Source organism: Rhinatrema bivittatum, chromosome 9, assembly GCF_901001135.1.
Source record: "Rhinatrema bivittatum chromosome 9, aRhiBiv1.1, whole genome shotgun sequence".
Taxonomy (NCBI): Eukaryota; Metazoa; Chordata; class Amphibia; order Gymnophiona; family Rhinatrematidae; genus Rhinatrema; species Rhinatrema bivittatum.
The window spans coordinates 56505348-57082063 of record NC_042623.1 but is presented as its reverse complement, the minus strand read 5'-3'; the positions used below and the strand labels follow the sequence as shown (position 1 = coordinate 57082063).

Sequence of the window (576716 nt, the reverse complement as noted above, 5' to 3'; positions counted from 1 at the left end):
ACTCCCTAAAACAAGCTGTTGTCAAGCCTATCCTAAAAAAAACCTCCCTTGATCCCTCCAACCTATCCAACCTCGTCCCATTTCCAACCTCCCTTTCCTTTCCAAAGTCCTTGAGAAACTAGTAAACTCCCGCCTTTCTGACCACCTTGAACAATTCAACATCCTCCCACCAACACAATATGGTTTCCGAAAACATCTCAGTACGGAAACCCTACTCCTCTCCCTAACAAATACCCTTATCAAAGGAATGGACGCTGGCAACTCCTATCTCATTGCTATGCTGGATATTTCTGCCGCATTTGACACCGTCAATCATAACATCCTTTTCAACACTCTCATCAGCATTGGAATCTCCGGCACTGCCCTATTATGGATTAAGTCATACCTCCAAAACCGTAGTTACACAGTCCTCACTGACAACATTCAATCCTCACCTGTAAAGCTCGACTGTGGTGTCCTCCAAGGATCCTCCCTTTCCTCCACCCTATTTAACATTTATATGCTCCCTCTCACCAACCTTCTTTCCAACCTTGGTGTGACACACTTCATCTATGCAGATGATGTGCAAATCCTCATCCCTTTCACAAATTCCATTCTCACCGCACTCCAAAACTGGGACACCATTCTTGCTTCCATTAACCAGCTCCTCACTGACATGCACTTATCCCTCAACCCCCAAAAAACTGAACGCCTTCTCATCTCTTCCAAACATTCATCAACACCCATACCCTCTACCCTCTCCTCTACCACTTTCCCATTCAATACACGAAACCTGGGTGTTATACTTGATAACCAACTCAACTTCAAACCTTACATCAAATCTATCCTCAGTAGCTGCTATTACAAACTACAAACCCTTAAAAAAACTCAAACCCCTTCTATATTTCTCTGATTTCCGTACTGTACTCCAATCTATTATTTTTTCGAAAATTGATTACTGCAACTCTATCCTCCTTGGCCTTCCTGCCACCTACATCAAACCTTTACAACTCCTTCAGAATGCCACCGCACTCATCCTCACAAATGCCAATAAGAAAGACCACATCACTCCCACTCTCATTGATCTCCACTGGCTTCCCTCTTCCTCTGTGTAGACTCCCTGAAACCCCAGCTGGGAGCACCATAGTGTCTTACCTGCTCCCAGCCACTTCCAGCATGGACCTGACAGCAACACTGGAAGTGTGTGTTAAGAAAGTTGCCAACAGAGAGAGACTGGAAGAGGCCAATATATTACTGTGCTCCCTACAGGGTTTCAGGCACTGTGGTGGGAGGGAGGCTCTGGGGAGGGTAGAGAAGAGAGGTTGTGGGTCAGGAGGGTCTTGGGGACTTTGTCAGTAATGTCCTGGAAGGAAGTAGGGAGGTCAGCCTTGGGGCACCTTGGCTGCTTATTTTTTTAAATTTGGTAGGTTGGGTGGGTAATGGGAGGCATCGGGTGCTAGCTATCACTTATTTCAAATGTTTTTTGTGGGGTGGAAGCTGCAAGATTGAAAGCCCACAAACTTTGAAAAAAAATGTCCTTGTCACCATTTAATCAGCTATATCATTTGAATATAGCCAGTTATGGTAAAGTTATTTGGGAATATCCAAATATAAAGAAGGAGCAGAGAATGCAGTCCAATAAATACACAGATAAATCCACAAGGAGTGCTCAAGAATTATCGGTCCAAATGTAATTTCATCAAATGCAGTTATTAAAGCTTTAATGTGGCAACTCCTTATTTCCAAAACAGTGAGAGTAAATAATTCTTTCAGGGTCCCCCGACACGGACCCCGTGTTTCGCCCGAAGGCTGCGTCGGGAGGGACAAGATTATTTTACAACAACTTGAAAATAGCTGAGGAGTTCATACAGCTAATGCGGCAAGGAGAACTCCTCAGCTATTTTCAAGTTGTTGTAAAATAATCTTGTCCCTCCCGACGCAGCCTTCGGGCGAAACACGGGGTCCGTGTCGGGGGACCCTGAAAGAATTATTTACTCTCACTGTTTTGGAAATAAGGAGTTGCCACATTAAAGCTTTAATAACTGCATTTGATGAAATTACATTTGGACCGATAATTCTTGAGCACTCCTTGTGGATTGAACAAAGTTATTTGGGAACACATCTAGACACATCTAAGACATGTCTAGACTTAGCCGAATAATTTATTTGGCCAACTGTGCCGCTTAGGTTATTTGGCTAAGTCCACTCCACCCCAGAACACCTCCAAGTTATTAGGATACGTTTTATCTACATAAGTGGTCAAACATCAGCATTTATCCAATTAACCCAAACATTATCCAGATAAATCCATTTGAATGTCATCTTCCTTGTGTTTTCCATTACTGGGCAGATGATAGGACCTGGTATGTAGCCCTAGTGAGGTTTTCCACCAGTAAAGAAAAAAGATTTTGATAATACAGCTTGAAAGTGAGGACTCTTCCACACTTGCTTTGTGGATTAGCAAGGATTAGATGAAGAGAACTGTTGAATACACAGTCTGCCTCTTTTGTTCTCTCTCAGCCGCCTATTGTGGGACCAGAATTATTCAAACATAATCAATGTGACTAATCTTCACCTCTTAAAGAACCCCTGATTGTACTATCTGTCTGTTACTAAGAGGTCTAAGTTTTACTAATTTGGAGATACAGTACTGAAAAACTGTCAGTCTTATATTTCATCAGAATTATAATGAAGCAGATTGGATGATTTGGGGAATTGCCTTATACAGTTTAAGATTTTTCTCTGCAGCAGGCCCAGTTGCATTGTTAGTAGGATGAAAAATGAAACACTGGGAGGGCAACTTCCAAAAGCTGAACATTGCCCACCCTCACGGCGAGGAAAAGTCGGGACGCATTAGGAGGAGGTGTTCTCGGGGGCGAGGTTAGGTCAAGGGAGGAAAGTAAGTGCATAGATGGGATTTTCAGATCTGTGCATTTACTTTGACGTGCAAACTTCATCTGCACAGAGAGCAGGTTTGTGGTACTTTGTACCTGTAGCAGTCTTCAAAAGGAAAGTAAGCGCGTTATTGGCCCTTTTAACAAATAGCGGAAAGTCAGCGGGCTAAAAATCCCTGCAATCTCTGCATTGATGCAAGCAGTTTAAAAACTACCCCCTTGTGGAGGGGTTAATTTTCAAAAGGATTTATGTGCCTAAACCTCGGTTTGTGTAGGTAAATCGACTTTTATGAAAATTATGCAAATATCTCGATTAGGTGCGTATTTTGCCCTGCACTGGCATTAGGTGATTTGGGGGTTGGTAAGGGTGGGGTTGGGACATGGCAAATATTTACGTGCATACTTTTGATGTTTGAAAGGATGCCCATAAATATATAAGCAGAAAGTACACCTGCCCAGGAGGGGAAATCCACAATTTTTCAAAGCGGGCTTGGGCCATATTCAGGCTGCTGAAAGTTAACGTCCGGATGTTTGTTTGTTTTTTTTTAATTAACCACGTTAACTGGAGCCTGCATTCTGTATTACGTTTACAGAAGTCTGAAGCTGGCTTGGATTCAGACATGTCTGCATAGCATCTCTGATCCAGATACTGCTCTTTTGAAAATTTGGTCCCTCTAAAGACATAGAAGAGCTTTCACAAACAGATAATGCAGTGTTTTTTAGATATCAAGAGTGTCCAGTGTCAAGTCTTCAATAACTTCTATTTAGGGACGCTAATTGCAGGCAGACAAAAGTCCATTTTATTATTCCATGTTTATTGTTTGCAGTCTCAGCCCTGGGAGGCCTTTTAAAATGTTATGCAGTTCACGTTTTCTTCTCATTTTTTGTTAGCTTGATGGATTTCTTGTCCTACTTGAGCTTGATGATGAACGGAGCTCTACCAGCTCTCTGGGCAGAAGGTGGTTGCGTAACTCTCTGCTTTGGCTCTTGCAGGCTGCATTCTCCTGGGGCAGGTTGTGGATCACATAGATTCAGTCATGGAGGAGTGGTTTCCAGGCTTGCTTGAAATGGATGTGTGCGGAGAGGGCGAAACTCTGCTGAAGAAGTGGGCTCTCTATAGCTTTGAGGATGGTCAAGAGCACAAAAAAATATTACTTGATGATTTACTTAGAAAAGCTGACGAAGGTATATGGTTTTTCTTTTTTTTTTTTTTTCTGTTTTAATTGCTTGCCTCATCGGTATTCAAATTTGGGGACCAGGAGTTTTGCGTATAGAGGACAAGACAAACATTTTAATGCAGCCAATGTAGTGGATGCCTTCATGCACCAGGCCAGCAGCACTTTTAACAGGTACACAAACACCAGGCCAGTCTTTAGTAATACCAAACACCAACACAACCTCTGTTTCCTTCCACTGTCAACATCAACATTCAGCCATCAAGGAAACTCCCCGATTTGTGGTAATGTGCGGTTGCTATCTATGAGGAAACCACTCTGTGATCCCCTCTTTTAATAGCTACCGGCTTTATTCTTCAAACTCTTATTTTTATTTTATTTTCCTCATTTTTTATTATTTTTTATATTTTCATCCTTATACTTCTTGTAGATAGCAACCGCACATTACCAGTCTTCAATAGTAGCAAGATTTTATTAGCTGGTTCTCTGCTCAGAAGGAACTTCTTAATAATTGACATCAACTGTGTTTTACAGAAAAACACAGCAAGTAATCGTATAGTGGATTTAAAAAAAAAAATAAATTTAAAGTAAAGCACACAAATCGGAAATGAAGTGCATTATATTCCCCCAGGTAATCAAGCCACAGAAATGCAGCCATGCAACCTTCTAAAATCCAGCTGCATCCTGAGCTTCCCTGAGTTACCTCCCCATCCAGTCAGAATTAAATGCAAGCAGACTTTTGGAGAAATTAATTGGCACATTTTACCTGCTCAAAAGTCAGAAGAAACTTAATGACCTCTGACCCAGGCAGCTTGAAGAGCGGAGAGAGAAAGAGGAGGGAAGGATATCCTCCCAACAAATTACTTGTGCTCAAAATTGATTTAAATCATCAAAGTTACAAGATGCTTCCAGTATTATAACTTCCAAATTATCAAGCAGACCTTGTACAAAAGGAGTAAGGCCATTCCCTAAGTCAACTTGATTAATAGCAGTTAATGGCCTTCTCCTTCAAGAACTTATCCAAACCTTTTTTAAACCCAGCTACACTAACTGCCGTAACCACATCCTCTGGCAACAAATTCCAGAGCTTTATTGTGTGCTGAGTGAAAAAGAACTTTCTCCGATTAGTCTTAAATGTGCTACTTGCTAACTTCACGAACTGCCCCCTAGTCCTTCTATTATCTGAAAGTGTAAATAACCGATTCACATATACTTGTTCAAGACCTCTCATGATTTTAAAGACCTCTATCATATCCCACCTCAGCCATCTCTTTTCCAAGCTGAAAAGCCCTAACCTCTTCATCCTTTCCTCATAGGGTAGCTGTTCCATCCCCTTTATCATTTTGTTTGCCCTTCTCTGTACCTTCTCCATTGCAAATATATCTTTTTTGAGATGCGGTGACCAGAAATATACATAGTATTCAAGGTTCGGTCTCACCATGAAGTGATACATAGGCATTATGACATTTTCCATTTTGTTAACCATTCCCTTCCTAATAATTCATAACATTCTGTTTGCTTTTTTGACTGCTGCAGCACACTGAGCCTACAATTTCAAAGTATCATCCACTGTGATGCCTAGATCTTTTTCCTGGTGGTAGCTCCTAATATGGATCTTAACATCGTTTAATTACTGCAAAGGTTATTTTTCCCTATATGCAACACCTTGCATTGTCCACAATAAATTTCATCTGCCATTTGGATGCCCAATCTTCCAGTCTCGCAAGATCCTCCTGCAATGTATCCCAATCCGCTTGTGATTTAACTACTCTGAATAATTTTGTATCATCTGCAAATTTGATAACTTCACTCGTCATATTCCTTTCCAGATTATTTATAAATGTATTGAAAAGCACCGGTCCAAGTACAGATTCCTGAGGCACTCCACTGTTTACCCTTTTCCACTGAGAAAATTGACTATTTAATCCTACTCTGTTTCCTGGATTTTAACCAGTTTGTAATCCACGAAAGGACATCGCCTTCTGGCTAAAAGACAGGAAACAGGAAACAGAGAGTAGGATTAAATGGGCAATTTTCTCAGTGGAAGGGAGTGGGCAGTGGAGTGCCTCAGGGATCTGTATTGGGACCCGTACTTTTCAATACATTTATAAATGATCTGGAAAGAAATTCGACAAGTGAGGTAATGAAATTTGCAGATGATACAAAAATTGTTCAGAGTAGTTAAAATCACAAGCAGATTGTGATAAATTGCAGGAAGACCTTGTGAGACTGGAAAATTGGGCATCGAAATGGCAGATGAAATTTAATGTGGATAAGTGCAAGGTGATACATATAGGGAAAAATAACCCATGCAATAGTTACAAAATGTTAGGTTCCATTTTAGGAGCTACCACCCAAGAAAGAGATCTAGGCGTTATAATGGATAACACATTGAAATCCTCGGTTCAGTGTGCTGCCGCAGTCAAAAAAGCAAACAGTATGTTGGGAATTATTAGAAAGGGGAATGGCGAATAAAACGGAAAATGTCATAATGCCTATGTATCGCTCTTTGGTGAGACCACACCTTGAACTGTGTACAATTCTGGTCGCTGCATCTCAAAAAAGATATAGTTGCAATGGAGAAGGTACAGAGAAGGACGCCCAAAATGATAAAGGGAATGGAACAGCTCCCCTATGAGGAAAAGACTAAAGAGGTTAGGACTTTTCAGCTTGGAGAAGAGACGGCTGAGGGGGATATGATAGAGGTGTTAAAAATCATGAGAGGTGTAGAACGGGTTAATGTGAATCAGTTATTTACTCTTTCGGATAATAGAAAGACTAGGGGGCACTCCATGAAGTTAGCATGTGGCACATTTAATACTAATCAGAGAAAGTTCTTTTTCACTCAACGCACAATTAAACTCTGGAATTTGTTGCCAGAGGATGTGGTTAATGCAGTTAGTGTATCAGTGTTTAAAAAAGGTTTGGATAAGTTCTTGGAGGAGAAGTCCATTACCTGCTATTAATTACGTTGTCTTAGAAAATAGCCACTGCTATTGCTCAGAACAGTAGCATGGAATAGACTTGGTTGTTGGGTACTTGCCAGGTACTTATGGCCTGGATTGGCCACTGTTGGAAACAGGATGCTGGGCTTGATGGACTATCTGTCTGACCCAGCATGGCATGTTCTTATGACTTTTTAGTTTTCTTAGAAGCCTCTCATGAGGGACTTTGTCAAACACCTTCTGAAAATCCAAATACACTACATCTACCGGTTCAACTTTATCCACATGTTTATTAACCCCCTTCAAAGAAATGAAGCAGATTTGTGAGGCAAGACTTCCCTTGGGTAAATTCATGTTGACTGTGTTCCATTAAACCATGTCTTTCTAATATGCTCTGTGATTGATCTTTAGAATAGTTTCCAATATTTTTCCTGGCACTGAAGTCAGGCTCACTGGTCTATAGTTTCTCGGATCACCCCTGTAAAAGAGATTTTTTTGCTATGGTTTGTGAAAATATAGAGCATTCTTTGCTTTCATTTTGGCTTTTATATAGGGTCCATAGCGTACCTTCAAATTCATCTGTGGTAGAAATAGAGTTGAGAGGTTGAGTGAGAGAGATGGTAGGGAGCTGGTGTTGGTTTAACCATGGGAATGTATATGGTTACCTGCCCAAAGTGATAGAGAACCAGAGAGGAGGAATCTCAAGTGAGCAGATTGGATGAGCAAAACTACTCTTTATCTTCATTTGTGATGTTATTTTGTGCAACAGTCCTGCAGTTATCCTAACAACATATCTGAATAAAAACTCTAATCCCCCCCTCTACTGCTCATGGTTGGATAATGTAATACACTTCCAGGTTAGAGACTTAGATTTAGGGTTTGAATTTATTTATTTTATATACTGACATTTGATCTGAGATATCACATCTGTTTACATTCAGGTACTGTAGGTATTTCCCTATCCCCACAGGGCTTGCAATCTAAGTTTTGTACCTGAGGCAATGGAGGGTAAAGTGACTTGCCCAAGGTCACAAGGAGTGACAGTGGGACTTGAACCTTGGTCTCCTGGCTCATAAGCCCACTGATCTAACCACTAGGCTATTCCTCCTCCCCTAATTTAATTAACTGTTCACCTTTCCAAACCTGTGCTCAAGGCACGTTACGATTCAGGTACCTTAAGTAGGTCCCAGCCCCAGAAGGGGCTTTATGATCTAAATCAGGGGTGCTCAAACTGGTTCTATGGGCCCCCCCCCCCCGCCAGCTACTTATGAGGACATCCCTCATAAATATGCATGAGAAACATTTGTATGCACAGGAGGTACTGCATGCAAATAAATGATGGCAGGTAAAGACCAAGGTCCATCTAGTCTGCCTAGCAGTGATTTTATGTGCTTCTACTCAAAAATAGATCAAATTTCCACATTGAACCCAACTCCCAGTTCCATTGTGTCCCCTACAGGGTTGCACCTGCCACTCTGTGCAGGTTACACTTTGCCTTCCAAGAAGCACAATGCAGTCATGTCACTGCGGCCGTGGGCTGCAACCGTCGTGCAGTAAAGGTTGCCCAATGCTTCATTACCTTTCTCTTGCCAGTCGGGATCCTCTGTGTTTAACCCATAGTTTTTGAAGTCTGCCACAGCCCTGGTCATCTCATCCTTGAGGGCATTCCAGGCATACACTATCCTCTGTGGAAAAAATCGTCCTGCATTGTTCCTGAGTACTCCATTGGATCGTCATGTTGTGACCCCCTAGATATACAGCTTCCTTTCCATTGAAAAAGCTGTGTAACTAGGGTCACAAGTTGGCTTCCAGTGCATCAATACTTTCTGGTATTTAAATATCTATATCATATCCTCCCTGGCTTGCCTCTTTTCTAGGGTATACATATTAAGCTCCTTTATTCTCATCTCAGGCTTTTCGTACAAACCTTGCACCATTTTGGTTGCCTTTTTTGGGCCATCTCTGTCCTCTCTCTATCCTTTCTGAGATATGGCCTCTGGATCTGAATGCAGTATTCCAGGTGAGGCCTTAACCAATAACCTGTAAAGAGGCATTATTACCTCTCCTTTTTTCTACTGGTTATGTCTTTCTCAGTGTATCCAAGCATCCTCCCAGCTCTGACCACTACATTATCACACTATTATCACCATTTTGAGGTTAATCTGACAATATTAGACCAAGGTCCCTCTCCTGGTTGGTCACATCAGCTCTTCACCATTCACTATATACCATTCTCATTGATTTCTACACTCCAAGGGTCAGATTTTCAAAGGGTTACGCGCGTAACATATGTGCATAACCCCCGAAAAGCTGCCCCAAGCTGCCCCTGCGCGTGCCGAGCCCCGGGATGCATGTATGTCCCGGGGCTTCGAAAAAGGGAAGGGAAGGTTGCGGGTCCGGGGGCATGACTGAGGCCTCCTTCGTTGCGGCCGTGCCGGGGAATTGCGCGCCGGCAGCCGGCCGGCACGTGCAAGTTACACCTGCCCAGAGGCAGGCGTAACTTCTGCAACAAAGGTCAGGATGGGGGTTTAGCTAGGGCTGGGGGGCGGGTAAGGGAGAGGAAAGTGGGGGTGGCAGAAGGAAAGTTCCCTCCGAGGCCGATCCAATTTCGGAGTGGCCTCGAAGGGAACTGGGAAAGCCATCGGGGCTCCCTTAGGGCTCAGCGCGCGTAAGGTGCACAAGTGTGCACCCCCTTGCATGCGCCGACCCTGGATTTTATAACATGTGCGCGGCAGCGCACACATGTTATAAAATCAGGCGTAGATTTATTTGCGCCTGGTTGCGCAAACAAATCTATGCCAGCGTGTATCTTTTAAGATCTGGCCCCAAGTGCACGACTTCCTTTTTTTGGCATTGAGTCTTAACTTGCAACTATTAGACCACTTCTTGTACTTTTAGTTCACTTTTCATTCTGTCCACATTGTGGATCTTAGTATCATCTGCAAAAAGTCAGACCTTTCCCTTTAACTTGTCTGATATCACTGACAAAGATATTGAACAGAACCGGCCCTAGGACCGATTCCTGAGGCACTCTCTCCTGAAAGTAAATTCTGTTTCTCACAGGAGAAGCAGGATGGTAGTCCTCACATATGGATGACATCAGGATGGAGCTCAGTCACGGAAAACTTCTGTCAAAGTTTCCAGAACTTTGACTGGCCCCTACTGGGCATGCCCAGCATGGCATTAACCCTGCAGCCAGCAGGGGTCCCCCTTCAGTCTTCTTTTTTCCGCACAGCAGTAGGCTCGCAGTAAAGGAGCTCTTCAGAGATTCCTGACAGGAATTTTCCTCACGGAATTACTAAAAGTTAAATTGGCCCACAGGGGTCCCCCCTCTAACTTTTTTCAGACCGCAGTACTCCAGTAAGTTTTTACCCATTTTTCGGTCGATTACCATCGAGTTTGGCCCTCGCGGTCTACTGGCCGTCGACCGTACCGCGGCTCGATTTTTTCCATGGCGATGGCATCGGGGTTCCATCGGTGCCCGAACTGTACTCACACCATGTCTATCACAGACCCTCATAAAGTCTGTGTTATGTGTCTAGGACGTGAGCACGATGTCCTAACCTGCACCAAATGTGCCCTAATGACACCAAAAGGTCGCAAGGCCAAAATGGAGAAGATGGAACTTCTCTTCCGTGCTCAAACCCCGACTCCGTCCGTTGCATTGACGTCGTCAGAGCCGGCACCGCCAACTTTGCGCCAGCATCGGCCACCGGCCGGTGACCGCCCAGCATCGATGACTTCTCGGCCATCGACACCCTCTCCTCCCCCTCAGGACTGAGGGGATCATAGGGACAAACATCGCCTTCAACACCGTAAGTCTTCGACCATCAAGGGACCAAAATCATCGACCTCTCCATCGTCCAAGCCATTGTCGAAGAAACCCCATCCAGAAAAGGTACCGACCGTTTCTGCGACTGGGTCACCGAGGCAACCCTCACCCCACAGGGGATCGGGAGCTGCGACTCCACCTTTAATGGTGGTCCCTCCGGCTATGCCTCTGCCTCCTTCTTCTGTTCCGGAGCCGGGGGCTGCTTGCTCCAGGTCTCCGAGAAGAACTGGACTGGATGGTTCAAGAGGCCATCGACAAGGCGATGCAATGACTCCAGGTCCCTTTGGCACCGACACTGGTACCAATTGTGGAACCAATCACCGAACCGATTCCGGCAGCACTGGCACAGCTGCTATCCAGGATGGAAGCGCTAATGGCCGCTTTTCCATCGATGGATCCCGGGTCTCCGATGGCTCCGGTGCCCTCCCCACTTACATTGTCATCGGGAGGAGAAACATCATTCCGCATTCCTTCATCGGGAGTTCTGCCTCAGCCATCGACGCCGATACGTCCCTCGCCACCGATCCAACCATCGTTGCCGATTCATCCATTGGCACCACCGAGCCATCCATTGATGCCCTCGATGCCTGCGCCGGTGCCTTAGATGCCTTCATCTGGGCCTCCGATAATTCCTCCGATTCCTTCGGAGCCTAGACCGGGTCCTTCAGTTATCCCAGCATCACATCCCCCTTTAGTTCCTAGAGGGATAGGTGCTGACCCTTATGATACCTGGACTGATGATTCCTCTCCAGACACCGATGATTTACCTTCACCATCTTCACCCACTGAAAGTAGGAAGCGTTCTCCTCCAGAGGACCTTTCCTTTATAAATTTTGTGTAGGAAATGTCTGAATTGGTTCCCTTCCAATTGCAGACTGAACAGGATGTCAGGCACCAGATGATGGAGTTGCTCCAATTCCTGGATGCCCCTAAAGTAATCACCTCTATTCCCATTCACCAAGTTCTTTTGGATCTCCTGAAAAAGAACTGGGAACATCCTGGTTCCATTGCTCCAGTCCACAGGAAAGCAGACACTACCTATTTGGTGCAGTCAGCTCCAGGCTTTCAGAAATCACAGCTAGATCACCACTCTGTAGTGGTGGAATCTGCACAGAAGAGAGCAAAATGGTCAAGGCCTCACTCTTCTGTTCCACCTGGCAAGGATCAGAAGTTCCTAGATACCACTGGTCGCCGAGTCTTCCAAGGGTCCATGCTCACCCTTGCCGCCTATCAGCTTTATATGATCCAATATAATAGGGTCATTTTCAAGCAAATACAGGACTTCTTGGACTCCCTGCCTCAGCAATTTCAAGAACTGTTGCAAACCCTAGTAAATAAGGGTTTTGAGGCAGGCAAACATGAGATCAGAACATCTTATGACATCTTTGATACCTCTTCTAGAGTATCTGCAGCTGCTATTTTGGCGAGAAGGTGGGCCTGGCTCAAATCTTCTGACCTTCGCCCGGAAGTACAAGACAGGTTATCCGACCTGCCTTGTGTCGGAGATAATCTGGTGAACAGATTCAGCGGACGGTGGCGGAACTAAAGGACCATCATGAGACCCTAAGACAGCTCTCTCTGATGCCGTCCGACTTCTCTTCAAAACAGCCCTTCAGGAAGGACTCTAAGAAGTCCTTCTACCGCCCAAAGAAGTCCTACCCGCCACCAACTAGATCCCGTGTCACGAGACCTTATCAAAAACTGCAGGGCCTGCTTCAGGTTTTTGACTTCCACCTAGAGAGCAGCAGCCATATTCCACTGCCTCACATACCAGTGGGAGGTCGATTGTGCCACTTCCACAGCATATGGCACTTAATCACCTCAGACCAATGGGTATTGGCAATAATTGCTCAGGGTTACTATCTGAACTTTCTCTCCAAGCCTCTGGACTCCCCTCCTCTACCAATATAGAGAACATCCGATCAATCCATTCTTCTGGACCAAGAGGTCTCCCTCCTTCTCCAGTCCAAAACAATAGAACCTGTACCATACTCTCAGCACGGCCTAGGTTTATATTCCTGGTACTTTCTAATCCCCAAAAAATCGGGAGGCGTTCGTCCTATTCTGGACCTACGTGCCCTCAAGTACCTCCTGCGAGAAAAGTTCAAGATGGTCACCTTGGGCTCCCTTCTTCCTCTTTTACAAAGAGGAGACTGGCTCTGCTCTCTGGACCTCCAGGACGCATACACTCACATTGCGATAACTCCATCTCATTGCAAATATCTGAGGTTTCTAGTAGACCCCAAGCACTATCAATACCGAGTGCTACCATTCGGCCTAGCTTCTTCACCACGAGTCTTCACAAAATGCCTCGTAGTAGTCACAGCCTACCTCAGAACCCAAGGTGGTTAATCAGGGCTGCCACTCAGCAAGCTACTCTGTCGTCCCTCAATCTAGCTTTGCATACTCTAATTTCATTAGGATTTCTCGTCAATTACGACAAATCCTGCTTAGTCTCATCTCAAACTTTGTCATTCATTGGGGCAGAATTGGACACCTTGCAAGCAAAGGCTTTCCTGCCTCGACAACGAGCACTCACTTTCGTGTTTCTTGCTCACCAGCTGCAGTCTCAGCACTCTGCGATTGCACACCAATTTCTCGTCCTCCTGGGACACATGGAGTCCTCAGTCCATGTCACACCAATGGCCCGCCTGGCCATGAGACTCATGCACTGGACTCTAAGGTCTCAATGGACTCAATCCATTCAGCCCCTGTCAATAGTAGTCCATGTCACCGACTCACTCTGTCTGTCTCTCGCCTGGTAGAAAAATCAGATCAATCTCCTCCAAGGCTCCTCAAATCACGCCCACCACCGAAGCTTCCAACCTCGGCTGGGGAGCCCATGTGGCCAACCTGCAAACACAAGGATCTTGGTCTCCAGAGGAAACCAAACACCAAATACATTTCCTGGAGCTTCAAGCAATCAGATATGCTCTCAGGGCTTTTCATGATCGCCTCTCAAATCAAGTCATCCTGATTCAGATGGACAACCAGGTGGCCATGTGGTACATCAACAAGCAGGGATGCACAGGCTCCTTCCTTCTGTGTCAGGAGGCTGCGCAGATTTGGGCGGAAGCTTTCTCCCATTCGATGTACCTCAGGGCCACCTACCTGCTGGGAGTGGACAATGTGTTGGCAGACCAGCTGAGTCGCGTCTTTCAACCGCACGAGTGGTCTCTCAACCCCTCGGTAGCGAACTCCATCTTCCAACAGTGGGGATATCCCCAGATAGACCTCTTTGCATCCCCACAAAATCGCAAAGTGGAGAACTACTGCTCTCTCATTCGCAGCAAACACTTTCAACCCCGACTTCAGTAGCACACCTACGATTGGTGCCGCTTCCTGACATTTTCAGGGCTGCAACCTGGAGTTCTCTCCACACCTTTGCAACCCACTATTGCTTGGACAAAGCCGGAAGACAAGATTCCATCTTCGGCCAATCTGTCCTTCGTAACCTATTTACAACGTGACGTACCAACACCCTTCTGCCTGCCCGGTAGGGTTCAGGATGCCCTCTACCAAATTCCACCCCAGTTGTTGTGCCTGTTGCATGCCTTTCGGTACATTTGATGCATGTTCAGACATCCTCAGCTCGGTACTCACCCATATGTGAGGACTACCATCCTGCTTGTCCTGTGAGAAAGCAAATGTTGCTTACCTGTAACAGCTGTTCTCACAGGACAGCAGGATGTTAGTCCTCATGAAACCCGCCCACCGCCCCGCGGTGTTGGGTTCGTAACATTTTATTATTTTATTTTTCGGCACTGCCTGTAGCTTGTAAATAAGACTGAAGGGGGACCCCTGCTGGCTGCAGAGTTAGTGCCATGCTGGGCATGCCCAGTAGGGGCCAGTCAAAGTTCTGGAAACTTTGACAGAAGTTTTCCGTGATTGGGCTCCATCCTGATGATGTCACCCATATGTGAGGACTAACATCCTGCTGTCCTGTGAGAACACCTGTTACAGGTAAGCAACATTTGCTTTACCATTACTCTCTTGGCTATCACTCAACCAGTTTCTAATCCAGGCTACTTCCTTGGCATCCACCCCCAGGCTGCTCAGTTTATTTATGAGCCTTCTATGCAGTACAGTATCATAAGTTTTGCTGACATCTAAGTAAATCATATTCAGTTCATGTCCTTGATCTAATTCTCTTGTCAACAAATCAAAGAAAGCATTGAGATTCATTTGACATGATCTGCTAGGATAAAACCATGCTGTTTCAGATTCTGCAATTCATTGGATTGTCGATAGTCCACTATTAGTCTCCATCAATTTTTCTGCTAAAAAGCTAACAGGCCTGCAGTTTCCAACTTCCTCTCTGTAAACCACTTTTATGAAGCTGGACCTCATTCGTCTGTGGGACCATGCTCATCTCCAAAGATCTATTGAAGGAGGTCCTTCAGTGATTAGGACATCTCTGAATTTCCTTAAAGAAGCAAATTTTCAAACGGAAAGAGAAGATATTAAGACACTAAAGGGTGGGAGGAAGCGAGGGACGTGGAAGAACAGTGGGCTAAACTAAAAAGGAGCTCGAACACCTTGCCACCTGCAATCAGACTAGAGCAATGTGCAGTTAAATTCAAATCAAAATTAAAAACATGGCTCTTTAAACAGGCATACCCCTAACCCCCCTTTCGATATCCACTCAATCGGATACTTCCTCCTGGCCCTCCCACTTTTCCCATAGAACCCTGCTGCCGCCTCCCCCCCTCCCTTCTTCCTACCTGTCAGGTTCGCCTATGTGTACTTATTTGTCTGTACCCACTGTGCTGCCTCCCAACATTCATGTGCAAGTAATCCTGCAATGCTGTTAACCTGTCCACACTTTGTGTGAGATATTGAATATTTACACTCCCATATAACCTAATATCATTGAAGACTCAGATCTTTTATATAAGTTTTCTACTCAGTTTATGTACTTAAGTTAGCTACTTAGTTTTCATGCCTTTAGCTTTCGCTCCTTCGTGCACCTATCTTAGCACCTCCCAGTTCCCGTATAACCTGTTCTTTGTAACTGCTCTCTTCCTGCTTTGTTTTTTAACCCTGTTATATGTAAACCGGCATGATATATTATGCTTAATATGAACTGTTGTGGCGCTCACTTTTCTCAGTAGCCTGATTCCTATGTACTTCCTAATCTACGCTCTCACAGTTCCTATCTCTCCATCCCCACCACCCTGTTTTATGTAATTTCCAATCTTTATGTTTTTGATGGAAACCGATATGATATCCCTACTAATATCTGTATAGAAATTCAAATAAATAAATAAATGATGGCTGGTCAAGAAAAACCTCAAATAAATAAATATTCCTCATTGTGTGTTCCTTCGTGCCTCAGGCTTCCCATCGAGGGGCCCTTTCTGAGCTCATTCCTAGCAGTTTTTTTTGTTTTAATTTTTTGTATTCTGTTTTTTGATTGTCTCTGGATATTTGTCTTTTTTTGTTATATATTGTGGATTATGCAATGTTGTGTTTTTGTTCTTGTACACCGCCCTGAGCTCACTAGAAGGGTGATATAAAGCATGAGAGGTACATAAGTGTATGCATTGTTTTCCTTCACATGCCCTGCTGGTCAATGTTCCCCAAGTTAGCTCCATCTTTCTCCAAGTCATCCAAGAACTTCATAACCTTATCCAGGCTTGAAAAAGCAGGCCAAATGCCCTTAACCTGTACCTTAAGTTTTGCAGGGTAAGTTACCTGAAATCATCTTTTCCAAACAGCAGGAACATCAGACTTCTTTCTATTTCCTTGTCTCGCAGCTATAATCTGTATATGGAAACATTCTCTGCCCTTGATAACATAGCTTGCCCCAGTTCTCTCTTTCTTCGTAGTGTCCACTCCTTTCCCTGTAACCTATGAAACTTGAGCAAAAGAGCTGGCAGCTGCTGCTCACCCCCCCCCCTCCCCCCAGGCTTCTGTGCACTCTGCCCAGACTCAAATTTGGAGAACTTTTGCCTGCTTGAAAGATCTCTGTACACAAATCTATATCAAGATCAGATCTCTCTGACCCCATTAAATCCACTTTATCTGAAAATGAGGCCACTCCTTTTATAGAGCTCAGGTACAGTATTTGCCATATCAATCTCCCAGTCCTTCAGATCGCTAGCTGTCTACTTCACTTTTGTTATCCACAAATCCATCTGATTGAGCTTCTCATTTAGGCTCCCTATGGAGTCTTTAACAGCACGGAGATCCTCGGAAAACTGAAAATGGATGGCTTTATTTTCATTCTATCTTTCATTCTTTATTTTCTTCCTATCAGTCTCCATAGCAGATGGCCCAGGGATTGGAGAAACAGTGACCAGAGCCTCAGTCTCTACTACATCTCCTGATTCTATAATAATGATTTTCCCCATCTATTCTGAGAGATTCTGAGGCCTTCATATGGTCATGGTCTTCAAGGATATTGTCAACCATGAAATTAAAGCTTTGTGCTAGTTATTGGAGCATTTGAAGGAGAAAAAAGATGATTAATTGAGCTTCTGGTCGGAACTTCATTAATGTACTTCTGACACAAGCACAAGAGTTTGCATGATTTTTTTTTCTAACAAGTTATTTAAAAATGAAATCCTTGGGCAAAAGCTGCTGTATTTCAAAACTGTACAACCAAGTTGACTTGTAGGGCTTATTTTTGTACAATTTTTGGTTTTTAGTCTTTGACCTTTAGTCTTTGCCTCTATCACCTTCCAGAATTTAGAAATGTATGCTATAGGAACATATACTTGGTCTGTTAAAGTGCATGTGGGGTTCATTAGGATACATATCAAGTAATACTACTGAGTAATGTGCTTCTTCTCTATCCTCATAGGAGACCTCTTGGTGAATCCTGATCAACCAAAATTAACAATTCCAGTATCTCAGATTGCACCTGATCTAGTATTGGCTGATTTGCCTAGAAATATTATGCTAAATATCGACGCATTAGAATTTGATGACTCGCCTGAATTTCTGTTGGGTAAGAATATTTTTTCTCGATTGATGTGGTTTCCAAACTGTAAGTGGTGGTGAACTCACTGGCAATGTAAAAGACTTATTATTTTTTTTTTATACAATATTGTTTGCTCTTTGAGTTTCCATAGGGCAGTTCATCACTTTGCTTTATATTAAAGAGATGTAATTTGAAAAAGAACACTTTTCCAATAGTGCATATGAGAATTATACTAATTCTTTTGGTATGGTATTAAGATGCATTAAAGGAAATTACTCAGGGTGTCATGATGATATCACTTTTTTTGTGGGATATCAGACTAAGCAATTTCAAATATTCACCTCAATTTAGTAAAAAGTAAATATATAAAAAATGATCATGTATATGTAGCTATTTAGATTGAAAGAAAGTCAGAGGGCCGTTGAATATCCCACTTTGCAATTGATTAATAAGGATCCCATCATTAGTAACGTGGAGAAAAGTGAACAATAACTCGGCTCTGCAGCAGCAAAAATAAATTCCTTTCCAATCCCAAATCGGCTTAAGTCCCTGAATCGCTTCTAAAACAGGGATGAGTCATTCTGGTTCTCAAGGGCCACCAACCAGTTAGGTCTTCAGTATATCCCTATGGAATATGCATGAGAGAGAGATTTGCATGCCTCAATTGCCTCAAATACATGCAAGTCTTTCTTGCATATTCGTTAGGGATAGCCTGAAAACCCAACTGGTTGGCTGTCTATTCCTGGTTTAATGACGCTGTTGGACTCACCAAGCCCTTTGTCCTTCAGAAACATGTCCTATTTTCTTTGTAGTCTGTTGACCACTCTGAGGTCAATATTCAAAACTCATTGGTGGTATTTAGCTGTATAAGTATAACTTATGTTGTTAAGTAGCAGCCACTGAATATGCGTCTAAGTTCAACAGCCACAGCATAAGTTGTGCGGCTAAGTTAGACCTGCTGTTTGAATTTCTATCCCTCTGAGTTCTTAGGGTCCATTTCCACTTGGCCTTAATGGAATTTCATGCCTCATGGCTTTTTATTATTGACTTCAGTATTCATTTAAATATCTGCCGTAGTCCTCCACTAAGCTAATGCTGTAAGCAAAATCCTTAGCAAAATCCTTTTTTTTTGTCTTGAGTTTTATTTCATTTCTGAGGAGATGCTAAGTTGAAAGTGTTCAAAAACTCCTCCTACCAAGCCACTGCCACAGATACGAATCAAAGCAAACTGGAGTGCTGCTGTGCTGATTCTCATACAAACTCATTCATGCAATCTGCTTTACATAGAGAGGGTCATTTTCAAAGGGACCTCTCTGGGTTAAAGAGTGTTTTTATGCAGAATTGGCATTTTACAAAATTGCCTGCCTGATAAGCAAGTAAACTTAGGCATATACCCAGACTTAACAAAGGTGTTCCTGGGGGAGGAGTTTGCCCATAGATGCATACGTTAGAAAATTCAAACGTGTGCACATAAATTTTCCCTAAAAATGTATACGCACATCCTAGCAGGTGTAAATTATGTGTGGGCTAATTTCCAAAGTGAACTTACGTGCCTAAGTTCACTCTGAAAATTGGTGTAACTTGCACGCGTCTTTGTAGCGTAAATTTAGGTGTGATGCTGCAAAATGACTCCATAGCTTTGATACAAATAGCTGTAGAATAGAAGCAGGAAAGAAGACCTTATTTAAATGGGACATGGCCATAATAAACGAGTCATCCCTTGATTAGAAAAATGTAAGAAATTTAAATAAGTTGAGACAAAAAAGAAAGGAGACCTTGGAATAAGACCACAAATGGAAGCATTCTTGACAAGAAGGGAGGCAGCTGATATTTTGCAGGCTGTAACTGTAATAGTGGTTTTACAGGATTTAGTTTCATATCTCAATAGGTGATGGAGGATTTGGGTCGGTGTATCGGGCATCTTATCAAGGATATGACGTGGCTGTTAAGATTTTTAACAGACACACTTCTCCCAGGCTTTTGAGACAGGTAAGACATTTTCTTTAATGGGTTTCAGGTCGTGTTGCCACCTGGTCAACTGTGGGCTAAGCCAGTTTCTGGTTTTTGGCCCGTCACATGCATGGGTTTTGTAGTTCTGATCTATCCATCGGATATTCCCTCAGAACATCACAAGCCAAGATCTGCAACAGGGCAAAACCAGGACTGGATCAAGCTGTTGAGTTAACCCAAGAATCTAAATAAATAAAATGTGGCAACCCCAGTATGATGTTTTGCAACTTAATGTTTTTTTGCAAGTTGGTAATGCTGGTAACTTCATTGCCATGGTCACTCAGTACAGCAAGAAGAAACAGCTTTTATTCTATGGAATAAGAACTACAGCCACATCAGGTGCTGTTAGCTGAGTAGACCCTGAGGCCCATTTCAAGCCCTAAGAGCTGTTGCTTATTTCTCACACCAAAGATTGGATTTTCCTTCACTACTTTCTCTTTTTCTACCACCAGAGTTTGAATCGGGCCATGTGTACTAAGAAATATTAGAAAGTTTAGAATGGCTGGGGTCCCTTCACCTATAAGCTCTAGTGGATAGCAGCTTTCAGTAAAGTCTAAGGCTATTTTTAAATGATGTAAACAGCAACAACTGGGGGTCAGCTGTGACCCATCCAGGCTCGTCCCTTCCTCCCTGCCCACATCCATCCCACACGTGACTTGATCCACAGTCAATACACAGACAGGGCTTGATCAAGTGGAAAATATATGGCTGTAGCTTAATTAATGACCAGGTGTAGCCACAGGAAAAAGGGGCAATTGCAGAGGGTGGAGGGGAGGGAGAGTTCAGGGCAGCTACAGTACATACGTGCATACTTTCCCTCACATATCCTGCCTGCAGTTAACTCAGCCAAAAAGCCCACCGGAGCCTAGGTACTGGCAGACCTTGCAAAAGCAAATTTTCAAAAGGAAAGAGAAGATATTAAGACACTAAAGAACGTGGGAGGTGGGAGGAAGTGAGGGAAGTGGAAGAACAGTGGGCTAAACTAAAAAGGAGCTCGAGGAAGGGCGAGATATCAGTATGTCGGGAAAGTTAGAAATCAGAAACGAAAACTGGTATGGTTTTCTGAAGAGATGGCTGAAAACGTAAGGTCCAAAAGATTGGCACTGAAAAAGTACAAAGGATCAGAAAAAGAACACAGGAAAGAAAATCTAGTTAAGCTGCACGAAGTACGAAAAGAAGTCAGATCCCCCCCATATTTTAGATGAAATCCTTAGTGTCCGGAGGAGCCTAGCGTGCCCTCTGGGATCCGGGCTGGTCGACGCCATTTGGGACTCTGGGCCCCACTAGATACTAGGGAGGGTGACTCCGGGGGGACGGGCCTCTAGACACCAGGGACTTGTGATAAAGTATGAGGGAGGGTCTGCAGGGATCCTGGGGGGAGAGGGGGGCTAGGAAGCCCTTGGAGGGGTGAGCCTAGATCTGGGGAAGGGGAGATAGTTTTCAAAAGGAGAAGGGTTTGGGGGGAAAGGGCGGGGCATTACTGTCAGCCTTGTTTTTTTGTTTGTTTTGCTGGAGGGCTTCCTTGAAAAGTGATGGGGATGGGAGGTTGGGCAGGGGTCTGCACAGAAACCCCAGGGGGGTGGATTTTGGCACTTTAGGGAGTAGGTTAGGGCCGATACTGGCCTGTATAGAAGATGGCAGCCCCCATTGCCATCACACGTTATTGCCGTTTCACAGTAATATTTTTCTCGTAGAATTTTTCCATGAGAAAAAATGTTGCAGACAACCCGCTGTGATCTTTTCTCATGAGAGTGGCAAAACAAGGGATCTGTCTCCCCCATGCAATATTTTGCACCTCCAGTGATAAAATTCCAAGGCATCGTGAATTAGGCCCTTGGTCACAGGTGGAGTTAAGTTCCTGCAGCCAAGTGTTAGTTTGTGGGGCTGAATCTTGAAGTCATGGTGCAGGGTTCCTGTTCTCCGGATTTATGTTCAGAAAACCTGATTTGTGCATAAATCCTGCTTTCTGCACACAAAATCTGTTTTATACACACAAAACTGGATCTGTGTGCAGCAAATATGCTCTGTTCACAAATCGTTTTTTCTGCCCATAAATCATGTTATATGCACAGAAAAGGGTTTTGTGTGCAGAGGTCGTTTTCTGGCCAGAAAACCTGGTTTATGAGCATAAATATTTTTGTGTGTGGTAACCCTTTGTGTGCACATTTTTATGTGAACATTAGCCAATTAGTGCACTTTTCTAAATTCCTGATGCATTAGCATACCATTAGCTTACTGCATCAGGACTTGCTATTTTATTTTTAACTCATGTCTTATTTAATCGGCCCAATAGTTTCTTGAAAAGTTTTTTTTTTGTTTTTTTAATAGTGGAGGGAAGGAAATTGTTCCATTATGTTGAGATGTTCCACACACCCACGCGAAGGCTCACAAATTAAAATGCAAGAGAAGCTCTGAGCATGGTGCCCTGTCAGAGCTGAAAGCAGTGGTGAGACCGCAGTAAAAGGGACTCAGGAATTTGATTCAGTCTTTCATAATAGATAGAGAAGGAGGTTTAAAATGCTAATTGCAGCTGCTAAAGGCATTTACCACGAATATGGAAAGCCTTGCCAGAGTGTTCCATTAATACTGCACCTTATTCAGCTAATACCTTGAAATTCACAGGAACTTACAATGCTCAGTCACCTTCACCACCCAAGCTTGGTGTCTTTGTTGGCTGCTGGTGTTCGTCCAAGGATGTTAGTAATGGAACTTGCCCCCAAAGGGTCTTTGGACAGCATGCTTCAACAAAAGAGTACCAGCTTAACTAGAACTCTTCAACATCGGATAGCTCTGCATGTTGCAGATGGCTTGAGGTAACTGGCTTTTGTGAACAGGGCCATTAAATCTTACCCATGCTCTGTGTGGACAATTTCCAAAGGCATCTAGTCCACTAAAAAAAAAAGAAAAAAAACTGTATACCTGCTGAAAGCGTACATAGATGTTTTGCATACAGTTAGCCAGAGGTGCAAGAAGGTGCTTCCTGGGGCATGTGTACCTCAGGGGAGGGAAACAACCCGCATAGGTCTGATTTTTACAGCTAGGTGCATTATTTTACACCTGTTTTGAAACCCACAGAAAGAACAGATGCAACATCTGCAGGTATAGACTTTTTAAGCGGAAATTACCCTGTCTACTCAAAAATTTCCCCATAATGTATACTGCTTTTCCACAATTCTTGTTCTCATTTTGTAGGAGGGTTTGAAGGGATACAGAAAATTCAGGGTCAGAATTCAGTCTTTGATATCCCCATTTTCCGTGTTCAGTTGGCTAGCAAAGTTAGCCACATAAACTTATCTGGCTAGCTTAGCTGGGATATTCAGCAGCAAGCTTATACCACCAGCTAACTTTAAGACTATACTTGGAAGGCCTAAAGTTAGCCAGGTAATGCCGAAAATTGGCCGGATACTGCTTTCCACCCCGGAATGTTCCATCCCACGCCCGAGTTAGCCGGATAACCTTTAGCTAGATAAACAGTTATCTGAGTATCTTGGGGCCAGTCAGCACAGCAAGATTTTCAAATCCCACCATGCAGCTAAGCCTGAACTTCGACAGACAAATGGCACTAAATATGGATCTCAGTAGTTATAAAACCTAGTGCTAGAGCAGGAGTCAGCAGCATGTTCAGGGTCTGTCTGGCATTAAAAACTGACATGTAAAGAGAGAGAAATTTACACCATTGTGCACAAATAAAGGATAGCTTCACCTGGATTTAAATATGTAAGTTGCCGTGATACATATAATAAATCTGGTAGTGCACTGTGATCTGCTTCTTGAAGTCCTCCTCTATAGTCATGGCAGTAAAGCTATTATTGAGGCAGGGAATTTATTTTCTGTTGCAGAAACTTCATGTGGTGCTTTTTTATTTTACAGCCTTTTTTCAGGTTCAGGTCTACAGAATAGTTGTGCTTTTTAAAAGTCCCCCCCCCCCAAAAAAAAATCACAGTTTGTGTAAAATGTAGAAAGATGCTCGATTATGCCATTTTATTTTGCAGGTTGGTATATTTTGTGATGCTTTCCCAGGTTGAGTGTCCTTTTACTGTAATGAACATGGATTTTCTCTCCAGGTATCTCCACTCGGCCATGATCATTTACCGACACTTAAAGCCTCATAATGTCCTGCTCTTCACCCTCTATCCCAATGCAGCAGTCATTGCCAAGATTGCAGACTATGGGATTGCTCAGTATTGTTGTAGGATGGGGATTAAAACTTCCGAAGGCACACCAGGTAGGAATGCAGAACGCTCTGAAAGAAAAAAAAAGTTCCTGAAGTATCTTGATAGCAGGCTTGCAGATGGTTGCCGTAAAATGTTTTGCCTCAGCAACTATGTTAGACTAACCAAAACATTTTGAGCCAGAGTTTGCATGGCCCAAATCTTTGTATCTTTGGGTGTATTATTTGTGATGCAAGTTGCTAATATTTTCCTTGATACATTTTGCCACTATGCAAGGCCCTTGCTAGGCCACGTGTGAGAGAATGGTTTATTATTTTTGGGTTCACCATTAAACAATTAATTACTAGAGATGAGCTTCGTTTTTTAGTACCGTATCGATTTTTGAGTCGGATGCTTTGGGGTAAAGTTCGTTTTTCCTCGGTTAGTTTTTTGGAAAAACGAACAAAAAACTAAACAGGGAAAATGAAACGGTCCCAAAAAACGACATGGGAAAACGAAGCTCAAAAACACCCTCCTAAGCATTAAAATTTACTATAATACATTAAATACAACCTCCCCCCACCATCCTGATCCCTCCCCAAGACATACTAACATCCCTGGTGATTCAGCGGAGTCCCATGAGTGATTTCTCCCTCCGTGCCGTCGGGCTGTTGGGCCTGCCTCGCATCAAAATGGCGCCGATAGCCTTTGACTACTATGTCACAGGGGCTACCGGTGCCATTGGTCAGCCCCTGTCACATGGTAGGAGCAATGGATGGCTGGCGCCATCTTGTGCCATTTTGAATACTGGCAGCCGACGGTGCCAGCCATCCATTGCTCCTACTATGTGACATGGGCTGACCAATGGCACCGGTAGCCCCTGTGACATAGTAGGTCAAAGGCTATCGGCACCATTTTGATGCGAGGCAGGCCCGACGGCACAGAGGGGAGAAATCGCTCACGGGACCCCGCTGGACCACCAGGGATGTTAGTAAGTCTTGAGGAGGGATCGGGATGGTGGGGGTGGGGTTGTATTATAGTAATTTTTAATGCTTGGGGTGGTTTTTTATTTAAAAAAATAAAATGTGCCCCTCCCCCTGTACAAACCCGAAAAACACATTTTCCCCGAAGTTCGGAGAAAATCTGTTTCGGGTTTGGGGCCCCCAACCCAAGACGAATTAGGCAATTTTGTTGAAATTGCCTAATTCGTGATAAACGAATGCACATATCTATTAATTACTCAGCCATGAATGGTAAGAAAGGATTGAACCGTTTGCGGTAAACTCTTCTTTTATCCAATGAAAAAGTTCATTACATGTTACTGCACTCAACTCTCTTTAAATACTCAGGATCTCGTGCATTGCCATGAATTTCCATAAGCACGTAGGATAAGCTGATAGACTTGTGAAACCAGATCTGAGCAATCTTTGGGCCTGATTCATCAAGCTCTTTTCCCATAGACATAGAATGGGAGAAAAAGCTTTAGTGAATCAAGCCCTTTGTTATTTGCAGTAGATTCTCCACACACTATAATCGTAGCACAGACAGTGCTCTCCTATCGTCCGTCATGTATGTCTATCCCGTCTGGTCATATCAGGCTGAGCTGGGTTTGTTTGTTATTGCTTCTTATTACTTGATGGTATATATCTTTTTATTTCTTTTCTCCTATTTTATATTTCCCAGTAGACTTCTGTCCACTGTCTGTCATTTTACAAATTCCGACCCCCCCCCCCCCCATTTTCTGCTATATTTCCTCTCTTAAATAAGACAAGTACTATAAATAATCTCATAGAAGTCCATATTCAAACACAGTCCAGATAGCAAAGTTACCCCTAGATTCATCAAAATGCTATAATATCACATGCATAACACCTGGGGCGTATGTAGGGTAATTTTTAGAATTATAGCGCTTTGCATAGTGTGAGAGGGAGAGAGACTGAGACTATTTATAAGGCCCTCATAGTAGTCAATTATTTATATCTCTTTCTCTGTACGTACGAGGATCAGTCCAGACAGTGGGTTATGTCCCCCTTCCAGCAGATGGAGTCAGAGAAAACTTCGAAGGGTGCTTCCTTATAAGGCAGTGCACCCTCTGTTAATCCTCAGTATTCTCTTGACTCCAGCAGATGACAGTGGCTGAACTTTGTTCCCCACTGAGATTTCTGGAAAGCTAATTTAGGGATCTTTCTCTATTTTTCTTTGGCTTTCTCCTGTTTGGATGGATCAAGTTTGATTACTTACAAAAAGAAAAAAAAAAGAAGGACTTACATTTCATTGTTTGTAGAGAGCTATACTGTAGCCTCAGCTCTTGGTTTAGTGGGAGCATTCTATAGCTTGCAGGCAGAACTATTTGCAGCTCTCCCCTTTCCCTGACTGTTTGCGGGAGTAAGTTGTGTTTATTTCCTTCTTTACAGGCTATTTTCTCGCTCCCTCTCTCCGGGGTGCAAGATGGTGGTCCAACCTCTCCCCCTTTAGCTGCTATTCGACCTGCTGCCCTGAGACGCCGTTTTCCTCAGGGCAGCCTGCACAGAGAGGCATTATTCCTCTGTGCCTTTGCATCAACAGCTCGCTGAGGGTTAGAGAGAGCAGGACTGAAGCGGAGGCCCCTACCCGCTTCTCACAGCCACGAGCCTAGTGAGAGTGAGGGAGAGCAGGCCTGAAGCGGAGGCTCTTCCTGTTTCTCGCAGCCTGTTTCTCGCGCAGAGAAATCAGCTGATTCCCTCGTGGCTCCTTCAGGGATTCCCATGCCGCGATCGTCCAGCTGCTGTGCATGCGGGGAGCCCGGTTTGCGGCTCTCCCGCGAGGGGATTTGCACAGGTTGCCTCCCTGGTGGGGAGGATCCATCACAGCCGGCGGGACGCTCTTGTTCCCATTTTCAGGCGCGCCTCGAGGAACAGGGACCAGCCCGATCCTGCTGAGTGCGGGAACGGCGATCATTTTGAGTTCAGACTCTGCTGCCTCCGCACTGCCTGGAGAGAATCAGGATGCGATTTTTTCATCTTTGCCGCCGATTCTGATGCCCGTTCATCGTCTGGAACCTTTTCCTCTGACAGGGGATCCCCCCCATGTTGCCTCCCTCAGGGCCACCTCCGTTTTCCACGGACTTTGTTCTCCTGCTTCACAACGCTTACCTGGCCAGGATGGGTCAGCACCAGGATTTACTGGCAGGGCCTCCCCCTCCCAAGGTACCAAGGACGGCCAAACCCCCAGGTGCCCTGGGGAGTGCCGAAGGGTTAGGGGCCCCGGGAACAGGGTCCCACTGGCCACCCCAGGTTCTTCTAGGGTCCGATTGGTGCACCCTACTGCGGGGAGCGGGAGTGTCAGATCCTCCTCAGGACCCAGACCCAGATGAGTCTTCGTCTATGGCTCAAATGGAAGGGGATGATCCTAGAGTTCTGTGGATCTTCCAGAGGGATGAGTTGGACCCCCTCTTCCCACATATACTGCAGGAATTGGACATTGAGGCCCCACAGGATCCTCCTGAGCCTACTCCACCAGTGAAGAAGTGAAGAAAGGGGACCCTCTCCTGGCTGGTCAATGTCCTCCATGTAAGTCTTTCCCTTCCCATCCTACTTTCCCCCAACTGTTATCCAGGGAATGGGATTCCCTGGAGGCCTCCCTCAAGGTTAGCAGAGCTATGGAAAAGCTATACCCTCTCCCGGGTGACTTTCTGGAGCTTCTTAAGGTTCCTAAAGTAGACTCGGCGGACTCTGCGGTGACGAAGAGAACTACCATTCCAGTGACGGGAGAAACAGCACAGGATAGAAAGCTGGAAGTGTATCTCAAGAGTATCTTTGAGGTGTCCGCTCTGGGGGTCAGGGCGGACATTTGTAGCTCCCTTGCTCAGCGGGCAGGCCTCCACTGGTTCCAACAGCTGCTCAGCTCCCCTACAGGCAGACCACCCGGAGGCCGTCATAGCGTATGGAGCAGATGCTTTGTATGACCTTCTCCTAGTCTTGGCCAGATCTATGGTCTCTGCAGTCTTGGCTAGATGCCTCCTCTGGCTCCGCAATTGGTCGGCAGATTCTTCTTCCAAGGTGCAGTTGGGATCCATACCCTTCAAGGGGAAGCTACTCTTTGGGGAAGATCTGGATCAGATTATCAAATCCCTCGGAGAGAATAAGGTGCATAAACTGCCAGAGGATCATCCTAGATCGTCTAGGTCATTCAGTTCCACCAGAAGCTGATTCAGGAGCCAACGACGTTTCCGCCACGCAAGGCCTGCAGCCGATCGTCAGCCATCTTCACATTCCCAATCTTGGGCTCATTCCTTTCGAGGCTGAAGACAGACCCGGAATGGGGCCCAAGGGGCACCTTCCAAGTCTTTACAATGAAGCTATGCCGGCCCACTCCCCGATTCCCAGGATAAGGGGACGTCTCTCTCTCTTCTACGAGGAGTGGGTCAACATTACATCGGATCAGTGGGTCCTGGATATTCTAAAGCACGGCCATGCATTAGAATTTGCTCAACCTCTAAGAGACAGGTTCCTCTTCTCCCCATGCGGCCCGGTACAGAAGCAACTCGTACGGCAGACACTCGACAGGCTTCTGGCTCTCAGAGCGATTCATCCGGTTCCTCCAATGGAAATAGGAAGGGGCCATTATTCGGTCTACTTTGTAGTCCCCAAGAAGGAAGATTCCTTCCACCCGATCTTGGATCTCAAGATGGTCAACAGGATCCTCAAGATTCCCCATTTCCGGATGGAAACCTTGCACTCAGTGATAGCGACAGTGCACACTGGAGAATTTTTGGCCTCCTTGGATCTGACAGAGGCTTATCTGCACATTCCCATCCTCCAGGTGCATCAGCGTTTTCTTCGGTTCAAGATCCTGGGACAGCATTTCCAATTCCAGGCCCTGCCCTTTGGACTAGGACCTTTACGAAAGTGATGGTCGTGTTAGCCGCAGCCCTCAGGAGGGGGGAAATTTTGGTCCACCTATACGTGGATGACTAGCTCAGAGCCATATTGGATGCCAAGGCGGCAGGATACTCCTCGGTACACCTCGGTGAAGATTTGAAGTCATTTGGAGTGAGGAAAGTCTCACAAAGATGAGATTTCTATTATGTTATCTCAGCCTAGCTTGATGGTACTCTAGCCCCAAACCCTAAATTGGAGGTTTTATATTTGTTTCCAAAAGGTCCCTCAGCTAAGGCAGGAGGAGGACACAAGCATACCATCCTGCCGCCTTGGCATCCAATATGGTTCTGGCATGACATTGTCCTGTGTCCTCCTCCTGACACGGCTTGTGGACTTTCAGCATGGGGAGGCACATAGGGTTTTTTTTTTTTTATGGTGGGAGGGTGGATGGCCACCAGACAAGTTTGTTTTTTTTTAATCACAGTGTGGATGGGAAGTTCAGAAGGGACAGCTGCTGGACATTTTGTTTTCTTTAATGCAGGAAAAAATGTTGGGGGGATTGTTGACTTCGTGTTGTTTTTTTTCCTATGTAACTAGTTAGCACTTATTTTTAATGCTAATCAGCTAAGCTTGCTGAATCTAGCTGGTCAGATATTAACCGACTAGATTTCCAGCAGAACAACTAGCCGGCTACCTTTGCTGCTCAGCAGCTGTTTGAAAGTGTTATAATGCAAAACTTCCTTTCAGGATTTTGTGCACCGGAGGTTGTCAGAGGGAACGTTATCTACAACCAGCAAGCTGATGTGTATTCGTTCGGGCTGCTTCTATATGACATCTTAACTGCAGGAGCTAGACTTGTAGAAAGCATTAAATTCCCAAATGAATTTGATGAAATGGTTGTTCATGGCAAATTACCTGGTAAGCCATATTTTAGAAGATTTATGTGACAGGTAGGAAAAGCAATATAAAATAATGTCTATCTTATTTTTTTTTTAATTTAGTTTGGAGGAATGCAGACATAAGAAAGTAGATGCCAGATCTTTCATGTCTGAGGCCTTCCCCCAAATCTTTTGATAAATCCTTATTCATAATGTAGCATAAGCCCAATAATTCTTCCTAGTTGATTTAATCAACTGCTTACTCACATTTGGCAAAGTCCCAGACCCCCTTAAACTTGCGATCGTCAAGCCCCTCCTTAAAAAACCCACCTTAGACACCAAAGACCCCTCCAACTACCGGCCCATATCCAATCTTCCATTTGTATCCAAAATCCTTGAAAAGGTAGTCAATACACAACTCTCTGACTACCTTGAAGACCGCAACATTCTACACCCATCTCAATTTGGTTTCCGCAAAGGTCGGAACACAGAAAACCTCCTTCTAGCAATCACCAACACCATTCTTATTGGCATGGACCAAGGAAACTCCTACCTACTCGCTATCCTAGACATCTCTGCTGCTTTCGATACAGTCAACCACCAAATCCTTCTATCCCGGCTATCAGAGATAGGCATCTCCGGCACAGTACTTTCATGGTTCACCTCCTATCTCTCCAACAGAGAATACCTGGTCAAAATTGACAACTCAGAATCCCACGCATCCCCCTCGGGCAAGGCGTCCCCCAAGGATCCTCCCTATCCTCAACCCTCTTTAACATCTATCTCCTCCCTCTCTGCTATCTTCTTTCTGACCTAGGTCTTAATTTCTTCCTGTATGCGGATGATGTCCAGATCCTCATCCCCATTCAAAAAACCCTCAGACACCCTGCATTTCTGGGAATCCTGCTTAGCTTCCATCAACGTCCTTTTAGCCAGCCTCCAACTTGCACTTAACACAACCAAAACGGAAATCCTCCTCATATCCAACAATCCTGAAATCACTTCACAGATCACATCCAACACCCCACCTTCTGTAAGAGACCTAGGTGTTGTCTTAGAACAACGCCTCAATTTTCAACCCCATATCAAATCTCTACTAAAAGGAGGTTTCTATAAACTCCATATCCTCAAAAAACTTAAACCCCTCCTCCATGCTCAGTACTTCCATCTAGTTTTGCAGTCTACCATTCTATCTAAATTAGATTACTGCAACTCCCTTCTCCTAGGCCTCCCTTACTCTACAATTAAAGCTCTACAAATCCTGCAGAACTCCATGGCTAGAATCATCACTGACACACGCAAAAGAGAACACATCTCCCCAGCATTAAAAAGATCTGCACTGGCTCCCCATCCCTTTCCAGATAAAATACAAAACCCTCACCGTTCTTCATAATGCGCTCTACAAAAACAATCCTGCATGGCTCAAAGAAATGCCGCGTTTCCATGCCTCTAATCGTCCATCCAGAGCCACCCTCGCAGGAACCCTACACATTCCACCCCTCAAAATTGCACACCTCTCCCTTACCAGAGAAAGAGCATTTACCATAGCTGGCCCTACACTATGGAATTCACTCCCCATGTCTCTCCACCTTGAACCCTCCTTACCCCACTTCAAAAAAGGCATCAAAACCTGGCTTTTCTTACAGTCCTACCCTGATGCCAATCAAACCTAAACCCCTTCATTGCTTCCAGCCCTGCTACCCTCTAATAATGATGCATCTTAAGGAAATGTTGTCTATATAATCTTTAAACACAATCCACTAAGGAGTGCAAGAAGACTCTAGGTCCAATAATTTCATCTTCAACAATGTTTATTTATAATTTTAAACGTTCAAAGGAGCCACTCCTATTTTAAATTCATGCACAAATAAATGACTGCTTCAGGGTCCCTGAAGCAGTCATTTATTTGTGCATGAATTTAAAATAGGAGTGGCTCCTTTGAACGTTTAAAATTATAAATAAACATTGTTGAAGATGAAATTATTGGACCTAGAGTCTTCTTGCACTCTTTAGTGGATTGTGTTTACGAATTGTGGAGTGCAGTATTGCTCCTTCTTTATATTTGTCTATATAATCTTTGAAATGTTATTGCCTTAATGTTTTTGAATATAGTTCCTATCTACATTCCTTCTCTCCCTTACGCTCTGCAACCTATGTATTTCACGCTACTTGCGCGCTTGCTTTCACCCACCCCCACCTTCTCTCCCTTTCTATTCCTGCTCCCCCTTCCCCTGTCCCTGTTATTTTGTAATTTCTCTTTCCTCGCTACAAGAGTTGATTGTGAACCGGCATGATATGTCCTATGAATGTCGGTATATCAAAAGTTAATAAATAAATAAATAAATACAAAATTTTTCTGAGTGCTCTTCCATATCTTTTGGGATTGCTTGGTAAGTCTTTGGACACAGAATGATGATTTTTACTCCATGAAAAAATCTAAAATTTCAGGTCAGTTTTGTGGAAATGGCCATCCAGGTGAAATGAGCTGGGAGAGAGGAAAATGATACCTGCAACAAAACTGCTAAGTCTGTGAACTCAAGTTTCCCAGCAATGTATACAGTATATATATATTTTTTTTTTTTTCGAGTTTCGTGCAGATTTCATGCTCGTTAAATTTTCTCACCTGCAGTTATCTTTGCTTGGCAAGATTATTTGATCAAGCCTTCTGTCCCTTTGAAGACAACTAGATTTTTGAGGAAATTGAGATGATCAGGAGCTGTGGGCAGGCATAGCAGAACTTAGGAAGGAAGGATTTTGAACATGGTGGGGGAAAAATTAAAAGAAGTCACGTTTTGAGGACAGAGGGAAGAAAAGAGGATAATATTTGAAAGTTATGAAGCCCTGAGGAGGCAAATTAAAAAAAAACTGCTGGGCAGGTAAGATAATCAGATCATTTTATTTGGTTATCTTTAGCTGGATATTCGGCCAAAACTAACAACCTCGTTTTTGGGCTGACTATCCAACTAAATTGTCTGGTGCAATTTATGCCTGCCATCTGAGCATCAGGCTTTGATCCACTAGAAACCTGTGAAAAGACTAGGAGGCAGTTTTCTTACAAGTCCTTTCACCTTTGAGGCCTTCAGGTTGCAGAAATGCTCATGGGAATGGTGAAGACAGTTTTATTTGTTCTGAACTGTCTAGTGGGAGCCGTAGAATCCTATATGTAGGTGCATAGCAGAGGAATCATTGTAGCAAACTGCAAGCATGAAATCTGATTGAACCTAGAAGCCACTGGAGTGGATTGGTGGATTCAGCCCTGTTCCCAATGAAAATGTTACTTTGTTAACAAAATTAGTTAGATTTTTCTAACTATCGAGGCCAAACCAGTCCAGCTGAGTGGGTTATACCCCTTGCCAGCAGATGGAGACCCAGAAAAAAAAAGTTTAGAGCTGATTTTACTGACTGGTACTTCCTTTTTGGGGTCTATTGCAACCTAGAAGATTGAGGTACATTGGAGAAGCAAATAGTGCCTGTACTGTGCCCTGCTGAACTTGTTCTGTGGTTACATGAAGGACCTTGGTTTCCAGAGCCCTCAATCCAGCACTTCTCACAAGTGCTAAACTCACTCGAAAAACGAAAAAGCTGGCATTGTGTCAGCAGTTACACTAATCTGAGTAGTAGCTTCATTGTTTCAAGCCATGGCATAGTGACTTGTGGTCTGTTTGATGTTATCGATTCTTTGTTTTCTTTACTGAACACGAGTCCCAGAAGTTTCACTACTCAGAGTCAATTTACCTAACTATTTTGTGCATGAAAACCTCAACCCTAATTGTAACAATGTTTTGCAGTAGAAGTCTATACAGTGTTTGTTTGCTATTTCTTGCAGACACCAATTGGACCTGCAAATGTGTTCAACCTTGCAAAATCTGAAAGGATGGTAGTGAGATGTGCAAGGGAATTAGTAATGACCGGGACCCATTTTTAATGTTCATGCTATATCCATAGCCTCAGAAAGAGAGTTGTTAGGCACTATGGCTCAGATTTATCAGATTTTAACTATTATTTTATGAGCTGTGACCTTGTAACAAGCATCACTAGCTTTGGGTCTATATTTAAGAAGGAAACTCTTGGTCACTGTTTCTTCAAGTTAAAACTAAAGTTTGTCTATTCTTGACACGTGATATTATATCTGTTGACAATCTAGAGTGGGTTTCTGAATGCCAACCTCTGTAGTTACTGGCAGCATCCAGGGTCCTTTTCTGTTTGTATTAGCTATTTTCATCTTCAACTACCCATCAGGACAGGATGCTAAGCGCGTGGACAGGATGCTCTTCTGGTGACATAATAGCTAACTGGTATATTGATTTTGTGGGCTGCAGTTTTGGCCGTCTTTGATCTTGTTTAATGTCATATGGTTATTTCATTAAGAGATTGGCAGACTTGGCACTGCAGGATGGGCACCAAACAATCTTACTTTAATTAAGATCAGGCTAGGAGTCTTGGTGCCTTGTTGAGAGAGGGCTGTTCTCCATTCTGTGCCTAGGGAAAAAACATTGAATAAGGTTCATCAAACAGTCTCAGTATGAGGAGGAAGGCTGAAGCTGGGCAGTCTTGTAAAGGAGAATAACAGGAAGGGAAATGTTTAACCATTACAGCATTAATCCTCTCTCCGGCAAGCTAAATAGATTTTAGGCGCTGTTGAAGAATATGCTTTTTGATTGATAGGTTCTCTGATACATCTGATTACATTTTTTATTTTTTACCTTATATAACTTTTTCTTCTGTGCGTTAGCCATTGCAGAATGTTCTACAATGGCTAACGCACATTTTCACTTCATTTATCGCCACAAACTTAAACACTTTAAAGCATCATTAGCTTTCCTTTCATAATGGCATTTGGAAGTATCTGCTGACAGTGTGCAGTAATCAAGGTGTACAGAGGGTCTCCCGGAAGTGGCATACAGAAGGGCCTGGTTGATAGGGCTTGGGACGATTGGAGAAGCTGTGCTCTGAGCTCCCAGGTGGAAGGGATGAGACTGGCACAGCTTTGTGGCAGCATCCACTGGCCAAGAAGATGCCCTCGAACACCCATTCTCCCAACTTGAGCAGCACTTCTGCTGGAGCTCTAAAAGTAGCAGCAGCTGCCGCTGCATTTGAGTAAAAGTTTGTTAGTCATAGTAAAGATCTTTCTTTGTACCAGAGGACTGTTCTGAAATGCTAAGTTGTGATAGATAAAGAGGAAAACAGATTATAAAAAGGAGAAAACCCAGAGATGGGGAATGATGACTCTGTGGTGCATAAGAAAATTAGTTCTTACCTGATAATTTTCGTTCCTGTAGTACCACGGATCAGTCCAGACCATGGGCTATGACTCCCTTCCAGCAGGTATAGATGGAGAAAAACTTGAAAGCACCCATAGTTAAGCTGGTGTACCTCCTGCATCCCTTCAGTATATATTTACTCTTTATTATTTTTGAATTTTAAGTATTTTGAAAACCATTGTGATGGAATATTTCTTAATGATGGTATATAAAACTTGATAAATAAAAAAATATAGAGTATCAAAGCAGAATAAAACTAGCAATGAATCAAGCAAGAACTTTAAGAACATATAAACATGTAACTGTAGCTTTCTTTCTTAGTATGTTGCAATAACATAACCTGAATATGCACGCATGGACTTTACAGATCCCCCTATTACCCACTCCTAATCTTTGGGCGTCTGGACTGATCCGTGGTACTACAGGAATGAAAATTATCAGGTAAGAACCAGTGTTCTTTTCCCTGTATGTACCCAGATCAGTCCAGACCATGGGATGTACCAAAGCTTCCCTAAACCATGTGGGACCTTGCGAGTCCCGTGTGCAGTATGCCACTGCCAACATCTCCAGGTGCCTGAACATTCAAGCGGTAGTGGCGAGCAAAGTGTGGAGCATCTTCCAAGTAGCAGCTCTGCAAATCTCCTGAGGCGATACCAACTGGCATTCGGCCCACGAAGCTGCTTGAGAGTGAATAGAATGGGCCTTCAATCCCTCAGGAACAGGTCTTCCTTTACAAATGTATGCAGACAAAATGGCTTCTCTCAACCATCGTGAAATTGTCATCTTAGACGCCTTGTGACCCTTCCTGGGACCGCTCCATAGGACAAACAAATGATCTGAGAGTTTGAAAGAATTTGTGACTTCCAGGTAACGCAACAAGGAACGCTGAACATCAAGCCGATGCAGCTCTCATGTGTGTTGTACATCATTTGACAAATTAGGAAAGGCCGGAAGCTCAACTTACTGGTTTAAATGAAAAGATGAGACCACTTTGGACAAACAGGACAGAACTGTTCGAAGAGAAACCCCCGAGTCAGAGATCCTCAAAGGTTCCCTACAGGAGAGCGCCTGCAACTCAGATATCCGGCAAGCTGAGTATATAGCCAACAAAAACACTGTTTTCAAGGTGAGATCCTTCAATATTACCACTTTAAGCGGTTCAAACAGCAGATCACACAACACTCGAAGAACCAAATTAAGACTCCATGATGGACATACTGGACAGACAGGGGGCTTCAAATGCCTCACTCCTCTGAGGAAACGCACCACATCTGGATGTGACGCCACTGAGTTACCAACCAGAGTGCCTAGGGCCGCCACCTGTACTCGGAGGGAGTTAAAGGACAAGCCCTTGGCTAATCCATTTTGCAAAAAGCTTAACATCTGAGCAATCATAGAGTATCTGGGAAGAATATCTCTCTCACGACACCACATCTCAAAAACTCTCCATACCCTAATGTATGAGAGGGAAGCAGGCATTTTCCTGGCTTGTAGCAATGTAGTGATGACCTCCTCAGAATAGCCCTTCTTCCTCAATCTCCTCCTTTCAAAAGCCAAGCCACTAGTCAGAAGCGAGCTGCCTGGTTGAAATATATAAGCCCTTGAAGGAGAAGTTGTGGAAGATGCCTGAGTCGTAGTGGGCCATCCACGGTCAGATTGATGAGATCCGCAAACCACGGACATGGGGGCCACTCGGGAGCCACTAGGATTACCCTCCCTGGGTGGACCTCTATCCTGCAAAGCACCTAGCCCACCAGAGGCCAAGAAGGAAACATGTACAGGAGAACTGAAGTTGGCCAGGGAAGTACTAGCACATCGACCCCCTACTGCACCATGATCCCTCCTGCGACTGAAGAAGTGAGGGGCTTTGGCATTGTTCCACGTTGCCATCAAGTCCATGTGGGGAGTCCCCCATTTGCGAGAAATGAGATCCATTGCTCCATCCAAGAGTTCCCACTCTCCGGGATCTATGCGCCTTCGACTGAGGAAGTCCGCTTGTATGTTGTCCTTCCTGGCGATTTGAGACCCCCTAACATCACTAGATTCCTCTCCGCCGAAGCCACAAGCAGCTCCGCTTCATCGGCTATTGCTTGACTTCTGGTTCCTCCTTGACAGTTGATATAGGCCACCGTTGTTGCATTGTTGGAGAGGACATGAACCGCCTGATGGCGTAAGTGGGGAAGAAAGTTCTGCAATGCCAAGCGAACCACTCTGGTCTCCAGGTGATTGATTGACCATCCGGACTCCTCTGGGGACCAACTGCCCTGTACTGAAAGATGCTGGCAGACCACTTCCCAGCCAGAGAGGCTGGCATCCGTGGTCACCACTGTCCAGTGCAGGACTTCCAGATCCACTTCTTGAGACAGGTTGAGCGGGTAAAGCCACCAACCAAGACTGGACCTGGCGTGTTCGGTAAGTGGCAGAGGGAATTGGAAATTCTCCGACTTGGGATCCACCAGGAAAGTAATGCTCGTTGTAATGGTCTCATATGAGCAAATGCCCAAGGAACCACCTCCAGCATTGATGCCATTGAACGAGAACTTGAAGGTAGTCCCAGGCCTTGGGCAGTGGAGAACCAACAAGCAACGAACTTGTCCCATCAGCTTGTTCCTTCGATCCGTCGGAAGAAATACTTTCCCGACCGAAGTGTACTCCCAGAAATTCCAATGTCTGAGAGGGAACCAGGTTGCTCTTGGTATGACTGATTTCCCAGCCAAGGGATTTCAACAGAGCGCAGAATTGGAATGCATTCCCAGGACCATAAAGCAAAGGAACTTCTGATGATCCTCGCAAATGGGAATGTGCAAGTATACCTCCATCAGATCCAGAGAGGCCAGGAATTCTCCCTTATGTACTGCCGCGATGACTGAACGCAGAGTCTCCATGCGAAAATGTGGCACCTTGAGAGCCTTGTTTACCTTTTTTAGGTCCAAAATTGGCCGGATAGACCCTATTTGCTTTGGAACTACAAAGTAAATGGGGAGTACCTTCCTGTCCTTCTGTGTTCTAGAGGGACCGGCTTTACCGCTCCCAAAGCCAAAAGACGTTCAAGAGTTTGATGAACAATCTGCCGTTTGACCTGTGGACGCATGGAGATATTAAGTAAAAGTCTCTGAGAGGCCAAGCAAATTCAAAAGCGTAGCTTCATTCTATTATGCTTAGCACCCACTGATCAGAAGTAATTCTGGCCCATGCCTCATAAAATTGGGAGAGGCAACCCCCTGATCGAGGGACGAGCCCGCCCCATCTTATTGTGTAGTCTTGGAGGCAAAAGAGGATGAAGAACCACCCTCTCAGGTGTTTCTGCATCCCCAAAAGGACGAGGACCATATTTGATACCTGGCCACCGATAGGCACTGCATAGTTGCTTGTTGCCTGTTCTGCCGAAAACTCCACTGTCCCTGAAAAAGAGAGTGGGATGATGGGAACTCTCTGGAGGGTCTCGGTCTGGTAACTTGTGAACTTTGTTCTCCCCCAGGGACTTTATCAACTGCTCCAAATCCTCTCCAAATAAAAAAACACCTTTAAATGGAATAGCACCAAGCTGAGCCTTGGATGAAACATCCACTGACCAGTTGCGAAGCCACAAAAGCTGTCTTGTGGACACTGCCGATGACATGGTATGAGAGGAATAACGGAGCAGGTCATACAGCGCATCTGCCCCATATGCCACCGCAGCTTCCAAATGCTGTGCCTGCTCCAATTCATCCGGAGGAAGATCTTCTCTGGACATCAGTAATTGCTGTACCCAGTGCAGGCTCGCACGCAGCATATAGCTGCTACACACCGCTGCCCGGATACCCAGGGCCGACACCTCAAAAATGTGTTTAAGCAGTACTTCCAGCTTGCGGTCCTGAAGGTCCTTGAGAGCCAACGAGCCTGCGACTGGAATAGTAGTCCACTTGACAACAGCCGAAACTGAAGCGTCTACCTTAGGGGGACCGTAGGAGTTCCAGTAATTCATCCACTGGCGGGTAAAGCTTATCCATAGCTTGACCAACCTGCAAACCAGCATCCGGAGCATCCCACTCCCTGGTCATCAGCTGCTGAAGCATGTGATGGACGGGAAAAGCCTGGGTCGGCGTTCGGAATCCTGCCAGGACTGGATCCACCGAGTCCTGCGGCGGAGCATTTGGGGAAAGCTCCACTCCGAGCTCAGAAAGAACTGCTGGAATGAGAGGTTCTAATTCCTATCTCTGGAACAGATGTACCACCTGAGGGTCATTGTCATCCAAGGGGGTCTGTTTCTCTGGCTCATCATCCACCCCCCCTCAGGGGGGGGGGAGGAGAGGCCCCTGGAACTGCAGCCGCACTGCCCAGCATCACTGGAGCGGCTGAGCCTCCTGAAGCCACAGCGCCTTTTAACTTTGTGACCCGTAGAGACGCGGGCACATCCGTGCACTTGGCTACCTTTGGGGGCAGACCCTGCACAAGTCTCACAGGCAAAACACCACCTTGCAGAGACCTGGAAGCCAAAAATGCTTTATGCATAAGGAGGACAAAATCTGAAGAAAAAGAATCAGAATCCACATCCTGTCCCACTGGGAAAAAAGGATCCTCCTGCAAAAAATCCTGGTCCTGATCTAAAGTATCATCAGGATTAGCAGGGACCAGAGACAGTGCTGGGGGAAGCTCCCCCTCCCCCAAAGCATTTGCCTGAGCTGCAGAAAATGTGCTTAAGATGGCTGCAGTCCCTGCACTGAGGGAGAAATGATCAGCCTGAAGCTCCCTTGGAGCAGATCGATTTGAAGCCCCTCGAGGCTTGGTTGCTGCTGCAAACCCTGTAAAATAACTGCCTTCCCCTCCAGGGAGGCAGCAGGAGCAAACACCAGCCCTGGAAAACTGCACAGCTGGTTCTCCACATGCCACACATACAGATGGCCATGGCATCGTTGGGGAGGGGGGGGGGGAATGGCCCGAAAAACGCGGCAAAATTTGTCAAAAACATGGTGATTCCGATGGGGAGGGGTCCTGGATTGCAGCAGACCAAAAAAGAAAATTTGGGGTTTTTTTTTTTTTTTTTTTTTTTTTTTTACATACAATGCTCAGGAACAGCACGAGGTAAGAGAGGGACTGGACCACCAGTAATCTCTTCCCCTACTCCTTATCTGTCTGGAGCCCCGTGGGGTTACCATCCCCAGTTCCAATAACCTGCCACCCAAGAGGATGACCCCACAGGATCTAACAACCCCCTGAGAGGATAGGGAACTCTGCAGAAGAACTTTTTTCTGTCGTCGTCTTTTTTTTTTTTTTAAACTTGCTTGATTCACAACTTATAGCTAGTTCACTCTTAGTTACTTTTAAGGGATAGCCTACACCCCAGAAACATGGCAAGACTGCAGGGTTTGCATGACCTCCATCTGCTGGAGACAGAGAAATATTGAAGGGATGCAGGATGTACACCAGCTTAACTATGGGTGCCTTTCAGGCTTTTCTCCGTCTCCACCTGCTGGAAAGAAGGCATAACCCATGGTCTGGAATGATCCGGGTACGTACAGGGAATGGGTCTTCTTGTCTTAAAGGGAAATCTAAAGCTAGCACAGTGGTGGAGAGAATTAAAAAAAAAAAAATAAAAATACATGAAAATGCAGATCTTTCAGTGGAGCTACCCGTAGTCAGGGTAGGCAGAAATCTCATTGAGCAAAACAAGAAGAAGGGGAGACATATCTCAACTATATGTATGGGGTAAGGAGGAAGATGTTAACAGGAAACCAGTTATGAAAAAATGACATTGGTGTTAGGTGCTATTCTAAGCGGTTCAGTGTCACATCCCAGTTTCAAAAAGACATTTCTAGCATGATTTTCTCTGAAAGTATTCAAAAAAACCAAACAAAACCCCCCTAAACCATGTGGCTCAAACTGCAGAAGTTAATTATCTGAAGGGGCCGGAGCCGACATGCTCAAGTCCAGGGCAGGATGGAAGGTGATCACTGCTACCATTGCTGCCCCTGCCATATTCCCTGAATATGAATCAGGGAGGAGGAATAGCCTTGTGGGCCACAAACCAGGAGACCAGGGTTTGAGTCCCACTGTCACTCCTTGTGACCTTGGGCAAATCACTTGGGCAAATCACTTTACCCTCCATTGCCTCAGGTACAAACTTAGGGGGTCATTTTTCAAAATGCGATAAGGTGTTTTCGCATGCGATTGCGCCATATCGTATGCTGCGATGCAAATTCCGAAAATAGGAGGAGTTAGGGGCAGAGAGGGCTGGGTTAGACTACCTGCAAAGAGCTATCGCACAGCTGTAATGCCGATTTAACTACACCTCTTTCAAATGCATTAGGCTATGCAATAGCTGCCGTGACAAGTGAGCCTGGCCATAATATCATGGCCCATAGGCAGGTATTTGTATCCCTATGGTAGGTCCACCTAGTAACTCGAGGTGGGGTTTAGGTAAGAGTGTACGGGGTTAGGGACCACTTTGACATTCTACGTGACACCTACGAACAGAACAGTGGTCTCTTGTGAAGATTTGATGGCCTTCGGAGTGAGGAAACTCACTCCAAGATGAGATTTGGGCAAGGTTCTCTCAACCTAGCTTGATGGATTCTCTACCTGGGTAACATCCAGTTAAGTTAATCAGAAGTTAGACCTGCTATAGAGCACGTCACCGATTGACAGCAGCTCAAGGCTTTTCAAGGCTCTTCAGCTATAGTTGTACTATTTAGAATGTTGTTGTAAATGGCTAGACAGGGTTGATCTTCTGTTGTACACCACCCTGGGTGATCTTTTGAAGGTTTGATGGGTGGTCGAGAAATTTAAATAAAAACTGGTAGGAAAAGATTTATAAAAAAAAAAAGAGAACCCTCCTCAACCTGTGAAAGTTAAAGTAATAAAAAGATTGAAAATCCCTGAAAAAATGCAAACATAAGACTAGTCTAATGGCTCTGTTGCTGGCTGTCATATGGGAAATCTGGGTTTGCTTTTTGAGCATGCTCCTGCTTCTTGGCCAACAGGGTTGGGGATGCTACAGAGGTGGTGTTCAAAGCCCTCAGAAGAGAGCCCACCTCATGAGTGACACCTACTGGCTGGCTTTAGATGTGCTTTATTCCGGAGGGAGCCAAAGTCCGTGCCTATTAGTCAGAGAATGATCACCACAAGGACTGGACTAAATGGGAAGAGGGATTAAACATGGTGAAAAATCCTCTGCTAGCAATGATGGAAAGCATATGGCACCAGTTGGGACAAGTTCTGATTGCCTGGAATCTCAAAAGAGTTAAAGAGACTGCTGTAAAAAAAAAAAAAAATTAAAAAAAAATAATATATATATATATATATATTGCAGATTTTTAGAAATTTAAATATTTTACAAATCCTAGTATGACGTGCCTATTTAAATAATAGGTGAATTTTCAAAGGACTTCTATAAATAAATGTAGCAATTTTCAAAAGCCATTTACGCACGTAACGTGCACTTACACGGGTAAATCCTATGGACAATTCAATGACATGTATTGTAGCAATTTTCAAAAGCACACTTAGACGAGTAAAGTGCATTTACACAGGTAAAACCAGTTTTACAAAATAAATGTTTTTGAAAATCAGTCCCTAAATGTGGACAGCCAAAAGAATCAAAGATTTATATCAAAGAAATATTCTGTATATAGCCCACTGCCCTTAATAAAATGCATTGAATTGAGAAGGCAAGGACATAATGTGCCAAAAGAGTGACCCTCTGGTTCAAGGGTCAGCAATCTATGGCATATGTGCCATCGGTGGCAGTGCTGCCACAGATTGATTGATTGATTGATTGATTGATTGATTTATTTATTTATTTAAATGCTTTTAAATATACCGGCATTCATAGGACATATCATGCCGGTTTACAATCAACTTTGTAGAAGTGAAGGAGAAATTACAAATAACAGGGAGGGGGAAGGGGAGCAGGATTGGAAAAAGGAGAGGATGGGGGCCAGGTGAAAGCAAGCGCACAAGTAGCTGGAAGAACAAAGGTAGTCAAATGTAATGGGAGAGAGAAAATATAGGAACTGTGTTAACAAATAATATATAATAACAATTTACAAATTTACATAATCAACATTTCCATAAGATGCATCAAAAGATTATTCTACAGCGGCCAAAGAGAGAGAGAGAAGGAGAACCCCATCCCACTGGCAGCTGAAGGAAGAGGCCCAACCCCTGAGAGTATATGTGTGAGCCTGTGTGGATGTTGTGAGCCAGTGTGGGTGGGTAGATATCTGCCTGGGAGCCTATGTGTATGAGATTGCATGTCAAAGAGAAAGCGTGTGTGTGTGATTGCATGTGGGACAGAGAACATGTGTGAGTTTGCATGTGTGAGAGAGAGCATGTTGTGTGCATGTGGGGGATAGAAAAAGCATATTTGTGCTTGCATGTGGAAAGAATGTGTGTGACTGCATGCGCGAGAGAGTGCATGTGTACAATGCATGCAGGAGAGAGATAATAGAAGGACTAGGGGGCATTCCATGAAGTTAGCAAGTAACAAATTTAAGACTAATCGGAGAAAATTCTTTTTCACTCAACGCACAATAAAGCTCTGGAATTTGTTGCTAGAGGATGTGGTTAGTGCAGTTAGTGTAGCTGGGTTCAAAAAAGGTTTGGATAAATTCTTGGAGGAGAAGTCCATTAATGGCTATTAATCAAGTTTACTTAGGGAATAGCCACTGCTATTAATTGCATCAGTAGCATGGGATCTTCTTAGTTTTTGGGTAATTGCCAGGTTCTTGTGGCCTGGTTTTGGCCTCTGTTGGAAACAGTATGCTGGGTTTGATGGACCCTTGGTCTGACCCAGCATGGCAATTTCTTATATTTTTATGTTCTTATGTACTCTGTTATCATCGGAAGGGCAGCACCCTCCCCGGAAGGGAAGTACTTTTGAATTAATTCATTCATTCTAAAAATGGCATGCAAATTTTATTTCAATGAAAAATGAGAAAAACTGGTAAAAAACAAAAAATGAACAAAAAGTGACTTGAATACAAGTGAATTCATGACCTATGATTAAAGATGATCCCAATAGCGGCTTAACAAAGAACAGAGATGCCCAAAGAGACCCCAGGATGTTATGACGGTCAATAAATCACTTGTATAAATACTATATAGTGGGATTCTGTACCGACTATTTATTCTTTGAAATAATTTAAGAGAAGTCGATGTACAATTACAAATCTTCTTTGAAGTGTCAGAACAGACGAAATATAAATAAAAATAAGTGCGTCTTACACATCTTCATCATACAACGAATAAAGCTTGTCTTCCTTTTGCTGATTTTGTTTGTTTTCTAGCTTGTTGTAGACAGTAGGATCCTGTGTCTTGCACTTGTGTCGCTTCCGGAAGAAAGGGAAAACTGGGTTTTGGCAGGCACCCAGTCAGGTCTTCTGCTGGCTGTGAATGCCGAAGATATGAAATCTACACATCATCTTCAGAAGATGTCAGATTCTGTCACCTGTTTGTACTGCGGCTCTCATTCCAGGAAGAGGTTAGAGGGTTGACGGTCTTCTGCATGTGCGTTCCTTTGAAGAGCGACATTCCGAGGTCCATATTCAGTCCCTGTCTGGATAGCAAAGTTAGCTGGATTAGCTAACCCGACTAATTTTGGAGGTATATTCAATAGTGCAGCCATATTATTGAATATAGCACTTTATCTTGCTAACTTTAGGCCAGCTCTTTGGCCCAACCAGACTTAGCCGGAGTTAACCAGATAACTTATCCAGCTAACTCAACTACCATCAGTTATGCCCCCAGAACGGCTCTAACTTAATCCAGCTAAATTCTAACTGGCTAACTTATTATCCAGCTAAATGCTTTTGAATATGGACCTCACTGTGTCATTTCTTTTAGCCAGATGAGGCAATGACTTACTGTTTAAGGGCTTGGCAGTCTTTCCTTGGAGTGCTGTGGACAGAAGGGTGTTTGGAAAAAGTAAAAGACTGAAAAAGCAGGATCCATGCACATAGTATTTTGATGCCCCATACAGAGCAGTTTGAGATCCATGGTGTCACAGGGGCCAGGGCTGGTGTTTTCATTAGGCAGACTAGGCGGTCGCCTAGAGTGTCAAAATTTTTGGAATGCAAAATCCCGCCAGAATGAGCCCCAGAGGGGGAAAGCCAATACTGCCAAAAGGAACACTGTACTGGCGCTGTTGTTAATAGGTAAGTTAGGGGTCATGGGTGTTTGACCAAAGTTTTGCTTAGAGTGCCAAATATTCTTGCAGTGGCCCTGGTAGTAACAAAGTTTTACTTTTATACCTTGTTAAAATTTCTATGTGCACATTCCCAGTTAATAAAATGTAGTTTATTACATAAAGAGAATGACATTTGTAGAAATTTTTGTATTTGAAAAGCATGTCCTTTGGTGATTTATTTCAGCAAAGAGAAGAATTTTGTTCTGGTGGGGACAGCAGATGGGAATCTAGCTGTTTTTGAAGCTGCATCAGTAAAGGTAAGAAAAGTGTATGGATCCTACAGTCAAGCTGTATGTTCCCATTTTGTGGTTTTGCAATTTTCTTTTGGTGAGGGACTGGATGACTGAGCAGATAGACAGTTTTTACAGTACCCTTTACTTATTTATTTGTTTATGCATGTTTATATTCCAAAAATAAATCTGTTCCATGGAAATTGCAAGCATAAAATTCCTAAAATCATGTTAATTCAAAATACAACCTAAACACTGAAGCATAAAAACACACAAATCAACATACTCATTTAAACATACTCATCTCTATCCCCGACACTCTTTAACATCTACCTTCTACCACTTTGCCAACTCCTCACCAACCTCAACCTAAAACACTTTCTCTACACAGACGATATCCAGATCCTGATCCCCATCAAAGGCTCATACTCGAAAACCCTCGACTACTGGGAATCCTGCCACCAAGAAATTAAACGTCTCCTCAATAGCCTAAATCTAGTACTAAACTCCTCCAAGACCGAAATACTACTCATATCTCCAGAGAACAGCAGTCTCACCGCTTCTCATCCAACCAACCCACCAACCACACAAGTGAGAGATTTAGGAGTGATAATTGACAACAGGCTGAACTTCAAAGCCTCCATCAACAGAACGACAAAAGACTGCTTCCACAACTCCAAGTTTTAAAAAGGATAAGACCTCTCTTCCACGCCCAAGATTTCAGAACGATCCTCCAAGCAATTATTTTCTCAAAGTTAGATTACTGTAACGCTATCCTACTTGGTCTCCCTTCCTACTACACCAAACCGCTCCAAATGGTACAAAACACAGCAGCCCGTTTACTAACAAATACCAGGAAAAGAGACCATATTTCCCCAATTCTAAAAGACCTTCATTGGTTACCAATTCACTTCAGAATCATCTACAAATCCATATCCTTGATATACAAAATCATCCAACACACCACAATTGACCTACAATGTCCTCTCCGCTTACACAATTCCACAAGACCTACCAGAGACACATACAGAGGATCCCTCCATGTACCCCCTACTAAAACCACTAGTCACATTACCTTAAGAGATCGAGCCCTCTCCACAGCTGGCCCACTGTTATGGAACTCCATCCCTCCCGATCTCAGACAGGAGCCTTGCCTCCTAACCTTTATAAAAAGACTCAAGACTTGGCTGTTTATGCAAGCTTTCCCAGACTTAAATTAATGCACCTCGCCATCAACATATCCAACACAGCAGCTGTACCTCTTCTCCTTGTATATAATTTAGTCTCTGCTAAACTATCTTTATTTCCTCTGATCCCAGTTCAATAGTCCTTGTTAATTGTAACTGCTTTCTTCGACACGTTATTTCTGTTTTTTGATGTATTTATTGCACCCCTGTTTATTTGTAAACCAGCATGATGTGATCATTTCATGAATGCCGGTATATAAAAACCTTAAATAAATAAATAAAAACATATAAGAGAACCATTCTACATCATGGTTTTAAATCTGGCTCATGTTGGTAATGACCCAAAGTCATTACCATTACTGTGGTCTCATTCCAGTTTTTAGCGGACAGTTGTCCATGTCGCTAGTAAAACAAACGATGTAATTTTGTACTAAATTCCATTCCTTGCACTAATTCCTTGTACTAAATACCATTCTTTGCAATCTGAATAATGAGGTTAAAAATTGCAGAGGCATGAGGACGGAGTTGTCCTCTCATTCTTAAACATGGTCTTTACTGACGAGAGACACATTGACAGAGCAGTGTATGGAAACTTTCACTGTCAATGCCCATGTTATACCTATTCTGTGGATACACACAGAGGACTTTTTTCGCTAGAAAAAAATATATTTATTTTAAATTATTGCTTCTCCTAGGACAAGCAGGATGTTAGTCCTCACAGATGGTTGACCTCATCAGATAGAGCCCGGCACGGAAAACTTTTTTCAGTTTCTAGAAGCTTTGACTGGCACACTGAGCATGCCCAGCATGTCACTATCCGCACGTTCATGCAAAGTCCTCCTTCAGTCTCTCTTTTTCTGTGGTGCAGTTGCCTCACAGTTTGTGGAGCTCTGTTTCATTCTCTTTTTTATGCTTCAATTCGGGAATTTTTCCCTGTTCCATTGATGGGCCTCCCTTATCGGTCAGTGCCTCTCCTAAGCGTAGTAGGTAAGAACATTTTTCCTCCTTTTTTGCGAGCAATTCCAGGAGTCACACTTCTCTGTGGCTCCCAGTTATCGACCGCGCGTCAGTTGTTTTTTATGGTATCGTCTGGCTTTCGTTGGTGCCCCCAGTGCCCACGGACCGTGTCCTTCATAGATCTGCATGAGGTTTGCATCCTCTGCCTGGGGGCCTCGCACGACGTCAGAGTGTGTCAGCCCTGTGATCAGATGACCCCCAAGGGCCGTTGTGCATGTCTCGATAAAATGGAGAAACGTTTTGGTCCTAAAAAGTCCAATCCATCAACACCCGCGTCAGAGTCCCCGACACCCAGGGATCGGAGGGAGCTGCTCAGTATGCTCCCCCTTGCCATTCCCTTGACGACGTCTTCTAAAGACCGAGGGAATGGTGATCAGTCCTTTATGGTCTCACCAGTTTCCTGGACATCGGGATCCTCCGCTTCCTTGGCACAAGGAAAAGACTAGGCCGAGCACCGTAGTAGATCTCACAAGCATCAACACCAGTTTCCATTGACACTTGGCTCCAGTTCTGGTGCAGTGCCGGCGACTGCCACATCACCACCGAAGTGATCCCATGGTACGGAAGCCCCATTCTCCGATAAACCCGGGAGTTCCAGGTGTTCCCCACCGACACCAGTGATGCCTCATTCCCCTTCCTGAGCCTGGCCTCACCAGATTTTCAGGAGGATGTGGACCACAGGGTGCAGAGAGCGGTGCTTTGAGCTCTGCAGAGCACTGAGCCGCTCCTGCCACCAGTCCCTATGCCGGTGCTGGAGCCTCCACTATATATCTTAGCACCCCTGCTCGAGTCTAGAGTCTAGATATCTAGATGTCCTCCTCGGCTCCCTCCCAACATAACTGGCCACCAATGCCTCCATCAGGAGTGATCCCCATCATTGGGTCTTCTGAGGAGAAAGATGCGGCTGGTGCCGCGGCTCCGAAGCCTCGGTTCCCCGAGCCTTTACCTGGGCCCTCTGGCCTTCTGCAGCCCTCTATTCTCACGGTGCCCTTGGTGCCTTTGAGACCCTCGGAGCCTAAGGCCAGGTATTTCCTCAGGCATTACTCACACAGAGATGGCCTCAGTGAGGAAGAAGGCCCTTATGACTTGTGGGGAGACAACTCTTCAGAGTCTTTGTCCAAAATCTCAAATGACCTCCTTTCAGAGCCTTCCCCACTGCAGGAAAGGCACTGGTCCCCCTCGGAGGACATCTCCTTTGCGGGGTTCATTAGGGCCATGGCTGAAGCTATCCCCTTCCAGCTTCTCATGGAGGAGGATGTGTGACATAACATATTGGAGGTACTCCAATTTGTCGATGCTCCTAAGGACATAGTGGCTGTTCCCATTCATGACATCTTTAAGGAGCTTTTCCTTCGAATGTGGGAATACCCGATCTCCATCTCTCCAGTGAATAGGAAGCCGATGCCACCTATCCGGTGCAGCAAGCATTGGGGTTTGAGAGGAGGCATCTCCCTCACCAGTCTGTGATTGTGGAGTCTGCTCTCAAAAAGGCCAAGCTCTCTCACACCCATGCCTCTGCCCCCCACCCCGGAGCGGGAGCACAGGGAATTGGATGCTTTGGGTAGGAAGGTTTTTCAGGGTGCTATGCTTATCGCCCGTATCGCCTCCTACCAAGTGTACATGACCCAGTACAACCGAAACCTGTGGAAACAGGTCCAGGAACTCACAGAAAGCCTGCCCCAGCAGCAACAGGAGTTGTTTTCTGCCATTGTCCAGCTGGGTCTGGAGGCCGAGAAACACGACGTTAGGTCCACCTATGATGTTTTTGAGACAGCAGCCCGGGTAGCTGCCATGGGCATTGGCGCCCATAGAATGGCCTGGCTTCGGGCATCCAACCTCAGTCGAGAGGTACAGGAGAAGCTGGCTGACCTCCCATATATGGGTGATAACCTTTTTGGGGATAAGGTCAGAGATGCGGTAGCTTAGTTAAAGGATCACCACAAAACCCTCCAACAATTCTCTGTTAATGCTTCAGACCCACCCTCCTCTGCCAGGAAATCTTCCAGGCCAGGTTCCAGGAAGTCCTTTTACCAGCAGCGGAAATATTACCCCCCTGACTCACACAACCTGTTGGGTCTGGATGCCGAGACACAGGGGCCATTCCTGTCAACAGCATGCACCTAAGCCCCAGCTGGCTCCCCAACAAGCCCAGACTACTGGCTTTTGACTGGTGGTGAAGGAGCATGGTCAGCAAGATGTACCTCCAGTGTGGATCCCCCAGTGGGAAGCCGGCTTCTTTACTTTGCCCACCACTGGGGAACCATCACTTTGGACCAATGGATCCTTACCATAGTTCAACAATGGATCCTTACCATAGTTCATCCTTACCATAGTTCACCATAGTTCATATGTTCTTACCTAATGCTTGCTGCACCGGATAGGTGGCATCGGCTTCCTATTCACTGTCTCAATTTCAGAAGGATTCCAGGGAATGTTCCCCCATGTCCATCGTGGGGTTTATCCGCCCAGCAGGTCATACTTTGGACAGAACTATTTGCCTTTCTCACGGCAGGAGCAGTAGAGCCTGTTCCTCACCCTTAGCAGGGCCAGGGGTTCTATTCAAGATATTTCCTCATACCAAAGAGGTCTGGGGGTTTATGCCCCATTCTTGACCTCAGGGCATTGAACACATTTCTCGCAAGAGAAAAGTTCAAGATGGTTTCTCTGGGCACTCTGATTCCCCTCCTCAAAAGATCTCAAGGACACCTACGCCCACATTGCCATCTTTCCAGGGCACAGAAAGTATTTGCACTTTGTAGAGGGGAAGGCTCACTACCAGTAAAGCGTACTGCCTTTTAGTTTGGCCTCAGCCCCTCATGTCTTCACCAAGTGCCTAGCAGTTGTGGCCGCTGATCTCAGGCGCTGTGTGGTGCAAGTCTTCCCGTACCTGGATGACTGGTTGGGCAAAAGTGACTCATGCATGGGGCAGTGGATGCTTTAACCCTGACGATGCAGATGCTGCAGTCCTTGGGTTTTGTAATCAACTACCCAAAATCTCACCTTTGCCCTTCTCCCTGGCTGTACTTCATAGAAGCTAGGCTGCACACTGGACAGGCAAAAGTGTTCTTGCCATATGATAGGGCCCTTGCCCTTGCTTCATTGGCAACTTTCGTGTGCAGCAGTCAGAATGTAAGTGCCTGGCTTTTGCTTCGCTTGTTGAGCCACATGGTGGCCTCAATCCATGTTACTCCGCTTGCCTGCCTTTGCATGTGCAGGGTGCATGGATGTTGTGGTCCCAATGGCAGGACCTCGAGGCCCGTGTCTCCATCACACTGCCTCTGAAAATCTCTCTATCCTGGTAGAAGAGTCTCTCCAATTTGTAGCAGGGGAGCCCCTTCCAAGGCACCCTGCTCTAAGTAGTCCTTACTACTAATACCTCTCCTCAGGGCTAGGGAGCCCATATGGATGGCCTCCACACACAAGTTTATTGGACTGCTCAGGAAGCTCTCTGCCAGATAAACTTCTTAGAACTTCGGGCGATTCATTACAGCCACTGGGCATTCCAGGACCGGATGTCACACAAGGAAGTCTTGATTTGGATGGACAACCAAGTCATAATGTGGTATATCAAGAAACAAGGAGGGTCGTTCCTCCTTTGTCAGGAGGTAGTACAGCTCTGGTCCCTGGCCCTGTCGCAGGGGATGTTGCTGCAGGTGACGTACCTATTCGGGACTATGAATGTGCTGGTGGACCATCTAAGCCGCTCTTTTCAGCCACACGAGTGGTCCCTGAATCCGATGGTGACGGCCCGGATTTTCCACCGGTGGGGAACCCCGGATGTAGACCTTTTTGCCTCCCCATACAACTGCAAGGTGAGCAATTTTTGCTCCCTGTTCACACAGGACGATCATCTGGCCTCCGTCGCCTTCTCCCTTTACTGGGGAAAGGGCCTCCTCCTGTATGAGCATCCTCCTCTCCCGCTCCACTTGACTTTTTGAAACTTCAATAGGACTGGGGGACCATGATACTTGTGGTGCCCTTCTGGCCCCGGCAGGTCTGGTTCACTCTTCTTTTGGATCTGTCAATCAGGGATCCCATCAGGTTGAGGACCACGCTTGATTTGATCACTCAGAACCAGGGTGCTTTGAACCATCCGAACCTCTGGGCGTTGGCCTTGAAGGCGTGGATGTTGAATGCCTAGTCCTTCAACTCCTGCACCTCTTGGAAGACGTCTACCAGGTGCTGGTGGCTTCTAGAAAGCCTTCCACCAGGAAGTCTTACAGATTAAAATGGAAGAGGTTCTCCACCTGGTGTGAGGGGCATGGCTTAGATCCATTCTCATGCCCTCTCCCCAAGTTCTTGGACTATTTGTTGCACCTTTCCGAATCTGGGCTTCAGACCACCTCAATCAGGGTTCATCTCAGTGCCATTAGTGCGTACCATTGGGGTGTCACTGGCACTCCCATCTCGGTATGGGTTGCTTTATGAGGGGTCTGATTCAACCGAAGCCCCTTCTTCAGCGTCCTGTTTTGTCCTGGGATCTCTACATTGTCCTAGCACAGCTCCTGCCTCCTCCCTTCGAGCCTCTGAGCTCCTGCAACCCGAAGTTCCTCACCTGGAAGGTTATATTCCTAGTGGTGATCACTTCGGCTCGTATAGTCAGTGAGCTTCAGGCCTTGGTCATGGACCTGCCATACACAAAGATTTTTCATGATCGTGTGGTCCTGTGTACGCACCCTAGTTCCTATCTAAGGTACTGAGTGACTGACTTTCACATCAATCAGTCCATTGTTTTGCCCACCTTTTTTCTGAGGCCTCATTCCTATCTGGGGAACGGGCTCTTCATAATTTGGATTGCAACAGGGCTTTGGTTTTCTATTTGGAATGCACAACAGCTTACAGCCAATCCACTCAGCTCTTTGTATCCTTCTACAACAACAGGCTGGGAGTTGCGGTGGGTAAACACTCTATCTGATTGGCTGGTGGACTGCATTGCCTTCTGCAATGCATAAGCTTGGAAGCCGAATCAAAGCTCACTCTGTGAGGGCCATGGCGGTGTTGGTAGCCCACCTGCGGGCAGTCTCTGTTGCCAACATTTGCCGAGCAGTGATGTAGAGTTCTCTGTACATGTTCGCTGCTCAATACTATTTGCACAACGATGGATGACAAGACAGTGCCTTCAGACAATCTATCCTCCGCAATCTCTTCCAGGTTTAGACCCAACTCTTCCTACTTAATCAGGCTGTCCCCCAGTTGACCAACAGCACTACCGTTGTTGTGTCCGTTGGCACCTTGATCGGTAACTTTGGTCTTAGTTGTTGCCAGGAGCAGCCTGGAGCTTGGTATTCTCCCATTTGTGAGGACTACCATCCTACTTGTACTAGGAGAAAGCACAGTTGCTTACCTGTAACAGGTGTTCTCCTAGGACAGCAGGATGTTAGTCCTCAGGAAACCCACCTGCCACCCCATGGAGTTGGGTCATCATGTGTTTTGCTATTTTATTTTTTCGCTCATATTTTTTCTATGTTACGAGAGTGAAGGGGGACCTCGCGGATAGTGGCATGCTGGGCATGTTCAGTGTGCCAGTCAAAGCTTCTGGAAACTTTGACAAAAGTTTTCCATGCCGGACTCCATCTGATGATGTCATCCATCTGTGAGGACTAACATCCTGCTGTCCTAGGAGAACACCTGTTACAGGTAAGCAACTGAGCTTTAATCTCTTTCCAGATAAAAATTTTCCAAAACAATTTACAACAAAATAAAACAATCATATAAAATACATCGATCATAAAATAATAATACAATCACTGCCTACTGAGTCACTGCCCACCACTGTCATGATCCAAGTTCTTAGTTTCTTAAGGAACTTCAGAATTTCCATTTCTTCCTTTGAATTTCAAGAAAGAAGATTCCATACTAACTTCATATAATCACTGATCACTAAAGGCCAGTCATGAGCCAGGTTTTTAAGTTCTTATGGAACTTCAAAATTTCCTTTTCTTCCTTCAGATTCAAAGGGAGGGAGTTCCAAAGAGTAGGAATCCCTACTGTAAATGACCTGTCTTGTAATGACATCAGGCGAGAAGCCTTGATACTTAGGAGCTCGAGGAAGTTAATTTTGTTGAGCACAGATTCATACCTGCCTCATACCATTTTAATTTTTCTTTTAAATGTGAAGGACATGGGTCAAGCAAGGACTTAAATGCAAGCAATAAAATTTTAAATTTACAATACATCTTCACTGAGAGCCAATGTAGGCTCAATGACAGCCTTGCTGAAGATCTTTCATTTTCATTTCATTTCATTTAATAAAATTTATTAATCACCTGTCACTAAAAGGCCTAGCCTATATACAAAATATACATACATAATAAAAACAAAAACAAACAAAACACACTCACATGTGTTTAGGTTTCATAGAAACCATGTCAAATCGTCAATATCTTAACATTAGATGGTTATCCCAATAGGAAGATTCACAGAATAACATTCCTTGTAGTAGACCTGACAAGGGAGATTAAAAAATAACACTCCATAAGTTCACTTAAACTGACATATTAAAGGTCATTCACATTGCATTATACTGGATGGCGCCGGCCATCCAGTGCTCCTACCATGTGACAGGGGCCGGCCAATGGCACGGATACCCTCTCACATGGTAAGGGCAAAGGGCCATCGGCGCCATTTTTATTAGTGGCAGCTGACGGCCCAAGAGTGGGAGATCGCTCACGGCGCCCCCACTGGACCACCAGGTAATTTAAAAACATTTTGGGGGGGGGGGGGTCGGGAGGGTGGGGGAGGCTAAGGAGTCAGTTTTAAAGGGTTGGGGTGGGGTTTTGTTTTTTTATCTGGCCATCGGCGCCATTTTTATTAGTGGCAGCCGACGGCCCGAGAGCGAGCGATCAGTCCCGGGGCTTCCCCTGGACCACCAGGTGATTTTAAAACATTTTGGGGGGGTTTGGGAGGGTGGGGGAAGGTAAGGGATTAGTTTTAAAGGGTCGGAGTGGGTTTAGGGGTTGTTTTGGTGTGCCGGTTTTCCCGCCCCCCCCCCCCAATAACTCCCGTTAGTGGACACAAACCCGATTAACAATTTTTCATGATAAATCAGGGGAATTTCTATTCTATCGCACTCTTTAATGATTTTTGACGATTTAAAAAATATCGGACGATATTTTAAATCGTCAAAAAACGATTCACATCCCTACTTATTTTTTCATTATCAGGGTCACCATCATTCAATTTCAATCCTTTTTGAACGTCTTCTGTTCCTAACCAGTTTTGCTAATATTCATGATCAAATTATCATGCTTCAACCACTGAGCTAATTGATTCAGAGATTTATGCGCAAAATATCTTCTTCCACATCTTTGCTTAGTGTGCCAATATCTGCACATCATCAGCATAGATAAATGTACTAAACCTAGCATCTCGAACTAATTGCCCCAACTGTACCAAAAATATGTTAAACATTAAGAAGTAGATTTTAAAAGTCTTGCGCGCACAAAACCAGCCACATACGTGTGTAAGTAGGCTGCATGGGAGCTACGTGAATTTTAAATAGCCAGGAAGGGCGCGCATACATCGATGTATGCGCACCCAGAAAAAGGCGGAAAAGGGGCAGGGAATGGGTGTTCCATAGGCGGGGCCAGCACTGATGCGCGTAACTCCTAATTTTCCTCAGCCGGTGAGCATATGTTATGTGCGCCACTTTGCTATAGCTCCTCAGTAGGCATAAGAGTCAGGATCGAAAGAGAGGGAAATTCTTTATAAGGCTCAGTCTGATACTCTATACATGGACCATTGTAAGGGGGCACTTTGATTCAGGGTGAGTTTTTGGGAGGTGGGTTGGGGTAAGGGGGGTGGTGTTATGGACACATTCAGAGGTATCCATTGAAAAATTGATATCATTAAATAATTTTAGACCTTATAAGTAATGAAAAGGGGTTGATTTGTACAATGCAGCTAGCAGAAACTGCAGAGTATAAATCAATTCCTCTTATTAGAATTTTCATTGCTTATAAGGATGACCTGTGGGGAGATGATACCTCTGAGTCTTCCTCAGATGACTCGGGGGATCTTCCTTCAGGCCCATCCCTTCCAGTGGAATGGAGCTGGTCTCCGCCTGAGGATCTGATGTTTGCAGGCTTTGTCCGTTCCATAGCAAAGGCCATTCCATTTCGGCTTCTGATGGAAGAGGATGCTAAGCACAAGATGCTGGAGGTGCTCCAATTTGTTAATGCTCCCAAGGAGGTGGTGGCTGTTCCAGTCCATGACATCTTTAACAAATTGCTCCTTAGCATTTGAGAACACTCTATATCCGTACCTCAGGTTAACCGGATGGCTGATGTGGTCTAGTGAGTTCAACACGCCTTTGGATTCGAGAGGCGCCAACTCCCACATCAGTCAGTAGTGGTTCAATTGGCCCTTAAAAAGGCCAAGCATTCCCGCACCCATGCCTCAGCCCCTCCGGGTCAAGAGCACAGAGCATTGGATGAATTGGATAGGAAGGTATTCCAGGGCACCATTTTAATTGCCCATATTGCTTCCTACCAACTGTACATGATACAGTATTCTCGGAACCTCTGGAAGCAGGTCCAGGAGTTATCTGAGCATTTGCCTCAACAGCAACAGGATGCCTTCTTGGCACTTGTCCAGCAAGGCTTATAATCTGGCAAACACGAAATACGCTCCAGCTACAACGTGTTCAAAACATTGGCTAGGGTGGCGGCAGTGGGCATTTGTGCTCGCAGGATGCTTGGCTTCAAGCCTCCGATCTCCGGCCGGAGGTCCAGGAGAAGCTTGCAGACCTGCCATGTACTGGCGAGAACCTTTTTGGTGATAAAGTGCGGGATGCTGTGGCTCAGTTGAAAGATCACCATAAGACCCTTCAACATCTTTTGGCCAGTACTTCAGACCCATCATCTTCTGCCAGAAAATCCTCACAGCAGGGTTCACGAAGGTCCTTTTATCACCAGAGGAAATATTATCCTCCTGCCTCTCCTGGCCGTTCTCAACATTAGAACTCTAGGGGCCACCCTAGAAAGCAGCGGACCCCAGGGCCCCGCCAGCGCCCCAACCAAGCCCCACTATGGGGTTCTGACTGGCTGTGAGGGAACATAGGCCAATCGCCTGTATACTCGAAGTTGGACACTCCAGTCGGGGGCTGGCTGTGGCTCTTCGTGGACCGCTGGCCCAATATCACCTCCGACCAGTGGGTCCTGAACATAATTCGAAAAGGATATCAGCTTAAATTTCTGAGCGTTCCCAGGGACTCTCCCCGTGCCCCTCTTAGGGTTGGTCCTTGCATCAGGAAATACTTTTGACGGAGATCTCTGCCCTCATAATGGCCAGGTCTGTCGAACCCATTTCGCTATATGGGCAAGGATTCTATTCTTGCTATTTCCTGATTCTAAAGAGAACAGGGGGACTCCGACCTATCTTAGACCTGAGAGTCTTGAACAGATTTCTAAAAAGAGAAAAGTTCAAGCTGATCTCTCTGGGCACCCTGATTCCCCTCCTGCAAAGAGGGGACTGGATTTGCTCCTTTGATCTCAAGGATGCCTACACCCACATCGAGATCCATCAGAAGAAAAAAGGGTAAAGCATAAGCATTGACAAGTTAAATATAAGACAATAATAAGACAGGCTAAGAGAGAATATGAAAAGAAGTTAGCCATAGAGGCAAAAACTCACAATAAAAACTTTTTAAAATATATCCGAAGCAGAAATCCTGCGAGGGAGTCGGTTGGACCGTTAGATGATCGAGTGGTTAAAGGGGCACTTAGGGGAAGATAAGGCCATCATGGAAAGATTAAATGGTTTCTTTGCTTCGGTGTTTACTAAAGAGGATGTTGGAGAGATACCCATTTCGGAGATGGTTTTCAAGGGTGATGATTCAGATGAACTGAACTAGATCACGGTGAACCTGGAAGAAGTGATAGGCAAGATTGACAAAATGAAGAGTAATAAATCACCTGGACCAAATGGTGTACACCCCAGGGTTTTAAAAGAACTAAAAAATGAAATTTCAGACCTCTTTCAATTAATTTATAACCTATCATTAAAATCATCCATTGTACCTGCAGATTGGAAGATGGCCAATGTAACTCTGATATTTAAAAAGGGCTCTGGGGTGATCCAGGAAACTATAGAACAGTGAGCCTGACTTCAGTGTCAGGAAAAATCGTGGAAACTGTTATAAAGAATAAAATCACAGAGGATGTGGTTAGTGCAGTTAGTATAGCTGTGTTTAAAAAAGGATTGGATAAGTTTTTGGAGGAGATGTCCATTGCCTGCTATTAATTAAGTTGACTTAGAAAATAGCCACTGCTATTACTAGCAACGGTAACATGGAATAGACTTAGTTTTTGGGTACTTGCCAGGTTCTTATGGCCTGGATTGGCCACTGTTGGAAACAGGATGTTGGGCTTGATGGACCCTTGGTCTGACCCAGTATGGCATGTTCTTATGTTCTTATGAGTAGAGTGTGCCTTAAGACCAGACGGAATCGGACAGCCCTGAAACAGCTATGCCGAAACAATCATCTCCTTTAACCAGTGAGCGTTTGTAGCTCTGGAAGCCTTCTGACCCTTCCTGGGTCCACTCCTCAGAACGAAGGGATGGTCCGAGAGACAAACTGTTCGTAACTTCCAGGTAACGTAACAGCACCCTCTTTACGTCCAACTTGCGTAACTCCCTAGACTCTGGAGTAGCTGAATCTAGACCCACAAAGGAAGGGAGTTCCACGGACTGGTTCAAGTGAAACGAGGACACAACTTTCGGGAGAAAAGAGGGAACCGTTCTCAAGGAAACTCCTGCCTCCGAAATCCATAAGAAACGCTCCATTCAAGATAAGGCCTGAAGCTCGGAAACCCATCTCGCGGAAGAAATTGCTACAAGGAAAACTACCTTTAAGGTCAGATCCTTCAGGGTCACTTGTTTCAGTGGCTCGAAGGGAGCACTACAAAGGGTGCGGAGGACCAAATTCAACTTCCACAAGGGGCAAGGACTCCGGACTGGGGGACGCAGATGCTTAGCTCCTGTCAGAAAACGAGCCATGTCCAGATGAGAGGCTAGCTCAACTCTCTGCACCTTTCCGTGGAAACAGCCAAGAGCCGCTTCCTGAATCCGCAGGGAATTGAACGCCAACCCCTTGGCTAAGCCTGCCTGTAAAAATTCCAGAGCATCTGGGTTTGAAGCCCTATCCGGCTGAAACACTCCCCAGACTCAAACGTATGCCCTGGAAGTAGAAGTTTTACGGGGATGTAAGAGCGTGGTCACCACCGCATGCGAGTAACCCTTACTCCTCAACCTACGCCGTTCAAAAGCCATGCCGCTAGACAAAAGCGCTCTGCCTCTCCGAAACAAATGGGACCCTGACGCAGAAGAGTCACAGACACACAAAACAGCAGCAGACCGTCCATTGCAGATTCAGGAGGTCCGCAAACCACGGGCACCTCGGCCACCCTGGTGCCATGAGAATTACTCTGCCTGAGTGTAGAATTTTGCCGATTAGTGGCCATGGTGGAAAGACATACAACAGAATGTCCTTGGGCTAGGGCAGGACCAGGGCTTCTACCTCTTCTGCCCCTGGCTCCCTCCGACGGCTGTAGAACCGGAGAGCCTTGGCATTGCGAAACGTCGCCATTAGGTCTATGGCAGGCCTGGACCAGCGGATGCACAGGAGCTGAAAGGCATCGTCAGAGAGCTCCCACTCCTCCAGATCCAACTGGTGGTGACTGAGGAAATCTGCTTGAACATTGTGCACCCCAGCAATGTGAGAGGCCGCTATCAGGTACAGGTGCCTCTCCGCCCAGGTGATTAAGAGCCAAGCTTCTGTTGCCACCGGGCAGCTCCAGGTTCCTCCCTGGTGATTGATGCAAGCTACCGTTGTCGCATTATCGGAGAGTATTCTCACAGACCTGCCCTGTACCACCGGGAGGAGAGCTTGGAACACTAACCGAACCGCTCTGGTTTCCAAGTGATTGATAGACCAGGAGGCCTCCGTGCTGGTCCATTGTTCTTGGACTGCCATCCCTCGACAAACAGCTCCCTAGCCAGTGAGACTGGCATCGTGGTCACCACTATCCAACAGGGAATCTCCAAATCTACCCCCCCCCTGCACAAATTGTGCGGCGAAAGCCACCAAGGAAGACTGGAGCGCGCCTCGTCCGTCAGGGGCAGAAGAAGATGAAATTTCTGTGAGAGGGGATTCCATCGGGAGAGCAAGGCTGATTGAAGAGGATGTATATGTGCAAAGGCCCACGGTACCAGATCAAGCGTTGAAGCCATTGAACCCAGGACTTGTAGGTAATCCCAGACCTTGGGACGAGATAGAGAACGCAATGACCACCTGCAACGTGAGCTTCGAAATTCTCTCTTCTGCCAGAAAAACCTTTCCCAAGGCCGGGTTGAAACGAGCCCCCAGAAACTCCAAATTCTGAGAGGGAACCAGATGACTCTTCTTGGGGTTGACTACCCACCCCAACGAGTCCAACATCAAGAGCACTCTTGCGACCGCGTCTCTGCAAAGGCTTTCTGATTTTGCTCGAATCAGCCAATCATCCAAATAGGGATGTACCAATATCCCCTCCCATCACAGGGCAGCTGCTACCACCACCATCACCTTGGTGAAGACTCTGGGCACTGTCGCAAGACCGAATGGGAGGGCGCAGAATTGAAAATGGCGCCCGAAGATCGCAAACCACAGATATTTCTGACGATCCGAATGTATCGGTATGTGCAGGTATGCTTCCGTCAGGTCCAGAGATGCCAAGAACTCGCCTTGTGCACTGATGCTATCATGGAGCGAAGTATTTCCATTCAAAACCGGAGCACCTTCAGGGCGCGATTCACCCTCTTTAAATCGAGGATGGGACGGAAGGTCCCTCCTTCTTTGGTACCATGAAGAAGATGGAGTAGCGCCCTCGCCTTAGCTGTCCTTCAGGCACTGGAACTATGGCTCTCAGATCCCGTAAATGCTGTAGAGTGTCTCGCACCACCCGGCGCTTTTGGTGGTATGCGCAAGTGGACACAATATAATTCTCCTTGATCAGATGAGCAAAATCTAAAGCATAGCCATGTTCTATTATGCTTAGGACTCACTGGTTGGAGGTCAATTTGGTCCACTCCTCCTGGAAAAGGGATAACATTCACCCAATCCTTGGGACGGAAGGGGGGACCGGCCTCGCTTCATTGCGCGGCCTTGGAGCCACCATGGGACTGCGGAGCTCCATCTGTGGCAGGTTGGCGGCCCCAAAAGGACTGTTTCCAAGAAGATTGGCGGCCGGTACCCTGGCAAAATGCGAACCGGCGGACCGTGAGGAGCAGAAACGACGATTTCCCCGAAATCTCGCCCGCTGTGGAAAGGACCCTCTTGACCTGGGCCTAACCTCCAGCAACCTGTGGACCTTGTTCTCTTCCAAAACCTTTATCATGTACTCCAGCTGTTGCCCAAAAAGCAGCTTGCCTTTGAACGGTAAAGACCTCAGTTGCACCTTAGATGAAACATCTGCTGACCAGTTTCTGAGCCAGAGGAGCCTGCGAGCTGAGACCGCCGAGACCATTGTCCTGCCCGAAGTCCTTAAAAGATCATACAGGGCATCCACAGTACACTCCACCGCCGCCTCCAGACAGCTAGTTTTCACCGCTGCTGCATCAGAGAGGGAAGCTTCTGCCTGCCAATCCTGCACCCAACGGAGAGAAGCCCATTGTGCGAAACTGCTGCATATAGCAGCCCGGACCCCTAGAACCAAAACCCCAAAAATCTTCTTGAGTTGTAGCTCCAACTTGCGGTCCTACAAATCCTTCAGTGCAGTGGCCCCTGTGACTGGAATGGTTGTCTTTTTTTTGTGACCGAGACCGAGGCATCCACCTTAGAGACCTTGAGCAGATCCAAAGCCGCCTCCGGAAGTGGGTACAATTTGTCCATAGCTCTACCCACTTTCAAACCAAGGTCTGGAGTGTCCCACTCCTTAAACAAGAGATCCGTGACCGACATATGAAATGGAAAAGACCGAGCTGGACCCTGGAGGCCCACCATGACCGGATCCATAACTCCGAACCAGGAATCCTCTGGGGGAACTTCAATACTAAGCTCATCCAAAATGGCTGATATCATTGGGCCCAGTTCATCCTTCCAGAACAGCCGTACTACCTTGGGATCATCGCCCTCCACCATAGGTAAGCCCTCCAGCTTGACTGGCTGAAGTTGAGGATCTGGATCCACATCCAGCCCCTCTCCCGGAGCTTGCGGAGGAGACTGATACTCATCGGACGTGTCCGTATCCCAAGTATCCGCCGGACGGGAACGAGACCGGAGAGGGTGCTTTGCCTTGGGATCCTCTCTGCCCTCGGCCGATTTGGAGCATTTGCGCGGAGGAGCCCCTCCCAGCTCCCGAGGTCACAGAGAGCGGACATGGCATCTTATTATGCATGCCCTTCGCCGCCTTGTGGGCCTTGAAGACCATGTGCAGCATCATTACAAATTCGGAGGAGAACGAGGAAGACCATCGGAGTCTTTATCCTGCCTCTCCTATGAGAAACCAACATGATCCTCCAGAGCCTCGGCCCCCCCCCCCCCCCAGGGGCAGCTGGCCTTGGTGAAAGAGGTGGTGGGGAGCACCCCTCTCCCAGTGATGTTTGTTCCTGATCCCGAAGGGACTTCAGCAAGGCCTCAGTCCCTGCGCTAAAAAGAAAGGGATCCGAGGACTGTCGCAGCCGATCGGGCCTCTCAGGCTCCTGGCGCAGCCTGGAGCTGTCCCTGTCAGCCTTGTGTTGAATCACTGCCCGAAACTGGCCTTCCCCTCCTGACAGGCAGCCTGTGCAAATCCCAGCGCAGGAAAGCCACACGTGCGCACTGCCACATGCCGAGCAGGCTGCACCACGAGGCATGATCCCCGGCTTGAAAATGTATCCAAAAAAGGAACCGCGGCGAAAACCGGACCCCGGGCTCTAAATTAGTCGGCGAAAATGGCGTCTGAAAGGAGCGATCGCTAGGCCGGTGAGAGATGAGAAATAAATACCTCAGCTGTTTGATTTTTTTTTTTTTACCTTGCCGTGTGTGGTCCCGCTGAGGGCGAGTGAACCGGGACCCCAGGTATCACCCCCAGCCACGGGCAGTTTCAGGGTTCCCACCCTCTGCTCTCAAGCCTTGAGTACCAGGGGGGATGGTCCTACCAGGACCTGCCAACACCCTGGGAGGCTAAAAACAGCTATTCCTCTTTTTTTTTTTTTTATAAAGGAATCCTGACCTAAAACTCCTTTTCTTTCTTGCCTTGAAACTAACTTATGAACACCAAACCAAACTTCAGAAAAACAGCACTAAACTCAAACACTGACACCAGACACTAGGTTCTGCACCTCCACCATCTGCTGGAGACAGAGAAATACTGGCAGACTCTAGGTGGCACCTCAGGGGTATAGGACAGAGTCCGCAAAATTTTCTCTGTCTCCATCTGCTGGAGGGGAGGCAAAACCCAGCTGTCCTGGACTGATCCGGGTACCTACAGGGAATGGGCTTTTGAAAATTTCTACACCTATATCAGGATGTCAGTGCTGAGTTGGTTTTCAGCAAGTTAGCTTTCCAAAACAATCACTGTGCATGTTTGGCTTAGATATATCAATAACTTGCTTGTGAATCTGATACTGGGGATTTCAGAAGGGACAGAGTTGATGAAATTTAGTTATACTATTAATGCCATTTAGCATGCACCAACAACAGAATTAATCACATCATTCCGGGTACTGAGCCCTAGACTGTAGGCCCCTTGGGGCAGAGAAATCCCTTTCATTTATTTGACCTGTATGACTCACAGTAGCTATTTACCACACTGTAGACTGACTCAGTGATTGACTTTTAGGGGGGTAGCTGTTTCTCTATCCACATTAGAACAAACACCACGCATGCTTTCACTTTGAAACTCGCCACATTTACACTGCCTTTTGCAGTGGGTTGATTTTTGCTGGAAAAGTGTGCACAAAGATCTGAAAATGCAACCGATGCCCATACTTTTCCTCCTGACTGAAACACCCCCCAGGATTGCCTCCTCTCCGTGTGCATTGAGGGAGGGCAGACTTCAGACAGCCAATTAACGTGGACGAAATGCTTTTTACCTGCCTACTTCACTCTGAAAATTGTCCTGCATGATGTTGTTGGTAATAAATTAACAAAATGGCAGGTTATCCATGGCTTTAGCTGTGAAAACGTATTAAATGATTATTGTGGAAGTTTGCAGTGTATAGAGAGCATTACCTTGGTGTCCAGAAATGTATGTTACCTTTATAAAGAAAAAATAAACATATTTTTCTAATTTTTTTTAAGAAGGATGCTTGAAAATTATTCCAACATGTCTTATGAAATTATATGAAAGATTTTTTTGAATACTGAGTTTTTTAAAAGAAATATTCATTTTATATAATATTGTATTTAATATGGGGGAATGCCGTTAAGACAATATTTACAACCCCTTGGGGGGGGGGGGAGGGGAAGGGAGCTATGATCATCATACAATGGTGACATCCTGCCAAGGACTGCTGCTTTCATGTCTGGATTAAAGTAAGCTGGGAGAAGATATAAAATGTTGTGGAGGGAATCCCAGGTAGTTGCAAATGAAGACTGATATCACCAGATCTCAGTCCTGGTTAAAACCAAGCTGGAAGCCCAACGTAAAAGGAGGAAAACTGCCAGGTGAAAAATTAACAAAAAGAAAAACAAACCCCAAAATAAAAAGTCAGGGTAGACAGAAGCTGAGAGAATAAATTTCTGTCACTGACCTCCTTTGTACCATGGCCTCTTTTGTATTTGCCTATTCCTCAGCTCCATATGACTGGAAGCAGTAGGAATCTGAATGACTAGTTTATTATACTGGCTTGACTTGTTCTTGATCAGATGTAGAATGCATTTGCTGATGTAATAGAGATGGAAGGAACCAAACTGTAGTGTGATTGACCTTCCCAGTGATCAGAGCAATTCATGAACTGAATGGCACAAACTTATCTGTTGAGTGTGTTTCAATCTGCATATATTCCCCTGTTGTGAAGAATCCTATTAGTCCTCTTGATCCTGGATAAAACAGGATTTTTTTTTTCAGAGTAACAGCTGTTATTAGCCCAACAAAAGAATCATCTCAAGGTGTTGAGTGAGAATTAAGGCAAGGATCAGTGCAGAATTCTGTTCTCTTGATATACGTACTCCATACTCCATACTTGATATACGTACTCCATACTCAGATGAAACGTATCTCGAAAGAGCAGCCATTGGTCATGTTAGTTGCTGACAAAATTGTGCTAAGTTTAGAAGCAAAGAGGAAATGGAGACAGATCTAGAAAGATAGGTACGATAATCGGAAGCAGGTTAGCAGAATATATGGTGGCAAAATTTAGTGAAAAGAGGGAATATGTGAGAACTGAAGAGAAGAAATTGCAGAGAGCTCAGGAATACATATACTTAAGAATAACAATAAATGCAAATGAATGCCTTGAAGGAAATATTGGAGTGAGGGCCATGGTCAGATAGGTAAAGCAGCGAGAGATGATTAGTATTAACTTTTAATATGGCTTAGTAAAAAGGAATGCTGGTCTAGTGAAAAGGATGTACAAGGCAGTAGTAAGACCAGTATTAGTATTTGCAGCAGATTGGTAGAAAGGACAACATGACAGAGATGAGGATGCTATGGTGGGGTGACACAGATGGTTAAGCTCAGAAATGAAGAAGTTAAGAAAGGTTGAAGGTGGTGAAGACTGCAGAGCCGATGAGGGGAAGGTTGGTATGGTTTGTGCATGTGCAAAGAAGAGATGATAGTTACATTGGTACACAGGTACTGGAAAATGCAGATAGAGGGGAAAAGGCACAGAGGAACATAAGAACATAAGAAAATGCCATACTGGGTCAGACCAAGGGTCCATCAAGCCCAGCATCCTGTTTCCAACAGTGGCCAATCCAGGCCATAAGAACCTGGCAAGTACCCAAAAACTAAGTCTATTCCATGTAACCATTGCTAATGGCAGTGGCTATTCTCTAAGTGAACTTAATAACAGGTAATGGATTTCTCCTCCAAGAACTTATCCAATCCTTTTTTAAACACAGCTATACTAACTGCACGAACCACATTCTCTGGCAACAAATTCCAGAGTTTAATTGTGCGTTGAGTAAAAAAGAACTTTCTCCAATTAGTTTTAAATGTGCCCCATGCTAACTTCATGGAGTGCCCCCTAGTCTTTCTACTATCCGAAAGAGTAAATAACCGATTCACATCTACCCGTTCTAGACCTCTCATGATTTTAAACACCTCTATCATATCCCCCCTCAGTCGTCTCTTCTCCAAGCTGAAAAGTCCTAACCTTTTTAGTCTTTCCTCATAGGGGAGCTGTTCCATTCCCTTTATCATTTTGGTAGAGCGTGGTGATGACGGTGTCTGCCCTTCTGGTTATAAGAATGTCCAGAAATGCCACTTGATGTTGATCATAATTCATTGTGAATTTTAGACATGAATTCAAATTATTTAACCACGAATGAAACTCTAGAAGGGATTCAACAGAGCCTTGCCAAATTATGAACACATCGTCTATATATCGTTTCCAGTGTTTAATCTGAGCAACCCACTGGTTATGGTATATGTGGTGTAACTCGAATGCAGTGACAAATAAATTAGCCACATCCGGTGCCATGGCTGCGCCCATGGCGGTACCACAGATTTGTAAGTAGAATTTATCCTGAAACATGAAGTAATTCTTACTTAATGCTAAATGTAACAGTTCAATCACAAATGATGTGGGGATGCGTTGTGGAGGCGTGCGATTGTTTAAAACTGTAGAGATTACTGTCTACTGTCAACAACTCTTCTTGTGGTATAACTGTATAAAGAGATTCTATGTCCATGGTGACAAGGATGCTATCATTAGTCAATGTGACTGTGAAGAGAAATTTCAACATTTCAGACGTATCCTTAATGTATGAGTCGGCTTGAGAAACATAAGGCTGTAACAATTTATCTAAAAAAATTGAAATTGGTTCCAACACTGATTGTTTGGCAGAGACAATAGGTCTACCAGGGGGTTTTTCTGCATTTTTATGAATTTTAGGAACGATGTATATCACCGGAATAGTGGGTTGTTTATTGATGAGAAAGTCTCGCTCACTGTTGGTCAAAAATCTCGAGTCATATCCCCTGTTCACCACTTGGGTAACTTCCGCAAGTATTTCATCAGTTGGATCTGATTGCAACTCCTGATAGAATAATGTATTTGAAAGTTGCCTCTGTATTTCCTCAATGTATGAAGTATGACTCATGATAACCACTGCGCCCCCCTTATCTGCTGGTTTAATGACAATGTCCTGTTGGTCACGGAGATGTTGAAGTGCCTGATGTTCTTCTTTAGTCAAATTATAATAACTATGATTTCTTGTTTTTTCAATTTGTTCCACTTCGTGCATCACAAGTTGTTGGAACGTGGTGATTGCTGCGTCCCCAGGAGGTGGTGGACTCCACTTAGATTTCTGTGTCTATGTGGAAAAATATTTAGTAAATGAAGCCCTAAGTTTGAAACTAAAATAGAACATCATTTCATTGGCGCCCATTTAAAATAGGTCTAGGTGAGGTTGTGTGTGCCATCAGTTTTACAAGGAATCAAATGAAAATAAATAAGGTCTTAATGGGCACATTAATGTGGTCTAGAAAGCCGTTAGCATAAGCATGCTAAAATTAGCATGTCTGCATAGGAAAATATAGGAATGTCATATGCATGATAGGGTTTAGTATGTGCACAATGAATAATGTGGTAACTCTCTATGTCAGGGGCGGCTGACTCTGGTACTCGAGAGCCACAACCAGGCCAGGTTTTCAGGATATCCACAATGAATATGCATGAGATTTGTATACAATGGAAGCAATGCATGCAAATCTATCTCATGCATATTCATTGTGGATATCTTGAAATCCTGACCTTTTTATGGCTCTTGAGGATTGGAGTTGGCCACTCCTGCGCTATGCTACTTGTAGAGCACTCAGTAGTGGAAAACTATTTTATACTTGTCTAGGAACAGGTGATAGCTTAGTTTGGTTCACGCTTTGCAAGGGTCCGCTACTACAGCCAGATGGCCTGAAAAATGAAGGCCATGTATAAGAGGTGACACTGTAAAACTATATCCGTAGACCCTTAAGGATGATAAATTTAACCACTTCTTTATATGCCAAAACCAACCACAGCCCCCACACACTTTTTGAGGGAATTCTTGCGCCTCATGTCCACACCACAGCTATGTCTTCTTAAACAAAACAGTTTCACCTCACAGAGGCTTTTCAAGCATTGCACCATGCCTTACAATATACAAGGACCTGATGTTTCATAGTGGTCTGCAAATGGACACTGAAAGATTTGCATGGTTGTCTGATTATTGTCCTTGCGGTGGTTAATCTGACCAATGGGCTCGGCAGACATTCAGAGGCTTTACCGTGAAAAGCAGTGTGGTGGCCCAGCCTCACTTTTGCTAGCCAAAAAACCAAAGGATCTCCTTTTAGGGGGACAAGGTGACAAGCCAGAGGGGCCACTGTTTATAAAAAAAAAAAAAAAAATTCCAGCAGGATGGAAGAGGAAGGGAATGACAGAGAAACAAAAGGACGTGGCAGGGAAGACACCCTGACATATATTTAAGCTCTTCAGTAATAAATCTGGCAAATGTATTTCTAACTAATAGGTAATCAGAGAACAAAAGTCTTTATCGTCATTTACTTTGTTAGGTGACAAAGGACCACTGTAGGCATTCAGATGCTTGAGGCTGAACAGCAGTTTGAGCGTCAAAGGTGGGTAGGAGCTGATCAGTTCTTTAGATTTAAGTGCAGGGCTCGTGACATTGAGCTTTGGGACACTAAGAGACTCTTATTACTCCAAGGGCCATTTCCACCATGCAGAATTCAACACTTCGCACTCAGATTTGGGTGGGAGGAAGAGATGACAGTCTTACGCTTGCCAACGCAACCAGAACAGGAAAAGGTTGACTGTATCTGTCCCCAGGGGCGGATTGGCCTATCGGGGGATTGGGCTTCCCCTGGTGGGCTGGTCTAGCTGGTCATGTGGTCTCGACCGTGTGGCTAATGGTCTCTTGTAGCCTGCAGTTTCTTCCTCAGCCCTGCTGCCTGACCTCCATCAAGGTAGGTGGCGATTGCATCCTCGCAGGCCCAGATTGAAGCAATATTATCCCCCCCCCCCCGGAAGCAGGGCCGACTGACACAGGTGGTAGCTGCAGGAGGACCTGTCACCTAGGCCAACGATTCTCAACCGGTATGTATTGTCGCGTCACGCGTGCTACTCGTGGCCGAAGAAATGAAGATTGTGTGGCTGCCAGCCACCCCTGGAGACCAAGCCGGCGGGGGCCAAAGAAATGAAGATCGAGGCCGGCAAGGCTGAAGAAAAGATGGGTTCTGTGCAGCCAGCCCCTGCTGGAGACCAAGCTGGCGGGGGCCGAAAAAATGAAAATTGAGGCTGGCGGAAAAGAAGATGGGTGCCGTGCAGCCAGCCCCCGCCGGAGACCAAGCCAGCAGGGGCTGAAGAAATTAAAATCAAGGCCAGCGGGGGCTGAAGAAGTGAACACTGGTGCTGCTAACCGCCGCCGGAGACCAGCTGTTCAGCTGGGGCCTTTGTGTGATATATTTGAGATCAGAAGGGTGCTTCTGTGTGTGTGTGTGTATGTGAGAAAGGAATGGTGCTTCTGTGTGTGTGTGTGAGAAAGGAATGGTGCTTCTGTGTGTGAGGCAGGGAGGGTGCTTAGTATGTGTGTGGTGTATATGTGAGTCAGGGAGGGTGCTTGTATGAGTCAATGTGTGTGTGCGAGAGAGAGATGGAGCATGTTTTTGGCTGGCTTGTGGCTGTGAGAGAGGGCATGTGTGTGATTGAGCCTGTTTGTAAGAGAGATAGAACATGTGTGTGATTGAGAGCTTGTGTGTAAGTGAAATAGAGCATGTGTGTGATTGAAATCCTGTGTGTAAGTAAGAGGGAGTGAGAGCATTATGTGATTGAGAGAGACTGGCCAGAGAGGTGACGTGTGTATGTGTGAGACTGATCAGGGAGATGACTGGTATGTGTGTGCTTGTGTGTGAGAGAAAGTGACTGGTTGGGGAGATGATTGGTGTGTGAGAGACAGAAACTGGTCTTGATGGTGTGACTGGTGTGTGTGTGAGAGAGAGAGAGAGAGAAGAGACTGGTTGTGGTCCCTAAGGAAGAGGACCATGAAGACAGCTTCAAGGGAAAGGAGTAGGAGAACTGCTGGAGAGGGTAAATAAAGGTGGCTTTTTAAGTTCATTTTTCTTGATTGACTACCATTTAATTATTCGGTAGTATGTGATGTGTCTGCTGTTTGAAATATTTTATTGGTGTTTGGTAAAGGTTTCAAAATTTGCTTGAGTCTTTAATTATTGGATATTGTATTCATCAGCTGTTTTGAAATTATTTTATTAGTATGATTTTATAATTATGATTCATGATTTTTATATCTTGATTTTATTGATTGTTTCATGAGGAATGGTGATATTTTTGTTTCCCTGTATGTACCCGGATCAGTCCAGACACCTGGGTTGTGACTCCGCACCAGCAGATGGAGACAGAGCAAGACCTGTCGGGCTCCCTACATATAGTAAGGTGCCACCCACAGCCCCTCAGTCTTACTCTGTCTCCAGCAGATGGGGCAGGTCCACCCACAGTCTCTGGGATCCCTGGGTAAAGATAGTTAGTCAGGGATATGGTAGAGTTGTAAAAAAATAAAGAAAAGGGAAAAGAAGAGGTAAAAGTACTGAAGAAGAAGAAAGAAGAGCTCCCTCGGTGTGGAAGCCTCCCAGGGGGGTTGCAAGGTCCTGAGGGGACCATCCCCCCCTGGTTGAGGCCGCTGCTGAGGGTCGAGGACCTGGCCTGGTTCTGGCAGCAGCGTCGGGGGTGACACCGGGGAGCCCGGTTCACTCACCCCTGCTGGGAGCGGAAGATTCAGGACCCTGGCCAGCGGTGTTAAGTAAAAAAAAAAGGTTTTATTTCGGTCTTTGTTTCTAGCCGCGCCGACTCTCTCATCCGTCTGTGCTATGCAGGAAGGGGTCGGGTGGCTGCGGTGAGTGGTCCCTGAGTTTTTTCTGCTGTATCTCTCGCTTCTCTCTTCGGGCGGCGCCGAGGACCACGCAGGCTGAGGGGGACGGTTTTGCCGTGCGCGCGGCTCGGCGCGTGCACGGGTCTCCCGCGAAGGTTTTTTTTTTGTTTTTTTTCGGCAACTTGCGTTTCGGGCGGTGAAGGATCGTCGGAGGTCCGTCGGGGGGCCGCTCTTGAACGGAATGATCGCCGCCGCGCGCCGGACATTGTGAGGGCAGCAGGGCTGAGCCGTTCCCGCTCAGGGCAGGAACGGCGGCCATTTTGGAAAGCATCAGGGAGGCCTCACGGAAGGCATCCGGTAATGGCGGCCATCCTCCCGAGCCTTCCCCTCACCGAGCCCCTGGGGAGGAAGCTCCGGGGGGGGGGGGGTCCGGTTCGCCAGAGGAACGGCGTATGGAGGAGACACAGAGGCTTCATTTTCATCGGACTTCACTCTGTTTAAAAAAAAAAAAAAAATGATGAAATACAAAAGTTAAAATAAATAAATAAATAAATAAATAAATAACTAAAAGACTCGGAAGGACATCGAGGGCTGTGGAGGGTTGCTCACAGCCCCGGAAGCGGACGGCTACGGATAGGTCCCGCCAAGACACGCCTAGCGAGAAGCCGCCGCAGCGGGGGACCCAGCAAGACTCGACGGAGTCTACCTCCTCGGAGGAGGGGCAGCCGGACGCAGGGGTCCCAGGAGGGACCGACGTCCCCGGCGAAGAAGGCCCAGTTCAGCCGGGAGCCGGCAAAGGGGCGCAGGCGGCGGATGGTGAGGATCCGAAGGTCGTCTGCCTGGTCCGGAGGGACGAACTGGCGCCCCTCATTCCGGCCATTCTCAGGGAGCTCGGGGTGGACGCTACACCGGTTGAGTCCCGGCCGGGGGCCAAATGGACCCGGTGTTGTTGAGCCTGACTGGCCCGATAGCAGCGTTGCCGCTCCACTTTTCAGCGTCAGACATCCTATTCAGGGAATGGGATTCCCCGGAGCTGGGCCTACCAGAGGCGATGCTGGAACTCCTTCGTCTTCCGAGGGTGAAGCGGCGGTATCGCCGGTATCGACGAGATCCACGATATCCGTCACAGGAGCCACGGCCCTACAGGATATTCCGGATGGAAAGCTGGAGGTGCAGCTTAAAAAGATTGTCGAGGTCTCCGCCCTGGGAGTCCGGCCGGCTATTTGTAGTAATTTGCCCTACGGGCCGGGCTGCGCGGGGCTCAGATGCTCCAGGCGAATGAAGGTCTCTCGGAGGAGGAATCGACGCAGACAGATCACCTGGAGGCGGTGATCGCTTACAGCGCAAATGCTCTGTATCATGGGCGGCGGACGTCGGCTAGGACCATGGTGTCGGTGGTATCCGCGCGTCGTCTCCACTGGCTTCGGACTGGGGCGGCTGATGGGTCCTCCAAGGCCCACCTTCGATCGTTGCCATTTAAAGGGAAATTATCCTTTGGCAAACAGCTAGACGACTGGATGCAGTCACTCGGAGTGAACAAGGCTTTCAAGTTACCGGAGGACAGGCCCAGGACGCGGACTTCCTTCACTTCTAGGAACCGTTTTCGGGGGACTACCCATCAGCGTCCGCTGGGCCTCCTACCGCCGCTCCGGTTCATCTAGGCCAGCCTCGTGGTCTCAGTCCTTTTGAGGGTAGAGTTTCGGGAGGCAAGGTGGCCCCTCCTCTGTATCGGGGCCTAACTCTACCCAATGAATCAAGAAGGGTCCATGCCTCGCGGCAGCCTCCGGATGTCGTGCCAAACATGGGAGCCAGGTTATCACTGTTCTTCGGGGAAAGGACCAAGATAACATCGGACCAGTGGGTCCTCAGCGTGATAAGTCAAGGTTTTTAATTTTTGCTCGAGCTCCGGCCGACAAGTTTCTCGTGTCCCCTTGCAAGGGGTTGGTAAAGTGCTCAGCGGTAAGAACCACACTCCGATGGCTGGAAGACCTAGGCGCAATTGCTCCCGTGCCACTGAGCCAGCAAAGACGGGGGCGGTACTCCATCTACTTCGTGGTACCGCAGAAGGAGGGCACGTTCAGACCAATCTTTGGAAGGGGTCAGCCGGTGCCTTCGCGTTCCACGCTTCAAGTTGGACACTATTCGGTCGGTGATGGCTTCAGATCGACCAGGCGAGTTTTCTAGCGTCACTAGACCTAAAGGAGACATACCTGCATATCGGAATCCAGCCGTCTCGTCACAGATTCCTCAGGTTCTGTATCCTGGGCAAACAGTTTCAGGGCAAAGCTCTCCCATTCGGTCTCGCTACGGCCCGTGCACCTTCACCAAGGTCATGGTGGTGGTTGCGGCTCGGCTCCGGAGGGCGGTTTTTCTGGTACACCCGTACTTGGACGAGTGGTTCATCTGGACCAATTCCGGACTCGCGTGTCGAAAGGCGGTTGATTAATCTAGCCAAGAGCCGTCTGGATCCCACCCAGAGGTTGGAGTAACTGGGGGCGCTGTTCGACACAATGAGGGGCAGGGTCTCCCTGTTCCAGGAGGGCGTGAGCAAGCTCAGAGTCAAGTGAGGCGCCTGTTGTCTCTGCGTTGTCCGCAGGTGTGCAATTGCCGGATGGTCTTGGGCTCCATGGCATCATCTAGCCTTGATTCCCGGGGTCTTTTTGCTCATCTGCGACCGTTGCAATCAGCTTCACTCTTCCGTTGTAAATCGGCGTCAGAAGAATTTCATCTCCCGCTTCCGCTCATGGACCAGGCCAGGTCCAGCCCAGAGTGGTGGCCTCTCTTCGATTATCTCACCAGCGGAGGGTCACTGCTCATGCCAATTGAACAATGGGCAGGACAGGCGTCAGTGTCTCTGGCTGGGGAGCAGTCTGTCTGGGATGCTTGGTGCAGGGACAGCGGTCCAGGAGGCAGTCCCAATGGTCCATCTATCGCTTGGAGATCAGGGCAGTGACACTAGCGCTACAAGCCTTCAGCCCGTTGATTCGGGGGAAGGCGGTCCGGGCCCTATTGGACAATGCCACCACTGTGGTCTTCATCAAGCGTCAAGGCGGAACACGAAGTCAGCGAGTGGCGGAGGAGGCCCGCCGCTTGTTGGGCTGGGCGGAACAAAATCTCAGCAACATTGCGGCGTCTCACATCGCCGGAAGCGACATTGTCCTAGCGGACTTCCCCAGCCGCCATCGTCTGGACCCAGGAGAGTGGGAGTTTTTTGCCGGACGTGACCTGTCGTCTCTTTGCAAGCCACACATGGATCTGGTGGCCAACACTCAGAACGCAAAGGCTCCGCGTTCTTCCGCCGGCGGAGAGAGCGAGGGGCAGAAGGTGTCGATGCGCTGATGCTTCCCTGGCCTAGGGACGTGTTGCTGTATGTGTTCTCTCCTTGGCCCCTGATAGGCAGGGTGCTTCGGCGAATAGTGTTCCACTCGGCAGAGGTGATTCTGGTAGCCCCAGAGTGGCGTCGATGGCCTTGATTCGCAGATCTTTCCAGCTAGAAGCGGAACCTCCTCTTCGGTTCACGGTGACGCCACACGCCTCCATCAAGGGCCCGTCTAGTTGGTGGATGCGGTTCCCTTTTGTCTTGCGGCTTGATTTGAGAGGAAACATCTAAGGGACACGGGACATTCGGATGTGGTGGTCACCACTTTGTTGAGAGCTAGGAAACAGTCTACGTCCTTAGCCTACGTTCGGGTTTGGGCGGTATTTGAGGTCTGGTGCGTTTCTCGCAAGGTGAGCCCTATCGTGTCCTCCGTGCCTGAGGTCCTTGCCTTTCTTCAGGATGGTTTATCGAACGGGCTGTCCTGTAGTACCCTTAGAGTCCGGGTAGCGGCGCTCGGTTGCCTCAGAGGTGAGGTGCAAGGAATGTCCTTGGCACTCCTACCGGCTGTGGCGCGTTTCCTTCGGGGAGCTAACCTTCTACGCCCGCCGGTGCGACTCCCTTGCCGGCTTGGAATCCAACTTCTGCGCCCGTCGGTGCGACATCCTGGTACGTATTGGAACCTAAATTGGATTCCTTCCGCTCTGTGCGTGGCGCCGTTTGAACTTTGAAACGGGCACTCCTAAAGGAGTCTTACTTTAGAGACGGTTTTCCTCATTGCTATCAGGTTGGCGAGACGAGTTTCCGAGCTACAGGCTCTGTCTTACAAGGTGCGGTTCTTAAGGATCTCGGTTTCAGGGGTTCCTTGAGGACGGTTCCTTCCTTTCTCCCGAAGGGGGTGGCGGCGTTTTCGTTTGAACCAGCCTATCGAGCTTCTGGCCTTTTCCGGGCATTTGCTCATCTATGGAAGGAGACAAATGACTTGAGAACACTTGGTGTCCGCAGAATTCTTCTCCGTTACCTGGAGGTTACGACTCGGGAGTTTACGAATCTTTTTCGGGTCTCATATCTCCTGTTTGTCTGGGCGGAAGCCTCTCAGGTATCCCCGCTGGAAATTTGCAGGGCGGCGACTTGAAAGTCGTTACATATACATTACCGTCTTGATGTCCGGGCTACTAATTCAGGGGTTTTTGGAGAGAGTGAGTACTCCGAGCGGGCCTCTCTGGTCCCACCCTCGGTAATTAGCTCTGGTACATCCCAGGTGTCTGGACTGATCCGGGTACGTACAGGGAAAGGAAAATTAGTTTCTTACCTGATAATTTTCGTTCCTGTAGTACCACGGATCAGTCCAGGCTCCCGCCCGGGTATGCACTGAAGTAACGGAGAGTCCGCTCAGTTGGATTCATGTTTTATCTTGTGGAGGTTGGTCTTGTACTGTTCGCCCTTGAGTCTGGTGGTTCTGTTCCAGCTGGGGGTAGTTGGAATTGGTTTCTAAAGAACCGTGTAGTTAGTTAGTCTGACAGTTCAATTTGCTTTGACAATACGTAAGACTGAGGGGCTGTGGGTGGCACCTTACTATATGTAGGGAGCCCGACAGGTCTTGCTCTGTCTCCATCTGCTGGTGCGGAGTCACAACCCAGGTGTCTGGACTAATCCGTGGTACTACAGGAACGAAAATTATCAGGTAAGAAACTAATTTTCCTTTTTCCATTGTTGCACTGTATAGAGTCTGGCGTGATACGTTTTACAGTTTAGTTTTTGTCTGCTCATTTCTATTTATACTTTATATGGCTTTATTCTGTATTTGGTGAGAGTTTGTGTTTTGCATGCAAAGACTGAGATGAAGCATTCTTTTAGCATGTGGTTCCTCTGTAGGGATCTGTAGTAGCTTGGCCTGTTCTGTTTTCCTGATAGGAGGTGTATTGATATTTTAGATTCTGCTGTAATATTTGTGGTATTCATTTTCATAGGTGGGGTTGTTATTCTTTGAGTGTTGGCAAATAGTACTGTGTTGATATGGGAGGACCATACCGAAATATAGGGGTGAGTACATATATATGTAAATTATATTGTATATGTAGTTGGGTACCCATGGGCCAGTATGGAGAAAAATCCACAATCAGCCCCTGTCGGTCTCGCAGGGGCTGACAAGGAAGAAGGAAGCCGTCTTCGGTGTACAGCTGTGTTTTGTTTTTTTTAAATCTGCTGCGACAGAGTACGAACGACTCTTCTTCCTTTCCCCCTTTCGGCAGCAAACAAGTGACTTGGCTGGCGGCAGCCTTCTTGTTCGCTACCACTTCTCCTGATGTTGCACCCACTTTTCCGGCGCTCTTCTCTCCCCCCCCCTCCCCCTTCCAATTCCTGGAGCCCGGCGTTTACAAGCTGCCTTGATGCCGGCAGCAGTTCAGAGCTGTGCCTGCTCACAAGTTGGAGGATTTTTTTTTTTTTTTTAAAGTATTTTGGAACCTGAGGCTAGCAGGTAGAAGAGTGCGGGAGAGCTGCAGGATGGGGGGGGGGGGGGGGGGGGGGGGGAAGGATTGAAACAAGAAAGACGAGAAAGGCAGCTGAAAGGAAGGGATTAAACCTAGGGCTGAGGGTTTCACCTGGGGGTGGTTGGCTAATTTTTGGCAGGGAGAAAAAGTGGGGGGAAAGAAAAAGAGCTGGTAGATTTAGTCTTATGTCATTTTACAGTACTTATGGAAGAATTCTGCATACAAGTTTTAAAATTCTGTATTTTTGAGTAATTGTTTTTGTATTGCACTGAACATTATTAGTCAAAGTGTTATCGCCGCGGTCGCCGCGTCAGCGACCGGGCTCCTACCTCCTCAGCTGGGTCCGGGGGTCTGCCGCAAGCCGCGGGAGCCAGGGCCGGCCTGGCCGCATGGCGGTGATCCTTCCTCGTGGAGGACGCTGCCGAGCTCGGGAGATGGCTCCGCCCCCGAAGGGGAACGCGCGCGCGCGAGGGGCCGGCTTTTGACGGTCCAGCACCCGGATGTGCTGAACCGCCCCCTCTCTGACGTCAGCACCGGCGGGGAATTTAAGTCGCCTTCACTCCTTCCTACTTTGCCTTGCAACGAGTTCACTTCGGTGGATTAGTTGCTGCTCCAGGTGCCTCTGTTTCTGCTTGTCAGTCTCAGCATTCCAGTTTCCAGTTTCCTGCTACCTGCCTTGATTCCGGATTGTCTTCTCGCTTCTGATTCCTGCTGCCTGCCTTGACTACGGATTGTCTCCTCGCTTCTGATTCCTGCTGCCTGCCTTGACTACGGATTGTCTCCTCGCTTCTGATTCCTGCTGCCTGCCTTGACTACGGATTGTCTTCTCGCTCCAGACTCCAGCTGCCTGCCTTGTTCACGGTGCGTCTCTCTCTCCTGCCTTCACGCCTGTTCCAGTTCCGGTCCGGGTCTTCCACGCCAGTCCTCGCCTAAGTCCCAGCGGTCCGGGTCCCTACGGGCTCCTCCTGGGGGGACCTCGGACTTCCAGGGTGAAGCCACCTAAGTCCTAGCGACCCGGGCGTTCACAGCTCCTCTGGGGGCGTCACGGGTTTCCAGGCGAAGGTTCATCTACGGCTGTGCGTGTCTGCCTCCCGACCACTTCCCAACAGGGGTCGGCCCAAGGATCCACTTCCGGATTTCAACAGTTTGCAAGGCCATGGATCCGGCAGACCTCGCCGGCTTACAGGCCATCCCGGGTCTGGCTCAGCGTCTGGTCCAGCAACAGCAAGTGTTAGACTCCCTGGCCGCCACCGTGGAACGTTTGGCTATGCGCCTGGACGCCGAACCTCAGGCTCCGGTTCGGTACCTGTACCCGCACCAGTTCCAGTGGTAACACTCCATTCGCCCACGCAGCTTCCGGCTCCGTCCCGATATTCCGGAGATGCCAAGGCTTGCCGCGGTTTTTTAAACCAATGTTTCGTGCGTTTTGCCCTCCTGCCCAATCAGTTCCCATCGGATGGCGTCAAAGTGGCCTATATTTTTTCGCTCCTGGATGGGCGGGCATTGAATTGGGCATCTCCCATGTGGGAGAAGAATGATCCAGCATTAAGTAATTTAAATCGATTTGTGGAGGATTTCAAGGCAGCCTTCGATGAACCTGCACGCCTGACCTCTGCGACCTCTGAACTGCTCCAGCTCCGGCAGGGCTCGCGGCCTCTTGCAGATTATGCTTTGGGACTAATTATTATATTGTGTTTATTTTGGTAAATAACATGCAGAATTTAAAATTCTGAATGCAATTTTTTAAAAAATGTTTTGCAGAGAATCCCAACACCACCGAAGTTATGCTTGCACTCTCAATAATCAACATCCATACACGTGCAAGAAGTATAAATTCCTGTTCACTTTTAGAAGTAATTTTCTCTTTATTACGGCAACTCCTATTTATGATACAAGCTTTAAATGCAAGTCCCCCAACACGGTTCCGTGTTTCGCCACCCGGCTGCCTCGGGGGGAATAATTTTAACATGAATCTGTATCAGTCTGACATGAGTTTTAGTCGGAGCACTCCGACTAAAACTCATGTCAGACTGATACAGATTCATGTTAAAATTATTCCCCCCGAGGCAGCCGGGTGGCGAAACACGGGACTGTGTTGGGGGACTTGCATTTAAAGCTTGTATCATAAATAAGGAGTTGCTGTAATAAAAGAGAAAATTACTTCTAAAAAGTGAACCAGGAATTTATACCTTCTTGCACTTGTATGGATGTTGCAGAGAATCCCCCCAGGAGTAGACTTAACATGCGATCGGACGCGCATTTGGACGCGCATCCATAACCCCTGATGCAAAACAGGGGTTAGCGCGTCCAGTAGAGTGCGTAGCTAATAGCGCTCATCACATCTAATTTCATGTTGATGAGGCTGCAGGCGTTAAGTTTTGAGGAGCCCAAAATGTTGACAGAAAAGCTTTTATAGTGGTGATATTAAGTTGGGGGAACAGAAAAAGGAGGAGAACATTAAAAAAAATTTTTTTAAGTATGTTGGCGATCAAGTTAGGAAAAGGGACGCTCAATTAACGAGTGTCCATTTTCCTAACCTGTGGCTGTGCACAGGTTAGGAAAACGGATGTCTGAAAATTGATCATCCGTTTTCTTAAACCGCTGACAGCCACCATTCCAGGGCGCCTGCTGCCGAGGAGGCACTAGGGGTGCTTAATTTCCCCTAGCGCCTCCTTTTCACCATGGCAGTCCATTTACATATTGCATTGCGCGCCCTGGAGAAGTCGATATGTCGATATTGCATCGGCCTGTATGTGGTGCATCCAATGCGGTGCCTGCACAAAGGAAGGGTTGTCATTGGGGCGAGGACAAGGGGAGAAGAGGAGAGAAATAGTCAGATGTTGGTACCCAGCTGAGTAAAGGCAGCCAGATTTCTTTCCTGGGTTATTCACTTCCATGCTCCTTTCTGTTCCCCATCACATCCCCTCACAATACTCTGAAGAATCTTCCTGACAGAGAAGACAGATGGTACTAATCTTTCATTCATTAGTTTTCTGCTGATTGGAATTGTCAGGTTGGAGGTCTCACTCGGTAGTACCATCTCAACAATGGTTTATTTACATACCATCTTTAACATATACACTGCCACACTACAGGCATCTAGGACTATAAAACTCAGATTTCAGTTAAAAAACACACCCAGATTGAGGCAAGGTCTAGGTATATAGTAATCTTTCTTCATAGCAATCACTTGGGCAATTTTTCAGTACGATTTCAGATATGACCTGAGTACTCAACTCATTTGGTAAGGGTTCATATTATTAAACATCTGGAACACAGGCTGTTAGGTCTTCACTTGGACTGCACAGCTTTGGTCTCTGAGTCATCAGAAAGGGAAGTACAGTGTTTTAAATGAATGAACAAAACAATACAAATGAGGCCATTTTTGTTTGTATAAATGGAACAAACCGAAAATTAGCCTCAGATGAAAACCCCAAAAAGTTTCAAATATTTTCATATTCATGCTTTAAAACAAACAGGCCTCTGGTGGCATCTTGTCCTGCCCTGAGGCCCAAGTCTGGGCCTAGGCTTAGGCCTTGGTCCTGTCAGGGGCCCGGTTAAGGCTGGCTCCTGTTGCTGAAGTCCAGGTCTGGGCCTTGACCCAGGCCCGACAACAGGGCTTGGACTGAGGCTGGGTCCTGTCAGCAAGGCCCAAGCCTGTTGTTAGTGCTCAGCTGAGGCCATGTCCTATTGCCGAGGCCAGATTCCATCACCTAGGCATAGGCCCGATGCCCGGACCTGGAGGCCTAGGACCAGATTTGCAGGCCGTCCTCTTCTTTAAATGCAAAATAAATGTGTCTGGGTCTTTGGCGCCATATTGGTGTATGGCACCATGCAGTCAAGAGGAAGGCAACCCAGAGACATTGAGGAACATCCTTCCTCAGATGGTCTCATTATGCATTGACCTGCAGAAGACTTAGTCCTAGGCCCCAGGCCTGGGCCTAGGACTAGATCTAGGTCATGGTGATGGACTCAGCCTTGGCAGGCCTGGGCCTTGGTGATAGTACCCAACTTCAGGCCCAAGCTTGGGCCTCAGCGATGGAACTGTGCCTCTGGCCAGGCCCTAGCATCAGACCTGGGCCTAGAGTTTTGGCCTAGGCCAGTTTCTGGTGTCAGGCTTAAACCAGGCCTGGACCTCGGCAATGGGACCTGTCCTTAGACCTAGGCCCTGGTCCAAATTTTCTTTCAGATTGAAGTCACTGGGGCCTTCCCCCATTGACTTCAATGTAAAACAAACAAAAAAAAAAAGAAACTTTTTTTTTTTTTCATTTCAAATGAACCTAGTGAATGACTGTGACCTATGAAACAAATGGATGAACTCAAACATATTTTGACACTGCAAATCCTTACTATCAAATTGTTGGGACCACTGAGAATTTTCCAGAATTCATTCTTAAAGCCCTGAGGACCAGGGGTTGACCAATGGTATAACACAAGACTTTATGCAAGGCTGTCTGAGCCTATCTATATCTGAACATTCCATGGCTCAGCATACTATACACCAGCCTCAGACTGAGCAGGCCCATTTCAAGACTGATTAGAGTACTTTTTGTCCTAACAGAACTTTTATTTCCTTTTACCTCCTCTTCTGGAGTGTAGTAGCTCCACATTTTCCTTCAACATTGACAAACAACCATCATGTGCCAGACGTACTTGGAAACAAGCAAGAGTAATCGAGAAGAAAAAAGAGAATTTAGCATGATCACGCTATTTAGCTTCTCTTTGGTAAATAACATGCTCATTAACCAATATGCTTTTGGGTTTCCATGCATGTAATAGCATAGCCATGATCATGATAATTCTTTTTGCTTAACTTAAGTGGCCTTTTTAATGTTCACGTTAAAACGTTTTGCATGGATACACTAAATATTTAACATTGTATTGCATATTCCCCTATATGTAACTTCAATTCCATCTACTTCTAGGAAGCTACCTCTGGTCTGAATTGTGTGCATTTAGTAAAATGAGATTTAAGTTATGGTCATTATTCAAAATTTTAAAATAATTGCATTTTTGCTGCTGCAAAAAAAAAATATATATGCTCCCATATAAGATGCTTTATTGCACCTTGCAACAAAGAGAGTAGGGACTTATTTTTCAAGAAAGATTTGTGATGACAGTTCAACTGGATTTCTGAGATGTTTGGTGCTCTTTTTTTTATTTAATATTGTTTGATTTCTGGTCTTAATAATCTGGTAGTTAAGTGTTCATTGAGTAAAAAGCTGGATAATTAATAGATCATTAGTTGTGGGAATGAGAGCTCATTACGTCATCAACCATGAAGAAAAAATATGTCCAAAGGTGTAGATATGGCCCTGTATAAATGTGCTGCCGTAATAAGTGAATACTGTTGAAAGATCTGTAAATATAGTGCATCATCCTGGTCAAAAATGAAATTCATGTAAATATGTGTAATAGATGAGTAGTATTAGAAGAGCAACAGCCTTGAAAGACTTGAAATTTTAAGTACTGATCCAGGGAGAGATGGTAAAAGTTATAGCTTCTGCTATTATATTTGATTTGAGAAGGAGATATTTTTACAGACTTTTTTTCATAAATGTTTACTATCATTGTAAAAGAAATGTTATTTTTTATAGTTATTTTATGATATAATTTTATTAGGTTAAGGTGTTTTTTAAATATAATTCTAATGGTTGTAATATGATATAATTTTGATGGTAAATATGATGTGGTTTGCTTTGAGCATGCATTTTGAGAGAGTGAATACGTTTAAAGAAATACATGAAATGTCTGATCGCGCATTAGTGACAAAACAGAATTGAATCTCATGCAGGACCTCTGCTTTCATACAGAGTTGTCTACATAATGACTTAAGAAATTGCCATGCTGGCTCATTCAAGCCCAGCTCCCTGTTTCCAACAGAGGCCAAACCAGGCCACAAGAACCTGGCAATTACCCAAACACCATGTACTCATAGGACAATATTCTAAAGTTTTTATGCAGTTAAACCTGTGTTTGAACATGTAAAAATGCCTTTCAGAAATTGCCCTGCCCCCCCACCCTGTGTCGGTAAAATTTGGGGAAGGTGGGTTAGAGGCAAAATACACAGAGGGAATTTCATCTTAAAATCCCCCATGTATGCTTTACCACACATTTATTTTATAGCTTCTTGAAAGCAGATACAAAAGTACCTGCAGTCCTCACCAGTCCTGAATTCTTTCAAAGAAATCTTATAGAGAGTTTCCCTTTTAAAAATGAGTTTGGAAGGCCGCAGGTACTTCGCAGGCTACCCGCGGTTTTTAAAATTTCCCTCACCATAATGGGCCTGTTAATTTGTGCCACATTACACAGGGATTAATTCCACTGGCATTACATTTATTTATTTATTTATTTATTTATAACTTTTATATACCGGCATTCGTAAAAAAAAAAACATCATGTCGGTTTACAGACAACTGAGAAAGGAAATTACAATGATAGATGGAGGAAGGATAGAAAGTTAAAAGGTGACAACTTTACTGTAGAGCCAACGGGCGCCACAGTTATTAAATGAGATTACATATGGTTAACCAAGTTGGACATAATTAATTATATACAAGAGACGACAAAGGGGGGGTAGCACGGGGGTGGGGGATGAAGCGCATAGGGGAGGCGTTACATGTTTTAATTATGGGGTTTCTGATATCAATTAAGGTCCCAGGTATGATGATTTTTTTTTTTTTTTTTTGTCTCCAACATAGTCTTCGGTAAACATTTGTCCAAACCACAAAGCTGCAATACAGTTTGAAACTTTCCAGTCTGACACAGAGCTGTGATTGGAATGCCAGTGCTCCCTGAGTCAGAAATTTTAGGTGCTTTTGAGACACTGCTATAATGTTCTGCCTATACAAGGGGCCAGAAGTGTTTCATTCTTCACATAGACAGAAAGCGGGATAAAGCCCTTGGTGTGTCTGTCCCCATCTGTATTTTAGTCTTGCTTCAGTAGTCTCACTTCCATGAGCAGAACAACATAAATCGACAATAATTGTTACAGATTCTCAGAGAGATTAATTCTCAAAAATATCACACCATAAATCAAGATTAATATTGAAATTTACATTTCTGGAGCATTTTCTTTCCGTTCAGTGTGGGCTAGACAGAAGAGGAATGCTAAGCATACAGCAGCATCTAAAGCAGTTTAAGGGCCTGAGTCACTCAACTTTTCTCCCCATAGAGAAAGAATGGGAGAAAAGTCTTAGTGTATCTAGTCGGTTTAATCATCCAGTCTGCCCAGGGATAGTTGCAGGACTCGCTGGCTAGCAATGAAATTTCACTAGCTGGCTGTTATCGCCGCGGTCGCCGCGTCAGCGACCGGGCTCCTACCTCCTCAGCTGGGTCCGGGGGTCTGCCGCAAGCCGCGGGAGCCAGGGCCGGCCTGGCCGCATGGCGGTGATCCTTCCTCGTGGAGGACGCTGCCGAGCTCGGGAGATGGCTCCGCCCCCGAAGGGGAACGCGCGCGCGCGAGGGGCCGGCTTTTGACGGTCCAGCACCCGGATGTGCTGAACCGCCCCCTCTCTGACGTCAGCACCGGCGGGGAATTTAAGTCGCCTTCACTCCTTCCTACTTTGCCTTGCAACGAGTTCACTTCGGTGGATTAGTTGCTGCTCCAGGTGCCTCTGTTTCTGCTTGTCAGTCTCAGCATTCCAGTTTCCAGTTTCCTGCTGCCTGCCTTGATCCCGGATTGTCTTCTCGCTTCTGATTCCTGCTGCCTGCCTTGACTACGGATTGTCTCCTCGCTTCTGATTCCTGCTGCCTGCCTTGACACGGATTGTCTCCTTGCTTCTGATTCCTGCTGCCTGCCTTGACCACGGATTGTTTCTCGCTCCAGACTCCAGCTGCCTGCCTTGTTCACGGTGCGTCTCTCTCTCCTGCCTTCACGCCTGTTCCAGTTCCGGTCCGGGTCTTCCACGCCAGTCCTCGCCTAAGTCCCAGCGGTCCGGGTCCCTACGGGCTCCTCCTGGGGGGACCTCGGACTTCCAGGGTGAAGCCACCTAAGTCCTAGCGACCCGGGCGTTCACAGCTCCTCTGGGGGCGTCACGGGTTTCCAGGCGAAGGTTCATCTACGGCTGTGCGTGTCTGCCTCCCGACCACTTCCCACAGGGGTCGGCCCAAGGATCCACTTCCGGATTTCAACAGTTTGCAAGGCCATGGATCCGGCAGACCTCGCCGGCTTACAGGCCATCCCGGGTCTGGCTCAGCGTCTGGTCCAGCAACAGCAAGTGTTAGACTCCCTGGCCGCCACCGTGGAACGTTTGGCTATGCGCCTGGACGCCGAACCTCAGGCTCCGGTTCGGTACCTGTACCCGCACCAGTTCCAGTGGTAACACTCCATTCGCCCACGCAGCTTCCGGCTCCGTCCGATTCCGGAGATGCCAAGGCTTGCCGCGGTTTTTTAAACCAATGTTTCGTGCGTTTTGCTCTCCTGCCCAATCAGTTCCCATCGGATGGCGTCAAAGTGGCCTATATTTTTTCGCTCCTGGATGGGCGGGCATTGAATTGGGCATCTCCCATGTGGGAGAAGAATGATCCAGCATTAAGTAATTTAAATCGATTTGTGGAGGATTTCAAGGCAGCCTTCGATGAACCTGCACGCCTGACCTCTGCGACCTCTGAACTGCTCCAGCTCCGGCAGGGCTCGCGGCCTCTTGCAGATTATGCTTTGGAGTTTCGCACGCTCGCCCTAGAAGTAGGCTGGCAAGATGATGCTCTCCGAGGCGTGTTCCTGGAGGGTCTGGCAGCCCGGATCAAGGACGAGTTAGCGGCCCGCGACCTTCCGGAGGACCTTAAAGGCCTCATCGACTTGGCAGGACGCATTGACCGTCGGCTTCAACAAAGAGCTAAGGAGGGGCGTCCTTCCCGACGTTTGCCCTCATTCTCTTCTGTGCCCTCCAGGTCAGCGAACTCGGGGTCTCGGGGTTCCAACGCTCCGACTGACACTTCCACGGAGGAGCCCATGCAACTTGGGAGGTCTTCTTTGTCGCCCGAGGAGAGGCAGCGTCGTCGCGACCTGAGGCTGTGCCTGTACTGTGGCGGTAAAGGTCATTTCCTTGCACAATGCAAGGAACGGGCGGAAAACTCCCGCGCCTAGGGGTTCGAGAGGAGTGCTCCCTAGGCTGTCTCCATGCAGCTCCTCCATGTACTGTACCAGTGACCTTGAGATATCCCGGTGGTTCTTTTCAGACCCAGGCCCTCATCGACTCCGGGGCTGGAGGGAACTTTATTACAAAGGATTTGGTACAACAGCTTCAACTCGCCACACAGCTTCGAGAACCCCCCTTAAGGGTTACTTCGATTCAGGGCACACCCCTGTCTGGCGTATTTCCACGGTTACCACACCACTTATTCTTCAGACTGGCTTGTTTCATACCGAGAAGATTTCATTCTTGATTCTGGAAAGATCGGTACACCCGGTGGTTCTTGGATTACCCTGGCTTCAGCAACATTCGCCTGAGATCCGCTGGAAGGATTTTCAGATCACCCGATGGAGTTCCAAATGTTTCCACTCTTGCATTCAACCTACGAAGGGACAACAGATTCTGCTGGCAAATACCGGACTCTTATTACCGTCTCCATATGCAGACTTCGCAGATGTGTTTTCCAAAGAGAAAGCGGAACTGTTACCACAGCATCGACCTTTCGATTGCGCTATCGACCTGCTTCCCGGCTCCACTCCTCCTCGTGGAAGAGTATATCCCTTGTCTCAGCCTGAGACTCGGGCTATGTCAGATTATATTGCCGAAAATCTTGCGAAGGGGTTCATCCGGCCTTCAAAGTCTCCCGCAGGGGCGGGTTTTCTTTTTTGTTGCCAAGAAGGATGGTACCTTGAGGCCGTGTATAGATTACCGCGGACTCAATTGCCAATTACTAGGAAGAATCGCTACCCACTTCCTTTAATTCCTGAGTTATTAGACAGACTTCAAGGAGGCCCGAGTTTTCACGAAGCTGGATCTCCAAGGGGCGTACAATTTGGTCCGTATCCGTCCCGGGGATGAATGGAAGACGGCGTTCAATACCCGGGACGGGCATTATGAATACCTTGTGATGCCATTCGGCTTGTGTAATGCTCCCGCCGTGTTTCAACCACTTAATGAATGAGGTTCTTCGGGATTTACTGCACTCATGCGTAATGTGTATTTTAGACGACGTCCTCATTCACTCTCCTGATCTGATCTCCCACCTGGCAACACGTTAGGCAAGTCCTCCAGATCTTGCGGGATCATCAGTTATACGCAAAGTTTGAGAAATGTCTCTTGAACAAGAGGCCTTGCCCTTTTAGGGTATATTGTCTCTGCGACTGTGATTCCGTATGGATCCCAGCAAAGTGTCCGCCATCAGGGAAATGGCCCCGGCCGGTGGGTCTAAAGGCTCTACAACGTTTCCTAGGATTTGCAAACTTCTACCGACACTTCATTCCTCAGTATTCCCGATTGGTGGCGCCCCTAACCGCTCTAACCAGAAAGGGCGCGGACCTTCGAGTATGGCCTCAAGAGGCTTGTAGAGCCTTTGAAGATTTAAAAGAGGCATTTCTCCAGGACACCTGTTTACGACATCCAGACCCGACTCGGCCTTTCTTCGTTGAGGTGGACGCCTCTAGTATGGCCGTAGGGGCAGTCCTGTCTCAGAACCTCTAGTGCCGGTCATCTGCTACCCTGCTCCACTTTTCCAGAAGTTCTCTCCAGCTGAGGGCAACTACGGGATAGGGGACAAGGAATTACTAGCAATTAAATTGGCGCTGGAGGAATGGAGACAATGGCTGGAAGGGTCTCTTCATCCGGTGACCATTTACACGGATCACAAAAATTTAGAGTTCCTGAATCAAGCCCAACGCCTAAATCCCAGGCAAGCGCGTTGGTCGCTTTTCTTTAATCGCTTTGATTTCGTTTTGAAATATCGTCCAGCCTCAAAGAACGTTCGGGCGGATGCCTTGTCCCGTTGCGAAGTAAAGGAAGAAAAAGAAGAGGTTCCACAGCATATCATCGATCCTGCCAGGATCCAGGTAGCCAGTATCACTGTATCTGCTCTTGGGCGAGTAGTGGTTGCCCGCAGAGATCGCAAAAAAGTTCTCGCCTGGGCTCACGACTCCCTCTCCGGAGGTCACGCCGGAAGAGAGAGACTCTCGATCTACTAAATCGCTACTATTGGTGGCCCAAGATACGACAAGATGTACGGTTATATGTAGATTCCTGCCCGGTCTGTGCAAGACAGAAACCTCTCAATGGCCGACCCTGGGGTCTCTGCAACCACTGTCCATACCCACGGAAGCCGTGGTCCCATATCGCCACGGATTTCTGTTGTGGATTTGCCGGTATCTGAGGGTAACTCGGTAATATGGGTTACCGTGGACCGCTTCTCAAAAATGATTCACCTCGTTCCTCTGCCTAAATTACCTTCAGCACCAGAGCTAGCGCTACTATTCACACAGCACATCTTTCGGCCCCATGGTCTCCCGCAGAGTATTGTATCGGACAGAGGGCCACAGTTTACTGCTCGTTTCTGGCGTGCTCTTTGCAAAAAGTTTGGGGTGCAACTGAATTTGTCCACAGCATTCCATCCGCAGAGTAATGGACAAACTGAACGCATGAACCGGTCGCTAAAGACTTTCCTTCGAAGTTTCATCTCCGAGAGAGGGACTAACTGGGTTTCCCTGCTACCTTGGGCCGAGTTCGCCTACAACAATCATACTCATGCAGCTACTGGACAAACCCCCTTTCAGATAGTATTTGGTCACCATCCGAGACCTCCTGTACCTGTTCCTATCTCCGTTCCTTCGCCAGCCGCTCAGATTGTTGCCCGTCAGTTCCATCAGCAATGGAGAATAATTCAACAGAGACTTGTCACAGCCTCGGAGAAATCCCAACGGAGTGCCAATCGCCACCGACGGCCAGCCCCAGTGTTTCTACCTGGCACCAAGGTATGGTTTGAGTACCAGAAACCTCCAGTTGCCTAACCGAACTCGTAAGTTGGCACCTAGGTACTGCGGTCCCTTTCAAATAGCAGACGTATTTGGGCTAGTTTTCTTACCGGCTTCGCCTTCCCTCTTCTCTCCGCATACATAACGTGTTCCACGTTTCCCTGCTGAAGCCTGTGATTACTCTCACGGTTCCATCGTCCAACTACGGATTGCACTATCTTCTTTCCTCTGAGGATCCTACTTACCGAGTACGGGAAGTCTTGGATACCCGCTTCCACGGCCGTCGTTGGGAATACCTCTTGGCTTGGGAGGGTTGTGGTCCCGAGGAGAATTCTTGGGAGCCGGCTCGGAACATCTTGGACAAGTCCCTGCTACACCAATTTCATATGGACAATCCCGGAAAGCCAGGGCCTCTGCGGAGGGGGCGTAAGAAGGGGCGGTACTGTTATCGCCGCGGTCGCCGCGTCAGCGACCGGGCTCCTACCTCCTCAGCTGGGTCCGGGGGTCTGCCGCAAGCCGCGGGAGCCAGGGCCGGCCTGGCCGCATGGCGGTGATCCTTCCTCGTGGAGGACGCTGCCGAGCTCGGGAGATGGCTCCGCCCCCGAAGGGGAACGCGCCTGCGCGCGAGGGGCCGGCTTTTGACGGTCCCAGCACCCGGATGTGCTGAACCGCCCCCTCTCTGACGTCAGCACCGGCGGGGAATTTAAGTCGCCTTCACTCCTTCCTACTTTGCCTTGCCAACGAGTTCACTTCGGTGGATTAGTTGCTGCTCCAGGTGCCTCTGTTTCTGCTTGTCAGTCTCAGCATTCCAGTTTCCAGTTTCCTGCTGCCTGCCCTTGATCCCGGATTGTCTTCTCGCTTCTGATTCCTGCTGCCTGCCTTGACTACGGATTGTCTCCTCGCTTCTGATTCCTGCTGCCTGCCTTGACTACGGATTGTCTCCTCGCTTCTGATTCCTGCTGCCTGCCTTGACCACGGATTGTCTTCTTCCGCTCCAGGACTCCAGCTGCCTGCCTTGTTCCACGGTGCGTCTCTCTCTCCTGCCTTCACGCCTGTTCCAGTTCCGGTCCGGGTCTTCCACGCCAGTCCTCGCCTAAGTCCCAGCGGTCCGGGTCCCTACGGGCTCCTCCTGGGGGGACCTCGGACTTCCAGGGTGAAGCCACCTAAGTCCTAGCGACCCGGGCGTTCACAGCTCCTCTGGGGGCGTCACGGGTTTCCAGGCGAAGGTTCATCTACGGCTGTGCGTGTCTGCCTCCCGACCACTTCCCAACAGGGGTCGGCCCAAGGATCCACTTCCGGATTTCAACACTGGCTACATTCTCCTCTGACCCCGAGGAATGCCTTTAGAACTGCCCACTGTTACTCAGCAGCTAGATTTAGCTGCTCTGCGGGATAAGATTTTCATCCCTGAAAATCATCCTTCCTGTTTCTAAGGCCCAGACACAAAATTGTATATGTAATATTTATCTGCTCTAAATTATTCAAATAAATAAATATTGTGATCATTTTATTCTTGAATGTGGAAATTTCGTTCTCAGGCTTGGAGTTTGCAAAGCTCTGTTGCTTGTTAACAGGGCTGGATTTAGGCATAAGCAACACAGGCTCGGGTCTAGGGCACCAGATTCTGAAGGCATGCAAAAACGGAGACTCCCCTGCTGCTCCCTGATTTCCAGAGACAAAACCTCTCACCCCCAATGCTCATACATGGGATCTCTCTGGATTCCCCCACCTGGACACTCAGTAAATGTACATCAATTGCTGGGTCTCAGGGAAAACACTAAAAAGCTCAGGGCCTGTATATATTACCTGACTTTGGGTAATATATACAGGCCTTTCTGTTTTACTGCTCCAGCCACTCCGCCTCCAGGAAGCCTGCAGTTAGGGGAGGGGTAAGCCTGAGTGCTGGGGTCAGGGACAGAGGAAGAGAAAGAATGCTGAGGGTCATCCCTGGAAAGGAGAATAAATGGTGGTAGTGGCAGAGAGCGATAGTGTGGATTAGCAGGGTGGGGTGGGGGAAACAGAGAAAGTTAATGGAATGAGAGTGAAAGGGAATAGAATCAGGAGTAATCTAAGGAAATATTTATTTACAGAATGAGTGGTGGATGCATGGAAAGGCTTCCCAGTGAAGGTGGTAGAGATAAGGACAGTGTCTGAATTCAAGAAAGCATGGGATAAATGCAGGGGATCTCTGTGGGATTGGACGGGATTGAGCAGATGGTGTGGATGGGCAGACTAGATAGGTTATTACGTTTGATGATATGCATTATTCTTCCTTTTGCCTTCCCAAGCAGGGTGACCACAACTCAAAAGTTCCCAGATATGCCAGTCCTCTGCCTATGGCTGCTATAATCTTAAATCCGGCCCTGCTCCTTAAGTGGGTCTCCTCTCCTTTACTGTTCACTCTGTGCAGCACTATAAGTTGTAGCTCACAATGCAGCTAGAGACCCTGAGATACAAAAGACCAAGAAAGTAAAAAATAAACATGAGGACAGAAAGAATAAATCAGTCAAGAGAAACACAAAGGTTGAAAAAGGTTTCTTTAATTTTGGCCAGGGACATTTTATTTTTGTCCCCTTTCTGGTTTGCTCCTACTTTTTAAAAACTGTCTCCTTAAATGGTGAGCTCTGGCATCCCAAGTTCCTACACTAGATGAAGCCTGGAGGGGAAGTTTTCTTACAGGTCTCATCTAGCTTTCCTCCTCTCAGAGCCGATCTTATGCCAGTACTGTAGATATTTTCACAGTATGGGCAACTGGCTTTCTTTCCTCATTGGAGTCCCAAGGCTTCACCTCTAAGCACATCAGAACCCATTAGACTGGAAACTCAAATTCATGTTTTCTGTAGTGTTACGGTTTGAGCCCCTGCTGATATTTTTCAGTGCCGCTTAAAAATAATTAATTTACTCTGGGGGATATCAATTAATCCTTATTTGTTTACATTACATTGGCTTCCAATAACTTATCGGATTCAGTTTAAGATGTATACTATGACATATAAATCAATTACACAGTAATCATATGGGTTGGCTGGCAAACTTAATAAATATGAACCTATTCATACATTAAAATCATCCTCCCAAGAATTGCTAAGCACGCTTTCTGCACAGGATTACTGGCTAGCCAGAACCAGATTGAGGATTTATTCAATTATGGCCCTTATTATGTGCACTAGGTTGCCACCATAGCTGCATCAAGAACAGGATTACTTTCGCTTTAGAGGACTGAAGAGGATTGAAATCTGAGGAGAAGCGATGGATTGTGCAAGATATGTTTTTATTGTGTGAATGTTGTAGTTTTATAATTTGGTTTTTAGCTATGTTTGCTGATGTTATGAATGTTATTTTGTAATCTGCGGAGAACAAAATGGATCATGCAGAATAAGATGTAATAAGTAGATCTGGATCCTGATCATTGAGAAAGTTATCTGGCTCCCCTCACCTCCACTTTTCTACTGGGTGGGCATCACAACTCTCTGGCCCTAATTTTGAACTTGGGATGGATTTTTTTTTCTTTTTTTGTGTTTCGTGTTCAGCCTAGCTGTCCTCTCTGCAAGCCTTTTGCACTTAGATTTGGCAGAATTGAGCCCTTTAAACTTTTCCTTTCCTTGTGCCCATGAGAAAAAGTCCTTTGGTAAACAGGAGGTGAGAGGATTATCCTACACGCTATATAACAAAAAGCTAAAAGCCTCCAAGAATCTTTACCGTGAACTTTTTTTTTTTCCAAGCATCGAAGAATGTGCGGAAACAAAACTGCAAGCAAAACATAGACATTTGTTCCTGAGCCTACCATGTCTGTTTGTATTCAAAAGGTTGGCATTCATTTCTTCCCCAAACAGTGTTACATGTGTTTCTCCCACAAAACCTATACCCCAGCCCAAAAAGTTGCAAAATCCTGGGCGGCTGGATTTTTTCATTTAATAATGGTATGTACCAGAAGCTCTTCAAATAATATTTACTTTCCAGGGTGGAGTGTGGATACTCTGCTCATGGAGGGTTTAATAAACTTTTAATTGCTTGTTTCTTATTAATGCATTTACATCTGGCTCGAGGTCAACTTTCTACTACTTTACTTTTCAATGACTTACTTTTGTTAATTAAATAGTCATACAGAAGACAGGAATAAGTTAAAACATCTCAAGGCAGTAGCGATATTCTAAAAAAAAAGTACTAAGTTGAGTAGGGTTCAAGGGAAAGATGATGTGGGAGGTGGGGTGATGACTGGGCCATGAGGGAGAAGGGTGGGTGCATTTAATTTCTCTCCACCATCATCCATTTGACTGGTGCGAGACTGACTCAAACCACCCTCCCGACTTGTCTCTCTCTTAGCAAACAGCAGCTCTTCTCCTCCTGCAAGGCCCGGAAGCTGATATCCTCTTTGGCTTACATCATCCACTGCCTCGTCCAAGTCTTCAGCCTGTGCAGACCTCTGATGCCAATACTTCCTTCTTTGGCCTCTGTGGATCACTGATGCCCCCTCCTTCTCTTCAGCCCTCACAGGCCACCCACGACAGAATGTTCCACATCAGTAACATGGCATGATCCAACTCAAATTTACTACTGTCTCTAGGTTTACTTAAAAATGCAAAAATACTTAACATTCTGGTTATATCAAATCAGGTACAAAAGATACTCCAATTATCTATAAAGCAGGGGCACCATTATATAGTTTTGACATCATTAACTTTTATGGATTAGATTAGTTTAAACGAGCATCCATTGTTCTGAAGAAGATAATCCACTCACTTTCTACCTATAACTGGAATTTCATTTGAGCAGGCTCAATGTGCTAGATCCTTAGCAATTTGTTTTTCTCTAGGAGAATGTGTTAGCTAAGTATTCTAAAAAAAAATTCCTATATATATAGTATTTCAAGCCTTTACAAAATAATATTACAGCTTTTCTAGTTCAGACAGCCATCAGAATGGCATAAAAGAGACACGTTTTGTTTTTCTACCTATGAGTTAAGAAGTAGGAATGTATTATGTATAGTCTTTGTAGGAAGGCAGCTTGGGACCGCTGTATGTTTTATCATACATTAAGAAAAGATAACATGAATGTGATGCATATCTACTGCCGACAGGGCTGGTGCTTCCATTAGGAAAACTAGGCAGTTGCCTAGAATGCTAGAATTTTGGGGGCAGCAAAATCCTATCAGAGTTAGGCCCAGAGGTGTGCTATGCCAGAGCCAATAAAACCGGTACAGGAAGTACTATGTTAGAGCTGCCACCAATATATAATTTAGAGGAGGGGGTTGCATGATTGAAGATTTGCCTAGGGCACCAAATACTCTTGCATTGGCCCTGGCTGCCAAGTTGATTCAGTTAGGCCTAGGGAAGGAAAACAACTGTTGCTACTGAGGCAACCCCCACCAGCCAAAGAATGGCACTGAGGAAGAGTTTCCAAGAGTTGTCTGAGCCTGCCAGTTTGGGGAGAATGGACAGTGAGATAAAAATAAAAAATAAAGAGCAATATGTTGAGTTATGAGGGAGAGGTCTAAAATGGATAGTTTGCCCACAAGCTATTTTCATCTCTGTGTACCATCCACTTGATGCCTATGTAGTGCTCCTATACAAAGAAAACTCCCTGGCAAGAAAAAGAAATATTTTACACACAGACCAAAACACCGACTTGTCCGAAAAATGGAGGCAGAGGACTACACAACATATGTTTGGAAAAGGTACTTGCAAAGAGAGGTTAAAGGTCAAATGTAAAGATTGGGCAAGAAAAGTGCAAAAGGCATTTAAGTGGGTTTGCTTGCACAACTGTGCATACCTTTTAGTTTCAAGAATTGAGTTCTTGCAACTTCCAGAAGGGGAAGGTTTCCACCCAAACAAATACTGTCCAAAAACAAAATATCCACACAATTAGCACAGGTAGACTTTTCCTTAATTCTTAAATTTAGCCCTTTCAGGCTACCATCATTTTGTGAGCTTCTGGGTAGCCAGCATATTACTGTTACATCTTCATTCACTTATAAAGAGACTGGGAATTTCATTAGAGGGCTATTACATTAAGAACATAATTTGCCACACTAGATCAACTCAAGAGTCCATCAAGTCCAGTATCCTGTTTCCAACAGTAGCCAAACCAGGTTACTGGTACCTGACTGGATCCCATGCCATGCTGCCTACACCCAGGCATAAGCAGTGGCTGTCCCCGTCTACCTGGTTAATAATGGCTTACGGACTTTCCTCCAGAAATTTGTCTTCATTCTAGCTGAAGATGCGAGGGTGCTTAAGGGCGCAGGTGACTTGGCATGGGGAAAACTGATGAAAAGGTTCAGATATAGTGATAAAACTGAAAAGCTCAGATTGAGGCTGTTCATGCCTATGTTTGGTAATTTCTAGAATTTGACAACATCAGGCTTGTAGGGCTTAAAGGGCTGTCAGACAGGGATCTCTGTAACTATGCAAGTTATGGATGTATTTCCATTGTGTTGCTTATTGTACATTTCTACAAAGTCAATCATTTCTCAAAGCACATTCAGTAACAGAGAACTAAAATATACATCTTCTGAATTTGTTTACTTAAATTATGTGTGTTAGTTTCTTAAGTGCCACCTAGACCCTTGAATTCGCGGCATATAGATTCCTAAATAAATGAATGCTATGGCCAACATGCAGATAGTGCTTAAAGAAATAAAATACAATGGCTGAATAGCATTTCACTATTGCAGATTCTCATTCTGAGAGAACGCAAGTTAAAGGGATAAGATGTTAATACTTGACCGAAATTACCGAATTTAAAATTTAAAATGTTTTAGGTGGTGGGGTCATTTGAGATCTAAAATTTGTTTTCCTTGATGGCCAATTTATTTCAAATGGTTAGTTTCATAAGATTCTGTATCGTTTATTCCGTGTGACACCCAATTCCATGGCATGGCCATCTACCTACTGTTTTAAGGTTTAAGGTTTATTTGTGCTTATATACCGTTGTCTCGGCATAGCCTTCACAGCGGTTAACATAGCAAAAATACAGTAAAAGAAAATTACAAACAATAATAATAATAGAAGATAAAATTTAACAAGTAGGAATAAAAGATATCTTAATAAAATATACTGTAGTTATTTATTTATTTCAAAGCATTTCTTGACTGTTTACCTAAGCCTACATAGGTCTCCCAAAAGTGGTAATGTTGTGCAAAACTAACTTTACAAAGAAAAATAGCGCAACATTTAAGACAAAATCGTGAAAAGACTAATAAACACACAGCCCCCTCCCTCCCCCATTCCCCCCTGCTAGCTTATATTAAGGTTTCCATCGAAAACAACCATGTCTTAAGTTTCTTTCAGAACAAAAGATATTCTGCTCTGCTTTAATGTGAATGGAGAGGTTATTCCATAGCAGAGAAACATAAGAACATAAGAAAATGCCATACTGGGTCAGACCAAGGGTCCATCAAGCCCAGCATCCTGTTTCCAACAGTGGCCAATCCAGGCCATAAGAACCTGGCAAGTACCCAAAACTAAGTCTATTCCATGTAACCATTGCTAATGGCAGTGGCTATTCTCTAAGTGAACTTAATAGCAGGTAATGGACTTCTCCTCCAAGAACTTATCCAATCCTTTTTTAAACACAGCTATACTACCTGCACGAACCACATTCTCTGGCAACAAATTCCAGAGTTTAATTGTGCGTTGAGTAAAAAAGAACTTTCTCCGATTAGTTTTAAATGTGCCCCATGCTAACTTCATGGAGTGTCCCCTAGTCCTTCTACTATCCGAAAGAGTAAATAACCGATTCACATCTACCCGTTCTAGACCTCTCATGAGGGGCTACAATAGAAAAAGCTCTGGCACACAGTCCAGATTTCATCTGTACCTTGCATGACAACTTTGCATGATGTAAGCACTGATTTTGGTTTACAAAATTCTGCATTAGTATTTTTTCTCTTTCTGTGTTCTAAGGCTCTGTCTTTGTACTATGTGTTATAAGCCCCTTTATCCTGTGTTGTAAACCCGTTATCATATAATTATTCTCTCAGAAATTCCTGTGCCAATATTGCTTCTGTGTGACAAGGGCCATTTTTCTGCAGATGATATTGTCCTGCATCAATATGCTGCACAAGGGACCAAATGTACTTAGAATTGTTCCCTTAGATGCAAAGGATCTGATTTTCAAAAGCATTTACACACTTAAAAATGGGTTTTGCACATGTAAATGCACTTTACCCATGTAAGTGGGCTTTTGAAAATTGCTACAATATATGCCATTGAATTGTCCATAGGATTTTCCCATGTAAGTACACTTTATTGAGTAAATAGCTTTTGAAAATCGCTACAGTAGTATTTGTATTTACATGTGTAACTTATTTTAAAACGCACCTAAAAATGAGAAAAATCTTTTGGTTCATCTGGTCCATGTTCTTGTATCAGTACTCTGAATAAGACATAAGGTTATGCAGATATATTCTGTGGCCTGCAGATGACATATCGCCCTGTATCTGAGCTCTTTCTATGATCAAGCTCTGAGTCTGTGGGATGAATTTTGGGGTGAATTTTAAAAGCCCAGGGCGCTCCCAAGCCGGCAGATATGCACAGAGGTTGGGCCTGTGCAAGCTGCGAGGATTTAAAAAAGCGCCTACGTATGCGTGTATTTCCTGGGCCGCACACAACATTTTTTCCCAAGAAAGGGGAGGGGTGTGGGCATTCTCTGGGTGGGGCATTGGTGTTCTAGGATTTATGAATGAAACCAGTGTGTAAATGCGCACACAAGTGCGTAACTTTACTTCTGCTATGGCTGGCTAATCATCGGGGTTTTAAGGGTAGGGGGCTAACAGGGTAAAAGGAAGGCTCATTAACTAGGGGGGGGGGTTAGGAAATGCTATTCTTTACCTGGGTGTACTGGGAATGAACTGGAAAAACTGGTAACTGCGTCGGTGCGCATGTCTACTAAAATCCCCCCATTTATACGGTAGAGATGGAATTTGTGTGCACATGTACGCATCCATATAAAATTGTGCATACATGTACACAGGCACAGCCAATGTTATTTCATGTGTGCATATATCTGCGTAGGTTATAATATGGCTGTTTCCATTGGTGTGAGCCAGTATACGTGCGTACGTGTGCCCATGCGGCTGTTTCAAAGTTACTGTCTTACTAGATCACAAGGACCTGTTTCTCTATACTTTCTACAGGATGCCTTATGGATCTAAATTTTCATATATATATATATATATATATTTTAAATCTCTTTCAGTATTTTATTCTCCAATGCAGACCTCTGCTATTGCATTCTTTCACAGAGATCCAAATGGGCTAAGATGTGCTAATCTTTTTTACCTATAGACACAAAATAGGAAAAAGACTTTACTACATTGGGGTGTTTGTATAAATGAGAAAACTGGTTAGCACATTTGGCCAAAAGGCATTAAAGGCAGCCTGGTAGGCTGGGGAGGAGGTGTCCCTCTTTAACTTTAGCCCTTTCGGCTAGGTTAGACAGATAGCTCAACCCCTCCCCGGAATGCCCCTGAAATGCCCTTTTTTTTTTATCCAGCTAAATTATGGCCGGCTAACTGTGTACCCAGCTATAATTCGGCTGGATAAGTGGCTGAATAAGCTACATTTTCCTAAATGGCGATTGAATAATTCACTCTTTATATACATCCAGAATGGAATCCGAATAGCTCCACAAGGGCTGCACCAGAGAGGGATCTGCTCGAGTAGCCACGGAGGCCAGCAGAGCAAAGGAGCATACCCATTTGACAGTTTCCCTCTGAAGGGGGCTTACTGGCCTCTAACTCATTTTCAGTCTCTCTGACTCTGTCCCCCTCTTCCTGTGTCCTTCAAGCAGCCTAAATATGTCTATGGAGTAGTGGTGCTTGATCTGATGCCTCAAAGACCTTGCAACTGACTCCCATAGTTCGTGTTCCTCTCCCGCCATCCCAGTGGACTCAGATGCTGCAGGACCTTTCAGCGGCAAGGCCCGTGAACCATCTGAAGTGGGGGATGAGGAACGAGAAGAGCTGCGAGGGCAGGAGCACTGCCTGTGGCTCCTGCGCTTGCACCTGCTGTTCTGATCACTCTTCGCCACTATCGCCAGGGAGGAATTTTAATGGCCATAGACTCCCCATGTACCACAGAAGGGGGCGCTGCTCACTACTGCTGCCATTGCCATCGAGGCTAAAATTGGAACCGGAGGCAGTTCTGCAATGGGATCACTGGCACAGGCATCTAGGGGAGGATCAGTAGAGAACAAGGAAAACTGTAGAGCAGACTGAGTCGAGGTGGGGAAATGCACATCGGGCAGGCTGTGCATGGTAGAAGGAGGGGGACCCACGCCTTGTCTGAGAATGACAGGAATAATATGATGTGTATCTCCTGGGGCATGGACACGTTAGAGATGGGAATATGAGCTCCTGTAGGGGAGGGGGGGGGGTGACAATATTCACTCTCCAGAGGTCTAAATGATTTTTTGGGAGAATCTAATTCTCTAGTCCTAGTGTTACTAAAATATTTTTCATGGACAGAATGGGGAAGGGTTAATGAGAGCGTGTGATAACAGGGATGTCCTAGGAGTGAATAGCCATGTATGTTACCCAGTTCTTCTATACAGCAACTCAGCCCACAGGACTTCAATACGCCCCACAAAGACAGTTACATCAGTTTGTAGAAAAGAAAGACTTGGCTCTCGCGATTCATTCCTTAGTTACAAATCAAATAGATTAGCCTCCCACTAAAATGTTCTAGCTTCAGCAAAACACAGTTGTGAGGCTGTTATTGAGGGTTTAAGAGTAATGGCCATGACACCCTTATTCTGAAGGAGCTACATTGGCTGTCTGTGGAGCTTTGGTTACAATTCAAGGTCATTTTAATGATGTATAATTTTTTCCATATAGCGACCACCAACATACCTGATGAATCTGTTGTCATATTATATCCCAGAGAGCAGCCTCCGATCCTCTCAACTGGCTCTTTTGGCTACTCCCTCCTTAGTGATGGCGAAATTGACAGCATTTGTTCACTTGTTATGCTGCAGTACTGTGGATGTGTTCCCTGGGAATTGTGATAGGAAACAAGTTATTCACCATTTAGAAAAAGAAATTAAAGGTATGCCTGAACGAAAAAGCACTTGGCCAGTAGTCCTGGGATATTCTGGCAATGTGCAGATACAGAAGCTTCTTTTATTATTGTTTGCACAGTGGTCTGTGTGATATTGTACATTTGGCATACATGTTTAAGGATTTTTATTTGTGTATATCTGTGTTTTTAAATTGTACCTTGCTTTGATGCATTGCGAGAGGCGAGACACCAAATTATTATTATAATTAAATAAAATAAATTGATTGAGACGGTAGTCCATTACCATATACTGGCACCAAAATGAAAGATTAACATTTTTTCATTTGGAAGTTGTATGCTCCCACTAGATCTAATAACTTTTTATATTTTTTAGATAAATCTGAAGTATTTTTTTATGGCAAAGTAGAATGGCTATATAGATTCTTAAGTTATTGTCTAGAACAGTGCACCCAATTAGTGTTTATTGCTTAGATTTATAACTCGCCTTTCCACTTATTTGCATTCAAGGTAAGAAACACACAAGTTTGCAATACCTATAACTCACAACAATCAGATAATAAAGACATTCTTTTTTAAAGACATTCTTTTTTTATTAATTGTATGAGTAAATCAATCCCCTTCCCATATTAGATTCCAAGTTTTCACTTGAATGAGAAAAAAAAATACAGCATGGCAAAACATTAAATAGATCAATAACAATGGATTTACCCCGAATCCCTCCCCATCCTACCCCAACATGTTCAACTACCAACTACTTCAACAGCTTAAAGATAAGAGACATCCATTCACAGATCAACACAAATACAGGAGCACCCTGTTCTTCATTACTCTTGTTTTATTGCCATCTAAGGTGTATGGTGTGTTTTTCTTATTACAGAAATGAGTTCCTTTGCCTATAATCATCCATACTGATATAAAATACATACCATATAGGGTATCACAATAAATAACATATTTACATTGTGCAATAATAATAAAACTACTCTCCATAGAGTTCAACCCTCTAAATGGCCCATGATTACAGGAAATAGCTAAAAGCAATTACATTAAGTACAACACTGAAAAAAGATTCTTTTATAAAGATCAAAAGCAGTTCTTTTCCTTTATTTTGCACATGTATTTGTTCGGTCTGCATGAAACCCTCCCCCTGATATTCTTCATATATTTGTAGAGTACGGTCTGCGCAGTCGGGGATCAGTGCAACACTGTCAAAGAAGATTTCTGTCTGTTTTCATTTTACCATTTCTATTGTTTGTGTCTAGTCCTTGCTAATCTTTGGATCCTGTAAAATGGTAAAACACAGGCAAAGAGTGTGTGTCCATGTACTAGTCAGGTAATAAGGATTGATTCTGAAAGTACAAAGGAATAGAAATAGGAGAGAAACAGGCTATTTTATTAAACTTGAAATGCTAATGGGATACGTTAACTCTCCTTGGCTTAAGGAAAAGAAAGACACAGATGGGTTACAGGTTGTCACAGAATTTTAAATTGGTAAAGCATCCTTGTTTTTCCTATCCTCTTTTTACATATTTCTAAGTGTTGAGAGTTGGGTGATCACAGCCCCACTCTGTGCCTGCCACCAGGGCAATCACATGGGCTGGGCAAACAGGGTGACCACCTGGCACACCAAGCTCCCCTTTTGAGTCACCTTGTGGGCCCATGAGCCCCAAAGGGAACGGAGGGGAGTGCGCCTAAAATCAGTCCTTGCCCTGGGCACTGGTATGTCCAGTGACTGCCCTGCTGACACCTTTGTTTGTCAGAATATTGTAGAGGTTTGCTGTTGCTTTCTGTAATCTAAAGTGCCTGCTCTTCCCTGCTGGTTCCCTATTTATTTATTTATTTATTTAATATATATTTCTATACTGGACTTCAGGTGCAAACCATGCTTGACCTAGCTTAGCTTTTGCAATTTAACAAGTTCAGGTTTTCCCATTTACTATTTTACTATGTTAACTAATAAAATAAAGCAAACTAATTTTCAAGTTTAAAAGAGAAAACATCAAAATATTTGCATTAACTCCCTAGCTCTGCAACCTAGATTGTTCTTCATTGTTCAAAATATGGGCCTTATTGCCATTTCTGCCATTCAGATTCCATGCAAAAACCTTATTAAAAAAGGGCCTGGAGTTTTTGTAGGTTGTGATTCTTTTTAAAGAACCAACCAAAAAAATGTTAGAAGTAACCGAGCTTTAGAAACCTCGCAGACCTCTTCTTCAAAAAAGGACCTGGTGAGTGCGTGCGTGCGATCTACAGTCAAGCAAGGTTATTAATATATTTTGTAATAGAAGAATGATGTGTGGATTTAATACCAAAATATTTCCAAGAGACAATTTATGTCTCTTATAGTTTAACAAAAAGAGAAGGAAAAAGGAGGAAAAGAAACCAGGGTACTTTGAAAAGTGTTTTAATTACAAGCTAGACATGAACAGAAGTGCGATCAGACTTTTAATGCAATGTTAAGAAAGATCATTTTTGAGTTTTCTTATTATTTCTCACTTTGCAGGACGGTAGACGTGACTTGCTTTTGATTTCAGAGGAAGCCTAGTAATTAGACTGTTAACAGCCTTGATGAGGATTACATACTTGGCAAAATATGCTATTTGCTTACCTCTCTGCATAACTGATTTCATCACGGCAATGTACATGAATATGACGAAACTCCAGGTATAAATTCTGAAGTTGACATTATTCTTTGACTTTTCAAGACAGAAAGTCCATTCTACGTCTCTTCTCGCTCAAGCCTTTACCATGTCGTTGACTACATTATTGCTTTTAATGCTCCTATGGGGTAAGTTCTATTTTATTTAAGGATAAATAGTATTCAGTGGCTCCATAGGTCATCATATTTCTGCATTTGTTTTTAAAAACAGCCACATATTTAAACTAATTGATCTTTATCCTTAGGGTTTAATGTCGAGACTTAAGTTTGGTTTCCATCTCCAAAGAAGAACCTTAGTGAAGTATGGGATATGTACAGAAATGTTTCCATGATTGTTGCTAATTCCTATTTAGCCAAAAGACAAAAAGCAGTGGAAACAAAGACTACCAAATAAAAGTTAGAATCTAAATTTATGTAAAGAAATGCAATGCAAGGATACAAATCTAAAACTTCTCATTAAAAATCATGTAATAACCACAAGTAAAACAATCAATAAGCCCTACTCATCATCATATATACAAATGTTCAAAGCAAATATATTTGTACTTAAAAAACTGCTCATAATTAAAACTGACGTCCAGACATAACTGCATTTTGCATTAAACATCTCCAATTCTTTTTAAATACAAATACAGTATTTTATGTTAGTTGGTATATATGATTTTGATTATGATTTATTGATTGTTTTAAATGATTTTTAATAAAAGCTTTTTTAGATATGTATCTTTGTGGTACATTGGTTTATATATCCTAACTGTATTTATTGTTTTTTTTCTTTGTTTTCCCCAGTTTTTGCCTTTTGTTTCTCTTGTTTATGGTTGTATAGCTCTCCTGTTTTGGATAATTCCCATTTCAAATCCAGCTTAGCCTAGTTAATGGTGCCTATTTTAGAGGAAAATTATTGCTAGAGCATTTTCCTTTTTGCATTCTTAAGCCATTTTGTAGCCTCCTGATCTAAATGACAGTAGTGATGATGAAGCATTATGGAAACAATTTGGACAGAGCCAGAAAGTGATACAATTCAATTTATTGCGTCCTATTAAAGTATATTAGCAATCACATGCCTGCTATGAAATGAACCGAAATCATAGCCATTTTTCAGCAGTATCCAGGGATGATACATTTTCTTCCATTTTACAACTAAATTGCTTTTTGGTTGCTCAAAATTTATTTAGCATTTTTTATATACCGAGGTATAGCAGAGTTGCCTTCACTCCGGTTTACATACAAGAAAACAACATGATACATTGAACGATGTTTGAAATTTAAAAAATTTCAAAAGTTAACAGTAATGAGCAAAAAAACATAACAAGAGAATGAATATTACAGGATAACACAGGGTAGAAACCCTGGGTAGGTGGACAGAGATATCTGGGAACATCAAAGACAGAGGACATCTGCATCATGAAACAGGGAATTTGAATGAGGGTGATATTGAAAGATGGTGGTGATGTGCTCTATCCAAATTCATGACTTTCCATTTTCAGATGATTTTTGGGGAATGGTTAACTGTACAACAGAGATGAGAGAAAAATGATTTCATCTGATGTACTTTTCTTTCCAATTTTATTTCTTTCCAAGTATTTATATTCCCTTAAGTCACAAAATGTTATGGCTGTAGCACAACTGAAAAATAAAATACAATATAGAAAAAGAAATAATATCAAATAAAAGTAGAAGACAAACAAAACATAATGTAACCAAAACAAGCAAAAAACAAAACAAAACACAAATACAGCATTGTTCTGGTATAATCCAGGTACCCTGGCATCATTCAGCAAACACAATAACCAACAAGTCCAGGCTAAGAACATCAACCAAAATTACAAGCCAAAAGCTAGAAAGAAAAATTAATTACTTAATTTTTTCCTAAATAAAAAATAATCGGTCTCTTGCCTTAGTACCATGTGCAATGTTTCAATTAATCTGCATTGCATCACTATATAATGTTTGCATAATGACTTGGATCTAGGCTCCAATAAGTTTATCTGTATAAGAATGTGACCTGTTTCAGGCTTCTAAGTAATGCACAACTGTGATCTTTTCTTAGATGGATTCCACAGTGACAATGTTGTGTTTAAATTTTAGTCTCCCAAGTAATAACAGGGGGCGCTCTCCCCTGTGAAGAAGTAGCAGGGGCTGAGAGTTCTCGGCTACCTTGACTGCCTCCCCATCTCCCTTCTTAGGCAGAATTTATGCCACTGACAGTAGAGTATCACTGTAAATACTCCATATGCTCACATCTGTGTCATAGACCCAGTCGGGAGGGGATGGAAAACAGGGGGAGAAATCCCTGGGCAGTTGCAAATGAAGGGTTACGAATGAGTCAGAAGGTGAAAGGGGCAGGAGAAAACTGCCACATCCTCTCTCCCCCCCCCCCCTCCCTCCCCAAAAATGAAGCAAATATTTCAAATATTTTTTACATTTTTTTATTGAAGTATTTCAAGTATAAATGCAACACTACAAAAGCAACAGTATTTTCTGCAAGAATCAGGTATCCCTCCACCCTAGTCCTCCAAACCTGCTTGACGTCAGTTGCTCAAGTAGCCTGAGCTATGTTCTTTGTCCCAAGCTTTTTCCAAAATTTAAATTTTCATTACAATTTATTGTTGAACTTGTAAGAGCAGCTCTTGTAGCCATATTGATGCTGGAGAAAGCCAGAATTGTTCTAGGCTGCGATACCTCTTAATGATAGAAATATCCAAGAAATGCAGGTGAATGTGAAGATATCAATTGATCAATTCATACATAGAAAACTTCACAAATGCATTAAATTCAATTGGTGTAAGAAATTTATAAACAATGTTAGTATAGGAATGAATAGACCTCAGAGCCTCAATATCTGTTCTAACTAGAACATGATGGTATTTTGTGAGGCTGTGATACCTCTTAATGAACCAAACCAAGAAAAATGGCACTGTAATACATAAGCTGAGTTCTCACAGGTCCTCTCTTTAGAAGATCATGGACTTATTACATTACCTTCTTTTCTTGGCGCATTAAAATGGTGTCACAACTTACTAACACTCCATTCTTGAATTTGGAAGCACGCAACTGATTATTCCTCCTGTAACAAATTAGCATGTTGAAAACGTTGTACAGTGCCACTTTTCTTTCAATTTAAACAAACATATAGGCTGACACCTTTTTATTGGACTAACTTAATACATTTCATGACTAGCTTTTGATGGCTAAAACTCGTTTCCTCAGATCGGAAAAGAATGAACAAAAGGCAAAATTACCAGAAAATATTAAGTGAATCCTCAACAGCATTCCAATTGGTAGCGTGAAGGGGGCAAACAGGAGGGGAGGGGATCTGGGACAGACTGGTTGAAATGTATGGCTCATAATGAGCTTTAAGAATCCTAGATCATTGTTGAATAATTTCTTGTCAGTTTCCAAGTATCTGATGATTATAAACTTTGAAAGTTAAAATGATCTTCACGTCATCACTGCAATGCTTTCTACGATTTACTTATTCTGGCAAATGTCATCTTTTGCTCTGTTCTCATCCATGGCAGGGAGTGCTAGCTCCCGAAAACTACATTAAGTTAGACCAATAAAAAGGTATCACCCTATATGTTTGTTTTTATCTGTTAACCTTTACGTCTGTGCATTCGTGCGGACAGATACAGCAACCACACTGCTTTGTTCAAAAATTGTAGCAAAATGGAAGAAATACAGTTTAGCTGGAGAAAAACATCTGGGGCACATTGTGGTACTCTGATACCTGAAACAGACCCACTAACGAACAATGGCTTGTTTCATTTAATTATCACAAAATGGTGAAGGAAAATTAATCTGAAACTTGAATGTCATCAAATCTCTATCGATAATAAGAAGGCCATCTGTTACCTAATTTTTTTTTTTTTTTTACAAAATCTAAATTCATCTCATTTAATTCAGATTGAGTTAATTTTTTTTAATCTTTACTTCTGCATAAACTTCTTGACTAATTTGTCAAGACGTGAGAAGAAAATATGAAACCAAGGAACCCATGAACCTCTGAAGATTAATATACAATGACATTTATGTCTAAAATAAATTATAATAATTTGAATTTAAGTACCACCACTTGTTGAAACAATATTTTAAAATGTGCTTTCCAGTACTGTAATACCATGGATGTTGCCACCTCTGGGAGGGATGGCTGGGCAGCACATTTCTTGTGCTTGGACTGCAAGAAGGCTTCCAAAGGGAGAGGAGCAAAGTTAAAAACCAAAACAAACAAACAAAATACTTTTTAGATAGCGCAGCATAATACCACCTTCAAGGAGAACAATTTTTAGAAAGACCTCTGTGTCAGTCTCATTCACTATGTTCTCCACTTAGAGTTATCTGTTCTTTCAAGTTGGAAACAGGATGCTAGGCTTGATGGACCCTTGGTCTGACCCAGCTTGGCAAGTTCTTATGTTCTAAAATTATCCTTTACAGTTCATCTAAACCTAAAGGAAGTGATCAAGAACAGCATTTTTATCTGAAAGTCACAGTCCCTGTTAGCGGAACATTTTTCAGCTCATACAGGGCCAATGTAATAAGCCACATTACTGCATAGCACATGGTTCAGCACATATTTGGTGCACTCTTGATAAGCTAAAGTAATTATTAATATAATACTGATTTTAGTGCACTAACCCGATGACAGAATCTGCTAGGGGTGTGCATTCGGATTGACCGCATTAGTAAAACGCAACTCATATTTTTTTTTTACTTAAAAAATTGATTCGACATAAACGATCGGATTTCCCACATATCGAACATAGATATGTTCGATATGTGGGAAATCGCGATTGTTGAGCCAAAATAAAAATATAAACCCCCTCACCCTCCTTAATCCCCCCCCCCGACTTACCACAACTCCCTGGTGATGGAGCGAGGAGTGAGGACGCCATTTCTGCAATCCTTGGCGAGAAGCATGTGACATCGGCGGCACGTCGAGTGACGCCGGCGTCACGTGATTCCCGGCTCGTTCGCGCCGGACGGCTCGTTCGGCCCAAAAAGAACTTTTGGCCAGCTTGAGGGGGTCAGGAGGCCCCCCCAAGCTGGCCAAAAGTTCTTTTTGGGCCGAACGAGCCGTCCGGCGCGAACTTGCCGGGAATCACGTGACGCCGCGTCACTCGACGTGCCACCGACGTCACATGCTTCTTGCCAAGGATTGCAGAAATGACGTCCTCACTCCTCGCTCGATCACCAGGGAGTTGTGGTAAGTCTGGGGGGGGGATGAAGGAGGGTGAGGGGGTTTAAATTTTTTTTTTGCACATATGTACATATACCCAACTCATTGGATTTTTTTTATGTCCATATTGGCCGCAAGTGGGACCCCCTTTCGGACATAAAAAATATGAACATAAAATTTTGCTCTGCACATCCCTAGAATCTGCATTAAAATAGTGCACTTCTATGCAAATACACTTTTGCAGAAATTAGCTATTAATTCCAATGCAGGGAAATGAGATTAAAATTCAGTGCTAAATATTTGTCCATTTTAATGCTAAATCTGTATTTCATGGTCTGATCTAAAGTAAAATTTTAACTTCCATTTACTTAGCTATTGTAAGTAAATGGAAATTAAAAAATCGGCCGCCCGCCTACCTGGGATCCCCGGGCGGGGGGTGTCCGGATCTGGGATCCCCAAATATGTGACTCTCAGATCTAGGATCCCCAGGCTCTGGATTTCTGAGCAAGATCCCTCAGCCTGAGCGTGCCAAGTCAGATACTTTTGGGCCCCGAGCCCTGAGTAAGGTAGCCCCAGACTTGGGAGCGTTGGATCTTTAGAACCAATGCCCCCAGCCCTGGGAACCCTGGGATCAGGACACCCATGTATTCTGGTTCTAGGGTTCCGAGGTCTGGGGCGTTTGTTCTAGAGCTCCTGGGCTTTTAGAACTCAGGAGCTAACTGCCCAAGTTTAGGAGGTTCCAGGGATCCCAGTTTCACTGAACTTTGAAACTAACACCCTCTGTCCCAGAACCCTGGAGCCAGAGAACCTCTGACCTGAGACGCCCGTTACACCCACTAAACTCCCTACTCCCACTATAGGCTTCCAACCCCTAACTCTCGGGGGTCTTAGAACACAATATCTCTGGCCTCAGGTTCATGGGTCATTGCTTCTCTTTCTACAGGATCTTGAATCAGAAGGTCTCTGGCTCAAGGCTGCCAGGTCAGAGTCTTTCTGGTTTAGGGGACCTGAGTCAGCAATTCTCTGGTCCAAGTGATTGAGGCTGGAAAATCTCATAATTAAAGATCTGGTCCCAGATCTTTAATTATGAACCAGAAAGCTTCAGATTTTTTATTTTTTTTACTTCAGTGGTTAGAAGTATGAGTTAAACTTAGCTTTCAACTCTAACTAAAATGGTACTAAAATTAAAAATTAACTACCAATTTTAGTGCAGATTTATTAATTGCAATGCATTATTAACTATTACATCAAAAGTAAAGATACATTTTAGCATGTAAGCAAATATGGACTAAAAAATAGTGCAGGTTTTTACATGGAATTTATTACATCAGCTCCACAGAGTGCACCATTGTTGTGATACTACTGCCATAGAGTAATATGATGTCTGTGTTATACTGAGCATTAGAGATGTGAATCGTGTCCTCGATCGTCTTAACGATCGATTTCGGCTGGGAGGGGGAGGGAATCGTATTGTTGCCGTTTGGGTGTTTAAAGTATCGTGAAAATCGTGAAAATCGTGAGCCGGCACACTAAAACCCCCTAAAACCCACCCCCGACCCTTTAAATTAAATCCCCCACCCTCCCGAACCCCCCCAAATGCCTTAAATTACCTGGGGGTCCAGCGGCGGTCCGGAACAGCAGCGGTCCGGAACGGCCTCCTGCAATTGAATCGTGTTGTCTTCAGCCAGCGCCATTTTTCAAAATGGTGGCGCAAAATGGCGGCGGCCATAGACCAACACGATTCGACTGCAGGAGGTCATTCCGGACCCCCGCTGGACTTTTGGCAAGTCTTGTGGGGGTCAGGAGGCCCCCCCAAGCTGGCCAAAAGTCCCTGGGGGTCCAGCGGGGGTCCGGAAAATGATCTCCTGCCGCGAATCGTTTTCCGTACGGAAAATGGCGCCGGCAGGAGATCGACTGCAGGAGGTCGTTCAGCGTCGGCTGAAGACAACACGATTCAATTGCAGGAGGCCGTTCCGGACCGCTGCCGTTCCGGACCGCCGCTGGACCCCCAGGTAATTTAAGGCATTTGGGGGGGGGGGGTTCGGGAGGGTGGGGGATTTAATTTAAAGGGTCGGGGGTGGGTTTTAGGGGGTTTTAGTGTGCCGGTTTTCCTGCCCTCCCCCTTCCCCCGATTTACGATTTTTTGACGATAAATCGGGGGAATTGGTATTGTATCGTGGCCCTAACGATTTTTGACGATTTAAAATATATCGGACGATATTTTAAATCGTCAAAAAACGATTCACATCCCTACTGAGCATATCTTAAATATAACAGGTTGTAAAGCTATCTAAAACCTGAATTTTAGATTGTTCCTCTGCACTCCATTGCACTGACATTGTGATCTTTCAGAATCCTATAAGAACATAAGAATATAACATAAGAACATAAAGTGCTATACTGTGTCAGACCAAGGGTCCATTAAGCCCAATATCCTGTTTCCAACAGTGTCCAGTTCAAGTCACAAGTACCTGGCAAATACCCCAACATTAAATAGATCCCATGCTACTAGTGCCAGCAACAAGCAATGGCTTTTCCCTATTGATTAATCGCAGTTTATGGACTTCTTCTCCAGGAACTTATCCAAATCTTTCCCAGCTACATTAACTGCCTTAACCAAATCCTCTGGCAATAAAGTCCAGAGCTTAATTGTGTGCTGAGTGAAAAATAATTTTCTCTGATTTGTTTTAAATGTGCTACTTGCTAACTTCACGGAGTGCCCCCCAATCCTTGTTGAGCTGGCCTTTGTTGATGATGATGATGATGATGATGATGTCAGATACTTCATAGTGTTGGCAACCCCAGAGCAGAAGCAGAGCTTTACTTTATTAGTTACTGGTGCTGGCAGTCAGGAATAGCTTAAGGCAATCTGCCGCCTGAGGTGAGGGACGAAATGGGATGGAATGAGATGCTGCCCCTCTCCCCCACCCCTGCTAAAGTATCCAACAGACAGGCTCTCACCATCTTATCATACAAAAAAATTCAAATTCTGTTGTCACCTCAGTAACAGCCACACAAACACCTTCCACTGCCAGAAATGTTTTGAAGTAACACAAACCCTTCAATAAAGACACTTAGAACCTATAAAGAAAACCTTGTGAAACCATAACAAACTCCCAGAACTCAAACAGCAGCAGCTGTACCTGGGAAAAGGCAGCAATGGAAATATTAATGCAGGCCCTAGAACATAAATATACCTTCTACTGGAAAAACAGAAAAGCCAGATATACATTACATGCCAGCAGGATCCCTCACTTCAGTCACACACACACACACACACACACACACACACAGAGCACAAACTGACCCATAATTAATACAAAATAAGGGACTATAAATTAAGAATAGAACAATATAGACAAAAAATGAAATGGAAACCATGAGAAGCACAACTCTGCATACAATGCAACTCCAGAGAAAAAGAAACTAATTCATTTCCTCCTGAACTGAGGAAAATGCAAAGATATAAGAAATGTACCTTCCCAAAGCTGACATATACCACTCTCTAAAAACTGAAAGTAAAATATTTTCTCCCTTTGTTGTCTGGGTATTTTATTTTTATGATTGAGTTGGTCCCAATCTCTTGCTTCTCCATTATACTTTCGATTTCTTCTCTCCTCTGTCTTCTTCTCTTCCTTCCCTACATCTGTCTCAGACATTAAGCTTTTCCCTTCATCTTTTTCTCTATTTCTCTCTTCTTCGCCTTTATATCCACACATAAGTAAATTTCATTCCTCTTCTTCTCTCTCTCCCCTCCAGTTCTCAGTCTCCCTCTTTTAACCTCTCACCTATCTACCAGTTTTCCATCTCTTATCCCAACCCCCTCTAGCCCTCCCATTCCCAGTCTCTCACTCTTTTTCCAGCATCCTATCCCACTTTGTCTTTCAGCCATTCCCTAGTCCCCCATTCCCGTCACCGTATCCTCATCCACTTCCTGCGCTCTCATCCCCTCACCAGCCCCTGCTGCTTCCCTGACACTCAGTCCCTCCTTAGCCTTCAGCCCATTCGTATGTCTCTTACCCCCTACCAGCTTCCTGTTTCCCCCTCTTTCACCACCTCCCCCGCTCCATTCCCACCCTCTGTCACCCCCTGCATAGACCCATCCCTTTCCTCACACCCCTCCACTGTCTTTCACCCTCTCTGCAGTCTTCCAGGCCAGTCATCCGTTTCAGTCTTTCCTAACCCTTCAGCTTCTTTCTCTTAGCCCATCTCACTCTCTCACTCATACTCTCCCCCCCAGCCAATCTAACACCTCCCACTACTAATCACCCATTTGCCAAGTTCCCACTATCCTCCCCTCCAAATCCCAGCTCAAGTCCCTGCTCTCCATCATTCGCAACAGTATTAAGGCGTACGCCTTGTAGCAGGAAATGTTCTTCAAAGTGTGCCCAATATGTCACATGGAGAAATCCTCAAATCACCTAGATACAGGCCACATCTTGGCAAATGCCTGCTCCAGGGTGACACATTTGGTTTCTCTCATCAAAGGGGGTTTAGTTCGTAAATTTTCCCATAAAAAGGTGCACTCAGTGCCCTATGACACAAGAAGCTGTCACCATTTACTTTCTAAAGCAGCAGTTTCTTGCTTTGTAGCAAAATAATTGTGAAGAAGTTACTACGTTTCTTGTAATCGAGAATGCTTAATGTTTCAGTTAAGGATGGACAAGCTGACCAGTGCCAATGGATGCACTCCAAATTGGATAAATCCCCACTTCTAGTTTTTGTCACAAAGGATCTTGTGCACTAAATGGGAATTATGCCTAGCACTAAGCATACACATCTCAGGGGGTGGGGTTATGCATATGATTTATCAAGACCTAACTGCTTGTCAAAATCATCTTTATGTAAGATATATGAGAGTGTACTAAAAGTTAACACACCTGTGTGTACTAATAATTTAAATAGTATGGTAATGAATTCACTTACAGTTACTATGCAACTTACTAAGAGCTCCAGCCCTTGAGTTAAATTGAGCACACTCTTTTAATATGCTAAATTTAGCTCTTAGTCCAGGGATGAAGTTAAATGATAATGCATGACCCTACATGGTAGGGCATCTAGCAGCAGGGGTAGACATTATATTGGGCCTTCCTCCAATCTCTGATCCATCCTCAGCAGGCACCCCATCCCCCACAGAAGAGGCATCCTTGCACCAGTTGACAAGAAGTGTGTGTCTTGTGTCCTACTTGCTCACCCCTCCCGCAACAGTCTGATATTACCCAGTACTGCCTGCCATGCACTTTGACCGCACAAGCGGATGGGGGAATTCAGGGGTTGTTTGGGGTCCGGCCAGCAGGATTAGAGGGAAGAGACTCCAGGGGGGATTGAAGGTGTATATGGAGGGGTTATATTAGAAGGGGAAGGACTTGCATGGAGGGGACTTGTAGGAAGAGGGGACAGGTAGGGGAGGGCAGATGTCCAGGCTAACTTTCCCTTTCATTTTGGGCTGGATAATTCAGGAAAACCAGGCAGATGCCTATGCAGAGCTTCCATACACTGTAAGGACCATGACTATTTTACCATTCTCCTATGTGCATATGAGTGTTCTACGTATCCTTATCTACCTTATAAATGGGCTCTGACCGACGGCCCGCAAATGGGCAGTAGAGAGCTGCTCTACCGCGCATGCGCGGGTGAGCACGTCGGTCAGAGCCGAGCGTGCACGAAAAAAAAATGGCGCTGGGGCCGCAGGAGCGGCGGTGGCGAGGAGCAGGAGCGGCGGCGGCGAGAAGCAGGAGTAGGAGGAGCAGTAGCGGCGGCAGCGATGAAAAAAATGGCGCTGGGGCCGCAGGAGCGGCGGCGGCGAAGAGCAGGAGCGGCGGTGGCGAGAAGCAGGAGTGGGAGGAGCAGTAGCGGCGCTGCGCGCACGGGAGGGACCCCCCCCCCCGGAGATGTTCCGTCTGCCGGTTGTGGATGATCTGAAAGGGGAGGGGATTGAAAGAGGGGGAGTGACTGAGGAGAGGGAGGAGAGAGTGAGGGGAGGAGAGAGTGAGGGGAAGGGGAGGGGGAGGAGAGAGTGAGGGGGAGGGGAGGGGGAGGAGAGAGTGAGGGGAGGGGGAGGAGAGAGTGAGGGGAAGGGGGAGGGGGAGGAGAGAGTGAGGGGGAGGGGAGGGGGAGGAGAGAGTGAGGGGAGGGGGAGGAGAGAGTGAGGGGAAGGGGGAAGGGGGAGGAGAGAGTGAGGGGGGAGGGGAGGAGAGAGTGAGGGGGAGGAAGGGGAGGAGAGAGTGAGGGGGGAGGAAGGGGAAGGGAGAGGGAGGGGGGAGAGGGAGGAAGGGGAGAGGGGGAGGGGAGGAAGGGGAGAGGGGGAAGGAAGAGGGGAGGGAAGAAGAGGAAGAGGGGAGGGAGTGGGAAGGAAATGGACAGAAATTTTTTTTTTTTAATGTAGCCCGTTGTTACGGGCTTAACGGCTAGTCGTTGTATATCAGGTGTTAAAGCAGGTTAAGCAATTCCGGTCCTCAAGGGCCGCAAACCAGTTGGGTCTTGAAGGTGAATATGCATAAAATAGATTTGCATACAACTGAGGCAATGTGCATGCAAATCTCTCTCATGCATATTCATTTGGGATATCCTGAAAAACCAACCAGTTTGTGACCCTTGAAGACTGGTGTTTCCCACCCCTGTGCTAAAGCCTGGCTACAAAGCATGTTAAAATTGGCACTCTTGACTTTACCATGCTTTTTATTTGTACTTTTTATTTATAATCTTTCTATAATGTATATTTTAGAACACTCTTGAAAAAGGAAACATTGCATGCAACAATAATGCAAAATACATTAAAGGAAATGTATGTGCACTATTGAAATGCAGCTGCACTATTGAATATAGCTGGCTATCTTAAAGTTAGCTGGCTAACTATAGCTGACTAACTTTAGGACAGCTATTTAGCCCGAGCAGACTTAGCCAGCTAAGTCATCTGGCTAACTCTGAATATTGGAGTTAGGAGGTTAACTTAGCCGGTTAACTCAACTCCTTCCAGTTATGGCCCCATAATGCACCCAACTTACCTGACTAAATTCTGGCTCCCTAACTTATTCGCCTGCTAGAAGTTAGCTGGATATGTGCCCAAATATTCATTTAGTTGGCTAACCTCTCTGTTAACCGGCAAATGCTTTTCAATATGGACCTCCTTAGGTCTAATTGAAAATGCTTTTAGATTCAGAGATGGCAAAGAGGGTTTAGCTTCCTAGGAATGAGAAGATCAGCTTCCAGTACACATTCTACATTGTTTATCAGAAATCTGCTGAGAGTGACTTTGAGTGGAGCAATATTTGTGGAAAGAGCTGGCTTTTTAATTCCTAGGCAAGATCCCTTTACATATAGACACGTCTGCATTGGTAAAAAAAGGGGTTGAAAAAAAGGGAATATGAATGATAATATGAGATTAGTTCAAGGCTGTTTTTGCATTATGAGATCCATTTGGAGTATTCAATACGAGGAGAAATCTCAAATGGCCTACATAGTAGTAAAGTCTGCGGGCACATGTAGACTTTATTGAGTATTTTCAAAGAAACATATACCCAGCCAAGGATACACACATATTTACTTGTGTAAAAAGTTATACCTCCTCGATGGAGAGCTTACGAGCACACGCTTCCATGCATGCAAATAAAAAAACATGCATGTAAGTGTCATCTCTGCCTTAACTCTGTGCGCCCCTGCCTCTGTTCAGTTTGCGTCCCACTCAACCCTGGGTTATTTTAGTATAGTCGATAACATGCATAAAATTGAGTTTTATGCATGTGAATGGGTTTGACATTTACCCCTATATGGAATTATTAAAAGGTCAGACAGAAAAAGTGTAAGCTTAGGGGCAGATTTTCAAAGGGGTACGTGCGTAAGATACGTGTGTACCCCCCGAAAACCTGCCCCAACCTCCCCCTGCACGCGCCGACCCTATGTAGAATAGGCTATGTAGAATAGGCAAGCCCCGGAACGCGTGTCGGGGGGCAGCGCAATGTTCGGGGGTGCTCCGGGGGTGTGGCTATGGCCTCTGGACCAGCCCCCGGACAGGAACATGACGCACCGGCAGCCGGCCCGGCGTGCACAAGTTGTGCCTGCCTCAGGCAGGCGAAACTATTGCAACAAAGGTAGGGGGGGTTTAGATAGGGCTGGGGGGGTGGGTTAGGTAGAGGAAGGTGCTGGGGGGGGGGGGTGGAAGGAAAGTTCCCTCCGAAGCCTCTCCGATTTCAGAGCGGCCTTGGAGGGAACGGAGGCAGGCTGTGTAGCTCGGCGCGCACAGGCTGCCGATTTTGCACAGCCTTGCGCGCGACAACCCCGGATTTTAAAGGATAAGTGCGGCTATGCGCCTATCTATTAAAATCCGGCGTACTCTTGTTCGTGCCTAGTGCGCAAACAAAATTACGCATGGGTGTACTTTATTAAAATCTACCCCAATATGTGTTGTAAATTGGTTGTTTAAAAAAGCAAACCTAGGGATTTAGCAGAATTAGGCAAAGAATGTTCATTTTAGAAGACAGAAGTATGAACGTAGCTGTCTGGACTTAAATATTGAGCATATCAGAGGAAGGGATATATCTGGAAGTGTGTAGGTTTGTCTGCTTTATTGACTGACCCTACTGACTGTGTAGAGTTAATGCCCCCACCCCACGAGGTTTCTTTTTCTGTATGACTTTTCATATTGTACTAACCCTGCAAGCATTTTATACTTAATGTATTAATCCCGAAATGACCACGGCCATTCTAGACCAAGAATACTTGAAGAACATATATTAAGTCCTGGGGTTAATAATCTGTGGTTAGCTTGCAGTCCTGCACGTAGAGCTGCAGGCTTGCTTTCTAAGGAAAACCCACATGGAGTTTCCTTTTGAAAAGGTGGTCAGTCGTGGGACTGGGTCCCTGCTTTGAAGCAGGTGGAATCGCACCTGCAGAGAGTACTCGCAGGATTTTCAAAATTCAAACCCTGTGTGTACTCATCCTCCCTCGATCTAACTCCACCTCCTTTTATACCATGGATGAAAGCAGTACCCATGCTGTGACCGGTGCAGTAAATTTCACCCACAGTAAGGTGGAGGGGGCAATATCCAATCTCTTTATTTCTACAGGTAAAATGCTCCTTTACTCATGGAAATGGCTTTGAATTTTGCCCTCTGTATGAGAGAGAATATATATCCCTGGAAACAGTACTATATGTCTACTGAAGATGGTCAACCATCTCCATGATGAAAACCATATAACAAAATATATCTTGATAAACTTTGTTGAGGCAATTTTCAGAACAAAGATGGAAGGCGCAAAGTCCATGGATGGTCACCTGTGGACATTGCATCAGTTCTCAAAGGGAAAATATGTGCATAATTTCCTTTTGAGAATTGCCCAAGGAAAAAAGTATCCACAAAGATTTGCACCTGCTTTTCTGTGTGCGTATTTTTTTTCCCCAGCAAAAATAAATTAGGTGGCTTTGAAAATGCCAAACTATATACGTTGTTGTCTCCCCCCCCCCCCCCGACTTAACCCCAATTCAAAAACACCTGTTTGTTATGCTTTGGGGTAGATTTTATAAATCTACGCTCGCGCGTACTTTTGTTTGTGCACCAGGCGCGAACAAACTTACGCCGGATTTTATAAGATACGCGCGTAGCCGCGCGTATCTTATAAAATCCGGGGTCGGTGCACGCAAGGGGGGCGCACATTTGTGCACCTTGCGTGTGCCGAGCCCTGCGCGCACTGCCTGTTCCCTCCACCCCCCGCACCTTCCCCTCCCTTCCCCTACCTAACACACCCCCCCGGCCCTATCTAAACCCCCCTTTACCGTTGTTTTAAAAGTTACGTCTGCCTCTGGCAGGCATAGCTCGCATGCGCCAGTGGGCTGCTGGCGCGTGATTCCCCGGCCCGTGAGCCGATTTGGAGGCCCCCGAAACGCCCCGGGCTGCCACTATGCCCCCCGACACGCCCCCCGGAACACTCCAAATGTCGCGTCGGCCTGGGCATGCCCCCGACATGCCCCCCCCCCCCCGGAAAGCCCCGGGACTTACGCACGTCCCAAGGCTTGCGCCAAGCCAAGCCTATGCAAAATAGGCTCGGCGTGCGCAGGTGGGGGTTTGGGGCAGGTTTTCGGGGGGTATGCGCGTAACCCTTTGAAAATCTACCCCTTAGTGTACAACGCATATAATTTTACCCAAGGGAAGGATGGACAATTCTCAAAACACCTTTTACTCAGGGAAATAGCTATAAAGTGAGGTTTCTGGCCGTTTAATTATTTATATTTAACCAAGAAATAAACCAAATGGTTTGGAACCAAATTAGTAACTTTTATCCAAAATGTTAAAAATTTTAAAATCTTTAAAGAAAAAAAACTTCCATTATCTTGACAAAATAATATTACATATTTCAAATATAATTTTCTTGGATCTTATTAATTTTTATGCAGCAGATATGAAACCCTATATATATAGCTCATTTATACAGGTATTATTTTCAACATTAATAAAAATCTTTGATGTCTTAAATGATTTTAATGGGGCACATTCTTTTTAAGTTCCTTGTTTTAAAAAAAAAAAAAAATCTTGTTCATTTAGCTAAGTTGTGCACTTTTTAACAACCATTAGCAAATGCTTTCTGCTAAGTGCAACTTGTTCTGAAATTGAAGCAAGCAAAAATAAGTGTGCAAAGCCAAACCCAAGTGCATGAGAACTGGTGAACTTTTGGAGGAATTCTCATGCATAGGAAAAGGCATTGTGCACTTATCGAAATACACAAGTCTCACTTAGAGAAATTACGAGAGGCAGAGAAAGTAGAGAACGGAGCAAAAGAATATGGTGCTGTCCTATCAGAAAATTGTGGTAGTTGGTGGATTTTCATGGTAAGCTGTAAGCTTCACCATTGACGTCAAGGACAAATGTTGTGAATATCCCCAGTTTGCTTGGCAAGCCTGTGGACAGCCAATGGTTTTAAAGAGCTGCTGCTATAATCTTGTTCCAGCTTTGCCCATACACAAAAAAGTGAATATAAGATTAAAACAGAAATTGATAGCACTTAAGATACCATAAATAAGATAAATTCCTTCCCCCTCCTCCCCTTCAAAAGTATTTTAATTACAAGTAAGCATGAATTATATAAAAACAAAACACTTTGGGCCTGATTCACTATGGCTGTTTCTCCCATTCCGTGGCTATGGGTAAATGTTTAGTGAATCAGATCCAAAATATAATTATGGGACCTAACTGCCAAAAATAATAAAAGTCTCAATTTAAGCAAATCTTTCTCTAAAATAAGATACATTAGCTTTGTGTTACAGCTGAATTCTTTTAAACAAAGAAAAGACAATACAGTAATAAAAAAAAAGTACAGTTTTTCTGAATTGTGATGTCAAGATTATGGAAGTCAGTTAATACCATCATCAAAATTAAAACTCTTCAAATATTGTTAACATTCATGGCAAAATGTCTGCATGCAATTCACGTTGATATTCCACCATTTTAATCTAGTTTAGTTTTAAATCAGAGGTGCATGAGATAAAATTTGCATGAAATGGAGGCAGTGCATGCAAATTTATCTCATGCATATTCATTGTGGACATCCTGAAAACCTGACTGGCTGAGGGTCCTCCAGCTCAGGTTTGGGAACCACTGGTTTACATTAAGAAGCTGAGTCTGCAAGGTCTTTTCCCATAGACACAGAATGGGAGAAAAGCCGTAGCGAATGAGGTCCTAATTGCAGCAGTTACTCCTACTGAAACACAAGCGGTTTTGTTTGTGGAATGGCATTATAGCAATTATCTGCCCCCTTTCCTTATTTTGAAGTCGATTGCTCTCACTTGATATTTTACAAGTATTATAGCAGTAGCGTATTATAGTTGCTGAAAACCGATGCATTTAAAAGGCTAGGAGAATAAGAAAGTAAGTCTGTTATTTAGAAATGGAACAAAGAAGCATGCATTTGGGAGAGCTAGATTTGATTCCCTAGTTTTGACTTCTACTTGGGCTGGCTGATTCTGAGGATGCTTCAGAGGTGATGTTCCTAACCTCTGGGAATTGCGGCCATTCTGTGATAGCTGACACCTAGAGAGCAATTTTACTTTGGCTAGGAACTTCCCAGCTGGGCTTGTAGCTCAATGGAAGCAGACCTCCACTGTGCCATGAGCTTTTATTCACAACCACATGGGAACTTTTCCATTTTTTTTAACTCACTTATCCGAGCAGTTGCAATAATGGTCCTCAGCCATGAGCCCTAAGTATGACCACTAGATGTTGCTGTTGCACAATGACTTATGACTCTCTCCATTAGGGGCTGTGAATGCCATCTTTAAAGCATCTCTATCCTGGCAGGCCCAGAGAACAGAAGCCTGCCAGGAAATCCAATTTTTTATTGTACTTAAAAAAAAAAGTTATATCATCTTCAAAGACATTTTTGTATGAGTTATCCCTTATGCTGATTTGTATCAGTGAAAAAAAACAGAGCGGGCTGAGAGATGAATCCAAAGTGTGTGTGTGTGTGTGTGTGTGTGTAGGGAAGGCATGATCATAACCATTTTGTGAGGCAGGGAAGATAATGCAGAAGAAGAGAAGAAAAGATGTCAATCATACAGGAGCTGCAGAGAGATGAACTTGTCTTTTTATAACTTGGTTCATGTGATAGTCAATGGCGGTCAATATGGGACAGTTAGTGTCAGGACACGAAGGATTCAGAAGAAGGGAATCATCAGTTTGGAAGCCACGGGAGCATAGGCATGAACAAACAGAAAGGATAATGGAATAAATAAGAAAATAAATGAAAATGAACATTTGGTGGAAGGAAAGCAGAAGGCTTGAATAAACCAAGGGTTTCTTTCTATATATAACCATTAGTCAGTTTGGAAAGTGGGTTATGATGGCTGAGTGCTCACTGTAGGACACATTCTACCCCTTTAAACCAAATTTCCTTCCCTCACAAGTGGATCTTTCCAATTACAATTTAGGCAAACTCTGCCATCTACTGGTTCCTTTATGACCACAACTATTTATGATTTGAAAATAGAATCTTGGCACTGGTTAATCAATAGGCAGATTTAACATTAGCTAAGAACTAAAGCCTACAGAGTCTTGCTGCTAACATGGTGGCTAAAATAATATCATAAAATGCTGTCTCATCTGGGGCTGGTGCATTTAACTATAAGGACAGGCAAATGTCTCACAATACTGCCTACTGCTGCAGGCTTGGATGTTTAATAAAAAAATGTTTTACTGTTTAGAAAAATGTTTATTTTCCTATTATCTACACATGGGAATGTTTTAAAGTGTCCTAACAAAGATTGTGTTTTATATCAACAGGTCACGATATAAATGGCACAGCAGGTATAGTATCTACAATTATGGCTTTATTTACCTCTACAGACAGCAAAGAAGGTTGCAACATTCCTTCCACAGGAATAGAGAACCAAAATAAAATAACATTTATGACATAAAATCTTTTTATAAGCCTTGATAAACCAGACATTCTAGCCTAATCTTTACCTTTTTTGTTAAGGTCAAGATGAAACCATATTTCTCACTGGGGCTTCAGTTAGCCTCCATTTGGAAGTGTTCAGCTTCATCAGAATATGTAGAACTGGCCACAAACAAGAGAATGCCAGCGACTGGCTTCCAAAATACATACCAAATCTTGATATTCAGAAGAAAAACCAGACTCAAGGGAGCAGTTTATTACTAATAAGTACAAATATTTAAAGCCTAGATTGCTAACATTTTTTTCCCATAGACACATAATGAGGGGAAAGCCTTAATGAATCAGACCCTTAGGGGCGGATTTTAAAAGCCCTGCTCACGTAAATCCGGCCAGATTTATGCGCGCAGGGCCCTCGCGCGCCAGCGCGCCTATTTTGCATAGGCCGCCGGTGCGTGCAGAGCCCCGGGACGTGCGTAAGTCCCGGGGCTTTCTAAAAGGGGCGTGCTGGGGCGTGTCGGGGGCGTGTCTAAAATGACGCGGTGTTTCGGGGGCGTGATGCGGCGTTGCGGGGGCGGGCCCGGGGGCATGGCGCCAGCCCGGGGTCGTGGTTGAGGCCTCCAGACCAGCCCCCGGGTCGGGTGATGGCGCGCCAGCAGCCCGCTGGCGCGCGTACATTTACGTCTGCTTTTAGCAGGCGTAAATCATGAAACAAAGGTAAGGGGGATTTAGATAGGGCCGGGGGGGGTGGGTTAAGTAGGAGAAGGGAGGGGAAGGTGGGGGGAGGTGGGGGGAGGGCGAAGGAAAGTTCCCTCCGAGGCCGCTCCGATTTCGGAGCGGCCTCGGAGGGAACAGGCAGCGCGCGCTGGGCTCGGCACGCGCAGGTTGCACAAATGTGCACCCTCTTGCGCGCGCCGACCCCGGATTTTATAAGATACGCGCGGCTACGCACATATCTTATAAAATCCAGAGTACTTTTGTTCGCGCCTGGTGCGCGAACAAAAGTACGCGATCGCGCAAATTTTTAAAATCTACCCCTGTATGAGTTACAGTGAAAACAGATATGGGCAATAGTGATGTGCCTTCATTTAAAACAAATGCTTTTTTTTTTTTTTTTTAAAGCTGATTTTTAGTTTATTATGAATGAGTTGGACTAGAAATTAACTTACTAAAAAATATCAGAAAATATTTGAATATTTTCAATTCATTACCAAAACAGTCCCCCCCAAAAAAGGCAGGCACTCCCCAGGCTTTGCCACTGCTTGTAGTCACTGTGGCCTAACTGGGGCATCTCTAGGCCCCTCCTTTCACCCCATGCAAATAAGCTTGGACCTCTCTGTGACCCTTAACCCCTCTGCTTCCTGCAAATATGCCGAGCCAGGGCCTTCACTTAGCCCTTCTGTGGGGTCTTCAGTACAGAAAGGAGCAGGAAGTGATCCCCACTTGCTCCTACCCTGTTGACTCCCCTTTAAAAATGGCACCAGCCTTAGAACCAGCCGGTGCCATATTGTTTTACTACCAAAAAGCAATACAGTAGTAAAACAAACTTTATGGCTGTTTTGGTTTGATTTTTCTTTTTAATTTAATGTTTTTTTCACTTTGCCAAATGATCCAAAATAAACATTAAATGAACTGAAATCCTAACACTCCACCTTGGAACAAAAAAAACCCAAACAAACCAAAAATAAAAATTTCCCTTTCCATATCCCTAATGATCCTGATGTACTGAAGAGTTTTCCCCATCTTGTGCCAATGAGAAAAATGCTTAGTACATGAAGTCTCATATAGTGCCATAAGTAGTTAACAAATTAAAATGAAAACCTTGACTACTGGAAAAGAAGACACAGGAATATAAGATGGCAAAAAAAGCTCACTGATGTACAAAGAGGTTATGAAACACAGACTCTCTTGCTCCAGGTTGATCTAATTCTTCATAGGCTGAGATAACCTGCATGGAACGGTGATTACAGCCTTAAACAGTAGTGGTATGATGGCATCTGGCTTCCAAGAAAGCATTGGGGTAATCTGAATGGAGTGTTGGGTTACAGCCCTAAGCAGCAGGGGTGGGATTGCATCGGGCCTCCAAGAAGGCATTGGGGTGACCTGCATGTGGTGGTTATGACCCTAAACAGCAGGGGTATGATTGCCATAGGACCTCCAAGGAAGCACTGGGGTAATCTGCATGTAGGGACCATGGTTAAAACTCAAACTTGTGAGAGGGAAGCCTGGATTTTTTTTACAACAGCTTCACTAGCCTTGGGGGCTGTCAAGAATAATACAAAACCTTGTAATAAGACATAGATAGGGGCCTGAGTGTTGCATAAGAAGCAAAGTTGAGGTTGTCAGGCCATTCTCAGAGTCTGTTGATGAGATAGTTTCTTCTTATTACCTGTTCTCCGCTGCTTTGGACATGATTGCTCTTCCCCCTCTCTTTCCCTTTCCTATAAAGGGTATTAAATCTCAGCCTTGGCTCACACCCAGAATCTGCTTTCTAGGTTTCTATGCCAGCTCTGCAGAACATCTCTGCCTAAACTCCTCATGCTGACCTCTTTCCAGTCTGCTATCGTTCTTACCAAGCAAGACTACTATGACCATACCCTATGACCCTTGCTATCTCCTTACCACATTCAATTCCATTTTTACAAAATGCCTCTGCAGCCCTCTTTCACTCTATTCTCAGGCTATGGAAAAATGACAAGGTTCATAAGATTAATCTTGAATTCTCCCCCAGTCAACTTTCTCTTCCCTCCCCCATTTAATTCCCCACCCCTTCCTTTGACCCCTCCCACCTTCTCTTCCTTTTCTGAAATGACAGAGGAGGAAACTGCCTATTTTCTGTCCTCTTCCAAATTCACTATTTGTTCCTCTGATCCCTTTCCCACCCTGGCTCTTTAGCTCTTGTTTCCTCTGCCATGATCCCCTCCATCTCTCACATCTTCAATCTATGACATTCCACCACCTTCAAATATGATGTAATGACTCCAATCCTTAAAAAGTTCTCACTGGACCCTACACTGCCTACTAATTATTGTCGCATCTCTCTCCTTCCTTTCAAGTCTGCTTGGACATGCTTAAAGATCTTTATTTTCAGTTTCTATTTCATTTTTCTCTCTAATTTATCAGTTTATTGTAATGAACAAAAAATGGGAAAACATACCCCCAAAACAATGCCAATCTGGGTGATGTATTAGTACCCCTGAGTAATTTGCTAAAGAAAAGAATAAAAGTTAGAGTTTGGTGGCAATCTTTGATAAATGTACCCTGCAATATTGCCTCTTTAAATGTGACCACAAATACATCTATATATAAATAAAAATGTAAATGTTCGTTTGTTCAAAATCTTAAATCTCCGAAAGTTCTTCACCGATTGCTTTGAAATTTTGACACAAAGTTGCATTCAAATACGCGCGTGTTTTTATATACCTATATTATATAGATGTCACACCTGTGACAGGTAAAAACATGTTTTTTGGGAAAAACAGTGCCATCTGTTGGACGTAAAAGCAACACATGCTATCTATCTAGATAAATGAAGCTTGACCAATGTGCCGCAAATGTGCAGTAGGGAGCAGCTCCACTGCGCATGCATGGGCGGGAGCGCACGTCAGTCAGAGAGGAGCCAAGATGGCACTGGGAGAAGCAGCAGCAGCAGAGCGGCGGCAATAATGGGCGTAGCAGCGGCGGTATGGGAGTGTCAGGCGGCCGAGCTACAATAGCTGGGAGGAGCGGCAGCAGCAATATCCAGCAGCTGAGGTGCGCGCCAGGGAGGGATCCCTGGAGACCTCCCGTCTCCGTGAGCGGGCCGCACTGAAGAGCACAAGAGGGAGAGGGAAGGGGGTGTGGATGAGCTGGGAGGGGATTGAGAGAGGGAGGGGATGAGAGTGAGGGAATGGGATTGAGAGAGGGTGGGCAGTGACTGAGGGAAGGGGATGTAGAATGAGGGGGGAGGTGGGAGTGAGGGAAGGGGAGTGGGAGGGAGAATGAGGGGGAGGTGAGAGTGAGGGGAGGGAGAATGAGGGGGGAGGTGAGAGTGAGGGAAGGGGAGGGAGAAAGTGGGGGGAGGTGAGAGTGAGGGAAGGGGGAGGGAGAATGAGGGGGAGGTGAGAGTGAGGGAAGGTGAGGAAGTGGGAGGGAGAATGAGGGGAGAGGTGAGTGTGAGGGAAGGGACAATGTGGGGGGAGGTGAGAGTAAGGGAAGGGGAGGGAGAATGAGGGAGGAGGTGAGAGTGAGGGGAGGGAGAATGAGTGGGGAGGGGAGTGTGAGGGGAGGGAGAATGGGGGAGAGGTGAGTGTGAGGGAAGGAAGTTTGAGTGGGGACAGGGGAGGGAAGGGGGGTGAGTGACATATGGGGAGGAGGATGAGTGACTGAGGTAAATGAGCAAAGGGAAGGGGGAGTGAGGGAAAAGAACAAGACTGAGCCACTGCAATGCGTGGCCGGGTACAGCTAATTTCTTATAATTTTCCAATGTGTTCTCATGTCTCTTCTGCATCATGGAGTGTCAGAATGTATTATTTTATTATTTATTTTATTTACGATTTTTATATACCGATGTTCATTTCAAAAAGAGATATCACATCGGTTTACAATAAGGTACAATAGGTAATTCACTATCCCCTAAAAGGGCTTACAATCTAAAATGTTTGTACCTAAGGCGAAGAGATTACTAAAATAAAATCATCAAAATCAAAGTTCTTAACAATTAAGCAAAAGGTATAACATGGAGCATATTAAACAAATTACACAAAGGGTGCACAAAGGGGAGTGCCCCTTTGTTGCACCCCTTCGGCGTGCGGCGCCTGCTGGCTTGGCGCCTTTCAAACTGCCCGGATCCGTTTGGCTTAAACAACTATAAATGAGGAGAGAGCTAAAAAAAAGAAGAGATGCTTTAGACACTAGGGGGATGAACCGAGAAAAATAACAATGAAAACCAATGAAATGAAAGAAATAGAAAAAAGCTTTTCCTGGGGGAAAGGCGAAACTTCATGGATAGGATTCAGGACAGAACTGTTGCTTTAATCATCTCCTTCCACTGCTGATCCTATGTCTTGTTAGGTAACGTTTATTACAGCCAACATCTGAAGTCGGTTGGATTACAATATCAGTGGGCCTGGTTTACAAGGCCTTTATCCTATTCTGTGTCTATGGAACAAATGCTTAGTAAATGAGGACCAAAATAGATTTCATGAAATTATTCTCAGTGGGGCGGTGGGAGTGAGTGGGGTTGGGTGGAATTTGATGATCTTGGGCTGGATGAGCTTGAGACCTCTTCCACTTATTAGATTGCAAGGGTTTGTTTTAATGGCATTGGAAGAACTCACTGTTATAATCCAGTCAGCGATTTACAAGTTATCCCTTGAAGGCTTGACGTATAATCAGTTTTTGCCCTTTTGTGCTGTACTAATTGTGTCTGTGTTTTGTTTCCTTTATTTGCAGGTGACGAGAAATCAGGTACTTTCTCAGACTTAAGCCGCTTTCTCTCTTGAAATGTTACACTAGGGCTGGGCTGTAATTTGCAGTAGTTGTCACACTTTTACCAGATTTTCCTTACTTTTCTTTACTGCATCTTATTTAAGGAAGCCCCTTTACCTCTGTGCTAATTTCCAGGTTACAGTATGGTCAGGAATCATTTCCTGCAAGGTCTTAGGGTCCTTTATTAGTTTATATCTGTCATCAATTGGGTGTTGCACTCATAGTAAGGGTGACCAGTCCTCTCTGTGGCAGTGCACCTTTCACTGTGGCCAAGACCTGGAATAATTGCAGAGTCATTGTTTCTGTGGATTTTTCTCTAAATTTTGTTCATTATAAACTCTAAAGGCCTGATTTACTAAGGCTTTCCTCCCATTCTGTGTCTATGGGAAAAATGCTTAGTAAATGAGGCCCTAATACATTCCAGAGCAATTTAAAATAAAAACTGAAAATGAAGGTTCTTAAATATGCTGTTTGCCTCTACTGTTTTGACTTTCTCCTCAAGCATTTCCCATCTGTTTTAGTCCTCTAGATTCCATAGAAAAAGCCCTTGCCAAAATCTCCAGTGACTGATTCATTGCCAAACGTTTCTTGATCCTAATCCTCCTTGATCTGTCTGCTGCTTTTTACTCTGTTAATCACCACACTTTCATAATCTGTTCTAAGCTAGATTTCAGGACCCCATTCTGTCTTGGCCATCATTTTACCTCTCCCATTGCACTTGCATTGTGTCCTCTGCAGATCCTCCTCTACCACTATTTTACTAGCAACTGGTATACCTCAGCGCTCTGTCCTGGACCCTGTTCTCTTTCTATACTCTTTCTCTTGGTGCTGTCATCTCCTCCCATCGCTTTCATTACTATCTGTATGCTGATGGCTCCCAGATCTACCTCTCTACACCTCAACTTGCTTGTTGGCCATTGCTGCCTGGATGTCCCACAGCCACCTTACACTCAGCATGGTCAAGACCGAATTTCTCATCTTCCCCTTCCAAACCTACTTCCCTTTTTCCCTCTTTCTCTATTTCTTAGACAATACTGCCATCCTCCCAGTACCCACCTCAGCCCTGCAACCTTGGGGCTATCTTTTTCTTTTCTCTCTCTCCCTCTATACACACATCTAACACACTGCTGTTAGATCTCATTTCTTTCTCTATCACCAAAATCCATCCCTTCCTTTTTGAACACATTACCAAAACACCCACTCGATCATCATCCCCTGTTATACCACTCACTGCAAGCTGCTTCTCACAGATCTGCCGGAGAGCCATCTCTCTCCATTGCAATCTATTCAGAATTCAGCTGCATGACTTGTATCATCGGTGTCATTACAGCTTGTAACTTTTCTTCTCAAGTCACTACACTGGCTCCCTATCCGCTTCTGCATGCAGATAAAGCTTCTCTTACTCCCCTATGAGTGCACTCATTCTACAACTCCTCTCTTCTCTTAGCTGTCCATACATCCCCACTTACGAACTTTGCTCATTAAGCAAGTCACTCTTATTTATGCCATTCTCCTCCACCTCCTCCCCCTCAGCTCCATTCTTTACACCTCTCTGTCCTTATTCAACTCCAGTCTACAAACCCCTCTTTTTAATGCTGCTTTTAAATCTTATCCCCTAGTTCTCCTAATACAAGCTTTGTTGATTTTAATCATTTTCTTAAAATATGAAACCTCTCAAAGTATTTTTTGTCCTGTCTGTTTATCTTGACTGGATTTGCAAACTCTAATTTGCAGGGACTGTTTCTTGTGTGTATTTGTACAGTGCTGTGTACATTTGTAATGCTTTAAAAATGATAGGTAGTAGTAGGAGTAGAGGTAGTGGAGGCCATCACTGTAACACTCCAGAGTTTCAATGCGTGGATGAGACGATGGTGCAGGGAAGAGGGATTCAGCTTTGTAAGGAACTGGGGAAACTTTTGGGGAAAGGGGAGGCTTTTCCGAAAGGATGAGCTCCACCTTAACCAGGGTGGAACCAAGCTGCTGGCACTAACTTTCAAAAAGGAGATAGAACAACTTTTAAACTAGAACAAGGGTGAAAGCCGACAGTCAGTCAGCAGTGCATGGTTCGGAGAAATGTATCCTTGAAGGATACTAATGAAACAGGAGAGTTAGGGCATCTCAACAGAGAGGTTCCATTAAAAGCAAACATAGTCCATATGCCTATATGTAAAAAATCACCAAAACTAATGATTCGAATTATCCCAAGCAACTGAAAAGCAGGTTGTTAAAACAAACAAAAAACACATTTTGAAATGTCTATATGCCAATGCCAGAAGTCTAAGAAGTAAGATGGGAGAGTTAGAGTGTATAGCAGCAAATGATGAGATTGACATAATTGGCATCACAGAAACTTGGGAGAAGGAGGATAACCAATGGGACAGTGCTATATCAGGGTACAAATTATATCGCAATGATAGGGAGGATCAACTTGGCGGGGGTGTGGCACTTTATGTCCGGGAGGGTATAGAGTCCAACAGGCTAAAGATAATACAAGAGACTAAATGCTCAGTAGAATCTATATGGGTAGAAATCCCATATGTATTGGGTAAGAGTATAGTGATAGGAGTATACTACCGTCCACCTGGACAAAATGGTCAGACAGATGATGAAATGCTAATAGAAATCAGGGAAGCAAACCAATTTGGCAGTGCAATAATAATGGGAGATTTCAATTACCCCAATATTGACTGGGTAGATGTAACATAAGGACTTGCTAGAGATATAAGTTCCTGGATGTAATAAATGATTGTTTCATGGAGCAATTGGTTCAGGAACCAAGAAGAGAGGGAGCTATTTTAGATTTAATTCTTAGTGGAACACAGGATTTGGTGAGAGAGGTAACGGTGGTGGGGCCACTTGGCAACAGTGATCATAACATGATCAAATTTAAACTAATAACTGGAAGGGGGAAAATAAGTAAATCTGCAGCTCTAACACTAAACTTTCAAAAGGGAAACTTTGATAAAATGAGGAAAATAGTCAGAAAAAAACTGAAAGGTGCAGCTACAAAGGTTAAAAGTGTTCAACAGGCTTGGACATTGTTTAAAAATACAATCCTAGAGGCATAGTCCATATGTATTCCACGCATTAAGAAAGGTGGAAGGAAGGCAAAACGATTACCGTCATGGTTAAAAGCTGAGGTGAAAGAGGCTATTTTAGCCAAAAAAATCATCCTTCAAAAATTGGAAGAAGGATCCATCTGAAGAAAATAGGATAAAACATAAACATTGTCAAGTTAAGTGTAAAACATTGATAAAACAGGCGAAGAGAGAATTTGAAATGAAGTTGGCCATAGAGGCAAAAAGTCATAATAAAACCTTTTTAAAATATATCCAAAGCAAGAAACCTGTGAGGGACTCGGTTGGACCATTAGATGACCGAGGGGTTAAAGGGGCTCTTAGGGAAGATACGGCCATTGCAGAAAGACTAAATGAATTCTTTGCTTCCGTGTTTACTAATGAGGATGTTGGGGAGATACCAGTTCCGGAGATGGTTTACAGGGGTGATAAGTCAGACGAACTGAATGAAATCATTGTCAACCTGGAAGATGTAGTAGGCCAGATTGACAAACTAAAGAGTAGCAAGTCACCTGGACCAGATGGTATGCATCCTAGGGTACTAAAGGAACTAAAAAATGAAATTTCTCACCTATTAGTTAAAATTTGTAACCTTTCATTAAAATCATCCATTGTACCTGAAGACTGGAGGGTGGCCAATGTAACCCCAATATTTAAAAAAGGCTCCAGGGGCGATCCGGGTAACTATAGACCAGTGAGCCTAACTTCAGTGCCAGGAAAAATAGTGGAAATAAACTATCCTCAAGATCAAAATTGTAGAGCATATAGAAAGACATGATTTAATGGATAAAGCTTCTCTTACTCCCCTATGAGTGCACTCATTCTACAACTCCTCTCTTCTCTTAGCTGTCCATACATTCCCACTTACGAACTTTGTTCATTAAGCAAGTCACTCTTATCTATGCCCTTCTCCTCCACCTCCTCCCCCTCAGCTCCATTCTTTACACCTCTCTGTCGTTATTCAACTCCAGTCTACAAACCCCTCTTTTTAATGCTGCTTTTAAATCTTATTCCCTAGTTCTCCTAATAATAGACTTGTTGATTTTAATCATTTTCTTAAAATATGAAACATCTCAAAGTATTTTTTGTCCTGTATGTTTATCTTGACTGGATTTGCAAACTCTAAGATGCAGGGACTGTTTCTTGTGTGTATTTGTACAGTGCTGTGTACATTTGTAATGCTTTAAAAATGATAGGTAGTAGTAGGAGTAGAGGTAGTGGAGGCCATCATTGTAACACTTGCCGTATTCTACGGGTCATATTTAATCATTGATCCATAAGTAGTCATTCATCCATCAATATCACATTTTTAAGGCAGTTTTATATTGCAAATAAAAATGGCAGTTTAGAAAAATTACTTCCCTCATATGTATCAAGTCACGAAGATGAAACTTCAGAGAAGAGAGTCTGGCATAGTATTATGTTTTGATTTCACTCTGCATCAGGGAATCCTACTGCCCACATACTTTGTTAGCGTCAATTAATTCAAAATGCAAAAGCCAAACAACTCTATAGTCCTTCAAGAGCATCTTGAAGGCTTATTTTTTGGTCAATCTGTTGCTATGCTACAATGCCGAGAGCACAGTTAGGAGTATAGATAATAATCAAAACACCAAATAGTAACAGATACTGTAATTGTATTTCATGGCCAAATCTTCATTTTCATTGCCAAATTTAAATGAATACTTAAAATGATTCATGAGAATAATGAAGCTACGTAATGGGGCGGATTTTCAAAGGCGCGCGAATAGCCTACTTTTGTTTGCGCTCCAGGCGCAAACAAAAGTACGCTGGATTTTAGTAGATACGCGCGGAGCCGCGCGTATCCACTAAAATCCTGGATCGGCTGCGCGCAAGGCTATGAATTTTGTATAGCCGGCGCGCGCCGAGCCGCGCAGCCTACCCCGTTCCCTCCAAGGCCGCTCCGAAATCGGAGCGGCCTCGGAGGGAACTTTCCTTTGCCCTCCCCTCACCTTCCCCTCCCTTCCCCTACCTAACCCACCCGCCCGGCCCTGTCTAAACCCCCCCCTTACCTTTGTCGGGGGATTTACGCCTCCCAGAGGGAGGCGTAAATCCCCGCGCGCCAGCGGGCCTCCTGCGCGCCGGGCCGCGACCTGGGGGCGGGTACGGAGGGTGTGGCCACGCCCCCGGGCCGTAGCCACGCCCCCGTACACGCCCCCGACACGCCCCCGACACGCCCCCCTCCGAGAACCCCGGGACTTACGCGAGTCCCGGGGCTCTGCGCGCGCCGGGAGGCCTATGTAAAATAGGCTTCCCGGCGCGCAGGGCCCTGCTCGCGTAAATCCGCCCGGTTTTGGGCGGATTTATGCGAGCAGGGCTCTGAAAATCCGCCCCAATGAATTTTCTTAACAAATCCCAATAATGTTTCTGTTTGTATCAACAGGTGAAGATAGCTCTGCAGGATCAGAATATGAAAGTAAGGTTTTATTCCTTTCCATACATCAAAGACTGCAACATTTCTTGTACAGAAAATGCTGATTTTTAGAATAAGATCATAAAATTATGGGTGTCATTGATTCTAAAAATATTAAATATTAGATATATTTTATATTATATCTATATATAGAATGAAATATGAAAGCAGATATAACCATTGTTTCTTATTCAGCTTATTATATTATCTATTCAGATTAGCATAGTTAGGCTGTTGCCTTGGAAATAGGAAATATTCATATTTCTGATGATAGAATTACATTTTTTTTCATCTCATTCTTGTCTCTCACCAGCAGTCTTTCCCCTTGAAAATGATATTTTTTTCAATATGAATTCTGGGAATGAGAATTCAGGGAAACTTTAGCATTTGTCTATTCCCCATCCCTTATCCCTTGAATAGTTTATACTGTCTAAGCTACATTTTTGGTGTGAGTAGCATACCAGGAGCCTCAAGCATGAAGTGGAAGAACATTCTGCAAATAGCACTTTATGCTCTGAATCCCAACATAGTGTTCGATATTTGTGATGAACAGACTATGCTGACATTTGGTGTGTGAAGTGCTATTTATACAATTTTGCACATTCTTAAGGACTAACATTTGACAGGTAGTCTGCAAGTTGTGAAATTTTATTCAAAATCAAAATTAATGTGTTGCTGCGATGCACTATAATGCAATGCACCTCCTTAATTAGAAATTTAGCAGAATCATTCATGTGAAAAATGCTTTGTGAACCTTCTTACACCTCAATGAGGCTCTATGCATATACAAATACACTTAAGGAAACATGAGAACAAAAACAACAGCTATAATCTACATGGGAGGCTGATGGGTAGAGGGTTGTACTGGATCCAGTATGGTAGAACAAACTGCTATTACCTTAGCATGGTACAGCAAGGACTTTGCCATGGGCTGGCAGGAGGCACACCAGAAGAAGTACATGCTTTACGCTCAGGGCTACCCCTATCCAAAATGTGGGGCCTAGGATACCCAAATTTGTCCTACTTTAGGGATAGCCTTGGCAAGCAAACATATTTTTACCATTTTAAACTGCAGGTGGGTAGTCCCAGATAAGGACCCAGGGGGCCATCTCATTTCAGATGATGAGAACTGCTCAGTTCTCAAAAAAGAGTGAAAAACACTCGGAGTGTTCAGAATTCCCTGAGTGGGGGGGAGATTAACTTCTAGACCTGTGTGTTACTTACCTGTTATCCACCATTGAAGTTCATTGTAAACAGCACTGATAATATCATAAAAGTGGACAGTAGCAAAAATTACGCTGAAAGCAAGTATGGTTTCCAACTCAATTTCACTGAAGTTTGATGGAAATAAATGGAAAGTTCTGTACAGATCTTTCACTCCATGTGATGCTGAGAAGTCAGGATTAGCCATAGAACTGCTTCCACACTGGAATTGTCAAATTCTTTATAAGCTTCTTTATTGTTAAGCAATAATAAACAAAACAGATAGCTGGTTTGAGCAGTTCAACAAAACAATCGTGACTTTCAGTTCATATTCTTGAGGCTTCTGTCTTTCACCCTGGACCTCCCTCATCCTTCTGGCCCTGGTCTCTTGTCCCCACTTGCGTTAAAGAAGATGATACAGATAGCAGTAGCTTGTCCTTTAAGATGTTCTGAGGGAGTTCCTTATATGCTCCCAAACATACCCTCCCCCTCAGCTCGGCCTTGTGAGGCTGGGCATTCAGCCATGCCCGGACTAATTCCTGGCTCTTCATCACCAGTGGGGTACCTTGGGTGGGCAACCCTGATTCCCTGTGAGCTGGGCACATAGGCTCATAAACTGGGGACAATCGCGACCCAGAATTATTGGGTATGGGAGCTCAGGAATGACTCCCATTTCCATAATGGCTTGACCTGCTGTGGTCGTTAGCAGAATCTGACTGGTTGGGTTTTCCTGTTTCTCCCCATGTACGCTGTAAGTGTCTCTATTTTCTTGTGATTGATCCACTCTTTTTGGAGGAGGTTCTCACAAATGAGAGCCTTGACAGAGCCTGAATCCCCCAATGCTTGGGTGGGAACTTTGTCCAGTTCCACCTGGATCACAAACTCCTTGTGACTCAAATGAGGGATATCCACTAAACTACAATTTTTTGGCTTTGCAATTGTGTTCGCTCACTCTTCTCATTTTTCATTTTCATTCTGGGGTTCTGTTATTGCCCCCCCTTCTCTTTCTTGGGCTGTTCTTCCAGTTGGTGTTCACATTCCTTGTCATCTATCCATGGACATTCTTTGACATTATTGTCCAGCGCTTTAGAAGAAGAGCATGCCCACTATATGGGTTCATTTTGCCTTTAGTCATTCTCCTTGAGAGCGTTTTATGTTCGTATTTTCTAAATGGGCAGCAGTCCACCTGATGACCATTCCCTGCACAAAAGACACAGAAGGAAAAATAGTCCCAGTTTCGTTCCTGGGAGAATACATTTCTTCTTCTGAAGTGAGGATTTTTCCTGCTTTGAAGTTTTTCCTTTATCCCCAAAGATTTTATAGTCTAGTGTTGGCTGGGTCACTAAGCTGATATCCATAACTTCAGGCCCCTCAAAATGACAGTCTCTTGCTAAATGACGTCTCTTACCACAGTTAAAGCACGTGGATCAGACTGTGGCCTGGGTTCTTGGTACAGAAGATGAGCTCTCTGCTTCTAAAGGTCACTGCTTGGAAGCTTCACTTTTTATGCTTCGCCAGGACATTTGTGCAGGTTGTCTTTGTTGCCTCCTTACCACATTGACATTAACTGCGCCTGGTGGAAGGTGTCCGCCACTTATAGAGCTCTTTACAACATGAGCCTTGTGTGTTGGCAGACCCAATTTTGCAGAGACTGGTTAAATCCAAGTAAGAATTGTTCCAGAACAACCGGTTGGGCTACTTCGAGATCTGTCTTTGCCTCCAGCTGTAGCCACTAGGGATGTGAATCATTTATTTGACGATTGAAAATATCGTTCGATATTTTCAATATCGTCAGATATCAGGGGGGTCCCCGATAGCGATAGGAAACCCCACAATTAATTTAGTGGGTTTTCTTATCGTTATGGGAGGGGCGGGCGGGAAGAAAGGACACAACCTAAAAACACAACCTGACCCTTTAAAATGAGTTTGTTAGTATCCCCCCATTCTCAGGACCCCCCCATTCTTCAGACCCCCCCAAAAAAAGTTTTAAATACCTGGTGGTCCAGCGGGGTTCCCGGGAGCATTCTCCCGCACTCAGGCTGTCAGCTGCCACTAATCAAAATGGCGCCGATGGCCCTTTGCTCTTACCATGCGACAGTGGCTATCGGTGCCATTGGTCAGCCCCTGTCACATGGTAGGTGCACTGAATGGCCCACGCCATTTTAAAGATGGCGCCAGCTGTCCATTGCTCCTACCATGTGATAGGGACCAACCAATGGCACGGATACCCTGTCACATGCTAAGGGCAAAGGGCCATCGGCGCCATTTTGTTTACTGGCAGCCGACGGCCCGAGCACGGGAGAATGCTCCCGGGACCCCGGCTGGACCACCAGGTATTTAAAACTTTTTTGGGGGGTTCTGGAGGGTGGGGGATACTAAAAAACTCATTTTAAAGAGTCAGCTGTAGTTTTTTGTTATCGGCTCGGGCGCAGCTGATAAAAAAAACCCGTCGGACTGCAAGATAAAAATTTCACGATGTGAATCGGAATCGATACCGGTTCTGATTCAAATCTCTAGTAGCCACTTCTACCTGGCATCCTTCAGGGAGATGAAACAGACTTCTGGGGCTCTCCCCAGGCTTCAGGTATTCCTACTGGAACTGCTGCGGGTATGTTTTTGAGGTATAGTCAGCTATCCAGGATGCTGGCCTTGACTTCTGCATAGGTAGCCGTCCCATCTGGGTGGGCTGCTTGGAAAGCAGCTTAACATCTGCCTGTGAGTAAGTTAGCCAAGTACATATTCCAATTGGCTTCTGGCCAAGCTGAAAGCTGGGCAGTCCTCTCAAAGTTTCTCAGGAAGACCTTTGGATCTCACCTGCCTTCATTTTAAACATGGTCTGAGGTAACGGATTTGCCTTGGTTAAACTGGACATAGTGGTTTGCACAGCCTGTGCCACCTGAGTTAACACTGTGTTTTGCTGCACAGGTTGCCCTGCTGCTGGGCGAGTTGAGTTTGTATGGTGTTTTGCAATTGCTGCTGCCCTGAAGGATCTGGATCACTTGCTCCATCTTCTCTGCTTTCCGAGCCATTTCCATACTGGGTGTCTCTCCAGACAGGAGAGTGAGAACACCTCCCCCCCCCCCCCAAAAAAAAAAAAAAAAGAACCTGCTGGTCTGTTCAGCCCTGAATCACTGCTTGAGCCCTGACTGCACAGGCAGTTCTATCCCCCTTAGCCTGTTGATAAAATAGAATGGTTGAATGCCTCTCTACACCTTTGTACCCCCCAATGAAATTTGAGATCTGCGAATAAAGGCCTTTTAACTATTCCCTCAGTACGACATGCCCATTTAAGTAAGGTGAGGAAGAGAGCTATATCAGTCACTGGACTCAAATTATGGAACTCTCTGCCTTCTGAACTAAGGCTGCAAAGAGACTTTTTTGGGTTTTAAGAAAAACTTGAAACCTGGCTCTTCAAAGAGGCGTATGAGAGCTCTGATTTAAGTTAAATTAGGCATCACATTGGAATCAGGTTAATATTAAGGACTAGGGATGTGAAATCGGGCTTCGGACGATTGAAAATATCGTCAATATTTTCAAAATCGTCAGAAATCGGGGGCTCCACCAAAACGATAGGAAAACCCCACGATATTGATCGTGGGGGTTCCTGTATCATTTGGGGGGAGGGCAGAAAAAACGGCACACAATAATAACCCCTAAATCCACCCCGACCCTTTAAAAGTAACCCCTTAGCTTCCCCCACCCTCTCAACCCCCCAAAACCTTTTTACAGGTACCTGGTCGTCCACTGGGGGTCCCGATAGCGATCTCCCGCGATCTACCGCTCCGGGCCATCCTCCAGCTACCAGGCCTTCGGCCAATAATCAAAATGGAACCGAGGGCCCTTTGCCCTTACCATGTGACAGGGTATCCGTGCCATTGGCCGGATCCTGTCACATGGTAGGAGCACTGGATGGCCAGCGCCATCTTGTGCTCCTACCATGTGACAGGGGCTGACCAATGGCACCGGTATTCCCTGTGACATAGTAAGGGCAAAGGCTATCGGTGCCATTTTGATTACTGGCAGCCGATGACCCGAGTGCAGGAGATTGCTCCCGGACCCCCGTTGGACCATCAGTCTTGGAGGACCCTCCTGACCCCCACAAGACTTGCCAAAAATCCAGCGGGGGTCCGGGAGCGACCTCCTGCACTCGGACCGTCGGCTTCCAGTATTCAAAATGGCACCGAAAGCCTTTGCCCTTACTATGTCACAGGGGCTACCAGTGCCATTGATCAGCCCCTGTCACATGGTAGGAGCACAAGATGGCACCGGCCATCCAGTGCTCCTACCATGTGACAGGATCCGGCCAATGGCACGGATACATAAGAACATAAGAAAATGCCATACTGGGTCAGACCAAAGGTCCATCAAGCCCAGCATCCTGTTTCCAACAGTGGACAATTCAGGCCATAAGAACCTGGCAAGTACCCAAAAACTAAGTCTATCTTACCATTGCTAATGGCAGTGGCTATTCTCTAAGTGAACTTAATAGCAGGTAATGGACTTCTCCTCCAAGAACTTATCCAATCCTTTTTTAAACACAGCTACACTAACTGCACTAACCACATCCTCTGGCAACAAATTCCAGAGTTTAATTGTGCGTTGAGTAAAAAAGAACTTTCTCCGATTAGTTTTAAATGTGCCTATTGCTAACTTCATGGAATGCCCCCTAGTCCTTCAACTATCCGATAGAGTACATAACCGATTCACATCTACCCGTTCTAGACCTCTCATGATTTTAAACATCTCTATCATATCCCCCCTCAGTCGCCTCTTCTCCAAGCTGAAAAGTCCTAACCTCTTTAGTCTTTCCTCATAGGGGAGTTGTTCCATTCCCCTTATCATTTTTGTAGCCCTTCTCTATACCTTCTCCATCGCAATTATATCTTTTTTGAAATGCGGAGACCAGAATTGTACACAGTATTCAAGGTACGGTCTCTCCATGGAGCGATAAAGAGGCATTATGACATTTTCATTTTATTCACCATTCCCTTTCTAATAATTCCCAACATTCTGTTTGCTTTTTTGACTGCCGCATCACACTGAACCGATGATTTCAATGTGTTATCCACTATGATACCTAGATCTCTTTCTTGGGTTGTAGCACCTAATATGGAACCCAACATTGTGTAATTATAGCATGGGTTATTTTTCCCTATATGCATCACTTTGCACTTATCCACATTAAATTTCATCTGCCATTTGGATGCCCAATTCTTTTCCAGTCTCACAAGGTCTTACTGCAATTTGTCACATGGTAAGGGCAAAGGGCCATCGGCGCCATTTTGATTAGTGGCAGCTGACGGCCCGGTAGCCGGAGGACGTCCCAGAGCGGGAGATTGCGGGAGATCGCTCCCGGGACCCCCACTGGACCACCAGGTACCTGTAAAAAGTTTTTGGGGGGGTCGTGAAGGTGGGGGAAGCTAAGGGGTTACTTTTAAAGCAGGGGTCGGGAACCCATGGCTCGCGAGCCAGATATGGCTCTTTTGAGGGCTGCATCTGGCTCGCAGACAAGTGTCGCCATACTTCGCGGTTCCCCGCTGACCCAGCGGGGAACCGTGTATAGGTGTGTCATTGAGAGCACGCCGGTGCTCTCTTCTTCCCGCGGCCCGGAAGAGGAAGTGGAGAGCATCGGGTGCCTGCGCGAGAAGACCCGCGCAGGCACGCTAGTGTCCGACGGGAAGAAAACTGCAGCGCGGCTCGGGAGGAAAATGAAAATCTTCAACCGCGGCCGATGGGACTCCGCCTTCGCCTCCGCGAGGGCTGAAAATGAAGGAGGTTAGCGTTGGGAGGTGGCTGCTGCTGCCGCGAGTTCCCGGGGGGAGAGAGAGAGTGAATGAATGAGCGAGCAAGCATGTGTGTTTGAGATCCTGTGTGTGTGTGAGAGAGATTGCATGTATGTGAATGATTGAGAGCCTGTATATGTGAAAGAGAGTATGTCTGTGATTGAGATCCTGCCTGTGAGAGAGAGAGAGAGCATGAATGTAAGTTTACCATTGGGAACCTGTATGTGTAAGTTTGTAATTGAAAACCTGTTTGTTTGAAAGAGTATGTGTGTATGATTGAGATCCTTTGTGTGTGAGAGAGATCATGTGTATGTATGATTAAGAGCCTGTGTGTATAAGTAAGAGAGAGATCATGTGTGTCTGTGTCTGATTGACAGCTGGTTTAGGTGATGGAGCATGTGAGTATGTGATTGAGAGCCTGTGTTTAAATGAGAGAGAGAGACCATGTGTGTCTGTGTGATTGAGAGCTGATTTAGGTGAGGGAGCATGTGAGTATGTGATTGAGAGCCTGTGTGTAAATGAGAGAAAGAGAGGACATGTTTGTAAGCATGTGAATGAGAGTCTGTGTGTGAGAGAAAAAGACAGCATGTATTTATGTGATTGAAAGCCTGTGTGTGTGTAAGCGTGAAAAGATAGACAGCATATGTGTAATTAAGAGCCTATATAAGTGAGAGAGAAAAAAACATTTGTATATGTGAGTGACTGAGAGCATGTGTGTATAGGTGTGTCATTGAGAGCCAGTGTGAGAGAGAGCGCTGGTATGTGACTGAGAGAGGAGAAAGTTCCAAGCAAACCACCCCACCTCCTGCTAATTCAGAACAATCTCAGGACACCTGGATATCAAACGTTCCCAGGTATGCAGAGCAAAAAAATTTTTGTATCCTTATTATTTTTCATTACTGGATCTTTGTGTCTGCTATTTTGAAATATTTTGTTGGTATCTGGAAATGTTTTATATGAGTTTTTTAATTATTGGATATTCCACTCATCAGCTGTTTCGAAATATGTTCTTTTTGTTAGTACAGTTTTACTGCTGATGATTTTATATTTCTTGATTTGTTTTATAAGGATGTGTGATGTTTCTTTTTTCCTTTGTTACACTGCATACAGAGACTCTGGCTTGTTGCAGTTTCCAATTCAGTTTTTGTCTGCATGCTTCTTGTTATGCGTTTTGGTCTCTTTATTCTATGTTAGGTGAGGGACAGCACGTGATTCAGGTGAGGTTTTCTGCTGGCGTGTAGTTTCTGTGTAGGACTCTATAGCAGCCTGACTTGGTCCGTTTTCCTAATAGGAGATGTATTGGTGTCTTAAGGCCTGGTGTAATATTTTCAGAGACTTATTGTACTTTAAAAGTGTGATCTTACATAAAATGCACACATTTACTTGTATTTAGTTTTAAACATATTGTATGGCTCTCATGGAATTACATTTTAAAATATGTGGCGTTTATGGCTCTCTCAGCCAAAAAGGTTCCTGACCCCTGTTTTTAAAGGGGCGGGTGGGTTTTTTGTTTATCGGCTGGGGCACAGCCGATAAACAAAACGCGATGGGGCCCGATGGAAAAAACCCACATGTGAATCGGAACCGGAATCCGAACCGATTCTGGTTCCGATTCACATCTCTATTAAGAACTAAGGGGGTCATTTATCAAAATGCGGTACGGCGTTTTCGCATGCGTTAAGGGCTTAACGCATGCGAAAAGCCCCGTTTTCGCATGCGATACGCCTGTAAAGCATGCGAAAACGTGTTTACCGCATGCGATGGCACCATATCGTGTGGTGCGATGCAAATTTAAAAAATGGGAGGGGTAGGGGCGGAGAGGGGATGCAAATCCAACACCTGGGCGGAGAGTGGGCGGGGTTAGGCTGCCTGCGAAGAGGTATCGCAGAGCCATAACGCCAATTTTAACAACACCTCTTTCAGATGCGTTAGGCTCTGCGATACCTCCCGGGACCTTGCGGTGAGTACCTTCGGCATTTGCGATGTGGTCCCTTTGCATACCCCACGCCCCTTTTCCTATCGCATGCGGTAATTACCGCATTGTGATAAATCCAGCCCTAAGATGGAACTGGAATTATGAAGGATTGAGGCCTCTATCTCTTTCTTTTTGTATGTTATCTTCATCCCTATTTTTTATCTCTTTTATTTATAAATTCTACTATTGCTTTTATTGTACTTACTATGTTTAACTCTTATTTCTGCTTCTTATTTTTAATGTAATTTTATGATTTATTTTAATGTAATGTTAGAATTTTATTGATTTTACTTATTTTTATCATATTATTTTTTGTAAACCATTATGATTGGTTCCAGAATGAAGGTAGATAAATGTAATAAATAAACTGGGAGGTCCCAGGAGAAAGAGACGAAAAGGAAAAAAAAACCCTTATGTTTTGTTTTTTTCCTGCTGCAGTTGTTGGCTTTGCCTGAGCTTCCTGCTTAGGCAAGCAATCCCACTGCTGCCACTGTTTGTGATGCCTAGCAGTCAGGATTAGCCAGAGAGCAGACTTTATAAGTTTCTTTATTGTTAAGCAATAATAAACAAAATAGTTAGCTGGTCTGAGCACTTGAACAAAACAATCGTAACTTACAGTTCATATTCTCAAGTCTCTCTCCCTGGGCCTCCTTCATCCCTTTGGCCCTGGTTTCTTATCCCTGCTTGATGTGCTCCACCCTATCCCAGAATCCCTTGCTGGGATGGACATTAAGGAGAACCGGTACAGAAAGATAGCTATAGCCTGTGTTTTAAGGTGTTCTGAGGGAGTTCCTTACATGCTCCGTCACACTCCACTGATGGTATACTTGAGATCTCCAATAGATTTGTATCCTTAGGCTTCCAGCAGCATTGTAAGATGTTGCAGCTGATTTCCTTAATAACTGATCTCCCTCCCAATAAAATAAGGTTCCCTCATCCTTCCCCTTTGTGAAAGGGATAGAAATAAGGCGGTCTATATTCAAAAGACATTTAGACAGAAAATGTAATAATTTTCCGTCTATGGGGCAGATTTTCAAGGCCCGGTGGCACGCCTAAAGCCCTGGGACGCATGTAAGTCCCGGGGCTTGAAAAAAAGGGGCGAGGAATGAGCGGGGCGTGGGCTGCGGCCATTTGGTGCTGTGCCCAGGATCGTGGGCTGGCCGTTGGCCGGCGCGCGCAACCTATGCCTGCCTGGAGGCAGGCACAACTTGTAAAATAAAGGTTGGGGGAGTTTAGGTAGGGCTGGGGGGCGGGTTAGGTAGGGGAAGGGAGGGGAATGGGGGGAGGGTGGAGGGAACGGGGAAAGCCAGCAGGGCTCCCCAAGGGCTTGGCGCGTGCGTGCAAGGTGCACTATTATGCACCTCTTGCGTGTGCCGACCCCGGATTTTATAACATGCATGCGGCTGCACGCGCTTGTTATAAAATCGGGCGTACATTTGTGCGAGCCGGGTTGCATTCACAAATGTATGCCTGCACGTAGGTATTAAAATCCAGCCCTATATTTGGCCAGATAAAAAAGGGTCATTTCAGGGGTGTTCCTGGGAGGGGCTGATATATTCTGCTGCCTTAGACCTGCTTCAGCGCTGGAAGTGCTGTGAGCGAGGCAGAGGGTACCTCACTCCCGATGATGAAGAAAAAGGTATTGGTGGAGATGAGGAGGAGCAGGAAGATGGGAATGAGTTCTAGGAGCCATGGTTTTTCCTAGTAGGTGGGTGGGAGGGGGAGGGAGGCTGAGCTCCTTTTAAAGGTAACATCAGGACGAGGGCCCGGCTTCGAAAACGGGGCAAAACTCTACAATTTAAAAGCTTTAAGGTGTGTGTGTGTGTTTGTTTGTGGGGGGGGGGGGGGGGGTGTTAGGATACAATTTATGAATTGACTTATGCTTTGGAAAGAAGGAGGAAGGGGATGGGGCAACTTAGTTTTTCTTTAGTTGATGACAGTGCTACTTAGCCAGATATCTTTACAAGGTATCTGATTAATTAGCTAAGTACCGACTTATGTGACCATACAAGGCCGCATAACTAAAAAAATCTACCTGGCGAATTTCAAGCATAATCTGGCACTCAACAACGAGAGTAACTGCCTGATCCCCCAACTTAAACACCAAACATAACTCTGGGAATCATTACATCATACCACATCATATTTCCATCAATATTGCCATATATTTCTGCACTACATTTAATACATTTAATACATAAGCTCAAAACAAGAACTTTTGTGTTTTAACAATAAATCCACAAAATGTTTTATTATATTGCACTGACCCCACATACTACATACACATTGTATACTTTTTACATATCATACAACAGTATAACATATATCATATACCATAAACATATCAATAATTATACAGAGTTAATTAAATCTTTTCAATATCTTCAAATGTTTTATCCCCCGACATGTCACCCCCAACACCCCTATAACAACTATAAATTGATCACATTCACACATTCACACCACATACATACCCCATAAAAAACACATAAAAAGAACAAATGCTCATTATGCTCTTAGATTTTTGAATATATAATCCTACTTCTATTTACTTCAACTCACACCTTGAAAATTGCTTATTCACTGTTGAGAAAACCGTTGATCCCCTTTGTTTTAAACTGCAACTCACAAATTGAAAATTGCTTGTTCACTTGAAAAACTGTAAGTCCCGACAAGATTCCTTGTTTCACCCGACTAGGGTTTCCTCAGGGGGAAATTGTACCACCTTCTTGGCATATCACAAAATTCTCTCAAATCTGAGCATTTGCTCCAATAACCTCACCAACATGTCCGGAGACTCCCCTTGCACCTCAATTCATACTGCTTATGAGTCTCAGCTCTCCTCGAATCCCACACAGCTTCTGATCCCAGACTTTACTACTTCAAACACTGCTCCAAATCCCAGATGGCCCAGGTATCACTCACGTACTCAAACCACAGTCGTTAAACCGGAAAACTTAGCGCCTCTCATATTAAGAGTAAACCACCACGGGATGGCCACCCAGTAATCCACTGCCTGCCCTTTTCCACAGCAATGCTGTGTGTATGTGGGGTCAGTGCAATATAATAAAAACAATTTGTGGATTTATTGTTAAAACACAAAAGTTCTTGTTTTGAGCTTATGTATTAAATGTATTAAATGTAGTGCAGAAATATATGGCAATATTGATGGAAATATGATGTGGTATGATGTAATGATTCCCAGAGTTATGTTTGGTAATTTCAAGCATTGCCAGTTCAGTTTTTTGATATCTGGTTATATGTAGCCAGATTACTTTAGGCTAGGAGCTCAGTGGGATATTTCTCCCAATGATATGTGGGACAAGTTATTCCGCTTACTTTAGCTGGTTAACTTGCCCACTAACCAGCCTACTGAATATGGATCTCATAGTCCCTTCACCCAGATGACTATCAAGACCCAATTTCTCATACCTCTATTTTATTCCCTTTGTAGATTCTGACTCTTCTCATTTGCAGATTTCTTTTGAGATGATAGTAAATGCACCTAGATGGTGCCTCTAGTTTCATCTCTTCCCCCAGTGCTCCTTCTCCCGGATAATGATTGTGAATCCATTCCAGCCTGAGGACCTGAATGGTCCCGAGGTTCTTTCTAGGTGAAAGAAATCATTTCCTCCAGATGGCAAAGAATCTTAGTCCTTGGGCCCTAGGGCACTCAGCAACACAAACCGGCCAGTGCCACATTGTTTTACTACCAAAAAGCAATACAGTAGTAAAACAAACTTTATGGCTGTTTTGGTTTGATTTTTTTTTTATTTAATGTTTTTTTCACTTTGCCAAATGATCCAAAATAAACATTAAATGAACTGAAATCCTAACACTCCCCACCTCGGAACAAAAAAACCAAACAAACAAAAAAGAAAAATTTCCCTTTCCATATCCCTAATGAGCCTGATGTACTGAAGAGTTTTCCCCATCTTGTGCCAATGAGAAAAATGCTTAGTACATGAAGTCTCATATAGTGCCATAAGTAGTTAACAAATTAAAATGAAAACCTTGACTACTGGAAAAGAAGACACAGGAATATAAGATGGCAAAAAATGCTCACTGATGTACAAAGAGGTTATGAAACACAGACTCTCTTGCTCCAGGTTGATCTAATTCTTCATAGTCTGGGATAACCTGCATGGAACGGTGATTACAGCCTTAAACAGTAGTGGTATGATGGCATCTGGCTTCCAAGAAAGCATTGGGGTAATCTGAATGGAGTGTTGGGTTACAGCCCTAAGCAGCAGGGGTGGGACTGCATCGGGCCTCCAAGAAGGCATTGGGGTGACCTGCATGTGGTGGTTATGACCTTAAACAGCAGGGGTATGATTGCCATAGGACCTCCAAGGAAGCACTGGGGTAATCTGCATGAGGGGCCATGGTTAAAACTCAAACTTGTGAGAGGGGAGCCTGGATTTTTTTTACAACAGCTTCACTAGCCTTGGGGGCTGTCAAGAATAATACAAAACCTTGTAATAAGACATAGATGGGGGCCTGAGTGTTGCATAAGAAGCAAAGTTGAGGTTGTCAGGCCATTGTCAGAGTCTGTTGATGAGACAGTTTCTTCTTATTACCTGTTCTCCGCTGCTTTGGACATGATTGCTCTTCCCCCTCTCTTTCCCTTTCCTATAAGGGTATTAAATCTCAGCCTTGGCTCACACCCAGAATCTGCTTTCTAGGTTTCTATGCAGAACATCTCTGCCTAAACTCCTCATGCTGACCTCTTTCCAGTCTGCTATCGTTCTTACCAAGCAAGACTACTATGACCGCACCCTATGTCCCTTGCTATCTCCTTACCACATTCAATTCCCTTTTTACAAAATGCCTCTGGAGCCCTCTTTCACTCTATTCTCAGGCTATGGAAAAATGACAAGGTTCACAAGATTAATCTTGAGTTCTCCCCCAGTCAACTTTCTCTTCCCTCCCCCATTTAATTCCCCACCCCTTCCTTTGACCCCTCCCACCTTCTCTTCCTTTTCTGAAATGACAGAGGAGGAAACTGCCTATTTTCTGTCCTCTTCCAAATTCACTATTTGTTCCTCTGATCCCTTTCCCACCCTGGCTCTTTAGCTCTTGTTTCCTCTGCCATGATCCCCTCCATCTCTCACATCTTCAATCTATGACATTCCACCGCCTTCAAATATGCTGTAATGACTCCATTCCTTAAAAAGCTCTCACTGACCCTACACTGCCTACTAATTATTGTCGCATCTCTCTCCTTCCTTTCAAGTCTGCTTGGACATGCTTAAAGATCTTTATTTTCAGTTTCTATTTCATTTTTCTCTCTAATTTATCAGTTTATTGTAATGAACAAAAAATGGGAAAAAAAAAACCCCCAAAACAATGCCAATTTGGGTGATGTATTAGTACCCCTGAGTAATTTGCTAAAGAAAGAATAAAAGTTAGAGTTTGGTGGCAATCTTTGATAAATGTACCCTGCAATATTGCCTCTTTAAATGTGACCACAAATACATCTATATAAATAAAAATGTAAATGTTCGTTTGTTCAAAATCTTAAATCTCCGAAAGTTCTTCACCGATTGCTTTGAAATTTTGACACAAAGTTGCATTCAAATACGCGCGTGTTTATATATACCTATATTATATAGATGTCACACCTGTGACAGGTAAAAACATGTTTTTTGGGAAAAACAGCGCCATCTGTTGGACGTAAAAGCAACACATGCTATCTATCTAGATAAATGAAGCTTGACCAATGTGTCGCAAATGTGCAGTAGGGTAAATGAGGCCCAAAATAGATTTCATGAAATTATTCTCAGTGGGGCGGTGGGAGTGAGTGGGGTTGGGTGGAATTTGATGATCTTGGGCTGGATGAGTTTGAGATCTCTTCCATTTATTAGATTGCAAGGGTTTGTTTTAATGGCATTGGAAGAACTCACTGTTATAATCCAGTCAGCGATTTACAAGTTATCCCTTGAAGGCTTGATGTATAATCAGTTATTGCCCTTTTGTGCTGTACTAATAGTGTCTGTGTTTTGTTTCCTTTATTTGCAGGTGACGAGACATCAGGTACTTTCTCAGACTTAAGCCGCTTTCTCTCTTGAAATGTTACACCAGGGCTGGGCTGTAATTTGCAGTAGTTGTCACACTTTTACCAGATTTTCCTTACTGTTCTTTACTGCATCTTCTTTAAGGAAGCCCCTTTACCTCTGTGCTAATTTCCAGGTTACAGTATGGTCAGGAATCATTTCCTGCAAGGTCTTAGGGTCCTTTTGTTAGTTTATATCTGTCATCAATTGGGTGTTGCACTCATAGTAAGGGTGAGCAGTCCTCTCTGTGGCAGTGCACCTTTCACTGTGGCCAAGACGTGGAATAATTGCAGAGTCATTGTTTCTGCGGATTTTTCTCTAAATTTTGTTCATTACAAACACTAAAGGCCTGATTTACTAAGGCTTTCCTCCCATTCTGTGTCTATGGGAAAAATGCTTAGTAAATGAGGCCCTAATACATTCCAGAGCAATTTAAAATAAAAACTGAAAATGAAGGTTCTTAAACATGCTGTTTGCCTCTACCGTTTTGACTTTCTCCTCAAGCATTTCCCATCTGTTTTAGTCCTCTGGATTCCATTGAAAAAGCCCTTGCCAAAATCTCCAGTGACTGATTCATTGCCAAACGTTTCTTGATCCTCATCCTCCTTGATCTATCTGCTGCTTTTTACTCTGTTAATCACCACACTTTCATAATCTGTTCTAAGCTGGATTTCAGGACCCCATTCTGTCTTGGCCATCATTTTACCTCTCCCATTGCACTTGCACTGGGTCCTCTGCAGATCCTCCTCCACCACTATTTTACTAGCAACTGGTATACCTCAGCGCTCTGTCCTGGACCCTGTTCTCTTTCTATACTCTTTCTCTTGGTGCTGTCATCTCCTCCCATGGCTTTTAGTACTAGGGATGTGAATCATTTTTTGACGATTTAAAATATCGTCCGATATATTTTAAATCGTCAAAAATCGTTAGGGCCACGATACAATACCAATTCCCCCGATTTATCGTCAAAAAATCGTAAATCGGGGGAAGGGGGAGGGCAGGAAAACCGGCACACTAAAACCCCCTAAAACCCACCCCCGACCCTTTAAATTAAATCCCCCACCCTCCTGAATGCCATAAATTACCCTGGGATCCAGCGGCGGTCCATAGCTAAATCGGGGGAAGGGGGAGGGCAGGAAAACCGGCACACTAAATCCCCCTAAAACCCCCCCCTCCCGAACCCCCCCCAAATGCCTTAAAGTACCCTGGTGTCCAGCGGCGGTCCGAAACGGGCTCCTGCTGTTGAAGCGTGTTGTCTTCAGCCGGCGCCATTTCGCAAAATGGCCGCCGCACAATGGCGGCGGCCATAGACAAACACGATTTGACCACAGGAGGTCGCTTCCGGACCCCCGCTGGACTTTTGGCAAGTCTTGTGGGGGTCAGGAGGCCCCCCAAGCTGGCCAAAAGTCTCTGGGGGTCAAGCGGGCATCCGGGAGCTATCTCCTGCCTCGAATCGTTTTCCGTACGGATAATGGCGCTGGCAGGAGATCGACTGCAGGAGGTCATTCAGCGAGGGTTCCAGACCTCCGCTGAACGACCTCCTGCAGTCGATCTCCTGCCGGCGCCATTATCCGTATGGAAAACGATTCGCGGCAGGAGATCGCTCCCGGACGCCCGCTGGACCCCCAGAGACTTTTGGCCAGCTTGGGGAGGCCTCCTGACCCCCACAAGACTTGCCAAAAGTCCAGCGGGGGTCCGGAAGCGACCTCCTGCGGTCGAATCGTGTTGGTCTATGGCCGCCGCCATTTTGCGGCGGCCATTTTGCGAAATGGCGCCGGCTGAAGACAACACGCTTCAACAGCAGGAGCCCGTTTCGGACCGCCGCTGGACACCAGGGTACTTTAAGGCATTTGGGGGGGGGGGTTCGGGAGGGGGGGGATTTAATTTAAAGGGTCGGGGGTGGGTTTTAGGGGGATTTAGTGTGCCGGTTTTCCTGCCCTCCCCCTTCCCCCGATTTAGCTATGGACCGCCGCTGGATCCCAGGGTAATTTAAGGCATTTGGGGGTGGGGGATTTAATTTAAAGGGTCGGGGGTGGGTTTTAGGGGGTTTTAGTGTGCTGGTTCACGATTTTAACGATTTTCACGATATTCTAAACACCCAAACGGCAACGATACGATTCCCTCCCCCTCCCAGCCGAAATCGATCGTTAAGACGATCGAGGACACGATTCACATCTCTATTTAGTACTATCTGTATGCTGATGGCTCCCAGATCTACCTCTCTACACCTCAACCTGCTTGTTGGCCATTGCTGCCTGGATGTCCCACAGCCACCTTACACTCAGCATGGTCAAGACCAAATTTCTCATCTTCCCCTGCCAAACCTACTTCCCTTTTTCCCTCTTTCTCTATTTCTTAGACAATACTGCCATCCTCCCAGTACCCACCTCAGCCCTGCAACCTTGGGGCTATCTTTTTCTTTTCTCTCTCTCCCTCTATACACACATCTAACACACTGCTGTTAGATCTCATTTCTTTCTCTATCACCAAAATCCATCCCTTCCTTTTTGAACACATTACCAAAACACCCACTCGATCATCATCCCCTGTTATACCACTCACTGCAAGCTGCTTCTCACAGATCTGCCGGAGAGCCATCTCTCTCCATTGCAATCTATTCAGAATTCAGCTGCATGACTTGTATCATCGGTGTCATTACAGCTTGTAACTTTTCTTCTCAAGTCACTACACTGGCTCCATATCCGCTTCTGCATGCAGATAAAGCTTCTCTTACTCCCCTATGAGTGCACTCATTCTACAACTCCTCTCTTCTCTTAGCTGTCCATACATCCCCACTTACGAACTTTGCTCATTAAGCAAGTCACTCTTATTTATGCCATTCTCCTCCACCTCCTCCCCCTCAGCTCCATTCTTTACACCTCTCTGTCCTTATTCAACTCCAGTCTACAAACCCCTCTTATTAATGCTGCTTTTAAATCTTATCCCCTAGTTCTCCTAATACAAGCTTTGTTGATTTTAATCATTTTCTTAAAATATGAAACCTCTCAAAGTATTTTTTGTCCTGTCTGTTTATCTTGACTGGATTTGCAAACTCTAAGTTGCAGGGACTGTTTCTTGTGTGTATTTGTACAGTGCTGTGTACATTTGTAATGCTTTAAAAATGATAGGTAGTAGTAGGAGTAGAGGTAGTGGAGGCCATCACTGTAACACTCCAGAGTTTCAATGCGTGGATGAGACGATGGTGCAGGGAAGAGGGATTCAGCTTTGTAAGGAACTGGGGAAACTTTTGGGGAAAGGGGAGACTTTTCTTAAAGGATGAGCTCCACCTTAACCAGGGTGGAACCAAGCTGCTGGCACTAACTTTCAAAAAGGAGATAGAGCAACTTTTAAACTAGAACAAGGGTGAAAGCCGACAGTCACTCAGCAGTGCATGGTTCGGAGAAATGTATCCTTGAAGGATACTAATGAAACAGGAGAGTTAGGGCATCTCAACAGAGAGGTTCCATTAAAAGCAAACATAGTCCATATGCCTATATGTAAAAAATCACCAAAACTAATGATTCAAATTATCCCAAACAACTGAAAAGCAGGTTGTTAAAACAAACAAAAAACATACTTTGAAATGTCTATATGTCAATGCCAGAAGTCTAAGAAGTAAGATGGGAGAGTTAGAGTGTATAGCAGCAAATGATGAGATTGACATAATTGGCACCACAGAAACTTTGGAGAAGGAGGATAACCAATGGGACAGTGCTATATCAGGGTACAAATTATATCTCAATGATAGGGAGGATCAACTTGGTGGGGGTGTGGCACTTTATGTCCGGGAGGGTATAGAGTCCAACAGGCTAAAGATAATACAAGAGACTAAATGCTCAGTAGAATCTATATGGGTAGAAATCCCATATGTATTGGGTAAGAGTATAGTGATAGGAGTATACTAACGTCCACCTGGACAAAATGGTCAGACAGATGATGAAATGCTAAGAGAAATCAGGGAAGCAAACCAATTTGGCAGTGCAATAATAATGGGAGATTTCAATTACCCCAATATTGACTGGGTAGATGTAACATAAGGACTTGCTAGAGATATAAAGTTCCTGGATGTAATAAATGATTGTTTCATGGAGCAATTGGTTCAGGAACCAAGAAGAGAGGGAGCTATTTTAGATTTAATTCTTAGTGGAACACAGGATTTGGTGAGAGAGGTAACGGTGGTGGGGCCACTTGGCAACAGTGATCATAACATGATCAAATTTAAACTAATAACTGGAAGGGGGAAAATAAGTAAATCTGCAGCTCTAACACTAAACTTTCAAAAGGGAAACTTTGATAAAATGAGGAAAATAGTCAGAAAAAAACTGAAAGGTGCAGCTACAAAGGTTAAAAGTGTTCAACAGGCTTGGACATTGTTTAAAAATACAATCCTAGAGGCATAGTCCATATGTATTCCACGCATTAAGAAAGGTGGAAGGAAGGCAAAACGATTACCGTCATGGTTAAAAGCTGAGGTGAAAGAGGCTATTTTAGCCAAAAAAATCATCCTTCAAAAATTGGAAGAAGGATCCATCTGAAGAAAATAGGATAAAACATAAACATTGTCAAGTTAAGTGTAAAACATTGATAAAACAGGCGAAGAGAGAATTTGAAATGAAGTTGGCCATAGAGGCAAAAAGTCATAATAAAACCTTTTTAAAATATATCCAAAGCAAGAAACCTGTGAGGGACTCGGTTGGACCATTAGATGACCGAGGGGTTAAAGGGGCTCTTAGGGAAGATACGGCCATTGCAGAAAGACTAAATGAATTCTTTGCTTCCGTGTTTACTAATGAGGATGTTGGGGAGATACCAGTTCCGGAGATGGTTTACAGGGGTGATAAGTCAGACGAACTGAATGAAATCATTGTCAACCTGGAAGATGTAGTAGGCCAGATTGACAAACTAAAGAGTAGCAAGTCACCTGGACCAGATGGTATGCATCCTAGGGTACTAAAGGAACTAAAAAATGAAATTTCTCACCTATTAGTTAAAATTTGTAACCTTTCATTAAAATCATCCATTGTACCTGAAGACTGGAGGGTGGCCAATGTAACCCCAATATTTAAAAAAGGCTCCAGGGGCGATCCGGGTAACTATAGACCAGTGAGCCTAACTTCAGTGCCAGGAAAAATAGTGGAAATAAACTATCCTCAAGATCAAAATTGTAGAGCATATAGAAAGACATGATTTAATGGATAAAGCTTCTCTTACTCCCCTATGAGTGCACTCATTCTACAACTCCTCTCTTCTCTTAGCTGTCCATACATTCCCACTTACGAACTTTGTTCATTAAGCAAGTCACTCTTATCTATGCCCTTCTCCTCCACCTCCTCCCCCTCAGCTCCATTCTTTACACCTCTCTGTCGTTATTCAACTCCAGTCTACAAACCCCTCTTTTTAATGCTGCTTTTAAATCTTATTCCCTAGTTCTCCTAATAATAGACTTGTTGATTTTAATCATTTTCTTAAAATATGAAACATCTCAAAGTATTTTTTGTCCTGTATGTTTATCTTGACTGGATTTGCAAACTCTAAGATGCAGGGACTGTTTCTTGTGTGTATTTGTACAGTGCTGTGTACATTTGTAATGCTTTAAAAATGATAGGTAGTAGTAGGAGTAGAGGTAGTGGAGGCCATCATTGTAACACTTGCCGTATTCTACGGGTCATATTTAATCATTGATCCATAAGTAGTCATTCATCCATCAATATCACATTTTTAAGGCAGTTTTATATTGCAAATAAAAATGGCAGTTTAGAAAAATTACTTCCCTCATATGTATCAAGTCACGAAGATGAAACTTCAGAGAAGAGAGTCTGGCATAGTATTATGTTTTGATTTCACTCTGCATCAGGGAATCCTACTGCCCACATACTTTGTTAGCGTCAATTAATTCAAAATGCAAAAGCCAAACAACTCTATAGTCCTTCAAGAGCATCTTGAAGGCTTATTTTTTGGTCAATCTGTTGCTATGCTACAATGCCGAGAGCACAGTTAGGAGTATAGATAATAATCAAAACACCAAATAGTAACAGATACTGTAATTGTATTTCATGGCCAAATCTTCATTTTCATTGCCAAATTTAAATGAATACTTAAAATGATTCATGAGAATAATGAAGCTACGTAATGGGGCGGATTTTCAAAGGCGCGCGAATAGCCTACTTTTGTTTGCGCTCCAGGCGCAAACAAAAGTACGCTGGATTTTAGTAGATACGCGCGGAGCCGCGCGTATCCACTAAAATCCTGGATCGGCGCGCGCAAGGCTATGAATTTTGTATAGCCGGCGCGCGCCGAGCCGCGCAGCCTACCCCGTTCCCTCCAAGGCCGCTCCGAAATCGGAGCGGCCTCGGAGGGAACTTTCCTTTGCCCTCCCCTCACCTTCCCCTCCCTTCCCCTACCTAACCCACCCGCCCGGCCCTGTCTAAACCCCCCCCTTACCTTTGTCGGGGGATTTACGCCTCCCAGAGGGAGGCGTAAATCCCCGCGCGCCAGCGGGCCTCCTGCGCGCCGGGCCGCGACCTGGGGGCGGGTACGGAGGGTGTGGCCATGCCCCCGGGCCGTAGCCACGCCCCCGTACACGCCCCCGACACGCCCCCCTCCGAGAACCCCGGGACTTACGCGAGTCCCGGGGCTCTGCGCGCGCCGGGAGGCCTATGTAAAATAGGCTTCCCGGCGCGCAGGGCCCTGCTCGCGTAAATCCGCCCGGTTTTGGGCGGATTTATGCGAGCAGGGCTCTGAAAATCCGCCCCAATGAATTTTCTTAACAAATCCCAATAATGTTTCTGTTTGTATCAACAGGTAAAGATAGCTCTGCAGGATCAGAATATGAAAGTAAGGTTTTATTCCTTTCCATACATCAAAGACTGCAACATTTCTTGTACAGAAAATGCTGATTTTTAGAATAAGATCATAAAATTATGGGTGTCATTGATTCTAAAAATATTAAATATTAGATATATTTTATATTATATCTATATATAGAATGAAATATGAAAGCAGATATAACCATTGTTTCTTATTCAGCTTATTATATTATCTATTCAGATTAGCATAGTTAGGCTGTTGCCTTGGAAATAGGAAATATTCATATTTCTGATGATAGAATTACATTTTTTTCATCTCATTCTTGTCTCTCACCAGCAGTCTTTCCCCTTGAAAATGATATTTTTTTCAATATGAATTCTGGGAATGAGAATTCAGGGAAACTTTAGCATTTGTCTATTCCCCATCCCTTATCCCTTGAATAGTTTATACTGTCTAAGCTACATTTTTGGTGTGAGTAGCATACCAGGAGCCTCAAGCATGAAGTGGAAGAACATTCTGCAAATAGCACTTTATGCTCTGAATCCCAACATAGTGTTCGATATTTGTGATGAACAGACTATGCTGACATTTGGTGTGTGAAGTGCTATTTATACAATTTTGCACATTCTTAAGGACTAACATTTGACAGGTAGTCTGCAAGTTGTGAAATTTTATTCAAAATCAAAATTAATGTGTTGCTGCGATGCACTATAATGCAATGCACCTCCTTAATTAGAAATTTAGCAGAATCATTCATGTGAAAAATGCTTTGTGAACCTTCTTACACCTCAATGAGGCTCTATGCATATACAAATACACTTAAGGAAACATGAGAACAAAAACAACAGCTATAATCTACATGGGAGGCTGATGGGTAGAGGGTTGTACTGGATCCAGTATGGTAGAACAAACTGCTATTACCTTAGCATGGTACAGCAAGGACTTTTCCATGGGCTGGCAGGAGGCACACCAGAAGAAGCACATGCTTTACGCTCAGGGCTACCCCTATCCAAAATGTGGGGCCTAGGATACCCAAATTTGTCCTACTTTAGGGATAGCCTTGGCAAGCAAACATATTTTTACCATTTTAAACTGCAGGTGGGTAGTCCCAGATAAGGACCCAGGGGGCCATCTCATTTCAGATGATGAGAACTGCTCAGTTCTCAAAAAAGAGTGAAAAACACTCGGAGTGTTCAGAATTCCCTGAGTGGGGGGGAGATTAACTTCTAGACCTGTGTGTTACTTACCTGTTATCCACCATTGAAGTTCATTGTAAACAGCACTGATAATATCATAAAAGTGGACAGTAGCAAAAATTACGCTGAAAGCAAGTATGGTTTCCAACTCAATTTCACTGAAGTTTGATGGAAATAAATGGAAAGTTCTGTACAGATCTTTCACTCCATGTGATGCTGAGAAGTCAGGATTAGCCATAGAACTGCTTCCACACTGGAATTGTCAAATTCTTTATAAGCTTCTTTATTGTTAAGCAATAATAAACAAAACAGATAGCTGGTTTGAGCAGTTCAACAAAACAATCGTGACTTTCAGTTCATATTCTTGAGGCTTCTGTCTTTCACCCTGGACCTCCCTCATCCTTCTGGCCCTGGTCTCTTGTCCCCACTTGCGTTAAAGAAGATGATACAGATAGCAGTAGCTTGTCCTTTAAGATGTTCTGAGGGAGTTCCTTATATGCTCCCAAACATACCCTCCCCCTCAGCTCGGCCTTGTGAGGCTGGGCATTCAGCCGTGCCCGGACTAATTCCTGGCTCTTCATCACCAGTGGGGTACCTTGGGTGGGCAACCCTGATTCCCTGTGAGCTGGGCACATAGGCTCATAAACTGGGGACAATCGCGACCCAGAATTATTGGGTATGGGAGCTCAGGAATGACTCCCATTTCCATAATGGCTTGACCTGCTGTGGTCGTTAGCAGAATCTGACTGGTTGGGTTTTCCTGTTTCTCCCCATGTACGCTGTAAGTGTCTCTATTTTCTTGTGATTGATCCACTCTTTTTGGAGGAGGTTCTCACAAATGAGAGCCTTGACAGAGCCTGAATTCCCCAATGCTTGGGTGGGAACTTTGTCCAGTTCCACCTGGATCACAAACTCCTTGTGACTCAAATGAGGGATATCCACTAAACTACAATTTTTTGGCTTTGCAATTGTGTTCGCTCACTCTTCTCATTTTTCATTTTCATTCTGGGGTTCTGTTATTGCCCCCCTTCTCTTTCTTGGGCTGTTCTTCCAGTTGGTGTTCACATTCCTTGTCATCTATCCATGGACATTCTTTGACATTATTGTCCAGCGCTTTAGAAGAAGAGCATGCCCACTATATGGGTTCATTTTTGCCTTTAGTCATTCTCCTTGAGAGCGTTTTATGTTCGTATTTTCTAAATGGGCAGCAGTCCACCTGATGACCATTCCCTGCACAAAAGACACAGAAGGAAAAATAGTCCCCAGTTTCGTTCCTGGGAGAATACATTTCTTCTTCTGAAGTGAGGATTTTTCCTGCTTTGAAGTTTTTCCTTTATCCCCAAAGATTTTATAGTCTAGTGTTGGCTGGGTCACTAAGCTGATATCCATAACTTCAGGCCCCTCAAAATGACAGTCTCTTGCTAAATGACGTCTCTTACCACAGTTAAAGCACGTGGATCAGACTGTGGCCTGGGTTCTTGGTACAGAAGATGAGCTCTCTGCTTCTAAAGGTCACTGCTTGGAAGCTTCACTTTTTATGCTTCGCCAGGACATTTGTGCAGGTTGTCTTTGTTGCCTCCTTACCACATTGACATTAACTGCGCCTGGTGGAAGGTGTCCGCCACTTATAGAGCTCTTTACAACATGAGCCTTGTGTGTTGGCAGACCCAATTTTGCAGAGACTGGTTAAATCCAAGTAAGAATTGTTCCAGAACAACCGGTTGGGCTACTTCGAGATCTGTCTTTGCCTCCAGCTGTAGCCACTAGGGATGTGAATCATTTATTTGACGATTGAAAATATCGTTCGATATTTCAATATCGTCAGATATCAGGGGGGTCCCCGATAGCGATAGGAAACCCCACAATTAATTTAGTGGGTTTTCTTATCGTTATGGGAGGGGCGGGCGGGAAGAAAGGACACAACCTAAAAACACAACCTGACCCTTTAAAATGAGTTTGTTAGTATCCCCCATTCTCAGGACCCCCCCATTCTTCAGACCCCCCCCAAAAAAAGTTTTAAATACCTGGTGGTCCAGCGGGGTTCCCGGGAGCATTCTCCCGCACTCAGGCTGTCAGCTGCCACTAATCAAAATGGCGCCGATGGCCCTTTGCTCTTACCATGCGACAGTGGCTATCGGTGCCATTGGTCAGCCCCTGTCACATGGTAGGTGCACTGAATGGCCCACGCCATTTTAAAGATGGCGCCAGCTGTCCATTGCTCCTACCATGTGATAGGGACCAACCAATGGCACGGATACCCTGTCACATGCTAAGGGCAAAGGGCCATCGGCGCCATTTTGTTTACTGGCAGCCGACGGCCCGAGCACGGGAGAATGCTCCCGGGACCCCGGCTGGACCACCAGGTATTTAAAACTTTTTTGGGGGGTTCTGGAGGGTGGGGGATACTAAAAAACTCATTTTAAAGAGTCAGCTGTAGTTTTTTGTTATCGGCTCGGGCGCAGCTGATAAAAAAAAACCCGTCGGACTGCAAGATAAAAATTTCACGATGTGAATCGGAATCGATACCGGTTCTGATTCAAATCTCTAGTAGCCACTTCTACCTGGCATCCTTCAGGGAGATGAAACAGACTTCTGGGGCTCTCCCCAGGCTTCAGGTATTCCTACTGGAACTGCTGCGGGTATGTTTTTGAGGTATAGTCAGCTATCCAGGATGCTGGCCTTGACTTCTGCATAGGTAGCCGTCCCATCTGGGTGGGCTGCTTGGAAAGCAGCTTAACATCTGCCTGTGAGTAAGTTAGCCAAGTACATATTCCAATTGGCTTCTGGCCAAGCTGAAAGCTGGGCAGTCCTCTCAAAGTTTCTCAGGAAGACCTTTGGATCTCACCTGCCTTCATTTTAAACATGGTCTGAGGTAACGGATTTGCCTTGGTTAAACTGGACATAGTGGTTTGCACAGCCTGTGCCACCTGAGTTAACACTGTGTTTTGCTGCACAGGTTGCCCTGCTGCTGGGCGAGTTGAGTTTGTATGGTGTTTTGCAATTGCTGCTGCCCTGAAGGATCTGGATCACTTGCTCCATCTTCTCTGCTTTCCGAGCCATTTCCATACTGGGTGTCTCTCCAGACAGGAGAGTGAGAACACCTCCCCCCCACCCCCAAAAAAAAAAAAAAAGAACCTGCTGGTCTGTTCAGCCCTGAATCACTGCTTGAGCCCTGACTGCACAGGCAGTTCTATCCCCCTTAGCCTGTTGATAAAATAGAATGGTTGAATGCCTCTCTACACCTTTGTACCCCCCAATGAAATTTGAGATCTGCGAATAAAGGCCTTTTAACTATTCCCTCAGTACGACATGCCCATTTAAGTAAGGTGAGGAAGAGAGCTATATCAGTCACTGGACTCAAATTATGGAACTCTCTGCCTTCTGAACTAAGGCTGCAAAGAGACTTTTTGGGTTTTAAGAAAAACTTGAAAACCTGGCTCTTCAAAGAGGCGTATGAGAGCTCTGATTTAAGTTAAATTAGGCATCACATTGGAATCAGGTTAATATTAAGGACTAGGGATGTGAATCGGGCTTCGGACGATTGAAAATATCGTCAATATTTTCAAAATCGTCAGAAATCGGGGGCTCCACCAAAACGATAGGAAAACCCCACGATATTGATCGTGGGGGTTCCTGTATCATTTGGGGGGAGGGCAGAAAAAACGGCACACAATAATAACCCCTAAATCCACCCCGACCCTTTAAAAGTAACCCCTTAGCTTCCCCCACCCTCTCAACCCCCCAAAACCTTTTTACAGGTACCTGGTCGTCCACTGGGGGTCCCGATAGCGATCTCCCGCGATCTACCGCTCCGGGCCATCCTCCAGCTACCAGGCCTTCGGCCAATAATCAAAATGGAACCGAGGGCCCTTTGCCCTTACCATGTGACAGGGTATCCGTGCCATTGGCCGGATCCTGTCACATGGTAGGAGCACTGGATGGCCAGCGCCATCTTGTGCTCCTACCATGTGACAGGGGCTGACCAATGGCACCGGTATTCCCTGTGACATAGTAAGGGCAAAGGCTATCGGTGCCATTTTGATTACTGGCAGCCGATGACCCGAGTGCAGGAGATTGCTCCCGGACCCCCGTTGGACCATCAGTCTTGGAGGACCCTCCTGACCCCCACAAGACTTGCCAAAAATCCAGCGGGGGTCCGGGAGCGACCTCCTGCACTCGGACCGTCGGCTTCCAGTATTCAAAATGGCACCGAAAGCCTTTGCCCTTACTATGTCACAGGGGCTACCAGTGCCATTGGTCAGCCCCTGTCACATGGTAGGAGCACAAGATGGCACCGGCCATCCAGTGCTCCTACCATGTGACAGGATCCGGCCAATGGCACGGATACATAAGAACATAAGAAAATGCCATACTGGGTCAGACCAAAGGTCCATCAAGCCCAGCATCCTGTTTCCAACAGTGGACAATTCAGGCCATAAGAACCTGGCAAGTACCCAAAAACTAAGTCTATCTTACCATTGCTAATGGCAGTGGCTATTCTCTAAGTGAACTTAATAGCAGGTAATGGACTTCTCCTCCAAGAACTTATCCAATCCTTTTTTAAACACAGCTACACTAACTGCACTAACCACATCCTCTGGCAACAAATTCCAGAGTTTAATTGTGCGTTGAGTAAAAAAGAACTTTCTCCGATTAGTTTTAAATGTGCCTATTGCTAACTTCATGGAATGCCCCCTAGTCCTTCAACTATCCGAAAGAGTACATAACCGATTCACATCTACCCGTTCTAGACCTCTCATGATTTTAAACATCTCTATCATATCCCCCCTCAGTCGCCTCTTCTCCAAGCTGAAAAGTCCTAACCTCTTTAGTCTTTCCTCATAGGGGAGTTGTTCCATTCCCCTTATCATTTTTGTAGCCCTTCTCTATACCTTCTCCATCGCAATTATATCTTTTTTGAAATGCGGAGACCAGAATTGTACACAGTATTCAAGGTACGGTCTCTCCATGGAGCGATAAAGAGGCATTATGACATTTTCATTTTATTCACCATTCCCTTTCTAATAATTCCCAACATTCTGTTTGCTTTTTTGACTGCCGCATCACACTGAACCGATGATTTCAATGTGTTATCCACTATGATACCTAGATCTCTTTCTTGGGTTGTAGCACCTAATATGGAACCCAACATTGTGTAATTATAGCATGGGTTATTTTTCCCTATATGCATCACTTTGCACTTATCCACATTAAATTTCATCTGCCATTTGGATGCCCAATTCTTTTCCAGTCTCACAAGGTCTTACTGCAATTTGTCACATGGTAAGGGCAAAGGGCCATCGGCGCCATTTTGATTAGTGGCAGCTGACGGCCCGGTAGCCGGAGGACGTCCCAGAGCGGGAGATTGCGGGAGATCGCTCCCGGGACCCCCACTGGACCACCAGGTACCTGTAAAAAGTTTTTGGGGGGGTCGTGAAGGTGGGGGAAGCTAAGGGGTTACTTTTAAAGCAGGGGTCGGGAACCCATGGCTCGCGAGCCAGATATGGCTCTTTTGAGGGCTGCATCTGGCTCGCAGACAAGTGTCGCCATACTTCGCGGTTCCCCGCTGACCCAGCGGGGAACCGTGTATAGGTGTGTCATTGAGAGCACGCCGGTGCTCTCTTCTTCCCGCGGCCCGGAAGAGGAAGTGGAGAGCATCGGGTGCCTGCGCGAGAAGACCCGCGCAGGCACGCTAGTGTCCGACGGGAAGAAAACTGCAGCGCGGCTCGGAGGAAAATGAAAATCTTCAACCGCGGCCGATGGGACTCCGCCTTCGCCTCCGCGAGGGCTGAAAATGAAGGAGGTTAGCGTTGGGAGGTGGCTGCTGCTGCCGCGAGTTCCCGGGGGGAGAGAGAGAGTGAATGAATGAGCGAGCAAGCATGTGTGTTTGAGATCCTGTGTGTGTGTGAGAGAGATTGCATGTATGTGAATGATTGAGAGCCTGTATATGTGAAAGAGAGTATGTCTGTGATTGAGATCCTGCCTGTGAGAGAGAGAGAGAGCATGAATGTAAGTTTACCATTGGGAACCTGTATGTGTAAGTTTGTAATTGAAAACCTGTTTGTTTGAAAGAGTATGTGTGTATGATTGAGATCCTTTGTGTGTGAGAGAGATCATGTGTATGTATGATTAAGAGCCTGTGTGTATAAGTAAGAGAGAGATCATGTGTGTCTGTGTCTGATTGACAGCTGGTTTAGGTGATGGAGCATGTGAGTATGTGATTGAGAGCCTGTGTTTAAATGAGAGAGAGAGACCATGTGTGTCTGTGTGATTGAGAGCTGATTTAGGTGAGGGAGCATGTGAGTATGTGATTGAGAGCCTGTGTGTAAATGAGAGAAAGAGAGGACATGTTTGTAAGCATGTGAATGAGAGTCTGTGTGTGAGAGAAAAAGACAGCATGTATTTATGTGATTGAAAGCCTGTGTGTGTGTAAGCGTGAAAAGATAGACAGCATATGTGTAATTAAGAGCCTATATAAGTGAGAGAGAAAAAACATTTGTATATGTGAGTGACTGAGAGCATGTGTGTATAGGTGTGTCATTGAGAGCCAGTGTGAGAGAGAGCGCTGGTATGTGACTGAGAGAGGAGAAAGTTCCAAGCAAACCACCCCACCTCCTGCTAATTCAGAACAATCTCAGGACACCTGGATATCAAACGTTCCCAGGTATGCAGAGCAAAAAAATTTTTGTATCCTTATTATTTTTCATTACTGGATCTTTGTGTCTGCTATTTTGAAATATTTTGTTGGTATCTGGAAATGTTTTATATGAGTTTTTAATTATTGGATATTCCACTCATCAGCTGTTTCGAAATATGTTCTTTTTGTTAGTACAGTTTTACTGCTGATGATTTTATATTTCTTGATTTGTTTTATAAGGATGTGTGATGTTTCTTTTTTCCTTTGTTACACTGCATACAGAGACTCTGGCTTGTTGCAGTTTCCAATTCAGTTTTTGTCTGCATGCTTCTTGTTATGCGTTTTGGTCTCTTTATTCTATGTTAGGTGAGGGACAGCACGTGATTCAGGTGAGGTTTTCTGCTGGCGTGTAGTTTCTGTGTAGGACTCTATAGCAGCCTGACTTGGTCCGTTTTCCTAATAGGAGATGTATTGGTGTCTTAAGGCCTGGTGTAATATTTTCAGAGACTTATTGTACTTTAAAAGTGTGATCTTACATAAAATGCACACATTTACTTGTATTTAGTTTTAAACATATTGTATGGCTCTCATGGAATTACATTTTAAAATATGTGGCGTTTATGGCTCTCTCAGCCAAAAAGGTTCCTGACCCCTGTTTTAAAGGGTCGGGTGGGTTTTTTGTTTATCGGCTGGGGCACAGCCGATAAACAAAACGCGATGGGGCCCGATGGAAAAAACCCACATGTGAATCGGAACCGGAATCCGAACCGATTCTGGTTCCGATTCACATCTCTATTAAGAACTAAGGGGGTCATTTATCAAAATGCGGTACGGCGTTTTCGCATGCGTTAAGGGCTTAACGCATGCGAAAAGCCCCGTTTTCGCATGCGATACGCCTGTAAAGCATGCGAAAACGTGTTTACCGCATGCGATGGCACCATATCGTGTGGTGCGATGCAAATTTAAAAAATGGGAGGGGTAGGGGCGGAGAGGGGATGCAAATCCAACACCTGGGCGGAGAGTGGGCGGGGTTAGGCTGCCTGCGAAGAGGTATCGCAGAGCCATAACGCCAATTTTAACAACACCTCTTTCAGATGCGTTAGGCTCTGCGATACCTCCCGGGACCTTGCGGTGAGTACCTTCGGCATTTGCGATGTGGTCCCTTTGCATACCCCACGCCCCTTTTCCTATCGCATGCGGTAATTACCGCATTGTGATAAATCCAGCCCTAAGATGGAACTGGAATTATGAAGGATTGAGGCCTCTATCTCTTTCTTTTTGTATGTTATCTTCATCCCTATTTTTTATCTCTTTTATTTATAAATTCTACTATTGCTTTTATTGTACTTACTATGTTTAACTCTTATTTCTGCTTCTTATTTTTAATGTAATTTTATGATTTATTTTAATGTAATGTTAGAATTTTATTGATTTTACTTATTTTTATCATATTATTTTTTGTAAACCATTATGATTGGTTCCAGAATGAAGGTAGATAAATGTAATAAATAAACTGGGAGGTCCCAGGAGAAAGAGACGAAAAGGAAAAAAAAAACCCTTTATGTTTTGTTTTTTTCCTGCTGCAGTTGTTGGCTTTGCCTGAGCTTCCTGCTTAGGCAAGCAATCCCACTGCTGCCACTGTTTGTGATGCCTAGCAGTCAGGATTAGCCAGAGAGCAGACTTTATAAGTTTCTTTATTGTTAAGCAATAATAAACAAAATAGTTAGCTGGTCTGAGCACTTGAACAAAACAATCGTAACTTACAGTTCATATTCTCAAGTCTCTCTCCCTGGGCCTCCTTCATCCCTTTGGCCCTGGTTTCTTATCCCTGCTTGATGTGCTCCACCCTATCCCAGAATCCCTTGCTGGGATGGACATTAAGGAGAACCGGTACAGAAAGATAGCTATAGCCTGTGTTTTAAGGTGTTCTGAGGGAGTTCCTTACATGCTCCGTCACACTCCACTGATGGTATACTTGAGATCTCCAATAGATTTGTATCCTTAGGCTTCCAGCAGCATTGTAAGATGTTGCAGCTGATTTCCTTAATAACTGATCTCCCTCCCAATAAAATAAGGTTCCCTCATCCTTCCCCTTTGTGAAAGGGATAGAAATAAGGCGGTCTATATTCAAAAGACATTTAGACAGAAAATGTAATAATTTTCCGTCTATGGGGCAGATTTTCAAGGCCCGGTGGCACGCCTAAAGCCCTGGGACGCATGTAAGTCCCGGGGCTTGAAAAAAGGGGCGGGGAATGAGCGGGGCGTGGGCTGCGGCCATTTGGTGCTGTGCCCAGGATCGTGGGCTGGCCGTTGGCCGGCGCGCGCAACCTATGCCTGCCTGGAGGCAGGCACAACTTGTAAAATAAAGGTTGGGGGAGTTTAGGTAGGGCTGGGGGGCGGGTTAGGTAGGGGAAGGGAGGGGAAGGGGGGGGGGGTGGAGGGAACGGGGAAAGCCAGCAGGGCTCCCCAAGGGCTTGGCGCGTGCGTGCAAGGTGCACTATTATGCACCTCTTGCGTGTGCCGACCCCGGATTTTATAACATGCATGCGGCTGCACGCGCTTGTTATAAAATCGGGCGTACATTTGTGCGAGCCGGGTTGCATTCACAAATGTATGCCTGCACGTAGGTATTAAATCCAGCCCTATATTTGGCCAGATAAAAAAGGGTCATTTCAGGGGTGTTCCTGGGAGGGGCTGATATATTCTGCTGCCTTAGACCTGCTTCAGCGCTGGAAGTGCTGTGAGCGAGGCAGAGGGTACCTCACTCCCGATGATGAAGAAAAAGGTATTGGTGGAGATGAGGAGGAGCAGGAAGATGGGAATGAGTTCTAGGAGCCATGGTTTTTCCTAGTAGGTGGGTGGGAGGGGGAGGGAGGCTGAGCTCCTTTTAAAGGTAACATCAGGACGAGGGCCCGGCTTCCAAAACGGGGCAAAACTCTACAATTTAAAAAGCTTTAAGGTGTGTGTGTGTGTGTTTGTGGGGGGGGGGGGGGGGGGGTGTTAGGATACAATTTATGAATTGACTTATGCTTTGGAAAGAAGGAGGAAGGGGATGGGGCAACTTAGTTTTTCTTTAGTTGATGACAGTGCTACTTAGCCAGATATCTTTACAAGGTATCTGATTAATTAGCTAAGTACCGACTTATGTGACCATACAAGGCCGCATAACTAAAAAAATCTACCTGGCGAATTTCAAGCATAATCTGGCACTCAACAACGAGAGTAACTGCCTGATCCCCCAACTTAAACACCAAACATAACTCTGGGAATCATTACATCATACCACATCATATTTCCATCAATATTGCCATATATTTCTGCACTACATTTAATACATTTAATACATAAGCTCAAAACAAGAACTTTTGTGTTTTAACAATAAATCCACAAAATGTTTTATTATATTGCACTGACCCCACATACTACATACACATTGTATACTTTTTACATATCATACAACAGTATAACATATATCATATACCATAAACATATCAATAATTATACAGAGTTAATTAAATCTTTTCAATATCTTCAAATGTTTTATCCCCCGGACATGTCACCCCCAACACCCCTATAACAACTATAAATATGATCACATTCACACATTCACACCACATACATACCCCATAAAAACACATAAAAAGAACAAATGCTCATTATGCTCTTAGATTTTTGAATATATAATCCTACTTCTATTTACTTCAACTCACACCTTGAAAATTGCTTATTCACTGTTGAGAAAACCGTTGATCCCCTTTGTTTTAAACTGCAACTCACGAATTGAAAATTGCTTGTTCACTTGAAAAACTGTAAGTCCCGACAAGATTCCTTGTTTCACCCGACTAGGGTTTCCTCAGGGGGAAATTGTACCACCTTCTTGGCATATCACAAAATTCTCTCAAATCTGAGCATTTGCTCCAATAACCTCACCAACATGTCCGGAGACTCCCCTTGCACCTCAATTCATACTGCTTATGAGTCTCAGCTCTCCTCGAATCCCACACAGCTTCTGATCCCAGACTTTACTACTTCAAACACTGCTCCAAATCCCAGATGGCCCAGGTATCACTCACGTACTCAAACCACAGTCGTTAAACCGGAAAACTTAGCGCCTCTCATATTAAGAGTAAACCACCACGGGATGGCCACCCAGTAATCCACTGCCTGCCCTTTTCCACAGCAATGCTGTGTGTATGTGGGGTCAGTGCAATATAATAAAAACAATTTGTGGATTTATTGTTAAAACACAAAAGTTCTTGTTTTGAGCTTATGTATTAAATGTATTAAATGTAGTGCAGAAATATATGGCAATATTGATGGAAATATGATGTGGTATGATGTAATGATTCCCAGAGTTATGTTTGGTAATTTCAAGCATTGCCAGTTCAGTTTTTTGATATCTGGTTATATGTAGCCAGATTACTTTAGGCTAGGAGCTCAGTGGGATATTTCTCCCAATGAATATGTGGGACAAGTTATTCCGCTTACTTTAGCTGGTTAACTTGCCCACTAACCAGCCTACTGAATATGGATCTCATAGTCCCTTCACCCAGATGACTATCAAGACCCAATTTCTCATACCTCTATTTTATTCCCTTTGTAGATTCTGACTCTTCTCATTTGCAGATTTCTTTTGAGATGATAGTAAATGCACCTAGATGGTGCCTCTAGTTTCATCTCTTCCCCCAGTGCTCCTTCTCCCGGATAATGATTGTGAATCCATTCCAGCCTGAGGACCTGAATGGTCCCGAGGTTCTTTCTAGGTGAAAGAAATCATTTCCTCCAGATGGCAAAGAATCTTAGTCCTTGGGCCCTAGGGCACTCAGCAACACAAACCGGCCAGTGCCACATTGTTTTACTACCAAAAAGCAATACAGTAGTAAAACAAACTTTATGGCTGTTTTGGTTTGATTTTTTTTTTATTTAATGTTTTTTTCACTTTGCCAAATGATCCAAAATAAACATTAAATGAACTGAAATCCTAACACTCCCCACCTCGGAACAAAAAAACCAAACAAACAAAAAAGAAAAATTTCCCTTTCCATATCCCTAATGAGCCTGATGTACTGAAGAGTTTTCCCCATCTTGTGCCAATGAGAAAAATGCTTAGTACATGAAGTCTCATATAGTGCCATAAGTAGTTAACAAATTAAAATGAAAACCTTGACTACTGGAAAAGAAGACACAGGAATATAAGATGGCAAAAAATGCTCACTGATGTACAAAGAGGTTATGAAACACAGACTCTCTTGCTCCAGGTTGATCTAATTCTTCATAGTCTGGGATAACCTGCATGGAACGGTGATTACAGCCTTAAACAGTAGTGGTATGATGGCATCTGGCTTCCAAGAAAGCATTGGGGTAATCTGAATGGAGTGTTGGGTTACAGCCCTAAGCAGCAGGGGTGGGACTGCATCGGGCCTCCAAGAAGGCATTGGGGTGACCTGCATGTGGTGGTTATGACCTTAAACAGCAGGGGTATGATTGCCATAGGACCTCCAAGGAAGCACTGGGGTAATCTGCATGAGGGGCCATGGTTAAAACTCAAACTTGTGAGAGGGGAGCCTGGATTTTTTTTACAACAGCTTCACTAGCCTTGGGGGCTGTCAAGAATAATACAAAACCTTGTAATAAGACATAGATGGGGGCCTGAGTGTTGCATAAGAAGCAAAGTTGAGGTTGTCAGGCCATTGTCAGAGTCTGTTGATGAGACAGTTTCTTCTTATTACCTGTTCTCCGCTGCTTTGGACATGATTGCTCTTCCCCCTCTCTTTCCCTTTCCTATAAAGGGTATTAAATCTCAGCCTTGGCTCACACCCAGAATCTGCTTTCTAGGTTTCTATGCAGAACATCTCTGCCTAAACTCCTCATGCTGACCTCTTTCCAGTCTGCTATCGTTCTTACCAAGCAAGACTACTATGACCGCACCCTATGTCCCTTGCTATCTCCTTACCACATTCAATTCCCTTTTTACAAAATGCCTCTGGAGCCCTCTTTCACTCTATTCTCAGGCTATGGAAAAATGACAAGGTTCACAAGATTAATCTTGAGTTCTCCCCCAGTCAACTTTCTCTTCCCTCCCCCATTTAATTCCCCACCCCTTCCTTTGACCCCTCCCACCTTCTCTTCCTTTCTGAAATGACAGAGGAGGAAACTGCCTATTTTCTGTCCTCTTCCAAATTCACTATTTGTTCCTCTGATCCCTTTCCCACCCTGGCTCTTTAGCTCTTGTTTCCTCTGCCATGATCCCCTCCATCTCTCACATCTTCAATCTATGACATTCCACCGCCTTCAAATATGCTGTAATGACTCCATTCCTTAAAAAGCTCTCACTGACCCTACACTGCCTACTAATTATTGTCGCATCTCTCTCCTTCCTTTCAAGTCTGCTTGGACATGCTTAAAGATCTTTATTTTCAGTTTCTATTTCATTTTTCTCTCTAATTTATCAGTTTATTGTAATGAACAAAAAATGGGAAAAAAAAAACCCCCAAAACAATGCCAATTTGGGTGATGTATTAGTACCCCTGAGTAATTTGCTAAAGAAAAGAATAAAAGTTAGAGTTTGGTGGCAATCTTTGATAAATGTACCCTGCAATATTGCCTCTTTAAATGTGACCACAAATACATCTATATAAATAAAAATGTAAATGTTCGTTTGTTCAAAATCTTAAATCTCCGAAAGTTCTTCACCGATTGCTTTGAAATTTTGACACAAAGTTGCATTCAAATACGCGCGTGTTTATATATACCTATATTATATAGATGTCACACCTGTGACAGGTAAAAACATGTTTTTTGGGAAAAACAGCGCCATCTGTTGGACGTAAAAGCAACACATGCTATCTATCTAGATAAATGAAGCTTGACCAATGTGTCGCAAATGTGCAGTAGGGTAAATGAGGCCCAAAATAGATTTCATGAAATTATTCTCAGTGGGGCGGTGGGAGTGAGTGGGGTTGGGTGGAATTTGATGATCTTGGGCTGGATGAGTTTGAGATCTCTTCCATTTATTAGATTGCAAGGGTTTGTTTTAATGGCATTGGAAGAACTCACTGTTATAATCCAGTCAGCGATTTACAAGTTATCCCTTGAAGGCTTGATGTATAATCAGTTATTGCCCTTTTGTGCTGTACTAATAGTGTCTGTGTTTTGTTTCCTTTATTTGCAGGTGACGAGACATCAGGTACTTTCTCAGACTTAAGCCGCTTTCTCTCTTGAAATGTTACACCAGGGCTGGGCTGTAATTTGCAGTAGTTGTCACACTTTTACCAGATTTTCCTTACTGTTCTTTACTGCATCTTCTTTAAGGAAGCCCCTTTACCTCTGTGCTAATTTCCAGGTTACAGTATGGTCAGGAATCATTTCCTGCAAGGTCTTAGGGTCCTTTTGTTAGTTTATATCTGTCATCAATTGGGTGTTGCACTCATAGTAAGGGTGAGCAGTCCTCTCTGTGGCAGTGCACCTTTCACTGTGGCCAAGACGTGGAATAATTGCAGAGTCATTGTTTCTGCGGATTTTTCTCTAAATTTTGTTCATTACAAACACTAAAGGCCTGATTTACTAAGGCTTTCCTCCCATTCTGTGTCTATGGGAAAAATGCTTAGTAAATGAGGCCCTAATACATTCCAGAGCAATTTAAAATAAAACTGAAAATGAAGGTTCTTAAACATGCTGTTTGCCTCTACCGTTTTGACTTTCTCCTCAAGCATTTCCCATCTGTTTTAGTCCTCTGGATTCCATTGAAAAAGCCCTTGCCAAAATCTCCAGTGACTGATTCATTGCCAACGTTTCTTGATCCTCATCCTCCTTGATCTATCTGCTGCTTTTTACTCTGTTAATCACCACACTTTCATAATCTGTTCTAAGCTGGATTTCAGGACCCCATTCTGTCTTGGCCATCATTTTACCTCTCCCATTGCACTTGCACTGGGTCCTCTGCAGATCCTCCTCCACCACTATTTTACTAGCAACTGGTATACCTCAGCGCTCTGTCCTGGACCCTGTTCTCTTTCTATACTCTTTCTCTTGGTGCTGTCATCTCCTCCCATGGCTTTTAGTACTAGGGATGTGAATCATTTTTGACGATTTAAAATATCGTCCGATATATTTTAAATCGTCAAAAATCGTTAGGGCCACGATACAATACCAATTCCCCCGATTTATCGTCAAAAATCGTAAATCGGGGGAAGGGGGAGGGCAGGAAAACCGGCACACTAAAACCCCCTAACACCCACCCCCGACCCTTTAAATTAAATCCCCCACCCTCCTGAATGCCATAAATTACCCTGGGATCCAGCGGCGGTCCATAGCTAAATCGGGGGAAGGGGGAGGGCAGGAAAACCGGCACACTAAATCCCCCTAAAACCCCCCCCTCCCGAACCCCCCCCAAATGCCTTAAAGTACCCTGGTGTCCAGCGGCGGTCCGAAACGGGCTCCTGCTGTTGAAGCGTGTTGTCTTCAGCCGGCGCCATTTCGCAAAATGGCCGCCGCACAATGGCGGCGGCCATAGACAAACACGATTTGACCACAGGAGGTCGCTTCCGGACCCCCCGCTGGACTTTTGGCAAGTCTTGTGGGGGTCAGGAGGCCCCCCAAGCTGGCCAAAAGTCTCTGGGGGTCAAGCGGGCATCCGGGAGCTATCTCCTGCCGCGAATCGTTTTCCGTACGGATAATGGCGCTGGCAGGAGATCGACTGCAGGAGGTCATTCAGCGAGGGTTCCAGACCTCCGCTGAACGACCTCCTGCAGTCGATCTCCTGCCGGCGCCATTATCCGTATGGAAAACGATTCGCGGCAGGAGATCGCTCCCGGACGCCCGCTGGACCCCCAGAGACTTTTGGCCAGCTTGGGGAGGCCTCCTGACCCCCACAAGACTTGCCAAAAGTCCAGCGGGGGTCCGGAAGCGACCTCCTGCGGTCGAATCGTGTTGGTCTATGGCCGCCGCCATTTTGCGGCGGCCATTTTGCGAAATGGCGCCGGCTGAAGACAACACGCTTCAACAGCAGGAGCCCGTTTCGGACCGCCGCTGGACACCAGGGTACTTTAAGGCATTTGGGGGGGGGGGGTTCGGGAGGGGGGGGATTTAATTTAAAGGGTCGGGGGTGGGTTTTAGGGGGATTTAGTGTGCCGGTTTTCCTGCCCTCCCCCTTCCCCCGATTTAGCTATGGACCGCCGCTGGATCCCAGGGTAATTTAAGGCATTTGGGGGTGGGGGATTTAATTTAAAGGGTCGGGGGTGGGTTTTAGGGGGTTTTAGTGTGCTGGTTCACGATTTTAACGATTTTCACGATATTCTAAACACCCAAACGGCAACGATACGATTCCCTCCCCCTCCCAGCCGAAATCGATCGTTAAGACGATCGAGGACACGATTCACATCTCTATTTAGTACTATCTGTATGCTGATGGCTCCCAGATCTACCTCTCTACACCTCAACCTGCTTGTTGGCCATTGCTGCCTGGATGTCCCACAGCCACCTTACACTCAGCATGGTCAAGACCAAATTTCTCATCTTCCCCTGCCAAACCTACTTCCCTTTTTCCCTCTTTCTCTATTTCTTAGACAATACTGCCATCCTCCCAGTACCCACCTCAGCCCTGCAACCTTGGGGCTATCTTTTTCTTTTCTCTCTCTCCCTCTATACACACATCTAACACACTGCTGTTAGATCTCATTTCTTTCTCTATCACCAAAATCCATCCCTTCCTTTTTGAACACATTACCAAAACACCCACTCGATCATCATCCCCTGTTATACCACTCACTGCAAGCTGCTTCTCACAGATCTGCCGGAGAGCCATCTCTCTCCATTGCAATCTATTCAGAATTCAGCTGCATGACTTGTATCATCGGTTGTCATTACAGCTTGTAACTTTTCTTCTCAAGTCACTACACTGGCTCCATATCCGCTTCTGCATGCAGATAAAGCTTCTCTTACTCCCCTATGAGTGCACTCATTCTACAACTCCTCTCTTCTCTTAGCTGTCCATACATCCCCACTTACGAACTTTGCTCATTAAGCAAGTCACTCTTATTTATGCCATTCTCCTCCACCTCCTCCCCCTCAGCTCCATTCTTTACACCTCTCTGTCCTTATTCAACTCCAGTCTACAAACCCCTCTTATTAATGCTGCTTTTAAATCTTATCCCCTAGTTCTCCTAATACAAGCTTTGTTGATTTTAATCATTTTCTTAAAATATGAAACCTCTCAAAGTATTTTTTGTCCTGTCTGTTTATCTTGACTGGATTTGCAAACTCTAAGTTGCAGGGACTGTTTCTTGTGTGTATTTGTACAGTGCTGTGTACATTTGTAATGCTTTAAAAATGATAGGTAGTAGTAGGAGTAGAGGTAGTGGAGGCCATCACTGTAACACTCCAGAGTTTCAATGCGTGGATGAGACGATGGTGCAGGGAAGAGGGATTCAGCTTTGTAAGGAACTGGGGAAACTTTTGGGGAAAGGGGAGACTTTTCTTAAAGGATGAGCTCCACCTTAACCAGGGTGGAACCAAGCTGCTGGCACTAACTTTCAAAAAGGAGATAGAGCAACTTTTAAACTAGAACAAGGGTGAAAGCCGACAGTCACTCAGCAGTGCATGGTTCGGAGAAATGTATCCTTGAAGGATACTAATGAAACAGGAGAGTTAGGGCATCTCAACAGAGAGGTTCCATTAAAAGCAAACATAGTCCATATGCCTATATGTAAAAAATCACCAAAACTAATGATTCAAATTATCCCAAACAACTGAAAAGCAGGTTGTTAAAACAAACAAAAAACATACTTTGAAATGTCTATATGTCAATGCCAGAAGTCTAAGAAGTAAGATGGGAGAGTTAGAGTGTATAGCAGCAAATGATGAGATTGACATAATTGGCACCACAGAAACTTTGGAGAAGGAGGATAACCAATGGGACAGTGCTATATCAGGGTACAAATTATATCGCAATGATAGGGAGGATCAACTTGGCGGGGGTGTGGCACTTTATGTCCGGGAGGGTATAGAGTCCAACAGGCTAAAGATCATACAAGAGACTAAATGCTCAGTAGAATCTATATGGGTAGAAATCCCATATGTATTGGGTAAGAGTATAGTGATAGGAGTATACTAACGTCCACCTGGACAAAATGGTCAGACAGATGATGAAATGCTAAGAGAAATCAGGGAAGCAAACCAATTTGGCAGTGCAATAATAATGGGAGATTTCAATTACCCCAATATTGACTGGGTAGATGTAACATAAGGACTTGCTAGAGATATAAAGTTCCTGGATGTAATAAATGATTGTTTCATGGAGCAATTGGTTCAGGAACCAACAAGAGAGGGAGCTATTTTAGATTTAATTCTTAGTGGAACACAGGATTTGGTGAGAGAGGTAACGGTGGTGGGGCCACTTGGCAACAGTGATCATAACATGATCATATTTAAACTAATAACTGGAAGGGGGAAAATAAGTATATCTGCAGCTCTAACACTAAACTTTCAAAAGGGAAACTTTGATAAAATGAGGAAAATAGTCAGAAAAAAACTGAAAGGTGCAGTTGCAAAGGTTAAAAGTGTTCAACAGGCTTGGACATTGTTTAAAAATACAATCCTAGAGGCACAGTCCATATGTATTCCACGCATTAAGAAAGGTGGAAGGAAGGCAAAATGATTACCGTCATGGTTAAAAGGTGAGGTGAAAGAGGGTATTTTAGCCAAAAAATCATCCTTCAAAAATTGGAAGAAGGAACCAACTGAAGAAAATACGATAAAACATAAGCATTGTCAAGTTAAGTGTAAAACATTGATAAAACAGGCGAAGAGAGAATTTGAAATGAAGTTGGCCATAGAGGCAAAAACTCATAATAAAAACGTTTTAAAATATATCCAAAGCAAGAAACCTGTGAGGGACTCGGTTGGACCATTAGATGACCGAGGAGTTAAAGGGGCTCTTAGGGAAGATACGGCCATTGCAGAAAGACTAAATGAATTCTTTGCTTCCGTGTTTACTAATGAGGATGTTGGGGAGATACCAGTTCCGGAGATGGTTTACAGGGGTGATGAGTCAGACAAACTGAACAAAATCATTGTCAACCTGGAAGATGTAGTAGGCCAGATAGACAAACTAAAGAGTAGCAAGTCACCTGGACCAGATGGTATGCATCCTAGGGTACTAAAGGAACTCAAAAATGAAATTTCTCACCTATTAGTTAAAATTTGTAACCTTTCATTAAAATCATCCATTGTACCTGAAGACTGGAGGGTGGCCAATGTAACCCCAATATTTAAAAAAGTCTCCATGGGTGATCCAGGTAACTATAGACCAGTGAGCCTAACTTCAGTGCCAGGAAAAATAGTGGAAACTATCCTCAAGATCAAAATTGTAGAGCATGTAGAAAGACATGATTTAATGGAACACAGTCAACACGGATTTACCCAAGGGAAGTCTTGCCTAACAAACCTGCTTCATTTTTTTGATGGGGGTTAATTAACATGTGGATAAAGGTGAACCGGTAGATGTAGTGTATTTGGATTTTCAGAAGGCATTTGACAAAGTCCCTCATGAGAGGCTTCTACGAAAACTAAAAAGTCATGGGATAGGAGGCGATGTCCTTTCGTGGATTACAAACTGGTTAAAAGACAGGAAACAGAGAGTAGGACTAAATGGTCAATTTTCTCAGTGGAAAAGGGTAAACAGTGGAGTGCCTCAGGGATGGGTACTTGGACAGGTGCTTTTCAATATATATATAAATGATCTGGAAAGGAATACGACGAGTGACATTATCAAATTTGCGGATGATACAAAATTTTCAGAGTAGTTAAATCACAAGCAGACTGTGATACATTACAGGAGGACCTTGCAAGACTGGAAGATTGGGCATCCAAATGGCAGATGAAATTTAATGTGGACAAGTGCAAGGTGTTTCATATAGGGAAAAATAACCCTTGCTGTAGTTACATGATGTTAGGTTCCATATTAGGAGCTACCACCTAAGAAAGAGATCTAGGCGTCATAGTAAATAATACATTGAAATCGTCGGCTCAGTGTGCTGCAGCAGTCAAAAAAGCAAATAGAATGTTAGGAATTATTAGAAAGGGAAAGGTTAATAAAACGGAAAATGTCATAATGCCTCTATATCGCTCTATGGTGAGACCACACCTTGAATACTGTGTACAATTCTGGTCACCGTATCTCAAAAAAGATATAGTTGCAATGGAGAAGGTACAGAGAAGGGCAACCAAAATGATAAAGGGGATGGAACAGCTTCCCTATGAGGAAAGGCTGAAGAGGTTAGGGCTTTTCAGCTTGGAGAAGAGACGGCTGAGGGGGGATATAAAAGAGGTCTTTAAGAGATCAATTAGCTTCAATTAAAAGTAATACACCCACATTGCATTACTCAGAAAATAATTCCCCAATATCACAGAAAAGCCAGGAGTCAAGAAAAGGAGATTCAGTAGGCTCGGGTAGGCCCCACAGTCACCCATTCTTGACAGATGGGCAGCCAAGAGGTATACCCCCCCACTCAAACAGGTCATTAAGAAATTCTTTACAATCCAGGATTACAGTGGGCTCTGGTAGAATTAGACCTGTGATGAGGAGACACACAATGTACCAAATGCAAAAAGAACAACAAGCCTTCTCTATATTAAAAACTGAAGAAGTTCTTGAGAAAAACATTGAAGTGTTACCAGCAAAGAGGGAAAAAACACAATGCATGCAGTATTTCAGGATCCATAACCAAAAGAAAAATCTAATTGAGATGAATAACTCTGTCAACAGTGGCACAACTACAAAAAGAAAGAGTGAAGTGAATAACAAATCTCAACTAATATCTTATAAGGAGTCCAGGAAAAGCAATAATCTTAAAGAGAGTACCTGGAAGGCTATGACCACAAATGCTCATAGTTTGGGAAATAAAATCCCAGATCTGCAGGCCCTAATGACTGAGGCAGAATTGGACATTGTTGCTATCACAGAAACATGGTTCACAGAATCTCATGAATGGGATACAACAATACCAGGCTACAACTTGTTAAGGAAGGACAGAGAGGATAGAAAAGGGGGAGGTGTGGCTCTTTATGTTAGAAACAACATCCAAGCATCTGAGCTACAAGGAAGTTGGGGTAAGGAAGAAGCTCTATGGCTCGACCTAAAAAAAGATGACGGAGCGTCCATTTATATTGGAGTGGTTTACAGGCCTCCAAACCAAAAGGAAGAGCTGGACAGAGATCTGGTTGAAGACATCCATAAGATAGGTAAGAAGGGAGAAGTGGTGATCGTGGGTGACTTTAATATGCCAGATGTAGACTGGAAAATCCCATCTGCAGAAACTAAAAATAGTAGAGCGATAGTGGATGCCATGCAAGTATCTTTGTTCAAACAAATGGTGTTGGAACCCACAAGAGAAGGAGCTATACTCGACTTAGTGCTCACTAATGCAGATAATGTCTCAGATGTCCAGGTGGGCGCCCACCTCAGCAGTAGTGATCATCAAACAGTATGGTTTAATATCACTAAAAGAATAGGGAAAAGAACCACAAAGACCCGAGTTTTACAGTTCAAAAACACAGACTTCGAGGAAATGGGGAAGTACCTGGAGGAAGAACTTAAAGGATGGGAGAACGAGAGAGATGTGGATCAACAGTGGACCAATCTAAAAGGAGCAATCACCAAGGCAACTGCTCTATATGTTAGAAATGTAAAGAAAAGCAAAAGAAAATTGAAACCTATCTGGTTCTCAAAGGAGGTGGCTGACAAAATTAAAGCTAAAAGAATAGCATTCAAGAAATATAAAAGATCCCAAAGGAAGGACCACAAAGAAGAATATTTGTATCAACTGAGGGAGACAAAGAAATTAATCAAGTTGGCAAAAAGTCAAGCAGAAGAGAGGATTGCCAAGGAGATAAAAAATGGTGACAAAACATTTTTCAGATACATCAGCGAAAAGAGAAAGGTCCAAAGTGGTATAGTGAAATTGAAAGGTGGTAATGATCAATGTGTGGAGAGAGACGAAGAAATGGCAGAAATATTAAACGAATACTTCAGCTCTGTGTTTACTAAAGAAGACCCTGGAGAAGGACCATCTCTACACAACAAGAAACTGGAGGGAAGTGGAATGGATGAAAATCCTTTTACAGTAGAAAATGTGTGGGAAGAGCTAAAGAACCTGAAAGTGGACAAAGCCATGGGGCCTGATGGGATTCATCCAAGGATATTGAGGGAGCTCAGAGATGTTCTGGCAGCTCCGCTGTGTGACCTGTTCAATAGATCCCTAGAAACGGGAGTGGTGCCGAGTGATTGGAGAAGAGCGGTGGTGGTCCCGCTTCATAAGAGTGGGAACAGGGAGGAGGCTGGCAACTACAGACCGGTTAGCCTCACTTCGGTGGTGGGAAAAGTAATGGAGTCACTGCTGAAAGAGAGAATAGTGAACTATCTACAGTCCGGAGAATTGATGGACCAGAGGCAACATGGATTCACCAGGGGGAGATCCTGTCAGACAAATCTGATTAACTTTTTTGATTGGGTAACCAAGGAATTGGATCGAGGAAGAGCGCTTGATATCATATACTTGGATTTCAGCAAAGCTTTTGATACGGTTCCGCACAGGAGACTGGTGAATAAAACGAGAAGCTTAGGAGTGAGGGCCGAGGTGGTGACCTGGATTGCAAATTGGCTGACGGACAGAAGACAATGTGTGATGGTAAATGGAACCTTCTCTGAAGAGAGAGCGGTTTTAAGTGGTGTACCGCAAGGATTGGTGTTGGGACCGGTCCTGTTCAATATCTTTGTGAGCGACATTGCGGACGGGATAGAAGGTAAGGTTTGTCTTTTTGCGGATGACACTAAGATCTGCAACAGAGTGGACACGCCAGAAGGAGTGGAGAGAATGAGACGGGATCTAAGGAAACTGGAAGAGTGGTCGAAGATATGGCAGCTCAGATTCAATGCCAAGAAGTGCAGAGTCATGCATATGGGGAGTGGAAATCCGAATGAACTGTATTCGATGGGGGGGGAAAAGCTGATGTGCACGGAGCAGGAGAGGGACCTTGGGGTGATAGTGTCTAATGATATGAAGTCTGCGAAACAATGCGACAAGGCGATAGCAAAAGCCAGAAGAATGCTGGGCTGCATAGAGAGAGGAATATCGAGTAAGAAAAGGGAAGTGATTATTCCCTTGTACAGGTCCTTGGTGAGGCCTCACCTGGAGTACTGTGTTCAGTTCTGGAGACCGTATCTACAAAAAGACAAAGACAAGATGGAAGCGGTACAGAGAAGGGCGACCAAGAAGGTGGAGGATCTTCATCGCATGACGTACGAGGAGAGATTGAAGAATCTAAATATGTACACCCTGGAGGAAAGGAGGAGCAGAGGTGATATGATACAGACTTTCAGATACTTGAAAGGTTTTAATGATCCAAAGACAACGACAAACCTGTTCCATAGGAAAAAAATCAGCAGAACCAGGGGTCACGATTTGAAGCTCCAGGGAGGAAGATTCAGAACCAATGTCAGGAAGTATTTCTTCACGGAGAGGGTGGTGGACGCCTGGAATGCCCTTCCGGAGGATGTGGTGAAGACCAGAACTGTGAAGGACTTCAAAGGGGCGTGGGATAAACACTGTGGATCCATAAAGTCAAGAGGCTGCCAATGAAGAGTGGGTGACTCGCCAGAATGACGGCTACTGCCTGGAGACAATACCCTTATTCAATAAACGTACACATGCTTACTGTGATTCCAACATCGCTCTAAGCTTCAACAGCAAGAGGAAATGTGGAAAAATGTGGAAAAATGTGGAAAAATGTGGAAAAATGTATTTACACTCACAAAGAGGGGAGTAGCTGGCTTGTTACGGCGGTTACTACCCCAAACCAAATAAGCCTGATGCTTCACCTTCAATGCATATACAGCATAGTTCTCTGCTTCCACGGCAGGGGAGAAGAAAAAAAGGGTTCGCACTCACAAAGTGGGGAGTAGCTGGCTTGTTACGGCGGTTACTACCCCAAACCAATTGTGTCCGATACTTCACTTTCGATGCATATCCAGCATGGCTCTCTGCTTCAACGGCATGGGAGAAGACTGATACATCACGCATTTCCAGCATAGCTCCCTGCTTCAACAGCAGGGGAGAAGAAAAACAACCAATAAGGACTGTATAACATAGTCTGGGTAAAACAAATAAGCATGGGTGTAGCTTGCTTATTGCGGCGGTTACTACCCCTACTACCCCTAACTAATCAAGCTAGATATTTCAATGGTGGGGGTGGAAGGGAAATAGAACCAAGAGCTAAGAGAAACAGATAAGTATGAGAGAAAAAAACGTGTGAAGCTTGCTGGGCAGACTGGATGGGCCGTTTGGTCTTCTTCTGCCGTCATTTCTATGTTTCTATGTTTCTAAGATCATGAGAGGTCTTGAACGAGTAGATGTGACTCGGTTATTTAGTGTAGCTGGGTTCAAAAAAGGTTTGGATAAGTTCTTGGAAGAGAAGTCCATTAACTGCTATTAATCAAGTTTACTTAGGGAATAGCCACTGCTATTAATTGCATCAGTAGCATGGGATCTTCTTGGTGTTTGGGTAATTGCCAGGTTCTTGTGGCCTGGTTTGGCCTCTGTTGGAAACAGGATGCTGGGCTTGATGGACCCTTGGTCTGACCCAGCATGACAATTTCTTATGTTCTTATGGATCATGTTTAATCATTGATCCATAAGTAGTCAATCATCCATCAATATCACATTTTTAAGGCAGTTTTATATTGCAAATAAAAATGGCAGTTTAGGAAAAATTACTTCCCTCATATGTATCAAGTCACGAAGATGACACTTCAGAGAAGAGAGTCTGGCATAGTATTATGTTTTGATTTCACTCTGCATCAGGGTATCCTACTGCACACATACTTTGTTAGCGTCAATTAATTCAAAATGCAAAAGCCAAACAACTCCATAGTCCTTCAAGAGCATCTTGAAGGCTTATTTTTTAGTCAATCTGTTGCTATGTTACATTGCCGTGAGCACAGTTAGGAGTATAGATAATAATTAAAAAAACACCAAATAGTAACAGATACTGTAATTGTATTTCATGGCCAAATCTTCATTTTCATTGCCAAATTTAAATGAATACTTAAAATGATTCATGAGAATATTGAAGCTACGTAATGAATTTTCTTAACAAATCCCAATAATGTTTCTGTGTTGTATCAACAGGTAAAGCAAGATCAAGATATTCAAGTAAGGTTTTATTCCTTTTCATACATCAAAGACTGCAACATTTCTTGTACAGAAAATGCTGATTTTTAGAAGAAGGGTCATAAAATTATGGGTGTCATTGATTCTAAAAATATTAAACACATTACCAAAACACCCACTCGATCATTATCCCCTGTTATACCATTCACTGCAAGCTGCTTTTTACAGATCTGCCGGAGAGCCATCTCTCTCCATTGCAATCTATTCAGAATTCAGCTGCATGACTTGTATCATTGGTGTCATTACAGCTTGTAACTTTTCTTCTCAAGTCACTACACTGGCTCCCTATCTGCTTCTGCATGGAGATAAAGCTTCTCTTACTCCCCTATGAGTGCACTCATTCAACAACTCCTCTCTTCTCTTAGCTGTCCATACATCCCCACTTACAAACTTTGCTCATTAAGCAAGTCACTCTTATCTATGCCCTTCTCCTCCACCTCCTCCCCCTCAGCTCCATTCTTTACACCTCTCTGTCGTTATTCAACTCCAGTCTACAAACCCCTCTTTTTAATGCTGCTTTTAAATCTTATCCCCTAGTTCTCCTAATAATAGACTTGTTGATTTTAATCATTTTCTTAAAATATGAAACATCTCAAAGTATTTTTTGTCCTGTATGTTTATCTTGACTGGATTTGCAAAGTCTAAGATGCAGGGACTGTTTCTTGTGTATACTTGAACAGTGCGGTGTACATTTGTTGTAATGCTTTAAAAATGATAGGTAGTAGTAGGGGTAGAGGTAGTGGAGGCCATCACTGTAACACTTGCCGTATTCTACGGGTCATATTTAATCATTGATCCATAAGTAGTAATTCACCCAACAATATCACATTTTTAAGGCAGTTTTATATTGCAAATAAAAATGGCAGTTTAGGAAAAATTACTTCCCTCATATGTATCAAGTCACGAAGATGAAACTTCAGAGAAGAGAGTCTGGCATAGTATTATGTTTTGATTTCACTCTGCATCAGGGTATCCTACTGCACACATACTTTGTTAGCGTCAATTAATTCAAAATGCAAAAGCCAAACAACTCCATAGTCCTTCAAGAGCATCTTGAAGGCTTATTTTTTAGTCAATCTGTTGCTATGTTACATTGCCGTGAGCACAGTTAGGAGTATAGATAATTATAAAAAAAACACCAAATAGTAACAGATACTGTAATTGTATTTCATGGCCAAATCTTCATTTTCATTGCCAAATTTAAATGAATACTTAAAATGATTCATGAGAATAATGAAGCTACGTAATGAATTTTCTTAACACATCCCAATAATGTTTCTGTGTTGTATCAACAGATCAAGATAAGTCTCCAAGATCAATAGATTCAAGTAAGGTTTTATTCCTTTCCATACATCAAAGACTGCAACATTTCTTGTACAGAAAATGCTGATTTTTAGAATAAGGGTCATAAAATTATGGGTGTCATTGATTCTAAAAATATTAAATATTAGATATATTTTATATTATATCTATATATAGAATGAAACATGAAAGCAGATATAACGATTTTTTCTTATTCAGCTTATTATATTATCAGTTCAGATTAGCATAGTTAGGCTGTTGCCTTGGAAATAGGAAATATTCATATTTCTGATGATAGAATTACATTTTTTTCATCTCATTCTTGTCTCTCACCAGCAGTCTTTCCCCTTGAAAATGATATTTTTTTCAATATGAATTCTGGGAATGCGAATTCAGGGAAACTTTAGCATTTGTCTATTCCCCATCCCTTATCCCTTGAATAGTTTATACTGTCTAAGCTACATTTTTGGTGTGAGTAGCACACCAGGAGCCTCAAGCATGAAGTTGAAGAACATTCTGCAAATGGCACTTTATGCTCTGAATCCCAACATAGTGTTCGATACTTGTGATGAACAGACTATGCTGACATTTGGTGTGTGAAGTGCTATTTATACGATTTTGCACATTCTTAAGGACTAACATTTGACAGGTAGTCTGCAAGTTGTGAAATTTTATTCAAAATCAAAATTAATGTGTTGCTGCGATGCACTATAATGCAATGCACCTCCTTAATTAGAAATTTAGCAGAATCATGCATGTGAAAAATGCTTTGCGAACCTTCTTACACCTCAATGAGGCTCTATGCATATACAAATACACTTAAGGAAACATGAGAACAACTACACCAGCTATAATCTACATGGGAGGCTGATGGGTAGAGGGTTGTACTGGATCCAGTATGGTAGAACAAACTGCTATTACCTTAGCATGGTACAGCAAGGACTTTTCCATGGGCTGGCAGGAGGCACACCAGAAGAAGCACATGCTTTACGCTCAGGGCTACCCCTATCCAAAATGTGGGGCCTAGGATACCCAAATGTGTCCTACTTTAGGGATAGCTTTGGCAAGCAAACATATTTTTACCATTTTAACCTCCAGGTGGGTAGTCCCAGATAAGGACCCAGGGGGCCATCTCATTTCAGATGATGAGAACTGCTCAGTTCTCAAAAAAGAGTGAAAAACACTCGGAGTGTTCAGAATTCCCTGAGTGGGGGGAAGATTAACTTCTAGACCTGTGTGTTACTTACCTGTTATCCACCATTGAAGTTCAATGTAAACAGCACTGATAATATCATAAAAGTGGACAGTAGCAAAAATTACGCTGAAAGCAAGTATAGTTTCCAACTCAATTTCACTGAAGTTTGATGGAAATAAATGGAAAGTTCTGTACAGATCTTTCACTCCATGAGATGCTGAGAAGTCAGGATTAGCCATAGAACTGCTTCCACACTGGAATTGTCAAATTCTTTATAAGCTTTTTATTGTTAAGCAATAATAAACAAAACAGATAGCTGGTTTGAGCAGTTCAACAAAACAATTGTGACTTTCAGTTCATATTCTTGAGGCTTCTGTCTTTCACCCTGGGCCTCCCTCATCCTTCTGGCCCTGGTCTCTTGTCCCCACTTGCATTAAGGAAGATGATACAGATAGCAGTAGCTAGTCCTTTAAGATGTTCTGAGGGAGTTCCTTATATGCTCCCAAACATACCCTCCCCCTCAGCTCGGCCTTGTGAGGCTGGGCATTCAGCCGTGCCCGGACTAATTCCTGGCTCTTCATCACCAGTGGGGTACCTTGGGTGGGCTACCCTGATTCCCTGTGAGCTGGGCCCATAGGCTCATAAACTGGGGACAATCGCGACCCAGAATTATTGGGTATGGGAGCTCAGGAATGACTCCCATTTCCATAATGGCTTGACCTGCTGTGGTCGTTAGCAGAATCTGACTGGTTGGGTTTTCCTGTTTCTCCCCATGTACGCTGTAAGTGTCTCTCTTTTCTTGTGATTGATCCACTCTTTTTGGAGGAGGTTCTCATAAATGAGAGCCTTGACAGAGCCTGAATCCCCCAATGCTTGGGTGGGAACTTTGTCCAGTTCCACCTGGATCACAAACTCCTTGTGACTCAAATGAGGGATATCCACTAAACTACAATTTTTTAGCTTTGCAATTGTGTTCGCTCACTCTTCTCATTTTTCATTTTCATTCTGGGGTTCTGTTATTGCCCCCCCCTTCTCTTTCTTGGGCTGTTCTTCCAGTTGGTGTTCACATTCCGTGTCATCTATCCATGGACATTCTTTGACATTATTGTCCAGCGCTTTAGAAGAAGAGCATGCCCACTGTATGGGTTCATTTTTGCCTTTAGTCATTCTCCTTGAGAGCGTTTTATGTTCGTATTTTCTAAATGGGCAGCAGTCCACCTGATGACCATTCCCTGCACAAAAGACACAGAAGGAAAAATAGTCCCCAGTTTCATTCCTGGGAGAATACATTTCTTCTTCTGAAGTGAGGATTTTTCCTGCTTTGAAGTTTTTCCTTTATCCCCAAAGATTTTATAGTCTAGTGTTGGCTGGGTCACTAAGCTGATATCCATAACTTCAGGCCCCTCAAAATGACAGTCTCTTGCTAAATGACGTCTCTTACCAAAGTTAAAGCACGTGGATCAGACTGTGGCCTGGGTTCTTGGTACAGAAGATGAGCTCTCTGCTTCTAAAGGTCACTGCTTGGAAGCTTCACTTTTTATGCTTCGCCAGGACATTTGTGCAGGTTGTCTTTGTTGCCTCCTTACCACATTGACATTAACTGCGCCTGGTGGAAGGTGTCTGCCACTTATAGAGCTCTTTACAACATGAGCCTTGTGTGTTGGCAGACCCAATTTTGCAGAGGCTGGTTAAATCCAAGTAAGAATTGTTCCAGAACAACCGGTTGGGCTACTTTGAGATCTGTCTTTGCCTCCAGCTGTAGCCACTAGGGATGTGAATCATTTATCAGATATCAGGGAGGTCCCCGATAGCGATAGGAAACCCCACAATTAATTTAGTGGGTTTTCTTATCGTTATGGGAGGGGCGGGCGGGAAGAAAGGACACAACCTAAAAACACAACCTGACCCTTTAAAATGAGTTTGTTAGTATCCCCCCATTCTCCGGACCCCCCCATTCTTCAGACCCCCCAAAAAAGTTTTAAATACCTGGTGGTCCAGCCGGGGTCCCGGGAGCATTCTCCCGCACTCAGGCTGTCAGCTGCCACTAATCAAAATGGCGCCGATGGCCCTTTGCTCTTACCATGCGACAGTGGCTATTGGTGCCATTGGTCGGCCCCTGTCACATGGTAGGTGCACTGAATGGCCCACGCCATTTTAAAGATGGCGCCAGCCGTCCATTGCTCCTACCATGTGATAGGGACCAACCAATGGCACGGATACCCTGTCACATGCTAAGGGCAAAGGGCCATCGGTGCCATTTTGTTTACTGGCAGCCGACGGCCCGAGCACGGGAGAATGCTCCCGGGACCCCGGCTGGATCACCAGGTATTTAAAACTTTTTTGGGAGGTTCTGGAGGGTGGGGGGATACTAACAAACTCATTTTAAAGAGTCAGCTGTAGTTTTTTGTTATCGGCTCGGGCGCATCCGATAAAAAAAACCCGTCGGACTGCAAGATAAAAATTTCACGATGTGAATCGGAATCGATACCGGTTCTGATTCAAATCTCTAGTAGCCACTTCTACCTGGCATCCTTCAGAGAGATGAAACAGACTTCTGGGGCTCTCCCCAGGCTTCAGGTATTCCTACTGGAACTGCTGCTGGTATGTTTTTGAGGTATAGTCAGCTATCCAGGATGCTAGCCTTGACTTCTGCATAGGTAGCCGTCCCATCTGGGTGGGCTGCTTGGAAAGCAGCTTAACATCTGCCTGTGAGTAAGTTAGCCAAGTACATATTCCAATTGGCTTCTGGCCAAGCTGAAAGCTGGGCAGTCCTCTCAAAGTTTCTCAGGAAGACCTTTGGATCTCACCTGCCTTCATTTTAAACATGGTCTGAGGTAACGGATTTGCCTTGGTTAAACTGGACATAGTGGTTTGCACAGCCTGTGCCACCTGAGTTAACACTGTGTTTTGCTGCACAGGTTGCCCTGCTGCTGGGCGAGTTGAGTTTGTAGGGTGTTTTGCAATTGCTGCTGCCCTGAAGGATCTGGATCACTTGCTCCATCTTTTCTGCTTTCTGAGCCATTTCCATACTGGGTGTCTCTCCAGACAGGAGAGTGAGAACGCCACCCCCCCCCCCCCCCAAAAAAAAAAGAACCTGCTGGTCTGTTCAGCCCTGAATCACTGCTTGAGCCCTGACTGCACAGGCAGTTCTATCCCCCTTAGCCTGTTGATAAAATAGAATGGTTGAATGCCTCTCTACACCTTTGTACCCCCCAATGAAATTTGAGATCTGCGAATAAAGGCCTTTTAACTATTCCCTCAGTACGACATGCCCATTTAAGTAAGGTGAGGAAGAGAGCTATATCAGTCACTGGACTCAAATTATGGAACTCTCTGCCTTCTGAACTAAGGCTGCAAAGAGACTTTTTGGGTTTTAAGAAAAACTTGAAAACCTGGCTCTTCAAAGAGGCGTATGAGAGCTCTGATTTAAGTTAAATTAGGCATCACATTGGAATCAGGTTAATATTAAGGACTAGGGATGTGAATCGGGCTTCGGACGATTGAAAATATCGTCAATATTTTCAAAATCGTCAGAAATCGGGGGCTCCCCCAAAACGATAGGAAAACCCCACGATATTGATCGTGGGGGTTCCCATATCATTTGGGGGGAGGGCGGGAAAAACGGCACACAATAATAACCCCTAAATCCACCCCGACCCTTTAAAAGTAACCCCTTAACTTCCCCCACCCTCTCAACCCCCCAAAACCTTTTTACAGGTACCTGGTGGTCCACTGGGGGTCCCGAGAGCGATCTCCCGCGATCTCCCGCTCCGGGCCATCCTCCAGCTACCAGGCCTTCGGCTGCCAATAATCAAAATGGCACCGATGGCCCTTTGCCCTTACCATGTGACAGGGTATCCGTGCACTTGGCCGGATCCTGTCACAGGGTAGGAGCACTGGATGGCCGGCGCCATCTTGTGCTCCTACCATGTGACTGGGGCTGACCAATGGCACCGGTAGTCCCTGTGACATAGTAAGGGCAAAGGCTATCGGCGCCATTTTGATTACTGGCAGCCGATGACCCGAGTGCAGGAGATTGCTCCCGGACCCCTGTTGGACCATCAGTCTTGGAGGACCCTCCTGACCCCCACAAGACTTGCCAAAAGTCCAGCGGGGGTTCAGGAGTGACCTCCTGCACTCGGACCCTCGGCTGCCAGTATTCAAAATGGCACCGATAGCCTTTGCCCTTACTATGTCACAGGGACTACCAGTGCCATTGGTCAGTCCCTGTCACATGGTAGGAGCACAAGATGGCACCGGCCATCCAGTGCTCCTACCATGTGACAGGATCCGGCCAATGGCACGGATACATAAGAACATAAGAAAATGCCATACTGGGTCAGACCAAAGGTTCATCAAGCCCAGCATCCTGTTTCCAACAGTGGACAATTCAGGCCATAAGAACCTGGCAAGTACCCAAAAACTAAGTCTATGTTACCATTGCTAATGGCAGTGGCTATTCTCTAGGTGAACTTAATAGCAAGTAATGGACTTCTCCTCCAAGAACTTATCCAATCCTTTTTTAAACACAGCTATACTAACTGCACTAACCACATCCTCTGGCAACAAATTCCAGAGTTTAATTGTGCGTTGAGTAAAAAAGAACTTTCTCCGATTAGTTTTAAATGTGCCCGTTGCTAACTTCATGGAATGCCCCCTAGTCCTTCAACTATCCGAAAGAGTACATAACCGATTCACATCTACCCGTTCTAGACCTCTCATGATTTTAAACATCTCTATCATATCCCCCCTCAGTCGCCTCTTCTCCAAGCTGAAAAGTCCTAACCTCTTTAGTCTTTCCTCATAGGGGAGTTGTTCCATTCCCCTTATCATTTTTGTAGCCCTTCTCTATACCTTCTCCATCGCAATTATATCTTTTTTGAGATGCGGAGACCAGAATTGTACACAGTATTCAAGGTACGGTCTCACCATGGAGCGATAAAGAGGCATTATGACATTTTCCATTTTATTCACCATTCCCTTTCTAATAATTCCTAACATTCTGTTTGCTTTTTTGACTGCCGCATCACACTGAACCGACGATTTCAATGTGTTATCCACTATGATACCTAGATCTCTTTCTTGGATTGTAGCACCTAATATGGAACCCAACATTGTGTAATTATAGCATGGGTTATTTTTCCCTATATGCATCACTTTGCACTTATCCACATTAAATTTCATCTGCCATTTGGATGCCCAATTCTTTTCCAGTCTCACAAGGTCTAACTGCAATTTGTCACATGGTAAGGGCAAAGGGCCATCGGCGCCATTTTGATTAGTGGCAGCTGACCGCCCGGTAGCCGGAGGACGTCCCAGAGCGGGAGATCGTGGGAGATCGCTCCCGGGACCCCACTGGACCACCAGCTACCTGTAGAAAGTTTTTTGGGGGGTCGGGAAGGTTTTAAATCTTATCCCTAGTTCTCCTAATAATAGCTTTGTTGATTTTAATCATTTTCTTAAAATATGAAACCTCTCAAAGTATTTTTGTCCTGTCTGTTTATCTTGACTGGATTTGTAAACTCTAAGTTGCAGGGACTGGTTCTTGTGTGTATTTGTACAGTGCTGTGTACATTTGTAATGCTTTAAAAATGATAGGTAGTAGTAGGAGTAGAGGTAGTGGAGGCCATCACTGTAACACTCCAGAGTTTCAATGCATGGATGAGACGATGGTGCAGGGAAGAGGGATTCAGCTTTGTAAGGAACTGGGGAAACTTTTGGGGAAAGGGGAGACTTTTCCGAAAGGATGAGCTCCACCTTAACCAGGGTGGAACCAAGCTGCTGGCACTAACTTTCAAAAAGGAGATAGAGCAACTTTTAAACTAGAACAAGGGTGAAAGCTGACAGTCACTCAGCAGTGCATGGTTCGGAGAAATGTATCCTTGAAGGATACTAATGAAACAGGAGAGTTAGGGCATCTCAACAGAGAGGTTCCATTAAAAGCAAACATAGTCCATATGCCTATATGTAAAAAATCACCAAAACTAATGATTCAAATTATCCCAAACAACTGAAAAGCAGGTTGTTAAAACAAACAAAAAACACACTTTGAAATATCTGTATGCCAATGCCAGAAGTCTAAGAAGTAAGATGGGAGAGTTAGAGTGTATAGCAGCAAATGATAAGATTGACATAATTGGTGGAAGGAGGATAACCAATGGGACAGTGCTATATCAAGGTACAAATTATATCGCAATGATAGGGAGGATCAACTTGGCGGGGGTGTGGCACTTTATGTCCGGGAGGGTATAGAGTCCAACAGGCTAAAGATCATACAAGAGACTAAATGCTCAGTAGAATCTGTATGGGTAGAAATCCCATATGTGTTGGGTAACTTTATAGTGATAGGAGTATACTACCGTCCACCTGGACAAAATGGTCAGACAGATGATGAAATGCTAAGAGAAATCAGGGAAGCAAACCAATTTGGCAGTGCAATAATAATGGGAGATTTCAATTACCCCACTCACACAAGGGAGTCAGCGGTTAACCACAACATATAATCAGACCACCAAAAATGTGGAACCCAAATAACAATTTAAATAATGGCCTAAGAAGGTGTCAGCAAGCCTTGACGTTATGTGTCACTCTCAACCAGACACTAACCGGTCTTATCTATCATTCACCTTCATCATTATTTTAATGCAGCAAAAATATATTTTTTCTTTTCTTTTTCAAAAATTAATTAAAAATGTCCTCCATTATTATGAAACAGTATGACTCTTTCATGTACAGTTGGTAGGGGAGCCCTACACTGGCCGGTGTTTCGCTGAGTAAGCTTCCTCAGGGGCGTATAGAAGCACTTCAATGCAGAGCCACATATCTAAAACAAGGATAAATAAAGAAAAGGTTGCACATTTATAATAAAGGTGAAACCAATACTTATCTTAAGACACCATGGCTACCATATTAGACAGGACCAGACGTCTCAACCATCTTGGAAGGAAACAAATGGAGGAACCCGAACCGAGGCTAGCTCCCCTAGTGCAATATAATAAAAACAATTTGTGGATTTATTGTTAAAACACAAAAGTTCTTGTTTTGAGCTTATGTATTAAATGTATTAAATGTAGTGCAGAAATATATGGCAATATTTTTGGAAATATGATGTGGTATGATGTAATGATTCCCAGAGTTATGTTTGGTAATTTCAAGCATAGCCAGTTCAGTTTTTTGATATCTGGTTATATGTAGCCAGATTACTTTAGGCTAGGAGCTCAGTGGGATATTTCTCCCACTGAATATGTGGGACAAGTTATTCAGCTTACTTTAGCTGGTTAACTTGCCCACTAACCAGCCTACTGAATATGGATCTCATAGTCCCTTCACCCAGATGAATATCAAGATCCAATTTCTCATACCTCTATTTTATTCCCTTTGTAGATTCTGACTCTTCTCATTTGCAGATTTCTTTTGAGATGATAGTAAATGCACCTAGATGGTGCCTCTGGTTTCATCTCTTCCCCCAGTGCTCCTTCTCCCGGATAATGATTGTGAATCCATTGCAGTCTGAGGACCTGAATGGTCCCGAGGTTCGTTCTAGGTGAAAGAAATAATTTCCTCCAGATGGCAAAGAATCTTAGTCCTTGGGCCCTAGGGCACTCAGCAACGCAAACAAAAGGAAAAATTCTTTAACCAAAAAGGGAAACCAAATGAGACAGGAAGGGTGGAAAACCCCATCCTCAAATAACAAAAAGGTTTCCAAAAACTATGGACAAAATAATGGACAAGGTACTCTAACTCCATCTCTTTATCCAGGTATCAGTCCAGAGACGCCAGGGGTCTCACCCAAGGAAATATAACCAAATGAAAGACAGCAAAGGATATGCTGCCCCAAAAGGGGTCAATTAAGGAATCCACACCTTAAGATGGTGGCAGGAGTTTATAAACTGCAAGAGCACACCATCTGAGTCTCCCACTTGGGGGAACCAAAACCCCAAACTACTGTTAACTGTTCATTCTGTTCCCCTCCCAAAATCTTTCTGGTAGAGAATTCTTTAGCTTGTCTACACCTCATTTGGGAATCTGAGTGTAGTGTGCATGTAGCCGTGATATGATCATGGGAGCTCATCACTGTGCGATGACTGCAGATGTTTGTAAGATGAGGATCCTAATTTTGGCTGGGGCATATCTTTTGTTTCAAGGATTTCATTTTTTGAAGTTTCTGGAAGGGAAAAGAATCCCACAGTAAAAAAATCTTGCAAACAAAACACTTTTGAGGAACTTTTTCCTAGTTCTTAAATTTAGCCCTTCCATGCAAAAGTCCCTTTAGAGCATCCTGCAGAACCTTTTCTTGTGCAATTTTGCTGTGAATGAATGATCTTCCATAACTTCCATAACTGTGGCATTGTCACCCTTGACGTGTACAGAGATACACAACAATAAAAATGGACAAATTATTTTGAATACCAATGGTTGCAGCTTTTAATTAGACTTGAGTACCTAATGTGGGTGTTCAAGTCTACCTATGTCCTATACCATGCCATCCCATGAGAGGCGCTGTCAGGTCACTAAGCCACCATCTTGTCAGTCTTTAAGGGCCTGCCTCTGGTCAGCGGTGCCCTCTTGAAGCTGAGATGTCATGGATGATGGGAAAACTGGGCAGACCACCACACACATCAGTATCCACTGGTGTCATCCTGGCCCAATCCCTGGGCCCATCAGCTGTTGTACCCCTGGACCTTCCACCTCTTGGACCAAGGTGGCAATCCTAGTCATACCTTCTTGCATGAGCCCTCAGGCCCTTCCCCTAATATGCTGCCCCCCCCCCCAAACTAAATTTGATCACCCTGGTGTGCAGGGGTAACAAAATTAAAAGAACATGTAAATATTGTATAAACATATAAAAAATGCTACTTACTAATAGCTGTTTAACAAAATAGGGGCAGAATGGGAAGGAATTTGTCCAGCCCCAGGTTGCATAGGAAGAGGGGAAGATGCTGGGACCGGCCAATTTTAAATCTCTCGTCTGCCCCACCTCATCCTGGTGATGTTATAACACTGCTGTAGGCCAATTAGAGGAGCATGGATGTTAGCGGTGCTGTCCAATAATGTGAGCTTGCTCTATGATAACCAAATACAGTGTGTGTCGGTGCCAACTTCATTGGAAGGCACTGCTGATGCTAGATCCTTGTGCTTGCTGTCAAACATTATGGCTGGTGTCATTAAGAGCAGCCTGCTGGGCCTGGTGTGGCCCTCTTCCCATCACCCTCCCCCCCTGGCCTGTAGATGAGTCCTAAGTTCTGGGCAGCCCACCCATTGGACTGTGATGCAAAAAAAGCATGCAGACCAGCTCATTAAACAAGTTTGCAGTGCTAATATATGTGCAAAAAGTTCTAAGCAGGCTATTTTTTTTTTTCAAAAATACACTTCAGTGATAGTTACCTAGTAATGATGGCAGAAACATACCAAGTGATCCATCCAGGCTAGCCAGCAATTTTCTTATGATAGTAACTGCCGTTCTGTGCAGGTTACCCCCATGTTTTCTGTTAAGGGTAGTAACTGCCTCTCCATGCCAGTAACCTCCAAGCCTTCTGTTTAGTAATATCTACAATCAAAACCAAGCAGTTGTCAAAGCCATCACAAAATTACTGCTAGCAACATTATTACTGGGTGAGCAGCCTTCATGATAATTCTGACCATGCTGCTTGAATGTACTTTGCTTTTCGACTTGGCCGTAGTAGCTGTCCTGTTCTTTTTCCATAATGTCTGCTCATCAGTCCCCTGCACCGTAAAAGTTGAGGCCCAGCATTGGCTGTCAACTGAATCCAATTCCCGTTCTCCCCGCCTCCCCCCCCCCCCCCACCACCATCAAAGTAGAGAGCAATGTTGCAAAAAATATTAAGGCTAATTAGTTAAGGATAGTAGTCTCCATACCTTCTGATAGTCTCCATACCTTCTGATAGTAACTGCTGTTCTGTGCGGATCACCCCCATGCACTCTTTTCTTCATTTTCAACCTCTAGCCTTTAGGGATCCACAGTGTTTATTCCATGCCCTTTTGAATTAATTTACTGCTTTTGTCCTCGCCTTCTCTTCCTGGGTGATGATTCCCCTCATGCACACTCTGAAACTGGGAGGTGGCAGAGCAGATATCTCTTGGATCAGTGGCATTAATCATTGCCGAATGTAAAGTAGATTCACACAAAGTTGTTTTCCTTGTAGAAACTGTACAATATGGCATACTTCTAAATTACTTTGAAGACTTCCCTAGTTAACACTCATACTATGAGGAAGATCAGATGTTTGGTGTAGTGCCATCAGTGAAAGAAGTATGTGCCCATGTCTTCGAGACTGTTTTTAAATCCAGAAACCCTGAATCTTCCTCATCTTGGCCCTCTCAGGTTAAGGGATTACTAGAAATTGATTTGTTTTGTCTGGGGGTGTCTCAGCTGGATAGTAAACACAGTGTACACCTAGCAACACTATAGTAAATGTTAAGTAGTAGTTCATAGTAGCAATAGTAATAAACTAGATATTCACAAAGTTGTCTTCATTGTATAAGCTTGAAAAACTGACATCTGAAAATTATTTCAGCTGATTCTCTCTTCTACTTTAATAAGTCATTGGACATTTTCTGCCATAGGTCTTCCATTACAAAAAAAAAAAATAATAATAAAGAAGTTTAAAATACACATATCAAAAGCTGGATTAGCTTTATTCCAATTTTATTGTATTGCCATTATGGACAAGGGACTCTGAAAGCCGTCTCTTTTGTTTTTCACCGAGGGCACTCTGCCTAATGGTAAGAACCTTCTCCATGTCTTTTTTTAACGGGATTAAATAGGCTTTAAAGACAGGTTTACTGTGAAACATTATTTGAGTTTCTTGTTCATGAACTTTCCTGTTCGGATAATCTTTAACTGTGAGCAAATCGGATGTCTCATGGAACTTAGGCAACAGTGACTGGCGAGTGCACGCTTGAATCTCACAAAATTGCCTTCATTGTAGAAAACCTGAAAAACTGAATTGATTCAAAATTCTTTCAGCCAGTAATCTCTTCTACATCAACGGGTTCATTCTAAATTTATGTAGGTTCAATAGGATCTCACTGAACGAGAGATGCAATCTACACAATAATGTAATCATATCAAAGCCATGATTTTATGACCTCCAATATTATTGCATTGAATCTCTCAGAGATGGGATTTCCCACAGTTGTCTCTTCCACTTTGCTGGAGGGCACTCTGCATACAAGCTGCTCTCCTTTAGTCCATTTGTAACTGATAAGCAAAACTGATTTGTAATGGCTGAATTTAACTTTGACTTAATTAACAAACAAGCTCGCTATTAAAATGGAAAAGAAGAAGCAAGGCTAAGTGGCTTATACAAAGAAGTTTCATAATTAAGATTTTACATAGAGACAAACAAAAATATGAGAAATTTATGTTAGTGAGACATGATCCATACTACATCACTTGTAGCAAATTCACTTGAGATGTTGTAAAGATCATTGCTAACTTAAAAAAAAAGCTTGGATTTTTAATATGGTGATATAATATTGATTTCACACAACTTCAAAGTCTACAGCTACATCCTTGCCCGGTTTATTACAGAAGTTTGATTGGCAAGGACTGAAACACTTGTAGTATTTTAGTAGTGAGAGGAAATTTATAATCAGGAAACTTTAATTAATAAATGGATTCAATTTCTTATTGGTCATTAAATGTGAATGAATAAGAATTTTAGTATTTTCCAGTTTTATGGGAAATATTGTTTGCATTCTAACTGAATTGTATTTTATTGCTGTGAAACAGGCGAACGTAACAACACAATAAAGTGGCCTCCTGGTAAGAATATTCTCCAAATTGTTTATATTGTTAAACTGGCTATGGAGATGGGATCTTAGAAAACAATTTTTATTGAACTTCTTCCCTCCCAAACACTCCCCTCAGTGAGGGATTTGGGCTAATGCTATTCTTAGGTACCCCCCCTTTTTTTCCCATGAGCCTCAGGGCCTTTCTCTCCCGCCACCACTCCAGCCCAGCCTCGACCCCTGATCCAGCAACATGACTTATCCTTTGATTACAGTGAGTGCAGGACCAAAGCTTGTCTCGCAGGCCCCACCACAGTACAGAAGCCCAGAGTGAGAGCGGCCTGTCAGTGCAGGTTTAGTCCAGGCACTCCCTCCAATCTAAAGATAGCTTTGCATCATTGCAGGACAGCACGTGAAATCTTCAGAATGTGTGAGGGTGATGGTGGTGGTGGGGGGGTGATTTTGGAGGTTGAAGACAGGATTGGTGGCCTGAGGAATGGTGGGGAGGGGGAGGAGTCAGGAAAGCAGGGCATGGCAGGAGATTTACTATCCTAGGCCTGCTCATGGACACTGTTAAACTGGGAGGAAGATCAGATGTTACTTGGAATGACAGTATCAGTTCAATCTGTGTGTAAATTAGATTTTCACAATGTTGGCTTTATTGTATACACTTTAAAACCAACAGATTTGAACATTTTTTCAGCTGCTTATCTCTTCCACATTAACAACTCATGCCAAATATTCTGCCATATATTCCAAATGTTTACAAACATTAGAAGAAGTATAATAATATAAATAGATCACAGAGTTAACTGGTCTTACTCCAGCTTAAGTAAATTCCTTTTGTCAATCACTATGGATACAGGGTGTCCAGTTTACGCAGATCTATCTCATGCATGTTCATTGTGGCTCTCCTAAAAACCTATATGGATAGGTGTGCTTCCAGGGGAGGGTTGGGAATCATTGGTATGACATATGTCACATGGCCTAAATGAAAATACGATAAAATATTTTAATTTGTACAGTAGATCTGATTTTTGTTTGTAATGAAGTCATTTGGCGTGCAGAAAAGGCAGTTATTAATTTAAAGACATATTTGTTGCATTTCTTGAAATAGCCCATGTAACTGATTTTACAGCGCTATTTAAAACTCAGCCCTTGCACTGCTTATTGCAGACATTTAACATATAAGGACTGAGACATTTGTTTTGTAGTGTTGAGACAAAAAAATTAAAATTAGACAAATTTAAAGGATGCTATGCTTTACAATTTATTAACTTATTGTTTATTAATTTGAATGTGACTCAAGTGAGCAAGAGGCATAAGTGTGTTATTGTTGAGATGAGTCCAAGTCTAAAAAGCACTATTATTTAAAAAAATCTTTTTTTTTTAAGTTCAATGTTTTGATTAAAAGAAATAAGGAAAAACAAAATGTACAAAATTCGTAACAAGCAAACCTCAGTCAGTAACACAAAAGCCATTTAAGACATGTAGTAACTAGTATCATGGTTTTGCCTGGTGTTCAGCCTCATTGTGCCTTGATCCTGTTTGCTATGACTCCTCCCTATCAGCAGAGGCCTCCAGTGAGGTCTGTTCTGAGCTTCCCGAGCCATCTCCTCACTGGCCACCTGATTCAGCATGTGGTGCAGCCTTCTCTTCATGTGGGATCCTCTGCAAGCTTCACCTCCAGTCTTGCCAATCTCCACGCCGCTGCTCACACCACATCCAAACTCTAGCCCCATTTGACCCTGCCTTGCCAGCACCTAGATGCCATTTCATGGAGTCACACTTGGTTCTCTGATTTGACCAGTTTTACCTTGCTCCATGCCTATATGGCCTCTGGGTCTTCTTGTAACTTGCTTTTGTCTGGCAGCCTATCTAGGCCTTACCTTGCTTGCGGCCTATGTTGCTCTGTGGCTTACTCAGGCTTAACTTACCTTGTAGCCTCTGGGACCTTTGTCTCCTTGTACCATGATCTGTGGCCTACTCAGGTCTTACCTTGCCTTGTGGCCTCTGGGCCTACTCTTACCTTAGGCCTTGCTCTGTGACTTACTCAGGCCTCTCCTTGCTTAGTGGCCTACGGGCCTTCTGTGTTGCTGCCTTTAGGCTTTAATGTTCTCTGTTCTGTGTTGTCCTTGTCTGCTCCTACCCCTGTCTGCCTTGTTTACTTATGTCCTTGTCTGGTCTTTTTGTGCCCTGCCCAGTCCAATCCCTAGCATACATTCCCTGCTTATCTTGCCCAGGCCTGGTGTGTATCCAGTTCCCATCCTTATATGATATCCTGCCCAACCTACCTTTCTATCCATTCCCTGTCCTTGTTCAGTATCCTGCTATACTCCTGTACCAGTATCCAGTCCTCAGCTCCTTGCCTGTTCCAGTTTCCAATCCTCAGCTCTTTGCCTGTGCTAGTATCCAGTCCTTAGCCTGTTTCAGTATCCAGTCCTCAGCCTCTTCCTTGTTCTAATATCCAGATCTCTGCTTCCAGTCTGTCTCTGCCCACTACGTCCAGCCTTTGCCTGAACTCAATTTATAGCTTGTGTCTGCCTTGCCTTGTCCAGTTTGTCCAGCCTAACCAGCCTGTTCTGCTGTGTCCAGCTTCTTTCAGTTAAGCCCTACCAACCCCCAGAATGGAAGAGCTCAAACTACAGGGAAGAGGGCTGGCTAGGCAGAAGACCAGCCCATCTTTCAGCTGTAAGCAGCCATGATGTTCAGTCATAGTAACCAAGTCCCGCTGGCCCCTTGAATCCAGGACTCAACCTCTGGGGGCAGGGCTCCTTCCCTGTAGTCCTGCCCTGCTCCTGAGGGGATGTTTCCAGAACCCAGCACTCTACATGACATCTAGTAAGCAAGAGGAGCATCATAACAATGAAAGCAGGAGGTAGATTAGGTATGGTAAAGAAAACGGTTTATCAGACCTCACATGAGTAATGATTGAGTAATCTGGTGGTACCTAACTGCTGCTTATTTCTCATATTTATAATAGAGGCACACATAGTTCCACCAGAAGTGCTTATTCAGCAATGCAGTATTCTTCTAATTTATGAAGAACTTGCTTCATTGCAATGGTTGACAAGAAATCCAAAAGTCTACTAAGAGATGGACAGAGGGTAACATTCAAACCCACAGATTTAAGAACAACAATTCAATAAGAAATAGGTGAAAATTCTTGCATCCGCTTTCATACATTATGCCAGCAAAATTTAAAAGAGGAGCATTCAAAGAGCATATGAGAAAGGGTAACTTTATCATACAAACCAGAGCAACAGCGTTGATAATCCAGCAAACATGCTTTAAAGAGTTTATAAGGTGCTGCACAGTACATAGATTGAGTGATCAATAATGGTAAAGACACACTTTCTGTTGAAAGCCAAAATTTTCCCCATCGAACATCTGGAGTCTGGTCAATCAGATCCGATTCCCAACTTTTTGCTAAACCAGGACATCTAAGAAAGTTACCTTGTTTTACAAGTTTATAAATAGCAGATGCTAAGTGACCTTTCTGAAGCATATCAATATAAAAAGTGAAGACTCCCAAAACCAGAAGGGGTTCTGATGTTAAAAATTCAGAAGAATGGAGTGAGTTATATAATTGAAGCCATCAAAAGCCTTGGGTTTGTGGGAGAGAATATGAGATTAAATCAGCAAAGGGGATCATTTTTGCACTGTCTACTACCTGACATAAAAATAATATTCCACACTGTTTCCAAGAAGCACCGTGAATTCCTATAGGAATCTCAGGATTATACCATAGCCGGGTAAGGAAATCAGTGGGTTGCAAACTGGCAAATTCTGCCAAGGTTGTAGAGGTAAAAGATAATTGGGGAACAAGTTAAACACCAAAGCTGCTTCATCCCAGGGAATGCCGCTAAGTGTAAAGGATACACCAAACCTTGTACCAAGTCTAACCAGCGAGGTTGCTCAGACACAGGTAAATAATCAGCAAACCAGTATTGAATTTGTTCTAATATATATGCCTAATGATAACTAAGAAAATCTGGCAAATTGAAGCTTTAAGCTTGTTTAAAGCGATTTTGGGAGTTTAGACTTTCATAAAAAGGCAGATAATTTATCCACATGCTTGTAAAATCCTGCAGGAAATAGACACGGTAACATACTAAGGGCTTGATTCATGAAGGTATTTTCTCATAGACACAGAGCTGTAGATTTTATAAATGTACACGCAGGCATACTTTTGTTCGTGCACCAGGCGTGAACAAAAGTACGCTGGATTTTATAAGATACGCGCATATCTTATAAAATCCGGGGTCAGCGCACGCAAAGGGGTGCACATTTGTGCATCCTGCGCGCGCCGAGCCCAGCGCGCGCTGCCTGTTCCCTCCAAGGCCGCTCTGAAATCGGAGCGGCCTCGGAGGGAACTTTCCTTCCACCTCCCCTCACCTTCCCCTCCCTTCCCCTACCTAACCCACCCCCCCGGCCCTATCTAAACCCCCCTTACCTTTGTTGGCAGATTTACGCCTGCGGAAAGCAGGCGTTAATCTGCGCGCGCCAGCTGGCTGCTGGTGAGCCATCACCCGACCCAGGGGCTGGTCCGGAGGCCTCAACCACGCCCCTGGGCCTCAACCACACCCCCAGGCCAGTGTCACGCCCCCGGGCCCGCCCCCGAAACGCCACGTCACTCGCGGCACGCCCTCCGACATGCCCCTCCATGCAAGCCTAGTCCTTCTATTATTCGAAAGTGAAAATAACCGAGTCACATCTACTCGTTCAAGACCTCTCATTATCTTAAAGACCTCTATCATATCCCCCCTCAGCCGTCTCTTCTCCAAGCTGAACAGCCCTAATCTCTTCAGCCTTTCCTCATAGGGAAACTGTTCCATCCCCTTTATCATTTTGGTTGCCCTTCTCTGTACCTTCTCCATCGCAACTATATCTTTTTTGAGATGCGGCGACCAGAATTGTACACAGTATTCAAGGTGTGGTCTCACCATGGAGCGATATAGAGGCATTATGACATTTTCCGTTCTATTAACCATTCCCTTCCTTATAATTCCTAACATTCTATTTGCTTTTTTGACTGCTGCAGCACACTGAGCTGACGATTTTAAAGTATTATCCACTATGATGCCTAGATCTTTTTCCTGGGTGATAGCTCCTAATATGGAACCTAACATCGTGTAACTACAGCAAGGGTTATTTTTCCCTATATGCAACACCTTGCACTTGTCCACATTAAATTTCATCTGCCATTTGGATGCCCAATCTTCAAGTCTTGCAAGGTCCTCCTGCAATGTATAACAGTCTGCTTGTGATTTAACTACTCTGAATAATTTTGTATCATCTGCAAATTTGATAACCTCACTCGTCGTATTCCTTTCCAGATCATTTATATATATATTGAAAAGCACCGGTCCCAATACAGATCCCTGAGGTACTCCACTGTTTACCCTTTTCCACTGAGAATATTGACCATTTAATCCTACTCTCTGTTTCCTGTCTTTTAACCAGTTTGTAATCCACGAAAGGACATCGCCTCCTAACCCATGATTTTTTAGTTTTCGTAGAAGCCTATCATGAGGGACTTTGTCAAACGCCTTCTGAAAATCCAAATACACTACATCAACCAGTTCACCTTTATCCACATGTTTATTAACCCCTTCAAAAAAATGAAGCAGATTTGTTAGGCAAGACTTCCCTTGGGTAAATCCATGTTGACTGTGTCCCATTAAATCATGTCTTTCTATATGCTCTACAATTTTGATCTTGAGAATAGTTTCCACTATTTTTCCCTGCACTGAAGTCAGGCTCAATGGTCTATAATTACCCGGATCACCTCTGGAGCCTTTTTTAAATATTGGGGTTACATTGGCCACCCTCCAGTCTTCAGGTACAATGGATGATTTTAATGATAGGGTACAAATTTTAACTAATAGATCAGAAATTTCATTTTTTAGTTCCTTCAGAACCCTAGGATGCATACCATCCGGTCCAGGTGATTTGCTACTCTTTAGTTTGTCAATTTGGCCTACTACATCTTCCAGGTTCACAGTGATTTCGTTCAGTTCGTCTGAGTCATCACCCCTGAAAACCATCTCTGGAACTGGTATCTCCCCAACATCCTCATTAGTAAACACGGAGGCAAATAATTCATTTAGTCTTTCTGCAATGGCCTTATCTTCCCTAAGAGCCCCTTTAACCCCTCTGTCATCGAATGGTCCAACCGACTCACTCACAGGTTTCTTGCTTTGGATATATTTAAAAAAGATTTTATTATGAGTTTTTGCCTCTATGGCCAACTTCATTTCAAATTCTCTCTTCGCCTGTCTTATCAGTGTTTTACACTTACCTTGACAATGCTTATGTTTTATCCTATTTTCTTCAGATGGATCCTTCTTCCAATTTTTGAAGGATGTTTTTTTTGGCTAAAATAGCCTCTTTCACCTCACCTTTTAACCATGATGGTAATGTTCTGTGAACAAATAGATCTGTCAATAGCTTTTTTGTATAGATCTGAGCAGTCTGCTGGAATATTTGATCACATGACAGCGCTTTTTCCTGTATTCTGGTACACATACTTTTGTTTGATCTGTCCCTAAATACGCCCTATCTTAGTTACCTTTCAGAGTAACTTGTCCCTCCCGACGCAGCCCCACAGCAAAACACGGTCCATGTTACCAGACTTCATTCTGTATACTGCTGTTGTGGGACTTTGAAGCCGCTGATATTAAAGATTTTTTTGACAATAATAGTGCTTTTTGGACCTGGACTGATCTTAAGAATTATATAATTGTGCCTCTCGCTCGCTTGATTTGCATGCAGCATGTGAGCTTTGTTTTGCCTGCTTCTCATTTCTGCTATTAATTTGAATTAACAAAGTATACTGGGTTCTTCTTGCTTCATAGGAACCTGCTTACAATCTAACTGAAATATATCTTTTTGTATGAAACAGATACAGATAATGGCACTACTACGACATCTACTCCTGGTAAAAAAAAACTAAAAAAACTTCTCTACAGTTCTTACGTTGTTAGATAACTTTTAGATGCAGGGTCCTATAAATTATATTTTGAGCTTCTGTTTCCTGACAATTCCTCTGATGGATAACATTAAACTTTGAGGAAGATCTGATGTGTCTTGAAACCGAGGTGCTAGTCATTGGTGAGTGCAAACTTTATCAATAGTGTATGCAAAATGGTGCACTTGAATATGTGACCCTCAAAGTTGTGTGTAAATGAAATTTTCTCAAAGAGGACTTTATTATTTAAGCTTCAGAAACTGAGAGCCTGATATATTCAGCCACAGGGAATTCAGGGAAATGAGGTAGATGAACGTATCCAGCTAATTTATACCAGCTATTCAACAGCACATCCCTGAATATACCCAACCATCGTAAAGTTAGCTTGATAACTTTAGGACTGCCCCATAGCATGACTAAACTGATGTGGATAATTTAGCCAGAGAACTCTGAACATTAGTACCATCTGGCTACCTTCTCTGGTTAAGTTTGGCCCACCCCAAAACACCTCCAGCCAGATAACTTGGGGCATTAAGACTGATGGGAATTTTAAATCCAATGGTTTTGCTCAGCTAAGCCCCTAGCTTAGCTTGAAAAACTATTTCAATACAGATCCCTGAGGCACTCCACTGTTTACCCTTTTCCACTGAGAAAATTGCCCATTTAATCCTACTCTCTGTTTCCTGTCTCTTTTTGACTGCTGCAGCACACTGAGCTGACGATTTTAAAGTATTATCCACCATGATGCCTAGATCTTTTTCCTGGGTGGTAGCTCCTCCCACCCCGCAGACTCTATACCCACCAAAGCACTCTTATCTATACCAGATTGCATCGCACAACCACTATCTGAACTCATTAACACATCCCTGACCTCCAGCAATGTCCCCAACCAACTTAAACTAGCCATTGTAAAACCCATCTTAAAAAAGCCCAAACTGGATCCTACTGACCTCACCAACTTTCGCCCCATTTCCAATCTACCGTTTCTTGGAAAAGTCCTTGAAAAAACTGTTAACACTCAATTATCCAATTATTTAGACCAGCATCAAATCCTTCTACCTTCACAGCACGGCTTCCGCAAACAGTTTAGTACCGAAACCCTCCTGACGTCACTATCGGACTACATCATCAGAGGACTAGACATGGGGCACACATACATCTTAGCCCTTCTCGACATTTCAGCAGCCTTCGACATCATAAGTCACTCCATTCTACTCGACAGGCTGGCTGAAATTGGAATCTCTGGAATCCCCCTCCTCTGGTTCACATCCTTCATTAATAACAGACACTTCAAAGTCAAAATCGGAAAGCATGAATCCAAACCCATCAATATCACGTGCGGAGTACCCCAAGGCTCCTCCTTATCTTCAACCCTATTTAACATATACCTCCTACCCCTCTGCCACCTCCTTCAGAAACTTGGTCTCCCACATTTTGTCTATGCCGACGTTGTGCAAGTCCTCATCCCCATCACAGACTCAATACCCAATGCCCTCCTAAAATGGGAAAGTGCCTTCTACGCCATCAACAGCCTTCTCACTCAACTAAACCTAGCACTAAACACTAATAAGGGGAGAAAGAATTCAGTGCTTACCAGCAAAAAGGAGGCGAAAGAACTGCTTTGCTGTCCGGGGGTAAGGTGTTTGCTTAACCTAGCCCTGACGGTGTTTACAAAGACCCGCTCTCCCGAGTGATGTCAGCCTGGTAGGAACCTTAAAGCCAGAGCTGTTTTTTCTATTTTGGGAGAAAGAATTCAGTGCTTACCAGCAAAAAGGAGGCGAAAGAACTGCTTTGCTGTCCGGGGGTAAGGTGTTTGCTTAACCTAGCCCCGACGGTGTTTACAAAGACCCGCCCTCCCGAGTGATGTCAGCCTGGTAGGAACCTTAAAGCCAGAGCTGTTTTTTCTATTTTGGGAGAAAGAATTCAGTGCTTACCAGCAAAAAGGAGGCGAAAGAACTGCTTTGCTGTCCGGGGGTAAGGTGTTTGCTTAACCTAGCCCCGACGGTGTTTACAAAGACCCGCCCTCCCGAGTGATGTCAGCCTGGTAGGAACCTTAAAGCCAGAGCTGTTTTTTCTATTTTGGGAGAAAGAATTCAGTGCTTACCAGCAAAAAGGAGGCGAAAGAACTGCTTTGCTGTCCGGGGGTAAGGTGTTTGCTTAACCTAGCCCCGACGGTGTTTACAAAGACCCGCCCTCCCGAGTGATGTCAGCCTGGTAGGAACCTTAAAGCCAGAGCTGTTTTTTCTATTTTGGGAGAAAGAATTCAGTGCTTACCAGCAAAAAGGAGGCGAAAGAACTGCTTTGCTGTCCGGGGGTAAGGTGTTTGCTTAACCTAGCCCCGACGGTGTTTACAAAGACACGCCCCCACTGAGTGACGTTCACTAAGACTGTATAAAACTTGATAGGACTGCGGCGCATCGCGTCCGCCGGCGCGTCGCCTAAGCCGCGCGCGCCCAAGGGGCGCGCGCGGCTTAGTTAGCAACTTTGTTTGGACTTTGAGTTGGACTTTGTCACAGTTTTGATGTAAAAGTCGATTTCTTCCGTAATATTGTTTGTTATATGGTATATTATCTGAGGTGCTTTCTTCTCAATTACGAGGAGTCTGTGGATTAAAGATAGGAGAAGGTGGGAAGGCAATAATCTATATTATATTATATTGAACTGCCCCATACTAAGCGGAAGGGGAGAGTGAGGCTGGATTCCTCTACTCCAGTCTCTAATATCCCAGTCCAAGCGAAGATACAAGGCTTTTTCACCCTGGAGCAGCCTCAACACCGGGAGAAATATCCGCTGAAGGGTTAGGTAAGGAACAGAACCAATCCCTTCTGGATAGTCAAATATCTCTGTCCCCGGGAGCACCGAGCATTCCACCACCTCCTTTTCTCGCAGATCCTCAGAGACTCTCCCAGGCCCTGGGGGAAGATACCAAGGGGAACCTGGAAGTAGAGGCAGCCTCAGGGGAAAATACGAGAAAGCTTGCGGAGGAGGTGGGAAACTCGACAGCGGAAATCCAATCGATTTCCCAAGTCTGTCGAGTACGGTCATCAGTACCTAGCATAAATATTCCCAAAATAGACAAACCAAACGTTATTACACTAGATTCTATCTGGCAGGCGATAATATGATGGAGAAATCAATATCATTGTTAGTTACATCTGTGAATAATTGTCAAGATACTTTGGTTTTAATAGAACCCAGGATAAAGAGACAAGCAGAACAAATTGAAGAGGTTACAAATAAAATTATATCGATTCAAAAAGTACAAACAACTATGATTAAATCAGAGTGTATTTTAAAGAGAAGATTAGAAAACACAGAGAATAAATTACGATATTTAAACTTAAGAGTAATAAACTTTCCTAGCGTAAAATTAATTTCTCCTAAGGAGCAATTTAAAAAATATCTTAAAGAAATATTATTATTGCCTCCTGATAAAATACCAGCAATCTCAAAAAAATTTTTCTCTTCTATGGGTAAGAGTGGCAGTGATCTTAAGCATGAAGCTGCTAATGTTAACTTAGATCAAGATTTAACAGCTTACTTGGAAACACCATCAGAAGAACAAATTGAACAACGAGGTATATTGCTAGTCTCATTTAATTTTCCATCTGATAGAGACTTGGTTTTAAGAACTTTTATGAAAAATCGCAATAAAATGTATCTCGGCCAAAAGTTACAAATATATCCAGATATTGTTAAAGACACGCAGATCCGGAGGAAAGCCTTCGTAGAATTAAGTCAGGAAGCCAGAAAGTTAGGTGCACAGGTAAATATCAGATACCCATGCAAGTGTTTAATGTTATATAAAGGGAAGAGGTTTGTCTATTTTGAACCTGAGTTAATGAAGAATTTTTTGGAGAGCCTAAAGAAAGAACTAGTAACTCATGACCAGTCTGGTGATTAAATATTATGGCTGTACTGTTTCTCTTGATTATGTATAATGATCGATTAATATGTTATGTTCCATATTTATTCAATTCAGATTCTTTGTATTCCTTATAACTGTTAGGTGTAAGATTAGAGTTTGCAACTATGGATGTAAACTTTATTTTGCATTATAAATTTGGAAAATTGATAAATAAATAAAAAAAAACAACAAAACACTAATAAAACGGAACTCATGATCATAGCCCCCCAACAACTCAATCCCTCACCCACCAACGCCAGCTCCCTGCACCCCCTCCCAGACTTCGCCCAACATGTAAGAGACCTTGGTGTAATCCTTGACACCCAATTCAACTTGCAAAAATTCATCAACACCACCCTTAAGGAATGCTATTTCAAGCAACACACACTCAAAAAACTAAAACCGCTCTTACATCCCAACGACTTCAGAACTGTGCTTCAGGCACTCATCCTATCCAAAATAGACTATGCAAACGCTATCCTACTAGGCCTTCCCAAAAATGCTACAACCCCCTTGCAGCTCCTTCAAAATGCAGCTGCGCGCATACTAACAGGCACACGCAGAAACGATCACATCACACCCATCCTTAAACAACTACACTGGCTCCCCATATCCTCAAGAATCATCTTTAAGACTCTAACTCTCATACACAAAGCCATCCACAACCCAAATATGCATTGGTTCTCTGACACACTACACCTTCGTACGACATCAAGACCAACCAGATCTCCCTACCTCGCAACAATACCCACTCCTACACCCAAACTATCCCACCTCGCCTCCACCAAACAACGCTCCATTTCCTTAGCTGGTCCCAAGCTATGGAACTCAATGCCCAACAGTCTACGCCTTGAGATCTGTCCAAAGAAATTTAGACAGAAACGTAAAACTTGGCTGTTCACGCACGCATACTCTTAATCCAACAGCCCAGTTCACTTCCCTCCTCCCTCAGCCCCCCTCCATTCCACCCAACTTCACACCCAGACTCCTTCCTCCCCCCCACCCCCTCCACCCAGCAACCCCCTCCCCTCCCATCAATTCCTTGCTTAGCCCCTCCTACCTCTCCCTCGCTTTGTATATTGAATGTATATAATAGAATGCACATAGAATGTACTTAACTCCTGTCTCTTTGTAAATATTCACCCTATTCCCCGCCACTTATCCCAGCTTACTCATATAGCTCCAAATTACCGCCCTACCCTTTCCCTTCCCTTCCCTCCCCCCCAGTTATACTATCAGTTACAATGTAAAGCCCTGTTGGCTGAATTTGCTGTTATCTGGAAACCGATGTGATGTCTCGTGCGAATGTCGGTATAGAAAAATGTTAAATAAATAAATAAATAAATAAATAAATAATATGGAACCTAACATCGTGTAACTACAGCAACTGTTATTTTTCCCTATATGCAACACCTTGCACTTGTCCACATTAAATTTCATCTGCCATTTGGATGCCCAATCTTCAAGTCTTGCAAGGTCCTCCTGCAATGTATCACAGTCTGCTTGTGATTTAACTATTCTTAAACAGTTTTGTATCATCTGCAAATTTGATAACCTCACTCGTCGTATTCCTTTCCAGATCATTTATATATATATTGAAAAGCACCGGTCCAAGTACAGATCCCTGAGGCACTCCACTGTTTACCCTTTTCCACTGAGAAAATTGCCCATTTAATTCTACTCTCTGTTTCCTGTCTTTTAACCAGCTTGTAATCCACGAAAGGACATCGCCTCCTATCCCATGACTTTTTAGTTTTCGTAGAAGCCTCTCATGAGGGACTTTGTCAAATGCCTTCTGAAAATCCAAATACACTACATCTACTGTTTCGCCTTTATCCACATGTTTATTAACCCCTTCAAAAAAATGAAGCAGATTTGTTAGGCAAGACTTCCCTAGGGCAAATCCATGTTGACTATGTTCCATTAAATCATGTCTTTCTATATGCTTTACAATTTTGTTCTTGAGAATAGTTTACACTATTTTTCCCGGCACTGAAGTCAGGCTCACTGGTCTATAGTTACCTAGATCACCCCTGGAGCCTTTTTTAAATATTGGGGTTACATTGGCCACCCTCCAGTCTTCAGGTACAATGGATGATTTTAATGATAGGTTACAAATTTTAACTAATAGATCAAAAATGTCATTTTTTAGTTCCTTCAGAACCCTAGGATGCATACCATCTGGTCCAGGTGATTTGCTACTCTCTAGGTTGTCAATCTGGCCTACTACATCTTCCAGGTTCACAGTGATTTTGTTCAGTTGGTCTGACTCATCACCCCTGAAAACCATCTCTGGAACTGCTATCTCCCCAACATCCTCGTTTGTAAACACAGAGGCAAAGAATTCATTTAGTCTTTCTGCAATGGCCTTATCTTCCCTAAGAACCCCTTTAACCCCTCTGTCATCTAATGGTCCAACCGACTCCCTCACAGGTTTCTTGCTTTGGATATATTTTAAAAAGTTTTTATTATGAGTTTTTGCCTCTATGGCCAATTTCATTTCAAATTCTCTCTTCACCTGTCTTATCAATGTTTTACACTTAGCTTGACAATGCTTATGTTTTATCCTATTTTTTTCAGATGGATCCTTCTTCCAGTTTTTGAAGGATTTTTTTGGCTAAAATAGTAGGGATGTGAATCGTTTTTTGACGATTTAAAATATCGTCCGATATATTTTAAATCGTCAAAAATCGTTAGGGCCACGATACAATACCAATTCCCCCAATTTATCGTCAAAAAATCGTAAATCGGGGGAAGGGGGAGGGCAGGAAAACCGGCGAGGGTCCGGAACCCTCGCTGAACGACCTCCTGCAGTCGATCTCCTGGCGGCGCCATTTTCCGTACGGAAACGATTTGCGGCAGGAGATCGCTCCAGGGGCCCCCTCTGGAGCCCCAGGAACTTTTGGCCAGCTTGGGGGTCCTACTGACCCCCACAAGACTTGCCAAAAGTCCAGCGGGGGTCCGGAACGACCTCCTGCGTCGAATCGTATTGGTCTATGGCCGCCGCCATTTTGCGGTGGCCATTTTGCAAAATGGCGCCGGCTGAAGACACCACGATTTAGTGTGCCGGATTTCCTGCTCTCCCCCTTTCCCCGATTTAGCTACGGACCCGGGGGTAATTTAAGCTACGGACCGCCGCTACGGACCCCCAGGTAATTTAAGGCATTTGGGGTGGGGGATTTAATTTAAAGGGTCGGGGTGGGTTTTAGGGGGTTTTAGTGTGCCGGGGGTGGGTTTTAGGGTGTTTTAGTGTGCCGCTGGACCCCCAGGTAATTTAAGGCATTTGGGGGGGGGGTTCGGGAGGGTGGGGGATTTAATTTAAAGGGTCGGGGGTGGGTTTTAGGGGGTTTTAGTGTGTGTTCACGATTTTAACGATTTTTCACGACAATCTAAACACCCAAATGGCGACAATACGATTCCCTCCCCCTCCCAGCCGAAATCAATCGTTAAGATGATCGAGGACACGATTCACATCTCTATAAAATAGCCTCTTTCACATCACCTTTTAACCATCGTTTTTCCTTCCGTCCACCTTTCTTAATGCGCGGAATACATATGGACTGTGCCTCTAGGATTGTATTTTTAAACAATGTCCATGCCTGTTGAACACTTTTAACCTTTGCAGCAGCACCTTTCAGTTTTTTTCTAACTATTTTTCTCATTTTATCAAAGTTTCCCTTTTTTAAAATTTAGTGTTAGAGCTGCAGATTTACTTATTGTCCCCCTTCCAGTTATTAGTTTAAATTTGATCATGTTATGATCACTGTTGCCAAGTGGCCCCACCACCATTACTTCTCTCACCAAATCTTGCGTTCCACTAAGATTTAAATCTAAAATAGCTCCCTCTCTTGTTGGTTCCTGAACCAATTGCTCCATGAAGCAATCATTTATTACATCCAGGAACTTTATGTCTCTAGCAAGTCCTGATATTACATTTACCCAGTCAATATTGGGGTAATTGAAATCTCCCATTATTATTGCACTGCCAAATTGGTTTGCTTCCCTGATTTCTCTTAGCATTTCATCAACTATCTGACCATTTTGTCCAGGTGGACGGTAGTATACTCCTATCACTATACTCTTACCCAACACACATGGGATTTCTACCCATATAGATTCTACTGAGCATTTAGTCTCTTGTATGATCTTTATCCTGTTGGACTCTATACCCTCCCGGACCTAAAGTGCCACATCCCCACCAAGTTGATCCTCCCTATCATTGCGATATAATTTGTACCCTGATATAGCACTGTCCCATTGGTTATCCTCCTTCCACCAAGTCTCTGTGATGCCAATTATGTCAATCTCATCATTTGCTGCTATACACTCTAACACTCCCATCTTACTACTTAGACTTCTGGCATTGGCATACAGACATTTCAATGTGTGTTTTTTGCTTGTTTTAACCTGCTTTTCAGTTGTTTGGGATAATTCGGAAATCATTAGCTTTGGTGATTTTTTACATATAGGTATATGAACTAGGTTTGCATTTAATGGAACCTCTCTGTTGGGATGCCCTAACTCTCCTGTTTCATTAGTATCCTTCAAGGATACATTTCTCCGAACCATGCACTGCTGAGTGACTGTTGGCTTTCCCCCTTGTTCTAGTTTAAAAGCTGCTCTATCTCCTTTTTGAAAGTTAGTGCCAGCAGCTTGGTTCCACTCTGGTTAAGGTGGAGCCCATCCTTTTGGAAAAGTCTCCCCTTTCCCCAAGTTTCCCCAGTTCCTTACAAAAGTGAATCACTCTTCCCTGCACCATCGTCTCATCCACTCATTGAAATTCTGGAGCTCTGCCTGCCTCTGGGGACCTGCACGTGGAACAGGAAGCATTTCAGAGAATGCTACCCTGGAGATTCTGGATTTCAGCTTCCTACCTAAAATCCTAAATTTGGCTTCCAGAACCTCTCTCCCACATTTTCCTATGTCGTTGGTGCCCACATGTACCACGACAACTGGCTCCTCCCCAGCACTGTCTATAATCCTATCTAAGTGACGCGTGAGGTCTGCCACCTTCGCACCAGGCAGGCAAGTTACCAGGCGGTCTTCACGTCCACCAGCCACCCTGCTATCTACATTTCTAATAATTGAATCACCAACTATGATGGCCGGCCTTACCCTTCCCTCCTGGGCAGTAGCCCTGGGAGATTTGTCCTCAGTGCGAGAGGACAATACATCACCTGGAGAGCAGGTCCTTGCTACAGGATCACTTCCTGCTACACCAGGGTGATGTTCTCCTATTGGGAGACCTTTCTGATCCAAGGCAGCACTGGGGCTGCCAGAATGGATTTGGGACTTAGCTACTATGTCCCTGAAGGTCTCGTCAATGTACCTTTCGGTCTCCCTCAGCTCCTCCAAGTCTGCTACTCTAGCCTCCAGAGATCGGACTCGTTCCCTGAGAGCCAGGAGCTTTTTGCACCGAGTGCACACATACAATCTCTCACCGGCGGGAAAAAATCATACATGTGACACTCAATGCAAAAGACTGGAAAGCCCCCCTCTTGCTGCTGGACTGCTGCCTTCATCTTAGTTTTATTGAGTTCCTAGTTAAGTTTAGGATACTAAGGGAGTTGGAATGGGAGTACTTTAAATTTACAGGTGAATTTAGTAATTAATCAGCTAGTGTCCTACAAGGGGATGATTAAACTTTCAATAAGGGCTGGTACAGTATTATGTTTTAGATAAGATCCTGGCTGATTTTTAATGAGAAAGTGTCTTGTGCCTAAAATCAAGGGTTGAGTGGGTGGGAAAGACAGACACTAGAATTAACTATCTCTGGCTTGCTGTTTACCTCAGACACACACAAACTCTAAAGAATATATCCCTTAATTTCACCTTTCACCAAACTTTTATAAGCCCAAAAATTTCTGAAAACTATACTTACCAATCCTCTTAAACCACGGTTAAATTAATCTTCTCTCAGTTCTGTTTGGAAATTATGATGGAAACTTCGAAAAAGCATGCGGGTGCACGTGAACCTGTGAATCACGGTTCAATAGAAAGAACACGGCCATATCATGACCTTGGGGTCATGTTGTATAAAATAAACCGTACGCTCAGACATTTGCACACAATTTTCTATGGACATGTGCATTTACCCAGAAATGCCACCTCTAATGCATAAGTGAGGGGAACTAAGTAGACACTGGTGCCCTCGAAATTTCCATTTCCCCCAATTTGTTTCCATTTAGCCCATGAAATGATAGGACTTCCTAACCCCACTAGTTAATTAGCATCACTTTGAGGGGCAGATTTTAAATGCCCTGCACGCGTAAATCCGGCCAGATTTACGCGCCCAGGGCCCTCGCGCGCCGGCGCTCCTATTTTGCATAGGCCGCCGGCACGCGCAGAGCCCCGGGACGCGTGTAAGTCCCGGGGCTTTGTAAAAGGGGCGTGTTGGGGGTGTGTCCGGGGGGTGTGCCCGGAGTGACGCGGCGTTATGGGGGCGTGATGCGGCGTTACGGGGGCGGGCCCAGGGGCATGGCGCTGGCCCGGGGGCATGGTCTTGGCCTCCAGACCAGCCCCTGGGTCGGGTGATGGCGTGCCAGCAGCCCGCTGGCACACGCAGATTTACGTCTGCTTTTAGCAGGCGTAAATCATGAAACAAAGGTAAGGGGGGGGGGTTAGATAGGGCCGGGGGGTGGGTTAGGTAGGGGAAGGGAGGGGAAGTTGGGGGGAGGGCGAAGGAAAGTTCCCTCTGAGGCCACTCCGAAATCAGAGCGGCCTCGGAGGGAACAGGCAGCACGCGCTGGGCTCGGTGCACGCAGGTTGCACAAATGTGCACCCCCTTGCGCGTGCCGACCCCGGATTTTATAAGATACGCGTGGCTACATGCGTATCTTATAAAATCCAGCAGACTTTTGTTCGTGCCTGGTGCGCGAACAAAAGTACGCGATCGCGCACATTTAGAAAATCTACCCCTGAATTTGTGAGCCCCAATCCTGAAAATCTTACTGACTAGCCTATTTTTATTTTTATCCTGGAATTATATGCTATCCACAGCAGAAGTAAGGTTACGAGGTAGGGGAACATGGTGCATGCTTGTGGACAATTTTCTCAGTGGAAGGGAGTGGTCAGTAGTAGGGATGTGAATTGTTTTTTGATGATTTAAAAAAATCGTCAGATATTTTTTAAATCGTCAAAAATCGTTAGTCGTGATACAATAGAAATTCCCCTGATTTATCGTGAAAAATCGTAAATCAGGGGAGCGCGGGAAAACCGGCACACCAAAACAACCCCTAAACCCACCCCGACCCTTTAAAATGAATCACCCACCCTCCCGAACCCCCCCCAATGTTTTAAATTACCTGGTGGTCCAGTGGGGGGGGGGGGCAGGCGTGATTTCCCGCTCTTGGGCCATCGGCACCATTTTGGCTGCCACTAAAAAAATAGCGCCAATGGCCCGATAAAAAAAAAAAACCCACCCAACCCTTTAAATTGACTCCCTTAGCCTCCCCCACCCTCCCGACCCCCCCAAAACCTTTTAAAATTACCTGGTGGTCCAGTGGGGGCGCGGGGAGCGATCTCCCACTCTAGGGCCATCGGCTGCCACTAATAAAAATTGCACCGATGACCCTTTGCCCTTACCATGTGACAGGGTATCCGTGCCATTGGCCGGCCCCTGTCACATGGTAGGAGCACTGGATCGTCGGCGCCATCTTTAAAGATGGCTCCAGCCATTTACTGGATGGCTGGCATCATCTTTAAAGATGGCTCCGGCCATCCAGTGCTCCTACCACGTGACAGGGGACGGCCAAAAGCACAGATTCCCTGTCACATGGTAAGGGCAAAGGGCCATCGGCACCATTTTTATTAACGCAGCCGATGGCATGAGAGCGGGAGATCACGCCGGGACCCCCCCCCATTGGACCACCAGGTAATTTTAAAGTGGTTTTTGGGGGTTCGGGAGGGTGGGGGAGGTTTTTTTTATCAGATCGGGCGGAGCCAATAACAAAAAAAAAATCGAGCTGGATGATCAAAATTTTAAGATTTTGAATTGGAACCGGAACCGATCAGATTCCAGTTCCGATTCACATCTCTAATCAGTAGAGTGCCTCAGGGATCTGTACTGGGACCCTTACTTTTTAATATATTTATAAATGATCTGGAAAGAAATACGATGAGTGAGGCTTCTAGGAAAAGTAAAAAGTCATGGGATAGGTGGCGATGTCCTTTCGTGGATTGCAAACTGGCTAAAAGACAGGAAACAGAGAGTAGGATTAAATGGGCAATTTTCTCAGTGGAAGGGAGTGGACAGTGGAGTGCTTCAGGGATCTGTATTGGGACCCTTACTTTTCAATATATTTATAAATGATCTGGAAAGAAATACGATGAGTGAGATAATCAAATTTGAAGATGACACAAAATTGTTCAGAGTAGTTAAATCACAAGCAGATTGTGATAAATTGCAGGAAGACCTTGTGAGACTGGAAAATTGGGCATCCAAATGGCAGATGAAATATAATGTGGATAAGTGCAAGGTGATGCATATAGGGAAAAATAACCCATGCTATAATTACACAATGTTGGGTTCCATATTAGGTGCTACAACCCAAGTAAGAGATCTAGGTGTCCTAGTGGATAACACATTGAAATCATCGGTTCAGTGTGCTGCGGCAGTCAAAAAAGCAAACAGAATGTTGGGAATTATTAGAAAGGGAATGGTGAACAAAGCGGAAAATGTCATAATGCCTCTGTATTGCTCCATGGTGAGACCGCAACTTGAATACTGTGTACAATTCTGGTCGCCACATCTCAAAAAAGATATAATTGTGATGGAGAAGGTACAGAGAAGGGCTACCAAAATGATAAGGGGAATGGAACAGCTCCCCTATGAGGAAAGACTAAAGAGGTTAGGACTTTTCAGCTTAGAGAAGAGACGACTGAGGGGGGACATGATAGAGGTGTTTAAAATCATGAGAGGTCTACAACAGGTAGATGTGAATAGGTTATTTACTCTTTCGGATAATAGAAAGACTAGGGGGCACTCCATGAAGTTAGCATGTGGCACATTTAAAACGAATCAGAGAAAGTTCTTTTTTACTCAACGCACAATTAAACTCTGGAATTTGTTGCCAGAGGATGTGGTTAGTAGAGATGTGAATCGTGTGCCAGATCGTCTTAACGATCAGGTTCGGCTGGGAAGGGGGGGGAATCTGATCGTTAAGATATGTGAATTGGGATCGTTTCCGATTCCAATTCACATCTCCAGGGGGGCCTCGGGGGATGATTTCCCGTTCCCAGGCATCAGCTGCGCTAAAATAAAATGGCGTCGATGCCCCTTTGCCCTTACCATGTGACAGGGTATCCGTGCCATTGGCTGGCCCCTGTCACATGGTAGGAGCATTGAATGGCCGGCGCCATCTTTACTCATCTTTATTTATTTATTTATTTATTTATTTATTTAACAGTTTTTTATACCGACCTTCATAGTAGATAACCATATCGGATCGGTTTACATTTTAACATTTTAACAAGGGAAAAACTAAGGTTAATAATAGATAACAAAGGAAAAAGGAATAAGTCAAAGTTACAATCAACAAGGAATGGAAAAAACTTGGAGGCTTAAAGACAAGCTGGAAGGAAGATAAAGGCAGGTAGAATAAATCTTTATGCCGGCCATCTTTACGCCGGCCATCTTTACTCATCATCAGAGTGCCCCTATAGGGGCTGATGAGTAAAGATGGCCGGCGCCATCTTTAAAGATGGCGCCGGCCATCCAGTGCTCCTACCATGTGACAGGGGCCGGCCAATGGCACGGATACCCTGTCACATGGTAAGGGCAAAGGGGTATCAGCGCCATTTTTTCTTAGCGCAGATGATGCCTGGGAACGGGAAATCGTCCCCCGAGGCCCCCCTGGACCACCAGGTAATGTTAAAAGGTTTTGGGGGGTCGATTTAAAGGGTCAGGTGGGTTTTTTTTTTATCGGGCCGTCGGCAACATTTTAATTAGTGGCAGCCAAAATGGCGCCGATGGCCCGAGAGCGGGAGATCACGCCGGGACCCCCCCCCATTGGACCACCAGGTAATTTAACATTTTGGGGGGGTTCGGGAAGGTGGGGGAGGGTAAGGAATTGGTTTTAACGGGTCGGGGTGGGTTTAGGGGTTGTTTTGGTGTGCCGGTTTTCCCGCCCTCCCCCAAATAATTCCTGTGCCCTATTTAACGATTTAGGATGATTTATGACGATAAATCGGGGGTATTTGTATTGTATCGTGCACTCTGATGATTTAGGACGATTTTAAAATTATCTGACGATAATTTTAATCGTTCAAAAACGATTCACATACCTAGTGGTTAGTGCAGTTAGTATAGCTGTGTTTAAAAAAGGATTGGATAAGTTCTTGGAGGAGAAGTCCATTACCTGCTATTAAGTTTGCCTAGAGAATACCCACTACCATTATCAACGGTAACATGGAATAGACTTAGTTTTGGGGTACTTGCCAGGTTCTTATGGCCTGGATTGGCCACTGTTGGAAACAGGATCCTGGGCTTGATGGACCCTTGGTCTGACCCAGTATGGCATATTCTTATGTTCTTATGTTCTTATTTCTGTGCAAATACTGAGAAAATGAAGGAATGCCCATGCCATACTGAGACCATGCCCATACCTGTCACCATTGTTTTGGCTCATACCTAGAGATACACGTGAGCTCGCATGATTTTTAAAATCTGTTCAGCACATGCGGTCTTGAACTCTGTACGTATCTCCTGGTTTTGGCATTTGTAGGCTGTTTAAAAAGAAATCCTAATATTTTCAAACTTTGTACATTCTATTATTTCTTATCAATTCTAACCTAAACATTGTGTTATTTTCATAGGATCAAGTACAATATCAGGACCATCAACAACAGGTAATTCTTATCTCTCTGCAATTGTTATAACTTGTTCTGCTTCCATGTAGTTGAGATGCTTATGCTTCTCTTATTAAGTTACGTATTTGCATTCCAATTAAATATTCAAAATACAAATTTCCTTTTTTTCAATAAACTACTGTCATGGGAGTCATTTACCAAGGTGCCATAGCCAATTAATCGCATGCGTTAGGACATTATCACACATGATACATGTACCTGAAGACTGAAGACTGGAGGATAGCAAATGTAACCCAATATTTAAAAAGGGCTCCAGGGGCGATCCGGGAAACTACAGACCGGTTAGCCTGACTTCAGTGCCAGGAAAAATAGTGGAAAGTGTTTTAAACATCAAAATCACAGAACATATAGAAAGACATGGTTTAATGGAACAAAGTCAGCATGGCTTTACCCAGGGCAAGTCTTGCCTCACAAATCTGCTTCACTTTTTTGAAGGAGTTAATAAAAATGTGGATAAAGGTGAACCGGTAGATATAGTATACTTGGATTTTCAGAAGGCGTTTGACAAAGTTCCTCATGAGAGGCTTCTAGGAAAAGTAAAAAGTCATGGGATAGGTGGTGATGTCCTTTCGTGGATTGCAAACTGGCTAAAAGACAGGAAACAGAGAGTAGGATAAAATGGGCAATTTTCTCAGTGGAAGGGAGTGCTCAGTGGAGTGCCTCAGGGATCTGTATTGGGACCCTTACTGTTCAATATATTTATAAATGATCTGGAAAGAAATACGACGAGTGAGATAATCAAATTTGCAGATGACACAAAATTGTTCAGAGTAGTTAAATCACAAGCAGATTGTGATAAATTGCAGGAAGACCTTGTGAGACTGGAAAATTGGGCATCCAAATGGCAGATGAAATTTAATGTGGATAAGTGCAAGGTGATGCATATAGGGAAAAATAACCCATGCTATAATTACACAATGTTGGGTTCCATATTAGGTGCTACAACCCAAGAAAGAGATCTAGGTGTCATAGTGGATAACACATTGAAATCGTCGGTGCAGTGTGCTGCGGCAGTCAAAAAAGCAAACAGAATGTTGGGAATTATTAGAAAAGGAATGATGAATAAAACGGAAAATGTCATAATGCCTCTGTATCGCTCCATGGTGAGACCGCACCTTGAATACTGTGTACAATTCTGGTCGCCGCATCTCAAAAAAGATATAATTGCAATGGAGAAGGTACAGAAAAGGGCTACCAAAATGATAAGGGGAATGGAACAACTCCCCTATGAGGAAAGACTAAAGAGGTTAGGACTTTTCAGCTTGGAGAAGAGACTACTGAGGGGGGATATGATAGAGGTGTTTAAAATCATGAGAGGTCTAGAACGGGTAGATGTGAATCGGTTATTTACTCTTTCGGATAGTAGAAAGACTAGGGGGCACTCCATGAAGTTAGCATGTGGCACATTTAAAACTAATCGGAGAAAGTTCTTTTTTACTCAATGCACAATTAAACTCTGGAATTTGTTGCCAGAGAATGTGGTTCGTGCAGTTAGTATAGCTGTGTTTAAAAAAGGATTGGATAAGTTCTTGGAGGAGAAGTCCATTACCTGCTATTAAGTTTGCCTAGAGAATACCCACTACCATTATCAACGGTAACATGGAATAGACTTAGTTTTGGGGTACTTGCCAGGTTCTTATGGCCTGGATTGGCCACTGTTGGAAACAGGATCCTGGGCTTGATGGACCCTTGGTCTGACCCAGTACGGCATATTCTTATGTTCTTATGTTCTTATTTCTGTGCAAATACTGAGAAAATGAAGGAATGCCCATGCCATACTGAGACCATGCCCATACCTGTCACCATTGTTTTGGCTCATACCTAGAGATACACGTGAGCTCGCATGATTTTTAAAATCTGTTCAGCACATGCGGTCTTGAACTCTGTACGTATCTCCTAGTTTTGGCATTTGTAGGCTGTTTAAAAAGAATCCTAATATTTTCAAACTTTGTACATTCTATTATTTCTTATCAATTCTAACCTAAACATTGTGTTATTTTCATAGGATCAAGTACAATATCAGGACCATCAACAACAGGTAATTCTTATCTCTCTTGCAATTGTTTTAACTTGTTCTGCTTCCATGTAGTTGAGATGCTTATGCTTCTCTTATTAAGTTACGTATTTGCAGTCCAATTAAATATTCAAAATACAAATTTCCTTTTTTCAATAAACTACTGTCATGGGAGTCATTTACCAAGGTGCCATAGCCAATTATCGCATGCGTTAGGACATTATCACACATGATACATGTACCTGAAGACTGAAGACTGGAGGATAGCAAATGTAACCCAATATTTAAAAAGGGCTCCAGGGGCGATCCGGGAAACTACAGACCGGTTAGCCTGACTTCAGTGCCAGGAAAAATAGTGGAAAGTGTTTTAAACATCAAAATCACAGAACATATAGAAAGACATGGTTTAATGGAACAAAGTCAGCATGGCTTTACCCAGGGCAAGTCTTGCCTCACAAATCTGCTTCACTTTTTTGAAGGAGTTAATAAAAATGTGGATAAAGGTGAACCGGTAGATATAGTATACTTGGATTTTCAGAAGGCGTTTGACAAAGTTCCTCATGAGAGGCTTCTAGGAAAAGTAAAAAGTCATGGGATAGGTGGTGATGTCCTTTCGTGGATTGCAAACTGGCTAAAAGACAGGAAACAGAGAGTAGGATAAAATGGGCAATTTTCTCAGTGGAAGGGAGTGCTCAGTGGAGTGCCTCAGGGATCTGTATTGGGGACCCTTACTGTTCAATATATTTATAAATGATCTGGAAAGAAATACGACGAGTGAGATAATCAAATTGCAGATGACACAAAATTGTTCAGAGTAGTTAAATCACAAGCAGATTGTGATAAATTGCAGGAAGACCTTGTGAGACTGGAAAATTGGGCATCCAAATGGCAGATGAAATTTAATGTGGATAAGTGCAAGGTGATGCATATAGGGAAAAATAACCCATGCTATAATTACACAATGTTGGGTTCCATATTAGGTGCTACAACCCAAGAAAGAGATCTAGGTGTCATAGTGGATAACACATTGAAATCGTCGGTGCAGTGTGCTGCGGCAGTCAAAAAAGCAAACAGAATGTTGGGAATTATTAGAAAGGAATGATGAATAAAACGGAAAATGTCATAATGCCTCTGTATCGCTCCATGGTGAGACCGCACCTTGAATACTGTGTACAATTCTGGTCGCCGCATCTCAAAAAAGATATAATTGCGATGGAGAAGGTACAGAAAAGGGCTACCAAAATGATAAGGGGAATGGAACAACTCCCCTATGAGGAAAGACTAAAGAGGTTAGGACTTTTCAGCTTGGAGAAGAGACTACTGAGGGGGGATATGATAGAGGTGTTTAAAATCATGAGAGGTCTAGAACGGGTAGATGTGAATCGGTTATTTACTCTTTCGGATAGTAGAAAGACTAGGGGGGGCACTCCATGAAGTTAGCATGTGGCACATTTAAAACTAATCGGAGAAAGTTCTTTTTTACTCAATGCACAATTAAACTCTGGAATTTGTTCCAGAGAATGTGGTTCGTGCAGTTAGTATAGCTGTGTTTAAAAAAGGATTGGATAAGTTCTTGGAGGAGAAGTCCATTACCTGCTATTAAGTTTGCCTAGAGAATACCCACTACCATTATCAACGGTAACATGGAATAGACTTAGTTTTGGGGTACTTGCCAGGTTCTTATGGCCTGGATTGGCCACTGTTGGAAACAGGATCCTGGGCTTGATGGACCCTTGGTCTGACCCAGTATGGCATATTCTTATGTTCTTATGTTCTTATTTCTGTGCAAATACTGAGAAAATGAAGGAATGCCCATGCCATACTGAGACCATGCCCATACCTGTCACCATTGTTTTGGCTCATACCTAGAGATACACGTGAGCTCGCATGATTTTTAAAATCTGTTCAGCACATGCGGTCTTGAACTCTGTACGTATCTCCTGGTTTTGGCATTTGTAGGCTGTTTAAAAAGAAATCCTAATATTTTCAAACTTTGTACATTCTATTATTTCTTATCAATTCTAACCTAAACATTGTGTTATTTTCATAGGATCAAGTACAATATCAGGACCATCAACAACAGGTAATTCTTATCTCTCTGCAATTGTTATAACTTGTTCTGCTTCCATGTAGTTGAGATGCTTATGCTTCTCTTATTAAGTTACGTATTTGCATTCCAATTAAATATTCAAAATACAAATTTCCTTTTTTCAATAAACTACTGTCATGGGAGTCATTTACCAAGGTGCCATAGCCAATTATCGCATGCGTTAGGACATTATCACACATGATACATGTACCTGAAGACTGAAGACTGGAGGATAGCAAATGTAACCCAATATTTAAAAAGGGCTCCAGGGGCGATCCGGGAAACTACAGACCGGTTAGCCTGACTTCAGTGCCAGGAAAAATAGTGGAAAGTGTTTTAAAACATCAAAATCACAGAACATATAGAAAGACATGGTTTAATGGAACAAAGTCAGCATGGCTTTACCCAGGGCAAGTCTTGCCTCACAAATCTGCTTCACTTTTTTGAAGGAGTTAATAAAAATGTGGATAAAGGTGAACCGGTAGATATAGTATACTTGGATTTTCAGAAGGCGTTTGACAAAGTTCCTCATGAGAGGCTTCTAGGAAAAGTAAAAGTCATGGGATAGGTGGTGATGTCCTTTCGTGGATTGCAAACTGGCTAAAAGACAGGAAACAGAGAGTAGGATAAAATGGGCAATTTTCTCAGTGGAAGGGAGTGCTCAGTGGAGTGCCTCAGGGATCTGTATTGGGACCCTTACTGTTCAATATATTTATAAATGATCTGGAAAGAAATACGACGAGTGAGATAATCAAATTTGCAGATGACACAAAATTGTTCAGAGTAGTTAAATCACAAGCAGATTGTGATAAATTGCAGGAAGACCTTGTGAGACTGGAAAATTGGGCATCCAAATGGCAGATGAAATTTAATGTGGATAAGTACAAGGTGATGCATATAGGGAAAAATAACCCATGCTATAATTACACAATGTTGGGTTCCATATTAGGTGCTACAACCCAAGAAAGAGATCTAGGTGTCATAGTGGATAACACATTGAAATCGTCGGTGCAGTGTGCTGCGGCAGTCAAAAAAGCAAACAGAATGTTGGGAATTATTAGAAAAGGAATGATGAATAAAACGGAAAATGTCATAATGCCTCTGTATCGCTCCATGGTGAGACCGCACCTTGAATACTGTGTACAATTCTGGTCGCCGCATCTCAAAAAAGATATAATTGCGATGGAGAAGGTACAGAAAAGGGCTACCAAAATGATAAGTGGAATGGAACAACTCCCCTATGAGGAAAGACTAAAGAGGTTAGGACTTTTCAGCTTGGAGAAGAGACTACTGAGGGGGGATATGATAGAGGTGTTTAAAATCATGAGAGGTCTAGAACGGGTAGATGTGAATCGGTTATTTACTCTTTCGGATAGTAGAAAGACTAGGGGGCACTCCATGAAGTTAGCATGTGGCACATTTAAAACTAATCGGAGAAAGTTCTTTTTTACTCAATGCACAATTAAACTCTGGAATTTGTTGCCAGAGAATGTGGTTCGTGCAGTTAGTATAGCTGTGTTTAAAAAAGGATTGGATAAGTTCTTGGAGGAGAAGTCCATTACCTGCTATTAAGTTTGCCTAGAGAATACCCACTACCATTATCAACGGTAACATGGAATAGACTTAGTTTTGGGGTACTTGCCAGGTTCTTATGGCCTGGATTGGCCACTGTTGGAAACAGGATCCTGGGCTTGATGGACCCTTGGTCTGACCCAGTATGGCATATTCTTATGTTCTTATGTTCTTATTTCTGTGCAAATACTGAGAAAATGAAGGAATGCCCATGCCATACTGAGACCATGCCCATACCTGTCACCATTGTTTTGGCTCATACCTAGAGATACACGTGAGTTCGCATGATTTTTAAAATCTGTTCAGCACATGCGGTCTTGAACTCTGTACGTATCTCCTAGTTTTGGCATTTGTAGGCTGTTTAAAAAGAAATCCTAATATTTTCAAACTTTGTACATTCTATTATTTCTTATCAATTCTAACCTAAACATTGTGTTATTTTCATAGGATCAAGTACAATATCAGGACCATCAACAACAGGTAATTCTTATCTCTCTGCAATTGTTTTAACTTGTTCTGCTTCCATGTAGTTGAGATGCTTATGCTTCTCTTATTAAGTTACGTATTTGCATTCCAATTAAATATTCAAAATACAAATTTCCTTTTTTTCAATAAACTACTGTCATGGGAGTCATTTACCAAGGTGCCATAGCCAATTATCGCATGCGTTAGGACATTATCACACATGATACATGTACCTGAAGACTGAAGACTGGAGGATAGCAAATGTAACCCAATATTTAAAAAGGGCTCCAGGGGGCGATCCGGGAAACTACAGACCGGTTAGCCTGACTTCAGTGCCAGGAAAAATAGTGGAAAGTGTTTTTAAACATCAAAATCACAGAACATATAGAAAGACATGGTTTAATGGAACAAAGTCAGCATGGCTTTACCCAGGGCAAGTCTTGCCTCACAAATCTGCTTCACTTTTTTGAAGGAGTTAATAAAAATGTGGATAAAGGTGAACCGGTAGATATAGTATACTTGGATTTTCAGAAGGCGTTTGACAAAGTTCCTCATGAGAGGCTTCTAGGAAAAGTAAAAAGTCATGGGATAGGTGGTGATGTCCTTTCGTGGATTGCAAACTGGCTAAAAGACAGGAAACAGAGAGTAGGATAAAATGGGCAATTTTCTCAGTGGAAGGGAGTGCTCAGTGGAGTGCCTCAGGGATCTGTATTGGGACCCTTACTGTTCAATATATTTATAAATGATCTGGAAAGAAATACGACGAGTGAGATAATCAAATTTGCAGATGACACAAAATTGTTCAGAGTAGTTAAATCACAAGCAGATTGTGATAAATTGCAGGAAGACCTTGTGAGACTGGAAAATTGGGCATCCAAATGGCAGATGAAATTTAATGTGGATAAGTACAAGGTGATGCATATAGGGAAAAATAACCCATGCTATAATTACACAATGTTGGGTTCCATATTAGGTGCTACAACCCAAGAAAGAGATCTAGGTGTCATAGTGGATAACACATTGAAATCGTCGGTGCAGTGTGCTGCGGCAGTCAAAAAAGCAAACAGAATGTTGGGAATTATTAGAAAAGGAATGATGAATAAAACGGAAAATGTCATAATGCCTCTGTATCGCTCCATGGTGAGACCGCACCTTGAATACTGTGTACAATTCTGGTCGCCGCATCTCAAAAAAGATATAATTGCGATGGAGAAGGTACAGAAAAGGGCTACCAAAATGATAAGTGGAATGGAACAACTCCCCTATGAGGAAAGACTAAAGAGGTTAGGACTTTTCAGCTTGGAGAAGAGACTACTGAGGGGGGGATATGATAGAGGTGTTTAAAATCATGAGAGGTCTAGAACGGGTAGATGTGAATCGGTTATTTACTCTTTCGGATAGTAGAAAGACTAGGGGGCACTCCATGAAGTTAGCATGTGGCACATTTAAAACTAATCGGAGAAAGTTCTTTTTTACTCAATGCACAATTAAACTCTGGAATTTGTTGCCAGAGAATGTGGTTCGTGCAGTTAGTATAGCTGTGTTTAAAAAAGGATTGGATAAGTTCTTGGAGGAGAAGTCCATTACCTGCTATTAAGTTTGCCTAGAGAATACCCACTACCATTATCAACGGTAACATGGAATAGACTTAGTTTTGGGGTACTTGCCAGGTTCTTATGGCCTGGATTGGCCACTGTTGGAAACAGGATCCTGGGCTTGATGGACCCTTGGTCTGACCCAGTATGGCATATTCTTATGTTCTTATGTTCTTATTTCTGTGCAAATACTGAGAAAATGAAGGAATGCCCATGCCATACTGAGACCATGCCCATACCTGTCACCATTGTTTTGGCTCATACCTAGAGATACACGTGAGTTCGCATGATTTTTAAAATCTGTTCAGCACATGCGGTCTTGAACTCTGTACGTATCTCCTAGTTTTGGCATTTGTAGGCTGTTTAAAAAGAAATCCTAATATTTTCAAACTTTGTACATTCTATTATTTCTTATCAATTCTAACCTAAACATTGTGTTATTTTCATAGGATCAAGTACAATATCAGGACCATCAACAACAGGTAATTCTTATCTCTCTGCAATTGTTTTAACTTGTTCTGCTTCCATGTAGTTGAGATGCTTATGCTTCTCTTATTAAGTTACGTATTTGCATTCCAATTAAATATTCAAAATACAAATTTCCTTTTTTTCAATAAACTACTGTCATGGGAGTCATTTACCAAGGTGCCATAGCCAATTATCGCATGCGTTAGGACATTATCACACATGATACATGTACCTGAAGACTGAAGACTGGAGGATAGCAAATGTAACCCAATATTTAAAAAGGGCTCCAGGGGCGATCCGGGAAACTACAGACCGGTTAGCCTGACTTCAGTGCCAGGAAAAATAGTGGAAAGTGTTTTAAACATCAAAATCACAGAACATATAGAAAGACATGGTTTAATGGAACAAAGTCAGCATGGCTTTACCCAGGGCAAGTCTTGCCTCACAAATCTGCTTCACTTTTTTGAAGGAGTTAATAAAAATGTGGATAAAGGTGAACCGGTAGATATAGTATACTTGGATTTTCAGAAGGCGTTTGACAAAGTTCCTCATGAGAGGCTTCTAGGAAAAGTAAAAAGTCATGGGATAGGTGGTGATGTCCTTTCGTGGATTGCAAACTGGCTAAAAGACAGGAAACAGAGAGTAGGATAAAATGGGCAATTTTCTCAGTGGAAGGGAGTGCTCAGTGGAGTGCCTCAGGGATCTGTATTGGGACCCTTACTGTTCAATATATTTATAAATGATCTGGAAAGAAATACGACGAGTGAGATAATCAAATTTGCAGATGACACAAAATTGTTCAGAGTAGTTAAATCACAAGCAGATTGTGATAAATTGCAGGAAGACCTTGTGAGACTGGAAAATTGGGCATCCAAATGGCAGATGAAATTTAATGTGGATAAGTACAAGGTGATGCATATAGGGAAAAATAACCCATGCTATAATTACACAATGTTGGGTTCCATATTAGGTGCTACAACCCAAGAAAGAGATCTAGGTGTCATAGTGGATAACACATTGAAATCGTCGGTGCAGTGTGCTGCGGCAGTCAAAAAAGCAAACAGAATGTTGGGAATTATTAGAAAAGGAATGATGAATAAAACGGAAAATGTCATAATGCCTCTGTATCGCTCCATGGTGAGACCGCACCTTGAATACTGTGTACAATTCTGGTCGCCGCATCTCAAAAAAGATATAATTGCGATGGAGAAGGTACAGAAAAGGGCTACCAAAATGATAAGTGGAATGGAACAACTCCCCTATGAGGAAAGACTAAAGAGGTTAGGACTTTTCAGCTTGGAGAAGAGACTACTGAGGGGGGATATGATAGAGGTGTTTAAAATCATGAGAGGTCTAGAACGGGTAGATGTGAATCGGTTATTTACTCTTTCGGATAGTAGAAAGACTAGGGGGCACTCCATGAAGTTAGCATGTGGCACATTTAAAACTAATCGGAGAAAGTTCTTTTTTACTCAATGCACAATTAAACTCTGGAATTTGTTGCCAGAGAATGTGGTTCGTGCAGTTAGTATAGCTGTGTTTAAAAAAGGATTGGATAAGTTCTTGGAGGAGAAGTCCATTACCTGCTATTAAGTTTGCCTAGAGAATACCCACTACCATTATCAACGGTAACATGGAATAGACTTAGTTTTGGGGGTACTTGCCAGGTTCTTATGGCCTGGATTGGCCACTGTTGGAAACAGGATCCTGGGCTTGATGGACCCTTGGTCTGACCCAGTATGGCATATTCTTATGTTCTTATGTTCTTATTTCTGTGCAAATACTGAGAAAATGAAGGAATGCCCATGCCATACTGAGACCATGCCCATACCTGTCACCATTGTTTTGGCTCATACCTAGAGATACACGTGAGCTCGCATGATTTTTAAAATCTGTTCAGCACATGCGGTCTTGAACTCTGTACGTATCTCCTAGTTTTGGCATTTGTAGGCTGTTTAAAAAGAAATCCTAATATTTTCAAACTTTGTACATTCTATTATTTCTTATCAATTCTAACCTAAACATTGTGTTATTTTCATAGGATCAAGTACAATATCAGGACCATCAACAACAGGTAATTCTTATCTCTCTGCAATTGTTTTAACTTGTTCTGCTTCCATGTAGTTGAGATGCTTATGCTTCTCTTATTAAGTTACGTATTTGCATTCCAATTAAATATTCAAAATACAAATTTCCTTTTTTTCAATAAACTACTGTCATGGGAGTCATTTACCAAGGTGCCATAGCCAATTATCGCATGCGTTAGGACATTATCACACATGATACATGTACCTGAAGACTGAAGACTGGAGGATAGCAAATGTAACCCAATATTTAAAAAGGGCTCCAGGGGCGATCCGGGAAACTACAGACCGGTTAGCCTGACTTCAGTGCCAGGAAAAATAGTGGAAAGTGTTTTAAACATCAAAATCACAGAACATATAGAAAGACATGGTTTAATGGAACAAAGTCAGCATGGCTTTACCCAGGGCAAGTCTTGCCTCACAAATCTGCTTCACTTTTTTGAAGGAGTTAATAAAAATGTGGATAAAGGTGAACCGGTAGATATAGTATACTTGGATTTTCAGAAGGCATTTGACAAAGTTCCTCATGAGAGGCTTCTAGGAAAAGTAAAAAGTCATGGGATAGGTGGTGATGTCCTTTCGTGGATTGCAAACTGGCTAAAAGACAGGAAACAGAGAGTAGGATAAAATGGGCAATTTTCTCAGTGGAAGGGAGTGCTCAGTGGAGTGCCTCAGGGATCTGTATTGGGACCCTTACTGTTCAATATATTTATAAATGATCTGGAAAGAAATACGACGAGTGAGATAATCAAATTTGCAGATGACACAAAATTGTTCAGAGTAGTTAAATCACAAGCAGATTGTGATAAATTGCAGGAAGACCTTGTGAGACTGGAAAATTGGGCATCCAAATGGCAGATGAAATTTAATGTGGATAAGTGCAAGGTGATGCATATAGGGAAAAATAACCCATGCTATAATTACACAATGTTGGGTTCCATATTAGGTGCTACAACCCAAGAAAGAGATCTAGGTGTCATAGTGGATAACACATTGAAATCGTCGGTGCAGTGTGCTGCGGCAGTCAAAAAAGCAAACAGAATGTTGGGAATTATTAGAAAAGGAATGATGAATAAAACGGAAAATGTCATAATGCCTCTGTATCGCTCCATGGTGAGACCGCACCTTGAATACTGTGTACAATTCTGGTCGCCGCATCTCAAAAAAGATATAATTGCGATGGAGAAGGTACAGAAAAGGGCTACCAAAATGATAAGGGGAATGGAACAACTCCCCTATGAGGAAAGACTAAAGAGGTTAGGACTTTTCAGCTTGGAGAAGAGACTACTGAGGGGGGATATGATAGAGGTGTTTAAAATCATGAGAGGTCTAGAACGGTTAGATGTGAATCGGTTATTTACTCTTTCGGATAGTAGAAAGACTAGGGGGCACTCCATGAAGTTAGCATGTGGCACATTTAAAACTAATCGGAGAAAGTTCTTTTTTACTCAATGCACAATTAAACTCTGGAATTTTTTGCCAGAGAATGTGGTTCGTGCAGTTAGTATAGCTGTGTTTAAAAAAGGATTGGATAAGTTCTTGGAGGAGAAGTCCATTACCTGCTATTAAGTTTGCCTAGAGAATACCCACTACCATTATCAACGGTAACATGGAATAGACTTAGTTTTGGGGTACTTGCCAGGTTCTTATGGCCTGGATTGGCCACTGTTGGAAACAGGATGCTGGGCTTGATGGACCCTTGGTCTGACCCAGTATGGCATTTTCTTATGTTTTTATGTTCTTAATGCATGTGATAAATAGATTTTCATGGTAATAAAATTTAAATTAGGGAAAGGGGTGGAGTTAGGGTGAAGTTTGGGGATTTTTGGGAAATGGGGCGGTGACAGTGCTGCTGGCACTAATGTTTTGGACATTATTCCGGGTAGTGGCGCGTGATATAATACTACTTTTTTGTGTAGCACTATGGGTGCGATAGTGTGCGGCACGGACTCATCATCGCAGGCAAAAAACACACCTCCGTGATGCTGCCAGTTATACACTAGTGCCTTCTCTCTCTCTCTCTCTCTCTCTCTCCTGATAGCTAGGCTGGCTCTCCAGGAGTTTCAAAACTACTAAAACCAGCATTTGAGCAACATGCAGTAAAGCCCTAATGAAAAAGGTGTAGTTAAAGCCATGCAATAGTGCTTCACAAAACGGTGAACCTGCCCCTAACTCCTCCACTTTTTCTGATTTGCATCCCACCATGCATTATGGTACTATCACATGTGTTAAAGGTGCTTAACGTGTGCGAAAACGCCATAACGCTATTTGATAAATGACCCTGCTTGTTAGCAAATTAGTTCAGTACTATATTAGAAAAGAATAAACAGGACAAAAGTATTTTATTTAAGTAAGTTTTATAATTAAGATATTACTAGATTCAAATGAGAGTATGAGTAATATTAATATTGGGAAGACATGATCTTCACAACATCACTTCTGCTAAGGTCGCCTTTGATGGCTTCAGGTGGGGGGGGGGGGGGGGGAGACTTTTTCTGCAATTGTGGAACACCAGGATTCAGTCCAGTGGGGAATAACAAAGCTGGGAGGCCCAAGGGGGAGATTTGCTGTCAACCAGACAGAAATCCACATCAAACTTTTGTTCCCAAAGAAAAACGGGAGTCAACAATTACAGTCCAGTTAGGGGAGGATAAAAACAGGAAAACATCTTCAGTAATCCAAGATCAAAATTGTATCTTCAAAATGCAGCTTTCACTTCAGACTCCAATAACTTTTTCATAGTTCTATCCACTTCTAAACTGACCTCTTTTCAGAGCTTTTCCAGTCCATTCCCACCAAATAAATATTTCTTAGTTTTGTAGTATGGTCAAGTAAATGTTTTCAAGCAACCTCCATGTTTAAAATACATTATTTGCACTGTTTATTACAGAAATTTGAATTTCCCTGGGACTGAGACACTTATAGTTAACTCATGGGGAAAATAAATTTTATAAAAGAGAAATTTATAGCATATTTTTATAGTAATTAAAATCAATTTTTTATTGTTCTTTAATATGAATGAAAGAGAGTGCTAGGCTCTACTGAAATCAAAGGAAATCTTGCTTCTGTTCTAAACGAATTGTATTTTATTTGTATGAAACAGGGACTCCAAAAGATACGTCTCCAGCTGATTCTGGTAAGAGCCTTCACCACAGTTTTGACATTGTGCAGTAATCTTTTGAAGCAGGCTATTAGAAAATAGTGTTATTGCGCTGCTAGTTCTCTGAGGACTTCTCTTTATAGACATTGTTAAACTGGCAGGGAGAATCAGATTCATCACCAAATAATGTTCTTAGTCGTGTGTAAGCATAAATTAAAGTTACCTTTTAGGGTGGGACCATTAAACTTTCATAATATGAAACATTAGATATTTCTTTCTATAGATATTTACCACAGTTAATGTAATGTGATTTTCTTCAATTGTTAGTATACAAAATAAGGATATATAATTTTGACTACAGAATTTTGAGAGGAAACTGGAGACTTTTTAGGTTGTGGGCACTATACAGTAAAAACCTCTGCTGTTGGGGTTCTCTGAAATAAGATGCTTAGAGCCAACAGCTGTAGAGAAAAGCTTTCTATTAAATGTTATAAAATAATATAAATATTAAATAATAAAGTACATTATGGAGAGGCAGAGTGCCACACAAGGCACCAGCATAACCTCCCTCCCAAATGATTTTACTGATAATGAAGCATTATATAGTATTAATAGTTGTATATTTCCAACCCTTAAACCAGGTTACATAATTGTCATAATTTCTATGATTGGTCTTCTATTATATATACATAATCTGAATGACTGTATGGTAATTTGCTCTCATTCTCTAAGTTTATTAATCCTTGTATTATGATTCCCCTCCGTAGCTGGAGCTACGGGAGGCCTCTCAACTTTCTCTGGAGGCCGCTCTGAAGCTGGGGCCTCGCCGGATCTGGTTGCCTAGGTTTTGCTCCATGGTCTGGGAGGCCTTCGATATCCTGAGGCCTGCTTCAGTCTCCGCCTGGACTTCCTGGTTTGGGCCCCACCCTTCTCCATAGGGGTTGGCCCGCAGCTCTTCTCTCCAATTATAGGGCCAGCTAGGTGTGGCTTATCGGAACTCCTCCCAGGGAGTTGCTTGTTCCTGTCCTATAAAAGGACTTCCTCTTCACTCAGTCCTTGCTTCAGCAATGGTGCTAGTCTACCTAGGCTATGTCTCCTTTGGACTTCCTGATGTTCCTGCTTGCTCCTGATGTTCCAGTCCTGATGCTCCAGGATGTGGGACCCATGCCTCTGAGAGTTCCTGCTTCTGTTCTGAGTTCCTAGGCTCTTACTTATGATTCCTAGTTCCAACTCTGGAAGACCTGAGGCGTTTCCACTACCCTGTGCTGAGTGACTTCCTGAGCTTCTCCCGCTCTTCTCGTGGTCCGCGCCCAGCCTCTTGGCTGTTTAGGGTGCGAAGGAGACAGTGTGGTCTGCGACCATCCATTGGGGCCGCCCGTTGGCAATGGATTGGTAGGGTGCCTGAGGGTCCTGCTCATCCCTCTTGTTCCTGTCTTCATCCTGACCTCCTCTGTGCTTTGCTCCAAGTTCCAAGGCCTTGCTTTCTCTGCTTCAGTCCTGTGCCAACCTGACCTCCGTCCGGCCTTCCGCCTCTGCTGCTCCCTGCGGCAGGTCCGAAAGGGCTGGGAACGGTCGGAGGACTGTTCAGAGACCCCATAATAGTGTGGTCTCCCAGGGCATGTAGGTCGGTGGAGTGGCCGGGACTTGGACCATCTTCACCACTGCAAGGGCACACCTCACTTCTCTTCCACCTAGAGAGCCTTAGTATGCTAAACCTCGAGTGTTTGCTCAAGACTGACGCTAGTCATAATACCTTGTCTGGTATGTAAATGTTTCTTGGAATTTTGCAGCATTAGCAGCTTTGTGTCCATTCTAAGAATGTTTTTTATAACTTTAGATGGAATGTCAACTGGCTTTGTCCTTGTTCTAGATATGTTTATATGACCCTGTGGTCCAGTTCTTTTTGCATTTTTATCTATCTTATAGCATACAAGGTTTTAGTATAAATGTCATGTGTCAATGTTATACTTCTTAAAGGCTGCCTATGATCAAAAATCAAAAACGTAGGTGAACAGAAATAATGACTTCTTGTGTGACATGTCAAAAAGTATTTCACTGTGACTAGGGGCCTATGAGCATCCACATCACTGCCACCTCTAGACAATGTTGCTTCTGTCAACCTTCTCTCCCTAAAGGTCAGACAACAGATAGTGGGGTTGATATTCAGCCACTTAGCGGCTTGCTACGTTAGCCTGGATATTTAGTGGCATGGCAGTGCTGCTGAATATACCCAGCTATCTTAAAGGTAGCCGGATAAGTATATCTGGTTAACTTTAGGACAGCCTTATGGCACAACTAGAATTAGCCAGATAAGTTAACTGACTAACTCTGAATATTGGAGTTAGCTGGTTAACTTATCCAGCTAACTTTGCTCCTCCCCTGACCACCTATCGCCTGCTCAAGACACACCCTTGATTTATATGACTAAATTGTAGCCAGATAATGAGTTATCTGTTAAATGGCTTTTGAATATCAGCATCATCAGGTCTAAGCCTTAAGGCACAGCTTCACAATTCCTTGCAGAAGCTGCTGGGTAGATTCTGCAGCAAGAATTAGAACATTTTGATATATATTATCAAATATTTCGGTCTTTTATATTTTAAAAATAAAGTAGTTTAAAGTTTCCATCCTTGTTTCTGTCTGTATAATTTGTTGGGGTTTTACTTGATAAGGAAAAGGGATCTTAAATACCAGCTCAGGGTGGAGGAGAGGAGATGAGAAAATGAGAGGACCAAGGGATGGGAGAGGAGAGGGAGGATGACCAGCAACAGGATGAAGAGAAGGTGAAAGGACTGGGGATGGAAGGAGAGAGTAGAGTGAAAAAGAGAGGGGGATGGGGATGGAGAGGGAGAGAGGACTGGCAATGGGGAAGATCAAGAAAGAGGAGAAAGATAATATAGAAGAGAATCAAGAAACTGGGATGAAGGAAAGAGGAAGGAGGGAAGATCTGGGATTGAGGAAGGGCAGAAAAGAATAGGATAGGGATCAGAAGAGGGAGGATCTGGGATCAGAGGTTGGGATGGGTTGGAGGATATATGGGAAGAAAGGAGAGGTAGGAAGAATGGGAGGTTATCAAGAGAGGGAGGATCCTAACTGTTGTGGGGGAAATGATTTGTCCCTATTCTGCTCTGATTTAATCCCCTCTTGCATCTCCAACCCCTCTCTAGCTTCCCATTCAATCTGACATACATATCACACACCTGATGCGGATCCTTCTCCATCCATCAATCCCACTCTCTCACTTATAGACATGTCACCCCTGGCCAATTCCCTCTCATCCTCTATCCCCTCTTCTCAACCAAAATGGTTCCTTCTCAGGCTGGCTTAACCTCCCCAAAATGATTTGTCTGTGCTCCCCCAGCCTCCTTATCCCCAGCTGATTCCCCATGACCTGTCTCTTAGCCAGTCCTGCCCTCCTACAAAATCCCCTGTCATTCCCTCCGCTTCATCCCACTCCAACCCTGTAATCTCCCTTTCATTCCCAGTTTATTTCTCCTTTAGTGCTGCTGATCAGGACCAGCAAGAGGAGGAAAGCAACAGCAGTGAAAGGACATCAGGGAGGGGCTGGATTAGGAAGAAAAACAGATTTTCTTGGTTCTGTCCCCTTCGGCCTCACTTTTCTCCTCTTATTCCTTGCACATTGTCTGAGAAGGAAGGGAAAAAAGGAGAGGAGAAGCTGGAGCAGAATGAGGCTCAGTGGGTAACAAATTGTGATCTTAATTATTTTGAACAGAACATATATAGGTTACAGTTTGTGCTCAGGGAAGTGACTGACCTTATTGTTTCAGTCTTAATTGTTTCTCTTCATTCTAGATTATGGATCCCCTTCTTTTATGGTCATACCTGGGAACTCACTTTGACCCATAGATTCTGGAATTCTAACAGAATTACTAGATTTCCAGACCAATAACTGAAGGCTCCAGGTGCCCTGCTACTGCTTTTAGTGAAGAAGCCTGTACGGCCCGCAGAAACTACATTGCATTCAATTGGCCTGTATGAGCCAATCGGCTGCCTCCTCCCTTCTTCCTACCCCTATGGGCTAATCAGAGGCCTCCTCTCTTTTTCCTGTAGAACCAACCCACCCTCCAGGCAGGAAGAAGTCAGGAGGCCTCTGATTAGCCTGCAAGGGCAAGAAAGGGGAGTCCCATTGGATAGGGAGTATATATATATTAGAGATGTGAATCGTGTCCTCGATCGTCTTAACGATCGATTTCGGCTGGGAGGGGGAGGGAATCGTATCGTCGCCGTTTGGGTGTTTAGATTATCGTGAAAATCGTTAAAATCGTGAACTGGCACACTAAAACCCCCTAAACCCACCCCCGACCCTTTAAATTAAATCCCCCCCCCCCCCAAATGCCTTAATACTTCATCAACTTTGGGAGGGAAGTACTTACTTGCCCTAAACCAATGGCAGGAAAACCGGCACACTAAAACCCCCTAAAACCCACCCCCGACCCTTTAAATTAAATCCCCCACCCTCCCGAACCCCCCCAAATGCCTTAAATTACCTGGGGGTCCAGCGGCGGTCCGGAACGGGCTCCTGCAATTGAATTGTGTTGTCTTCAGCCGGCGCCATTTTGCAAAATGGCGCTGGCTGAAGACAACACAATTCAATTGCAGGAGCCCTTTCCGGACCGCCGCTGGACCCCCAGGTAATTTAAGGCATTTGGGGGGGGGAGGGTTCGGGAGGGTGGGGGATTTAATTTAAAGGGTTGGGGTGGGTTTTAGGGGGTTTTAGTGTGCCGGTTTTCCTGCCCTCCCCCTTCCCCCGATTTACGATTTTTTAACGATAAATCGGGGGAATTGGTATTGTATCGTGGCCCTAACGATTTTTGACGATTTAAAATATATCGGACGATATTTTAAATCGTCAAAAAACGATTCACATCCCTAATATATATATATATGAGGGGGCCATGTGTGTGTAGGGGGAGGGATTGTATGGGAGGAGAGTCATGTGTATATGGGAGGGGAGTGTATGTGAGGGGACATGTTTATGAAAATGAGCTTGTTTGAATGTGAGAGCATGAGAGTGAACATGCAAGTATGTTAGAGTGCATGCGTATGAAACAGGAGACTCGACTTTCCCTCTCCCCCTCTAATCGATGAAAATCTCAGGGTGACTATAAATAAAAAGTTCCCAGGTATGCTTATGATCCATATGCATAGATACAGCAAGTATGTTAGAGTGAATGTGTATGAAACAGGAGACTCGACCTGTCCTCTCCTCCTCTAATCGATGAAAATCTCAGGGTGACTATAAATAAAAAGTTCCCAGGTATGCTTATGATCCGTATGCATAGATACAACTGGAAATACTCTCACTTCACCTTGTGGATAAATGTCAAACTACATTTGACTTATAGAGCTTCTTTCTCAACATGAACCAGAGGGCTGTTCCCTGCTCAGTGAAATTCAGCACAGCTGGAAAGCTGCAAATTTCTTGCTAACTCCACCCGTTTTTCCCTCCTTTCCCCCAGATTTTTTGCCACCCTAGGTACAGGTCTAATGTGCCTGTTGGCAAATCCAAACCTGGCAACATCAGAATAAGCCAGTGATGATATAGTGTTTTAGCTTTCAAGATCACACAAATGTTTTGCATTCCCATCTGAAGAAGGGACCTATGTCATAAACCCACTCTATCTCCATCGGTTCTCCTGCTCTCCAGCTCCCTCACTCACTTCATGTTCCCCCTTGCACCTGAAGTCAGGTATTGAATGATTATATAAATGTCCAAAGTTGAAAACCATGGTTGGAGCGTTTAATAATTACAGAATCTAACACAGTTTCAACATAAAAAGCAACAATAGCTCAAACCTTCAGCAACTGAGGCACACAGCATTTACATAAAAAAATAAACAAAGACACATGCTACATCACGATGAATTATGTCATCATCTTTGGAGCAGGGGAGCGACATCCTTACTTCTCGTGGACAGGTCATATGAAGGCTGTCATACCATTAGACTATCTGCTCAGGAAGTTGTCCAAAGGCCTCTTTCCCCTTTTCATAGCTGTTGGTACTTGTAAATAATGAATTTTCCCTATTTTGCTCCTTCTGTTCCTTGCAGGGAGGTCTGCTCCAGCTTACTGAAGACTGAAAGTGGCTCAATCTCTTATTCATTCTTATTTCATTCTTGGGATTTGTGGCCTTATCTCACCCACTGAATATTGAGAGTAGACCAACCTCTATCCTTGGTATTGTTTGAAACCCGACATGGGAGATCCCATTTCAGCTATTGAGGATTGGTCTGACCTATTCCTTCTATTAATTATTCCTCAGAAGGGAGTCTCTACTGTGATTAAAGAGATGCATGAATGTCTCAACCTGCCTTTTGTTTGCTGCTTGTCCATTTTCACTTTGCTGGTGACTACAGAAGCTCAAAAATGCCTTGGCCATTTTTGCCTTTATTTAAATCTATATGCTCCTTAAGCTCATCAAAACTGTTAATCTATCCCTGATGGGGAGGGGATAGATAAACTGAATCAGGGATGGGATGAGTGGGAAGATTTCCATGTATCAGTACTAAGCAGCATGGGACCTGGCCTTAAGATGCCCAGGATTGTCTGTGATGAAGTGATCCTGTTTTCCCCTTTTGTATGTTCAGGACCAGGTATTTAGCCTGGTCCACTTTAACACCTACAGAGGGAGAGAGCTTTGTGAGTGGAACCCTGATGGGAGGGAAATAAAGTTGTGAGCCTAGCCGGGATCAGGAGGCCCCTGTGTCTCCTGGAGAAGGCAGCTCCTGTAAAAATATCTCTGACCTAAGTTGAAGCTACTGGAAGAGTACTACATAGGTAGGCAGTCATTGTTATGCTTAAAGCTCTGTTAAATGTTAATAAAGTGAAATTTCAAGAGAAAAATCTGGAGTCAGCATGTTTTCTGACTCCAGAGAGTGAAGATCCTCACATGTGGTGTCAGGTTTGGGACTTTTTTCTATGCTTGGCACACAAAAACCCCAAGTCTCCATGGGAGCATGCATCAGAGTGTAGTACTAAGGAGTTTCAATAGTCTAGGTTTCAGAAGATTGGAGTTTGCAATACAGTACTGTTATAATTTGGCTTAAAAGATGGGCCCTGAGATGTAGCAAGAGATGCCTCCACCCACAGAGAAGAGCCCTGTGGGGACTTGCCACGATAGGTGACTCCCAGCAGTAACACACACAGAGGAAAGAGGATTTTTATTATACTGCCAATGCTGAATATAGCCCGAAGAGCGGGCAGAGAACCTCTGTTTAGAGGAGGATTTGTCCAGCTGTAATGTCTGTCAGTATTCCGTAGCGTGGATCATGCTGAGAGGCGCTCTCACCGAGTTGGTATAGAAGGTAGATCCAGTAGTGGTCCACAGAGTGGGGTTCGCTGAGAATCCACACAATAGTTGGTAGGCCAGAGAGGTAGATCTGGTAGTGGTCTGCAGAGCGGGGTACGCCGAGAATCCACACTGTAGATGGTGAGAGAAGTAGAGAGACAAGCTGGATAGCAATGGTACTCACTCTGAGGAAGTGCAGGCAATTGTAGACAGGGTCTTCTGAGGAGTGGAGAACCAGAACGTAGAAAGGCCCCCGTGGAGCGGGTACCTAAGGCGTTCAAGCTGGAACTGAAGTAAACCCCGAAGGGAGAAGGTCCAGAGCGCGGCAAGGCCCCTGAGGAGTTGGTACCTAAGACATCTGCGGCAATAACTCAGGAACAATGAGCGTCTGTAATGAAGCGAAATCAGCAGGAAGGGAATCCTTGCTAACTCGTAGGAAGGAAGGTGAAGAGAGGTTACATACATGCAGGCGGATGACGTCATGTGGAGGGGACGCCTCCGAGGTTCCCGCCATGACGTGCTTAAGAGGAGGGCTGGCGTGCATGCGCATGTGCCATAAGTGATTCCTGACTCAAAATGGCGAACACAATCGCCCACACCGACCCGGGGACACCAGGGAGGTCGGCATTCAGAGGCGGAGGCAGCTATATTCCCAAGAATCACTAGAACTGAAAGAAGAGAGGTGAGCAACAAAGGGTGCAACCATCTGCGACCGACAGGCGCAACAGTACCCCCTTCTTCGGGCCCCTCCCAGGGGGTTTAGGCTTCCTTAGATGAGTCTGGTGGAATTGCTGAATCAGCTCCTTATCAAGAAAGTTAACAGCAGGTTCCCAGGAGTTCTCCTCTGGCCTGTATCCTTCCCATGAAATCAAATACTCCCAGTGTTTACCTAAGAGAGGTAAACACATTTGGTATGTATTTGGTAAGTATTTGGTACGTATTTGATTAAATACCAAGTAGATGACATCATCCAGGATGTCATCTGCTTGGTACATAATATCTTCCTTTGCATCTAGAGGTACTAGGTCTGGAGTCTTGGTGGAAAACTCAGAAAGTATGAGAGGCTTCAAAAGTGACACATGGAAGGCATTGTATATCTTAATAGAGGAAGGCAATTTCAAACTGTAGATTAAGGCTCCTAGGCGATGAAGGACGGTGAAGGGTCTGATGTAACGTGGCGTAAAACATGCAGAAGGCAGCTTGAGATGGAGGAATCTAGTACTGAGCCATACCTTATCTCCTGGCTGGAATTGAGGTGCCTCTCTGTGGTGAGCGTCATAATTCTCTTGGCCTTTTGTCCTGCTTTGAGCAAAAGATATTTGGTCTGTCTCCAAAGTTGTTGAAGTTCCACTGTGGTGGTCTGGGCTGCTGGAGAAGTTACAGATAGAGGTAGAGGCAGTGGAGGTAACGGCTGTCGACCATAGATGATTTGAAAAGGAGTAGACCCAGTGGCAGAAGCAGGATAGGAGTTCAGGACGAACTCAGCCCAGGGAAGTAAATCTGCCCAGTTGCTTTGCCTGGAGTTCACATATGAACAAATTAATTGTTTGAGTGTCCGATTCATTCTCTCCATCTGCCCATTAGATTGCGGGTGGTAGGCTGAAGTCAGATCCAAGAAGATGTCAAATTTTCGACAAAGTGCTCTCCAGAATTTGGCTGTAAACTGTACGTCTCTGTCCGAAAGAATATGTTTGGGCATGCCATGTAGACGGAAGATGTGTTTTACAAACAGTTTGGCTAGTTCATGGACAGATGGTAGCCCAGGCAGTGCCACGAAATGCGCCATCTTCGAGAAGCAGTCTACAGTAACCCATATCATGTTGTTTCCATTAGAAGGTGGCAAGTCTACCACAAAATCAGTTGCGATGTGTGTCCAGGGTTCTCCAGGGTTCCTCAGGCACTGGCAAGGGTTGGAGAAGGCCCCAGGGACGTCTGGCAGGAGGCTTCTGTCTTGCGCAAGTAGCGCAGGATGCTACATATGCTTGTACATCTGCCTTCATTGTGGGCCACCAATAGAAGCGTTGTAACATAGCCAACATGTGGGCTTGTCCAGCGTGACCAGCCAAGCAGGAGTCATGTGCCCATTTCAAGAGTTTCTTTCTCATTCCACGAGCCACCACAGTCTTGCCAGTGAGAACTGAATAGGTGGCTACCAAGACTACCTTTTCTGGATTGATGATGTGGTGAGGTTCATCGGGTGCATCCTCGGGCAGAAAGGAGCGCAAGAGAGCGTCTGCCCAGACGTTTTTTTCTGCATGGCGATACTTGAGCAGGAAATCGAATCGGTTGAAGAATAGTGACCACCTGGCTTGTCGATGATTAAGCCGCTGCACATGATGCAAATATTCCAGGTTCTTGTGATCTGTACATACAGTTATTTGATGTTGAGTGCCTTCTAACCAGGGATGCCACTCCTCGAAGGCCAGCTTGATAGCCAACAGCTCTTTATCTCCGATACCATAGTTTTTCTCGGCAGGAGTAAACCGCTGAGAAAAAAATGAACAAGGGTGGAGTATGTTGGTATCACTGTTTTGGCTCAGCATAGCTCCTATGCCAACATCGGAGGTGTCGACTTCGACGATGAATGGGCATCGAGGATAATGGTGGCGAAGACAAGGATTTTTTTAGGAATACCTCCTTGAGGGTTTGAAAGGTGGCTACAGCTTCTGAAGACCACCGAGACAGGTTGGCACCTTTCCTAGTCGAGGCTGTAAGTGGTGCAGTTAAGGTGGAGAAGTGTTTGATGAACGTGTGATAGTAATTAGTAAAGCCGAGAAAGTGGCGTAGCACCTTTAGTCCAGTAGCTTGAGGCCAATCGTGTATACTTTTGAGTGTCCATCTGAAACCCTTCTTTGGAAACAATGTACCCCAGGAAAGGAACTGATTCTTGATGAAAGGCACATTTTTCGAGTTTTGCGTAGAGGTGGTTGTCCCCTAGTCTTCGTAGTACTTTTACCACATCAGCCTGATATGTCTGAAGATCTTGGGAGAAGATTAAGATGTCATCTAAATATACCACCACGCATTGGTACAACAGGTCTCACAGAATTTCATTCATCATATTCTGAAATGCTGGTGCATTGCACAAGCCAAACAGCATGACTAAGTACTCGAAGTGTCCATCACGGGTATTAAAAGCTGTTTTCAACTCATTCCCATGACAGATTCACACCAGGTTGTAGGCCCCTTTTAGATCTAGCTTGGTAAAGATCTTGGCCCCCTGGAGTCTATTAAATAGTTCAGATATCAGCGGTAGGGGATAGTGGTCTTTTATAGATATTTCATTGAGACCTCTGTAATCAATACAAGGGCGAAGGGATCCATCCTTCGTGCCAACAACAAAAAAAAAAAAACGGCGCCAGCCGGGGACTTAGAAGGTCTGATGAAACCTTTCTGCAGGTTTTCTTCAATATAGGCTGACATTGCCTTGGTCTCTGATAATGAGAGGGGATATACTCTTCCTCTTGAAGTTTCTGAGTTAGGATTTAGATTAATGCACAGTCAAAGGTTCTATGTGGTGGTAAGATGTCTGCTGCTTGCTTAGAAAAGACATCCTGAAAGGATGTGTATTGAGGCAGTAGGCTGGGCAGAGAAGGAATAATAAGCATGCAATGCAGAGGTGTAACTTTCTTCAGGCATCGCTCGTGACAGCTAGTTCCCCATTGTGATAGCTCCATCGTGGCCCAGGTGAACTGGGGTGTGTGATCTTGTAGCCAAGGTAGGCCGAGCACGACAGGGTGAATGACCTTGTTGAGAACTAGAAAGGAAATAGTCTCAGTATGCAGAGCTCCAGTGCGTAAGCATATGGGCTGAGTAGTAAGGGAAACTTCTCCAGGTAAGGGCTCGCCATGTATCGAAGAAAGCAGCAGTGGAGTAGCCGTAGGCGTGGTGGGAATCTGTAGGTGCTCTGCTAATCTTTTCAGAATAAAATTCCTGCCAGCACCTGAGTCCACAAGTGCAAGTGTCTGGAACTCGAGACTCCCAGAAATGAGAGAGATGGGGAGAGATAGTGGAGGAGAGGGTGTAGTCAGATCTAGGAAGAGTCCTCCAGCAGATCCTAGGTCTGCATGTTTCCCAGCCAGTTAGGGCAGGTTTGAACTGCATGGCCAGATTGTCCGCAGTACATGCAGAGGCCCATCCATTTTTCGATAGTGCCCATCCTTGGCAGTTAGATGGCTGCAGCCTAACTGCATAGGCTCGTCTTCTTCACTGGGTACGGAAGGCTGGGCTGAAGCCATATGCATGAGTCTAGGGTGGATACTTCTGGAGGTTTGTTTCTTAGGACTCTTTACCTCCTGGGTTCATTCGCATAATCAGCGATCAACTTTCCCAGCCAGATCAATGAGAGATTCCAGCGTGTCTGGCAAAACACGAGCCGCTAGTTCATCTTTTATACGGGAGTTGAGGTCCTCTAAGAATATAGCGCGTAGGCATCCCAGGTCTCAGTGGAGTTCTGAAGACAGTGTTTTAAATTCGATGATGTAGTCCGGTAAAGGTTTACTCCCTTGTTGAAGGTGCAAGAGTGCAGAACCAACTATTGTCCGGTGTGCTGGGTCATCAAAAACTGACTTAAAGAGAGTCAGGAACTCAGGTAGGTCACTCAGGACTGGATCGTTGCATTCCCAGAGGGGTGAAGCCCAGGCCAGGGCTCTTCCATCAAGTAAAGACAGAATGTAAGTTGTCCTGGAGATGGCATTAGGAAAGTAGGATGGTTGTAGAGAGAAGTGTATACAGCACTGATTAAGGAAGCCCCTGCACATCAGGGAATCACCTGAGAAGCGTGAAGGGGCTGGTAATGGTACAGTAGTTCGAACAGCAACCACTTGAGATGAAGCATCTTTACCCAGAGTAGGAGGAGTATTAAGTTTGGAATTCAACTGATTGAAGGTGGTAGCCAATGTCTTCAGAGACCTCTTTTTTATGGTGATCTGTTGGGCCAGGCCAGGGATGGCCTGCGGGGCTGAAAGCTGAGCTGGGTCCATGGCGTTAGCAATCTGTTATAATTTGGCTTAAAATGTGGGCCCTGAGTCGAAGCAAGATATGACTCTACCCACAGGGAGGAGCCCTGTGGGGACTTGCCACAATAGGCTGACTCCCAGCAGTAACACACACAGAGGAAAGAGGATTTTTATTATGCTGCCAATGCTGAATATAGCCTAAAGAGTGGGCAGAGAACATCTGTACAGAGGAGGATTTATCCAGCTGTAATGTCTGTCAGTATTCCATAACGCGGATGACGCTGAGAGGCGCTCTCACTGAGTTAACATAGAAGGGAGATCCGGTAGTGGTCCGCAGAAAGAGGTATGCCAAGAATCCACACAATAGATGTTAGACCAGAGAGGCAGATCTAGTAGTGGTCCACAGAGCGGGATATGCTGGGAATCCACACTGTAGATGGTAAGAGAAGTAGAAAGACAAGCTGGATAGCAATGGTACTCACTCTGAGGAAGTGCAGGCAATTGTAGAGAGGGTCCTCCGAGGAGCGGAGAACCAGAATGTGGCAAGGCCCCTGAGGAGCGGGTACTTAAGATGTCCGAGGCGGGAACTCAGGAACAATGAGCGTCTGTAACAAAGCAAAAACAGCAGGAAGGGAATCCTTGCTAACTCGTAGGAAGGAAGGTGAAGAGAGGTTACATACACGCAGGTGGATGACGTCATGCGGAGGGGTCGCCCCCGAGATTCCCACCATGACATGCTTAAGAGGAGGGCTTGCGCACGCGCATGTGCCCTATGTGATTCCTGACTCAAAATGGCGAACGCAATTGCCCACGCCATCCCAGGGATGCCAGGGAGATCCGCGTTCAGAGGCAGAGGCAGCCATCTTCCCAAGAGTCGCTGGAACTGAGAGAAGAGAGGTGAGCAACAGAGGGCTCAGCCGTCTGCGACCGACATGCAGAACAAGTGCGGAAGCCCTCAAAAGTTAATGATGGTTTCAACTAATGTAGAATATAGAATTTGGTGTAACCTTTCTTGATTAATTTGCTGATGTGCATTTTCATTGTAAGGTTCTCATCTAGCTATATACCTAAGTCCTGTACTTGATTTGAGGGATTAAATGAGAATTACCCAGGTTTCGGACAGGTGGTTTAACCATCAGTGAGTTTCTACTCAGCCAAATAATTTCAGTCATTTAATTTGGTTGATATGGAGCTGGCCAATGTTTTATGTTTATGCTGTTCCTTAACAGGATCATTAATGTGCTGAAATATGTTAGAAAATTACAATTTTTCATTCTGATGGTTTTCTGATACAGAACCAAAATGTTGGTGGTATTGTTCATGATTTATAAAATCTTCAAGGCCATTTTTGATAGGATAGTTCGCAAAACCATGCTCCTGCTTCTCCTCACAGATGGATAGATTATCACTTTCCAATCTTAGCTGGTAATCATTAAAATCAGAGCTAGAACAAAACAGAAAGCAACATATATAACAGTAAAGTTGCTGCTTGGAGGTATCGCTCTAGTGTATTTGCTTTAGTGGTCCCTTTTCAAGTAAGTCATCGAGTAACTTTTTAAATATTATTTATTCCATGCAGGTTAACGAACTTAATTCATTAAGTGGTTTGTATACATCATTATAGCAGCCATTCATCTTTTTAATTTTTTTTTTTAAGGCTTTTCATGTGCCACATGGAGTTTAGGAGGATATCAAAATGGTAATTGTAATCCAGTCTACTGTAATACTGAAGCCTCAGTGGACTTTTTTCGGTCGTGTGATGGAAACATCAAAGTAGAAACCGAAAGAAAAAATGGATTCCTTAAAGCTGACATCAATATAGAGGGTAATGTTATCAAAATAGATGAAAACAACTGCAAAGTCAACAACCAAGAGTAAGTACCTTACAACTCTGTGAGAATTTGAAATTTGTTTTTATCAAGGGTTTTTGCCCTTCCCTGTCCCAATTCATTCATATGTGAAAGCCCTTAAAAAATGAGGTCCTAAGTATTTTGTAATTTACTAAAATGTATTTAACTAATTCACCTTGTTTTTATGAAGCCAATGTACGAACAGCACCAGTGTTGACAAAAGTATTAATGTAGTAAAAAATATAAAATAATAAATGTGCGCTAATCCGTTTGCAAAACTTGGCCATCATTATTGGCCATTGTAGCACATTATTTAGCTATTGCAAACCTCGGGGAAACACTTATGCCTATTAGATAATGGCATATTTATGGAAATCAACTTATTGCCTATGTTTGCATAGCAAAATAAAATGCATTAAAATGTGTAATTGTCAATATAGAGCCTTATTGCAAGAAGCTTAATTATATCTCAGAGAGGTATAGTTAAGTTTTTTTCTATAATAATTGTGTTAACAGGAGAAATTTAATGTGTGCTCTTTACCCTCTGAACTTATTTACATGCAATTAATCTAGACCAGTGGTTCTCAACCCTGTCCTGGGGACCCCACAATGAATATGCATGAGAGAAAATTTGCATGTTATGGAGGCAGTGCATGCAAAAGTTCTCTCATGCATATTCATTGTGGATATCTTGAAAACCCGACTGGCTGGTGGGGTCCCCAGGACAGGGTTGAGAGCCACTGATCTAGACCATTATCACGCATTAATTAACAAGTGGTAACGGCCCATGTTCTTGCAGTTTAGTACATTAGACTCTGTGTGAGAGAGAGAGATGTATTTTAAGTGCCTTATAGATTGTACTTTGATGGTAAATTTAAATTAAAGGTGAAGCATAAACTGCAGTCTGGCTGATCTAAAGTGAACAGAATTGTCCCTCCATTCTCAATAACTTAGACCAAGACAGTTTACAGGAGGAGCAGTCTGTCTCAAGTAATATAGATTTATAAATCCTTTTAAGGAAGTTACTGCAGTTAAATTCTTTTACAAAGGCACGTGTCATTATTTTTAAGGCAATCCTGAGGCAATATAAGAGATGAAGCTTAGTAGCAGACAATGAATGTTGAGAAAGTACCTAACAGGAAATAAGAAATAGAACATACACTCAACTAGCCATATCTCATGTCATGGAGATTTAATTTCTTCAGATTCATAGTTCCATGTGTTGAGATATAAAAAGTGCTTCCTGTATCCTCATTTCTTGCACTTAAACCTATTAATAAAACCAAAGTGGAGGAGAAGCCTAGTGGTTACAGCAGCAGGCTACAAATCAGAGAAGCCAGGGCTTTAAATCCCACTGCTCCTCCTGACCTTAGGCAAGTCCTAACCCCTCTCTATTGTCTCAGGTATAAACTTAGATTGTGAACCCTCTGGAGTCAGAGAAATACCTAAATGCAATCCACTTTGAAGTGCCTGAAAAGAGGAATATAAATAATGAGCTACTCTTTTCTCTTTGCTTCACTAGAGATCAGGAGAAGCTTATTTCACCATAGATAATAGAATAGGGTTTTGTGTGGATGGCTGAATGACTGGCTGTGTTCCTGGCTGGAGAATGTTTGATTAGTAAGTGATATACCAGTTGATTAGGTAGGTTTGCTAACTTTTTAACACTGGCCAGAGCCAGCACATGCTCTACAGGGACTCTTTCTTTCCCCTTCCCAGCTCTGAGCAGACACAAATGCACATAAAGGAATATAATCCCATGTCAATGTCAGTCATCTTCTGGAGCTGCAGGGGTTGCCAGTGATCCTTCTGCAGCCCTGGAACAGATTTGCACCAGAGTTAAGTCCAGTGAGGATGAACCAAAGCTGGGAGACCCAAGGAAAGACTTGTACTTAACCAGGAAAAATACAGGTTCACACTCAGTGTGAACCTGTATTCCAAAGCAAAAGGAAAATTTATTGTAAAAGTCCACATATAATCACAATCGAGATGAGAGGCAGAAACAAAGATCAAGATACAATCCAAGAACAAAAATAACCACTCACTCACAGGTCCCCCAAAACAGTTTAAGTACTTAGGATTCTTATTCACTCCAGTTCACGCTGTTAAACCCAAGGGTTTTGGGCAAAGTTCTCTTGGTGAAAAACCCAACAGGTTCCCAGATTCCCCCCAGACCCTCTGAAGAAAATACAATTCACAGTTCTTTGATATCTTTACTCTTTCTTCAAATTCTGGACTTCCCCAGGCAGTATAGTCACCCCTTCTGCAGATATCTTTATCTATGCCCTGGTATTCTTTCCACACTTTAGAATAAACAAGTACTACACTTCCTTATTTATTTTCAAATGTAACATTACATATTAGATTGGAGAAGACCTCACTTCAAACAGGCTTTCTCAATGGCCATTCTCAAAATCCATTTGTTAGGATTTGTGCGTGTGTGGGTCCCTGGGCCGAGGTGAGAGATGGCACTGCCCACAGGGAGGAGTCCCGCGAGCCTCATCTTCGGGAGGCGAGGTCTCAGCTGTGAGATGTGTAGCACAACAGAGGTTGGAGAGAGAGAGAGTGTAGACAAAGAGAACAGAGAGCTGGAGAGGATGGCCCCAGGGATTGGAGCCAGGACACGTCAGTGCAGGGAATTGATGTAGAAGCAGCTCAGGAGTCCTCGAGTCTCTGTCAAGAAGTGGTACAGCATTTCCCGGGGTACAGGGAATGTAGTAAAAGGTTGCACAGACCTAGAGGTGCCCCGTGGTCTGTGAAGCAGGAACATGATAAGGTTCTACAGTAGATGGTATGGCAATGGTTCGCAGAGCTGGGTACACCGATGAGGGAGGTCCTCAGTAGATGGTATGGCAATGATCCGCAAAGCGGGGTACACCGAAGAGGGGTCCTCCGTAGATGGTACGGCAATGGTCCGCAGAGCGGGGTATACCGATGAGGGAGGTCCTCAGTAGATGGTAAAGCAAGGTTCCGCAGAGCGGAGTACTCACATAGAGTAGTGTAGGTTCCAGAGGAAGCCCTGGGGAACAAGGTAGGTAGCAGTCCTAAGCACAGGGCCCTTCGAGGAGAGGATAGCCAGAGATGAGGTGAGGGCCCCCGAGGAGTGGGTACCCGAGTCATCTCATGCCGAGGAAGCAGGAACCAGAACTAGGACAGACGTCCTTAGCAAAGTGAATTCAGCAAGAGGGAACTCGTTGCCAAGTCATAGGCAAAGAGGGCCAGGTGGCTTAAATGTCCCAGTAGATTGATGTCATCCGAGGGGGATGCCCCCGAGGTTCTCGCCATGACGTAGATAAATCTGGCCCGAGTGCACGCGCGCCTAAGGAGTTCTAAAGCCAAGATGGCGGTTGGCAGCATCCGGGCCATCCTGGGAGGCCCGGGAACAAGAGTGGAGAGGCTGATGCTGGCTGCTGGAGGCTGTGAGTCTTCCCACAGCAGTGAGTGCCGTGAGACATGAGGTGAGCAAGAGTGGTTGTGACCGACGGGCGTAACACCATCGCATACAATCAGTCTTATATATTTTGTTTCTAGATAAAAGGTCAGCATGATAAAGCAAGTATATTGTCAGCATGTTATCTAACTTGACCAATCATAATTTCACTTTTGCATTTTATTCAAGTAACAGATGTCTTAAGCCTGATTAATCAACAGGTCAGCATGGCCTAAGTTCTAATTATACTTATCTACAAGCACTGCACATTTTGTTACTGATATAAAAATAATCACATATCATTATATTTATTTTCTACCAAATATAATTATCTTTTATCTTCTTCATAGAGTCAAAAAGTCTAACAATACTGCCTTGAGCAAGTGTGTTACATTTCTTTTATTCTCATTATAATCTAAAATAGTAGCTTCTACTTGTGCATTCAAAAACCCTTTGTCTATTCTGACCTCTAAACCAATGGTTCTCAACCTTTTTTTCTGTCGGGACACACCTGACAGATGGTTCTCACATGCGTGACACACTGACCCATGAACGTCACAGGGCTAGATGTAAATGTACAGTTTGCATCCACGGGAACCCCCCTGATCCACAATAATGGATGTAAAGCAGAATTATGACATTCCCCATTCAACTCACTCTACAAAAAAGATATTCTGGTTCTGGTGTCATCTCAGTAACAGCAACTCAAACTCCTTCTACTTTCAGGCTCAATAGCCCTACTTATGAAAAGACAGCAGTTTACCACCAATGCATGTCCTCTTGAGAAAACACAACAAATAAGACTGATAAAACACTTACATGCTAGTAAAATATCTCTGTAACAGACACAGAACCGACCTAACATACTCCCAGGATCTGTAGTAATGCACATAAACTAATCCACACACAGTTACACCTGTATTATGGAATACACTCAAACAGGAGCAACCCTATCTATGAAAAGGCAACACTACAAATATTAAATCAGGCCCTATAAACCAATACACCTCTTATTAGGAAAACAGAACTAGCAAGCAGCTATAGATCCCCACACAGAAATAATTGTAAAACTATACTAATAAGCAGAATAAATGTTTCACAACAACTATGAACAGAATAACATCCAACAATTAAAAACTCATAAAAACTATTAAAAATTCTCCAAACACCAATAAAATATTTCAAAAAAAGCAGACACATCACATAATATTAAATAATTAAAATGGCAGGCAATCAAGAAAAATAAACTTAAAAAGCCACCTTTACTTACCCCCTCCAGCAGCTCTCCTACTCCTCTTCCATGCAGGCTGTAGCACACACCAGAAGCAGCAGTAGTGGCTAAGCTCTATACTTATGGTCCTCTTCCTTAGGGCCCATGTCTCTCACACACACACCATACCAGTCATGCCCCCACGACCAGTTTCTGTCCCTCACACACCAATCATCTCCCAGTCTTTGACAAACACACCAGTCACCTTCCTGAACAGTTTCTCTCATGCCATACACACACACACAGGCTTCCCACTCCCATGTTCCACTTACATATATGGGCTTCTCACTCTCATAATCACTTTCTCTTTCTCACATACACTCACCAGTCTCTCACTCCCATGCTTGTTCTCTCCACATGCACAGGCTTCTCATTCCCATAATCACTTTCTTTCTCTCACACATACACACACACACCAGTCACCTGATCTCTCTCATGCATACACACACACAGGCTTCCCACTCCCATGTTCTCTTTCAGATATACAGGCTTCTCACTCCCATGCTGTATCTCACACACTCCCAGCTTTCTCACTCCCATGCTCACTCTTCACATGCACAGGCTTCTTATACCCATAATCACTTTCTTTCTCTCTCTCACATACACACAAACACACACCAGTCACCTGTTCTCTCTCATGCATATACACACACACATAGGCTTCCCACTCTCATGTTCTCTTTCAGATATACAGGCTTCTCACTCCCATGCTGTGTCTCACACACACACACAGATTTCTCACTCCCATGCCCACTCTTCACCTGCACAGGCTTCTCATTCCCATAATCACTTTTTCTCTCTCTCTCTCACACTCACCCGTCACCTGATCTCTCTCATGCATACACACACACACACACACAGGCTTCCCACTTCCATGTTCTGTCTTACATACACAGGCTTCTCCCTCCCATGCTGTGTCTCACACACACCCAGGTTCTCACTCCCATGCTCACTCTCTTCACATGCACAGGCTTCTCATTCCCATAATCACTTTCTCTGTTACACACACACACCCAGTCTCTCTCTCATTTCCATGCTCGCTCTCCACGTGCACAGGCTTCTCATTCCCTGAATCACATTCTCTCTCACATTCACATACACACCAGTCACACCGTCACCTTACCAACCAGTCTCTCTCATATACATGCACACACACAGGCTTCCCACTCCCATGCTCTCTCTCACATAATCAGGCTTCTCACTCCCATGCTTTCTCTCTCTCACACACACATCCCTGACTATCTCACACTCTCACATACACATCAGTCATCTCCTTGAGCAGTCACTTTCATTGTCTCTCACATATACACACACATCAGCTCTCTGACCAGTTTCTCTCAATCACACACATACTCTCGATCAAATACATTCTCTCACTTACACACAGGCTCTCAATCACACACATTTTCTCACTTACACACAGGCTGGCTGGCTGCTTCTCTCTCTTTCTGTCACTCACTTCCTCTCCCCCCGAGCACAAACGGTAGCTGCTGCTCCTCCTCCAGCCCCCGCAGGCCAAGAAGGAAGAATTCCATCGATCGCGGGAGGCTCATGCTGCTCTCTCCTTTCCCGATTACCGTCTGCTGCAATAGCTTGGGGGCCGATGCTGCAGCGGCTGCTGCTAGTTTATCACGCGGCACGGCCTTTCTTCTTCCCGCGCACCGAGTATCACTTCCTGTTCCGGGTCCCGGGGGGGGGGGGGGGGGAATGCAGGCGCGGGAAGAAGAAAAGGCCAGCCGCGGATGCCACAGCTTTTTTTTTTTGCACCGGTGCCGTTCCCGCTGGGCTTGAACGTGCTGATAGCCCGGCGGCAACGGCAGCAGGGAAGAAAGAGCAGCGGGAGGGACCGGGAGCCACGCGACACCCCTGCTGGTGCTTGGCGACACACTGGGGTGTCGCGACGCACCGGTTGAGAACCGCTGCTCTAAACTATATAGGCTAAATTGGACTATTTTGGACATTGAGATACAATAAAACATTTACTTTCCTCATCTCTCTCAGAGTCCTGATCCTTCTGGCTGGCCCTCAGTTACTTCAGGCAGGAAATCTTCCTCAGCTCCTTTAGCACTCTCTGGATTCACAGACTCACTGTCCTGCTCCCTTGTAGGCTTGAACTTCAATTCTCTCAGCTTCTCCAATTGTAAATCTCAACTCTCAGCACTTTGGAATTCTTATCTAGGAATTCCTCAACTCTATATTTTTTCTCTCCTGCTTCTCTCTGTAACTCCCCTCTGTGCCTCCTGAGAAGTATTTTTATAACACTCTTCCAGCCCATCCCCTTTGGAGGGAAGGAAACTGCTATCCATCACTCCTTTAGTGTTATGGGAGCGATCCCATCTCTGTTGGTATACGTGTGCCCCTGCGTCCCGATACAGCCGCAAAGGAGCTCCAGCAAGCACCGAGGCAGGTGAGAAGTGCCCCAGCATGGGCTAAAGATGGAGACCAATGACTTCGACACATGAAGAATGCAATCCAGATACGTGGAGTGAATAAGAACTCTGGTCACGTATATGAAGAAAATGTAGAAGGACGTGAGTTTCTTGAAAAGGGCTTGGTCGGTACTGGACATCACATGCCTTACACAATCTAGCCGGACTGGTCTCGGACCACGCAGATGGCGTGCCCTACACAGCCGGGTAGGCTGGTCATGGACCACGCTAGTGGTCCATGACCAGCCTACAAGTTGGCAGCTTACAAGTTGGCAGAGCTGAGTCGGTACTGCACATCAGGTGCCCATATACTCAGCCAATGAAGACAGGTCACGGACCACGCTGGTGGTTCCCCACACAGAGAAGATAGAAGTGAAGACTCCGACGAAGCCTGTTCCAAGATGCACCCTGCACAGCTGATAAAGGCCAGGCAGGGCCACGCTGGATCGGATAATAGCGTGTTGCAGTCTGGGTAGCTGCAGTCCAGGTGTGAACCCTTGAGCCGAACTACCCTGAAGGCAGAGTAGGTCGGGAGGCGGAGCCACAGGCAAAGGTCTTCACCTGGGAACCAGGAACCCCCCAGGAGGAGCCCGTAGGGTCCTAGAACCTTGGGACTTAGGAGCACAGTAACAGTCTCTATAGAAAGCAGGCCTGGGCAAGGAGTAAACCACAGAGTCCCGTGTACAGTGAGCTGAAAGGCCCGGCGAGAGCAGGGCGGTAGAAGTCCAGATAGAGTCTCTAGCTTGCAGTGAGTAGAAACAGTCTGGAAGCAGGTCCGGGGGCTGTAGATGCAGTGAAGCGGAGCCAAAAGACCCGGAGCAGAGTCGGTAGCGTATTGTAGACTGTAGCAAGCTGGACGCAGGACTGGAGTCTGTAGCGGGTCACAGAGCTGGAACGGATGGTGAGTAGGAACGGAGACGAACCCCAGACAGGCAGGCAGCCAGTAGAAGCAGAATCAGGAACAGGCAGGGTCGGAGGCTGGCAGCAGGCAGAAGCAGAGACGGGCACACGCTGAGGTCAGTGGCAGGCGGCAGGCAGAAGAGAAGTCGGGCACACACTGAGGTCAGTGGCAGGTGGCAGGCAGAAGCGGAGTCAGGAACAAGCAGAGGTCAACTGGAACGTAGAACAGACGAAGTGCAACTAAGAACTACTAACAGTAGCGACCCTCGTTGCAAGGCAATGAGTAGGCTGGCGAACGCCGGTTAAATCAGGCTTGGGGCATGGCGTCGTTAACCCAGGCGGGGCCAGACTTCCGGTGGCCATGCGTCCATAATGCGCGTGGCAGCAGAGCGATGATCTGGCAATGGCGGACGCCCTGAAGGCCCAGCGGGACCGCGGGAGCGGCGTTTCCAGCACTGTAGGTGAGCACTAAGCAGAGCAGACAGAGGGGAAGCGGTGGAGACCGCAACAGTCCCCTTCCCCCCCCTTTACGGCCCCTTTTGAGCAGACCCGGCTTTTCAGGATGGTCTCGGTGGAATTGGTGCAGGAGATCCTTATCCAGAATATTACAGCTGGGCTCCCAGGTGTTATCCTCGTCACCACAGCCCTCCCAGGCCAGTTGATACTCCCATCTGCGGTTGTGAAATCGAATATCCAAGACGTCTCGTACTTGATATGTAGGATCATCGTCAATGGTTGTGACCGCAGGATCCGGAGGCGTACGATGATACCGGGAGAGAACTACCAGTTTGAGCAGTGAGGCGTGAAACACGTTGTGTACTCGGAAGGAAGAGGGTAGCCGAAGCCGATAGGATATCAGGCCCACACGTTCCGCAACTCGAAACGGACCACAGAACTTCGGGGCAAATCTTCGAGAGGGAAGTCGAAGGTGCAGGTTCTTCGTACTTAGCCACACTCTATCCCCAGGCTGGAATATGGGGGCTGGTCGACGATGATGGTCGGCCATCTGCTTGGCCCTTGCGGCCGCACGGAGAAGTTGTTTTTGTGTCATGTGCCACAAAGCTTGGAGTTGTTGGGCCGTTACTTGTACCGTAGGTGAGGCACTGGGAGCCTCTAGCGGGAGTGGGGGTCGTAACGGTTTACCATATACCAGGTGGAAGGGAGACTTGCCCGTAGCAGCATGGACTTGGTTGTTATATGCGAATTCGGCCCAGGGCAAGAGCTCGGGCCAATTGTCTTGCCTCTCATTAATGAAGGCCCGGAGGTATGCCTTTAGGGTCCTGTTCATCCTCTCGGTCTGTCCATTGCTCTGAGGATGGTAGGCAGTGGAGAAACTTAGCTTTACCCGAAAGCATTTACAGAGGGCTCTCCAGTAGCGGGCCACAAACTGTGAACCTCTGTCTGAGACGATATCCTGAGGGAGGCCGTGGATCCTGAACACATGCTGGGTGAACAGGTGAGCTAACTCAGGTGCAGAGGGAAGCTTAGGCAGAGGAACAAGATGAATCATTTTTGAGAAACGGTCAACTGTGACCCAGACAACCGTATGTCCCTTGGATGGAGGCAGGTCAACTATGAAGTCTGTAGCTATATGGGTCCATGGTTCGGTGGGAACCGGAAGCGGGTGCAAGAGACCGTATGGAGAGCCAGGATTGGGTTTCTGGTGAGCACAGGTTGGGCAAGAAGCTACATAAGTGGCGACATCACGCCGGATGTTGGGCCACCAGTAATACCGGTTAACAAGCTCCAGGGTCCTCTCCCGGCCAACGTGTCCTCCGATCAAGGAGTCGTGGGCCCAACGCAATGCGGTCAAGCGGTCCCAGCGCGAGAGCACCGTTCTATCTTGCGAGAGGATGGTCATTGCTGAGAGATGAACCTTAGCGGGATCCAAGATGAATTGCGGCGGCTCAATGTCTTCCTCAGCACAGGAGGTGCGAGACAGGGCATCGGCCCGGATATTCTTAGCAGCAGGACGGTACTGAACAACAAAGTCAAATCAGCTGAAGAACAAGGCCTAGCGGGCTTGGCGGGGGTTCAGTCGTTGAGCCTGGGTCAGAAATTCTAAATTTTTATGATCCGTGTAAACAGTGGTGGTGTGTAAGGAGCCTTCGAGCCACTGTCTCCACTCCTCGAAGGCGAGTTTTATCGCCAGCAACTCTTTATCTCCAATGGAGTAATTACATTCAGCGGCTGAAAACTTCCGGGAGAAGTATGAGCAAGGAAGCAGTTGTCCAGCGTCAGAGTGCTGGCTGAGGACTGTCCCCACAGCGATACTGGAGGCATCAACCTCCACGATGAATGGTCATGAAGGGTCCGGGTGTCGGAGACAAACGTCAGAGAGGAAGGCCTCCTTGAGATCAGAGAAAGCTGCCACTGCAGCATCCGGCCAGTGTTTAACATCTGCTCCTTTGCGGGTCAAGGCTGTAAGAGGAGACACACGGTGAGAGTAACGTGGAATACAATGTCTATAAAAGTTCGCAAAGCCCAGGAAGCGCTGGAGGGCTTTGAGACCCGTTGGCTGGGGCCATTTCGTGATGGCGGCTACATTCTCTGGATCCATACGAAAGCCAGCTGCTGAGATAATGTATCCCAGGAAAGATAGAGACTCGGCTTCAAAGACGCATTTCTCGAGCTTGGCATATAGATGATTAGCCCGGAGGGCCCGAAGAACCTGGCAAACATGCTGGCGGTGAGAGTCTATATCTTTGGAATAGATGAGGACATCATCCAAGTAGACTATTACGTGGGAATGGAGCATCTCTCGAAGCACCTCGTTCATGAGGTGCTGGAAGATGGCGGGGGCATTACAAAGCCCAAAGGGCATCATGAGATACTCGTAATGCCCATCACGCATGTTGAATGCCGTCTGCCATTCATCCCTGGGATGGATACGGACGACGTTATAGGCCTCTCTAAGGTCCAACTTAGTAAAGATGCGAGCCCCTTGGAGACGATCCAGTAGTTCCGGGATGAGCGGGAGTGGATAGCGGTTCCGCTTGGTGATGGCGTTGAGACCGCGGTAGTCAATACACGGTCGTAGTGAACCATCCTTTTTGCCTACAAAAAAGAATCCAGCACCCGCCGGTGACCGGGATGGGCGAATAAACCCCTTGGCTAAGTTCTCGGAGATGTACTGAGACACTGCCTTAGTCTCTGGCAATGAGAGAGGATATACACGGCCACGAGGCGGGGTAGTACCGGGAACCAGATCAATGGGACAGTCAAACGGTCTGTGTTCCGGAAGGATATCCGCCATCTCTTTGGAGAAAACATCTTGGAAACTTTGGTAGGCCTCAGGCAGGAGATGCGAGGAACAGATGCAGAGAGTTGAGAGGACGAGGAAGGTGTAAACATCGGTCAAAGCAGGCAGGACCCCAGCTAACAAGCTGGAAGTCATCCCATCTAATGACGGGAGAGTGCTGTCGAAGCCACGGAAGTCCCAGCACCAGTGGATGTACGGCTCGTTCCAGGACGAGTAAGGAAATTTCCTCAGAATGAAATAGGCCTGTCTGCAAGGTCACAGGCCTTGTGGAGCGAGAGATAACTCCAGGCAGCAAGGTCCCTCGGATCGAAGAGATGCGTAGAGGAGGATTCCTCGGTTCCGTAGGCAGGCCCAGCTGTGTCACCAGCTTGGCCACGATAAAGTTCCCCTCGGCCCCAGAATCGACAAAGGCCCGAATCTGGAACTCCCCGCCGGGGTATTTGAGGGTTACAGGCAGAGTGCAGAGAGGAGCGGATCTGGTAGCGCCTTGGTGTAGCTCCTCGGTATAACCTAGGCACGGGCATTTCCCGGACGCTCAGTGCAAGATGACAGGAAATGTCCTTTTCCTCCACAATATAGGCAGAGGCCTAAGGAGCGCCGACGGCTCCTCTCTTCCGAAGTAAGTGGTGATCTGCCCAGCTGCATAGGTTCAGAAGCAGGACTGGCAGCAGGGGAAGTCCTTTGCAGAGGAGACCTGGAGGAGACAGGCAGGCGCTGCTGGCTCCTATTAGCCGGTCGAAGTTCTCTGTCTTGCTGCTGAAGACGGCGGTCAACCTTGCTTGCAATGTTCATTAGGTCGTTCAACTCCTCAGGAATCTCCCGTCCTGCCAGTTCATCTTTAATCCGATCAGCCAAGCCTTCAAAAAAGATCCCTTTTAAGCAGTCATCCTGCCAACCCAGTTCCATGGCCAGGGTTCGAAAATTGATAATGTACTCAGCTACCGGACGCGAGCCCTGCCTGAGGTGCAGGAGTTCTGAAGCCGCCGTGGACTGGTGTGCAGGATCATCGAAGGCTAGTCAAAACTGAAGAAGGAATTCCTGTAGCATTGGATCGGAGCGTTCCCACAATGGTGAAGCCCATTCAAGCGCCTTGCCATCCAATAAGGAAAAAATATAGGCCACTTTAGCCGCTTCAGTGGGGAACTGGGAAGGTAGCAGGGTGAACCGTACTTGACACTGGTTCAGAAACCCACGGCAGGTTTTACTGTCCCCAGCATACCTGCTGGGAGCTGGCAACTGTGTATTGGAAACAGGGACTGGTACAGAAAGCCCTTGACGAGTAGAAACCTCTAGGCGGGAGACCAGTTGGTCCACAGTGGCAGCGAGAGTATCAATACAATGTTGCTGCTGTTGAAGGCGCTGTGCCATCCCAGGGATAGCCTGCAGACTGGGAGACTCCGCTGAGTCCATGGCCTTTCAAACTGTTGCAGTCTGGGTAGCTGCAGTCCAGGTGTGAACCCTTGAGCCGAACTACCCTGAAGGCAGAGTAGGTCGGGAGGTGGAGCCACAGGGTAAGGTCTTCACCCGGGAACCAGAAACCCCCCAGGAGGAGCCCGTAGGGTCCTAGAACCTTGGAACTTAGGAGCACAGTAACAGTCTCTATAGAAAGCAGGCCTGGGCAAGGAGTAAACCACAGAGTCCCGTGTACAGTGAGCTGAAAGGCCCGGCGAGAGCAGGGCAGTAGAAGTCCAGATAGAGTCTCTAGCTTGCAGTGAGTAGAAACAGTCTGGAAGCAGGTCCGGGGGCTGTAGATGCAGTGAAGCGGAGCCGAAAGACCCGGAGCAGAGTCGGTAGCGTATTGTAGACTGTAGCAAGCTGGACGCAGGACTGGAGTCTGTAGCGGGTCACAGAGCTGGAACGGATGGTGAGTAGGAACGGAGACGAACCCCAGACAGGCAGGCAGCCAGTAGAAGCAGAATCAGGAACAGGCAGGGTCGGAGGCTGGCAGCAGGCAGAAGCGGAGACGGGCACACGCTGAGGTCAGTGGCAGGCGGCAGGCAGAAGAGAAGTCGGGCACACGCTGAGGTCAGTGGCAGGCGGCAGGCAGAAGCGGAGTCAGGAACAAGCAGAGGTCAATGGCAGGCGGCAGGCAGAAGCGGAGTCAGGAACAAGCAGAGGTCAACTGGAACGTAGAACAGACGAAGTGCAACTAAGAACTACTAACAGTAGCGACCCTCGTTGCAAGGCAATGAGTAGGCTGGCGAACGCCAGTTAAATCAGGCTTGGGGCGTGGCGTCGTTAACCCAGGCGGGGCCAGACTTCCGGTGGCCATGAGTCCATAATGCGCGTGGCAGCAGAGCGATGATCTGACAATGGCGGACGCCCTGAAGGCCCAGCGGGACCGCGGGAGCGGCGTTTCCAGCACTGGAGGTGAGCACTAAGCAGAGCAGACAGAGGGGAAGCGGTGGAGACCGCAACATAGCGTTCATTTGTGAAGTGGAGGCAGGGTGCAGACTCCAAGGATCCAGGCAAAGTTGAAAGTTTGAGGGGATGCCTCTATGACGCAGGTTAAAATGAGGCACTGGAACCTTTTGGAGACTTGCGCTGTGAGGTCGAAGATGTACCTGATAAAGAAGACATCAAAACGAGACATCTGGAGACCTTGAGAATATGAAGACGAAGACGTAGCGTGAGGACATCACGAAGACACAGGATCCTACATATAACAAAGTGCCTTGAGAAGCAGATGACAAGAAGTCCTAAGGAGGACTGGCTCCTTGCGAAGGCAAGGCTAGAAGGAAAGCTGGGCCTTTTTATACTGCAGAAGAGGCGGATCCATCGATGACATCAGAGCTGGGCCTCCTCCCTCGCTGTTCCTTTAAATGCTGCAGAGAGAGTCGGCCTCACCCCGTAGAAGGAAGGGGCAGGACCCTGGACAGCGTCCATGCTGCAATGCTGAGTGCAGCAGGAAGAGCAGGCCCGACGCTGGAAGGCAGCTTTCCCAGCCTTAGGAAGTGGAGGAAGGATGGCTCCTTACCACAGGAAAGCCCGGGGCTTCAGGCCCTTCCACCCGGAGGGGAAAAGGTAATGTTGGTGGCTTCCGGGCTGCATGGGGATGTAGCAGTGTGACTCCCAGCCACAAGAGGAAATGCCAGTGACTTCCAGGCCGTTTAGAAAGAAGTAACGCGGCTCCAGCCATTGCTTACAGCAGCATGGCTCCTGCTGCGAAGGGAAGGTGTCAGTGGCCTCCGGGCAGCAGAAGACAACAGAAAAGAAGGTGGAGAAGCTGCCCAAACAGGGCAGAATTGCAAAATTTGGTTCACACCTCCTGAAAGTTCCCACCTTTGAAAAGTTCCCAATAATAATAAATATACCGTTAAATCCTATAACTTTTTCCTTTTAGTGGCCAGTACACACATACACACACAAACACACACACACACACACCCCACCACCACCACCAAGTCTCCGGTATTCCCCTCCATCCACCCAGTCCCCAAGTCCATGCTCTCCTATCACAACTAATCTCCACAACTCAGTTCCTCGTACCTAATCTCATGTTTCCACTCTTCCCCAGCAACTCACTCTCTACTTTACAGACAGAACCAGTCCAACATGACCAACAACCAAAATGACAATGGAGCTGAAGTGACCAAAGATCTGATCTATGAGTCATGTAGGAAAGAAAGGTGCAGGTGGTAGAAAAAGCAAGTTTGAGAAGTGCCACACTGTTAGAGTCACTCTCCTGGGTTGGCCCGGGCCAGGATGAGGAAAGGAAGTGGCTGAGAAGAGGGTACAATGAGGTGTGGGAGGAGAATATTTATTTATTTATTTATTTATTGGTTTTTATATATCGGAAGTTCCTGTATACAATACATATCACTCCGGTTCACATTTAACAGAGATAACTATCGCCGGGGAGGCAGTTTACATGGAACATATTGAATATAATGAACGGATAATATATAATAAAGTACAATCTATTAGGAAACAACTAAGATCAACTTAGAACACAACTTGGAAACATATAACTGAAGCAATATAAACATTAGATTATTGCTGTAAGGCAAGGATGGTTGTTGTTCTTCTTGCTTTTAGCTCTCTGGGAAAGCTTGATGGAAGAGACAAGTCTTGAGTTTCACTTTAAAAGTAGTATGGCACAGCTCAAGGCGGAGGTCCGGTGGTAGGGAGTTCCAGAGAGACGGGCCCGCTGTGGATAGAGCGCGTTTCCTCAGGGTAGATTTTGCAGATTGGGTGATCATTCTGTTCTGGTATGCCCTTCTGGTTGTTTTTTTTAGAGGAGTGTAGTTGAAGCTGGAAGGTTAAGTTGAGTGGAGAGATGTTATGTAGGGCCTTATGAATCATCATGCAGGTTTTGTACTGAATCCTGTATTTGATGGGCAGCCAATGGAGATGCTGGAGGATCAGGGTGATATGGTCCCTTTTTTTGGCGTTGGTAAGTATCCTTGCAGTGGCATTCAGTACCATCTGGAGTGGTTTGGTGGTGTATGCGGGAAGGCCCTGCAGGAGTGAATTGCAGTAATCTAGTTTAGGGAGAATGATGGCTTGGAGTACTGTGCGGAAATCCCTATAGAGTAGAAGGGGCTTTAGTTTCTTTAGCACTTGTAATTTAAAGAAGCATTCTTTTGTAGTGTTATTTATGAATTTATTGAGGCTGAGTCTGTTGTCTAGTAGTACTCCCAGATCTCTGACTTGAGGTGCGGTGGCATATCCTGAGGTGTCTGGAGAGTTGCTGGATGTTGGCGGGGCAGATTGATCCGGTGCTATTATAAGGATTTCCGTTTTGTTGGTGTTTAGAACCAGGTTGAGGCTGGTTAGAAGATCGTTGATGGATGAGAGGCATTTTTTCCAGTAGTCCATGGTTTTGTGTATGGTCTCCGTGATAGGGATGAGAATTTGTATGTCATCCGCGTATAAAAAATGGGTGAGCTTGAGGTTAGTAAGTAGATGACAGAGTGGGAGAAGGTAAATGTTGAAGAGGGTGGGGGAGAGTGATGATCCTTGTGGAACCCCCATCTTGGCTTGGATGGGGTGAGATTCCTTGTTGATTATCTTAACTTTGTATGTTCTGTTCTCTAGGAAGGACTTAAACCAGTTGAAAGCTGTTCCTGTGATGCCGATGTCTGTTAGTTGTTGTAGTAGGCTAGAGTGGTTCACGGTGTCGAACGCTGAGGAAAGATCCAGAAGCGCGAGGAGACAAGGTTGGCCTTTTTCAAGATTGAAGATAATGGTGTCCGTTAGTGTGGATAATAAAGATTCGGTGCTCTTTTTCTTCCGGAATCCATATTGGTTAGTGGTGAGGATATTGTTGTCGTCAAGGAATTCAGAAAGTTGTCTGTTGACAATTTGCTGTTAGTTCTATGATTGGGGAAGGGTCGGATTCCAAAAGACCGGGTGAAGCGTAGATTAGCGCGATAGTCAGATGTTTAGAGTTGAATAAAGTGAATTCCATATTTGCTATAGTATTGGATGTCTGCAATGTCAGACCTAGCGATTTTTTTGTTGCTAAGAGGAGGCCTCCTCCTCTTTTTTTGCGTCTGGGTATGGACAGTATGTCATAGGTCTGGATAGGAAGCTGGTTGATTAGGGTTGTGTCAGTTGGTTTTAACCAGGTTTCTGTGATGGCACAGATATCTGGTTTAGAGTCGGATAGGAAGTCATTGAGTATGTGCGTTTTCTTGGATATGGATTGCGCATTAAACAGCGTGATTGAAAACAGAGCCAGGCCAAGGCATTGGGTGATGGGTGTCAGCATGATGGGCCTGAGTCTCTGTTGGCGGTTGTGGTGGAGTGGTGTGGAGGGGAGCTTAGGTGCTCTCCACCTTTGGTTGTGGATGATGGGGATGGTTAAGGGGTGCATGATGGGAAAAGGAGCGGGTGTGTAGCCCGTAGGAAGTATCCAGTAGACAGGGGGGAGCTCTAGGCTAGTGGTGTCCTGAAGCGGGAGGACTTCTCGGTATGGGTCTTACACTGAGGTCACGTCAAGCAACCATGGAGTTAGGCCTGAAGAGAGGGCTCAGCCTTCTAAAGTGCTGGATGCTGGAGTGCTGGAGTGCCTGGTCTAATGCTGTATGCTGGAGTGCCTGGACATTGGGGTGCCTGGTCGAATGCTGGAGTGTCTGGACGAATGCTGGGTGCAGGAGTGCCTGGTCGAATGCTGGATGCTGGAGTGCCTGGACGCTGGGGTGCCTGGTCGAATGCTGGAGTGTCTGGACGAATGCTGGAGTGCCTGGTCTAATGCTGGATGCTGGAGTGCCTGGACGCTGGGGTGCCTGGTCGAATGCTGGATGCTGGAGTGTCTGGACGAATGCTGGAGTGCCTGGTCTAATGCTGGATGCTGGAGTGCCTGGACGCTGGGGTGCCTGGTCGAATGCTGGATGCTGGAGTGTCTGGACGAATGCTGGGGTGCCTGGTCTAATGCTGGATGCTGAAGTGCCTGGACGCTGGGGTGCCTGGTCGAATGCCTGAATGCTGGAGAGGTTGGACGAAATCAGGGTGCAGGAGTGGTGGGGAAGAATGCTTGAAGTGAAGGTTGTGGGGCCCTTATGATAAGGCGCTGGTGGGAATAGTCAAGGAGAGTAGCAGAGGATTTAAGCTGGTGACGTTTTCAGTTGCTGTTTGCTTGTAGATTGTGCGGATGAGGAAAGTGTGATGATATGAGAGCTGGCAAGAGTTTTGTTGAGTGTTGTTGGCTGTGATAGTTCCAGTGGTTGTGAGAGAGATGGTGATGTAATGGGGTGAAGTAATTGTTCTTTGTTTGATTAAGTGTTGCAATATGTACTCTATGTAGTTAGGAGTAGTGTCTCATATATGGTGTTGGGGACTGGGTAGGTGGAGGGGGAGGGGGAGAGTCGTGTTTCAGAGATATGGTGATTTGGTATGTGTGTAGTCGGGTGAGGTATGGTGGGAGAGCAGGGAGCCTGAGATTGGGAGGGTGAAGGGAAGTGTGAACTCAGTAATTGGATCAGCAAGGGAGATGGCTGCTATTTCAAATGCAAACAAATGTATACACTAATTGCTGATAATTATCTCCGCTAAAGATGAGACCAAAAATTTGTACTAAATGTGTATCCCAAAAGTAATCCCACCTTGTTTAATGTTCTTATGAACTAACTACATAGTAACTACATAGTTGCAAACAATTAATAAATAATTTGTAGAGAGACGAGGTAAGTTTCATATATATGAATGCATGCCTCCACGGCCTTGCTTCTTATTGTAAAATATAATCATTAATAGGGATGTGAATCGTTTTTTGACGATTAAAATATCGTCCGATATATTTTAAATCAACAAAAATCGTTAGGGCCACGATACAATACCAATTCCCCCGATTTATCGTCAAAAAATCGTAAATCGGGGGAAGGGGGAGGGCAGGAAAACCGGCACACTAAAACCCCTTAAAACCCACCCCTGACCCTTTAAATTAAATCCCCCACCCTCCCGAACCCCCCCAAATGCTTTAAATTACCTGGGGATCCAGCGGTGGTCCGGAACGGCGGCGGTCCGGAACGGCCCCCTCAATTGAATCGTGTTGTCTTCAGCCGGCGCCATTTTGCAAAATGGCGGCGGCCATAGACCAAAACGATTCGACTGCAGGAGGTCCTTCCGGACCCCCGCTGGACTTTTGGCAAGTCTTGTGGGGGTCAGGAGGCCCCCCCAAGCTGGCCAAAAGTTCCTGGGGGTCCAGCGGGGTTCCGGGAGCGATTTCCTGCCGCGAATCGTTTTCCGTACGGAAAATGGCGCCGGCAGGAGATCGACTGCAGGGGGTCGTTCAGCGGCGGTCCGGAACCCCCACTTAACGACCTCCTGCAGTCGATCTCCTGCCGGCGCCATTTTCTATACGGAAAACGATTCGCGGCAGGAAATCACTCCCGGAACCCCGCTGGACCCCCAGGAACTTTTGGCCAGCTTGGGTGGGCCTCCTGACCCCCAAAAGACTTGCCAAAAGTCCAGCGGGGGTCCGGAAGGACCTCCTGCAGTTGAATCGTTTTGGTCTATGGCCGCCGCCATTTTGCGGCGGCCATTTTGCAAAATGGCGCCGGCTGAAGACAACACGATTCAATTGAGGGGGCCGTTCCGGACCGCCGCCGTTCCGGACCACCGCTGGATCCCCAGGTAATTTAAAGCATTTGGGGGGGGGGGGGTTCGGGAGGGTGGGGGATTTAATTTAAAGAGTCGGGGTGGGTTTTAGGGGGTTTTAGTGTGCCGGCTCACGATTTTAACGATTTTCACGATAGTTTACACACCCAAACGGCAACAATACGATTCCCTCCCCCTCCCAGCCGAAATCGATCGTTAAGACGATCGAGGACACGATTCACATCTCTAATCATTAACTTACCTCCCTCCCGCTCTCTTTATTTTGTCCTTTTTTTTTAGAAAAAAATTTTTTGTGATGAATTGTATTCAATGTTTCTTTATGTGTAGTTCTTTTTCTTTAAAACTGTGTAATCTCCACCACACTTTTAGGTCTTCCCAGCTTTTTTTAAAAAAAAACTTTTCTTCAAAAGCTTATATTAGGTGTATTACCTTATGACCTAAACCGTGGGGAAAATCTCATTTAAATCTCCAAATTTGGAGAATTTCATGCGAACACCTGTTTTATATTCTACAAATGCCACTATAATATTGATGACAAAGACTTATCTCCCAACGCAGCTGTGTTTCGAAAAAATATTCTTTCTTCGTCAGGGGAGCATGTCCGTTCCTTCTGCGCTCTCGGATGCTGGAAATCCAAACCGTAGCGTGCTTCTATGTGTGTTACTTCCTTTTCATTTCTGGTTACAAAACACTGTTAAATGGCATTCAACTTCCTTCTCTCTCAGGCTTACCAGCTCTGAGTGGCAGCGTTGTTTTCGGCGTTTGAAGCTTATTTTAAAAACTGGTCAGCAGATCGAAGATCACTATAGGTTGTAAAATTCTATCCAATAGAATGGCCGGGGGTTCCAACACCGTATCTCGGAGTGAAACTATAGGTCTTATGGGAGGGGGCAAGATGTTTTTATGCACCTTCAGGACTGAATAAATCAATGGTACTTTAGGCTGTTTGCATTGTAAAAAAATTTTCTCTTTTGATGTTAAAAAAGGAACTTCTTCCGTAAGATCTTGTATAGACTCCACCAATTCCTTGGTGGGGTCTTGATCTAACACTTGATAGTATTTTGAATCTTCTAAGTGTTGCAACATCGTTGCTTGATAAGTGGTGATATCTTGTACAACAATTGCGCCCCCTTTATCTGCCGGTTTAATAACTAGCTGTTGTTCTTTAGATAGATGTTGGAGAGCTGTCCTTAAATCTTTTGTTAGATTATGATGCCTAGGTGTTTCTTTCTTCTCCATAGTGATCAATGCTAAGTCTTATCTGAAAGACACAGTACAGTTCTTGAGGGAAATTTCAGCATTCCGGCTTGTACAAGATGAATGTTGGCTGGTTACTATGGACATTCAGTCATTATATATGCAGATACCACAACAACACGCCATACAAGCTGTCATGTCACAGTTAACAAAAGCAAGGAAACATCGAATACCTCTACATTTTTTACATCAAATGCTAGAATTGGTGCTCACTAATAACTATTTTAGGTTTGGAGACAAGATGTACCATCAATCCCACGGTATAGCAATGGGGTCATCCTTGGCGCCCTCTGTGGCCAATATCTATGTAGCCCAATTCGAAGAACATCATGTCTATAATTCCAGGTGGTGGTCTAACATCCAATATTGGCCCCGATATATAGACGACGTCTTTTTGATTTGGATGTCAACTAAAAATGAGTTAGAAAAATTCTTACTGTGGATTAATACTGTTGATGACAATTTGAAGTTTACAGCAGAGAGCAATCAACAACAAATAGCTTACTTGGATGTAGTAATACAAAGAAATGGCAAGAAATTTGAAACAACAGTTCATCATAAAAACACAGAGAGGAACACCTTGTTAAAATACCACAGTCATCATGCTCTGTCTCTTAAACAGGGCTTACCGCAAGCCAATTTTTTAGATATAAAAGAATTTGTTCCACCAAGGAAGAATTTGAAAGACAAGCAGAATTTTTGAAAAATAAATTTAAAGATAGAGGGTACCCAAAGAAAATTATTAATCAAGCATACAAAAGAGCAAAATTTTCAGATCGTGATCAGCTTCTTCAATATCAAAGTAAGAAAGAACAGGGCAGGTTAACCTGCATTATACCACAGAGTACAGCGACAGCATTCATCACGGCTTCTATACGAAGACACTGGCCCTTACTGTCGGCGCACAAAATATTTGAAGAATTTCCTTTAATAGCAACAACTAGAGGTTCCAACATCAGGGACAAAGTAGTACATGCCGATATTATAAGAGATTTTGAAGAAACATCTTCTAAAGGAGAGCACAAGGCATGCCAACGTTGTGACGTGCGCCATAACAATAGAGGGCAGTGAATGGGAAGATCTGGTAACAGGATACAGCATAAAGAGGAATAAGGATTCTGATTGTACCTCTAAAAATGTGATTTATTTAATTCAATGTCCATGCCCAAAAAATTATGTAGGCAGGACGTCAAGAATTATTAGAACACGATTGATTTAGCATAGATCAAAATTGAACACTAAAACTACAGAAGCACCGATAGTGGATCATTGTGTAAGGCAAGAAAACAGTTTTGATCAGCTAAGATGGACAATCATAGATATGGTGGGGAATACATCAAAAGGAGGAGACCAAAAAAGAAAATTAAATTACATCGAACAACAATGGATATTCAAATTGAATACAGTAGTCCCGCATGGGCTAAACGAAGAAATAGAGTGGGCAAGTTTGATTTAACAAATATAATTAAGATTCTGCTATAAAGGTCCATTCATCAAGTTAAGAGGACTTTTAAATTACAGCATACGGAAGAAAATCTTTATCAACCAATCGAAGGAAGAATTAAATATGACGTAATACGTTTAGACGTCCTTCAAACCATTGGTGGATCTTTGATCTGCTGACCAGTTTTTAAAACAAGCTTCAAACACCGAAAACAACGCCGCCACTCAGAGCTGGTAAGCCTGAGAGAGAAGGAAGTTGAATGCCATTTAACAGCGTTTCGTAACCAGAAATGAAAAGGAAGTAACACACATAGAAGCATGCTACGGTTTGGATTTCCAGCATCCGAGAGCGCAGAAGGAACGGACATGCTCCCCTGACGAAGAAAGAATATTTTTTCGAAACACAGCTGCGTTGGGAGATAAGTCTTTGTCATCAATATTATAGTGGCATTTGTAGAATATAAAACAGGCGTTCGCATGAAATTCTCCAAATTTGGAGATTTAAATGAGATTTTCCCCACGGTTTAGGTCATAAGGTAATACACCTAATATAAGCTTTTGAAGAAAAGTTTTTTTAAAAAAAGCTGGGAAGACCTAAAAGTGTGGTGGAGATTACACAGTTTTAAAGAAAAAGAACTACACATAAAGAAACATTGAATAAAATTCATCACAAAATTTTTTTTCTAAAAAAAAGGACAAAATAAAGAGAGCAGGAGGGAGGTAAGTTAATGATCATATTTTACAATAAGAAGCAAGGCCGTGGAGGCATGCATTCATATATATGAAACTTACCTCGTCTCTCTACAAATTATTTATTAATTGTTTGCAACTATGTAGTTAGTTCATAAGAACATTAAACAAGGTGGGATTACTTTTGGGATACACATTTAGAACAAATGTATACATACATAAACACACAAACACAAACATACAACACATAGAAACACATATAGGAACACACTTATACAGCCAAAATTAATGACACATAGACACCCTATACTCCCCCCCTCAAAGGTTTCTTTTCTCACAGTCAAGTTCTTTTATGCTGATGTGTTTTCATAAACTAAAGAGTATAAAATCACCTGGACTGGATGGTATGCACCCCATGGTTCTGAAGGAACTAAAAAATGACATTTCAGATCTATTAGTTAAAATTTGTAACCTATCAGTAAAATCATCCATTGTGCCTGAAGACTGGAGGGTGGCCAATGTAACTCCAATATTTAAAAAAGGCTCCAGGGGTGATCCAGGAAACTAAAAACTAGTAAGCCTGACTTCAGTGCTGGGAAAAATAGTGGAAACTATTTGTTGCACCTGTTAGTTACAGACGGCTGTGCCCTCTGTTACTCACCTCTTTTTCCCCAGCTCCAGCAACTCTTGCCAAGATGGCCACCTCTGCCTCTGAACGCCAACCTCTTTGGCATCCCCACGACGGCATGGGCGATTGCGTTCTCCATTTTGATTCGGAAATAACCTAAGGCATGCGCACGCTCGCCAACCCCTCTCTTATGCACGTCATGGCAGGAACCTCAGGGGCATCCCCTCCGCATGCTGTCACCGCCTGTGTGTATTTAAGCCTAACAGTCTGTCCTTCCTACGAATTAGCAAGGACTTCCTTCCTGCTAAATTCCTTTACTTTGCAGATGCCTGTTTGTTCCAGTGTTCCTGCTCAAACACCTTAGGTACCCTCTCCTTGGGGGCCTTGCTGCGTTCCGGTCACCCGCTCCTCGGAGGGCCTTCTACGTTCCAGTTTCACTTCATCTGAGTGAGTGCTGCAGCTACCCTGCCTGTCTCTCCTGCCTTGCTTATCATCGTCAGTGTGGATTCTCGACATACCCGGCTAGGGATATGAATCATTTTTGAACGATTAAAATTATCGTCAGATAAGTTTAAAATCGTCCAAAATCGTTAGAGTGCACGATACAATACAAATGCCCCCGAATTATCGTCAGGGGCATTTGTATTGTATCGTTAAATAGGGTGCGGGAAAACCGGCACACCAAAACAACCCTAAAACCCACCCCGAACCTTTAAAACAAATCCCCCACCCTCCCGAACCCCCCCAAAATGTTTTAAATTACCTGGGGTCCAGTGGGGAGGTCCCAGCGTGATCTCCCGTGATCTCCCGCTCTCGGGCCACGGCTGCATTGAGAAATGGCGCCGGTGGCCCTTTGCCCTTATCATGTGACAGGGCAAAGGTAGCGCCGGCGCCATTTTGGTTCCCGCTCTCGACGTCACGCATGCAGGAGATTGCTCCCGGACCCCCGCTGGACCCCCAGGGACTTTTGGCCAGCTTGGGGGGGGGGCCTCCTGACCCCCACAAGACTTGCCAAAAGTCCAGCAGGGGTCCGGGAGCGACCTCCTGCACGAGGGCCGTATTGCCAATCTTCAAAATGGCGCCGGCGCTACCTTTGCCCTCACTATGTCATACGGGCGATCGTCACATGATAAGGGTAAAGGGCCACCGGCGCCATTTCTCAACGCAGCCGTGGCCCGAGAGCGGGAGATCACGGGAGATCGCGCTGGGACCCCCCCCACTGGACCCCAGGTAATTTAAAACATTTTGGGGGGGTTCGGGAGGGTGGGGGATTTGTTTTAAAGGTTCGGGGTGGGTTTTAGGGTTGTTTTGGTGTGCCGGTTTTCCCGCCCTCCCCCGATTTACGATTTTTAACGATTTAACAAAAAAAACAAAACACGACGATCAGATTTCCCTCCCCCCCAGCCAAAATTGATCATTAAGATGATCGATCACACGATTCACACCCCTATACCCGGCTCTGATGGCCACTACTGGATCTACCTTCCAAGCTTGTTATCTACAGTGTGGATTCTTGGTGTACCCCGCTCTGCGGACCACTATCAGACCTACACTACAACAAGCACTTGGAGAGAGCAGGTTCCTGTGCACCCCGCTCTGCGGGCCACTACCAGAAGTCATCTCAGGGTACCTCTCACTCTGGACTGTGCCATACTGCCCATCCAAAGGGCAACCTTCCTCGTTGCAGTATAATAAACATCTCTTTTTCTCTGTGTCTATTACTGCTGAGACATAGCCTATCATGGCGAGTCTCCACAGGGCTCCTCCCTGTGGGTGGAGTCAACTCTTGCCACAATCCAGGGTTCTCTATCAAGATGAACTCTAACACTATTCTAAAGATCAAAATCATAGAGAAAGACATGTTTTATTGGAACACTGCGTGGATTTACCCAAGAGAAGTCTTGCCTGACAAATCTTCATTTTTTTGAAAGGGGTTAATAAACATGTAGATAAAGGTGAACCAGTAGACGTAACGTATTTGAATATTCAGAAGGCATTTGACAAAGTCCCTCATAAGAGGCTTCTAAGAAAAGTAAACAGTCACGGGATAGGAGGCGTTGTCCTTTCATGGATTACAAACTGGTTAAAAGATAGGAAGCAGAGAGTAGGATTAAATGGTCAACTTTCTCAATGGGAAAGTGAAAACAGTGGAGTGCCTCAGGAATCTGTACTTGGACCAGTGCTTTTCAATATGGGGTAGATTTTAAAAGGAGTATGGGCAGCCTACATGTGTGTGGCACATGTACGCCCAATTTTATAACATGCGCGCACAGGTGGGTACCAAGGTAGTAGTCAAATCCCGAAGGGCAGAAGGAGAGCTTCCTGCAGGCAGCAGGAAAGCGGCATAGTAGTGCAGACAGGAACAGAACGAGTCCATTCAAGTCATTGCCAACTCAATGAGCTAGCAAAATGAAGAAATAGATATACCCGGATGGGCATGACGTCAGCTGAGGGAATGCCCTTGAGGTTCACGCCACTGGTCATATTTAGATGTGGGTTGCGCGTGCGTGCACCCTAGCAGATACCTGGGAGAAACAATGGCGTATGGCTGCACCATAGCCATTCCGGGGACGCCAGAGAGGTCAGCTTGATGATGCTGCGGTAGCCATCTTGCCCAGGTAAGTGGGAGGAGCCGAGATAGGGGTGCAACAAGCGGGGCGAAGTCGTCGAAGACTGACAGACGCAACATGTGGTTCTAAGAACTTGAAGTTTTATTTCCTGAGTTAGATAGTTGCAGGGTGTAATAGAAGAAATATAAAACTTTGTCCATTGCAACTCCCGTGTAGCTCACATACAGGGTTTGCCAACTGGCCAGTATTCAGCTGACTGGCTAGGTCAGCTGCTGGCACAATTTTGAAATTGGCAATGAAAAAGACTGTTTTGAACTGCTTAGTTCTCTCTCTCTCTCTCTCCCTCTCTCTCTCCTGGTTAGCTGTGTGATACAAAGCACAGATTTGGTAGACAGCAGGAGCACAGAGGCTGAGAATGGAGGTGGAGGAAGTAAGAGCTGCTGTACTATATGCAGCTTCACCCCATCCCACTCCATATAGAGAGGAGGAAGGAGCCACATTACCAGGAAAGCTGGGAATGATGCATGTGTGTGGGGATAGGGAGGGTAATTTAGAGGAGTTAAAAACTAAAAGCGAGTGAAGTGAGGCTGAATGTTAGGGGAGTGGAAGAGTGGGGTGACAAGAAAGGGATGAATGCTGGTGGGGAAGGAAGCAAAGAGCGGTGGTTAAAGCTCGGGAAAGCGTGAGGAGGGATTGAATGCTGGAGAATTTAGGAAGAGGAGGATGAATGGTGAAGCTACGGGGAAGGAGGAGCTTGAGGTGAGATGAGTGGGAATATAATGAGGGTAGAAGATCATATACACATGGAGATTTTTCTTTTACCCTCTTAGAGCCAGGGAAGCCAGGGTTCAAATCCCATTGCTGCTCCTTGTGATCTTGGGCAAGTCACTTCACCCTCCATTGGCTCGGGTACAAATTTAGGGGCATATTCTGTAAAGGTTTTCTCCCATTCTGTGTCTATGGAAAAAAAATGCATAGCAATACCTAAAATACCTAACTGTAACTTGTTTTGAGCTATCAGTGAAAGGGCCTGAACTAACTAAATAAATATATGCCCTTTTCTTCCAACATAGACTGCACATGCCTTTAACTGACTGCTGGTTGATTCCTTGCTAGCTCATTTTCCATTTTCTCATCTTCTTCCATTTCAGCTGTTTCATCATTGTACAGCTCTGATATTCTGGCATGTTTATTAGGCTGTGATTTGGAATCATATATTGACAAGTAAGGCACATAATAACCAATAGATACCAGCTCTTTAACAAAATTTTAATTATCTGCAGGATAAATAGGACATATCAAAACACAATGATGCATATATACAAGAAGGGAGAGTACATCACGGTAGAGCATAGCTCAAGTTCCTGCAAACTGATGTACGGTCAAAATGCAACAATTGTAAGTATTTTTGTGTTATATATATATTTTTGGTCAGAAAGGATTATTGAGAGAATTGTACTACAACATAACAATTATACTCCACTTGCAATGTACTTTTTAAAATAAATATTAACACTAAATACTCTCCTAGTTAAATAATTTATTTAGTCAATTAGATCATCAAAGAATTGATGACAGTTTTGTTATAAATCAAGGCTTCCCAAACCTGCCTGTGACCCCACAGCTAGTGGGGTTTTCAGGGCCTCCACAATGAATATGCATGAGTTGAATTTGCATATACTGGGTCCCCAATGCATGCAAATTTATCTCATGCTTATTCAATGTAGAAATCCTGAAAACCCTGATTGGCTTGTGCTGGCAGGAAGAAGGGAGGAGGACTCGGGGCAGAAACAGGATATGGCATGGCTGTGAGGACCTAAGGAGGAGGTTGCTGCCATTGGTGGGTTTGGGGTGGGAAGAGATCATGAGTGAGTGTGAAAGGAGGGAGCATATATGAGCGGGGAGTGTGTGTAGGGGGGAGGGAATATATTGGAGTGAGCGGGTATGTGTGTGTTTGTGTCAATGAGAGGAATCTGAGTGAGAATGCGTGTGAAAATGATTATATATGAGTGTGAGAGTGGACATGCAAGTATGTTTGAGGGTGTGTGTATAAAAGAGGAGAAAGCTTATGTGCCAACTGCCCAATCTGTCCTTCATACCCCCCACCACCCACTAACTGATGAAAATCTCAGGGTGACTCTAAATCAAAGGTTCTCAGTTATGGGGATAACCTCCTGGGCTCTGGGCATTTACTCACAGTCACAATAGTGGGTAGTAATAAACAGATGGGTGTTCTGACACAACTTTATTGAAAGATGTTTTAAAGATGAAGTATAATGTCCTTTTGCAAGCCTCTAATCCAGTAAACACAATTATATTTGATAAATCTGTGAATCTGGATTTTCTTCAAGCATGAAATCTCCAAACAGCTCCCTTTCTACTCTACTGGTAGCTGAGTTCTTTACCGGAAAGTCTTTACTAGTGAACAACAGTTAACTCCCATTCTCCATAATCTTAACTCAGTTGTCCTGATAAACACCTCCTCACGCTTGTTGTATCTGAATAATACCTCTTTATTCCAACTCTTGAATTCCAGAGAGGTATTTAAGTGGTCATAAACAGATGGGTTCCATTTTTCTCCCCTCCTCTTTGTTTCTTTTCTCCCCTCAGACAATGGATTAAGATTCAAACTCTACTCTCTGACTGGATTAAGTAGATGCTGCATTTCTCAGTTGGAAAGAAATACAAAATAAGCAATACATATCATAGGCTTGGTGTCTGCCAGAAACTGGTAGGACTTCAGCAGGTAGGAGCAATTCACCAGAGCTCTTGCCCTAGTTCACCAATTTAACATAATGACCACTGGCAGATCTGCTGTACAATCTAATGGCACCAGCCCTTGGGTTGAATGGCAGCCATTTTGCTAAGTCGGAGGACTAAAGCAGGAGCACTGGGAGATGGCTCCTCATCCATGAAACTCTGTGGAATGGGGATTTGATAAGGGCTGGGGTTTTTCACTGAAGTAGGATGGGTGGGCAAGGGAACTACAGACCCTGAACTTTTAAAATTTTGAATCTGGTGGATTAGTGACTGGTGTTCCTGCTCCAGGAAGACATGAAACAAAATGACTTAAGGGTTGGGATAGAAAATGGTTGGGGTAAGGTGGGTCTGGGGGCCAGGAAAGGCCTTGGCTGAAGTGGGTTTGGTGGGTGGGGGAGGGGGTACTTTCATTTCCTTGACTTTTTCTGAGGTTTGTTTGATGTTTCTTTATTTTGAATAATGTGTGTATGTTGGGGGGGGGGGGGGCAGGCTGGGAATGGGATTGGGACTGTGCTGGATCCTGACTAAGGAGAAGGAGATCAGGAATGTGCCAAGCCAGCCTGGGCAGGGAAAAATTGTATGCTGGGACTGGGCTGGGAGTTGGGTATAGGGGGTGGGGGGGGGGGGCACTGAGGAAAAAAGGAAGGGAGTGTTGGGATCAGGCTGGGGATCAGGGGAGGTCAGCTTGCTGGGCTTAAACTGTGAAGAGGTGACAGTATGCTGGGGTCAGTTTAGGTAGGGGGATTGGGCTAAGCAGATAAGAATACTGGCATCAAACGGGGCAGTATGTGCTGAAGTCAGGCTGGGGAGGTAGTAGAAGAGAGTGTTGTAGTTAGGCTAGGGAGTGGAGAGGCAAAGTGTGCTGGAGTCAGGCTAGGGAGGGTGATTGGGAGTGTGCTAGAACTAGGCTGGGCAGGGGCAGCAGGTATAATTGTGCCGGGGTGGACCTGGGGAGGGAACAGAGTGTGCTGTGTACGGATTGAGGAGAAGGGAAGGAGGTGCAAGGGTAGGGCTGAGGAGGGTGGATGGGAGTGCTAGGATTAGTATGGTGAGGAGGACAGTAAATAGAGGCCTCTGGCCAATTTCAGGGGGTTTCAGCTAGGATGAAATATTCCCCAATGTGCAAAAATGGAAAGTGTGGAAAACATTCTTCAACAAAAGTCCAGATTAAACACTTCTGTCCTCCTCAAAAAGGGACAACACTCAAAAGAATCTCTCAATGCTTCTCCTAACCCAGGCCCAGAGTGTGGGGACCTAGGATTTCTTCTCAAACTAAAAATCAGGAAACTCAGCAGAAAACACTTCTTCCTCTCTGATGTCCAATTAAAAATCCACACATCCAAAAATGGGGGTGGGGTGGAGGGTGGAGGGTGTGTGTGTGTGTGTGTGTTTGTGTGTGTGTGTGTCTGTCTGTCTGTCTGTCCTTAAATAGGAACAGGGCAGCACGCACAGAGTGGGCACTGTAAAATTGGTGGCAATGTGCCTCTAAAACCTTTCAAGCTATACTTTACAAGGGGCCTCGATGCACCCCACTCTTAGGACCTGCTATTGACCTTTGGATGAGACGTCTGTCAGGATGGAGAATTCCCAAAAGATTGTCCTTAAGGTCCTCTTAGGGGTTTTTGATTGTAGGCTCTTATTATCCTAAGAGTTAGCTGGATAGACCCAGAGCTTCAACTGAGAATCCAAAACCCAATTAGAAATTAGGAACTATGTACAGGCTATTAAAGACAACTTGGTTAAGATGTGCCCGTCCGACGTGTAGTGAGAGGTTTTCATTGTATGATACCAGTACTGTGGAATTTTTATGTGGTGTAGAAATTTGAGAGTATATGTTGATGTGTTAACAAATGTTTTATAATATGTATGCCTTTGCTTTTATTTATTGAAATGCATTTTAATATGATTATTGTAAATCACCTCAAATTGTTTGTAGTGGAGGTGATTCATATATACATTTATTTTTTGCCTCTATGCAGGCTTTCTGAAAATTGCCCCCAGTGCTAAAATATAGTACATAAACCATTTATCCAATTGAGAAAAAGCAACAGAAAGGTCTGTCTCTTTTTTAGAAGAGTTTTTTTTTTGAGAAAATTGCAGAAGGTGTGGGAGGGTATGGGGTAAAGTGCTAGTCTGGAGGCTCATCCCATTAACAAAAGTAGGGAATCCTGTTTTGTTTTTTTTAAATTATTTGTGTGTCTGCGATTGCCCTTTGCTTTTTAGCAGTCTCTGTAGTACATGTGTTTTTGTAAAGGGGATCAGGGGAATAATATGGTTGTCACTTTTCATATTCATTAATTATTTAATCTAAACATGGATAATTTACATTTTAGATTGAAGGTTGTGAGGATATTGAAATATGTGGTTACTGTGGAAACTCTAATGGCAACTCAGGTATGAAAGCAAATAAATAAATAATCGTTATTTATTTACAAATATTGCTCATTTTTTAAAAATCAAAATGAGGAACTATCCGTCCAAATGCGGGAAAGTCGGTCATCCAGTGAATCATTGATTATATCCAAAGGTTTTGTGGGATTTGGGATTTTACAGCCTATGATCTTCAAAATGTGCCCTCTGGCCTCAGGAAACTCCTTACTATGAGGTTCAACTTGATGATGTTTACAGAGCTGCTTGTGTCTTGTCTGTGGCTTACTACAGAAAGTTGCAGCTTGTGGACAGTCTGCTCCATATCTTAGTTCAGGATTTTTCAGTCGCATATGCACTCATGGTAAGGTGACACCTTGCAGATGGTCAAACTGTAGCATTGTAAAAGCCTTTGCAAACCTTGCATCCTGTTCTCTTGACCACTGGAAGTTGTTTGAGTGTATCCTCTGTAGAATAGCTGTCAGAGGAAACAGGGAAGCCCTGGAGATTTTCTAAAGTGGTGTATAATGCCTAGATGGGAAAGGAATAAAGAAAGCAGACTTGCCTGACAGGATCACCTGAAAAATGAATACATGTTACTACTGTAGGATTAGCAATATATAAGAAATAGATAACATAAAAACATCCCATAAAAAGTTTGCAAATATCAAGATAAAAATAAAGTCCCAGATAACATCATGGCCTTTTAATATTTTTCTCTCACTTTTGGAGATCGTTTGTGTGACATTTTGGATTGCGATCTGCTAGCTCACATCCAGCCAGAAATACCTGAATGATGACATGATTTGGAAAAGTTATCCTAAAATCAGATTATTTTTCCCATCTCTAATTATCCATCTACTTGATTTGCATATGATGTACCGCATACAGATCTCACCATTGACATATATATTGCCTGTAGCAATTTTCAGAATTAGACAGAAGGACTGTGAAACGATTAGAATTCTTCTATATTGGGACATTTTCAACTTTTTCTTTTGAAGACAATCCCACTAAAGGCGTTCAAGATTATGCAATTGAAAATAAGAATGGGACAGAAATAACTAATTGCGGAGCAGATGAACCATGTAAAGAAGGAATAGAGGTAGACAAATTTAACACATTTTTTGTTGAAGAAATTTTGCACTGCAGTGACTTTGTGGGTACAGGTGATAGGGACCTGCTGTCATCAGTGTTTTGTTTTTTTGTTGTTTTTTTTTTTTGGGGGGGGGAATCTATTTGATAAAACTTATCATGTATAAAAGCAAGTCTCCTGGAATAGAGCTAAGATAATGGCCATGATTCACTGAGGCTTGCCTCCCTTTTCATGTCCACAGGGAGGGGCGGATTCCAATAAGGTGTAAAGTTTCAGTAGTGCAGAGTTAAGAGCCAAATTTCAGGCACGCATAAGTCCAACCTCATTTTCAAACATGAGTTAATCTATAAGATCAGGTTGCTATGTGTGACTTTGTTTGATACAAAAAATGGGTGAAAGGTTAGTCACTTAGAGGTCCATATTCAAAAGCCATTTAGACAGATAACGTAATAGTTATCTGTCTAAGTGGCTTACCCGGCTATGTTTAGCTCTTATACAGTTAAATTCTAGCTGGATAACTAGTTACCCAGCTAGCATGTAGCTGGATAAGAAGGGGGCATTCCGTGGGTAGGCAAGAGGCATTCTGATATTCGGAGTTAGCCGCTTAACTTATGCGGCTAACTCTGGTTGAGCCTTATACTGAATATACCCTACTACTAAGCTGGATATGTTTATCTGGCTAATTAGCCGAGCCACACACCGGCTGAAAATGTATCCCATAGGTATCAATTCTCAAAAAATGCTCAGTATCAAAATTAGATGTCTACATTTAGGAGGGAATTTTCAGTCAAAATTAGGCACCTAAGTTTTCTGCTGAAAATTCATCTCATAAAACTTCTGGAGGAGGGGTGGTGGTGTGGTGGATGAATTTAGGACTGCAATTCATTTGCTTAGATTTAGGGACCAAAGTTGGCTGCCAATCCGTAACATCAGCTGAGGAACACCTAACTTCCTGTCTACCACCTCCACCTAACTCTGCCTCTGTAATCGCCCAATTTGTAGGCACCTAAATGAAGTGCCTAGTAAAATAGGATTCTAAATTTAGGCACGCAGACCTCATCAGTTTTAAAAGGGGGCAATTTAAGATCCTAACTTCCAAAATTAGGCACCTAAACCTTTAGAAATGTGACCACATCATATAATTACATAATACTTGCCTTATCATTAAAATGGTATTGTGATTGTACTCTGTTAAACAAATACCTAGAAAATACAATCAATTACAGCTGATTTATACATTTTTTCTAAATTGTGAAGTATATTTAAATACATTTGGTTTCCCAGATTACTCATGCAATTACTTTTGGAAAGGTGGTTTTGTTAGTAACCTTACAAATATATTTTTACTTCATGTTTTCAGTACTGCAGCCAGAAAATACACATGTGCTTTGAATCCTGTGTTCCTACTAACTGCCTGGATGGGTACATAAATGTCTGCGCTATCGATTATTGTAATAATGGAACAAAGGGAAGTGAAGCTACGTTTACAGAGCTAGCCCGCAAATGTACAAAAAGAGGATGTCCTAAGGATATGAGAAGCTGGAGAAACGTTTGTGATATTGGTATGCCTTCCACTGTGAAGTTTTTTTTTTCCCTCATAGCAAAATTCATAGGGCCTTATTAAATAAAAGCTTCTTCCCCCATTCTGTGCCTGTGGGGAAAAAATCTTTACTGTATGCACAGCCCACTGAAGTGAAGAGTAACAAAAAAAAGCATCATTGGAAATCAATAAATGAATTTCCATGCATCTGACCTGGGTTGTTGAAGGCACCCATGTAACTTTAATGTCTTGTGTACATTAAAATCCATATGATGCCAGAATAAGTGTGCATTTAAGAACATAAGAACATAAGAATATGCCATACTGGGTCAGACCAAGGGTCCATCAAGCCCAGCATCCTGTTTCCAACAGTGGCCAATCCAGGCCATAAGAACCTGGCAAGTACCCAAAAACTAAGTCTATTCCATGTTACCATTGCTAATGGCAGTGGCTGTTCTCTAGGTGAACTTAATAGCAGGTAATGGACTTCTCCTCCAAGAACTTTTCCAATCCTTTTTTAAACACAGCTATACTAACTGCACTAACCACATCTTCTGGCAATAAATTCCAGAGTTTAACTATGCGTTGAGTAAAAAAAACTTTCTCCAATTAGTTTTAAATGTGCCCCATACTAACTTCATGGAGTGCTCCCTAGTCTTTCTATTATCCGAAAGAGTAAATAACCGATTCACATCTACCCGTTCTAGATCTCTCATGATTTTAAACACCTCTATCATATCCCCCCTCAGCCGTCTCTTCTCCAAGCTGAAAAGTCCTAAACTCTTTAGTCTTTCCTCATAGGGGAGCTGTTCCATTCCCCTTATCATTTTGGTAGACCTTCTCTGTACCTTCTCCATCGCAATTATATCTTTTTTTGAGATGCGGCGACCAGAATTGTACATAGTATTCAAGTTGCGGTCTCACCATGGAGCGATACAGAGGCATTATGTCATTTTCCGTTTTGTTCACCATTCCCTTTCTAATAATTCCCAAAATTCTGTTTGCTTTTTTGACTGCCGCAGCACACTGAACCGACGATTTCAATGTGTTATCCACTATGACACCTAGATCTTTTTCTTGGGTTGTAGCACCTAATATGGAACCCAACATTGTGTAATTATAGCATGGGTTATTTTTCCCTATATGCATCACCTTGCACTTATCCACATTAAATTTCATCTGCCATTTGGATGCCCAATTTTCCAGTCTCACAAGGTCTTCCTGCAATTTATCACAATCTGCTTGTGATTTAACTACTCTGAACAGTTTTGTGTCATCTGCAAATTTGATTATCTCACTCATTGTATTTCTTTCCAGATCATTTATAAATATATTAAAAAGTAAGGGTCCCAATACAGATCTCTGAGGCACTCCACTGACTACTCCCTTCCACTGAGAAAATTGTCCATTTAATCCTACTCTCTGTTTCCTGTTTTTTAGCCAGTTTGCAATCCACGAAAGGACATCGCCACCTATCCCATGACTTTTTACTTTTCCTAGAAGCCTCTCATAAGGAACTTTATCAAACGCCTTCTGAAAACAAAGTATACTACATCTACCGGTTCACCTTTATCCACATGTTTATTAACTCCTTCAAAAAAGTGAAGCAGATTTGTGAGGCAAGACTTTCCTTGGGTAAAGCCATGCTGACTTTGTTCCATTAAACCATGTCTTTCTATATGTTCTGTGATTTTGATGTTTAGTACACTTTCCACTATTTTTCCTGGCACTGAAGTCAGGCTAACTGGTCAGTAGTTTCCTGGATCGCCCCTGGAGCCCTTTTTAAATATTGGGGTTACATTTGCTATCCTCCAGTCTTCAGGTACAATGGATGATTTTAATGATAGTTTACAAATTTTTACTAATAGTTCTGAAATTTCATTTTTTAGTTCCTTCAGAACTCTGGGGTGTATACCATCCGGTCCAGGTGATTTACTAGTCTTCAGTTTGTCAATCAGGTCTGATTTGATTCAGTCCATCTGAATCATTACCCATGAAAACCTTCTCCATCATGGGTACCTCCCCAACATCCTCTTCAGTAAACACTGAAGCATAGAAATCATTTAATCTTTCTGCAATGGCCTTCTCTTCTCGATCATCTAACGGTCCAACTGACTCCCTCACAGGCTTTCTGCTCCGGATATATTTTAAAAAGTTTTTACTGTGAGTTTTTGCCTCTACGGCCAACTTCTTTTCAAATTCTCTCTTAGCCTGTCTTTTCAATGTCTTACATTTAACTTGCCAACGTTTATGCTTTAACCAATTTTCTTCTGTTGGATCTTTCTTCTAATTTTTGAATGAAGATCTTTTGGCTAAAATAGCTTCTTTCACCTCCCCTTTTAACCATGCCGGTAATCGTTTTGCCTTCTTTCCACCTTTCTTAATGTGTGGAAATCATCTGGACTGTGCTTCTAGAATGGTATGCATCTTGGACATTTTTTACTTTTGTAGCTGCTCCTTTCAGTTTTTTTCTAACAATTTTTCTCATTTTATCAAAGTTTCCCTTTTGAAAGTTTAGCACGAGAGCCGTGGATTTGCACACTGTTTCTCTTCCAGTTATTAAATCAAATTTGATCATATTATGATCACTATTGCCAAGCGGCCCCACCACCGTTACCTCTCTCACCAAGTCCTGTGCTCCACTGAGAATTAGATCTAAAATGTCTCCCTCTCTTGTCAGTTCCTGAACCAATTGCTCCATAAAGTTATCATTTATTCCATCCAGGAATGTTATCTCTCTAGCGTGTCCCGATGATACATTTACCCAGTCAATATTGGGGTAATTGAAGTCTAAACCAAATACACAAATTCTCTTAATGAAAAATCCCACGATTGAAATAAGCTATACAAAAACACGTGGTATTGGGAAATTAAGTAATTACAACGCTATAGAATTTTTTCTTATGTGTTTAAGGACCATCATACCACCCACAGTGCTCACAAGTCAAACTTGCATCTCATGCACTTCCACGGGGTCACATTTAATCAATTGGTCCAGATGGAGGGCATCACAATTCAATCTTATATATTTTTTTGAATTTTTTGCTATATATATTAAAAGGCAATTTCCCTTGTTTCTGGGTTATCGGGGTAAATTCTCCCGTAGCTGTCGGGGTAACTTGTCCATATTAAAAGGCAACTTCCCTTGTTTCTGGGTTATCGGGGTAAATTCTCCCGTAGCTGTCGGGGTAACTTGTCCGACGCGCGCGTTTCGCCACATCAGCTGCTTCAGAGACATCCGTTTTCAAACTCTCCTGATCCAGCACAGCCCCATATCTTGAACGGGGGTACAGTTTTTCGAACGCCGACACCGTCTCCCTGCCCAGTTAACTGGGCAGGGAGACGGTGTCGGCGTTCGAAAAACTGATGGACTTTCGGCACCTCGCATGAAATTGTTTTGCTTGTACCCCCGTTCAAGATATGGGGCTGTGCTGGATCAGGAGAGTTTGAAAACGGATGTCTCTGAAGCAGCTGATGTGGCGAAACGCGCGCGTCGGACAAGTTACCCCGACAGCTACGGGAGAATTTACCCCGATAACCCAGAAACAAGGGAAGTTGCCTTTTAATATGGACAAGTTACCCCGACAGCTACGGGAGAATTTACCCCGATAACCCAGAAACAAGGGAAGTTGCCTTTTAATATATATAGCAAAAAATTCAAAAAAATATATAAGATTGAATTGTGATGCCCTCCATCTGGACCAATTGATTAAATGTGACCCCGTGGAAGTGCATGAGATGCAAGTTTGACTTGTGAGCACTGTGGGTGGTATGATGGTCCTTAAACACATAAGAAAAAATTCTATAGCGTTGTAATTACTTAATTTCCCAATACCACGTGTTTTTGTATAGGTAATTGAAGTCTCCCATTATTACCGGACCCTCGCTGAACGACCTCCTGCAGTCGATCTCCTGCCGGCGCCATTTTCCGTACGGAAAACGATTCGCGGCAGGAAATCGCTCCTTGACCCCCGCTGGACCCCCAGGAACTTTTGGCCAGCTTGGGGGGGCCTCCTGACCCCCAGAAGACTTGCCAAAAGTCCAGCGGGGGTCTGGAACAACCTCTTGCGTCGAATCGTTTTGGTCTATGGCCGCCGCCATTTTGCGGCGGCCATTTTAATAAATGGCGCCGGCTGAAGACCTCACGATTTAGTGTGCCGGTTTTCCTGCTCTCCCCCTTCCCCCAATTTAGCCACGGACCGCCGCTACGGAGGACTCCCAGGTAATTTAAGGCATTTGGGGGGGTTTCGGGAGGGTGGGGGATTTAATTTAAAGGGTCGGGGGTGGGTTTTAGGGGGTTTTAGTGTGCCGGTTTTCCTGCCCTCCCCCTTCCCCCGATTTACGATTTTTTGACGATAAATCGGGGGAATTGGTATTGTATCGTGGCCCTAACGATTTTTGACGATTTAAAATATATCGGACGATATTTTAAATCGTCAAAAAACGATTCACATCCCTACCATATATGACTCAAGGCACTTCCAATATACTCTTGTTAAGCTTATTTCGTTAAACCGCAGCTTCTAGCCACTTCAGCTCCCAAGTTCCCTCAACCCTGTTTTCTTGTAACTTTGCTTCTTCTTCAATGTTAATGTTATAATCCCCTTGTTCCTTGTAAATCTATATGATATGATCGGTATCATGAATGTCGGTATAGAAAAGAGTTAAATAAATAAATAAATAAATACAATTGTAACATTTTACTCTGTGCTGTGGTCTGAAATCCCCTGTACTGACTGGCTCTTTCATTTTAGGATTGGTTTGCAAGGGAGATTTCCTTTCTCCCAAACTCTAGCAAAGAGAAAATGCCCTGTTTACCAGACCCCTCTTACCAAGAACTTGTTGTGATGCAGCTGCGGGACAAGCCCACGAGTGGCCTCTCACCTTGCCTGCAAGTGTGCTCGCTTGCAGTAGGGCTGCTGCTGCCGCTATTGACACTATTGCTGCTGCCGCCGAAGAGCTAGTCCTTGCGGCGTTGAAGCCATCATCACACCTGCTGCTGCCTTGCCATCTTCGCGACAGGAATGCCGTCGATATCTCCAGCTCCTCACGGCTCCGGTGCTGTCGACACCTGCTTCTTTGCGGCACGAATGCCACCTGCATTTCCTTTCTTTGCGGCTCAAGCCACCGTAGCTGCTCCTGCCATCCTTGTGGCTGGGGAGCCGCTGCTGCTGATCTTCGCAGCTGGGATGCTGACAATGCAGGCCCCTCGATGCGGCTGGGAATGCTGTTGACTTCATCCTGCACCTGATGTCCTATGCACACTTGTATGCCTCTCTTCATAATTTAAAGGGCCCATGGTGGGAAAAGTCTCATGGCCCTCCTTGATAATGTCACTATCTCATCAGTCCTTCAGCCCTATAAAAGGGCTTCTCTGCTACTTCCTTGGGGCCTTCACAATGGATCCTCATGGTTTTCCATGGCTCTTCTTCCTACAAGGTCTTCCGTTGTCATTATTTTGTCTTGATAGTCTTCATGTTCTTCGTTGGTTGTTCCTGATGTTCTTATTCCTGTTCCATGTTCCTGTTCCAAGTTCCTGATCTCCTTGATCCTCGGCGGAGCTCTTTCATGTTCTACATTCCATGTTCCTGGTCTCTCGTTGGTGCCTCGTCCAAGTCTTCGATCAGGTTCCTGATGTTCCTGTCTTCGTTCCAAGGTCAGCCCTCTAGATCCTCTCTCACCCTTCCTCCAGGTGTGCCAGTGTCCTGGTCCATGACCAGCCCATGGGGGGCTGTGTAGGATGCTTCCTGGCACAGGGACTGTTTCCAAGTCTGTCTTCACTGGATCAAGTTTTCAGAGTCCATCCTTGTTTTTAGAATTCCAAGTTCCAAGTCATATTCGTAGTCATGTTCCTAGTTCCAGGGCTCATGGAGCTTGTCTAACCAGCAGATCTCCTTGTTCCTCGTTCCAAGCCATGATCCTTGTTCCATAGGAACATAAGAAATTGCCATATTGGGTCAGACCAAGGGTCCATCAAAACCAGCTTCCTGTTTTGAACAGTGACTAATCCAGGCTACAAGTACCTGGCAAGTACCCAAAAACTAAGTATATCCCATGCTATTGATGCTAGTAATAGCAGTGGCTATTTTCTAAGTCAACTTGATTAATAGCAGGTAATGGACTTCCCCTCCAAGAATGTATCCAAACCTCTTTTTAACTCAGCTACACTATCTGCACTAACCACATCCTCTGGTAACAAATTCCAGAGTTTAATTGTACATTGAGTGAAAAAGAATTTTCTCTGATTAGTTTTAAATGTGCTACATGCTAACCTCATGGAGTGCCCCCTAGTCCTTCTATTATCCAAAAGAGTAAATAACCAATTCACATTTACCCATTATAGATATCTCATGATTTTAAAGACCTCTATCAAATCTCCATTCAACCTTTTCTTATCCAAGCTGAACAGCCCAAACCTCTTTAGTCTTTCCTCATAGGTGAGTTGTTCCATCCCCTTTATCATTTTGGTCGCCCTTCTCTGTTCCTTCTCCATTGCAACTATATCTTGTTTGAGATGCGGCAACCAGAATTGTACACAGTATTCAAGGTGCAGTCTCTCCATGGAGCGATACAGAAGCATTATGACATTTTCCGTTTTATTCACCAATCCCTTCCTAATAATTCCTAACATTCTGTTTGCTTTTTTGACTGCCGCAGCACACTGAGCCGACAATTTCAATGTATTATCCACTATGATGCCTAGATCTCTTTCCTGGGTGGTAGCTCCTAATATGGAACCTAACATTGTGTAACTACAGCATGGGTTATTTTTCCCTATATGCATCACCTTGTAATTATCCACAATAAATTTCATCTGCCATTTGGATGTCCAATTTTCCAGTCTTACAAGGTCCTCCTGCAATTTATCACAATCTGCTTGTCATTTAACAACTCTGAATAATTTTGTATCATCTGCAAATTTGATTACTTCACTCATTGCATTCCTTTCCAGATCATTTATAAATATATTGAAAAGCACGAGTTCTAGTACTAGAGATGTGAATCGTGTCCTCGATCGTCTTAACGATCGATTTCGGCTGGGAGGGGGAGGGAATCGTATTGTTGCCGTTTGGGGGGGTAAAATATCGTGAAAAATCGTGAAAAATCGAAAAATCGAAAAATCTCAAAACCGGCACATTAAAACCCCCTAAAACCCACCCCCGACCCTTTAAATTAAATCCCCCACGCTCCCGAACCCCCCCCAAATGAGTTAAATAACCTGCGGGTCCAGTGCCGGTCCGGAACGGCAGCGGTCCGGAACGGGCTCCTGCTCCTGCATCTTGTTGTGTTCAGCCGGCGCCATTTTCCAAAATGGCGCCGAAAAATGGCGGCGGCCATAGGCGAACACGATTGGACGGCAGGAGGTCCTTCCGGACCCCCGCTGGACTTTTGGCAAGTCTTGTAGGGGTCAGGAGGCCCCCCACAAGCTGGCCAAAAGTTCCTGGAGGTCCAGCGGGGGTCAGGGAGCGATTTCCCGCCGCGAATCGTTTTCGTACGGCAAATGGCGCCGGCAGATCGACTGCAGGAGGTCGTTCAGCGAGGGTTCCGGCGCCTCGCTGAACGACCTCCTGCAGTCGATCTCCTGCCGGCGCCATTTGCCGTACGAAAACGATTCGCGGCGGGAAATCGCTCCCTGACCCCCGCTGGACCTCCAGGAACTTTTGGCCAGCTTGTGGGGGGCCTCCTGACCCCTACAAGACTTGCCAAAAGTCCAGCGGGGGTCCGGAAGGACCTCCTGCCGTCCAATCGTGTTCGCCTATGGCCGCCGCCATTTTTCGGCGCCATTTTGGAAAATGGCACCGGCTGAACACAACAAGATGCAGGAGCAGGAGCCCGTTCCGGACCGCTGCCGTTCCGGACCGGCGCTGGACCCGCAGGTTATTTAACTCATTTGGGGGGGGTTCGGGAGGGTGGGGGATTTAATTTAAAGGGTCGGGGGTGGGTTTTAGGGGGTTTTAGTGTGCCGGCTCACGATTCTAACGATTTATAACGATAAATCGTTAGAATCTCTATTGTATTGTGTTCTATAACGGTTTAAGACGATATTAAAATTATCGGACGATAATTTTAATCGTCCTAAAACGATTCACATCCCTACCTAGTACAGATCCTTGAGGCACTCCACTGTTTACCCTTTTCCACTGAAAAAATTGTCCATTTAATCCTACTCTCTTTTTCCTGTCTTTTAACCTATTTGTAATCCATGAAAGGACATCGCCACTTATCCTATGATTTTTACTTTTCTTAGAAGCCTCTCATGAGGAACTTTGTCAAATGCCTTCTGAAAATCTAAATACATCTACCAGTTCACCTTTGTCTACATGGTTATTAACTCCTTCAAAAAAGTGAAGTAGATTTTTGAGGCAAGACTTGCCTTGGGTAAAGCCATGCTGACTTTGTTCCATTAAACCATATCTTTCTATTTGTTCTGTGATTTTGATCTTTAGAACACTTTCCTCTATTTTTCCTGGCACTGAAGTCAGGCTAACTGGTCTGTAGTTTCTCAGATTGCCCCTGGAGCCCTTTTTAAATATTGGGGTTAAATTAATCACCCTCCAAGCCATGATCCTCATTCCAAGCCATGTCCTAGCTCCCGTGCTCATCCTCGTCTGAGTCCTGAGCCTGTCCTGCTCCCTGCATGGTCCACAACCAACCTGTGGCAGGTTGTGTAGGGCACACAGTGAGACAGCATGGTCTGCGACCAACCCATGGTGGGCTGTGTACAGCACGCTGATGTGCAATGCCCTGAGAAGCTGAACTCTAACCTGAACCTGAGCCTTTGTCCATGTTCCTTGTCTCCAGAGCCTTTGTCCATGTTCCTCAGATTCAAGTCTTTGTCCAAGTTCCTAGTCTTCATTCAAGTGCTAATGTCTTTGTCCACATTCCTTGTCATGCCATGTCCTTTCTTTAGCCTGTGTCTGTCCTGTAGCACTTGCTGTTCCAAGTGGTAGGTCCAAAAGGGCTATCGAGTGGCCGGAGAGCTACCCTAGAGATCAGCATTGCGTTGTTGGTGCTCACTCTGTGTGTGCAGGTTCAGCAGAGGTCCGAGAGTTCCAAGCTATGTTCCAAGTCTAAGTTATGCTCCAAGTCCAGCCCGTGCCTGGATATGCTCGCCTCCCATAGTGTCTACCTTGGAGCCTCGTCCTAAGGTTGTGCCGTGATCCAAGGGCTCATTCTCTATTGAATAAGTGACTGCACCCCACACCCACAACAGAACTCTCAGGTGCTAGGCAGGAGTCCCCCAGTAGTCAGTAGCCTTTCCCCTGCATAGGCAGGAACCTCCACTGATAGGTATCATCCACCCTCCTAATGACAAAAGAATCACTCCTTCGGAAATATGTCTTGTCATTCCAGAAGGGCTGGATCTTCACAGGTAGGAAAGATGTCAGAGACCTCTTTCTTGCACTGCTGCTGCCACAAATGATGCTATGATGGGGATTCCTGACTATTGGGGAGGGGTTGCTGACTATATAGGGAAGGGACATTGCTATATAAGGAAGTTTGAGATTGCTTGGTAAGAAGGGTGTGGTAAGTGAAGCATTTTCTCTTTGCTAGGGTTTGGGCCACAGCACACACAGTAAACATGTTCCACCTGATCTTTTGCAGGTATTCATTTGTTTTGCCTTTACCAGGCTCATACTACAAATAGCAGGTGGAGGACTTTATGCCATGCTGTAGATCTGGGTATTTTCTCTTTGCTAAGGTTTGCGAGGCATTTTTAGTCCCTCCTCTAGGTGTAGCTATGAAGGAAAGGGCACACTAAGTACCAAGGCTTAATCCATGCAAAATCCCACTAAGTCCAACATGGATTCTCCAAAAGGGAAGGGGGGGGGGGGGGGAAGGGAGGGAAGGATAGAACTCCAGGGTCCAAGGCAGAGTGTAAATCTCTCTTCTGTGGATGTATCCTCAACTTTGTGTCTTATAATTTCTCTGTGTCAGTAAACAGACTGGGCACATGAGTGTGGGGTATTCTAAAAATAAAAGTTTACTGTTTCACTTGTGTAAAAGAAATCAATTGGCACCAATTAGATTTTCTTCTTATCATATCCATAATCACAATCAAAATATAAGTAAAATATAATTTGTTCTATGGTCCCTTGATTTTATACTCCCTTGGATGGAATGTAGGGCTGCCCAGGCATACTGTGATAGTTTTCTTATCCCAATACATGGGTCCACTATAGAGATGTAAATTAATTTAATTCATTTTTAGTTTTTAGTGCACATTGATTTTTGTAGTATGCACTAAAAAAATTAATGTGCACCAAATCAAAGTAGTGAACACTACCTGCATTTAGCATGCACTAGTTTTGATTTAATGTGAACTATTTTGGTTTAATGCACATTAAATGGAAACAAACATCCCCTCCCCCCCAAAAAATGATGGAGCAAATAGAAAAACCCCCCAAAAAACCCAAAGAATTTTCAGCTGTATATTCCTAATCCACTGCTTGATCCTTCCTTCTCCAAACTTCTCCTCTCCATGCTGAAATGCTGGTGTGTGATCCCAGATTCTTCCTAGCTCAGGATTCCTGTTGGCATCCATAATTCTTAGAAATGGCACAGAGATCTTTTGGTCTGAAGAATCAAACGTTGACTGTACACACTGAATCCACAGTGATTTTCCCACTCCTCTTTCCCATGCGTGGGAATGGTGGGCAAAAATTACCTCCCAACAAAAATCACAATTATCCACCACATACAAAAACCATTGCAATCCACTTTGTTAACCACTGGCTGTGTACTGGCAATGTGGTTTTCTCACTTCTTAAACTTTTCAGGGAAAGCTGTAGGCCAATAATCAAATGGAATCAACACAAATCATGTCTTCCTAGGAGGTCATCTACTAATATGCAGGAAGGAATTGCCCATTGCAATAACCTCTAGCAGGGGTGTTGTGGCAAGTTGGACTGTTCCTGTAACCTACACTCCTTAGTCTTAACCCAAGGCCAAAGTCTCTAGTAGAGATTCCAATGGGGCTGTACACTAGGGTTGCCAACTGCCCAGTGTTAGACCAGACAGCCCATTTTTTTTCAGCATACTGTACAGTGTCTGATCCATAGTACTGACTGCACACTGAAAGTTCATTTTGTGCCACAGGTTCACTGTGTCAGGTGGCTCCTCCTCTCTCCAGCAGTGCTTCCTCATTAGAGGGAGATTGGATAGACTAGCATCTACAGCAGAGAACTGTGCTCTGCTCTGTCCTACACTGTGAATGGATATCATGAGAAGAGGCAGTGGGGCACAGAGAGAGAGAGAGACTGACTCATTATAAGACCTTCATAGTAGTCAACTATTTATATCACTATAGGAGGGCCAGCTAATAACTCGAGGTAAGGTTTTGGTGGTGGTTTAGGGTTTTGGGGCCAGTTTTACATGCAGAGTGAGACGTACGAACAGCACGGTACATCTCAGTGAAGATCTGATGTCATTTGGAGTGAGGAAAGACTCACAAAGATGAGATTTCTACAATGTTCTCTTGCCCTAGCTTGATGGACTCTATACCAGAGGACTAATAAGCTCCCTTCTTCCTCTCCCTTTTCCCTCTTCCCCCTCCCCAAGCCCAGAAATGGCTGAAATGCAATTTGCAATTACATTACGGCCGTTTCAGGCATATCACGCAGCTTAATGCCAGGAAAAAATGGGTAGTTATTTCTGGTGTTAAAAACATGAGATAGCATGCATTATGCTATCGCACAGTGCGATAATGCCCCTCATTTTAATTAATCCTGCCCAAACCCCTCTCCAATCCTGCCCCTTTGAAAAATTAACATTCATGCCACGTGTTACCTTGACTGTCACATGCATTATGGTGTTATCACATGCGTTAACACCATAATGAATTTTGATGAATGACTCTATAACTTTGCTGAGATATTTGGCAGCGTAGATGAATACCAGCGTTTACCCAGCTAAGTTTGTCAGAAATCTAACTCCCCAGAAAAACAACTGCCTTTCCCCTTACTTATTGGTTAACATTTTAGCTGGATAAAAAATTATCTGGATATGTGCTGCCTGTTGTCTGCAGCTGGATATTCAAACATCATATTTGATTTCTAAATTGACTGAATCAAGGTATATATTCTTCAATTTTCAGTATGACCGGAGCCAGATTAATGCATGGGAAATATAATATTTCTTTCTTTTTGGTTCTTGTGTGTAACCCCTTTTTGGTTTGAGGGCCCATAATGCAGGGGCTCCACCAAAGTCCCAGGGGCCTATGTTCACCATCCCGGGCCTCTCACACACATCAGGTTTTCAGCTCTGGATGCCAGGGCTCTACTACTGGGGAGGTGGTAGGACCTCCAGGGCCCTAGTAGCAGTGCTGGGGGTTCAGAAAGGTGAGGGTAGGAAGCCTCTGTCACATGCATATAAGGATAATAAATTGATTTCAAAGATCAGTCCTGCAATATTGGCCAGCCAGAATGTAGGATTTCCATGCCTGCACTCTTTGGTGAGACCTCCTCTGGCATATTATGTCCAGTTCTGGATGCCATACCTCCAAGGCAGTCCGGAAAAAGGCTACCAAATTGCTGCATGGTCTGCAACAAAAAATCCTCTGTGATGACACTGAAGGAAGGAGATGGGGAGGTATGATAGAAACATTCAAATACCTCAAAAAATATAAATAGGGCACAAGCACCAAACCTGTTTTTTATAGTGGAAAGGAAGTTCTAGAACAAGAAATGATACGGGGCTTCAAGGAGGTAGACTCCTGAGTAACAATAGAAAATACTGATTCATGGAAAGAATGATAGTTGCATGGAACAGCCTTCAAGGCAAAAATAGTAATGGAATTCAAGAAAGCCTGGGATAAGCATAGAGCAACCCTACTGGCAAAAAGATGAAGGGAAAGCCAGAGATCAGCTGGAGGTCTCTATGGTATGGACCAGGAAGGGCATTATAATTCCTATCTATCATATTCTATATTTCTAGGTTAACAACAGTTTGTCATATTTTTTCAACAGCAGAGCCAAGCTGTCCAGCTAATCAAGTTTTTGATGACTGCACTCATATAAATGAACCAACATGTTCTAATCCTGCTCCTGTGAACACCAATGAACTTATAAGTAGGTGCAGATGCCCCGAAGGTATGTATATATTGATTAAATCATAAGCCATGAAAATGTCTGCACAAATTTAGTACTATACTATGGCTCTTCGGGGCCTCATATTGAATGCTGTGGTGCTTTGCCTGAATTCTGAACATATTAGGTAGGTCAGGGATTACATTTTATGGGTTTTTTCTAGGAGGTCCCCACATCCTCCCCCCATTTTCTACCTGCCAGACACATTTATTTATTTATTTATACATATTTAATATTCTGCCTAAGGTAATTTCCATGTGGATTACCATCAAAATTATGAGGACAGTTACAATTACAGTTCCTCCACCAACTGTAATCCAAACAAAGAACATTAAACATGAAGGTAAAGCAAATATGCAGATATGATTAAAGACATGAGGTAGATTGTAAGCAGTCGTCTAGGTTGTAGTGGTACATATAATAGATAATAAAGAGTCTACTTGGTGAGTTTGACAGCAAAATTAAAGAGATGGATACAAGAATGTAAATTCACCTAGTGCAGAAGTAGTAAGAATCAATTAAGTAGGATTAGCCCAGTAGAGTCCGCAGTTGTGGGCTCATGATTAAGAAGTTCTGGTAATCAGGTAGAAGGGAAAGTCTCTGCCATGGAATCTAGGAGGAGACCTGGCCAAAAAGCCAAGCCTTGATTTTCTTCCAGAAGGTGAGGTGGCAAATCTCAAAGAACAGGAGCTGTGGTATCTTGCTCCATATTTTTGGGGCATAACAGCTGAATGCAGAAGTCTGCAATAAAGTAATTTGGCAGAAGCCAGCAGTGGGAAGAATAGAAGGGTCCAACTGAGAGCAACATAGTTCCCTTGGAGTTAATTATGGATGGCTCTTCTCCCATCATGCAATCCTCCACTCCTCTTCCTCCACACGATATTCTCTGTTTCTCGCTATTCCCCCACCACATGATCCTCTCGGTCTTCCCCTCTCCATGTTATTCTGTCTCCCCCTCATGATCTGCTATCTCCTTCCTATGATTCTCTCTCTTCCCCTTGCATCCTCCATGATCCCCTTTCTCACCTCCTATTTTACTCTTCACGAGCCTCTGTCTGCCCCAATTCTCCTGGCATAATCCTTTTCCCACCAGCTACCAGGAAGACAGGAACACTTCATGCTTGCATCTACCTCCTCTATTGGCTGGGTTCAGTCTGCAGGATGAAAAGGGTGGTGCTGACAGTTCCCTGAAGATCAACATACCCCTCACATTCAAACTAACAGTGAAACTGGCCAGTAGAGGAGACAGCCACAGCATGAAGTGCCACTTTCCTCCTGCCAGTTGGAGGGGGGGAGATGATTGCTCAGCCAAAAGGGAACTGGGCCAGAGAGAGGTTCAGGTGAAGGAAGAGAGGGAAGAGAAAATGTTGTGCAGGAAGAGGAGAGGTCTGAGGATTGGGAGAGGGAACACTGTTGATGCTGAGGAAACTATTTCTTCAAATAACATAAGATGAATTTAATCCTTAAAGTCATGAGATTGGAGGCAGTGTCCTATTATGGATTGGTAACTGGTTAAATGACAGGAAACAGAGGGTAGGACTAAATGCTTAGTTTTCTAAATGGAGAAAAGTCATTAGTGGAGTGCCACAGGGACCTGTACATGTGCTATTTAATAGAGATGTGAATCGTGTCCTCGATCGTCTTAACGATCGATTTCGGCTGGGAGGGGGAGGGAATCGTATTGTTGCCGTTTGGGGGGGTAAAATATCGTGAAAAATCGTGAAAAATCGTGAAAAATCGAAAAATCGTAAAATCGCAAAACCGGCACATTAAAACCCCCTAAAACCCACCCCCGACCCTTTAAATTAAATCCCCCACCCCAATGAGTTAAATAACCTGCGGGTCCGGAACGGCAGCGGTCCGGAACGGGCTCCTGCTCCTGCATCTTGTTGTGTTCAGCCGGCGCCATTTTCCAAAATGGCGCCGAAAAATGGCGGCGGCCATAGGCGAACACGATTGGACAGCAGGAGGTCCTTCCAGACCCCCGCTGGACTTTTGGCAAGTCTTGTAGGGGTCAGGAGGCCCCCCACAAGCTGGCCAAAAGTTCCTGGAGGTCCAGCGGGGGTCAGGGAGCGATTTCCCGCCGCGAATCGTTTTCGTACGGCAAATGGCGCCGGCAGGAGATCGACTGCAGGAGGTCGTTCAGCGAGGGTTCCGGCGCCTCGCTGAACGACCTCCTGCAGTCGATCTCCTGCCGGCGCCATTTGCCGTACGAAAACGATTCGCGGCGGGAAATCGCTCCCTGACCCCCGCTGGACCTCCAGGAACTTTTGGCCAGCTTGTGGGGGGCCTCCTGACCCCTACAAGACTTGCCAAAAGTCCAGCGGGGGTCCGGAAGGACCTCCTGCCGTCCAATCGTGTTCGCCTATGGCCGCCGCCATTTTTCGGCGCCATTTTGGAAAATGGCGCCGGCTGAACACAACAAGATGCAGGAGCAGGAGCCCGTTCCGGACCGCTGCCGTTTCGGACCAGCGCTGGACCCGCAGGTTATTTAACTCATTTGGGGGGGGTTCGGGAGGGTGGGGGATTTAATTTAAAGGGTCGGGGGTGGGTTTTAGGGGGTTTTAGTGTGCCGGCTCACGATTCTAACGATTTATAACGATAAATCGTTAGAATCTCTATTGTATTGTGTTCCATAACGGTTTAAGACGATATTAAAATTATCGGACGATAATTTTAATCGTCCTAAAACGATTCACATCCCTACTATTTAACACATTTATAAATGATCTGGGAAAAGAACAATGAAAGATGATAAAATCTGCAGAAGACATGAAACTATTCAAAGTTGTTAAAACAGCAGTGGATTGTGAGGAACTGCAAAAGGACCTTGTGAGAATAGGAGACTAGGCATCTGAATGGCAGAAGAAATTTAATGTGGAAAAATGCCAAATGATGTACATTGAAAAAAATAATCCCAAATACAGGTTCACTATGCTGGGTTCCATATTAAGACTCACCACATTGGAATCCTTGTGAACAATACATTGAAATCCTCAGTTCCTTGTGTGGCGATGGTAAAAAAAAAATCAAATAGAATTTTAGGAATGATCTGAAAAGTAATGGAAAATATCATATTGCTTTTGTATTGACCATACCTTGAATACTGCATGCATTTCTGGTTGCCCCATCTAAAAAAAACCCAAAACAAAACATAGCCAAACTAGAAAAGGTGCAGAGGAGGGCAACACAATTTATAAAGGGATGCAACAGCTCACCAGTGATGAGAGCTGACACAGGTTAAGGTTTTAATAGCTGAGAGAGAACAGGATAGAAGTCTATAAAATCATGAATGGGCAAATAAAGGCAAATAAAGGACAATTATTTACCCTTTCAAATAATACTAGAACAAGAGGACACTCCATTAAATAACAATCAGGAGATTTAAAATAAATTATTGAAACTAGTTTTTTCATTCAATGCACAATCAAGCTGTAGAATTTGTTGCCAGAGAACATGGTCAAGGCAACAAGCATAATGGGATAGGGATGTGAATCGTGTGCCATATCGTCTTAACGATTGAAATCGTCTGGCAGGAGAAGAAAATCGTGTTTGGCACGATTATTTAGTTAAAAAATCGTTAAAAATCGTTTTTTACGGTTAGTGCGCACTAACTCCCAGTTAGTGCGCACTAACAGAAAATGATACAATTTGACACTTTTCAGGTCAGTTAAGGTCAGTTTAGGAATGAATATGTATTCCTATTGGCTGCCCTCTTATTTATTCATGTTACCAAGGTTCCCACTGACAGTATATGGGGGATGGGAAATGGAAACAGTTGGTAGCTTGACAAAAAAAGTAATGTGATCAGTCAATGTGACTAGAACTTGTGCCCTAACCCTGATACCAGGGGTATTGTGATCTTCCTGCACACAGCGCCCTAACCCTGATACCAGGGGTGTTGTGATCTTCATGTACACAGTGCCCTATCCCTATTAATACCAGGAGTGTTGTGATCTTCCTGCACACAGTGCCCTAACCCTGATACCAGGGGTGTTGTGATCTTCTGCACACAGTGCCCTATCCCTATTAATACCAGGAGTGTTGTGATCTTCCTGCACACAGTGCCCTAACCCTGGCACCAGGGGTGTTGTGATCTTCATGTACACAGTGCCCTATCCCTATTAATACCAGGAGTGTTGTGATCTTCCTGCACACAGTGCCCTAACCCTGATACCAGGGGTGTTGTGATCTTCCTGCACACAGTGCCCTATCCCTATTAATACCAGGAGTGTTGTGATCTTCCTGCACACTGTGCCCTAACCCTGATACCAGGGGTGTTGTGATCTTCCTGCACACAGTGCCCTATCCCTATTAATACCAGGAGTGTTGTGATCTTCCTGCACACAGTGCCCTAACCCTGGCACCAGGGGTGATCTTCATGTACACAGTGCCCTTTCCCTATTAATACCAGGAGTGTTGTGATCTTCCTGCACACAGTGCCCTAACCCTGATACCAGGGGTGTTGTGATCTTCTTGCACACAGTGCCCTATCCCTATTAATACCAGGAGTGTTGTGATCTTTCTGCACACAGTGCCCTATCCCTATTAATACCAGGAGTGTTGTGATCTTCCTGCACACAGTACCCTAACCCTGGCACCAGGGGTGTTGTGATCTTCCTGCACACAGTGCCCTAACCCTGATACCAGGGGTGTTGTGATCTTCTTGCACACAGTGCCCTATCCCTATTAATACCAGGAGTGTTGTGATCTTTCTGCACACAGTGCCCTATCCCTATTAATACCAGGAGTGTTGTGATCTTCCTGCACACAGTGCCCTAACCCTGGCACCAGGGGTGTTGTGATCTTCCTGCACACAGTGCCCGCCCTATCCCTATTAATACCAGGAGTGTTGTGATCTTCCTGCACACAGTGCCCTAACCCTGGCACCAGGGGTGTTGTGATCTTCCTGCATGCAGTGACCTATCCCACCTGCATTACTAGTAAGAGGCTGGCTTCACAGACAGGGGGGAGCTGCCTGACCCTCACTCCTCCGGGGTGTTGTGATCTTCCTGCACACAGTGCCCTAACCCTGGCACCAGGGGTGTTGTGATCTTCCTGCACACAGTACCCGCCCTATCCCTATTAATACCAGGAGTGTTGTGATCTTCCTGCAGACAGTGCCCTAACCCTGGCACCAGGGGTGTTGTGATCTTCCTGCATGCAGTGCCCTATCCCGCCTGCATTACTAGTGAGAGGCTGGCTTCACAGACAGGGGGGAGCTGCCTGACCCTCACTCCTCCGGGGTGTTGTGATCTTCCTGCACACAGTGCCCTATCCCTGATACCAGGGGTGTTGTGATCTTCCTGCATGCAGTGCCCTATCCCTATTAATACCAGGAGTGATGTGATCTTCCTGCACACAGTGCCCTATCCCTAATAGCAGGGGTGTTGTGATCTTCCTGCACACAGTGCCCTATTCCTGATACCGGGGGTGTTGTGATCTTCCTGCACAGAGTGCCCTATCCCAGTTACCGGGGGTGTTGTGATCTTCTTGCACACATCCCAGTATCAGGGATAGGGCACTGTGTGCAGGAAGATCACAACACTCCTAGTATTAATAGGGATAGGGCACTGCATGCAGGAAGATCACAACACCCCTGGTATCAGGGATAGGGCACTGTGTGCAGGAAGATCACAACACCCCGGAGGAGTGAGGGTCAGGCAGCTCCCCCCTGTCTGTGAAGCCAGCCTCTCACTAGTAATGCAGGGAGGGAGCTGTCTCAGCCTTCACCATCCTCCCCCCCCCCCCCCCCCCCGTCACCCACACACCATTCACTGGCTGAGACATGGGGGAGGGGAGGAGTGAGGGTCAGGCAGCTCCCCCCTGTCTGTGAAGCCAGCCTCTCACTAGTAATGCAGGGAGGGAGCTGTCTCAGCCTTCACCATCCTCCCCCCCCCCCCCTCATCCACACACCATTCACTGGCTGGGACATGGGGGAAGTCAGGAGTGAGGGTCAGGCAGCTCCCCCCTGGCTGTGAAGCCAGCCTCTCACTAGTAATGCAGGCGGGATAGGGCACTGCATGCAGGAAGATCACAACACCCCTGGTATCAGGGTTAGGGCACTGTGTGCAGGAAGATCACAACACCCCTGGTATCAGGGTTAGGGCACTGTGTGCAGGAAGATCACAACACCCCTGGTATCAGGGTTAGGGCACTGTGTGCAGGAAGATCACAACACTCCTGGTATTAATAGGGATAGGGCACTGTGTACATGAAGATCACAACACCCCTGGTGCCAGGGTTAGGGCACTGTGTGCAGGAAGATCACAACACCCCTGGTGTCAGGGTTAGGGTACTGTGTGCAGGAAGATCACAACACTCCTGGTATTAATAGGTATAGGGCACTGTGTGCAGGAAGATCACAACACCCCTGGTGTCAGGGTTAGGGCACTGTGTGCAGGAAGATCACAACAGCCCTGGTGTCAGGATTAGGGCACTGTGTGCAGGAAGATCCCAACACCCCTGGTATCAGGGATAGGGCACTGAGTGCAGGAAGATCACAACACCCCTGGTATCAGGAATAGGGCACAAGTTCTAGTCATATTGACTGATCACATTACTTTTTTTGTCAACTACCAACAGTTTCCATTTCCCATCCCCCCAACCATCACCTCAGTTGGAACCTTGGTAACATCAATAGATAAGAGGGCAGCCAGCCAATAGGAATACATATTCATTCCTAACTGACCTTTACTGACCTGGAAAGTGTCAATTTGTATCATTTTCTGTTAGTGCGCACTAACACGATTTAACGATTTTTAACGATAAATCGTTAGAATTTCTATTGTATTGTGTTCTAAAACGATTTAAGACAATATTAAAATTATCGGACGATAATTTTAATCGTTGAAAAACGATTCACATCCCTATAATGGGATTTAAAAGAGGTTTGAACAAGTTCCTGGAGGAAAAGTCCATAGCACTTTATTAACCAGTTAGGCTGTGAAAGCCATTGCTGTCCATTGGAGTGAATAATAAGAAATTAATCAACTACTGGGGACTGGCCACATTTGGAGACAGAATGCTAGGCACTTCTTATATGGCATTTTTGGTTTCCTCACTGTCATGATTGACATATAGCTCTATCATGAAAAATAATAGTGTAGAAACTTTGGGGCGGATTTTCAGAGCCCTGCTCACGTAATTCCGCCCAAAACCGGGCGGATTTACGCGAGCAGGGCCCTGCGCGCCAGTAAGCCTATTTTACATAGGCCTACCGGCGCGCGCAGAGCCCCGGGACTCGCGTAAGTCCCGGGGTTTTCAGAGGGGGCGTGTCGGGGGGGCGGGTCCGAACCGCGCGGCGTTTTCTGGGCGTGTCGGGAGCGTTCCGGGGGCGGGCCCGGGGGCATGGCTACTGCCTGGGGCGGCCCGGGTGCGTGGCCGCGCCCTCTGGACCCGCCCCCAGATCGCGTCCCGGCGCGCTAGCGGCCCGCTGGCGCGCGGGGATTTACGTCTCCCTCCGGGAGGCGTAAATCCCCCAACAAAGGTAAGGGGGGGGGGGTTTAGACAGGGCCGGGCGGGTGGGTTAGGTAGGGGAAGGGAGGGGAAGGTGAGGGGAGGGCAAAAGAAAGTTCCCTCCGAGGCCGCTCCGATTTCGGAGCGGCCTTGGAGGGAACGGGGGTAGGCAGCGCGGCTCGGCGCGCGCCGGCTATACAAAATCGATAGCCTTGCGCGCGCCGATCCAGGATTTTAGTGGATACGCGCGGCTCCGCGCGTATCTACTAAAATCCAGCGTACTTTTGTTTGCGCCTGGAGCGCAAACAAAAGTAGGCTATTCGCGCTCCTTTTAAAATCCGCCCCTTTATCTTCAGTTTTCAAAGGAGCTACACATGTAAATGTAACATACTAGTGCAGCAATTTTCAAAAGCTATTTACTCGAGTAAAGTGCACTTACTTGAGTAAATCCTATGGACAATTCAATGGCATATATTGTAGCAATTTTGAAAAGCCCACTTACTTGAGTAAAGTGTATTTACTCGAGCAAAAACCAGTTTTGCTCGAGTAAATGCTTTTGAAAATCTGGCCCACTTTACTCAAGTAAGTGGGCTTTTCAAAATTGCTACAATATATGCCATTGAATTGTCCATAGGATTTACTCAAGTAAGTGCACTTTACTCGAGTAAATAGCTTTTGAAAATTGCTACGATAGTATGTCACATTTACATGCGTAACTCCTTTGAAAATGACCCCCTAAGTGCACTTAATGTGGATAAAACTGACAATTCAAAAGCCATATGTATTATAGCCATTTCTAAAAGCCCACTTACATGGGTAAAGTACATTTATGCATGCAAAAACTCATTTTTTTAAATCATTTTTATTCAGCAAGACACAACACTGTCATAAACAATAATCAAGATACAGTATGCACTCCAATATTTGTCAAACATTTGAAGACCATACTCAAATATAAACACAAAAATTGCTATATTTTACATTTATTAGTTAGACATGCATCATGTCGTAAATCCCCTTATAATCTTGCAATACCTCATGTGGCCATGATGATTTTTAGAATATATAAATCTACCTTATCCGCACATCAGTACTACCGCCCTCCCTATAACTCCACCCTCTTAGGGTTCATTGCTCTCTAAATATCTAGCAACCTGACATACCACACATACCTAATCTATGCCCACATATTCATACCTCCACACATATTGCATCTCTCACTTCCCCCCAAACATTCATACAAGAAATATTCCGCCTTCTTAACTATGTACACACCAGAGCACTTCAAACCCTTTACCAATCTTTAGTATAGCCGTGTGCCAAAACTGAATTTTTCAATTTGTCTGGCAAATATTCAACAAAATTCTACTATAAGCATTTGTGTTCTTCAGAAACCTTTTGTTTGTCAAATTTTACATCGATCCATTTCATAGTCATAAATTCCACCATTTTACAATATGGTAGGCGGTAGATCCTCAATCCAAGTTGATAAAATACTTTTACATGCTACCGCCAATGCTAAGGCAACAAAGCATTCCATCCCCACTGACATGCCTGGTATCTTTGAAAAATTCCCCAAAGGCACTATTTTGGCTTTTAGTGGCAGGGATAATTCCATATAGGTGTAAATAACTTGTTGAATTTGAGCCCAGAATTGCTGGATCTTACTTCATGGAAAGAAGCGATATAACATAGACCCAGTATCTTGCTTACATCTAGAGCAAATAGGTGAGGATACTAGTTTCATACAATTTCTCCATAGTTCTCCCCAATATATATTATGCAAGATCTTGAGCTGAGTTTCCCGCAACACAATGTCAGTATTTACTCTGTGTAACCCCTGACATATCTTTCCCACCTCCTCTGAACAATGACAGTTTGCATCTCTGTGCTCCAAAAATTAGTCAATTTAGACAAATCATCCACTTGCCGCTGACGCTTACATAGCAAACTCCATTGAGAAATTCAGTTTTTGGATTCTCTTATAATTTGTGTCATGTCTGCCAGAACTGTTTCGTATCGCTATTCCTTCATCAACCATTTATAGCAATCCCAATAATGTATTACTTGTAGAAATGCAAAAATTTGAGTATGCAATGCTGCAAGTCTTGAAAAGAGCAACATACCAGTTGCTCATCATCTTTTATGTGTGCCAATATAGTACAATTAACTTCTGCCCATTTTTGAAAGGTAGACTTAAATTCTATATTCCCTGCTGAAAAGTTTTATTACCCAACAGTGGCAATAGCAAAGATGCCGAGTCAGATTTTGTCCCCCATTTTCTAAACCAGTGACTCTCAATTGGTGTGTTGTGACACATCAGTGTGTCGCCAAGCACTGGCTGGTGTGTTGCAGCTCCCGATGGGGGTGACTGGGAGGAGTGGCAGCAAAGAAGCCCAGGCCAGCCATGCTGAAATTAAATGTGGCGGTGAGCCACAAAGAGAAGAGGCTAACTGCGCCAGGATTTCCCTTTTCTAAAGCGGTATGGAGCCACGATAGAGCAGGGATTCCCCAAATCGGCAGTGAGAAACAAGCACAAAGAGGCCGTTGCTCCAGGGATTCCTCCCTTCCCCCCCATGCAACAGTGAGCGTGGAAGAGCCATGATTAAAGTAAAAGTCAAACTCAACTACACTGATTACAGATGGGGCCATTAGACTCACAGCAGATGTAAAAGCAGGCAGATGGGGATGGTGGGAGCCTGGGGATTGGATGAAATTAAATTGTTTTTTGAATTATTATAAATGATGGCATTTCTCACCGGGGTGGCAATCCCAGACATAGTTAAGGAATAAAATTAAACAAAACTCTTCATCTAGGTCCCTAACACGCCTATTTTGCAATTATGTTGCACTTGCCTTTATTTCAATAACTGTAAAACTTAGGGGGTCATTTTGTAAAGGGATTGCACGCGAAAAAGGACTTTTCACATGTGATTGCTAAAAAGGGGTGGAGTCAGGGCGGAGTCCGCTCTGGAAAGGGAGGAGTCCGGTCAGCATCGAGGCGGACTCCATGATGACTTCACTGATGGCGAAAAGGTAGGACCCCTTTTCGCTGTCAGTAGCGCGCCCAATAGCGCCACCTTTCACGGTGGCGCTATTGGGTGCAAAAGCCGGCAGCGATAACACCGCGGAGGTGCGATCGCTGTCGGCTTTTGCAGGCCCGCGCCCCCCCCCCCCCTGCTTCGCCCCCCGCTCCCTGTTACCGCTGGATTTTCTAAGGTCTGCGACCTTAGAAAATCCAGGCCTTAGTTTTGCATTGTGCACAGAAGTCGCTTACCCGTTATTATCTTCCCAAGCAATAATGTTCTGAACTGATAATAATTTTACCTGGGATGATTTATACAATATAGTTTGCTCTGTGCACAGATATCCCGGCAGCCAGAACTCTCATACCCGCACCCAGGAATCTATTCTACCACACACACAAACTCTCACTCACGCACCCAGGCACTCATTCTACCACACACAAACGCTCTCACTCACGCATCTAGGCACCCATTCTACCACACATAAATGCTTTCACTCACGCACCTAGGCAGCCAATCTACCACATACAAATGCCCTTACCCAGGCTCCCATTCTCTCCCATTCTCTCACACAAACACCCACACTAGGCATCTTTAATATGTCATTATTACTACGTTAAATAGTTAAACTGTATCTATAATATTTATTTATTACTATGTTAAATTGACATTCGGTTCTATTGTTCCATCTGTTCTATGGTTCCATGTAAAGCCCCTTTCTCTTTTGGGCAGTTCATCGTTTTATGTAAACCGGAGTGATTTGTAGTTCTTACAAGAACTTCGGTATATAAAAATTAAAAATAAATAAATAAATAAATCTGTGAGAGAAGAGAGACTGGTCAGGGAGGGGATGTGTTTCTGTAAGTGACTGGTTGTGGGCCTTAAGGAAGAGGACAGTGAGGACAGAGTTTCAGCAGTCACTGCTGCTTCTGGTATGTGCTTTTGGCCTTCAAGGGAAAGGAGTAGGAGATTTGCTGGGGAGGGTAAGTAAAGGTGTCTTTTTAAGTTTATTTTTCTTGATTGACTGCCATTTTAATTATTGGGTGTTGTGATGTCTGCTGTTTTGAAATATTTTATTGATATATGGACAATTGTTAATAATTTTGATGTTTTTAATTGTTGGATGCTATTCTGTTCATCAGCTGTTTTGTAACATTTATTAATATAGTTTTGCAATTATTTCTGTGTGGGATCTGTAGCAGCTGGGCTTATTCTGTTTTCCTAATAGGAAAGGTATTAGTGTTTAGGGCCTGGTTTAATATTTGTAGTGTTGCCTTTTCATAGATAGAGTTTTTACTGTTTGTGTGTGTTCCATAATGCAGGCGTAACTTTGAGTTGATTAGTTTGTGTGCATTATTGAAGATCCTGGGACTATGTTAGGTGCTATATTTATTTCCATTTCTCCAGGTTTGCACTGCATGAAGAGTGGCTTTTTTGGGTTTCCATTCCAGTTTCTGTCTCCATATTTATAATTTGCAGTCTTTCTGTACTTAGTGATGGTCAATTCTATGTGTGCTACTGAGGTGAGGTATTTTACTAGCTTGTAGGCATTTGTTTTAGTCTTATTAGTTGTGTTTTCTCAGTAGGATATGCATTAGTGGTAAATTACTGTCTTTTAATAAGAAGGGCTATTGTGCCTGATAGTAGAGGGAGTTTGTTTTGCTTTTACTGAGATGCCATCGGAACCAGAATATGTTTTTTATGGTGAATTGTATAGGTATTGCCCTAGTTCTGCTCTGCTCCCATTGTTGGAGGTTGAGGGGTTCCTGTGGATGCAGAGTGATGTTTACATCTACCCCTGTGATGGTCACATGTTCAGTGTGATATGCATGTGAGAACCATCTGTCAGGGGTGCCCTGGACGAAAAAATGTTGAGATCCACTGTTCTAAACCATTGTCTGCTTATAGGACTGCCCACATTAAGATATTATTGGTTGCCATCTTTTTCAGTGATATCGTCTTATCATGAAGAATATACTAAGGTGCCCATGGGGCCCCAATAGAAGCAATCATGCCTTTTTCACAAAATTTATATTTATTAGTAAGCCGCTCTGCAATAGAGCACAACTGGCATGCTGCATTGTAAAGTTGAAAGTTAGGGAGATCAATCCCCCCAATTTCCTTGCTATTCATCAACTTTTGATAGCTAATTCTAGCCTTTTTTCCTTGCCATATGAAGTGAACAACTTCTGATTTGATAATCGCTAAGTCTTTTGAGTGAAGCCAGCAAGACAACATATGCCTTTTTCACTCAACGCACAGTTAAGCGCTGGAATTTGTTGCCAGAGGATGCGGTTAGTACAGTTAGTGTAGCTGGGTTTAAAAAAGGTTTGGATAAGTTAATGGAGAAGTTTATTAACTACTATTAATTTGACTTAGGGAATGGCCTCTGCTATTACTGGCATCAGTAGCATGGGATTGTCTTAGTGTTTGGGTTCTTGCCAGGTTCTTGTGGCCTGGTTTGGCCTCTGTTGGAAACAGAATGCTGTGCTTGATGGGCCCTTGATCTGACCCAGCATGGCAATTTCTTATGTTCTTATGCAGTCTATACAATATTTTAGGTAGGATCGTCATCTTTAGAAGTGCTGCCTTTCCCATAAAAGAAAGAGGCAAGTGTCTCCAAACTTGCAATTAGGTCTGTAATGCCACAATGCTTTCAGTTATATTTAGAGAATATATCAACGTGAGATCCCTAAGGACCCAAACCCCCAGGTACTTGATCTTAGTTGTAGCCCATTGAAATGGAAAATTACCCAGCCATTCGTGTTCCACAGATTCATCCAACACTAAAGCCTCAGACTTTTCACATTTGATTTTTAGTCCAGCAATTTTTTGAAATTGTTGAAATATTTCTCTAATTTTGGGTATGCTCTTGTGAGCATCATTGGCAAACAGTAAAATATCATCTGCAAACATTGCAATTTTCATCTCTAAGTTGCCAACCAATATGCCTCGAAAAATGGATTCCTTACGCAGCTTCTCAGCTATGGGATCTGTTGCCAAAATATACAGAAGCAGGTAGAGAGGGCACCCATGCCACACTCCACCCTCCCCAACTGAAAACATCTAGTCACGGAGCCATTGATAAGTATTTTAGCTGATGGGTTGCTGTAAAGTGCCCTAAGCCAGTGGATAATTGTCCATGCCCAAAATATATAATCCCATATCAAGGAGTCAAAGGCCTTTTCCACATCTAGGCTTAAAACTATAGCTTTCCTATTTTGATTCCATGGCATTGCTGCTATTAATCTATGTAAATTTTTAACTCCATGTCTGCTGTGTACAAAACCCATTTGATCCTCTACTATGAGAAATCAAAGTACTACACTAATACGTGACACTAAAATAGAGGCCAGCAGTTTAAGATCCACATTGGTCAGGGAAATTGGTCTGTATATTTTCACCTCAGATGGGTCCTTCTCTTTCTTTGGAAGGACAATAATTAAAAATTGATTCATATCAGCTGCTATCATTCCAGTTTCCAATATTGAATTATAAAACTTCACCAACATCTTTAGAAGCCCATACTTATGATTTTATAATACTCAGATCTCAGGCAGTTCTCCCCAGCTTTAGCCTACAAATCGCCCCAGCAACTTCAAGATCTATAATGGCCTATTCAAGGTTTTCAGATGAGATTGTGAAAGTGCCAACCAGTCAAATGATTCAAAAGATGTCTGCCTAGCCTGCAGATCCATCTCCTGCTTGCTGTTTAATGACTGAGAAAAGGATAGAAAACATTTTTCTATATCTTTAGCAACACAATTCTGCTGTCCAGACTCATCCTTTACACCTGCAATTAATGATCTCTGATTTTTAAATTTCACCAAGTTGGCAAGAAATTTATTAGTTTTGTTGCCATATTTAAACAATTTATGTCAGGAAAAATGTAAGGGAATTTCAAGGTGTTTCAAGTTTGCACTCAACCTCACTTATCTTCTTCCTGTAAAGAGTCAGCAAATTTACCTTGAGCCACCTGAGCAAGATGCAATAAGCGAAGAATTTCTGCATCCCTAATTTAATTTTTTTTTACAACAAGAGCTAGCTTTCCACATCATTGCTGGACTTGTATGGTCGTTATCATTAAAAGCTACGTACTCTGCCCAATTAAGGGCAGATTTTCAAAAAGCTGCATGCATAAAACCAGGTGTTACGTGCGTGGCTGGGCTTTGTGCACACCGCACACATTTTCAAAAGGGCCCAGCCATGTATGTAACCCATTATGCGCAGAAATGCCAGGCGTCATTGAAGGGGCGGGCCTGGGGGCATGTTCTGGATGGGAAGGGGCGGGGAGGAGGGTGGGCTGGGACAGAGCCATTCATCGCTGTCCCGGCTGCCGGTGCACGCAACTTACTTCAGGTCGGGCCCTGAAGTAAGTTAAAAAACAAGACACCCCCCCCCCCCCCACAAAAAGGTAGGATTTAGGGATTGGGGTGGAGAGAGGGTAAGGAAGTTCTGCTCCTTAATTGGTGTGGACTGGGAGGGAACTGGGGAAAGTTGGGATGCGTCGCCATGCGGAAATTGCATTACTCTCCCTCTCTTGCGCGTGCCATCTGCACATGCATGCTCAGATTACAAAATATGGTGCAATTGTGCATGCAGCCCACATATTTTATAACATGCATGTGCCGGCGCACACATGATATAAAATCACCACGTCCTTGTGTGTGCGCCAGGAAGAGTGTGCACATTGATGCATGCTCGCTTCTTTTAAAATCTACCCCTTAATACCCCTTAATGCCCAACTTGTGATCATGAAATAAACCAGGACTCATTCTCCAATTCATTGCTCTGTGACCCATATCCCCTATCTTAATACCCAACATTACAGGAGCATAATCCGCTACGAAAATTGCCTCAATTTTGGATTTACTTGCCAATGAAAAAAGCCCTTCAGAGATCAGTAGGTAGTCCAGTCGTGAAAAACAATTGTGAGGATTCAAATAAAAAATAAAATCGTACTCCCCATGATGTAGGGTCTTCCAGATATCTATTAATCCATACCTTTGAGCAGTGATACTACATACTGTAAAAAATTGTTAAATAGCAGTAGCCTGTGGCCATTATATTCCAGGTTACCTTTAAGAATATAAGAACATAAGATATACCAGCTGGGTCAGACCAAGGATCCATCAAGCCCAGTATCCTGTTTCCAACAGTGGCCAATCCAAGTCAAAAGTACCTGGCAAGTATGCAAACATTAGGTAGATCACATGCTACTATTGCTTATTAATTACCATCATACCAGTTTATGGATTTATCCTCTAGGAACTTATCCAAACCTTTTTTAAATCCAGTTACATTAACTACTGTAACCACATCCTTTAGCAAGGAATTCCAGAGCTTAAATGTGTTGTGGGAGCACTAGGTAGCGGTCCCAATTCCGGGGAAGTTAGTGTGCCCTTGGTCCATGGCATGACTGCAGAGGAGCTCCGAGGAAGCACCGAGGCAGGCAAGACGTGTCCAAGCACGGGTGGACAGGCTTAAGACCAGGAACTTTGACCTCTGCTGAACCTGAATGCATCGGGAGAGACCCAACAATGCAATGCTGGTCTCTGGGGTAGCCCTCCGGCCACTCGATAGCCCTTTTGGACCTGCCGCTTGGAAACAGCAGATGCGACAGGGTGAACCGAGGTCGAGGACAGGCAATGGTACTGGAACAAGACGAAGACACTTGAAGATATGGTCAGATGAAGGTACTTGGAGACATGGTCGGGTGAAAGTACTTGGAGACATGATTGGGCAAAGGAACTTGGAGACATGGTTGGGCAAGAACACTAGGCAAGATGGCAAGGCTGAGGCTTCAGGATGAAAAGAGGATCTGGGTGGCTCAAGACAGATCCAGCCGGAAGAGGCTTCAGTGACCTGGTGCGACCGGCATCCCTGGCTAAGGTTGGTCCCCAGAACCTGGAACAGGCTAAGGACAGGCTAAGGAAACTAGGTAGAGGAAGACCCTTAGTGAGTGGAAATACTTCAGCAAGGTTAAAACTCAGGATGAAGTGGAAGCCCGGTGACACTCATAGCAGGTTCCAACTGGAGTAGAGGCCTCAGTGACCCAGAACGACCGGCACCCTGGCAAGTCCACTGACAGCATGATCTGCTGGCGGGAGGCTAGGGTGGACCCAGAACTAAGGACATCCGAGGACACAGCTTCTAAAGTGAGGAGCCAGAAGGAATGGACGCCTGGAGGCAGAACAATTGAAGATGAAGACATCAGGAACATTTGAAGAAGAGGACATCAGGGCAACTGAAAACAAAGACATCAAGGACATCAGAGGATGAGGACATCAGAGACATCTGAAGATGAGGACACGGGATCCGACGAGAGACTATGAACCATGGACGAAGATAGGATGAAGGAGCAGGAACCATGGACAAAGGCAACAAGGGAATTCCCATGAAGAACAGAGTGTCTTGAAGAAGCTGGAGATGAAGAGAAGTCCAGGAGTGGACTGGCTCCTTGCGAAGGCATTGGAGAACTGACGAATGGCCATTAAATAGGGCATAAGTGGAGACACCCTGGATGACATCAATGGGGTCGCGGGGCTACTCCCACCACGGTCCCCTTAAGAGGCAAAGAGAGGTGCGGCTGCGTACCTAAAAGGCAGGATCAGGGACAGCGGCGTCCATGCCACGAAGAAGAGCAGGAGCAGCACTAGGTCACAAGACAGGTCCTGGCATCAGCGGCTCCTCCAGCCGCAGGAAAAACAACGGTGGCAGCCACTGGGCTGGGCGGGAGGAAGCTGACGTCAGCAGCCTCCAGGCCGCAAAGGCAGGAACAGCGATGGCAGCTGATCCACCATGGAGTAGGATGATGGCCACGAGGAAGCATGGCGATGGCCTCTGCCACGGAGGCTGAACAGCGGCAGCTCCGACCACCATCGAGAGAAGGCAGTGGAGATGTGAGAGGCTGCTCGTGGCTAGGCCTGCGAGCAGAATCGTAACAAACTGTGCACTGAGTGAAAAAGAAATTTCTTTGATTGCAATTTGCTAACTTCATGGAGTGCCCACAGGTCTTTCTATTAACTTAGAGAGTAAATAACCAATTTACATTTACTTGCTTGCAGCAAGTGTACCTTGTGTAAATCACAAGCAGATTGTGATAAATTGCAGGAAGACCTTGTGAGACTGGAAAATTGGGCATCCAAATGGCAGATAAAATTTAATGTGGATAAGTGCAAGGTGATGCATATAGGGAAAAATAGCCCATGCTATAATTACACAATGTTGGGTTCCATATTAGGTGCTACAACCCAAGAAAGAGATCTAGGTGTCATAGTGGATAACACATTGAAATTGTCGGTGCAGTGTGCTGCGGCAGTCAAAAAAGCAAACAGAATGTTGGGAATTATTAGAAAAGGAATGGTGAATAAAACGGAAAATGTCATAATGCCTCTGTATCGCTCCATGGTGAGACCGCACCTTGAATACTGTGTACAATTCTGGTCGCCGCATCTCAAAAAAGATATAATTGCGAAGGAGAAGGTACAGAGAAGGGCTACCAAAATGATAAGGGGAATGGAACAACTCCCCTATGAGGAAAGACTAAAGAGGTTAGGACTTTTCAGCTTGGAGAAGAGACGACTGAGGGGGGATATGATAGAGGTGTTTAAAATCATGAGAGGTCTAGAACGGGTAGATGTGAATCGGTTATTTACTCTTTCGGATAGTAGAAAGACTAGGGGGCACTCCATGAAGTTAGCATGGGGCACATTTAAAACTAATCGGAGAAAGTTCTTTTTTACTCAACGCACAATTAAACTCTGGAATTTGTTGCCAGAGAATGTGGTTAGTGCAGTTAGTATAGCTGTGTTTAAAAAAGGATTGGATAAGTTCTTGGAGGAGAAGTCAATTACCTGCTATTAAGTTCACTTAGAGAATAGCCACTGCCATTAGTAATGGTTACATGGAATAGACTTAGTTTTTGGGTACTTGCCAGGTTCTTATGGCCTGGATTGGCCACTGTTGGAAACAGGATGCTGGGCTTGATGGACCCTTGGTCTGACCCAGTATGGCATTTTCTTATGTTCTTATGTTCTTATGAATACACCTGATAACCGGCCTCAGCCTATAATTTCGATTTTTCTGTGGGCCAGTTCTAGTGGTAAATCATGGCCTCCAGTGCTTAATTCACATGGCAGCCAGGTTTCAAAGATATTGATGCGTTCCAATTCTTTTACTGTCCCCGGCAGCCCAATTTTGCGGAGATTATTTCAGTGGCCCCGATTCTCTTGCTCTTCGACTTGTTTCATTAGGTGACGGTTCTGAGACTGCAAAGCTGCTACTTGCTGTTCCATTTGTGCCATTTGATCCTTATGTTCAGAGATTGTTTAGTCATCCATATCAAGCCGTCAGACTTGAGCCTTAATACTTCTTTTAATCTCATCCATCCCATACTGGAGCTTGACAAGCCTTTCATTCAGGGCCGCTGATACTGTGTTTGATGTTTGCAAAAGCATCTTTTCCAACATGATCACCACAGGTTTTTTCCCTAGATGTTGGCATGGCTGATATGGTTAAGTGTGTTTTGGTGGATACTTGGGTGCTGTGGGAGATGACCATGCCCACGGGGAGGAGCCCTGTGAGGAGCCACAGCACTGGGCTAGACTTGTATTGCACAAAATACAGTATGTTCTTTATTAAACAGCTTGAAGAGAGCCACCAGAGGTGGCAGTAGTGAGGCAGTCTAGAGTTGCAGTCTCAGGGACCTCAACAGAGGGAGCCCTTCTCTCCTTGATGATGTCAGGAGGTTCCGCAGCAGGTTTCCCAGCTAGGAGATACTGTGGATGAGATAGACTGAGAGTTAGAGTACTCGATGCTTGCTGTTGGTATGCGATTCCACCAGGTATGTTGTAGAAGGTACAGGCACCGAGGCAGGGAGAGAAGGCCATCGAGGAGCGAGTACCTGTTCCCTGTAAGGCACCTGAAATAAAGAAGAGGGCCCCCGAGGAGCGGGTACCCAGGTCAGCAGTTACCCCGAAGGGCAGAGAGAGAGCTTCCAGTGGCAGCACAGAAGTGGCAGAGTAGCATAGACCAGAATGAATTTGTGTCCTTGCTAACTCAATGGCTAGCAAACTAGTGAAAGTAATATATTCGGATGGTGTGACATCAGCATGAGGGAACGCCCTTGAGGTTCACGCCAAGGGTGGTACAAAGACGTGGGTTGCACATGCACGCGCACTCTAGTAAGTACCTGGGAGGAGTAATAGTGGGAGGCTGCACCATAGCCATTCCAGGAACGCCAGAGAGGTCGGCTTGTAGACACTATGGTAGCCATCTTTCCTAGGTAAGTGGGAGGAGCTGTGAATAAGGTTAGGCAAACGGGGAGAAGCCGTCTAGCACTGATGGACGCAACAGTACCCCCCTTCAAAGGGCGCCCACGCTGTTTCCTACCAGGTCTTGGTTTTTGAGGATGCAATTTATGGAAGTCCTGTAGCATCTCTTTATCCAGATTATTAGACATTGGTGTCCAAGAGCTTTCTTCAGGTCCATACCCTTCCCATACTCTGCCTCATTTTCTCACATTGAGAACTGTGTCTACTTTGTATTTGATGTTTTCTTCTGCATCTATAGGTGTAGCTTCAGGTATCTTGTTGGAGAACTCACTAAGGATCAATGGCTTCAATAGTGAGACGTAGAATACATTGTGGATCTTTAAAGTAGGTAGTAGCTTCAGACTGTAAGTGAGATTGCCCAGTCATCGGAGAATGGGAAATGTCCAACGAAGTGAGGAGCGAAGTGAGCTGAAGGAAGTTTAAGTCTTGAATGCTTCATGGAAAGCCAGGCTTTATCACCAGGTTTGAATTCTGGAGCCTTGCAGTGATGAGCATTGTATCCTTTCTTTGCTCGAAGTCCTGCTTTAATAAGCATCTCTTTTGTCTGAGTCCAAAGTTGTTGATATCTTTGGCAGTAGATTGAGCTTCCAGAGACGAAATTGATAACGGAAGTGGCAGTGGTGGCAGTGGTAATCGTCTGTAGACCACTTCAAATGGTGTTGATCCAGTGGATGTTGCTGGATGAGAATTAATGGCAAACTCTGCCCAGGGCAATAGTTCACTCCAATCTTTCTGATGAGTGTTCATGTAGGCACAAATGAACTGCTCGAGTGTCCTGTTCATCCTCTCTGTTTGCCTGTTGGATTGTGGATGGTATTCTGAGGTGAAGTCGAGAGAAATATCGAACTTCTTAAATAGTGCTTTCCAGAATTTAGCTGTGAATTGGGCTCCTCGATTGGAGACTATGTGCTTAGGCATGCCATGCAGGTGGAAGATGTGCGCAATGAATAGCTTGGCAAGCTCCATGGCAGTGGGTAAGCCTGGGAGAGCCACAAAATGAGCCATCTTCATGAACCGATCTACCCAAATACTGTTGTTTCCTCCTGAAGATGGTAAGACTACCACGAAGTCTGTGGCAATATGTGTCCATGGTTCTTCTGGCACCGGCAAGGGTTGGAGTAGACCCCATGGACGACCCGGTGGTGTCTTCTGTTTAGCACAGTTTGCGCAGGAAGCGACGTAGGAGAATGTGTCTTCCTTCATGGTGGGCCACCTATAAAAGGTTTGAAGCTTAGACAGGGTTCTACATTGACCAGGATGTCCTGAAAGTTTAGAGTCATGGGCTCAAGTGAATAACTTTTTTCTGAGGTTCATGGGTACGATAGTTTTTCCTGCAAGTACTGAGTTAGTAGCTGCCAATATAACCTTCTCTGGGTCAATGATGTGTTGTGGTTCTTCTGGCATGTCCTCGGAGAGGAATGAGCGAGATAGAGTGTCAGCTCTGATATTCTTATCTCCAGGGTGGTACTTGAGCACAAACTTGAATCTGTTGAAAAACAGAGACCATCTCGCTTATCTATGATTCAGGTGCTGTGCATGGCAGAGGTACTCCAGATTATTATGGTCTGTGAAGACCGTTACTCGATGTTGCGCTCCTTTGAGCCAAGGGCACCATTCTTCGAATGCCATCCTTATAGCCAGAAGCCCTTTATCTCCTATTCTGTAATTTTTCTCTTCAGGAGAGAAGCGACGGGAGAAGAATGAGCATGGTTGTGGAACCTTGGAGTCACCAACCTGGCTTAATACGACCCCTGCACCAACATCTGAGTCATCAACCTCCACAATGAAAAGCTTGGAGGGGTCTGGGTGTCGAAGACATGGCTTGCTTGAAAATGCATCTTTTAATTTCTGGGCTACAGCTATAGCCTCTGGAGACCAATTAGCAACATTGGCACCTTTCTTCGTCATAGCTGTACGCGGCACTGTAAGTGAAGAGTAGTTCTTGATGAAGGTCCTGTAACAGTTGGTGAAACCTAAGAAGCTTCTGAGAGCTTTTAATCCGATGGGTTGCACCCATTTCTTAATACTCTCCTGCTTCTGTGGATCCATTTGAAAGCCTTGATTGGAAATGATATAGCCTAAGAAAGGCACTGATTCTTTGTGAAATTCACATTTTGATAGCTTGGCATAGAGATGGTTCTCACGGAGCATCTGCAGAACTCTGCAGTGGTCATGTCTTGAGAGAATATCAAGATGTTGACCAAGTAAATAACGACACAATTATAGAGGAGATCCCGGAAAATGTCGTTCATTAAATTTTGAAAGACAGCCGGGACGTTGAATAGGCCAAAGGGCATCACTAGATATTCAAAGTGACTGTCTTCCACTCATCACCAGCTCAAATGCGAAGTAAGTTGTAGGCTCCTTTCAGATCCCGCTTGGAGAAGATTTGAGCTCCTTGTAGTCTGTCGAATAACTCTGAAATCAGAGGCAGGGGATAATGATCCTTTATTGTTATTTCATTGAGGTCCCTGTAATCTATACATGGGTGTAATGTTCCGTCCTTTTTTCCACACAAAGAAAAAGCCTGCACCAGCAGGGGACTTGGATGGTCATATGAAGCCTTTTTGGAGGTTTTCCTGAATATATTCGGACATGGCTTTATTCTCTGCCACAGACAGTGGGTACACCCTACCCTTGGGTGGCTCCGTATTAGGCTTCAGATTAATAGTGCAGTCATAAGGTCTGTGAGGCGGTAGTACATCTGCAACTTCTTTTGAAAAGACATCTTGGAAAGATGCATATTGAGGCGGCAACCCCGGCATTACTGGGGTGGTAGGGGTGAAGGGTAATGGAGCTACCTCCATCACGCATTTATCATGGCAGTCTGGACCCCATCTTGACAGTTCCAGTGTAGCCCAATTGAATTGAGGCATATGTTGCTGCAGCCATGGTAATCCCAGTACTATAGGGTGCATGGCCTTCTCTAAAACAAAGAAGGAGATGGTCTCAGAATGGAGGGCACCGGTCCGTAAACATACTGGTTCGGTGAGTAAAGTTACTTCACCCGGTTAGGGCTCTCCATGGATGGACGAGAGAAGTAGTTGAGACCTCATAGTGGAAGTGGGGATCTGTAGGTGCTCCACTAATCATTGTAGAATGAAATTGCCTCCTGCCCCGGAGTCCACTAGGGCAAGAGTCTGGTACTCTAAGGGTCTGCAGATCAAAGATACAGGAAGAGAGAGCGGAGGAGAAGGAGTGGTGAGACCTGTTATGGTTAAGTGTGTTTTTCTGGATCCTTGGGTGCTGTTGGAGATGACCATGCCCATGAGGAGGAGCCATGTGAGGAGCCACAGCACTGGGCTAGACTTCTATTGCACAAAATACAGTTAGTTCTTTATTAAACAGCTTGAAGAGAGCCACCAGAGGTGGCAGTAGTGAGGCAGTCTAGTAGTTGCAGTCTCAGGGACCTTGGCAGAGGGAGCCCTTCTCTCCTTGATGATGTCAGGAGGTTCCGCAGCAGGTTTCCCAACTAGGAGATACTGTGGATGAGATAGACTGACAGAGTACTCACTAGGTGTTTGCTGTTGGTATGCGATTCCACCAGGTATGTTGTAGAAGATACAGGCACCGAGGCAGGGAGAGCAGGCCCTTGAGGAGCGAGTACCTGTTCCCTGTAAGGCACCTGAAATAAAGCAGAGGGCCCCGGAAGAGCAGGTACCCAGTTCAGCAGTTATCACAAAGGGCAGAGAGAGAGCTTTCAGCAGCAGCACGGAAGTAGCAGAGTATCATAGACAAGAACGAATTCAAGTCCTTGCTAACTCAATGAGCTAGCAAACTAGTGAAGGTAATATACCCGGATGGCGTGACGTCAGCATGAAGGAACGCCCTCGAGGTTCGCGCCAAGGGTGGTACAAAAATGTGGGTTGCGCACGCACACTCTAATAGGTACATTGGAGGAGCAATGGCGGGAGGCTGAACCATAGCCATTCCGGGGACGCCGGAGAGGTCGGCTTGTAGATGCTGCGGTAGCTATCTTTCCTAGGTAAGTGGGAGGAGCCGTGAATAAGGTGAGGCAAACGGGGCGAAGCCGTCTAGCACCGATGGACGCAACAATGGCTTGCATCACTTCTCCCTTGCGTGGCTTTTGTCTGATACTGTGCTGCGGTTTTGGGCTCATAGCCTCTCAAACAAACTTGCAAGAGATACAAGAATCATCCCTTCTAGAAGCTCATTCAACAAGCCACCACTCGATGTACTTGAAAGATAATATCGCCAGTTAGATATTTAGAATGGAGGGAATCAGCCAGGAGTTCTCTCCCTGTGCGAGCAATCAGCGTACAGTCCAATCCAGTTTTAAGAATGTGAATGTTTTTGAAAATCAGGCCCTTAGGATTTGTTTAGAGGTGCTTCATGGAAAAGCAACTTCTCTACGATACTGCTAATAGTGATTTCTATAAAACCTTGATAGTTGAAAACCAACTTGTTATAGCAACAAAATATGTTGGCACCACTGATGACTGGATTTAAATTATGAAGTTGTAGCTTGTATCTTGAAGGTAACCTGATTTTAAAGTAGCCTTTGATAATCCAGATGTGGCAAAGAATTTTATCTCATATGACTCTTGGCATTTCTTTCCAGGTTTTATTCTTGATGATATTAGTGGAAATAGTACTTGCATTTCTAAGGAAAATTGCCCATGTACATACAAAGAAAATAAATACAGCTCTGGAGAGCAAAGAAATACTTCTGATGAAGGAAATTGGTAAGTGCTTAATGATCTAATTTGAAACAGAGAAAGTCAACATTGTAACATAGTGGGGTAGATTTTCAGAGCCCTGCTCGCGTAAATCCGCCCAAAACCGGGCGGATTTACGCGAGCAGGGCCCTGCGCGCCGGGAAGCCTATTTTACATAGGCCTCCCGGCGCGCGCAGAGCCCCGGGACTCGCGTAAGTCCCGGGGTTCTCCGAGGGGGGCGTGTCGGGGGGCGTGTCCGAACCGCGCGGCGTTTTCGGGGCGTGTCGGGAGCGTTCCGGGGGCGGGCCCGGGGCGTGGCTGCGGCCCGGGGGCGTGGCCGCGCCCTCCGGACCCGCCCCCAGGTCGCGTCCCGGCGCGCAGGAGGCCCGCTGACGCGCGGGGATTTACGTCTCCCTCCGGGAGGCGTAAATCCCCCAACAAAGGTAAGGGGGGGGTTTAGACAGGGCCGGGCGGGTGGGTTAGGTAGGGGAAGGGAGGGGAAGGTGAGGGGAGGGCAAAGGAAAGTTCCCTCCGAGGCCGCTCCGATTTCGGAGTGGCCTTGGAGGGAACGGGGGGAGGCAGCGCGGCTCGGCGCGCGCAGGCTATACAAAATCGATAGCCTTGCGCGCGCCGATCCAGGATTTTAGTGGATACGCGCGGCTCCGCGCGTATCTACTAAAATCCAGCGTACTTTTGCTTGAGTCTGATGCGCAAGCAAAAGTAGGCTGATCGCGCTTCTTTTAAAATCTACCCCAGTATATGATGGCAGAATAAAAGGCCATCCAGCCTGCTAAATTATTCTGTCCACATTGCTTAAGATACATCCCAGTTGGCAGTCACAGAATGTGACTACTTGTAAGTTATCTCTTCCTATCATCTGTGGTCAGAGCTGAAGCCTAGGGTATGATCTGGCCACCGCTGGACACCAGGATTTGTACATAAGTGATCAGGGGTATGAGAAGTGAAAGGAAGGAAGGACTTTGGGGTGGAGGTTTCACTTGGGACTGGGAGTGGATCCAGGGCCGGCACCTGCACCACTTCATATTTTTATTTTTAAACTTTGGCTGCTTCAAGATGTGGCGGGAGAGGTGGGAGAGGGAGCAGAGGTCTTACTAGACCCCTCCAAGGATTTCAACAATCCAGCCAGGAGGTATGGCCCCTTTAAAAGATGACACCTCCAGGATGTTGGACTGTCTTGCACTACAGAGTGTTACGGCAGCATTTTTTATGACTGGGAAAAATCCTGTAGGATTTAGTAGCCAGTGGTACCGATTACCAGCAGGGAAAAATACTGCATCATAATAAATCTCCCTTATATCTGTTTATTTATTTATTTATTTGTTTGTTTGTTTGCTTTTATATACCGACATTCGTTGGGGTACATCACATCGGTTCACATTATAACGGGATAATAGCATGACGGAGGTCATACCATTTTTACATTGTAACATTAATACATGCGTAGGAACAGGTTAACATAGAAACACAGTGGAGTACAGAGACAATATTTTGAACATTGTAAAAGAATAATAGATTTTAACACTTTTAATATGGTACTGAGATAGTGAGAACTTAGGTCCCAATGTACCATAGTCGCTTCTTCTAGTATTTGAAATCCATGCTGTAGGTCCATGAATGCATCAGGATGGGATTGTCAGACATTCAGAGCAAGCCTGAAATCTCCCTCCTGGAACTGGGTCACATGGCATCTCTGATATGTAATATTGCTACATTGAAGAAGTTCAACATAACCAGTTATTTGTTGCGGCAATTAGTAGCCCTTCCTGGTGCTACCTCTCCACCAATGGAAACGATTGACTCCAAAGAAATCAAATGGTGCCCATAATTTTGATCGTATTTTTTTAAAATATAAAATACAGTGTTCTATTGCTTTGGTTCTTTTTTTCTTGGACCTTTATAATAGGCACTTCCAACCAACCAGGCTGGAAGTCAAAGTTTTCATGTTGAAGGTTTGGTGTTAAGACAATGTTTCATCGAGAAGTCATTAAAAACAAGAATAGTGTCCACTTGGAGCAGAATTATAATTTCAAAAACAGGACCTTGACAGCATGCGACAGACACAAAGGGCATGGCAGACATGAACATTTCAATAAAAAAGAAGAAATTGCAAGTTAACATTATTCTGATAAGTTGACATTTTCTTAGAATATACATATGTTAGAATTGGAACTAATGTACTAGTCAAGATCAAGACCAATGATTAAATATATGTAAGGTAAAAGATAACCTGTTTGGCTGGAAGTGCCTGTTATGAAGGTCTAAGAAAAAAAGAACTAAAATTGAACTCTGTATTTTATATATAAAAAAACAAACTAATCAATATTATTGAGACAATTAAATTTCTTTGGAAAAGTTTGCATTGATTGGCACTTCAGACTGAGTAAAACATTTGGCTCCAGTGATTTTTAAATTCATGTTCAGGCAATGTCCATGAACTGTAGAATTTGAAACATAACATCTCCTATTTGATGCATTTTGTGGGCAGTTCCTCAGTGCACATCTGCATTTCATGACACTGTATGCCAGCAAGTAAACAAGATGCAAAGAAGAATAGTACAGTGGAACTGCGATGCACATGCTTTAACTTCTAGCACGGTCTGTTCTGTGATTTTTACTTTTATTGTTAGCCACCTAGAGCCTAGGCACAGGAGGCATTTAAATGCCAATAAATTAAATAAATTATCTTTTGCTGTTATGAGTTTGCTTGAAGCACAAGTAAATGTAAATGTTTACAATTTTGATACATGTAAGAAAGGCTTCTATCAGAAGGTTTGAATTGTACTCTTACATGCTGTTATGTATTTTGACAGCACTTGCAATGGAGGAAGATGGAATTGTTCAAAGGAGAATGGCCCTGGAAAATGTAAAGTATCACAAGGACTGGAAGTTACAACATTTGGTGGACTGAAAATACCTTTATGTGGATCAAACACCTACGTATTAATGCATGTATGTTACCTTATTTTATATTATCATTCAATCCTTAATATCTCTGCTCCTTCAGCATTTGCAAATGTATATCTCCAACTGGATTTAATAAGATAAGAATCTGCCTGTATAAAACAGCAAAGTGGCGTTTTACATTCAGGGCCGATTGTATTAAAGATGGGACGGTAAAGAGCTGGCAGAGTTCCACCTAGGGTCAGTTCTGTAGCGGAAACCCTTCTCTTGGTCTTCCTACCACCGTTGACCTTAGCCCTGTGTCTTCCTGTTCAGGAGCTATGAGGGGATCTTGAGGGCTCTGAGATTGGGAGAGAGAATTTTATTTTGTTTTAGTTATGTGATGCAACCTGGTGCTCTCCCTAGTGAGAGCAGGGAGGAAGTGGGCTGTCAGTAGGGTTTTATATATATATATTTTTTTTTAATTTTATTGCTTTTTATGATGTAAACCATTATGCTGTAAACTGCTTGGCTTCCCTTTTTGGGAAAATGGCTATATATAAGTGTAATGTAGAAATGTAAAGTTGGTCAGTAACACGAACAAATGCGGTGTTTATCTTGTATAATAATGGCCAATGTTAATTCGATGCAAAGGAAGCATGCATTACTGCAGATATTACAGTCTGCACATCGATGTAGATGGTATCAGAACATCTTAATTACACCTCCCTGAAATAGTTTGCATGCAAATCTATCTCATACATATCCAATATGGATACACTGTTGAGGGAGTGCTAGGTAGTGGTCCTGATTCTGGGGAGATTGGTGTGCCCTTGGACCACGGCGAGACTGCAGAGGAGCTCCGTGGAAGCACTGAGGCACGCAAGACGTGTCCAAGCATGGGCAGACAGGCTGACCACCAAGAGCCCTGATCTCTGCCGAACCTGAGCGCATCAGGAGAGACCCAGCAATGCAATGCTGGTCTCTGGGGTAGCCCTCCGGCCACTTGATAGCTCTTTCAGACCTGCCGCTTGGGAACGGCAGATGCGACAGGACGGACAGAGGTCAAGGAAAGGCAATGGTACTGGAACTTGGAACAAGACGAGAATGCTTTGATCTTGGAACAAGACGAGGATACTTGATACTTGGACGAATATGAGGATGTTTGGTACTTGGATGAAGACACTTGGAACTTGGATGAGATGAGGATACTTGGATGAGACAAGGATACTAGGACAAGGATTCAGAATGCTCAGATGAGGATGGAGATACAGGATGCTCAGACAAGGAATCAAGATAGTCAGATGAGGACGAGAACTCAGGATCTAGGTCATGGACAGAAGCATGCACGAGGTACTCCAAAGACCTGGAACAGGGTACAAGTCTCAGGATTCAAGACTCAGAACTTGGAACTCGGAACATTATAAGCAAGGGTCTTCCGGAGGCTTGCGCTGCCAATGAGAAGGACATCAGGATCAGGACTCACAACTCGGATACATCAGGATCAGGACTGGAACATAGGCAACAGGTACAACAGGACACCGGTACCACTGGACACCAGGACATCAGGGCAACTGGACATCTGGACATCAGGAACCTCTGGAGATGAGGACATCAGGGATGTCTGGAACACGAAGCATGGAATATCAGGTACTTCTGGATCGGGGACATCAGGACTAGGGACATCCAAAGATTAGAGCATTTGAAGATAGGAATATCTAGAGAACAGGAAAGACGAGGACGCAGGATCCGACGAGAGACCAGGACATGGAAACAAAGATGAAAAAGAAGGATCAGGAACCACAGATGAAGACAAGAGAATTCCCACGAAGAATGGAGTGCCTTGAAGAAGCGAGGACGGATCACGGAGGTCTCCTGGATTGAAGAACTGGAATGGAGAATCCAGGAGCTGACTAGCTCCTTGCGAAGGCAAATACAGACTGACAGAAGGCCCTCTTTATAGGGCTGAAGTGGAGACACTTTGGAAACATCATCAGGAGGGTCTGTGGAGGACTGCCCACCGTGGGCCCTTTAAATAATGAAGAGAGGCGCGGTCGTGCACCTAGGAGGAAGACAGGATCATGGAGAGTGGCGTCAGCGTCCATCCCATGAGGGAAGGTCCTGACGTCTGTGGCTCCCTGCTGCAAAGAAGGAAGGTGATGGCGGCCCCCTGTCACAGGAAGAGGAGATCCAGGGCAGCTTCCAGGCCATGGAAGAGGACCTGGTTGGCAGCGGTCTCTGGGCCATGGAAGAAGAGCATCAGCGGCAGCCTCCTGGCCATGAAAGGAAGGGCACTGGCAGCGGCCTCCAGGCTGCACAGAGAGGAGCATCAGCGGTGGCCTCGAGGCCGCATGGAGACCTGGTCAGCGGCAGCCTCTGGGCCACAGAGAGAGTGGCTGGTTTGGCGGCAGCCTTCAGGCCACGAAGAGCGGACTGGGGTGGCGCTCAGGCCACATGAGGCAGCAGTGATGGTGGCGGCCTCCAGGCCACGGGGAGAAGGCAGTGGTCAGCGTCAGCAGCAGCGGCCTCCGGGCCGCACTGCAAGGTAAGAGGCTTCTTGTGGGCATCTCATCGCAACATACACTGAAAATTAGACTGGTTTGTAGCCTCAAGGATCACAGTTGGATACCGCTGAGTTAGTCCAATAGAAAGGTTCATCTACAACTTTTTGTTGATCTTTATTTCTACGTCCAAAAATTCTGCACATAATCTGGATTTGGATCCTGCAGCTGATGGTTATGATCAGGCTTGGACATGCTGTGGAGGAGGCATGCACAGGCCCAGTGAGGTACAGAAGGGGATTGCTCCTATAGTGAAAGCTCTTGCCAGTGAATAAGTGGTGCTGAGGTTGCATACTGAGGGAGGTTCAGGCTGGAGTTGCTGCAGATGCATTTATCAAGTTTCTTAGGGTGGCCAACTGGTTTCATATTTTCAAGCCAGGTTAATCCAAATAATACCAATAGAAAGCAATTCAGTCTTCTTGATATTTAATAAAAACTTGCTCTTTTCCACCTAATCTACAATGGATTGAAAACTAAATAGTACCTGTAAACAACGCTTGTCCTTGATAGGGTTCCATGGAATCATCAACTGAATATTGTTAGCATAAATATAGCCAGTTAAACTCAATGAGTCAGGCAAATGCCCAAGGTGCTGTATAAAGATGTTTAAAAGCTTTGGCAACAGTGATGATCCCTGAGGAACTCTTCAAGGTAACTAGGAGAGGACACCAAGTGGCCTATTGTAATGCTTTACCAAAAATGAGACCAGACACTGCAAAACTGTACCCTCTAACCCAAACAATCTGCAGCTTTCCAACAATAATACATAATTTGCTAGATCAAAGGCAGAGGAAAGATCAAATAAGATTAACATCATCTGTTGCCTTTCATCCAGCAAAATGCAGATCATCATCTTTGACTAAGACCATAACAGTCTTGGTATTATGGCCTCTGCAAAAGCCTACTTGATTTGTGGCCAGACCATTAGATTCTTCCCCTCCAAAAAGAATAATATATTACTTTACCATTTCTTTATAATTTTAGAAAGAAAGGGCAATTTAGTGATGGAGAAATAATTCTTACTGTCTGATCTAGATTAGCTTTCTTCAGTATAGGAATAATATTAGCTTGTTTTAAGAAATACCTCCAATCAAGAAGGTAGTCACAATTTTTAACAACTTTTGCAGACAAGTATCTGAAACAAACTGCAAAAGCCAGGATGGCTAGGGATCAGCATGGCAAGTGGTTGGCTTCATTTTAGCTAATAAGATTTGTTCAGATAAAGAAATTTCATCAAAAGCCAACAATCTGGGAGCCTCTAAACTACAATCAGCTACAGATTAGCAATGCAAATCATCTGGAGTAAACAGAACTAATTTAGAATCTAATAGGTTAAATCACCACCTCTCCACTTGTTTAAATTGGCTTATTTTGATATAAAATGAATCCTGGTATCACAGTGTCCCATTGGTTAGTCTCCTTCTATATCAGGTCTCTCAGATGCCGATTATGTCCACATCTTCATTCATTCTCCTCTTTTAGTTTTTAGACTTTTGACATTCACAGACAGTTCAAAGTATGTTTTTATTATTTATTTAAAACATTTTAATACAAATCTAAAAAACAATTCTTGTAAAAATTAGCTGTGGAATATATTATAACAAGTAGAAATATATATATATAAGGAAAAACAAAACAATGCACATCAGTCCACAAATTTTAAGTAGAGGATACATTTTTCAAACATAAACAATATATTTACCCAAATCATACCACATATAATATTTTGGCCAGTAAAGCTAAAGTATAAGTGGATACAATTTCAACCATCCGTAGAAGGGGATTGGAAGAAAAGAGGCCATAAGGCAAGAGGGGCAGAATCAACAGGTCTCAAATTCATAAACACCATCAATTGAACTGTTCATAAAAGATATATCTAGAACCCTGATATTTAATAATGCATTACCATAGAAAATTGGCACCCAAGTTGAAACATTCTAGGTCTCATAATGAGAAACTGCCTGCTTCTATGACACTTTTGTTATTTTAAAATTTAGAAACATCACATTTCTCTTTTGAAAATATAGCCTATATTCATTCCTGATCCAGTTCAAGCATGAAGTCCACAATTAGAATTGAGAAAGAAATGACTTCTTTCCCAGTTTTATCTAAATCTCCAATTAAATCTTGGGAATCAAAAGATTATTGGAGAAAGTTAAAGGATCACCTTTTTTTATTTATTTTTTTTCAAAGGTATAAGATAGTAAGCTCTGGATATAGGAGGGGAAGAATTCTCCAGAATTTTTAAAATTTTGAAAAAAATTGTCTTTTTAACATATTTAAAGGAGGAAATTAATGAAATCTAATAATATTTTTCAATGTTTCCATTTTATCATGCAAATTAATATTATTACTCACCAAATGAATTCCATTCTCAAAGATGTTTTTAGTCTTAGCTTCCAATAGATCCAATTGCTGCTTACATTCAATAATTCCTGTCTCAAGAATCCTAGTTTTGCCAGCAGAATCTTATAACTATGCAAAATGTTTTACATTTTGATCTGCAAGAGACTTTTCTAAGCTTGCACTGGCTCCACGCCTTTAAGACTGAAAACTTAGGTCTTACCAACTTTGGCTAAAAAGAGGAAGATTGTTCCATGAAAGAGACCTCATTGAGCTGTGGTCTACTGCAAAACTGTCTTCCACCTTCTCCAAAGTCACCACAGTTTTCTCAGAATTTAGTGTTGTTCCGCCACACTGAGCATAAACCGCTGCAGCATCTCTGGAGGATGTCGCCCCTGCAAGAGTTAGATTGCTAATGTCATCCATCTGAGCAAGTCTCATGCCAGAACCACTGGGCACATCTTCCACAAGAAATACTGGAAGGATCCACATTTCTAGGTTCACTGTCAAATTCAACTCCAGTGAGCTGATTGGCATCATCTTCCCAGTAGGCTTCTCCAAGGAGAGAGTCCCAGAAACAGACAAAATGGCTCCTGCATGGATGACATGGGAGTCCATTGCGCAGGACAGCTACTGGATCTCTAGGAGTTGAATGGAACACTCTGATCTTCCCCTTCCATTTAACACTAAATGTAGAAGAAACAAAACACCAGTCTAACAGAACACCCACAGCTCACAATCAAATGTGTGCTATCTTGTATCCTCTAGCCCCACCAAAGAATGTTTTTTAATTGTATTCACAACCTGCCTAGCAGTTGAAATGGGTAGTTTGGAATCATTTATCTTAGTTTGTTCTTTATTTAGATATATCTGGGCTACTTCTGCCTTTATCAGAACATTTTGATTGGGATATTCTAACACCCTTGTGCGTGGAATGGGGAGCATTTCTGAGAATGCTATCCTGGAGGTTCTGGATTTAGGGTTTCTAAATAAAACCCTAAATTTGTCTTCTAAAACTTCCCTGCCATACATTCTTATATTGTTGATGCCTATATGTACCACAACAACTGGCGCCTCCCCAGCAAAATCTAAAATCCTACTTAGGTGTTGCGTGAGGTCTACCATATTTGTACTAGGCACACAAGTTACCACCCAGCTATCTACATTCCTAATGACTGAATCACTAAATATAATGACTGTCCTAAATGTTCCTTCCCGAGCACATGCCTCTGGAGACACATCCTTGCTGTGAGATGATACTGCATCATCTGGAGGGCAGGTCCTAACTACAGAATAATTTCCTTCCATAACAGGATGACACTTTCCTTCCATGCAACCTTGCTTCTCCAAGGCAGCATGGGCTGCCAGATTGGAAATGGGACCACTTTACAATGTCCCTGAAGGTCTGCCTCAGTTCCTCCAGGTCTGCCACTCTTGCCTCCAAAGATCAAACTTGTTCTAAGAGAGCCAGAATCTCTTTGTACCAGGTGCAGACTACAATTTCTCCAACTAGTAAGAACATAAGAAAATGCCTTACTGGGTCAGACCAAGGGTCCATCAAGCCCAGCATCCTGTTTCCAACAGTGGCCAATCCAGGCCATAAGAATCTGGCAAGTACTCAAAAACTAAGTCTATTCCATGTTAACATTGCTAATGGCAGTGGCTATTCTCTAAGGGGTAGATCTTTAAAAAATATGCGATCGCGTACTTTTGTTCGCGCACCAGGCGCGAACAAAAGCACGCTGGATTTTATAAGATACGTGCGTAGCCGCGCGTATCTTATAAAATCCGGGGTCGGCGCGCGCAAGGGGGTGCACATTTGTGCAACCTGTGCGCGCCGAGCCCAGCGTGAGCTGCCTGTTCCCTCCGAGGCCGCTCCGATTTCGGAGCGGCCTCGGAGGGAACTTTCCTTCACCCTCCCTTCCCCTACCTAATCCATCCCCCCGGCCCTATCTAAACCCCCCCCTAACTTTGCGCACGCCGGCCGGCAGCCCCACTCCGTCCTCTGGTCCCGGGGGCTGGTCCGGAGGCCTCGACCACGCCCCCGGGCCAGCACCACACCCCCGGGCCCGCCCCTAAACGGCGCGGCACGCCCCCGAAACGCCGCGTCGTTTCGGGAATGCCCCCGGACACGCCCCCTCTCGCCCCTTTTCGAAAGCCCAAGGACTTACGCGCGTCCCCGGGCTTTATGCGCGCCGGCGGCCTATGCAAAATAGGCGTGCCAGCGCACGAGGGCCCTGCGCGCATAAATCTGGAAGGATTTACGTGCGCAGGCCTTTTAAAATCCGCCCCTAAGTGAACTTAATAGCAGGTAATGGACTTCTCCTCCAAGAACTTATCCAATCCTTTTTTAAACACAGCTATACTAACTGCACTAACCATATCCTCTGGCAACAAATTCCAGAGTTTAATTGTGCATTGAGTAAAAAAGAACTTTCTCCGATTAGTTTTAAATGTGCCCCATGCTAACTTCATGGAGTGCCCCATAGTCTTTCTATTACCCAAAAGAGTAAATAACCGATTCACATCTACCCGTTCTAGACCTCTCATGATTTTAAACAACTCTATTAGAGATGTGAATCGTGTCATCGATCGTCTTAATGATCGATTTCGGCTGGGAGGGGGAGGGAATTGTATTGTCGCCGTTTGGGTTTTTAAAATATCGTGAAAATCGTTAAAATCGTGAACCGGCACACTAAAACACCCTAAAACCCACCCGACCCTTTAAAATAAATCCCCCACTTTCCCGAACCCCCCCAAAATGCCTTAAATTACCTGGGGGTCCAGAGGGGGTCTGGAACGACCTGCTGCAGTCGAATCGTGTTGTCTTCGGCCAGCGCCATTTTGCAAAATGGCGGCGCAAAATGGCGCCGGCCGTAGACAATATGATTCGACTGCAGGAGGTCGTTCCGGACCCCCGCTGGACTTTTGGCAAGTCTTGTGGGGGTCAGGAGGCCCCCCCAAGCTTGCCAAAAGTCCCTGGGGGTCCAGCGGGGGTCCAGGAGCGATCTCCTGCCGCGAATCATTTTTCCGTACGGAAAATGGCGCCGGCAGGAGATCGACTGCAGGAGGTCGTTCCGGACCTCCGCTGGACCTCCGCTGGCGCAAAATGGCGCCGGCTCAAGACAACACAATTCGATTGCAGGAGGTCGTTCCGGACCCCCGCTGGACCCCAGGTAATTTAAGGCATTTTGGGGGGGTTCGGGAGGGTGGGAGATTTATTTTAAAGGGTCGGGGTGGGTTTTAGGGTGTTTTAGTGTGCCGGTTTTCCCGCCCTCCCCCTTCCCCTCCCCCTTCCCCCGATTTATGACTTTTTGACGATAAATCGGGGGAATTGGTATTGTATCGTGGCTCTAACGATTTTTGATGATTTAAAATATATCGGACGATATTTTAAATCGTCAAACGATTCACATCCCTAATCTCTATCATATCCCCCCTCAGCCGTCTCTTCTCCAAGCTGACGAGTCCTAACCTCTTTAGTCTTTCCTCATAGGGGAGCTGTTCCATTCCCCTTATCATTTTGGTAGCCCTTCTCTGTACCTTCTCCATCGCAATTATATCTTTTTTGAAATGCGGTGACCAGAATTGTACACAGTATTCAAGGTGTGGTCTCATCATGGAGCGATACAGAGGCATTATGACATTCTCCATTTTATTCACCATTCCCTTTCTAATAATTCCCAACATTCTGTTTGCTTTTTTGACTGCCCAAGCACACTGAACAGACGATTTCAATGTGTTATCCACTATGACACCTAGATCTCTTTCTTGGGTTGTAGCACCTAATATGGAACCCAACATTGTGTAATTATAGCATGGGTTATTTTTCCCTATATGCATCACCTTGCACTTATCCACATTAAATTTCATCTGCCATTTGTATGCCCGCTTTTCCAGTCTCACAAGGTCTTCCTGCAATTTATCACAATCTGCTTGTGATTTAACTACTCTGAACAATTTTGTGTCATCTGCAAATTTGATTATCTCACTCGTCTTATTTCTTTCCAGATCATTTATAAATATATTGAAAAGTAAGAGTCCCAATACAGATGCCTGAGGCACTCCACTGTCCACTCCCTTCCACTGAGAAAATTGTCCATTTAATCCTACTCTCTGTTTCCTGTCTTTTAGCCAGTTTGCAATCCACAAAAGGACATCGCCACCTATTCCATGACTTTTTATTTTTCCTAAAAGCCTCTCATGAGGAACTTTGTCAAACGCCTTCTGAAAATCCAAGTTTACTACATCTAACGGTTCACCTTTATCCACATGTTTACTAACTCCTTCAGAAAAGTGAAGCAGATTGTGAGGCAAGACTTGCCTTGGGTAAAGCCATGCTGACTTTTTTCCATTAAACCATGTCTTTCTATATGTTCTGTGATTTTGATGTTTAGAACATTTTTGCACTATTTTTCCTGGCACTGAGGTCAGGCTAACCGGTCTGTAGTTTCCTGGATCGCCCCTGGAGCCCTTTTTAAATATTGGGGTTACATTTGCTATCCTCCAGTCTTCAGGTACAATGGATGATTTTAATGATAAGTTACAAATTTTTACTAATTGGTCTGAAATTTCATTTTTAGTTTGTTCAGAACTCTGGGGTATATACCATCCAGTCCAGCAGTGGTAAGGCAGGCAGCTCGGTGCAAAACACTGGATGGTCCCATCTCTCTGCTGGACTGCTGTATACATCCTAATATTATTGAGTTATTAATCATTTAAGGATGCTAAGAGAGTAGGGATGCTAAATCTAATGTAGAATCCTTTGTTTATTAGGTATATTTTATATTAATTGTCAATGACCAGCAAGGGGACAACAGTTAAACTATTTAAAAGAGCAGTGTTACTCCATTCTTCTAACTTCATTCCAAATTGACTCTTTTTGTAAAAATGTCCTTCTAGTCTTTTTAATTGGGGTAATAGCCTATAAATTAGAGAATGTTCATGAGGTGGATGGGCAAGCAAAAAGAGATGAGAATGAGCTGCCTACTATACCATTGCTGAACCCAGGAGAGGAGCACTGGAACATCGGGACTGCCCGACCCTGATGTCATTGGTGCATCAGAGGTCTACATAAAGAATTGCCCCGCGGAGAGGTATGAGCTGCCTGCCTCACCATTGCTGGACCCAGGAGAGGAGCACTGGAACATTGGGGTTGCCTGACACTGGTGTCATCAGTGCATTGGGGGCCTACATAATGAGGTGCCCTGCGTGCCGAAGCTGTGCACCAAAGGGGTACACACCTTATACCAATTTTTTGAGACACCAATTTCAGCTAAGAATGGGAAGAAAGAGAAGGGGGAAGTTCCTTTATCCACCTCAAGTCTCCAGCTGAACACCTACTGGTGGTCCCATGGATTGTCATATTATGCCAGGTTCAACACTGCATGAGAACGTGAGTACAGAACTGGAGAAAGTCTCCCTAAGTCCTGAAGTTAGATCGCCACCTCCCATTCCAAGTATTTTATCTGGGCAGCAAGAGGTTATTCTCCTAGGACAAGCAGGCTGGTAGTCCTCACAGATGGATGATATCATCAGATGGAGCCCAGCATGGAAAACTTTTGTCAAACTTTTTAGAAACTTTGACTGGCACACTGAGCATGCCCAGCATGCCACTATCCACACATCCATACAAGGTACCCCTTCAGTCTCTTCTTTTCTGCGGTGCATTTGCCTCGCGGTTTTGAAGCTCAGCTCTTCAAAGTACTTTTTCTTGTTTTTCACAGTTCTCCAAAAGCTGGTTGTTTTTTCTCCTTCATGGCATCATCAGGTTTTTGCTGGTGCCCCCAGTGCCCGTGGACCATGTCTATCATGGATCCACATGAGGTTTGTAACCTCTGCCTGCGGGCTTCATACAATGTCCAAGGGTGATTAAATGACTCCCAAGGGCCATTGGGTGCATCTCAATAAAATGGAGAAACATTTTGGCTCTAAGAAGTCTGCTCCTTCCACACCTTCGTCACAGTCATTAATGCCCAGAGGTCGAGGGGAACCACTTGATACGCTTCCCCTTTCCACTCCCCCAGCGGCAATGTCTAAGGACCATGGAGGCGGTGACCGCTCTTCCATGGTCTCTTCACTTTCAAGGACATTGGGATCTCAGGTAGAGAGTCCATCAAGTTAAACAAAATAAATAAATAAAATAACTTTCAGCCCAAGTCAAACTAGAAAAAACAAAACCATTAAACTGTTGAATCTTTAAGGGGACTGGCACAATCTGTCAGGGTCTCAGTAAAAAAACATAGTATTCAGAAGCTACGCTGTTCACTAAGCTTTAATGAAAGAAACAAAATTCCATAACATAGACTTTCTTGACTCACAACGGCAGGAGAATAATTAACGTTAAACAGAGATGTGGTTTCTCTTACTGGGTACCAAAGGAGAGAGATCCAACAAGGGTTAAAAAATAGACCAGTGAAGCCCTGTTCAGACCCTAGCTTCAAACTTGAAAAGACGTTGTGCTAGTAAGGAAGTTCCTACTGGCTAGCACTTAAAAATAGCTGAGAAACCAGGATAGGTCAACCTTTGAACAATGAGCATCTGGCTGGGCATGGCCCAGACCATGATTCCTGGAAAGCTAACAGTATTACCTCTTCCAAGTTTTCCACAGGCAGCAAAGCATACATGCAGTGCTATTTATTTTATTAGGTTTTTATATACCGTCATTAAGACAAGCCTGTCTTGGAGACCCCACAGCCAGTCAGGTTTTCAGGATATCTACAATGAATATGCATGAGGTACATTTTCATACCATGGAGACTCGGCATATGCAAATGTATCTCATGCATATTCATTGTGGATATCCTGAAAACCCGACTGGCTGTGGGGTCTCCAGGACAGGCTTGGGAAGCCCTGCCCTAAGTGAGCAAATGCATAGGGTTGATTTTGAAAAAGGACAGGTTTGGGAAGCCCTGCTATAGGGGTAGTTTTTGTTACAATCATCGACCGCAGGAGCCCGCAGTCGGCCACCCTCACCTTCTGATGCTGGTCTGGCCTAGCGACCCTTGGCACCCCGGTTGCAGTGTCCAGCCATTTTCATCCACACACCCCTCTGCCATCTTCCAACTCCCCCACTGCTGCCTCAGACCCAGCGGGTCTGAATAGCTTCCTCTGCTCCAACATGCCACACGTGGCTCCCCCTGGAATGCCGCTGCCACTGACACTTGAGACCGCGCTCTCCTAGGCACGCACGCACGGCATCTTTTCAAATTTAAAGTGCCCGCAGTGGGAAAACCTTCCATGGCCCCTTCTGATGACATTTCCAGCTCCTCCTATAAAAGGCAAGCTTTGACATTCAGAGGTGCCTTGGCAACAAGTCCCCTCACTCTTCTTGAGCTGCATTCCAGTTCCAGCATTCCTGTTTCCAGCGTTCCAGTTTCTAGCATTCCTGCTCCCGGTTCCCTGGTTTTCTGACATCTTTTCCTGTCCTGCTCCGATTCTCCTGCTTCTTTTCCTTGGACAGACTTCCTGACTTCTGACCTCTGGCTTGAACTTCGACTATGAGTCTCGCCACCTGCCCTGTCCTTTGGCTTGAATTTTGATTACAAGTATTGCTGCCTGCCCAGACTTCTGGCTTAAACTTTGACAATGAGTATCTCTGCCTGTCTTTATCACTTGCTCAGACCCAGCGTGAGTTATCACTACTCCACCTTCCATGGGATCATCCATGCAAGGGCCTACCTAAGACAAACTGGCCATGGTACTCAAAAATTCAACCTGTGGGGAACGTGGGCTGGTATTAGCGAAGCTCCAGCTAGCCTCTGTTTCCCGTCTGGCCTTACCTACCAATGGGGGGAGGGGGGGGGGGCTTGAGGGGATCTCCCTTCAGGCAGCGTCAAATCCTCCCTTGGCCACAGGGAGGCCAAGGACTCGGCCATGGACTTGGCCATGGACTTGGCGGAGGCCTCCGCTCTTCAAGCCATCCCAGGCCTGGTGCTTAAAATCCAGGAGCAACAGCAATTCTTGGAAGCCTTGACCGCCTCCACTGAACGTTTGAACGCCCGATTGGGGTCCACGTCTACTCTGGCAATGCCAGCATCGGCTGGGGCCAACCTGACTCCGCAGACTGCACCCGCACTGTCCTCTGTACCGTTTCTGGCCCCTCCATGTTACTGCGGAAATCCAAAACTGTGCCTGGGGTTCATCAATCAATGCTATATGCATTTCTCCTTGTTGCCTACTGCATTCCCAGATGAGGCTTCCAAGGTGACCTTTATACTCTTCCACCTGGAAGGGAAGGCCCTGGCATGCGCCTCTCCACTCTGGGAATGAACAGACACTCTTCTGCAGGACCTTCCTCACTTTGTAGCCACCTTCACGAGTACCTTTGCTGACCCAAGGAGACAATCTGCCACTAGCTCAGACCTCCTGCGTCTCCAGCAACAGCAATGAGCGCTCAGTGACTACACCGTAGAATGCCAAACTCTTGCTACTGAATTAGGGTGGCAAGAGGACTGCCTACGCCCTATCTTCCTAGACGATCTCTCATCCCGGATCAAGGATGAACTCGCAGCCCGAGAGCTTCCTGACTCCTTAGAGGACCTTTTTGACCTCACGGGCCACATTGACTGCTGCCTCCAGAAATGCACTCGGGAGTTCCAGACCATGTGCTGTCCCATCTGCGAACGAACTCATTCTCCTCCTGCTACTGGAGGACTAGCTCCCATGAAGACCGAGGAATCCATGCACCTGGGTTAAGACCGGCTGTCCGCAGAGTAGCATTTGTGAAGATGCCAAGCAAGCCCTGCCTTTATTGTGGCGCAGCGGTGCATCACATATCTTGGTATCCGGTCCATCTGGGAAACTTCCAGACCTAAGGTCAGTTAGGGTCTTGACCTTAGGCCCCATCTCTTCGGCCCCTCAGTTGACTCTGCCGACAATCATGACCTGGAATACCTGCTCATTTTCAGTATTGGCTCTGGTGGATACTGGGGTTGGGGGGAACTTCTTGCTTAAGGATCTGGCAAGCCATCTCTGTATTTCGACCAAGCCAATTGAAACACCTCTACTCCTAGTCTCCATCCATGGGGATCCCTTGCCGGGCTGAATCACCCATGTCACTGCACCTGTCTCGATGTGGATCGGCATGCTCCATGAAGAAGAGATTGAGATCTTTGTTCTTGACAAGTCTATGCATCCAGTGATCCTGGGCATTCTGTGGTTACAGCACCATTCCCTACATTTTGACTGGACATCACTTCAACTTTCTGAATGGAACCCGCGTTGCCACCAGGTCTTCATGAAACCAATAAAACCACTGTTGCCACTTCCTCTGGCCGTCTCCACTTTGGGAATTCTGCCACCCTTTGCAGACTTCGGCTAGAAGGAGCCCAACATAGATTCACCATATTCACAGATCATAAGAACCTAGAGCATCTCAAACTCGCCCAATGCCTCAATGCCCAAAAAACCCACTGGTCACTTTTCTTTGCCCGTTTTAACTTTGATTTGAAATACCACCCAGCCGACAGGAACATAAGAACTAACACCGTGTCACACTCTTTCCTACCCAAAGATGCCACTGAAGAGCCTCAGCATGTCATCTATCCAGTGTGCATTCACCTATCTGCGATCACGACCATTCGGTAAGGCGGTCGTGCCCTATTGGCTATGAGAAAAGGTACTAAAGTGGGCACACGATTCCCAAATTACCGGTCATCTCAGCCGTGCTTGCACTCAGGCCTCCTGCAGTGCTGCTATTGGTGGCCTAGCATGACTCAAGATATTCAAGCATATGTGGACTCCTGCTCCACATGTGCTCAACAAAAGCCACTGGTGGATCACCCCTGGGAGCTGTTACAACCTTTGCCAGCCCCCAGGGAGCCCTGGATGCATATTTCCACCAATTTCTTGGTGGCCCTTCCCAACTCCAAAGGTATTACGGTGATTTGGGTAATCATTCACAGATTCTCCAAAATGGCCCACTTCATCCCATTGCCCAAGCTTCCCTCAGCTTCCGAATTGGCTAGGTTGTTCGCGCTCCATATGTTCTGCCTTCATGGCCTCTCTAAACACATCATCTCTGACAGGGGATTGCAATTCACCATTCGATACTGGAAGGGACTCTGCAAAAAATTCAATATTACTCTGGACCTAACTACCGCCTACTATCCACAAGGTAATGGGCAAGTTGAATGAACTTTGAAATCCTTCCTTTATACCTAAGCTAGTGAGCAGCAAGATAATTGGTCTCATCTCCTTCCTTGGGCTGAATTTTTCACAACTCCCACGTCAGTTCCTCCACAGGCTCTTCTCCATTCCTTGTTGTATACTGGTGTCAGCCCTTATTTCCCTTGCCTGTACCCTTATCTGTGCAGCCTCCAGCAGCCCAGGCAATGGCGACCTCTGGACTCATATCACAGTGCTGATACAAAAGGTAGCCAATCAGGCCAAGAAAACTGGAGTCGCTCATCACCGACTGGCATCTCAATTCAAGTCTGGCGACAAGTGAGGGTCAACACCTGCCATATCCGGCTTAGGATTCCTTCCCAGTGCCTGGCCCCATGGTACATCCATCCATTCTCCAACATCCGACAAGTAGGACCTGTTGTTTTGGCCGACCCTCCCCCCCTACCTTGAGTCGTGGTGCCGGGATCACCGCTGCCACGACAGCGGTGGGGAAGCACTCTGGTGCCGGCCTCCTGCTCTCCACACTTGTCCCCAACTCCTGGGATGGACCCTCGGGAGATTTGCTCATGGGGGAGCCGCCCCCCGGGCTTCCTCTCTCGACGTCAGGCCACGTTGCAGGCACTTCCTGGAATGGCCAGGCTGCCCGGCTCCTTAGGCACGAGGCCGTGCCCCCTGACAGGAATTAAAGGGGCCTTGTCCTCTAAATTACCTGCACCTGTTCCAGATCGGCCGGATGCAGGGAAGTATTTAAGGAGACTTCCCTCATTCATTCACTGACTTGGCAATGAGTCTGCTCACTTCGGTAAGTCTCCTGGTGCCGAAGATTTTCTGGTTCCTGCCTCTCATTCTAATTCTTCGGTGTGTGACTTCGGACTGGCAAGCAACAATTCTTCAGTCTGTGACTTCGGACTGGCAAGTGACGATCCTTCGGTGAGTGACTTCGGACTGGCAAGCGGTGATTCTTTGGTGAGTGACTTTGGCCTGGCAAGCAGCGATTCTCTGGTACTCGACCTCGGACTACTTTGATGGACCGTCCATCTTCAAGGGCCCACCTAAGTCCCAGTGATCTGGGTCCCTACAGGCTCCTCCCGGGGGGGCTGCGGGCTTCCAGTGGCGAAGATCCAGCTGGCCCTTGCACCAATTTCACATCTCTTTGACCTTCCAAAGGTCCACCTAAGTCCCAGCGGTCCGGGCCCCTACGAGCTCCTCCTGGGGGGGGCCACGGGCTTCCAGCGGCGAAGATCTGGCCAGTTCCTACTTTGATTCAGCCTTACCACCCGACAGGGAAACCTGAGGAGCCATCTCCTCAAGTGGTACCAACTCCCCTTCGGTCCAAGGGTTCACATCTCTCCATTTCATAACAGATTGCCAAGTCGATGAATCCGACAGAGGCTTCTGCCCGTCAGGCCATTTCAGGGATGGCCCAACATATGATGGACCAGCAAAATACCTTGGATGCCCTTGTCGCCACAATGGAGAACCTGAACCAACGCTTTGAGGCATTAGGTCCCATGAACCCTACATTACCGTCTCCTTCTGCAACTTCCGGGGCCCGTCTGGTAATCCGCCTACCAACGCCTCCGCGTTTTTCTGGTGAACCCCGATCTTTTAGGGGTTCCATTAATAAGTGCAATATGCACTTTTGCTTGCAGCCAACCCTCTTTCCCGATGACGCCACAAAAACAACCTTCATCCTCTCTCTCCTCGAAGGGAAGGCCCTAGAATAGGCATCCCCCTTGTGGGAATGGGATGATCCTGTACTATGCAGTTTGAGAGAGTTCTGGGAACGTTTTTGAGTTAGTTTCGGTGATCCCACTCGGGAAGTATCTACCAGACCCAAACTCCTCCAACTACACCAGGGCCTGAGCATGCTTGTGGAGTATGCTATTGAGTTCCGGACCCTGTTTTCAGTGCTCGGTTGGGACTCTGATTGTTTGAGAACCATCTTCTTACAGGGACTCAGTTCAAGGATTAAAGATGAACTCGTGGGCCGAGAAGTACCTAGGTCCTTGAACTCCCTCATCGACCTGGCAGGGTGCATTGATAGATGCCACCAAGAGCGTTCCGAAGAGGTTCAGATGTCTAAGAAAACTTCCAACACCTTTAGATGTCCGCAATGCTCACCTTCCCCCAAAGGTGAACCCGGGGCCTCCCGAGCACCGGCCGAAGAACCCATGCAGCTGGGCCGAGGGAAACTCTCCACTAAGGAACATCGAAGACGAATGAGAGACGGACTCTGCCTCTATTGTGGCACAGTGAGTCATCGACTAGCCACATGCCCGGTGTGTCCGGGAAATTCCCGGGCCTAGGATCTGAAGGAGGACTCTTCCTGGGCCTAACATCACCTGTACCTCCACTAACTCTGCCAGTCGCATTGACATCAGGGGACCACGAATTCCCCACTTTAGCCCTGGTGGACTCGGGAGCCGGGGGAAATTTTATCATGAAGAGTTTAGTGGATCACTTAAAAATTCCACACCTTCGCGCCCAGGTTCCATTGGTCCTTTCGTCCATCCAGGGTGAGCCCCTCCGGCGGCGGGTGACACACCTCACGGAAGCCGTCCAGGTTTGTATCGGACTTCTCCACGTTGAACGAATTTCCTTCCACATTCTGTAACGTTCTATGCACCCCGTCGTCCTGGGGCTCCCCTGGCTTCAAAAACATTATCCCCAGTTTGACTGGAAAACTCTACAACTGGTTCAATAGGGGCCAGCCTGCCAAGGCGCTTGTCTCCAACCAGTAGTTCTATTACAATGCTCGACCACCATCGCAGGTCTCCAGGACCTACCAACGCCCTACGCGACTTATGCTGATGTCTTTTCCAAATGAAGGGAGGAGATGCTGCCGCCTCATCGGCCATTTGACTGTGCCATTAAACTCCTTCCCGGCGCAGAATTCCCTCGGGGAAGCACCTATGCCCTCTCGCCCTCAGAGACTCAAGCCATGTCACGCTACATCCAGGAAAATCTAGACCGGGGATTCATCCGTAAATCAACTTCTCCAGCGGGGGCTGTGGCTTCTTCTCCGAAGCGAAGAAGGACAGAACACTCCATCCTTGTATCGACTACCGGGGCCTGAATTCCATAACCATCAAGGACTGGTACCCACTTCCCCTAATCTCTGAGCTTTTTGACTGCCTTCTAGGTGCTAGAATCTTCACCAAACTGGACCTCAGGGGAGCCTACAACTTAATCTGTATCAAGGAGGGGGACGAATGGAAGACGGCCTTCAGTACCAGAGATGGCCACTACAAGTACCTAGTAATGGCATTCGGACTCTGCAACGCACCTGCGGTGTTCCAAAATACCATGAATGAAATCTTCCGAGATTTATTATGCCACTGTGTAGTCATGTATCTCGACGATATTCTAATATTCTCCAAATCCCTCTCTGCTCATCGTCAACATGTCGCCCAGGTGCTACAGTGACGGAGAGAAAATCAACTCTATGCCAAGCTCAGGAAGTGTCTCTTCGAGCGGGAAGCTCTCCCATTCTTGGGATATATCGTCTCCAGCAAGGGGTTCAGCATGGACCCCCAGAAATTGAGAGCTATTCAAGAATGGCCCCAACCATCCGGCTTGAAGCTACTTCAGCGATTTCTAGGTTTTGCCAACTATTACCGTTCATTTATCTCCAACTATGCGTCTGTTGTCGCACCCCTAACTGCTTTAACCCGGAAAGGCGCTGACACCAAGCACTAGTCTCCCGGAGCTATAGCCAACTTTCTCCACCTTAAAGAGGCGTTTCTTCGTCAGCCATGCTTTCACCATCCTGACCCTCAACGCCCATTTATTATTGAGGTGGATGCCTCCTCTGAAGGCATAGGAGCCGTTCTTAGTCAGAACTCAGCCCATCACACATTACACCCTTGCTCCTTTCTTTCTCGCCAATTCTCCCCCGCAGAACAAAATTACGTCATCGGTGATAAGGAGCTCCTGACCATCAAGATGGCCCTCGAAGAGTGGCGCCCTTGGTTGGAAGGAACCCAACATCAGATCATGGTCTACACGGACCATACAAATCTGGAATACCTGCATCGGGCACAACACCTCAACCCTCGACAGGCTCGTTGGGCACTATTTTTTACTAGATTCGTCCTGCGTTATCATCCGGCCACCAAGAACCTAAAAGCTGATGCACTGTCTTGAGTCTTTGAGACCGCGGATACCCCTGACTCCTCCCAATTCATAATTGAACCATCGTGAGTCTACTATCCGCTACCACGACCATTCCCCCTGAAAAGACCTTCGTACCACCTCACCTGCGGAAACCGGTTCTGGCTTGGGCCCATGACTCCCGCTGTTCGGGTCACCCAGGACAATATTGGACACTGCACGCCCTTCGCTGATACTATTGGTGGCCTAGGGTCACTATAGATGTTTGATCGTATGTGGAATCATGTCACATGTGTGCCCGTCACAAGAAAACTCTAGGATCGCCTCCAGGCTTACTCCAGCCCCTGCCAGTGCCTACTGAACCTTGGACTCACATCTTGACGTATTTCATAGTTGACCTACCCTTGTCCAATGGCAACACCGTCATCTGGGTGGTCATTCACTAATTCAGCAAAATGGCACATTTTGTACCACTTCCAGGGTTACCCTCCACATCCCAGCTAGCTCAGTTATTTGTCCTGCATATCTTCAAACTCCATGGTTTACCCAAAAGCATCCTGTCTGACCGAGGACCTCAATTTATGGCGAAGTTCTGGAGAGCACTCTGCCAGAAATTCGATGTCACATTGACTGTACACCCACAAACTAATGGTCTGGCGGAGAGAATGAACCAAATGCTCAAACAGTTCCTTCGCATTTATGTCAACAATAAACAAGACAACCGGGCAAACCTGCTTCTGTGGGCTGAGTTAGTCCTCAACTGACATCCTGCCACTGCCACCAGTTCATCCACATTTCAGCTAGTCTATGGCAAGAAACCGCGACCCGCCACTGCCTGTTCCTGTAACCGTGGCATCTCCGGTGGCTCAACTCTCCGCGGAGGATCCACATTGACTCTGGATCTCCACCAGACTCGCCCTGCTCAAGGCCAATCACATGGCGAAGAAATATTCCGACCGCCGACGAAGGCCTTGTTCCCCTCTTCGACCCGGTCAGAAGGTATGGCTGAGTACACGACTCATCTGATTAAAATTACCATCGATGCAACTTGCCCCTCGGTTCATCGGGCCATTTCCCATCCTCTGTCATAATGGCACGGTAGCCTATCAGCTTCATCTACCACCCTTACTCAAAATCCACAACACCTTCCATGTCTCCCTTTTGAAGCCCTTGGTGTTGTCCTGGCCTTCTAGCATGCCTCCCATACCTCAACCTGTCTCTTTGGAAGACGACACTACCTACCAGGTCCGACAGGTGCTGGACATTCGGAAGCATAGGAAAAGATGGGAATACTTATTGGCTTGGAAGGGGTTCCCCCATGAAGAAAATACATGGGAACCCCGTGCCAATAATCTGGACCAGAACCTTCTTGCTCAGTTCCATATTGACCATCCGTCCAAACCCAAACCTCCTGGGAGGTGCCCTAAAGGGGGGGGGGGTTTACTGTTGTGGGTTCCGGCCGTGGTTGCCTGTGACCAACCCCCCCTTCCTTGAGTCGCTGCGCCGGGGCCGCTGCCGCCACAACTGCAGCGGGGAAGCACTCCAGTGCGGGCCTCCTGCTCTCCTCACTCATCTCCACCTCCAGGGACGGACCCTCGGGAGATTCACTGGCGGGGGAGGCACCCCCCCCCCCCCCCGGGCTTCCTCTCATGACATCGGGCTGCATTGCAGGCACTTCCTGGAATGGCAAGGCTGCCCGGCTCCTTAGGCACGAGGCCGCACCCCCCTGACAGGAATTAAAGGGGCCTCATCCTCTAAATTACCTGCACTTGTTCCAGATGGGTCAGACGCAGGGAAGTATTTAAGGAGAATTCCCTCATTCATTCACTGACTTTGCAATGAGACTGCTCACTTCGGTGAGTCTCCTGGTGCTGTAAATTTGTTGGTTCCTGCCTCTTATTCTAATTCTTTGGCGTGTGACTTCGGACTGGCAAGCGACGATTCTTCGGTGTGTGACTTCGGACTGGAAAGTAGAGATGTGAATCGTGTCCTCGATCGTCTTAACGATCGATTTCGGCTGGGAGGGGGAGGGAATCGTATCATCACCATTTGGGTGTTTAGAGTATCGTGAAAATCGTTAAAATCGTGAACCGGCACACTAAAACCCCCTAAAACCCACCCCCGACCCTTTAAATTAAATCCCCCACCCTCCCAAACCCCCCCAAATGCCTTAAATTACCTGGGGGTCCAGCGGCACACTAAAACCCCCTAAAACCCACCCCGACCCTTTAAATTAAATCCCCCACCCTCCCGACCCCCCCCCCCAAATGCCTTCAATTACCTGGGGGTCCATAGCGGCGGTCCGTAGCTTAAATTACCTCCGTAGCTTAAATTACCTCCGTAGCCTTAAATTACCTGGGTGTCCGTAGCGGCGGTCTGTAGCTAAATCGGGGGAAGGGGGAGAGCAGGGAAACCGGCACACTAAATCGTGTTGTCTTCAGCCGCGCCATTTTGCAAAATGGCCGCCGCAAAATGGCGGCGGCCATAGACCAAACCGATTCGACGCAGGAGGTCGTTCAGGACCCCCGCTGGACTTTTGGCAAGTCTTGTGGGGGTCAGGAGGCCCCTCCAAGCTGGCCAAAAGTTCCTGGGGGTCCAGCGAGGGTTCCGGGAGCGATCTCCTGCCGCGAATCGTTTTCCGTACGGAAAATGGCGCCGGCAGGAGATCGACTGCAGGAGGTCGTTCAGCGGGGGTCCGGAACCCTCGCTGAATGACCTCCTGCAGTCGATCTCCTGCCGGCGCCATTTTCCGTAAGGAAAACGATTCGCGGCAGGAGATCGCTCCCGGAACCCTCGCTGGACCCCCAGGAACTTTTGGCCAGCTTGGGGGGGCCTCCTGACCCCCACAAGACTTTCCAAAAGTCCAGCGGGGGTCCGGAACGACCTCCTGCGTCGAATCGTGTTGGTCTATGGCCGCCGCCATTTTGCGGCGGCCATTTTGCAAAATGGCGCCGGCTGAAGACAACACGATTTAGTGTGCCGGTTTTCCTGCTCTCCCCCTTCCCCCGATTTAGCTACGGACCGCCGCTACGGACCCCCAGGTAATTTAAGGCTACGGAGGTAATTTAAGGCTACGGACCGCCGCTATGTTCCGTTGGGAGGGTGGAGGATTTAATTTAAAGGGTCGGGGTGGGTTTTAGTGTGCCGGGGGTGGGTTTTAGGGTGTTTTAGTGTGCCGTGTTTTAGTGTGCCGCTGGACCCCCAGGTAATTTAAGGCATTTGGGGGGGGGTTTGGGAGGGTGGGGGATTTAATTTAAAGGGTCGGGGGTGGGTTTTAGGGTGTTTTAGTGTGCCGGTTTTCCTGCCCTCCCCCTTCCCCCGATTTACGATTTTTTGACGATAAATCGGGGGAATTGGTATTGTATCATGGCCCTAACGATTTTTGATGATTTAAAATATATCGGACGATATTTTAAATCGTCAAAAAATGATTTACATCCCTACTGGAAAGCGACGATCCTTCGGTGAGTGACTTTGGATTGGCAAGCGGCGATTCTTCGGTGAGTGACTTCGGCCTGGCAAGCGGCGATTCTCTGGTACTCGACCTTGGAGTACTTCGACGGACTGTCCACCTTCAAGGGCCCACCTAAGTCCTAGCGGGCCGGGTCCCTACGAGCTCCTCCCGGGGGGGGGGGGGGGCGTGGGCTTCCAATGGCGAAGATCCAGCTGACCCTTGCACTGACTCCACATCTCTTCAACCTCCCAAAGGTCCACTTAAGTACCAGCGGTCCGGGCTCCTACGGGCTCCTCCTGGGGGGGGCCACGGGCTTCCAGCGGCGAAGATCCGGTCCAAGGGTTCACATCTCTCCATTTCATAACACCTGTAACATATCAGCTGTTTCTTCCTCCATCGGTAGGAATTCATAATGTATTCCACGTGTCTCTGCTTAAACCTTTGGTCCTTTCCTGCCCACTCGGAAAACACCCACTCCTATGCAACTCGCTGCTGAAAGTGACACCACGTTCCAAATACAGACATCTTAGATGTCCGTAAGTGGGGCCAAAGATTGGAGTACCTCCTTTCCTGGGAGGGATATGGGCCCGAGGAGAATTCTTGGGAACCAGCATCCAACATCCTCGAAAAAAGGTTGATTAAACAATTCCACGCTAATCACCCTAAGAAACCAAGACCGGGGGGGGGGGGGCATAAGGGGAGGGGTACTGTTACAATCAGCGACCACAGGAGCCTGCGGTCGGCCACACTCACCTTCCAATGCTGGCCTGGCCTAGTGGCTCCGGGCACCCTGGTCGCAGCGCCCAGTTGTCTCCATCCACACACCCCTCAGCCATCTTCCAACTCCCCCGCCACTGCCTCAGACCCGGTGGGGCCGAGTAGCCGCTCTGACATGCCACATGCGGCTCCCCCAGGAATACTGCCACCACCACTTTGGGTCGGGTGCATGCGCATAGCATCTCTTCAAATTTAAAGGGCCCTCAATGGGAAAACCTCCTGTGGCCTCTTCTGATGATGTTTCCAGCTCCTTCTATATAAGGTAAGCTCTGACACTCAGAGCTTGCCTTGGCAACAAGTCCCCTCACTCTTCTTGAGCTGCGTTCCAGTTCCAGCATTCCTGTTTCCAGCGTTCCTGTTTCCAGCGTTCCTGCTCCCGGTTCCCTGGTTCTCCAACGCCTTCTCCTGTCCTGCTCCTGTTCTTCTGCTTCCCTTCCTCAGACGGACTTCCTGGCTCCTGACCTCTGGCTTGAACTTCGACTACAAGTATCACTGCCTGCCCTGAACTCTGGCTTGAACTTCGACTACGAGTATTGCCACCTGCCCAGACTTCTGGCTTGAACTTTGACTATGATCGCTTGCTCAGACCCAGCCTGAGTTATCGCCACTCCACTTTTGAAGGGATCATCCATGCAGCGGACCACCTAAGACCAGCTGGACCCAGTACCCAAGGGCTCAACCTGCGGAGAACGAGGGCTGGTATTGGCGAAGTTCCAGCTGCCCTCAGCTTCCCTTCTGGTCTCGCCTACCGATGAGAGGGGCCTGAGGGGATCTCCCTTCAGGCAGCGTCATTTCCTCCCTTGGCCACAGGGTCCACTCCTCCAATTTTAAGATTACGCATATTGATGTAAAGTCTGTAGGTAGTTTTTATTTATGAAATTTATACTCGTTTTCAAAGTGAAATAATGTGTATAAGCCCATTTTGAAAATTACCCCAGGGAAAGTACCTTCATGCCTGCTAATTTGGGAGAAAAATATATGCATACTTCTGAAAATTCTAATGTATGTGTGTAAGTGCAAACTCCTCTTCCACCTCACTCCAAGCAATAGCTTTCATCACTGCAGACAAACACAGAGGATCTACATGGGTAATTTTACCTGCACACCGAACGGGAAATTTTCTAAAAGCCTATTTCCATGGGTAAAGCATTTTTTCCTAATGGAAATGGCTATGAAAATTATCCTTTTTAGGCCCGTCTTTCTGCATTAAAGCCACATTTCTTATGATAAATTAGAAGTTATGATATCTTTTATTGTTTATCTCAATGTGCAAAATATTCCATCTTCTATTAGTCCAGTTAGTCAGCAAACATTTTTATCCATGGAATTACACTTCAGATTGATTGCTGTATTGAAAGTAGGGACCTAAAATGTGTAGTTTCTTCTCATAAAAGATTTCTGACAGTTACTCTGTCTATATCTCTTCTAATCAAAAGAATCAGTGATTTAGAAATGTAAGTTTTGTAAACACTATGGGGGGCAATTATCAAATTTTCTGCATTGGTTAAAAGTCCGTGTGTACTTTTTGCATGCAATCTCTGCACCAATTTTCAAAGGGAAAATCCATGACTACTTTGTACTCATAGCCATTTCCAACTGCTTTTTTCTGTGGGTAGAATTTTGCTGGAAAAGAATGAGTGTAGAGTCAAAAGGGCAATCTATATATGTACTTCCTCCCCTTCCCTCGACACTAAAAACAGCCCTGGAAATGCCTCTTCTTAGTGCAGCTAAGTCCATGTATTTTTAGCCACATTGAAAGAGGGCAGTTTTCAGACAGTGGATTAATGCTGGTAAAACACTTTTAACCCATGAAAATTGCTTAGAAAATTGAAAAGCTTTACACTGAGTGGGCAGGTTGATGATATATGCCATTAAAAGACTACTGTCAGTTTCTTTTTTCTTAAAAAAGAAAACCAAAAATGTTCCATATAGTCTTTCAAATGCTGTAACAGGAATTTTTTTTTTTTTCTGACAGGATATGCGAACTGCTTTAACCTTCCATATTGAAACTCATCAGGCCAATAACAGTGAAGGACGAACTGATGTGGTGAAATGTACTTTAACTTCAGAGGGCAACACCTTTACATTGTCAAGAGATGGCTCGGTCACTTTGAACAATACAGTAGTATCTGATGGCTACTTTAAATCAGGTAATCAAAGGAATTTCAACTACAGTAATTATACTAGTAATAGGACAAAATAGGCTACCAATAAAAAAATTCACTTGCATAAGAAACAGAGATTAATAAAATCATGTCACTGCCAATGTTAGCTACGTGAATCTATTTTGGTAACAATCTTCTAGATCAGTGGTTCTCAACTCAGTCTTTAGGGAGCACCTGACTAGTTGTATGTTCAGGACATCCACAATGAATATCCATGAGATATATTTTAATGCACTACCTCCATTATATGCATATCTCTCTCATGCATATTCACTGTGAATAACCTGAAAACTTGACTAGGCAGAGGACTATTGTTCTAAATCGTAGTAGATAATTTGTTACCATTCTTCCTACCCTTAAGAGGGGATATCTTAGAAAATGGCTGTGTTCCCTGCTGTCTAGACCTTTCCTGTTTCTGTCATCTGAAAAGGAGAACTGTAAGTAAGATCTATTTTTACATTCAGAAGATACTCATCTGGAATCTTCAACCTGGGGAGAAAGGTACTATTTGGGAGACAGTAACTTACAAGGGGATTGTTTTCACCAATTTAGAATACCCCTGTCCACCTGGGAAACCTTACTTCGCCAAGCCCTGGGATGTAGAAGTTTTCCTTGGCCCATTACTGAGAGGCACGTGCACAGACAAAAAAAAATATTTGAGAACTGTGATTTAAAGTAATTTATACCAAGTCTAATGTATACAGTGCCATTTTTGTCATCTAAGAACTTTTGCAGTAAAGATTTAATTAGGACACTCAAATCAAGCCTCCAGAGTATTTTGTTGACATTCATATCCATTAATGATGAATGTGAACTGATACCTTCCCAGGACAGTAAGATTCTAAGCCCCCTAGCATCTTGGGCCTTGGAGAACTGAATCCTCTCCTCCTACCCTGAAAAGAACCCTGTCTCAGGACCCTATTACACTGTGTGAGAGTGGAGGAGAGACTTGGAAAGTGGACTTGGGACCCTCATGTTCCCCTGTCTTCTAAGGCAACCACTAAGCAGGGGTTACATTATTATATGGTTATATTTATTTTTGGCTTGGCCCTTTTCTCCTGCTTCTTTGGGTTTCCAGCTCAATCTGAACTGCCCTCCTCTGGGCGAAGTTTCCATATGCATTCATTCACAGCTAGCCCTACTTTTTCTCATATTTTTAGATCCTCTTCCCAATTAAGTCCAGCCATTAAATCAAACGTTCTCAACCAGGGATCACATACTATGGCTACCTCTGGATTTCAACTATTGTGTATTCTAAGTTTAGCCATTGTGTGTTGTTGAGTGATGACTGAGACTCCCTTCCCCTTAGGGCCTGTGAATACTGCATCTAAGAATATAAAAACATAAGAAATGCCATAGTGGGTCAGACCAATGGTCCATCAAGTCGATAGCTGGCCCTGGCCCAGGAAGCAAGGGCCTGGCTTGAGATTTGAACTCAGGACCTCCACATGGCAGAATGCAGCATTTGCTTCTGAACCAGTTCATAAATGGAAACAAAAAAAGTTGTAGGAGAGATCATTTATTGGACTAATGTAATACGTTTGTGACTAACTTAAGTTATGCTCCCTTCATCAAGTAGGTGTAGAATGAGCTAAGAATGATGTTGCCTGAATATACAAGTACACTTTAGGTTGTTTCAAAACTGTAAAAAGTTATAAATGTAAAAATACTCTACCTCACAGCTATGTGGTTTAGATTGGGCATGTGTAACCTGCTCTCACAACTAAACGTTGGCCCAGAAATGGGGAGTAGAGGCTGGAGAAAAAAAATGAAATAAAAGAAAAGAAAAACCCAAAATATTACTATTAAAAGTAATATTTGTAAAATCAGTGCATGTACATTTATGTCACACCATAGGAACCAACTTTTCAAAATGATTGAGAGTGCTTAGCTCAATAGAAATTACCCCTCCATGAACACAGTGAAGGATTTTGTTCAATATTGGGGGTGCTTGTGCACCTACTGTATCCACAGAGCTAGCACCTAAACATAACACTTTAAGGGGCGGATTTTAAAAGGGTTACGTTTAAAATATACACGCGCAACCCTTTTAAACCCACTCCTGTGAACGCCGTGCCTATTTTGCATAGGCCCAGTGACGCGTGCAAGCCCCAGGACACGCGTATGTCCCGGGCTTAAAAAAAGGGGGGAGGGGCGGTCTGGGGGCGGGATGGGGGTGGGACCGAGGCCTCCGGCACAGCGGCCATGCCGGAGGATTACGCACCGGCACTTGGCTGGAACACACAACCTACACCTGTCCAGAGGCAGGCGTAAATAAAAAAATAAAGGTAGATGTTAGTGTTACTGTAGCAGAGGGACGGTGGACCCTTGGGCCGGTCTGCAAAGGAGGGTTCCTAGAGCAGACCGGGAGGCGGAGTCTATCGGACCGGCAGCTGGCTTCACCCGGGACCCACAATCCCCCCAGGAGGAGCCCTTAGGGATCTGGGCCCTTGGGACTTGAGCCGGAGGAAGTCTGCAATAGGTGGTGACAGAAGCAGGCCCAAGGTCAAGGCAGGGGGCAAGCAAGCAATGTCCAGAAGCAGACCTGGGACTAGGCAGGCTACCAACACGCAGCGTTCAGAAGCAGGCGTGGGTCAAGGCAGGCAGCTAGCAAGCAGCGTTCAGAAGCAGGCATGGAGCAAGGCAGGCAGCTAGCAAGCAGCGTTCAGAAGCAGGTGTGGGTCAAGGCAGGCAGCTAGCAAGCAGCGTTCGGAAGCAAGCGTGGGTCAAGGCAGGCAGCTAGCAGACAGAGTTCAGAAGCAGACCGGGATCGGGAACCAGGAAGACAATCGAAGAAGGTCACTGAAGCAGGAACTGGAACGGCACAGGAGAACCGGGAACCAGGAACCAGCAGCATCAGGAAGGCAACTAGAATTCAAGGAACCTCATTGCAAGGCGTCTACTAGGAGTCTGGGCGCCGGTTAAATGCAGGCCTGGCGTCTGACGTCAGTCGGGGGGCTGTCCCATACTTCCGGGTGCTAGACGCACATAAGGGCCTTCCTCATGCGCGCGCGAGGTCAAAGAGGAGGGCGGAGCTTCTGTAGGCCTGGACGGCGTTCTCCACGTGGAGACGCCGCGGCCATGCGGCCCAGCAGACCGGGATCTCAGCGTTTCTTCTCTCGGACCGGTGCGGAGGTAAGCGGACCCAACCCCGATCATGGGGGAGGCGGTCGGGACCGCAACAGGTAGCGTGGAATTTAGGTAGGGCTGGGGGGAGGGTTAGATAGGGGAAGGGAAGGGAAGGTGGGGGAGGGCAGAGGGAACGGGGAAAGCCATCAGGGCTCCCCTATTGCTCGGTGCGTGCAAAGTTCACAAGTGTGCACCTCCTTGCACGTGCTGACCCTGGATTTTATAATATGCGCGCGGCTGCCCGCGCATGTTATACAATCGGGCATAGATACAAAAATCTGGCCTTTAGAATCTAATACTCTATAGGAGACAGAAATCCATGACATTATAGTAAAAGAATTTATTAGCATTGGAAAAGATAGTAAAATTAGCCTTTTGCAACTCATAACTATAAGCCTACAAACCCCACACTTTCTCTCAGTTCAAGCAAATTAGAAATGAGTTCCTAAAACCTCCATCTAAATTCTGGCAAGAATATTAGCATATGATTCCTCAGTTCAGTCTCACATGATTGCTGAATACTTTAGATGATTTTCTCTGCAGTTCAGTTGTTCCAGTCAGGTGATGAAGGCAGTTGCAAAATGTTTGGGGAATCAGTGATGTCTTTACGTACTCTGTATGGACCAGACATAAAATAAAATAAATATTTCCTTTCTATACTAAATAAAATCAACATCAAATCTTCCAGTATAAGAACATAAGATATGCCATACTGGGTCAGAAAATCCATCAAGCCCAGTATGTCATGGCCACCGGCCGCGGCAAACTGCGACCAGGGCCGACCACTCACCGGCACTGGGATCCCATCTGCCGACGCTGAGGCTGCGTCGGCGAGTCCCTCCGGCGGTGCAGCTCCTTCCAACATGGTCGCGGTGTTCTCCTCGCGTGGCTGGCTCCGCCCCCTGGTGCTGCTGATGGCCGTGTCTACAAGAACCTGGTTGGGGAGCCCTGCAGGAAGTAGGCGGAGTTCCTGAAGACGTCATCAGCTGGGGACTATTTTAGGCAAGGTCTGTGCCTTCAGACCTTTCCTTGGCTTCTTGGCTCCTGTGGTTTGTTCCTGTACTTGCTCCTGTCTTGATTCTCCGTACTCGACCCCTGGACTGGCTGTGGTATTCTCTGGCTCTCGATTCCTGGATTGGCTGCGGTACTCTCTGGCTCCCCGACCCCTGGACTGGCTGCGGTAATTTCTGGCTCTTGTTCCCTGGACCGGCTGCGGAAGTCCCTTTGGTTGTGACCTCTGAACTGTTTTCTGTTTCTTCGACCTGCTGGAGGCGCCAGCTCTGCTTCTGATTCTACGACCTGCTGGAGGCGCCAGCTCAGCTTCGGACTTCTTGACCTACTGGAGGCATCCGCTATCTGGACCTAATGACCTGCAGGAGACGCCTGCATCCAGATTTGCTTCCATCCTCTCTGGTGATCCTCGGGACGGGCCTCGCCTACCGACAGTGGGACTTTGCACTCATTGCCGGACCAAGGGTCCATCTCCCCAGTCAGAACAGTAAGTCAAGGCCATGGACTCGGCAGAGGCCTCTGCGCTCCGAGCAATTCCTGGCCTAGCACAAAAGATAATGGAACAACAGAGTATGTTGGAATCCATGGCAGCCTCCATGGAGCGACTTCATGCTCGGCTGGACGCGGTAGTTGCTTATCAGACCGGACCTCCAACCGCAATCTCCCCGCTGGCACCAGTTCCACCCGCTGCCTCAGACCACGTTCGACCAGTCCCTCCGCTACCAGCTCCTCCTCGACACGGTGGGGATCCTCGCTTATGTCTAGGATTTTTAGACCAGTGCAGTATGCACTTCCGTCTGCAAGCACCACTATTTCCGGATGATATAACCAAGACTACCTACATCTTGTCTCTACTAGAAGGGAAGGCGCTGGTCTGGGCTTCTCCGATGTGGCAGCGCTCTGACCCGGTATTACAAGACTTTCCACGGTTCCTTGAACTGTTTCGGACCATCTTTGAGGAACCCAGAAAACAAGCAGCTGCCGGCTCAGACCTCCTTAACCTCCGTCAAGGAGGACGATCTCTCTCGGATTATAATATTGAATTTCGAACTCTCGCTACAGAACTTCATTAGGAGGAACCTGTCCTGAGAACCATATACCTGGAAGGATTATCTGATAAGATTAAGGACGAGTTGGCCGCCCGAGAACTTCCATCTTCCTTAAACTCCCTCATTGAGCTAGCCACCAGAATTGATCAACGGTTACAAGAAAGAACTTGCGAGGGTCTAGGATCCACGAGACGTCCGGTCATGTCTTATGTTCCATCGTCTTCTACCACCACGACCCCTCGAGAATCTTCTACCAACAACAAAACGACAGAGGAACCCATGCAATTAGGTCGAGGTCCTTTATCGCCTGAAGAATGTCAGAGACGCCGGAGAGCAGGTCTTTGCTTATACTGTGGAGGGTCCGGCCATCTTATAGCCACTTGCCCGATCCGTCCGGGAAACTACAAAGCCTAGGGTCCATGGGGGGAGTCTATCTAGGTCTTACATCCCCTGCTCCCCCACTTACCTTACCTGTGACCCTTCATACCAAAGGACAGGAATTTTCTACCTTGGCGTTAGTGGACTCCGGGGCAGGAGGAGACTTCATATTACAGGAAATTGTGGACAAACTCCAGATTCCCACTCGCCCCTGTCCTAAGGCCTTGATCATCTCATCTATTCACGGCGATCCCTTACCTGGGAGAATAACCCACTACACGGAACCTCTGGATTGCCGAGTCGCACCTGACCACACGGAACAAATCACCTTTTATGTTATCAGCAGAGCCATTCACCCGGTGGTCCTGGGCATTCCCTGGTTACAACGCCACAATCCACAATTCGATTGGACCTCCTTACGACTTATACAATGGGGACCAGAATGCCGTGAGACTTGTCTGAGAGCCACAAATCTTGATTCCGTTAGTATCAGCACTTCTGTCTTAAAGGACTTACTGTGTCAGTACAAACAATTTGTGGATGTGTTTTCCAAGAAGGCCGCAGATACATTGCCCCCGCATCGAGATTTTGATTGCACCATTAAGCTGGTTCCTGGAGCCACACCACCTCGAGGGCGCGTTTATCCGTTATCTGTTGCAGAGACTCGGGCGATGTCCGAGTATATCCAAGATATCTTACAGAAAGGATTTATTCGGCGATCCACCTCTCTGGCGGGGGCTGGATTTTTTTTCGTTGGGAAAAAAGATGGGACACTACCCCCCTGCATAGATTACCGTGGACTTAACTTTATTACCATTAAAGACCGATATCCTCTACCCCTTATTGCAGAATTGTTTGATCGCCTGCAAGGAGCTCAAATATTCTCCAAATTGGACCTGCGAGGCGCCTATAACTTGGTCTGGATTCGGGAGGGGGACGAGTGGAAAACCGCTTTTAACACTAGAGACGGACATTATGATTACCTTGTCATGCCATTTGGGTTAACTAACGCTCCTGCTGTGTTTCAACACTTTGTTAATGAAATTTTTAGAGACTTGCTATATATCTGTGTGGTGGTTTATCTTGATGACATTCTGATTTTTTCCAAGGATTTACTGTCGCATCATCAACATGTTGAGCAAGTTTTGCAACATTTAAGGGAGCACCAATTATATGCCAAACTAGAGAAATGCATTTTTGAGACAGACTCTTTACCTTTCCTGGGATATATCATCTCAAAACAAGGATTTCAAATGGACCCGACCAAAGTAAAATGTATACAGGAGTGGTCTCAGCCCAACGGGTTACGTGCACTACAGAGATTTCTTGGATTTGCTAATTATTATCTTCATTTCATTAAGAATTTTTCCAAGCTGGCTGAACCACTTACAGCACTCACACGAAAAGGAACTAATATTAAATCCTGGCTTGCAGTAGCGATAGAAGCATTCCAAGCCCTCAAGAATTCCTTTCTTCAGCAACCTTGCCTGCGCCACCCGGATCCTAGACGCCCATTTATTGTGGAGGTCGATGCGTCCACGGAGGGAGTGGGAGCGGTATTGAGTCAGAATGATGCTAGTGGAACATCCCATCCATGCTCGTATTTTTCAAGGAAATTTTCAACCGCTGAACAGAACTATGCTATTGGGGACAAAGAGCTATTAGCCATTAAACTTGCCCTGGAGGAATGGCGGCAGTGGTTAGAAGGGGCTCAGCATCGTATTACAATTTTCACTGATCATAAAAATTTAGTATACCTACAACAAGCTCAACGTCTGAACCCACGTCAAGCCCGATGGGCTCTATTCTTTATGCGTTTTGATTTTGAATTACGATATCGCCCAGCAAGCAAGAATGTTAAAGCTGACGCATTGTCCCGGTCTTTTGTAAAAGAGGATGTGGAGGAACCTATACAAAATATTATCGATCCAGCCCGTATCATCCTCTCAGCAACTTTTTCGGTCCCAGTCGGCAAAACAGTGGTTCCTAGGAGGCTCCGCAACAAGGTACTAAAGTGGGGACATGATTCCCAGTGGGCGGGGCACCCTGGTCGTCGACGAACACAAGACCTTCTGCAACGATATTATTGGTGGCCAGAAATGCACAAAGACATTCGTGCTTATGTTGACTCCTGTCCTGTATGTGCCAACACAAGAATCAGGCGGGGAAACCCTGGGGACAGTTACAACCACTTCTAGCACCAACTAGACCATGGACCCACATCTCCACCAATTTCATTGTCGATCTCCCAGTTTCTGAAGGACATACGGTTATTTGGGTGGTAGTAGACCGCTTTTCTAAGATGGCTCATTTCACTCCCCTGCCCGCCCTTCCCTCTGCTCCCCGTCTGGCCCAATTGTGTTTCGACTGCATGGCCTACCCCAACATATCACATCTGATCGAGGACCGCAATTTACAGCTCGATACTGGCGGAGTCTCTGTGCCAAGTTTCACATAGCTTTGGACTTCACCACCGCTTTTCATCCTCAAGTCAACGGGCAGGCAGAACGGACTAATCGTGCTCTTAAACAATTCTTACGCTCCTATGTTAATGTTCGACAAGATGATTGGGCGGCATTACTGCCCTGGGCGGAATTTTCCCATAACTTCCACACCTGCACCTTAATTGGGTCTTCTCCTTTTCAAATTGTTTACGGTTACCAATCTACTCCGCAAGTGCCTCTACCTTTGTCTGTTCCTTCTCCGGTGGCTCAACTTACAGCCGCACAACTAAAACAACTCTGGCGGCATACTCGACGGATGCTACAAAAGGCCGCACATAGTGCGAAGAAATTTGCTGATCAACATCGGAGACCTGCACCTCAATTTTGTCCAGGAGAGAAGGTGTGGCTCAGCACCCGGAATATCCATTTAAGGGTTCCGTCGATGAGACTGGCTCCTCGCTATATTGGACCTTTTCCGGTGAATAAGCAAATAGGTCCTGTAACCTATCAACTACGTCTACCTGCCTCTCTACGTATTCACAATGCATTTCATGTATTTTTGTTGAAACCTTTACTCCTCAAATGGCCTTCCCGAAAGGTTCCTGTTTTTCCACAACTACAGGTAGAGGAGGATTCGACCTATCAGGTTCGGGAAGTTCTCGATGTGCAAAGACGAGGTCGTAGATGGGAATATCTCTTAGCGTGGGAAGGATATGGGCCAGAAGAGAATTCATGGGAACCCGCTACCAACATTCTCGATAAGGATCTTTTCAAGAACTTCCATCTCTCTCATCCAGGGAAACCCAAGCCTTCTAGGGGGAGGCCTAAAGGAGGGGGTACTGTCATGGCTGCCGGCCACGGCAAACCGCGACCGGGGCCGACCACTCACCGGCACGGGGATCCCATCCGCCGATGCTGAGGCGGCGGCGGCGAGTCCCTCCGGCGGTGCAGCTCCTTCCAACATGGCCGTGGTGTTCTCCTCGCGCGGCTGGCTCCGCCCCCTGGTGCTGCTGATGGCCGTGTCTACAAGAACCTGGTTGGGGAGCCCTGCAGGAAGTAGGCGGAGTTCCTGAAGACGTTATCAGCTGGGGTCTATTTTAGGCAAGGTCTGTGCCTTCAGACCTTGCCTTGGCTTCTTGGCTCCTGTGGTTTGTTCCTGTACTTGCTCCTGTCTTGATTCTCCGTACTCGACCCCTGGACTGGCTGTGGTATTCTCTGGCTCTCGATTCCTGGATTGGCTGCGGTACTCTCTGGCTCCCCGACCCCTGGACTGGCTGCGGTAATTTCTGGCTCTTGTTCCCTGGACCGGCTGCGGAAGTCCCTTTGGTTGTGACCTCTGAACTGTTTTCTGTTTCTTCGACCTGCTGGAGGCGCCAGCTCTGCTTCTGATTCTACGACCTGCTGGAGGCGCCAGCTCAGCTTCGGACTTCTTGACCTACTGGAGGCATCCGCTATCTGGACCTAATGACCTGCAGGAGGCGCCTGCATCCAGATTTGCTTCCATCCTCTCTGGTGATCCTCGGGACGGGCCTCGCCTACCGACAGTGGGACTTTGCACTCATTGCCGGACCAAGGGTCCACCTCCCCAGTCATAACACAGTATCCTGTTTCCAACAATGACCAATCCAAGTCACAAGTACCTGGCAAATATTATATAAATCACAAACTAACATTGCTTATTAATTACCATAATATTTTATGGATTTTTCCTCTAGGAACTTATCCAAACCTTTTTTAAACCCAGTTACACTTAGGGGTAGATTTTAAAAGCCATAGGCCGCCGGCGCGCACAAAGCCCCGGGACGCGTGTAAGTCCCGGGGCTTCGAAAAAGGGTTGGGAGGGGGCGTGTCTGGAGGGCGTATTGGCAGGCCAGGGGTTTGTCCGGGGGGCATGTCCGGGGTCAGAGGGCGGTCCAGGGTGGGTCCGAGGGCGTGGCGACGGTTCAGGGGCGAGCCAGGAGGGTGGTCCTGAGTCCCCCGGCACTGCGGCCTGTGCCGGGGGATGCCGAGGTGGCGCGCGCAAGTTATGCCTGCCTCAAGCAGGGGAAGATTTCGGAGTGGCCTTGGAGGGAATGGAGGCAGGATGCGCGGCTCGGTGCGTGCAAGCTGACGATTTTGCGCAGCCTTGCACGCGCCAACCCCGGATTTTATAAGATACGCGCGTATCTTATAAAATCCAGTGTACTTTTGTTTGCATCGGTTGCGCGAACAAAAGTACGCACGCGCTTACTTTTTTAAGATCTACCCCTAACTGTTGTAACCATATCCCCTGGCAATGAATTCCAGAGCTTAACTATGCGCTGCTCGTAAAGATGGCACCGGCCATCCAGTGCTCCTACCATGTGACAGGGGCCGGCCAATGGCATGGATACCCTGTCACATGGTAAGGGCAAAGGGCCATCGGCGCCATCTTTATGAGTGGCAGCCAATGGCCCGAGAACGGGAGATCGCTCCCGGAACCACCACTGGACCACCAGGTAATTTTAAAATGTTTTGGGGGGACCAGGAGTGTGGGGGAAGCTAAGTGGTCATTTTTAAAGAGTCGGTCGTTTTTTTTTTTTATCGGGCCATCAACGCCATTTTTGAGTGGCAGCCAAAATGGCGCTGATGGCCCGAGAGCAGGAGATCGGTCCCCGTGCCCCCACTGGACCACCAGGTACTCGTAAAAAGTTTTGGGGGGTTCGGGAGGGTGGGGGAAGTTAAGGGGTCAGTTTTAAAGGGTTGGGCCTCACTAAAAAAAAAATAACGATGTGAATCAGAACCGATTCCAATTCACATCTCCACCGATCAGATTTTTTTCTCCCTCCAGCCGAACCCGATCGTTAAGACGATCGGGCACACGATTCACATCCCTAGCACTTATCCACATTAAATCTCATCTGCCATTTGGATGCCTAATGTTCCAGTCTCACAAGGTCTTCCTGCAATTTATCACAATCTCCTTGTGATTTAACTACTCTGAACAATTTTGTATCAGCTGCAAATTTGATTACCTCACTCATTGTATTTCTTTCCAGATCATTTATAAATATATTGAAAAGTAAGAGTCCCATACAGACCCCTTAGGCACTCCACTGCCCACTCCCTTCCACTGAGAAAATTGTCCATTTAATCCTACTCTCTGTTTCCTGTCTTTTAGCCAGTTTGTAATCCATGAAAGGACATCGCCACCTATCCCATGACTTTTTACTTTTCCTAGAAGCCTCTCATGAGGAACTTTGACAAACACCTTCTGAAAATCCAAATTTAATACATTTACCAGTTTATCTTTATTTACTAGGGATGTGAATCGTGTGATCGATCGTCTTAACAATCAATTTTGGCTGGGGGGGGGGGAATCTGATCGTCTTAGTTTTTTAGGTTAAAAAATCGTTTTATCGGGGGAGGGGGGAGGGCAGGAAAACCGGCACACCAAAACAACCCTAAAACCCACCCCGACCCTTTAAAAGAAATCCCCCACCCTCCCGAACCCCCCCAAAATGTTTTAAATTACCTGGGGTCCAGTGGGGGGGGGGGGGGGGGTCCCGGCGCGATCTCCTGCTCTCTGGCCACGGCTGCGTTAAGAGAAATGGCGCCGGTGGCCCTTTGCCCTTATCATATGACAGGGCAAAGGTAGTGCCGGCGCCATTTTGGTTCCTGTGACCTGACGTCACGAGTGCAGGAGATCGCTCCCGGACGCCCGCTGGACCCCCAGGGACTTTTGGCCAGCTTGGGGGGGCCTCCTGACCCCCACAAGACTTGCCAAAATTCCAGCGGGGGTCCGGGAGCAACCTTCTGCACTCGGGCCGATTTGCCAATATTCAAAATGGCGCCGGCGCTACCTTTGCCCTCACTGGCAGTCAATCGCCTTTGCCCTCACTTTGTCACAGGGAGCGACTGTCCCTCCCTGTGACATAGTGAGGGCAAAGGCGATCGGCACCATTTTGAAACCAGTCCAGCAGCACCGAGGGTATGATTGAAGGGATGGCTCGCGGACCCCCCGCTAGACCACCAGGTACATGTAAAAGGTTTTTGGGGGGGTCGGGAGGGTGGGAGAAGCAAAGGGGTAATTTGTAAAGGGTCGGGGTGGGTTTTTTGTTTTATCGGGCCATCGACGCCATTTTTATCAGTGGTAGCCAAAATGCCACCGATGGCCCGAGAGCGGGAGATCGCTCCAGGACCCCCCCCCCCCCCCACTGGACCACCAGGTAATTTAACATTTTGGGGGGGTTCGAGAGGGTGGGGGAGGGTAAAGGATTGGTTTTAAAGGGTCGGGGTGGGTTTAGAGGTTGTTTTGGTGTGCCGGTTTTCCCGCCCTCTCCCCAAATAATTCCCGTACTTGATTTAACGATTTTTCACGATAAATCGAGGGAATTCCTATTGTATCGAGTCCCTTACCGATTAATGACGATTTTAAAATTATCGGACGATAATTTAAATCGTTAAAAATCGATTCACATCCCTAGTAAACACTGCCATTATTTAGTAGGCACACTAAATACAATGGCCAGAAACTAGTGGTTTAATGTGCGTGAAACCCACACATTAAATGGTGCTTGTACATGTGTATGAAAAATTAACTTGTCCAGTTTGACCCCTGAATTTGGTCTTCTGCTTCCCAGATCGGCTAGAACTGGGGATATTGCAGCCACTGGAGGAGGATGGGAATAGGGGAGGAAGTCATAGTCATCATGCAAAGCCAATATGTACTGACCTGATATAGGGCCCATTATTTCAGGGCTCTGGAAGGGAGCCCTGATGCATATCCCTCAGCAATGATTGGACTAAGTAACTTGGGAGGGGGCGGGGGGGGATATAAAATAGGGAAAACATTCCCAGGTATTTGTGAATGAAGTCTCATAGTGCCAGATCCAAGCGCTGGTTTAGATTGATCTAGAAGCCCAAAGAAGCAGGAGGAAATTGCAGAGTCAAAAATATACAAATAGGGTGATAACGAGCTCTTATCACCTATGCACTAACAATCGCTGAATTTGTTTACACCATCCAGAAGGGAGTGTTAAATGAAAGAAGAGGTTAAATTTAAGGATCCTGACAGGGCCAGTATCCTAACATTTAACATTGGCCTTTGCAACTCCATCCCCTGATACTAAAGAAGTCCTTCCAATTCTAATCCATCCCAATACATTCTCCTGGAACAAAGAGAGAGGTCCCCTATTCCCTGATCTTCTCTTGCCCTGGAGTAAATAGAGAAAGCCCTCTGGGCCCCAGTCATATGAACTAAGCCCAGAATGGTCTCCCTTCCCCATCCACTCAACTGGTAAAAGTGAAGTTACAGCCCTGATGCAGCCTCCCTCCCATACCTGAAGCAAACATTGAGGTCCTCCCTGGGGCCTGATATTATCTCTCACCCCACCAGGACTAAGTAGAGAGGCTCCCTGGATCCTGATTTCTCTCCATCCCAAGAACAAACAAAGAGGCATTCCAGATTTCAATCCACCTTCCCACTCATTTCCTGGTGACAGTGGAGCTCTAGCCTTGAAGCAGCATTCCTCTTCTCCTCCACCCATCAAGTAACAGTGGAGATATTGTCCTGATCTCTCTTCTTTGCCACCCCATCAACTAGTACAGTAAAAATCTGGCCCTGATGCCCACCTCTGACCCTTAACAGTGGGGCCCTGGCCCAGATACACCTCTCAACACAAAGGAAATTACTTCTAGTCATCTTCTTATGTCTTCCTCCTACATCTCTACTTACTACTTACTCTATCATTGGCCCACCAATCTTCCCCAGCAGGAGGGAGGGCCAAAATGTCCTGGCAGCAACTCCACCAATCATGTGATTCATTGTGAAATGCTGTTAAGTGATGTTAGTTTTTGATCAATAAAGGTCCCAGTAAGAAGAGTAGGAGGGAGGGTGTGTCAGGGCTAGAGCCCCATTGTTACCAATCAAAGGATAAGAAGAATAATGGTAAGAGGTATCAGTGCCTGGGAGCCCTCTTTCTTTGCTCCAGGCATGGGCTGAAGGGCAAATTGCCAGCACTCAGAGGAGCTTCTTTCATGCTGGGGCAAGAGGATAGGAGGAATCCCTTGGACTTATCAGCACTTGTACATTAGACAGGTTACCATGGGGATTTTGATATGCACAGTGGGGCAGATTTTAAAATGTACTCCCGATTTTATAACATGTGTGAGCAAGCGCGCATGTTATAAAATCAGGGATTGGCGCGTGCAAAGGGGGTGCACCCACTAGTGCACCTTGTGCGCGCCGAGCCCTTGGGGAGACCAGCTGGCTTTCCCTATTCCCTCCAAGGCTGCTCCGAAATCCACGCGTCCCGGGGCTTTGTGTGCGTCGCCGGGCCTTTTGAAAATAGGCCCGGCGCGCATAACCCCACTACGCGTGTAAATCCAGCTGGATTTACGCACGTAGGGCTTTTAAAATCTGCCCCAGTGTGTATTCACTAATAGGACCATGCTTCATTTTTCATGGGCCTTCTACTGTATGCCCTTGATGATTATCATTAACTTACAGGCCGATGCAAAGAGGTGCATTCAGACAAATGCACAGTTTTACCCGCAATAGAACACACAATTTGCGAGCATTAACCTTACTGCCGATGCAGCAAGGAATTTTACACTCACAAAATGTGCATTCAAAAATGTGATGACAGATTAGTGTCCACGAATGGAAATTCCATGTTAATGAGGGCATCACCTCCCAATGCAGATTGGTGCGCTGGGGCTTATCGCCTGCGTGCACACAGGACTACTTCGAAGGCTTACCCAATATACACACACGCAATTACTGGGATTATACCTGGAGGCTTGAACCCAGGAGCTTATTCTTCTACACAAATAGCCACATACACACTTTGATTCAATACATCTCGGTTCCAGGTACTTAGGAAAGTAAGTTTATATGAGCAATAGAAGGATAGAACAAATAAAATCAGATCAAACAGAAGTAATGGTAGATAATAACAATTGCTACATATATTTAAAAAGCTTTCATGTTTCCAAAGCATCAGCCTGTGCTAGGGATGTGCAGAGCAAAAGTTTATGTCCATATGTCAATATGTCCAAAGGGGGTCCCATTTGCGGTCAATATGGACATAAAAAAAATTAAATGAGTTGGGTATATGTCCATATGTGCAAATAAAAATTTAAACCCCTCACCCTCCTTAATCCCCCCCCCCCCAAGACTTACCACAACTCCCTGGTGGTCCAGCGGGGTCAGGACGCCATTTCTGACCAACTTTGCAAGGAGCACGTAACGTCGGCGTCACGTCGGAGTGACGCGGCGTCACGTGATTCCCCGCGGGGTCGCGCCGGAACGCTCGTTCGGCCCAAAAGGAACTTTTGGGCAGCTTGGGGGGGGGCCTCCTGACCCCCCCAAGCTGGCCAAAAGTTCCTTTTGGGCCGAACGAGGATCCCGGAAGCGACCCCGCGGGGAATCACGTGACGTCGGCGCCACGTCGAGTGACGCGGCGTCACGTGATTCCCCGCGGGGTCGCTTCCGGGATCCTCGTTCGGCCCAAAAGGAACTTTTGGCCAGCTTGGGGGGGTCAGGAGGCCCCCCAAGCTGGCCAAAAGTTCCTTTTGGGCCGAACGAGCGTTCCGGCGCGACCCCGCGGGGAATCACATGACGCCGCGTCACTCCGACGTGGCGTCACGTGATTCCCCACGGGGTCGCGCCGGAACGCTCGTTCGGCCCAAAAGGAACTTTTGGCCAGCTTGGGGGGGTCAGGAGGCCCCCCCAAGCTGGCCAAAAGTTCCTTTTGGGCCGAACGAGCGTTCCGGCGCGACCCCGCGGGGAATCACGTGACGCCGCGTCACTCGACGTGGCGCCGACGTCACGTGCTCCTCGCAAAGGATTGCAGAAATGGCGTCCTCACTCCTCGCTAGTTCACCAGGGAGTTCTGGTAAGTCTTTGGGGGGGGGGGGATTAAGGAAGGTGAGGGGTTTAACTTTTAATTTTGGATCAACAATCGTGATTTCCAACATATCCAACATAGCTATGTTGGATATGTGGGAAATCCGATCGTTTATGTCTCATCACTTTTTTAAGTAAAAAAAAAAATATGCGTAGCGTTTTACATATGCGGTCAATACGAATGCACACCCCTAGCCTGTGCTATCACATCAGGAAGTATGCTCTCCCGCTCTCTCACTGTTACTACTCCTTATACACTAAATGCTTGGGAAAAGCAGTGATGTTCCCTCCCTCTAAGTTCTTATCAATCTCAAGCAGAGCTTTGTGGCTTTAACTCTCTCTCAGGCTTAAGTATTAGTTAATTGTTTGCTTTCTCATCATAGACCTACTGGAATAACTAATTAAACAAACTTTTGGCCTGTTTGTAAGCATTCTACAGTGCAAACAGTAAATATGAGTTCACTCAGAGGTTGTCCTGTGGCCTTTAAACTAGTCTGTGTCTGGGTGAGAACTCTGAATCCATATGAGCTAACCTTTACATACGTAACCAAAAATGACTCCAATACATTGGGAATTTTAGTGTGCATGCTAAAAAATTTTTATCAGGCTAATTAGTGTCTTGTCCTCATATTTTTCTTATAGCTACAAACTCTTCAGTTTATTTTCTTCAATAGTATATCTTTTGAAAGCTAGTCACAAATGTATTAAATTAATTTAAACAGACGCTATCACCTAAAACTTGTTTGATCTTTATTTCTACATACTGTATCTAAGTGGCCCAACACAGCAGCTACACTGGGTGCATGATATGATATGTTAAAATGCTATAATAAGTATGGGATTTAAGGAAGCTGGAAGAGTGGTCGAAGGTATGGCAGCTAAGATTCAATGCCAAGAAGTGCAAAATCATGCATATGGGGAGTGGAAATCCGAATGAACTGTATTCGATGGGGGGGGGGAGGCTGATGTGCACAGAGCAGGAGAGAGACCTTGGGGTGATAGTGTCAAATGATCTGAAGTCGGAGAAACAATGTGACAAGACGATAGCAAAAGCCAGAAGAATGCTGGGCTGCATAGAGAGAGGAATATCAAGTAAGAAAAGGGAAGTGATTATCCCCTTGAACAGGTCCTTGGCGAGGCCTCACCTGGAGTACTGTGTTCAGTTCTGGAGACCGTATCTACAAAGAGACAGAGACAAGATGGAAACGGTACCGAGAAGGGTGACCAGAAAGGTGGAGGGTCTTCATCGGATGACTTATGAGGAGAGATTGAAGAATCTAAATATGTACACCCTGGAAGAAAGGAGGAGCAGGGGTGATATGATTCAAACTTTCAGATACTTGAAAGGTTTTAACGATCCAAAGACAATGACAAACCTTTTCTGTCAGAAAAAAATCAGCAGAACCAGGGATCACGAGCTGAAGCTCCAAGGAGGAAGACTCAGAACCAATGTCAGGAAGTATTTATTCACGGAGAGGGTGGTGGATGCCTGGAATGCCCTTCTGGAGGAAGTGGTGAAGACAAGAACTGTGAAGGACTTCAAAGAGGCGTGGGATAAACACTGTGGATCCATCAAGTCTAGAGGATGTGAATGAAGAAGGGGTGGCTCGCAGGAATGAAGGCTACAACCTGGAGATAATACCCTTATTCAATATACATACACATGGTTAATGCGAATCCAACATTGCTCTAAGCTTCAACGGTAAGAGGAAATGTGGAAAAATAAAAAGGATTTGCATTCACAAAAAAGTGGGGTGTAGTTGGCTTGTTACGGCGGTTACTACCCCCAAACCAAATAAGCCTGATACTTTACTTTCAATGCATATCTAGCATAGCTCTCTGCTCCAACAGCAGCGGAGAAAGTCTGATACTTCATTTCCAACGCATAGCCAGTATAGCTCTCTGCTTCAATGGCAGGGGGAATGCAGAAAAGAGGCTCTATATATAGACAACAACCAACAAGGACTGAATTACATAGTTGGGTAAACAAAAGCATGGGTGTAGCTTGCTTATTACCCCTAACTAAGGCCTAGATTTCAATGATGAGAGAGAGAGAGAGAGAGAGAGAGAGAGAGAGAGAGAGAGAGAGAGAGAGAGAGAGAGAGAGAGAGAGAGAGAGAGAGAGACCATAATAGCATGTCCCATGCATAGGTATTTGTATCCCTAGTATAGGCCCACCTAGTAACTCGAGGTGGGGATTAGGTAAGAGTGTAGGGGGTTAGGGGCCGCTTTCACATTGTACATGAGCCGTACGAACAGAACAGTGGTCTCTTGTGAAGAGTAGCTGGCCTTCGGAGTGAGGAAACTCACTCCAAGATGAGATTTGGGCAAGGGTCTCTCAACCTAGCTTGATGGACTCTCTACCTGGGTAACACAAGCTAGGTTGAGAGACCTTTGCCCAAATCTCATCTTGGAGTGAGTTTCCTCACTCCGAAGGCCAGCTAATCTTCACAAGAGACCACTGTTCTGTTCGTACGGCTCATGTACAATGTGAAAGCGGCCCCTAACCCCCTACACTCTTACCTAATCCCCACCTCGAGTTACTAGGTGGGCCTATACTAGGGATACAAATACCTATGCATGGGACATGCTATTAGTGTCTCTCTCTCTCTCTCTCTCTCTCTCTCTCTCTCTCTCTCTCTCTCTCTCTCTCTCTCTCTCTCTCTCTCTCAATAAGCCCTACAGGACACATCATGATATGGTGCAATTGCATGTGGTAAACATGTTTTCGCATGCAAAAACGGGGCTTTGTGCATGCGATAAGCCCTTAATGCATGCAAAACGGCTTACCACATTTTGAAAAATGACCCCCTAAGCTACATATTCACTTAGATGCAGTTCCAACAATTCTCTCTACATTAATGGTGGGGTGGAAGGGAAATAGAACTAAAAGGTACTAAGAGCCAAGCGTAACAAGTAAGAGGGAAAAAAAAAGAGCATAGCTTGCTGGGCAGACTGGATGGGCCGTTTGGTCTTCTTCTGCCGTCATTTCTATGTTTCTATGTTTTGTGTTTGAGATGGAAACAGATCCATAATGTTAATAAAATGGAATAACTGAAATTGTAAAATATAAGATTAATGTCTAGTTGAGAGTATGAGAATAGAAACAAATGTTAGCAAATGAAATGTTATCTCAAACAATTTTTATTTTGATAAAACTATCTTCTTTACAGATGAACTTCAGATTTCCAGGTGTACATCCAAACACATATGTGCCAGCATGAAAAATGGTTTGTATTGTGTTATTACGTATCAACGCGCAATGCAGGTTACCATCCATGTGCCGGGAAAAGGATTTGAAAACTCAAAAGGTAAGGTCTTATGAGAAGGATTTTAATCAAAGTTCTACCCTTAAGCAAAAGTTAGCGAGAGGGGAGATTAGTGCACCGGTGATTTTTTTTTTTTTTTTTGTATTGCTGTTTCTTTATCACTCAGTCATTCTCAGAATAAGTAGCTTTAATCAGGAAGACAGCCTGCTCTTACTGGGGCATTAAATGTTTGTCTTTATTAGACTGTAAGCTCTACATAGCAAGGACTATTTCATGTGTTTTTGTGCAGCACTGCATGCATTGAGTAGTGCTTTAAAAGGGATAAGTAGTAGTAGTAGTGACTTATACATAGTACATAGTCAAAAGAAAACTAAACAGAGAAAGCAGTTAAAAGTTATTAAATAATGCTCAATTTCTGAATTGTAAATAATTAAGTATGAGATTTTTTTAGTATGTAATTATTAAAATAAACAGTTTCTTAGAACATGCACAGATTTCTCACTAGTCAGATAGATATATTTTGCGCTGTGGGCATCCACAAAATTGTATTTATTTTTTTATAAATTTAAAATTTTTATTGAAAGATAAGTAAAGAACAAACAAGAAAAATGACATTGCACAATATAAATGAAGCTCAGAAATAATCACAATGGGGCGGATTTTAAGAGCCCTGCTCGCGTAAATCCGCCCGGATTTACGCGAGCAGGGCTATTTTACATAGGCCTACCGGCGCGCGCAGACCCCGGGACTCGTGTACGTCCCGGGGTTTTCGGAGGGGGGCGTGTCGGGGGCGGGCCCGAACAGCGCGGCGTTTTCGGGGCGTGTCGGGAGCGTTCCGGGGGCGGGCCCGGGGCGTGGCTATGGCCCGGGGCGACCCAGGGGCGTGGCCGCACCCTCCGGACCCGCCCCCAGATCGCGTCCCGGCGCGCTAGCGGCCCGCTGGCGCGCGGGGATTTACGTCTCCCTCCGGGAGGCGTAAATCCCCCAACAAAGGTAAGGGGGGGGGTTTAGACAGGGCCGGGCGGGTGGGTTAGGTAGGGGAAGGGAGGGTAAGGTGAGGGGAGGGCAAAAGAAAGTTCCCTCCGAGGCTGCTCCGATTTCGGAGCGGCCTTGGAGGGAACGGGGGTAGGCAGCGCGGCTCGGCGCGCGCCGGCTATACGAAATCGATAGCCTTGCGCGCGCCGATCCAGGATTTTAGTGGATACGCGCGGCTACGCGCGTATCTACTAAAATCCAGCGTACTTTTGCTTGAGTCTGATGCGCAAGCAAAAGTAGGCTATTCGCGCTCGTTTTAAAATCCGCCCCAATGTGTGTAATAAACCAAAATTCATTTAATAAATCAGATATAACGCTTAAGTCAGCAAAGAGCACAAAATGTAAAGTAAAAAATACAAAAAGCAAACATTATTGAACTATTAGCTATGAACCGTAATGTCCAAATACACCTGTAGGTTTAAACAATGAATGTAATCAAATAAAAAATGTTACTTCTTAAATAAAGAGCAATGTCATAAAAGAGCGTCATAGTTATTTGGTTATTGACTCATTCCCTTCCTTCCCACCTCCCCAACCCACCCGCCCACCCTGCTGCTGATAAACCAAATATTTTCAGGACTTTCCAACCCACATTTAACAGTATATAAGATGCTAAAGGTGGATTAATCAAGTATAACAGGACAGTATGTTTAGTCTTATGTACTGTACGAAGGGATCAGATTCCTTAAGAAGTCAACTTCTTCCACATAATATAGGGTGCCTATATAGCATCAATTTTGGCCGAGAGATTATGTTTATATGCTGTGATTTTCCATAAGCAAAACATTAGGTCCAAACATGATTGGAAATCAGTGAAAGTATGGACTATGGATGAGTGCCACAGCTGAGCGATTTTGCTATGAGTTGCCACCATGATCTTCTGTACAAACTTATGTTGCAGTGTAGCTCCATGTGGGATATGCATATTCAACAGAGCATGTGAGGGTTGCAAATCAGTTGGTAAGTCTAAAAGCAATTGCAGCTACTGAGAAACTTTTTGCCTGAATCGCTGGTTATGAGGGCATTCCCACCAGAGATGAAAAAAAGATCCTAGATTTAAACAACCTTTCCAACACCTATCAGATGTGAGAGGGGAGAAGTTATGTAGCCGTTCAGGAGTATAATAGCAGCGGAACAAAACCTTGTATCTGTTTTCAATAAGGGTGGCCGAAGTAAGGCCTTTGCCCATAGCCAGCCAAAAGTATTGTTTGCCATTCCTCTTCCGGCAGTTCATATCCGGCAGTTCATATCCTGTGTACAATTCTGGTCGCCGCATCTCAAAAAGGATATAGTTGCAATGGAGAAGGTACAGAGAAGGGCAGCCAAAATGATAAAGGGGATGGAACAGCTCCCCTATGAGGAAAGGCTGAAGAGGTTAGGGCTGTTCAGCTTGGAGAAGAGACGGCTGAGGGGAGATATGATAGAGGTCTTTAAGATCATGAAAGGTCTTGAACGAGTAGATGTGACTCGGTTATTTATACTTTCGAATAATAGAAGGACTAGGGGGCATTCCATGAAGTTAGCAAGTAGCACATTTAAGACCAATCGGAGAAAATTATTTTTCACTCAACGCACAATAAAGCTTTGAAATTTGTTGCCAGAGGATGTGGTTAGTGCAATTAGTGTAGCTGGGTTCAAAAAAGGTTTGGATAAGTTCTTGGAGGAGAAGTCCATTAATGGCTATTAATCAATTTTACTTAGGGAATAGCCACTGTTATAAATTGCATCAGTAGCATGGGATCTTCTTAGTGTTTGGGTAATTGCCAGGTCCTTGTGGCCTGGTTTTGGCCTCTGTTGGAAACAGGATGCTGGGCTTGATGGACCCTTGGTCTGACCCAGCATGGCAATTTCTTATGTTATGTTCTTAAGTCCAATTCCTAGGCTCCTATGTGCGCTGGTTTAGACTGCACATCACGATTTAAAAGAATATATAACTTAGACATCACCTTCCCCATCTTATCTGTAATTCTGCACATGGATTCAAACATGGAAACCCCTTTAGATAGACTAACCCTCATTTGAGAGCTATACTTGAAATGCCAAAGTTGAAGATAGGAAAATATTTCGCTATCTGATAAGTCATAGATATGCCACAATACTAAAAAGGTTTGAAAGTCATTTACCCCCCAGACATGCTCCCATATGAAAATACCCCTATGTTTTCAATAAGCATATGAAGAAGGCATAAGACTCGGGGGAAATTCAACATTGTGGTACAAAGAGGTACTGTAATAATAATCTCTTTGGCCTGCCAACTGAGTTTTCCATTTTCTCTATACCTGAAGTGTGCGATATAAAGATGGAGAGACCGCAAGTAAGGCTTGCCAAGTCTTTTTAGGTTGCCACAATAAAGCCTCTAGGGGCATAGGTCCTATAATAGCCTGTTCTAAGGCCACTCAAGTTTCTGAACCCCCAGTTTATACAAGTTTACTGAAGCCCTGAGTTGAGAGGCTACGTGATACAAAGTTAGGTTGGGGAATCCCAATCCATAAGAACATAAGAACATGCCATACTGGGTCAGACCAACTGTTTCCAATAGTGGCAAATCCAGGCCATAAGAACCTGGAAAGTACTCTTGGCTTTTAGATTGCAAGAGAACCCGTTTTGCCACATGAGGAATTTTTCCCCTCCATATAAATTGCATGATTCTCCACTGCCAATGTTGCAAAAGGGTGGGTGACTTTGCTATGGGAAGTGCCTGAAACAAATAGCTAAGTCTATGCAGAATGTTCATCTTTACAGTTGCTATGCTTCCCAACCATGAGATATGGTACCGATCCCATTCTGCCATGTCCTTATATATTTTAGCCAATAAAGGAGGATAATTTAACTGAAATAGATCATGTGTGACATCAAGATAGACTCCTAGATATTTTATCTTATGGGATGACCTTTTAAAAGGAAAACGGGCCTGCAGCAAATGCAATTGTGCTGCAGGGGTCGTTATATTTAATATCTCTGATTTTTCCCAGTTAATAGTGAACCCAGACACTGAACTAAATTTAGCCATCTCATCTACAGTGGCCCCTAGAGAAATAGATGGACTTGATAAAGTAAAAAGCATGTCATCAGAAACAAAGATAACTTGGATGAGAAATCCCCAATGTCCATACCCGTAATCTTGGGATTAGCTCTGACCTTCAAAGTGAAAAGTTCCAAAAAAAATTGTAAATAATGAAGGGGATAAGGGGCATCCCTGGCACACACCATGATCCACAGTGATCAGATCTGAGGATCCCCCAATGACCTTAATAAATGCCTTGGGAGAATCATAAATTCTACGTAACCAATGAAGAAAATATGATCTAAAGTGCATCTTTTCCAAAGTCTTGAAAAGGAAAGGCCAATGCATCAGATCAAATGTGTTTTCAATGTCTACAGTGAGGAAAGGGAAAGGGTCATCACACCCACATGCCCACCACATAATATTTACTATTTTGCGGACTTTATCAGAAGCCATGCAGCTGGAGATAAAGCCTGCTTGGTTTGGATGTATGAGAGAAGGCACCATATTTTTAAGTTGATCAGCTAAGATCTTAGCTAATATTTTTAGGTCTATATTAATAAGGGGAATAGGACAGTAAGATACACACAACATGGGATCATGCCCTGGCTTTGCTAAAATAGTAATACCTTCCAAATTAGAATTGGGTAGAAGTTTACATTCACTCCTTAGGATGTTAAATTTTTAATAGAATCTGGCAGTAAAGCCATCTAAACCCAGCGATTTTTCAGGTTTGAGCTATTTAATAGCATGGCATACTTCCAAAAGGGAAATTTCGCTTTCTAGCCTGGAGATCTGTTCCTCAGTCAAGTTAGTAAGGAATTATCAGACAAGTAACCATCTATAGCCCCTTGTTCTATAGTAGGATTAGCGCTATATAGGTCTGAATATAAACGTAAAAAGCATTGCCTATTGGGCATCAGCATGAAACCTCATTCTCAAGCAGAAGAGAAAAAACCCCAAAGAGAACAGTGAACTGTCACTTGAAATCAGAGTGAGGTGCTGAGAACCATCAAGTCCCTCAAGTAACTACCTTCACAGCTGTAGAGCCCTCTGAGTTTCATTGCAATCTGCTGCCCTCCTTTTTAATGTGCTGCCAATGTCGATAGTCATCTTTCTAAGAGGTAGGTAGCATCAGGTGCATAGCGGGAGTAGGAACAGTAAAACCAGCTTCATGGAGCACAGCAGAACCCTCCTCCATTGATCTTACCCGATGAGATTTCCCCTGGACAGAGAACCACAAGCCGAAAGGAAAGATTCATTTGTAGTGAATGTTCTCTTTGTATAGAAGTTCAGTCTCCGAGCCAACTCCTATTTTATGTGCAAGATCATCTGTGAGAGGTCTTAAACTGTGTTATCATGGCCACTCCATTTCCAATGCACTTGCTTCCGTGCAATTGAACAGATTCTCTCCTTAAGCACATAGCTATGGAAGCATATGGGGTTTGTTCGCCACCCCTTTACCTAGCGAGCAGTGTGCCCATTCCAATTTTATGTTACGCATTGGGTTTAAATCTGAGGTTTCAGCTGAAGCCAGACTAGCCTAACAAATTTGAATTACTACTGACTCACAGTCCAGAAATTCCGGGCCCTCCGGAGACCCCTCTGAACTGCAGGTTATTCCTCTGGGACCTATTTTCAAGGTCCTCCAGCTTGTCAGAGAGTGAAGAAAAGTTTGCCAATAGAGATTTATTTGCGTCATCCAAGCAATGTAAATCGGAAGCTTGGGAGTCCGCTCTTGTGTCCATGTCATCCAGCCGGTGTCCAAGATCAGAAGTATCCTCCTTCATCTCCCCAAGTAGCTCGATCATTTCTTGTTTGTAAGTTTTGATGTCTTGTCGTAGGTTGCAAAACCAGCTGAGGAATTCTGCCCATGTTGGTAGTTCCAATTTGGGAAATATCAGGGCATCATCGTGCCTGCCTTCACTATCAGTGCTTCCGGCTGCTGCCATTTTGTCAGCTGCAGATTCCTGACAAGAATCAAGTTTTCAGTAAGATAACTTGTGAAAGTCCACTGATTTTTGCTTCAAGGACATCAGAGCACTAGAGTGAGAAAGTCCATAAGATTTGAAAGATTTATAAGTACTGATGCTTGAGATATTTGAAATATTAGCCGCTGAGTTCAGGAGCTCTGGTTTATGCGTCTATAAGTTCTGATGATGTCATTTCCTCTCGCATGCCACAAAATTTTAAATTTGTGGACATAGAATTCCATACATCTTTCTTTAAAGTATACTCTCAAGCTGCTTCACAAAATTAAGGGCTTTATGTAATGTAGCTTGAAGTCTTGTGGTGTTTAGCTTTTACCTCACCTGGAAGAGCTGTAACCCCACCTGGAAGAGCTGCAGAAACAAAGGATAACCACCATGGATTCCATGTAGGAAATATTTTAATTTTATGAAAACTGAATACCATAATACTTACTATCAGTAATGGCATTAAAAATTAACCTCAAAAACAGAAAATGACTATGATATATTTCGAAGAAGAACGAGAAAGGGATACACAAATGTGAAATATTAAGATAATGATTCCTAAGAATGTTGTGTCTTAGATACAAAATAGAAGAAACCATAAGACATAAGAACATAAGAAGTTGCCACACTGGGTAGGACCAAGGGTCCATCAAGCCCAGCATCCTGTTTCCAAAAGTGGCCAATCCAGGCCATAAGAACCTGGTAAGTTCCCAAAAACTAGTCTATCCCATGTTACTGTTGTCAGTAATAGCAGTGGCTATTCCCAGGGACAGTATCTTTTAAACAAGTGCGCAGGCACATGTGCTCGCATTCCTTGCCCCATGCCCAGTGATGTAGCAATCTTTTAACATCTGTGTGTATATTTGTGCATGTTATAAAACAGACTGACCATGTACACATACGCGCACAGTTTTAAGTGGGCCTGCAAATGCCACTTAATAAGAACATAAGATATGCCATACTGGGTCAGACCAAAGCTTCAACAAGCCCAGTATCCTGTGTCCAACAGTGGTCAACGCAAGTCACAAGTACCTGGCAAGTACCCAAACAATAAATAGATTCCAAGATACTATTCCTTATTGATTAACAGCAGTTTATGGTCTTCTCCTCTAGGAACTTAAACCCAGTTACACTAACTGTCATAACCACATCGTCTGGCAATGAGTGAAAAATAATTTTCTCTGATTTGTTTTAAATGAACTATTTGCTAACTTCATGGAGTGCCCCCTAGTCTTTCTGTTATCTAAGAGAGTAAATATTTGATTTACATTAAATTGTTCAAGTCCTTTTGTTGATTTTTTAGATCTCTATCATATCTCCCCACAGCTGTCTCTTCTCCAAGCTGAATATCCCTAACTTCTTTAGTCTTTCCTCATAGGGGAGCTGTTACATGTCCCTTATCATACACCATTCTCTGCACTTTTTTCAGTGCAACTATATCTTTCTTGCGATGCAGCGACCAAAATTGCACACAGTATTCAAGGTGCAGTCTCACCATGGAGCGATACAGAGGCAATGGTGGAAGTGGTTGTTTGCCATAAACTATTTGAAATGGTGAGGCTCCTGTGGCCATGCATGGATGTGAGTTATGGGAAAACTCAGCTCAAGGTAGAAGATCAACCCAGTCATCCTGTCGAACATTGATGTAGGTTCTGACAAATTGCTTTAGAGAACTATTAGTATGCTTAGCCTGGCCATTAGCTTGAGGATGATATGTGGTCATGAAATCTAGAGTTATATCAAATCTTTTACAGAGATTTCACCAAAATTTTGCAGTGAACTGAGTACCATGATTAGAAGTAATGTGTCTAGGAAGTCCATATAAACGAAAAATAAGCTGCACGAAGAGTTGAGCCAATTTTGGGGGGGGGGGGGGGGGGGATGACTGAAGGAAGACTATGTAATGCAGTGAAATGGGCCATCTTCAAAAAGCGGTCAATTGTCACCCAAATGACAGTCTTGCCTTGCGAGATTGGAAGGTTCACAATGAAATCGGTAGATAATATATCCAGGGTTCCTCTGGAAGAGGCAATGGGTGTAATTTCCCCCAAGGATGGCCAAAGTTTTCTGTTGGGCACAGACTGGACATGAATCCACATATGAGTGGACGTCTTTACACATATTTGGCCACCAATAAAACTGTTGAAGTAAAGCTAAATTCCAGGATATCCAGCGACGCGGGAGTCATGAGACCAAGATAACACCTTGAAAAGCACTGTTCTCCCTGGAGGAACAGTCTTGATGATGGTAAGAAGGATTCGAATTGGATCAATGATATGTTGTATAGATTCGCAGGTTCCTCTGAGCAGAAAGAATGGGAGAGAGCATCTGCGCAAAGGTTTTTGGCTGTGGGTCTGTAAAGGAGCTCAAAGTCGAAATGCGTAAAGAAAAGAGCCCAACGAGATTGACGTGGATTAAGGAGTTGAGCCTGTTGGAGATGTTCAAGGTTTTTGTGGTCTGTATAAACAGTTATCTGATGTTGGGCTCCTTCAAGCCATTGACGCCATTCTTTGAATGCAAGTTTAATTGCTAAGAGTTCTTTGTCACCAATGGCATAATTCCACTCAGCCGAGGAAAACTTCTTTGAGAAAAAGGAACATGGATGCAAAGTACCTGAGGACTCTTGCTGACTGAGCACTGCTCCAGCTCCATCGGATGAGGAGTCCACCTCCATCACAAAAGGGAGTCTTGGATCTGGATGTCGAAGACACGGTTTCTGGAGAAAAGCCTCCTTAAGAATTCAAAAAGCTACCTCAGCTTCAATGGGCCATTGTTTGATGTTAGCTCCCTTGCGTATTAATGCAGTAAGTGGCACGGCTAATTTAGAATAATTCTGAATGAAGCTGCGGTAGTAATTTGTGAAACCCAAGAATCTTTGGAGAGCCCGCAAGCCATTGGGTTGTGGCCAATCTTGAATACTCTTAAGTTTTGCTGGATCCATACTGAAGCCTTGATTAGAAACTATATAACCTAGAAAAGGAAGAGCCTCCTTTTCGAAAACACATTTTTAAAATTTTGAGTACAAGCAATTTTCCCACAATCGTTGTAACACTTTTATGACATCCTATTGATGAGACTGCAGATCTTTGGAAAATATCAGAATATCTTCTAAATATACAATCACACAATCATAGGGAAGATCTCGAAAAATCTCATTCATCAAATTTTGAAAAATAGCAGAAGCATTGCATAGTCCGAACGGCATAACCATATACTCATAATGGCCATCCCTGGAGTTGAATGCCATCTTCCATTCATCCCCTTCATGTATCCAGACTAAATTATAAGCCCCATGGAGGTCTAGCTTGGTGAATATTTTTGCTCCTTGTAAGTGATCAAACAGCTCTGCTATGAGAGGTAACGGATAACGATCTTTCACGGTGATTGCATTCAAGCCTCAATAATCAATATATGGATGAAGAGTACCATCTTTCTTGCTTACAAAGAAGAATCCAGCTCCTGCTGGGGAGGAAGACCGTTGAATAAAACCCTTTTGTAGATTTTCCTTGATATATTCAGACATAGCATGAGTTTATGGAAGAGATAAGGGATAGACCCAACCTGGTGTAGAACTCGGCACCAGATTAACTGCACAGTCATACTTCCGATGAGGAGGCATGAGTCCACAGCCTTTTTAGAGAAGACATCTGCAAACTGGAAATATTGTGGACGTAAGCCGTCAGGAGACAGCATGGTGGAAGAACACGGTAGAGCAGCAGAGTTCTTCAAACAAGTCTTTTGGCAAGCAGAACACCAATATGTCAGTTGAAGTGGTCCAGTCAAATTGGGAATTATGTAGTTGTAGCCAAGGAATACCGAGCACCACTGGATGAATAGCCTTATGAATGATGTAAAAGGCTGATGTTGTGAATTCGTGCAGAATTTTAATGGAGTGGTGGTGTGTGTAATCTTCCCTGGAAGGGAATCTCCATGAATGGAAGAGAGAGTCAAAGGTACTGGACAAGAATGAGTAGGAATAGACAAATCTCCTCAGTCCTTGAAGTTCGTGGGATCTTTCTTGCAGGTGTCTGTCAATTCTGCCTGTTAAGTCGATCAGAACTTCCAGAGAAGCTGGAAGTTCATGAGCAGCCAACTTGTCCTTGATCTTGGAGCTAACTCATCTAAAAAGATAGATCGAAGGCAGTCTTCTCCCCAGTGGAGTTCAGTAGCCAGAGTACATAATTTGACCAAATAATCTGCCAGAGTACATCTACCTTGTCGTGGATAAAGGTGAACCGGTATATGGAGTGTATTTGGATTTTCAGAAGGCGTTTGAAAAAGTCCCTCATGAGAGGCTTCTATGAAAACTAAAAAGTCATGGGATAGGAGATGATGTCCTTTTGTGGATTTCAAACTGGTTAAAAGACAGGAAGAGAGTGGGATTAAATGGTCAATTTTCTTAGTGGAAAAGGTTAAACAGTGGAGTGCCTCAGGGATCTGTACTTGGACCGGTGCTTTTCAATATATATATAAATGATCTGGAAAGGAATACACAATGAGTGAGGTTATCAAATTTGCGGGTGATACAAAATTATTCAGAGTAGTTAAATCACAAGCGCATTGTGATACATTATTTATTTATTTATTTATTTATTTATTTATTTATGGATTTTATATACCGGGAGTTCCTGTATACAATACATATCACTCCGGTTCACAGTTAAACGGTAATAACTACTGCCGTGTAGCAGTTTACATGGAACAAATCAGAAACTTGATCTAATAAGCATAAGCGAAACTAACTAGTTACAACTTTAAACATATAAGTAAGGCAATATAAATCTTAGCTAAATAGTGTAGAGAATAATACATTAGAACCAAAGGACCAGGGTTGTTATGGGTTGTTATATCAGTTTGTTCTTAGCTCTCTGGGAATGCTTGCAGGAAGAGCCAAGTCTTTAATTTCGCCTTAAAAGTGGTATGGCACGGCTCCAGGCGGAGGTCTGGTGGTAAGGAATTCCAGAGGGACGGGCCCGCGGTTGATATAGCGCGTCTTCTCAGTGAGGATTTTGCGGGCTGAGTAATCATTCTGTTTTGGTATGCACTTCTAGTCGGCTTGTGCGAAGTATGTAGTTGCAGCTTGAAGGTTAAGTTGAGTGGGGATATGTTATGAAGGGCCTTATGCATCATCATGCTGCTTTTGAACTGTATCCTGTATTTAATGGGGAGCCAGTGAAGGTGCTGGAGGATCGGGGTGATGTGGTCTCTTTTTTTGGTGTTGGTGAGAATTCTTGCTGTGGCATTCAGCACCATCTGGAGGGGTTTTGTAGAGCAGGCAGGAAGTCCTAGCAGAAGTGAATTGCAATAGTCTAGTTTCGGGAGAATGATGGCTTGGAGTACTGTGCGGAAGTCTCTGTAGCGTAGAAGTGGCTTTAGTTTCTTTAAAACTTGTAATTTAAAGAAGCATTCTTTGGTGGTGTTGTTGACGAATTTATTGAGGTTGAATCTGTCGTCTAATATCACACCCAGATCTCTGACTTGTGGTGAGGTGGTGTATCCTGAGGTGTCTGGAGAATTGCTTGAGGTCTGTGAGGTATGTTTTTCCGGTGCTATTATCAGGATTTCTGTTTTGTTGGTGTTCAGAACCAGGTTGAGGCTGCTTAACAGCTCATTGATGGATGAGAGGCATTTATTCCAGTAGGCCATGGTCTTGTGTAAGGTGTCCGTTATGGGGATGATAATTTGAATGTCATCCGCGTATAGGAAATGGGTAAGCTTGAGGTTGGAGAGTAGGTGACAGAGTGGGAGAAGATAAATGTTGAAGAGGGTGGGGGAGAGTGAGGATCCCTGTGGTACTCCCATATTGGCTTGGATGGGATGAGATTCCTTGTTATTTATTTTGACTCTGTATGTTCTGTTCCCTAGGAAGGATTTAAACCAGTTGAACGCTGCTCCTGTGATGCCGATATCTGTGAGTCGTTGTAGTAAGCTGGTGTGATTCACGGTGTCGAACGCCGCTGACAGATCCAGGAGTGCGAGAAGGCAAGGATGGCCTTTTTCAAGATTGAAGATGATGGTGTCAGCTAGAGTAGTTAATAGTGATTCGGTGTTCTTATTCTTCCGGAATCCAAATTAGTTATTGGTGAGGATATTGTTGTCATCGAGGAATTCCGAAAGTTGTCGGTTAACCACTTTCTCCATAATTTTGGCTAACATAGGAAGGTTTGCTATAGGTCTGTAGTTAGCAGGATCTGTTGTGGGAAGGTTGGGTTTTTTAAGGAGAGGTTTGAGCCTTGCAGACTTGAGTTGATTGGAGGACCTTGAAAGACTGGAAGATTGGGCATCCAAATGGCAGATGAAATTTAATGTGGACAAGTGCAAGGTGTTGCATATAGGGAAACATAACCCTTGCTGTAGTTACACGATGTTAGGTGCCATATAAGGAGATACCACCCAGGAAAAAGATCTAGGCATCATAGTGGATAATACTTTAAAATCATCGGCTCAGTGTGCTGCAGCAGTCAAAAAAGCAAACAGAATGTTAGGAATTATTAGGAAGGGAATGGTTAATAAAACGGAAAATGTCATAATGCCTCTGTTTCGCTCCATGGTGAGACCGCACCTTGAATACTGTGTACAATTCTGGTCGCCATATCTCCAAAAAGATATAGTTGCGATGGAGAAGGTACAGAGTTGGGCAACCAAAATGGTAAAGGGGATGGAACAGTTCCCCTATGAGGAAAGGCTGAAGAGGTTAGGGCTGTTCAGCTTGGAGAAGAGACGGTTAAGGGAGGATATGATATAGGTCTTTAAGATCATGCGAGGTCTTGAACGAGTAGATGTGACTCGGTTATTTACACTTTCGAATAATAGAAGGACTAGGGAGCATTCCATGAAGTTAGCAAGTAGCACATTTAAACTAATCGGAGAAAATTCTTTTTCATTCAACGCACAATAAAGCGCTGGAATTTGTTGCCAGAGGATGTGGTTAGTGCAGTTAGTGTAGCTGGGTTCAAAAAAGGTTTGGATAAGTTCTTGAAGGAGAAGTCCATTAACAGCTATTAATCAAGTTTACTTAGGGAATAGCCACTGCTATTAATTGCATCAGTAGCATGGGATCTTCTTAGTGTTTAGGTAATTGCCAGGTTCTTGTGGCATGGTTTGGCCTCTGTTGGAAACAGGATGCTGGGCTTGATGGACCCTTGGTCTGACCCAGCATGGCAATTTCTTATGTTCTTATGTCATATACACAGAAGTTCAGATCCAGAAGCGGCCAAATGACCTGGTTCTTCAAAGACTGCCTGAAAAAGATCCAAAAATTGAGGAAGATCTTTGAGAATGGGATCTGAGTGTTCCCATTGGGGGAAAGCCCAGGCTAGCACCTTACCCTCAAGTAAGGATAAAATGAAGGTAGTCTTCGTAAGGTTGTTTGGAAACAAAGAATTCTGGAGGCAAAAATGCATGTTGCACTGGTTAAGAAATCCTCGACATCGCAACGGCATCCCAGCATAGCGAGGAGGAGCAGGTAGCGAAATGGCAGAACAGAAAGGTGGTACCGGCATCTGAAGACGATGTGATGAAGTTGGAGGTATGCTCCCAGTCACCATGGAATCAAAACGAGCACTGAGCCGGTCCAGGGAAACCACTAATGACTCCAAAGTCCTTTGCTGTTCCAAAATCTTCTGAGCTAGGCCTAGAATAGCCTCCACCGGATTCATGGTCTTGGCAATCTGTTCTGGATGTGGACCCTTGACTGAAAGAGAGTGAATTAACTCGTGAGGAGGAACCCCACTAATCCTTCCTTCAGGAGGCGAGACTGGAGAGAATCAGAAACCTCGCTGAAGCTTCACCAGTACCAACCCATGTTCCCCTTAGGTTGAGCCATCGGGTTCCAGGGTGGGCTTGACTTGCCTGAGGTCTCAGATAGATGTCTGGGCACAGAACAGGCAGACGGTGATATTTGGACAGTCAGCGAAGATCAAAGGATGTCAGTCCAAAGAGTCAAAGGAATCATAAATACAGACATCCACTGGTACATTAAAACTCATGGAAGAGCTTAGGAAACTCAGGAATTACAGGAAACCAGGAACCTTGGGAATCTCAGGAGACAAAGGAAAAACAAAGAACCCATCACTGAAAAAAAACATTGCCAAAGCACTAGTGCAGTGCAGGGACTTTCCTCATATAGTCCCTGCACTGTGATATCAGAGGAAAGAGCCACGAGGAAGAAAATTACTGGCCCTTTAAAAATAAATGTAAACAACCCACGTTCCTATGGAGACCTGATGGCAGGGAAAGTCAGAAACCCCGATGAAAATGGCAAGGTCCCGAGCTGCATTCCGACCACGTGCCGAACAGGCTCCTGATAGTGACCTGACCCTGGAGGCAGAGCCGAAGGCAGACATGCTGCAATCAAGTCCCAAGCATGTTCCACGTGCACCGCAATGGAAGTGCCACGGCGAGGCCCAGCACCGCGGCCAGGCCCAAGCCCCAACTGCCAGATTGAAGAATAGGTAAGCGGGATCGGACGGACAAGTCCGACCCGCGCAACAACCTCCCACTGAATATACTTGTGTAAAGTTATCCAGCTACTTGTATCTGGCTAACCTTAAAACCTAACCGGCTATGGCCAGGATTTATAATTCTGTATGGAATGATGAACCCTGCGCTACAGGGGGTTGGGGGGGTGGGGCGAAGCCGGGGGGCAGTCGGGCGATAGCCTGCAGCTGGCCGCACCACTGTGGTGCGGTTTTGCCTGCTGCGGTGCGTCCGGCTGCAGGCTATCATGGGCATAGTGCCAACGTAAAAGGTGGTGCTATTCCCCACGCTACTGCCAGCGATAATGTTCAAAACATTATTGCCGTCAGTGGTTCTGCCATCGATTATCATAATTCCCTCCCTAACTCCTCTCTGACTCCTCCCTCCCTCCTAATTTAAATCTTACTGCTGCGATAAGCCCTTATCGCGTGCATTAGGGCCTTATCGCATACGATAAGGCCCTAAGGCGCGCGATAAGGGCCTATCACGGCTTGGAAAATAACCCCCTCTGTTTGAATATAGCTGATTAGATTTAAAAGTTAGCTGGATAAATGTACCCGATAACCTGTACTTACCTGGATAGATTTAAAAGATATCCAGATAAGTAGTGCTGTATCATTACGAAAAAAAAGAAAAACACATAATATCAAAGGGCCCACGACACCCATTCTCATGAAAATTAGGATTGCTGTCCCAGCACTTCTCAAATACATTTATGGACCATCTGTGTCCCCCTGCTCCTCACACCCTTTTCCTGTTTAGCAGTTAAGAAATGTCTATTTATTTATTTTAAACTATTTATATACCGCTTTTACAATTAAAGTTGGGCAAAATGGTTTACAAATAAAAGACATCCATAATAATAAACATAAAAGTCATGTAGTGAACCAAAAAACACATAATAAAATTAATAGAATTACAGAGGAGGAAGAGTAAAAATTACTGAACAATGTTGATAAGGCCTGTCTTCATGCTTGTGATTGCTTAGGACTGAAATCATTTGGTGGGCAAAGAACCGAATGCAACAGAGAATAGATGAGTTTTCAATGTTTTTTTAAAATTCTTTCGGGTTGGCAATCCGCCTTAAAAAATCTGGGATGGAGTCCCACCACCCCCAATTTTGAACCCCCCAGTCTAAAAGTATTTATTTGCTCCCCCCAAATGGTCATCCAAACCCCCCAAGACCCTTATCCTATCCTACCCTTCCCACGGTGACGAAAAATCACCCGCTCCCAGTGGCTCCAGCGCTGCATCTGATAAGCAGCACTGGAAGAGAAAATTCACTCAGTTTACATTTCCAGCTCTTCCATGTGTAACACTTGTACTGATACAGCACTACTTACCCGGATATCTTTTAACTATATCCGGATAAGCAGCAAGTTATCCAGCCATACAAGGCTGGATAACTTTATACCTACTTTACAGTCGGTCTAAAATTATCTGGCTAACCTAGCCAGATATAACCAAAATTTGAGTAGGTTAGCTGGTTATATCAGCCTCTCCCCAGTACACCCCTGAAATGCTAGAATTTAGCTGGATAAGGCTGAATATAACCGGGCATGACATTTAGATGGATAACTGTTAGGTTATCCGTGTAAATGGCTTTCGAATATCGACTTCATAGTGTTTTGCTACAGCTAAAAACTCAGCAGCATAACTGTGATCTTAATCGAAACCTTGTATATTTCATGTTTCACTAGAACCATAAGAAGATAATAGTAACATTAATAGTAATAATCATATTAATATTTTGAATAATCTTGAAGCTTTTGACATAATTTTACTGAGTGAACTGAGAGCTGTATTCTATGAAAAAGATTGTTTACAAACAAGATATTCTGGTTTTTTTTTTTTGCCAAGAATGGTCTCAAAGCAGATGACAATCAATTAATAGGCTAACTGTAGATTAGCAAATACAAAAGCTGTGGCATTGTTTAACATTACAAAAGCCTGATGTCCATGAATAAGGTCATTTTTATTATTTCCTAATGCATAGCATTCAGGAAAGTCTGATAGACCAACCGTGCCTTAGCATTTTCCTGGAAAACAAGGTAGCACTATTCTAGGTGAATGGGTAGTGGAACCTGGTTCCAAATCTTGGGTGCATAGCAATTGATAGGGGTGTGCATTCGTTTTCGCCGTATTGGCGATTCGCATCGATTATTGCACTATTCGTAGTATTCGTGGGGAAGTGAAATGTATCGCGATTCCCCACGAATACATGAATCTTCCCCCGAATTATACGGCCACCTAAATAAAAATTTAAACAACCCCTCCACCCTCCTGAACTCCCCAAGACTTACCAAAACTCCCTGGTGGTCCAGCGGGGGGTCTGGGAACCATCCCCTGCACTCACACCCTCGGTGCCGGTTTCATCATGGCGCCGATAGCCTTTGTCATAGGGGCTACCGGTGCCATTGGTCAGCCCCTGTCACATGGCCATCAGTGCCATCTTGTGCTCCTACCATGTGACAGAGGCTGACCAATGGCACCGGTAGCCCCTGTGACATAGTATGGGCAAAGGCTATCGGCGCCATTTTGAGTACTGGCATCGGACGGCCGGAGTGCAGGAGGTCGCTCTGGGACCCCCGTTGGACTCCCAGGGACTTTTGGCCAGCTTGGGGGGGCCTCCCGACCCCCATAAGACTTGCCAAAAGTCCAGCGGGGGTCCGGGAGCGACCTCCTGCATGCCGGCCGTCCGATGCCAGTACTCAAAATGGCACCGATCGCCTTTGCCCTCACTATGTCACAGGGGCTACTGGTGCCATTGGTCAGCCCCTGTCACATGGTAGGAGCACAAGATGGTGCCGATGGCCATGTGACAGGGGCTGACCAATGGCACCGGTAGCCCTTGTGACAAAGGCTATCGGCACCATGATGAAACCGGCACCGAGGGTGTGAGTGCAGGGGATGGCTCCCGGACCCCCCGCTGGACCACCTGGGAGTTTTGGTAAGCCTTGGGGGGGTCAGGAGGGTGGGGAGTTGTAGTTAATTTTAATTTTAGCTGGCACACGAATAGAAATCGCCTTATTAATGCATCGGGGCGCCATACGGCCGAATGCAACGTATCTGCTCCCCGACGAATCCGAATCACAAATGCAACGTATGGCGTCCCTCTGCACATCCCTAGCAATTGAAGGCCCTTAGTCTTGGTACAAATCAGATTTGCAGAAGTAAAGGGTGGGGAGAAAAAAAGGGTCTTCTCTGAGGATCAGAGTTCTCTGGTGGGGTTGTAGGCAGCAAGAAGACAGGAGAGATACTTTTAAAGATGAAACATAGAGTTTTGAATTTAATTCTGGTTTTAGTTGGTAGCCAGTTGAGTCTATATAGGATGGGCTTTTGTGGTCTGGTATTTTGGCCCTTATTAGGATTCTGGCACCCATGTTTTGCAGAAATTGCAGGCATTTCAGGCTAGTCAGGAAGATACTATTAAGTAGAGAATTGCAATAATCAAGTCAACTAGTTATTAGTGAATGAATCACAGATACATGGTTATGCTAGTCAAGGTAGTTATTTAATTGTAGGATCTGGCAGAGGTACATAAAGGAAGCTCTCACTACCTTAGAGATATGGGATTCCATTGTGAGATTAGGGTCAAACTGAACTCTTAGACTACATATAAATTAATGTTAACCATTATAAAAGAAGAAGAACTAATTACATATGATTGCTATATTTATTTATTTATTTATCTATTTGTTTGTTTATTTATTTATTATTCAAAGGGCTCTGTGGATCTAATGATGGAAATACAGCCAATGATTTAAGTTCCCCCGAAAAAATGTTCATGGATTCATATAAAGCGTTTGCTTGTTCTTGGGCAGTGTCAGCAGAACCTAAAGCATGTGATTCTTCATGTATTGATGTGAATAAAGGTAATCTACAGTTAGTTGCTAATGTTTTAGGAAAATAATTAGAGCTTGCAATAAAGGTTAAATGTCACTGTTAATGTGGTTTTTATAATGTGCATAATTTTATAATAAAGACCCCTAGGGGGTACCTCAGCGGTATATCAGCAAGACATAGTGGCATCAAGATGCCTGAGATATAGTATAATGGGTGTAGCAGCAAGGAAGAGTGGCAGTAAGACCCCCAAGGAGTAGCATAAGGGGGTATAGCAGCAAGTCAGCAAAACTCCCAAGTGTAACATTAGGGCATGGCAAATAGGAAACACGGTAGCAAGATCCCCAAATGTAGAATAAGGTGTATAACAGCATGGCAGTGTTAGAAAACTCCCAAGGGTAGCATGGCAAATAGGCCGAGTTACAGCAAGACCCCCAAATGTATAGTAGCATGACAGACTAGTATCAAGACCTCTAATGTGTACAGTATGAGTTATGGTAGCAAGGCTGAATGGTAGCAAGATCCACAAGGTAGAACAACAGGGGTATGGTTTCAAGACAGAGTGGCAGGTAGAGATGTGCAGGCAAAAAGTTTTCGTTGCGTACGCGATACGTATTCGTGGGGGGTCAATTCCGTTCAATGCGAATGTATGGCGAATTCAATAAGTTGTCGACCTGTAAATACGTTACTACTAAATTAACTACAACCCCCCACCCTCCTGACCCTCCCCCCCAAGACTTACCAAAACTCCCTGGTGGTCCAGCGGGGAGTCAGGAAGCCATCCCTGCACTCGTTTGTGGTTTCCTCACAGCGCCGATAGCCTGTGTCACAGGGGCTGCCGGTGCCATTGGTCAGCCCCTGTCACATGGTCACCGGCGCCATCTTGTGCTCCTACCACGTGACAGGTCATGTGGCAGGAGGTCGCTCCGGGACCCTCGTTGGACCCAACCGGAACTTTTGGCCAGCTTGGGGGGGCCTCCTGACCCCCACAAGACTTGCCAAAAGTCCAGCGGGGGTCCGGGAGCGACCTCCTTTCATGCCGTCCGTCCGATCCCAATACTCAAAATGGCGCCGATCGCCGCCATTTTGAGACTCTAACTCGCCGTCCCGCCAATACTCAAAATGGCGCCGATCGCCCGGCGATCCACAGTGTTTATCCCACGCCCCTTTGAAGTCCTTCACAGTTTTAGACTTCACCACTTCCTCCGGAAGGGCATTCCAGGCATCCACCACCCTTTCCGTGAAGAAATACTTCCTGACATTGGTTCTTAGTCTTCCTCCCTGGAGCCTCAGCTCGTGAACTCTGGTTCTGCTGATTTTTTTCTGACGGAAAAGGTTTGTCGTTGTCTTTGGATCATTAAAGTTTTTCAAGTATCTGAAAGTCTGAATCATATCACCCCTGCTCCTCCTTTCCTCAAGGGTGTACATATTTAGATTCTTCAATCTCTCCTCGTATGTCATCCGATGAAGATCCTCCACTTTCCTGGTCGCCCTTCTCTGTACCGCTTCCATCTTGTCTGTCTCTTTGTAGATACGGTCTCCAGAACTGAACACAGTACTCCAGGTGAGGCCTCACCAAGGACCTGTACAAGGGGATAATCACTTCCCTTTTCTTACTCGATATTCCTCTCTCTATGCAGCCCAGCATTCTTCTGACTTTTGCTATCGCCTTGTTGCATTGTTTCGCAGACTTCATATCATTAGACACTATCACCCCAAGGTCCCTCTCCTGCTCCGTGCACATCAGCCTTCCCCCCCCCCTCTCCCATCGAATACAGTTCATTCGGATTTCTACTCCCCATATGCATGACTTTGCACTTCTTGGCATTGAATCTCAGCTGCCATATCTTTGACCAGTTTCCTTAAATCCCGTCTCATTCTCTCCACTCCTTCCGGCATGTCCACTCTTTCTGCATGTCCTCTGTGGGCTCTGAGAGATACCGTGTCACTGACGTGCTGGTGTCTCCTTTGCTTGGGTGGGCTGAGAGTCACTCATACCAACTGCTTTCTCTCTAGCCAGAAGCAGAACAGATGATTCTTTATGGGCAACATGCCTTTGGGGTACTGAAGTGGAGGAGGAACAGATAGTAGCTGTCGCTGACAGAGTGCTGCTCCTGCTTGGGCTAGCACAACTCTCTGAAGTACCCGCCACTGTTTCCTCCTCTGCTTCATGCCTAATCTGTTTCTGCCTATGGTGCTCCTGATCACAGACTTTTGCTAACAGCAGTTCCTTCTCAAATGAGAGACAATTGGACTGTAGGGCGAGTTTCCCTGTCACACGGGGATCACAGACTGTGGCGAGCATGTATGTGTGGTCTTCTGTTAAAGGCCTTAATCTCTATTCCACCTGCTTCTGCAAAAATTCCAGACAATGCAGCACCTCAGCTGTCATTACTTCTTCCTGTTTAAAGCCCTCCAACATTTCCTCCAGAAAATTAACTATAGGGATGATGTCAGCCAAGTTGGCACTTCTGGAACTCAGCTCCGCCATGACATCCTTGAAGGGCTGCAGGATTTTTACCAGCTGACTCATGACTAACCAATCATGATGCCCTAGGGGATTCTGCACACCTATGTCCATTGAACCAGAAGGTTCATGAAGGGATGTCTGCAGCTCCACTAACCTCTGCAGCATCATAAAGGTGGAATTCCACCGGGTGGCAATATCTTGAATGAGACACTTGTGAGGCATCTCTAAATCAGTCTGCTTTTGTCGGAGAATCTGCCCTGCCTTCACACTTCTGTGGAAGTGAGCTGATATGTTACTGCACTTGTGTATTAACGTATGCAGGTATTCATTCTCTTGGCGAATGGACTCCAATCCCAGAGCTGACTTCACTACCAGGTGCAGAGTGTGTGCAAAACATCGGATGTTCTGAAAGCCCCCGTCAGATATTGCCTTTAACATGTTTGCACCATTGTCTGTGACAAAGAACCCTGCCTGAGGATTCCTGTCTCACTGGTGTAGCTACCAGCCTGCCAGCATCTGTCTGATGAATGCTATAATATTGGCTGAGGTATAGGCCTCGTCCGTCATGTGGGTGTGCAATAAAGCCAACCTCCACCCTGATACTTGTCCGCTAATAGAGCTGCTTTTGGGTGTCACCATTTTGTCTGGCATGACTCAGCCTCCCCTTCCCTGATCTCCAAAACTACAGGGTCAGAAACAGATGGTGGCGATGCATCATCTTTAAATTTCATTTTTTTCTGTATAGAACTGCCTGCCCCTCCAGATATTTTAGATTGGAACAGGTCCCTTTTTAACTTTAATGAGGAACTGGCACTGCCTTTTGAAGTGCCTCCTCTGCCAGTGCCTCCTCTGCCAGTCCAAATCACTTGATCACACCTAGCTTTCCCTGACTTTATGGATTTAATGTCACTGCCTACTAAGGATTTCAATTAAAATAATTATTTCCAAAAGAGTCCCACTGAGGATTTGGCTTCAGAGAGCACCGCTGTCCGAATATACGTGAATCTGCAAAAGTGCCCACTGGCCCATGAGGCTGTGGCTGGATGTGTACACTAAAACTAGGACCGCTGTATGCACACACACCAACTTTATAACTTCCTAAGAGGCCCACTGTGGATTTGGCTTCAGAGAAAATCGCTCTCCCAATATACGTGAGTCTGCAAAAGTGCTCCCAGGCCCACGAGGCTGTGCCTGGATGTGTACACTAAAACTGGGATTGCTGTATGCATACACACCAAGCTTACAAAAGGGTCCCACTGGGGATTTGGCTTCAGAGAGCACCACTGTCCCAATATACGTGGGTCTGCAAAAGTGCCCACTGACCTACGAGACTGTGCCTGGATGTGTACACTAATACTGGGACTGCTGTATGCACACACACCAAGCTTGTAACTACAAAAGAGGCCCACTGGGGATTTGGCTTCAGAGAGCACCGCTGTCCCAATAATATAATTATGAGTCTGCAAAACTGCCCAGTGCCCACTGATGCCCAGTGAGTGCACTCACTGTCTTCTTGACTTAAAAGAGCACAAAGAGACAGCCTGAGTTCAATAAAAAAAAAACACTGCAGTTAAATGAAAAGCAGCATGGCTTGCTTGGCACAGTAGCAAAAAGAAGGAATATATTTTTCAATGGAAAATTCTATCAAACTAGCTAAAAATTGAATATATCTCCCACCCACAACACCCAAATCCTACTTGCAACCTACCCCAGGGGGTAAAATATAAAAATAACTAGCAAAATGCCACTGCTAGCAGCTTCTCTCAGTGGGACAGACAGAGAGACCGTCTCAGATCAATATAAAAAAAGTGCAGTCAAATAAAGCAAATCATGGCTAGCTCCGGCACTGCAACCAAATCGAAGAAATATCTTTTTCAATTGAAAATTCTATGAAAGTAGCTAGCAATTGAATACAGATTTCAGACACTCAGACTAGCTCTGAGTAAAGCCACCATCCCTGGACCACCATCCCTGACCACCCTCGCAAAGAAAGAGCATGGCATGCCGTGTGCTTACGGTATAAATAGTGCATCATCATCAGGAATAGCATCACAGAGCACTGAGTGAGAGCGGCGATTGGCCGCATTAGAACATAAGAACATAAGAACATAAGAAAATGCCATACTGGTTCAGACCAAGGGTCCATCAAGCTCAGCATCCTGTTTCCAACAGTGGCCAATCCAGGCCATAAGAACCTGGCAAGTACCCAAAAACTAAGTCTATTCCATGTAACCATTGCTAATGGCAGTGGCTATTCTCTAAGTGAACTTAATAGCAGGTAATGGACTTCTCCTCCAAGAACTTACCCAATCCTTTTTTAAACACAGCTATACTAACTGCACGAACCACATTCTCCGGCAACAAATTCCAGAGTTTAATTGTGCATTGAGTAAAAAAGAACTTTCTCCGATTAGTTTTAAATGTGCCCCATGCTAACTTCATGGAGTGCCCCCTAGTCTTTCTACTATCCGAAAGAGTAAATAACCGATTCACATCTACCCGTTCTAGACCTCTCATGATTTTAAACACCTCTATCATATCCCCCCTCAGTCGTCTCTTCTCCAAGCTGAAAAGTCCTAACCTCTTTAGTCTTTCCTCATAGGGGAGTTGTTCCATTCCCCTTATCATTTTGGTAGCCCTTCTCTGTACCTTCTCCATCGCAATTATATCTTTTTTGAGATGCGGCGACCAGAATTGTACACAGTATTCAAGGTGCGGTCTCACCATGGAGCGATACAGAGGCATTATGACATTTTCCGTTTTATTCATCATTCCTTTTCTAATAATTCCCAACATTCTGTTTGCTTTTTTGACTGCCACAGCACACTGCACTGACGATTTCAATGTCCACTATGACACCTAGATCTCTTTCTTGGGTTGTAGCACCTAATATGGAACCCAACATTGTGTAATTATAGCATGGGCTATTTTTCCCTATATGCATCACCTTGCACTTATCCACATTAAATTTCATCTGCCATTTGGATGCCCAATTTTCCAGTCTCACAAGGTCTTCCTGCAATTTATCACAATCTGCTTGTGATTTAACTACTCTGAACAATTTTGTGTCATCTGCAAATTTGATTATCTCACTCGTCGTATTTCTTTCCAGATCATTTATAAATATATTGAACAGTAAGGGTCCCAATACAGATCCCTGAGGCACTCCACTGTCCACTCCCTTCCACTGAGAAAATTGCCCATTCAATCCTACTCTCTGTTTCCTGTCTTTTAGCCAGTTTGCAATCCACGAAAGGACATCGCCACCTATCCCATGACTTTTTACTTTTCCTAGAAGCCTCTCATGAGGAACTTTGTCAAACGCCTTCTGAAAATCCAAGTATACTATATCTACCGGTTCACCTTTATCCACATGTTTATTAACTTCTTCAAAAAAGTGAAGCAGATTTGTGAGGCAAGACTTGCCCTGGGTAAAGCCATGCTGACTTTGTTCCATTAAACCATGTCTTTCTATATGTTCTGTGATTTTGATGTTTAGAACACTTTCCACTATTTTTCCTGGCACTGAAGTCAGGCTAACCGGTCTGTAGTTTCCCGGATCGCCCCTGGAGCCCTTTTTAAATATTGGGGTTACATTTGCTATCCTCCAGTCTTCAGGTACAATGGATGATTTTAATGATAAGTTACAAATTTTTACTAATAGGTCTGAAATTTCATTTTTTAGTTCCTTCAGAACTCTGGGGTGTATACCATCCGGTCCAGGTGATTTACTACTCTTCAGTTTGTCAATCAGGCTTACCACATCTTCTAGGTTCACCATGATTTGATTCAGTCCATCTGAATCATTACCCATGAAAACCTTCTCCATTACGGGTATCTCCCCAACATCCTCTTCAGTAAACACCGAAGCAAAGAAATCATTTAATCTTTCCGCGATGGCCTTATCTTCTCTAAGTGCCCCTTTAACCCCTCGATCATCTAACGGTCCAACTGACTCCCTCACAGGCTTTCTGCTTCGGATATATTTTAAAAAGTTTTTACTGTGAGTTTTTGCCTCTACAGCCAACTTCTTTTCAAATTCTCTCTTAGCCTGTCTTATCAACGTCTTACATTTAACTTGCCAATATTTATGCTTTATCCTATTTTCTTCTGTTGGATCCTTCTTCCAATTTTTGAATGAAGATCTTTTGGCTAAAATAGCTTCTTTCACCTCCTCTTTTAACCATGCCGGTAATTGTTTTGCCTTCTTTCCACCTTTCTTAATGTGTGGAATACATCTGGACTGTGCTTCTAGAATGGTATTTTTTAACAAAGACCACGCCTCTTGGACATTTTTTACTCTTGTAGCTGCTCCTTTCAGTTTTTTTCTAACAATTTTTCTCATTTTATCAAAGTTTCCCTTTTGAAAGTTTAGCACGAGAGCCTTGGATTTGCACACTGTTCCTTTTCCAGTCATTAATTCAAATTTGATCATATTATGATCACTATTGCCAAGCGGCCCCACCACTGTTACCTCTCTCACCAAGTCCTGTGCTCCACTGAGAATTAGATCTAAAATTGCTCCCTCTCTCGTCGGTTCCTGAACCAATTGCTCCATAAAGCTATCATTTATTCCATCCAGGAACGTTATCTCTCTAGCGTGATAGGTTGCATTCTTATCTCGTTATCTCTCTAGCTCTGATAGGTTGCATTCTTGTCTCCTTGCCAACCTGTCTGGCCCACTCTATGACTGGGCTGTGAGGTCACTTATGACTCACAGGAAAGGGCTGGTTTTTGGTATGGGATTGGATACTCCCACATGGCCTTCAAACGGCCGCTAAGAAATCACTGCGAGCCAAAAGAATGAAACTAATGATATGTTTGTATTCATGGGGGATTGCGATGTGTTTCGTGAACCCACAAATACAACAAATAGGGACTTATGCGTTGCAGATTTCCAATGCGTTGAAAACGAATGCACATCTCTAGCAAATGCCCATCCCTAATTTATCTGGGCCTCAAGGGTCCAATGTAGACAAATATTGGTTTGCATATGATGTTATATATGCATATGAACTGAGTTTTTTAAAATGAACTTTTTTACATATAAATGTATGGCTGAGCTAATTTCTTTAGAAATTAAAGCTGCACCTAAAACAAGAAAAAAACAATCATCTTTCAATCCAAATGCACTAATCCTAGCTGTATATATATATCTGTTCTAGTCACTGCCTACTAAGGATTTCAATTAAAAGAATTATTTCCAAAAGAGGTCCACTGAGGATTTGGCTTCAGAGAGCACCGCTGTCCGAATATACGTGAATCTGCAAAAGTGCCCACTACAAAAAGTAGTTTAAATTGATGAGTTACATAAGAGGATAGATGAAAAGTCAAATTTCCATTCCTAGAAAATTCTGCATTTTTCAAAGAAATATTTGTCATAGGTTTTATTGTATTTTTTAAAGGTTTTAATAAGACTGTTTTCCTATAGAAACCAATGTTTTTACTGGCATTGTTTTTCAAGTTATTTCAAAATGCTTTCTTTTAGCTGAAAAAAATACAGGCTACCATATTAGTGATTTAAATCTAAAGTGTTTTCTGATTCAGTTTCTGAATTAGGAAGCTAGATCTCCAAAGGAAGGAACCAGGAAAATAACTAAGAAATATTCAAAACCAAGTTATACATATGAGCATAGCTAGATAACTGGCTTCCAAAGAGTGGATCGTCTTAGAATTGGAAACTGAGATAATTTTCAACATGTTTACACATCTAAATTATCCATACCTTACCATGCAAAATTTAAGCCTCTAGCCAGGCAGTTTATTTTAGCATCCCCTCTGCTATTCAGATAGGACCAGATTTTGTAACCGGCCTCGGAGGGAACTTTCCTTCCGCCCCCCCCCCCCCCCAACCGTCCCCTCCCTTCCCCTTTCTAATCTGCCCCCCAGCCCTATCTAAATCCCCCCCTACCTTTGTTTTAGTATTTACGCATGCCTCCGGGCAGGCATAGGTTGTGCGCGCCAGCCGAGAGCCGGCACGCGATCCCCTGGCCCAGTGGCAGTTGCGAGGCCTCTGGCCATGCCCACTCCCACCCCTACCCCGCCCCTCCCCACCCAATTTTTAAAGCCCCGGGACATATGCGCATCCTGGGGCTTGCGCGCATCGCCGAGCCTATGCAAAATAGGCTCGGCGTGTGCAGGAGGGTTTTTACCCGCGTAACCCTTTTAAAATCTGCCCCATAGAGTTTTAAATATTTACTTAGTACTGATTGAAAATTTGCCGTTTTCCAGGTGCATAAACTGTTGCCCCTAAAATTGTACTTAGCATAGAAATATAGAAATAACAGCAGAAATAGACCAAATGGCCCATCCAGTCTGCCCAGCAAGCTCCCACATTTATTTTCCCATACTTATCTGTTTCACCGACCACCAATTTCAGGGCCCTTGTTGGTAACTGCTTGATTCAAATTTCCTGCCACCCCCTGCCATTGATACAGAGAGTAATGTTGGAGTTGCATCAAAGGTGAAGCATAAGGCTTAATGGTTAAGGGTAGTAACTGCCGCATCAAGCAAGTAACCCCGATGCTTGTTTACCCAGACTGCACAGATCAAGGTCAATGCCTTGTTGGATGTTTTCTGAATGTAAATCCTCTTTTCCATATTTCCCCCTGCCTTTGAAGCATTGAGCACCGCTGTATATGCATTCAAAGTGAAGTATCAGGCTTAATTGGTTTAGGGCAGTAACCACTGCAATAAGCAAGCTACTCCCACACTTATTTGTTTACCCAGACAGTATAGTTCAGTCCTTGTTGGTTGTTGTCTGAATGCAAATCCTCTTTTCCACATTTCCCCTTGACGTTGAAGCAGAGAGCAATGTTGGAGTTGCATTAACCATGTGAAGGCTTATTGAGTTAGGGTAGAAATCACCAGGAAGTAGCCACCATTCTAGCAAGCCACCCCATGGCTTTTCTCTTCATTCCCATCCCCTAGCCTTTATGGATCCACAGTATTTATCCCATGCCCCTTTGAAATCCTTCACAGTTTTAGTCTTCACCACTCCCTCTGGAAGGGCATTCCAGGCATCCACCTCCCTCTCTGTGTTATGGATCATTCCCTATTAGAGCCAGCCTTATCAATGGGAATCTCTTGCAGCCAAGGATGATTGTCTTCCATGACTGTCTTACCTGTTCAAAGAAGACCGAAGAGTTTGATCTGGGATTGACAGACTGTTATAAATTCAGCACATGCTTCCAAGCGTGATAGGGTGATCTTGGGCTGTTGATTTGGTCTGCAACATGCTGGTGTGGCTATTCTCACTTTTCCACACCCTGTAAATGTTACAGGGTTTCAAATTGCTAAGGTCCTTATAGCAGATATTGTCTCCTTCAAATTGAAGTCTATGTGTACTTCTTCATGTAGATCTTGAGAGTATTCTTACAGTTCTTTCTCTGCTTTATTCTTGAGCATATGCCTTGGTTGAGCTGGGAGAATAAAGCTTGTTCCAGCAGTCTGGAGTCAGACATCTAGACAGTGGCTATTTTAGCAATCCAGATTAGACAAATGAGTACTCACAAAGTTTATCTCTAGTTTTCTGCAGGTCAAAATTATGAAGACAGAGGAGCATTGTCAATATTCAGTTTTTCTCCTGTGAAGTCACTGTGGGTGGGAGGAAAGAGATGACAGGCTAAGGGCATGGAAGGAGGTAACAGAAGAGGCACCTTATTGAGGGAGAGAGGGAGGGCAGGGTAAGACATAAGAAGGAAAAAAGGAAATGGGGTAAATAAAGAGGAAAAATTAAAGAAAAAAAAAGGGAAAAAAAAGGAAAAAAGAATAAATGAGGATTGAAGAAAGAACGTAAGAAATTATCCAGGCATATGCAACAAAGCTTGGAAAATGATGGTGATTCTTTTAAAGGAAAGCACTAAAAAACTGAAAGATGTTCAATAAAATTAGATTTTGTGTATATGGTCAGTAATATACACTTGCATGCAAACATAGGCATGCAGAACTAACAAACAATCTTTCCATGAGCTGCCTTGCCTTGAACTACTTCTATGAATTTTGATTTCTATCCTTTCTTTTTGTCCCTTTACGCACATCAGCTTCTGTTGTGCAAAACTGCAGAGAATATCTGGTACTTCAACAAAGAGATCAGGGATAGCTGAAAATATATTTTTGATCTGTCCTGTTGAGGATTACTCCTGGCAATAATTCTGTGCAGGATAGTGTCCATTGTGCTTCTGTGATTTCACTTTCCTGAATGTTCTGTGCAGTAATTTGGTATCTCCTCACTTTCATGCCCTTTTCTGCTTAGGGAAATGCTGCATGCAGACATCCAGAATGGCCCTTTTGTTCTCATTTTCTGGAACAGGCTACAAACTCGACTATTAAGGATTCCCATAACCACTTCATCATATCACTAGCTTTAAGTAACTATCATTACCTTGACTGTATATTATCCAGATTACTTCATTCAGCTGTATCTTACTGTACGCTTGCAAGGCACCCTTGATGGTATGCTATATAAATAATAAAATATAAGCATTTATGATTTGCATATTTATATTTGTTCTTCCAGAGATGTTTGCAAAGAACCATTGTGCAGCTCTGCAAAAGCCACCGTTTACCGCCTGCCATGAAGTTGTTGTCTTACTCAGGGTACCAGGAGGGTATTTAAATTGAACAGTTTGTTAGCAGTACAATACCTTGGGTATGCAGAATGTATGTCTAATGGAATATTATAAATATTCAATTCAGTAAATAATAATGTGATTCTTTAGTGCAAAGTATGTTATAGACAGGGAACACTGTTATTTTCCTGTTACATATTTGTGTACCTTAGAAGGTAGACTAGCTAAGTTTACCATGCTGGCTTTTAAAATGCATGTTTACATAGGCCCTGTCCAGGCAGCTAACAGGGCTTAGGGGCTCATTGGAGAGTGCTGGGGCCACATTCTGATCCATACTCTTCATTCTTCTTCAACAGGAAGGGAAGGTAAAGTCCTTCAAAGACCCTAGGCTATCTTCAGAGGTCTTCTGCTTCTTAAAGTAAAGCAAACACATTGCATGATTGCAGAGAAAAAGTCACAAAGAAGTACACTTTAGAATAGTGCACATCAATACAGAAATAAAGTTCCAGAAGAAAATCACATACTTGCAAATCTGCACGCCATGATAGTAGTTACTCTTCACAAGGCACACTCCCTGGGCAATTTCCCAGTGGTATCTGCAAACTGGATGCAGACTCCTTCCCAGTAGAAAACTGGAAGTCCTGCTAATACATTTCACAAACTCCTAGACTGGTGCTTTCCTCTAAACTAGAGATGTGAATCGTGTGATTGATCATCTTAACGATCGATTTCGGCTGGGAGGGGGAGGGAATCGGATCGTCGCCGTTAGGGTTTTGTGAAAATCGTGAAAATCATGTAAATCGAAAACCGGCACACTAAAACCACTAAAACCACCCCGACCCTTTAAAATAAATCCCCCACCCTCCCGAACCCCTCCCCCCAAATGCCTTAAATTACCTGGGGTCCAGTGGGGGGGAGGGCGGGAAAACCGGCACACTAAAACAACCCTAAAACCCACCCCAACCCTTTAAAATAAATCCCCCACCCTCCCGAACCCCCCCAAAATGCCTTAAATTACCTGGGGTCCAGAGGAAGGGTCCCGGTGTGATCTTTTACTCTCGGACCTCCGGTGCTTGTAGAAATGGCGCCGGCGCTACCTTTGCCTTGTCATATGACAGGTCAAAGGTAGCGCCGGCGCCATTTTGTTTTTTGTCCCCCGAGGTCAGGAGCGTAGGAGATCGCTCCCGGACCCCCGCTGGACCCCCAGGAACTTTTGGCCAGCTTGGGGGGGGCCTCCTGACCCCCACAAGGACTTGCCAAAGTCCAGCGGGGGTCCGGGAACGACTTCCTGCATGCGAATCGTTTTTCCGTATGGAAAAATGATTCGCGGCAGGAGATCGCTCCCGGACCCCCGCTGGACCCCCAGGAACTTTTGGCCAGCTTGGGGGGGCCTCCTGACCCCCACAAGACTTGCCAAAAGTCCAGCGGGGTCCGGAACGACCTCCTGCAGTCGAATCGTGTTGTCTATCGCCGGTGCCATTTTTGCGCCGCCATTTTGCGCAAAATGGCGCCGGCCGTAGACAACACACCGGGACCCTTCCTCTGGACCCCAGGTAATTTGAAGGCATTTTGGGGGGGTTCGGGAGGGGTGGGGGATTTATTTTAAGGGTCGGGGTGGGTTTTAGGGTTGTTTTAGTGTGCCGGTTTTCCCGCCCTCCCCCTTCCCCCGATTACGATTTTTTGACGATAAATCGGGGGAATTGTTATTGTATTGACGATTTAAAATATATCGGACGATATTTAAATCGTCAAAAAACGATTCACAACACTACTGTCAACTGTTGTGAATTCTCATACCGCCCCCCCTTTCAACACAGATACTCTTAAAGACAAATTAACTGAAGAATTAACACACATTGACTACATAAATAGCCACAACGTTACAACCGACTGGTTGAACAGAACTACTTCTTTAGCTAATGAACTAAACCCTCTAAAAATGGCCCGCATTAATGAACCAAAGCTAAGAAGCAAAATGGATACTGAGAAGGAAAGAAAAAGAATGGAAAAATAACAAAAACAACTGAGAACCTTAACAAAACATAGAAAACATCTAGCATACTACAAAAACAATTTTAGACACAAAAAGAAATACTACAGTGTTGCGGGTACCGGTCACGCTCCTCGCGACCGGGCCCCTTACCTCGCTCCGGTCCCAGGGGGCGCCTGGCCCGCGATTTTGCCGCTCCTGCTGCGGCCTAGCCCGCGGCGCTCCCACGAGGGAGATGCCATCGGAAGATGGCGGCCCTGCTCCTAGGGCTCACGCAACGCACAGAGGGAACCCTTTTTAAAGGGCCTCTGGCGCGAAGAGCCAGCTCCCCACCCCCGGATTGACGTCAGACGCCGAGGGGGATTTAACTCGGCGGTCTGACTCCTCTCAGTGCCCTTGCAACGCGGTCGCTCCTGGACTAGTGAGTTGCAGTTTCCTGCCTACCTGATCCAGCTTTCCTGATCCTGCCTGCCTGTTCCAGTGCTCCTGATCCTGCCCACCTGTTCCACTGTTCCTGATCCTGCTTGCCTGTTCTGGTACTCCTGATCCTGGTCCGTCTCATCGTCTCCGACTTCTGCTGCCTGCCCTGATCCTGGTCCCGTCTCATCATCTCCGACTTCTGCCGCCTGCCCTGATCCTGGTCTGGTCCTGGTCTTTGCTTGCTTCCAGCCGCTCTCCTAAGTCCCAGCGGCCCAGGTCCCTACAGGCTCCTCCTGAGGGGACCACGGGCTTCCAGGGTGAAGCCACCTAAGTCCTAGTGGTTCGGGCCTTGACAGCTCCTCTGGGGGGGTTCACGGACTTCCAGGTGAAGATACGGCCTCGGCTGCAAGTGTCTGCCTACCGATCGTCTCTCTTCGCCGGTCGGCCCCAAGGATCCACTTCTGGACCACAACAGTTTGCAAGGACCATGGATCCGGCAGACCTCGCGGGCCTCCAGGCCATACCTGGACTTGCACAATGGCTACAGCAGCAACAGCATGTCTTGGATGCCCTGGCAGCCACAGTAGAATGCTTGCTTCCCGGATGGACGCCACGCCACCAGAACCCATACGGGAACCTACCCCGGCTCCAGTGGTAACTATCCACGCTCCCCACACAGCTTCCAGCGCCTTCACGGCTTCTCTGGGGATTCCAAGGCGTATCGGGGCTTTCTAACCCAGTGTTTTGTGTGGTTCTCCTTACACCTACCCGCATAGTTCCCTACAGACTCAGTCAAAGTGGCGTATATCTTTTCGCTATTGGACGGTCGGGCTCTGAACTGGGCCTCTCCTATGTGGGAGAGGAACAATTCCGTATTAAGCAACCTGGCCGCTTTCGTGGAGAACTTCAATTGGCCTTCGATGAACCCCGCACCGCCTGACCTCTGCACCCTCGGAGCTACTCCAGCTTCGGCAGGGAACCCGGACCCTGGCGGACTACGTGCATTAGTTCCGCACTCTTACGCTCGAGGTCGGGTGGCGTGACGACACTCTGCGGGGAATATTCTTGGAAGGTCTGGCCGCAAGGATTAAGGACGAACTGGCTGCCCGGGATCTTCCCGAAGACCTCAATGCACTCATTGAGGTAGCGGGACGCATCGACCGCTGCCTCCAGCAGAGAGCCAAAGAAGGGTGGACCCCTCGGCAAATGGCTCCTCTGGCTCCTGTCTTTTCCAGACCCCTAACGCCGGGGCCCCGGAGTAAAAATGCTCCTCCTGAACAGTCCCCTGAAGAACCCATGCAACTGGGAAGGATGTCCCTGACTCTCGAGGAGAAGCGTCACCACCGCAACTTGGGGCTGTGCCTCTATTGTGGGGGCAAGGGACACTTTCTATCCCAATGCAAAGAACGGGCGGAAAACTCTCGCGCCTAGGAGCAATTGAGGAGCACCTCCTAGGCTGTCTTAACGCCGCTCCTCAATGTACAGAACCTATAACCCTGAGGTACCCGGGGGGGGGGGGGGGGGGAATCTTCGAGACGCAGGCCCTCACAGATTCAGGGGCTGGTGGGAACTTTATCACCCACGAACTGGTGCATCAACTTCAGCTTCCCACGCAACCCCATGAACCACCTCTAAGGATCACGTCAATTTAAGGCTTTGGACTTGAGGGGAGCATACAACCTGGTTCGAATTCGTACCGGGGACTAATGAAAGACTGCTTTCAACACCCGGGACGGACACTACGAGTACTTGGTCATGCCATTCGGGTTGTGTAACGCACCCGCCGTGTTCCAACATTTAATGAACGAGGCACTCCGTGAGCTATTATATTCCTGTGTAATCATGTACCTAGACGACCTCCTCATTTATTACCAGGATTTGATCTCCCACCGGCGGCAGGTCAAACAAGTACTCCAGATCCTCCGAGACAACCACCTGTATGCGAAGCTGGAGAAGTGCCTTTTTGAACAAGAGTCACTGCCGTTCCTCGGATATATGTACACTAGGGGTGTGCATTCGTTTGAACTTAAATGTAAAACGCGACTTATTTTTTTTTTTTTTAACTTAAAAAGTGATGAGGCGTAAACGATCGGATTTCCAACTTATTCAACATAGCTATGTTGAATAAGTTGGAAATCGCGATTGTTGATCCTAAATAAAAAATTTAAACCCCTCACCCTCCTTAATCCCCCCCAAGACTTACCAAAACTCCCTGGTGGTACAGCAGGGAGTCAGGAGGCCATTTCTGAAATCCTTTGCAAGGAGCACGTGACGTCGGCGTCACGTCGGAGTGACGCGGCGTCACGTGATCCCCCGCGCGATCGCTCCGGGATCCTCGTTGCACCCAAAAGGAACTTTTGGCCAGCTTGGGGGGGGCCTCCTGACCCCGGAGCGATCGCGCGGGGAATCATGTGATGCCGCGTCACTCCGACGTGACGCCGATGTCACGTGCTCCTTGCAAAGGAGTTCAGAAATGGCGTCCTGACCCCGCTGGACCACCAGGGGAGTTTTGGTAAGTCTTGGGGGGGGGATTAAGGAGGGTGAGGGGTTTTAAATTTTTATTTGCACATATGGACATAGACTCAAATTATGGAATTCTCCATATGTCCATATTGACCGCAAATGGGGACCCCCTTTCGACTTATGGACATATGAACTTAAACTTTTGCTCTGCACATCCCTAATATACACCCTGGAGGAAAGGAGGAGCAGGGGTGATATGATTCAGACTTCAGATACTTGAAAAACTTTAACAATCCAAGACAACGACAAACCTTTTCCGCCAGAAAAAAAAAAATCAGCAGAACCAGGGGTCACGAGCTGACGCTCCAGGAGGAAGACTAAGAACCAATGTCAGGAAGTATTTTCTTCAAGGAGAGAGTGGTGGATGCCTGGAATGCCCTTCCGGAGGAAGTGGTGAAGTCCAAAACTGTGAAGGACTTCAAAGGGGCGTGGGATAAACATTGTGGATCCATCAGGTCTAGAGGACGTGTATAAAGAGGAGGCAGCAAAACACTGCATGGAGTGGCAGTAGCCACAGAGGCATTCACGGAGCGGGATGCCAGTGGTTGGTGTTCCACCTTCACGGAGCAGAAGGATGGAGGGCTGCCATCTCCAAATTAAATTTAAAAAAACAAACAAACAAAAAAAAACATGGGTGGGTAAGAGTATGTAAAATTAACAGAGAGTTCATAAGCTATAGGTATTACCAATTATTAGGCTTATTCATATTTGTTGATAATAATGTGGCTTTCAATGAATACTTCACTTTCAATGCATATCCAGCATAGCTCTCTGCTTCAATGGCAGGGGAGAAGAAAAACTAATACTTCACGCATATCCAGCATAGCTCTCTGCTTCAACGGCAGGGGAGAAGAAAACTAATACTTCACGCATATCCAGCATAGCTCTCGCTTCAACGGCAGGGGAGAAGAAGAAAACTAATACTTCACGCATATCCAGCATAGCTCTCTGCTTCAACGGCAGGGGAGAAGAAAACTAATTACTTCACGCATATCCAGCATAGCTCTCTGCTTCAATGGCAGGGAGAAGAAAAACTAATACTTCACGCAATATCCAGCATAGCTCTCTTGCTTCAACGGCAGGGGAGAAGAAAAACTAATACTTCACGCATATCCAGCATAGCTCTCTGCTTCAACGGCAGGGGAGAAGAAAAACAACCAATAAGGGCTGAATAACATAGTCTGGGTAATCAAATAAGTATGGGAGTAGCTTGCTTGCTGCGGCGGTTACTACCCCTAACTAATCAAGCTTGATATTTCACTTGGATGCAGCTCCATCACTGCTGTCTGCATTAATGGTGGGGGTGAAAGGGAAATAGAACCAAGGGTGGCTAAGAGCCAAAAGAAACAGATAAGTATGAAAGGAAAGATGTGTGAAGCTTGCTGGGCAGACTGGATGGGCCGATTGGTCTTCTTCTGCCGTCATTTCATTTCATTTCTATATTATCTCTGCAACAGGATTCTACATGCATCTGGAAAAGGTGTCTGCAATCAAGAAGTGGCCCTGGCCGGTGGGCCTAAAGGCATTGCAGCGCTTCTTGGGGTTCGCTAATTTCTACAGGCACTTCATACCCCAATACTCCCAACTGGTTGGCACAAAAAAGGGCGCAGACGCTCGAGACTGGTCCCCCGATGCCTGTGAAGCGTTCGACAAGCTAAAGGAGGCCTTCCTACTGGACACCTGCTTACGCCACCCGGATCCCCAACGGCCCTTCTTTGTCAAGGTGGATGCCTCTAGCATAGCCGTGGGGGTGGTCCTTTCTCAGATCTCCAGTACTGGACGTCTCCTACCATGCTCCTACTTTCCAAAAAATTCACCCCGGCCGAAAATACTATGGAATAGGGGATAAGGAATTACTTGCGATCAAACTAGCCTTTGAGGAGTGGAGGGCAGTGGCTGGAGGGGGCCAGCCATCCGATCACTGTCTATTACCGACCACAAAAATTTGGAATTCCTCAGCCAGGCCCAGCGACTCAACCCCAGCCAGGCCCACTGGTCCATGTTTTCAGTCGATTCGACTTCGTGCTCAAATACCGTCCAGCATCGAAGAACGTGCAAGCGGATGCCTTGTCCCGCAATGCCATCCTAGAAGAAAGGGAGGACCCGCCGCAATACATCATTGATCCAGCCAAGATCAGCCTAGCCAGCACCACCGTCTCCGCGCAAGGGAGCGTGGTTGTTCCACGAAGAGACCGGAGAAGAGTTCTTGAGTGGGCTCATGACTCTCTCACAGGCGGTCACGCCGGCAGAGAAAGGACCCTTGACCTACTTAACCGATACTATTGGTGGCCCAAGGTGCAGCAGGATGTACGGCTTTATGTCGAGTCATGCCCAGTATGTGCCAGGCAAAAGCCTATCAACAGTCAGCCGTGGGGCCTACTACAACCTCTGCCAATACCCACAGTACCGTGGACTCACATCGCCACGGACTTCGTGGTGGACCTACCACCCTCGGAGGGAAACACCGTGATCTGGGTCACCCTTGACCGTTTCTCTAAAATGGTCCACCTAGTACCTCTGCCCAAACTCCCGTCGGCACCTGAGCTGGCCCTTCTGTTCTCTCAGCACATCTTCTGGGCTCACGGCCTCCCACAGAGCATAGTATCCGACCGGGGCCCGCAGTTCACCGCTCGGTATTGGCAGGCTCTCTGCAAAACGTTTGGGGTGCAGTTAAACCTGTCAACGGCCTTTCACCCACAAAGTAACGGACAGACTGAGCAAATTAATCGCTCTCTAAAGACCTTCCTCCGCAGTTTCATCTCCGAAAGATGGGACAATTGGGCAGCTCTTCTCCCATGGGCCGAATTTTCTTATAATAACCACACCCATTCGATTACCGGACTATCGCCCTTCCAGACCGTTTTCAGCCGTCAGCTCAGGCTGCCCATGCCAGTTCATGTCACCATCCCCTCACTAGCGGCACAATCGTCAGCTCTCCAACTCCACCGCTTCTGGAAGGCTATCCAACAACGACTCTCGACAGCAGCTGATAAAGCTTGAAGAGTCACTGATCGACATCGACGCCCGGCACCAGTCTTCCTGCCCGGCACCAAAGTCTGGTTGAGCACCAAGAACCTCCATCTGCCTGCATCCTCTCGAAAGTTGGCACCCAGATACTGAGGTCCCTTCCAAGTGGCAGAACGGATAGGCCTGGTGTCCTATAGATTCCGTCTGCCCTCCTCGCTACGCGTGCACAACGTGTTTCACGTATCTCTGTTGAAGCCAGTGGTACTCTCTCACTTCCATCACCCGACACCAGATCCCGCCTCGACGGCCGAAGACAGCACATTCCAAGTACGGAAGGTACTGGACATACGGTTCCACAACCGTCGTTGGGAATATCTTCTGGCTTGGGAGGGGTGTGGATCCGAAAAAGACACTTGGGAGCCCGCTCGAAATATTCTGGACAAATTCCTGCTGGCCCAATTCCACCGGGATAACCCCGGGAAACCTGGACCCCTGCGGAGGGGGCGTAAAGGGGGGGTACTGTTGCGGTACCGGTCGTGCTCCCTCGCGACGGCCCCTTACCTCACTCCAGTCACCAGGGGATGCCCGGCCGCGATTTCGCTGCTTTCTGCTGCGGCCTAGCCCGCGGCGCTCCAACGAGGGAGACGCCATCGGAAGATGGGTGGCCCCACTCCTAGGGCTCGTGCTTGCGCAGAGGGAACCCTTTTAAAGGGCCTCTGGCGCAAAGAGCCAGCTCCACCCCCGGACTGACGTCAGACGCCGAGGGGGATTTAACTCGGCATCTGACTCCTCTCAGTGCCTTGCAACGCTGTCGCTCCAGGAGTAGTGAGTTGCAGTTCCTGCCTACCTGATCCAGCGCTCCTGATCCTGCCTGCCTGTTCCAGCGCGCCTGATCCTGCCTGCCTGTTCCACTGTTCCTGATCCTGCTTGCCTGTTCTGGTACTCCTGATCCTGGTCAATCTCATCGTCTCCGACTTCTGCTGTCTGCCCTGATCCTGGTCCGTCTCATCGTCTCCGACTTCTGCTGCCTGCCCTGATCCTGGTCCGTCTCATCGTCTCTGTCTTCTGCCGCCTGCCCTGATCCTGGTCTGGTCCTGGACTTCGCTTGCTTCCAGCTGCTCTCCTAAGTCCCAGCGGCCCGGGTCCCTACAGGCTCCTCCTGGGGGGACCACGTGCTTTCAGGGCGAAGCCACCTAAGTCCTAGTGGTCCGGGCCTCGACAGCTACTCTGGGGGGGGGGGGGGGGGGGGGTCACAGACTTCCAGGTGAAGATATGGCTCCGGCTGCAAGTGTCTTCCTACCGATCGTCTCTCTTTGCCGGTCGGCCCAAGGATCCACTTCCGGACCACAACATACAGTTCAAAAATAGAAAGATTTGCAAATAACGCCAGAACATTATTTAACATTGTAAAGAACCTAACAAGCGACAATACTAACAATCACTTAACCCTACAAGAAAACCAATGCAACGATGTAGCCCAATTCTTTAAAGACAAAATTGAGAACCTAAGAAAAAAAAATCCCAAACAATACAAAACAAGAGATTAAGATGCCCACTAGAGACGTCAGTAGCTGGTTGGAATTTGAGGTGGTATCACATTTTGAAGTCGAGAAAATGATTAATCAACTGAACCCTGCTACCCATGTAATCGACACCATACCCATTTTAGAATTAAAAAAACTAGTCAATACAATAACCCCAACTTTAACTAAAATCATCACCCTCTCACTAGACGAAGAGTAATGCCGGATACCTTGAAAGGAGCAATAATCAAACCAATTATTAAGAAAAAGAACCTCGACCCCCTAAATCTTAGCAACTATAGACCAGTCTCCAACTTACCCCTAATAGCCAAATTAATCGAAAAAACAGTACAAAAACATCATACCACCTTGAAAGTAACAGATATTATACACAGCACAACATGGATTCCGTAAACACTTCAGTACAGAAACTTTGCTATTAGCTCTATCAGATAATATCTTAAGAGGATTTGATACAGGAACACACTACATTCTGGTCCTATTAGATCTATCCGCAGCATTTGACACTGTAAATCAGAGAATACTAATTGATAGACTGAAAGAAATAGGACTCACTAATAAACCATTAAATTGGTTTGAATCATACTTAAACAATAGATGCTTCGAGGTACAAATCAAAAATACACTTTCAGACAAAGTCACACTGTCAACTAGAGATGTGAATCAGAACCGGTATCGGTTCTGATTCCGGTTCCGATTCACATCGTGAAATTTCTATCTTGCAGTACGATCAGGTTTTTTTTATCGGCTGCGCCTGAGCCGATAACCAAAAAATACAGCTGACTCTTTAAAATGAGTTTGTTAGTATCCCCCCACCCTCCGGACCCCCCCCCCCCCAAAAAAAGTTTTTAAATACCTGATGGTCCAGTGGGGGTCCCGGGAGCATTCTCCCGCGCTCGTGCCGTCGGCTGCCAGTAAACAAAATGGCACTGATGGCCCTTTGCCCTTAGCATGTGACAGGGCATCCGTGCCATTGGCGGGTCCCTGTCACATGGTAGGAGCAATGGAAGGCCGGTGCCATCTTTAAAAATGGCAGCCCGCGTGCAGGAGAATGCTCCGGGACCCCCGCTGCACCACCAGGTATTTAAACATTTTTGGAGGGAGTCCGGAGGGTGGGGGGATACTAACAAACTCATTTTAAAGGGTCAGGTTGTGTTTTTAGGTTGTGTCCTTTCTTCCCCCCCCCCCCCCCCCCCCCAATAACGATAAGAAAACCCACTAAATTAATCGTGGGGTTTCCTATCGCTATCGAGGACCCCCCGATATCTGATGATATTGAACATATCGGACGATATTTTCAATCGTCAGATAAACTATTCACATCCCTACTGTCAACTGGAGTACCACAGGGATCAGCCCTATCTGCAACACTCTTTAACATTTATCTCCTCCCAGTATGTCACCTACGAGCAGGACTTGGAATGAGACATTACATATACGCAGATGATATACAGCTATTGTTACCAATTGTAAACAACATTGAAGAAACAATGAAACTAGCCAATATGTATCTTGACATAATCAAACAGCTCCTAAACCAGATGGAACTGGTAATAAACATAGACAAAACCGAATTCTTACACCTCGAACGTAAAAATATACACCATATACAACCAACATTCACAATAAAAAATAGTCAAGCCGCTGAGCTAGCAATAAAAGTAAGGAATCTAGGAGTAACAATCGACCCTGCGCTAAACATGAAACAACACATATCGCTGAAAATAAAAGAAGGATATGCGAAACTAATGATCCTGAGAAAACTAAAACCTCTATTAACGCTAAACAATTTTTGCACAGTTCTACAGGCAATGATATTCGCAAGCACAGATTATTGTAACTCCCTTCTATTAGGACTACTTCAATCTACGATTCGGCCTCTCCAAATACTGCAAAATTCCACTGACAGAATTTTGACTGGCAAAAAAAAAGAGTGACCACAATACAGGAACACTTGCTGAACCTCACTGGCTTCCAATTGAACAAGGAATACAATATAAGGCACTCTGTATAATCCATAAACTAATCCATGATGAAAAAGCAGACTGGCTTAACACCACACTGCGCGTACATGTCCCACAAAGAAACCTGAGATCTGTGAATAAGGCTCTACTAACTGTCCCCTCTGTCAAATCAGCACGTCTCACACAAGTAAGGGAAAGAGCTCTGTCATTGGTTGGTCCCGTACTATGGAACACCATGCCCCTCGAAATAAGGCTGCAGAGAAATTTGAAATATTCAAAACCAATCTGAAAACCGGGCTTTTTAAACAAGCTTTTTACAAAGATAAAGAGAAGGAGAAAAACAGTTGATGGATAAGGATGCACCAAAATAGAAGTTGGTATTAACCTATACAAACAGATTAATGTTAAAACCAAACCGCCTAATATGTTCCTAACAAACAGGCTTTTCTTACACACTTAGGGGTAGATTTTATAAATTTGCGCACACGCGTACTTTTGTTCGCGCACCAGGCACGAACAAGAGTACGCGGGATTTCAATAGATACGTGCATAGCGCGCATATCCATTAAAATCCGGGGTCGGCGCGCGCAAGGCTGCCCAAAATCGGCAGCCTGCGCATGCCGAGCTGCGCAGCCTGCCTCCGTTCCCTCCGACCCCCCCCACCTTCCCCTCCCTTCCCCTACCAACCCACCCCCCGGCCTTATCTAACCCCCCCCACCTTTGTTGAACATTATGCCTGCTCGAAGCGCATTGGGCCGGCCGCCGGTGCATCAGGATCCGTTCCGTGGGCTGGTCCGGAGGCCGCGGCCATGCCCCCGGAACGCCCCCGATGATGTGCCACCGCTACACGCCCCCGACATGCCCCTGACACGCCCCTGGAACATCCCCGATGACATGCCGGCCATGACACGCCCCCCGGAATGCCCCCCAGGAAACCCCCGGTATTTACATGTGTACCGGGGCGCACTCAGGGGGAATTTGGGCCAGGTTTTCGGGGGGTACGCATGTATACACGCATACCCCTTTGAAAATCTGGCCCATAGTTTATTATTTTAAATTGTTACCGTACTATGATGGCACATGATTAATTTGTAATCTATACCACCCATATTGTTCATTATCATGCCCTTATGTAAACTGTTGTGATGGTAATATAACTTAACGATGGTATAGAACAGTTTTTAATAAATAAAAATAAATAAACACCAGCTCTGAGGTTCCTTCTCTCTGTAAAGCACTCTTCCTCTATCCATTTCTCTAGTCACCCAATCAAAAAAAAAATTATCAGATTTGTTTGGCAGGACTTTGCCCTGGTGAATCCATGCTGCCTTGGATCTTGCAACTTACTGGATTGTAGACAATGCACTTTTCTTTTTTTCAGCACAATCTCCATTAATTTTCCCACCACCGTTGTAAGGCTAATTGGCCTGTAGTTTCCAGCCTCCTCTTTGCTACGACTCTTGTGAAGTGGGACCACAACCACTCTTCTCCAATCTCATGGAACCACTCCTGTTTCCAGAGATCTATTGAATAGGCCTTTCAGCAGACCTGCCAGGACATCTATGAACTCCTGTGGTATTCTGGGATGTACGTCATGTGGCACTTTGGCCTTGTCCACTTTCAGTTTTCCTAGCTCTTCCCATACATTCTCTTTTGTAAAAGGAATTGTGTCTATCCCATTCCCATCTAGGGTCTTGTTAACCAGCAATGCTCCTTCTCCAGGGCCTTTAGTGAACTGTAGCATTTTGGGCTGGCCATGGCATCTGGAACAACCAAGGAAGACAGCAAACTTTGGTTGTTATGGTCAGGAACAAAGGTTTATTTATAGGATCACTTTCTCCACAAACAAAACATGAATGTCTCCCCAAGTTAGGCCCTTAGATTACAAGTCACATTCAGGCCAGTTTTGTTGGCAGCTGGAGCTTCTGATTCTTAGGATCTTGTCAACCTCTATGCCCATCCCATAACTTCTCAGGGGAGCGCAGTGTCTCTGGTATAGAGTGAACCTGGTAGTATGCCTCGGCCACTTCTAAGGCCTTCTCTAGTGCCAGATTCAGTTTTTGGCAGACCCACTGTCCTTTGGGCATTCCGAGGCTATTTAGGAATTGCTCCAAGAGAATTGTCTTGGTGACATTCTTACCATTCTTCCTTCTGGGTAGAGTCACTTCCAGATGACATCATGAAGTCTATGAAAAGGTTTCATGGATTCTCCCCAGCCTGCAGGAACCTGGATCGGAAGCTTTGTCAATAGATCTCTGGGGTAAGCCCAGCTCTCTGAAGAATGGCAGTCTTAACTTTCTGGTACGTGGCAGCACCATCAGTGTTCACAGTCTGGAAAGCAGCTTGACAGTCTTCGATTAGTAAGTTACCCAGATAGGCAGCCCACCTGTCCTCCGCCCAGCCAGTTCGTCTAGCAGTTTTCTCAAAATTCTTTAGGAAACTGGGGTCCTCTCCAGGAGTCATCTTCAGTAAGGCCATGGTCAAGGAAGGTGATTTAGCCACTGCCGTTTGCACTGCCTGTGCCACATGAGTCAGCAGGTATTCTGCTGAGCCATTTGCTCATGCAGCACTTGCTGCTTGGTTGATCTGGGTCTGCAAAGTATTTTGCAGCTGTTGCTGCCCGGAAGCCCGAACCTGTATTATTTGCTCCATATTTGCCTGAATTCTGGGGAAGAGGAAGTGCTAGACAGATGACTCTCCGGGGAAAGGACGGAAGAGGAGAGAAAAAAAAAATAAAATCCTGCTGGCCTGTCCGGCCTTACCTCACTTCTTGAATCCTATCTATCCTAGGTGGGCTACCCCCTTAGCCTGTCTGTAGCACTGTTGGGTGAGAAACTAGGGGCTGATGCAATACATTGCACTCAGCCGAGCGCACTGTTTAACCCGCTGTCGGACGCGGGTTAAATAGGCGCTAATCCACCCCCTAATGCAATAGGGGGATTAGTGCCTATTTAACAAGTGTCCGACGTAGTGCTCATCACATGCAAATGCAAAAAGATAAATGTGCATCTCAGACGCACATTTATTGCTCTATTAACGCCTGCCTGGAGCACTGCACAGTTGAGCACACTGAAAAAAAGTACAGAAAAGCAGAAAAAACTGCACCGGCTGCAGTAATGAAAACTGACGCCGAGTTTATCGGCATTGGTGTTCATAACCGGCAGACCGCCGGTAACCGCAGAGTCGCGTTAGCAAGGAGGCGCTAAAGTCCTAGAGCCTCCTTGCTAGTGCGATCCCCTAATTTGCATATTGCATGGCGCCCCCCTTGCAGGTGCCATGCGTGCATTAAAAAAGCGGGTGCTGAAAAGTTAGCACCTGCTTTTTGCGAATAATATTGCATCAGCTCCCTAGGGAGGCCCCGGGAAACAGGAGACAAACTCTGTGGGTTTTTTTCTCTGTGCTGTAGCTATGGGCTAGTGTCTATAGTTTCCTTCTTTTAGGCCTCCTAGTCCACTGCTGCCACCACGTGTAGCATTTTGGGCTGGCCACGGAATCTGGAACAGCAAAGGAAGACAGCAAGACTTGGCTGTTTTGGTCAGGAACAAATGTTTATTTACAGGACTCATAGAAACAGCAAAACCAAAACAGTAGCTCACCTCGCTTTAAACATCCAAAGCAGTTATACATATTTTGTATGGGCATACCATGTGCTCAGAGCAGCTCCCTGGAGTCTTACTAACCCAGTGGGTGCTGATCCATTATCCTGTTAAGAAGGGACCCACCAGGGACCTAGAATCTTTTGTGGTTCTGTGTCTTAAGGTGGACAGGGACAGTTGGCTCTAGCCTCTGTTTTAAAGTGGTTTGAGGGAATTTTTTTTTATACTCCCTCACATTAACATAGAACTGAAGTATTTGTTTAATATTTCTGCCATTTCTTCATCTTCTATACCTTGCTACTTGTCACCTTTCTATGTTGCTATACCACTTCGGGCCTTCCTTCTTTCTCTGATGTATCTGAAAAATATCTTCTCACCTCTCTTAACCTTTTTGGCAATCCTTTCTGCCACTTAACCTTTTGCTTTCCTAATTTCTATCTTCATCTTCTTAAGTTTCACCAGATAGTCTTCCTTGTGTTCCTCTTTATGGGAATCATTATACTTCCTGAATTCTGTTCCTTCTGCATTTATTTTTGTACCCACCTCCTTTGAGTATAAAATCAGTTTCTTTTTTCTTGTATCTTTGTTTCTTTTTCTAACATATAGATTTGTTGCCTTTGTAATAGCTCTTTTTAATTTGGCCCACTGTTGTTCCACTTTGCCCATTTTCTCCCAGTCTTCTAGGTCTTCCTCTAGGTACATCCCCATTTTTTCAAAGTCGTTAATTTTGAAATTCAGAACTCAGGTCTTCATGTGACTTCTGTATCTTGTGTACAATATCAAACCATACAGTCTGATGATCACTGGTGCTCAGGTGGGAATCTGTCCGGACATTAGAGACACTATCCCCATTAGTAAGCACTAAGTTGAGTGCCACACCATCCCTCATGGCTTCCATTACCATTTGTTTGAGTAGAGCCCCTTGAAGGGCATCCACTATCCAGGGCCAGTGCAAGGGTCTGTATTGCCCTAGGTAGACCAATGTAACACCGTCCCTCCTCAAACCCACTCTGAGTTGAATGTGCCTCTGACAGTGTTAGATATATAGAGTTATGATCAACCTCTTACAGTTCTCTTTCTTGTGACTGCTGTTGCCCCTTCTTTCTTTTGCATTTTGAAAATGGTGCCCTCGTGTACTCTGTGGTGCCCCTTCCCACTGACACCACCCTATGTGACCACCTATCCCGCCTAATGGCCCTGCTTCTATCTCTCCACTTCTTGCAGATTCTGCAGAAGAGTTACTCCAATCCATATCCAGCAAATTTAAATCTCCAGCGATCAATACTTCTCTTTTCTTTCCCACCTTTTGGATGTCTTTCACCAGATCTCGAGCCAGATCTTCAGTTTTGGTTGGAAGCTTGTAAACCACGCCAGTGTAAATGAAAGAACCATCATCTTGTTTTAGGATAACCCATAATGTTTCTTCTCTATCCCAAGTCCCATGCATTTCGGTTGCATTAATATTATTTTGATATAATGTGCTACTCCTTCCCCATTTCTGTCCTCTGTTCTTCCTTAACAAGTTATAGCCTAGGATGGCCATATCCCAGTCATGAGACTCTGTGAACCATGTCTCCATAATGGCAACAATGTCCATGTCCATCTCCAGCAAAGGAAGAGAGCAAGACTTGGCTGTTTTGGTCAGGAACAAAGGTTTATTTACAGGACTCATAGAAACAGCAAAACAAAGACAGTAACTCACCTCGCTTTAAAAATCCAAAGCAGTTATACATATTTTGTATGGGCATACCATGTGCTCAGAGTAGCTCCCTGGAGTCTTACTAACCCTTCTGGGCACTGATCTATTATCCTGTTAAGAAGGGACCCACCAGGGACCTAGAATCCTTTGTGGTTCTGTGTCTTAAGGCGGACAGGGACAGTTGGCTCTAGCCTTGGCGATGCACATAAAGCCCCGGGACGTGCGTAAGTCCCGGGGCTTTACTAAAGGGGTGTGGAAGGGCAGGGCAGGGGCAGGCAGGGTCAAAGGCTCCAGGCACTGGAGCAGTTGGCTGCATGCGCAGCTTACTTCATGGCTGAAGTAAGTTTTGCAATAAAATAAAGAAGCCATCAAAGGTAGGGGGGAAAGGGCGGGGAAGGTAAGGGAACGGAAGGTGGGGTGTGGGGGGTAGAGAACGGGGGAAGGTAGTGCAGCTCGAGGCGGGCTCAGTGCATGCTAGGTGCACAATTGTGCACCCCCTTGTGCGTGCCAACCCTGGATTTTATAACATGCGTGGGTCTGGAGTCTTGGTGGACTGACAGGTGCAACATGGTCAGGCCAAAGAGCTGGCCTAAAGTTAGCTGGATAAAGTTAGCCGACTAACTTTAAGAAAGCCAGCCAAATTCAATTGTGTGGTTACACTATTGAATCTACCTGCAAAGTTTAGGCAGACAGTGGCTAAATATGGATCTCTAGATGTGCATTAAATTACATACCACAAAAGAGCCAACATTTCAAACCTTCATCAGCAGACATTCTTTTTATTTAGTAGCTCTTATTTGGTATTGGGAATTACAGATCATAGTCAATGAGATCTGTTGATGCAGCCAAAATAAAGGTACATTCGATGCATACAGGCCACCTATGCTTGAGGAATGGTAAAATATGTCAGTTAAATTGACTGGATCAGCTTTTTTTCTACATGTGGATAATTTCTGTGCAAGGCCAGGCACTGGCAAAAAACTCCAAAAGATTGGATTTTTATTACAAATCACAGGAAAAAAAACAACATGCAAAATAATCCAAAATAATGTTTCATGACTAAGTATTTTAAAGTATTTTTGGATGTTCCTTGGAGGGGGCAAAGACCATGCATATATTACCTGAGGGCTTCACACCAATTTTCAAAGGGAAATTCTGTTCAGATGCTCGCTTTGCAATGCTGTAGGTACAAAGTTCATGATGTTGCTGGAAAAAGTACATGTGAATATTGGGAAAACATGTCATCTGAGCATATCCTTTTCCTCCTCAGTGTGGCTATAAGTACTAGGGATGTGAATCGTGTGCCCGATCGTCTTAACGATCGGGTTTGGCTGGAGGGAGAAAAAAATCTGATCGGTGGAGATGTGAATCGGAATTGGTTCTGATTCACATCGTTAATTTTTTTTTAGTGAGGCCCGACCCTTTAAAATTGACCCCTTACCTTCCCCCACCCTCCCGAATCCCCCCAAAACTTTTTACGAGTACCTGGTGATCCAGTGGGGGTGCAGGGACCGATCTCCTGCTCTCGGGCCATCGGCGCCATTTTGGCTGCCACTCAAAAATGGCGCCAATGGCCCGATAAAAAAAAAAACCCACCGACCCTTTAAAAATGACCCCTTAGCTTCCCCCACCCTCCCGATCCCCCCAAAACATTTTAAAATTACCTGGTGGTCCCGGGAGCGATCTCCCATTCTCAAGCCGTCGGCTGCCACTCATAAAGATGGCGCCGATGGCCCTTTGCCCTTACCATGTGACAGGATATCCATGCCATTGGCCGACCCCTGTCACATGGTAGCAGCACTGGATGGCTGGCACCATCTTGTCACATGGTAAGGGAAAAGGGCCATCAGTGCCATCTTTATGAGTGGCAGCCAACGGCCCGAGAACGGGAGATCGCTCCCGGGACCACCACTGGACCACCAGGAAATTTTAAAATGTTTTGGGGGGATCGGGAGGGTGGGGGAAGCTAAGGGGTCATTTTTAAAGGGTCGGGTGGGTTTTTTTTATCGGGCCATCGGCACCATTTTTGAGTGGTAGCCAAAATGGCGCCGATGGCCCAAGAGTGGGAGATCGGTCCCCGCGCCCCCACTGGAACACCAGGTACTCGTAAAAAGTTTTTGGGGGGTTCGGGAGGTTGGGGGAAGGTAAGGGATTAGTTTTATAGGCTCGGGGTGGGTTTAGGGGTTGTTTTGGTGTGCCGGTTTTCCTGCCCTCCACCCAAATAACTCCCTTTAGTGGACACTAACGGGAAGTAACGATTTTTTGACGATAAATCGGGAAAATTTCTATTGTATCGCGCACTGTAACGATTTTTGACGATTTAAAAAATATCGGACAATTTTTTAAATCGTCAAAAAACGATTCACATCCCTAATAAGTACATGCACTTTGAGACAATGTGCAGACTTAGAGTCTCATTGAGGGGAAAGCAGTCTTCAGATGGCCGACTAATATGGGCAAAATGCTTTTTAGCCTCCTAAATGGCTTTGAAAATGTATTAATTTTATTTATTTAAAAACTTTTCTATACCGTCGCTAATTTATATACCATCGCAAAGGTTTACAAATAGGCACATAGACTAAGGTTAGTAAATCTAGGAATATATCGTACATTCTAACAGATGCCAATAAATTGTCCTCACGATGTTGAAGCTTCCTGGGAATCTTGCTTGAAATGTATATAACGTATATGAAATTTTTTTTCTCTTTTAGATGTGTGAAAAGGCAGCCTGTGTCTCTGAAAATCCCGAGGAATCCATTTGCCAAACATTTGAAAACTATGTAATGACATGCAGAGAGTATGGAGTAACTTTTGGCCCCTGGAGAACTGACTATTGCAGTAAGATTTTTAAAATAATTTTTCTTTGTGTGTAGTTCTTTAGTTCGTGGGTTTTTCTGAACATACCTTGGCACAGGAGAAGGAGCTTAACAGGACAGTTCTTTCCCCAAAGAAAAAAGACACAAGCAATACAAATTTGCCAAGAAAGATGCTGTTTTGAGAATAACTGCTGCGTTCATTTACTTAGAAAACTGAGCGTTGATCCTTTCTCAAGGTCTGATTCATTTTCTCCTTCTCTGAAGTTATCAGGATTGCCCATTGCCAGCTTTGTCATTCTTTAGCGCCTTCTCTTCTTAGCTGACTGTTCCTCTAATCTTCTAACCTGAGAAAATCTAAAAAGTAATGACATTGAAGTTATTAATAAGTTTTTCACATGTAGTGAGATTTAGGCTCTCATTGCAGTGCAGTTTATCTTGATACATTTCCCTGAGAATGGAGTAATCCTCTGCATGGAGGCCACATAAAGGACAGCTACTGCTACTACTACTTATCAGTGCTACTCGACAAAGAAAAATAGAAAGAGATGGTCCCTTCTCAGTAGTGCTGACAGTCTAATCAAGACACACATACAGGGCAAAAAGAGATCAAAAGACCTCTACCTAGATAATCTGTGCTAAATTTGGCATACTAGTATGTAGCCTGTCACGGTAGCCAGGGATTGTTTTGTCCTATAGTATCTGATAGGGGCCTCTATGCTACCTTGCAGTGATATTTTTTTGTTGAGAAATGTTAACAAGCCAGTTTGGCATCCCAGATCAACTAGCTTTGCAGGATGGGGAAAGATTAGGGTAAAAAGAATCAGGCATCAATAGAGTCCATTTCTTCTTACAATACTGCCACAGTTCGATGACTGCATGCTTTTTGGTGGTGCACAACCTCCATTTTCTTTTCTGTACTGTAACTTGGATTAATATAAACCAATTCTAAACTGCTTTGGTGTGACTGCTGGTGGCTGTTAACTAAAGCAAAAGAGCCTGATCTCTTCAGCTCAATTGTAGAGCTTCCAATTTAAACCCATCGGCAAGTTATTATTAGCAACAAAGTAATTTATGGCCTGTGCTGGAGAGTTTATTGAGCTATCAGAACTTGCTCTGTCACTTGTAAAAATTCTGCAAAGCTACCAGAGATCATTTTTCCATTGCCGTTGCTATCCATGGTGCTACATTGAAGACAAGCAGTTCAAATGAGTCACACATATGGGACAAGTGAACACATTTGAAGCAGAATGGATGGATTTTTCCAAAACATTCTGTAAAAAAAAAAAAAGAAAGAAAGAAAGCAAAACCAAAAATCGAAAAAGCTGTTTACTGCTCATGTGTGGCATTTCCTGACCTACAGTGACCTAGTAATTACCCTCAGTTTGTTTTTGTTTGCCAAGACTGTTGGAAAAGCTTTAGAAGAGTTTTCTATTTTGCTTCATTAGGTTTTCTGCTTAAACTCCTTTAGTTTGCCCTAGTTAATTCTCTCTCTCATACAAAGTCTAGAATTTAGCTAGATAAGTTTAAGGGCATTATGGGGGTATAAGTGAGAGCTGGCTATGCTAACCTGTATCTCCAATATTCAGTGTTAGCTGGCTAAGTCTGGTTGAGCCAAAGAGCTCTCCTAAAGTTAGCTGGCTATATTCAATAGTGTGACTGCATTATTGAATATACCTCCAAAGTTAGCCAGATAAGTACCATAAGTACTTCAAATAAATAAATAAATAAATAAATAAATAAATAAGTTATCGACTCACTTAGCTATCCACACTGTGCCTGAATATGGAATTCATATTTTTTCAAAACTGATGTCAAAGGCTTGATCCAAGTACCATAGAGCCACACTGGCTGCTAGAAGCCATGTTGCACAGAAAAGGCTGTCAACCTGGTTAGCTTCTGAATCTAAGGAAAAGCTCAGGAGTCAAGAGAAATTCCACCTCATTCTGTTGGAGTGCAGAGTTTGGCTCCAAAATCCAGGAGGTGAAGGAGGTTTTGCACCATCCAAAATGGCCCTGTCTTAATTGTTTTACCATACTACTGCAGCTCAGGACTGACAGCGCTGCATCCTGAATTCTGGGGCTGCTGGTTCAACCTTTCAAGCTGATGCAGCAATCTGGGTGTTAAAACACTGTGCACTGGATTTCAGCACACAGATTTAATGTTCAGATAAAAAATATTTTAAATTCCCAATGCAGCAAACTAATGATATGCTAATACATCAGGAGTTTAAAAAAATCAGGTTGCCGAACACGCATTTCAACTAAAGAAAGGGTGGTGTTGGGGGAAGGAGGGGCATCCCTAACAGGCAGATTGGCTGGCACTTAAAACTCCTAAAAAGGGGGGGGGGGGGAGTTGTAAAATGTTCGTGGATAAGTACTGATTATCCAGCTATCTGGAAGAAGCCTGACAGTTTTCAGAAATTGGGGAGGTGGTAGAAAGTTCATATTAGTTAAGCTTTGGAATGGAGGAGTGAGTTGAGAACTAGGGAGGTCAGTGTTCAAATCCCACTTCTCCCACTGATACTCCTTGTGACCTTGGACACATCACTACTTTCCATTGCCCTCTAGGGCAGAAACATACCTGAACTGCATCTTGCTTTGGTTCCGCCAAGTAAAGATGACATTACCCCAGGTCTGGAGCTTTCAACAGTAACCTCCAATGAGTCATGCAGGTCACCCACTCTAGTGTAGTTATTAGTGCTTTTCAAGGCAGAATTAGACAGAAAGATTACTAGGGATGTGCAGAGCAAAAGTTTAAGTTCATATGTCCATATGTCCAAAGGGGGTCCCATTTGCGGTCAATATGGACATAAACAGAATTCAATGAGTTGGGTATATGTCCATATGTCGCCCATTAAAGTCAATGGGGGAAGGATTTCCAGCCTATTTTTGGCTGCAGAATTGGGGTTTTCTTATCAATTGGCCCAGGAGAGAGTTCCCTTTCCTTTGTGCAGGGAAGGACTCCCTGGAAAGGGTCCACCCCTAGAGTTGGGTGTACCCGGTGTTTACATTGGCGTCCAGTGAATATCGTTGGCATCTAGTGAATTCCGTTGGCGTCTAGTGAATTCAGATGGTACTTACGCACTTCAGCTGATGACAAAGGAATTGGAGGATCTCTCAGAAATAAGAATACGTGTGGGAACACAAGGTCTGAATGAACAGGCAGGCACAGCAATGGAGTTAAAACACCAGTAGGAACACAAGGCCTGGATGAACAGGCACATCATTCGAGGACAGAGGTCAATCCCAGCTAGGGACACAAGGCCTGCATGAACAGGCACAGGAACTAGGTTAAAACACTGGTAGCTCGCCAGCATCTTTCTGATGCATGCTAGAATATTGGCAGCGGTATGGGCATGGTCCGTCAGGTGGGTGTGCAGTAAAGCCCACCTCCACCCTCATGCTTGTTCAGGGAAGGACTCCCTGGAACGGGTCCACCCCTAGAGTTGTGTGTACCCGGTGTTTACATTGGCGTCCAGTGAATATCGTTGGCGTCTAGTGAATTCCGTTGGCGTCTAGTGAATTCCGACTGTACTTACGCACTTCAGCTGATGACAAAGGAATTGGAGGATCTCTCAGAAATAAGAATACGTGTGGGAACACAAGGCCTGGATGAACAGGCACATCATTCGAGGACAGAGGTCAATCCCAGCTAGGGACACAAGGCCTGCATGAACAGGAAGAGCAACCAGGTTAAAACACTTGTGGGAACACAAGGCCTGGATGAAGAGGCGCAGCAGTCGAGCACAGAGGTCAATCCCAGCTAGGGACACAAGGCCTAGATGAACAGGAACAGCAACCAGGTTAAAACACTTGTGGGAACACAAGGCCTGGATGAAGAGGAGCAGCAGTCGAGCACAGAGGTCAATCCCAGCTAGGGACACAAGGCCTGGATGAACAGGAACAGCAACCAGGTTAAAACACTTGTGGGAACACAAGGCCTGGAAGAATGGGCACAGCAACTGAGTTAAAACACCTGTGGGAACACAAGGCCTGGATGAACACGGATACTCGGATAGTAATTTTTTTTTTTTAATGTATTTATATTCTTATTCTAAAACGTTTCTAGCACTTCATACTTGATTACACTCAGGTACTGTAGGTATTTCCCTATCCCCAGAGGAACACAAGGCCTGGAAGAACTATCAAACATAGGAATCAAAGGCACAGCTCCCAGTTGGTTCAAGTCGTTCCTATCAAACAGGTTTTACAAGGTCAGAATTAACAACAAGGAATCTGACCCCATCCTATCAGACCAAGGCGTACCACAAGGTTCATCCCTCTCTCCCACCCTGTTCAACATTTACCTCCTCCCCCTCTGCCATCTGCTATCACAACTCAAGCTTACTCATCATTACCTCTATGCAGACGACATCCAGATCCTCATCCCCATCACAGAATCAATTCAAAAAACCTTCGCCTTCTGGGAGAATTGTCTTCAACCAATTAAACAACTACTTTCCAACCTGAACCTGATTCTAAACTCCAGCAAAACAGAGATGCTACTTATTTCACACAACCCAAACACCTACTCACCTAGCCTTGCACAATCCACATCTTTAAACATGGATCTCTCTGCAGACGTCAGGAATCTAGGAGCATGGCTTGACAACCAACTTAACTTAAAAAAATTTATAAACACCACCACCAAGGACTGCTTCTATAAACTACAAGTCCTAAGAAAGCTAAAACCACTCCTGCACTTCAATGACTTTCGCCTCGTTCTACAATCCATTATTTTTTCTAAACTCGATTACTGCAACGCAATCCTACTTGGCCTCCCCTCCACCAGGATCAACCTCTACAGATGGTACAAAACGCCGCAGCCAGAATCCTAACTAACACTAATAAAAGAGACCATATCACCCCCATCTTGAGCAACCTCCACTGGCTACCCATCAAACAGAGAATCCTATTTAAAACCTTAACCATTATTCATAAAGCAATTCACAACGTCGCACCTATATCACTACAAAAACTCAACTTCGTCCACACTTATCCTCCAGACCCATCAGAAGCGCCTACAAAGGCACCTTAGTCGCAGCTCCAGCTAAATCAACACTAAGAAAAAGAGCACTCTCAACTGCGGGACCACACCAATGGAATGCTCTCCCACCAGACCTACGCCTCAAACCCAGTCTACCAGAGTTAAAAAAAAAGTTAAAAACCTGGCTCTTCAGGCAAGCTTTCCAATTCCCAGAATGTAACTGAGTTAAAACACCTGTGGGAACACAAGGCCTGGATGAACAGGCACCGCCACAGTTAAAACACCTGTGGGAACACAAGGCCTGGAAGAACGGGCACAGCAACTGAGTTAAAACACCTGTGGGAACACAAGGCCTGGAAGAATGGGCACAGCAACTGAGTTAAAACACCTGTGGGAACACAAGGCCTGGATGAATACGGATACTCGGATAGTAATTTTTATTTGTTTTTATGTATTTATATTCTTATTCTAAAACGTTTCTAGCACTTCATACTTGATTACACTCAGGTACTGTAGGTATTTCCCTATCCCCAGAGGAACACAAGGCCTGGAGGAACGGGCACAGCAACGGAGTTAAAACACTTGTGGGAACACAAGGCCTGGATGAACAGGCACATCGTTCGAGGACAGAGGTCAACCCCAGCTAGGGACTCAAGGCCTGGATGAACAGGCACATCATTCGAGCACAGAGGTCAATCCCACCTAGGGACACAAGGCGAACAAGCTCAATCCAAAGCAAATGAGCTAGCCCTATTCTTTCAGCAGAAGATTTCAAACACACTTGCTGTCCTTCCTACCAAGAGTGACTACAACACCTCATTCAATAACACCTACATTCTTAAGGGAGTCAAGTTCGACAAATTCGAATTAACATCAACCAAAGAGATCGAATCCATTCTTAAAAGGCAGAAACCATCCAGCCACCCATCGGACAACATACCTTCCAAGCTACTGCTACTTATTCCAAATATAATCTCTGGTCCCTTAACCAAAATCATAAACTGCTGCTTAACTCAAGGACTCTACCCAGATAGTCTAAAAAACGCATCCCTGAAACCACTCCTCAAGAAACATAACCTAGACCCTGGTGTTCTGGCTAATTTCCGCCCTATCTGGAATCTACCATTTTTAGCCAAACTCACAGAGAAATTGGTCAACATCCAGCTCTTGGATTATTTAGAAGATCACAACTTACTTTCCCTTCCCAATATGGGTTCCGCAAATCTCGCAGCACAGAAACCCTACTCATATCTCTAACTGACCATATTATTATGGGTCTAGACAAAGGACACTCCTTTCTCCTAATCCTTTTAGACATTTTGGTGGCTTTCGACACCGTCAACCACCCCATCCTCTTCAATCGCCTTTCAGACATAGGCATTTTGGGAACAGTCCACAATTGGTTCAAGTCGTTCCTCAGTAATAGAAGTTTTAAAGTCTAAATAAAAAATAAAGAATCACCATCTACAAATTCTTCCCTTGGCGTACCACAAGGTTCATCCCTATCACCTACCCTTTTCAATATTTACCTCCTTCCCCTTTGCCAACCGTTAACTAGTCTTAACCTCATTCACTACATCTATGCAGACCATGTTCAAATTCTTATTCCCATAACAGAATCTATTAACAAAGCCATCGCACTTTGGAACAACAGCTTACAAGCCATCACTAATCTCCTCAACAGTCTAGCATGAGATCTTATTAAGAAAACTCACATTATCCTCAACAATTTTTTACTCCTAGCAAAACCTCTACCAAGTACACAGGGGTCTGTATATTGATAGCCCAGCGCCTACTGTTTGAATACCGCTCTTGCCGTACTGACCCGCAGGGTCGATATTTATATTATTACAGATAGCAATAGATGGAACAGTCAATCCCACCTAGGGACACAAGGCCTGGATGAACAGGCACAGCAGCAACTGAGTTAAAACACTTGTGGGAACACAAGGTCTGGATGAACAGGCAAACAAACAGGTTGTTTTCTTTGCACCCCTGTTTTCTGTAAACCGACATGATGTTAAAGATTTCATGAATGCCGGTATAAAAAAACCTTAAATAAATAAAATCAATAAGTACATAAGGGAAAGTTGAAAAGAACTGGAAGAGCGAGTTCAAGAGGGCGGGAAACCGTTAAGAGGTAAACGGGTGGGGTGGGGTCCATGCAGTCCGCCCTGAGGATTCAACCCGGCGGGTTCGGTCGGACAGGGGTTTCGGCGGATCCCCCACCCCTTTCGCGGGGGGTGGGGTGGGGCGGGGAACGCCTCCCGGACGGCCCCGGCCCCCGCAGGGCGCATTTCCTCCGCGGTGGTGCGCTGCGACCGGCTCCGGGTCGGCTGGGAAGGCCCAGGGGGGGCAGGTGGCCCTCCGCTCCGGTGACGCGTGTTATAGCCTCCCCCCCCCGGCAGCAGCTTCGCCGTTTCCCCCGGACAAGGGTCCACCTCCAAGTTCAACAATTTCTTACTCTTTACTTTGTCGAGGCTTGACGTCTCTACAAGGGTTTGACCTGGAATGCTGTGCATGTCCGTCCAGGAATTGCAGGTCTTGCAGAATGCAGCAGCACGTGTTCTGTCTGGTAAACGGAAATGCGACCAATATTAACGCCACATTGATCAAGTTTCATTGGCTTCCCATCCAATATCGCATACAATATAAAGTGGCCTGTTTAATTCAAAATGTTGTACACGGGGAGATCTCAGAAATGAACCTTGCCTCCTAACCTTTCGGGAAAGACTCAAGACATGGCTTTTCAGGCAAGCCTTCCAGAACTCCACCTAACACGCACCATCAATAAATTCTCTGCTCAGAAGCTGTATATATTGGACTCCATATTTATATTGTACTCTTGTATATTTATAATGTACACATGTATATAATTAACCTCCTCTATCTCTCTTTATTTCTTACTCGCCCAGTTCATTAGCCCCTGTTAATTGTAACTGCATCTCTTCACCACGTGTACTGTATTTATGTGTGTAGGATGTTTTCTTTGCACCCCTGTTTTCTATAAACCGACATCATGTGAACGATTTCATGAATGCCGGTATAAAAAAACCTTAAATAAATAAAATCAATAAGTACGTAAGGGAAAGTTGAAAAGAACTGGAAGAGCAAGTTCAAGAGGGCGGGAAACCGTTAAGAGGTAAACGGGTGGGGTGGGGTCCGTGCAGTCCGCCCTGAGGATTCAACCCGGCGGGTTCGGTCGGACCGGGGTTTCGGCGGATCCCCCACCCCTTTCACGGGGGGTGGGGTGGGGCGGGGAACGCCTCCTGGATGGCCCCGGCTCCCGCAGGGCGCATTTCCTCCTCGGCGGTGCGCCGCGACTGGCTACGGGTCGGCTGGGAAGGCCCAGGGGGGGTAGGTGGCCCTCCGCTCCGGTGGCACGTGTTATAGCCCCCCCCCCCCCGGCAGCAGCTTCGCCGTTTCCCCCGGCATTTTTACTCCTAGCAAAACCTCTACCAAGTACACAGGGGCCTGTATTTTGATAGCCCAGCGCCTGCTGTTTGAATACCGCTCTTGCCTTACCGACCCGCTGTGTCGATATTTATTATTACAGATAGCAATTAATTATAATTAATTATATTAAATCGGCAAGGCTTACACAAGCCTTGCCAATATTATAATTAATATATTATAAATAATATCACCCCTCCAATATTCTCATTTACTAGTTTGCTACCCTACTTATGCACTTCAGCTGATGACAAAAGAATTTGAAGATCTCTCAGAAATAATAATACGTGTGGGAACACAAGGTCTGGATGAACAGGCAGGCACAGCAATGGACTTAAAACACCAGTAGGAACACAAGGCCTGGATGAAGAGGCACATCATTCGAGGACAGAGGTCAATCAATCCCACCTAGGGACACAAGCCGCGGAGGAAAAGAAACTAACCAGGATTCCCTCAGTAACGGCGAGTGAAGAGGGAAGAGCCCAGCGCCAAATCTCCGCCACTCCGGGTTCGGGGATCTGAACTCGATTCCCTTTCGATCGGCCAAGGGCGACGGAGGCCATCGCCCGTCCCTTCTGAACGGCTCTCGCCGATCTCTTAGGACCGACTGACCCATGTTGAACTGCTGTTCACATGGGACCCTTCTCCGCTTCGGCCTTCAAGAAGAATGCTCAGACTGTTTAAAATAACAAAATGAACGGACCAACTCTGAAGGACAATGCTCAGTCTGTTTAAAATAAGAAAATTGAACAGACCCACTCTATAAGAATGCTCAGTCTGTTTAAAATAAGAAAACTGAACAGACCCACTGAAGAAGAATGCTCAGTCTGTTTAAAATAACAAAATGAATGACCCCACTCTGAAGGACAATGCTCAGTCTGTTTAAAATAAGAAAATTGAACAGACCCACTCAAGGACAATGCTCAGTCTGTTTAAAATAAGAAAATTGAACAGACCCACTCAAAAAGAATGCTCAGTCTGTTTAAAATAACAAAATTAACAGCCCCACTCTGAAGGACAATGCTCAGTCTGTTTAAAATAAGAAAATTGAACAGACCCACTCAAGGACAATGCTCAGTCTGTTTAAAATAAGAAAATGAATGGACCAACTCTGAAGGACAATGCTGCTCAGTCTGTTTAAAATAACAAAATGTACGGCCCCACTCTGAAGGACAATGCTCAGTCTGTTTAAAATAAGAAAATTGAACAGACCCACTCAAGGACAATGCTCAGTCTGTTTAAAATAAGAAAATTGAACAGACCCACTGAAGAAGAATGCTCAGTCTGTTTAAAATAACAAAATGAACGGCCCCACTCTGAAGGACAATGCTCAGTCTGTTTAAAATAAGAAAATTGAACAGACCCACTCAAGGACAATGCTCAGTCTGTTTAAAATAACAAAATGTATGGACCCACTCGGAAGGACAATGCTCAGTCTGTTTAAAATAAGAAAATGAACGGACCAGCTCTGAAGGACAATGCTGCTCAGTCTGTTTAAAATAACAAAATGTACGGACCCACTCGAAAGGACAATGCTCAGTCTGTTTAAAATAAGAAAATTGAACAGACCCACTGAAGAAGAATGCTCAGTCTGTTTAAAATAACAAAATGTACGGACCCACTTGGAAGGACAATGCTCAGTCTGTTTAAAATAAGAAAATTGAACAGACCCACTGAAGAAGAATGCTCAGTCTGTTTAAAATAACAAAATTGAACAGACCCGCTCAAGAAGAATGCTCAGTCTGTTTAAAATAAGAAAATTGAACAGACCCACTCAAGAAGAATGCTCAGTCTGTTTAAAATAACAAAATGAACGGCCCCACTCTGAAGGACAATGCTCAGTCTGTTTAAAATAACAAAATTGAACCGACCCACTCAAGGACAATGCTCAGTCTGTTTAAAATAAGAAAATGAACAGACACACTCAAGGACAATGCTCAGTCTGTTTAAAATAAGAAAATTGAACAGACACACGCAAGGACAATGCTCAGTCTGTTTAAAATAAGAAAATGAACAGACCCACTCAAGAAGAATGCTCAGTCTGTTTAAAATAACAAAATGAACGGACCAACTCTGAAGGACAATGCTGCTCAGTCTGTTTAAAATAACAAAATGTACGGACCCACTCGGAAGGACAATGCTCAGTCTGTTTAAAATAAGAAAATTGAACAGACCCACTGAAGAAGAATGCTTAGTCTGTTTAAAATAACAAAATTGAACAGACCCGCTCAAGAAGAATGCTCAGTCTGTTTAAAATAACAAAATGAACGGCCCCACTCTGAAGGACAATGCTCAGTCTGTTTAAAATAAGAAAATTGAACAGACCCACTCAAGGACAATGCTCAGTCTGTTTAAAATAAGAAAATTGAACAGACCCACTCAAGGACAATGCTCAGTCTGTTTAAAATAAGAAAATTGAACAGACCCACTCAAAAAGAATGCTCAGTCTGTTTAAAATAACAAAATGAACGGCCCCACTCTGAAGGACAATGCTCAGTCTGTTTAAAATAAGAAAATTGAACAGACCCACTCAAGGACAATGCTCAGTCTGTTTAAAATAACAAAATGAACGGACCAACTCTGAAGGACAATGCTGCTCAGTCTGTTTAAAATAACAAAATGTACGGACCCACTCGGAAGGACAATGCTCAGTCTGTTTAAAATAAGAAAATGAACGGACCAACTCTGAAGGACAATGCTGCTCAGTCTGTTTAAAATAACAAAATGTACGGACCCACTCGGAAGGACAATGCTCAGTCTGTTTAAAATAAGAAAATGAACGGACCAACTCTGAAGGACAATGCTGCTCAGTCTGTTTAAAATAACAAAATGTACGGACCCACTCGGAAGGACAATGCTCAGTCTGTTTAAAATAAGAAAATTGAACAGACCCACTGAAGAAGAATGCTCAGTCTGTTTAAAATGACAAAATGTACAGACCCACTCGGAAGGACAATGCTCAGTCTGTTTAAAATAAGAAAATTGAACAGACCCACTGAAGAAGAATGCTCAGTCTGTTTAAAATAACAAAATTGAACAGACCCGCTCAAGAAGAATGCTCAGTCTGTTTAAAATAACAAAATGGAACAGACCCGCTCAAGAAGAATGCTCAGTTTGTTTAAAATAACAAAATGGAACAGCCCAGCTAGGGACACAAGGCCTGGAGGAACAGGCACATCATTCGAGGACAGAGGTCAATCCCAGCTAGGGACACAAGGCCTGGAGGAACAGGCAGGCACAGCAATGGAGTTAAAACACCAGTAGGAACACAAGGCGTAGAGGAACAGGCACATGAACTAGGTTAAAACCCTTGTGGAAACACAAGGCCTGGAGGAACAGGCACATCATTCGAGGACAGAGGTCAGTCCCAGCTAGGGACACAAGGCCTGGAGGAACAGGCAGGCACAGCAATGGAGTTAAAACACCAGTAGGAACACAAGGCCTGGATGAACAGGCAGGCACAGCAACTGAGTTAAAACACTTGTGGGAACACAAGGCCTGGAGGAAGGAACAGGCACATCATTCGAGGACAGAGGTCAGTCCCAGCTAGGGACACAAGGCCTGGAGGAACAGGCAGGCACAGCAATGGAGTTAAAACACCAGTAGGAACACAAGGCCTGGATGAACAGGCAGGCACAGCAACTGAGTTAAAACACTTGTGGGAACACAAGGCCTGGAGGAAGGAACAGGCACATCATTCGAGGACAGAGGTCAGTCCCAGCTAGGGACACAAGGCCTGGAGGAACAGGCAGGCACAGCAATGGAGTTAAAACACCAGTAGGAACACAAGGCCTGGATGAACAGGCAGGCACAGCAACTGAGTTAAAACACTTGTGGGAACACAAGGCCTGGAGGAAGGAACAGGCACATCATTCGAGGACAGAGGTCAGTCTCAGCTAGGGACACAAGGCCTGGAGGAACAGGCAGGCACAGCAATGGAGTTAAAACACCAGTAGGAACACAAGGCCTGGATGAACAGGCAGGCACAGCAACTGAGTTAAAACACTTGTGGGAACACAAGGCCTGGAGGAAGGAACAGGCACATCATTCGAGGACAGAGGTCAGTCCCAGCTAGGGACACAAGGCCTGGAGGAACAGGCAGGCACAGCAATGGAGTTAAAACACCAGTAGGAACACAAGGCCTGGATGAACAGGCAGGCACAGCAACTGAGTTAAAACACCAGTAGGAACACAAGGCCTGGATGAACAGGCAGGCACAGCAACTGAGTTAAAACACTTGTGGGAACACAAGGCCTGGAGGAACAGGCACATCATTCAAGGACAGAGGTCAGTCCCAGCTAGGGACACAAGGCCTGGAGGAACAGGCAGGCACAGCAATGGAGTTAAAACACCAGTAGGAACACAAGGCCTGGATGAACAGGCAGGCACAGCAACTGAGTTAAAAACCAGTAGGAACACAAGGCCTGGAGGAACAGGCACATCATTTGAGGACAGAGGTCAGTCCCAGCTAGGGACACAAGGCCTGGAGGAACAGGCAGGCACAGCAATGGAGTTAAAACACCAGTAGGAACACAAGGCCTGGATGAACAGGCAGGCACAGCAAATGAGTTAAAACACTTGTGGGAACACAAGGCCTGGAGGAAGGAACAGGCACATCATTCGAGGACAGAGGTCAGTCCCAGCTAGGGACACAAGGCCTGGAGGAACAGGCAGGCACAGCAATGGAGTTAAAACACCAGTAGGAACACAAGGCCTGGATGAACAGGCAGGCACAGCAACTGAGTTAAAACACTTGTGGGAACACAAGGCTTGGAGGAAGGAACAGGCACATCATTCGAGGACAGAGGTCAGTCCCAGCTAGGGACACAAGGCCTGGATGAACAGGCAGGCACAGCAACTGAGTTAAAACACTTGTGGGAACACAAGGCCTGGAGGAACAGGCACATCATTCGAGGACAGAGGTCAGTCCCAGCTAGGGACACAAGGCCTGGAGGAACAGGCAGGCACAGCAATGGAGTTAAAACACCAGTAGGAACACAAGGCCTGGATGAACAGGCAGGCACAGCAACTGAGTTAAAACACCAGTAAAAACACAAGGCCTGGATGAACAGGCAGGCACAGCAACTGAGTTAAAACACTTGTGGGAACACAAGGCCTGGAGGAAGGAACAGGCACATCATTTGAGGACAGAGGTCAGTCCCAGCTAGGGACACAAGGCCTGGAGGAACAGGCAGGCACAGCAATGGAGTTAAAACACCAGTAGGAACACAAGGCCTGGATGAACAGGCAGGCACAGCAACTGAGTTAAAACACTTGTGGGAACACAAGGCCTGGAGGAACAGGCACATCATTCGAGGACAGAGGTCAATCCCAGCTAGGGACACAAGGCCTGGAGGAACAGGCACAACCATGGAGTTAAAACACCTGTGGGAACACAAGTCATGGATGAACGGGCACAGCAATGGAGGTATAACACTTGTAGGAACACAAGGGCTGCAAAGTAGACGCCGGTCAGGCACAGCGATTCATGTAAAGAACATGTGCTGCAGTACTTACATGATCTTGAGCATAGGAGGCAATTGGAACTGCTGCAAGGCTCCTTTCAATAGCTTTTATTCATCTTGCCATTCACAAGGAAAATTGGGAAAGCCAAGCAATGGCAGGTTAACTTTCAAAAACACTAGCATTTCCATCAAGACTGGTGACAACCTTGAGCGGTGAGGGCTCATGATATCCCCTGTCATTGAAAAGACACGTTCACTGGGCACACTGGTTGGTGGACATGACAGATATCCTTCAGCCACTTTGGCTAGGTGTGGCCAGACAGTGGACTTGTGTGCCCAATATGCCAGCGGATCTGTCTGCGTGTTCTCTATCGGCTCTGAGAGATACCGTGTCACTGACAGCTCTGCTGCTGTCTCCTCCTGTGCTTGGGAGAGCTGAGAGTCACTCAATCCAGTTACTTTCTCTCTTGCCCGTTGCACAACTGATGTATCTTTATGGCCAACATGCTTGGGCGTTCTGACATGGAGGAGGAGGTACTAAAAATAGTATCTGTCACTGACACAGTGCCTCTCCTGCCAGGGCTAGCAGCAGCACAACTCTGTGACGTGCCTGCTGTTTCCACCTGTGCTTCAAGCCTAATCTGTCTCCGCCTATGGTGCTCCTGTTCACGGACCTGTGCTAACAACAGCTCCTTCACAAATGACAGACAATTGGTCTGTAGGGCGAGTTTACCTTTCACACGGGGATCACAGACAGAGGCGAGCATGTATGTGCTATCCTCTGTTAAAGGCCTTAATCTGTCTTTCACCTGCTGCTGCAAAACGTCCACACACTGCAGCACCTCAGCAGTCATTCCCTCTTGCCGTTTAATGCCCTCCAAATGGTCATCCAGGAATTTCACTATAGGGATGATGTCAGCCAAGGTGGAATTTCTGGAACTCAGCTCCTCCGTGACATCCTTGAAGGGCTGCAGGATTTTTACCAGCTGACTCATGACTAGCCAATCGTGATGCCCTAGGGGATTCTGCACACCTATGTCTATTGTACCAGAAAGTTCATGAAGGGGTGTCTGCAGCTCCAGTAACCTCTCCAGCATCATAAAGGTGGAATTCCACCGGGTGGCAACGTCTTGAATGAGACGCTTCTGAGGCATATCCAAATCAGTCTGCTTTTCTCGGAGAACCTGCCCCGCCCTGACACTTCTGTGGAAGTGTGCTGCTATGTTCCTGCACTTGTGTATTAACCTACGCAGGTATTCAGTCTCCTTGTCCTTGGACTCCAAGCCCAGACCTGACTTCACTACCAGATGCAGAGTGTGTGCAAAACATCGGATGTTCTTAAACCGCCCATCGCTTATTGCCTTAACCATGTTTGCACCGTTGTCTGTGACAAAAAAGCCTGCCCGCGTTTTACTGTCTCGCTGGTGTACTTGCCAGCTCGCCAGCATCTTTCTGATGCATGCAAGAATATTGGCAGCGGTATGGGAATGGTCCGTCAGGTGGGTGTGCAGTAAAGCCCACCTCCACCCTGATGCTTGTTCAGTAATAGAGCTGCTGGCTGCCCCTGCCTCTGCCATGTCCCACCAGTGTGCTGTCAGAGAGAGGTAAGAGTGTGCAGCATTCATGGCGGTCCAGATATCGCAGGTGAAATGCACTCTTCCGTCTGCCTTACCTAGCAGTGCTTGCAAGCGACTGAGACAGTGCTTGTACAGGCTGGGGATGACCTTTCTACTAAATGTGGTTCTGGAGGGGACTTTGTAATTTGGAAGTACAACCTTCAAAAAACGTTTGAAACCCACATTCTCCACTAACTGCAGGGGCGGGTCATCAAGGGCAATCATTTCCCCAATGCTCCTGGTCACAACTTTTGCGGCTGCCTGCCTCCTACCCCGGGATAGTGTTACCGCACTCCACCCCATTTCCTCCATGGTGCATTGTCGCTTCTGCCACGTGTCAGTGGGTTGCTGGCCTGCCGCCTGACTGCTAGAAGGGTATGAGGGCGTGGGCTGACTCTGCTGCTTTCCTACCACTGCACCCTGGTTGGAAGGGGAAGGGGTCCCCCAACGGAAACTGCCACCATCCCCAGATGGCAGTAATCTTGTTGGGTGTTGCCTCTTAATATGATGCTCCATGCCAAAATTTGATAGATGTCCCAGTTGCTTGCCTCTGCTAATATCCCTGGCACAGTAATCACACCGAGCATAACGCCGGTCTTCTGTCACTTTAAAATGTGCCCAGATCGCAGATTTCTTTTGTGATCCTCCTCTCTTTCCCACCCTGGGGGTGGATGGTGGCACTGGAGTTGAGGTACTACTGGGTGTGGGTGGTGCACCCACTGCACCCGGCGAAGCAATGCCAGCGGGGGCAACAGTCACCCTCTGTCTCCCTTCTGACAGCTCTTCCTCCTCCTCGATATCAGTGGAATGTCTCCCTGCCGCAGAATTCTGGAGATGGAGGCTAAAACAGGAGTAACTGACAATTCTACCGAAGATTCCTCAGGTATTACATCTTCCATTTCTGATGAGAATTCCATCCAAGAAGATTCTTCTTCTGAATCAGAAGCTAACAGTGCCAGCGCTACCTTGTCACCGCGAAGTTTAGCTGGACACTTCTGTCCCCTGGCTGCTCTTGGGTGTGCAACTTTTGTCTGGCTAGACTGTGCCTCATCTTCACTCTCCTCCAAAACTACAGGGCCAGAAACACGTGGTGGCGATTGCAAAGTTTCATGGTCTGATTTCTTTTTTTTTTGCCATGGAACTGCCATCCTCTACAAAGACGTTTGATTGTGACAGTTGCCTTTTTAGCTGTACTGGTGGTGTTGCACTGGTGTCTTTTGTGGTGCCTCCGCTGCCATTCCCACTAAGTCGCTTGCATCTCTCTTTCCCTGACATTATGGATTTATTTAATGTCAATGAGTACTAGTGGTAACACTGCCCACTGTCCCACAATAATAATGTTCGGTCTGTTTAAAATAACAAAATGAACAGACCCACTCAAGATGAATGCTCAGTCTCTTTAAAATAACAAAATTTAACAGACCCACTCAAGAAGAATGCTCAGTCTGTTTAAAATAAGAAAATGAACAGACCCACTCAAGAAGAATGCTCAGTCTGTTTAAAATAACAAAATGAACGGACCCACTCAAGGACAATGCTTTTAAGTCTGTTTAAAAATAGCAAATTGAACAGACTCGCTGAAGGCCAATCTTCACTCTGTTTATGCCCACTGCCTGCCTGGCAATGCACGGAATGTGTCTGTCTGTGTGTGTGCAGTGAGTGCACAGAGAACCAGCTTCTTTTTAAGTAGATATGAGGCAGAGAACTGCCAGTGCCAGCCCTGGCACTGCCCACCCAGCACTGAACCAGTCAAGGACAATGCTTTTAAGTCTGTTTAAAAATAGCAAATTGAACAGACTCGCTGAAGGCAAATGTTCACTCTGTTTATGCCCACTGCCTGCCTGGCAATGCACGGAATTTGTGTGTGTGTGTGTGCAGTGAGTCCACACAGTACTAGCTTCCTTTTAAGTAGATATGAGGCAGAGTACTGCCAGTGCCAGCCCTGGCACTGCCCACCCAGCACTGAACCAGTCAAGGACAATGCTTTTAAGTCTGTTTAAAAATAGCAAATTGAACAGACTCGCTGAAGGCAAATGTTCACTCTGTTTATGCCCACTGCCTGCCTGGCAATGCACGGAATTTGTGTGTGTGTGTGCAGTGAGTCCACACAGGACTAGCTTCCTTTTAAGTAGATATGAGGCAGAGTACTGCCAGTGCCACCCCTGGCACTGCCCACCCAGCACTGAACCACTCAAGGACAATGCTTTTAAGTCTGTTTAAAAATAGCAAATTGAACAGACTCGCTGTAGGCCAATCTTCACTCTGTTTACAATGCCCACTGCCTCACTGCCTGCCTGGCAATGCACTGAATGTGTCTGTGTGTGTGCACTGCAGTGCACACAGAACTAAAGTAGATATGAGGCAGAGTACTCCCAGCCCTGGAACTGCTGCCCACCCAGCACTGAACCACTCAAGGACAATGCTTTTAAGTCTGTTTAAAAATAGGAAATTGAACAGACTCGCTGAAGGCAAATGTTCACTCTGTTTATGCCCACTGCCTGCCTGGCAATGCACGGAATTTGTGTGTGTGTGTGCAGTGAGTCCACACAGGACTAGCTTCCTTTTAAGTAGATATGAGGCAGAGTACTGCCAGTGCGACCCCTGGCACTGCCCACCCAGCACTGAACCACTCAAGGACAATGCTTTTAAGTCTGTTTAAAAATAGCAAATTGAACAGACTCGCTGTAGGCCAATCTTCACTCTGTTTACAATGCCCACTGCCTCACTGCCTGCCTGGCAATGCACTGAATGTGTCTGTGTGTGTGCACTGCAGTGCACACAGAACTAAAGTAGATATGAGGCAGAGTACTCCCAGCCCTGGAACTGCTGCCCACCCTGCACTGAACCACTCAAGGACAATGCTTTTAAGTCTGTTTAAAAATAGGAAATTGAACAGACTCGCTGAAGGCAAATGTTCACTCTGTTTATGCCCACTGCCTGCCTGGCAATGCACGGAATTTGTCTGTGTGTGTGCAGTGAGTCCACACAGGACTAGCTTCCTTTTAAGTAGATATGAGGCAGAGTACTGCCAGCCCTGCCTGGCACTGCCCAGGATAAAATGAACAGACTCACTCAATAACAATGTTCTTTTTTTTTTTTTCCCTAACAAAGAATCTTTTCTGTGTTGTCTATCAAATGTGGTTCTCTTCTGTGTTGTGTCTATCAAATCTGGTTCTGCTTTCTTGTCTGCCTCAGCCTGCCTGAGCCTGCACCCAGCCCGATCCCGATCCCGAGCCCAGCTCCCCACACAATCGCTGAAAATGTCCGTGATTCCTCGTGCTGCTGCTGCTTTTATAGTGCTGGTTCGTCAGGAAATCCTCAGAGAAGCACTGAATGACAGCGCGATTCGCTGCATTCAGTGCTTCTCTGAAAACGTGAACGCTGATTCGCTGCATTCCGGTATCCATGCCGACCTGTCCCACCCTTTCCTGTGAGTCACTGCGACTCACAGGACAGGGTCAGACAGGTTGGCATGGTTACCGCAGGGGCGCCGCCATTTTGAGGTAATCCGGGGCTCCGAGCTCGCAGCTAATGGCGGCGAGAAAGCGCGCGCATGGCGGTTCGCCGTATCCAACATAGCTATGTTGAATATGTTGGAAATCCGCTCGTATACGCCCCATCACTTTTTTAAGTTAAAAAAAATATATAAGTAGCGTTTTACATATGCGGTCAATACGAATGCACACCCCTAAAGATTACTGCAGTGAATTTCATGTCAGGCAATGTCAAGATTGAGCATCTCAACTTCCCTTATTAAGCAATTGCCTTGTAGCCTCCCCTTTGGTGCCAAGAATGCCAGCACCAAATATAAGTCCAGCATGCCATGTCAGCATCAAATGAGTTTTCAGCAGAAGAGCATCTCCTATCCCTTGTACCCATGGAACGTACCTGGTTCAATCCTCAAGTCGGGTCCTTCTACTTCCCATGTCTGTTGGGAGCTAGGGAAACTGTGGAGTCTGTTTTCACAGCCCACTGGGGTAGGAAGGGAGGGAGGGAGGGAGGGAGGGAGGGAGAGAGAGATTTCTGGTCATCACTAAAAGGGCAACACCTAGTGACTAGATTCAGGGCCTGTGATTGTGGTGTTCCAAAAGGAGCTCTGGTGCATGGCCTCCGAAAAAATGACCAGGCTAAAGATTAAAAATGTTGATTGTGGTGGTGGAGGGATTGATTATAAATAGAGCTTCTGATTTTAGGGGTTCATAAATTGCAAATTTAGGAGTTTATTTTTCAGGCAATTAGGTGTATTTGGTGGGTACTAAAAATCAGTGTTTATTGGCATTTCACTGTATGAATCAAAAATTTTGGTGAATTTTTAGATAGACTCAATTTAATAAAGCATAAATTATCTGTGGCTAAGGTTGATGGGATAAGGATGGGGAGTGGCAGAGGGGGGGGGGAGTGGCTGAGGGGTAGTGGTGTGGGGGTGGCAGATTGTATGTGGCTAAAAGGGGATGGAGGTAAGGTTGGTGTGACAGGGTGGTTGGACCAGACATGCCAAGTGTCCCACATTCATCCGGGTGATTCCTGCTTTAGCAAGCCATCTCCCATACTCCAGCTAATGAAGCCAAACTCCTGCTCAGTGAAAAGCTGGAAGCCTGCTACTTTCAGGGAATGTGTAAGTTCTCAGCTTGTGCAGATGGCTGCAAATCATGCTGAAAGCAGGTGAGGGAAATATGAACCAGCAGAAAGAGGACTCGACCATACGCATAATCTAGCTGCTGGGACTGCAGAGGGGAATTGAGGGGAAAAAATATATAAAGCCCCGAAGATGATTACAGATGAGGATTTGAATGCTCAGAAGCCTTCTCCTTTTAGGCTGTAATGTGTACTACAACATCATCTTACTTTGGTATAATAAATAAAATATCAGAAGTTAGTAAGATTCCAATGCTCTCTTATAAATAAGAAGATAAGTTATGCCATACTGGGTCAGACCAAGGGTCAACCAAGCCCAGCATCCTGTCTCCAACAGTGGCCAATCCAAGTCACAAGTACCTAGCAAGTACCTAGACCTTTAATAGATCCCATGTTACTAATGCCAACATTGATTAACAGCAGTTTATGGACTTCTCCAGGAACTTATCTAAATGTTTTGTAAACCCAGCTGCTCTAGCTCCCTTAACCACTTCCTCTGGCAACAAATTCCAGAGCTTATTTGTAGAGATGTGGTTTGTTTATCACGAATTAGGCAATTTCAATGAAATTGCCTAATTCGTAGTGGATCAGGGGCCCCAAACCCCGAAACAGATTTTCCCCAAACTTCGGCGAAAATCCGTTTTTCGGGTTTGTATGGGGAGAGGGGCACAATTTATTTTTTTAAATTAAAAACCACCCCAAGCATTACAATTAAATATAATACAACCCCCCCCCCCCATCCTGATCCCTCCCCAAGACTTACTAACATCCCTGGTGGTCCAGCGGGATCCCGCGAGCGATTTGTCCCTCTGTGCCCAGTGTGCCTGCCTTGCTCAGAATGGTGCCAATAGCCTCTGAATTACTATGTCACAGGGGCTACCGGTGCCATTGGTCAGCCCCTGTCACATGGCCATCGGTGCCATCTTGTGCTCCTACCATGTGACAGGGGCTGACCAATGGCACCGGTAGCCCCTGTGACATAGTATGGGCAAAGGCTATCAGCGACATTTTGATTACTGGCAGCCGACAACGAGATCGCTCCCAGACCCCCGCTGGACCCCCAGGGACTTTTGGCAAGTCTTGGGGGTTCATGAGGCCCCCCCCAAGCTGGCCAAAAGTCCCTGGGGGTCCAACGGGGGTCCCAGAGTGATCTCCTGCCCTTGGGCCGTCGGCTGCCAGTAACCAAAATGACGCCGATAGCCTTTTCCCATACTATGTATGAGCACAAGATGGCGCCGATGGCCATGTGACAGGGGCTGATCAATGGCGCTGGTAGCCCCTGTGACATAGTAATTCAGAGGCTATCTGAGCGAGGCAGGCACGCTGGGCATGGAGGGACAAATCGCTCGCGGGATCCCATTGGACCACCAAGGATGTTGGTAAGTCTTGGGGAGGGATCAGGATGGTGGGGGTTGTATTTAATGTTTTATAGTAAGTTTTAATGCTTGGGTGGGGTTTTTTTTAGCTTTGTTTTCCCACATTGTTTTTTGAGCTGGTTTCGTTTTTCTCTCTTATTTTTTTATTCGTTTGTCAAAAAACTAACCGAGAAAAACTGAACTTTACCCCGAAGCGTCCGACTCCAAAAATGACCCGGTAGTAAAAAACGAAGCACATCTCTGCTTATTTGTGCATTGAGTAAAAATAAATTCTCTGATTTCTTTATGGAGTGCCTCCTAGTCCTTGTATTATCTTAAAAAGTACATAACCATTTCAAATTTACCCATTCATGAGCTTTCATTATTTTGTAGACCTCTATCATATCCCCCCTCAGTCATCTCTTCTCCAAGCTGAACAGTCCTAACCTCTTTAGCCTTTCCTCATAGGGGAGCCATTAGGGATGTGAATTGTTTTTTGATGATTTAAAATATCGTCCGATATATTTTAAATCGTCAAAAATCATTAAAGAGCTCGATACAATAGGAATTCCGCCGATTTATCGTGAAAAATCGATAATCGGGTTAGTGTCCACTAACGGGAGTTATTTGGGGGGGGGGCAGGAAAACCGGCACACCAAAACAACCCCTAAACCCACCCCGACCCTTTACAACTAATCCCCTACCCTGTCACATGGTAAGGGCAAAGGGCCATCGGCGCCATTTTTATTAGTGCAGCCCGGCCCGAGAGCAGGAGATTGCTCTCCACGCCCCCACTGGACCACCAGGTAATTTAAAAATGTTTTTGGGGGGGTCGGGAGGGTGGGGGAAGCTAAGGGGTGGGTTTTTTGTTTATCGGATCGAGCGCAGCCGATAAACAAAGACCCAATCGGGCGGGACGATAAAATTTAAAAGATTTGAATCGGAACCGGAACCGATCAGATTCCAGTTCCGATTCACATCTCTAGGAGCCATGTTTGCACTACATTGCTACAGAAATTATATTATAAGTAAATTAGATGAATGTTCTGTTTTAAAAAGAGATTTGTCAGTGATTCCTCCTTTCTAACATTATTTTGTCTGACAACAGAACAAACGTGTGACAACAATCAAGTATTTCTATATAACCTAACATGCGAGAATCTCACCTGCCGTTCCTTATCGAGCTCTAACAATAATGAAGCTTTGAAGGTTCAAATTGAAGGTTGTGGTTGCTCAGAAGGATATTACTTAAATAATCAGAAAGTCTGCGTTACCAAAAATGAATGTGAATGCTACATGAACAATAATGTTCTGAATCCAGGCGAAACGAAGTTGTTTGAGCATAAGGCATGGTATGTATACTACACAAACATGGAATTAAAAGAAAACATAATTCTTTCATTTCACACAAAATAGTCATGCTTCATCTGAGTGATTTTATACATATAGGTAAAGAGGGATATTAGTGTGGCTCACCGGTTCAGAAGCTATTTCATTGCTTATTTAATAGCTGTTTTAAGTTGGTTATTAAGGATATTTATTAACTGATTTAAATATATAGGGATAGATTTTAAAACAAACGTGCGCGGCCTACATGTGCGCATGCTACCCGGTGTGTGCACATGTATGCCTGATCTTATAACATGCGCGCGCAGGAATGCGCATTTATAAAATCCAGGATCGGCGCGCGCAAGGGGGTGCACAATTGTGCACCTTGTGCGCGCTGAGCTGCGCTGCCTTCCCCTGTTCCCTCCCCCCCTAGCCTGACCTTCCCACCCCTTCCCCTAACCTTTCCCCCCTAGCCCTACTCTAACCCCCCCCCCTCGTCTTTATCTTACCTTTTGCGCCAGCCGAGAGCCGGCCCGCGATCCAGGGCACAGCAGCAAATGGCCGCTGTGGCTGGAGTCTCTGATGCTGCCCCCGCCCCAAGACCGCCCCACCCCGCCCATTCCCCACCACTTTTTGCAAGCCCCGGGAGTTACACGCATCCTGGGGTTTACGTGCATCGCCGAGCCTTTTGAAAATAGGCTCGGTGCACGTACCCCCCACTACGCGCGTAAATCCACCTGGATTTACGTGCGTAGGACTTTTAAAATCTGCCCCACATTGTTTATATTATTTATTTATTTTCACGATTTAGAACCTGCTCTATCCATAGTTCTAGATGGGTAACAGGAGTATATTCATATTGTTTTAAACATTTTAGAAATGTTTTCTTTATTTTTTTTGACTGTGTGATTTTTCCTCTTTGTTTTTTTTTTTGTTGTTGTTAAATTTGTCAATTGTTTGTTCTTTTATGAAATTGTACTTTATGTTTTTGTGTTCTGTAAAACTGCTTTGGACATTTTTTCGAAAAGGTGATCTCTTGTAGCAAACTATATGAAAAATCCCTTACTGTTTATCTAGATTTCTCATGTCTGAGCTGATAATATTTTTATTTTGACCCGGTCTTTAAAGCAGCAGGTCTTTAAAGCCATACTTTTCAATTAAAGCCTGATTTTTTATTTCTCAGAAAATAGTACTGTCTAAAGTTTTGAATACTTTTTCTACTATTATGAATTTTGTAAATTGGAGGCTGCTGTGTTAACCCTTAGCTGAGCATATGCAGACATTACTCTGCTTTGTATAAGGTATGAACACAGCAAAAACAGATGATCAGTGACCTTGGGGATGGAGATTTTAAAAAATGGTGTTAGACATGGTCAAAGCTGCACAAGTTTTACTCCAAAAATATATCAAAATGTAAGGCACTGGAAAGGGTGAGAAGTTTGTTCCAGTTTCATATCTTGGGGCTGATGTAATAAGGTATGCCAATGTTAGCACAGAGATTTTACTCTTGTTTTAGCTTGCTTTTTTCTGCTGTAAGTTAACTCTGGTATTTAAAGGGGTTCTAACATCTAAGTGTAACCCCCATCCCCAGGTGCTTACTGCACTCCAGTGGGGTCATTCAATAATTTATAAGTTCTTTGGGGCAGGAACCCAGGCTAGATCTGTGTGCCAAAGAAATCAAAGGAGCCACTGTGTTAGTGTCCAAATAAATTTTTACTGTTGCACATAATTGAAAAATGGTATAATACTGGACCACAGCACCATAAACATGTTCTTTACAGTTTTTTCCTCAATTGGTGCAGGAATATCTGATGCCAGAGCCAGGGGAACTTCTACCCTCCCGGGCTTAGAAAAATAGAGTCCTCAGGTGGTCAGGGTGTCCTTTGGATGGGCACAACACCCCTTCCAGATGGCCAGAAATCTTAGCTGCTGCACAGAGAGTTAAACTTCTTTCTCTCCCCTGGGTCTTGGAAAATCACTGTTAGATGATTCAAACCTTCTCTGTTCTAATGCAGTCCTTGTTCTTTCCTTTGAATCCCTGATGGGAGGGATCCCTTGGAGCAGGATTCTCAATGCTCCCAGCTGGAAGAAAGGGCAGTCAGAACTTCCAACCCAGATGCGGGGAATCTCTTCTGCATGCACTTTTACGTGCACAAGCAGAATGACTCCCCAATTAGGCTCCCAAGATGGCGGCACGCTGAGAGACGGAGGAAGCAGTGATTTCAGAGCTCCGTCGATTTATCTTCCTTTTGAAAATGCCTGCTAAAAGGAAAGGGAATATACGAGTTTTCCCAGCAGTTTCTTCACCTTCTGCGGCGATTCAGCGTGAAATCACGAATTTTCTCAAGTCTACAACGAAAGTTCCAGGGAGTGAGGATCCCGATGTGCCAGGCGGGGAGAGAGCGTCGCCTGTGCCGGCGGAGGAGTTATCCCTGAGTCCTGACCTAAGGCAAGCACCAACTCAGAGGATCCCCCGATCCTCTGAGTTGGGTCAAGCGCAGACGGAACATCAATGCCCGCGGCTTCGGGTGAAGCTGGACAAGCAGAAACGGGGAATCCCGGACCTCGAAGTTGCGGTGGAGCAACAGAGATCAGGCTGGATCCAGGTACAGTAGGGGCTGAACCCACGGGAAGATTGCTGCCAATTCCCAGTGGGGGATCCCCCGAATTTGTGCCTTTGGTGGTCCCCGAGAGGCCTCAAGTAGTCACTCTTGCAGTACTGTGGGACATGATGGCTGGAGTAAGTTCTGCCTTAAATATTTTAAATGTTAAAATGGAGCATTCAATTCAACAGAATACTACATCTAATTTACAAATACAAAATCAAATAAGTGCTTTGTCTGTTAAAGTTGCTCAATTAGAAGAGAAAGATGCTGGGACTTTGGACTTTAAAACTGCTATGGTCAGAGATAGAGAAATCCTGGCGAAAAGGATTGAGACACTTGAAAATAAATCTAGGCAATTAAATTTGCGTATATTGAATTTCCCCAGAGTAATCGGGGAGACCCCTTATACCACTTTGAAAAAATTTATGGAGGAAATCTTGGGATTTACTCAAGAGGAATTGCCATCAATTAATAAATGTTATTTCCTCCCTAAGTCAGCAGTAACAACTACAGGTCAAAATTGGCAGGAGAATCTCACTGAAATAATTGAAAATTCAGCTATAGAAGTATTAGAAAGAGCAACGCTCCTGGTATCTTTCATTTCCCTATCAGATTTACAATGTGTAATGAAAAAGTATTTCAGAAATTTTCCTATCTCATATATGAATGCGAATGTTAAGATTTACCCCGACCTGGCCGCATCTAAGAACATAAGAACATAAGAAAATGCCATACAGGGTCAGACCAAGGGTCCATCAAGCCCAGCATCCTGTTTCCAACAGTGGCCAATCCAGGCCATAAGAACCTGGCAAGTACCCAAAAACTAAGTCTATTCCATGTAACCATTGCTAATGGCAGTGGCTATTCTCTAAGTGAACTTAATAGCAGGTAATGGACTTCTCCTCCAAGAACTTATCCAATCCTTTTTTAAACACAGCTATACTAACTGCACTAACCACATTCGCTGGCAACAAATTCCAGAGTTTAATTGTGCGTTGAGTAAAAAAGAACTTTCTCTGATTAGTTTTAAATGTGCCCCATGCTAACTTCATGGAGTGACCCCTAGTCTTTCTACTATCCGAAAGAGTAAATAACCGATTCACATCTACCCGTTCTAGACCTCTCATGATTTTAAACACCTCTATCATATCCCCCCTCAGTCGTCTCTTCTCCAAGCTGAAAAGTCCTAACCTCTTTAGTCTTTCCTCTTAGGGGAGTTGTTCCATTCCCCTTATCATTTTGGTAGCCCTTCTCTGTACCTTCTCCATCGCAATTATATCTTTTTTGAGATGCGGCGACCAGAATTGTACACAGTATTCAAGGTGCGGTCTCACCATGGAGCGATACAGAGGCATTATGACATTTTCCGTTTTATTCACCATTCCTTTTCTAATAATTCCCAACATTCTGTTTGCTTTTTTGACTGCTGCAGCACACTGCACCGACGATTTCAGTGTGTTATCCACTATGACACCTAGATCTCTTTCTTGGGTTGTAGCACCTAATATGGAACCCAACATTGTGTAATTATAGCACGGGTTATTTTTCCCTATATGCATCACCTTGCACTTATCCACATTAAATTTCATCTGCCATTTGGATGCCCAATTTTCCAGTCTCACAAGGTCTTCCTGCAATTTATCACAATCTGCTTGTGATTTAACTACTCTGAACAATTTTGTGTCATCTGCAAATTTGATTATCTCACTCTTCGTATTTCTTTCCAAATCATTTATAAATATATTGAACAGTAAGGTCCCAATTCAGATCCCTGAGGCACTCCACTGTCCACTCCCTTCCACTGAGAAAATTGCCCATTTAATCCTACTCTCTGTTTCCTGTCTTTTAGCCAGTTTGCAATCCACGAAAGGACATCGCCACCTATCCCATGACTTTTTACTTTTCCTAGAAGCCTCTCATGAGGAACTTTGTCAAATGCCTTCTGAAAATCCAAGTATACTATATATCTATATATCTATATCCAAGTATACTATATATCTATATCTATATCTATATCTAGCCCTTCGTCAGGAGGTTCTTGAATTAGGTTTTTCCTATATGCTTAAATTTCCTTGTAAATGCGTGCTAAAGAGAGGGGGAGAAATCTTTATATTTTTTTCTTCAGAACAATTAAGGTCTTTTATAGATGTGAGGAAACCAGCTACATCTATGCCCATTGTTCGAGAAAATGAAAATGAGTCGTTGTAAGCGTGCCTGCTCTTTCTTTTTTGGTTACAGATTCTGATTATGAATTACTCTCTTTAAATTTCGGGAGCCTCAATAGAAATTATTGATTTATGGTTATTTGAGTACATATTCCTAAAAGCTTTTTCTTTTCTTTTTTTTGAAGTTGTGGATTGAGTAACTCTGTTTTTCGAACTTGCAAAAATGTTTAGTTTTTGTAATTGGAAAATGATAAATAAAGAATAAAAAAAAAAAAAGAACTTCCAACCTGGATCTTGAAATTAGGCTTACAAAACTGAAGATAACTCCAGGGTGGCTCACAACAGGTTGTTATGATCCTGTCTGTGGACCCCATCCTGCAGACAGTCCTTCCACCTACTGCTTCATGGGGCCCTGCCGGCCCGATGCTGCTACCTCTCTTCACAGTCTAGGCCGTCCCCTAGCCGTGCAATCTTCTCCCTTCAGAGGCATGGAGCCACCGCTGCTTCCGTTCCCTTCCTTCGCGGCAGTGAGCCACGCTGCCGACTCTGCCCTCAGCAAGTGGGGAAGCCCCATTGGAATTCCCCTCTGCAGCATGGAGCCGCCGCCATTTTCTCCTCCTATTCGGGGCTAGAGTCCGCCCCCAGCGTGGCTCCTCTTCATGCCAGGAAGCCTCCTTCGGCCTGTCTTCTCTCCCTTATGCGGCAGGTCACCACCGCAGGCCCCAGCTTCTTCCTTCTTCATCCGGTGCCCCTCTAGGTATGGGCGCGCGCCTCTTCTCTTCCTTCAAAGGGCCAGCAACAGGAAGCAGTCCACGGCCTCACCGGATGATGTCTACAGAACACTTCCTGGACCAGCCCTTCATAAAGACCCTGGTTCAGTTCCTCAGGGCCTTCAAATAAAGTTTCATCGAGTTCCATCGAGTTCCATGGAGTTCCACCATGTTCAACCTAGCTGCTCCTAACCAGATAACTTCATATTCCATGTCTTCTTGTTCCTGATATCTCTGTCCGATGTTCTGGGTCTCGTCCCTCATTGGACCTTCTTTGTGGTATGTTCCAGTCCTTGGCTTTCCCTTCCTGGAAGCCTTGGAGTTTCTCATCTGTACCTAGATGTCCCAGATGTCCAGATATCCACTCATTCAGAAATCCAGATGTCTAGATGTCCAGATGTCCAATGTCCTTGTGTCCAGAAGTACCATTCTCTTGTGTACCGATGTCTTTCGTTCTAATTCTGATCCTGATGAATCCACAAGCAGCCTTGCCACCCACCAGTCTTTGTATCTAGCCGACCTTCGTGGGAGTAAATCCGTCTCATTCAATGTCCATCTTCGGGTGACTGGAGTCCCCGTCTGGCTGGGCCTCCCTTCAAGCACTGTCCAAATCTGTTACTCCATCCTGTGCATGTCCCACTCTCCGCGTATCCATGACCAGTACATGTCAGGCTGTGTAGGGTGCCCTGAGGGACAGTGCCTTCCAAGTTCCAAGAGTCTCGTCTCTTCCAAGCTCCAAGAGTCTCGTCTCTTCCATATAATAAAAGAGTCTTGTCTCTTCCAAGTCTCCAAGAGTCTCATCTCGTCCAAGTCTCCAGGAGTCTTTGTCTCATCCAAGTCCCAGGAGTTCTCGTCTCCTCTATGACTCTTTTCATGTTTCTAGGATCCGGAGTCTTTTGTTCCAGTTCCATGTCTCTTTGTTTCTAGCCTTCTGCTTTCATCTGACCTCACTGGTGCATGTTGGCTCAGCGGGGGGGGGGGGGGGGGGGGCTGACCCTGCTTCGTCCAGCTCCTGTGTACTTGCTCCGCCCATGCCTGTACTCACTCACCTCCCTTGGGGCATGTCTTGGGGCTCCTTCCTAAATCACCCAATGGGCCAAGAACTCACTTTCTCCCAGGAGCAGGTGATCACGCCTCTGTGTTCCTCCTCAGGGCCCACTGGGGGCATTTGTAACAGTATTCGAAGGCCATGAGCTTGGTGAGCGTGTGCTGTGATGGGCACAAATTCCTGGACAATTTTGTGTCTGGCCTAACTTTTATCAAGAATTTTTTCTTCAAGTTCTTGGACTCATGTTTCTTGTTTTTAGACAGAATTTCGTGTACTAACTTGATTATCTTTTTTCAGTATGTCTGGATTTCTATGATCCGCAGGAGGCACCTGAATCCAGATTTTTTTCCAAGTTCAGTCCAGTCCTGGAACCTTCTCAACCTGCAGGAGGTACCTGCCACTGTTCCAACGACCATCTCCATTTTTTCCACTGTGATGTTTTCTCTTCTCCCTGGGTTTCATACAACCTGCAGGAGGCGCCTGCACTCAGGTTTCCACATCCAGTATCAAGTCTGACTTCTTTGTCAAGTATCTCCAAGCTTCAAGAGTGTACTCCACAGCAACTCCAGGTCCCTGTGTTAATCGACCTGCAGGAGGCACCTGCACCCTAGACCTGATTCCGTTTCACCTTGTTCAACTCACTCCTTGCTGGTGTAGTTATACTAGCCCTGGACTTCTCCCCAGTTCATTTGAAGATCACCTTGGAATCCTTATCTACTTGATTTTAACATGGCTAGTTGCCATGGATCCTTAGCTATGATTCTGCGTTGCTCCGTACAAGTGGGAATTTCAACTTTTTCTCCATTGCAAGCTACTAAGACTGTATCTTGTGATTCCTTTGTTGTGCCATGGCAAGCTGTTTGATTCCAGAGTTCATTGTCATTCTTGTCCAGCGTTGAATCAGAATTAGAGTTCCATCCGCTCTTCTGGTATCCATCCGCTGCCTAGAAAAGGACTATAGTTGCCGTCTTTTCTTGCCTTTACCTGCTGGTATCCTTGATATCTTTGAGCTTCACCATTTGCCTATGGTGGCTCCTGTGACTTAAATCTAAGGGATACTCATCTATATTCTTATCTGGAAAACCCTATATGGTGAATCAAGATCCTACTTGAAGTATCATAGTAATGTCTGTTGTCTACCAAGCTCTTCATGAACAGCTTCTTACCATATGGGAGCCTGCATTTCTATACATAATTATCATGAGAGACATTTTTCTTCCTTCACTGAATTAAAGGGATTTCCCCTACCATCTGACCTGTTAAAGATTTGGAACCAGTGTCTTTGTGCTTCCTTCCATTTGAGTATTTCACTTATGTGCCAGCTTTTCATCCAAAGGTATTTTTATACCACCACAACCAGCCTTTCATCTTCATTGCAATGTTCTTTCGACTTCCTTGTTCCACTGAATGCTTTTTTCACCAAACCAACTCCGAGCAAATGGTACCTATATTCTTGACCTAAGAATTCAGCTTGACGCTTAAATCTCAATCTTCAACATTATCTTCTGCTCGAAGATCATACTCCTGTTTTTCACATCCGCCTTGACTCAAGATCCAAGTACCGGTCTGCACTTCCAGATGCAATCAACCAACTGTGCCTCCCGTTCTACCTGGGTCATGTCCTTCTCATAATTTATTGTATCTACGTCAAGATGTCAGCTTGTTGCTTTGTCTTCACTTCAGCTCCCCTCAAGCATTGAAGATCTTGTGATTGGATCCCCAAGATCCCCACCTGGCATTGGAGCTATGCCTTACACCCTCCGCCATTGAAGAGGCTTTGTGGGGGCTTTCAGGGGGGGCTGCTGTTACGATCCTGTCCGCAAATTCCATCCCGCAGACAGCCCTCCATCTACTGCATCATGCGGCCCTGCTGGCCCGATGCTAATGCCTCTCTTTGCGGCCTGGGCCATCCCTGAGCCGCGCCATCTTCGCTCCCTTCCTTCGTGGCAGTGAGCCACGCAGTAGACTCTGCCCTCGGCAAGCAGGGAAGATTGAAATTCCCCTCTGTGGCATACAATCGCCGCCATCTTCTCCTCCTCTTCGGGGCTAGTCCACCCCCAGCATGGCTCTTCAGTACCACAATCCCCTATATCAGTAAATGAACAGTACTAACATTCCCCTGGTCCATAGGGCTTGATTGAAACATAGCCCTGATTGCAGCATTCATCTGCCCTTCTGAAAAATGGCCCCTCTGGCTCATCCTCCTACAACTGTCCCAGATCTCCCCATCGGCACCTGAGTGTCTCTCCCTCTCTGATCCTATCGCTGAATTGCTTCAGGACATGGATGGAGTTGGGAGTTGAGGGTCTGTCCCCCATACTAAGAGTTGTATCTAGCAGAATAAAAGACTCTATCCTCCTTTCCTCCCAAGCACAAAGGTCAGGCATCCATCAGTCTCCAACTCATCAAGGGAACCTCTTGCCAGAAAATCCTCTGTTTTCTCTTTCTCATCAGCACTGTAGAGGGAAGAGAAAACAAGAAAATTGCTCAGACTTGGGAGCTCCCAGGATTAACATCCTCTTTTGGCATCTATCCTCTCCACATTGAGAGCCTAAATGGAACATAGTTTCCTCTTTTTGGTTTGGATCCCATTTAAATATGGGAGCTACATAGGTTGTTCACTACTATGAGCAACCAGTCCAGTCTTAATGATTTTAGATATATTAACATTTCATTCTTCTCATATTGTATGTTAGAATGAAGACCATTTGAGCCTGCTCCCTTTTCGAGGCCAATATTCAGTAGGCTGTTTAGTGGACAAGTTATTTGGGTAAAATTAGCTGCATAACTTGTCCTATATATTCAGTGGTATAAACATCCTGCTGAATGTACTTGCTTAAAGTTATCCTTGTAAACTACCCACAGTTTACATTTCCAGCATTAGAAAAGTAAGCTGCAACGTAGTCTTTTAATGCTTGAAGAGTAATTACTCTTTTATAGGGATGTGAATCGTTTTAGGACGATTAAAATTATCGTCCGATAATTTTAATATCGTCTTAAACCGTTATGGAACACAATACAATACAGATTCTAATGATTTATCGTTATAAATCGTTAGAATCGTGAGCCGGCACACTAAAACCCCCTAAAACCCACCCCCGACCCTTTAAATTAAATCCCCCACCCTCCCGAACCCCCCCCCAAATAACTTAAATAACCTGCGGGTCCAGCGGCGGTCCGGAACGGCAGCGGTCCGGAACGGGCTCCTGCTCCTGCATCTTGTCGTCTTCGGCCGGCGCCATTTTCCAAAATGGCGCCGAAAAATGGCGGCGGCCATAGACGAAAAAGATTGGACGGCAGGAGGTCCTTCCGGACCCCCGCTGGACTTTTGGCAAGTCTCGTGGGGGTCAGGAGGCCCCCCACAAGCTGGCCAAAAGTTCCTGGAGGTCCAGCGGGGGTCAGGGAGCGATTTCCCGCCGCAAATCGTTTTCGTACGGAAAATGGCGCCGGCAGGAGATCGACTGCAGGAGGTCGTTCAGCGAGGGTTCCGGCGCCTCGCTGAACGACCTCCTGCAGTCGATCTCCTGCCGGCGCCATTTTCCGTACGGAAAATGGCGCCGGCCATACGCGTATGGCCGGCGCCATTTTCCGTACGAAAACGATTCGCGGCGGGAAATCGCTCCCTGACCCCCGCTGGACCTCCAGGAACTTTTGGCCAGCTTGTGGGGGGCCTCCTGACCCCCACGAGACTTGCCAAAAGTCCAGCGGGGGATCCGGAAGGACCTCCTGCCGTCCAATCTTTTTCGTCTATGGCCGCCGCCATTTTTCGGCGCCATTTTGGAAAATGGCGCCGGCCGAAGACGACAAGATGCAGGAGCAGGAGCCCGTTCCGGACCGCTGCCGTTCCGGACCGCTGCTGGACCCGCAGGTTATTTAAGTTATTTGGGGGGGGGTTCGGGAGGGTGGGGGATTTAATTTAAAGGGTCGGGGGTGGGTTTTAGGGGGTTTTAATGTGCCGGTTTTTCAATTTTTCGATTTTTCGATTTTTTAACGATTTTTAACGATTTTTCACGATATTTTACCCCCCCAAACGGCAACAATACGATTCCCTCCCCCTCCCAGCCGAAATCGATCGTTAAGACGATCGAGGACACGATTCACATCCCTACTCTTTTAGTGCTGGAAGCATAAATTGTGGGTATTTTACATTTCCAGCTCTGCTTTAGGCAGATACAAAGTTGGATCGTCAGCAGCGGGTGAGTTGAAACCTCACTCCAAACAGGGATGTTTTTTATTATCAGGGAGTGGGATGATGGGGTCTGGGAGCATGAGGGTATTAGGACCAGCCTAATGAAAGTGTGGGTAAGTGGGAGGGAGTGAAGGAGTGGAGCTGGAGTAATACCAGTTTTGAGATGGGTATTGGTGGGGGTGGGGGGGCAACAATATACCGACTGTAGCAATTTGAAATATTTCAGGAGGGGGTGAACAGTCTGACAGGCCATATGCAAAATTTGGGGGAGACGAGACATTCGGCTATAGCTCCCATATCTTTTTTAAAAATTTGGCTGAGATATCCGTTTAAATAGGAAGTTATCTGACTACACAAGGCTAGATAACTTTAGACCTTGCTCATTTTACATCTTGGATTGCTTGTTGGGCCCATTTCTTGCTAGCAGAGGTAAAAGTACCAGTGTACCAGAGGGGAGAACAATTTTCACCTGGATAACTGCTTAGTTACCTGGGTGACATTTTTTGGAAATTGTTCTCAAAATGGGGAAAGCCCTTTGCTACATTCGGCTCAGTCTATTGTAATTTGATATTTAAGTTACTATAATTATCTATACATTGATACAGTACTGTGCTATATTTTAACTGCAAGCCAGACTATAATTGTTACTGCACCTACAGGGCTTGAGCAAAAGCGGATTTGCAATTTAACAATATTATATTTCTTTAATACTTTTTCTAGTACCTGTAAAAACGGGAAGGTTTCTTGCACAATCAATCCAGATGCAGGTAAGGTTTTATTTTAAAAATGTAAATATTTTACATGTAAAAGTAGATGGATCCCATAATTAGATGACAAGCAAAACCTGAAAAGGGTCTAAATACAAGAAGAGAGCAAAATTATTAATAATTATTGTAAATGTAGTAAATTTTGTAGGCTGTTTCCACCTAGGTTTTGGCAAGTTCCATATTACTGTATGCCAAAATATTCTAAGTTTGAAGTTGGAGATCTTACCCATTCCCTGAGGCTGGTGTTTAATAATGAAACAAAGCTACATGTGTCAGGACTTCATTCTGTCCTTATTGGGACATCAGTGGAAATGAGATATAATCTTCACCTGTCTCCTCAGATAAGTTAATGGGCTTTGTACACTTCAGTCAATATTTCTACTGGTTTTATTTGCATCTAGCTAACTCAGAGTGCACACCCTGCTCTTTAGCCAAATAACCATCTGTTTGTTCCTTTGATCTGCTATGTGGTTTTAACACAAGATGTCTTGTGTTTGATCTGGGACCTTTGCTGACCTCTGTCATCCTGCAGTTCAATCTTTTTAGCTGCTCTAGCTACTCCTGCTTCTGCTCTTTTCCACCAAGGGTCCCAGCTTGTCTGCAAAAATATATATGCAAGAAAAAATATGAAAAATATAAGAAAATGTATTCTGCACTGTGCTACTTCCATTGTAAAAGAAGCAAGATGCCGGTGCTATATGGGTTACAAGGACTAATATGATATAGACCTTCAGATACTTGAAAGGTTTTAATGATCCATGGTCATCAACAAACCTTTTCCATTGGAAACAATTTAATAGAACTAGGGGTGACGATTTGAAACTCCAGGGAGGAAGACTTAGAAACAATGTCAGGAAATATTTCTTCACTGAGAGGGTGGTGGATATCTGGAATGCCCTTCCGGAGGAAGTGGTGAGATCTGAAACTGTGAAGGATTTCAAAGGGGCATGGGATAAACACTGTGGATCCATAAAAGGCTAGAGGATGGGAACAAATTAAAAAGCAAAACCTGCACAGAGCTGCAGTTACTACCCTTAAGAGAAACATGGGTGTAGCCTGCACGGAACGGCAGTTACTACCCTTAAGACAAGCATGGGGGTAACCTGCACAGAGCAGCGGTTGTTACCTTGCAAAGCTTGCTGGGCAGACTGGATGGATCATTTTGGTCTTTTTCTGCTGTCGTTACTATGTTACTAAGAGCAACTAGTTGAGTATGAGTTTAGAGAGTGCTACACAGTAGGGATGTGAATCGTTTTTTGACGATTTAAAATATCGTCCGATATATTTTAAATCGTCAAAAAATCGTTAGGGCCACGATACAATACCAATTCCCCAGATTTATCGTTAAAAAATCGTAAATTGGGGGAAGGGGGAGGGCAGGAAAACCGGCACACTAAAACCCCCTAAAACCCACCCCCGACCCTTTAAATTAAATCCCCCACCCTCCCGAACCCCCCCCCCCCAATGCTTTAAATTACCTGGGGATCCGGCGGTGGTCCAGAACGGCGGCGGTCCGGAACGGCCCCCTCAATAGAATGGAGCGATTTCTTGCCGCGAATCGTTTTCGTACGGAAAATGGCGCCGGCAGGAGATCGACTGCAGGAGGTCGTTCAGCGGGGGTTCCGGACCGCCGCTGAACGACCTCCTGCAGTCGATCTCCTGCCGGCGCCATTTTCCGTACGAAAATGATTCGCGGCAAGAAATCGCTCCCGGAACCCCGCTGGACTCCCAGGAAACTTTTGGCCAGCTTGGGGGGGCCTCCTGACCCCCACAAGACTTGCCAAAAGTCCAGCGGGGGTCCGGAACGACCTCCTGCGTCGAATCGTTTTTGTCTATGGCCGCCGCCATTTTGCGGCGGCCATTTTGAAAAATGGCGCCGGCTGAAGACAACACGATTCTATTGAGGGGGCTGTTCCGGACCGCCGCCGTTCTGGACCACCGCCGGATCCCCCAGGTAATTTAAAGCATTTGGGGGGGGGGTTCGGGAGGGTGGGGGATTTAATTTAAAGGGTCGGGGTGGGTTTTAGGGGGGTTTAGTGTGCCGGCTCACGATTTTAATGATTTTTCACGATAGTTTACACACCCAAACGGCAACAATACGATTCCCTCCCCCTCCCAGCCGAAATCGATCGTTAAGACGATCGAGGACACGATTCACATCTCTACTACACAGATTTCTGAAAAAAATTGTCCAATCATTCAGTTTTCCAAATTTTTCAATTTTTTTAACTTCATTTTCATTGAACTTCTTACTAAACCACAGAGTAGACCAAACCATGTCCATTAACTCCATTGGTAATGATTCTTCAATTACAGCATAATAATAAAAGAAAAGAAAGTTCAGATAATACTTTTCCCTCCACACTACAGTGGACAGAATTATGCTTTATGTCTTCATACAGAAGTGATTCTCTGATCAGAATACATCAGCAACAGAGTATTAGTATCTAAGACACGGGTTCTCAGCCCAGTACTCAGGACACACCCAGCCAGCTTGGTTTTCAGGTTATCTACAATGAATGATTTGCATACACACAGCCTCCATTGTATGCAGATCTCTTTTATGCATATTCATTAGGGATATCCTGAAAATCTGATCCATATGCAGGCCTTGAAAATTAGAACTGAATACCACTGCTTTATGGCTTCAATGATGAGTCCGCCATTGTCACCTGATTAACCTGGAGAGGGTGATTCAGATTCGGGCGTGCCCCAGTTGCATCTATGTACATGTAGTTCCAATTTCTCTAGGAAACTATTTTCGGTTTTGAAAGGATCAGGAAAGAGAATCCTTCTGAAACCTGAGCAGATTAAACTTGTTTGTTAGTAACTAATGATATCTTTTTTTTCCCGAAGTGAATTGTACAAATGGTGATGAATATTGTGACTGCAGTGCGCCAGAAAGTTCTACCAGTGGTGAACAGACTTGCAGAAACTATAAAATAGCCTTTCTGAAAGTAAGTGATATATCTTAATATAAACAATCTGATTTGTGTGTAGATTCAAGAAAAGGTCATATATAGCACAGAACAATCCAAATGCTCATTGATTTAGCAGAGTGATCTAGAAAACATTTTTGGTTTTTTTTTTTGCATTGGAAATATTTTTCAGATGTGGTATTTTACTATTCAGTATACTCTAAATATGATGTACACAGACAGTCCCAGTTTCCCGGATATTCTGGGGTTATTCCCAGGCCGTCTGTTAATCCTTCCACTATCTCAGATCCCCTACTGTATTTCATGCCCTGGAATGGCATCAGTGCAGGGCAGCCCAAAGTGACAGCAGCACCATGCTCTGCAAAAAAGGAGTAGGTGGCTGCAGCAACAGTGCACGGAAGAACAAGAAAGAGATGTTCGTGCTGCTCCCACAACTCCTTTTCCATTTCTTACCAGCGCTGTGCTATTCCCTCATGGCATACACACTTCTTCCTGTTGCATTCACATGAACAAAGCATGGATCATGGGGAAAAAAAAGATGGGCTGCCATAAAGGCACTGTATGTCACAGTGAAAGGAGGAAGGGCTGCCACAGGAACAGTACAAGCTTTTTTTTTGGCAGTTCTCTGTGCTTCTTTAGGTACTGTTGCCATGATCGTCAGAAAAACTGGGAACGTGAGTAGATCCAGTGAGAGCAGACAAGGGGAGAATGCCAGATAAAATACTGAAAAGGCAGGGGATTGCCAAAAAGAAATGGAAGCATGAAAGAGACTGGAAAGAACCAAGAATGGGGATATTGAGAGGGGAGGAGGGTAGGAGGGCAAGAGTCAGGGCCAGGAAGAGAGGGAGGGAATAGAAGCAGTAAAGAAGAAAAGAGACAGAGTAGGGGATTAAAGATTTGAGAGAGAGCGTGGAGGGTAAATGTTTGTGTTACGCAGGAGGTGGACCGTTGGGCCAAGATGGGGTTGACGCTACCCGTAGGAAGGATCCTACGGGTCCCCACCGTCGGCATGCAGAGTCGGCTGACTGACGGAGGTCAGCTGGAGCTTCGCCAATACCATCCCTCATTCCCCGCGGGTTGAGCCTTTGGGTACCGGGACCGGCTGGAGTTAGATGGGCCTCCATGTGTAGTTGTTGATGGATGGATGGAGAGGTCAGCCCAGAGGCAGCAACAATGAAACTGAAGAGTCTGTACTGGACGAGAGAGAGTCCCAGAGACCCGGGCGCCAGAAGGAACCAAAGTCTTACAGGGGGCGCCCGAGCAAGAACAGGCCAAAGCCTGAAAGGCCAAATCCACGATGAAGACAGTGGAGCATCGTGGAACAAGCTAGAGTCAGGACAGGAGTAGTGGAAGGCAGGCTGAGGTTGAGTCCAGGAAGGAAGCAATAGCATGGTCAAGCAAAGCAGAGGTCTGGACCAGGAGATGATCAGTAGCGTGGTCAGGCGAAGCAGAGGTCTGGACTAGGAGTTGATCAGTAGCGTGGTCAGGCAAAGCAGAGGTCTGGACTAGGAGATGATCAGTAGCATGGCCAGGTGAAGCAGAGGTCTGGACTAGGAGATGATCCATAGTGTGGTCAGGTGAAGCAGTGGTCAGGTCCAGGAGAAGGTCAATAGCGTATTCATGCAAAGCAGTGGTCGGGTCCAGGAGAAGATCAATAGCATAAGCGTAGTCAGGCAAAGCAGTGGTCGGGTCCAGGAGAAGATCAATAGCGTATTCAGGCAAAGCAGTGGTCGGTTCCAAGAGATCAGTCTGTAAGGAAAGCTGGGTAGCATGAACACAGGAACGAACAAGGCAAACCAGGAACAGGAACTCAAAGGGATCAGGAACCAGGAACATGAAGGAATCACCATGAGGCAACAAAGTACACAACCAGCGAGGAGACCTGTTGCAAAGGCGACTAACAGGAGCTGAGCCCAGCCTTATATACCGGAGTTTCAGCGACATCATCATCCAGGGCCGTGGCCAAGTTCCCGCTGCGGGCCCTTTAAAAGAAACAGAGATGCGCGTGTGCGTGCCTAGGGAGGGGCGCAATGCTAGATGGTGGCGTCTCTCCATGGACCACGTGGAGAGGCCCACCATGAGCACAGGTGTCCGTCGTAGAACCAGGAGCATTGGGGACGGCCCGAGATGGAGCCGGCGGCCTACAGCCGTGAGGGAAGTGGAGCCAGATGCTGGATTGGGCAGCAGAGGGTAAGAGGGCCTGGCTGCGGGCCTGCCGCGGCCGGCATACACAACAGTTTGATGGTATAGAGAACCAGAGTGGGAGAATAGAAGGCTAAAAGGAGGGGGGGGGGGGAGAGAAAACCAGAGCAAGGACTGGAGGACTTAGTGAAAGAACAGAGGTGGAGGAATGAAAGTGAAAGGAGTCAGAGTAGAGAAATGGTAGGCTGAAAAGGGAGAAAGTGCCAGAGAGGGCAGTATGGGAGAAAGAAGTGAGAGAGGTGAAGGGAAGAGAATGATGAAGGGCTAAAAAGGGGAGCCATTGAGGGGGATAAAGAGAACACCCTCTGCTGAATAAACAAAGGATAGGAAGTGATCTAATTGCACAAACAAGCTTGTGATTATTAACAAACTTTTCATTTATATTGTTTTTAAAGAGTCCTTTTTGTAAGCCTGGATGCTACTGCCGCAGTCCTAAGGTCAGAAACTCAAAGGGGAAATGTGTTCTTCCTACTGAATGTCCCTGCTATATTGGAAACCAAGAATATTTGCATGGAGCAACTACAAAGACCAACTCCCAAGAATGGTAATTTGGGCCAGTGAACTACCATGATCTTGCCTCCTCTCCTCACGTTTTCTTCTTCCCTTACCCCTGGACTACCCTGACTTCTCCTCAGGGCTGCTTTAATCGCTTATGGGGCCCTGGGAAATCTTTTGTGTATAGACCCCCTTGTGTTTTTCCCTAGATTGATCCCACTTCCCCTGTAAGGAACAGAGAAATATTATACTTAGAAACATAGAAACATAGAAATGACGGCAGAAGAAGACCAAACGGCCCATCCAGTCTGCCCAGCAAGCCACGCAGTTCATCCATTAATTAATTAATTTATTTATTTTTCCCCACCCTTTTTCTCCCTCCACCCTTTTTTTTCCCTTTTTTTTTCGCACCCTTTTTCTCCCTCCACCCTTTTTCTTCCTCCCACTCATCACTATTGGCTTCCAGCACCCTCCGGCCCCAACTCCCTTCCACCTCTCCACCGTGCAGAGAGCAGCGCTGTATCCGCATCCCAGTGAACATCCAGCTCAAACAGGGGTAGCAACCGCCGCAACAAGCAGGCCACACCCCTGCACCATACTCCTACCCACCCCTGCTTTGTTTGTTTGTTTCTTGTTTTAGTTTTATTTGGAGATGGCAGCCCTCCGTGAAGGTGGAACACCAACCACTGGCCACTGGCATCCTGCTCCCTGAATGCCTCTGTGGCTACTGCCGCTCCGTGCAGTGTTTTGCTGCCTGAAGGTGGAACACCAACTACTGGCCACTGGCATCCTGCTCCGTGAATGCCTCTGTGGCTACTAGGGATGTGAATCGTTTTTTGACGATTTAAAATATCGTCCGATATATTTTAAATCGTCAAAAAATCGTTAGGGCCACGATACAATACCAATTCCCCCGATTTATCGTTAAAAAATCGTAAATTGGGGGAAGGGGGAGGGAAGGAAAACCGGCACACTAAAACCCCCTAAAACCCACCCCTGACCCTTTAAATTAAATCCCCCACCCTCCCGAACCCCCCCCCCCAATGCTTTAAATTACCTGGGGATCCGGCGGTGGTCCAGAACGGCGGCGGTCCGGAACGGCCCCCTCAATAGAATCGTGTTGTCTTCAGCCGGCGCCATTTTTCAAAATGGCCGCCGCAAAATGGCGGCGGCCATAGACAAAAATGATTCGACGCAGGAGGTCATTCCGGACCCCCGCTGGACTTTTGGCAAGTCTTGTGGGGGTCAGGAGGCCCCCCCAAGCTGGCCAAAAGTTTCCTGGGAGTCCAGCGGGGTTCCGGGAGCGATTTCTTGCCACGAATCGTTTTCGTACGGAAAATGGCGCCGGCAGGACCGCCGCTGAACGACCTCCTGCAGTCGATCTCCTGCCGGCGCCATTTTCCGTACGAAAACGATTCGCGGCAAGAAATCGCTCCCGGAACCCCGCTGGACTCCCAGGAAACTTTTGGCCAGCTTGAGGGGGCCTCCTGACCCCCACAAGACTTGCCAAAAGTCCAGCGGGGGTCCGGAACGATCTCCTGCGTCGAATTGTTTTTGTCTATGGCCGCCGCCATTTTGCGGCGGCCATTTTGAAAAATGGCGCCGGCTGAAGACAACACGATTCTATTGAGGGGGCCGTTCCGGACCGCCGCTGTTCTGGACCACCGCCGGATCCCCCAGGTAATTTAAAGCATTTGGGGGGGGGGTTCGGGAGGGTGGGGGATTTAATTTAAAGGGTCGGGGTGGGTTTTAGGGGGGTTTAGTGTGCCGGCTCATGATTTTAACGATTTTTCACGATAGTTTACACACCCAAACGGCAACAATACGATTCCCTCCCCCTCCCAGCCGAAATCGATCGTTAAGACGATCGAGGACACGATTCACATCTCTAGTGGCTACTGCCGCTCCGTGCAGTGTTTTGCTTCCTGAAGGTGGAGCACCTACTGGCCACTGGCATCCCGCTCCGTGAACGCCTCTGTGGCTACTGCCGCTCTGTGCAGTGTTTTGCTGCCTCCTCTTTATTTACGCCCACTAGACTTGATGGATCCACAGTGTTTATCCCACGCCCCTTTGAAGTCCTTCACAGTTTTAGACTTCACCACTTCCTCTGGAAGGGCATTCCAGGCATCCACCACCCTTTCCGTGAAGAAATACTTCCTGACATTGGTTCTTAGTCTTCCTCCCCGGAGCCTCAGCTCGTGACCTCTGGTTCTGCTGATTTTTTTCCTATGGAAAAGGTTTGTCGTTGTCTTTGGATCATTAAAGTTTTTTAAGTATCTGAAAGTCTGAATCATATCACCCCTGCTCCTCCTTTCCTCCAGGGTGTACATATTCAGATTCTTCAATCTCTCCTCGTACGTCATCCGATGAAGGTCCTCCACCTTCCTGGTCGCCCTTCTCTGTACCGCTTCCATCTTGTCTTTGTTTCTTTGTAGATACGGTCTCCAGAACTGAACACAGTACTCCAGGTGAGGCCTCACCAAGGACCTGTACAAGGGAATAATCACTTCCCTTTTCTTACTCGATATTCCTCTCTCTATGCAGCCCAGCATTCTTCTGGCTTTTGCTATCGCCTCGTCGCATTGTTTCGCAGACTTCATATCATTAGACACTATCACCCCAAGGTCCCTCTCCTGCTCCGTGCACATCAGCCTTTCCCCCCCATCGAATACAGTTCATTCGGATTTCCACTCCCCATATGCATGACTTTGCACTTCTTGGCATTGAATCTCAGCTGCCATATCTTCAACCACTCTTCCTGTTTCCTTAGATCCCGTCTCATTCTCTCCACTCCTTCCGGCGTGTCCACTCTGTTGCAGATCTTAGTGTCATCCACAAAAAGACAAACCTTACCTTCTATCCCGTCCGCAATGTCGCTCACAAAGATATTGAACAGGACCGGTCCCAACACCGATCCTTGCGGTACACCACTTAAATCTGCTCTCTCTTCAGAGAAGGTTCCATTTACCATCACACATTGTCTTCTGTCCGTCAACCAATTTGCAATCCAGGTCACTACCTCGGCACTCACTCCTAAGCTTCTCGTTTTATTCACCAGTCTCCTGTGCGGAACCATATCAAAAGTTTTGCTGAAATCCAAGTATATGACATCGAGTGCTCTTCCTTGATCCAATTCCTTGGTTACCCAGTCAAAAAAGTCAATCAGATTTGTCTGACAGGATCTTCCCCTGGTGAATCCATGTTGCCTCTGGTCCATCAATTCTCCGGACTGTAGATAGTTCACTATTCTCTCTTTCAGCAGTGACTCCATTACTTTTCCCACCACCGAAGTGAGGCTAACCGGTCTGTAGTTGCCAGCCTCCTCCCTGTTCCCACTCTTGTGAAGCGGGACCACCACCGCTCTTCTCCAGTCACTCGGCACCACTCCCGTTTCTAGGGATCTATTGAACAGGTCACACAGAGCACCCGCCAGAACATCTCTGAGCTCCCTCAATATCCTTGGATGAATCCCATCAGGCCCCATGGCTTTGTCCACTTTCAGGTTCTTTAGCTCTTCCCACACATTTTCTACTGTAAAAGGATTTTCATCTATTCCACTTCCCTCCAGTTTCTTGTTGTGTAGAGATGGTCCTTCTCCATGGTCTTCTTTAGTGAATACAGAACAGAAGTATTCGTTTAATATTTCTGCCATTTCTTCGTCTCTCTCCACACATTGATCATTACCACCTTTCAATTTCACTATACCACTTTGGACCTTTCTCTTTTCGCTGATGTATCTGAAAAATGTTTTGTCACCATTTTTTATCTCCCTGGCAATCCTCTCTTCTGCTTGACTTTTTGCCAACTTGATTAATTTCTTTGTCTCCCTCAGTTGATACAAATATTCTTCTTTGTGCTCCTCCCTTTGGGATCTTTTATATTTCTTGAATGCTGTTCTTTTATATAAATGTATATAAATGTATTTTAAAGGACTGCTTTACATGCATACACGCTTACTTACAAAGGGGGCCGATGCAATAAAGTCGCGTAGAAAGCGGGCACTGAACAGTCAGCGCCCGCTCTCTTAACATGCCCCCAAGGGGGGCGCCATGCAATATTTAAATTAGGGGGTCGAGTTAGCAAGGAGGTGCTAGGGTTGCGCAAGCCGGCGGATGTCAGTCATGAAAACCGATTGGGTTTGCGTTAGCAAGGAGGCGCTCAGGAGCCATTTATCAAATTTTGTTATACCATAATAGCACTAACTCCCAGGATCCAAACAGCAACCTTAGTTATGAAAAGACAGTACTGCAAATATTACACTGAGCTCTAACAATCTTATTGGCAAAGCAGAACTATTCAGCCTGCTATAGATCCCTACATAGAAACGCATTGCAGCAGAATCCAACCCCCGCCTTTGTCACACACGCAGAAGACCCTTACCTAATACAGAATAAGAGACATCAAACTAGAAACAGAAACATACAAACTCTGTGAAGCCAGACTCATGCAGCACAACACTAGAAAAAGAAAAACAGAAATTCATGCCCGACCCTAGCGCCTCCTTGCTAACGCGAACCCATTCGGTTTTCATGACTGCTGTCTGCTGGTCACGACACCTGACGCTGAGTTTATCAGCATCTGTTTTCCTTACCGGCGGACAGCCACGAAAACTGACGCCGAAGAAATGCACATTCCCAAAGTTGATATATGGCTAAAAACTGAAAGTTAAAACTTTTTCCTACCTTTTTTGAGCATTTTTGTAATCAGGGTGGTCTTGGCCTGTCTCTTTCACTTTCCTCTTGCTGGTCATTTTCATTTCCTATTTCTTCTCTCTTGTCTTTTTCCCTTCTTTCCCTATATCTGTCTGACACTATTTCCCTTTTATCTGTTTTCGCCATTTCTTTCTTCCATGCTCCGCTATCCTCGCATGACTAGATTTCACATCTCATCTTCCAGTCCTCAATCTCACTATTTTTAAAAAATGTTTATTTACCTACCACTTTCACCCCTCCAGTCCCCTGTCTCTTCATCCCCAGCTTTCTATGCCCCTTCTTTCACCCTATTTCCTCTGTTTGTACTTGCCCCTTCCCAGCCCTCATTTACCTTCCTCTGCCTCTCATCCGTTTACCAGCTCTGGCTCTTTCCATCACTCAGCTCCTTTCTTCTGCCTCTTAACGTCTACCCAAGTTCTTATTCCCCTCCTTCCTAGCTCCCCCACTATCTCTGACTCCCTTCACAGACCTGTTCCCCTCAACAAAAAGTGCCATGCTGGGTCAGACCAGTGGTTCATTGAGTCCAACATTCTGTTTCTGACAGTGGACAATCTGCATCATTTGGAAATATCAGGAAGATCATGTCCATCATGCTCATTCGCAGGTTCCCTCTGTCTCTCAGTCTTTCCACAGCTCTTTGACCCTTTCCATTGCCTCTCAATTCCTCCCCAGGTCCTTCACACCATCTCTCCACGCCTCCCTACCTTTCTGCAACTTATCTCACAATCCTAGCCCATCTAAGACAACCATACTCACACCTCCCACTAGATTGCCTAGTCCCTGTATCGCTAAATATCCCATCCTATCCCTGAATCCCCACTCTTCTACCTGGATATCCCATCGATCCTGAATCCCCACTTTCCTCCTAATCAGAGTCCATGTGTTTCCACTCTTCCACCCAATCCTCTCTCATCTGACCTCTCACTTTCCCACTTCCCATCTTTCTCCTTCTCAAATCTTGCTCTCTTATTTGTAGATTCTTTCCTGCTTTCACTCTTACTACTATAATCCCCTCTCTGGGTAGACTGAATTAGGGGCCACACAATTCATATGGCTGCACACTAATTTCCCAAACCTCTTCATATCTCTGCCATTACTCTCGTTAGCTCCTGGGATGCTAGGTTTCACCGGTGGGGAAGAGGTATACACCTATGGGGCCCTTGGTGCAGTAGTGAGGATCTGTATCATAATCACTGATCGGTTTGTATTCATTGATAGAAGAGTCCTCTTGATGTATCAAACACCCCAAAACAAGGAAAGGAGTCAGCTTTAGTCATACCTAGGAACATTTTAGATTTCTTAAAATTAGTGGTGGTGGTGGTGGTGGCAGGGGGGGGGGGGGGGTGCAGCTATTGATTATTATTCAGTTGTCATTTAAAATTAATTACTGGGTACTGAGTGACCCCTACCTCTCCTCTCTGATTGTCACTGAGGCTACGTGGTATACAAAGCATTGGGAGCTCAGCTGTCTAATTGTGCATGGCTGCAGGCACTTCTCTGTCTCTGGCCTTGAAAACCTTTACCATGGGTCCCTGCAATCTGTTACGCTCCGCGGTCGCAGATGGCTGCGACCACTGTTGCTCACCTCTTTCTTTTCTGCTTTGGCTCCATTGGGCGAACTTGCAGCCTCTACCAGCTGCTGCCAGCCTTCCTGCTTCCGTTCCCAGGACCTCCTAGGCAGCGTGGACACTGCCGACCGCCATCTTATGCTTGGGGTTCCCTAGGTGCGCGTGCGCGCTCCCGGGCCAGCTTTAACCATGTCATGGTGGGAAACTCGGGGGCGTCCCCCTCAAATGATGTCACTCATTCTGGATTTTTAAACCCGCTGGCCTAGACTACCTACAAACTTGGCATCGAGTTCTTTGTTCTGAATCCACCTACACTCACTTCATCATTCATTCCGGTTCCTGCTCCGTGGCGTGAGACTACCGGGAACCCGCTCTTCGGGGGCCCTCCCTCATCTCTCAGCTATCCGCTCCTCGGAAGGCCAATGCCCGGACTCCTGCCTGCTTTGTATCCCGAGGTCTCCTACGGAACTACACCTTTGTCTTCAGTCTCTGTGAGTAACCACGCTGTGGACTACTGCTGTGATATCACCTGCGGAATCCTCTCTGTTGTACCCCGCTCCATGGGCCATTGCCGTGATATCGCTAGAGGAGCCTCTCCCGTGTACCCTGCTCTGCAGACCATTGCAACATTGCTAGACGTGCCCTCACCGGGTCTATCCCGCTCTGCGGACCCTTACTGTGATATCGCTAAGAAGAACCTCGCCGGTGTACCCTGCTCAGCTGACCAGAGCTGTGATATCCTAAAGGAACCCTTGCCGGTGTACCCCACTCTGTGGACCACTACCATGATCTCCCACTGAGGAACCCTCTTATGCAGTGGTTCTCCACCTTTTTCCCATCGTGACACACCTGACAGGCCATGCTCACATGTGTGAAACACTGCTCATTACAATTCACGGCGGAAATAAAAAGTAAAGGTCCGGTAATTATTTTTATTGTTTAAAATGACACAAGGTAAAGATACATATTCTGTCTGAACAGAAATTGCATAAATAGTAAACATCCCACACCAAAACAGCACCGATTTCCAGCACTTAAACAGTAACCACCTTACCTAAGAAAAGGCAAAACTGAAATATTACACCAGGCCTTAAGACACCAATACATCTCCTATTAGGAAAACGGACCAAGTCAGGCTGCTATAGAGCCCTACACAGAAACTACACACCAGCAGAAAACCTCACCTAAATCACATGTGCTGACCCTCACCTAACAAAGAATAAAGAGACCAAAATGCATAACTAGAAACATGCAGAAAAAAACTGAATTGGAAACTGCAACAAGCCAGAGTCTCTGTATGCAGTATAATAAAGGAAAAAAGAAACATCACCCACCCTTATAAAACAAATCAAGAAATATAAAATCAGTAGCAGTAAACCATACTAAAAAAAAGAACAGATTATTTTGAAACAGCTGATGAGTGGAATATCCAATAATTAAAAACTCATATCAAAAATTTCTAGATACCAATAAAATATTTTAAAATGCAAACACAAAGACCCAGTAATGAAAAATAATAAGGATACAAAAAATGTTTTGCTCTGCATACCTGGGAACATTTGATATCCAGGTCTCCTGAGATTGTTTTGAATTAGCAGGAGGAGGGGTGGTTTGCTTGGAACTTTCTCCTCTCTCTCAGTCACATACCAGCGCTCTCTCTCCCCGAGTCATTTCTTACAGGTGGAAAAATTGTCCTAGTCCTCTAGCATGTGCTACAACGGAACAAAAATCTTTCTATCACCAGAGATTACAAAATTTCTTCCAAAATAACTGTTGACTGGTCATGGGAAGGCAACCACCATCAATCTCCAGCCCTTCCAGCCAGGGGAAATTGGTTCTGGTGTTAGACACTGGTAAAAAACAAAAACAGGATAAACTCCAATCACCAGATAATAAGCCAGATAATAAGGTTGTGAATCTTACAAAAACCTCCTCTCAGAAAAATCTCCTCCTCTCTGTTCTTGAACCTAGAAGGGTCTCCCCTTTCAGCATGCTCAGGAAAGAATATATAGACTCACTGACCCATCCCAAAAAGGGGATGGCTAACAGAATGGGGAGGGTCCCAAATCTGAAAAAAAACCCTAGATAAACAAAGGGGAAAATCTAAGTAAGGAATCAAAGCCCTGTCACATTATCAACCCTTTCGCATCTCACTCCTTCCCTTCTCATCTCTCCCTAGCAATCTTCCCTCCTGCCTACTGCTGTCGTCCCCATCTGTCCTTCCCTCCTTTCTTACTTACCTGACCTCCCACTCTTTCACATCTTTCTCTTTCTCCCAACATCTCCCATTTATTTCTCTTCTTCTTTTTCCAGTTTACCTCTCTCACTCCAGTGTGGGACGTTTTCCAGGTCTATCGGCAGCTCTGCACAAAGGAGTTATACAATGGGTCATGTAGCCTGAGAGCATGAGCTATGTTGCCGGTCCCTGTGGCTCCCTCCTTCTAGTGGCATGCTTCCTGTTCAAAGCAGAAATACACCAGTAGAAGGTGGTGGGGGGTGGGCATGAGGACTGGAGCACTGCGCATGCCCTTAGTCTCTGCGGCCTGTTGTGTAGTGAGGGCTCCATGCTGCAGTGCCTGTAGACCTTAAAAGCAGGCAGCAGGCCAGTGCAATACTGGTGGTGGTCCTTACACTCTGGGCTGCTTTTACCTGTGGGCCCCTTGTTATGCTGGGCTCGGGTCAACTGTCCCTTTAGCCACTAGGTAAAAGCAGCCCTGTTTCTCTTGTCCATTCTCCCACTCTCCTTCTGCTGATAATGAGACTCAGAATTTGGCACCTCCTCTGCTGTAGAAGTCCTGCTACTCTGGGCCTTGGTCCACTCATCTCCTGTTCCTGCTGCGTCTGGCTCTGAGGCACAACTCCCATGGTTTCTTCAGGTCTCTCTCCTTCTGGCAGCATAGCTCCTCGGCATCCTGACACTCTCCTTTTCCTGCCAGCTCCTCCTGCAAGTTCTTCTGGGCCTCTGCTTGCCTCTTCCTGCCAGTGCTGCACAGTTTCAATCCTGGACCTCCTCTCTGATGTTGGCTCACCTCTTCTCTCATTCTCTTCCCACTTTCTTTTTCGCTGCTTCTTGCCCTCCTCTCTTTCCCTTTTCTCTGCTCTGCTTTGCTCCCTCCACTCTTCTCTCTCCACTTTCCCTCTTTTCTTCTGCTGTCTTCCCTCTTTTTCTTGCCTCCTGCCTTCCCTTCCCTGCTATAGTCCCTCCACTCTCTTTTCCTTTTCTCCTCCCTGTTGCACTCCTTCCCCTTTTTTCTCCTTTTGTCTTCTTCCCCCTTTCCTCTTGCTGCTTTCCCTCTCTCCTCCTCTCCTCTCCTTTCCCCCATTTCCTTTGGTGTACTCCTTCCACTCTTATCTGCTCTCTCCTTGACTTCCCTGCTTTCCTCCTCCCTCAGGTAGTCTTCCTCCATATGCCAGAAGCAGCAGCTTGAGCATGCGGTTGCTTTTCCCACCTCCCACATTTGTTTGGCTTTGCTCTGCTCCAAAAAGCCAATCCACTGCAGGAGGTGGGAGAGAGACAAGCAGCGGTTTGCTCTGCTTTCTGATCCTAATCGGCATGCTGTGCCCCCTACTCAGAAGCTGTGGACCTGTACAATTGCACAGGTTGCACACTTAGTTGTCCTGACCCCGATGGTAATTTAACAAAATGCAATCTTGAATCATCAGACTGTAGTGTGGAAAGCTGTTCTACTCAGCATACTGACACCACTCAAGCATTGGCAAAATCCATCAGGAATAAGTTTTACTATAACTTTGAGGGTGGGGTGGGGTGGAGAGAGACAGAAATAATATGGGACAAGTGAGATGATAGAAAATAGCAAACCAAGGAGAATGATTTGAAGGTAAACATTCTATTCAAAGAAAGGCTAACGACTGACTCCGGGGCACCCCGCCCTGGGCAGACAAATCGATAAATGCGAGACTGAGCATGTTCCCATGGCTGTTTGTGCCAGCTCTATGATTGCTGTGGGCATTGGAGAACTCCCCCCCCCCCCCCCCAATCAGATTTGCCTCTTTGGCCATCTCTTCACTCCCTCCTGTCAAGTCTGGGAAACTGAAGAGTTGACTCAGGAGGCAGATCTGTTACTGAGGCGGGGCTCAAGCACTCACAGCACTCACATAATTGGACCCCCATGTCCTTGGTTCTTTGGTGTCAAATGAGGACTGCAGGATCACAGGGAAGGGGAACACAAAGGGCCTGTGGGAGGAAAGTGCTGTCATATATGAGGAAAGGAGAGCATGGGGCCAGGGACAAGGTGAGTTGCAGACAGAGAAATTCAACGAGCCAGAAGAGAGAGCAGAATGCCTGGAGGATGAATACTGTGCTTTCCCTGCACACAAGATGAACCATTTTTAAAGAATGTGATTACTTTTTCCCAAATTGTATTTGATCTAATTGTTATGGACAATTTCAAGTCATCCTTTATGAGAGCTAATTAGGGGACCAATATACGAAAGGAGCATCAGCATATATGTTACATGCATTTACTGTGTATTTTATTTAAAGTTTGGAGGAGGAATAATGTAATGGAAAACTCCAAATTTAGCTCATGTTTTAATTCATAGGCCCCTAAATTGGTTTTCCTAAAAAATGTCAGCATTTTGGAGGGTGAAAATGTATCATATGGTAGAATTATGAAAGTGTCAATATTTCTGAATATATATTGGGTCAGATTGGAAAAAAAAAACTTTAATATTGCTTATCTTGTATTCTTCTAGTTGTTGTGAGAAGGGAAATTGGAAATGCAATGCAACTAAGTCTGGTTCTTCCTGTGAAATGTGGGGGAGTGCTCAAACTAAGACCTTTGATGGAGTCCACTATACCTTTCAAGGATCATGTGTGTATACTGCTGTTTCCGTAAGTATTCACTATAAAATACACATTTAAAGAACATGTCTCCAACATGCAATAGCTCATTGCCTGAGAATAGTATGGGGATAGTGTGGTGGGGAGGAAATGAGGGTGCTTTCGATTATAGCTGCAGAAAGTCCTTCTAAATAACATTGCTGAAATTATATTTTAGAAAACAGTGTCTAAAAATATTTCTTTTTGGTAGACAGCGATTTAAGTTATCAAGTAATTTAGTTACTTTTAGTTACTATTTTTCACATTTAGTTGGACGCTCTAGTATGATTATGAGGGTAATTTTCAGAAGGTTTCAGCACATAGACTTGGGATTTATGCGGGTAAGTAGGTATTTTGTAAAATCCTGATGTATGTACATACCAGCAGCGTCACATGTAAGTGTAACCAGGGGAAAAAAGGGACGAGTTAGGGGTGGGGATTGGAAGTTTGTGCACGACTTATTATTTTATAAGCGGTATACATGTGCATGTTGTTACCAAAAATTCTTATACAGGCACTCATACACCTATTAAATGGAGTCACAGAAATGAAATCCCACTTGCCTTTTGTCTGCAGTTTTTAGGTGGGAGGGTAGGCATAAGTGGTGGAAGTATGAGTGAACCGGTGAAAACCTCATCCCAACCGGTGATTAAAAATGAGAAATTTCTATTAACTGATTTCCTTTTCCTTAAGGTAGATAGATGGATTCAGGACCTCCACCAGCAGATGGAGATGGAACAAACTGATGTCACAGTATATATAGTTCTGCAGTGACATCAGCCTGCCAGTATTCTCTTCAAAAGCAATTGTAGACAGATTAGCAAAAAACTTGATTAAAAACAGACAGCCATTTCTGTATTCAACCAACAAGAAACACTGAACTCAGGCAAGAACGTATGCATACTAGTCTAGGGATTGGATGAACACTTATTAGTAATCACCTGGAACACATAGCCACACAGGACGACCATCACACAATCATTCGGCAGCCAAGGGCGGGAAGCTGAGCCCTTCCATGGAACACATTACCCCTGGAATTAAGACTAATGAAAGATTTAAAACTTCAAAAAAGGCTTAAAGACATGGCTCTTCAAAAAAACATTTCACAGTGAGATAGCTGAATAACAACACAAAAACAGCTGAAAGACACCAGTATAAAATGCAGGGTTGCATATTTTTATTATTTTTTTCTCATATTTAAGTATTATATTTGAAAGACAGCATAAACATGATTTCGCTAACAATCATAAATGGTAACCACACCCATCCCCCATTTAGAGTATATTATTGAACTATGTAACTGTATGATACTGGCACCTTTTGGATAATTTAGAAACCAAACCAAACATATTTGTGCCTATCTGTAAACCGTTGTGATGGTGCTCTACTAAACGACGGTATAGAAACATTTTTTAAATTAAATTAAATTAAATTAAAATTCTACCCATCTAAAGGAAAAGGAAATTATCAGGTAAGTAGTAATTTCTCATGCCCTAGCATGTGGATGGATAGATGGATTCAGGACCAGTGAGATGTACCCAAGCTACTCCCGAATAGGGTGGGAGATTGCCCATGGTCCAGTTAACACCGCATGTGCAAAGGCTGCGTCCTCCAGGGCCTGCACATCCAGATGATAATACCTGCAAAAGATGTGAAAGGAGGACAAAAATCGATGGGACACAACAATCTAACCTCCGTCCATAACACTGCCTGAGCTCTAGTGGAATGAGCCCTAACCTGAGTAGGCAATGGCTTTTCAGCAGCCACATACACGGCCGTGACCACCTCCTTAATACAGCGAGCTACTGAAACTCGCAAAGCTGGTTCACCCTGTTTTCCAATCAAAGAAATGGCTGGTGTATGATGCTGTTACAGAAAAGACTGTTTTAAAAGTGTAATTTATTATGTGGCGAGGTGCCAAAATTTAGAAAAAAGGAAAATCATCTTCTAAGATAAGTAATCTTGACGCCATTAAGGCAACTCCAACAGTACCGATAAGACTGTGAACAGTATTGCTTTTTCGGTAACTTAGCTAAGTATCGATGAGAATGTGATCCAAACTGTTTTTTGTTTCTGGGCAATTGCAACGTGTTACAAGATTATAAGACTGGTTAAGATATTCAGCAGTATTTGTTGAGCAAAGTTTTTGAAAAGCTGGTTTAGTTTTATTACTGGCTTCAATTTGTGAAATCATCTAAAGAATTGTACAAGCTCAACTTGAACATTAAGAATCCATTAAAAATGGGTCATGTATAGGTTTTTAAGAAAAATTAAAAGTAAAAGAAAAATCAAAATGTTTTTTCTGAATAAAGAAGATTTAATTGGAAAAAGGTTTTTTGACCTATGATTGTAACAACTGGTTCAACTTCTGACAAATCTGTTTGGATATATACCAGAACTAAGGTCTTTTCCTCTCCACATAATAAATTGCACTTTTAAAACAGTCTTTTCTGTAACAGCATCATACACCAGCCATTTCTTTGATTAGTTTTAATATATACTGGTGGTTCCTTAAGTATTTTTTGTATCACCCTGTTTTCCTCCATCATGAAGAACAAACAGGTGATCCATTTTTCGGAAAGGTTTAGAAACTTAAAGTACCTGTATGTAATCTGCTTTTAAATGTCAAAAAGCGGAATATAAATCAGATAAATAGAAACCTGCAGATACCTCACGACATGTCTCTGGACATCTAAGGGACACAACAGGCGATATTCTTCCGCATTTCTTTCTTTATTAAGGATGCCAAAAAAATAGACTGATTCAAGTGAAAATATGAGACCACTTTAGGCAAAAATGAAGGAACAGTACGCAGCTTTATCGCTCCTGGAGTTACTCGAAGGAACAACTCCTGGAAATACAAGGTCTGTAGGACGTAAATTCGATGCGCAGAACAAATCACCACCAGAAACACTGTTTTCAAGGTCAGTAACCGCAAGAAAGGCTATGCAGATGCAGTGATCGAAACACAGGGCCCACCAAGAAATCCAAAACCAGGTTAAGATTCCTCAAAGGAACCAGTAACTGCAAAGGAGGATAAAGATGTTTCACTCCCCTCAAGAAACGGGCCACATCAGGATGAGACAATAAGGATTCACTTCATGGAATTAAGGGCCGACCCTTTATTTAACTCATCCTGCAAAAATTCCAAAAAGAGCTGCATCTTAACTGAATGAGGAAGAGCATCTTGATCTTCACACCAAGTCTCAAACACTCGCCAAATCCACACATAGGCTAAGGAAGTGGAGAACTTTCAAGCTCAAAGCAAGGTAGCAATTACTGCAGAAGAATATCCCACTTCAACAAGCGAGCCCTCTCAAGTTCCATCTGTAAGACAAAACTGTGTCGGATCTTTGTGAAGAATAGGCCCTGCTGCAACAGATTTTTATGCGTTGGAAGACGAAGGAGGGTTTCTGCATACCATGGTATTCTGGGCCAATCCAATGCTACCAGGAGCACCATCCCCCTGTGACATTCAATCCTTCAAACTATTCTGCCCAACATGGGCCATGGGGGAAAGGCATACAGCAGCTTGTCTTCTAGCCAGATCTGCACAAGGGCATTGATACCCAAGGACTTCGGATCTCTCCTCCGACTGAAGAATCGAGGAACTTTTGTATTGCGAGAAGTCGCCAACAGGTCTATAAATGGAAGGCACTAGTGATGCACTATCAGCTAGTACTCCTCATTAGGGATGTGAATCGTGTGCCATATCGTCTTAACGATCGAAATCGTCTGGCAGGAGATTAAAATCGTGTTTGGAACGATTTTTTAGTTAAAAAATCATTAAAAATCGTTTTTTCCGATTAGTGCGCACTAACGGGAGTTAGTGCGCACTAACAGAAAATGATACAATTTGACACTTTTCAGGTCAGTTAAGGTCAGTTTAGGAATGAATATGTATTCCTATTGGCTGCCCTCTTATTTATTCATGTTACCAAGGTTCCCACTGACAATATATGGGGGATGGGAAATGGAAACAGTTGGTAGCTTGACAAAAAAAGTAATGTGATCAGTCAATGTGACTAGAACTTGTGCCCTAACCCTGATACCAGGGGTGTTGTGATCTTCCTGCACACAGTGCCCTAACCCTGGCACCAGGGGTGTTGTGATCTTCATGTACACAGTGCCCTATCCCTATTATTTATTTATTTATTTATTTATTTATTTATTTAAATAATTTTTATATACCGGGGCACGTAAAAAAACATCACCTCGGTTCACAGTGTAACATAACATAGCAACAAGCTTTACAATGATTATAAATAATGGTTCACAGTATAATATGGCATAGTAACAGGCTTTACAATAGGTTACAAGTTGGAAGAGATTAATCTATAAGGGAAGGTAGGGGTGGTATGTGGGATAACATCATGTTTTTGATATATTGACTATTCAAATAAGTCTGATTATTAACTATATACCAGGAGTGTTGTGATCTTCCTGCACACAGTGCCCTAACCCTGATACCAGGGGTGTTGTGATCTTCTTGCACACAGTGCCCTATCCCTATTAATACCAGGAGTGTTGTGATCTTCCTGCACACAGGGCCCTAACCCTGATACCAGGGGTGTTGTGATCTTCTTGCACACAGTTCCCTAACCCTGGCACCAGGGGTGTTGTGATCTTCCTGCACACAGTGCCCTATCCCTATTAATACCAGGAGTGTTGTGATCTTCCTGCACACAGTGCCCTAACCCTGATACCAGGGGTGTTGTTACGAGCTGGTTCGTGGACCCTTGTTTCTGCGGTAGATTAAGGACGAAACTCCTTGATGACTACTACCGTCAGATGGCGAGGCCTGTGGACGACGTGGATCGAACTTCGCCCTGGAAGCACGTGAACCCCCAGGAGGAGCCCGTAGGACCAAGGCCGCTGGGACTTAGGCGACTCACAGAAGACAGAGATGGTCTGGATGCAGGCGCCTCCTGCAGGTCGTGATTTCCAGACGGCTGGCGCCTCCAGCAGGTCGTAAGAAGATCTCTGTGGGGAGTAGGGGAAATCCCACAAGCCGGTCCCAGAGTCAGTACTCAAACATAGTCCGCAGCCAGTCCAGGGGTCGAAAGCCAGATCGTGGTCCAAAGCCGGTCCAAGGGTCGAATGTCCAGTGCGAGGTCCAAAGCCAGTCCGAATCAGAGTCCAAAGCGAGATCCAAGTCCAATCCGAAGTCAGATCCCCAAGAGGGGTCCAAATCGGATTGGATTTGGACCCCCAAGAGGGGTCCAAATCCAATCCGAAGTCCAAACCAGAAGAATCAAGCAGCAGGGAAGGCAAAGCAGGAGCAGGATGAAGAATCAGGAACCAAAAGCGCAGAGCCAAACTGACCTCAATACTAAGGCAAGGTCTGAGGGACAGACCTTGCCTTTAAATACAGGATCCAGGGGAAGTGCTGCAAAAGGGACCCACGACACTTCCTGTCGTGGCCCCTTTAAGAATAGTCTTCAGCCGCGCGCGCGGCCCTAGGCAGTCCGGGAAGGGGGCGGAGCCACGGCGGGAGTCAGGAGCCTGCGGCCGGCCGCCTGTCGGCCCTGGCCACGTGAGGAACGTCGTCTGAGGCTCCCTGCAACCGCAGAAGCCTCCGTGGAGGTCCGACGCCGTGGGTGAGTGCCTGGTCCCGGCCGCGAACCCCGCGACCGGCCGCCATGACAGTTGGTCCCGGTCGCGCACTGCCGCGGCCGGCGGCCATAACAGGTGTTGTGATCTTCTTGCACACAGTGCCCTATCCCTATTAATACTAGGAGTGTTGTGATCTTCCTGCACACAGTGCCCTAACCCTGGCACCAGGGTTGTTGTGATCTTCATGCACACAGTGCCCTATCCCTATTAATACCAGGAGTGTTGTGATCTTCCTGCACACAGTGCCCTAACCCTGACACCAGGGGTGTTGTGATATTCCTGCATGCAGTGCCCTATCCCGCCTGCATTACTAGTGAGAGGCTGGCTTCACAGACAGGGGGGAGCTTCCTGACCCTCACTCCTCCCCTCCCCCCATGTCCCAGCCAGTGAATGGTGTGTGGGTGAGGGGGGGGGAGGATGGTGAGGCTGAAACAGCTCCTTCCCTGCATTACTAGTGAGAGGCTGGCTTCACAGACAGCTACCTACCTAGGCTTGAATATATTAATGCTGCAGTACTAATAAAAATAAAATATAATTTTGCTAAAATGCCACTAGCCTCACCAGTGACACTAGGCTAGTAGCCTAGTCAGTCATTCACCACCACCTAGTAATAATTAATTATTAATTCAGTGATATAATAAATCATTTAAAAAAATTGAGTAGGTTAATATAATAGATGACTGTAGTAGATTGAATAAAGATCTGATGTTTCTGCTCTCCTCACACCAAACAAAAGCAACACACAAGCAGAGAAGCCCTTCTTATAAAGTTGAGCTAGTGAGTTAAGTAGGAGGAAAAGTAAACATACTGGTGGCCAGTGTGGCTACTTAAAAAATACACTTACCAACAATCAATTACCACATATATTTGAACTGTGTATATTAGTTCCAGCCAGGACCACCTTTCTAAAATGCACAGTGATTGGAAAATTCAACATGCACAAGCATTTCACGTGCCTGCTAACAAAAATAATAAACAAACAAGTTCTAGTCACATGAGTGATGATCATCACATTGCTTTTTTTGTCAAGCTTCCAACTGTTTCCATTTCACATCCCCCCAACCATTACCTCAGTGTGAACCTTGGTAACATCAATAGATAAGAGCACAGCCAGCCAATAGGAATACATACATACATATTCATTCCTAAGTGACCTTTACTGACCTGGGAAGTGTCAACAATTTGTATCATTTTCTGTTGGTGTTCGTGAGTTTCCAGTTCCATTTCCCATCCCCCCAACCATCACCTCAGTGGGAACCTTGGTAACATCAATAGATAAGAGGGCAGCCAGCCAATAGGAATACATATTCATTCCTAACTGACCTTCACTGACCTGGAAAGTGTCAATTTGTATCATTTTCTGTTAGTGCGCACTAACGGGAGTTAGTGCGCACTAACACGATTTAACGATTTTTAACGATAAATCGTTAGAATTTCTATTGTATTGTGTTCTATAACGATTTAAGACGATATTAAAATTATAGGACGATAATTTTAATCGTTGAAAAACGATTCACATCCCTACTCCTCATACAACAATATCCATTTTCCTGGGTCCAGACTCTCCCTGCTGAGAAAGTCTGCTCTTACATTGTCTTTTCCTGCAATTGTGATGTCAAAATCACCTGAAGATGCATTTCAGCCCGTTCCATATGCTCTATCTCATGTGATACCTGCTGGCTCTTTGTTCCTCCCTGCCGATTGATGTAAGCTGCCATTGTTGAGTTGTCTGACATTATTTAGACTGCTCGACTCTGCAGTCTGCTGCTGAACTACAAGCATGCCAATCGGACTACCCAGGCTTCCAGCCAATTGATTTTCCAGAAAGACTCCTCTGTATTCCAGTGCCATTATGTCATTAGTTCCTAACAGTGAGCTCCCCAACTTTGGAGGCTCATATCTGTTATGAGCACCAACCAGTCTGGCAGTGTCAGCGAAACTCCTTTTCTCAGATGATCTGCTTGCAACCATTGGAGGTAAGAGAAGACTTCCATAAGCAGGTGGAGCCAAATCAAATAGTTCTGAGTCTGCGGGTTCCAATGAGACATCAGGGAGCATTGAAGTGGACTCATGTGCACCCTTGCTCACGGCACTGTATCCAGGGTTTCCGCCATCAACCCAAGTACCTGTAGATAGGATCACACTGTTGGCCATTTAGTGCTCATCAAGAGTCGCACCTGAGACATCAACTTTTGAATATGAGTTTCTAGCAGAAAACCTTTGCCCTGCATCATGTCAAATTGCACACTTTTAGTTTTTTTAGAAGCCTCTCATGAGGGACGTTGTCAAATGCCTTCTGAAAATCCAAATACACTACATCTACCGGTTCACCTTTATCCACATGTTTATTAACCCCTTCAAAAATGGAAGCAGATTTGTTAGGCAAGACTTCCCTTGGGTAAATCTATGTTGACTGTGTTCCATTAAACCATGCCTTTCTATATGCTCTACGATTTTGATCTTGAGAATAGTTACCACTATTTTTCCTGGCACTGAAGTCAGGTTCACTGGTCTATAGTTACCCGGATTGCCCCTGGAGCCTTTTTTAAATATTGGGGTTACATTGGCCACCCTCCAGTCTTCATGTACAATGGATGATTTTAATGATAGGTTACAAATTTTAACTAATAGATCAGAAATTTCCTTTTTGACTTCCTTCAGTACCCTAGGATGCATACCATCCGGTCCAGGTGATTTGCTACTCTTTAGTTTGTCAATCTGGCCTACCACATCTTCCAGGTTCATAGTGATTTTGTTCAATTCGTCTGACTCATCACCCCTGAAAACCATATCCGGAACTGGTATCTCCCCAACATCCTCATTAGTAAACACGGAAGCAAAGAATTCATTTAGTCTTTCTGCAATGGCCTTATCTTCCCTAAGAGCCCCTTTAACCCCTTTGTCATCTAATGGTCCAATCGACTCCCTCACAGGTTTCTTGCTTTGGATATATTTTAAAAAGTTTTTATTATGAGTTTTTGCCTCTATGGCCAACTTCAATTCAAATTCTTTCTTCGCTTGTCTTATCAATGTTTTACACTTAACTTGACAATGCTTATGTTTTATCCTATTTTTTTCAGATGGAGCCTTCTTCCAATTTTTGAAGGATGTTTTTTTGGCTAAAATAGCCTCTTTCACCTCACCTTTTAACCATGACGGTAATCGTTTTACCTTCCTTCCACCTTTCTTAATGTGTGGAATACATATGGACTGCGCTTCTAAGATTGTATTTTTAAACAATGTCCATGCCTGTTGAATGTTGCGGTCCCGGTTGCTAGACTAGTGATTGGGTCCTTACCTGCTGCCTTCCACTGCGGGCTGCGACAGGGCATGGCGTTTCCCAGGCCTGTCGGGCCTCTTCACGGTGGCGTCTCCACGATGGAGATGCCGCCGAGTCCAGAGCTAAATTCCGCCCCTTTCCAGGGCGCACGCGTGGACGCGCGAGGGGGGGAGCTGTTAATGGCCCTGCCACGGGGAGTTCCGGCCTGCCCCTTTGATGACATCAGACGCCGGTGACTACTTAAGTCTGGTGTCTGCTCTGACAAAACTGCCTAGCAACAAGGTTTCTCTGTCTCCGAGTGTCTAGTTGCTGATCCTCTGATACTGAGTCTGCTGATCCTGTTTCTACTGATCCTCTTTCTGCTGATACTGATTCTGCTGATCCTGTTCCACTTCTGGATTCTCCTCAGTTAGTTCTTTGGTTTCTGACTTCAGCTCTGCTTCTGATTCTCCGTGTCAGCCGCCTGCCTCTACCTCTGGCTGATCTTCTCGTCTCGTTCCTTCACCTAAGTCCCAGCGGTCTGGGTCCTCACGAGCTTCTCTCGGAGGGATCTCAGGTTTCCAGGGTGAAGATTTCATCGACTCTTCAGTCTCGCTGCCATCACCTAAGTCCCAGCGGTCCAGGTCCTTACGAGCTTCTCTCGAGGGGACTTTGGGCTTCCAGGGTGAAGAATCTACTCTCATCTCCGTCTTGGTTCCGCCTTCCTGCCTGTGCCATCTCCAAGGAATTCGCTCTTCTCATCAGCGTACTCTGCCAGGCTGGCCTAAGGGTCCACCGTTCTGTCTGCAACAGTTTGCTAGGCCATGGACTCGGCGGACATCTCTGGACTGCAGACCATTCCCAGGATGGCCCAACGACTGCAGCAGCCGCAACACTGTCTCGACGTCCTGGCTGCCACCATCAAGCAATTGGCGAATCAGCTGGATGCCACTCTGCCAGAGCCACCGCCGGTACCTCCTCCAGTTCCTACAGTAAGCATAACTGCACCCACTCAGCTCCCACGCCGCCACGTGGTAGAGTGTATCCTTTGTCTCTGCCGGAGTCATGGGCAATGTCCGAGTACATCACTGAGAACCTCGCCAAGGGATTTGTTCGCCCCTCTTGATCACCAGCTGGAGCGGGGTTTTTCTTCATGGGGAAAAAAGATGGTACATTCAGACCCTGTATTGATTACAGAGGCTTGAACGCCATTACTAAGCAAAATCGGTACCCCCCCTTCCTTTAATTCCAGAACTCTTGGACAGACTGCACGGGGCAAAGATCTTTACCAAGCTCGATCTATGGGGAGCTTACAATTTAGTTCGCATCCATCCTGGAGATGAATGGAAGACTGCCTTTAATACAAGAGATGGGCATTATGAATAACTAGCAATGCTGTTTGGCTTGTGTAATGCTCCGGTAGTATTCCAAAATCTCATGAATGAGGTGTTGAGAGAGATGCTGCACTCTTACATCTTAATTTATTCCCAAGATCTGGAGTCCCACTGCCAACATGTTAGACAGGTGTTGCAGTTCTTGAAAGACAATCACTTGTATGCCAAACTCGAGAAATGTATGTTCGAATGTGAGTCGCTTCCCTTCTTGGGGTACATTGTGTCATCTACCGGCTTTCAAATGGATCCAGAGAAAATATCAGCAATTACAAACTAGCCCCATCCCGAGGGGGTGAAAGCCTTGCAGCGTTTCCTCGGATTCACAAACTTCTATAGACATTTTATTCCTAATTACTCATTGAGAGATACACTCCTCACTGCACTGACTCATAAAGGAGTGGATGCCAAGGAATGGCCTGAAACAGCTTGTCGAGCTTTTGAGGATTTAAAACAAGCTTTCCTGATGGACACTTGTTTGTATCATCCGGACCCGCAACGTCCTTTTATTGTGGAAGTAGACGCGTCCAACATCGCAGTAGGAGCAATACTCAGTCAGCACTCATATACAGGCAAGTTGCTTCCATGCTCCTACTTCTCCAAAAAGTTTTCACCGGCTGAGTGCAACTACAGTATAAGGGACAAGGAGCTTTTATCAATTAAGTTGGCCTTTGAGGAATGGAGGCAATGGCTAGAAGGTGCAATCCATCCTGTCACAGTCTACACTGATCATAAAAACTTAGAATTCTTATGTCAAGCACAGAGGCTGAACCTCAGACAAGCCAGGTGGTCTCTTTTTTTTTAACCGTTTTGATTTTACCCTTCGCTACTGGCCAGCATCCAAAAATATTCGTGTGGATGCCTTGTCTCGTACTTCTGAGTTAGAGGAGGAGGAGGAACGTCCTCAATACATCCTGGATTCCACTAAGATCAACTTGGCCGCTGTGACCATGAGTTCTCTGGGGAAGACAGTAATTCCCAAGCGTCTCCAAACAAGGGTTTTGAGTTGGGCCCACGATTCACTGACTGGTGGCCACACTGGTCGAGATAGGACTTTGGATTTATTGAACCACTATTACTGGTGGCCAAACTTAAGACAAGATATACGTACTTATGTGAGTTCCTGTCCCACCTGTGCTAGACAAAATCCTCAAATTGGTCACCCTTGGGGGCTATTACAACCACTGCCTGTTCCAATGAACCGTGGACACATATAGCTACAGATTTTGTAGTAGATTTGCCTTCGTCCAATGGGAAAGCAGTCATTTGGGTCATGTTGGACCGTTTTTCCAAAATGGCTCATTTTGTACCATTGACTAAGCTGCCGTCTGCACCAGAGTTAGCACTGCTATTTGCACAGCATATCTTTCACATTCATGGACTTCCGCAGGACATCGTTTCTGACCGGGGTCCGCAGTTTACGGCCCACTATTGGAAAGCTCTGTGCAAGAAGTTTGAGGTACAACTCAGTTTCTCCACCGCATTTCATCCCCAGAGTAACGGTCAGACAGAGCGTATGAATCACTCCCTAAAGACTTTCCTTCGAGCTTTTGCTAATGACAAACAGAACAACTGGGTAGAGTTACTAACCTGGGCCGAGTTTTCCTACAATAATCAAATTCATTCGGCTACTGGAAGGTCGCCCTTTCAAGCAGTATATGGGAAGCAATTAAAATCACCGCTACCTCTTACCATGTCTGTGCCTTCACCGGCAGCCCAGTTGTCTGCCCAGCAGTTGCATAGACTTTGGAATTCCATCCAAAGTAAATCACCGCTTCTGCAACAGATGCTAAAAGGCATGCTGACCAGCATCGTTAGTCAGCGCCAGTGTTCCTTCTGGGAGAGAGAGTCTGGCTCAGCACCAAGAACATTCACCTCAAGTTGCCTTCTAAAAGACTAGCTCCTAAATTCTGCAGACCATTTCAAGTTGCTGAGAGAGTTGGAATGGTTTCTTATTGTTTACGCTTGCCTACTGCGCTATGCATCCACAATGTATTTCACGTTTCTCTTCTAAAACCAGTAGTCCTCTCTCAATTTCTGATTCTTCAGAGACCCCTGCTGCTGATGATCCTATATACCAGGTTAGAGAGATCCTTGATGTATGTTTCTTCAACTGTCGCTGGGAATACTTGCTAGCTTGGGAAGGTTGTGGTGAGGAGGAGAACACTTTGGAGCCTTCTTGCAATATCCTAGACAAATCTCTTCTGCAACAGTTTCACTTGGATCATCCTAGTAAGCCGGGTCCCTTGAAGAGGGGGCATAATGGAGGGGGTACTGTTGCGGACCCAGTCACTAGACTAGCGACCGGGCCCTTACCTGCTGCCTCTCGCTGCAGGCTGCGACAGGGCATGGCATTTCCCAGGCCTGTCGGGCCTCTTCACGGTGGCATCTCCATGAGGGAGACGCCGCTGAGCCCCGAGCTAAATTCCGCCCCTTTCCAGGGCGCGCACATGCGCGAGGGGGAGCTGTTAATGGCCCTGCCACGGAGAGTTCCGGCCCGCCCCTTTGATGACTTCAGATGCCGGCGATTACTTAAGGCCAGCGTCTGCTCTGAGGAAATTGCCTAGCATAAGGTTTCTCAGTCTCTGAGTGCCTAGTTGCTGATTCTGCTGATCCTGATTCTGCTGATTTTGATTCTGCTGATCCTGACCCTGCTGATCCTGTTCCGCTTCCGGATTCTCCTCGGTTAGTTCTTTGGTTTCTGACTTCGGCTCTGCTTCTGATTCTCCGTGTCAGCCGCCTGCCTCTACCTCTGGCTGATCTTCTCGTCTCGTTCCTTCACCTAAGTCCCAGCGGTCTGGGTCCTCATGAGCTTCTCTTGGAGGGATCTCGGGCTTCCAGGGTGAAGATTTCATCGACTCTTCAGTCTCACTGCCGTCACCTAAGTCCTAGCGGTCCGGGTCCTTACGAGCTTCTCTCGGGGGGACTTCGGCTTCCAGGGTGAAGACTACTCTCATCTCCGTCTTGGTTCAGCCTCCCGGCCTGTGCCATCTCCAAGGAATTCGCTCTTCTCTTCAGCGCACTCTGCCAGGCTGGCCCAAGGGTCCACCGTTCTGTCTGCAACAGTTACCTCTCTGACCAAATCCTGTGTTTCACTAAGAATTTCATCTAAAATAGCTCCCTCTCTTGTTGGTTCCTGAACCAATTGCTCCATGAAGCAGTCATTTATTATATGCTCTAGCAAATCCTGATGTCACATTTACCCAGTCAATATTGGGGTAATTGAAATCTGATAATACAATGAAGCATAAACCTTGCACATCCGCAAGTACTCAGACACAATGGTGCAGGATAAAACTCTCATCCACTGAGAATTTCAAACGGACTTTAAGAATATCTTGCTATTATTGATGGAGTTGCCATATGAATGCTTGATAATTTTCCTGAATAAACAGAACGTTTGAAATTCTCAGTGGATGAGAGTTTTATCCTGCACCATTGTGTCTGGGTAATTGAAATCTCCCATTATTATTGCGCTGCCAAATTGGTTAGCTTCCCTTATTTCGCTAAGCATTTCATCATCTGTCTGACCATTTTGTCCTGGTGGACGTTAGTATACTCCTATCTAGGGATGTGCAGAGCAAAATTTTATGTTCATATTTTTTATGTCCGAAAGGGGGTCCCACTTGCGGCCAATATGGACATAAAAAAAATCCAATGAGTTGGGTATATGTACATATGTGCAAAAAAAAAAATTAAACCCCCTCACCCTCCTTAATCCCCCCCCAGACTTACCACAACTCCCTGGTGATCGAGCGAGGAGTGAGGACGTCATTTCTGCAATCCTTGGCGAGAAGCATGTGACGTCGGTGGCACGTCGAGTGACGCGACGTCACGTGATTCCCGGCAAGTTCGCGCCGGACGGCTCGTTCGGCCCAAAAAGAACTTTTGGCTAGCTTGAGGGGGTCAGGAGGCCCCCCCAAGCTGGCCGAAAGTTCTTTTTGGGCCGAACGAGCCGTCCGGCGTGAACGAGCCGGGAATCACGTGACGCCGGCGTCACTCGACGTGCCGCCGACGTCACATGCTTCTCGCCAAGGATTGCAGAAATGGCGTCCTCACTCCGCTCCATCACCAGGAAGTTGTGGTAAGTCGGGGGGGGGGGGGATTAAGGAGGGTGAGGGGGTTTATATTTTTATTTTGGCTCAACAATCGCGATTTCCCACATATCGAACATATCTATGTTCGATATGTGGGAAATCCGATCGTTTATGTCGAATCAATTTTTTAAGTAAAAAAAAAAAAATGAGTTGCGTTTCACTAATGCGGTCAATCCGAATGCACACCCCTACTCCTATCATTATACTCTTACCCAACACACATGGGATTTCTACCCATATAGATTCTCCCTACACCTCTAAACAGTGCTGGCAGATGTTAGAGAGCATGCCAGGGTAAGATGCCATATATGACAGGCAGCACACAAGGCAAGGTGCTTAGGCTTCTTAGCTATAGGAAAATGACAGAAATTGGCCAGTGTATGTAATCAATGAAGTACTCTGTGTAATATTTAAAAAAATGTCCAAAAAGGAAAAAATGCACTAATGTGAAAGTATTAAAAAAATTGTATTCAAAAAATATTCATGTTAAAATAAATGAGCAATATTTGCTGTATTAAGATGTACATAAACAGAGTCTAATTGTGCTACAATATTACTAAATTCAGACACAACATTAAACCTCAGTCTCATATGAATTACACAAAAAAAGCAGAAAACTCTTTTACGCAGTGCACGTAGACAGTTACATACAATGTATCAAATTAACAGTCAAATTTAATAAGTTATTAATGCTTACATGTCAATGCTTCAAAGTGTTACATTCTCAAATTACAAACCATGTATGATCACAAGATCATACACATATACTAATGTTCATACATACACAGAAGACAAACTATGATCTTTAATGTCCCGGGTTGGCAGATAAAAAGCCCCAACAATGACCTTGTATCACTGATAAAGGTTTCTTCAGGGGGAACCCTGCTATCGTAGACACCATAAAAAATCTATTATGTGAAATGTTTTTAGATAAATGTGAGCTGTAGCAGGACCTATTAAATACTGTGGGGCGGATTTTAAAAGGAGCGCAAATAGCCTACTTTTGTTTGCGCTCCAGGCGCAAACAAAAGTACGCTGGATTTTAGTAGATACGCGCGGAGCCGCGCGTATCTGCTAAAAACCTGGATCGGCGCGCGCAAGGCTATGGATTTTGTATAGCCGGCGCGCGCCGAGCCGCGCAGCCTACCCCCGTTCCCTCCAAGGCCGCTCCGAAATCGGAGCGGCCTCGGAGGGAACTTTCCTTTGCCCTCCCCTCACCTTCCCCTCCCTTCCCCTACCTAACCCATCCGCCCGGCCCTGTCTAAACCCCCCCCCCTTACCTTTGTCGGGGGATTTACGCCTCCCAGAGGGAGGCGTAAATCCCCGCGCGTCAGCGGGCCTCCTGCGCGCCGGGACGCGACCTGGGGGCGGGTCTGGAGGGCGCGGCCACGCTCCCGGGCCGCCCCGGGCCATAGCCATGCCCCCGGGCCCGCCCCCGGAACGCTCCCGACACGCCCCGAAAATGCCGCGCGGTTCGGGCCCACCCCCGACACGCCCCCCGACACGCCCCCTCCGAAAACCCCGGGACTTACGCGAGTCCCGGGGCTCTGCGCGCGCCGGTAGGCCTATGTAAAATAGGCTTACCGGCGCGCAGGGCCCTGCTCGCCTAAATCCGCCCGGTTTTGGGCAGATTTAGGCGAGCAGGGCTCTGAAAATCCGCCCCTAAATGTGTGTTGTCATAAGAACATAAGAAATTGCCATACTTGGTCAGACCAAGGGTCCATCAAGACCAGCATCCTGTTTCCAACAGTGACCAAACCAAGCTACAAGAACCTGGCAATTACCCAAACACTAGGAAGATCCTATGCTACTGATGACAGTAGTAGCAGAGGCCATTCCCTAAGTCAACTTGCTTAATAGCAATTAATGGACTTCTCCATTAACAGAAATTGGGCGATGTATATAAATGTATAAAGTGTTCTATGTGTATATACCAAAAAATTCCAAAAATTGGAAAAACACACAAATGTCAGAAAATTAAAAAACATTTTATTCAAAATCATTCCATATTAAAACAAGAGAGCAATGCCTGCTTTATTTAGCTCTAAACAATCGAATATAGTCTAATCATAGTACAATATGAATACATTCTGATACATAACATTAATACAATTATAAGAAATGGGCAAACAAGTCTATTGTAACATAAATGCAAACAGGTACATGAGATAAACAATCAGATAGCAAAGGGAAGTCCTCTAGACAATCTAAATGAAATAGAAAGCTTTGCTTCAGACAGTGTCGCAATGCTGTAAAAACTCACACAACGGTACAGATCTCAACAAACTCTGTGTTGTGCATGGATTTTTCCAAAGCTATAGAGTAAGAGTATATGCATTTGTCACATCAGTAACCTTTCCCCTGTTACTGAATTCTAAATTTTGGATGCATATATTTTATATGCATCCAAAATTTAGGCATCCAAGAACTAGGCGTGCCAAGACTAGGCATCTCAAATTAAGTGCACACAAACATACGCCCAATTTTTGCACACAGGATCAGTGCTTGTCCAAGCCAGACACTGCTTAACCTGGATGCCCAAGCTGACTCTCAACTAAGCGTCCAAAACCTGGATGCACACCGAGATACACCGCTGCACTGACGTCCTATAGAGGGCAGCCAAATGCTTAGGCAAAAGAGCGCAAAAACACTGTTGCGGCCTACCACGCGACATGCAGTGGAAAGGGCTCAGAGCGGGGCCTAGCCAAAAGAGGCTGCTCAATCCACCAGACTGCCACCATCCCTAAACCTCCCTTGGGTTGGGATGAACATTGGAATGGGGCACCAAAGTCAGAGACCTGGGAAGTAGATTCCCTGAACAACCCTCCTTCATTGTCTCTGTAATGTATTTTTTATTTATTTATTTTTAAAACTTACCTAAGCTTAGCCCTTCCCGGCTGAGTGCAGAGACGGTATTTGGCTGTGGGAGAAGAGGGAATCTGCCATAACCACTGTGCACAGCTTCTTGTACCTGCTGCCTTTAAGCTGTACAATCAGCTAAATCCATGCCGGCTGAAAAACCAGCTACCAGACCAAGGCACACATCTGAGGGACCATGGAAATCACCTCAGGAATTCTCAACTGGGGGAGGGACCATTTGGTGTTAGAGCTCACAGGTTAGTGGACCCTTGGCCTGAGGTGAGAGGTGGAACCGCCCAAGGGGAAGAGCCTCACTAGGTCAGCAGCAATAGGTGACACAGCCCAGAGAGTATGGAGAGACGGATGTGGATACAAGTGGCAGAATAGGTCCCCCAAGTAGTGGGGAGCTGAGCAGACCCCAAGGCATGGGGATGCAGGCTGAATATGGAGGAGGGCAAAGAGAGAGAGCATTCCCAGGGGTGGAGCCACAGAGATAGTCAGCACAGGAGGTATGAGGTAGGCTTACCTGAGGAGCAAGGAAGCCCAGGGAGTCTCTGACAATGAGCGAGAGAGAACTGTGTCGAGAAGCGGGGAAGTGCGGCACAGTCTCTGAGATGCAGCAGGGCGCTGTCCTGCAGAGCGGGGAGTGAGATGTAGTCACTGGGATACTCGAGGCGCTACCCCAAGGAGCAGGGAAGCACTGCACAGTCACAGATACACAACACGCTGCCCCGAGGAGGGGGGGGGGGGGGGGCGCGACACAGTCACAAATGAAAGGCAATGGCCCTTGAGGCGGGTATACCTCTGTAGGTCTCCACGAATCAGGGAAGTGAGGCAATGGTCCGCAAGATGGGGTACACCTCCGGTGGTCTCCACGAAATAGCGTAGTTAGGCAATGGCTCGCAAGATGGGGTACACCTCGACAAAGCAGAGTAGGAAGGCAATGGCCCACAGGGCGGGATACACTTACGTAGAGTCTTCACAAGGTGGAGTGGTTCCGGGGGCATCCCCGATGAGTGGGGAAGCTGGTAGGCAGAATCCAACCCTTCGAGGATCAGATAGCCAGAGACAGGAGCAGGGCCCCCAAGGAGCAGGTAACTGAGAGTGTCTCACGCCAGGAATATCAGGAACCAGGAACCAATGTCCGTAAAGAGATCAGCAGGATTCAGCAAGGAAGGAACTCATTGCCAAGTCGATTAGGGCCAGGCCTCAATGGAGCTTAAGAGTCTAGGGCTAGTGATGTTATTGAGGGGAGATGCCCTGAGGTTCCCACCCTGGCGGGAAGCCCAGAGAAGACATGGTGGTTAGTGGCGTCCTTGACGCCCCGGGGAGTCCTGGAATGGAGCAATGAGTGACGGAAGCGGCTGGTCACAGCTGTGAGTTTCCTCAAGGGAGAGAAAGAGGCAGAACACGCAGTGAGTAATAGCAGTCGCAGCCATCTGCGACCAACGGTCATAACATTTGGAATCACCGCATAAGAGCGGGGCAATCAATTCTCCTTTGTTTTATTTATTTTTTTAATTCTCCTCTTAAAATCTGAAGCAATCCCCAGTTGGAAGATGCACGTCCACCATCTGCTGGAGACCGAGAATACTGGCAGGCTGATGTCACTGCAGGACTATATATACTGTGACGTCAGTTTGTTCCCTCTTCATTTGCTGGTAGAAGTGCATAACCCACTGGTCCTGAATCTATCTATCCACTTGCAAGAAAATACCCAAACAACTACTTTCATTCGAGGAGCTGATGCATAGTTTATAAAATACCTGCCTCCATGCACAAACTGTGGCAAATACATGCACATATTGCAATTGTTCTCCATGCATACACTTTTTTTTAAAAATAAAAAAGATCTAGAATGTATGCAGCTCCCTAAATTATAAAAATGTGCATGTAATGAATCATACATGTGCCCTTTTGGGGCAGAGATACACACTATTTTATAAAATATGGGATTACCACCACACAGGTTATAAAATACAGGTATAACCTTGTGTGCACATACTTAACGTGTATATGCTAACTTATACACACTGGACGGAATTTTCAAAGGAATTATGCACATAAAAGCAGCAAATACTGTAGCAATTTTCAAAAGCCCATTTATGCACATAAAACCTTTGAAAAATTCAACCTTACAGAGTTGGGCTAAATTTTCCATATGAAAAATTTGCATATGATATGCCTATTCAAGCTGCTTGATCCAGATGGGGAAAAATAGCAGACGCTGTTTTAAAAACATAATATGTATCTCTTCCATTTCTCCTCCCTCCCCACAGCCTAAACATTCCTAACAGGGACACCTTTTTTTTTTTTTAAAGATTTCAGTTAATACAGAACTTCAATTTACATTGAATCCAAAAATAACGGGTATCCATGGCTCATAAACTGGGACTATTACCCATTAACATGTAAGAAAAATAGACACCCCCCCCAGAAAGACATTTATATCTAGGCCAATTAACCCTAATACAAAACAACTTAAGGGAGATCATTCATTTGAGCAATAATATACCAAATAAATTATTCCAAATAATATGAGAGGTTACAGGGTGACTTTTAAACTTTAATCGAACTAAGTTCCGGAAGACGATGTAATAGGCACAATTCCTTGGTTCCGTAGGAGTTCTAAGTATTTCTCCAATTGCTCTGGGTCATAATAAACATATCTTATACCATCTACTCTCATTGTACACTTACATGGAAACCTAATTGTTAATTGAATTCCAAAAGTTCTTGCCTGGTTCGCCAATGTTAAAATTTTTTTACGCCTTAACTGAATCTCTATAGAGACATCCAGATAAATCCATAATTTTTGTCTTAAATAGAAAGAGGTTTTTTTTCTGCAAAAATAATTTTAATACATTATCTCTATCTGAGGGCAATGTGAATTTAACCATCAAAGTTCCCCTCTTTTCGACTTGAGAGCTATAAGAAGTTTCCAACAATTTGGTAACATTCAAAGATTCTACTCCTACTGGTCACTTTTCAGTTACTACTTCATTTTTCTATGACAAAAAATAAACTTTCAAGAATAGCGGTAGAGATTCAGGCGAAATTTGTAATATTTCTTGAAAATAGTTCTTAAGTTGCTCTTTTGGAGAAATCATCTTGCATTTAGGAAAGTTTAAAATTCTTAAATTGGTGTATCTAATAGAATTTTCTAAATTCTCAACTTTCTTACTCAGCAGGGTTTCTCCTTGTATACGTGAAAACTATACCTTTTTAATATGACTAATATCCGCTTCAACTTTCTCAAGACTCTCAGTATGTTGATTTAATATTGGATTGAATATTGGATTGAATTGAATTGAATTGATTGATTGAATTGATTGAATATTGGATGTTCATTGGGATGCGGATACGGCACTGCTCTCTGCATTGGTGGAGGGGTGGAAGGGAATTGGGGCCGGAGGGTGCTGGAAGCCAATAGTGACGGGGGAAGGGGAGAAAAAAAGGGGTGGGGGGGAAGATAAAAAAAAAAATGGATAAACTGCGTAGCTTGCTGGGCAGACTGGATGGGCCGTTTGGTCTTCTTCTGCCGTCATTTCTATGTTTCTATGTTTCCATGTTTCTATGGATTCATATTATGAAACGTCGTTTGTGTCTCTCTTATAGTCATAGTTAAATTCGCTATAGAATTCTGCATCAAAGCAATAGCCTGCCATAGCGAGTCCAAGGTAACAACCCTTGGTTTTTCAATCAACGCATGAGGTGTAAAAGTTACCATTTGAGACAAGGATACTCCTTGTAGATCCAGGGTCTTCAGGGATTGAGCCAGCTTCCTCTCTGCACCGACATTTTCCTCGCCAACACAGACTCGGTTATCGCCAAGATGCCTTTCCACTTGTGGGGAGGAAGTTATCGGGCCTCCTGCCTTTCCTGGTGCCGCCATAACCTCTGCTGTTCCCTCCTCGATCATGCTCACTTCCAAGGATGCCATCAGTCGATGTGGTAAGCCTGGGTCATCAGTTGTTGCAATGCTTCTAGGTGGAGAGGGCGTCGTTGGTGTCCCGGGACTGAGAGTGACTTCTTCCTGGTGCGAAAGTGCTTGCTCACCACCTACCGCTCTCGCGGGACTCTCCAGGGTTGTAGACTCTGTCTGTGGGTAGTATCCCACTATCATTGTCTGAACTAGCACGGGTCTCACAGGGGTCAAGGCTCCCTCTGTGACCCTGCCTTTTCGTTTAGTATGTGGCATCATTAAAAATGATGTTTGTAGCGAAGAAAAAGTCTAATAAGCAGCGATTCAGGAGCTCCTAACACCAGCTCCTCTCATGCCAGCGCAATCTTGGATCTCCTGTAATTGTCGGAACACCTTTTTTTAAGGCAGGTAAAAGTGCGCACATTGAGAACTCTGCCTACTTTTAGTTCAGAACTGTTTATTGATTTTGTAATGTACATACTGAGTATACATGCCAGTTTCAGTTAAGCATAAAACATCCAAACTCGTATACTTAAATCACAACCCAGGATCCCACCATGGCTATTCATTTGTGTCTTGAACTCTGTGCCTAGCGGAGTGCCATACTCTGGTACACCCAGCTAATAGATAACAGTTCTCTTCCCCAAACCCCCCCCCCCGTGCACCCTCCTACCCTCCCTCTCCCCACTGACTAGACATAGAGCTTGTCATCAGCAACTTTAAAGAACATTCAAAACAAGGCTTCTGGTCCGATGAGAAAGAGAGTCAATATAATATCTCCAAATATTCAGAAGCTTTCACCTGGCCTGACATGAAGTGCGTGCTGCCATACACTCCATAGTCATCATGGAATGTATGGCATTGCACCATTGCCAGAAGGAAAAATTATCTTCCCCATGCCATACCACCAAGATGGAACACCTTCCTTGGGCTAGAAATTTCCTGACCAGTATACTGTTTTCCAATTTCTTACAATATGTGGTGAGGCCTACTTCAAATAAAATCACCTCTGCTCGATGTGGTATTATAGTGAGCAGTAGATTATTGGTATAGTGGAGAATGCTTGACCAGAACATTTGTATACTGGTGCATCCCCAAAAACAGTGAGTGAGAGAGCCATTGTCCCCTACACACTTTTTGCAAGTAATGGATGAAGTAAGATTCATTTTGAAAGCTAAGGTTGGGGAAACAAATGCTCAGTGAAAGAATTTAAATAACATCTCCCGGATAGCACTATTGGATGAGACACCAGGGAGATTTTGAAAGCAGATTAGAAGTGGATTATTATCCGTATGGAAGTCGCCCTCCTGTTGGAAACAGGAGGGCGACTTATCCGTATGGATGTCGCCCTCCTGTTGGAAACAGGAGGGCGACTTCCATACGGATAATAATCCACTTCTAATCTGCTTTCAAAATCCCCCTGGTGTCTCATCCAATAGTGGATTGGATCGCCACAGGTGGCGATCCAATCCACCTTTGATGTCTTCCATAAAGCCTTATATAATAGGAATGTAGAAAGTGTTTGCCTCTCCACACAGAGAAACTCTTCAGTTCAATCTAAGGTGGAGGCCTGCAGACTTGCTGAGGAAAGAGATCGAACATAATGACTTATCTGCAAGTAGGGGAATATATCATGAGGGAGGAGGCCATATCTGTCTCGCAGCATGTGGAAAGGCAATATGTGCCCCTTTGTGCTCTCTGGAACTCCATGCCCCCCGACCTCCACTTAGAGCCATGCACACAAAAATTCAAAAAGTAACTTAAGAAATGGCTCTTCAAGCAGGCATACCCTGAATAGTTTCTGTTCTCCCTCCCTCCCCCTGCCCCCTGCCCACCGCCCTTCTTGCCTCTCTCCCCCTGCCCCCTTCCTTACCCCTATCCATCTACCCTGCATTCCAGCTGTATAATAATTTTTGTTTCTCCTCTGTATATAAAGTTATCTCTCCTCAGTTCTTTTAGATTCAGCATTCCTTGATTTCCCTTGTTCTCCCCGCCCCTGTTTTTTGTAATTTCTGTTAAGTTCGCTGTAAACTGATATGATGTACCCACGAATACTGGTATAAAAAAAACTGTAAAATAAATAAATAAATAAAAATGTGGGTAATGCCCTTTCTCCGCCAGGTAAGAAATTATTAGAAGATATGCCTGGCGAAAAATCTGTATTACTGTGGATGGGGAGCAAAGATGTGTATGTAGTCACCAAACCGAGTCTTTTCAACAATGATTGCCACGCCCACCGCAGAGGTGATAAAAAACATGATGAGCAAGATGCGGGGGGAGACTTGATGTCGAAGATTGTAAAATAAAACCCAGGTCTAGGGGAGCCACAAGTAATTTATCACTTTCGTGGTCTGAGAACATTGTTTCGTCAAACAACCACTCTCTAATCACCCACAATACGTTCGCCAAATTATATTCCCTGATATCAGATAGGCCCATCCCCCCGTCTTCCCAATTCTTTGTTAACTTTGCCAGGGCTATCCTGGGGTTTTCCCTGCCCAAACAAATTTGGACATCATTTGATTTAGCATCTGAATATCCTTCCTGGCCAGGCAAAGGGGAAGTAATTGTAGGATATATAACCATTTTGGAAAAAGTACCATTTCGACCAAGTTTATTCTGCCTCCTAGTGACACAGGGAGCGGTTGCCATAGTAATTGTTATGAATCTTCTCGGACAGTGGAAGTTTCAAACTATAGGTCAGATTCCCAAGGCATTGGAAGATGGCGAATGGGCCAACATATTGGGATGCGAAGTGTGCAGATGGCAGCTTTAAGCAAAGAAACCTGGTACTCAACCACACTTTATCCCCAGGCTGAAATTGAGGTGCATCTCTGTGGTGAGCGTCGTAAACCTTCTTAGCCCTTTGACCAGCCTTGAGGAGTAACTCTTTAGTCTGCCTCCACACTTGTTGTAATTCTTCCGAAGTGGCCTGAGCTGCTGGAGACGTCATGGAGAGTGATACAGGTAGCTGGATGTGAGTTGAGGGCAAATTCAGCCCAAGGGAGCAGTTCTGCCCAATCACTCTGTCTGGTATTCACGTAAGAGTGTAAATACTGTTTGAGGGTCCGGTTCATGCATTCTGTTTGGCCATTGGACTGCGGATGGTAAGCCGAGGTTAAATCCAGTGTGATGTCGAATTTCCCACATAAGACTCTCCAGAAATTTGCAGTAAATTGGACCCCTCTATCGGACAGGATGTGCTTGAGCATGCCGTGGAGATGGAAGATGTGCTTCACAAATAGTCTAGCCAGCTCAGCAGCGGATGGTAATCCTGGCAGGACCACAAAATGTGCCATTTTCGAAAATCGATCTACAGTCACCCAAATTGTGTTGTTTCCAGCAGAAGGAGGTAGGTCCACCACGAAATCAGTAGAGATATGTGTCCATGGTTCTTCTGGTATGGGCAAAGGTTGGAGGAGGGCCCCAAGGTCATCCAGCGGGTGGTTTTTGTCTTTCGCAAGTGGCGCAGGATGCCACATAAGCGTCATCAGTCTTCATCGTAGGCCACCAGTAGAATCGTTGAAGCATGGCTAATGTCTGACTTTGACCAGGATGGCCAGTTAGCCAGGAATCATGTGCCCACTTTAATAGTTTATTTCGCAGTCCGCGAGGCACCACTGTCTTACCAGCGGGAAGGCTTTGAGTAGCTGCTAGCACTATTTTTTCAGGACTGATGATGTGACGAGGTTCATCGGGTATGTCCACTGGAAAGAATGACCTTGAGAGGGTATCTGCCCTAATATTCTTTTCTGCTGGGCGGTATTTTAAGAGGAAGTCAAATCAATTAAAGAACAATGACCACCTCACTTGCCGGTGATTAAGATGTTGGGCATGTCGCAAATATTCCAAGTTTTTATGGTCTGTGTACACCGTGATTTGGTGCTGTGCGCCTTCTAGCCTTGGGCGCCACTCCTCAAAAGCCAATTTTATAGCTAACAATTCTTTGTCTCCAATACCATAATTCTTCTCTGCTGATGAGAAGCGCCTTGAGAAGAAGGAGCAGGGATGGAGGACATGGTTCTCGCTTAATTGGCTTAGCACCGTTCCGATGTCAGAGGATTCAACCTTGACGATAAAAGGATGCAGCAGATTGGGATAGTGTAGACAAGGCTTGGTTTAGAAGGCTTCTTTAAAAGTGTTTGAAAGGCAGATATGGCCTCAGGAGACCATCGAGATGGGTCAGATCCTTTTCTAGTCATGGCCATGAGTGGTGCCGTAAGGGTGGAATAATTTTTGATGAAGGTACGGTAGTAGTTGGTGAAGCCCAGGAAGCGGTGTAAAGCTTTCAAACCCGTAGGTTGTGGCCACTCTTAAATACTTTTCAGCTTTTTTTTTTAAAACCTTCCATGGAGACAATGTACCCCAAGAAGGGCACCGATTCCTGATGAAAGGCGCATTTATCTTGTTTTGCGTAAAGACGGTTGTCACACTATCTTTGAAGTACCTTCTTCACGTCTGCTGATGGGACTGGAGATCTTGAGAGAAAATCAGGATATCATCCAAATATACTACCACGCATTGATACAGGAGGTCCCGTAGGATGTCATTCATCATGTTCTGAAACACTGCGGGTGCATTGTACAATCTGAAAGGCATAACTAGGTATTTGAAGTGTCCGTCACTGGTGTTAAAGGCTGTTTTCCATTCATCCCCGTGATGAATTCAGACCAGGTTGTAGGCCCCTTTTAAATCCAACTTGGTGAACACCTTAGCCCCTTGGAGTCTGTCAAACAGTTCTGTAATCAGTGGTAGCGGGTCCTTGATTGTGATCTCATTAAGACCTCAGTAATCAATACAAGGGCGAAGAGATCCGTCCTTTTTCCCAACAAAAAAGAAACCAGCACTGGCTGGAGATTTAGAAGGTCTGATAAATCCCTTTTGCAGATTCTCCTGGATATAGGCTGACATGGCCTCAGTCTTTGTCAAAGAGAGGGGCTATACCCTTCCTTTAGGTGGTTTGGAGTTGGGTTTGAGGTTTATCACACATCAAAAGTCCTGTGCGGAGGTAGAATGGCTGCTGCTTGTTTGGAGAAAACGTCCTGGAAGGACGCATATTGCAAAGGCAATCCTGGAAGAGATGGAGTTGTTATCATACACGGTATTGGAGAGACTTTGGCTAAACATCGATCATGGCAACCAGGACCCCACTCAGAAAGCTCCAAGGTGGCCCAATTAAACTGTGATGTGGTGCCTGAAGCCAGGGTAGGCCCAGTACCACAGGATGGATGGCTTTCTCAAGGAGTAAGAAGGAGATGTTCTCAGTATGTAAGGCTCCCGTGTGAAGGCTTATGGGCTGTGTAATAAGCAAGACTTCTTCTGGAAGTGATTCTCCATGTACAGACGACAGCAACAGAGATGTAGCTATCGGAGTGATGGGAATTCACAAGTGGACTGAAATACTCTTTAGCAAAAGGTTACCTCCAGCACCAGAGTCCACGAAGGCGAGTGTTGAAATTTTGAGACCTCCGAAGTTGAGAGAGACAGGGAGTGATAATGGAGGAGAGGTTGCAGTTAGACCTAGGAGGAGTCCTCCAGCAGATCCTAGGTCTGGCCTTTTCCTGGACATATAGGGCAGATATGTACAGTGTGACCAGACTAACCACAGTACATACAGAGACCTGAGAGTTTGCAAAACCGTCTTTCTTTAGAGGTCAAATGACTGCATCCTAGCTGCATCGGTTCTTCTTCTTCTTCACTAGGTAGTGATGCTTGGGCTAAAGTTGTGTGCGGAGTTCGAGGGCGAATATTCCCCGTAGAGTGCATCTTGTGACACTTTGCTTCTTGAGTCCAATCACGAATCCTGTGATCAACTCTCTCGGCAAGGTCCATCAAGGATTCCAGGATGTCTGACAAGTCATGAGTGGATAGTTCATCCTTGATACGGGTATTGAGGCCCTCTAGGAATATGGCACATAGTCATCCCGAGTCCCAGTGGAGTTCAGATACTAATGTTTTGAATTCAATAACATAGACTGGTAAGGGCTTGTTTCCTTGCTGTAGACAAAGAACAGTGGACCTTGTGATGGTCAGACGAGCTGGATCATCGAATGTCGATTTGAAGTGGTCCAAGAAAGCAGTCAAATCACTTAAAACAGGGTCACTTTGTTCCCAAAGAGGTAAAGCCCAGGCCAGGGCTCTTCCTTCAAGAAGTGAAAGAATATAAGTGGTCTGGGTGACTGCATTAGGAAAATAGTTTTGTTGCAATAAAAAGTACATACAGCACTAGTTGATGAAACCCCTGCAATCTGGGCATCACCCGCAAAGCATGTAGGGGCTGGCAGTGGTACTGTAGAACGAACTGCAACCATTTAAGGAGAAGCATCTTTCTCCGAAGCCATCGGCAAATTCAGTCAGGTATTCAACTGCTTGAAGGCTGTGGCTAATGTCTCTAAAGACTCTGTTGTTCTGTGATCCGTTGGGCCACGCCAGGAATGGCTTGTAAGGCAGAGAGCTGAGCCAGGTCCATGGATTTAGCATCTGTTATGGTTTTAGCTGATAAAGTGTGGGCCCTTTGTCGTTGCAAGAGATGGCTCTTCCCACAGGGTGGAGCCCTGTGGGGACTTGCAATGATAGGCTAACTTTGAGTGGATATGGATACAGAAAATAGTCTTTATTAAACTACAAGTTGAAGAGAGTCCCAGGGTGTGGAATCTGGTCTCTGCCAGAGAAGAGTATCTGGTGATGATCTCTCTGATAGCTGTAGCTGGAGATACAGCTAAGTAGTCTCGGCTGATCCGTGTGGCAGGCACAGCCTGACTGTATTCCGCGGTGGCAGGTGTCCCAGGATCTGGAAGTGAGACAGAGCAGAAATAAACAGGAGCAGTAGTACTTACTTGAGATGATGATAATTGCAGTAGTTGGGAACCTCTGAGGAACTGAGATCCGGGACGGAATCAGGCCCCCGAGGAGCGGGTACCCAAGGCATCCGTGTTGTAGAAGGAACCCTGAGGGGTAGACAGGAGCAAGGTAAGACTCCCAAGGAGCGGGTGTCTTAAGCGTCCTTGTTGTAGTAGAATACTCTGGAGGGTCGACAGGAGCGAGGCAAGGCCCAGATAGCAAGTACCTTAACTTTCGTAGTTGAAGGCAGTCAGGCCCCGAAGGGCGAAAGGGAATGAGGCAAGGCCCCCGAGAAGCAGTTACCTTCGTAGTCCTGTAGTAGACCGTGTCTCTCTCACGAATGTAGAGTGGAAGCGAGGTAGGACCCTTGAGGAGCGAGTGCCTAAGTTGTCCAAAGTAGCGAGCCAAAACGGAGTCTGGTAGTGAGTCAGAGAAGCAGGAAGAATCCTTGCTAACTCGTATTGTGGATGGTGATACGATTTTAAATAGTAGAAGCCCATGATGTCATGCGGTGTGGATGCCCCCGAGGTTCCCGCTATGATGCACGTAAAAGACGGAGTCACACGTGTGCGCACTCCTAGGAGGTTCCTCGGCAAGATGGCGAACGCAATCGCCAATGCTGGGTGAGAATGCCAAAGGTGTCGGCGAGGAGAAGCAATGGTCGCCATTCTCTCCATATGAGTTGAAGCTGGCAAAAGAAAGGTGAGCAGTAGTGGACACAGCCGTCTGTGACCGGGCGCAACACAGACTAGGCTAATATAGATCCCTACATAGAAACTACATGCAAAACGCAGACAGTTAGACCCTCACCAAATGCATGGGTACATATCCAAAATACAGACAGACTCTCACCAAATACAGGATAAAGAGACCATAAACTATAAATAGAAATGTGTAGAGAGAAACCAAACTAGAAACTGCAACAAATAAGACTCTATGCAATGCAGCAATGTAAAAACAGAAGCATCACCAGTTCTTATAAATCATCAAACAAGAAAATCAAGAAAGATAAATCATTCATAATAGGCCATACTAATACAAAGAATATTGCCAAAGAACTGACAAATAGAATAACATCCAATAAATTAAGAACACTAGAAAAAGTTTAACAAATTTTCCAAATAGCAATAAAGTGTTTCAAAATAGGAGACATATCAAACACACAATAATTAAAATTAATAAGGATGAAAAAATCACCTACTCCCCCATACCTGAAAATGTTTGATTTCCAGTCCACCTAAACTAATCATGATTACTGAGGGTGGCACAAACTTTCTTCACACACAGAACCTAGACAGGGTTCCACACCCCCACCCCATCTCCCATTCTCAGAGGCTGATACAGGACACTGGCAGAGCACTGATTCTATTCCTTTCTTTCCTATTAACTCCCCCAGATGTGCAGCCCACATGCAAATACATGGTATGCACACCTGATTGTGCCGGGCCTGCCTTCACCATAGAGGAAGGGATGGATTTCATCAATAAACTAGGGTAACCAACAAAATCCCTTGATGCTTAAAAAAAAAAACCTTTAAAAAAATATCACAAATCCTAAGGTCTTCTATGTTGTTAACTGGGCACAAAAAGGGAAGAACCCCCAAAACTCAGTTATTTCAGAGATGGGGTTTGCCGTTCTCTCAGAAACTGGTCCATACCGGCTATCAATACAAAAAAAACTCTTCCCGTCTCAAAAATGTTCTTAAAGTTCATCTCCTTTCCCTACTCCAATTATTCTTCACTTTTCCAGACTCCTGGGTCAATTCACCAGGGGAGACGAAAGACCCCGATATGTCCTTTAGAGTAGACTCACAGAGGAAAGACCCTTTGCATATGCCCAGAGGAAAATTTATCATGAGACCCATCTCACAGAAAGTTGGGTAAAGGCAAGGGGAGGACTCAAAAAATGCAACAACCTTAAGATGCTGAAAAAAACATGGTCAAAAATAATAGCAGAGGCTACAACAACATTGGAGACCCTATAAAGAAAAAGCATCTAGGGTGAGTTTCCCATTTTTCTCCTTGTTACAACCTTGAATCTAAGTCCTTTAATTAATACCTGGGGTTTAGGCATGTAAATTACTCCCAGAAGTCCATGCATTGTTCTACAACTTGCAGATTTTTAGCTACATTGAGTGGATACGTTCTGGGTGGGGGTCCACTTCCAGTCCTTTCATTCTCTCACACTTGATTCTCAATATCTATTGGCTCTGGGAGAGGATGCTTTCTTTTGGAATGACAGGTAGGCAACTGGAATAGGTTTGTTTTTGAGGAAAGGCACTCTTAGTTTATGGTATGGGAGAGTGGCCTAGTGGTTAGAGCAGCACACTATAAATCAGGAAAGGCTATGTTCAAATCCCACTATCATCCCTTGGGCAAGTCACTCTACTCTCCATTGTCTTAGGGGGCAATTTTTGAAAAAGAGTTAATGAAAATCTTTTAAAAATTCAATATACATATATATATATATATATATATATATATATATATATATATATATATATATATATACATGTAAAACTCAGCTTTAAGTGCAGCTTTAAGTGCAGAAATGCACTTTAAAAATTACCCACGTAGACTGTAAGTTCTCTGAGGATAGGGAAATATCTACAGTACCTGAATGTAAACCTTCAAAGTGGCAAAAAGCAGAATACACATCAAATAAATGCTACGATTTCTTAAATGTGGTTATAGTATTATATGATGAATACATTCTTTTTTATTTTTTTAATATAGGATATGTGTACGTCAGATAAAGGCTCAATTCAAATAACAGTTGAGAGTAAGCCTTGTTGTGGAATTTTAGCTATGTGCAAAAGAAGAATTGTCATTGCAACAAAGGTAGGCATGTTGTTTGAGAAATCATGTGCAGTGTTCTTCGTAACAGCCAGATTTCACTCATCTAACTGCCATTTTTTAAAAAATAAAATTGCAGAAGGCAACGTATACCATAGAGAATGGAGAAGTTACAGCGATGTATACGTCTGCTCCAAATGAAACAGAGTCTACAGCCATGAAAATGGAATCGAATGGATTATTGACATCTCTACAGCCCTGCGATGGAATGACAGTTCACGTGGATAGTTCTACATTTTTCGTTGTTACGGTTACTGAATATTGGAAAGTATGTATGCCATGAGATTAATGCAAGCCAAATAAGGTTTCACATAATATATAATACAGTTGGAAGCTATTGAGACTAAAATAATTTATAAAAAGTAAACATCACACAGGAAGGTTACATTGTGTATGGCTTATATAGTTTGTTTTAAAAACACTTTATAAGATAGGGGTGTGCATTCATTTGCAACATATTGGCAATCCGCAACGTATAGGGCCATATTCGTTGTATTCGTGGGGAAGCGAAACGTATCGCGATTCCCACGAATACAACAAATCTTCACTGAATTATTCGGCCATCTAAAGGAACAAATTTAAACAAAACCCCCACCCTCCTGACCCCCCCAAGACTTACAAAAACTCCCTGGTCGTCCAGTGGGGGTCCAGGAGCCATCTACTGCACTCACGCTGTCGGCTGCCAGTAATCAAAATGGTGCTGATAGCCCTTGTGACATAGTAAGGTCAAAGGCTATCGGTGCCATTTTGAATACCGGCAGCCAACGACATGAGTGCAGTAAATGGATCCTGGACCCCCGTTGGACCACCAAGGAGTTTTAGCAAGTCTTGGGGGGGGGGGGGGGGGTCAGGAGGGTGGGGGGTTGTAGTTAATTAAACTTTAGCCAGGAAATGAATAAGAATGGAACGCATGAATGGATCTCGGCCCCCCCCTTGCCAAATGCAACATATCTGCCCCCCCACGAATACGAATACCAAATGTAACGTCTGCACATCCCTATGATGGCTGAACGGAATGACGGTATATAAAACTAAACAAATAAATAAATATTATAAGATAAGATTGTGTGTGATACAAATATCCCTAAATTACCATATCTGTGAACTTTTGACTTCTAGTTACTTTGAGATTTGTGTAGATTAAATGGTGTATGTGTGTGTGTGCACATTCTCTCTTCTTCCTCCTCCCTGCCCCATTGAGTTCACTCTCTCACACATACATACACTTTCTCTCTCTTTTTCCCTTTCTATGGGAAACCCCCAGTATTCTCCCTTGTGCACTTCCTCACTCCCTTCCTTTCTGTCCCCAGGACCCAGCCCCACCATGGTCTTTAGCTCCCCAAACATCCTCTAACCCTCCTACTTCCAAAGCTGCAACTGCTGTGGCAATCATGGGCCAATTCACCCATCACTTCTTTCTCCCTTCTCTGGCCTCCATGGACGATGCTTCCATTCACTTACTCTGGCCGGCATGGCCAATGCCACCACTCCTATCTCTCTGCATGGCTGATGTCTCTGCTTCCTCCTCTGTCTGTGCAGCCAACGTCACTTTCTTCATCTGACCTGCACAGCCCGAAGCAGCTGACTTCTTCTTCCAGCTCGCACTGGCTAATTCAGTCACAGTCTCCTCCCTCTAGCTTGATACAAGGCAGCACTTGGACATTTCTAGTATGTCTCTGGAGACCCAGCAATTTCAAGAGAATCTTAGAATGTCAGGGTGAAACCCAGTGAGTTCCAAGGTATGCAAATTAAATTGTAAAATACAATTTTAAATACCTGTTTTAAGCTCTATGCTCCACAAACTAAGAAAGTACAATTTCATGATTTGCATGTCTAGATCAGGTTAAACAGGATGTGTGAAGCAGTTCAGTTTAAACGTGGAACACCTCTGAGCCAAATGGGACTAGTATGCCTCAGTTTATTTGAGCCATAGTTGCCTTTATTGTAAAGTGTAAAATTTTGAGTCAGCTCCTTGGCCTTCATTTTTGACTTGAAGACTCATGCTAAATTTATGATAACAGTACCTGCTACTAAAAATCAAAATTCTGAAAACAGGTAGGTTGTAATTGAGGTGGTAACTTTCTGGGAAGCCTATGTAAAGGCGAGGGAGGGACTGAGCAAGGGGGATAAACAAATAGACTGTAGTATATAATTGCCTGCTCCTTCCAACCCCACTCCCAGACAGGGCACATAAATATTGTATTTATTTTAATAGTTGAGAGGATCTGACACCTGTGGGAGCTGAGCACCAGCCTCTCAGTTTTAGGGTTCAGCAGGAACAAGTGGGTAAAACAGATGGCATGAGTGGACCCGGGCTAGAGGCATACATGGTGGTACTTTTATTTATTATTTTATTTATCAAATTTCTATACTGCTTGTCAATATTTGCCTCAATGAACCCAAATCCCTCTCTGTATGTTCATCGTTGGCAGTCAAGTGCCCCCCCCCCCCCCCCAAATCAAGCTGTACACCAAGTCACCTTTCAAAACTTATTTCTGGAGCTACCAGCAGAGTAACTGTTTACAAAAATGAAAGAGGGTAGTACAAGATCATTGAATTAATCAGAGTTCACAGGCTTCACAGCTAAGATACAGTTTCAGCAATTCCTTCTAACATAACTATCAACAGGTGGTACCAAATCTAAAAAAAAATATTTCAGTCCTTCCCACAGCTTTACATTACTCCTCCTCCAAACTCAATTAGAAATATGTTGCTCATATTTCTGTTAGATCCCACAAATATAGTACAAATCATATTCCACCCCACTATCCATAGGGTAACATTCAGCTTCTCTCTAACAGATCACATCACTTCTGAGACAAGTACTTACATCATAGGTCAACAGGATACCATCATCCCCTAGGTATAGTAGTTCCCAGGTGTCCCAGGCACACACCTTCTTGTAAGTTCCTTCTCTGCTCAATTTCCTTTCCGTCTGGAAGGGGCCAAACTCCTCCTGGTTTCTCTTTCCATGGAAAAACTCTAGTAATTCTTTGTGGAAAATAATTTTTCCTCAGTCTTGAGCATTTTCCTTGAGGGGGAAAGTCCCTGCAGGGCTCACTCACAAAGGAGGCATCCCTGGGCCAATCAGCCTTGGCTAGCTGTTCTCTCTACCCTAGTCTATGGTAATTTCTCCTCAGTCCATCCCAGAATCTCTACACCAAAATTTTGCACAAGATTATATACTCTCTTGAATCAATCTTCCTGGAGGATCTTCTTCCCAATTTTCTTAAATGAATCAAGACAATGAGAATCCCTTAATAACTCCATCTAGAACATTCCCATTATCCAATAAACAACCTGTTCAGTTACTATTTATTTTGCCATCTAGTGATGGTTAATTAGTACTGCACGTATAACATTTTTTCCTTCCAATTTTCGCAAAGGCGCACCTTTATGGCTCCCCCACCCAAAGTTTCTTTCAGTGCCAAAGCTCTTAGATGTGCTGGGGTCATAAATTTGGGTCCATCATCTTCCACAAAATGTATTTGCCATGAATTCTTTTGGAGCCTTCAAACTCATTTGAGTAAATGTGTTTCCAACTGAAGCAGAATCCTTTTTTTTTTTTTTTAATTTCTCAATTTTCATTATTTTACACATACAGAAAATTAATTACAATAAGTATTAAGAACAGACAAGAAATTACTTCCTATTACCAATAAACAAATACATCTTTTCTGTTTTTAACTTTGTAAGTAAAGAAAAGATCCAGTAAAACTCTGGAACATACAAAACAGTAGAAAAGGAATAAGAATTAATGAGAGAATATCAGCACCTTTTTTTCTATTGGCTCTGAACAACTTGGGTTATACTGGTATCAACTTTACAGTTATCCAAAAAACTTCTTAATTGTGTAGGTTCAAAGAAAATATAGCTGTTGTCTTTAATTTTCAACATACACTTACAGGGATACCTTATCTTTATCTGAGCTCCTAAAGATCTTGCCTCCTCACACATCCCAAGAAACAATTTCCGTCGGGATTGAGTAGCCTTCGTTATGTCAGGGTATACCCACACTTTTTGGCCATAATAAATCTTATTTCTGTTACGAAAAAAGGATCTTAAAATCAAATCTCTATCAGAAGAGAAAACAAAGGAAACTAATAATGTTCCCCGTTGGTCCACCTGTTCCTCTGCTGAAGTTTCCAAAAAAGTGGTTAAATCAAGACCAATATTCTGAGCCTGCCCTGATGGTGATGATGCTGATGCTATATTCATTGGGTTACTTAATATAGGGGAAAAATAAATCCTGGCTATTGGGGGAATAGCTTCCGATGGCAGCATAAGTATATCCCTTGCATATTTTTTAAATTGCTCTATCGGCGAAATTAATTTAATAGATGGAAAATTTAATATTCTGAGATTTACATATCTCACGCTATTTTCAACGTTTTCAATTTTCCTAGTGGTAATAACATCTGATTGAATCAATTTTACCTGTGTTTCCTGTATCTTTGTAATTTGTGTGTTCATTTCTTTAATTTGTACTTCATGTAATTTTACCATTGGCTCTATTACATGAATTGTTTTTTGAGAAGCATTTATTGCAAGAGTTAAAGAGGAAATAGAATTTTCTAAGGTAACCAGGGGCACTCCAAATTGATTCTAATGTAATTTCATTAGGCTTGGATATTTTCTGTATTGTGACACCAGTAATTTCCCTATGTTCTTGACAGGCTTCCAAAACCAAATTTGTTTCACCTGCCAAGTCCACTCCCCTCTCCTGAGTATTGGATTTCAAATTTAAAACAGGCACAGTAAATTCTCTAAGTGTTACATTCACTTCTCCCCTTTTACTCTCCATTACTCGAGTGATTGATGATATTGAATCCTCCATAGTAGTCTCCTTTCCCACCTCTGTTGCCGTCGATGCACCAGCGATTTGCCTTAGATCTCTAGCATGGTCCTGGGGATTACTTTGGGATGGAGGGGAGGGAGTTTCTGGGCCACCCGAGCTCAAGGATGTTAATTCGTCCATGAGGGATAGGGTATGTTCCCGTCCTATTCCCTCAGCGGACCTTATTCCCGGGGATGATGCTGTCACCGGCGAGAAGAACCCTTCTATCAAAGGTTGGGAGGGTATAAGAGTAGAGGATGCAGAGGAATCTACCCGTACTCTACCCTTCCTCTTCGTATGCGGCATTACTTAGAAGAAACTTAAAGTCTGAAAGGCTTACCCTTCGTCGGTCTCTCCTTATACTCAATTCCTGGATCTTTTCGTGGAGGCAGAGGGGGAGAGTAAACTTTGTAAAGAAGAAATGCAAAAAGTCCAACAAAGCCGCGCGCCCCTTAGGGCGCGCGCGGCTTGGGGCGTCGCGCCGCAGGAGGGCCTGGTTTTAGAGCCCTTCCCAGGCCCTGATTGATGACCTCACAGGAGGCGCGGCAGAACCCCGTCGGGGCCAGAAAGTCACTCCTTTCCCCCGGAAACAGCTGCGGGTGTAATTGGCGTTTCTCTCCTCTCTCCTCCACCTCGAACAGGTGAGCAGGCAGGCCAGTTTTAAAGCCCTTCCCAGGCCCTGATTGATGACCTCACAGGAGGCGCGGCAGAACCGCGTCGGGGCCAGAAAGTCACTCCTTTCCCCCGGAAACAGCTGCGGGTGTAATTGGCGTTTCTCTCCTCTCTCCTCCACCTCGAACAGGTGAGCAGGCAGGCCGGTTTTAAAGCCCTTCCCAGGCCCTGATTGATGACCTCACAGGAGGCGCGGCAGAACCCCATCGGGGCCAGAAAGTCACTCCTTTCCCCCGGAAACAGCTGCGGGTGTAATTGGCGTTTCTCTCCTCTCTCCTCCACCTCCAGCAGAATCCATTTTAATCACTTTTTTAGTCTGACACTTTGCTCCTTCTCCTTTGAGCTGCCAAGTCAGTTGAAACTGACCTTCTTTGGACATACAGTGTCATCAACCTCCACTAACAATCACCCAGAATTGTTATCTATTTATAAAAAGATCACTTCCCCCTTCCCCACCTCATCCAGGTATGAATTTCTCCACTAGGGGCACCAGGCTTAGAGGGACTCCTCCTCCTCTGTCTTAGCAGAACATTCTCACAAACACTGTTCATTTGGAGGTCCAGATCCCTGTCAGGCCCATCCTGTTAAAGTCAGAGAGACTCATGAGCCAAGAATATTCAAAGCACTTGGAATTATATCGGCTGCCTGCCTACCACTGTGCCTTGAAAGGGGGTCAGTCTGATGAGGCACTCCCTCACAAACTGAGCGGTTTGTGCAAAAATGCTGCTGCAGCTGGGAGAGGAGAAGGTGGTGTGCCTTTCACTAGAGAGCATGTTTGGAGGAGGCTATGCCTCTCTGACTTCTGCATTCATGGAGAAACCTCCTCTCCATCCCTGTGTCTTAAAAAAAAAAATAAGGGGAAAAAAAAGGTAACTATGGCCCTTTCCACTTCTCACCCAACCATTGCAGGATAGTAACCTAGCTAGGGGCCAAAGGTCTTGGTTCCCTCTGGACCTGGTACGCTTGTATGAAAAGCCCGGCATTAGGCATTGCCGTTGTATGATAGGCCGGACTGTGAACTTTGCCTCCACAACATCTCCATCATTTTAAACTTTTAAAAAGTATTCATAGATGACACATACATACTGTAATTGTATACTTTAAATGAGTTTGAAATGGCGAGGATGTTGTGGAGGAAGAGTTCACAGTCCCTGAGAGAAACAGAGTCTCTGCTGTCACACAACAATAAAGCTTAATGCCAGGTTCAGATACATGCATACCTCTAGTACGTGAGGTCCATATTCAAAGGATTTTGTCTGGGTAACTTGGCACTTAACATGTCACGTAAATGAGAGTCAATATTTATTATCAAAATTTTTACATGCAAAATTTTTGATGTAACGATCATTTAGAAATATCGCCTTGATTCCACTGTTTCAAAACTGCACATGCTATGATAACCCATCAACTTCAACGAATACTGCCCTACAAGAGGCCCTTGTTTCACCATCATGGCTTCATCAGGGGAATCATGGTCTCTATGAAAAACATCAATGCGCAATGATTCTATTAAGCTAACTACAAACCAACACTTGGCAAAACTCTACAAAAACCACTGACCTAACTGCATTCGTGTCTCCAAGTATTATGAAACCCAGGTCATCATTTGCATGCCATTCTGCTCTGTTATATGTTATATCTGAAAAAGCACATACCACCGAATCACTTTAACCTTATTGTATGTATATATTATGTATGTTTTGAAACAGTTGAATCAATGCGATCTTTCTAAATGATCGTTACATCAGCATAAGAGGAGTAGCTAATAAAGGAAGGTTTAAAAAACAAATAAGATGAGACATTGAAAAGCTTATTGAATAATAATAACATATGACAACAGTAATGCAATAACTAACTAATTACTTAGTACATGCAATAGTGCAAAGAATTAATTTATTATTGTAGAAAAATAGTGAGAAAAGACATATGATATGGTAATACCTTTGATAGGATAACAGTAGTATATGCTCATGATATACCTGTTCAATATTTGTTTGTATGTTTTATTATTAGGGATGTGAATCGTTTTTTGATGATTTAAAATATCGTCCGATATATTTTAAATCGTCAAAAATCGTTAGGGCCACGATACAATACCAATTCCCCCGATTTATCGTCAAAAAATCGTAAATCGGGGGAAGGGGGAGGGCAGGAAAACCGGCACACTAAAACCCCCTAAACCCCACCCCCGACCCTTTAAATTAAATCCCCCACCCTCCCGAACCCCCCCCCAATGCATTAAATTACCTGGGAGTCCTCCGTAGCGGCGGTCCGTGGCTAAATCGGGGGAAGGGGGAGAGCACGAAAACCGGCACACTAGATCGTGAGGTCTTCAGCCGGCGCCATTTTTCAAAATGGCCGCCGCAAAATGGCGGCGGCCATAGATGAAAACGATTCGACGCAAGAGGTTGTTCCGGACCCCCGCTGGACTTTTGGCAAGTCTTGTGGGGGTCAGGAGGCCCCCCCAAGCTGGCCAAAAGTTCCTGGGGGTCCAGCGGGGGTCAAGGAGTGATTTCCTGCCGCGAATTGTTTTCCGTACGGAAAATGGCGCCGGCAGGAGATCGACTGCAGGAGGTCGTTCAGCGAGGTCGTGGAACCCTCGCGAGAAATCTCGCGAGGGTTCCGGACCTCGCTGAGGGTTCGCGGAACCCTCGCGAGAAATCTCGCAAGGGTTCCGGACCTCGCTGAACGACCTCCTGCAGTCGATCTCCTGCCGGCGCCATTTTCCGTACGGAAAACGATTCGCGGCAGGAAATCGCTCCTTGACCCCCGCTGGACCCCCAGGAACTTTTGGCCAGCTTGGGTGGGCCTCCTGACCCCCACAAGACTTGCCAAAAGTCCAGCGGGGGTCCGGAACGACCTCTTGCGTCGAATCGTTTTCGTCTATGGCCGCCGCCATTTTGCTGCGGCCATTTTGAAAAATGGCGCCGGCTGAAGAACTCACGATCTAGTGTGCTGGTTTTCGTGCTCTCCCCCTTCCCCCGATTTAGCCATGGACCGCCGCTTTGGAGGACTCCCAGGTAATTTAATGCATGGGGGGGGGGTTCAGGAGGGTGGGGGATTTAATTTAAAGGGTCGGGGGTGGGTTTTAGGGGGTTTTAGTGTGCCGCTGGACCACCAGGTAATTTAAGGCATTTGGGGGGGGGATTTAATTTAAAGGGTCGGGGGTGGGTTTTAGGGGGTTTTAGTGTGCCGGCTCACGATTTTAACGATTATGACGATACTTTACACACACAAACGGCAACAATACGATTCCCTCCCCCTCCCAGCCGAAATCGATCGTTAAGACGATCGAGGACACGATTCACATCTCTATCTAACTAGATAAATGAAGCTTGACCGACGTGCCGCAAATGCGCAGTAGAGAGCAGCTCTACTGCGCATGTGCGGCACAGAGAACTCTGAGCGACAGAGGGGAGGAGGAAACGGCAGGGAGCTGCTGCTGCGATATGTTAAGAGCCTGAGCCCGTCCCTCCTCCACCGCCGGGGGGGGGGGGGGGGGGGAGGAGGAGGAGTAGGGAGGGACGGCCGGACCGTCACCTCACGAACAGGGCAGGAGGAGGAAAGAAGAGTCGCCAGCAAATGCAGTAGAGACCTGCTCCTTACCTCCAACTGAACAGATTAGAAGCAGCAGGAGCACAGCGAAGACAATGGAACGGAGAAAATGTGAGTCAGCCCGCCCCCTGAGTCCCGCGGATAAGGAGAAGCCAAGTAAACATTCAGCAACTGCAGCAGGAGAGAGGGGGGAGCAGTGCTATCAACCCGTGGGGGGGGTCTCAGCCACCAGGGGAAGAGTTTACTTGGGCATTCCTCCACCCCCACTCTCCACAAAGCAGAGCAACAAAAGTGAAAGCCAGAGCCCTGCTCCCTCCTCCCTCTCAAGTCCCTGAGCAGATTTCTTAAAGGCACAGGTCTCCCAGAAAGAGAGCAAAGCAAGCCTTTACTTTGATGGAGCTCCAGCACTGCTCTCTGCATCAGTGGCAGAGGGGAAGAAAATTAGAAACAAAAGGTTTCCAATAAGGGCCAAGAGTAACAGACTGCTGTGCCACAAGGGAAGGAGTGAGTCACATAGCGTAGTGACTGAGAGGGGACGGGAGGGTATGAGAGTGAGGGTGGGGAGTGACTGAGGAGGGGAAGGAGTGAGAATGAGGGAAGGGGAGGTGAGAGTGAAGGAAAGGGGGTTTCAGTGATAGGGGAGGGAGGCAGTGGGAGAAAGAGGGTGAATAAGACTGAGGGAAAGGAGTTTGAGTGGGGGGAGGGAAGGGAGGTGAGTGGAGGAAGGGGGGTGAGTGACCAAGGTGAATGAGAGAGGGGAAGGGGGAGTGAGGGAGAAGAAATGAGGAAGAGTGCCGTTTCCGAAAACCAAACCGAAAAAAAATGTTTTACTGTAGCCCGTTGTTACGGGCTTAACGGCTTGTTTATTATATATAATGGTGAAGATAAGATTTTATTGTGTGAATGAGTGTGAGTGTGTTGTGTGTGATACAATTTGTTGATATTTTATATTTTTGTATGTAAAATTTTGATAAATATTGACTCTCATTTAAGTGACGTGTTATTGGACAATATATGGGAGTTGAATGTAATTCCACCCATATTTTTTCACCTTAACTTTGTTCTTAGCCAGAGAAACCCTGGGGTTTTTAATTTTACGCCTGTTTAATTGTCCATGAGTTATCTGGTTAATTGTTAACTGCCCAACATCTTAGCCACATAAGGGGGGTCATTTATCAAAATGCGCTAAGGCGTTTTCGCATGTGTTAAGGGCTTATCACATGTGAAAAGCCCCATTAACGCATGCGATAGGACCTTACTGCATGTGAAAACGTCTTTATCGCATGCGATAGCACCATATTGTATGGTGCGATGCAAATTTCAAAAAGAGGAGGAGTTAGGGGTGGGCTGGCCAGTCTGTGAAATGCTATTTCACAGACTTAACTACACCTTTTTCAATAGCAATAAACTGTGTGATAGCGTGTGTTACCAGGCAGTAAGGTTTTATTGCATTATGTGATGTCTCCAGAAAGGCCTGATTTGAGAAGATTTCTAGGAGGGAGAGAGAGAGAGAGACTAGCCATGATGTCTTCTCCCTAGATAGGTATTTGTATCCCTATGATAGGCCCACCTAGTAACTCGAGGTGAGGTTTGGGTAACATCAAGCTAGGTGAAGAGAACATTGCCCAAATCTCAACTTGGAGTGAGTTTCTTCACTCCGAAGGCCATCAAATCTTCACAAGAGACCACTGTTCTGTTCGTACGTCTCACATTGAATATCAAGGTGGCCCTTAACCCCCTATACTAATACCTAAACCTCACCTCGAGTTACTAGGTGGGCCTAGTGGTGGGCTTATTATACCTCATTGGCAGGAAGGAGGACCACCTTGGGGAAGAGGTGAGTCACATGGCATTGTGACTGAGAGAGAAGAGTGTGAATGAGAATGAGGAATGGGAAGGGGAAAAGGTGGTGAGTGACGGAGAGGGGAAGGCGGGAGTGACTGAGAAGGAAAGGAGAGAAAAGGGAGGGAAGGGAGTTTGAATGACCTGAGAGGGAATGGGGGAAGGCAGTGAGGGAAGGGAGTTTGGGTGACTGAGTGGTGGGAGAAGGAAGACAATGAGTGGGAGGGAAGGGAGGTGAGAGTAATGCAAGAATGTCGGTCTTATATACTTCTTCTTCTTCCTCCTCACTTCTCCTTCCCCTCCTGCTCATTCACCTCTCAGTAACTTATCCCCTCTCCCTTCCCTCTCAATCACTCAACCCTCTTCCCCCATTCTCACCTCTCTTCCCATATATTTGTATGAGGGAGAACAGAGAAAGTTTGTGTGTGTTGCCCTTACTAATCCATGACAATCTCAGGGGGAAATCAAAAGTTGTTGCAATGCATACAGAGTCTGGATTTTTGGGGTTTCCAGTTGAGTTTATGTTTGCATATTTGTGTTGTTGTTTCTCGGTGACAACAGAATTTGAATATTATTTTGTCTATGGTGAATGGTAAGGGAAGTGTCCTTGTTCTTCCCTGACCCCTTTGTTGAGGGAGTTTCTATGAACACAGGTTATTGTAGAACTTGAGGTTCCGGTTTTCTGATGGGATTCTGTCCCACCCCATATAGAAGAATTTTTTGATTGATGGTCTTGAATAATTTTAGTGATTGTTTTACAAAATGTTTGAAACTGTCCAGGATGTTTTGTTACTTAGAAGGTTCTTCTTTCTAGAGATGCTATTGACTTCATGTCCATTATCTTGCGATAATGGTACAAAATGTTTGTAGCAGTGTATCTTGCTTTATATGTCTTATGACCGTCGGTCGCAGATGGCTGCGACCATTATTACGTGTTCTGCCTCTCTCTCTCCCTTGGGGAAACTCGCGGGTGTGGCCAGCCGCTTCTGTCGCTCATTGCTCTGTTCCAGGACTCCCCAGGGCAGCAAGGACACTGCCGACCGCCATGTCTCCTCTAGGCCTCCCTAGGCATGCATGCGCTACATGGCCCCTCTTATGGACGCCAGGGCGGGAACCTTAGGGGTGTCTTCCCTTGATGACATCACTAGCCCTGGACTCTTAAGCTCCATCGGTGCCTGGCCCTAATCGACTTTGCAATGAGTTCCTTCCATGCTGAATCCTTCTGATCTCTCTATGGACATTGGTTCCTGGTTCCTGATATTCCTGGCATGAGACACTCTGGGGTTCCTGCTCCTCGGGGGCCCTGCTCCTGTCTCCGGCTATCCACTCCTCGGAGGGCCCTGTGCCTTGGATTCTGCCTACCAGCTCACCCACTCATCGGGGCTGCCCCTGGAACCACTCCACCTTGTGAAGACTCTATGTAAGTGTATCCCGCCCTGCGGGCCATTGTTTTCCTACTGTGCTTCGTGGAGACCTACGGAGGTATACCCTGCCCTGCTGGCCATTGCCTCACTACTCTGCTTTGTGGAGACCTATGGAGGTGTAGCCACCCCATGGGCCATTGCCTTTCATTTGTGACTGTATTGCGCCCCCCACTCCTCGGGGCAGCACATGGTGTATCTGTGACTGTGCTGCACTTCCCCACTCCTCGGGGTAACGCCTCGAGTATCCCAGTGACTACATCTCGCTCCCCACTCCACGGGATAGCACCCTGCTGCATCTCAGAGTCTGTGCCACAGTTCCTTGCTTCTCGGGGCAGCTCTCTCTCATCCATTGCCAGAGACCCCCTGGGCTTCCCCGCTCCTCATCATACCTCCCATGCTGAAGCTCTCTGTGGCTCCGCCCCTGGGGATGCTCTCTCTCTCTCTGCACTCCTCTATACTCAGCCTGCATCCCCATACCTCGGGCTCTGCTCAGTTCATCACCACTAGGGGGACCTATTCTGGCAGTTGTAATCCACATCCCTCTCTCCGTACTCTCTGGGCTGTGTCACCTATTGCTGCTGACCTCGCCTCCCGACAGTGAGGCCTAGTGGGGCTCCTTCTCTTGGGCGGTACCACCTCTCACCTCGAGCCAAGGGTCCTCTAACCCACATGTTCTAACAGATTGCCAAGTCCATTGACCCGGCAGAGGTCTCAGCACTCCAGGCCATTCCTGGCCTGGCACAACGAATTTCTAAACAACAAAAATTCTTGGAAACTCTGGCAGCAGCCAGAGATAACCTGATTACTATGCTGGACTCCTCCTCGACGCCTGCGAAAACTACTCATGCTACACACATGCCAATTCACTGGCCTACAGTGCCCTTGCCGGCACCCCCACTTTTCTCAGGAGACCCTCTTATGTGCAGGCGCTTCCTGAATCAGTGTAATATGCACTTTTGCTTCCCAGGGGTTTCCTGAATCAGTGTAATATGCACTTTTGCCTCCCTGGTCTTCCCAGATGTGATTTCTCGGATGACATATATCCTGTCACTCCTGAACGGTAAGGCCTTGGCCTGGGCATCACCACTTTGGGAGCGAGCGGACCCAGTTCTTCAAGATTTGCCTGGCTTCCTCGCCTTATTGCACTCCGTCTTTGATGATCCTGGTCGCAAAACCATATTCGGGTCTTCCCTTCTTCATCTCCAACAGGACCCTCTCATCTGAACTTCACTGGAATTCAGACTGCCTACATACTATCTTCCTCGAAGGTTTTAGCCCATGGAATAAGGATGAGTTGGCAGCCCAAGAACTACCTGAATCCCTGGATTCCTTGATAGACCTTGCCGGTCGCATTGACCGCCACCTTCGAGAACGTTCTCAAGAGGCAAGAGCGTCCAGAAGGATGGCACCGAGCTCACCCCAGATTCGACATACCCACTCTCCCTATCCCAACATCACCCTGAATAAAGAAATGGAAGAGCCAATGCAGATGGGTCAAAGTAGGCTATCTCCGAAAGAAAAACGCCACCGCCAACAATCAGGCCTCTGCTTGTATTATGGCCAACCCAGACATGCTATTTCCTCATGCCCTGTCTGTCTAGGAAACTCATAGGCCTAGGTTCTACTGGCCTCACCTCATCCTAGGCCTGACCTCACCCTCTCCTCCACTAACCTTGCCAGTTTCCACCAAACTAGACGCACAAGAATTTCACACTTTGGCATTAGTGGACTTTGGGGCCGGTGGGAATTTTATTCTGAGGCAACTTGTGGAACATCTTCGTATTCCCGTCATTTGCTCCCCAGTGCCCTTATTACTCTCTTCCACTGATGGCAAACCTTTACCAGGCAAGGTTACTCACTCCACAGCTCCTTTCCAACTCCGTACCGGCTCTCTACATGTGGAGACCATAACATTTTTAGTTCTGGATATAGCTATTCACCCCTGGTATTGGGACTGCCTTCGCTTAAGCTACATACTCCACAGTTTGACTGGGTCACATTACAACTATCTCAATGGGGTAGCTCCTGTCATGGCAAATGCTTGGAGACCGTATCACCTGAACCTTCCCTAACCACTTCTGCTTCTCTTCTGGGCCTTCTGCCACAGTATTCCTCATACGTGGGCGTCTTCTCCAAAAAGGCGGTGGATACCCTACCCCCACATCGCTCCTTTGACTGTGCAATAAATTTGCTACCCAACACAGAGCCTCCTCGGGGTAGGATTTATTCACTGTCCTTGACTGAGACACAAGCCATGTCGGAATATATTCATGAAAATTTAGCCAAGGGCTTCATCCAGCCCTCCAAGTCTCCCACTGGAGGGGGCTTTTTCTTCGTGTGGAAGAAAGATGGCTCACTCCGGCCATGCATAGACTACTGTGGTTTGAACGATATTACTCTGAAAGATCACTGCCTTCTACCCTTAATTTCTGAACTCTTCGACAGACTTCAGGGTGCTAACATTTTCACCAAATTAGACCTTAGAGGGGACTACAACTTGTTCCGAATTCGTCAGGGCAATGAATGGAAAACTACGTTTAACACACGTGACGGCCACCTCAAATATCTGGTGATGCTGTTCGGCCTCTGTAACGCTCCAGCAGTTTTTCAGAATATGATGAATGAAGTCTTCAGAGACATGCTCTACTGATGCGTAGTGGTATTCTTGGATGACGTCTTGGTCTTTTCTCAAGACCTTCAGAGCCATCATTGAGACATCTGCAGTGTCCTTCAGCGATTGCTGGATAACCAGATGTATGCCAAATTGGAGAAATGCTTTTTTGAACAAGAGTCTGTTTCCTTCCTGGGCTATGTGGTCTCTAGCCAAGGCTATTATCCGCAACTGGCCTCAACCCACAGGCCTCAAGGCCCTGTGGAGAATTCTGGGCATCACCAATTACTACAGATCGTTTATTCATCACTATTCTATGCTAACCGCCCAATTCACGGCCATGACTCGCAAGAGGGCTAAACCGTCTCAGTGGTCACCCGAGGCCATGACTGACTTCTAGGACCTCAAGGCCGCCTTCCTCCAGGAACCTTGCCTGCACCATCCAGACCCAGATGACCCTTCATCGTCGAAGTCGACACCTCTGATGTCATCGAATGACATACGAGGAGAGATTGAAGAATCTAAATATGTACACCCTGGAGGAAAGGATGAGCAGGGGTGATATGATTCAGACTTTCAGATACTTAAAAAACTTTAATGATCCAAAGACAACGACAAACCTTTTCCGACGGAAAAAAATCAGCAGAACCAGAGGTCACGAGCTGAGGCTCCAGGGAGGAAGACTAAGAACCAATGTCAAGAAGTATTTCTTCACGGAAAGGGTGGTGGATGCCTGGAATGCCCTTCCGGAGGAAGTGATGAAGTCTAAAACTGTGAAGGACTTCAAAGAGGCGTGGGATAAACACTTTGGATCCATCAAGTCTAGTGGGCGTAAATAAAGAGGAGGCAGCAAAACACTGCATGGAGCGGCAGTAACCACAGAGGCATTCACGGAGCGGGATGCCAGTGGCCAGTAGTCGGTGTTCCACCTTCAGGCAGCAAAACATTGCACGGAGCGGCAGTAGCCACAGAGGCATTCACGGAGTGGGATGCCAGTGGCCAGAAGTTGGTGTTCCACCTTCAGGCAGCAAAACACTGCACAGAGCGGCAGTAGCCACAGAGGCATTCGCTGAGCGGGATGCCAGTGGTCAGTAGTTGGGGTTCCACCTTCAGGCAGCAAAACACTGCACAGAGCGGCAGTAGCCACAGAGGCATTCACGGAGCGGGATGCCAGTGGCCAGTAGTTGGGGTTCCACCTTCAGGCAGCAAAACACTGCACGCAGTGGCAATAGCCACAGAGGCATTCATGGAGCGGGATGCCATTGGCCAGTGGTTGGTTCCACCTTCACGGAGGGCTGCCATCTCCAAAAAAAACAAAAACAAGAAACAAACAAAGCAGGGGTGGGTAAGAGTATGGGGCAGGGGTGTGGCCTGCTTGTTGCGGCGGTTGCTACCCCTGATTGAGCTGGATGTTCACTGGGATGCGGATACGGCGCTGCTCTCTGCATGGTGGAGGGGTGGAAGGGAGTTGGGGCCGGAGGGTGCTGGAAGCCAATAGTGATGGGTGGGAGTGAGAAAAAGGGTGGGAAAAAAAAATAAAATAAATGGATGAACTGCGTGGCTTGCTGGGTAGACTGGATGGGCCATTTGGTCTTCTTCTGCCGTCATTTCTATGTTTCTATGTTTGATGTCAGTGTAGGAGCAGTACTCAGCCAGTATTCGGCTACTCATACCTTACACCCTTGCTCGTTCTTCTCTAAACACTTTTCTCCAGCGGAACGTAATTATGCAATCAGGGATAAGGATTTGTTGGAAATTAAACTGGCCTTCAAGGAGTGGCATCCCTGGCTCGAGGGGGCGCAGCATCATATTACAGTATTTACTGACCACAAGAACCTCGAGTACTTGCACTGTGCTCAATGCCTAAATCGTCGACAGGCCCGTTGGGCCTTTTGTTTTACTCAATTTAATTTTCTGTTATGATACCATCCAGCCAATAGAAACTGCCTTGCCAATGCACTCGCTCAGTCCTTTGTCACTGAAGATGTTCTCGATGTTCCACGGTATATCATCGACCCAGCTAAAGTCCTCCTTTCTGCCATGTTCACTGTGCCACCGGGGAAAATGGTTGTTCCCCGACAATTTTGACAGAAGATGCTCCACTGGGCTCATGACTCTGACAGCTGGCCATCCAAGACAGTATAGAACCCATTCTACTCTCCAACTTTTCTATTCGTGGCCCACCATTTATTTTATTTATTTAGAAACATTTATATACCGGTATTAGTGGGGACATCATACCAGTTTACATTTGAACAAAAGGTTTGAAAATACATAATAACAGGGAAAAATGAACTGGGAGAAAGGATTAACCAAGATCAGTATGGAAGGATAGATTAACGTAACAAGAACAATCATAAGTTAACAAAAATTAGCTCCTTAATGTAAGGAATATGCGGTCAGCATGAGGTAGTGCAGGGATGGTGAGGGGGGGTATTCTATTCTGGATAGGCGTGTTTGAATAGTAGCGTTTTTAGTTTCTTTTTAAATTTGATCACACTTGGTTCAAGGCATATGTTCACAGGGAGGGAGTTCCAGAGGGTGGGGCCTGCGATAGAGAGGGCACGTTCGCGAGTGGAGGTGAGATTCTGTTCTCACCATGAAGAAAGGCACACAAGCCTACGTTGAGTTTTGCCCTATATGTGCCTGTCATAAGCCACCGGTAGGTTGTCCTTGGGGTCTCCTTCAACCATTTCCCGTGCCCAGTGAACCGTGGACGTACATAGCTACGGATTTCATTGAGGACCTTCCTCCTTCAAGTAGCAATAACATGATTTGGGTCATCATGGACCATTTTTCGAAAATGGCTCACTTTGTGGCACTCCCTGGTCTTCCTTCAGCCCCGGAGCTAGCCAATTTGTTCATCCGCCATATCTTCCACCTCCTCGGTCTTCCTAGACACATTATCTCCGATCGAGGAGTACAATTCACCGCCCAGTTTTGGAAACCCTCTGCAAAAAGTTTGACATTGCACTGGATCTCACTTCTGCATACCATCCCCAAGCGAATGGTCATACGGAAAGAACAAACAGGACCTTAAAGTAGTTCATTTGAGCTTATGTAAATTCATGGCAGAATGAGTGGTCTGACTTTCTGCTGTGGGCAGAGTTTGCTCTGAATTCCCATCAGTCTGCGTCCACCGAGTCTTCACCCTTTCAGGTGGTTTATGGATGCCAACTGCTGCCTCCTCTGCTGCTCTCGCTTTCAGTGCCATCCTCAGCGGTACTAAACAACACTAAACAACACTAAACAACTGGATCAACACTAAACAACTCCTTCAGAAAGCCGCCCAAAGATCTAAAATGTTCTATGATGCCCATCATCAGGAAGCTCCTCAATTTAAGCCAGGAGACAAAGTGTGGCTCAGTACTTGGTTTATCCATCTTAAAGTGCCTTTGGCCCAGTTTGCCCCCAGATACATTGGGCCTTTCCCCGTGCTTCACTGGCTGGGCCCAGTTATCTACAGTCTTCGTCTGCCTTCATCTCTCAAAATCCACAACGCTTTCCATGTCTTGTTATTAAAACCTCGGGTATTGTCCGATTTCTCAAAAAAACCGCCTGAGCTCTGTCTTCTGAGGCGGACATTACCTATCAAGTGCAAGATGTCTTGGACGTCAGGAAGCAAGGAAAGAAGTGGGAATACCTCCTCTCATGGAGGGCTTTGGGCCCAAAAAAAACAGCTGGGAACCTGCGGCCAACATCCTTGACAAGGATCTAATTAGGCAGTTCCATGCCTTACATCCTAGAAAACCCAAACCCCTGGGTTTGGTCGCAGATGGCTGTGACCGCTATTAGACCGCGGTAGAAACAGTGCGGCAGTGTCAGGCGCACCCTTCCTCCCCGCACGCACAGTTCTCTTGACCTAGCACCTAATACTCTCTTCTAATTGCATGCAAATGCATGCCGCGGCTGTGAAGCGTTAGGGAAGGGTTATGCCCGCGCAACCCATTTTACTGTATAGGCGCTTAATACAGCGCCTATACAGTAACCTGGGTGCACTGGTACCTGTCATTTCAAATGTCATTTCAAATGACATTTGGAATGACAGGCACCAGGAAGTGTAAAAAACACGAAAAGCAGCCTTGCTCCGGGAGGAGGGAAGCGGCAAAGCGATTTACTTCTTGCTTTTGGTTTTTTTTGCTTCGCGGCTGTGGCTCTCTCCTCCCGGAGCAGGGCGCGAAAGCAGCCTTGCTCCGGGAGGAGGTGAGACACAGCGGCAAAGCAAAAAAAACCCAAAGGTGCGTGTTCGATCGGGCTGGTAGGCGCGTGTTCGATCGGGCGGGTAGGCGGCAGCAGCGGCGGCGGGATCCGGGGGGCGGGTGGGCGCGTGTTCGATCAGGCGGGTAGGCGGCAGCGGCGGTGGCGAGAAGCAAAAAAAACCAAAAGCAATTTTGTTTTTTTTTTTTCAAAAAGCGACAATTTTGGGTTTTTTCCAAAAGCGACTTACTTTTGGGATCTGTCAAGATCCCAAAAGTAAGTCGCAAAAGTAACTTACTTTTCTGAAGCCATCAGGAACACGATCGTAGCTCCTCCCGACGAAGATGAAGATGGCCGCCTGCACGAGGGAAAGCGTGCAATTGGCCGCTGAAGACGTGACGTCACATCCCGTGACGCCAAACGTCGTGACGTCACGTCTTCAGCGGCCAATTGCACGCTTTCCCCGTGCAGGCGGCCATCTTCGTCTTCGTCGGGAGGAGCTACGATCGTGTTCCTGATGGCTTCAGAAAAGTAAGTTACTCTTGCGACTTACTTTTGGGATCTTGACAGATCCCAAAAGTAAGTCGCTTTTGGAAAAAAACCAAAAATGTTGCTTTTTGAAAAAAAAAAACAAAATTGCTTTTGGTCTTTTTTGCTTCTCGCCGCCGCCACTGCCGCCTACCCGCCCGATCGAACACACGCCCACCCGCCCCTCGGATCCCGCTGCCGCCCACCCGCCCCCCGGATCCCGCCGCCGCTGCTGCCACCTACCCGTCCGATCGAACACGCGGGAGGCACGCGGTGCGCCCACGATATACGTACGACATACGATATGCGACCCCCCCCCCGATAAGAAACGAGCCGCACATCCCCGTCTCTGTCATTCCCTCTAAGGTAAGGGTGCAGGATGCAAGCAGGACGGGAGCCAGCACATCAGGGCTCCCTCTGCCTATTTCCTGACACACATGATCGCTTTTTACAGCTTTCCGGGGGGAACTGATGGGTGCTAATCCGTGCAGATCTTGCTGCCGAAGCAAAACTGCAGGCTTAGAGCAAAGGGAAAAGGCCAGACGTTAAACAGCATCAAGACGGTAGAAATGCACCGTGCCTTGTTCCACTGTGAAAGAAGTTTCTACAAGGCTTTCATTCTGTCAGCAGGTTTTTATGTGTCCCACAGCATTACATTTTCTCGCTCATCTCTGTATCGCTTTTTTTTTTTAATTGTTTTATTGTGTTTGAGTATCTTAAGTGGTGTCGATGGATTTGTTACTAGACTCACAGTCCTAACACCTACTAGGGGGAGGCGGTAAACTAACAGGTTAAGGCCGCGGCAAAACAGCGGGTTCCTAAGGAGATAATATCAGCGCCCGTTACAGTATCGGAGGGGAATAGCTAATTCCTTCATTATACAGCTAATTCGTTCATTTACACATCATATACATGCTGCGTGCGGAAAGGGTTATGTGTCTATTTTAAGAAGCGCTAAGGACGTGTGAAACTGGAGACTGTATCGCTGGATCGCCTTACTCATCTGTATTGTGCGCTCCCAGCATGTTACAGACAGGGAATCTTTAACCACATGTTACTGTATCGACCTGTGTGTGTTTTGCCTCTCTCCCTTGGGGAAACTCGTGGCTGTGGCCAGCCGCTTCTGTCGTTCATTGCTCCGTTCCAGGACTCTCTGGGGTGGCAAGGATGCCGCCGACCATCATGTCTCCTCTGGGCCTCCCTAGGCGTATGGTGTGCTACATGGCCCCTCTTATGGACATCAGGGCGAGAACCTCAGGGGCGTCTCTCCTCGATGACATCACTAGCCCTGGACTCTTAAGCTCCAACGGGGCCTGGCCCTAATTGACTTGGCAATGAGTTCCTTCCTTGCTGAATCCTGCTGATCTCTCTAGACGTTGGTTCCTGATATTCCTCGCGTGAGACACTCTCGGGTATCTGCTTCTCGGGGGCCCTGCTCCTGTCTCCGGCTAACCACTCCTTGGAGGGCCCTGTGCCTTGGATTCTGCCTACCAGATCCCCAGCTCATCGGGGCTGCTCCCGGAACCACTCCACCTTGTGAAGACTCTACGTGTGTTTCTTGCCCTGCGGGCCACTGCCTTTCCTACTCTGCTTTGTAGAGACCTACGGAGGTGTACCCTGCCCTGCGGGCCATTGCCTTCCTACTCTGCTTCGTGGAGACCTACGGAGGTGTACCCGCCCCATGGGCCATTGCCTTTCATTTGTGACTGTATCATGCCCTCCACTCCTTGGGGCAGCGAGAGGTGAATCTGTGACTGTGCCACGCTTCCCCGCTCCTTGGGGTAGTTCCTTGAGTATCCCAGTGACTACATCTCACTCCCCGCTCCATGGGATAATGCCCTGCTGCATCTCAGAGACTATGCCGCACTTTCCTGCTTCTCGGGGCAGCTGTCTCTCGCTCATTGACAGAGACCCCCCTGTGCTTCCCCGCTCCTCTGGTAAGCCTAAGTCATACCTCCCTTGCTGACGCTCTCCGTGGCTCCGTCCCTGGGGATGCTCTCTTTCTCTGCACTCCATACTCAGCCTGCATCCTCATGCCTCGGGGTCTACTCAGTTCCTCACCACTAGAGGGACCTGTTCTGGCAATTGTAATCCACATCTCTCTCTCCATTCTCTCTGGGCTGTATCACCTATTGCTGCTGACCTTGCCTCCTGACAGTGAGGCCCAGTGGGGCTCATCTCCTTGGGTGGCACCACCTCTCACCCTCAGACCAAGAGTCCACTAACCCACAAGTTCTAACAATGTGCAGGGGGGTGTCCTGTGTCTGCATATATGTAATTTGGTAACAGAAACAAAGAAACATAGAAATGATGGCAGAAGAAGACCAAACGGCCCATCCAGTCTGCCCAGCAAGTTTCACACTTTTTTTTTTCTTTCTCATACTTATCTGTTACTCTTGGCTCTTAGTAACCTTTTGGTTCTATTTCCCTTCCACCCCCACCATTAATGTAGAGAGCAGTGTTGGAACTGCATCAAAGTGAAATATCTAGCTTATTTAGTTAGGGGTAGTGACCAACGCAAAAAGCAGGTATTGAGAGAGTCATTGGATCCCTGCCAGGATCAAACTAACAGGGTGGTCTCCAAGTCACAGGTGACTTACTTTAAAAAAAATATATTAAAAAAAACTCATCAGGCCGATACAGTAAGGAGTGGTGGGAAGAGCTGCGTTAGTGCTGGGCGCACCCACGGTTGCCGCACGCACAGTCCGGCTCACCTACCGCTCGATACTGTATTTAAATAGCTTGCAAATGCAAGCTGCGTCCAAGAAGTGTCGTGAAGCATTAGGCCCGCGCAACCCATTTTACTGTATAGAGTGCTATACAGTATCCTGGGTGCGCTGTCATTTGAAATGACAGGTACCAGGAAGGCGCGTAAAGCAGCCTTGCTTTGGGAGGAGGGGAGAGAGAACTGGCAGTGTAAAGCAATGAAGCGATTTACTTTTCTTGCAGCCACCCTCCGGAGACGGACATCGGCGGAGACGGACTGCGGCTCCCCTGCCTCCCGGGGGGCAGCCGAAGGCGAAGATGGATGCCTGCACGGGCGAAAGCGGCCCCTGTGCGTGCAATTGGGCCGCTCAAGACGTGACATGTCATGACGTCACGCCTTGAGCGGCCCAATTGCATGCACAGGGGCCGCTTTCGCCCATGAAGTCATCCATCTTCGCTGCCGGTTGCCCCCCGGGAGGCAGGGGAGCCGCGGTCCGTCTCCGCTGATGTCCGTCTCCGAAGGGGGGCTGCAAGAAAAGTAAGTTGCTTCGTTGCTTTACACTGCCAGTCCTCTCTCCCCTCCTCCCGAAGCAAGGCTGCTTTACGTGCCTTGCTTCGGGAGGAGGGGAGAGAGGACTGGCAATCGCGAGCGTAGGAGAACCGTCCACTTCGTTGCTACTTTTTTTTTTCACTTTTTCGATTTTTTCCGCTTTCGTTGCTTCGGGAGGAGGGGAGGAGGGAAGAGGACTGGGGCTGCCCTGGAGACCGGGGCAGCCCCGGGTAAGAGCGGCCTACCCTTACCCCTGCCTCTAACGCAGGGGTAAGGGTAGGCGGTAAGTTAGCAGGTTAAACGCACGGCAAAACGGCAGGTTAAAAAAGCAATAGTTGGGGCGTGCGTTACTGTATGGGAGGGAATAGCTAATTCGATCATTTACATCTAATATACATGCCGCGGGCGGAAGGGGTTACCCGGTGATTTAAAGAGGCGGTAAGAATGGTTTAAAGGGGATAGTGTATCGCGGGTTGGACTAACGCGGCCGTAAAGTGAGTAGAAAGCGGGTTAGGAGCAGGGTAACTGCAGCCGCACTTTACTGTATTAACCTGCATGTTGGGAATGTAGAAGGTTTTCTGGGGAGGGGAATATGGGCACCAAACCTCTCTCTACATTTCCCATGATGCTGGCTCTCTCAAACATCCTTTCTTCCCCCGTTCCCACCTGTCTCTCACTCTTTGTCATTGCTCCACAATCCATCCCAACCAGTCCCCTTCTCTTACTCCACTAGTCCAGCCCCACCAGTCTCTCTTACTATCTCCACCAGTCCATCCCTGCCAGTCACTCTCTCCCTCTACCAATCCATGCCCACCAGTTTGTTTCTCTCTCTACCAGTTCCTTTCTAACAGTCTGTCTGTCTGTCCCCAGTCCATTTCCAACAATCTCTCTATTTCTCTCTCCACCAGTCTGGGATGCCTATAATTATTTTTATTATATTAACAATTATATATGGCACATAACTGCAGGTAAAAATGAAAGAGAAGTTTATGGGGGTCCTCAACATTTTTGTGGTTGAAAAGGGATCTGTACTCTAGAATCAGTTCATTGAGACTTATAGCATCGTAATTAAACAACATTCTCTTTACAGTCCACAAAATGCAGCTGATGTTTCCTTTTAAACAGTTTCCTTCTTCTGTCAAGCACAACTGGACTTTTCAGGGAAAAAACGCCCATTGTAGCCACAAGAGAAAGACAGGCTACCCCTCCCCCCCACGCTGCTCAATGCTGAACAGTGAACCAAGAAAAAACCCTCTTTATACAAACTAAGAAAAGGTCTTCCATCTGAAGTTGAGTCTATTTTATTCTCCTCAGTGCAAAGTGCTTCTTCCATCCATATAGACTCCTCTGGAGGACCTGCCACTTCTTGGCTTCAATCTTCAGGAGCTCCAGACTATATATCCTCCTCTGCCTTCTTTGTCTGATGTTTCTCTATAGCAACTGAGGAGTCAGGTGTGGGTTAGAAGCCTCACTTTCCCTACTCAGTATTTCCATTCCCTATATTCCCAGACACCCTTGCTGTTCCCTCCCTTATCTCTAAGACAGCTGGAAAATGCAGTCTTTTTCCTTTTTCTAAATCCATGCTTTTCCCTGGGAGTTACAATTACCTGTTTCTCTTTTAATTTCGGTATCATATTTATTTCACCACAATTTTTATCTGTCTACATGCATAAAGATGTCAACAGAGCAGAGGCTCTGTTGACAGAAGCAGAGGCTTCTAGGAAAAGTAAAAAGTCATGGGATAGGTGGCGATGTCCTTTCGTGGATTGCAAACTGGCTAAAAGACAGGAAACAGAAAGTAGGATTAAATGGACAATTTTCTCAGTGGAAGGGAGTGGATAGTGGAGTGCCTCAGGGATCTGTATTGGGACCCTTACTGTTCAATATATTTATAAATGATTTGGAAAGAAATACGACGAGTGAGATAATCAAATTTGCAGATGACACAAAATTGTTCAGAGTAGTTAAATCACAAGCAGATTGTGATAATTGCAGGAAGAACCTTGTGAGACTGGAAAATTGGGCATCCAAATGGCAGATGAAATTTAATGTGGATAAGTGCAAGGTGATGCATATAGGGAAAAATAACCCGTGCTATAATTACACAATGTTGGGTTCCATATTAGGTGCCACAACCCAAGAAAGAGATCTAGGTGTCATAGTGGATAACACACTGAAATCGTCGGTGCAGTGTGCTGCGGCAGTCAAAAAAGCAAACAGAATGTTGGGAATTATTAGAAAAGGAATGGTGAATAAACGGAAAATGTCATAATGCCTCTGTATCGCTCCATGGTGAGACCGCACCTTGAATACTGTGTACAATTCTGGTCGCCGCATCTCAAAAATATATAATTGCGATGGAGAAGGTACAGAGAAGGGCTACCAAAATGCTAAGGGGAATGGAACAACTCCCCTATGAGGAAAGACTAAAAGAGGTTAGGACTTTTCAGCTTGGAGAAGAGACGACTGAGGGGGGATATGATAGAGGTGTTTAAAATCATGAGAGGTCTAGAACGGGTAGATGTGAATCGGTTATTTACTCTTTCGGATAGTAGAAAGACTAGTGGGCACTCCATGAAGTTAGCATGGGGCACACTTAAAACTAATCGGAGAAAGTTCTTTTTACTCAACGCACAATTAAACTCTGGAATTTGTTGCCAGAGAATGTGGTTAGTGCAGTTAGTATAGCTGTGTTTAAAAAGGATTGGATAAGTTCTTGGAGGAGAAGTCCATTACCTGCTATTGAGTTCACTTGGAGAATGGCCACTGCCATTAGCAATGGTTACATGGAATGGACTTAGTTTTTGGGTACTTGCCAGGTTCTTATGGCCTGGATTGGCCACTGTTGGAAACAGGATGCTGGGCTTGATGGACCCTTGGTCTGACCCAGTATGGCATTTTCTTATGTTCTTATGTTCTTAACAGTATTTCCAAAGTATTTATGAAAATCAACACAACAGCAATACAGAACTCATAAGTGCATCATTTTTCAACTTAGGACTCCTGCTTTTTAACACAGTTTTTCCATGCCTTCAGAAAAAAATGTTTTCAGATGGGCAGCAAACCATGTATGCACCACCTTCTCCAACTCATGTTCACTGGCAAAATGACACCTCTTAAAGCAACTCTAGAGAAAACAGTACAATACAGGAGGGAGTAGACTCAGATCTCCCACCGCAAAGAACCCAACAAAGTACAACGGTTTCCCCCCCCCTGACACAAAAACTCCCCCCCCCCCAAAAGCCAATAAAAACGTTTCAACATAAAGCAACTCTAAATGCTCTCCTTTAGCACATGTGCTAAATGGAGTGGTCATATTGAGAGCAAACATCAGAAAATGGAATGAAAACGCTGATGTTACAGCAAGATACTGCATGATAAGCTGAAGCCGGTGATTCAGAGTCAGCATTAGTGCTGAGGACCAACTATCACTAGATGTTGTGGTGCTGCTCTACAATGCTTATTATGGCACTGTTGAGTCACTCCAGCAGCTATAATTTTGAGATATTAGAACATCTGCTGTATAGCCCTGACCTTGCTCCATCAAATTATCATCTGTTTGGAACTCTTGAAGATGATCTCTAAGAAAGTTGTCATTTTACCAGTGACCATGAGTTGAAAAAAAGCAAAACATGCATGGCTTGCCACCTGCCCAAAAACAATTGTTTTTTTTCTGAAGGCATACAAAAGATTGAATGGTGCTTATCCAAGTGTGTTGAAAAGCAGGAGGACTGTGTTTGTAAGCTGATGCACTTTTGACGAGTACCTGAAAAAGACTTCATATCGAGATTTGCTGGATTGACCACTGTTGGGCAACAGGATGTTGGTTTTGACAGACCATTGGTCTGACTCAGTGCGGTATTTCTTATGTAATTTTGAAATAATGCATTTTTTTGCCTACTTCAAATATATACAGTATTACACATTTTTGTAAGTTAAGAAAATAAAAAAAAATTATTCAAGTAAGCAAAATCTTGCGCAAAATACACTGTGGAACTTTAGCCTGATTTTTTAATGTTAATACATGAGGGCAAGCATCCTATGGTGCTTTGAGAGGAAATTTTTGCTGTGTTAATTTTTTTTCTGTGACTTATTCTCTTTCTGAATTACCACAATGTTAACAAGGTGTGGGGGGGGGGGGGGGGGGCAGGACCTTCTGGATGGTAGTGCATGGCACTGCCCGCCCTGTGCTGGCTATGTTTTAATGACAATTTTTGCTTTGCACTTAGAATCAATTGTGCGGCCTATGTGGAAACTACAATGGGAATATGAAAGATGATCTTACTAACCGACAAAATGCAGAAGAAACAAAAATAACGGAATTTGTAAGCAGCTGGACAACTGATTCAAAGTGCATAGACGTCACCAGTCAACTGTCCCCCTGTGATGTAAATCCGTACTGCAAACAAACGGCTATGGAGCAATGCCAGATTATACTAGGGGAAGTATTCAGGCAGTGCCACAATAAGGTGATTAATAAACACTGGAAAAAAACACTGTTTGAACTCTGTCTGTATTTATTATACGAAAATAATCACTGAATGTTTTTCCTCCAGGTTCCCCCTGAAGCTTATCATTCAGCTTGCCTCAAAGAGGCCTGTGTGTGTAGCATGTCAGGCACATACTCTGGATATTGTGCCGCAGTAGCTGCGTATGCACACAAGTGTAATGAACATGGTGTTTGTGTTGCCTGGCGTGATAAAAATAGGTGTGGTAAGTAGGACATAGATTGATGTATTTTTTGCATTTTCTTGTATTTCACTGATTTATTTTAGACTGTGGTATTATAAAGTGGTTTGGGTTAAATTAGTTTAAGGAAGGCAGTACTTAGCCTAACATGTTTTTCCCATCTCCATTCACTGATGTCCCATGAGACATATTTTTCCCTGCATTCTAATATTTTGAAAATGTAATCCATGCTTATCATCTATAACCATAAATATGTTATCTGGTGGTGACCATCATCTTCTCATGTAGTGCCTTAAAATAATAATTATTTGTATTTTAGACTGCTTTTCCAATTTTAGCAGCCTGGAAATACAACATTTTTTTTTTCAGTTACAATAAGTACCTTCCCCAAAGGGCTTACAATCAAAGATGTAGATTTTAAAAGCATTGCTCATGCAGAAACAGCCACATACACAGGTATGCGGGTCACGCGCGAACATTGCGAATTAAAAAAAATCCATGAAGAATATGTGTACATACCCATATACATGTGAAAAATAAGCGGGGGGGGGGGGGGGGGGGGGGGGGGGGGGGGGTGGGGAAAAGGGGCAGGGAATGGGTGGGGCTTGGCATTCTAGGGCGGGGCTAAGACTTACGCAAGTAACTCTGAATTTTAAAAAAAGCTGACCATGGCACGCGTCCGTGTATTACCCGTGTAACTTTGCTGCAAGCCCTGAGGAGGAGCAGGTCTAGAGATCTCGGATTTTAGGGCTTTCAGCACAGCGTGAAGGTCAGGATGAAGATCCAGAGGGGTCTTGAAAACCTCAATATCAACTGGACAAACTGGTGAACTAATTGGAAAAACTGTTTTTTTCCCTCAGCACGAGCAATGTTTTCAATGTTTTAAAATCCACCTGCATGCACGCCGTAAAGCTACTAAAGCCCTTAGCGGAAATACGGGCGGGACATTTACTCGAGCCACCTCTGAAGATTACGTGCACACATACACGCGGCAGGGGGATGTTAAATTATAATGCGCGCATTTGTGCGCACGATGTAAAATCGCAGCGTATCTCCGCTCACCGGCCGATAGGCACGTCTATGGGCGCATGCGTGTTCCTTTTAAAATTTGCCAGAAAGTGGGAAACTGAGGTAGTGGGAAGTAAAATGACTTGCCTAAGGTCACAAGGTGTGTCAGTGGGAGATATAGCCTAGTTTCCCTGGCTCACAGCTCATTGCTTGTCTAACCACTAGACCACACCTTTCTTTGGTGGGGGTGAGTTTAAAATTGTGTTTTGGCAATGGGAGTAGTACTAGTTAAGAATCTATGATGGCTTTCAGATCTCTTCCTATTTTCTTTTCTTTTTTTTTTTTTTTTTTCTTGTGGTTTCTCCCTCAATATTTATTTTCTTTGCTTCTCCTTTGTCTTTTTTGCAGTTGAAATTTGAGTGCTATAGGCTGGGATTGTTCATTGTTGATTTTTAAATGTATTTAGATTTTATGTTTGTTTAGTATTTCTTTGAAATCCCAATAGTCCTGCTAATAAAGTTTTCTTGTGGTATTATTTTAATTGGTATAAATAAAAAGTTAAAAAAATCCCCTTTGCCAGGGGTGACAAACTCCAGTCCTCGCGAGAGCCACAAATAGTCTCCACGGTCTATAGTAGCAATAATCACACTGAGAAGAAATGTGGTTTTCAACTTTTGTACTGATAGTTGATAAATTGACTGAAGATTATTTAAAAATGTAGGCCTAAGTTCATCAAAAAGTGATAAATTTTGCATGGTAAGGGTTGTGGCTAGGTTCATTTTTGAGTTATCACACTGTTTGCTATTTTAGCCCTTTGTACAGGTATTTTATCACAATGTGTAGTAAGTTTTACTGCACCCATGATATGGGTACTTTGCAAAGTGCCTATATAAGTATTTTCTTATTTTGGGGCTGATGAGACAGAGATAGAGAGTGAGAGAGAGCCTCCCTTTTTGGATATCTATTTATATCCCTTTAAGGAGGTTCAAAATAAACTTGGGGTGAGGTTTTAGTGGTGGAGTAGGTTTTGGGGTGCAGTTTTACATGCACAATCAGAGGACGAACAGCACAGTAGACATCAGTGAATATTAGAGATGTGAATCGTGTGATCGATCATCTTAACGATCGATTTTGGCTGGGGGGGGGGAGGGAATCGGATCGTCGTGGTTTTGTTTTTTTTTTTAAATCATGTAAATCGTAAATTGGGGGAGGGCGGTAAAACCGGCACACTAAAACAACCCTAAAACCCACCCCGACCCTTTAAAATAAATCCCCCACCCTCCCGAACCCCCCCCAAATGTCTTAAATTACCTGGGGTCCAGTGGGGGGTTCCACTGTGATCTTCCACTCTCGGGCCACGGGTGCGTTAATAGAAATGGCGCCGGCGAATCGTATTTTCCGTATTGCAAAATGGCGCCAGCCATACGGCCATACGGCCAGCACCATTTTGCAATACGGCAATATGGCCATACGGCCGGCGCCATTTTGTATTATGCAAAATGGCGCCGGCCGTATGGCCATATTGCCGTATTGCAAAATGGCGCTGGCCGTATGGCCGTATGGCCGGCGCCATTTTGCAATACGGCAAATACGATTCGAGTGCAGGAGGTCGCTTCCGGACCCCCGCTGGACTTTTGGCAAGTCTTGTGGGAGTCAGGAGGCCCCCCCAAGCTGGCCAAAAGTCCCTGGGGGTCCAGCTGGGGTCCGGGAGCAATCTCCTGCGCTCTGACATCGGGGGACAGGAACCAAAATGACGCCGGCGCTACCTTTGCCCTGTCATATGACAGGGCAAAGGTAGCGCCGGCGCCATTTCTATTAACGCACCCGTGGCCCGAGAGTGGAAGATCACAGCGGGACCCCCCTACTGGACCCCAGGTAATTTAAGACATTTGGGGGGGGGGGGGTACGGGAGGGTGGGGGATTTATTTTAAAGGGTCGGGGTGGGTTTTAGGGTTGTTTTAGTATGCCAGTTTTCCTGCCCTCCCCCTTCCCCCTCCCCCCGATTTATGATTTTTGACGATAAATCGGGGAATTCCTATTGTATATCGCCTCTAACGATTTTTTGACGATTTAAAATATATCGGACGATATTTTAAATCGTCAAAAAACGATTCACATCCCCTAGTGAATATTAGAGATGTGAATCGTTGTCCTCGATCGTCTTAACGATCGATTTCGGCTGGGAGGGGGAGGGAATCGTATTGTTGCCGTTTGGGTGTGTAAACTATCGTGAAAAATCGTTAAAATCGTGAGCCGGCACACTAAACCCCCCTAAAACCCACCCCGACCCTTTAAATTAAATCCCCCACCCTCCCGAACCCCCCCCCCCCAAATGCTTTTAATTACCTGGGGATCCGGAGGTGGTCCAGAACGGCGGCGGTCCGGAACGGCCCCCTCAATAGAATCGTGTTGTCTTTCAGCCGGCGCCATTTTTCAAAATGGCCGCCGCAAAATGGCGGCGGCCATAGACAAAAACGATTCAACGGAGGAGGTCGTTCCGGACCCCCGCTGGACTTTTGGCAAGTCTTGTGGGGGTCAGGAGGCCCCCCCAAGCTGGCCAAAAGTTTCCTGGGAGTCCAGCGCGGGTTCCGGGAGCGATTTTCTTGCCGCGAATCGTTTTCGTACGGAAAATGGCGCCGGCAGGAGATCGACTGCAGGAGGTCGTTCAGCGGGGGGTTCCGGACCGCCGCTGAACGACCTCCTGCACTCGATCTCCTGCCGGCGCCATTTTCCGTACGAAAACGATTCGCGGCAAGAAATCGCTCCCGGAACCCCGCTGGTCTCCCAGGAAACTTTTGGCCAGCTTGGGGGGGCCTCCTGACCCCCACAAGACTTGCCAAAAGTCCAGCGGGGGTCCGGAACGACCTCCTCTGTTGAATCGTTTTTGTCTATGGCCGCCGCCATTTTGCGGCGGCCATTTTGAAAAATGGCGCCGGCTGAAGACAACACGATTCTATTGAGGGGGCCGTCCGGACCGCCGCCGGATCCCCAGGGTAATTTAAAGCATTGGGGGGGGGGGGTTCGGGAGGGTGGGGGATTTAATTTAAAGGGTCGGGGGTGGGTTTTAGGGGGTTTTAGTGTGCCGGTTTTCCTGCCCTCCCCCTTCCCCCGATTTACGATTTTTTAACGATAAATCGGGGGGAATTGGTATTGTATCGTGGCCCTAACGATTTTTTGACGATTTAAAATATATCGGACGATATTTTAAATCGTCAAAAAACGATTCACATCCCTAGTGAATATTAAATGTGAATTGGAGTGATTGAAAGGTATAAAAAGGTAAGATTTGTACAATGTACTCTCTCGCTAGCATGATAGCAGCTAGGTAGAGAATACAACAAGCTAGGGTGAGAGTACATTGTATAAATCTTATCTTTTTGTAACTTGTTTCACTCCAATTCACATTTAATCTTTACTGATCTCTATTGTGCTGTTTGTACATCTGACTGTGCATGCTAAACTGCACCTCAAAACCTAGCCCACCACTACAACTTCACCCCGAGTTAATATTAACCTCTCTTATAGAGCTATAAAAAGTGAACTTTGATGCAAGCTTCCCCAGAGGCACTCTGCCCCTCTTTCTCTAACAGAATTTGCAAAAATCCCTAAGAAAAAAGGTGTAGTTATTGCCCGTGATAGCATGTATAATGTATGCATTGTGCTATTGAATAATGTGTTACCACATCTCATTTTCATTTAATCCTCCTAAAATCCGCCCACCTGAATACATTTTTTCAATTTACATTCGCGGCACATGTTGCAATAAATAATGCATGCATTATAGTGTTATCGCAGGGGTTAGGGCCCTAACGCAATTTGATGAATGACCCTGTTAGATGTTAAATAAAACTGATGTTTTTAAAAAAATCTTAATATAATATAAATTTAATAAATAAATAAATAAAATTGATGAACAATAATGAAGAATAAAGAATAATAAATGTGTGACCTCACTCTAGTAAAGCCTCTGAACTGCTGGAACCCAGTTCCTTAATGAGTTATCTCCTTTTCCTTCCAATTACTCAAACTGAAGAAAGCATAATCCTTCCAACTCCCAAATGTATCTCAATCTTCTCCCCATTGTAGAATGGTTAGAATTTAGTCCCATTTGCTTATCAGAACACAAGTCCCAAATCTTACACTTTTCCTGCAATCTTCTTAAATATCTTAGATTTCCTTCTGAAAGTATCAGTGGGCCCTCTCCTTTCAAGTGCAGGACATTTGAGTCAGCAGGGGAAAACAACTCTTGAACAATACCTTCAACTTCTTCTCTCTGGCAATGGTCAGAAATCCATATGTCCTCGATGAGCACTTCCACTTTTCAAGCTCTTTATAAGAGAAAAACACCTCTTCCTCCCAATGGATTGAAAATTGATTCCTTGGTACCAGGCCACTCATTTCCAAGGGGGAACAAACATAGATGTTGACTCAAAGGAAAAAAAAAAAATAACAAACAGGAAAGGTGGAAAAACTTCCTTGTCTCCCAAATATGAAGACAGTCTGAGGAAAAACAACTAAAAAATGAAACACACTGACTGATCTATCCACTGGAGATGCGTCATGGCTGTGGGGGCTCCTAGTTTGGGGGGGGGGTGAAATGCAGGAGTTAGGAACAGGCAGGTCAGGCACGCAGTCTTCTGCAGGGATCAGGGGCAGGCAGGACAGGTGTAAGTTTTCTGTCTGACCAGCCACTCCCCGTTAGGTTGGGCCTATAGGTTCTGGTGGCTGGCAGGACTTTTCAGGCAGGTCTTCCGGAGGGTGGTGCACTGGGACAGGAACAAGGTACCCATGGGAACAGAGAGTACACTGGCATGGCAAGGAATGGACAGACAAGCTCAGGGCAGGCTAAGACTGGACAAGGTCAAGGCAGGGGAGGCAATGAGAGGCCCACAGGGAGTGGAAGGGCCAGAGGGAAGCATACAGGGAGCAGAGGAACACTGGGAAGTCTACAGGGAGCAGAACAGGAGCACAAAAAGGTAACACGCAGACAAGTGGGGTTACAGGAGGGCTTAGAAAGGACAGGACAATACACACAGACAGATAGGCCCAAACAAGACAAGGACAAGACATGGAGCTCAAGCAAGAGACAAGACAAATGAGGGTAGGCAGAACCAGACACAGAAGAAGGGCAAAGCTGTACAGGCAAGGGTTCAGGAAAAGGAACAAGAGCAAGATTATACAAGCAAAGTGCCAAGAACAAGAACAAGGGCAAGGTTACACAAGTAAGAGCACAAGAACACGTAGGCAAAGGCAGAGAAGAGGTGGGGAGTGAGCTGAGAGGGAAGTTCATATAGGGCTAGCCTTGCTGTGTCATGCAGCATTCAAGACAGTGGCTGGAGAGGGTCCTTAGTATGGCCCAGGGAAAAGCCCCTTCTGGCGGGAGGTAGGTTTAGCAGCCAAATTCACGACAAAGTGAGAAAGAGCAGCAGCATATACCTTATCCCCTGATCTAACATTACACAGAGACTCCCCAAATCATCTGCAAAAGGGTACCAAAGCTCTCACAGGGAAGGTTTTCAAAATGGATCAAAAAGGAGTAAATAATCAAAAATAGGTCAGACTAGCAAACTGACCCAAGGAGGGCAACTCAGGAAAATCCTCTGAATTGAATTAGCAAAATAATTAACAGGAATCAGGAACAGTCTGTCTTCTGAGAGCTTAACCAAAACTCCAAACTAAGTTTCCAACAAAATTCCACAAAGCAAATCCACTGAAATCCAACTGAAAATTCAATTAAAAATCCACACCTAAGATGGTGGCAATGGTTTATATACTGCTAGAGCACACCACCTGCCATCTCCCACATGTGGGAGTCAAAACCTAAACCTCTCTTCTCTACATCTCTCTGAACCTTCCCAGCCTGAGGGAACATTCTTTTTGGTAAGGAAACCAGGGGCTCCTTACACTAATATTAATATTAGCAGCAATATTATTCCTGTTCTCCTCTCACTTTGCATGCCACATTCCTTTGCAATCTAAGTTCCGAAATTGTGCACGAGATTATTTAGCCCAGACATGTGTGCCTGTTTCTATAATGCCACAGTGCAATGGTCTGTTTCAAAATTGTAACTCTCATTTTGTACAATTTTACTGCAGCTGTCTCCTGTGACTTCATCAGCGCTCCTGGGGAATACAAGTGGACTTATCAGCCTTGTGGAACAATAATAGGAAAAAGATGTGGGGATGACTCTGTTGGTCAGACATTTTCAACTGTATCTGAAGGTAAAGATATATTTTTATATCCGTGCATTATGATGTATACACAAGTAAAAAGGTCTATTTAAAGACCTTATAATTGATACTCTAGACATTGTAGTAATACTGAGATGTAGGTGATCAGTGACCTCTACCATCTCTACTGAAGTTGCTTTCTTTTTTTTTATTTTTTCGTCTGTATTATATTACAGGGCCATAACATTTTGAACAGAGATTGAAACCATAGGGTAAACAACAAGTTATAAATGCTTGTCTGAGAGTGGCAATAGTGTGATCTGCGCTACTTAGAATTTTCAGTAAAGCACAAGCCTGGATTTCCCGATAGGCACAGTAGGCCTGTGCCTAAGGCAGCACAATTGAGGAGAAAGGGGGAGAGGGCATCAAAGTTCCTGCCCCCTCCCATCCTTTGGACCTCTAATCTCACCGCCGATCTTCCTCCTCCCTGACCCGATTTCCCTCCTTGCCACCACTCCACAGAGCACTGGGATCCAGCACTTCCTCCACTGTGAGTGCTTGGCCAGGAGCCGTCAGACTGAATCACGCTCTCATAACCCTCCTATGAAAGCCCAGAGGAGGTAGGGTCTCTGAGCAATGGCTCAGCATGGCCTGACAGTTCCTGCACTTACAATGCCTGGGAAGTTTTGATTTACTGTGACCCCGGAGATTTTCATCCAATAGCAGCAGGGGGAGGGGAGGGGAATGCCGTGAGAGGGCAAGCCGAGTGGTATGTGTTGCAAATGCTTTCCTCTTTCATACATATGCACACAGCAACACACTGGCATATTTAATATCATGCTCTCTCTTTCACACCACACATACTCATTTTCACACTCATGCTCGGTTCATATTCCGCTCATTCCCCCCCCCCACCCACCATACACACACACCCACTCAGATTACACTCCAACACACCACACACACACACACACACAAACACACACGCACACACTCATTCACATACACTCAGTGGCATACCGAGGGGTAGGGGGACCAATGCCCCTGGGCACAGGGCCATAGGAGGACACTGATGGCCAACATAGGAAAGCCTAAGGGGCTGCTGGTGGATCCCATTCCACTGGTGGCTGATAAGCAGGAAGACAGGCCGTGTGGCTGCCGGCAAAGCTCATCTCACTGGCGGTTGAGCAGAGAAATGTGCCCTTCTTATTCTGTGTGTCGGCCACTGATCATAAGAACATAAGGTATGCATACTGGGTCAGATCAAGGGTCCATCAAGCCCTGTTTCCAACAGTGGCCAATCCAGGCTACAAGTACCTGGCAAGTACCCGAAAATTAAGTAGATCCTATGCTACTGAATGGCAGTAAAAACGTGGCTAGTCCCTAAAGACTGGATTTTTAATGGCTGAGCTCATAAAAGACAGGGGTTACGTGTGCGGCTGGGCTTTGCGAGTGCTGCGTGTATTTTAAAAGGGGGTACTGGCGCATGCAACTTGCTCCTGCTCCTTTGCAGGAGCAAAAAGTGCATTAAAAAAATGGGAGCGGGTAGGATAGGGTAGGGGGTAGGGAATTGGGGAACCCCGATGACGTGTCACCGCGTGAATTCGCTAAATTATACCTCCCTTTGTGCGTCCATGTATGTGCGCTGGGTCACACGAGCATATGGACGAGTGTGCATTCTTTTTAAAAATCTACCCTTAAGTCAATTTGATTAAATAGCAGGTTCTCCTCCAAGAACTTATCCAAACCTTTTTTAAATCCAACTACACTAACTGCACTAACCACATCCTCTAGCAGCAAATTCCAGAACTTAATTGTGCGTTGAGTGAAAATAATTTTCTCTGATTAGTTGCTAACTGCATGGAGTGATCCCTAATCTTCTATTTTCCAAAAGAGTAAATAAACCGATTTGAAATTACTATTCTAGACCTCGCATGATTTTAAAGACCTCTATCATACCCCCCTCAGTCGTCTCTTCTCCAGTCTGAACAGCAATAACTTCTTTAGCCTTTCCTCATCTCCTTTTGGTCATCCTTCTCTGTACCTTCTCCATTGCAACTATATCTTTTTTGAGATGCGGTGACGAGAATTGTACACAGTACTCAAGGTGCGGTCTCACCATGGAGCGATACAGAGGCATTATGACATTTTCTGTTTTATTCACCACTCCCTTCATAATAATCCCTAACATTCAGTTCCTTTTTTAACTGCCACAGTTCTACATCAGTGTATTATCCATATTATACCTAGATCTTTTTCCTGGGTGGTAGCTACTAATATGGAGCCTAACATCATGTAACTAGCATGGTTATTTTTTCCTATAGGCATCACCTTGCACTTATCCAAATTACATTCTTCTGCCATTTGGATGCCCAGTCTTCCAGTTTTGCAAAGTCCTCCTGCAATTTATCACAATCCGCTTGTGATTTAACTACTCTGAATAATTTTGTATCATCTGCAAATTTGATTACCTCACTTGTTATTTTCCCTACTAGATCATTTATAAATATATTGAAAAGCACTGGTCCAAGTACAGATCCCTGAGGCACTCCACTGTTTACCCTTTTCCACTGAGTAAATTGACCATTTAATACTACTCTGTTTCTGACCTTTAACCAGTTTGTAAACCACGAAAGTACAAGCCTCCTATCCCATGACTTTTTAGTTTTCTTAGAAGCCTCTCATGAGGGACTTTGTCAAACGCCTTCTGAAAATCCAAATACAGTATATCTATTGGTTCACCTTTATCCACATGTTTATTAATCCCTTCAAAAAAATGAAACAGATTTGTAAGGCAAGACTTTCCTTGGGTAAATCCATGCTGACTGTATTCCATTAAACCATATCTTTCTATATGCTCTGTGATTTTGATCTTTAGAATAGTTTCCACTATTTTTCCCAGCACTGAAATCAGGCTCACCAGTCTATAGTTTCCTGGATTGCCCCGGAGCCCTTTTTAAATATTGGGGTAAATTTGGCTACCTTCCATTCTTCAGGTACAATGGATGATTTTAATGATAGGATACAAATTTTAACTAATATATATGAAATTTCATTTTTTAATTCCTTCAGAACCCTGGGGTGCATACCATCCAGTGCTGCTCTTCAATTTGTCAATCTGGCCTATTACATCTTCCTTACCTTGAAAACCATCTCTGGAACCGGTATCTCCCAAACATCCTCATTAGTAAACACAGAAGCAAAGAATTCATTAATCTTTCTGCAGTGGCCTTATCTTCCTTAAGAGCCCCTTTAACCCCTTGGTCTTCTAACGGTTCTACTGACTCCCCTCACAGGTTTCTTGCTTCGGATATGTTTTAAAAAGTTTTTATTATGAGATTTTTGCCTCTACAGCCAACTTCATTCAAATTCTCTCTTAGCCTGCCTTATTAATGTTTTACACTTAACTATTTTTTTCAGATGGATCCTTCTTCCAGCTTTTGAAAGATTTTTTTTTGGCTAAAAATAGCCTCTTTCACCTCACCTTTTAACCATGCCAGTAATCGTTTTGTTTTCCTTCCACCTTTCTTAATGTGTGGGAATACATCTGGAACTGCTTTTCTAACATTGTATTTTTAAACAATGTCCATGGTTGTTGTACATATTCAACCTTTGCAGCTGCACCTTTCAGTTTTTTCTAATTATTTTCCTCATTTATCAAAGTTTCCCTTTTTGAAATTTAATGTTAAATGCTGTTGTGTTACGACCGCAACCTTTGGATCCTGATGCAGGCGCGGCCTATGGCTGGTGATGAGGTTACGGAGGCATGGTCACTAGCTCTTGGGAGAGCAAGAGCCTCTCAACCACGGCATGACTCAAGGAGGAGCCCCAAGGCACACCATGGGAGGTGAGAGCAGGGAAGCACGGGTGGAGCAGGAACAAGCAGGACTGAAACTGAGGCAAGGAACTCAGAACAGGAACTAGGTAGGATCAGTCTTCCACTGGACCTACACGTACCAATGAGACCCAGTAATGCAATGCTGGTCTCAGGAGTAGTCCTCCGGTCACTCAAAAGCCCACCGCTTGGGAACAATGAGTGCGTGAGGATAGACGGAGGCTGAGGGCAGAAACAAGATGAAGACTTGGAACTTGGAAGGACTCAGATGAGGACTTGGAACTTGGAAGGACTCAGACGAGGGCTTAGAACTTGGAAGGACTCAGACGAGGACTTGGAAGGACTCAGACGGAACTTGGAAGGACTCAGACGAGGACTTGGAACTTGGAAGGTACAGGTGGGCACTGTCCCTAAGGGCGCCCTACACAGCCTGCCATGGGCTGGTCATGGACCACCCTGTCCGCTTGCATGCCCTACAAAACCTAGGAAGGCTGGTCGCAGACCATGCAGGAGCGAGACAAATGCCATAAGGGGATCCAACCAAACAAGCCTCAAATAACTGGAAACAGGAACCAGATCTATACGGATTTACCCTCGGGATGGCCATCTGGAGGACTCGAAGAACTGGAAGACTTAGAACTTGGAAGACTCGGAACTTGGAAGACTCGGAACTTGGAACACTTGGAGTTCCGGATCATCAGTACTTCGGAACATCAGGAAATCTGGAACTAGGACAAGACTACAAAGGACATCTGGAACATCAGGACAAGGCAACGAAGGAGGTCTGATGAGGAATGAGACCAGGAACATCAAAACATGGAACAAAGAACCATCTCAGACATGCGAAGACCACGGAGGACCTGGACCGGCAAGGAAGAGCATGGACAACCATGAAGTCTGATCTGAAGGCTTCGAGGAACTGGAAGTGAGCCCTTTTATAGGGATAAAGCTGGAAGTGAAGTGATGAGGACTTCCGCTGGGGCTGCAGGCTTTTCCCGCCACTGGCCCTTTAAATACAGAAAAAGAGGCATGCACCGGTGCCTAGAAGGCCTGAGAGCAGGATCAAGGACAGTGGTGTCCCTGCCACATGAATGAAGAGGCAGGCAGGTGTTGGGAGCGGCCCGATGGTGGCACAGACCGTGAGGAACGGCAGAAACTTCTGGGTCGCGAAGTAGGCCCCAGCAAGCATCCATAGCAGTGGCACCAGGCCACGCAGATGGCGTCAGCAGCATCTGGCCGCACAAACAAGGCCCCAGGGAGCAGCAAGTGGCAGCAGCCCAGCCGCGACAAGAATATCTCGGCAGCGGCTTCCCACCGCAGAAGCTAGGTCAGCGGCAATGACTTCCCTCTGCACAAGGGGATGGTGAGGGCCCCTCCTGCTGCACAGGGTGGCATCAAATCGCACGGATGTGGCAGTGGCGATGGTGGCGATAAATGGAGGCCTGCTCGAGGGATGGGGGTCCGTGAGCAGGGATTGTAACAACACCCCCTCCTCAAATCTCCCCCTTCAGCCTCTTCTTAATGGCTGAAGGCAAGAAGGTATATCTTCTATACCAGCTGGGGAACTGGGGGTCCAAACACAGAATCTTCAAGCTTGGAAGGAGCTGAAGCAAGAGACGAAGCATATTGAAGACATGACAAACACACGATGAACTCAAAAGGACGTGATCCAGTTTGAATTGGAGCACAGAAGTAGTATTAGCATCTTAAGGAATTGTCTAGTTCAGGTTATTATTAAATCAAGACGTAAGTGAGGAACACCACAACATCTTCTTCTTGAGAACAATAGCCAAAGAGTAGGTTTTAAGGCATCACGTGTTGAAATCTTGAATGCAAGATGGTGTATCAGGAGAAAACAAGCTTGCAGATACCAATTGTTTAGGTAAACATAGAAACATAGAAATGACGGCAGAAGAAGACCAAACGGCCCATCCAGTCTGCCCAGCAAAGCTACGCACTTTATCCTTTTTTTTTTTTTCCTTTTTCTCTCCCCCACCTGTTACTCTTGGCTTCCAGTACCCTCCAGCCCTATTTCCCCTTCACCCCACCACCAATGTAGAGAGCCGCACTGGATCTGCATCCAAGTGAACATCCGGCCTCAATTAGGGGGTAGCAACTGCTGCAACAAGCAGGCCACACCCCTGCCCCAACTCTACCCACCCTGTTTGTTTTTTTTTTTTTGGGGGGGGGGGGGAAGATGGCAGCCCTCCATCCTTCCGCTTCCGTGAAGGTGGTACACCAACCACTGGCATTGGTATGAGGAGTGCCAGGTAGAGCAAGACAGTCCAAAACATTGCTCAAAGGATGGGAAGCTGGTCTTGAGGTAATTTTTGTACTCCTTGAAGACAGATGGCACACATGGAGTTGCAGTTGACAAGTGAAGAGATGTACAGGGTTATTAAATCCAAACTCTTATAAAGGCCAGATGGATGAGAGAGTCCCTTTATTAAGGTCAAGAAGGAAGTTGCATCTCAAAATAATCCACGAGATAATGCAGGCTCCATGCAGCAATGAGTTATTCCATAAGGAGCTAAAAGATCAACAGCATAAAATGCCCAGCTTTATACAAGGGACCAATTCTTGAAGAGGATCTCCAGAATGGCTTGACAGATGGTAAGCTCCAGAAGGGCAAGGCTAGAAGACAGTCGGGGATTCCAGCAGAGATTGGTAGATGACCATATCCATCATAGGTGGAAAGCAGCTAAAGGCTGACAAGATTTGATCACCATTGAAGAGCAGTCCTTAGATGGAGCAAAGGGTCCTTCCTGATGAAAACTAAACTGAAGGACAATGCAGGTTTTTCCAGACAAGCCTAAAGATGGTTGATCACAGACCTTGTCTGGCAGTGGAGACAGCATCAAATAGGCGGTTTTGAAGAGAACAAGTCAGATTTCCAATCCGGACTCTAGCAGCTCAGAAACTATGCAAAGAATACCAGAAAGATTAAAGGCTGCGAGCTCTGGATTCCAAACAACTTGCCATGTTGAAATTAAGGCAAAGAGGTACAAGAAGAAGATAACTCAGAAAATCTGGAATTGGAAGCTGGAATTCCCACTTATACAGAGCAGAGTCGGGATAGTAGCTGGAATTAGTCCCATGATGGACACCAAGCTGAGTGAAGCATGGGCTGAATCGGAACTGATGGAACTAAGCCAGGTTTAGGGTGCAGGCGCAGACTGCAGGTCGTTCAAACCCAAGGACCTGGAGTTGCTGTAATTTAATTTCAAGTAGGCATATACTCCTTGAAGCTTGATGATGCTCCAGCGAAGAAGAGAAGAACTTGGTAACAAGGCCCTGGACAGCAGTTAGCGGCAGCAGCCCAGCCACAACAGAAGATCTCGGCAGTGGCTTCCCCACTGCGGAAGCAAGGAGAGCAGTGGTGACTTCCCCCGCCGCACAGGAGGACAGTAAGGCCCCTCCTGCTGCATAGGGCGGTATCGGAGGGTCCTTCTGATGAAAACTGAACTGAAGGAAGAATGCAGGTTTTCCAGACAAGCCTAAAGATTGCGATCATGGACCTTGTCTGGCAGCAGAAGACAGCATCAAATAGGCAGATGAAGAAAAAAGTCAGATTTCCAATTTGGACTCTAGCAGCTCAGAAACTATGCAAAGGCTGCGAGCTCAGTTGGCAGTAGTGGAGGCCTGCTCGCGGGGTGGGGTCTGCGAGCAGGATCGTAACATGTTAATTTACATATTGTCCCCCTTCCAGTCATTAGTTCAAATTTGATCTGTTATGATCCCTATTACCAAGTAGCCCCACTACTGTACTTCTCTCACCAAATTCTGTGTTCCACTAAGAATTAAATCTGAAATAGCGGACCTCCTGCACTCGAATCGTATTGCCGTATTGCAAAATGGCGCCGGCCGTGTATGGCATATTGGCAGTATTGCAACATGGCGCTGGCCGTATGGCCGGCGCCATTTTGCAATACAGCAATACGATTCGAGTGCCAGGAGGTCGCTCCCGGACCCCCCGCTGGACTTTTGAGCCAAGTCTTGTGGGGGTCAGGAGGCCCCCCAAGCTGGCCAACAGTCCCTGGGGGTCCCAGCGGGGGTCCGGGAGCGATCTCCTGCGCTCGTGACGTCGGGGGACAGGAACCAAAATGGCACCGGCGCTACCTTTGCCCTGGTCATATGACAGGGCAAAGGTTAGCGCCGACGCCATTCTATTAACGCACCCGTGTGGCCCTGAGAGTGGAAGATCACACGGGACCCCCCCCACTGGACCCCAGGTTAATTAAGAAATTTTGGGGGGGTTCGGGGAGGGGTGGGGGATTATTTTAAATGGTCGGGGTGGGTTTTAGGGTTGTTTTAGTGTGCCGGTTTTCCCGCCCTCCCCCCAATTTACGATTTACACGATTTTAAAAAAACAAAACCGCGACGATCCGATTCCCTCCCCCCCCCCCAGCCAAAATCGATCGTTAAGACGATCGATCACAAGATTCACATCTCTATCTTGTATGATCTTTATCCTGTAGGACTCTATACCCTCCTGGACATAAAGTGCCACACCCACATCAAGGTTGATCCTCCCTATCATTGCGATATAATTTGGACCACGATAAAGCACTGTGCCATAGGTTATCCTCCTTCCATCAGGTCTCAAGTCTATCTCATCATTCACTGCTATACACTCTAACTCTCCCATCTTACTTCTTAGACTCCTGGCATTGGCATACACACATTTCAAAGTGTGTTTTTGAATTTGGAATTATTTAGCTCAGGTGATTTTTTACTTAGAGACACATGGACTATTTTGGTTTTTAATGGAACCTCTGTTGGGATTCTCTACTCTCCTGTTTCATTAGTTTCCATCAAAGATACATTCCTTTGAACCATGCACTGCGAAGTGACTGTTAGCTTTCCCCTTTGTTCTAGTTTAAAAGCTGCTCTATCTCCTTTTAAAAGTTAGTGCCAGCAGCCTGGTTCCACTCTGGTTAAGGTGGAGCCTGTTCTTTCAGAAAAGTTTCCACCTTCCCAAAGGTTTCCCCAGTTCCTTACAAAATTGAAACCCTCTTCCCTGCACCATTGTCTCATCCACACATTGAGACTCCGAAGCTCTGCCTGCCTCTGGGGACTTGCACGTGGATTAGGGAGCATTTCAGAGAATGCCACTCTGGAGGTTCTGGATTTCAGCTTTCTACCTAAAACCCTAAATTTGGCTTCTTGATCCTCCCTCCCACATTTTCCTATGTTGTTGTTGCTCACATGCACCATGACAGCTGGCTCCTCTCCAGCACTATCTATAATCTTATCTAGGTGACGCATGAGGTCTGCCACCTTCGCACGAGGCAGGCAATGTTACCAGGTGGTTCCTCATGTCCACCAGCCACCCAGCTATCTACATTTCTAATAATTGAATCACCAAATATGACGGACGGCCTAACCCTTCCCTCCTGGACAGTAGCCCGGGGAGACTGTCCTCAATGCAAGAGGACAACACATCACCTGGAGGATCAGGTCCTTATCACAGGATCACTTCTTGTTACACCAGGATAATGCTCTCCAACTGGGAGACCCTTTCTGATCTAAGGCAATACTGGGGCTGCCAGATTGGATTTGGGACTTGGCTATTATGTCCTGAAGGTCTCATCAATGCACCTCTCTGTCTGCCTCAGCTCGTCCAGGTCTGCCACTCTAGCCTCCAGAGATTGGACCTTGTTCTCTGAGAGCCAGGAGCTCTTTGCACCGGGTGCACACATATGATCTCTCACTGATGGGTAAAATATCATACATGTGACACTTGATGCAAAAGACTGGAAAGCCCCCCTCTTGCTGCTAGACTGCTGCTTTCATCTTAATTTTGTTGAGTTCCTAGTTAAGTTTAGATTTCTAAGGGAGTTGGAATTAGAGTACTTTAAATTTATAGGTATATTCACTAATTAATCTGCTAGGGACCTACAAGGAGATGATTAAACTCTCAATAAAGGCTGGTGCAGGCATATGATTTAGATAAGAGCGTGACTGATTTTAATGAGAAAGTGTCTATTGTCTAAAAATCAAGGATTGAGTTAGGGGTGGGTGCGAGGGAAACACAGACACTAGAATTAACTCCCTCTGGCTTGCTTACTATCTCAGACACACTCAAACCCTAAAGAATATATCCCATTATTTCACCTCTCTCCAAACTTTTTTTAAGTACTAAGATTTCCCAAAGCTATACTTACTAGAGATGTGAATCGTGTCATCTATCGTCTTAACGATCAATTTCGGCTGGGAGGGGGAGGGAATCGTATCGTTACCGTTTGGGTTTAAAAAATATCTTGAAAATCGTGTAAATCGAAAACCGGCACACTAAAACATTCCTAAAACCCACCCCAACCCTTTAAAAGAAATCCCCCACCCTCCCGAACCCCCCCGAAATGCCTTAAATTACCTGGGGTCCAGTGGGGGGAGGGCGGGAAAACCGGCACACTAAAACAAACGTAAAACCCACCCCGACCCTTTAAAATAAATCCCCCACCCCCCCGAACCCCCCCAAATGCCTTAAATTACCTGGGGTCCAGCGGGAGTCCGGAACGACCTCCTCCGCTCGAATCGTGTTGTCTATGGCCGGCGCCATTTTGCGGCGCCATTTTGCAAAATGGCGCCGGCCGTAGACAACACGATTCGAGCGGAGGAGGTCGTTCCGGACTCCCGCTGGACCCCAGGTAATTTAAGGCATTTTGGGGGGGTTCGGGAGGGTGGGGGATTTATTTTAAAGGGTCGGGGTGGGTTTTACGGTTGTTTTAGTGTGCCGGTTTCCCGCCCTCCCCCTTCCCCTCCCCATTCCCCCGATTTACGATTTTTTGATGATAAATCGGGGGAATTGTTATTGTATCGTGGCTCTAACATTTTTTGACGATTTAAAATATATCGGACGATATTTTAAATCGTCAAAAAACGATTCACATCCCTAATACTTACCAATCCTCTTCAACCACCATTAAGTTGATATTCACTTAAGGGATTGAAAGGTTTGAGATTCACATGCCTAACAGTGCACACTTCCGGTCCTCTTCCTTTTAAGCTGCGCCCGTGCTCGGCCACAGAAAACTTTTCTCACACTCGCACACAGCAGGAAGATTAGAGGGGCCATGGTAGAGCACCTCCAAATCTCCGTCTCCTTCCTGCCCACATGGCTTCTGAAGAAAAATGTTGCTGGAGTCATGTGAGCAGGAAGGAGGAAAGGAATCCAATGAGTGAGGTGATCAAATTTGCAGATGATACAAAATTATTCGGAGTATTTAAATCACAAGCAGATTGTGATAAATTGCAGGAGGACCTTGTGAGACTGGAATATTGGGTATCCAAATGGCAGATGAAATTTAGTGTGGAAATATGCAAGGTGATGCATATGCAGAAAAATAATCCATGCTGTAGTTACACAATGTTAGGTACCATATTAGGAGCTACCACCCAGGAAAGAGATCTAGGCATCATAGTGGATAATACATTGAAATCATCGGCTCAGTGTGCTGCGGCAGACAAAAAAGCAAACAGAATGTTAGGAGTTATTAGGAAGGGAATGGTGAATAAAACGGAAAATGTCATAATGCCTCTATATCACTCCATGGTGAGACCGCACCATGAATACTGTGTACAATTCTGGTCGCCACAGCTCAAAAAGATATAGTTGCGATGGAGAAAGTACAGAGTAGGATGACCAAAATGATAAAGGGGATTGAGCAGCCCCTTATGAGGAAAGACTAAAGAGTTTAGGGTTGTTCAGACTGGAGAAGAGACAGCTGAAGGGGGTTATGATAGAGGTATTTAAAATCATGAGAGGTCTAGAATGGGTAAATGTGAATCAGTTATTTACTCTCTTGGATAATAGAAGGGCTAGGGGGCACTAGTAAGTAGCATATTTAAAACTAATTGGAGAAAATTCTTTTTCACTCAACTCACAATTAAACTCTGGGATTTGTTGCCAGGGGATGTGATTAGTGCAGTTAGTGTAGCTGGGTTTAAAAAAGGTTTGGATAAATTCTTGGAGGAGAAGTCCATTACCTGTTATTAATCAAGTTGGCTTAGAAAATATCCACTGCTATTACTAGCATCAGTAGCATGGGATATACTTAGTTTTTTGGGTACTTGCCAGGTAGCCTGGATTGGCCTCTGTTGGAAACAGGATGCTGTGCTTAATGGACCCTTAGTCTGACCCAGTATGGAAATTTCTTATGTTCTTATGATCTTATGAGGAGAAGCATCGGCCTGCATACAGAAAAGGAACAGTGTCTGTATCAGGGCCGCTTGGATTACAACTTGTTGCAGCCTGAGAAGAGGAGGCCCAGTAGCAGGGCCACTATGCTTCAGATCTCGTAGTGGCCTGAGAAGATCAGGTGCCCATCCTGCAGCAACCCGCAAAGAAAAGGCCCAGAGGCGAGGGGGAGGCTGAGGCACTGTAGAATGTGTGAGTGTCTGAGAGTGAGTTGAGATAGTGAAAGCCTGTATATTCAGAGAGATAGCATGTAAGAGTGAGAGCATGTGTGTGAGAGTGAGATAGCATTTATGTGAGAGCATGTGTGTGAGAGAGTGAGACAGCATGTGAGAGAGCCTGTGTATGTGTATGTGAAAGAGACAGCATGTGAAAGTGAGAGCCGTGTCTATGTGAGACAGCATGTGGGAGTAAGAGCTTGTGTGTGTGTGCATGTGAGAAAGTGAAAGAAACAGTGTGTGAAAATGAGAGCCTGAGTGTGTGTGAGAGAGACAGCATGTGAGAATTAGAACCTGAGTTTATGTTTGTCAGAGAGACAGTGTGTGAGAATGAAAGCCTGAGTGTGTGTTTGAAGGATGAAGGGAAGCAGGCAGATGGAGAGAGAAGAAATAAAGAAAAAAAAGAGACCCTGTAAAAGGAATTGGGAAATTACCAAGAAAGGGAGCGTGGAAAATAAAAAAGCCTGGGACCAACCAATTAGAAAAATAAGATCAAACAGCAAAGATAAAAAAATGTTTTTTTAAATTTTTAATGACTGTCATGTGTTATCTTAGGGAATGTGCATTACATATTTGTATTTTGTTCTTTGGGGCTTTCCATTTTATTTTAGTCTGCATGCTTCTGTTTCTAATTTGTAGTCCATTATTCTGTATTAGGTAATGATCTGTTGTTGTTCTGTATGTGTAATTGAGGTGCAGTATTTCTGCTGGCATGTAGTTTTTCTGTAGGGCTTTGTAGCAGTATGGCTTGTTCTATTAACCCCAGTAGGTGGTATATTAGTGTTCTAGGGCATGGTATAATATTTGCATTGCTGCCTTGTCTAGATAAGGCTGCTGCTGTTTGAGACCTGAGATAGTGCTGGTATGGTATGGTATGGTATGGTATGGTGTGGTATGGCATGGAAAAATTCTAGGTATCTTTTGTTTTTGTTTTGTAAGAGTTTATGTTCTCAAAGGGGCCGATGCAATACAGTGCACTCAGCCAAGCGCACTATATAACCCGCAGTCGGATATGGGTTAAATAGGCGCTAATCCACCCCCTAATGCAATTAGGGGATTAGCGCCTATTTAACGTGCATCCAACGCAGAGTGAATTGGGTAGCGCTCATCACATGCAAATGCACGTGAATGAGGCTATTACTCATTCACTCCAAATGCCAAAAAATAAATGTGTGTCTTAGATGCACATTTATTGCTCAGATATTAACGCCTGCCTGGAGCAGGCGTAAATAGCTGAGCGCATTGAAAAGAAGTACAGAAAAGCCAAAAAAACTGCTTTTCTATACTTCTTTTAAAAATTTAAAGAAAAAAAACCAGCCGGCTGCGTTATGAAAACCGACGCTGATAAACTCGGCATTGGTTTTCATAACTGCCGGACTGCAGTTATAAAACCAATACCAAGTTTATCGGCGTCGGTGTTCATAACCGGCAGACCGCAAGTAACTGCAGGGTTGCTCGCGTTAGCAAGGAGGTGCTAGGGTCATGACCTCCCCTAATTATAATATAGTAGGGGTGTGCATTCGGATTGACCGCATTAGTAAAACGCTACTCATATTTTTTTTTAACTTAAAAAATTGATTCGACATAAACGATCGGATTTCCCACATATCCAACATAGATATGTTGGATATGTGGGAAATCGCGATTGTTGAGCCAAAATAAAAATATAAACCCCCTCACCCTCCTTAATCCCCCCCCCCCCGACTTACCACAACTCCCTGGTGATGGAGCGAGGAGTGAGGACGCCATTTCTGCAATCCTTGGCGAGAAGCATGTGACGTCGGCGGCACGTCGAGTGACGCCGGCGTCACGTGATTCCCGGCGAGTTCGCGCCGGACGGCTCATTCGGCCCAAAAAGAACTTTTGGCCAGCTTGGGGGGGTCAGGAGGCCCCCCCAAGCTGGCCAAAAGTTCTTTTTGGGCCGAACGAGCCGTCCGGCGCGAACTCGCCGGGAATCACGTGACGTCGCGCCACGTGATTCCCGGCGAGTTCGCCAAGGATTGCAGAAAATGACGTCCTCACTCCTCGCTCGATCACCAGGGAGTTGTGGTAAGTCTGGGGGGGGGGGGATTAAGGAGGGTGAGGGGGTTTAAATTTTTTTTTTGCACATATGTACATATACCCAACTCATTGGATTTTTTTATGTCCATATTGGCCGCAAGTGGGACCCCCTTTCGTACATAAGAAATATGAACATAAAATTTTGCTCTGCACATCCCTGTAATATAGCATGGCGCTCCCCTTGAGGGAGCCATGCACACATTAAGAAAGCGGGCGCTGACCTTTCAGTGCCCGCTTTCCACGCTTTTTTTTGCATCGGCCCCAAAGTGTTTTGCAGTGAAGGGATTGCAGTTATTGAGATGAGTGTGTGTGAGGAAGAGGAGGAGAACCGAGTGTTCATTGCATTATAGTCTGGGGAGTGAATGAGAGGCATGAGAGTTGTGTGTGTTTGTTTGTGAGAATGAGCATATATGTGTGAGAGAGTATGAGAGTAAATATGCAAGCGTGTTAATGACTGTGTGTATGTGAGAAAGTTTGTGTGCATGCTGCTTCCGATGTTTCCTCTAAAGATTGGATTGCTATGAGCATAACATTGATGGGCTTTTTGCATCAAAGCAAGTAGTGCTCACAGGGTAATGAAACAAAAAATGTTTGCTCATGAGCAAACATTTTGCACACAGCAACCCTATCCTTAAAGGGATCATTGGTGCCAGCCTGCACTATTAAAACTTGCGAGAGCAGCACTTTCTCTGCCAATTTTGTGATGCAAAAGATCAGCATGGAGGAACTGCTAGCCCTGTGAATTTTTAATACCACAGGGCCTGCACAGAGAAGACAGCAGAACCGACTTCAGTGCCAGTAGTAGCAATTGGCTTCTCCCCAATGGCTAATTTGCAGCAGTGATAGCAGAGGTACCAGAGAGGCTCTGAAGCTCTTGGCAAAAGAAAGAGAGGGGGTTTGCCTTCAGTGTGTGCATATGCATGAATGGAAGTCTGCCTGGGTATGTGAGTGTGTGTGTGTGAATGAATGGGTGCCTGCCTGAGGGTCTGTCTGTGTGTGAGAATGAATGGGTCTCTCCCTGGGGTCTGTCTGGGTGCCTGTCTGGATATGTGTGTGTGTGTGTGTGTGTGTGTGTGTGTGTGTGTGTGTGTGTGTGTGAATGAATGGGGGGTGCCTGTCTGAGGGTCTGTCTGTGTGTGAGAATGAATGGGTGTCTGTCTGGGGTCTGTCTGGGTGCCTGCCTGGGTATGTGTGTGTGTGTGTGTGTGTGTGTGTGTGTGTGTGTGTGTGTGTGTGAATGAATGGGTGCCTGCCTGAGGGTCTGTCTGTGTGTGAGAATGAATGGGTGTCTCCCTGGGGTCTGTCTGGGTGCCTGCCTGGGGGTGTGTGTGTGTGTGTGTGTGTATGTGTGAGAATAAATTGGTGTCTGTCTGGGGGTCTATGTGTATGTGAGAATGAGTGTATGCATATCTGGGGGATGGGGGAGGAGCAATGTGAGTATGAATGGGAGCCTGCCTGGGGGTCTATGTGTATGTGTGTGTGTGTGAGAGAGAGAATGAAGGGATGCATGCCTGGGGGTCTGTGTCTGTGAGAATGAATGGGAGCTTGCCTATGTGTGTGTGTGCGTGAGGGAGCTAGTGAAAGTGAGCACCTGTGTGTGGATGTATATAAGAGAATCTGGGGGAGTAAGAGGGAGTAAGAGCTTGTATGTGGGGGCAGTGAGAGGGTCTTAGAGCCTATGCATGAGAGTGTATCTGTATCTGTGAGAGAGAGGTTGTGGGTGGGTATAAGGGCATGTATGTGTGTTTTTGACAGTGTATGTGTGAGAGAGAATGGACATGCAAGTGTGTGTCTGTGAGAGAGGATAACATTTGTGTGCCCCCCTAGCCCCTTAATCCTCGACAGTCTCAGGGTGACTGGAAATCAAGTGTTTCCAGGTATGGACAGCAGGGCTTTTTCTAATCCTTATTAGTTTTAATTATTGGGTGTAATTTGATTGTCTGCTGTTTTGAATATTTTAATGGTGCTTGTGAAATTTAAAAAAAATGTATATGATTAATTAATAGATGTAATTCTATTTGTCAATAGTTTTGAAATATTAATTCTTTTATAAGTATGGTTTTACTATTATAATTGATGCTTTATGTTTCTTGATTTTATTGTTTTGTTTTATGAGGAATGGTGGTTCTGTTTTTCCATTGTTACACACGGAGTCTGGTTTCTTAGGATTTCCTTTTTAGGTTTTTTCTGCACATTACTGGTTCTAATTTGTGATCCTTTATTCTGTATTTGGTGAGGGTCTGTCTCTACTCTGTGCGTGTGACCAAGGGGAGAGATTCTGCTAGCGTATAATGTGTGTGTAGGGATCTATAGAAATCTGGTTTGTTTCGTTTCCCCAGTAGTTGGCGTATTGGTATTCTGGGACTCAGTGTAATATTTACCTGTGATTTTTCACAGATTGGGTTTTATTGTTTGAGTTCTTGGTGTTACTAATGTTCTGTTATGATAGGTTTGTGGTATAGATATTGAGTGTCTTTTTTGTGGGGTTTTGTGTTAATTCACAATCAGGCCGATATAGTACAGTGCGCTCCGATGCAGCGCACTGTTAACCTGTCATTGGACGCACATTTTCCCTTACCCCTTATTCAGTAAGGGGCAGAAAACGCGCGTCCAACCCGCCAAACTTAATAGCGCCCTCAACATGCAAATGCATGTTGATGGCCCTATTAGGTATTCACGTGCGATTCAGAAAGTAAAATGTGCAGCCAAGCTGCACATTTTTCTTTCAGAAATTAGCGCCTACCCAAATGTAGGCGCTAATTTCTTCCGGCACCGGGAAAGTGCACAGAAAAGCAGTAAAAACTGCTTTTTTGTGCATCTTCCAACTTAATATCATGGCGATATTAAGTTGGAGGTTCCGAAGAGTAAAAAAAAGAAAAAAAAAATTGAAGTCAGCCGGCTGCTGTCAGGTCGAAAACCGGACGCTCAATTTTGCTGGCATCCAGTTTCCGAGCCCGTGACTGTCAGCGGGCTCGAGAACCGACACCGGCAAAATTGAGCATCGGCTGTCAAACCCTCTGACAGCCGCCGCTCCTTTTGCCCGTTTCTACCTCCTGGCCTCCTTTGAATACTGTATCGCGCGCACAGGCGAGTGGCCTGTGCCCGCTCTCCTGTGGACTTTACTGAATCGGCCTGAATGTGTTTGGCAGTAGAAGGGGCTACCAGTGCCATTGGTCGGCCCCTGTCACATGGTAGGAGCAACCGACCAATGGTGCCGATAGCCCCTGTGACATAGTACGGGCAAAGGCTATTGGCGCCATTTTGAATACTGGTAGCCGACAACCCGCGTGCAGGAGATCACCCAGGACCCCCTGCTGGACAACCAGGGACTTTTGGCAAGTCTTGGGGGGAGTATTCAAAATGGCGCCGATAGCCTTTGCCCTTACTATGTCACAGGGGCTATCGGCACCATTTTGAATACTGGCAGCCGACAGCCCGAGTGCAGGAGATCGCTCCAGGAACCCCGCTGGACCACCAGGTACTTTTGGTAAGTCTTGGGGGGGTCAGGAGGGTGGGAGTCCTATTCGTTGGTGATCCATTGTATTCGTGGGGGTTCGCCATACATTTCGGAACCCCCATGAATACAACAAATATGGCATATACGTTGCGGATTCACAATATGTCGAAAACAAATGCACATCCTTAAGAATTAGTTGAATGAGGCTATCAAATCATTTTAATAGTAGTTATACTAGAAGGGTAAAACTTGCCAGCTTTTTAAAAATGATGCAGAAGACCACTGGGACTTTCTTACTGAGACTTTTCCTTATAGCCAATTTTAAAGCAGGGGGGCCATGCCATGGAGGTGCATGTGTTATGAGGAAATGTCATTTGGGCTTGCTCCACCCCCCTCCACATTTTTCTGTCTAGAGATGCCACTGATTTTCTGTGACCTTAAGCATTAGTACAAGAAGGATTTTTTTTTTTTTGGGGGGGGGGGGGGGGCAGGGCGCTGGAGAGGCACACAAATGCATTAGACCTCAGTCATTTGAGACTCTCAGTATGCCACTACATACACTCTCACACACATACACATACTCAAATACACTCCCTCTCTCCCTATAAATACACACACACAGACACACACACTTCCTCCCTCCCTATACACTCCCATTCACATACACACCCTCTCTCCATCTACATGCATACCCACTCACTCATACTCCCTTCCTCCCTATACATACACACACACACACACACACAACCCTTCCCTCCCTATATACACACATTCACCTAACTCCCTTCCTCCCTATACATATATACCCATTTACATATACACAACAAACATATGTGTCCTCCAATACTCACTATCTCTCCCCACAGCGACAACAACTGCTTCTGCCCTGGGCTGTGGGCAGGAGAAAAGGATGAGGCTTCACATTGGATCGGGGGGGGGGGGGGGGAAGGAGAAAAGGATGAAGTCTCCCATTGGTCTGAGGGGGCAGGACAAAGGGAGGTGGAAGCCAATTGGCCCATGTAGGCCAATCAGTGTTTATTCTCTGCAGTCACAGAGGCAGGGCACACAGTGGTTTTAGATGCTGGCCCGCAGACCTGGCAATTCCATTAGAATAGTTTATTGGTTTTCTAATAATGGAGGAGGTAGAGTGGGAGGCCTGAGCTCCATGAGGAGTGGGGGAGAAAAGGATTGCAGATCCAGGATGGGGATTGGAATCAAAATGGAGAACTGCAGAGAGGAGCAGCAAAGGAATCAGTGGTTCATGGAGAGGGAAATTAGAGGTCTGTAGGAGTGGGGGTTGAGTAGCAGGCAAAACAGTGGCTAGGGGAATCAGAAACACAAATTTTCCCCTGATAAAGCAGAGTATCAACAAATTTGCCATGGAGTAGATTCACCAAGAGCCACATAGATAGGCTTGCCATCTGTCTCCATGTCATAAGGAACAGGCTAATCCAATTCCGCTTTACCCTATTACATGCAGGGACTTGATTTAATTAGGTAAGTCAGAACTACAAGGCCATGCATGCAATAGGGCAGAGGTAGCCAACTCTGGTAATCGAGAGCCACAAACAGGCCTGGTTTTCAGGTTATCCTCAATGAATATGCATGAGATAGATTTGCATGCACTGCCTCCATTGTATGTATATCTATCTCATGTATATTCATTGTGAATATCCTGAAGTCGTGTTTGTGGCTATTGAGAATCAGACTCGGCCACCACTGCAATAGGGTAAATCCAGGACAAGATTAGTCTGTTCCTTATGATAAGGACAACAAGAAAAAAGAAACCAGTATAGTGCAAACATAGAAAATAGATATTATTACGTGTCTTATATGAAAATTTCTATATTTATATATGAAAATGTATATATGAAAATGAATTGAAACTGCATAAGCAAGCCACAAGATGTTCCGGTCTTCTCAATCATTTGCAAGTTTCAAAAAGCTTATTATTCAGTTCTGTCTAGCTGTTAAGTTTGTAAACAGCTGGCTTGTAGCTGTTGAACTTGTGATTGTAGCTGGAAAAATGTTTCAAAATAGTTCCATGTAGTTCCGACTAGTGGTTAGGCTTATAAACAAAATATCGCAGGACTGAACGTCTCTGCATCTTTTTCGCCAGAAGGAGCCAGGTGGCGACCTTAGAAATAAATGCAGAGCTGCCAAGGTTACCCAGTTCCAGGAGAATTCCAGGAGAGTTCCAGAAGTCCTGAATTTGAGCTCTCATTCCATTGCAGTGTGATATTTCTACTCATTGAAATCAGTGCTGCAGGTCCCATAATAGATCATGATGGGAGTTGTCAGAAATCAAGAACTGGCCTAAATTCTTTCTCCTGCAATTGTGTAACGTGGCATCTCCGAAGAGGTTGGTTTTCTTACTGCCCACATAGCTGCAAAATCCGTGGGTACCTTCTATCTACAGATGTTTGCACCAGTTCTCAGTATCTGTATACTTTTGGCTTTAAAATTTTCCAGAGGAAACAGCACCCTCAGACATTTATGCCCACTTTCTCTGCAGATTCTTTTCCTGACCAAAACATTGTGTTTGCTTATGAAAATCCAAGACCGCTCATTGTTCTCCCTCCCCCTCATCCTATCTCTGCCCTCGGGATGCCTGCAATGTGGATAAAAGTATATGTGTTATGGAACTATGCACATACCGTCAGCCGCACACAGGGTAGACAATTTCCAAACTGCAAATTTCTGTGGTTAAAATTCTTTTTATCCACACAAATGGCTTTGAAAATTGCTCTCATAGTACTTTATGTATAAAGACAAACCTGCTTCAACTTGTGCCAAGGCACTCAGTCACTCAAAGGAAGGGAAACTGGATTGCAAACTGGTTAAAAGACAAGAAATAGAGAGAAGGATCACATGGTCTGTTTCACAATGGAAAAAGATAAATAGTGGCATGCCTCAGGGATCTGTTCTTGGACTGGAGCTTTTCAATATATTTATAAATGATCTGCAAAGGGGTACAATGAATGAGGTGATTACATTTGCAGATGACACAAAATTATTCATAGTAAGATAAATCACAAGCGGACTGTGATAAATTCCAGGAGGACTTTGTGAAACTGCAAGAGTGGGTATCCATATGGCAGATTAGGAGGGGCTGAATGGGATCATTGGGGGTGAGAAGAGAAGCTGAGGGATGAGAGTGGATCAGATGGAGGAAGGGGACATTGTTTGTATGTGTGTATGAGACTGATGCTAGTGTATGTGTGCCAGTTTGAGAGGAGAGAGGGGAGTTGTAAGGGAGAGCAGGACCAGAGCACGGTAGGGATACCTCCCTCCTCTCCATCCCCCTCCCCCACACACTGCAATTCAGGTTCTCTTTCTCTTGATCTCTGATACTGTCCTGCATATCCTGGAACCTACCTTCTTTCCTCTCCCTTCTCTCCAGATCCTGGAAACCCCCCCCCCCCCCCCCCCAACATTTCCTACTCCCTTTCCTCCTTTTTCAATCCCAGAACCTCCCTCCCTCTTCCTCTTTTCTCCCATCCCAGATTCCGGAATTTCCCCCTTTCCTCGATCTTTCCCATCTCTCGTCCTTCCCACCCCCAGTCCTATCAGCCTCTCCTCCCCCCATCCCAGTCCTCTTTCCTTTTCATACATCTCCCTCCTAAGTCCTTTCACCTACTCCTCACCCTGTTCTTAGTCCTCCTCTTTTCCTCTCCCCATCCCTGGTCCTCTCCTTCTCTTCTTACCATTCCTTAGGTCTCCTTCCAGTACTAATAAGATCCTGTTTCCTCACCCAGTAAAGAAAATAAATTAAACAGACACAAGCAAGATTGGAAAATTACTTAATTTTGATAAAATGAAAGATGAAAATGTTTGCCAATTTTCTCTGATTTTGCAAGAAAATCTATTCCTAAGCTGCTGCAGTAAACTGTGGGACTGTGCCTTACACCTCCTGCTCCCTGTTGTCTGACATTATTGGGGTAGGATGAGGGTGGGGGGTCACAACAGCAGCAACAGCGCCTTTACCTCCATTTTGGAAAGAAAACATGTTATCACACCTTAGTATATAGGCCCCTATGATCTTAGCAGGTAGTATGAAAAAAGAATAAATCAACCTAGGGCCCGAAGGCCATCACGGACAGCAATGATCATCACAACTATGCTATTTGATAATGATTTGTGGAATGATCTGTTAGGCCTGTTACATTGTGGAGTATACTACACATGCTCTTAACTGAGCTCTTACAATAGCGTGGACAATAAATATTTAACACTTGGTCTAAGGCAAGTTTTAAACTTTTGACTTTAGCAAGAGCAAGATAAGTATTGAGTGGAAGAGATGAATTCATTATGTATGGGGCACATTCAAAATCCTCTTTTGCATATGGCACCCCTTCATTTACATGTGCACACCCACTAATTTTAGCATGCACATACTAACATCTTTTCAGACTGATTTATCATGCACATTAAGGCCTTCTTGTATAATATGCTATTTTGAGGATGCTCTAAATGCCATTATTGTGCATGCTGAAAATATTTGCTTTATTGCATTCATCCCATTATATCTTAAATTATTTGATTGTAAGTTCTGCTATACACTGTACTTGTATGAAAGATGCTGAAGCACAGGTATGATTTACTTTCCTTTTGTTTTGTTAATAAAATTAATTACTGCAATAGTGTTTTTGTGTATTTTTGTATGCAGGTTGCTATGCAAAGTGCCCTGCCTCTAGACCATATCAGGATTTCTTGACTTTTACGTGTGTCTCTCAAGATCAATGCACCTGCTTTTATGAAGACATAGTACCAGCAGGAAGCACCGTAACAGCTGAAAATGGAACCACACTGTACGATACCTAATTATCTTTCCATTACTAAGTTAACATTTGCTACTTTATGAGCTATACATGTTATTTTAATATTTTTATGAGGTAAATTCAGATTTAGCTTCGGCGTGATAATTTTCCTCTTTTGTTGCTGTAGAGTTGTGACAGCTGTTTTAATGTCTCCATCTCAAACATTATTATGTGAGCAATTTCAATTTGTCTGTTGGCTATTGTATACTCCCTTACCATGCTTTGACTAGTTTATAAGTTCAGAAAACTTTCACTGAACCCTTACAGATAGATAGAAACAATAGTCACAGATGTCCAGGTCTTCTCCCTGCTGTATAATATTTCTCAAGCATGGGCCATGCGCAGATTAATTCATTTCTTAACCAAGCTCAGATGCCACCTAGGAGGAGGAGAGGTCCTAGTGAATACAGCATGGAACTGTCATTGAGGAAATCCCCTGGGATGATTGTTCAGAATTCCTCTCTGTCTCCCTTATGCAAACCGTGGAAGGACACTTTCCCAAAGGGAGTTAGCTGGGGTTTTGGGATGAAAATTGTTCTTCACTTAGTAGCTGAAACTATTCATGAGCTTTCACAATGCAATTACCATTAGCCAGATTAAAAGAGATGTTCCTGGGATATACTTAGGTGGAGGAAGTAAACCACACGCACGTAACAGAATTTTCAAATCCGCAAGCGTAGTTTTGCCGCTGTTCTTACACCTGTATGCCATGCTGCGAAGTCAAAACTATCCCCTTTATATTTCCCTGCCTCTGGGTCATAATAGAAAAAAAACACATTTGTCTTAATATGGCTTTCTCAGAAAATGAAAAAAATGCCATTCCCTCCATTGCTCCTAATCTCTATCTAATTAACTCCAAAATAGCAAGTTAAAAAGCTTCAATAATATGCATTAAAAATGTGTGTTACCACCTCTAGAGGTGTAAAGTTTTGTGTTAACAGTCCGCTAGGTGAGGATTTTTATGTCAACATGATCCACATTAAATTTAAATGAGCAAATTAGCATAATTGTGCATTTTAATCTGCTAATTTAAATTCTGACCTAAAAAACCTGCAATGATAAAAAACAAAATCTTACCATTAATGTCACTTTAATGTGTTAAGCAATAATACAGATGTGTAACATCTGTTAATAACTGCGCTAACAGTAACACAGTTTAGAAAATAGACCACTACATTAAGCTTATTGATATTTGAAAATTAGGAGCAAATGTAAAACAGTAATTAAACTGATATGATCCCAAATTGCTCTTTTATTCCATGTGTGCTTTATCAGTATTGCACACTATTAGTTCTGTACGAAATGATAAAGATGTGCAATTTACAGAGAAACTTGCACAGTTGGACAAACAATGAAGCCAATGCAATAAAGTGTGCTCAGTCTAGTGCACAGATTAATGAGCGGTTGGATGTGAGTTTTAGACACACATCCATAGCTCCCGATGCAATAAGGGCATCAGCGCCTCCAAAATGCGCTTCCAAACAAAGGCATAACTAAACTTAATTAACTACAACCCCCCACCCTCCTGACCTCCCCAAGACTTGCCAAAAGTCCCTGGTGGTCCAGCGGGGGTCCTGGAGCGATCTTCTGCACTCGGACCGTCAGCTGCCAGTATTCAAAATGGCGCTGATAGCCTTTGCCCTTACTATGTCACAGGGGCTACCAGTGCCATTGGTCGGCCCCTGTCACATGGTAGGAGCACAAGATAGTGCCGGCCGTCCATTGCTCCTACCATGTGACAGGGGACGATCAATGGCACCGGTAGCCCCTGTAACATAGCCATTTTGAATACCGGCAGCCGACGGCGCGAGTGCAGGAGATCACTCCAGGACCCCCGCTGGACCACCACGGACTTTTGGCAAGTCTTGGGAGGGTCAGGAGGGTAGGGGGTTTATTCGTTAATGATACGTTGCATTCGTAACATTGCAACAAATAGGGACCTATACGTTGCGCAACGTTCAATTCGGAATTCATATTTGTTGGGACCCAAATCCGTTACATCCATTTTCGGGGAGCCCCAATTCGTCCATTAGTTACATATGGGATTCGTTTCCCATTAAAATTAAAAAATACCCCATCCCAACCCTTTAAACTTAATTAACTACAACCCCCCACCCTCCTGACCTCCCCAAGACTTGCCAAAAGTCCCTGGTGGTCCAGCGGGGGTCCTGGAGCGATCTTCTGCACTCGGACCGTCAGCTGCCAGTATTCAAAATGGCGCTGATAGCCTTTGCCCTTACTATGTCACAGGGGCTACCGGTGCCATTGGTAGGCCCCTGTCACATGGTAGGAGTACAAGATAGTGCCGGCCGTCCATTGCTCCTACCATGTGACAGGGGGCAATCAATGGCACCGGTAGCCCCTGTAACATAGCCATTTTGAATACCGGCAGCCGACGGCGCGAGTGCAGGAGATCACTCCAGGACCCCCGCTGGACCACCAGGGACTTTTGGCAAGTCTTGGGAGGGTTAGCAGGGTAGGGGGTTTATTCGTTAATGATACGTTGCATTCGTATCATTGCAACAAATAGGGACCTATACGTTGCGGATTGCGCATTCATTCAAAACGAATGCACATCCCTACAAAACACGTGTCCAACCATGTGTAAACCTGTGCACTCGGCTGAGCACACTATTGCATCTGTCACTAAAAGTCTTTGTGCGTGTGGTCAAGCACATTGAGTTGCATAACATAGACGCCTCCACAAAGAAAGCTCTGTCCTGAGTCTCTACAAGCCACACTTTTCAAACAGATGGAACATGAATTAGTCCTCGAACTGAATGCAGATTACAAGTTGATTATAAATATAAAGCATTGCATTAAACCATGGGATTCAAGGCTCAACATCTTGTGCACCATTAAGGCAACTTTATATTGTACGACAGTAACTTTCAAATGGGTGGTGCGGGCACACATACATGTGCATATGTCAGCACATGCCCAGAGATACAGTTATTTTATAAGATATGTCACATGTGCGTGCATGTTATATGTGCGTGCCCAACCATGTAAAATTGGGTTTGAGCAGCATAAGTCAGGAATTTTAAAACAGGCACGCATGTGGGAAATGCGCAGTTTCACCAGTTTGTCCACCAATTTGCCCAGTTTAGAGCTAGGTTCTCCAACCCCCTCTGGTTAAATAGCCTGCACTCCCCCTAGTTAACCTGTATCCCTCAAATCCCCTAGTGATCCCTGGAAATACTTCTATTAATTTATACACCTTCCTAATAGCAGAAGTAAAGTTGCAGGACTCTGGGCATGGGCATGCGCCTGGGCATGCCGGTATTTACATACACATCTCTTGGCCTAGCTCTGGAATGCCCAAGCTCTGCCCACATCACACCCACTTTCTGCCCCTTTTTTAAAATTTGGAGTGAGATAGTCATGCGCAGGGAGATGAGCACGCATGTGGGCAGCTTTTAAAATCCGCTAGGTGCGCGCATGTTTTACACGTGCACGCATTTGTTAATTTTAGCATGCCCCAGGATTTTAAAACTTACCTCTAGGTGTGGTTTTCAGGGTAGTTTTCAGAGAACTGTGCTAATATGATCTTTCATCACCATCCTGATATTAATCTGGTGACTGAATTCTACAAAATTGGGAGGGCTCAGGGCAGAATCTGGCAAGCCTAAAATAAATGGACTTACAGTAGTTCTATGCTGTAAGACTAATGCTTGTCCCGTTGCATGGACCATGCTTATATAGCATCTTTTGGAATTAGCGCACACCGAAATATTTGAAATAGGTTACATTTTCAACTTTAAAACAAAAAGTGTGATGCTGAAAGTTTTGGGCATGACTTTCCAAACCACTTACACACGTTTTACGTGTGTAAATGGGCTTTTGAAAATTACTCCAGTTCCTGCCATTGAATTGTCCATAAGATTTACCCACATTAAAAGGCAAATTTTAAAAGCCGCGTGCGGTGCCCGGTGCGCGCACATGGATGTGCCAATTTTATAACATGCGCATGTTGCTGCTCGCAAGTTATAAAATCCAATATCCACGCGCGCATGTGTGCGTGGGTGCTGACTCGCGCACGCAAAGGGAGAGAAATGTTTTAAAGACATGCACGGTCACGGAATCGGGCCTTTCCCCAGTTCTCTCCCAGTCATCTCCAATAAACGAGTGGATTGGGGGGGGGGGGGGGGGGGGACTGCCTAAACCCCCTACCTACCCTACCTGCCTTTTCCCCTATCCTCTCCGACTCCTAAAACCCCCCCAACACACACCTTTTTTTTTTCTGTTCTGCAACTTTCCTGCTCTCCGGAGCAGCAGTAAGTTGCACATGTCTGGCCTTCCCGGCGTGCACGGATACGGGACAGTGCCTAAATGGCGCTGTCCTGGCCCATCCAGCCTCTGCCCTTGGCCCGCCCCTTTTGACTGAACCTGATCTTCCGCGTGTGTACCATGAGATACGCGTGTGGCTGCGGGCATTCTAAAATCCCTGCGGCACATGTGCGCCCCGGCCATGCGTATATCTTGAGGTTTTTTTTACTCGTGCCAGCAATTTAAAATTAGGCCTTAATTGCACTAAAGCAGGTAAATGGCGATTGTCAATTACTGTGCTAGTATGTTACATTTACATGTGCATCTCATTTGAAAATTCACCTGTCTGTGATGATGAGGCTGTCGATTTTGATATGGCTCATGCCCATCTGTTGAGCAAACAAGATCAGGGAGAAATGGACTTTAATTTGTTTAATTATCTTTCTTTTTTCATTCCCTTAACAGCATTTGTAAAAATGGAAGACTTGTTCCGCAAGGTACGCATTTTCTTTCTTTAATAAAATGTATTTTATTATATTTGAAAGCAGCTTTATGATGAACTGCCATTAGTGCATATACTATCATAAAGATATTATGAAATATATCTCAAACTGCTTGCAATGTTGGGAGTGTTTTTAAGTCACAGGCAGATTGGGCGATTTTCAAAGTTTCTGGACAGCTTTGCAGGAGTACCCATGGACCTATAATTCATTGTCAAAGCTTAATCTCCCAGCAGAATTCCCCCCCCCCCTTCAAAATTTGGGGCTGGCAGGAAACACAGACACTTTTGTATCTGTGGACTTGGTGCCTGTTTTGAAGGAGGCGCAAACTCAGAGCTGTAAAGAAATTTGAAATGTTTGCCAGTTGCATGCGGCGATTTGCAAAGAGTTTGCCATGGAACAAAACTTGCCAACAGGAGAAATGACCTTCCTATTGGGGATGACTTGCATTCTAGGCTGGAGTGCTGATATCTTAATCTGGTTCTAGCCTAACCATCCAGGTTGCAGCTGAAAATAGGCTTAAATCCAGCTGGTGAAGGTTTTTTTGCCTAGAGCTGAAGGTGGACTCTAGCTGGCTATAACTTCCACCCACTTACTGAGTGGTGATGGTTAGCCTGTCAGTGGGGGAGGTGGGAGGGAGTTTCACTCTGCAGGTTCTAGCCAGTTAACTCCTTATGTTTCTGCATCGCTCTTTGTGTGTCTGTCTCTGCAAAGAAATAGTCTTGAATTCATTTCTCTTCTGGCCTCCTGATATATTTATATATATTTTTTTTGTGCTTGCTAACATTGGGGCCGATGTACTAAGATGCACTGAAGCTGCCGCGGGTTTGTGCGCGCCTCTGTGCATGTTTGCGCGCACATTTCCCTGCGCAAAGTCCTATCAGGGTACGTAATAAGGGTTTTGAGCATGGGGGGGGGGGGGGGAAGCGCATACAAACTCGCGTACAGACTCGCAGTTTTTCTGCACGAGTGCATGCTAATGGCATGCGGAGGGGGAGGCAATTATTTGCGGTCAATGCAGGGAGCCGTGCTAGCAGGGAGTTCAGGTTACTGCAGGTTTTTTTTTTTAATGTGGGTTTTTAGCACCTGGGACAGGGCAGGAGGTAAGCCAAAGCGCCGGTGTGGAGATTGGTTGGTTTTTTTTTTTTTTAATGCTAGCGGGTCAGCCAAGCGGCAGATGGAACGGGTCGAGAAAAGGCAGCTTCTCAATGAGGTGTTTCACCCTCTCACTGGCGGTCGGAGTCCGATCATGACGGGATTAGATATTGCTCTATTGAGTTTCACATCAGTGGCTGGACCACTAATTTATTTATTATTTTTGAAAAAGAAAGGCTTTCGACCCAAGAATCAATTGAAAGGGTTCACATGCTGACGGGTGCCTGTGCTAATTTTAAGCTTGTGCGTGCCCAGCAGTGGTAAGTCGGCTTACGGTACGCGGCTGAGGGTATTTGTTATAAAATACCTCATCGGCTCATCCAGCCAATGACCACTTTCACCAGTTCCTGCCAAACCCCCCCTGGTTCTTTAGCTTGCACCTCCCACAGTTTCACCAGGATCCCTCAAATACTTTGCAGATGCCTGAAAGGTTTCTTTTCAGACTTGGACCTACTCCATAGCAGAAGTAAAATTATGTGGCACTGGACCTGGGCACACGCCCAGGCGCGTAGGCACTTGCACACACATCTCTTGGCCCCGCCCTGAAATGCCCATGCTCTGCCCCCTTTTTTTCCCCCCCCAATGATAGGTAATCATGCATCGGGGCTTTGCGTGCACATGTGGGTGGCTTTTAAAATTGGGTGGACACGCGCATGTCCTATGTGCGTGCCCATCTCCCAATTTTGGCATGTGCCCAGCTTTTAAAATTCACCTTTAAGAGTCTAATTCTTGAAGCACTTTTCCCATAGACCTAGAATGGAGAAAACATAAAAATCATACAGAATCTGTCCCTGAGCCCACTTTAAAGTTTTGAAATCAAATGAGAGGTGACATCATGTTTAATTTGAATTAAAAAAACCCAGTTTAAGTAAAACAAAGCTCTTTTGGATCATCAGTTATCTGATACTTGGCTCTACTATGGTATCTTAGAGGTTCAGCTATCATTGTGAATTGTTTGCAGTATATATTATTTTCTTTTAAACTGTATATTATAATAGGGCTTCCTGACCTTCTACCTTCCACATATAATTCAAGGGGAGAGGTGGCCCAAAATCGAAACTCCAGATGGAGAGAGGCATTGAAAAATGCATCAAATAAAGGATCCAGAATATCAATTGTATTTATTCCATAATGCAGGTCATTCTCTACAATGGAATTTTGAAAACAGTAGATTCAAGTAAGTCCGGCCCTCGGCACATACATGTTTTGCATGTAGTGCTTCGATGGGAGGGATAATACACATGTCCTTAGTTCAATAGGAATTTAAACAGCAAATCAATACATCTAGAATCACCTGCATTATGGAATAAATAAAATTGATATCCTGGATCTTTATTTGATGCATTTTCTGATGCTTCTCTCCATCCGGAGTTTTGATTTTGTGCCATTTCTCCCCTTGACATTCTGTGGTTTTCCACTTTCCAGCTGCAGCTGCTGTGGGGCTTGGCCTCCTATCACGGATGCCAAGCCCCACAGAAAACTGGCACCTGCCCTCCTGGGTCCTCCTCCTAAAGCTCCAGTCATCACCATCCCACCTGTACTTCCACCTCCCATCCCCCAAACATGGACCTCCCACTGCCACTGCTTCTATCCTCCACATCCCTCCTTCTCACACTGTCAGCTTGCAATTGCTACTGCTGCTTCTCCAATCCTCCTTAAACACTTTCTAGAATCCACACTGCTTCCAATGCAGCTCCCAGCCTCCGCACAGGCTCCCTGGACTTCTCGCTGCCACCGCTACTGCTTTGATCCTCCTTAAATCACTGGGACTTCTCACTGCTGGCATAGCAGCTCCGATCCGCTGCACATTTTCCCTGCACTTCTCAGTGCAACCGGTGCTGCCCCTTGCTCCGGACCTCTTACTGCTGCTGCCTCTTCCCACATCCTACATACTCATTCTCTGTATCTCTAATGTGGCCACTGATCTTTTCCTATGCACAGACCACCAGACCTCTCACTGCTTCATAGGGGAACGATTCCCCTATGAGGAAAGGCTAAAAGAGGTTAGGGCTCTTCAGCTTAGAGAAGAGATGCTGAGGGGGAGATATGATAGCTGTCTAAAGTGGAGTAAAATGGTTAAACATGAATAAGTTGCTTATTTTTTCCACAAGTACAAAGACTAGGGGACAGTCAATGAAGTTTTCAAGTGATACATTTAAGATAAATAGAATTTTTCTTTTTTTTTTTTAACTGAACACATATTTAAACTCTGGAATTCGTTGCCAGAGGAGGAGGTTAAAGCTGTCAATGCAAATGGGTCTATAAAAGGTTTGTACAAGTTCCTTAAGGAAAATCCCTAAACCATTATTAAGGTAGAGTTTGGGAAATCCATTGCTTCTCCCTTGGATAAGCAGCATGGAATCTATGGAACTTAAGAATCCTGCCAGTACTTGTGACCAGGATGAAGACAACAAAAATAATACTAAATAATTTATCTTTTTCTTTGCAATAATGTTAAACTGCCTTCTAAAAATGAATTTCTCTACATTTTATTTAAGAACTAACCTCAGTAGTTCCTACAATAACAATTATGCATTTAGTCCATATTTACTATATTGTTTCATTTTTGTGAACAGTAGCATTTGTGTAATTTATCTTGGTCCTAAAATATTCTAACTCATGTTAATTATTAATTAGCATTTGATATTCCGCTATTTACCATGCATGACCTCAAAGCGGATTACATACAATTTAAAGTAGGTTACAGTAGTGTTAAATCAACAATCAATCTTGATTGAGGAACTATATATTTAAAGATAGAATCATAGTTGTATCTGAATTCTTATTTGAATGAACCTACAACTTTTTTTGCAGAAAAAAACTGTAATTGTATGGTTATATTTTTGATGCTAATGAAAATGAATGATTTATTATTTTAGTCACATGTGGGCTATGTACTCACTTGCATTAATTTAATATGTGTGGTAAATGCATGTAGGGTCTAAGGGCCTTATTTTCTAAGGCTATCGCAGGCTTGCGCTAACAGCGCAAGCCTGCGATAGCTAGCGAAGATAGCGCAGACTTGCGCTACCTACATCGGGGCGGAGACGGTCTCGGAAGGGGAGGAGTCGGGGCGTCACCGGGGCCGACTCTGTGACGACGGCGCGGACAACGAAAAGGTAAGGGCCTTTTCGCTGCCAATTTCACGCCCAATAACTCCACCATCTATGGTGGAGTTATTGGGCGCAATGCTGGCAGCGATCGCACCGCGGAGGTGCGATCACTGCCAGCTAGCGCAGGAACGTCCCCCCCCCCCCCCCCCCGTTTCGGCCTCCGCCCCTCATTACCGCAATTTTCTAAAGTATCGCAAGCCTGCGATACTTTAGAAAATGAGGCCCTATGTGTTAATGATAACATGTGCATTAAGGGGCTTTCTGATATCCAGGAGTCAGTTGCTGATCAGGGGGACAATAGATGACAGCCATCCAGAGGGATGAGGGGTGAATAGGTAGATGAGGTGATCCTCAAAAGAAGAAAAGGCGTGAGATTGAGGAGGAAGTAAAGGATGAAACCTACAAAAAATGGAAAGCAGCAGCCTGACAATGCTTCCCCCAGCCTACCGAGTAAGGTGTGTGCCACAGCAACTCCCATCCTCCACACAGGCTCCCTGGACTTATCACTGCCACCACTGCTGCTCTGATCCTCTACCTACAATTTCTGGATTTCTCACTGCTGCAACTGTACCTCCCATGCTCCATACACACTGCTTGGATTTCTAGGTGCCACCATTGTCACTTTCATTCTCGACACAGGCTCCCTGGACTTCTCACTGCCACTGCTGCTGTTCCCATTCTCTTTCAACTTTCCCTTGAATTCTCACTGCTGCCACTGCAGTGCCCATCTTCCATACAGACTCTCTGGACTTCTCAATGCCACCAGTGCCACACATACTCCTTGGACTTCTCAGTGCAACCGCTGCTCCTCCTTAAACACTCCTTTGAATTTTCACTGCTGCCTCTGCAACTCATATCCTCCATACAGTCTCCTTGGACTTCTTTTTGCCGCCATTGTCACTGTCATCCTCCGCACATGCTCCCTGGCCTCTCAGTGCATCCTCACTGCATGAAAAGATCGGTGCAAGAGTATTTGTCATCTATCCTCCTCCCACAACTTACCTCTAGCATAGCACTCCCTCCCATCAGCTGCAGTGACTCCGGGACAGTGCTCCCCCGCTGAGTCCTGTGCTGGCAAGATTTTGCTGCCCCCAAAACTCTGGCGCTCTAGGTGACTGCCCAGTTTGCTTAATGGAAGCACTGGCCCTGTGCTTGACCTCCTGGAATTCACTACTGCTGCCACTGCTCTCTTTCTCCACACAAACGATCAGACCTTTCATTTGCAATATTTTAATGTTTATAATAAGTGCATGTAAGATCTATTTGTTAAACTTAAATTTTGCTGTTACGCTTACTGCTCTCTTCATCACACAAACAACCGGTCATGTCACTGTTACTGCCTTTGCTCCCCTTCTTAACACACACTCCTGGGGTCTTTCATTGAGGAAAACAAATAAAATAATCTTTTTCTTTAAAATAATGTTAAACTGCATTCTAAAAGTGAATCTCTCTACCTTTTTTTTTTAAAGAACTAACTACGACAGTTCCTCCTACAGAAATTACAGGTAAAATTAATTATGCCTATAATCCATATTTACTATATTGTTTTATTTTTACGAACACTAACATCTGTGTAATTTATCTTGGTCCTAAAATATTCTAACTCATGTTATTTATTAATTAGCATTTGATATTCTGCTATTTGCTATAAATGACCTCAAAGTGGATTATAATATTGATTGAGGAACTATATATATTAGGGGTGTGAATTGTGTGATCAATCGTCTTAACGATCGATTTTGGCTGGGGGGGAGGGAAATCTTATCATCGTGTTGTTTTTTTTTAAAAAATTGTTAAAAATCGTAAATCAGGGGAGGGCGGGAAAACCGGCACACCAAAAAAACCTAAAACCCACCCTGAACCTTTAAAACAAATCCCCCACCCTCCCGAACCCCCCCAAAATGTTTTAAATTACCTGGGGTCCAGTGGGGGGGTCCCAACGCGATCTCCCTCTCTCTGGCCACGGCTGCGTTGAGAGAAATGGCACCGGTGGCCCTTTGCCCTTATCATGTGACAGGGCAAAGGTAGCGCTGGTGCCATTTTGGTTCCTGGTTCCCGACGTCAGGCGTCCAGGAGATCGCCCCCGGACCCCCGCTGGACCCCCAGGGACGTTTGGCCAGCTTGGGGGGCCTCCTGACCACTAAAAGACTTGCCAAAAGTCCAGCGGGGTCCTGGAGTGACCTCCTGCACGCGAGCTGTATTGCCAATCTTCAAAATGGCACCGGCGCTACCTTTGCCCTGTCACATGATAAGGGCAAAGGGCCACCGGCGCCATTTCTCTCAACGCAGCCGTGGCCAGAGAGAGGGAGATCGCGTCGGAAACCCCCAACTGGACCCCAGGTAATTTAAAACATTTTGGGGGGTTTCGGGAGGGTGGGGGATTCTTTTAAAGGTTTGGGGTGGGTTTTAGGGTTTCTTTGGTGTGCCGGTTTTCCCGCGCCCTATTTAACGATACAATACAAATGCCCCTGACGATAAATCGGGGGCATTTGTATTGTATCGTGCACTCTAACGATTTTGGACGATTTTAAAATTATCTGACGATAATTTTAATCGTTCAAAAACGATTCACATCCCTACTATATATTTAAAGATAGAATCATAGTTGTATCTGAATTCTTATATGAATGAACCTACAACTTTTTTTGCAGAAAAAAACTGTAATTGTATGGTTATATTTTTGATGCTAATGAAAATGAATGATTTATTATTTTAGTCACATGTGGGCTATGTACTCACTTGCATTAATTTAATATGTGTGGTAAATACATGTAGGGTCTAAGGGCCTTATTTTCTAAGGCTATCGCAGGCTTGCGCTAACAGCGCAAGCCTGCGATAGCTAGCCAACGTAGCGCACACCTGGGCTACTAGGGGTGTGCATTCGTTTTGAACGCATATGTAAAACGCAACTTTTTTTTTTTTTTAACTTAAAAAAGTGATGAGGCGCAACGATCGCGATTTCCAACTTATTCAACATAGCTATGTTGAATAAGCTGGAAATCGCGATGGTTGATCCTAAATAAACACTTAAACCCCCCACCCTCCTGACCCCACCAAGACTTACCAAAACTCCCTGGTGGTCCAACGAGGGGTCCGGGAGCGGAACCGCGGTGGACCACGTGACGTCCGCGTCACGCTGGAGTGACGCGGACGTCACGTGCTCCTCGCAAAGGAATACAGGAATGGCTTCCTGACTCCCCGCTGGACCACCAGGGAGTTTTGATAAGTCTTGGGGGGGGATTAAGGAGGGTGAGGGGTTTAAATTTTTATTTAGGGAACCGGTGCACGTATGGACATAGCCTCAACTTATGGAATTCTACATATGTCCATATTGACCGAAACTGAACCTCACCTTCGACTTATGGACTTATGAACATAAACGTTTTGTCTGCACATCCCTATTATGCTTCTCTATTTTAAGTTATGTATATGCATTCCAATTAAATATTTCAAATGCAAATTTTCTTTTTTTCAATAAACTACTGCATTGGAATCATTGACCAAGATGCCATGGCCAATTATTGAATGCCTTAGGACATTATCACAGGTGATAATGCTCTATCACATGCAATAATTTGATTTTCAAGGCATTAAAATTTAAATTAGGGAAAGGGGCTGGAGTTAAGAGGAGCTCGGGGGGGTTATGGAAAATGGATGGTAACAGTGCTGCTGGCGATAATGTCTTGGACCTTATTGCAGGTAGTAGCGTGGGAAATAACGCCTTTTTGCATGGTGCTACGGGGCGATTATATGCGGCATGGCCGCTCTGTGGAAGGTGAAACCACACTGCCGTGATGCTTCCAGATACACACTAGCACCTTCCCAACCCTTTTCTCACTTCCCCACCCTCTTTATCACCGCATCTCATCATTCTGTGGGGAATGATGAATCTAGCCCTTTTTTTTTGAACTTCAAATTCAGGTTTTTTTCAATTATATTGTGTAATTTTTCTAAACCTTTCTTATCATTTCTAACCTAAATATGTGTTATTTTCATAGGACCAACTACTACACCTGGTTCAACAACAACAGGTAATTCCTTCTCATCTCTCCGTATTCGTTTTAACTTGTTCTGCATCCTTGTAGTTCAGATGCCTACGCTTCTCTATTTTAAGGTATGTATATGCATTCCAATTAAATATTTCAAATGCAAATTTCCCTTTTTTTCAATAAACTACTGCATTGGAATCATTGACCAAGATGCCATGGCCAATTATTGCATGCCTTTGGACATTATCACAGGTGATAATGCTCTAACACATGCAATAATTTGATTTTCACGGCATTAAAATTTAAATTAGGGAAAGGGGCTGGAGTTAGGTGGAGTTTGGGGGGGTTAGGGAAACTGGGTGGTAAGAGTGCTGCTGGCGATAATGTCTTGGACATCATTGCAGGTACTAGCGTGGGAAATAACAACACCTTTTTGCATGGTGCTACGGGGCGATAATATGCAGCACGGCCGCACTGTGGCAGGTGAAACCACACTGCCGTGATGCTTCCAGATACACACTAGCACCTTCCCAACCCTTTTCTCACTTCCCCACCCTCTTTATCACCTCAGCTCATCATTCTGTGGGGAATGATGAATCTAGCCCTTTTTTTAAACTTCAAATTCAGGTTTTTTTCAATTATATTGTGTAATTTTTCTAAACCTTTCTTATCAATTCTAACCTAAATATGTGTTATTTTCATAGGACCAACTACTACAGTTGGATCAACAACAACAGGTAATTCCTTCTCATCTCTCTGTAATCGTTTTAACTTGTTCTGCTTCCTTATCGTTCAGATGCTTATGCTTCTCTATTTTAAGTTATGTATATGCATTCCAATTAAATATTTCAAATGCAAATATCCTTTTTTTCAATAAACTACTGCATTGGAATCATTGACCAAGATGTCATGGCCAATTATTGAATGCCTTAGGACATTATCACAGATGATAATGCTCTAACACATGCAATAATTTGATTTTCAAGGCATTAAAATTTAAATTAGTGAAAGGGGCTGGAGTTAAGAGGAGCTCGGGGGGGTTAGGGAAATTGGGTGGTAACAGTGCTGCAGGCGATAATGTCTTGGACCTTATTGCAGGTAGTAGTGTGGGAAATAACAACGCCTTTTTGCATGGTGCTACGGGGCAATTATATGCGGCACGGCCGCTCTGTGGCAGGTGAAACCACACTGCCGTGATGCTTCCAGATACACCCTAGCACCTTCCCAACCCTTTTCTCACTTCCCCACCCTATTTATCTCCTCAGCTATTCATTCTGTGGGGAATGATGAATCTAGCCCTTTTTTAAAACTTCAAATTCAGGTTATTTTCAATTATATTGTGTAATTTTTCTAAACCTTTCTTATCAATTCTAACCTAAATATGTGTTATTTTCATAGGACCAACTACTACAGCTGGATCAACAACAACAGGTAATTCCTTCTCATCTCTCTGTAATCGTTTTAACTTGTACTGCTTCCTTTTAGTTCAGATGCTTACGCTTCTCTATTTTTTTTTTTTAATTTAATCTTTATTAGTTTTAAACATAACTTACAAAGCATCCACTTTGACATGAAATATGGTTAAGAACAAAGAAAACTAAAAAATTAAGGAAATTCCATTTTTACAATCACATATAGTAATTTATACATCTTACATTATTATTCTTAACCCTTTAGACCCCTAATAGTGGGAGGTGGAGTACATGCAAATTAAAGGGGATTACAAGCAATATATAACTTTATAGGAAAAGGCAACCATTAAACCGGTTTTCCTTATATAGATGATATTAACTACTGCCTAATGCAGCAATGTTTTCTTTGCTTCAATAAAGCTTCTGAGTTGCTCAGGTTGGAAAAAAATATAATTATTACTTTCAAACTTGACAATACATTTGCAGGGGAACCTTAAATAGAATGAGGCTCCCACTGCAAGTACTTCTTGTTTTAAGGCGAGAAAATCTTTCCTTTTAGCTTGAGTTAATTTCGTTAAATCTGGGAATATTCTCACATTTGAACCCAGAAATACAGCTTTGAGTTTTTTGAAGTATGCACGCATGATTATTCCCAGATCATTTTCGTTGAAACAGGAAATTAAAAGAGTAGATCTTTCTGCAACTTCATATGTAGATGTTTCTAAGAATGCAGTTAAATTTTCTAACGCATTGGGAGGCACTTGTGTCTGCTGGCTACCCCGAATTGGTAGAAAGAATACTTTTTCCAGGGGTGGAGTCTGCTCGGGGGGAATTTCCAATACTTCGAAGAAATATCTTTTAATTGTCATCCTGGGAATTTCTCCAGCCACCCTGGGAAAGTTAAGTAGCCTCAGATTCAAATGTCTCAATTTATTCTCTATATTTTCAATTTTCCTATTCATACCGTTACAGTCTTGTATGATCGTTGCCTGCACTTGTTTAATTTGATTAATCTCAGTCTCTATATTTTGAATTTTCCCATCAGTTTCTAATTTATATCCTTGAAAGTTCTTATTCAATGTTTCCATTTGTGAAGAAATGGTGTTTATTTTCCCTGAGTTAATCTCAAGAGCCTTTACTGTGGCAAGCGATAGATTCCATAATGAATCTAGAGTCACTACCTCCGGTCTTTTCATGGCCAAAACCACTTCGGGGGGAAGAGGGAAAATCACAGACTGCTCACCTTCTCCATTAGTCTGGTCTCTTCCTCTCTCCAGAACTGAATCTCCGTAATGGCTCTCTCCGTTGTCCATGGAGGATTGCGCCGGTACTTCCATCGCCACCGCCCCCTCAGATCGGCTAGGCTGCTCACCCACTTCGGGGCTCAGCCCCAATCGCGGCGTTGAGGTTCCGCGCGCTGCCGGAGGCAGTCTATCATCCAGAGGACTTAGGGAAACTACTTCCGAGGTCGGGTCACATTCCCCTTCCTGTGACCCGACAGCCGGACCTCCTAACTCCAATGTTGCCGGTTTCTCTACGCATTGTTTGATAGTCCTCTGTCCGGAGGGAAGTGCAGGTATTGAGGGGTAATTCCTGGTTTTCCCCTTGCGCTTTGGTGGCATATTATTGGAAATATTTCAATAAAAAAAGAGAAAACGCCGGCACAGGTATGAACAGCACGTCTATCTATGGCGCCATCTTGACTCCACCAGCACCTTTACGCTTCTCTATTTTAAGTTATGTATATGCATTCCAATTAAATATTTCAAATGCAAATTTCCTTTTTTTTCAATAAACTACTGCATTGGAATCATTGACCAAGATGCCATGGCCAACTATTCCATGCCTTAGGACATTATCACAGGTGATAATGCTCTAACACATGCAATAATTTGATTTTCACGGCATTACAATTTGAATTACGGAAAGGGGCTGGAGTTAGGAGGAGTTCGGGGGGGGGGGGGGGTAAGGGAAATTGAGTGGTAACAGTGCTGCAGGCGATAATGTCTTGGACCTTATTGCAGGTAGTTGCGTGGGAAATAACAACGCCTTTTTGCATGGTGCTACTGGGCGATAATAGGCGGCACGGCCGCACTGTGGCAGGTGAAACCACACTGCAGTGATGCTTCAGGATACACACTAGCACCATCCCAACCATTTCCTCACTTCCCCACCCTCTTTATCACCTCAGCTCATCATTCTGTGGGGAATGATGAATCTAGCCCTTTTTTAAAACTTCAAATTCAGGTTATTTTCTATTATATTGTGTAATTTTTCCAAACCTTTTCTATCAATTCTAACCTAAATATGTGTTATTTTCATAGGACCAAGTACTACAGCCGGATCAACAACAACAGGTAATTCCTTCTCATCTCTCTGTAATCATTTTAACTTGTTCTGCTTCCTTTTAGTTCAGATGCTTATGCTTTAGGGGTGTGCATTCGTTTTGAACGCATATGTAAAACGCAACTTTTTTTTTAACTTAAAAAAGTGATGAGGCGCAACGATCGCGATTTCCAACTTATTCAACATAGCTATGTTGAATAAGTTGGAAATCGCGATCGTTGATCCTAAATAAACACTTAAACCCCCCACCCTCCTGACCCCCCCAAGACTTACCAAAACTCCCTGGTGGTCCAACGAGGGGTCCGGGAGCGGAACCGCGGTGGGCCACGTGACGTCCGCGTCACATCGGAGTGACGCGGACGTCACGTGCTCCTCACAAAGAATACAGGAATGGCTTCCTGACTCCACGCTGGACCACCAGGGAGTTTTGGTAAGTCTTGGGGGGGGATTAAGGAGGGTGAGGGGTTTAAATTTTTATTTAGGGAACTGGTGCATGTATGGACATAGCCTCAACTTATGGAATTCTACATATGTCCATATTGACCGAAATTGACCCTCACCTTCGACTTATGAACATAAACTTTTTGTCTGCACATCCCTATGGGCTACCTACATCGGGGCGGAGTCGGTCCCAGAAGAGGAAGAGTCGAGGCATCACTTTGGCCGACTCTGCGACGACAGAGTGGACAGCGAAAAGGTATGGGCCTTTTCGCTGCCTATTTCGTGCCTAGTAACTACACTATACTGGCAATACGGCCCGAGTGCAGGAGGTCACTCCCGGAGCCCTGCTGGACTTTTGGCAAGGCTTGTGGGGGGTGAGGAGCCCCCCCTCAAGCTGGCCAAAAGTCCCTGAGGGTCCAGCGGGGGTCCGGGAGCGAAATCCTGCACTCGTGCTGTTGGGTGCCAGGAATCAAAATGGCACCGATAGCCTTGCCCTTACTATGTCACAGGGGCTACCGGCGCCATTTTGAACTGTACCGAGGGTGTGAGAGTGCAGGGGATGGATCCCGGAACCCCCCGCTGGACCACCAGGGAGTTTTGGTAAGTCTTGGGGAGATCACGAGGGTGGGGGGTTGTTAAAATTGGCGGCCGAATAATTCGGCGAAAATTTGTTGTATTCATGGGGAATCGCGATACGTTTCGCTTCCCCATGAATACAACGAATATTGGCACATCCGTTGCGGATTGCCAATATGTAGGGACCGAATGCACACCCCTAGTAGGTTTCAATAGTGTTATTGTTACAATATTGATTGAGGAACTATATATTTAAAGATAGAATCATAGTTATATCTGAATTCTTATATGAATGAACCTACAACTTTTTATGCAGAAAAAACTGTAATTGTATGGTTATATATTTGATGCTAATGAAAATTAATGATTTATTATTTTAATCACATGTGGGCTATGCACTAACTTGCATTAATTTAATATGTGTGGTAAATGCATGTAGGGTCTATGTGTTAATGATAACATGTGCATTAAGGGGCTTTCTTATATCCAGAAGTCAGTTGGGAGTGCTCATCAGGGAGACAATAGATGACAGCCATCAGAGGGATGAGGGGTGACTAGGTAGGTGACATGGTCCTCAAAGGAAAAAAGGGATTGAGATTGAGGAGGAAGTAAGGGTTAAGACCTAAAAGACATGGAAAGCAGCAGCCTGATAATGCCACCTCCAGTTTACCAAGTGAGGAGTGTGAGACATGACACAGAGTAGCAACTGAAGAGGAGTCATGTGACAGAAACCCAATATCCATCAGAACGAGAAGAGGGAGGGAATACAAGATAAAAATATCATAAATGTTTGAAACTGAGTATTTAATCCATAGAAACATGAGAAGGTGAGAAGAGGAAGTAAGGGATGAATTTGAAGGATAATGGCTTGAACTGCACAGATGGATGATAGAAGCCTTGAAGGGCCGAGATTGGGCTTGATATCTCTATATAAGAGGAGGAGGAAGAGAAGTGTATGGAAGAGAGGAGCTTCTTTTAATATTATAAATTCTCACCTATAGCTGGGGCCAAATAAATAAGTTAATCTCTGTTATGTGATTGTTACGATCCCGGTCACTAAGATGGTGACCGGGCACTTACTGCTTCCTCCCGCGCCACAGAACGCCAGATCCGCGCCACAGAATGCCCGATTCGCGGCCCTCCAGGCCGCATGGCAGCGGCGTCTCCACAAGGGAGACGCCGCCGAAGACTCCGCCCCTCATCGGGGGAATGCGCGCGCGCAGGGGCCCGCGTTTTCAACGTCAGCACCCGGATGTGCGGATATGCCCCCGATGATGTCAGACGCCGGGTAAGGGGATTTAAACCGGGGACCGGGGCTTTTCTAATTGCCTTGCAACGAGGTTCCTTCTATGAAGTACTAGTTGCCTTCTGATTTCCTGGTTCCTGATTTCTGCTGCCTGTCTTGGATTCTGCCTGCCTTGACTTCTGGTTTGTGACCCTGACTTCTGTTTTGCCTGCCGCCTGCCTTGACTTCTGGTTCGTGACCCTGGCTTCTGTTTTGCCTGCCGCCTGCCTTGACTTCTGGTTCGTGACCCTGACTTCTGTTTTGCCTGCTGCCTGCCTTGATCTCCGGTCTGCACTCGGTTCCTGGGTTTCTTCAGTTCTTCGCCTAAATCCCAGCGGTCCGGGTCCCTACTGGCTCCTCCCGGGGGGACCTCGGACTTCCAGGGTGAAGACTCCTAAGTCCTAGCGACCCGGGCCTCCACAGCTTCTCTGGAGGGGTCACGGGTTTCCAGGTGAAGCTTCATCTACCCAGTGTGAGTCTGCCTCCCGACCGTCCCCTCTGGGTCGGTCGGCCTAAGGATCCACTTCCGGATTTGGACAATCACAACAGTTTGCAAGGCCGTGGATCCGGCAGATCTCGCTGGTCTCCAGGCCATTCCAGGGCTCGCTCAGCGACTGGTACAGCAACAACAGGTACTGGATTCCTTAGTAGCCACGGTGGAGCGGATGGCTACCCGAATGGACGCCGAACCCCCCGCACTAGCTCCGGTGCCCGCACCCGCTCCGGTTGTCATGCTCCAGACGCCCACGCAGCTTCCTGCCCCGACATGTTACGCAGGGGACGCCAAGGGGTGTCGCGGCTTCCTAAACCAGTGTTTTGTGCAGTTTGCTTTGCTTCCTAATCAATTCCCTACGGATTCCGTCAAGGTCGCATACATTTTTTCCTTGCTGGTTGGCAAGGCCCTGAACTGGGCATCGCCCATGTGGGAGAAGAGCGATACCACTCTCACTAATCTGGATCTCTTTGTGGCTAATTTTCGAGCAGCCTTTGATGAACCCGCTCGCCAGACTTCCGCAACTTCTGAACTATTACAAATCCGGCAGGGTGCCCGCACTCTGGCCGAGTACGCCTTGGAATTCCGCTCGCTCACTATAGAGGTGGGCTGGTGTGATGATGCTCTGCGAGGGATCTTCATCGAAGGCCTGGCAGGTCGCATTAAAGATGTCCTGGCCGCCAGAGACCTGCCTGAGGACCTAGACACGCTGTTTGAACTCGCGGGACGCATTGATCAGCGGTTGCATCAAAGAGCCAAGGAGGTGCGCCTTCCACGGCGTATGTCACCACTGGGCCCTGCTCCTTCGAGGCCGTTCACATTGGCGCCTCGGTCCACAGGAGCCTCCGCTGAACCCTCATCCGAGGAACCTATGCAGTTAGGTAGAACCTCTCTATCCGAAGAGGAGCGCCGCTGCCGGCGGACATTGGGATTGTGTCTATATTGCGGCGGAAAGGGACACTTCCTTTCTCAATGTAAGGAACGGCCGGGAAACGCCCACGCCTAGGAGTGAGTGAGGAGTGTCTCCTGGGCTGTTTCAATGCTGCTCCTCAATGTACAGTACCGGTAACCCTGAAGGTCTCGGGAGGTTCGTTTGAGACACGGGCCCTGATTGATTCCGGGGCTGGGGGTAATTTTATCACTCAGGCACTTGTGCAGCAACTTCAATTAACCACGCAACCCCGTGAACCCCCACTACTTGTTACCTCCATTCATGGAACTCCCTTGCCTGGTAGCATTTCTCTTGCCACCACTCCTATTACTCTCCAAACGGGACTATTACATGAAGAGATGATTTTGTTCCTAGTTTTAGAAAGGTCAGTACACCCAATAGTCCTTGGTCTGCCCTGGTTGCAGCAACATTCTCCAGTAATTCGCTGGGAGGACTTACAGATCACCCGATGGAGCCCTCATTGTTTTCAGTCATGCATTAAGGCTACAGTGGTTCCACCCATTCCATTGGCACACACCGTGTCACTGCTTCCGGGTCAGTACAGTGACTTCTCCGATGTCTTCTCTAAGGAAAAGGCAGAATTACTACCACACCATCGTCCTTTTGACTGTGCTATCGAGCTTCTTCCCGGTGCAGTACCACCCCGGGGAATGGTGTATCCTCTCTCTCAGCCTGAGACCAAGGCCATGTTGGACTATATCAAGGAAAACCTCGCCAAGGGATTCATTCGGACATCCAAATCGCCTGCAGGGGCGGGATTCTTTTTTGTGGCTAAAAAAAGATGGCTCATTGCGACCCTGCATTGATTATCGGGGTTTGAATGCTATTACCAGGAAGAACCGGTATCCGCTACCTTTGATTCCAGAATTATTAGACAAGCTCCAAAGGGTGCGAGTCTTTACAAAGCTGGACCTCAGGGGGGCCTACAACTTGGTCCGTATCCGTCCCGGGGATGAGTGGAAGACCGCCTTCAATACCCGGGACGGACACTACGAGTACTTGGTTATGCCGTTCGGCTTATGCAATGCTCCTGCAGTATTCCAGCATCTAATGAATGAAATACTTAGGGATCTGCTCAATTCCTGCGTTATAGTATATTTGGACGATGTCCTCATTTTCTCACAAGATTTGAACACCCATCGACATCAAGTTCGACAAGTACTTCAGATTCTTCGGGATCAGCACCTCTACGCTAAGTTGGAGAAATGTCTATTTGAGCGGGATTCTTTGCCCTTTTTGGGTTACATTGTTTCCGCTACTGGTTTCAGCATGGACCCTGACAAGGTATCTGCAATTAAGAAGTGGCCTCAACCTGTGGGCCTAAAAGCGTTACGCTTCCTTGGCTTCGCCAACTTTTACAGGCACTTTATCCCAGGTTATTCCCGACTTGTAGCACCACTGACCGCCCTAACTAAGAAGGGAGCTGATACGCAACACTAGACTCCTGAAGCTTGTAAAGCATTTCAAGATTTAAAAGACGCCTTTTTGTTGGAAACCTGTCTACGCCATTCTGATCCGCTACGCCCTTTCGTGGTTGAGGTGGATGCTTCTAGTGTGGCGGTAGGAGCAGTTCTGTCTCAGTACTCCAGCTCTGGGAAATTATTACCATGCTCCTATTTTTCCAAAAAGTTCACGCCGGCCGAGAGCAACTATGGGATCGGCGATAAGGAGCTCCTAGCCATCAAATTGGCCTTCGAAGAATGGAGGCAATGGCTGGAGGGAGCTCAACATCCGGTCACGGTGTATACGGACCATAAGAATTTAGAGTTCCATTCACAAGCCCAGCGCCTTAACCCCAGGCAAGCTCGCTGGTCACTATTTTTTAGTCGGTTTGATTTCATCCTCAAGTATCGACCTGCATCGAAGAATATACGTGCCGACGCACTTTCCCGGAATACCATTTTTGAAGAAAAAGATGACCCTCCGCAGTACATCATCAATCCAGCTAAGATTTTCCTCGCCAGCACCAGTATCTCCACTCCTGGAAGAGTGATAGTACCTAGACGGGATCGAAGGAAGGTACTGGAGTGGGCCCATGACTCCCTCACGGGAGGTCACGCCGGTCAAGAAAGGACTTTGTCTCTGTTAAATCGATACTATTGGTGGCTTCGAGTGCGACAGGACATATACGAATATGTAGCATCTTGCCCAGTCTGTGCCAGACAAAAACCTGTCGTTGGTCAACCCTGGGGGTTATACAGCCTCTGCCTATTCCCACGGAACCTTGGACCCACATAGCCACGGATTTTGTGGTGGATTTGCCTCCGTCAGAGGGTAATACCGTGATTTGGGTCACCGTGGACCGGTTCTCCAAAATGGTCCATTTAGTACCCCTGCCCAAACTTCCATCTGCTCCAGAATTGGCACGCCTATTCATACAACATATCTTCCGAGCTCATGGTCTCCCACAGAGCATAGTATCTGACCGTGGGTCTCAATTCACAGCTCGCCACTGGCATGCCATGTGTAAGAAATTTGGAGTTCAGCTGAATCTGTCCACCGCGTTTCATCCACAAAGTAATGGACAGACCGAACGAATGAATCGGTCTCTCAAACTTTTTCTTCGCAGTTACATCTCTGAGAAGAGGGACAATTGGGTCTCTCTGCTACCATGGGCAGAATTTGCGTACAATAATCATCAGCACTCCGTCACAGGTCAGTCTCCATTCCGGACCGTCTTTGGACGTCATCTCAGACCTCCGGTACCACTTCCTGTGGAGGTTCCTTCTCCTGTAGTCCAATCATTGGCCACTCAGCTTCTTCAACTCTGGAAGACTCTTCAGCAGCGACTCTCCATAGCCGCTCAAAGGACACGGAAAGTAGTGAATCGTCATCGACGTCCCGCTCCAGAATTGTTGCCCGGTATGAAGGTGTGGCTGAGCACCAAGAACCTTCACTTCCCGGGTCACTCTCGCAAGTTGCGCCCTAAATTCTGTGGTCCTTTTCCTGTGGCTGAACAAATAGGTTTGGTATCCTATAAGCTGCGCCTCCCATCATCGTTACGAATCCACAATGTCTTTCACGTATCCCTTCTAAAACCGGTGGTGTACTCTCGGTTTCATTGTCTTACTCCAGATGATATCACCACCTCTTCTCCGGAGGAACCTATTTACCAAGTACATGAAGTACGAGATGTGCGTTTTCACAATCGCCGTTGGGAGTACTTACTTGCATGGGAGGGCTGTGGTCCCGAAGAAGACTCCTGGGAACCTGCACGGAATATCTTGGACAAGTCTCTGCTGACTCAGTTTCACGTGGATAATCCCGGGAGACCCGGTCCTCTTCGGAGGGGGCATAAAAGGGGGGGTACTGTTACGATCCCGGTCACTAGGATGGTGACCGGGCACTTACCGCTTCCTCCCGCGCCACAGAACGCCAGATCCGCGCCACAGAACGCCCGATTCGCGGCCCTCCAGGCCGCATGGCAGCAGCGTCTCCACGAGGGAGACGCTGCCGAAGACTCCGCCCCTCATCGGGGGAACGCGCGCGCGCAGGGGCCCGCATTTTCAATGTGAGCACCCGGATGTGCGGATACGCCCCCCGATGACGTCAGATGCCGGGTAAGGGGATTTAAACCGGGGACAGGGGCTTTTCTAATTGCCTTGCAACGAGGTTCCTTCTACGAAGTACTAGTTGCCTTCTGATTTCCCGGTTCCTGATTTCTGCTGCCTGTCTTGGATTCTGCCTGCCTTGACTTCTGGTTTGTGACCCTGACTTCTGTTTTGCCTGCCGCCTGCCTTGACTTCTGGTTCGTCACCCTGACTTCTGTTTTGCCTGCCGCCTGCCTTGACTTCTGGTTCGTGACCCTGACTTCTGTTTTGCCTGCCGCCTGTCTTGGCTTCTGGTTCGTGACCCTGACTTCTGCTTGTCCGCTGCCTGCCTTGATCTCCGGTCTGCACTTGGTTCCTGGGTTTCTTCAGTTCTTCGCCTAAGTCCCAGCGGTCCGGGTCCCTACGGGCTCCTCCCGGGGGGACCTCGGACTTCCAGGGTGAAGACTTCTAAGTCCTAACGACCCGGGCCTCCACAGCTTCTCTGGAGGGGTCACGGGTTTCCAGGTGAAGCTTCATCTACCCAGTGTGAGTCTGCCTCCCGACCGTCCCCTCTGGGTCGGTCGGCCTAAGGATCCACTTCCAGATTTGGACAATCACAACAGTGATTTAGAATGCTGGCACAAATATTACTATCGGAGAAAGACTGATACATCACGAATTTCCAGCATAGCTCTCTGCTTCAACGGCAGGGGAAAAGAAAAACTGATACTTCACGCATATCCAGCATAACTTCAACGGCAGGGGAGAAGAAAAAAGGATTCACACTCACAAAGCGGGGAGTAGCTGGCTTGTCACGGCGGTTACTACCCCAAACCAAATGTGCCTGATACTTCACTTTCGATGCATATCCAGCATAGCTCTCTGCTTCAACGGCAGGGGAGAAGATAAACAACCAATAAGGGCTGTATAACATAATCTGGGTAAAAACAAATAAGCATGGGTGTAGCTTGCTTATTGCGGCGGTTACTACTCCTACTACCTCTAACTAATCAAGCTAGATATTTCACTTGGATGCAGCTCCTCCACCGCTCTCTACATTAATGGCGGGGGTGGAAGGGAATTAGAACCAAGAGCTAAGAGAAACAGATAAGTATGGGAGAAGAAATGAGGGAAGCTTGCTGGGCAGACTGGATGGGCCATTTGGTCTTCTTCTGCCGTCATTTCTATGTTTCTATGTTTCTATATTATAAGTGATGTAAGCAAAGGGGCAGATTTTAAATGCCCTGTGCACGTAAATCCGGCCGGATTTACGCGCGCAGGGTCCTCGCACGCCGGCGCACCTATTTTGCATAGGCCGCCAGCGCGTGCAGAGCCCCGGGACGCACGTAAGTCCTACCAAGCCTGCCGAGCCTACCGAGCCTATCGAGTAAGGTGTGTGCCAGAGCAACTCCCATCCTCCACACAGGCTCCCTGGGCTTATCACTGCCACCACTGCTGCTCTGATCCTCTACCTACAATTTCTGGATTTCTCACTGCTGCAACTGCACCTCCTATGCTCTATACACACTGCTTGGATTTTTAGGTGCCACCATTGTCACTTTCATTCTCGACACAGGCTCCCTGGACTTCTCACTGCCACTGCTGCTGTTCCCATTCTCTTTCAACTTTCCCTTGAATTCTCACTGCTGCCACTGCAGTGCCCATCTTCCATACAGACTCTCTGGACTTCTCAATGCCACCAGTGCCACACATACTCTTTGGACTTCTCAGTGCAACTGCTGCTCCTCCTTAAACACTCCTTTGAATTCTCACTGCTGCCTCTGCAACTCATATCCTCCATTCAGTCTCCTTGGACTTCTTTTTGCCGCAATTGTCACTGTCATCCTCCGCACATGCTCCCTGGCCTCTCAGTGCATCCTCACTGCATGAAAAGGTTGGTGAGAGTTGTCATGTATCCTCCTCCTACAACTTACCTCTAGCATAGCACTCCCTCCCATCAGCTGCAGTGACGCTGGGACAGTGCTCCCCCGCTGAGTTCTGTGCTGGCAAGATTTTGCTGCCCCCAAAACTCTGGCGCTCTAGGTGACTGCCCAGTTTGCTTAATGGAAACACTGGCCCTGTGCTTGACCTCCTGGAATTCACTACTGCTGCCACTGCTCTCTTTCTCTATACAAACGATCAGACCTTTCATTTGCAATATTTTAAGGTTTATAATAAGTGCATGTAACATCTATGTGTTAAACTTATATTTTGCTGTTACGTCTACTGCTCTCTTCATTACACAAACAACCAATCATCCACACAAACAACCGGTCATGTCACTGTTACTGCCTTTGCTCCCCTTCTTAACACACACTCCTGGGTTCTTTCATTGAGGAAAACAAATAAAATAATCTTTTTCTCTAAAATAATGTTAAACTGCATTCTAAAAGTGAATCTCTCTACCTTTTTTGTTTTAAAGAACTAACTACGACAGTTCCTCCTACAGAAATTACAGGTAAAATTAATTATGCCTATAATCCATATTTACTATATTGCTTTATTTTTACGAACAGTAACATCTGTGTAATTTATCTTGGTCCTAAAATATTCTAACTCATGTTATTTATGAATTAGCATTTGATATTCTGCTATTTGCCATAAATGAACTCAAAGTGGATTACATTCAATTTAAAGTAGGTTACAATAGTGTTATTGTTACAATATTGATTGAGGAACT

At 45.2% G+C, this 576716-nt stretch overlaps 2 protein-coding genes across 5 annotated transcripts; both read left to right on the top strand.

Annotated features, from left to right (window-relative positions):
* The first annotated feature begins 2890 nt into the window (after positions 1-2890).
* Positions 2891-38018, top strand: LOC115099553 (leucine-rich repeat serine/threonine-protein kinase 2-like). Its single transcript, XM_029617288.1, has 9 exons — positions 2891-2951; positions 3867-4058; positions 17634-17780; positions 19642-19742; positions 22386-22576; positions 23828-23988; positions 29521-29691; positions 30563-30684; positions 37923-38018. Exons 1-9 carry the CDS (start codon positions 2891-2893, stop codon positions 38016-38018), a joined length of 1242 nt encoding a protein of 413 aa, XP_029473148.1.
* Positions 38019-101764: 63746 nt separating this feature from the next.
* Positions 101765-410589, top strand: LOC115098931 (mucin-19-like). 4 transcript variants are annotated; one of them, XM_029616056.1, is made up of 31 exons: positions 101765-102041; positions 120354-120377; positions 125899-125913; positions 131416-131448; positions 146428-146442; positions 153264-153296; positions 168274-168288; positions 179285-179308; positions 180622-180654; positions 193579-193611; positions 200485-200520; positions 215273-215305; positions 217332-217364; positions 219391-219423; positions 221449-221481; positions 223511-223543; positions 225571-225603; positions 228717-228749; positions 242638-242854; positions 270057-270171; positions 273867-273927; positions 274905-275005; positions 276357-276558; positions 289505-289627; positions 314026-314149; positions 316954-317092; positions 342378-342552; positions 361622-361759; positions 379936-380085; positions 391042-391131; positions 410508-410589. In XM_029616056.1, the coding sequence occupies exons 1-31, from the start codon at positions 102002-102004 to the stop codon at positions 410513-410515; spliced, it is 2175 nt and encodes a 724-aa protein (XP_029471916.1). In that variant the 5' UTR covers positions 101765-102001; the 3' UTR covers positions 410516-410589. The 4 variants fall into 4 exon arrangements, with proteins under 4 accessions (XP_029471916.1, XP_029471917.1, XP_029471918.1 ...); XM_029616057.1 differs by lacking the exon at positions 200485-200520; XM_029616058.1 differs by lacking the exons at positions 125899-125913; positions 131416-131448.
* Positions 410590-576716: the final 166127 nt, after the last annotated feature.

Coding starts and splice junctions, on each gene's coding strand:
- LOC115099553 (XM_029617288.1), top strand. CDS start 2,891: ATGGGATTTTCAGATCTGTGCATTTACTTTGACGTGCAAACTTCATCT. Junction 19,743..22,385: donor CTCCCAGGCTTTTGAGACAG/GTAAGACATTTT, acceptor TGAAATTCACAG/GAACTTACAATGCTCAGTCA. Junction 30,685..37,922: donor CATCCAACACCCCACCTTCT/GTAAGAGACCTA, acceptor TCTGTGTTCTAG/AGGGACCGGCTTTACCGCTC.
- LOC115098931 (XM_029616056.1), top strand. CDS start 102,002: ATGTCGTTGACTACATTATTGCTTTTAATGCTCCTATGGG. Junction 215,306..217,331: donor ATCAGGACCATCAACAACAG/GTAATTCTTATC, acceptor TTATTTTCATAG/GATCAAGTACAATATCAGGA. Junction 228,750..242,637: donor TACGTCTCCAGCTGATTCTG/GTAAGAGCCTTC, acceptor TTTTTTTTTAAG/GCTTTTCATGTGCCACATGG.